This window comes from Lathamus discolor, chromosome Z, assembly GCF_037157495.1.
Source record: "Lathamus discolor isolate bLatDis1 chromosome Z, bLatDis1.hap1, whole genome shotgun sequence".
In the NCBI taxonomy this organism is placed as follows: domain Eukaryota; kingdom Metazoa; phylum Chordata; class Aves; order Psittaciformes; family Psittacidae; genus Lathamus; species Lathamus discolor.
In genome coordinates this window covers 25840102-26313191 of record NC_088909.1, presented here as the reverse complement: position 1 = coordinate 26313191, position 473090 = coordinate 25840102, and the positions used below count along the sequence as shown (strand labels likewise).

Genomic DNA, 473090 nt, shown 5'->3' with positions numbered 1-473090 from the left:
CACCCCACTGCCCAAGAGCATTTCTCCATGCAGAAGGACGCCCTAATTTTCACTTGTTAACACCCAAACTCCAGGCTCCCTACAGGCACTCCAGGCTGCCACAGCAGGAAAAAAGCAGGAAACCATCGAAGGCACATGAGCAATTAGCTCAGAGCTACGTAAAATCCAGGATGATATTCCCTCCTGCTTCCCTGTGCTCCACATCACCTCTGCTGTGTGCACTTGCTGTACACAGCAAGACAGCATCTAGGCAAAGATGGCCATTCCCTGCCCCTCGACTGCTCCCCACACCCTGCAAGCAAGGCAATCACTTCATTCCTTTACTGGCAAGGCAGCGACAGCACGGCACGTGTTTGTGGTGCCGGGCCCTCCACGGCTTCAGGAAACAAGGCTACCGTTTCCTTTTGTCCTTGCAAGAAACTCCAGAGCTCTGCACTGCCCTACGGACAGGAGGACCTGCTGCAGCAAGAGCTGGGATTTAGAGCTGGAAATAACTCCTTTTCAAGGGAGAAACCTAATGGGGATGATCCAGCATTAAGCTGGGTTACAGTGGTTTCTTACCGGGTCTTAAGAATAACTGCCTTATTCGTTCCAATTCTCCGAGCTGTGATTTCACTTCACTTGAAACGAACCCTGTCGTCGCCCCCACAACGCTTATTTCCAGAGGGCTTCCAACCTCCAGAGCCCAGCCAGCCCAGCAGCTTCCCCCCGCGCCCTGGAGCAAGGCTCTTCCACAGCCCCAGAGCCTGCAGGGACCAGCCTCCCAGAGGAGCAGGAAAGGAGCACAACGGAGCAATCGGGCACATCTCCCTGCAGGGGCAGGACAAACCAGCCACCAGGACACAGCACCCCTCCAGCCCACCACCCCACGGCTCCCTGCTCCCCACCTCAGACAGCCAAGGCTCCCTTTGCTGCAGGACCTACAGCCTAGCTCCAAGTCTCTACCCTCACTGCAAGTTGCACGGCAATTTCAGAGCCCGTTCAAGCCCTTCTACCTGCCCAGCCCTGCTCTTAGCCCAGGGATGTTTAAATCCTGCCGGCTATCACACAACTGCCCCATCCCTGCTGCCAGCGGAGCTGCCTCCTCCCTGCCCAGGGCCAGACGCTACCTGAGCACGGGTGATTCACGCTTCTCCTGGAGGATTCCTCCGTGCGGGGCCCAGCCTTGGCTCCTGAATGCCCTCGCGCTGCTCGGCAGCTGTGGGCAGCTGCAGGGACAGGAGCCGCCCAGGGACGCCTCGGTGTGGCTCTTGCCCACCAGCACAGCAGCTAACTGCTGCTGGGCTGCCAACAGCCAGGGGAACCTGGGCAGCAAAGGACAGGGCTGGCACCTGGGCTGCCCAGCCCCTCTCCTCAACGCTCTGGCTTTGCCAGCTAGGGCAGGGTTTCACCAGCGCCTCGAGGAAGCAGAGCTCAGAGCCTGACAGTAGCTCAAGCCTGCTCCTGCCTCAGCGGCTCAGCAACTCCTGCTCTCACTGGGCCACGGCTGCTGCTCGCCTTTAACAGCAGCAGCTCCCCTGTACGTCACAATAGGCGAGGGCCACACGTGGCTTCCACGGCCACCGCAGGGCCTTGCTAAAGCTACAGCCTTGCGGATCCCTGCAGCCCCCCTACGCCTTCAATGTCTCCCCTGCAGTGAAGCCCTGCACCAGGGCTAAAGTGCACCTTACAGCAGCATTTGGTCACGCTCCGTGAGCGACACATAAATTGCTGGAGACACCGCAGATGAGCCAAGAATTTCTCTGCTTCAGCAGGAAAGAAAAAAGCTTCCGCACTGACTACAAAGCAACCATTTAATTCCTACTTTGCTGGCCCACGAGGAGCCCCGCCACACCAGGGCCATGGCCAGCCTGCCTTTGGGGTGACCCCTGTTGCTGTCCCTGGTGAGCACCCGTCGATGACTTTGTACCCATTAAGCCTGCGCACACGGGCACACGCACCACACAAGGCCACCCAACTGCCCGGGGCATCTCAGCTGCCAGGAGCTTCACACGTTTGCAGCACAGCGTTTGCCAGAAACAAAAGCTTCCCATGAGACTCGGGGCCACAGGCAAAGCAAATCCTCACACCTGCCTGGCGGGGAACGTGGAGCCCTCACTTTGAAACCAACACTCATCATCTGGGCCTTTACAACACAGGCAGGGAGGATATGAGCCCCGAGTGCTAACTGGCTCTCCAGGCAGCCAGCCTCTGGAAACACTCCAAAACATGTCCCGCACCATGTCCAGCCACGAATCCAGCTGGAAACTGGAGAGCTCAGGCAAAGACACCTCAGGCGTGACACCCCTGTGTGCTGAAGGCACCAAGGCTCTCTAACTAAAGGAAACCTCTTACAAAAGCTCTACCACAGCTGACATCATTAATAGGAGCCCACTAGTAGAGCTTCCTGCTATTTCCTTCATAACCTTCAACTGCCAGCCAACGCTGAGACAGACCAAGCTCCCTTCCAGGGTCATAGAATCATAGAATAGTTAGGGTTGGAAAAGACCTCAAGATCATCTAGTTCCAACCCCCCTGCCATGGCCAGGGACACCTCACGCTAAACCATCCCACGCAAGGCTTCATCCAACCTGGCCTCGCACACCGCCAGGGATGGAGCACTCACAACCTCCCTGGGCAACCCATTCCAGTGTCTCACCACCCTAACAGGAAAGAATTTCCTCCTTAGATCCAATCTAAACTTCCCCTGTTTAAGTTTTAACCCCTTACCCCTTGTGCTGTCACTACAGTCCCTGATGAAGAGTCCCTCCCCAGCATCCCTATAGGCCCCCTTCAGGTACTGGAAGGCTGCTATTAGGTCCCCACGCAGCCTTCTCTTCTCCACGCTGAACAGCCCCAACTTGCTCAGCCTATCTTCATACGGGAGGCGCTCCAGTCCCCTGATCATCCTCGTGGCCCTCCTCTGGACTTGTTCCAGCAGTTCCATGTCCTTTTTATGTCGAGGACACCAGAACTGCACACAATACTCCAGGTGAGGTCTCACAAGAGCAGAGTAGAGGGGCAGGGTCACCTCTTTCGACCTGCTGGTCTCGCTCCTTTTGATGCAGCCCAGGATACGGTTGGCTTTCTGGGCTGCGAGCGCACACTGCCGGCTCATGTTCATTTCCTCATCGACCAGCACCCCCAGGTCCTTCTCTGCAGGGCCGCTCTGAATCTCTTCTTTGCCCAACCTGTAGCTGTGCCTGGGATTGCTCCAACCCAGGTGTAGGACCTTGCACTTGTCATGGTTGAACTTCATAAGGTTGGCATCAGCCCACCTTACAAGCGTGTCAAGGTCCCTCTGGATGGCATCCCTTCCCTCCAGCATATCAACCGGACCACACAGCTTGGTGTCACTGGCAAACTTGCTGAGGGCGCACTCAAGCCCACTGTCCATGTCAGCGACAAAGATGTTGAGTAAGACCGGTCCCAACACCGATCCCTGAGGGACACCACTCGTTACCGGTCTCCAGCCGGATATCGAGCCATTGAGCACAACTCTTTGCGTGCGGCCGTCCAGCCAGTTCTTTATCCACCGAGTGGTCCATCCATCAAATTGATATCTCTCCAATTCAGAGAGAAGGATGTCGTGTGGGACAGTGTCAAACGCTTTGCACAAGTCCAGGTAGATGACATCAACTGCTTTACCCTTGTCCATCAATTCTGTAGCCCCATCATAGAAGGCCACCACATTGGTCAGGCAGGATTTCCCCTTAGTGAAGCCATGCTGGCTGTCACCAAGCACCTTGTTGTTTTTCATGTGCCTTAGCATGCTGTCCAGGAGAATGTGCTCCAAGATTTTACCAGGCACAGAGGTAAGACTCTGTAATTCCCCGCGTCTTCCATTTTCCCCTTCTTGAAAATGGGGGTTATATTTCCCGTTTTCCAGTCGTCGGGAACTTCACCTGGCTGCCATTATTTTTCAAATATGATGGCCAGTAGCTTAGCAACGTCATTCGCCAGCTCCTTCAGGACCCGCGGATGGATTCCATCAGGTTCCATGGACTTGTGCACGTTCAGGTTCTTAAGACGGTCTTGAACCAGATCCTCTCCTATAGTGGGCCTAAGGTCTTCATTCTCAAATTTTTACCTTTAAGTGGAACCGACTGAAGTCTTAACCGCGCTTTCCCAAAGAATCTTAGAGAGTAACAGAATCGTAGAACGCTTTGGATTGGAAAGGACCTTAAGATCCTCTAGTTCCAACACCCTGTCACAGGGAGGGACACCTCACACAAGAACATGGTGCCCAAGCCCCGTCCAACCTGGCCTTGAACACTGCCAGGGATGGAGCATTCACCACTGCTTTGGGCAACCTGTGCCAGTGCCCCACCACCCGCACAGTGAAGAATTTCTTCCTTCTAGCTAACCTGAACTTCCTCTGTTTCACTTTAAGCCCATCACCCCTTGTCCTCTTGATACAGCCCCTGATCAAGAGTCCCTCCCCAGCATGCTGGTAGGCCCCCTTCAGATACTGGAAGGCTGCTATGAGGCCTCCACCCCGCCTTCCCTTCTCCACGCTGAACAGCCCCAGCTTTCTCAGCCTGTCTTTGTACAGGAGCTGCTCCATCCCCCTTAGCATCCTCGTGGCCCTCCTCTGGATTTGCTCCAACAGCTCTAGGTCCTTCTGTTGAGGACACCAGAACTGTACACTGTGCTCCCAGTGGGGGTCTCATGAGAGCAGAGGAGCAGGATCACCTCCCTTGACCTGCTGGTCATGCTCTTGGTGATACAGCCCAGGACACAGGGGGTTTCCGGGCTCAAGCGCACGCTGAAGCGCCTCATGTTCCAACCCCCAGGTCCTTCTCCTCACGCTGCTCTGAATCACTTCTCTGCGCAGCCTGCAGCTGTGCCTGGGATTGCCCTGACCCAGGGCCAGGAGCCTGCACTCGGCTTTGCTGAACTTCATGAGGCTGGCCACCTCTCCAGCATGTGCAGGTCCCTCTGGATGCCATCCCTTCCCTCCAGCGCGCCGGCTGCACCACACAGCTTGGTGTTGTCTGCAAGCTTGCTGAGGGCGCTCGATCCCACTGTCTGTGTCAGCGACAAAGATGTTGAACAGGGTCTGCCCCAACACCGACCCCTGACGGACACCATTCGTCACTGGTCTCCGTTTACACATTGAGCCATTGACCGCGACTCTCTGTGTGCAGTCATCCAGCCAATTCCTTGTCCAGCGGCTGTGCATCCAGCGAATTCATGCCTCTCCCGTTTAGAGACAAGGACGTCGTGTGGGAGGATGCTAAATGAAATTTATTGGCTCCAGAGAGCACGAACGTGGCGGGAAGGGCCAGGGGCAGCTGGTCACTTGCGGGGGGAGGCCAGGCCCCGGAGGTGGTAGATCCAGGAGCCGCCAGGGCAAGAGACCACCAGCCTGCTGGTGACAGGAGCCGGGCCGCCCGTGAAGGAGACGGTGATGGTGGTGCTGCTCTTGGCGCGCAGCATCTCGGGGGCCCTGACGCTGAAGGCCGGGTGCTTTACGGCATACTGGAACGCCGTGGCCCTCGGGAAGACGTTCCTGAAGGAGATGGAGGTGGTGCCGCCGGCTGGGATGAGGAAGGGGCCCTGGGGTTCAGGGGGCAGCGCAAGGCCGATGAGTGGGATGCAGTACTGCCCGCCCAGTGCAGAGCTGAGCTGCAACGTGGCCTTGGCTTTGCCCAGGTGGCAGGGCTCAAAGGTCACTTCCACATTCAGCTCCGAGCCCCCAGCGCTGGCGGGTGCCGCACTGATGGATTTTGCCGTCCGGAAGTCGGCACAGTCGGTCTGCGCAGGGGAGACAAGAGACCATGGGGGGTTGGTCACAACAGCAGAGCCAGCGCCTCGGGAAGAACACGATGGTCCCCTGGCCCTGGCCCGTCCCACCCAGACCATAGCCCTGGTGAGTGCCTGCGGTGAATGGGCACGAGAAGTGTGCAAACGTGCCCAGCAGGAACAACCCTGCACCCAAGCCCCAAGACTGCCAGACCTGGGCTGCAAGCGGGAAGCAAGCCCAGGCACCACGGGGCCTGCAAAAGCAGCTCCAACCAGGGCAGCAGACACGGGCCCGCAAGGGAGGACAAGCCCACACTAGTGGGAAGGCCCCTGGGCTCACATGGCCACCCTGGCTCTGCCAGGCCACGCCAGAGGCACTCGGACCCCCTGGTGGAGAGGGCTGGTGCTGGCCAGAGGAGCTGCCTCCCAGCCAGAGCCCCGGCAGCCCGGGCTCACCTGTAGGAGGTACTCGGTCTCCTGCTGGGCAAAATTCCGTATTTTGGTGGTGATGGTCTGACGGGAGCCCAGCGTGGTGCGGAAATACACGGGCTTCTCTGGCCTGCTCGAGGTGGCTTTCAGCTGCAGGTTGTAAGACAGAGAGCCCAAGTCGCTGCTCTGGAGCACCAGGTGCCCGGTGCTCTCACCCGTTTTCAGGGGCTGATACTCCAAGACAAGATCCGCCTGGGAGGAAGGAAGGAAAAAGCCACGGCGTCAGGCACAGGCAGGGAACACGTGTGCCTGAGAAGGGGGCAGCTGGTCCCTGCTCTGCTCAGGCAGCGCTTGAAGGCTGGGCTGCCTTCCCCGCTCTGACTCCCTCTCTCTCGGGCACAGCCTTGCTCCTTCTGGGGGACGGTTCACTCAGGGACAGATCCCAACAGCTCAGAGCCCTCCAGCATGATGCCAGAAGCTGCCCACCCTAAAAAGCCCCTGTGCTCCCCCAGGGCACACACCACCTCCTGTCAATGCAGGCTGCAGACAACCTGGCCGCGGGATCAGGCTTGTCCTGCAGCCACTGGCTCCTTTCAGGCATCACCCTCCAAGAGCCCCCCCTCCGGCCACGAGTAGGGAGAGCAGAGTGAGCTGGAGGAGCTTTGCTCCTACCTTTGACTGTGCAGGAACAGTAAAGTGATGTGGAACGCTGACGTCCGGCACTTTGCAGTTGATGGCAAACGTCACCGGGACAGGCAGAGGGTTGTCCACCTTGACGGTGGAGAACGCTCTCTGCCGAACGGCGGTGCTCATTTCAACAGTGCCGATGGGTCCCGAAGCCATCACCTTGAAAGTCACCATGTGGAACAAGTACTCTCCGGTTGTCTCGTTGAGGAAGGTCACCTGAATCAGACAGAAAGGGAAGTGCTGCTCATTCCACACAGGAAAACAGACCCGGAAGAGCCCACCGAGCTCAGCGCCCTGCTTCCAGGAATGGCTATGAGCACCCAGCGAGGAGGAGTGCAAGACCAGAGAAAGCACCTGTGGTATTTCATAGGACCCGTGCACGTGGAGGTATGAAAACGGGCGTGTAGCTTCTCAGTGAGCCAACAGCTCCTTGAAGGGCCCTGCAGACCAGTGTCCTCACTCACCTTTGCCCTGTAGACTCCTTCTTTGTAGGAGAAGAAGGTGAGCTGGTAGTCCTTCTTCGCAGAGCTCGGCACGTCGATGTATGAACACCCCTGCAGCACGGAACTGCTTTCCAGGTTCTCTGGTTTGAGCATGTCAATAACCACCAGGAACCTGCGGGTGAGAAGGACGCAGTGAAGGTCAACAGGAAGGACTCCCATAGGATACCCATCGTGCGGGGGTACAATACAGTCCCTCTCATCCTCAGTGCCTCGGGCACAGGGCGCCAGCTCTCACCCCCCTTGGAGGAAAGCCCTCCAGGATGGCTCTGCACAGGCAGAACGTGGGTATGGCCAGACACAGCCAAGGAGAGGGAAAAGCTTTCAGGAGGGAGCTTCCAGGCACTGGAAGCTTCCTTCCTTGTGCTGCTGCAGGGATTGCTCATGAGGCCAGACTCCCTGGGCTGGACTCACCTCTGTGGTCTCTGCAGCCAGTTGGGCACAGGGATGAGCTCCGTGTGGGAATTCCTGCACGGAACCTGCCGGGAAATGGCCCCTGAGCACCTGGGGGCTTCAGCAGTTCCTTCCAGCTGGTAGCGTAAGCCTGTCCCGTCCGGCAGGGGGAAGAAGATGGAGCCCTACAGACAACGAATAGGACAAGTCGGCTCTGGAGCACCCCTGGACAGTCCCACGCCTGAGGCTCTCACTGAGGCAGCTTTCAGCACGTCCAGCTGGCAGAGCTGTGACTGCAGCCCTGTCCGCGCAGGAGGAGACAGACGCCAGCGTCGCACCTGCTCTGAGCTGCTTGTGAGCGGGTGCGTGGCCCACAGGACATGGCACAGCTACAGGACACAGAGGCATCATCTCTGGGCAAAGCAAGGAAACACGGGCCCTGCAGCAGAGCTGCTCTGCACATCCCAACACTCCCTTACTGGCCCCACTCACCTGGGCATGTCCCTGCCAGCCTGTGCTCACGCAGGGACAGCCGTGGGCAGGGGGTGGCCGTCCCTGATGAGCTCCATTGCCTCAGTCCTGCTGGCCTTAGCCCCAACAGCGCTGACCAGAGAGCAGCCTGTAAGCTGGCACAACAGGGGCCCCCAGACATGGGCCATGGAAAGCTCATATCCATGCTCATTCTGGGTGCCCGTGGATTCCAGACACCTGCCTCTGCCTCCACAGCAGCTGAAAGCTGCAAGACTCCTCACGCAGGCTGTACGTTAAAGAGATGCTGAGCACGTGCGACCCTAAGGGCACAGATCTGCTGAGCACCCTGGAGACTTGAGGCAAGAAATCTCTGACCTGGCCCACTGTAAGGCCAGCTGGAGCGGGACAAGGAGCGCGACAAGGACCCGGCAGCTCCAGCACCACAGAGCCCTTCTGAACTGACCCCTTGGATTTGGGAGCTTGTTGCTGGCCTGGCACAGAAAACATTGCAGAGGGGCCAGTCACCCCCATGTGCCCAGCCTGAGACCTGCAGGAAGGGCTCCTCCCAAAGCTCCTGCATGACCCTCAAGAGATCTCTCTCGTTTCCCACCTTCCTGCTCACGGCCAGGACGGCACTGACAAACTGCAGGGCAGCTTTGCCCTTCTTGCTCCCTGCAAGCTGCAGAAGGACACCAGCCAGGCGCTGCTGGCAGAAGTGGTTGTGCCCGGGGCTTGGAGAGCCTGTGCAGCCCGTGCGCTGAGCATGGGGGTCTCTGAGCCCCCTGGGCTGCCACAAGCAGCGACCCAGAGCTACGCAGAACAAACTTCATTTCTTGGCCTGCAGAAAGCCTGGCTTTTTACGTTAGCTGCTCCAACACGTTTGGTGCTCAGTCCCGACTTCCCATCTGCCCTTTGCCCGTGCCTGGCCCCCAGCCACCACAAAACCCAGCTTCCAACAGAGAGCACAGGACACCTTCAGCTTGGACAGGACCTCCAAAGGTCATCTCGGCCAACCTCCTGCCCAAAGGAGAGTGACCTACGAGGGTCATGCCACGAGGGTCAGCACGCTGGCACAGCTCACCTACCTGATGCTTCTTGTTCCCACAGCTCATGGTTAGGGGTCTGTAGGTGACCTGGTAGGCCTTTTCTTTTTGCCTGGCCTCCAGATGGATAAATTCAGGCCCTTTCCAGTATTTCCCCTCAACAATGGGCTGCAGGGTCCAGGCCTCGCTGCTCGGGTTCGACAGGAGGATGGTCTGGCTCTGCTTCTCACGCACGTTGCAGCTGAAAGTCAGGGTCTGCAACAGAGGAGCACAGAGGCTGCGGGGTCGTACCCACAATCCTTGCCACTCTTCTCACGCTGGCTCTACACCAGGACCTGGAGCACGGGGAGCAGCTTTTCCTTGTCACATGCAAAAATTACACTTTGGCCACAGCTTTTGGAGTAAATCAAGCTGGTTGTTCTTGAAGAAGGGAGCAGAACAAGCCTTTCGCATGCTGGGTGAAAGGAAACTTCAGGGGAGTCCTGAAAGGAAACTGCTGTGCAAGGACAGATCTGCAGCCACACAGCCCTTTCCTTCATGGGCAGGATGAAGAGGAGCTCCATGCTCTCTTTGGGAGCAAGAGCCAACTGCTCCCAAGCTACCCCCTCCCAGGGGCTGGATGCAGATGCCTTGCCCCTTCCTACTGCTGAATGCCCTCCCCTGGCCTGGCACGGGGGAGAAGTGTGGCTGCGGGTGCAGTGCTGGGATACAGCGGGGTGGCTCTGTGGGGAGGGTCTCAGGAGAGCCCGGCAGGGTGCTCCCACGGCACGGGTGCTACAGTGCAGAGCCAGGACAACCGAGCTGCTCACTGGAGGAGCAACACCTCGAACAGGGGAGAAAGGCAATGACAGGGCTCAGGAACTCTGGCAGTCCTGCCCAGCACTTTCTCTCTGGGATACCCCGGCACAAGCGAGTCTGCGCTCGCAAGTGTCCTTCAGTTCCTGCCCTGGGAGAGATGTGGCGCAAATGCTGGGGTCCAGGGGCCCATCCTGTCCCTGCTGCGTTACCTCTCTGGTGCCAGGGGCCTCCACGCAGGATCCTGATAGCGTAAGGCGGAGCGCCTCGCTGCCCGGGATGAAGCACCGCAGCCCCTCGTACTGGACAGCCTGGCTCAGCTTCGAGGGGCGGAAGGTCACAACGAAGGGGACATCCACCCCTGGCCTGATGTAACCCTTCGTGGGGCTGATAGAAAAGTCCGGCTGGAAGCTCTCCACGTCCCACAAAAACCTTGCCAAGGAAAGCACAAGGACAGGAAAGAAGGATTAGCCACGGGGAGCTGTCAAGGCAGGGTAAGTCTCAGCGTGAGGCTCTCCGTCTCTGGTGGGCTTTCCCACCACATCTCAGGCCTGATGCTGAGCCACCTGGCAATAAGGCTTCAGGCTGGGCAGGACCCACTGCACCCATCTCTAAATGAGCTTTTGCTCGTACCCCCTTGCTAACTGCCAGGGCCTGACTGCACGGCCATGGCTGCACGACTCTCCAGCGGGATGGAGAAGCAGAGAGGAGCTATCTGGGCACACTACGGCTCCTCACAACCCTCATCCAAGCAATCAGCCCTCAGAGAGGCGGGGGGGTCCTGCTTTACCTGACTCCTGCGTCGCCCGCGTTCCGCATGACGACGCGCCGGCACGTGTAGCTCTGCCGTACCACGGCTCCAAAGCTGAGCTGGTCCTGGTCCAAGCTCACGAGGCTGCCCTGGCAGGAGCCCCGCACCGCAAAGAGGGAGCGCACCAGCCCGCGGCACTCCAGCAGCACTTCCCCGCTGAACGGCTGCATGCGGCGCTTCGGGGAGAAGGTCACCTCCACTTTGCAGGTGTCTCCTCTGGCCTTCAGCTTTAGCTCCTTGCTGGGCTTCAAGCACAGAACCTACCCGAAGAGATGAGTGGAGACTATTTCATCTGGCAAGCCAGCTGCGGAGCCTCCCTCACCAGACTCAGGGAAGAGGCTTCCAATTCCTCTTCTGTCCGCACCAACACTGACCCAGTCCCACTCATTCCCTCGTAGGCATTCCTAGGTAATACCAACGGTGTTTTCTGCCATGTGTCCACCTGGTCACGGTGAGGTCACCTCTGCCTTCTAAAGCTTTCATGGAAGTTCCAACAGAGCTGTAACCCTCCCTCTTTCAAGATTCACCTCCCTCGCCTTTCCAGATCTAAAATATGTGGCTGCATCCTGACCTATGCGTCTAAAACAGGTTAGAGGAATTGTGCCGCCTTCTCACTTGTGGCTCTCGGGGAGTCCTGGCACCCAGCTCAGCTGAAGCATTCACACTGCAAGCATCTGCTGGCAGAGCAGTGCCAGCAGGGAGGACGGGGCAGGCACAGGCAGCCAGGGCAGCCCACAGCTGTCATTAGCTACTACCTCCCACCCACAGCAGCTCATCGCTCCCTGCAGGCACGCTAAAGTGCTCTGCAGAGAAGGAATGGCACTTACCCCAGCTTCCTGCAACTCTGGCACGGTGGATGTGACTCTGAGCTTAAAGGCGAGAGGGCCTGCACTCTTGTTGGCTATGGTGACGATCTTCTTCACCGTCTGCCCAATGCAGATGTTTCCTAGCTTCACCACCTTTCCTGGTGGATGCACAACGTCAACCTGAGGCAGGAGGGATTGATATCAAGCCAAAGGAAAGAAGGAGAAGAGGTTTTCTGCCACTCTCGTGGCAGAAACACAAACCATGCTAGGCTGGGGAAGAGATGAGGAAATGAGAAAACCATGCTGGTTGCCACCTGCACTTTTAGCATTTAGATTTCATCTCACCTTCATTTCTATGCCCCTTCCTTGGGCCTCAACAGTCAGCTTCTCAGCCGGGGCACACGGAGGCAGCAACAAGCTGTTGTGGCTGTTGTCGTCTTTAGGTGTCCGTAGGAGCTGCGCACAGAGGGAAGAGAAACCACAGACAGCATGAGTTTCTGGACCTTCACCACGTGAACAGACTCCCCAGACGAGCCATCCCCTCCCATATTCTTTCCCCCCAGTGGCAGGGATTATCCAAGTCCCTCCACAGCCTGCCAGCAGAGCCGGCTAACCCTGGAATGCCACCGGGCTTTGCCCTGCGCGCTGCCCCCGTCTCCCTGGCACAAGCCTGGGAATGCTGGAGCGCTGGGAATCTCCAGGAGCGTGCACAGACCTTCCCCCTCACCTGCTCCTCAGCAAGGTGCTGCTGGTCAAACTCCAGTGAGTAAACCCCACAGGGGTTCTTCACCACCACTGTCCCCTCTTCCCCATGGCTCTGTGGCAGCAGCGGTCCCAGCTCGAGCTCTGCGGGGCTCAACTCCAGCCGTGGCTCCAGACCACATCCCAAGACCGGCACCCGCAGGCGTTGGCTGCTCTGGCAAATCTGGATCTGCAGCTCGCCCCGGTAGCACTTCTGCAAAGAAGCAGCACAGAAAGCTCCTCCGTGAAGCCCCAGGTGACAGCGCCTCCAAGGCAACAATCGCCCCAGGGTCAGGGGTCTTCTCAGCACCTCTAAGCTGAACCCAAACCAGGCAGTTACTTAGAGCAGGGGCTACAGCATCTGCATGGCTCTGAGTAACTGCGGTGAGTCCTGCTGGGGAGTGTAAGTGGTCAGTTGGCTACCAGATGGATCTAAAACAGCCTATCAGAGGTTTTCACCTAGTCGTGGGGGAGCGCAACGCACGTGAGAAAAGTCTGCTTTCTCAGACACAGTCCTGGCGCTGCAGCACCGGGCAAACATCAGCTGTGTGAAAGAGGCAGCTGAGCTCTCACTGGACAGAAATAAGGATCGTCTTCTCTGCTCAGTGCTTGGCTCTGGTCAAAGCCAGACACGAGACGCTGAAATCTCCACGAGCAATTGAAAGATCCCTGCGACTGTCCCCAGCCATGGAAGCACTTGGGTCCATCCTGTCACACGCTGCCAGTTTCCAAGTCACGGTGGCCACATGCAAACTGCCTTTGGGAATGCTCCACCATTTAAGCTGACTCCCAGACTGCGTGGGACCGTGCAGGGGAAACTGAGGAACGGTGGGCACAGGGCTGGCAGAAAGCTCCACGCGGAGGCAGAGCTCATTCCCCGCTCCCTGTGCTGGCCTCCCCTTACCACACTGCTTTGACAGTCCTCCTGGGGGTGACACCCACCAAACTCACCTCTTCCGTGGGTGAAAAACGGACTTGGACATGGCACTGCTGTCCTGGAGCGAGGGTTCCAGCTGAAGGCAGCACCTCAAAGCCACAGGGCGCGGGCCTCATCTCCTCCCGCAGCTTGTCATGCTCGCTCGCTGGCAGATGTTTGTCCACCTGCGCACAGAAACCAGTCGTGTGAGGTCTCCTTGGTCTGCGAGGACAGACCCTCGGTTCCTGCAGTGCTCCGAGATGCTGGCACGGTGCAGGGAGCACCTTCATCCCACCCAGACGTGGCCACCCCTGCCTACAACTGGAGGGCAAACATGTTGGCAGGGCAGGCAGATGGGGAGGCAGTGTCCTCGGAGGGGGAGGAATGGGTGAAGATGGCAGAGAAGTGAAGCGTCAGCTAGTGAGCAGGCCCAGGTGAACCAGCCTTGCTCTGTACCCTCAAAAGCTTCCTCAAGCGAGCTGCAGCCCAAGTGCTCAGGCAGCCAGAGGGGCGGGAAAGCCAAGAGAGGCAAAGAAAACCCAACCGAGAAGTTGTGTGTTACACGTTGTCTGTGCTTTACCTCCTTAACAGCCTCATTCATGCTCATGGACCATTTACAGGGGACCTGGGACGTGTTGTGGAGCTGGATGGTTTCTTCCTGCCACTGCCCACACTGGACAGAGGAGAACTCCAGCCTGTCCCTCGAGAGGCAGAGGGACGGCTCAGCCACAATGGCACGCAGGCGGACCTGGAACGTGGGGCCTCCTCTGACCTAGAGAAGGACAGAGCATCCAGTTGAGAGCCCGGCTGACACTCGCTGCTGTGCCCAACCTGCTGCCTGCCCCACAAGCTGGCCTACCTTGATGGGCAGGAGCACATCCACCTTTCCCAGGGGCACGTTGGCACTTTGTGGGTCGAAGCACACTTCAAATGTCTTGGTCTCACAGCAGGGCAGGCGCTTCACAAGGTCCAGGCACACGCTGAAGCCTGAACACAGGAAAATCAAGCAGCTGAGATACACAAGCAACAGGAAATGGCTCAGGAGCACGGCAAGGCCACAGGGGTGTCCTGGCTGGCAGCTCTGTGAAAGACCCCTTTCCATCTCCAGAGAAGCTGCTCTGCTCCCCTTGTCACTGCCCAAAGCAAAAGGATTTTCACAGCCAGAATCCAGGGGTTGCAGGGTAAAAACGAACCACATTGGTTGAGGAGCTCCAGCAATTCCTTCAGCAGGCATCTCAGGGAAGGACGCATACACCTCTCCAAAGGACAATTTCCAACTAAGATACCAAATGCTGTGGTGTTCCCTGGACAGCGGCTTAGAAGAGACGCCTGGCCACCCGTCACAGACAGCAGTCCCCGTGTGACGGAGCTGCAGCCTTACCCCAAGGCCTCTTTGCGAAGCCTGTTTCGATACGGCACAGGATCCCACAGGCCGTTCAATAAGGCTGAGCAGAAGTGCTCTGGCACTAGGAACTCTGAACAAAGCACTTCCGAACCACAGAGGGTCCATCTGGCTGCAACATAAACCCTCAGAGTGCACAAAGAAACTCCGATGGTGCTCACGGGAGCCAAGAGCAGAAGATGCTGAGAGGCGATCATGCTGATCAGCCCATCTGGCCCCTGCAATGACTTTTTAGGGCAGCCACAGGCAGACCAGGTCTCTGGGCACTGCTCGACAGAATTCAGGCTCTTGAACAGGGCACCGGCCAGAGGGGTACTAAGGAGGAAAAAGCTGCCCAAGGAAGTACTCAAATCTCCCCATGCCCAATGGCTCCAGCTGATGTGGCAGAGACAGCCCCTTCAAGCCCCCGTGAAGCCTCTTTACCACTGGTTACCTGTGTTATACAGGACATATCCATCGGCCTTGAAAGATGCAGGGAAGTGCCCGGTGTTGGTGAGCTTCACCATGTGTGTGTGGATGTCACCGGGAACGACATAGCCAAGGTCCAGGACGTATTCGGGCAGCTCAGCTCTGAAAGGAGGAGGAAGGACACTCTGTAAAGCCCAGCATGGCGTGGGGTGGAGAAGCAAATGGAGTGGATAATTCTGTATCCACTGCTGTGAAAACTCAAGCCAAGCCCAGGAAACCCAAGGCCTGACCTGAGCACCCAGTAATAAGACTTGGCTAAGTCATGGGGAGTGCAGGGCCTAGGATTTATCAGCCACCAACGGGATCTTCGAGTCAGTTTAAAGCGGGTACTGGACACAGTTCCTATGCTGTGAAAAGCCATTGCAGAGAAGTCCACTGCGTCTCCACGGGTCTCAATGAAACTGCTAAGCTGGTGGCCGGCCCAAGCCTGAAACTGCTTCAGGACCTTCTCACAGGATTTCCTTGCAGAGGATACCTCCACTGCTCTGCAGCCAGATCTGTCCCCAAAGCAGCGCTTGAGAGTATCGTGTGCAGTAACCAACACTACAAGATTGCTGTGAAGGTCTTTTTGCAGGCAATCCCACTTGGAAAAGCACATAAGGGATCTGGACCATTCCCTGCTCTTCCTGCTTAGTGGGGTCTGCTTCTCGGCACAAAGACTCCAGCTTGGAGATGCCCCTTTCACAGCTGGTCAGCAGGGGTGGTGCCTGTGCTGTCTGCAAGGGCTTGCTGGTCTGCACCCCCTCAGCTCTGAGAACAGAACCCAGCAACTGTGGGGAGTGGAGCACCTCCAGAGCTCAGGGTAGCACTGTGCAAGTGAGGACACCGAGCTGCCCACAGGGAGCACGGCGTAGCTCTCAGCATCAGGCCCTTTCTGAAGTCTTCAGCTATTCCCAGCTCTGAGACACAAGGAGCTCTCAGGGGCAGGGCTGCACTGCTGGCTGTTACCCTCGCGGCCCCTGGAGACAGGCTACAGGAGTCCCTACTAACTTGAGAAGCCTCCGATGTACACGCTGGTGAAAGGCAGTGTCCTCCGGGGGACGGGAGGCGAGAGCTTTCTGCTGCTCCAGGGCATGTTCCTCAACCAGCATCTCCTCCATCTGCATCTGCAGCTGAGCATCCCACTGAGGAAAGGAAAGACAGGGGCTGGTTAGCCAAGGTCCTTCCCAAGGCACAAGCTTGTCTCGGGTGGAGGATCCCACCCTGCTCTTGTTGAGAGGGGCGACGGAGTCAGTCTGTCTCACTGGTCGGTGTCTGTGACACTTCCTGCTCTCTCAGGCAGGATCATATCCCCACAGAAATGAACTCCAGTGTCTCTGCCTGCCCAGTTATCAAAGCTGATCTGGACAGACACACAAACAAGCCAGAAACCTTCCAAAGCTCCAAGTATATCCCTGCCTCCAGTCAGTGCCAAAGCAGCCTGGACAAAAGCTCTCCTGGAAAGGGGACCATGAGAGAGCTGGAGCCTCCTGGAGATACAGAACACAGCACAGCCTCAGGCTGCATTCAGGCTGCTGCTTTACGCTTTGTAAACCTGGCAGAGCTTGGCCGGTGAGCAACAAACCCCCCAGCACCACCCTGTGTGTCCTTCAGAGCACCAGAAACCCAACTGCCCGAGCACAGCTTTCAGCATCTCCCTGGGGCAGTCAGGAGCTGGCGCATCACCACGAGGGACAACTCCCAGAGGTGGGCAGCCCAAGGGGCACACTGAGCTGACACACTCCGTGGCCAGGGGTGTGCAGGGAGGTGCCCAGTGCCGGCAGGGCCCTGGGCAGCTGCCGTGGGGCACAGGGGCTCCAGTGTCTCGCAGGAGGGTGGCACGTGCGGGACAGGGCAGCAGCTCTACTCACCACGGTGCCCGAGTCGTCCACGCGGGGCTCGGCTGCCACAGCCTCCCCCAGAGCAATGGCCTCTTCTCTCTGGCTGCCTTTGTCCAGCTTTTCTTTGGCCTTTAGGAGGATCTTCTCATATTTGGCGTTGCCTGAAAGCACAGGACACCACCCATAGCAGTGGGGCAGCACAAATCCCACGGAAGACGGGAAGCCCCATTCCCCCGACACCCAGACACAAACTGCTCCAGCAATGTAGGGAAAGGAGATCCTGCTGCTTCTCACCCCCACCCGTCTTTCTCGCCACACAGGAGCATCTCAGCCCCACAGCGTGATGCAAACCCAACCCCTGTCAAAATCCCTGCCAGCCTCTATTACAGCTTTCCCAAGCTTTTCTGCCCAGCCATCATCTTCCCAGACCTCTTGGCAAGCTGTGCACGATGGTTCCTGCGGCAAAGCCCACATGGGCTCGTCTGCCAGAGGCTAAAGAAGCAACCAGAGGGCTGACCTTGTCTGACAGCCCTGAAACCTCCAGGCCTGCTCGAGGTGCCTGTGAGCTGCCCTGTGGGCATATGGCATGGGGGAAAGCCGAGCAGACAGGCAGTGCTCACCTTTGATGTTCCTGGGCAGGTCCAAGTGGATCCTGGGAAAGGTCCCTTCTCCTTTCAGGGAGATTTTTTCTGGCTCCAGGTGACCCAGTTGGATCTGGAAAGCCCTGCAGAAGACTCCAGGCACTCCTGGCAGGTAATACACTTTCAGCACTTGCTGCTTGCCAGGTTCAACGTAACCCTGCAGGGCACACAAGAGGGAGGGACGCAGTGTACCAAAGAGGATTCTGTGGAGGGATGGCTCACATGACAGACGCGCTGAGAACACAAGACAGGTTCTCATACATAAGGAAACATCAGACATCACCACCTCCAGCTTTCCTGTATCCAAACGCCTGAGTCTAACTGCTCTTCTGCTCACAGGGTTTACCCTCTGCTAGCCAGAGCCAGGCACAACAAACCAAAGCTCTTTCACCAGCTGCTCTGGAAGAACGGAGAAGGGCCTCTGCTTCCAGCAGGGCCAGCAGCTCCTGGCAGCAGCTTGCAGGAGAGGACATCAGCATGTCACCCCTCAGACGGACAGGCACTGAGGAAGGTGGAAGCCACTTGGCCCTTTGGCTTCCTCTTCCCATCGCAAAAGGGCACCAAGACAGGAACTCTGCTCCAGCTCTAAGACACCCAGGCAGGATGACAAGCTGCGATGGAGTGATGCTCCAGTGATGGCACAACCAGAGAGCTCAGCACTCAGCTCCAAAGAGCTCCCGGAGCACTCGTGCCTCCCACTGGTGCTTGCTGTAGGACAGCAGAGCCAGCGGCGCCCAAGGACAATCAGGGGCTCCGTTAGGATTCTGCTCGATGGACCTCCTCTGCCTCTGCAACAGTCGCTCACAGCCCTGTCTCTCCTGGCTGGTTTTGGACGGGGCTTGTGTGTTCATTCCCCCTGTTTTCCCCCAAAGCGCTCTCCTGGGCAGCCTGACACAGGCCGGGTGAAGCCCTTGTGCTACTCACCCTGCTGGGCACGACCAGGGGCACGCCAGGCAGAGGGCTGGCTGCAGTGCCTGTGCCGGGGCTCAGCACCGCAAAGGCAAATCCCAGCTTCCCGCTGTTTTGCAGGGTCAGCGCTGCTTCCGTGACTTTGTTAAACACCTGAGCAGAGGGCAGAAGAGCAGGAAGTTACAGGCACACGTCTGCTGCCAAGAATTTCATACCTCTTCCATCGGGTTGAAAGCAAAGGAACACAGCCCAGAAGCAGGGAGCGCACAGGAGAGATGGGCACTGGGCTCTCTGGGTTAGCCTGGGCAGCCCGCGGCCACAGGGTACCCTTGGGCCCTACACAGGAACAGCTATTTGTGGCAGAGGTGCAATAGCAACCATGGAAAGATCAGTAATAAAGCAAGTAGGGGACACAAGCTCTCTGCACTTGAAGGTGTCACCCAACTGCGAGCTGAAACACAGGAGGAGGCATTGGGGCATTTCAGGAGAAAAGGCACCTGCACACAAGTATTTGTGGGCACAACACAAGCCAAAAGGGAGGGAGAGAGGGCAACGCACACAGGGCCAACAGCTGGAAACAGCTGTGGGGGTTGTAACCGGAGAGAAGTACAGTGAGGGTTATTCGGGGACATTCTATCCGGCTACGGTGACTGGAAGCCCAGGTCAGCTGCCTCCTTGGTTGATGAATCAGGAGCATTAAAAGAGAGCACCTCATTTGGGCTTTAGGAGCAGATCAGCGGATGGATGTCTCAGGGACACATCCCTCTGCAGATCACCACTGGGATCCTGCCTGCCCCAGGAGGCAGCGTTAGTTAGAGGAGGGATTCCCAGCTTTGGGCTGGGCTGGGGTGGAGATGGCCATTAAACGCCAGCTTGGAGGTATCCCCCAAACGTTGGACTTCCAAGCCATAGAGCCAGCGAAGCAGCTGGGAAGGGGGGAGAGCCCTGGACCCGGGTGGGCAGCAGCCCACCGGTCATGCTTGGAGGCAAGGAGCACTGACAAGAGCAGCCTGCGGTACCTGCAGCCCGCAGTCGATCTCGGTGGTGTCCAGGAGGTAGCTGATGTGCGAGGCCTCCCCACGCAGAGCCACCTCGTAGCTCGGGCCTCCCTCCACCCTGCACAGCGCCGTGACCTGGCTGACGGTGTTGGCGTGGCCGAAGAAGGAGAAGGAGACGCGCTGGCTCTGGCCCGGCTGCAGCTCACCGTGCAGCGGCAGGATATCGAAAACCTGCAGGCAGGGAGGAGAGATCCACACATGGAGCACGGGACTGATGCAGGAGAGCAGCCTCAGCTTGGGCCAAAGGACAGACGTGGCTGCAGGGGCCTCTTCCTCAAACACAGGCAACATCATCCTCATCTCACACTGCAGCCGTTCCACTCACCAACGGAGAGACCATGGGGAAAACCTTCTCCCACAGTCCCAATTAATGCAGTAGCTAATACACTACATTCATTTGTGGTGTCTCCTGGCAGCAAGAAATTCTCTCTGCTGCAGAACTTGCCTTCAAAAACACCTTTTCCTGCCCTCAGAAGAACACGAGACTGGGAGCTGAGAGCCTGTGGAGCCAGGGGCAGGATCCAGCCCAGCTCCTCGCACTCCTCATGCTTTTCCCTGTCTCTGATTCACATCCTGCTCTCTCCAGATGCTGCAGCAACTGCTGCAGGAATTTCCTACCCACCACTTGATGAGGACCAAGATGGATAAAGTCCTCCATAGCTGCTGCACAAGGAATGTTCTTGACCAGCCCTATAACACCTCCCATGTGGCCTCTCCAATGACCAGCGATGCGCTTGTTATGACATGAGGCCACTCTGGAAGCAGCACCCAGGACACCAGTGGGAGTGGGAGTACGTAACTGCTTGCTACACTGGAAATGTGGAAGTGAGACAGATTCCCACTTACCTCCTCCACACCCAAGGCGAGGGGCTCTGTCTCCATGAACCTGGAAAAAGAACAGACCTTTGCTCAGGGACCTTGCAGTGGGAGGGAGGGAAGTCTGCACAGCAGCTCCTCGGCAGGATGGGGCCCCTGCGGGGGCATCAGTGGTGTGAGCTCAGCAATGAGCTCCAAAACTGGGATGGAGCAGGTCAACGCCTGGCAATGACACTGCTATAGCAGCGCTGCAGGCAGCTGGCAACTGCTTGCCTCCAGATCTGCTATCTCCTGCTGCGTGATTCTGAAGATCCATTCCGTCACTGGAGAAAACACCTTGGTGCAAAGGCTTAGCTCAGCTTTGAGCTCTCAGAGGTCCAAGGGCTGAGGCTTAGGGTTAGTCTGTCTCTAACCACGTGGGTCTACAACAAGAGTAACCACGAGAGATTCGTGCCTCAGAAGTCAGAGAAAGGGCACACGTTGGTCTACACTGCCTATGTCCAGCCACACAGCAACAGTTGGATTGTGTTGCTCATATGATCACTCTGCCCCAGGTAGCAGCAATGACCAAAGAGCAAGGAGGAAAGAACGGGCTGGACAATTAGAAAGAAAAAAATGTAAACACACAAAGTCTTGTTGAGGCAGAGAAACAGCATTTTTCTCTCCTGACCAAAATAAACGTGCGCGACTGATCCTGGGAGTCTCTGATGACTAGCTCCAGCAAGGTCCCAGGTAGGGAAAGTTCCAGTCTTTGATCTCCCCTTCATGAGACCTGATGCTTGATTCCCTCCATGTCAGACTGAGTTAGAGCTGATGATTTAGAATACCAACAGTGCTTAGTGTGGACCAGAAATAACATCTGACACGCTGCCCTTCTGCAGGCTCCTAATGAACACTTTGAGTGTTTGGTGGTAACACCTTGGAGACCATCTTCATTTCCAGCTCTGGCACACAGCATCCCATGGTGTCTGCTGAGCGCCCCGGAGTGCCCCAGTGCCCTGGTCGTCTCCCCCAAGCCCTCCTAATAGCCACAGCTCATCTCCAGTTCCCAAGAGGTCACCTCCTCCGAGTCAGATCCCAATTCCCTTCACACAGCTGCTTCTTGATCGTTTCCCTTGTTTGTAATAACAGCGCTTCAGTGCCACGTGGTGAACTTTGCTGCGTTTCCTAGGGCATTATGGAAAACCATTTGCTACCGTCCTTCAAACTGCCCAGAGCAGACTTTTGTGCTATGCAGAGAAGCCGCAGCAGAAGGAACACTAGGAATGTGCTTCTAGATGTGCTTCAGCACCACTACAAGTTTGCTCTTGGCCTTGGAAACCATAGACCACCACTGCATGGTCCTCCTTCCCAGGGATGTCCATACAAGGGCTCCCTCCAGCATCTACAGCTGGACCTAAAGTCACAGCAGAACCTGCCATTCCTCACTAAAACTCTACATAGCTCTTCTGTGAATGTGACGTGCAGTTCAAGAGATGAACACTCACTTCAAGGGGCTGTTTGCCTCAGGCCACGAAGATCTGAGAAAGCAGCTTTCTACATCAGCCCTCCTGCCCCCAGGAACCCATACAGGCCTACAGCAAAGCAGAGCAAGGGACTGCGACAGCAGTGTGTCACTCTGATGGCAGTGCCTGGGTAGGATCTTAGTACAAAATGACAACAGATGGGCTTAGCAGGGAAGGACACCTTCTACATCCGCTTCTCCAAGTGCCGAAGCACGGCTTTGCAGCTGCAGAGATAAAGCAGGACTCCAGCTTATGGCTATGTGAAAAGGGTCAGTAGTGTCCTACAGTCCCAGCCTGGCTGGAGAATGCTGTCTCCTTCCCAGCATCAAACCGGCGGAGATCACCTGTTCCCTGAGCACCTTGGCTGAGCACAACTCAGAGGTGTGATTTCCTCAAGGGAAGGTTGAAAACAATTTGGCAGATCAGGCAAATGGCCTCGGGCTTTGCAAACCACAAACAGGACATCAGGAAGAAGAGCTTCCAGGAGAGGGAGAGGTGCGCATACCTCACTGGGTTCACCTGGCTGTCCTTCAGGAATGCCCAGTGGTACTGGACAACCAGTGGGCTGCAGTTGGTCATCTCCATGTAACGCACATCCTTGCTGTCATTCAAGATGCAGCCAAAGTCCACGGCCGTGGTCTGGATCTGGAGATTCGGGAAGTAGACTTCTCCCCGGACGGTGACCTGCTCTTCGTGAGGATGCTCCAGGAACTTGATCTTCAGAGCCTTCTCCGCTGCCCGGATAAGCAAATCCTCCTCATAAGCAGGGTTAAATCCGATGCAGAGTTGAAGTTCCTCCCCTGTCCTCAGCTTCATGGGCTGCAAGGAGATGAAGAGAAAATGTTCAACGTGTGACCCCAACACGGGCTTCTGGCTTCATCCTTCATTTTCTTCACGCTGTCTGACCAAGCACCGCACTTTTTTCTGAAGCTGCCTGAGGCTCACGGTTCTGTGCTCTGCACCAATACAAGAGGAAATCCACGTTGGTCTCCTGAATTCTGGAGCCGCAGAAGCCACCTGCTAAACACAACCAAAGCAGCACTCTGGCACCCAGGCCTTCGCCCTCACTCTGGAGGAACTCCTTTAGCCTGCAGCACAGCGGTGGCTGCACCTCTGACAACACGTGCACTGCAGAGCCCATGCCCAACACCTTCCGCACACACCAGGGCAGGAGCCAGACAGCAGCTGGAGAAGCCTACCTCAGCCTTCCCAAAGGCAGGGCTGCCCTCAAAGACAGCAAGCTGTTCCCCAGCTTATCTGAGGATGGCTGCTGGAGAGCTGGCATGCCTTCCAGCAGACACCTTTCCTACAGCTTGCCCACAGCTGGGTGCCTGCTCCCTCCTCCCCCTGTCTTCAAGCCAGGAGGTCTCTTCCCCATTCAGATGGCATTCTGTTTCCTTCAGCAGCTCGTTTCACATCTGATTTAGCTTGGGCCACTTTACTGCAGACTCTACAGAACACACTTCCATCGTGGAGGACCTCCCAACAGAGACACACCACCACGTTCATCCCTCTTCAAAGCCCAGCAGCAACAAAGTCCGGGGCTGCTCACCTGAGCATCTGCAGGGAGAGGCTGCTGGTCCGCAGTGCAGATGGAGAAGGGCTGCTCTAAGGCAAGGACCACGCTGAGGGGCAGGGAGCACATGTTCTTTACAGAGAGAGGCTTGTACATCACAGCCAGGACATCACCGGGGTGCTACAGAAACAGGAGACAAGAAAAAATGACCTTGAAGTGGCCATGGACCTCCTCCCCTTCAGACGCATTTCAAATTTTCCAACCCCAAAAGTGCATCCATCTCTATTTACTCTTTTGATTGGTTTCTACCCCTCTGCAAAGGTTGTCCTCCAACTCTAGCAGACGCTTTCGCGTTTAGAACCCACAGCCTTCCCCAGGGGACAGGGAAACAGTCTCGCATACAGATGAGGGAGCAGCCCCCCAGAGGAGGCAGCTGCTTCAGCAAGATCCAACACAGAAAGTGAACCCACTCTGGCTCCAGTTGTGTGTCCTCTCCTGCCCAGAGAGCACACACAGGCACAAGGCACAAGGCCATTTCCACTCCCATACAGTAGTTTCTTACCACCCTATCAGCTCTGCCAGTCCCGCAAGGCAGTGATGCTGCTCAGAGGAGGCAAGCAAGCAGGATATGGCCTGCAGCGGACAGCCTGCAGCAGCCCGAGGTCAGCTTTGAACATTCACGGGCACATGCAGACAGCTCCAAACCTCAACAGTCTGGCCGCAACCTGCTGCCCCTGCTCCACTGACAAGATGTTGCAGCCTCAAAGCTAAGCTCAGCCTAAGCCTTTTCCTCCTGTCCATGCATTGCTCCGCGCTTCCTGCATGGTTTATCTAAACTAGACAGTCTTTGGGAAACTAATTGTGGATGCATTGGCATCCAACTCCTGCAGTGTCGCAGCACGCAACACATGGGAGCATGTGGCATCAAGCAGACCACAGGCAGACATCGGGGGAGCTGAAAAGCTTCTGATTAGATGTGAACCGCCTGCTCCCAGGATTTGTGCTTCTCTGGAAGCCTGGGAAGTGGAGGAGAGACCTGAAACCGCAGAAACTAAATCATGAGCTATCTGCTCTTTTTCAGACACCTCACGCGACGGGGAAAGGTGATGCAGGAGTCGGGATCCAGACACTAAAGGGCACACACGTTGCACTGGTGCTCTCATCGCTGCAGCTGAAGGGCACTCGTGGGTCCTTTGAAGAAGGTGAGGCTTGGGAAAGGCAAAGAGGCAGCACCCATACCGACGGCAGGGAAGGCAAAGAGGCGCAAGAGATGCCAGTTTTTCCTCATCAGCTTGAGGAGTTGACAGGAATCTCAGCTTTTCTCAGCTTCCCTACACGATCGCTGCTCGGACATCACCACACCTTGGAAGATCCTCAAAACCCTGACTACAGACACTGGCGTCTCTCTAGAGGGGGGCATGCTCCCCCTCGCCAGAGCAGCTGTAATCTCAGTTCTACCTGGCTCAACTTAGAGAACAGCCTCATCTCTAGCAGCATCCTCACTCCTCTCACCACCACCTCAGGGAGGGTGAGGAGGGATCTGCTCTCCACCTGCAGCCCCAGCACACCAAGTGGCTCTTCCAAAGCCCACGCTGCTCTCACGGGTCCCACACCTCAGCCCGTGCCCTTGGCTCAGCAGCTCAATTCTGTCTGCACCTCAAGAAGGGCAGAATAGAGCTGCGGAGACTGTCCCTAGCCCCACAGGGGTGAAATAATGATCTCGGCATTCATGACAAAAGCTGGGCCTGGCTCAAGTCAACAGCCAAAGCTCTGTGGACTTGGAGAACTTCCTCCTTAGGACACAGGCACACCCCAGCCACACCAGTCAGTGCCAGGATGCAATGCAGAGACTCACCTTCTCCACCCGGAAAGTGATTTCTCTGCTGGATATTTGCAGAGCAGGAGCAATGAACTCGCAAGTGACGTCCACCTGCACGATCAGATTCTTCACTCCCTCCTTGCCCACGATGGCGTGACACAGCAGCTTCTCCTTCACCACCTGCATGCGAGCCACACGGCCCCCAGCGGGTGTTATCAGGGTGTCCACAAAACACACTGCATCTTTGAGCCGCCCACCCACACGCCCCATTACTGCATGAAGTTACAGCCATTGGTCTCCTCAGGAGCCCTCTCTTCTTTATAAGCTGCATCCTCTTTGTTCTGCACTCACGCGTCCCTCGTGTTACAACCCAACCACCACAAAAGGCCCTCAGGAGTCTTGTGCTGCCTACAGCTCTCAGAACAATCCCTGCCCAAACGGTTATTGCTTTGCTTTGTCCCACTGCCAAACAAAATGCTTACCGAAAACTGTAGGAACTCATGAAAAAAAAACAAACCAGACTGTATGAAGGGAAACAGGGGATAGAAGGATCAATGCCAGCAAATCCTCCCTTGCAAGTTTAGTGGAAAGGATCCCTGGGAAAACCCCAAACAGACAGCCTGCCTTCCTAGGATGTACTGTGTCCCCCTAGACCTGCCTGTCAAACAAACCTCCCCAGGAAAGAGATGTCTTCAACCTGGCATGAAAACCCTCTACTTAAGCTGGATGCTCTTACATCCAAGACTTTTCCTGATTCCTCCTCATGGTTTCACTTCCCCACATTCCTCCCTTTTTTCCTCTCTCTTCCCTCTGATAGACCACAACAACCCAACTCCTCCTCAGAGCCTAGAGACGTCAGAATCACCTGTGCTGCACGTGCACCACAGGGTCTTGGGCTTCTAACCAGCCTCAAGAGTATGAAGTTCCCGAGACCTAGGGAAGGTGGAAGACCCCTTGTACCTGGCAGGGTACAAGGCCATGCTGGACAGAGCCTGGGGCGACAGTGCCTTCAGGCCATGTTTTGCTACCACCAAGTTGGCTTTATGGTAGCCATGGAACTCAAAAAGCCTCAGCAACTGATGGTGGCGAGCATGGAAAGCAACTGGTGCTGCCACGGTAACTTATGGCAGGAAACCAGGTTCTCAGAAGCACTTGCCCATTTGCTCAGGCAAATGTCAAGGGGCTGCAGAAATGCCCTGATGCAGAACTCACATGGGGGGTGCTGCAGGAGCCTTTCAGCACCACCTCCGCTGTCTGGCCGGGCATCAGCTCCGTCCTCAGTGGCTGAAGCTTCAGCACGGGGCCACAGGAGGAAACCTTGCCCTTGCTCTTACTGATGCGAGGGAGACGCTTGCGCTGCTTAAGTGTGGTGCCACCTTCTGTGGTCCAATAGAGCAGATGGGTGCGTCGTCCTTTGTTTGTCATCTTGAAGCGGTAACAGCAGGGATCCAGGCTAGAGGAGAAGCAGAGACACAAAATGGCAGGGGAGCTGCTATTTGCCACTGGTCACCCAGCTTCAGCACCCTGAGGGCACGACCTGACTGCACACTCGGCTTCACCAAAAGCCAGACCTTGGCTGCCCCTAGGTTTGTCACCATCCAGCAGCTGCTCTGCTGGCACCCTTCCAGCAAGGAAGAGCTTCGTAAAGAGCCGGCCCCACATGCAAGTAGCTGGAGGAACAGCCTCGCTGCCACTCCACCTTCCCCTTGGGAGCTGTTGTTCATGCCTCTGAGGCGTCTCGTAGGGAGCATCCAACCCTCATTGCCCCCAACGTACCACCCTCTGGTGGCGGCTCTGCAGCCGACAGCAATGGCAACAGCTCCAAACTGAGCCCGCGGGCAAAGACATAAAGGGGGGCAGAAGACAACTACATGAATCACACGGACACTGTCCCCTCCATTGTGCAGCCAGCTTGTGGCTGCACTGAGCACAGGAAACTCTGGACAAGCACCAGCCTCCCTGCGATGTCCCTGCGTACGTGGAGGGCTCGTGGGTGCGTATTTTACCTCTCCAAATGGGAGAGGTAAATGGGAGCCAAATGGGAGCCAACTGGGGGATGACACAGGGCAAAGAAATTCTGCTGCTCCTCCAGGGCTCCTGGCCAGAGGGGAAATAAACCAGTGCCATTCATTCAGTCGAGGAGCTGCTAACAAGCTACTGCCCAGGCTTGCTGCTGCTCTGAGATCTTACTCCAGACGGAATGGCAAAGCAAGCAATATCACTGCAGAGAGAAACATGTCTGTACTTGTAAGGCAGCATTTCTCAGCTGGAGGCTTCCAGGACCTGCTCTCTTCCTCCAAATCTTTGTTTGATAAAGTGAGGAGACAAATGGATTATGACTAAAGACAATTCAGCAACAACTTAGCAACTGCTCTCCAGCTCGGTGGCTTTCAGAGTACCTACTGACTTGCAGATGGCCATAAAATGTTTCCAAAGGAAGCCCTGTGGCTTCAGGGAAGCAGAGCCAGGACTGTGAGCACTGAAGAAGCTTGAGGGACTGCAGCAGAACTCCTCCTTGCTGAGCCCATGGGGAAGTGGGAGCTGAGAGATTCCCTACCTGAAGCAGGGCGCCAGGTTGAGCTCCGGGCCAAAGGGTTTGTCAATGACAATCGTGGTGCCAACGCCAACAGCCTGGACGGGGATGACGTAGGCACGACTGTTCTCAATGAACAGCACCACCTCGTCCTTGAATTGCTCCGTGTCATCCAAGTTTGCAGTGACAGCCAGAGACACCTCGGCCTTGGCAGGGATCACTCCCTGACTGGGTCCAACGGTCCAGCACGAGTCTGCACCAGCCTGGAAGACAAACAACACTCATTTAGGACGGAAACCACGGACCTGGCTGCCACCAGCCAAGGCCTGCCCAGGCAACACGTTCACACCGAGCCAGTGGGTGTGAAGATTCCACTGACATTCATGTACAGCTTCTCTGGCTCGTGCTGACACAGGGCAGCTCGCTTGGAAAGGAGCCCTGAGAGCTCCGCTCCAAACGTGAATCTGAGAGTCTGCTCCCTGACAAAGCTCATTTATCAAAGCTTGGCAACAAGCCCGCCAGAAAATTGTACCCCAGAAACTATTCCTGAGGAATGAGGATGGGGGTCTCGACGGAGCCAGACCTTCAACTCCCTGGCGTGACCCAGCACAGCCCTGCTGGGCCCGCCCAGGCCAACAGCCCACGCCAACAGCCCAGGCCAGGGGAGGACGATTTGCATCCTCTCCTCATTCTTTCAGTCAGCATCTGCTCTGGCTCCAAGGGGCAGCACCGTGCACTGCTGAACAGGAGACCTGCCAGGGCCACAAGGCTCTGCCGAGACACATTCCCTTGGGTTTCTAGGTCAGCTTCTGCCTGCCCCCAATCCAGCCTGTGTCTCAGAGACAAGAAACCTCTTGGAGCCACGCTACAAAATACCCCCACTTCCAAGACAAATACCCAACCTCTGATAACATCTCTGCTACTTGCTTATCCTTGAGTGCGCCGCAAAATGATGCCGTAGCTGCATGCACTGCATGCACAAAGACAGTGGCTATTTCTGACCCTATAGCAGCTTCTTGTACTATTGGGCATCAGAGCTCCTGAGTAACCAGTAAGGGCTGGGATCCACCACTTCAGAAGTTCACCACGATAATCAGAATCTTATCCCAGCACAGACGTCCATCGTGAATGAAAGCTTCCACAATCTGGTTACAATGGACACCAGTGTGCAGCTGACGGATGGAGGGAGGGAAGGAGAGAGGGAGGAAGGGACGGATAGCTGCCCCAAGGGATGACTGAGGAGACACCACAATCAGCTCTCTTGAATCTGTTTACAGATGAGTCACTGAAGTGATCTGGTCACTCTGGCCTTGCACAAGTGGCAGAGGAAGCAGAACTCCACGTTACAAATGCAGCTGCACTTGATCAAGCCGTAGCTCTAGCGAGAGCCGTAGCTCTAACAACAGCATTCCCATTCTCAGTCAGGCTGAGTCACTGTCCTCGTAGGGCTGCTCATGAAGAGGAAATAAATCCCGTCCTGCACCAGCTGGCTGCAGAGCCTTGTCCCAGGGGGTTCAGCATTCCCGGTGCGGGGGACCCTCTGTTCTTCTTTTCAAAGCTGCTCCTTATCCACACAAACAGCCAGTGGCAGGAAACAGCCCAAAAGCACCCTGAGCCCTGCAGGAGGCGGAGATCAGAGCCTGAGGCTGGCTACATGCTCCCGCCAACAACCGGCCTCCTCCTGCCTCCTCAGCACCAGCATCTCCTCAGCACAAGCACGGGGACCACTGTGGTTTAGCCTCTGCCCCGAGCACCGTCAACGGGATGTTTTACGGGATCAAGGGGCAGAGCTTGTCTCCATTTGTGCTCCCTGTCCACAGCTCACCCCTCCATGATCGCATCTGCCCTCCCTGCCAGGCTGGGGAGGCCAGGGACACCACTCTGCGCATCGCGGCTCTCCAGGGCACGGCTACGGCTTGCCCAGCTGCTGCCAAGCGCAACATTTAAGAACCAAACTGCTCCTGCTTTGCCTTTGGGAAAAGCTCTCAGCTTGCTTCTAGAAGCACAGCTGTCTTGAAGACTTCTAACCCTCTGTAATTCAGTTGCCAATAGGCACAGCGCAACAGGACATGTTTGCTTTCCCCTGACGAGCAGAGTAACAATTGCTTTGCTTACCAGCAAGTAAGAAAGGGCACTGAAGGAGGCAGCTGCTGAGGGCACTGGGGTGCTTGCTCTTTGCAGAGGTCAAAAGCAGATTTTTATGGTGCGGACAAAGCAAGCTGCCTGCGAATCCCCCACTTTGAGGTTCTATTTAACCCCCAAACGCCTGGAAAAGCAGCAGGAGGGAAATTCAGCCCCCTCCTCCTTGCCCAGGGGGCTGAGCCTGTGCTCTCACACCCTGCTGGATGCCTCATGCGCAGACACAACCAAGTCCCCAGCCACAGGCCTGCGTGAAGCGGCTCCAGAACTTCAACAACCCAGCCTGCAGAAGAACAAACCTCCTCTCAAGCCCCTCACAGACGCCCCTCCGGTGGGGAGCACCCCCCAGACCCAGCACACGAGCCCTTCCTGGCTGCATCAGCCCCTGTCAGAAGACCCCACAACCTCCTTCTGCTCCGCAGCCTGTTCCACCCTGCCGCCTCCAGGAATTAAACAGCCTCTTTCTGCAGCCACATGCTCTACAATGTTACAGAGCACACAGGCTCTGCAGGTACACAACCCTTACAAGTCTGCTTCTGGGCAACAACCCAGCTGGTTTGACCCCCGAGGAGGTGTGAAACCCACTTCACCCTAAGCGCCTTGAGGACAGACCTCTCAGTTCCAAAACAAAGACTCTCACAGCTAAACGCCTTCCACAAAATAAAGGGAGAACTTGCAGAAATGAACTCCTTTCTGCTCAAACATCTCTGCAAACTCTGTTTTACTGACGGGTGCCCCAGCTACAAGTGCCCCCGGAGCCAGGCTCCTCTTGCTGCACTCGGATGGAACATCTGGCTTTCTCTCTCAGACACATCTCAGTGACGTGGAAATGTTGCATAGAAATAAGTGCTCCAGTCACAGGCTGCTATGGGCCACTCACTTGCTCTGGAAAACAGCCCCAGCGACACTTACCATCTTTGCCGAGAAGGATGCGGGGATGACAGACTGATTGGAGAGGTGAAGGGTCCGGGAAGCATCTTGTAGAACTTGGATGCTGCCAAAATTTATCTCACTTGGGTGCACGTGGACAACTGGTCCTTCTCCAGTGCTCAATAAATGGATTTCCTGCTCCAGGAGGCAGGCAGGAAAGAGAAAAAAACAACAGGGAAGGTTTAGAATGACTGGACAGCTCTAAGGGGGCTCGTAGGCTGAGGGAATTCTGACTGTTTGAAGCTGTCAGGGTTGTGAGGCTGAAACAGGAAGGCTGGAGCAAAGGTGGCACCTGGAGTGGTCCCTGCGGATCTGAAAGCCACAAGATCCCATTAGGAGGGGATACAGAACCCCCACCTCCCACGCATGCTTTTCACACCTCCTCCATGCTGTCAGCTCTCCTTCCGCTACTCTGTGCCTACGCCTGCTCCTTGTACTGCTCCATCATGCCATAAACCACCCTCCCTGACTGCTGCGGCTGCACAGCCACACTGCACAGGAACTTCTTCAACCTTCCCAAAGCTTCTCCTGTGAAAACCAGTAGAGGCTGGAAGCAAAGCTCTTCTCAGCAGAGATCATGCAAGTTAGTTGCCTCTCATTTGTGCTTGTGTGCATTCCTGGTATTACTTCTTTATTGCACCAAGACATTCATTATTAATTGCATCATTCGAGCAGTATTTTTTTCTGCTGACAGCCTGAGACCCAAAAGTTTGTTTCTGCAGAAGGGGCACAAACTAGCGGAGGAGGAATGTGGATCCTTTTGCTAAACCCCCTTCTCACATCACTAAAACCAATGAGAATTTATCCAGTCTGGCGGGATTTCCCCAGCTCCAAACACCCCAAGCCTTAACCAGGCTTGTAGTGCCTGAAGAAGGGAGGGCTCGGGGGAGACCTTAAAGCACCTTGCAGTGCCTAAAGGGGCCAACAAGAAACCTTGAGAGGGGCTTTGGATAAGGGCCTGCGGGGACAGAACAGGGAAGGATGGCTCTAATTTGACGGGGGGGGGGGGGTGGTGATCAATATGGGATCCTGGGAAGAAGCTCTTCCCTGTGAGGGGTGGTGAGGCTCTGGCACAGGTTGCCAAGAGGAGCTATGGCTGGCACAGGCTGCCCAGAGGAGCTATGGCTGCCCCATCCGTGGCACTGTTCAAGGCCAGCTTGGATGTGGCTACCAGCTCCCGAAGCTGCACTCAAGCCATAAGGCAGACCTAGAGGAAATGACACCCAGAAACTCCCATTTGTGCAGGCAACACCCAGCCAGGTTTTGACCAGCATTTGCGGGCTGCGAGCAGCAGCCGAGCACGAGCGCAGCGCCTTGAGGATGGATTGACCGGGCACAGGGTCACTCAGTCCCATGTCTTCTCCAGGCATTAGTGTTGCTTATGCCACGAATGCCTTCTTTCCTTGTAGACAACAGCCATAGATCATTTTCCCTGGAAGAACCCCTGTACGCTCTACATCCCACCAAGATGAGAGGCACAAAGGCACACGTCTGCCCCAGCACTCACCAGTGGGGATTCTTTACTCCCAAACACCGCAACACGAGCAACGGTGTCCTGCTTTCCCGTCACCTGGACTTCCAGTGTGAACGGGATCTCCACCGAGCTCTGAGGCTGAATAATCCCACGGGGCTCAGGGCTGGAGTACCACACAGCAGCAGTATCCTTGTTCTCCTATAAGGGACAGAACCAAACACGGCTTCAGACTGACCTTTGAGGAAACTTTCAACTCTTTAACATCTACCACAACGCCAACTCACACACGTGTCTAAAAATGCCTAGGAGAAAGCAGAAAGGCACAACTCAAGATGCAAGACATGTATGGGTTCAGCATCCCGAGGGGGGCCAACAGCTGCTGCCTCCACAACCCCCCGTCCCGTGCTGGCAGCCTCCTTGCAGCAGCTTTTCACAACCCTACAAGTTCTCCCGCATTGAAAGCATCCCGAAGGCTAGAATATAATCTGCTTCCTGGAGAGTTTAAGCTGCTTCCTGGAGTTGATATTCAGGTAGCTTCCTGTTCCCAGCAAACCTTTAGGGTTGAATACAAACCAGCAACATCTTAACCAAACCCGTTTTTCCCCTAACAAACCCCTAGGTGACATTGGAGGCAGGAGGCGGATGCGATGCCAAACCTGAGGAAGAGCCCAGTAGCAGCCTGGAAGGTTGCTGTCGTTCACAAGGGTCAGCATCTGCTGGTAAGGGACTTTGAGAGAGCATCGTCCAAAGGTCAGAGCCGGGTGGAGCACTCGCAGCGGGGGAATTACACATCTAGGCAGAGAGATGAGCAAAAGGGAATTAGATTCTGACACAGCGTTGCTTACTTGTTTACTTCTCAATGAGCACCAAATGGAGCACGACCCAATTGTCACCGTCAAATAGTCATTTGATACGCCTACAGTGAGAAACAGCCTTCAACTTCTTTTTACCCAACAACCTCTTGCAAAAGAGGGGCAGACCCTGAGTCTCAGCATCACAAAAGCTGCTCAGTGCCCAGGCAGAGCACGGTGCCCTGTCCCAGGTCAGCTTTGCCCCTCCTTTGCCCCAGGAGGCTCGCAAGGACCCTCTCAATGGCCCCAGCGAGGTGTGAGCTCTGAGGGAGCTTTCCCACCGAGGAGCAGCGCTCGCCAAGGCTCCAGGAACACCAGACTCCAGTGTCTCAGGGAAAACACCGCTGTGTCCCTGCCTGAAATCCAGCCCTTTACCCCAGCAACGCAGGGTGCAGGCCACCACCTGCCCTGCGCCGTGAGCGATAACCCTCTCCCAGGCCCTGTGGCTGCCTTGCTCCTTTCCCCACGGGTCCGCACGCCAGCTGCTCCCATTTGCACTTGTTCTACACAACTGCAGCCCAGGCACTGACTGCACAACTCTGCTCGGGAGAGGGAACAGCACCGGTGAAATGCATCCCTCTTGCCGTTGAACTGACGCCCACCGCAGCACAACAGGCCTGAATGTGGCTGAAGCAAGAACAACTTTGAGCTTAACTCCGAGAACATCAATGCTCAGCAGAGCCAGACGGAAGCACAAAAACCTGAGCTCACCTTCCACACCAAGGACTACTTTGTCTGTCACAAGATCTCGCCTTTACTTTTCCCTCACCAGTCCTGCCCTAAGCCCCTTGCCCGTCTGCACGGCCCCTCCTTAACTGAGGCAGACAACAGCTTGCAGCAGCTGCTTGCTGTGGCCCAAACCAGTCCTGGATTCTGGCCACAACCCAGCACAAGTCCAACACTTGCAGGAAGGAGGAGAGGCGGCCCTTTGGAAACATTACACCTCAAGCCCCCAGAGCAGGCCGATAAGGAATATAATCACAGTTTCCTGTAGGAGAAGGCCCTGGGCCGTGCCTGTGCCTGAGCACAAGTGCTGCTCATCATGGACTGCTTTCCATGCGCTGCTGTTCTCCTGTCTAGCTGGGCAGAACTAGCTCATTGAGCAATGCTCCTCGTTTGGAGCTGGAGCCAGCCAGCTCTACGCAAGGCAGCACCACTTGCTTCTGGCAGATGCATAGGGAAAGAAGAGGGGCTGCAAGGGAAGCGTTGGTACCTGGCTCTGACGGGCAGTGATAACACCTCTCTGCCAACACCATCCACATCAGCCACCAGGGCCAGCTTGTATCTCTTCACGGTGTTGGAGCACAGGGTGACCTGGAAGACAAGAGCATCAAATACTTCATCACTCCCAAAACCCATCGGCCATATGCAGTGCCCTCCACATCTCCTTCCACAGCAAGGAAAGGGAGGATTTAGTAGATATGAGGAAGATGAGGTATCAGGAAGAAGTTCTTCCTTGTGCAGGGGCTGAGGCCCTGGCACCGGTTGCCCAGAGAAGCTGTGGCTGCCCCATCCCTGGCGGTGTTCAAGGCCAGTTTGGATGTGGCTTGGAGCAGCCTCGTCTGGTGGAAGGTGTCCCTGCCCATGGCAGGGGGCTGGAACTGGATGAGCTGTAAGGTCCCTTCCAACCCAAAACAGGCTAGGATTCTGTGATGTTTGCCTTTAATTCTTCTGCTGGTTCATGTGTAGAGCACAGTCTCTGGCAGTAACAGAAGTCTTTGGACAATACCTGAATTACTGAATGCGCTTTGCGTTGCCAGGGCAGATGTAGAGCCCAACACTAGTGCCCAACTCTTACTCGCAGGATGCTCAGAGCCAGCAGTGCTAAAGCCCCCTCAATGCCACCGAAGCTCCAGCTCCACCTCTGAAGCACACAGGGCTGGACTCTTCGCGTACCTGGATATCCAAGTGTCCCTTGGCGCAGATGGTCCCTGTGCAGGGCCTGATAGTAAATTCAGCTGGCTTCTTGGCACCTGGGGCTCGCTTTCTCCACGACGGACCAGTGCTGTCTGACACCTGAGCAAAACTGGTCACGCTGGGTGCTCCCGAGCCGTCCCCAGGAATGCGAAGGTTGAAGTTGAAGGGCACCGAGGAAGTGTTAGTGAGGCGGCAGCACAGGGTGCGAGGAAAGCCTGGGAAAAGGACACAACAGGAGTTTATTATCCCGTGACTCCTGGGGTGGACATCCTGCGGTGATAAAAAACTGCGCTTGGAGTTTGCCTCCTTTCAATGGCAATTACAGCTGATTGAGAAGCTCTGTGGGGAAGTCGTCGTCAATGACGGTCCCTTTTACGCTTGTCACACAGAAATGCCACTCTGACACAAGTGTCTCTAACTGTGAGGAGCTCTCACCTCCCCCAGACCAGCACCAATTCCTTCTCAACCATGACGGTGCATCCAGAACATTTACTCTCAAAAGTCAGTCCAGAAAAGTCCCTGTGAACTCCACAAACACTCCCACAGTTTTCGAGAGATAAAAGCAGTATGTTGTCATCAAAGAGATGATCCAGGAAAGGAAAGGAAAGATGAAATTGGCAGCCACAGCATGATGCAGAGCACTCTGAAGCAGTTTCTCCAGACAGGAACCTCGGTGCATCTCCTGGTTTGGGACAATCGAGACTGAGCCTGTGGCAGCTCACGGCCCACTTCACTGGAGGCAAACCTGATGCTTGCTCAAGAACAAGCAGGACCTGTGTCTCACCCTCCCGAAGGAGTGGGGACAAACGGCCATGCTGCACACCGCCTTTCATTACCCCACAAAGGCTGACATGGCTTCAGCTTTGGTACTTGCTTTCCATAATGGAAGCCACTGACACAATCGCAGCTGATCTGGGGGGTTGAGTTCACATTTAAACTTGAGACCATCTCAGTGAGAAGTCCTTTGCGAGACTGAGGTGGAGAACCAGAATCTGCATCTCAGTGGAGAAGCTCTGGGTGCACAGCCGCCAGCTGCGTCAGCAGAGCTGGGCTTTTGGTGGGGAAGGAGGAGCCCATGTCTGAAGACATGGGCGCCCAATGCGGAGCTACTGCTTGGCCATGTTACCTGGGAGCTGACAACGAGTTGGCCTCACAGCACTAATTGATTTCTCACGCTAATGGTCAGGTGGGTAAATGGTGCCCTTGCCTCACAACAGCAAAATTCACCCAGGGCACCTACAACTTGCCTTCAACTCCCTTCTCCAGTTGGCCGCGGACAAGAAAAACTTTCACAGTCATTCTGTTGCTGGGGACTGGCAGATTGGGGCTGGACTGACTGTGAAGGACACCAGAGAACACTGACTTTCTACTCCCTCCGTTCTATTTGAACCATTCAATTGGCTCTGTGCCATTCTGTCTGGGTCTGTTTGATCTCATGATGGCAAAATACTGCCTAGCAGCTGGCAGTCCTGGTTTTGACATGCTGAAGGCGGCTATGGAGGAACACAAGTGACAATGCTGTCCTGGACAAGTGCTCCATCTGGGTAAGGCTCAGACCTCCCACCCTGCAGCCCAAGCCCAGGGCACACTCACCAAAGGAGACTTCACCGAAGCGGAGGGACGATACATTGAAATGAAACGCCGGCCCAGTGACACAGCCACTGTGAGGACAAAGGCAGAGGAGACATGGCCTCGGTTAAAGAGAACTGCAAAGCCTTCAGCTTTCCTTACCGTTCCGGTGGGTAAAAGCCAGCCTGAGAACCTCAGGGGGTTTCACATCAAGCCCTCACCCTCATGCTCAGCACAGCATCCAGGTGGACGGGAGGCAGCCAAAGCAAAGCGGTCAGCAGCCCATAGCTGCTTGTGGGGCTTGGGGCACAGTGTCATGCAGGGTATGCCCCCAGGTTGTTGATGGCCTGAGGAAGGACACCAAACAAGTGATGGCTGCGTGCCTCAGTTTCCCCATCTGTAATGTGTTGGACACAGGGGTGTCCCCAGTAAAGCACACTCAATGTAACTACCCTTCCCAGCCACAGCTTTCCTGCTTTGGCATTTCTTAGCTGGAACCGCTCTTCCCATGGAGTACAGGAACACCTTGCTCAGAAGATCTTGATCCACGCAATCGTTATGGGGGCAGGACTTTGAGACACGAAGCCGGGGGAGCCCCAGACATCCCTTGACAAGAGCCGCAACAGCTCAACAGAGCGGACAGTTGAATCTTGGAGGAAAATATCAGCCAACCACCAGGGCACCAGCTGACCCATCCAAGAGCAACACGTCTTAAACCACCCAACACAGAATCGTCAAATCATCTACGCTGGAAAAGACCTTTAAGATCATCAAGTCCAACTGTCACCCCAGCGCTGCCAAGCCCACCACTAATCCGTGTCACTAAGGGCCTCGTCTACACGGTTTGGGAACACTTCCAGAGATGGTGACTCCACCACTGCCCGGGGCAGTCTCTTCTGACCACCCTTTCGGGGAGAAACTGTTCCTAACATCAAATCTAAATCTGCCCTGCACACACTGAGGCCGTTTCCTCTTGTCCTTTCCCTTGTTACTTGGGAGAAGAGACCAGCCACCTCCTGGCTCCATCCTCCTTTCAAGTAGTTGCAGGCATAACGGAACCTGAACACACCGCATCTCCTCACCTGCCCTTAAATTCAGCAGACTTGAAGGCTCCAAACTCCAGGACTCACCAACATCCACCTGAATCACCACGTGAAGCTGCACAACACCCATTAATTTATTTCATGGTTGATGCCAACCAATGCCAGCTCTGCCTCTCAGCTCAAAATCAAGGACCACAGCAAATGGTGTGTTCAACCCAACCTATTCCATGGCTCCCTCTTGCTGACAATTCCACTTCACTTGCTGCTGCGGTCGCAAGGAGTCAGCATCAAACTGGAGTCAAGGTTAGTGTGGGCTCCTAGTGTGGGGATGCCAGGATGAGAGCCAAGATCAAGACCTCAGACAAGCCTTTTCTTTCTCAATGAGGTAGGTGGGAGATGACAACCCAGAGAGAGCTACAGATGTGGCCGCCAAGCTCTTAGAACCCTCCTCACCTCACAGTCAGCGTCAGAGGCTCAGGGGATCCCTTCACATTGAACTGGAATTCCTCTGTGAACTGCCCCACGACACTGGCATTGAAGGAGATCCAGATGGCCTGATGATCAAAAGGCAAAAGCATGCCCTCCCGGGGGCCAAAGGTGAAGCAGGAGCCCAGAGCTCTCTCCGGAGGGACCACGCTGAAGGGCGTCTCAGTAACTCCTCTGTTGAGCAGGAACACCTGCAGCAGCAGCGAGAAGGCAACATGGAAATACATGAGGAATCCTCTTTGCTTACAGAAGGCTCACTTCTTTTCTAGTTTAGCAATTAACATCTGTAAAAGGCAGAAGATGCTGAGCGCTGCTGCCAAATACAACAGGACGAGTTCTGCCTCGGGGTTTTTTTCCATGCAAAGCAGGGATAACTTCACACAAACAGAGCCACTCTGGGCTTATTCCCCTGACACAGAGCACTCCACTTGACCTGCAGTGCCAAGCGCCTGCTCAGCACCACCAAGTTGATTCAGACCCATCCCACAGCTCCACGAGGCTCGCTGCTGCCCGGGAGCCATCCGGATCCACCCCATGCCCTGCGCCCCGTCCTGCTCACCCTGTAGCTGTGGCTTGAGCCAACAGTCACCTCCCCGATGCTCAGCTGGTCACAGCTGAGTTGGACCTGGGGCCCGACGCCTTCCCCGCTGATGCACAGGGGCAGCCTGGTCTCACAGCCTGTGGAGGGAAATCTCTGTGAGTGCAATTTCCTCTGCTACGCGGCACTTTCCAGGTTGTCTCAGTGCTGCTGCCGGTCCCTGGGCTGGATGGAACCAGCTCTAGATGCTCCAGGAGAAGATACGGGACCCATCTCGTCCCTCAGGACATACGCCTTGGGGCTGCTTTCTCATTTCTAACCAACCCCCTGGGCCGGTGTCTCAGAGAACCACAGAATGGTTTGCGTTGGAAAGGACCTTAAGATCACCCAGTTCCAACCCCTTGCCATGGACAGGGACACCTTCCACTAGAGCAGCTTGCTTCAAGTCCCTTCCAGCCTGAACTTGAACATTGCCACGGGTGGAGCAACTTCCTTGGGCAGCCTCTTCCAGTGCCTCACCACTCTCACAGGAAAGAATTTCTTCTGTATATCTAAACTAAATCTCCCCTGTTTAAGCTCGAACCCATCAGCCCTTGTCTTATCTCTCCAGTCCCCGATGAAGGCTCTCTCTCCAGTCATGGGAAACCAGCCTTCTCACTGAGCAGATCACATAAGCCATAAATGTACTGCTAACGTGCACATCCCTTGGTGCAAAGGCAACCGAGACCTCAAGGCTTACAGCTAAACTCCAAGGTGGGTCCTTTCCCTTACATTTGCTAGAGATGACAGAGCACAAGATCTTCAGTCTGAAGGCTGCTCTCAGCCACTGAAGCAGCCTAAGGTGCCTGAATCCTGGCTCAAATTTTGGATGAGCTCTCACTGCCATCCCAGCCTACTCTGCACACAAAGTGAGCAGCACGAGAAGGAGGAGAGAGCCACGCCACAAAGACTCATCTTGGAGGTAACTGGTCTACAGAGGCCTGGTGCTCCTTCACTAAAGCTGTGTTGCAAATGCTGGCAAAGCCATGGCGGGAAAGCTTATTCCTTCACTGCTTGGTCACTTCTGGGATCAGGAAGGCAGAGCCAGGCATCCTGAGCCCTGGCCTCCGACAGGAGACCACAGGGAACCACGGGGACAGCGGCGTGTGCCAGCACTGCCCTGTTGAGCCCTCCAGAACTACATGAGGTCCGAGTGGGCTGGAAGAGTGTTTCTACCTCCTCTGTGGGAACAGGAGCAGGAGGAAAGAGCTGTACCTGAGATGTCACAGTAGACTGTCTCTTGGTAGACTCTGGCTTCTTCGGGCTTAAAGATCACATTGATTTCAAGGGAAGAATTGGGCAAGACATCTCCCTCCTGAAACAGAAGTGACAGCAAACCATTTATCTTCAAACATCACATTCTTGTTTCCACTGCAGCCCTGGAAGCCTTTATTTAGAGCATCAGCAAAGAGCAAGGAGCAAGCAACGCTTGCCAACAGAATTTACAGGAGAGCTTGGAAGCAGCAGCTTCCCAAGTCCCTCGCCTTTACTGGCACCCAGAAGGGGCATTTTGTTCCCCTCAGAAGAGACTGAGCTCTTGCTCGCGGATTTAAGTCTGGGCCACGCTACCAGTTTCTGCAACTCTCTGCTGCTCTCGCAGACAATCCTGGCACTGGTGCTCAGTCCCAGGAAGCCCTGCCACACATTTCAGGAGGCATCCCTGGTTTCTATAGGCTCTCACTTCCTGCAACTGGTTTAAGGAAAGGCACCTCTCAGCCTTACATGGGCTGCAGGAGCAACCAAGAAGAGAACAGCAGCCCCTTCCTCGGAAAACAAAATAGAAAAAATAAACTACTTTCACCCACTGTAAAAGAAAGAAGAGGTTGGGATTATTCCAGGGTTTACTCCAAGACGAGAAGGGATGCTGCGCTGCTCAGACAGCAGCCATTCTTCATCTCAAGACCATGCAAATACTCAGAAGGCAGGCTCTGGCTGATTGAAGGCCATGGGGTTTTTGCTGGCATCACCAGGAAAGTGAGCAGTTTTCTCTACCTATCTGCAGTAGAACTCAAAAAGCCCGTTTAAACCTGCCAGCCTCGTGTCCAGGCTCACAGACGACACTGGAAGGGAGACTCAGACGTGGTATAAATCCAGGTTTTAGGAAGGGATTGCTGTGCTTGGGCTCAATTTGGCCTCCTTTCCACCCAGGACCATTGCATTCTGCAGGTCAGTATGTGAACTAACAGTGCACCAGTGTCCTTTCTTCAGCCCCGCGCGCTACGTGGGAATGTGTCCTTACGGAGAATAACTGATACCGCTGAACACTGTGAGGACACTCATGAAGTGCCCTTAATTCACAGCCCTTGCAGCAGAGCCCAGCCTGGGGTCGGCTCTTGCTGCTGTTCAGAAATGCTTTTTGCAATAAGTGCCCCTAGCCTCACCAGAAACCGGATGTCTCCTCTCTTGGCACATCAAGCAGCTGATGTGGGATCTGCCAAGGGACCTCCTTCAGAGATGAGAAGGAGGAGGAGCAGCAGGAAGGGAGGTTCTCAGCCATCACTTACCATGGGCACAATGGTGAAAATATCACTGCAGAAAGGCATGGAGCCTCCCTGCACCTCTGTCCCCTGGTTCTGGGAGCTGCAGATGGGAAGGGAAGGGTGTTCTCTGAGAGGGGGGACCAGCCCGTGCTCCGTAGGAACATCAACCAGCTTGTCCTCTTCCAGCCTCTGCAGCCTGTGCCATGGGAGAGACGAACCAAGCAGATAATTGAATAAGCAGCAGATTTGCAAAGCCTGTCGTGTCAGTGCACGAGCAGCAAAGCACTCGGCGAGGAAGAGCAGCAGCTCAGCACAGGGCTGACCCTGAGACACAGGCTCCCACATGGATCCCATTACTGCCGTTCTTCCCAGCACAGCAAGGAGTTTTACTCCTCACTGACGAGCTAACAAGAGGTTTCTTAAAGCTGGCAGCCCTCAAGAAAAAGCCTCCTGCATTGGGAGGGGAGAAGCAACTGGCTTTCAGCTGCTCGTTACCAGCATCACACTTTTCCCCTTCCCTTTTGCACCCACAGGGGTGAGGAGACAGTATCTGCACTGCCTTCCACCAGAGGATCCCGGTGCACTTCCAAAGCAAAGCAACGGATTTGGGCATCCCATCACTTCAGTGACACAAATGGGTTTCTGAGCATGAAAACAGAGGTGCCAAGAGACGAAGGGACTCTGCCCAGCATCACCTAGTAAAGAAGTCAGGACCAGCATCTCTGAATGCAAACCCTACGTGGAATCTTGAACCACCTCATCTTTTCCCTCGTTTTGGCCTCCACTGCAGAGCTGTGATGCACTTGACCTCTCCCTTTATTGGCGGCTGCAGCAGAAATCATTCTAGTGTTTAAAGACCACAAGCGGGAGATGAAAGGGGAGCCCTGCTGCAGAGCGGTTGCTCCTTGCTGGCACACTGCTGTCCCCCCTTCACGCTCCAGTCCCCTGGCCATGAAGAACCAGCGGGTGACAGCACTGGGGGACCAGGGGAAAGCTCCACGTGCAGCAAATCGAGGCAACGCCGTGTGAACGATCATCACCCAGCTAAATCCAAACGCAAAGAGAAGGGAAACAGGCAAGGACGTTACTTGCTGCACACACACTGAGCCTCGCGCACATGCTGTGCATGAGGAGGGCTTCCACACACTGGCATGAGCAGCCCTCAACTCAAGCTCCGTCAGCAGGCCAGAATCACATCCCTAAAAGCGCTGCAGGAGGGACACCTTCTTTTGGGGTCACATCCCAACACAGGCTCCTGCACTGCCTCCTCTCAGGAAAAGGCCCTCTCTCCTCTGAGATCTCAAAAGCTTCTCTGACAGCAGGACGGTGGCCTTGGACCATCCCCAAAACTACGAGTAAGGAGGAACCAAGCGTCGTGCTCAGAGTCAAGGACAGAGACTGGCACGACAGCAAGTCTCATACGTAAAAAATCAGGTTGAAGTGAACTCTGGGGAAAGCTGGTGGCTTCTGAGGGGACAGAGGATCACCCAGGGTCCAGTCCGAGACAGGCAGGTGGGGAGAGATGCTAAAGAAATGGTCCAGGGAAGAATCAAGGCAAGCTCACGAGATTTTCTTTTAACTCAGTGCGTTTGCACAGAACTCACACACTGTGTCATTAAAAACAGACAACAGTGGAAAACTAGCTCTGGCCTTTGAGGCATTTCTGACCTAATTACGCTGAACTTGATGTGCTCAAAGCCCTTGAAAAGTGCTGCAGTTCAAGGCAGTTTCCTGATCAGCTCTGGGTTCAGACTAACTCCTGTATATCTGCACCCATCTGAGCCTGAGAAGTCGCACAAGGATTGCCCAAGTCACATAAGCTTTAAAGTGTCATTTCCAGTTCATCCCCCCAGGCTGTGAGTGTTTCTCTGCTGCCTGAAATGGCAATTTCAAAGCTTCGCCAGAGACACCCTTGGAAGAACCTGCCCCATCTCTCACCACCACGACAACACAGGTTGCTGAAGCCCAAAAGCACTTCCAAGTCCTGGCTGCCCTCCCTTCCCCGCAGAGCCCTCCACATCTGCCCAGCCTATGAGGAAGGGGAGAAACACCTCGTTGGGCCAGAAACCAGGACACTGAAAGGCAATTCCCCAGCCTACGGCAGGACGGCCTCCACCTTCTGGGCCAACCAAGCACTCTACCCTGCCTGTGACTGGAAAAGGAGCCTGCCAGCTTATCAAAGAAGAAACTGCTAGAGTATCACAATAGCTGTGCCACCTGCAGCTCTTCAGGGCTACTGCTCAGTGCAGTCCCAGGTACCGAGTGCTGACACCTTCCTCAGCCTCATGGACCCTCCGTAGTGCACGGATCTCTGAACTCAATAGTTTGCCGCTCCCAAACGTGAGTTTGCCCTCTCAGGCAATCCAGTGATTGCACTCAACCTTCTCTCCCCCAAACATCATCCTCAGCTGTAGCACGGCTGGGACCGCAATGGCAAGGGTTAAGCTCCACGCTGTGCATGGGTTTACGTGCCCTAATCCGTTCAAAAGCCCCAACAGCCCTCTGAGACCGTGTGTTAGTTTTCCCCTGGGGCATCTATCTTTCTGAGACGAATCTCTCAAACAAACCTCAGCTTCTGCCGCTCCTCCTCTTCCAGATCAACAAAACGCTTCCACTGGAAGTGGGCCGTGATGGCACTCTGATTGTGGATGACCAGGGATCTTAGCTTTGACAGCGTGACAGAAGTCTTCTCAACTGTCAAGGAGCTCTTGTCAAGCCTGATGTTGACATTTACAGCTGTTCCACAAAGGCTTTTGTGAACATCTTCACCTGGAACAAAGCAAAAGCAAGTCTCGCCTCATCTCACTTGCTGACGGAAGTACAAGGAACAGAGCAATCTGCAGGCAACAGAAGAAAGAGCTGCAGTTTTGAGCTGCATAAGCAGTTCCCCGGATCAGGACACTTAGCATATCCTGACAGCTGCACATGCTACAGCATGAGGATGTCCTGGCACCACCTTAGGCACCTTATTTTGGGGGTCGTTCGTGGAGATGTATCTTTTCAGATGTGCCCGGGTGCCCTTTGGGCTGCCATCCCACTCAGGTCACAGGGAATTCTACATCCAAGTCACTCAGGGACGCTGAGGAGCGCCACCTCAGCCATGCCTTGCCCAGGGTCTCCTGCAGGCAGGAGATGCCCCCAGTGTCGTGTCATCCTCATCTCCTGGTCTTGAAATACTGGGCATAGCTCTGATGTCAGAACCCAAGCGGGAGCATTTGAAATGCAATGGAGAAGGGCAGAAACAACAATGGAAACTACAGAGCAGCTTCTGTGCTGAGCTCTGCACTCAACAGGCTGCTACTGGGCCCTCGGATCCATCTGCCAACTCCTTCTTTGGCTCCTGCTACGGTCACAGCCAGGTGCCTCACCACTGCCCGCACATTCTTCCTTGTCAAACGTGCTGCTGTTACCACTTCACCACCGGAGAAGTGAGTCCCTTCACTAGGGTAAGTGTCCTCTGGAAGGCTGGAGACTTACTTCCAGCACCAGAGCAACACGCACAGCAGCACAGCCATTTCAAAGTGTTTCTCCAAGGTGGTGTTCACAACCTACCTTCAGACATCATTGCACCCTCACATTACTGACTCCAGCCAGCCCTAGCAGCAGCTTGCTCATAAACCTCACCACTAAAGAACTGCTGCTAACAAGGCGGTTTCTACAGAATCATTCCCAGGCTACAGCAAAGCTCAGAGCACCCTAATGGCTACCGCTGCCACAGTTACTGCTCCTCCTGGTCACAAGTCCTCAGCATGGCCCAGCTCTCAGCACAGCACCAACTGTACCCATGCAGCACATCACAAGAAGAGGGTCTCTACCTCAAAGGCCTTCCCAGGAACTGTAACACAACAGATCGGGATGAAAAGCAATGACCCGTCAGGAGAGCTCTAGGGGACAGGTTGCAGGCTCTTCAGAGAGCTCTCTTGCACGTTAAAAGCCATCTCCTTTTCAGTCAGGCTCCCTGCTGTGAGTTCTTCTGCAATGGAGCACCCAGAATATTCGCCATCGCCCCCGGTGCATCGTGCGCAGGAAGATCTGCCTGCCTTGTTACAGGCTGAAATATTCCAGCACAGGAATATCTGGCAGCCAGCAGGGGAGCTTTGCTCTACTCAGCGTGAAGGAACCTTGCAGAAGGCATTCAACAGGACAATGAAGCCACCAGATGATGACAGACAGCGCAGACACCGCTCTGTTTCGAAGGACACACGGAGGGTGCACCATGCGCTTACCTGTGTCATAGTGAACGATCATTGGACTCGTATAAACACCGGTCTTTGGTGGGTGGAATTCCACCGTGACTTCCATCGCTTCTCCAACGCCAAGAGTCCCAATGGAGGGATCCACAGAGAAAGGGCTGCAACACAAAGAGAGAGATCAGGACTGTATGGGAGATCCGGGCCCTCCGTTAAGTTTGCAGTCTAGTTCGCTTCAGCTCACTTGTGCAAGCAAGGAGCAAGCAAACCACAGTCGGTACAAGAAAACCAGAACATCCAGGATCAGAAATAGAGCGGGTGACTCTCCCTGCTGAAAGAGAACCAGACCTCAGAAGATCCCGCGGTATACCACGACCCCAGCCCCCCACACTCTGCACCCAGTTCTCAGTTCTCAGCTCTTCACCTCTGCACACGTGCAATCCAGTTACTCAGAATTCTGCTTTTTTGTGTAGTTCACTTAAAACTTTCCTAATGCTTCCCATTTCTTTATTGCAACTTGGGACTGAAATAGTTCATTGCCAAAGTTCGGGAACTCTTAAAACCCTTGTCAAGGAGCTCTCAACACACGCTCTATTACCCAGTAGAGTAGTTGGCAAGCGCCTTGCAAATAGATGCTAGACTTCACTGGGTATTTACTGTGGTGGTGCCTCTCACCAGCTCATTGCTTGCCTGTTTCTTGATGCTGTGTTTGGGATCCGTGACCTGAGCCCCTCGAACTGTCCTCTGCCACACAGCACCTTCTTCAGCAGTCAAGCTGCCTTCCTACCTTGCCTCTTCCAACCCAACAGCATCAGACCTGCAAGATGCTGCGTTGGAGACACCACTGCAGTGTAAAACTTGCTTGCAGAGCTTTCTCAAAACACTGCAAGCAATGGCAAACCCCACGTGTCCTGCCCATCTCCAGCACCTCAGATGCTCTGCCTCCTTTTTCTCACAGTTTACAAGCCCATGACCACGCAACAGCGTTTTGCGCAAGGGATGAGCTCCTTTACCTCAGAGTGGTGATGCTGTAGCAAGCCTCCCGCTTCCCCACGTTGCGCACCAGCAGAGTTTTCTGGGTGCTGAACCTGACTGGACACTCGGAGAAGTTCAGCTGCTCAGGGAAGTCCAGGCTGGCTCGGGCACCTATGGCTCGGATAGGCACAAAGAACTTCTCCCTCTCTGTGATGATGATAAGCTCGTCGAAATAATCCTGCAGGGAGAGAAACAATCTCAGCACAGTGCCTTTAGCACCATGCCCATGGCAGAAGAAGAGCTGCTGGTTTCTGTGACTCTCACAGTAGCATTTGGTAATGTACATGCACTTTTTACCTTCATGGCCTTTCATTACAGATTATTTCACAAGCAGGGGCAGCCAGGGACCATGGGGCAGATCCTCTTTAGTCTCTACAGGCATGCTGCCCGAGGGTAGGCCAGAGTATTGAACTACATTTAAGCAGCAAACAGAAGATGAGGAAAAGGCCATGCACAGGCAGCAGACTCTCAGCCCTGAAGCCAACAGACGTTACGTTAAATATTCCACCACTGAAGGGGAAAACAGCCTGAAACAGGCAAGAGCCTCCAGCCTATGGGAGCACAACCTTCACCCCCAGGAAAGAGTCTCCCCCAGGTCTAGATCCAGTGCAACTCCACTGAACGCAGGCCACTTCTTCAAAACCCACACCACATGCCTGCTTTGGAACCCAGCCCTGCAGGTTCACCTTCCCCTCAAGGCGCCATCTCTCGGGACCTCCACTCTCACCTTGTCCTCATCAGGTCTGAAAAGGATGCGGTAGGTTGAAGACATGCCCGGTGCTACCTTATAGTCCTCATTACTCGGGCTGATCAACTCAAAGTAAGGAGAGTTCCCCAGGATGACGTTCAGCAGACGAGGAACCTGCAGGGAAGACACAAGTAGGATTTTGTCGCTTGTGGAAACATGAGAAGGGACCAGGACAGGCCATGTGACATCCTTCCTTACCACCTTTCCAAAACACTTTTAGCTCTGAAGCTACACACACGTAACACACGAGGGTGGACTTGAATCCCTTCTGCTGAGCTACACAGCTGCAGCACAGAGACAGTAGGAACAACACGCCCTGCTCTGAAGGCAGCAGGAAGGAGATGCAGTACCTCAAGTCACCTGCGTATTCAACAAGCCCAAAGAACATGCTTGCTTCTGCCTGCACACATCCATGCAGTCATACCTCTGGAGGGGGAATGTATTATCTGAAGGCAAACCAGCGTGCGTTATACAGGGAGGGAAGGAAGTCACTTCTGACACACCAGGGTGGAGCGGGGTGGTCAAGCTGCGGTGCTAGTCATGGCGGTGGACCAGCAAGAGAAGCAGACCACAGACACTCTGGGCTTCCTGAGAATAAAAGCTTACCTCAAGAGCAAAAGGACGAGCGCAGGAAGACAAAAGAACAACCCCAGGAAGAAGCAGATGGCTAAGAGAATTTAAAGGGGGCTGCAAAGCAGCAAGGGAGATCCGTAATACAAGGAAAGGCTGGTGCAGAGATGAGAACACCCAACGTGCCTCTACGATGGATACCACAGGCACGGAGACAGCAAACAGACATTCTCTAGCACACAGGCAGCAACGCCCCAGCACCCAATCTCATCTCAGAAAGCATAACAAGGAGACTTTGAATGGCAGGCAGCTCCACTGATGAACACGACGAGCCTTGGAAAAAATGGAGGCTCATTCTGCACCCCTGACCCAAGCCTGGTGACCCATGGCCAAGGCAGCCCTGGACGCTCTAAACACCCTTTGCTCCCACCAATGCCCTGGGGCAGCAAGCTCCAGGAGCCCATTTCCCACTGCAGCCACACGTTCTGGTCGCCAAGTCCCTTGGCACGTGAGCCCAGGTGGCAAAGATCTTCAGCAAGAGCCACCCAGGATGCCTCTGAGGGTGCTGAGGAGCAGCCTGAAGACAGGAAAGCAATTCGACAGCAAGTAGGCAAGAGCAGTAAGCATAGAGTGCAGCACTTCCGTATCGGAGTGAATACAGAGCACCTATTGGGCTCGATTACACTTTGCCTCTGTTACACATTGCTGCTAGCTGCAGTTTTAGGGAGCAGACAACCTCAGCTACCACGCAGGATACATCAGTAGGATTCCGAGGAATGTGGGAAACTCGTGAGACAGAGCACAATGTTCCTTTTCTCCAGGACATGACCAAAACCCAGCAAAATTAGAACATAATGAACTCTCTTGGGATTAGCATCTCTATCTTTGTGCATTTAAATATGCCAAGGGTTTTCCTTAGAGCTCATCTGCCTTTTACACCAGGGCTCTCCGACGCCTGAGGTTGTACCAGCTTCACAACTGATTCATTTTGGGTAAAATCAACAGTTCACACACTGCCTCCCCTTCACAGGGCATAGAAATCCCAAGCTGCAGCTGTTACCAGTCTATTACGTTTTATTGGGAATGGCACCAACATCAATGCAGGTGTTGTTTTCCACTTGGGAAGCACGAATAGAGCAAATTCACTGTTTGCCTCTTTGCTGGTACTTGGCAAAGGCAAACATTCTGAGGTGCTGCACGGATGAGGGAGCAGCTGAAGCCAAAAGGCACAGTGGGAATGAAGCAGAGCAGTAGGAAAAGAGAAGCTGAGGCCCATTTTAATAAGCGAAGGGCACACCTGCAGCAAAGATTGCCCAAAGTCACTGTGAACCACACCAGTGGTGTCCCTTGGGCATAGGTACCCACATTGCAACTTCCCAGTATGCCCAAGCTACACCAGGAATGACACAGTACTCTCTGGGAGTAACTGAGGGACCGTACCTTCATCCTTCCTTGCCAAAGGCTCTTCCATGCTCTATCACGTCCCTGTAAAACCTGTTATCTCAGAAGATACTTTGACTTCTCTTGCTGTTCCTCCCCCTACATTAAGCCCTGACGGTGTCACTCCTTTTGTCCCCTCCTTTGTTTCTCCCAACAGGGAGATTTGAGGAGGGCGTTAATTCACCTGCACACTTCCACCTCCCCCCCGCTCCCCGCTGTGCCCTCCTCTCACACACACGTCTTGCTCTTTCTTACACAACCGGATCCTGAATTACGCCTGTTTCTCACCTTTCTCTGCTTCCAGCACACTTCCTCTTACGTACCAAGAGAATCCCTGTGCGGAAGAAAGCGCTCCGCGACAGGACGTTGAACTCAGCCCCTTTCCTCCCTCCTGTCTTTTCCCACCAGCTTGCTCTTGGCACATGCCTCACTGGAGCAAACGTTTCCCCAGCTGAAATTCAAAAGGTCTCCATTTCCCCCTCTACAGCAGAGCAGAACAAAGTTGCTGCCACTTCTCAACTTCTCCCTGCTCATTCTTCTTAGGAAATCTCAACAGGATCACAATCTTTCCCGTTCAAGTTGGAGACCTTCAGGAGCACATTACCCTGCCTGTGCTGGGATTCTCCAAAGAGAAAGCACAGCCACGCTGGCTTAGAAACACCTGAGCAGAACCGAACTAAGCTTAGCAGGAGCCTCAAGTGGCACCTCAAGTCCTCCCCTTTAACTGCTGCTGCTAAGCCAGCCTGTTTCCCCTGCTCTTCCAAAACACCCAGCCTGGAGTGCTAATGCCAGGAGTTACAACTTACTCCAGCACAAAGTGGAGAAAACTCAAGCCCTGTGCTTTGACACGGAGTTGCACACAGGGGGCTCAACAGGCTGAGAGAGGGAAACATGCCCTGCCAGAAACCAAGATTAACCAAGGAGCCACCGGGACATGGTGCACACTCGCGGTAAAGCATGACAGCAGGCAAGCACTGCCCAGCCCTCGACATTCCCATCAGTCCAGGGCTTTCAAGGGGAAGCATGCTGGCTCAGAAAGCTCCTTTGGCTTAGTTACCACCAGTGCGCGGCCAAAACCAGTGGCAGAATCCCCAGCATGGCAACATTTAACCCATCTTGCAGAATCACGCTGCTGAGACATTTTATTCTGGATGCGCTGCGCTGCAGCAGGTAACTTGCTCTGCTGCACACCACGTGAATTCCACTGCTCTCCTCCTCCAGCCCAGTGCTCAGCCTCCACAGCCCAGCACTTACCCTGTCGATGTTCCTCAGAGCTAGCGCCGCTATGTAGAACTGGCGGGGAACGTAGTTCTCAAACACCACCTCGGATGGGAACGGCTGGAACAACCTCTGGTCCAGGCCAACTGCTGAGAACTGCAGATGCAAGACAGAGCAGAGAGAGCTTCAGCTGCTGGCAGAAAGATTAACGAATGAAGATCCCACACTGATCTCCAGTAAATACAGTCTCTTGGTGAGTACATCTGCCCAGCTCACACTAGGAGATGGGAGCCCACCCACCTCCGCTCTCAGCTCACAAAACGTTTCTGGACCATGTTGAGCAGCCTCAAGCTAAGAAGCTCTTTTGCAGGCTGTTTCTCCAGGCTGCCTTCTCCAAAAGGCAAAGCAGCGCCCACCTCCAGCAGAGCCCTCTGCTAAGGGGCTCACTCAGCTCCAGACGCTTGCTGGAACAGTCACGAGCACTCAGGGAGCAAGCAAAACCCAGGAGTTTCCAGGAGCCTCCACAGGAAACAATTTGCAGGTGAACTTCCCTCTGAGACAGCGAGACTGAGTCCCACGCATCCCAAATATCTTTTTGGTTTTTTGATGCAGACCCGAGAAACCAGTCGGAAGACACCAGTACCAGGGAGGAAAGGCCAACAAGAAAGTAACAGGGCAGGAGGGAAACAGACAAATGAGGTGAATGCTGGATGGGGATGAAGTTTCAGCTGAAGTCTCAGCATTACGGGGCAACTTGAGCTAGACTGCAATTCGTATCCCCTTTCCCCACGAGCTTTAAGTTGATGCTTCACTGTATTCTCTTACTGCTCGTTTCTTGAACACCGCTGCAGAAGCAGCTCTGAAAAATGCACGCAAAGACCAAACGCTGACCCAGCAGAGGCAGTACTTGGAGATAATTCCTCCCTGCTTGCTCTCCCCTCTCCCAGCTGCACTGCTGTCACTCGAGAGACACAGGCAGCTCTCCCGCTTCTCCACAAAAGCCACGCTCAGGCCGAGCCCAGTAGCTGTAGCACTGCCAGTTATTTGGGCGCCCGTCTTACGTGTTCCCACCTCCTGTGCTGCCTGGGGCAACCCGTAACCGATGTGCTACATCAGGTCTCTTGCTGGCAGCTTTCTGCTCAACAGCCTACCTCAGTCATCCACCCACCTGGACTGTGTGTTAGACTGAGCAGTCCTGCAAGAAAAGCAGCTTTGAACATCCACCTAAGAGAACACTGATCCAGGCAAAGCGCATCCACTCTTCTCTGCCCAGCAAAACCCACCCACTGCAGCAGAGGTTCCACTGCCTTTGTGCAGACCAGGACTTCAATGGCTCATTGGAGAAATGTGTTTTTTGCCTTTCCCCCAGCACAAAGAACTCCACCACCACCAGTTGGAAATGACAACAGGACCTCATCACCAAGCTGCTTGGGTAAGCTGGAGGCAAGGCTGCCACAAGCACGTGCCCTCTTCAAATGTCACATCAAACGGCAAGGAGAAGAGCAGGGAAAGGCTACCTTTTGATGGGAGACTTCACCCATGTCCCGAAGCTGGGTAGCCCGGGGCCGCCTCATCTCCCGAGGGCTGGCCAGCCTCTGCCTGGTGGTGAGAGACTCTTCTGCCTCTCTGACCAGCTTCGGATTACGAGATGCTACCACTCTGCTCTGGAATCCATCCGCCCTTCTGGAGGACCTCATGGGCCGGGGGGTCTTGCCACTGGCCATGTCGCAGAGGTCGCCTGGAAGAAGCAACAGTTGGACAATCCACAACCCCAGAACCTTAAAACCTTGGACCCACGGAACCCTGGAACCCCGCAACCTCAGGCAAGGGCTCTTAAAGCTCACCCAGTTCCAACCCCCTGCCACGGGCAGGGACACCTTCCACTAGGGCAGGTTGCTCCAAGCCCCGTCCAACCTGGCCTTGAACACTGCCAGGGATGGGGCAGCCACAGCTTCTCTGGGCAACCTGTGCCAGGGCCTCGCCATTCCTGGCACACCCAAAGGACACAGCTGTGTCTCCAGCCTCTGGCATCCTTCCTAAGCGGAGAACACAGGGCCTCCCCACCCTCACTCATGATTAGACCATATTTAGGCTCCATTCATAGACGTAAAACCCCACAACAAACAGACCCTGAGCCAAAACAGCCTTTTGCTCTGGGGGCAGTCCCACGAGCCACACAGACGCACCAGGCGCTACTGGCACTTCTCACCCTCTCTGCAAGGAGCCTGATGATGTTTCTAACTAAGTCAGCACAGAGTTCAAGACTCTGATTAAGAACCATAGTTTCTCAAGGCTACTTTGCCTGGCTCACGTTACAAAGATTATCTGGCAAAAACGGCTCCTTCCAGGCAGGAAATCACCCCACTGCCCAAGAGCATTTCTCCATGCAGAAGGACGCCCTAATTTTCACTTGTTAACACCCAAACTCCATGCTCCCTACAGGCACTCCAGGCTGCCACAGCAGGAAAAAAGCAGGAAACCATCGAAGGCACATGAGCAATTAGCTCAGAGCTACGTAAAATCCAGGATGATATTCCCTCCTGCTTCCCTGTGCTCCACATCACCTCTGCTGTGTGCACTTGCTGTACACAGCAAGACAGCATCTAGGCAAAGACGGCCATTCCCTGCCCCTCGACTGCTCCCCACACCCTGCAAGCAAGGCAATCACTTCATTCCTTTACTGCCAAGGCAGCGACAGCACGGCACGTGTTTGTGGTGCCGGGCCCTCCACGGCTTCAGGAAACAAGGCTACCGTTTCCTTTTGTCCTTGCAAGAAACTCCAGAGCTCTGCACTGCCCTACGGACAGGAGGACCTGCTGCAGCAAGAGCTGGGATTTAGAGCTGGAAATAACTCCTTTTCAAGGGAGAAACCTAATGGGGATGATCCAGCATTAAGCTGGGTTTCAGTGGTTTCTTACCGGGTCTTAAGAATAACTGCCTTATTCGTTCCAATTCTCCGAGCTGTGATTTCACTTCACTTGAAACGAACCCTGTCGTCGCCCCCACAACGCTTATTTCCAGAGGGCTTCCAACCTCCACAGCCCAGCCAGCCCAGCAGCTTCCCCCCGCGCCCTGGAGCAAGGCTCTTCCACAGCCCCAGAGCCTGCAGGGACCAGCCTCCCAGAGGAGCAGGAAAGGAGCACAACGGAGCAATCGGGCACATCTCCCTGCAGGGGCAGGACAAACCAGCCACCAGGACACAGCACCCCTCCAGCCCACCACCCCACGGCTCCCTGCTCCCCACCTCAGACAGCCAAGGCTCCCTTTGCTGCAGGACCTACAGCCTAGCTCCAAGTCTCTACCCTCCCTGCAAGTTGCACGGCAATTTCAGAGCCCGTTCAAGCCCTTCTACCTGCCCAGCCCTGCTCTTAGCCCAGGGATGTTTAAATCCTGCCGGCTATCACACAACTGCCCCATCCCTGCTGCCAGCGGAGCTGCCTCCTCCCTGCCCAGGGCCAGACGCTACCTGAGCACGGGTGATTCACGCTTCTCCTGGAGGATTCCTCCGTGCGGGGCCCAGCCTTGGCTCCTGAATGCCCTCGCGCTGCTCGGCAGCTGTGGGCAGCTGCAGGGACAGGAGCTGCCCAGGGACGCCTCGGTGTGGCTCTTGCCCACCAGCACAGCAGCTAACTGCTGCTGGGCTGCCAACAGCCAGGGGAACCTGGGCAGCAAAGGACAGGGCTGGCACCTGGGCTGCCCAGCCCCTCTCCTCAACGCTCTGGCTTTGCCAGCTAGGGCAGGGTTTCACCAGCGCCTCGAGGAAGCAGAGCTCAGAGCCTGACAGTAGCTCAAGCCTGCTCCTGCCTCAGCGGCTCAGCAACTCCTGCTCTCACTGGGCCACGGCTGCTGCTCGCCTTTAACAGCAGCAGCTCCCCTGTACGTCACAATAGGCGAGGGCCACACGTGGCTTCCACGGCCACCGCAGGGCCTTGCTAAAGCTACAGCCTTGCGGATCCCTGCAGCCCCCCTACGCCTTCAATGTCTCCCCCGCAGTGAAGCCCTGCACCAGGGCTAAAGTGCACCTTACAGCAGCATTTGGTCACGCTCCGTGAGCGACACATAAATTGCTGGAGACACCGCAGATGAGCCAAGAATTTCTCTGCTTCAGCGGGAAAGAAAAAAGCTTCCGCACTGACTACAAAGCAACCATTTAATTCCTACTTTGCTGGCCCACGAGGAGCCCCGCCACACCAGGGCCATGGCCAGCCTGCCTTTGGGGTGACCCCTGTTGCTGTCCCTGGTGAGCACCCGTCGATGACTTTGTACCCATTAAGCCTGCGCACACGGGCACACGCACCACACAAGGCCACCCAACTGCCCGGGGCATCTCAGCTGCCAGGAGCTTCACACGTTTGCAGCACAGCGTTTGCCAGAAACAAAAGCTTCCCATGAGACTCGGGGCCACAGGCAAAGCAAATCCTCACACCTGCCTGGCGGGGAACGTGGAGCCCTCACTTTGAAACCAACACTCATGATCTGGGCCTTTACAACACAGGCAGGGAGGATATGAGCCCCGAGTGCTAACTGGCTCTCCAGGCAGCCAGCCTCTGGAAACACTCCAAAACATGTCCCGCACCATGTCCAGCCACGAATCCAGCTGGAAACTGGAGAGCTCAGGCAAAGACACCTCAGGCGTGACACCCCTGTGTGCTGAAGGCACCAAGGCAGAAGCTCTCTAACTAAAGGAAACCTCTTACAAAAGCTCTACCACAGCTGACATCATTAATAGGAGCCCACTAGTAGAGCTTCCTGCTATTTCCTTCATAACCTTCAACTGCCAGCCAACGCTGAGACAGCCCAAGCTCCCTTCCAGGGTCATAGAATCATAGAATAGTTAGGGTTGGAAAGGGCCTCAAGATCATCTAGTTCCAACCCCCCTGCCATGGCCAGGGACACCTCACGCTAAACCATCCCACGCAAGGCTTCATCCAACCTGGCCTCGCACACCGCCAGGGATGGAGCACTCACAACCTCCCTGGGCAACCCATTCCAGTGTCTCACCACCCTAACAGGAAAGAATTTCCTCCTTAGATCCAATCTAAACTTCCCCTGTTTAAGTTTTAACCCCTTACCCCTTGTGCTGTCACTACAGTCCCTGATGAAGAGTCCCTCCCCAGCATCCCTATAGGCCCCCTTCAGGTACTGGAAGGCTGCTATTAGGTCCCCACGCAGCCTTCTCTTCTCCACGCTGAACAGCGCCAACTTGCTCAGCCTATCTTCCTACGGGAGGCTCTCCAGTCCCCTGATCATCCTCGTGGCCCTCCTCTGGACTTGTTCCAGCAGTTCCATGTCCTTTTTATGTCGAGGACACCAGAACTGCACACAATACTCCAGGTGAGGTCTCACAAGAGCAGAGTAGAGGGGCAGGGTCACCTCTTTCGACCTGCTGGTCTCGCTCCTTTTGATGCAGCCCAGGATACGGTTGGCTTTCTAGGCTGCAAGCGCACACTGCCGGCTCATGTTCATTTCCTCATCGACCAGCACCCCCAGGTCCTTCTCTGCAGGGCCGCTCTGAATCTCTTCTTTGCCCAACCTGTAGCTGTGCCTGGGATTGCTCCAACCCAGGTGTAGGACCTTGCACTTGTCATGGTTGAACTTCATAAGGTTGGCATCAGCCCACCTTACAAGCGTGTCAAGGTCCCTCTGGATGGCATCCCTTCCCTCCAGCATATCAACCGGACCACACAGCTTGGTGTCACTGGCAAACTTGCTGAGGGCGCACTCAAGCCCACTGTCCATGTCAGCGACAAAGATGTTGAGTAAGACCGGTCCCAACACCGATCCCTGAGGGACACCACTCGTTACCGGTCTCCAGCCGGATATCGAGCCATTGAGCACAACTCTTTGCGTGCGGCCGTCCAGCCAGTTCTTCATCCACCGAGTGGTCCATCCATCAAATTGATATCTCTCCAATTCAGAGAGAAGGATGTCGTGTGGGACAGTGTCAAACGCTTTGCACAAGTCCAGGTAGATGACATCAACTGCTTTACCCTTGTCCATCAATTCTGTAGCCCCATCATAGAAGGCCACCACATTGGTCAGGCAGGATTTCCCCTTAGTGAAGCCATGCTGGCTGTCACCAAGCACCTTGTTGTTTTTCATGTGCCTTAGCATGCTGTCCAGGAGAATGTGCTCCAAGATTTTACCAGGCACAGAGGTGAGACTCACTGCTCTGTAATTCCCCGCGTCTTCCATTTTCCCCTCCTTGAAAATGGGGGTTATATTTCCCGTTTTCCAGTCGTCGGGAACTTCACCTGGCTGCCATTATTTTTCAAATATGATGGCCAGTAGCTTAGCAACGTCATTCGCCAGCTCCTTCAGGACCCGCGGATGGATTCCATCAGGTTCCATGGACTTGTGCACGTTCAGGTTCTTAAGACGGTCTTGAACCAGATCCTCTCCTATAGTGGGCCTAAGGTCTTCATTCTCAAATTTTTACCTTTAAGTGGAACCGACTGAAGTCTTAACCGCGCTTTCCCAAAGAATCTTAGAGAATAACAGAATCGTAGAACGCTTTGGATTGGAAAGGACCTTAAGATCCTCTAGTTCCAACACCCTGTCACAGGGAGGGACACCTCACACAAGAACATGGTGCCCAAGCCCCGTCCAACCTGGCCTTGAACACTGCCAGGGATGGAGCATTCACCACTGCTTTGGGCAACCTGTGCCAGTGCCCCACCACCCGCACAGTGAAGAATTTCTTCCTTCTAGCTAACCTGAACTTCCTCTGTTTCACTTTAAGCCCATCACCCCTTGTCCTCTTGATACAGTCCCTGATCAAGAGTCCCTCCCCAGCATGCTGGTAGGCCCCCTTCAGATACTGGAAGGCTGCTATGAGGTCTCCACCCCGCCTTCCCTTCTCCACACTGAACAGCCCCAGCTTTCTCAGCCTGTCTTTGTACAGGAGCTGCTCCATCCCCCTTAGCATCCTCGTGGCCCTCCTCTGGATTTGCTCCAACAGCTCTAGGTCCTTCTGTTGAGGACACCAGAACTGTACACTGTGCTCCCAGTGGGGGTCTCATGAGAGCAGAGGAGCAGGATCACCTCCCTTGACCTGCTGGTCATGCTCTTGGTGATACAGCCCAGGACACAGGGGGTTTCCGGGCTCAAGCGCACGCTGAAGCGCCTCATGTTCCAACCCCCAGGTCCTTCTCCTCACGCTGCTCTGAATCACTTCTCTGCGCAGCCTGCAGCTGTGCCTGGGATTGCCCTGACCCAGGGGCAGGAGCCTGCACTCGGCTTTGCTGAACTTCATGAGGCTGGCCACCTCTCCAGCATGTGCAGGTCCCTCTGGATGCCATCCCTTCCCTCCAGCACGCCGGCTGCACCACACAGCTTGGTGTTGTCTGCAAGCTTGCTGAGGGCGCTCGATCCCACTGTCTGTGTCAGCGACAAAGATGTTGAACAGGGTCTGCCCCAACACCGACCCCTGACGGACACCATTCGTCACTGGTCTCCGTTTACACATTGAGCCATTGACCACGACTCTCTGTGTGCAGTCATCCAGCCAATTCCTTGTCCAGCGGCTGTGCATCCAGCGAATTCATGCCTCTCCCGTTTAGAGACAAGGACGTCGTGTGGGAGGATGCTAAATGAAATTTATTGGCTCCAGAGAGCACGAACGTGGCGGGAAGGGCCAGGGGCAGCTGGTCACTTGCGGGTGGAGGGCAGGCCCCGGAGGTGGTAGATCCAGGAGCCGCCAGGGCAAGAGACCACCAGCCTGCTGGTGACAGGAGCCGGGCCGCCCGTGAAGGAGACGGTGATGGTGGTGCTGCTCTTGGCGCGCAGCATCTCGGGGGCCCTGACGCTGAAGGCCGGGTGCTTTACGGCATACTGGAACGCCGTGGCCCTCGGGAAGACGTTCCTGAAGGAGATGGAGGTGGTGCCGCCGGCTGGGATGAGGAAGGGGCCCTGGGGTTCAGGGGGCAGCGCAAGGCCGATGAGTGGGATGCAGTACTGCCCGCCCAGTGCAGAGCTGAGCTGCAGCGTGGCCTTGGCTTTGCCCAGGTGGCAGGGCTCAAAGGTCACTTCCACATTCAGCTCCGAGCCCCCAGCGCTGGCGGGTGCCGCACTGATGGATTTTGCCGTCTGGAAGTCGGCACAGTCGGTCTGCGCAGGGGAGACAAGAGACCATGGGGGGTTGGTCACAACAGCAGAGCCAGCGCCTCGGGAAGAACACGATGGTCCCCTGGCCCTGGCCCGTCCCACCCAGACCATAGCCCTGGTGAGTGCCTGCGGTGAATGGGCACGAGAAGTGTGCAAACGTGCCCAGCAGGAACAACCCTGCACCCAAGCCCCAAGACTGCCAGACCTGGGCTGCAAGCGGGAAGCAAGCCCAGGCACCACGGGGCCTGAAAAGCAGCTCCAACCAGGGCAGCAGACACGGGCCCGCAAGGGAGGACAAGCCCACACTAGTGGGAAGGCCCCTGGGCTCACATGGCCACCCTGGCTCTGCCAGGCCACGCCAGAGGCACTCGGACCCCCTGGTGGAGAGGGCTGGTGCTGGCCAGAGGAGCTGCCTCCCAGCCAGAGCCCCGGCAGCCCGGGCTCACCTGTAGGAGGTACTCGGTCTCCTGCTGGGCAAAATTCCGGATTTTGGTGGTGATGGTCTGACGGGAGCCCAGCGTGGTGCGGAAATACACGGGCTTCTCTGGCCTGCTCGAGGTGGCTTTCAGCTGCAGGTTGTAAGACAGAGAGCCCAAGTCGCTGCTCTGGAGCACCAGGTGCCCCGTGCTCTCACCCGTTTTCAGGGGCTGATACTCCAAGACAAGATCCGCCTGGGAGGAAGGAAGGAAAAAGCCACGGAGTCAGGCACAGGCAGGGAACACGTGTCCCTGAGAAGGGGGCAGCTGGTCCCTGCTCTGCTCAGGCAGCGCTTGAAGGCTGGGCTGCCTTCCCCGCTCTGACTCCCTCTCTCTCGGGCACAGCCTTGCTCCTTCTGGGGGACGGTTCACTCAGGGACAGATCCCAACAGCTCAGAGCCCTCCAGCATGATGCCAGAAGCTGCCCACCCTAAAAAGCCCCTGTGCTCCCCCAGGGCACACACCACCTCCTGTCAATGCAGGCTGCAGACAACCTGGCCGCGGGATCAGGCTTGTCCTGCAGCCACTCGCACCTGGAAGCAACACATTAAATGAGGGGCACATGGCACAAGGGCCTGCCACGTGACGCCCAATGGCGGCGTGTTACAGGGGCCAGCAGGGCAGACTCCACCAGCGCAGGATGATTCCCACTGGGGATATTCTCGCACACTGCTCCCTCTCTACGTCATCGGCAGGGAGCTGCCACCACGGAAAGAGGCCCCACATGGCTCCTTTCAGGCATCACCCTCCAAGAGCCCCCCCTCCGGCCACGAGTAGGGAGAGCAGAGTGAGCCGGAGGAGCTTTGCTCCTACCTTTGACTGTGCAGGAACAGTAAAGTGCTGTGGAACGCTGATGCCCGGCACTTTGCAGTTGATGGCAAACGTCACCGGGACAGGCAGAGGGTTGTCCACCTTGACGGTGGAGGACACTCTCTGCCGAACGGCGGTGCTCATTTCAACAGTGCCGATGGGTCCCGAAGCCATCACCTTGAAAGTCACCATGTGGAACAAGTACTCTCCGGTTGTCTCGTTGAGGAAGGTCACCTGAATCAGACAGAAAGGGAAGTGCTGCTCATTCCACACAGGAAAACAGACCCGGAAGAGCCCACCAAGCTCAGCGCCCTGCTTCCAGGAATGGCTATGAGCACCCAGCGAGGAGGAGTGCAAGACCAGAGAAAGCACCTGTGGTATTTCATAGGACCCGTGCACGTGGAGGTATGAAAACGGGCGTGTAGCTTCTCAGTGAGCCAACAGCTCCTTGAAGGGCCCTGCAGACCAGTGTCCTCACTCACCTTTGCCCTGTAGACTCCTTCTTTGTAGGAGAAGAAGGTGAGCTGGTAGTCCTTCTTCGCAGAGCTCGGCACGTCGATGTATGAACACCCCTGCAGCACGGAACTGCTTTCCAGGTTCTCTGGTTTGAGCATGTCAATAACCACCAGGAACCTGCGGGTGAGAAGGACGCAGTGAAGGTCAACAGGAAGGACTCCCATAGGATACCCATCGTGCGGGGGTACAATACAGTCCCTCTCATCCTCAGTGCCTCGGGCACAGGGCGCCAGCTCTCACCCCCCTTGGAGGAAAGCCCTCCAGGATGGCTCTGCACAGGCAGAACGTGGGTATGGCCAGACACAGCCAAGGAGAGGGAAAAGCTTTCAGGAGGGAGCTTCCAGGCACTGGAAGCTTCCTTCCTTGTGCTGCTGCAGGGATTGCTCATGAGGCCAGACTCCCTGGGCTGGACTCACCTCTGTGGTCTCTGCAGCCAGTTGGACACAGGGATGAGCTCCGTGTGGGAATTCCTGCACGGAACCTGCCGGGAAATGGCCCCTGAACACCTGGGGGCTTCAGCAGTTCCTTCCAGCTGGTAGCGTAAGCCTGTCCCGTCCGGCAGGGGGAAGAAGATGGAGCCCTACAGACAACGAATAGGACAAGTCGGCTCTGGAGCACCCCTGGACAGTCCCACGCCTGAGGCTCTCACTGAGGCAGCTTTCAGCACGTCCAGCTGGCAGAGCTGTGACTGCAGCCCTGTCCCGCGCAGGAGGAGACAGACGCCAGCGTCGCACCTGCTCTGAGCTGCTTGTGAGCGGGTGCGTGGCCCACAGGACACGGCACAGCTACAGGACACAGAGGCATCATCTCTGGGCAAAGCAAGGAAACACGGGCCCTGCAGCAGAGCTGCTCTGCACATCCCAACACTCCCTTACTGGCCCCACTCACCTGGGCATGTCCCTGCCAGCCTGTGCTCACGCAGGGACAGCCGTGGGCAGGGGGTGGCCGTCCCTGATGAGCTCCATTGCCTCAGTCCTGCTGGCCTTAGCCCCAACAGCGCTGACCAGAGAGCAGCCTGTAAGCTGGCACAACAGGGGCCCCCAGACATGGGCCATGGAAAGCTCATATCCATGCTCATTCTGGGTGCCCGTGGATTCCAGACACCTGCCTCTGCCTCCACAGCAGCTGAAAGCTGCAAGACTCCTCACGCAGGCTGTACGTTAAAGAGATGCTGAGCACGTGCGACCCTAAGGGCACAGATCTGCTGAGCACCCTGGAGACTTGAGGCAAGAAATCTCTGACCTGGCCCACTGTAAGGCCAGCTGGAGCGGGACAAGGAGCGCGACAAGGACCCGGCAGCTCCAGCACCACAGAGCCCTTCTGAACTGACCCCTTGGATTTGGGAGCTTGTTGCTGGCCTGGCACAGAAAACATTGCAGAGGGGCCAGTCACCCCCATGTGCCCAGCCTGAGACCTGCAGGAAGGGCTCCTCCCAAAGCTCCTGCATGACCCTCAAGAGATCTCTCTCGTTTCCCACCTTCCTGCTCACGGCCAGGACGGCACTGACAAACTGCAGGGCAGCTTTGCCCTTCTTGCTCCCTGCAAGCTGCAGAAGGACACCAGCCAGGTGCTGCTGGCAGAAGTGGTTGTGCCCGGGGCTTGGAGAGCCTGTGCAGCCCGTGCGCTGAGCATGGGGGTCTCTGAGCCCCCTGGGCTGCCACAAGCAGCGACCCAGAGCTACGCAGAACAAACTTCATTTCTTGGCCTGCAGAAAGCCTGGCTTTTTACGTTAGCTGCTCCAACACGTTTGGTGCTCAGTCCCGACTTCCCATCTGCCCTTTGCCCGTGCCTGGCCCCCAGCCACCACAAAACCCAGCTTCCAACAGAGAGCACAGGACACCTTCAGCTTGGACAGGACCTCCAAAGGTCATCTCGGCCAACCTCCTGCCCAAAGGAGAGTGACCTACGAGGGTCATGCCACGAGGGTCAGCACGCTGGCACAGCTCACCTACCTGATGCTTCTTGTTCCCACAGCTCATGGTTAGGGGTCTGTAGGTGACCTGGTAGGCCTTTTCTTTTTGCCTGGCCTCCAGATGGATAAATTCAGGCCCTTTCCAGTATTTCCCCTCAACAATGGGCTGCAGGGTCCAGGCCTCGCTGCTCGGGTTCGACAGGAGGATGGTCTGGCTCTGCTTCTCACGCACGTTGCAGCTGAAAGTCAGGGTCTGCAACAGAGGAGCACAGAGGCTGCGGGGTCGTACCCACAATCCTTGCCACTCTTCTCACGCTGGCTTTACACCAGGACCTGGAGCACGGGGAGCAGCTTTTCCTTGTCACATGCAAAAATTACACTTTGGCCACAGCTTTTGGAGTAAATCAAGCTGGTTGTTCTTGAAGAAGGGAGCAGAACAAGCCTTTCGCATGCTGGGTGAAAGGAAACTTCAGGGGAGTCCTGAAAGGAAACTGCTGTGCAAGGACAGATCTGCAGCCACACAGCCCTTTCCTTCATGGGCAGGATGAAGAGGAGCTCCATGCTCTCTTTGGGAGCAAGAGCCAACTGCTCCCAAGCTACCCCCTCCCAGGGGCTGGATGCAGATGCCTTGCCCCTTCCTACTGCTGAATGCCCTCCCCTGGCCCGGCACGGGGGAGAAGTGTGGCTGCGGGTGCAGTGCTGGGATACAGCGGGGTGGCTCTGTGGGGAGGGTCTCAGGAGAGCCCGGCAGGTTGCTCCCACGGCACGGGTGCTACAGTGCAGAGCCAGGACAACCGAGCTGCTCACTGGAGGAGCAACACCTCGAACAGGGGAGAAAGGCAATGACAGGGCTCAGGAACTCTGGCAGTCCTGCCCAGCACTTTCTCTCTGGGATACCCCGGCACAAGCGAGTCTGCGCTCGCAAGTGTCCTTCAGTTCCTGCCGTGGGAGAGATGTGGCGCAAATGCTGGGGTCCAGGGGCCCATCCTGTCCCTGCTGCGTTACCTCTCTGGTGCCAGGGGCCTCCACGCAGGATCCTGATAGCGTAAGGCGGAGCGCCTCGCTGCCCGGGATGAAGCACCGCAGCCCCTCGTACTGGACAGCCTGGCTCAGCTTCGAGGGGCGGAAGGTCACAACGAAGGGGACATCCACCCCTGGCCTGATGTAACCCTTCGTGGGGCTGATAGAAAAGTCCGGCTGGAAGCTCTCCACGTCCCACAAAAACCTTGCCAAGGAAAGCACAAGGACAGGAAAGAAGGATTAGCCACGGGGAGCTGTCAAGGCAGGGTAAGTCTCAGCGTGAGGCTCTCCGTCTCTGGTGGGCTTTCCCACCACATCTCAGGCCTGATGCTGAGCCACCTGGCAATAAGGCTTCAGGCTGGGCAGGACCCACTGCACCCATCTCTAAATGAGCTTTTGCTCGTACCCCCTTGCTAACTGCCAGGGCCTGACTGCACGGCCATGGCTGCACGACTCTCCAGCGGGATGGAGAAGCAGAGAGGAGCTATCTGGGCACACTACGGCTCCTCACAACCCTCATCCAAGCAATCAGCCCTCAGAGAGGCGGGGGGGCCCTGCTTTACCTGACTCCTGCGTCGCCCGCGTTCCGCATGACGACGCGCCGGCACGTGTAGCTCTGCCGTACCACGGCTCCAAAGCTGAGCTGGTCTTGGTCCAAGCTCACGAGGCTGCCCTGGCAGGAGCCCCGCACCGCAAAGAGGGAGCGCACCAGCCCGCGGCACTCCAGCAGCACTTCCCCGCTGAACGGCTGCATGCGGCGCTTCGGGGAGAAGGTCACCTCCACTTTGCAGGTGTCTCCTCTGGCCTTCAGCTTTAGCTCCTTGCTGGGCTTCAAGCACAGAACCTACCCGAAGAGATGAGTGGAGACTATTTCATCTGGCAAGCCAGCTGCGGAGCCTCCCTCACCAGACTCAGGGAAGAGGCTTCCAATTCCTCTTCTGTCCGCACCAACACTGACCCAGTCCCACTCATTCCCTCGTAGGCATTCCTAGGTAATACCAAAGGTGTTTTCTGCCATGTGTCCACCTGGTCACGGTGAGGTCACCTCTGCCTTCTAAAGCTTTCATGGAAGTTCCAACAGAGCTGTAACCCTCCCTCTTTCAAGATTCACCTCCCTCGCCTTTCCAGATCTAAAATATGTGGCTGCATCCTGACCTATGCGTCTAAAACAGGTTAGAGGAATTGTGCCGCCTTCTCACTTGTGGCTCTCGGGGAGTCCTGGCACCCAGCTCAGCTGAAGCATTCACACTGCAAGCATCTGCTGGCAGAGCAGTGCCAGCAGGGAGGACGGGGCAGGCACAGGCAGCCAGGGCAGCCCACAGCTGTCATTAGCTACTACCTCCCACCCACAGCAGCTCATCGCTCCCTGCAGGCACGCTAAAGTGCTCTGCAGAGAAGGAATGGCACTTACCCCAGCTTCCTGCAACTCTGGCACGGTGGATGTGACTCTGAGCTTAAAGGCGAGAGGGCCTGCACTCTTGTTGGCTATGGTGACGATCTTCTTCACCGTCTGCCCAATGCAGATGTTTCCTAGCTTCACCACCTTTCCTGGTGGATGCACAACGTCAACCTGAGGCAGGAGGGATTGATATCAAGCCAAAGGAAAGAAGGAGAAGAGGTTTTCTGCCACTCTCGTGGCAGAAACACAAACCATGCTAGGCTGGGGAAGAGATGAGGAAATGAGAAAACCATGCTGGTTGCCACCTGCACTTTTAGCATTTAGATTTCATCTCACCTTCATTTCTATGCCCCTTCCTTGGGCCTCAACAGTCAGCTTCTCAGCCGGGGCACACGGAGGCAGCAACAAGCTGTTGTGGCTGTTGTCGTCTTTAGGTGTCCGTAGGAGCTGCGCACAGAGGGAAGAGAAACCACAGACAGCATGAGTTTCTGGACCTTCACCACGTGAACAGACTCCCCAGACGAGCCATCCCCTCCCATACTCTTTCCCCCCAGTGGCAGGGATTATCCAAGTCCCTCCACAGCCTGCCAGCAGAGCCGGCTAACCCTGGAATGCCACCGGGCTTTGCCCTGCGCGCTGCCCCCGTCTCCCTGGCACAAGCCTGGGAATGCTGGAGCGCTGGGAATCTCCAGGAGCGTGCACAGACCTTCCCCCTCACCTGCTCCTCAGCAAGGTGCTGCTGGTCAAACTCCAGTGAGTAAACCCCACAGGGGTTCTTCACCACCACTGTCCCCTCTTCCCCATGGCTCTGTGGCAGCAGCGGTCCCAGCTCGAGCTCTGCGGGGCTCAACTCCAGCCGTGGCTCCAGACCACATCCCAAGACCGGCACCCGCAGGCGTTGGCTGCTCTGGCAAATCTGGATCTGCAGCTCGCCCCGGTAGCACTTCTGCAAAGAAGCAGCACAGAAAGCTCCTCCGTGAAGCCCCAGGTGACAGCGCCTCCAAGGCAACAATCGCCCCAGGGTCAGGGGTCTTCTCAGCACCTCTAAGCTGAACCCAAACCAGGCAGTTACTTAGAGCAGGGGCTACAGCATCTGCATGGCTCTGAGTAACTGCGGTGAGTCCTGCTGGGGAGTGTAACTGCGCAGTTGGCTACCAGATGGATCTAAAACAGCCTATCAGAGGTTTTCACCTAGTCGTGGGGGAGCGCAACGCACGTGAGAAAAGTCTGCTTTCTCAGACACAGTCCTGGCGCTGCAGCACCGGGCAAACATCAGCTGTGTGAAAGAGGCAGCTGAGCTCTCACTGGACAGAAATAAGGATCGTCTTCTCTGCTCAGTGCTTGGCTCTGGTCAAAGCCAGACACGAGACGCTGAAATCTCCACGAGCAATTGAAAGATCCCTGCGACTGTCCCCAGCCATGGAAGCACTTGGGTCCATCCTGTCACACGCTGCCAGTTTCCAAGTCACGGTGGCCACATGCAAACTGCCTTTGGGAATGCTCCACCATTTAAGCTGACTCCCAGACTGCGTGGGACCGTGCAGGGGAAACTGAGGAACGGTGGGCACAGGGCTGGCAGAAAGCTCCACGCGGAGGCAGAGCTCATTCCCCGCTCCCTGTGCTGGCCTCCCCTTACCACACTGCCCTGACAGTCCTCCTGGGGGTGACACCCACCAAACTCACCTCTTCCGTGGGTGAAAAACGGACTTGGACATGGCACTGCTGTCCTGGAGCGAGGGTTCCAGCTGAGGGCAGCACCTCAAAGCCACAGGGCGCGGGCCTCATCTCCTCCCGCAGCTTGTCACGCTCGCTCGCTGGCAGATGTTTGTCCACCTGCGCACAGAAACCAGTCGCGTGAGGTCTCCTTGGTCTGCGAGGACAGACCCTCGGTTCCTGCAGTGCTCCGAGATGCTGGCATGGTGCAGGGAGCACCTTCATCCCACCCAGACGTGGCCACCCCTGCCTAGAACTGGAGGGCAAACATGTTGGCAGGGCAGGCAGATGGGGAGGCAGTGTCCTCGGAGGGGGAGGAATGGGTGAAGATGGCAGAGAAGTGAAGCGTCAGCTAGTGAGCAGGCCCAGGTGAACCAGCCTTGCTCTGTACCCTCAAAAGCTTCCTCAAGCGAGCTGCAGCCCAAGTGCTCAGGCAGCCAGAGGGGCGGGAAAGCCAAGAGAGGCAAAGAAAACCCAACCGAGAAGTTGTGTGTTACACGTTGTCTGTGCTTTACCTCCTTAACAGCCTCATTCATGCTCATGGACCATTTACAGGGGACCTGGGACGTGTTGTGGAGCTGGATGGTTTCTTCCTGCCACTGCCCACACTGGACAGAGGAGAACTCCAGCCTGTCCCTCGAGAGGCAGAGGGACGGCTCAGCCACAATGGCACGCAGGCGGACCTGGAACGTGGGGCCTCCTCTGACCTAGAGAAGGACAGAGCATCCAGTTGAGAGCCCGGCTGACACTCGCTGCTGTGCCCAACCTGCTGCCTGCCCCACAAGCTGGCCTACCTTGATGGGCAGGAGCACATCCACCTTTCCCAGGGGCACGTTGGCACTTTGTGGGTCGAAGCACACTTCAAATGTCTTGGTCTCACAGCAGGGCAGGCGCTTCACAAGGTCCAGGCACACGCTGAAGCCTGAACACAGGAAAATCAAGCAGCTGAGATACACAAGCAACAGGAAATGGCTCAGAAGCACGGCAAGGCCACAGGGGTGTCCTGGCTGGGAGCTCTGTGAAAGACCCCTTTCCATCTCCAGAGAAGCTGCTCTGCTCCCCTTGTCACTGCCCAAAGCAAAAGGATTTTCACAGCCAGAATCCAGGGGTTGCAGGCTAAAAACGAACCACATTGGTTGAGGAGCTCCAGCAATTCCTTCAGCAGGCATCTCAGGGAAGGACGCATACACCTCTCCAAAGGACAATTTCCAACTAAGATACCAAATGCTGTGGTGTTCCCTGGACAGCGGCTTAGAAGAGACGCCTGGCCACCCGTCACAGACAGCAGTCCCCGTGTGACGGAGCTGCAGCCTTACCCCAAGGCCTCTTTGCGAAGCCTGTTTCGATACGGCACAGGATCCCACAGGCCGTTCAATAAGGCTGAGCAGAAGTGCTCTGGCACTAGGAACTCTAAACAAAGCACTTTCGAACCACAGAGGGTCCATCTGGCTGCAACATAAACCCTCAGAGTGCACAAAGAAACTCCGATGGTGCTCACGGGAGCCAAGAGCAGTAGATGCTGAGAGGCGATCACGCTGATCAGCCCATCTGGCCCCTGCAATGACTTTTTAGGGCAGCCACAGGCAGACCAGGTCTCTGGGCACTGCTCGACAGAATTCAGGCTCTTGAACAGGGCACCGGCCAGAGCGGTACTAAGGAGGAAAAAGCTGCCCAAGGAAGTACTCAAATCTCCCCATGCCCAATGGCTCCAGCTGATGTGGCAGAGACAGCCCCTTCAAGCCCCCGTGAAGCCTCTTTACCACTGGTTACCTGTGTTATACAGGACATATCCATCAGCCTTGAAAGATGCAGGGAAGTGCCCGGTGTTGGTGAGCTTCACCATGTGTGTGTGGATGTCACCGGGAACGACATAGCCAAGGTCCAGGACGTATTCGGGCAGCTCAGCTCTGAAAGGAGGAGGAAGGACACTCTGTAAAGCCCAGCATGGCGTGGGGTGGAGAAGCAAATGGAGGGGATAATTCTGTATCCACTGCTGTGAAAACTCAAGCCAAGCCCAGGAAACCCAAGGCCTGACCTGAGCACCCAGTAATAAGACTTGGCTAAGTCATGGGGAGTGCAGGGCCTAGGATTTATCAGCCACCAGCGGGATCTTCGAGTCAGTTTAAAGCGGGTACTGGACACAGTTCCTATGCTGTGAAAAGCCATTGCAGAGAAGTCCACTGCGTCTCCACGGGTCTCAATGAAACTGCTAAGCTGGTGGCTGGCCCAAGCCTGAAACTGCTTCAGGACCTTCTCACAGGATTTCCTTGCAGAGGATACCTCCACTGCTCTGCAGCCAGATCTGTCCCCAAAGCAGCGCTTGAGAGTATCGCGTGCAGTAACCTACACTACAAGATTGCTGTGAAGGTCTTTTTGCAGGCAATCCCACTTGGAAAAGCACATAAGGGATCTGGACCATTCCCTGCTCTTCCTGCTTAGTGGGGTCTGCTTCTCGGCACAAAGACACCGGCTTGGAGATGCCCCTTTCACAGCTGGTCAGCAGGGGTGGTGCCTGTGCTGTCTGCAAGGGCTTGCTGGTCTGCACCCCCTCAGCTCTGAGAACAGAACCCAGCAACTGTGGGGAGTGGAGCACCTCCAGAGCTCAGGGTAGCACTGTGCAAGTGAGGACACCGAGCTGCCCACAGGGAGCACGGCGTAGCTCTCAGCATCAGGCCCTTTCTGAAGTCTTCAGCTATTCCCAACTCTGAGACACAAGGAGCTCTCAGGGGCAGGGCTGCACTGCTGGCTGTTACCCTCGCGGCCCCTGGAGACAGGCTACAGGAGTCCCTACTAACTTGAGAAGCCTCCGATGTACACGCTGGTGAAAGGCAGTGTCCTCCGGGGGACGGGAGGCGAGAGCTTTCTGCTGCTCCAGGGCATGTTCCTCAATCAGCATCTCCTCCATCTGCATCTGCAGCTGAGCATCCCACTGAGGAAAGGAAAGACAGGGGCTGGTTAGCCAAGGTCCTTCCCAAGGCACAAGCTTGTCTCGGGTGGAGGATCCCACTCTGCTCTTGTTGAGAGGGACGACGGAGTCAGTCTGTCTCACTGGTCGGTGTCTGTGACACTTCCTGTTCTCTCAGGCAGGATCATATCCCCACAGAAATGAACTCCAGTGTCTCTGCCTGCCCAGTTATCAAAGCTGATCTGGACAGACACACAAACAAGCCAGAAACCTTCCAAAGCTCCAAGTATGTCCCTGCCTCCAGTCAGTGCCAAAGCAGCCTGGACAAAAGCTCTCCTGGAAAGGGGACCATGAGAGAGCTGGAGCCTCCTGGAGATACAGAACACAGCACAGCCTCAGGCTGCATTCAGGCTGCTGCTTTACGCTCTGTAAACCTGGCAGGGCTTGGCCGGTGAGCAACAAACCCCCCAGCACCGCCCTGTGTGTCCTTCAGAGCACCAGAAACCCAACTGCCCGAGCACAGCTTTCAGCATCTCCCTGGCTGGGGTAGTCAGGAGCTGGCGCATCACCACGAGGGACAACTCCCAGAGGTGGGCAGCCCAAGGGGCACGCTGAGCTGACACACTCCGTGGCCAGGGGTGTGCAGGGAGGTGCCCAGTGCCGGCAGGGCCCTGGGCAGCTGCCGTGGGGCGCAGGGGCTCCAGTGTCTCGCAGGAGGGTGGCACGTGCGGGACAGGGCAGCAGCTCTACTCACCACGGTGCCCGAGTCGTCCACGCGGGGCTCAGCTGCCACAGCCTCCCCCAGAGCAATGGCCTCTTCTCTCTGGCTGCCTTTGTCCAGCTTTTCTTTGGCCTTTAGGAGGATCTTCTCATATTTGGCGTTGCCTGAAAGCACAGGACACCACCCATAGCAGTGGGGCAGCACAAATCCCACGGAAGACGGGAAGCCCCATTCCCCCGACACCCAGACACAAACTGCTCCAGCAATGTAGGGAAAGGAGATCCTGCTGCTTCTCACCCCCACCCGTCTTTCTCGCCACACAGGAGCATCTCAGCCCCACAGCGTGATGCAAACCCAACCCCTGTCAAAATCCCTGCCAGCCTCTATTACAGCTTTCCCAAGCTTTTCTGCCCAGCCATCATCTTCCCAGACCTCTTGGCAAGCTGTGCACGATGGTTCCTGCGGCAAAGCCCACATGGGCTCATCTGCCAGAGGCTAAAGAAGCAGCCAGAGGGCTGACCTTGTCTGACAGCCCTGAAACCTCCAGGCCTGCTGGAGGTGCCTGTGAGCTGCCCTGTGGGCATATGGCATGGGGGAAAGCCGAGCAGACAGGCAGTGTTCACCTTTGATGTTCCTGGGCAGGTCCAAGTGGATCCTGGGAAAGGTCCCCTCTCCTTTCAGGGAGATTTTTTCTGGCTCCAGGTGACCCAGTTGGATCTGGAAAGCCCTGCAGAAGACTCCAGGCACTCCTGGCAGGTAATACACTTTCAGCACTTGCTGCTTGCCAGGTTCAACGTAACCCTGCAGGGCACACAAGAGGGAGGGACGCAGTGTACCAAAGAGGATTCACTGGAGGGATGGCTCACATGACAGACGCGCTGAGAACACAAGACAGGTTCTCATACATAAGGAAACATCAGACATCACCACCTCCAGCTTTCCTGTATCCAATCGCCTGAGTCTCACTGCTCTTCTGCTCACAGGGTTTACCCTCTGCTAGCCAGAGCCAGGCACAACAAACCAAAGCTCTTTCACCAGCTGCTCTGGAAGAACGGAGAAGGGCCTCTGCTTCCAGCAGGGCCAGCAGCTCCTGGCAGCAGCTTGCAGGAGAGGACATCAGCATGTCACCCCTCAGACGGACAGGCACTGAGGAAGGTGGAAGCCACTTGGCCCTTTGGCTTCCTCTTCCCATCGCAAAAGGGCACCAAGACAGGAACACTGCTCCAGCTCTAAGACACCCAGGCAGGATGACAAGCTGCGATGGAGTGATGCTCCAGTGATGGCACAACCAGAGAGCTCAGCACTCAGCTCCAAAGAGCTCCCGGAGCACTCGTGCCTCCCACTGGTGCTTGCTGTAGGACAGCAGAGCCAGCGGCGCCCAAGGACAATCAGGGGCTCCGTTAGGATTCTGCTCGATGGACCTCCTCTGCCTCTGCAACAGTCGCTCACAGCCCTGTGTCTCCTGGCTGGTTTTGGACGGGGCTTGTGTGTTCATTCCCCCTGTTTTCCCCCAAAGCGCTCTCCTGGGCAGCCTGACACAGGCCGGGTGAAGCCCTTGTGCTACTCACCCTGCTGGGCACGACCAGGGGCACGCCAGGCAGAGGGCTGGCTGCAGTGCCTGTGCCGGGGCTCAGCACCGCAAAGGCAAATCCCAGCTTGCCGCTGTTTTGCAGGGTCAGCGCTGCTTCCGTGACTTTGTTAAACACCTGAGCAGAGGACAGAAGAGCAGGAAGTTACAGGCACACGTCTGCTGCCAAGAATTTCATTCCTCTTCCATCGGGTTGAAAGCAAAGGAACACAGCCCAGAAGCAGGGAGCGCACAGGAGAGATGGGCACTGGGCTCTCTGGGTTAGCCTGGGCAGCCCGCGGCCACAGGGTACCCTGGGCCCTACACAGGAACAGCTATTTGTGGCAGAGGTGCAATAGCAACCATGGAAAGATCAGTAATAAAGCAAGTAGGGGACACAAGCTCTCTGCACTTGAAGGTGTCACCCAACTGCGAGCTGAAACACAGGAGGAGGCATTGGGGCATTTCAGGAGAAAAGGCACCTGCACACAAGTATTTGTGGGCACAACACAAGCCAAAAGGGAGGGAGAGAGGGCAACGCACACAGGGCCAACAGCTGGAAACAGCTGTGGGGGTTGTAACCGGAAAGAAGTACAGTGAGGGTTATTCGGGGACATTCTACCCAGCTACGGTGACTGGAAGCCCAGGTCAGCTGCCTCCTTGGTTGATGAATCAGGAGCATTAAAAGAGAGCACCTCATTTGGGCTTTAGGAGCAGATCAGCGGATGGATGTCTCAGGGACACATCCCTCTGCAGATCACCACTGGGATCCTGCCTGCCCCAGGAGGCAGCGTTAGTTAGAGGAGGGATTCCCAGCTTTGGGCGGAGCTGGGGTGGAGATGGCCATTAAACGCCAGCTTGGAGGTATCCCCCAAACTTTGGACTTCCAAGCCACAGAGCCAGCGAAGCAGCTGGGAAGGGGGGAGAGCCCTGGACCCGGGTGGGCAGCAGCCCACCAGTCATGCTTGGAGGCAAGGAGCACTGACAAGAGCAGCGTGCGGTACCTGCAGCCCGCAGTCGATCTCGGTGGTGTCCAGGAGGTAGCTGATGCGCGAGGCCTCCCCACGCAGAGCCACCTCGTAGCTCGGGCCTCCCTCCACCCTGCACAGCGCCGTGACCTGGCTGACGGTGTTGGCGTGGCCGAAGAAGGAGAAGGAGACGCGCTGGCTCTGGCCCGGCTGCAGCTCACCGTGCAGCGGCAGGATATCGAAAACCTGCAGGCAGGGAGGAGAGATCCACACGTGGAGCACGGGACTGATGCAGGAGAGCAGCCTCAGCTTGGGCCAAAGGACAGACGTGGCTGCAGGGGCCTCTTCCTCAAACACAGGCAACATCATCCTCATCTCACACTGCAGCCGTTCCACTCACCAACGGAGAGACCATGGGGAAAACCTTCTCCCACAGTCCCAATTAATGCAGTAGCTAATACACTACATTCATTTGTGGTGTCTCCTGGCAGCAAGAAATTCTCTCTGCTGCAGAACTTGCCTTCAAAAACACCTTTTCCTGCCCTCAGAAGAACACGAGACTGGGAGCTGAGAGCCTGTGGAGCCGGGGGCAGGATCCAGCCCAGCTCCTCGCACTCCTCATGCTTTTCCCTGTCTCTGATTCACATCCTGCTCTCTCCAGATGCTGCAGCAACTGCTGCCGCAGCAAATGCTGCCGCAGCAAATGCTGCTGCAGGAATTTCCTACCCACCACTAGATGAGGACCAAGATGGATAAAGTCCTCCATAGCTGCCGCACAAGGAATGTTCTTGACCAGCCCGATAACACCTCCCATGTGGCCTCTCCAATGACCAGTGATGCGCTTGTTATGACATGAGGCCACTCTGGGAGCAGCACCCAGGACACCAGTGGGAGTGGGAGTACGTAACTGCTTGCTACACTGGAAATGTGGAAGTGAGACAGATTCCCACTTACCTCCTCCACACCCAAGGCGAGGGGCTCTGTCTCCATGAACCTGGAAAAAGAACAGACCTTTGCTCAGGGACCTTGCAGTGGGAGGGAGGGAAGTCTGCACAGCAGCTCCTCGGCAGGATGGGGCCCCTGCGGGGGCATCAGTGCTGTGAGCTCAGCAATGAGCTCCAAAACTGGGATGGAGCAGGTCAACGCCTGGCAATGACACTGCTATAGCAGCGCTGCAGGCAGCTGGCAACTGCTTGCCTCCAGATCTGCTATCTCCTGCTGCGTGATTCTGAAGATCCATTCCGTCACTGGAGAAAACACCTTGGTGCAAAGGCTTAGCTCAGCTTTGAGCTCTCAGAGGTCCAAGGGCTGAGGCTTAGGGTTAGTCTGTCTCTAACCACGTGGGTCTACAACAAGAGTAACCATGAGAGATTCGTGCCTCAGAAGTCAGAGAAAGGGCACACGTTGGTCTACACTGCCTATGTCCAGCCACACAGCAACAGTTGGATTGTGTTGCTCATATCACAGAATCCCAAGGGTTGGAAGGGACCTAAAAAGATCATCTAGTCCAACCCCCCTGCAAGAGCAGGGTAACCTACAGTACATCACACAGGAACTTGTCCAGGCGGGCCTTGAATATCTCCAGTGTAGGAGACTCCACAACCCCCCTGGGCAACCTGTTCCAGTGCTCTGTCACTCTTACAGTAAAGAAGTTCTTCCTGACGTTAACGTGGAACTTCCTATGTTCCAGTTTACACCCATTGCCCCTTGTCCTATCACTGGATATCACTGAAAAAAGCCTAGCTCCATCATCCTGACACCTACCCTTTACATATTTGTAAACATTGATGAGGTCACCCCTCAGTCTCCTCTTTTGCAAGCTAAAGAGACCCAGCTCCCTCAGCCTCTCCTCATAAGGGAGATGTTCCACTCCCTTAATCATCTTTGTGGCTCTGCGCTGGACTCCTTCAAGCAATTCCCTGTCCTTCTTGAACAGAGGGGCCCAGAACTGGACGCAATATTCCAGATGCGGCCTCACCAAGGCTGAGTAGAGGGGGAGGAGAACCTCTCTTGACCTACTAACCACTCCCTTTCTAATGCACCCTAAGATGCCATTTGCCTTCTTGGCCACAAGAGCACATTGCTGGCTCATGGTCATCCTCCTATCCACCAGGACCCCCAGGTCCCTTTCCCCTTCACTACTTTCCAGCAGGTCAGCCCCCAACCTGTACTGGTACATGGGGTTGTTCTTCCCCAGATGCAAGACTCTACACTTGCCCTTGTTAAATTTCATCAAGTTTCTCCCCGCCCAACTCTCCAGCCTGTCCAGGTCTCGCTGAATGGCAGCACATATGATCACTCTGCCCCAGGTAGCAGCAATGACCAAAGAGCAAGGAGGAAAGAACGGGCTGGACAATTAGAAAGAAAAAAATGTAAACACACAAAGTCTTGTTGAGGCAGAGAAACAGCATTTTTCTCTCCTGACCAAAATAAACGTGCGCGACTGATCCTGGGAGTCTCTGATGACCAGCTCCAGCAAGGTCCCAGGTAGGGAAAGTTCCAGTCTTTGATCTCCCCTTCATGAGACCTGATGCTTGATTCCCTCCATGTCAGACTGAGTTAGAGCTGATGATTTAGAATACCAACAGTGCTTAGTGTGGACCAGAAATAACATCTGACACGCTGCCCTTCTGCAGGCTCCTAATGAACACTTTGAGTGTTTGGTGGTAACACCTTGGAGACCATCTTCATTTCCAGCTCTGGCACACAGCATCCCATGGTGTCTGCTGAGCGCCCCGGAGTGCCCCAGTGCCCTGGTCGTCTCCCCCAAGCCCTCCTAATAGCCACAGCTCATCTCCAGTTCCCAAGAGGTCACCTCCTCCGAGTCAGATCCCAATTCCCTTCACACAGCTGCTTCTTGATCGTTTCCCTTGTTTGTAATAACAGCGCTTCAGTGCCACGTGGTGAACTTTGCTGGGTTTCCTAGGGCATTACGGAAAACCATTTGCTACCGTCTTTCAAACTGCCCAGAGCAGACTTTTGTGCTATGCAGAGAAGCCGCAGCAGAAGGAACACTAGGAATGTGCTTCTAGATGTGCTTCAGCACCACTACAAGTTTGCTCTTGGCCTTGGAAACCATAGACCACCACTGCATGGTCCTCCTTCCCAGGGATGTCCATACAAGGGCTCCCTCCAGCATCTACAGCTGGACCTAAAGTCACAGCAGAACCTGCCATTCCTCACTAAAACTCTACATAGCTCTTCTGTGAATGTGACGTGCAGTTCAAGAGATGAACACTCACTTCAAGGGGCTGTTTGCCTCAGGCCACGAAGATCTGAGAAAGCAGCTTTCTACATCAGCCCTCCTGCCCCCAGGAACCCATACAGGCCTACAGCAAAGCAGAGCAAGGGACTGCGACAGCAGTGTGTCACTCTGATGGCAGTGCCTGGGTAGGATCTTAGTACAAAATGACAACAGATGGGCTTAGCAGGGAAGGACACCTTCTACATCCGCTTCTCCAAGTGCCGAAGCACGGCTTTGCAGCTGCAGAGATAAAGCAGGACTCCAGCTTATGGCTATGTGAAAAGGGTCAGTAGTGTCCTACAGTCCCAGCCTGGCTGGAGAATGCTGTCTCCTTCCCAGCATCAAACCGGCGGAGATCACCTGTTCCCTGAGCACCTTGGCTGAGCACAACTCAGAGGTGTGATTTCCTCAAGGGAAGGTTGAAAACAATTTGGCAGATCAGGCAAATGGCCTCGGGCTTTGCAAACCACAAACAGGACATCAGGAAGAAGAGCTTCCAGGAGAGGGAGAGGTGCGCATACCTCACTGGGTTCACCTGGCTGTCCTTCAGGAATGCCCAGTGGTACTGGACAACCAGTGGGCTGCAGTTGGTCATCTCCATGTAACGCACATCCTTGCTGTCATTCAAGATGCAGCCAAAGTCCACGGCCGTGCTCTGGATCTGGAGATTCGGGAAGTAGACTTCTCCCCGGACGGTGACCTGCTCTTCGTGAGGATGCTCCAGGAACTTGATCTTCAGAGCCTTCTCCGCTGCCCGGATAAGCAAATCCTCCTCATAAGCAGGGTTAAATCCGATGCAGAGTTGAAGTTCCTCCCCTGTCCTCAGCTTCATGGGCTGCAAGCAGATGAAGAGAAAATGTTCAACGTGTGACCCCAACACGGGCTTCTCGCTTCATCCTTCATTTTCTTCACGCTGTCTGACCAAGCACCACACTTTTTTCTGAAGCTGCCTGAGGCTCACGGTTCTGTGCTCTGCACCAATACAAGAGGAAATCCACATTGGTCTCCTGAATTCTGGAGCCGCAGAAGCCACCTGCTAAACACAACCAAAGCAGCACTCTGGCACCCAGGCCTTCGCCCTCACTCTGGAGGAACTCCTTTAGCCTGCAGCACAGCGGTGGCTGCACCTCTGACAACACGTGCACTGCAGAGCCCATGCCCAACACCTTCCGCACACACCAGGGCAGGAGCCAGACAGCAGCTGGAGAAGCCTACCTCAGCCTTCCCAAAGGCAGGGCTGCCCTCAAAGACAGCAAGCTGTTCCCCAGCTTATCTGAGGATGGCTGCTGGAGAGCTGGCATGCCTTCCAGCAGACACCTTTCCTACAGCTTGCCCACAGCTGGGTGCCTGCTCCCTCCTCCCCCTGTCTTCAAGCCAGGAGGTCTCTTCCCAATTCAGATGGCATTCTGTTTCCTTCAGCAGCTCGTTTCACATCTGATTTAGCTTGTGCCACTTTACTGCAGACTCTACAGAACACACTTCCATCATGGAGGACCTCCCAACAGAGACACACCACCACGTTCATCCCTCTTCAAAGCCCAGCAGCAAGAAAGTCCGGGGCTGCTCACCTGAGCATCTGCAGGGAGAGGCTGCTGGTCCGCAGTGCAGATGGAGAAGGGCTGCTCTAAGGCAAGGACCACGCTGAGGGGCAGGGAGCACATGTTCTTTACAGAGAGAGGCTTGTACATCACAGCCAGGACATCACCGGGGTGCTACAGAAACAGGAGACAAGAAAAAATGACCTTGAAGTGGCCATGGACCTCCTCCCCTTCAGACGCATTTCAAATTTTCCAACCCCAAAAGTGCATCCATCTCTATTTACTCTTTTGATTGGTTTCTACCCCTCTACAAAGTTTGTCCTCCAACTCTAGCAGACGCTTTCGCGTTTAGAACCCACAGCCTTCCCCAGGGGACAGGGAAACAGTCTCGCGTACAGATGAGGGAGCAGCCCCCCAGAGGAGGCAGCTGCTTCAGCAAGATCCAAAACAGAAAGTGAACCCACTCTGGCTCCAGTTGTGTGTCCTCTCCTGCCCAGAGAGCACACACAGGCACAAGGCACAAGGCCATTTCCACTCCCATACAGTAGTTTCTTACCACCCTATCAGCTCTGCCAGGCCCGCAAGGCAGTGATGCTGCTCAGAGGAGGCAAGCAAGCAGGATATGGCCTGCAGCGGACAGCCTGCAGCAGCCCGAGGTCAGCTTTGAACATTCACGGGCACATGCAGACAGCTCCAAACCTCAACAGTCTGGCCGCAACCTGCTGCCCCTGCTCCACTGACAAGATGTTGCAGCCTCAAAGCTAAGCTCAGCCTAAGCCTTTTCCTCCTGTCCATGCATTGCTCCGCGCTTCCTGCATGGTTTATCTAAACTAGACAGTCTTTGGGAAACTAATTGTGGATGCATTGGCATCCAACTCCTGCAGTGTCGCAGCACGCAACACATGGGAGCATGTGGCATCAAGCAGACCACAGGCAGACATCAGGGGGAGCTGAAAAGCTTCTGATTAGATGTGAACCGCCTGCTCACAGGATTTGTGCTTCTCTGGAAGCCTGGGAAGTGGAGGAGAGACCTGAAACCGCAGAAACTAAATCATGAGCTATCTGCTCTTTTTCAGACACCTCACGCGACGGGGAAAGGTGATGCAGGAGTCGGGATCCAGACACTAAAGGGCACACACGTTGCACTGGTGCTCTCATCGCTGCAGCTGAAGGGCACTCGTGGGTCCTTTGAAGAAGGTGAGGCTTGGGAAAGGCAAAGAGGCAGCACCCATACCGACGGCAGGGAAGGCAAAGAGGCGCAAGAGATGCCAGTTTTTCCTCATCAGCTTGAGGAGTTGACAGGAATCTCAGCTTTTCTCAGCTTCCCTACACGATCGCTGCTCGGACATCACCACACCTTGGAAGATCCTCAAAACCCTGACTACAGACACTGGCGTCTCTCTAGAGGGGGGCATGCTCCCCCTCGCCAGAGCAGCTGTAATCTCAGTTCTACCTGGCTCAACTTAGAGAACAGCCTCATCTCTAGCAGCATCCTCACTCCTCTCACCACCACCTCAGGGAGGGTGAGGAGGGATCTGCTCTCCACCTGCAGCCCCAGCACAGCAAGTGGCTCTTCCAAAGCCCACGCTGCTCTCACGGGTCCCACATCTCAGCCCGTGCCCTTGGCTCAGCAGCTCAATTCTGTCTGCACCTCGAGAAGGGCAGAATAGAGCTGCGGAGACTGTCCCTAGCCCCACAGGGGTGAAATAATGATCTCGGCATTCATGACAAAAGCTGGGCCTGGCTCAAGTCAACAGCCAAAGCTCTGTGGACTTGGAGAACTTCCTCCTTAGGACACAGGCACACCCCAGCCACACCAGTCAGTGCCAGGATGCAATGCAGAGACTCACCTTCTCCACCCGGAAAGTGATTTCTCTGCTGGATATTTGCAGAGCAGGAGCAATGAACTCGCACGTGACGTCCACCTGCACGATCAGATTCTTCACTCCCTCCTTGCCCACGATGGCGTGACACAGCAGCTTCTCCTTCACCACCTGCATGCGAGCCACACGGCCCCCAGCGGGTGTTATCAGGGTGTCCACAAAACACACTGCATCTTTGAGCCGCCCACCCACACGCCCCATTACTGCATGAAGTTACAGCCATTGGTCTCCTCAGGAGCCCTCTCTTCTTTATAAGCTGCATCCTCTTTGTTCTGCACTCACGCGTCCCTCGTGTTACAACCCAACCACCACAAAAGGCCCTCAGGAGTCTTGTGCTGCCTACAGCTCTCAGAACAATCCCTGCCCAAACGGTTATTGCTTTGCTTTGTCCCACTGCCAAACAAAATGCTTACCGAAAACTGTAGGAACTCATGAAAAAAAAACAAACCAGACTGTATGAAGGGAAACAGGGGATAGAAGGATCAATGCCAGCAAATCCTCCCTTGCAAGTTTAGTGGAAAGGATCCCTGGGAAAACCCCAAACAGACAGCCTGCCTTCCTAGGATGTACTGTGTCCCCCTAGACCTGCCTGTCAAACAAACCTCCCCAGGAAAGAGATGTCTTCAACCTGGCATGAAAACCCTCTACTTAAGCTGGATGCTCTTACATCCAAGACTTTTCCTGATTCCTCCTCATGGTTTCACTTCCCCACATTCCTCCCTTTTTTCCTCTCTCTTCCCTCTGATAGACCACCACAACCCAACTCCTCCTCAGAGCCTAGAGATGTCAGAATCACCTGTGCTGCACGTGCACCACAGGGTCTTGGGCTTCTAACCAGCCTCAAGAGTATGAAGTTCTCGAGACCTAAGGAAGGTGGAAGACCCAATCCCAGGCTCTTGGCTTGGACTGCACGAGCCAGGTAGCCACAGCTGAGCTCACAGATGCCCATATGGCTTTCCAGGAAGGCACCCTCACCAGTGGCCTGACCATTTCCCTTCTGGTTCCTTCTTCCCTCTTCAGCAAAGCCTCATGGGCTCAGGACTGCACAGGGACAGTCCCATCGGAGTCAACCAGCTGAGGGATCAAGTCTTCCTCAAGCTACCACTCAGGCAATCCTTTAAAACACCTCTCAAACTCTAGCAACAGCAGGAGCTTAATGCACATTTATTCCCCATTCACTTAAACACTTGTGCCCAGTGCTCCTGGAGCCAGGGAAGGCACACCGGGGGCAGACGGCAGCTCCTCTGCAGAGCTGGATTTCCCCCGGAGAGAAGGGTCCAGGGAGGAGAACACTCAGTGACCCTGCTGAAATCTGCCCCTCTGAGCTGCAACCCAAGGGTGCTGCAAGACCTGCCTGCCCTCGGCACACGGGGGCTGGCTGAGGGAGCGGGGCGAGCGCTGATGGGAATACTGACACAAGTCAAGCTCTCAGTTCTAATGATCCCTGGAACACTTTCCCATGTGGACGGACATCATTCGGATCATTAGAGCTGGCACACTGGGTTCATTTCTCTCGTCCCGGTCTCCGGGCCGGACAAGCTCCCGGCCCGTGTCTGTCTACAGAGGAAAATCAATGCTGCTCCCAGACACTCCCTACCTTCCTGGGTGTTTTGTTTCACTCGCTGCTTCCCCACACAGACAACTGCCCATTTCTTTAGTTACTTTCTGCCTGGGCTCCCAGTCTACCTCTAACTTTAAGGCCAGCTGAGAAAACTGGGGCTGCTCAGCCTGGAGAAGAGAAACCGCGGGGAGACCTCAGAGCAGCCTTCCACTAGCTGAACGGGGCCTACAAGGATGCCGGACACGGACTCTTCTCAGGGACTGCAGCAACAGGACAAGGGGTAATGGACTTAAACTCAAACAGGGCAAGTTCAGGTTAGATACAAGGAAGAGGTTCTTCACTGTGAGGATGGTGAGGCACTGGCACAGGTTGCCAAAGCAGTGGTGAATGCTCCATCCCTGGCAGGGTACAAGGCCATGCTGGACAGAGCCTGGGGCGACAGTGCCTTCAGGCCATGTTTTGCTACCACCAAGTTGGCTTTATGGTAGCCATGGAACTCAAAAAGCCTCAGCAACTGATGGTGGCGAGCATGGAAAGCAACTGGTGCTGCCACGGTAACTTATGGCAGGAAACCAGGTTCTCAGAAGCACTTGCCCATTTGCTCAGGCAAATGTCAAGGGGCTGCAGAAATGCCCTGATGCAGAACTCACCTGGGGGGTGCTGCAGGAGCCTTTCAGCACCACCTCCGCTGTCTGGCCGGGCATCAGCTCCGTCCTCAGCGGCTGAAGCTTCAGCACGGGGCCACAGGAGGAAACCTTGCCCTTGCTCTTACTGATGCGAGGGAGACGCTTGCGCTGCTTAAGTGTGGTGCCACCTTCTGTGGTCCAATAGAGCAGATGGGTGCGTCGTCCTTTGTTTGTCATCTTGAAGCGGTAACAGCAGGGATCCAGGCTAGAGGAGAAGCAGAGACACAAAATGGCAGGGGAGCTGCTATTTGCCACTGGTCACCCAGCTTCAGCACCCTGAGGGCACGACCTGACTGCACACTCGGCTTCACCAAAAGCCAGACCTTGGCTGCCCCTAGGTTTGTCACCATCCAGCAGCTGCTCTGCTGGCACCCTTCCAGCAAGGAAGAGCTTCGTAAAGAGCCGGCCCCACATGCAAGTAGCTGGAGGAACAGCCTCGCTGCCACTCCACCTTCCCCTTGGGAGCTGTTGTTCATGCCTCTGAGGCGTCTCGTAGGGAGCATCCAACCCTCATTGCCCCCAACGTACCACCCTCTGGTGGCGGCTCTGCAGCCGACAGCAATGGCAACAGCTCCAAACTGAGCCCGCAGGCAAAGACATAAAGGGGGGCAGAAGACAACTACATGAATCACACGGACACTGTCCCCTCCATTGTGCAGCCAGCTTGTGGCTGCACTGAGCACAGGAAACTCTGGACAAGCACCAGCCTCCCTGCGATGTCCCTGCGTACGTGGAGGGCTCGTGGGTGCGTATTTTACCTCTCCAAATGGGAGAGGTAAATGGGAGCCAAATGGGAGCCAACTGGGGGATGACACAGGGCAAAGAAATTCTGCTGCTCCTCCAGGGCTCCTGGCCAGAGGGGAAATAAACCAGCGCCATTCATTCAGTCGAGGAGCTGCTAACAAGCTACTGCCCAGGCTTGCTGCTGCTCTGAGATCTTACTCCAGACGGAATGGCAAAGCAAGCAATATCACTGCAGAGAGAAACATGTCTGTACTTGTAAGGCAGCATTTCTCAGCTGGAGGCTTCCAGGACCTGCTCTCTTCCTCCAAATCTTTGTTTGATAAAGTGAGGAGACAAATGGATTATGACTAAAGACAATTCAGCAACAACTTAGCAACTGCTCTCCAGCTCGGTGGCTTTCAGAGTACCTACTGACTTGCAGATGGCCATAAAATGTTTCCAAAGGAAGCCCTGTGGCTTCAGGGAAGCAGAGCCAGGACTGTGAGCACTGAAGAAGCTTGAGGGACTGCAGCAGAACTCCTCCTTGCTGAGCCCATGGGGAAGTGGGAGCTGAGAGATTCCCTACCTGAAGCAGGGCGCCAGGTTGAGCTCCGGGCCAAAGGGTTTGTCAATGACAATCGTGGTGCCAACGCCAACAGCCTGGACGGGGATGACGTAGGCACGACTGTTCTCAATGAACAGCACCACCTCGTCCTTGAATTGCTCCGTGTCATCCAAGTTTGCAGTGACAGCCAGAGACACCTCGGCCTTGGCAGGGATCACTCCCTGACTGGGTCCAACGGTCCAGCACGAGTCTGCACCAGCCTGGAAGACAAACAACACTCATTTAGGACGGAAACCACGGACCTGGCTGCCACCAGCCAAGGCCTGCCCAGGCAACACGTTCACACCGAGCCAGTGGGTGTGAAGATTCCACTGACATTCATGTACAGCTTCTCTGGCTCGTGCTGACACAGGGCAGCTCGCTTGGAAAGGAGCCCTGAGAGCTCCGCTCCAAACGTGAATCTGAGAGTCTGCTCCCTGACAAAGCTCATTTATCAAAGCTTGGCAACAAGCCCGCCAGAAAATTGTACCCCAGAAACTATTCCTGAGGAATGAGGATGGGGGTCTCGACGGAGCCAGACCTTCAACTCCCTGGCGTGACCCAGCACAGCCCTGCTGGGCCCGCCCAGGCCAACAGCCCACGCCAACAGCCCAGGCCAGGGGAGGACGATTTGCATCCTCTCCTCATTCTTTCAGTCAGCATCTGCTCTGGCTCCAAGGGGCAGCACCGTGCACTGCTGAACAGGAGACCTGCCAGGGCCACAAGGCTCTGCCGAGACACATTCCCTTGGGTTTCTAGGTCAGCTTCTGCCTGCCCCCAATCCAGCCTGTGTCTCAGAGACAAGAAACCTCTTGGAGCCACGCTACAAAATACCCCCACTTTCAAGACAAATACCCAACCTCTGATAACATCTCTGCTACTTGCTTATCCTTGAGTGCGCCGCAAAATGATGCCGTAGCTGCATGCACTGCATGCACAAAGACAGTGGCTATTTCTGACCCTATAGCAGCTTCTTGTACTATTGGGCATCAGAGCTCCTGAGTAACCAGTAAGGGCTGGGATCCACCACTTCAGAAGTTCACCACGATAATCAGAATCTTATCCCAGCACAGACGTCCATCGTGAATGAAAGCTTCCACAATCTGGTTACAATGGACACCAGTGTGCAGCTGACGGATGGAGGGAGGGAAGGAGAGAGGGAGGAAGGGACGGATAGCTGCCCCAAGGGATGACTGAGGAGACACCACAATCAGCTCTCTTGAATCTGTTTACAGATGAGTCACTGAAGTGATCTGGTCACTCTGGCCTTGCACAAGTGGCAGAGGAAGCAGAACTCCACGTTACAAATGCAGCTGCACTTGATCAAGCCGTAGCTCTAGCGAGAGCCGTAGCTCTAACAACAGCATTCCCATTCTCAGTCAGGCTGAGTCACTGTCCTCGTAGGGCTGCTCATGAAGAGGAAATAAATCCCGTCCTGCACCAGCTGGCTGCAGAGCCTTGTCCCAGGGGGTTCAGCATTCCCGGTGCGGGGGACCCTCTGTTCTTCTTTTCAAAGCTGCTCCTTATCCACACAAACAGCCAGTGGCAGGAAACAGCCCAAAAGCACCCTGAGCCCTGCAGGAGGCGGAGATCAGAGCCTGAGGCTGGCTACATGCTCCCGCCAACAACCGGCCTCCTCCTGCCTCCTCAGCACCAGCATCTCCTCAGCACAAGCACGGGGACCACTGTGGTTTAGCCTCTGCCCCGAGCACCGTCAACGGGATGTTTTACGGGATCAAGGGGCAGAGCTTGTCTCCATTTGTGCTCCCTGTCCACAGCTCACCCCTCCATGATCGCATCTGCCCTCCCTGCCAGGCTGGGGAGGCCAGGGACACCACTCTGCGCATCGCGGCTCTCCAGGGCACGGCTACGGCTTGCCCAGCTGCTGCCAAGCGCAACATTTAAGAACCAAACTGCTCCTGCTTTGCCTTTGGGAAAAGCTCTCAGCTTGCTTCTAGAAGCACAGCTGTCTTGAAGACTTCTAACCCTCTGTAATTCAGTTGCCAATAGGCACAGCGCAACAGGACATGTTTGCTTTCCCCTGACGAGCAGAGTAACAATTGCTTTGCTTACCAGCAAGTAAGAAAGGGCACTGAAGGAGGCAGCTGCTGAGGGCACTGGGGTGCTTGCTCTTTGCAGAGGTCAAAAGCAGATTTTTATGGTGCGGACAAAGCAAGCTGCCTGCGAATCCCCCACTTTGAGGTTCTATTTAACCCCCAAACGCCTGGAAAAGCAGCAGGAGGGAAATTCAGCCCCCTCCTCCTTGCCCAGGGGGCTGAGCCTGTGCTCTCACACCCTGCTGGATGCCTCATGCGCAGACACAACCAAGTCCCCAGCCACAGGCCTGCGTGAAGCGGCTCCAGAACTTCAACAACCCAGCCTGCAGAAGAACAAACCTCCTCTCAAGCCCCTCACAGACGCCCCTCCGGTGGGGAGCACCCCCCAGACCCAGCACACGAGCCCTTCCTGGCTGCATCAGCCCCTGTCAGAAGACCCCACAACCTCCTTCTGCTCCGCAGCCTGTTCCACCCTGCCGCCTCCAGGAATTAAACAGCCTCTTTCTGCAGCCACATGCTCTACAATGTTACAGAGCACACAGGCTCTGCAGGTACACAACCCTTACAAGTCTGCTTCTGGGCAACAACCCAGCTGGTTTGACCCCCGAGGAGGTGTGAAACCCACTTCACCCTAAGCGCCTTGAGGACAGACCTCTCAGTTCCAAAAACAAAGACTCTCACAGCTAAACGCCTTCCACAAAATAAAGGGAGAACTTGCAGAAATGAACTCCTTTCTGCTCAAACATCTCTGCAAACTCTGTTTTACTGACGGGTGCCCCAGCTACAAGTGCCCCCGGAGCCAGGCTCCTCTTGCTGCACTCGGATGGAACATCTGGCTTTCTCTCTCAGACACATCTCAGTGACGTGGAAATGTTGCATAGAAATAAGTGCTCCAGTCACAGGCTGCTATGGGCCACTCACTTGCTCTGGAAAACAGCCCCAGCGACACTTACCATCTTTGCCGAGAAGGATGCGGGGATGACAGACTGATTGGAGAGGTGAAGGGTCCGGGAAGCATCTTGTAGAACTTGGATGCTGCCAAAATTTATCTCACTTGGGTGCACGTGGACAACTGGTCCTTCTCCAGTGCTCAATAAATGGATTTCCTGCTCCAGGAGGCAGGCAGGAAAGAGAAAAAAACAACAGGGAAGGTTTAGAATGACTGGACAGCTCTAAGGGGGCTCGTAGGCTGAGGGAATTCTGACTGTTTGAAGCTGTCAGGGTTGTGAGGCTGAAACAGGAAGGCTGGAGCAAAGGTGGCACCTGGAGTGGTCCCTGCGGATCTGAAAGCCACAAGATCCCATTAGGAGGGGATACAGAACCCCCATCTCCCACGCATGCTTTTCACACCTCCTCCATGCTGTCAGCTCTCCTTCCGCTACCCTGCGCCTACGCCTGCTCCTTGTACTGCTCCATCATGCCATAAACCACCCTCCCTGACTGCTGCGGCTGCACAGCCACACTGCACAGGAACTTCTTCAACCTTCCCAAAGCTTCTCCTGTGAAAACCAGTAGAGGCTGGAAGCAAAGCTCTTCTCAGTAGAGATCATGCAAGTTAGTTGCCTCTCATTTGTGCTTGTGTGCATTCCTGGTATTACTTCTTTATTGCACCAAGACATTCATTATTAATTGCATCATTCGAGCAGTATTTTTTTCTGCTGACAGCCTGAGACCCAAAAGTTTGTTTCTGCAGAAGGGGCACAAACTAGCGGAGGAGGAATGTGGATCCTTTTGCTAAACCCTCTTCTCACATCACTAAAACCAATGAGAATTTATCCAGTCTGGCGGGATTTCCCCAGCTCCAAACACCCCAAGCCTTAACCAGGCTTGTAGTGCCTGAAGAAGGGAGGGCTCTGGGGAGACCTTAAAGCACCTTCCAGTGCCTAAAGGGGCCAACAAGAAACCTTGAGAGGGGCTTTGGATAAGGGCCTGCGGGGACAGAACAGGGAAGGATGGCTCTAATTTGACGGGGGGGGGGGGGTGGTGATCAATATGGGATCCTGGGAAGAAGCTCTTCCCTGTGAGGGGTGGTGAGGCTCTGGCACAGGTTGCCAAGAGGAGCTATGGCTGGCACAGGCTGCCCAGAGGAGCTATGGCTGCCCCATCCGTGGCACTGTTCAAGGCCAGCTTGGATGTGGCTACCAGCTCCCAAAGCTGCACTCAAGCCATAAGGCAGACCTAGAGGAAATGACACCCAGAAACTCCCATTTGTGCAGGCAACACCCAGCCAGGTTTTGACCAGCATTTGCGGGCTGCGAGCAGCAGCCGAGCACGAGCGCAGCGCCTTGAGGATGGATTGACCGGGCACAGGGTCACTCAGTCCCATGTCTTCTCCAGGCATTAGTGTTGCTTATGCCACGAATGCCTTCTTTCCTTGTAGACAACAGCCATAGATCATTTTCCCTGGAAGAACCCCTGTACGCTCTACATCCCACCAAGATGAGAGGCACAAAGGCACACGTCTGCCCCAGCACTCACCAGTGGGGATTCTTTACTCCCAAACACTGCAACACGAGCAACGGTGTCCTGCTTTCCCGTCACCTGGACTTCCAGTGTGAACGGGATCTCCACCGAGCTCTGAGGCTGAATAATCCCACGGGGCTCAGGGCTGGAGTACCACACAGCAGCAGTATCCTTGTTCTCCTATAAGGGACAGAACCAAACACGGCTTCAGACTGACCTTTGAGGAAACTTTCAACTCTTTAACATCTACCACAACGCCAACTCACACACGTGTCTAAAAATGCCTAGGAGAAAGCAGAAAGGCACAACTCAAGATGCAAGACATGTATGGGTTCAGCATCCCGAGGGGGGCCAACAGCTGCTGCCTCCACAACCCCCCGTCCCGTGCTGGCAGCCTCCTTGCAGCAGCTTTTCACAACCCTACAAGTTCTCCCGCATTGAAAGCATCCCGAAGGCTAGAATATAATCTGCTTCCTGGAGAGTTTAAGCTGCTTCCTGGAGTTGATATTCAGGTAGCTTCCTGTTCCCAGCAAACCTTTAGGGTTGAATACAAACCAGCAACATCTTAACCAAACCCGTTTTTCCCCTAACAAACCCCTAGGTGACATTGGAGGCAGGAGGCGGATGCGATGCCAAACCTGAGGAAGAGCCCAGTAGCAGCCTGGAAGGTTGCTGTCGTTCACAAGGGTCAGCATCTGCTGGTAAGGGACTTTGAGAGAGCATCGTCCAAAGGTCAGAGCCGGGTGGAGCACTCGCAGCGGGGGAATTACACATCTAGGCAGAGAGATGAGCAAAAGGGAATTAGATTCTGACACAGCGTTGCTTACTTGTTTACTTCTCAATGAGCACCAAATGGAGCACGACCCAATTGTCACCGTCAAATAGTCATTTGATACGCCTACAGTGAGAAACAGCCTTCAACTTCTTTTTACCCAACAACCTCTTGCAAAAGAGGGGCAGACCCTGAGTCACAGCATCACAAAAGCTGCTCAGTGCCCAGGCAGAGCACGGTGCCCTGTCCCAGGTCAGCTTTGCCCCTCCTTTGCCCCAGGAGGCTCGCAAGGACCCTCTCAATGGCCCCAGCGAGGTGTGAGCTCTGAGGGAGCTTTCCCACCGAGGAGCAGCGCTCGCCAAGGCTCCAGGAACACCAGACTCCAGTGTCTCAGGGAAAACACCGCTGTGTCCCTGCCTGAAATCCAGCCCTTTACCCCAGCAACGCAGGGTGCAGGCCACCACCTGCCCTGCGCCGTGAGCGATAACCCTCTCCCAGGCCCTGTGGCTGCCTTGGTCCTTTCCCCACGGGTCCGCACGCCAGCTGCTCCCATTTGCACTTGTTCTACACAACTGCAGCCCAGGCACTGACTGCACAACTCTGCCCGGGAGAGGGAACAGCACCGGTGAAATGCATCCCTCTTGCCGTTGAACTGACGCCCACCGCAGCACAACAGGCCTGAATGTGGCTGAAGCAAGAACAACTTTGAGCTTAACTCCGAGAACATCAATGCTCAGCAGAGCCAGACGGAAGCACAAAAACCTGAGCTCACCTTCCACACCAAGGACTACTTTGTCTGTCACAAGATCTCGCCTTTACCTTTCCCTCACCAGTCCTGCCCTAAGCCCCTTGCCCGTCTGCACGGCCCCTCCTTAACTGAGGCAGACAACAGCTTGCAGCAGCTGCTTGCTGTGGCCCAAACCAGTCCTGGATTCTGGCCACAACCCAGCACAAGTCCAACACTTGCAGGAAGGAGGAGAGGCGGCCCTTTGGAAACATTACACCTCAAGCCCCCAGAGCAGGCCGATAAGGAATATAATCACAGTTTCCTGTAGGAGAAGGCCCTGGGCCGTGCCTGTGCCTGAGCACAAGTGCTGCTCATCATGGACTGCTTTCCATGCGCTGCTGTTCTCCTGTCTAGCTGGGCAGAACTAGCTCATTGAGCAATGCTCCTCGTTTGGAGCTGGAGCCAGCCAGCTCTACGCAAGGCAGCACCACCTGCTTCTGGCAGATGCATAGGGAAAGAAGAGGGGCTGCAAGGGAAGCGTTGGTACCTGGCTCTGACGGGCAGTGATAACACCTCTCTGCCAACACCATCCACATCAACCACCAGGGCCAGCTTGTATCTCTTCACGGTGTTGGAGCACAGGGTGACCTGGAAGACAAGAGCATCAAATACTTCATCACTCCCAAAACCCATCGGCCATATGCAGTGCCCTCCACATCTCCTTCCACAGCAAGGAAAGGGAGGATTTAGTAGATATGAGGAAGATGAGGTATCAGGAAGAAGTTCTTCCTTGTGCGGGGGCTGAGGCCCTGGCACCGGTTGCCCAGAGAAGCTGCGGCTGCCCCATCCCTGGCGGTGTTCAAGGCCAGTTTGGATGTGGCTTGGAGCAGCCTCGTCTGGTGGAAGGTGTCCCTGCCCATGGCAGGGGGCTGGAACTGGATGAGCTGCAAGGTCCCTTCCAACCCAAAACAGGCTAGGATTCTGTGATGTTTGCCTTTAATTCTTCTGCTGGTTCATGTGTAGAGCACAGTCTCTGGCAGTAACAGAACTCTTTGGACAATACCTGAATTACTGAATGCGCTTTGCGTTGCCAGGGCAGATGTAGAGCCCAACACTAGTGCCCAACTCTTACTCGCAGGATGCTCAGAGCCAGCAGTGCTAAAGCCCCCTCAATGCCACCGAAGCTCCAGCTCCACCTCTGAAGCACACAGGGCTGCACTCTTCGCGTACCTGGATATCCAAGTGTCCCTTGGCGCAGATGGTCCCTGTGCAGGGCCTGATAGTAAATTCAGCTGGCTTCTTGGCACCTGGGGCTCGCTTTCTCCACGACGGACCAGTGCTGTCTGACACCTGAGCAAAACTGGTCACGCTGGGTGCTCCCGAGCCGTCCCCAGGAATGCGAAGGTTGAAGTTGAAGGGCACCGAGGAAGTGTTAGTGAGGCGGCAGCACAGGGTGCGAGGAAAGCCTGGGAAAAGGACACAACAGGAGTTTATTATCCCGTGACTCCTGGGGTGGACATCCTGCGGTGATAAAAAACTGCGCTTGGAGTTTGCCTCCTTTCAATGGCAATTACAGCTGATTGAGAAGCTCTATGGGGAAGTCGTCGTCAATGACGGTTCCTTTTACGCTTGTCACACAGAAATGCCACTCTGACACAAGTGTCTCTAACTGTGAGGAGCTCTCACCTCCCCCAGACCAGCACCAATTCCTTCTCAACCATGACGGTGCATCCAGAACATTTACTCTCAAAAGTCAGTCCAGAAAAGTCCCTGTGAACTCCACAAACACTCCCACAGTTTTCGAGAGATAAAAGCAGTATGTTGTCATCAAAGAGATGATCCAGGAAAGGAAAGGAAAGATGAAACTGGCAGCCACAGCATGATGCAGAGCACTCTGAAGCAGTTTCTCCAGACAGGAACCTCGGTGCATCTCCTGGTTTGGGACAATCGAGACTGAGCCTGTGGCAGCTCACGGCCCACTTCACTGGAGGCAAACCTGATGCTTGCTCAAGAACAAGCAGGACCTGTGTCTCACCCTCCCAAAGGAGTGGGGACAAACGGCCATGCTGCCTTTCATTACCCCACAAAGGCTGACATGGCTTCAGCTTTGGTACTTGCTTTCCATAATGGAAGCCACTGACACAATCGCAGCTGATCTGGGGGGTTGAGTTCACATTTAAACTTGAGACCATCTCAGTGAGAAGTCCTTTGCGAGACTGAGGTGGAGAACCAGAATCTGCATCTCAGTGGAGAAGCTCTGGGTGCACAGCCGCCAGCTCTGTCAGCAGAGCTGGGCTTTTGGTGGGGAAGGAGGAGCCCATGTCTGAAGACATGGGCGCCCAATGCGGAGCTACTGCTTGGCCATGTTACCTGGGAGCTGACAACGAGTTGGCCTCACAGCACTAGTTGATTTCTCACGCTAATGGTCAGGTGGGTAAATGGTGCCCTTGCCTCACAACAGCAAAATTCACCCAGGGCACCTACAACTTGCCTTCAACTCCCTTCTCCAGTTGGCCGCGGACAAGAAAGACTTTCACAGTCATTCTGTTGCTGAGGACTGGCAGATTGGGGCTGGACTGACTGTGAGGGACACCAGAGAACACTGACTTTCTACTCCCTCCGTTCTATTTGAACCACTCAATTGGCTCTGTGCCATTCTGTCTGGTTCTGTTTGATCTCATGATGGCAAAATACTGCCTAGCAGCTGGCAGTCCTGGTTTTGACATGCTGAAGGCGGCTATGGAGGAACACAAGTGACAATGCTGTCCTGGACAAGTGCTCCATCTGGGTAAGGCTCAGACCTCCCACCCTGCAGCCCAAGCCCAGGGCACACTCACCAAAGGAGACTTCACCGAAGCGGAGGGACGATACATTGAAATGAAACGCCGGCCCAGTGACACAGCCACTGTGAGGACAAAGGCAGAGGAGACATGGCCTCGGTTAAAGAGAACTGCAAAGCCTTCAGCTTTCCTTACCGTTCCGGTGGGTAAAAGCCGGCCTGAGAACCTCAGGGGGTTTCACATCAAGCCCTCACCCTCATGCTCAGCACAGCATCCAGGTGGACGGGAGGCAGCCAAAGCAAAGCGGTCAGCAGCCCATAGCTGCTTGTGGGGCTTGGGGCACAGTGTCATGCAGGGTATGCCCCCAAGTTGTAGATGGCCTGAGGAAGGACACCAAACAAGTGATGGCTGCGTGCCTCAGTTTCCCCATCTGTAATGTGTTGGACACAGGGGTGTCCCCAGTAAAGCACACTCAATGTAACTACCCTTCCCAGCCACAGCTTTCCTGCTTTGGCATTTCTTAGCTGGAACCGCTCTTCCCATGGAGTACAGGAACACCTTGCTCAGAAGATCTTGATCCATGCAATCGTTATGGGGGCAGGACTTTGAGACACGAAGCCAGGGGAGCCCCAGACATCCCTTGACAAGAGCCGCAACAGCTCAACAGAGCGGACAGTTGAATCTTGGAGGAAAACATCAGCCAACCACCAGGGCACCAGCTGACCCATCCAAGAGCAACACGTCTTAAACCACCCAACACAGAATCGTCAAATCATCTACGCTGGAAAAGACCTTTAAGATCATCAAGCCCAACTGTCACCCCAGCGCTGCCAAGCCCACCACTAATCCGTGTCACTAAGGGCCTCGTCTACACGGTTTGGGAACACTTCCAGGGATGGTGACTCCACCACTGCCCAGGGCAGTCTCTTCTAATGCCTGACCACCCTTTCGGGGAGAAACTGTTCCTAACATCAAGTCTAAATCTGCCCTGCACACACTGAGGCCGTTTCCTCTTGTCCTTTCCCTTGTTACTTGGGAGAAGAGACCAGCCACCTCCTGGCTCCATCCTCCTTTCAAGTAGTTGCAGGCATAACGGAACCTGAACACACCGCATCTCCTCACCTGCCCTTAAATTCAGCAGACTTGAAGGCTCCAAACTCCAGGACTCACCAACATCCACCTGAATCACCACGTGAAGCTGCACAACACCCATTAATTTATTTCATGGTTGATGCCAACCAATGCCAGCTCTGCCTCTCAGCTCAAAATCAAGGACCACAGCAACTGGTGTGTTCAACCCAACCTATTCCATGGCTCCCTCTTGCTGACAATTCCACTTCACTTGCTGCTGCGGTCGCAAGGAGTCAGCATCAAACTGGAGTCAAGGTTAGTGTGGGCTCCTAGTGTGGAGATGCCAGGATGAGAGCCAAGCTCAAGACCTCAGACAAGCCTTTTCTTTCTCTGCTCCATCAGCAAATGAGGTAGGTGGGAGATGACTACCCAGAGAGAGCTACAGATGTGGCCGCCAAGCTCTTAGAACCCTCCTCACCTCACAGTCAGCGTCAGAGGCTCAGGGGATCCCTTCACATTGAACTGGAATTCCTCTGTGAACTGCCCCACGACACTGGCATTGAAGGAGATCCAGATGGCCTGATGATCAAAAGGCAAAAGCATGCCCTCCCGGGGGCCAAAGGTGAAGCAGGAGCCCAGAGCTCTCTCCGGAGGGACCACGCTGAAGGGAGTCTCAGTAACTCCTCTGTTGAGCAGGAACACCTGCAGCAGCAGCGAGAAGGCAACATGGAAATACATGAGGAATCCTCTTTGCTTACAGAAGGCTCACTTCTTTTCTAGTTTAGCAATTAACATCTGTAAAAGGCAGAAGATGCTGAGCGCTGCTGCCAAATACAACAGGACGAGTTCTGCCTCGGGGATTTTTTCCATGCAAAGCAGGGATAACTTCACACAAACAGAGCCACTCTGGGCTTATTCCCCTGACACAGAGCACTCCACTTGACCTGCAGTGCCAAGCGCCTGCTCAGCACCACCAAGTTGATTCAGACCCATCCCACAGCTCCACGAGGCTCGCTGCTGCCCGGGAGCCATCCGGATCCACCCCATGCCCTGCGCCCCGTCCTGCTCACCCTGTAGCTGTGGCTTGAGCCAACAGTCACCTCCCCGATGCTCAGCTGGTCACAGCTGAGTTGGACCTGGGGCCCGACGCCTTCCCCGCTGATGCACAGGGGCAGCCTGGTCTCACAGCCTGTGGAGGGAAATCTCTGTGAGTGCAATTCCCTCTGCTACCCGGCACTTTCCAGGTTGTCTCAGTGCTGCTGCCGGTCCCTGGGCTGGATGGAACCAGCTCTAGATGCTCCAGGACAAGATACGGGACCCATCTCGTCCCTCAGGACATACGCCTTGGGGCTGCTTTCTCATTTCTAACCAACCCCCTGGGCCGGTGTCTCAGAGAACCACAGAATGGTTTGTGTTGGAAAGGACCTTAAGATCATCCAGTTCCAACCCCTTGCCATGGACAGGGACACCTTCCACTAGAGCAGCTTGCTTCAAGTCCCGTCCAGCCTGAACTTGAACATTGCCACGGGTGGAGCAACTTCCTTGGGCAGCCTCTTCCAGTGCCTCACCACTCTCACAGGAAAGAATTTCTTCTGTATATCTAAACTAAATCTCCCCTGTTTAAGCTCGAACCCATCAGCCCTTGTCTTATCTCTCCAGTCCCCGATGAAGGCTCTCTCTCCAGTCATGGGAAACCAGCCTTCTCACTGAGCAGATCACATAAGCCATAAATGTACTGCTAACGTGCACATCCCTTGGTGCAAAGGCAACCGAGACCTCAAGGCTTACAGCTAAACTCCAAGGTGGGTCCTTTCCCTTACATTTGCTAGAGATGACAGAGCACAAGATCTTCAGTCTGAAGGCTGCTCTCAGCCACTGAAGCAGCCTAAGGTGCCTGAATCCTGGCTCAAATTTTGGATGAGCTCTCACTGCCATCCCAGCCTACTCTGCACACAAAGTGAGCATCACGAGAAGGAGGAGAGAGCCACGCCACAAAGACTCATCTTGGAGGTAACTGGTCTACAGGGGCCTGGTGCTCCTTCACTAAAGCTGTGTTGCAAATGCTGGCAAAGCCATGGCGGGAAAGCTTATTCCTTCACTGCTTGGTCACTTCTGGGATCAGGGAACCACGGGGACAGCGGCGTGTGCCAGCACTGCCCTGTTGAGCCCTCCAGAACTACATGAGGTCCGAGTGGGCTGGAAGAGTGTTTCTACCTCCTCTGTGGGAACAGGAGCAGGAGGAAAGAGCTGTACCTGAGATGTCACAGTAGACTGTCTCTTGGTAGACTCTGGCTTCTTCGGGCTTAAAGATCACATTGATTTCAAGGGAAGAATTGGGCAAGACATCTCCCTCCTGAAACAGAAGTGACAGCAAACCATTTATCTTCAAACATCACATTCTTGTTTCCACTGCAGCCCTGGAAGCCTTTATTTAGAGCATCAGCAAAGAGCAAGGAGCAAGCAACGCTTGCCAACAGGATTTACAGGAGAGCTTGGAAGCAGCAGCTTCCAAAGTCCCTCGCCTTTACTGGCACCCGGAAGGGGCATTTTGTTCCCCTCAGAAGAGACTGAGCTCTTGCTCGCGGATTTAAGTCTGGGCCACGCTACCAGTTTCTGCAACTCTCTGCTGCTCTCGCAGAGGATCCTGGCACTGGTGCTCAGTCCCAGGAAGCCCTGCCACACATTTCAGGAGGCATCCCTGGTTTCTATAGGCTCTCACTTCCTGTAACTGGTTTAAGGATAGGCACCTCTCAGCTTTACACGGGCTGCAGGAGCAACCAAGAAGAGAACAGCAGCCCCTTCCTCGGAAAACAAAATAGAAAAAATAAACTACTTTCACCCACTGTAAAAGAAAGAAGAGGTTGGGATTATTCCAGGGTTTACTCCAAGATGAGAAGGGATGCTGCGCTGCTCAGACAGCAGCCATTCTTCATCTCAAGACCATGCAAATACTCAGAAGGCAGGCTCTGGCTGATTGAAGGCCATGGGGTTTTTGCTGGCATCACCAGGAAAGTGAGCAGTTTTCTCTACCTATCTGCAGTAGAACTCAAAAAGCCCGTTTAAACCTGCCAGCCTCGTGTCCAGGCTCACAGACGACACTGGAAGGGAGACTCAGACGTGGTATAAATCCAGGTTTTAGGAAGGGATTGCTGTGCTTGGGCTCAATTTGGCCTCCTTTCCACCCAGGACCATTGCATTCTGCAGGTCAGTATGTGAACTAACAGTGCACCAGTGTCCTTTCTTCACCCCTGCGCGCTACGTGGGAATGTGTCCTTACGGAGAATAACTGATACCTCTGAACACTGTGAGGACACTCATGAAGTGCCCTTAATTCACAGCCCTTGCAGCAGAGCCCAGCCTGGGGTCGGCTCTTGCCGCTGTTCAGAAATGCTTTTTGCAACAAGTGCCCCTAGCCTCACCAGAAACCGGATGTCTCCTCTCTTGGCACATCAAGCAGCTGATGTGGGATCTGCCAAGGGACCTCCTTCAGAGATGAGAAGGAGGAGGAGCAGCAGGAAGGGAGGTTCTCAGCCATCACTTACCATGGGCACAATGGTGAAAATATCACTGCAGAAAGGCATGGAGCCTCCCTGCACCTCTGTCCCCTGGTTCTGGGAGCTGCAGATGGGAAGGGAAGGGTGTTCTCTGAGAAGGGGGACCAGCCCGTGCTCCGCAGGAACATCAACCAGCTTGTCCTCTTCCTGCCTCTGCAGCCTGTGCCATGGGAGAGACGAACCAAGCAGATAATTGAATAAGCAGCAGATTTGCAAAGCCTGTCGTGTCAGTGCACGAGCAGCAAAGCACTCGGCGAGGAAGAGCAGCAGCTCAGCACAGGGCTGACCCTGAGACACAGGCTCCCACATGGATCCCATTATTGCCGTTCTTCCCAGCACAGCAAGGAGTTTTACTCCTCACTGACGAGCTAACAAGAGGTTTCTTAAAGCTGGCAGCCCTCAAGAAAAAGCCTCCTGCATTGGGAGGGGAGAAGCAACTGGCTTTCAGCTGCTCGTTACCAGCATCACACTTTTCCCCTTCCCTTTTGCACCCACAGGGGTGAGGAGACAGTATCTGCACTGCCTTCCACCAGAGGATCCCGGTGCACTTCCAAAGCAAAGCAACGGATTTGGGCATCCCATCACTTCAGTGACACAAATGGCTTTCTGAGCATGAAAACAGAGGTGCCAAGAGACGAAGGGACTCTGCCCAGCATCACCTAGTAAAGAAGTCAGGACCAGCATCTCTGAATGCAAACCCTACGTGGAATCTTGAACCACCTCATCTTTTCCCTCGTTTTGGCCTCCACTGCAGAGCTGTGATGCACTTGACCTCTCCCTTTATTGGCGGCTGCAGCAGAAATCATTCTAGTGTTTAAAGACCACAAGCGGGAGATGAAAGGGGAGCCCTGCTGCAGAGCGGTTGCTCCTTGCTGGCACACTGCTGTCCCCCCTTCACGCTCCAGTCCCCTGGCCATGAAGAACCAGCGGGTGACAGCACTGGGGGACCAGGGGAAAGCTCCACGTGCAGCAAATCGAGGCAACGCCGTGTGAACGATCATCACCCAGCTAAATCCAAACGCAAAGAGAAGGGAAACAGGCAAGGACGTTACTTGCTGCACACACACTGAGCCTCGCGCACATGCTGTGCATGAGGAGGGCTTCCACACACTGGCGTGAGCAGCCCTCAACTCAAGCTCCGTCAGCAGGCCAGAATCACATCCCCAAAAGCGCTGCAGGAGGGACACCTTCTAATGGGCCATGTCTTTTGGGGTCACATCCCAACACAGGCTCCTGCACTGCCTCCTCTCAGGAAAAGGCCCTCTCTCCTCTGAGATCTCAAAAGCTTCTCTGACAGCAGGACGGTTACCTTGGACCATCCCCAAAACTACGAGTAAGGAGGAACCAAGCGTCGTGCTCAGAGTCAAGGACAGAGACTGGCACGACAGCAAGTCTCATACGTAAAAAATCAGGTTGAAGTGAACTCTGGGGAAAGCTGGTGGCTTCTGAGGGGACAGAGGATCACCCAGGGTCCAGTCCGAGACAGGCAGGTGGGGAGAGATGCTAAAGAAATGGTCCAGGGAAGAATCAAGGCAAGCTCACGAGATTTTCTTTTAACTCAGTGCGTTTGCACAGAACTCACACACTGTGTCATTAAAAACAGACAACAGTGGAAAACCAGTTCTGGCCTTTGAGGCATTTCTGACCTAATTACACTGAACTTGATGTGCTCAAAGCCCTTGAAAAGTGCTGCAGTTCAAGGCAGTTTCCTGATCAGCTCTGGGTTCAGACTAACTCCTGTATATCTGCACCCATCTGAGCCTGAGAAGTCGCACAAGGATTGCCCAAGTCACATAAGCTTTAAAGTGTCATTTCCAGTTCATCCCCCCAGGCTGTGAGTGTTTCTCTGCTGCCTGAAATGGCAATTTCAAAGCTTTGCCAGAGACACCCTTGGAAGAACCTGCCCCATCTCTCACCACCACGACGACACAGGTTGCTGAAGCCCAAAAGCACTTCCAAGTCCTGGCTGCCCTCCCTTCCCCGCAGAGCCCTCCACATCTGCCCAGCCTATGAGGAAGGGGAGAAACACCTCGTTGGGCCAGAAACCAGGACACTGAAAGGCAATTCCCCAGCCTACGGCAGGACGGCCTCCACCTTCTGGGCCAACCAAGCACTCTACCCTGCCTGTGACTGGAAAAGGAGCCTGCCAGCTTATCAAAGAAGAAACTGCTAGAGTATCACAATAGCTGTGCCACCTGCAGCTCTTCAGGGCTACTGCTCAGTGCAGTCCCAGGTACCGAGTGCTGACACCTTCCTCAGCCTCATGGACCCTCCGTAGTGCACGGATCTCTGAACACAAGAGTTTGCCGCTCCCAAACGTGAGTTTGCCCTCTCAGGCAATCCAGTGATTGCACTCAACCTTCTCTCCCCAAAACATCATCCTCAGCTGTAGCACAGCTGGGACTGCAATGGCAAGGGTTAAGCTCCACGCTGTGCATGGGTTTACGTGCCCTAATCTGTTCAAAAGCCCCAACAGCCCTCTGAGACCGTGTGTTAGTTTTCCCCTGGGGCATCTATCTTTCTGAGATGAATCTCTCAAACAAACCTCAGCTTCTGCCGCTCCTCCTCTTCCTGATCAACAAGACGCTTCCACTGGAAGTGGGCCGTGATGGCACTCTGATTGTGGATGACCAGGGATCTTAGCTTTGACAGCGTGACAGAAGTCTTCTCAACTGTCAAGGAGCTCTTGTCAAGCCTGATGTTGACATTTACAGCTGTTCCACAAAGGCTTTTGTGAACATCTTCACCTGGAACAAAGCAAAAGCAAGTCTCGCCTCATCTCACTTGCTGACGGAAGTACAAGGAACAGAGCAATCTGCAGGCAACAGAAGAAAGAGCTGCAGTTTTGAGCTGCATAAGCAGTTCCCCGGATCAGGACACTTAGCATATCCTGACAGCTGCACATGCTACAGCATGAGGATGTCCTGGCACCACCTTAGTCACGTTATTTTGTGGGTCGTTCGTGGAGATGTATCTTTTCAGATGTGCCCGGGTGCCCTTTGGGCTGCCATCCCACTCAGGTCACAGGGAATTCTACATCCAAGTCACTCAGTGATGCTGAGGAGCGCCACCTCAGCCATGCCTTGCCCAGGGTCTCCTGCAGGCAGGAGATGCCCCCAGTGTCGTGTCATCCTCATCTCCTGGTCCTGAAATATTGGGCATAGCTCTGATCTCAGAACCCAAGCGGGAGCATTTGAAATGCAATGGAGAAGGGCAGAAACAACAATGGAAACTACAGAGCAGCTTCTGTGCTGAGCTCTGCACTCAACAGGCTGCTACTGGGCCCTCGGATCCATCTGCCAACTCCTTCTTTGGCTCCTGCTACGGTCACAGCCAGGTGCCTCACCACTGCCCGCACATTCTTCCTTGTCAAACGTGCTGCTGTTACCACTTCACCACCGGAGAAGTGAGTCCCTTCACTAGGGTAAGTGTCCTCTGGAAGGCTGGAGACTTACTTCCAGCACCAGAGCAACACGCACAGCAGCACAGCCATTTCAAAGTGTTTCTCCAAGGTGGTGTTCACGACCTACCTTCAGACATCATTGCACCCTCACATTACTGACTCCAGCCAGCCCTAGCAGCAGCTTGCTCATAAACCTCACCACTAAAGAACTGCTGCTAACAAGGCGGTTTCTACAGAATCATTCCCAGGCTACAGCAAAGCTCAGAGCACCCTAATGGCTACCGCTGCCACAGTTACTGCTCCTCCTGGTCACAAGTCCTCAGCATGGCCCAGCTCTCAGCACAGCACCAACTGTACCCATGCAGCACATCACAAGAAGAGGGTCTCTACCTCAAAGGCCTTCCCGGGAACTGTAACACAACAGATCGGGATGAAAAGCAATGACCCGTCAGGAGAGCTCTAGGGGACAGGTTGCAGGCTCTTCAGAGAGCTCTCTTGCACGTTAAAAGCCATCTCCTTTTCAGTCAGGCTCCCTGCTGTGAGTTCTTCTGCAATGGAGCACCCAGAATATTCGCCATCGCCCCCGGTGCACCGTGCGCAGGAAGATCTGCCTGCCTTGCTACAGGCTGAAATATTCCAGCACAGGAATATCTGGCAGCCAGCAGGGGAGCTTTGCTCTACTCAGCGTGAAGGAACCTTGCAGAAGGCATTCAACAGGACAATGAAGCCACCAGATGATGACAGACAGCGCAGACACCGCTCTGTTTCGAAGGACACACGGAGGGTGCACCACGCGCTTACCTGTGTCATAGTGAATGATCATTGGACTCGTATAAACACCAGTCTTTGGTGGGTGGAATTCCACCGTGACTTCCATCGCTTCTCCAACGCCAAGAGTCCCAATGGAGGGATCCACAGAGAAAGGGCTGCAACACAAAGAGAGAGATCAGGACTGTATGGGAGATCCGGGCCCTCCGTTAAGTTTGCAGTCTAGTTCGCTTCAGCTCACTTGTGCAAGCAAGGAGCAAGCAAACCACAGTCGGTACAAGAAAACCAGAACATCCAGGATCAGAAATGGAGCGGGTGACTCTCCCTGCTGAAAGAGAACCAGACCTCAGAAGATCCCGCGGTATACCACGACCCCAGCCCCCCACACTCTGCACCCAGTTCTCAGTTCTCAGCTCTTCACCTCTGCACACGTGCAATCCAGTTACTCAGAATTCTGCTTTTTTGTGTAGTTCACTTAAAACTTTCCTAATGCTTCCCATTTCTTTATTGCAACTTGGGACTGAAATAGTTCATTGCCGAAGTTCGGGAACTCTTAAAACCCTTGTCAAGGAGCTCTCAACACACGCTCTATTACCCAGTAGAGTAGTTGGCAAGCGCCTTGCAAATAGATGCTAGACTTCACTGGGTATTTACTGTGGTGGTGCCTCTCACCAGCTCATTGCTTGCCTGTTTCTTGAGGCTGTGTTTGGGATCCGTGACCTGAGCCCCTCGAACTGTCCTCTGCCACACAGCACCTTCTTCAGCAGTCAAGCTGCCTTCCTACCTTGCCTCTTCCAACCCAACAGCATCAGACCTGCAAGATGCTGCGTTGGAGACACCACTGCAGTGTAAAACTTGCTTGCAGAGCTTTCTCAAAACACTGCAAGCAATGGCAAACCCCACGTGTCCTGCCCATCTCCAGCACCTCAGATGCTCTGCCTCCTTTTTCTCACAGTTTACAAGCCCATGACCACGCAACAGCGTTTTGCGCAAGGGATGAGCTCCTTTACCTCAGAGTGGTGATGCTGTAGCAAGCCTCCCGCTTCCCCACGTTGCGCACCAGCAGAGTTTTCTGGGTGCTGAACCTGACTGGACACTCGGAGAAGTTCAGCTGCTCAGGGAAGTCCAGGCTGGCTCGGGCACCTATGGCTCGGATAGGCACAAAGAACTTCTCCCTCTCTGTGATGATGATAAGCTCGTCGAAATAATCCTGCAGGGAGAGAAACAATCTCAGCACAGTGCCTTTAGCACCATGCCCATGGCAGAAGAAGAGCTGCTGGTTTCTGTGACTCTCACAGTAGCATTCGGCAATGTACATGCACTTTTTACCTTCATGGCCTTTCATTACAGATTATTTCACAAGCAGGGGCAGCCAGGGACCATGGGGCAGATCCTCTTTAGTTTCTACAGGCATGCTGCCCGAGGGTAGGCCAGAATATTGAACTACATTTAAGCAGCAAACAGAAGATGAGGAAAAGGCCATGCACAGGCAGCAGACTCTCAGCCCTGAAGCCAACAGACGTTACGTTAAATATTCCACCACTGAAGGGGAAAACAGCCTGAAACAGGCAAGAGCCTCCAGCCTATGGGAGCACAACCTTCACCCCCAGGAAAGAGTCTCCCCCAGGTCTAGATCCAGTGCAACTCCACTGAACGCAGGCCACTTCTTCAAAACCCACACCACATGCCTGCTTTGGAACCCAGCCCTGCAGGTTCACCTTCCCCTCAAGGCGCCATCTCTCGGGACCTCCACTCTCACCTTGTCCTCATCAGGTCTGAAAAGGATGCGGTAGGTTGAAGACATGCCCGGTGCTACCTTATAGTCCTCATTACTCGGGCTGATCAACTCGAAGTAAGGAGAGTTCCCCAGGATGACGTTCAGCAGACGAGGAACCTGCAGGGAAGACACAAGTAGGATTTTGTCGCTTGTGGAAACATGAGAAGGGACCAGGACAGGCCATGTGACATCCTTCCTTACCACCTTTCCAAAACACTTTTAGCTCTGAAGCTACACGCACGTAACACACGAGGGTGGACTTGAATCCCTTCTGCTGAGCTACACAGCTGCAGCACAGAGACAGTAGGAACAACACGCCCTGCTCTGAAGGCAGCAGGAAGGAGATGCAGTACCTCAAGTCACCTGCGTATTCAACAAGCCCAAAGAACATGCTTGCTTCTGCCTGCACACATCCATGCAGTCATACCTCTGGAGGGGGAATGTATTATCTGAAGGCAAACCAGCGTGCGTTATACGGGGAGGGAAGGACGTCACTTCTGACACACCAGGGTGGAGCGGGGTGGTCAAGCTGCGGTGCTAGTCATGGCGGTGGACCAGCAAGAGAAGCAGACCACAGACACTCTGGGCTTCCTGAGAATAAAAGCTTACCTCAAGAGCAAAAGGACGAGCGCAGGAAGACAAAAGAACAACCCCAGGAAGAAGCAGATGGCTAAGAGAATTTAAAGGGGGCTGCAAAGCAGCAAGGGAGATCCGTAATACAAGGAAAGGCTGGTGCAGAGATGAGAACACCCAACGTGCCTCTACGATGGATACCACAGGCACGGAGACAGCAAACAGACATTCTCTAGCACACAGGCAGCAACGCCCCAGCACCCAATCTCATCTCAGAAAGCATAACAAGGAGACTTTGAATGGCAGGCAGCTCCACTGATGAACACGACGAGCCTTGGAAAAAATGCAGGCTCATTCTGCACCCCTGACCCAAGCCTGGTGACCCATGGCCAAGGCAGCCCTGGACGCTCTAAACACCCTTTGCTCCCACCAATGCCCTGGGGCAGCAAGCTCCAGGAGCCCATTTCCCACTGCAGCCACACGTTCTGGTCGCCAAGTCCCTTGGCACGTGAGCCCAGGTGGCAAAGATCTTCAGCAAGAGCCACCCAGGATGCCTCTGAGGGTGCTGAGGAGCAGCCTGAAGACAGGAAAGCAATTCGACAGCAAGTAGGCAAGAGCAGTAAGCATAGAGTGCAGCACTTCCGTATCGGAGTGAATACAGAGCACCTATTGGGCTCGATTACACTTTGCCTCTGTTACACATTGCTGCTAGCTGCAGTTTTAGGGGGTAGACAACCTCAGCTACCACGCAGGATACATCAGTAGGATTCCGAGGAATGTGGGAAACTCGTGAGACAGAGCACAATGTTCCTTTTCTCCAGGACATGACCAAAACCCAGCAAAATTAGAACATAATGAACTCTCTTGGGATTAGCATCTCTATCTTTGTGCATTTAAATATGCCAAGGGTTTTCCTTAGAGCTGATCTGCCTTTTACACCAGGGCTCTCCGACGCCTGAGGTTGTACCAGCTTCACAACTGATTCATTTTGGGTAAAATCAACAGTTCACACACTGCCTCCCCTTCACAGGGCATAGAAATCCCAAGCTGCAGCTGTTACCAGTCTATTACGTTTTATTGGGAATGGCACCAACATCAATGCAGGTGTTGTTTTCCACTTGGGAAGCACGAATAGAGCAAATTCACTGTTTGCCTCTTTGCTGGTACTTGGCAAAGGCAAACATTCTGAGGTGCTGCACGGATGAGGGAGCAGCTGAAGCCAAAAGGCACAGTGGGAACGAAGCAGAGCAGTAGGAAAAGAGAAGCTGAGGCCCATTTTAATAAGCAAAGGGCACACCTGCAGCAAAGATTGCCCAAAGTCACTGTGAACCACACCAGTGGTGTCCCTTGGGCATAGGTACCCACATTGCAACTTCCCAGTATGCCCAAGCTACACCAGGAATGACACAGTACTCTCTGGGAGTAACTGAGGGACCATACCTTCATCCTTCCTTGCCAAAGGCTCTTCCATGCTCTACCACGTCCCTGTAAAACCTGTTATCTCAGGAGATACTCTGACTTCTCTTGCTGTTCCTCCCCCTACATTAAGCCCTGACGGTGTCACTCCTTTTGTCCCCTCCTTTGTTTCTCCCAACAGGGAGATTTGAGGAGGGCGTTAATTCACCTGCACACTTCCACCTCCCCCCCGCTCCCCGCTGTGCCCTCCTCTCACACACACGTCTTGCTCTTTCTTACACAACCGGATCCTGAATTACGCCTGTTTCTCACCTTTCTCTGCTTCCAGCACACTTCCTCTTACGTACCAAGAGAATCCCTGTGCGGAAGAAAGCGCTCCGCGACAGGACGTTGAACTCAGCCCCTTTCCTCCCTCCTGTCTTTTCCCACCAGCTTGCTCTTGGCACATGCCTCACTGGAGCAAACGTTTCCCCAGCTGAAATTCAAAAGGTCTCCATTTCCCCCTCTACAGCAGAGCAGAACAAAGTTGCTGCCACTTCTCAACTTCTCCCTGCTCATTTTTCTTAGGAAATCTCAACAGGATCACAATCTTTCCCGTTCAAGTTGGAGACCTTCAGGAGCACATTACCCTGCCTGTGCTGGGATTCTCCAAAGAGAAAGCACAGCCACGCTGGCTTAGAAACACCTGAGCAGAACCGAACTAAGCTTAGCAGGAGCCTCAAGTGGCACCTCAAGTCCTCCCCTTTAACTGCTGCTGCTAAGCCAGCCTGTTTCCCCTGCTCTTCCAAAACACCCAGCCTGGAGTGCTAATGCCAGGAGTTACAACTTACTCCAGCACAAAGTGGAGAAAACTCAAGCCCTGTGCTTTGACACGGAGTTGCACACAGGGGGCTCAACAGGCTGAGAGAGGGAAACATGCCCTGCCAGAAACCAGGATTAACCAAGGAGCCACCGGGACATGGTGCACACTCGCGGTAAAGCATGACAGCAGGCAAGCACTGCCCAGCCCTCGACATTCCCATCAGTCCAGGGCTTTCAAGGGGAAGCATGCTGGCTCAGAAAGCTCCTTTGGCTTAGTTACCACCAGTGCGCGGCCAAAACCAGCGGCAGAATCCCCAGCATGGCAACATTTCCCCCATCTTGCAGAATCACGCTGCTGAGACATTTTATTCTGGATGCGCTGCGCTGCAGCAGGTAACTTGCTCTGCTGCACACCACGTGAATTCCACTGCTCTCCTCCTCCAGCCCAGTGCTCAGCCTCCACAGCCCAGCACTTACCCTGTCGATGTTCCTCAGAGCTAGCGCCGCTATGTAGAACTGGCGGGGAACGTAGTTCTCAAACACCACCTCGGATGGGAACGGCTGGAACAACCTCTGGTCCAGGCCAACTGCTGAGAACTGCAGATGCAAGACAGAGCAGAGAGAGCTTCAGCTGCTGGCAGAAAGATTAACGAATGAAGATCCCACACTGATCTCCAGTAAATACAGTCTCTTGGTGAGTACATCTGCCCAGCTCACACTAGGAGATGGGAGCCCACCCACCTCCGCTCTCAGCTCACAAAACGTTTCTGGACCATGTTGAGCAGCCTCAAGCTAAGAAGCTCTTTTGCAGGCTGTTTCTCCAGGCTGCCTTCTCCAAAAGGCAAAGCAGCGCCCACCTCCAGCAGAGCCCTCTGCTAAGGGGCTCACTCAGCTCCAGACGCTTGCTGGAACAGTCACGAGCACTCAGGGAGCAAGCAAAACCCAGGAGTTTCCAGGAGCCTCCACAGGAAACAATTTGCAGGTGAACTTCCCTCTGAGACAGCGAGACTGAGTCCCACGCATCCCAAATATCTTTTTGGTTTTTTGATGCAGACCCGAGAAACCAGTCGGAAGACACCAGTACCAGGGAGGAAAGGCCAACAAGAAAGTAACAGGGCAGGAGGGAAACAGACAAATGAGGTGAATGCTGGATGGGGATGAAGTTTCAGCTGAAGTCTCAGCATCAGGGGGCAACTTGAGCTAGACTGCAATTCGTATCCCCTTTCCCCACGAGCTTTAAGTTGATGCTTCACTGTATTCTCTTACTGCTCGTTTCTTGAACACCGCTGCAGAAGCAGCTCTGAAAAATGCACGCAAAGACCAAACGCTGACCCAGCAGAGGCAGTACTTGGAGATAATTCCTCCCTGCTTGCTCTCCCCTCTCCCAGCTGCACTGCTGTCACTCGAGAGACACAGGCAGCTCTCCCGCTTCTCCACAAAAGCCATGCTCAGGCCGAGCCCAGTAGCTGTCGCACTGCCAGTTATTTGGGCGCCCGTCTTACGTGTTCCCACCTCCTGTGCTGCCTGGGGCAACCCGTAACCGATGTGCTACATCAGGTCTCTTGCTGGCAGCTTTCTGCTCAACAGCCTACCTCAGTCATCCACCCACCTGGACTGTGTGTTAGACTGAGCAGTCCTGCAAGAAAAGCAGCTTTGAACATCCATCTAAGAGAACACTGATCCAGGCAAAGCGCATCCACTCTTCTCTGCCCAGCAAAACCCACCCACTGCAGCAGAGGTTCCACTGCCTTTGTGCAGACCAGGACTTCAATGGCTCATTGGAGAAATGTGTTTTTTGCCTTTCCCCCAGCAGAAAGAACTCCACCACCACCAGTTGGAAATGACAACAGGACCTCATCACCAAGCTGCTTGGGTAAGCTGGAGGCAAGGCTGCCACAAGCACGTGCCCTCTTCAAATGTCACATCAAACGGCAAGGAGAAGAGCAGGGAAAGGCTACCTTTTGATGGGAGACTTCACCCATGTCCCGAAGCTGGGTAGCCCGGGGCCGCCTCATCTCCCGAGGGCTGGCCAGCCTCTGCCTGGTGGTGAGAGACTCTTCTGCCTCTCTGACCAGCTTCGGATTACGAGATGCTACCACTCTGCTCTGGAATCCATCCGCCCTTCTGGAGGACCTCATGGGCCGGGGGGTCTTGCCACTGGCCATGTCGCAGAGGTCGCCTGGAAGAAGCAACAGTTGGACAATCCACAACCCCAGAACCTTAAAACCCTGGACCCATGGAACCCTGGAACCCCGCAACCTCAGGGAAGGGCTCTTAAAGCTCACCCAGTTCCAACCCCCTGCCACGGGCAGGGACACCTTCCACTAGGGCAGGTTGCTCCAAGCCCCGTCCAACCTGGCCTTGAACACTGCCAGGGATGGGGCAGCCACAGCTTCTCTGGGCAACCTGTGCCAGGGCCTCGCCATTCCTGGCACACCCAAAGGACACAGCTGTGTCTCCAGCCTCTGGCATCCTTCCTAAGCGGAGAACACAGGGCCTCCCCACCCTCACTCATGATTAGACCATATTTAGGCTCCATTCATAGACGTAAAACCCCACAACAAACAGACCCTGAGCCAAAACAGCCTTTTGCTCTGGGGGCAGTCCCACGAGCCACACAGACGCACCAGGCGCTACTGGCACTTCTCACCCTCTCTGCAAGGAGCCTGATGATGTTTCTAACTAAGTCAGCACAGAGTTCAAGACTCTGATTAAGAACTATAGTTTCTCAAGGCTACTTTGCCTGGCTCACGTTACAAAGATTATCTGGCAAAAACGGCTCCTTCCAGGCAGGAAATCACCCCACTGCCCAAGAGCATTTCTCCATGCAGAAGGACGCCCTAATTTTCACTTGTTAACACCCAAACTCCAGGCTCCCTCCAGGCACTCCAGGCTGCCACAGCAGGAAAAAAGCAGGAAACCATCGAAGGCACATGAGCAATTAGCTCAGAGCTACGTAAAATCCAGGATGATATTCCCTCCTGCTTCCCTGTGCTCCACATCACCTCTGCTGTGTGCACTTGCTGTACACAGCAAGACAGCATCTAGGCAAAGATGGCCATTCCCTGCCCCTCGACTGCTCCCCACACCCTGCAAGCAAGGCAATCACTTCATTCCTTTACTGCCAAGGCAGCGACAGCACGGCACGTGTTTGTGGTGCCGGGCCCTCCACGGCTTCAGGAAACAAGGCTACCGTTTCCTTTTGTCCTTGCAAGAAACTCCAGAGCTCTGCACTGCCCTACGGACAGGAGGACCTGCTGCAGCAAGAGCTGGGATTTAGAGCTGGAAATAACTCCTTTTCAAGGGAGAAACCTAATGGGGATGATCCAGCATTAAGCTGGGTTTCAGTGGTTTCTTACCGGGTCTTAAGAATAACTGCCTTATTCGTTCCAATTCTCCGAGCTGTGATTTCACTTCACTTGAAACGAACCCTGTCGTCGCCCCCACAACGCTTATTTCCAGAGGGCTTCCAACCTCCAGAGCCCAGCCAGCCCAGCAGCTTCCCCCCGCGCCCTGGAGCAAGGCTCTTCCACAGCCCCAGAGCCTGCAGGGACCAGCCTCCCAGAGGAGCAGGAAAGGAGCACAACGGAGCAATCGGGCACATCTCCCTGCAGGGGCAGGACAAACCAGCCACCAGGACACAGCACCCCTCCAGCCCACCACCCCACGGCTCCCTGCTCCCCACCTCAGACAGCCAAGGCTCCCTTTGCTGCAGGACCTACAGCCTAGCTCCAAGTCTCTACCCTCCCTGCAAGTTGCACGGCAATTTCAGAGCCCGTTCAAGCCCTTCTACCTGCCCAGCCCTGCTCTTAGCCCAGGGATGTTTAAATCCTGCCGGCTATCACACAACTGCCCCATCCCTGCTGCCAGCGGAGCTGCCTCCTCCCTGCCCAGGGCCAGACGCTACCTGAGCACGGGTGATTCACGCTTCTCCTGGAGGATTCCTCCGTGCGGGGCCCAGCCTTGGCTCCTGAATGCCCTCGCGCTGCTCGGCAGCTGTGGGCAGCTGCAGGGACAGGAGCCGCCCAGGGACGCCTCGGTGTGGCTCTTGCCCACCAGCACAGCAGCTAACTGCTGCTGGGCTGCCAACAGCCAGGGGAACCTGGGCAGCAAAGGACAGGGCTGGCACCTGGGCTGCCCAGCCCCTCTCCTCAACGCTCTGGCTTTGCCAGCTAGGGCAGGGTTTCACCAGCGCCTCGAGGAAGCAGAGCTCAGAGCCTGACAGTAGCTCAAGCCTGCTCCTGCCTCAGCGGCTCAGCAACTCCTGCTCTCACTGGGCCACGGCTGCTGCTCGCATTTAACAGCAGCAGCTCCCCTGTACGTCACAATAGGCGAGGGCCACACGTGGCTTCCACGGCCACCGCAGGGCCTTGCTAAAGCTACAGCCTTGCGGATCCCTGCAGCCCCCCGACGCCTTCAATGTCTCCCCCGCAGTGAAGCCCTGCACCAGGGCTAAAGTGCACCTTACAGCAGCATTTGGTCACACTCCGTGAGCGACACATAAATTGCTGGAGACACCGCAGATGAGCCAAGAATTTCCCTGCTTCAGCAGGAAAGAAAAAAGCTTCCGCACTGACTACAAAGCAACCATTTAATTCCTACTTTGCTGGCCCACGAGGAGCCCCGCCACACCAGGGCCATGGCCAGGCTGCCTTTGGGGTGACCCCTGTTGCTGTCCCTGGTGAGCGCCCGTCGATGACTTTGTACCCATTAAGCCTGCGCACACGGGCACACGCACCACACAAGGCCACCCAACTGCCCGGGGCATCTCAGCTGCCAGGAGCTTCACACGTTTGCAGCACAGCGTTTGCCAGAAACAAAAGCTTCCCATGAGACTCGGGGCCACAGGCAAAGCAAATCCTCACACCTGCCTGGCGGGGAACGTGGAGCCCTCACTTTGAAACCAACACTCATCATCTGGGCCTTTACAACACAGGCAGGGAGGATATGAGCCCCGAGTGCTAACTGGCTCTCCAGGCAGCCAGCCTCTGGAAACACTCCAAAACATGTCCCGCACCATGTCCAGCCACGAATCCAGCTGGAAACTGGAGAGCTCAGGCAAAGACACCTCAGGCGTGACACCCCTGTGTGCTGAAGGCACCAAGGCAGAAGCTCTCTAACTAAAGCAAACCTCTTACAAAAGCTCTACCACAGCTGACATCATTAATAGGAGCCCACTAGTAGAGCTTCCTGCTATTTCCTTCATAACCTTCAACTGCCAGCCAACGCTGAGACAGCCCAAGCTCCCTTCCAGGGTCATAGAATCATAGAATAGTTAGGGCTGGAAAGGGCCTCAAGATCATCTAGTTCCAACCCCCCTGCCATGGCCAGGGACACCTCACGCTAAACCATCCCACGCAAGGCTTCATCCAACCTGGCCTCGCACACCGCCAGGGATGGAGCACTCACAACCTCCCTGGGCAACCCATTCCAGTGTCTCACCACCCTAACAGGAAAGAATTTCCTCCTTAGATCCAATCTAAACTTCCCCTGTTTAAGTTTTAACCCCTTACCCCTTGTGCTGTCACTACAGTCCCTGATGAAGAGTCCCTCCCCAGCATCCCTATAGGCCCCCTTCAGGTACTGGAAGGCTGCTATTAGGTCCCCACGCAGCCTTCTCTTCTCCACGCTGAACAGCCCCAACTTGCTCAGCCTATCTTCATACGGGAGGCGCTCCAGTCCCCTGATCATCCTCGTGGCCCTCCTCTGGACTTGTTGCAGCAGTTCCATGTCCTTTTTATGTCGAGGACACCAGAACTGCACACAATACTCCAGGTGAGGTCTCACAAGAGCAGAGTAGAGGGGCAGGGTCACCTCTTTCGACCTGCTGGTCTCGCTCCTTTTGATGCAGCCCAGGATACGGTTGGCTTTCTGGGCTGCGAGCGCACACTGCCGGCTCATGTTCATTTCCTCATCGACCAGCACCCCCAGGTCCTTCTCTGCAGGGCCGCTCTGAATCTCTTCTTTGCCCAACCTGTAGCTGTGCCTGGGATTGCTCCAACCCAGGTGTAGGACCTTGCACTTGTCATGGTTGAACTTCATAAGGTTGGCATCAGCCCACCTTACAAGCGTGTCAAGGTCCCTCTGGATGGCATCCCTTCCCTCCAGCATATCAACCGGACCACACAGCTTGGTGTCACTGGCAAACTTGCTGAGGGCGCACTAAAGCCCACTGTCCATGTCAGCGACAAAGATGTTGAGTAAGACCGGTCCCAACACCGATCCCTGAGGGACACCACTCGTTACCGGTCTCCAGCTGGATATCGAGCCATTGAGCACAACTCTTTGCGTGCGGCCGTCCAGCCAGTTCTTTATCCACCGAGTGGTCCATCCATCAAATTGATATCTCTCCAATTCAGAGAGAAGGATGTCGTGTGGGACAGTGTCAAACGCTTTGCACAAGTCCAGGTAGATGACATCAACTGCTTTACCCTTGTCCATCAATTCTGTAGCCCCATCATAGAAGGCCACCACATTGGTCAGGCAGGATTTCCCCTTAGTGAAGCCATGCTGGCTGTCACCAAGCACCTTGTTGTTTTTCATGTGCCTTAGCATGCTGTCCAGGAGAATGTGCTCCAAGATTTTACCAGGCACAGAGGTGAGACTCTGTAATTCCCCGCGTCTTCCATTTTCCCCTTCTTGAAAATGGGGGTTATATTTCCCGTTTTCCAGTCGTCGGGAACTTCACCTGGCTGCCATTATTTTTCAAATATGATGGCCAGTAGCTTAGCAACGTCATTCGCCAGCTCCTTCAGGACCCGCGGATGGATTCCATCAGGTTCCATGGACTTGTGCACGTTCAGGTTCTTAAGACGGTCTTGAACCAGATCCTCTCCTATAGTGGGCCTAAGGTCTTCATTCTCAAATTTTTACCTTTAAGTGGAACCGACTGAAGTCTTAACCGCGCTTTCCCAAAGAATCTTAGAGAATAACAGAATCGTAGAACGCTTTGGATTGGAAAGGACCTTAAGATCCTCTAGTTCCAACACCCTGTCACAGGGAGGGACACCTCACACAAGAACATGGTGCCCAAGCCCCGTCCAACCTGGCCTTGAACACTGCCAGGGATGGAGCATTCACCACTGCTTTGGGCAACCTGTGCCAGTGCCCCACCACCCGCACAGTGAAGAATTTCTTCCTTCTAGCTAACCTGAACTTCCTCTGTTTCACTTTAAGCCCATCACCCCTTGTCCTCTTGATACAGTCCCTGATCAAGAGTCCCTCCCCAGCATGCTGGTAGGCCCCCTTCAGATACTGGAAGGCTGCTATGAGGTCTCCACCCCGCCTTCCCTTCTCCACGCTGAACAGCCCCAGCTTTCTCAGCCTGTCTTTGTACAGGAGCTGCTCCATCCCCCTTAGCATCCTCGTGGCCCTCCTCTGGATTTGCTCCAACAGCTCTAGGTCCTTCTGTTGAGGACACCAGAACTGTACACTGTGCTCCCAGGGGGGGTCTCATGAGAGCAGAGGAGCAGGATCACCTCCCTTGACCTGCTGGTCATGCTCTTGGTGATACAGCCCAGGACACAGGGGGTTTCCGGGCTCAAGCGCACGCTGAAGCGCCTCATGTTCCAACCCCCAGGTCCTTCTCCTCACGCTGCTCTGAATCACTTCTCTGCGCAGCCTGCAGCTGTGCCTGGGATTGCCCTGACCCAGGGCCAGGAGCCTGCACTCGGCTTTGCTGAACTTCATGAGGCTGGCCACCTCTCCAGCATGTGCAGGTCCCTCTGGATGCCATCCCTTCCCTCCAGCGCGCCGGCTGCACCACACAGCTTGGTGTTGTCTGCAAGCTTGCTGAGGGCGCTCGATCCCACTGTCTGTGTCAGCGACAAAGATGTTGAACAGGGTCTGCCCCAACACTGACCCCTGACGGACACCATTCGTCACTGGTCTCCGTTTACACATTGAGCCATTGACCGCGACTCTCTGTGTGCAGTCATCCAGCCAATTCCTTGTCCAGCGGCTGTGCATCCAGCGAATTCATGCCTCTCCCGTTTAGAGACAAGGACGTTGTGTGGGAGGATGCTAAATGGAATTTATTGGCTCCAGAGAGCACGAACGTGGCGGGAAGGGCCAGGGGCAGCTGGTCACTTGCGGGTGGAGGGCAGGCCCCGGAGGTGGTAGATCCAGGAGCCGCCAGGGCAAGAGACCACCAGCCTGCTGGTGACAGGAGCCGGGCCGCCCGTGAAGGAGACGGTGATGGTGGTGCTGCTCTTGGCGCGCAGCATCTCGGGGGCCCTGACGCTGAAGGCCGGGTGCTTTACGGCATACTGGAACGCCGTGGCCCTCGGGAAGACGTTCCTGAAGGAGATGGAGGTGGTGCCGCCGGCTGGGATGAGGAAGGGGCCCTGGGGTTCAGGGGGCAGCGCAAGGCCGATGAGTGGGATGCAGTACTGCCCGCCCAGTGCAGAGCTGAGCTGCAGCGTGGCCTTGGCTTTGCCCAGGTGGCAGGGCTCAAAGGTCACTTCCACATTCAGCTCCGAGCCCCCAGCGCTGGCGGGTGCCGCACTGATGGATTTTGCCGTCTGGAAGTCGGCACAGTCGGTCTGCGCAGGGGAGACAAGAGACCATGGGGGGTTGGTCACAACAGCAGAGCCAGCGCCTCGGGAAGAACACGATGGTCCCCTGGCCCTGGCCCGTCCCACCCAGACCATAGCCCTGGTGAGTGCCTGCGGTGAATGGGCACGAGAAGTGTGCAAACGTGCCCAGCAGGAACAACCATGCACCCAAGCCCCAAGACTGCCAGACCTGGGCTGCAAGCGGGAAGCAAGCCCAGGCACCACGGGGCCTGCAAAAGCAGCTCCAACCAGGGCAGCAGACACGGGCCCGCAAGGGAGGACAAGCCCACACTAGTGGGAAGGCCCCTGGGCTCACATGGCCACCCTGGCTCTGCCAGGCCACGCCAGAGGCACTCGGACCCCCTGGTGGAGAGGGCTGGTGCTGGCCAGAGGAGCTGCCTCCCAGCCAGAGCCCCGGCAGCCCGGGCTCACCTGTAGGAGGTACTCGGTCTCCTGCTGGGCGAAATTCCGGATTTTGGTGGTGATGGTCTGACGGGAGCCCAGCGTGGTGCGGAAATACACGGGCTTCTCTGGCCTGCTCGAGGTGGCTTTCAGCTGCAGGTTGTAAGACAGAGAGCCCAAGTCGCTGCTCTGGAGCACCAGGTGCCCGGTGCTCTCACCCGTTTTCAGGGGCTGATACTCCAAGACAAGATCCGCCTGGGAGGAAGGAAGGAAAAAGCCACGGCGTCAGGCACAGGCAGGGAACACGTGTGCCTGAGAAGGGGGCAGCTGGTCCCTGCTCTGCTCAGGCAGCGCTTGAAGGCTGGGCTGCCTTCCCCGCTCTGACTCCCTCTCTCTCGGGCACAGCCTTGCTCCTTCTGGGGGACGGTTCACTCAGGGACAGATCCCAACAGCTCAGAGCCCTCCAGCATGATGCCAGAAGCTGCCCACCCTAAAAAGCCCCTGTGCTCCCCCAGGGCACACACCACCTCCTGTCAATGCAGGCTGCAGACAACCTGGCCGCGGGATCAGGCTTGTCCTGCAGCCACTCGCACCTGGAAGCAACACATTAAATGAGGGGCACATGGCACAAGGGCCTGCCACGTGACGCCCAGTGGCGGCGTGTTACAGGGGCCAGCAGGGCAGACTCCACCAGCGCAGGATGATTCCCACTGGGGATATTCTCGCACACTGCTCCCTCTCTACGTCATCGGCAGGGAGCTGCCACCACGGAAAGAGGCCCCACATGGCTCCTTACAGGCATCACCCTCCAAGAGCCCCCCCTCCGGCCACGAGTAGGGAGAGCAGAGTGAGCCGGAGGAGCTTTGCTCCTACCTTTGACTGTGCAGGAACAGTAAAGTGCTGTGGAACGCTGACGTCCGGCACTTTGCAGTTGATGGCAAACGTCACCGGGACAGGCAGAGGGTTGTCCACCTTGACGGTGGAGGACACTCTCTGCCGAACGGCGGTGCTCATTTCAACAGTGCCGATGGGTCCCGAAGCCATCACCTTGAAAGTCACCATGTGGAACAAGTACTCTCCGGTTGTCTCGTTGAGGAAGGTCACCTGAATCAGACAGAAAGGGAAGTGCTGCTCATTCCACACATGAAAACAGACCCGGAAGAGCCCACCGAGCTCAGCGCCCTGCTTCCAGGAATGGCTATGAGCACCCAGCGAGGAGGAGTGCAAGACCAGAGAAAGCACCTGTGGTATTTCATAGGACCCGTGCACGTGGAGGTATGAAAACGGGCGTGTAGCTTCTCAGTGAGCCAACAGCTCCTTGAAGGGCCCTGCAGACCAGTGTCCTCACTCACCTTTGCCCTGTAGACTCCTTCTTTGTAGGAGAAGAAGGTGAGCTGGTAGTCCTTCTTCGCAGAGCTCGGCACATCGATGTATGAACACCCCTGCAGCACGGAACTGCTTTCCAGGTTCTCTGGTTTGAGCATGTCAATAACCACCAGGAACCTGCGGGTGAGAAGGACGCAGTGAAGGTCAACAGGAAGGACTCCCATAGGATACCCATCGTGTGGGGGTACAATACAGTCCCTCTCATCCTCAGTGCCTCGGGCACAGGGTGCCAGCTCTCACCCCCCTTGGAGGAAAGCCCTCCAGGATGGCTCTGCACAGGCAGAACGTGGGTATGGCCAGACACAGCCAAGGAGAGGGAAAAGCTTTCAGGAGGGAGCTTCCAGGCACTGGAAGCTTCCTTCCTTGTGCTGCTGCAGGGATTGCTCATGAGGCCAGACTCCCTGGGCTGGACTCACCTCTGTGGTCTCTGCAGCCAGTTGGACACAGGGATGAGCTCCGTGTGGGAATTCCTGCACGGAACCTGCCGGGAAATGGCCCCTGAACACCTGGGGGCTTCAGCAGTTCCTTCCAGCTGGTAGCGTAAGCCTGTCCCGTCCGGCAGGGGGAAGAAGATGGAGCCCTACAGACAACGAATAGGACAAGTCGGCTCTGGAGCACCCCTGGACAGTCCCACGCCTGAGGCTCTCACTGAGGCAGCTTTCAGCACGTCCAGCTGGCAGAGCTGTGACTGCAGCCCTGTCCCGCGCAGGAGGAGACAGACGCCAGCGTCGCACCTGCTCTGAGCTGCTTGTGAGCGGGTGCGTGGCCCACAGGACACTACAGGACACAGAGGCATCATCTCTGGGCAAAGCAAGGAAACACGGGCCCTGCAGCAGAGCTGCTCTGCACATCCCAACACTCCCTTACTGGCCCCACTCACCTGGGCATGTCCCTGCCAGCCTGTGCTCATGCAGGGACAGCCGTGGGCAGGGGGTGGCCGTCCCTGATGAGCTCCATTGCCTCAGTCCTGCTGGCCTTAGCCCCAACAGCGCTGACCAGAGAGCAGCCTGTAAGCTGGCACAACAGGGGCCCCCAGACATGGGCCATGGAAAGCTCATATCCATGCTCATTCTGGGTGCCCGTGCATCCCAGACACCTGCCTCTGCCTCCACAGCAGCTGAAAGCTGCAAGACTCCTCACGCAGGCTGTACGTTAAAGAGATGCTGAGCACGTGCGACCCTAAGGGCACAGATCTGCTGAGCACCCTGGAGACTTGAGGCCAGAAATCTCTGACCTGGCCCACTGTAAGGCCAGCTGGAGCGGGACAAGGAGCGCGACAAGGACCCGGCAGCTCCAGCACCACAGAGCCCTTCTGAACTGACCCCTTGGATTTAGGAGCTTGTTGCTGGCCTGGCACAGAAAACATTGCAGAGGGGCCAGTCACCCCCATGTGCCCAGCCTGAGACCTGCAGGAAGGGCTCCTCCCAAAGCTCCTGCATGACCCTCAAGAGATCTCTCTCGTTTCCCACCTGCCTGCTCACGGCCAGGACGGCACTGACAAACTGCAGGGCAGCTTTGCCCTTCTTGCTCCCTGCAAGCTGCAGAAGGACACCAGCCAGGTGCTGCTGGCAGAAGTGGTTGTGCCCGGGGCTTGGAGAGCCTGTGCAGCCCGTGCGCTGAGCATGGGGGTCTCTGAGCCCCCTGGGCTGCCACAAGCAGCGACCCAGAGCTACGCAGAACAAACTTCATTTCTTGGCCTGCAGAAAGCCTGGCTTTTTACGTTAGCTGCTCCAACACGTTTGGTGCTCAGTCCCGACTTCCCATCTGCCCTTTGCCCGTGCCTGGCCCCCAGCCACCACAAAACCCAGCTTCCAACAGAGAGCACAGGACACCTTCAGCTTGGACAGGACCTCCAAAGGTCATCTCGGCCAACCTCCTGCCCAAAGGAGAGTGACCTACGAGGGTCATGCCACGAGGGTCAGCACGCTGGCACAGCTCACCTACCTGATGCTTCTTGTTCCCACAGCTCATGGTTAGGGGTCTGTAGGTGACCTGGTAGGCCTTTTCTTTTTGCCTGGCCTCCAGATGGATAAATTCAGGCCCTTTCCAGTATTTCCCCTCAACAATGGGCTGCAGGGTCCAGGCCTCGCTGCTCGGGTTCGACAGGAGGATGGTCTGGCTCTGCTTCTCACGCACATTGCAGCTGAAAGTCAGGGTCTGCAACAGAGGAGCACAGAGGCTGCTGGGTCGTACCCACAATCCTTGCCACTCTTCTCACGCTGGCTCTACACCAGGTCCTGGAGCACGGGGAGCAGCTTTTCCTTGTCACATGCAAAAATTACACTTTGGCCACAGCTTTTGGAGTAAATCAAGCTGGTTGTTCTTGAAGAAGGGAGCAGAACAAGCCTTTCGCATGCTGGGTGGAAGGAAACTTCAGGGGAGTCCTGAAAGGAAACTGCTGTGCAAGGACAGATCTGCAGCCACACAGCCCTTTCCTTCATGGGCAGGATGAAGAGGAGCTCCATGCTCTCTTTGGGAGCAAGAGCCAACTGCTCCCAAGCTACCCCCTCCCAGGGGCTGGATGCAGATGCCTTGCCCCTTCCTACTGCTGAATGCCCTCCCCTGGCCCGGCACGGGGGAGAAGTGTGGCTGCGGGTGCAGTGCTGGGATACAGCGGGGTGGCTCTGTGGGGAGGGTCTCAGGAGAGCCTGGCAGGGTGCTCCCACGGCACGGGTGCTGCAGTGCAGAGCCAGGACAACCGAGCTGCTCACTGGAGGAGCAACACCTCGAACAGGGGAGAAAGGCAATGACAGGGCTCAGGAACTCTGGCAGTCCTGCCCAGCACTTTCTCTCTGGGATACCCCGGCACAAGCCAGTCTGCGCTCGCAAGTGTCCTTCAGTTCCTGCCCTGGGAGAGATGTGGCGCAAATGCTGGGGTCCAGGGGCCCATCCTGTCCCTGCTGCGTTACCTCTCTGGTGCCAGGGGCCTCCACGCAGGATCCTGATAGCGTAAGGCGGAGCGCCTCGCTGCCCGGGATGAAGCACCGCAGCCCCTCGTACTGGACAGCCTGGCTCAGCTTCGAGGGGCGGAAGGTCACAACGAAGGGGACATCCACCCCTGGCCTGATGTAACCCTTTGTGGGGCTGATAGAAAAGTCCGGCTGGAAGCTCTCCACGTCCCACAAAAACCTTGCCAAGGAAAGCACAAGGACAGGAAAGAAGGATTAGCCACGGGGAGCTGTCAAGGCAGGGTAAGTCTCAGCGTGAGGCTCTCCGTCTCTGGTGGGCTTTCCCACCACATCTCAGGCCTGATGCTGAGCCACCTGGCAATAAGGCTTCAGGCTGGGCAGGACCCACGCACCCATCTCTAAATGAGCTTTTGCTCGTACCCCCTTGCTAACTGCCAGGGCCTGACTGCACGGCCATGGCTGCACGACTCTCCAGCGGGATGGAGAAGCAGAGAGGAGCTATCTGGGCACACTACGGCTCCTCACAACCCTCATCCAAGCAATCAGCCCTCAGAGAGGCGGGGGGGTCCTGCTTTACCTGACTCCTGCGTCGCCCGCGTTCCGCATGACGACGCGCCGGCACGTGTAGCTCTGCCGTACCACGGCTCCAAAGCTGAGCTGGTCCTGGTCCAAGCTCACGAGGCTGCCCTGGCAGGAGCCCCGCACCGCAAAGAGGGAGCGCACCAGCCCGCGGCACTCCAGCAGCACTTCCCCGCTGAACGGCTGCATGCGGCGCTTCGGGGAGAAGGTCACCTCCACTTTGCAGGTGTCTCCTCTGGCCTTCAGCTTTAGCTCCTTGCTGGGCTTCAAGCACAGAACCTACCCGAAGAGATGAGTGGAGACTATTTCATCTGGCAAGCCAGCTGCGGAGCCTCCCTCACCAGACTCAGGGAAGAGGCTTCCAATTCCTCTTCTGTCCGCACCAACACTGACCCAGTCCCACTCATTCCCTCGTAGGCATTCCTAGGTAATACCAAAGGTGTTTTCTGCCATGTGTCCACCTGGTCACGGTGAGGTCACCTCTGCCTTCTAAAGCTTTCATGGAAGTTCCAACAGAGCTGTAACCCTCCCTCTTTCAAGATTCACCTCCCTCGCCTTTCCAGATCTAAAATATGTGGCTGCATCCTGACCTATGCGTCTAAAACAGGTTAGAGGAATTGTGCCGCCTTCTCACTTGTGGCTCTCGGGGAGTCCTGGCACCCAGCTCAGCTGAAGCATTCACACTGCAAGCATCTGCTGGGAGAGCAGTGCCAGCAGGGAGGACGGGGCAGGCACAGGCAGCCAGGGCAGCCCACAGCTGTCATTAGCTACTACCTCCCACCCACAGCAGCTCATCGCTCCCTGCAGGCACGCTAAAGTGCTCTGCAGAGAAGGAATGGCACTTACCCCAGCTTCCTGCAACTCTGGCACGGTGGATGTGACTCTGAGCTTAAAGGCGAGAGGGCCTGCACTCTTGTTGGCTATGGTGACGATCTTCTTCACCGTCTGCCCAATGCAGATGTTTCCTAGCTTCACCACCTTTCCTGGTGGATGCACAACGTCAACCTGAGGCAGGAGGGATTGATATCAAGCCAAAGGAAAGAAGGAGAAGAGGTTTTCTGCCACTCTCGTGGCAGAAACACAAACCATGCTAGGCTGGGGAAGAGATGAGGAAATGAGAAAACCATGCTGGTTGCCACCTGCACTTTTAGCATTTAGATTTCATCTCACCTTCATTTCTATGCCCCTTCCTTGGGCCTCAACAGTCAGCTTCTCAGCCGGGGCACACGGAGGCAGCAACAAGCTGTTGTGGCTGTTGTCGTCTTTAGGTGTCCGTAGGAGCTGCGCACAGAGGGAAGAGAAACCACAGACAGCATGAGTTTCTGGACCTTCACCACGTGAACAGACTCCCCAGACGAGCCATCCCCTCCCATATTCTTTCCCCCCAGTGGCAGGGATTATCCAAGTCCCTCCACAGCCTGCCAGCAGAGCCGGCTAACCCTGGAATGCCACCGGGCTTTGCCCTGCGCGCTGCCCCCGTCTCCCTGGCACAAGCCTGGGAATGCTGGAGCGCTGGGAATCTCCAGGAGCGTGCACAGACCTTCCCCCTCACCTGCTCCTCAGCAAGGTGCTGCTGGTCAAACTCCAGTGAGTAAACCCCACAGGGGTTCTTCACCACCACTGTCCCCTCTTCCCCATGGCTCTGTGGCAGCAGCGGTCCCAGCTCGAGCTCTGCGGGGCTCAACTCCAGCCGTGGCTCCAGACCACATCCCAAGACCGGCACCCGCAGGCGTTGGCTGCTCTGGCAAATCTGGATCTGCAGCTCGCCCCGGTAGCACTTCTGCAAAGAAGCAGCACAGAAAGCTCCTCCGTGAAGCCCCAGGTGACAGCGCCTCCAAGGCAACAATCGCCCCAGGCTCAGGGGTCTTCTCAGCACCTCTAAGCTGAACCCAAACCAGGCAGTTACTTAGAGCAGGGGCTACAGCATCTGCATGGCTCTGAGTAACTGCGGTGAGTCCTGCTGGGGAGTGTAACTGGTCAGTTGGCTACCAGATGGATCTAAAACAGCCTATCAGAGGTTTTCACCTAGTCGTGGGGGAGCGCAACGCACGTGAGAAAAGTCTGCTTTCTCAGACACAGTCCTGGCGCTGCAGCACCGGGCAAACATCAGCTGTGTGAAAGAGGCAGCTGAGCTCTCACTGGACAGAAATAAGGATCGTCTTCTCTGCTCAGTGCTTGGCTCTGGTCAAAGCCAGACACGAGACGCTGAAATCTCCACGAGCAACTGAAAGATCCCTGCGACTGTCCCCAGCCATGGAAGCACTTGTGTCCATCCTGTCACACGCTGCCAGTTTCCAAGTCACGGTGGCCACATGCAAACTGCCTTTGGGAATGCTCCACCATTTAAGCTGACTCCCAAACTGCGTGGGACCGTGCAGGGGAAACTGAGGAACGGTGGGCACAGGGCTGGCAGAAAGCTCCACGCGGAGGCAGAGCTCATTCCCCGCTCCCTGTGCTGGCCTCCCCTTACCACACTGCCCTGACAGTCCTCCTGGGGGTGACACCCACCAAACTCACCTCTTCCGTGGGTGAAAAACGGACTTGGACATGGCACTGCTGTCCTGGAGCGAGGGTTCCAGCTGAGGGCAGCACCTCAAAGCCACAGGGCGCGGGCCTCATCTCCTCCCGCAGCTTGTCACGCTCGCTCGCTGGCAGATGTTTGTCCACCTGCGCACAGAAACCAGTCGCGTGAGGTCTCCTTGGTCTGCGAGGACAGACCCTCGGTTCCTGCAGTGCTCCGAGATGCTGGCACGGTGCAGGGAGCACCTTCATCCCACCCAGACGTGGCCACCCCTGCCTAGAACTGGAGGGCAAACATGTTGGCAGGGCAGGCAGATGGGGAGGCAGTGTCCTCGGAGGGGGAGGAATGGGTGAAGATGGCAGAGAAGTGAAGCGTCAGCTAGTGAGCAGGCCCAGGTGAACCAGCCTTGCTCTGTACCCTCAAAAGCTTCCTCAAGCGAGCTGCAGCCCAAGTGCTCAGGCAGTCAGAGGGGCGGGAAAGCCAAGAGAGGCAAAGAAAACCCAACCGAGAAGTTGTGTGTTACACGTTGTCTGTGCTTTACCTCCTTAATAGCCTCATTCATGCTCATGGACCATTTACAGGGGACCTGGGACGTGTTGTGGAGCTGGATGGTTTCTTCCTGCCACTGCCCACACTGGACAGAGGAGAACTCCAGCCTGTCCCTCGAGAGGCAGAGGGACGGCTCAGCCACAATGGCACGCAGGCGGACCTGGAACGTGGGGCCTCCTCTGACCTAGAGAAGGACAGAGCATCCAGTTGAGAGCCCGGCTGACACTCGCTGCTGTGCCCAACCTGCTGCCTGCCCCACAAGCTGGCCTACCTTGATGGGCAGGAGCACATCCACCTTTCCCAGGGGCACGTTGGCACTTTGTGGGTCAAAGCACACTTCAAATGTCTTGGTCTCACAGCAGGGCAGGCGCTTCACAAGGTCCAGGCACACGCTGAAGCCTGAACACAGGAAAATCAAGCAGCTGAGATACACAAGCAACAGGAAATGGCTCAGAAGCACGGCAAGGCCACAGGGGTGTCCTGGCTGGCAGCTCTGTGAAAGACCCCTTTCCATCTCCAGAGAAGCTGCTCTGCTCCCCTTGTCACTGCCCAAAGCAAAAGGATTTTCACAGCCAGAATCCAGGGGTTGCAGGCTAAAAACGAACCACATTGGTTGAGGAGCTCCAGCAATTCCTTCAGCAGGCATCTCAGGGAAGGACGCATACACCTCTCCAAAGGACAATTTCCAACTAAGATACCAAATGCTGTGGTGTTCCCTGGACAGCGGCTTAGAAGAGACGCCTGGCCACCCGTCACAGACAGCAGTCCCCGTGTGACGGAGCTGCAGCCTTACCCCAAGGCCTCTTTGCGAAGCCTGTTTCGATACGGCACAGGATCCCACAGGCCGTTCAATAAGGCTGAGCAGAAGTGCTCTGGCACTAGGAACTCTAAACAAAGCACTTCCGAACCACAGAGGGTCCATCTGGCTGCAACATAAACCCTCAGAGTGCACGAAGAAACTCCGATGGTGCTCACGGGAGCCAAGAGCAGCAGATGCTGAGAGGCGATCACGCTGATCAGCCCATCTGGCCCCTGCAATGACTTTTTAGGGCAGCCACAGGCAGACCAGGTCTCTGGGCACTGCTCGACAGAATTCAGGCTCTTGAACAGGGCACCGGCCAGAGGGGTACTAAGGAGGAAAAAGCTGCCCAAGGAAGTACTCAAATCTCCCCATGCCCAATGGCTCCAGCTGATGTGGCAGAGACAGCCCCTTCAAGCCCCCGTGAAGCCTCTTTACCACTGGTTACCTGTGTTATACAGGACATATCCATCGGCCTTGAAAGATGCAGGGAAGTGCCCGGTGTTGGTGAGCTTCACCATGTGTGTGTGGATGTCACCGGGAATGACATAGCCAAGGTCCAGGACGTATTCGGGCAGCTCAGCTCTGAAAGGAGGAGGAAGGACACTCTGTAAAGCCCAGCATGGCGTGGGGTGGAGAAGCAAATGGAGTGGATAATTCTGTATCCACTGCTGTGAAAACTCAAGCCAAGCCCAGGAAACCCAAGGCCTGACCTGAGCACCCAGTAATAAGACTTGGCTAAGTCATGGGGAGTGCAGGGCCTAGGATTTATCAGCCACCAACGGGATCTTCGAGTCAGTTTAAAGCGGGTACTGGACACAGTTCCTATGCTGTGAAAAGCCATTGCAGAGAAGTCCACTGCGTCTCCACGGGTCTCAATGAAACTGCTAAGCTGGTGTCCGGCCCAAGCCTGAAACTGCTTCAGGACCTTCTCACAGGATTTCCTTGCAGAGGATACCTCCACTGCTCTGCAGCCAGATCTGTCCCCAAAGCAGCGCTTGAGAGTATCGCGTGCAGTAACCAACACTACAAGATTGCTGTGAAGGTCTTTTTGCAGGCAATCCCACTTGGAAAAGCACATAAGGGATCTGGACCATTCCCTGCTCTTCCTGCTTAGTGGGGTCTGCTTCTCGGCACAAAGACACCGGCTTGGAGATGCCCCTTTCACAGCTGGTCAGCAGGGGTGGTGCCTGTGCTGTCTGCAAGGGCTTGCTGGTCTGCACCCCCTCAGCTCTGAGAACAGAACCCAGCAACTGTGGGGAGTGGAGCACCTCCAGAGCTCAGGGTAGCACTGTGCAAGTGAGGACACCGAGCTGCCCACAGGGAGCACGGCATAGCTCTCAGCATCAGGCCCTTTCTGAAGTCTTCAGCTATTCCCAACTCTGAGACACAAGGAGCTCTCAGGGGCAGGGCTGCACTGCTGGCTGTTACCCTCGCGGCCCCTGGAGACAGGCTACAGGAGTCCCTACTAACTTGAGAAGCCTCCGATATACACGCTGGTGAAAGGCAGTGTCCTCCGGGGGACGGGAGGCGAGAGCTTTCTGCTGCTCCAGGGCATGTTCCTCAATCAGCATCTCCTCCATCTGCATCTGCAGCTGAGCATCCCACTGAGGAAAGGAAAGACAGGGGCTGGTTAGCCAAGGTCCTTCCCAAGGCACAAGCTTGTCTCGGGTGGAGGATCCCACCCTGCTCTTGTTGAGAGGGGCGACGGAGTCAGTCTGTCTCACTGGTCGGTGTCTGTGACACTTCCTGCTCTCTCAGGCAGGATCATATCCCCACAGAAATGAACTCCAGTGTCTCTGCCTGCCCAGTTATCAAAGCTGATCTGGACAGACACACAAACAAGCCAGAAACCTTCCAAAGCTCCAAGTATGTCCCTGCCTCCAGTGAGTGCCAAAGCAGCCTGGACAAAAGCTCTCCTGGAAAGGGAACCATGAGAGAGCTGGAGCCTCCTGGAGATACAGAACACAGCACAGCCTCAGGCTGCATTCAGGCTGCTGCTTTACGCTCTGTAAACCTGGCAGGGCTTGGCCGGTGAGCAACAAACCCCCCAGCACCGCCCTGTGTGTCCTTCAGAGCACCAGAAACCCAACTGCCCGAGCACAGCTTTCAGCATCTCCCTGGGGCAGTCAGGAGCTGGCGCATCGCCACGAGGGACAACTCCCAGAGGTGGGCAGCCCAAGGGGCACGCTGAGCTGACACACTCCGTGGCCAGGGGTGTGCAGGGAGGTGCCCAGTGCCGGCAGGGCCCTGGGCAGCTGCCGTGGGGCGCAGGGGCTCCAGTGTCTCGCAGGAGGGTGGCACGTGCGGGACAGGGCAGCAGCTCTACTCACCACGGTGCCTGAGTCGTCCACGCGGGGCTCGGCTGCCACAGCCTCCCCCAGAGCAATGGCCTCTTCTCTCTGGCTGCCTTTGTCCAGCTTTTCTTTGGCCTTTAGGAGGATCTTCTCATATTTGGCGTTGCCTGAAAGCACAGGACACCACCCATAGCAGTGGGGCAGCACAAATCCCACGGAAGACGGGAAGCCCCATTCCCCCGACACCCAGACACAAACTGCTCCAGCAATGTAGGGAAAGGAGATCCTGCTGCTTCTCACCCCCACCCGTCTTTCTCGCCACACAGGAGCATCTCAGCCCCACAGCGTGATGCAAACCCAACCCCTGTCAAAATCCCTGCCAGCCTCTATTACAGCTTTCCCAAGCTTTTCTGCCCAGCCATCATCTTCCCAGACCTCTTGGCAAGCTGTGCACGATGGTTCCTGCGGCAAAGCCCACATGGGCTCGTCTGCCAGAGGCTAAAGAAGCAACCAGAGGGCTGACCTTGTCTGACAGCCCTGAAACCTCCAGGCCTGCTCGAGGTGCCTGTGAGCTGCCCTGTGGGCATATGGCATGGGGGAAAGCCGAGCAGACAGGCAGTGCTCACCTTTGATGTTCCTGGGCAGGTCCAAGTGGATCCTGGGAAAGGTCCCCTCTCCTTTCAGGGAGATTTTTTCTGGCTCCAGGTGACCCAGTTGGATCTGGAAAGCCCTGCAGAAGACTCCAGGCACTCCTGGCAGGTAATACACTTTCAGCACTTGCTGCTTGCCAGGTTCAACGTAACCCTGCAGGGCACACAAGAGGGAGGGACGCAGTGTACCAAAGAGGATTCACTGGAGGGATGGCTCACATGACAGACGCGCTGAGAACACAAGACAGGTTCTCATACATAAGGAAACATCAGACATCACCACCTCCAGCTTTCCTGTATCCAATCGCCTGAGTCTCACTGCTCTTCTGCTCACAGGGTTTACCCTCTGCTAGCCAGAGCCAGGCACAACACACCAAAGCTCTTTCACCAGCTGCTCTGGAAGAACGGAGAAGGGCCTCTGCTTCCAGCAGGGCCAGCAGCTCCTGGCAGCAGCTTGCAGGAGAGGACATCAGCATGTCACCCCTCAGACGGACAGGCACTGAGGAAGGTGGAAGCCACTTGGCCCTTTGGCTTCCTCTTCCCATCGCAAAAGGGCACCAAGACAGGAACACTGCTCCAGCTCTAAGACACCCAGGCAGGATGACAAGCTGCGATGGAGTGATGCTCCAGTGATGGCACAACCAGAGAGCTCAGCACTCAGCTCCAAAGAGCTCCCGGAGCACTCGTGCCTCCCACTGGTGCTTGCTGTAGGACAGCAGAGCCAGCGGCGCCCAAGGACAATCAGGGGCTCCGTTAGGATTCTGCTCGATGGACCTCCTCTGCCCCTGCAACAGTCGCTCACAGCCCTGTCTCTCCTGGCTGGTTTTGGACGGGGCTTGTGTGTTCATTCCCCCTGTTTTCCCCCAAAGCGCTCTCCTGGGCAGCCTGACACAGGCCGGGTGAAGCCCTTGTGCTACTCACCCTGCTGGGCACGACCAGGGGCACGCCAGGCAGAGGGCTGGCTGCAGTGCCTGTGCCGGGGCTCAGCACCGCAAAGGCAAATCCCAGCTTCCCGCTGTTTTGCAGGGTCAGCGCTGCTTCCGTGACTCTGTTAAACACCTGAGCAGAGGACAGAAGAGCAGGAAGTTACAGGCACACGTCTGCTGCCAAGAATTTCATTCCTCTTCCATCGGGTTGAAAGCAAAGGAACACAGCCCAGAAGCAGGGCGCGCACAGGAGAGATGGGCACTGTGCTCTCTGGGTTAGCCTGGGCAGCCGCGGCCACAGGGTACCCCTGGGCCCTACACAGGAACAGCTATTTGTGGCAGAGGTGCAATAGCAACCATGGAAAGATCAGTAATAAAGCAAGTAGGGGACACAAGCTCTCTGCACTTGAAGGTGTCACCCAACTGCGAGCTGAAACACAGGAGGAGGCATTGGGGCATTTCAGGAGAAAAGGCACCTGCACACAAGTATTTGTGGGCACAACACAAGCCAAAAGGGAGGGAGAGAGGGCAATGCACACAGGGCCAACAGCTGGAAACAGCTGTGGGGGTTGTAACCGGAAAGAAGTACAGTGAGGGTTATTCAGGGACATTCTATCCGGCTACGGTGACTGGAAGCCCAGGTCAGCTGCCTCCTTGGTTGATGAATCAGGAGCATTAAAAGAGAGCACCTCATTTGGGCTTTAGGAGCAGATCAGCGGATGGATGTCTCAGGGACACATCCCTCTGCAGATCACCACTGGGATCCTGCCTGCCCCAGGAGGCAGCGTTAGTTAGAGGAGGGATTCCCAGCTTTGGGCTGGGCTGGGGTGGAGATGGCCATTAAACGCCAGCTTGGAGGTATCCCCCAAACGTTGGACTTCCAAGCCACAGAGCCAGCAAAGCAGCTGGGAAGGGGGGAGAGCCCTGGACCCGGGTGGGCAGCAGCCCACCGGTCATGCTTGGAGGCAAGGAGCACTGACAAGAGCAGCGTGCGGTACCTGCAGCCCGCAGTCGATCTCGGTGGTGTCCAGGAGGTAGCTGATGCGCGAAGCCTCCCCACGCAGAGCCACCTCGTAGCTCGGGCCTCCCTCCACCCTGCACAGCGCCGTGACCTGGCTGACGGTGTTGGCGTGGCCGAAGAAGGAGAAGCAGACGCGCTGGCTCTGGCCCGGCTGCAGCTCACCGTGCAGTGGCAGGATATCGAAAACCTGCAGGCAGGGAGGAGAGATCCACACGTGGAGCACGGGATTGATGCAGGAGAGCAGCCTCAGCTTGGGCCAAAGGACAGATGTGGCTGCAGGGGCCTCTTCCTCAAACACAGGCAACATCATCCTCATCTCACACTGCAGCCGTTCCACTCACCAACGGAGAGACCATGGGGAAAACCTTCTCCCACAGTCCCAATTAATGCAGTAGCTAATACACTACATTCATTTGTGGTGTCTCCTGGCAGCAAGAAATTCTCTCTGCTGCAGAACTTGCCTTCAAAAACACCTTTTCCTGCCCTCAGAAGAACACGAGACTGGGAGCTGAGAGCCTGTGGAGCCGGGGGCAGGATCCAGCCCAGCTCCTCGCACTCCTCATGCTTTTCCCTGTCTCTGATTCACATCCTGCTCTCTCCAGATGCTGCAGCAACTGCTGCCGCAGCAAATGCTGCTGCAGCAAATGCTGCTGCAGGAATTTCCTACCCACCACTAGATGAGGACCAAGATGGATAAAGTCCTCCATAGCTGCCGCACAAGGAGTGTTCTTGACCAGCCCTATTAACACCTGCCATGTGGCCTCTCCAATGACCAGCGATGCGCTTGTTATGATATGAGGCCACTCTGGCAGCAGCACCCAGGACACCAGTGGGAGTGGGAGTATGTAACTGCTTGCTACACTGGAAATGTGGAAGTGAGACAGATTCCCACTTACCTCCTCCACACCCAAGGCGAGGGGCTCTGTCTCCATGAACCTGGAAAAAGAACAGACCTTTGCTCAGGGACCTTGCAGTGGGAGGGAGGGAAGTCTGCACAGCAGCTCCTCGGCAGGATGGGGCCCCTGCGGGGGCATCAGTGGTGTGAGCTCAGCAATGAGCTCCAAAACTGGGATGGAGCAGGTCAACGCCTGGCAATGAAACTGCCATAGCAGCGCTGCAGGCAGCTGGCAACTGCTTGCCTCCAGATCTGCTATCTCCTGCTGCGTGATTCTGAAGATCCATTCCGTCACTGGAGAAAACACCTTGGTGCAAAGGCTTAGCTCAGCTTTGAGCTCTCAGAGGTCCAAGGGCTGAGGCTTAGGGTTAGTCTGTCTCTAACCACGTGGGTCTACAACAAGAGTAACCAGGAGAGATTCGTGCCTCAGAAGTCAGAGAAAGGGCACACGTTGGTCTACACTGCCTATGTCCAGCCACACAGCAACAGTTGGATTGTGTTGCTCATATCACAGAATCACAGAATCCCAAGGGTTGGAAGGGACCTAAAAAGATCATCTAGTCCAACCCCCCTGCAAGAGCAGGGTAACCTACAGTACATCACACAGGAACTTGTCCAGGCGGGCCTTGAATATCTCCAGTGTAGGAGACTCCACAACCCCCCTGGGCAACCTGTTCCAGTGCTCTGTCACTCTTACAGTAAAGAAGTTCTTCCTGACGTTAACGTGGAACTTCCTATGTTCCAGTTTACACCCATTGCCCCTTGTCCTATCACTGGATATCACTGAAAAAAGCCTAGCTCCATCATCCTGACACCCACCCTTTACATATTTGTAAACATTGATGAGGTCACCCCTCAGTCTCCTCTTCTCCAAGCTAAAGAGACCCAGCTCCCTCAGCCTCTCCTCATAAGGGAGATGTTCCACTCCCTTAATCATCTTTGTGGCTCTGCGCTGGACTCCTTCAAGCAATTCCCTGTCCTTCTTGAACAGAGGGGCCCAGAACTGGACGCAATATTCCAGATGCGGCCTCACCAAGGCTGAGTAGAGGGGGAGGAGAACCTCTCTTGACCTACTAACCACTCCCTTTCTAATGCACCCTAAGATGCCATTTGCCTTCTTGGCCACAAGAGCACATTGCTGGCTCATGGTCATCCTCCTATCCACCAGGACCCCCAGGTCCCTTTCCCGTTCACTACTTTCCAGCAGGTCAACCCCCAACCTGTACTGGTACATGGGGTTGTTCTTCCCCAGATGCAAGACTCTACACTTGCCCTTGTTGAATTTCATCAAGTTTCTCCCCGCCCAACTCTCCAGCCTGTCCAGGTCTCGCTGAATGGCAGCACATATGATCACTCTGCCCCAGGTAGCAGCAATGACCAAAGAGCAAGGAGGAAAGAACGGGCTGGACAATTAGAAAGAAAAAAATGTAAACACACAAAGTCTTGTTGAGGCAGAGAAACAGCATTTTTCTCTCCTGACCAAAATAAACGTGCGCGACTGATCCTGGGAGTCTCTGATGACCAGCTCCAGCAAGGTCCCAGGTAGGGAAAGTTCCAGTCTTTGATCTCCCCTTCATGAGACCTGATGCTTGATTCCCTCCATGTCAGACTGAGTTAGAGCTGATGATTTAGAATACCAACAGTGCTTAGTGTGGACCAGAAATAACATCTGACACGCTGCCCTTCTGCAGGCTCCTAATGAACACTTTGAGTGTTTGGTGGTAACACCTTGGAGACCATCTTCATTTCCAGCTCTGGCACACAGCATCCCATGGTGTCTGCTGAGCGCCCCGGAGTGCCCCAGTGCCCTGGTCGTCTCCCCCAAGCCCTCCTAATAGCCACAGCTCATCTCCAGTTCCCAAGAGGTCACCTCCTCCGAGTCAGATCCCAATTCCCTTCACACAGCTGCTTCTTGATCGTTTCCCTTGTTTGTAATAACAGCGCTTCAGTGCCACGTGGTGAACTTTGCTGCGTTTCCTAGGGCATTACGGAAAACCATTTGCTACCGTCCTTCAAACTGCCCAGAGCAGACTTTTGTGCTATGCAGAGAAGCCGCAGCAGAAGGAACACTAGGAATGTGCTTCTAGATGTGCTTCAGCACCACTACAAGTTTGCTCTTGGCCTTGGAAACCATAGACCACCACTGCATGGTCCTCCTTCCCAGGGATGTCCATACAAGGGCTCCCTCCAGCATCTACAGCTGGACCTAAAGTCACAGCAGAACCTGCCATTCCTCACTAAAACTCTACATAGCTCTTCTGTGAATGTGACGTGCAGCTCAAGAGATGAACACTCACTTCAAGGGGCTGTTTGCCTCAGGCCACGAAGATCTGAGAAAGCAGCTTTCTACATCAGCCCTCCTGCCCCCAGGAACCCATACAGGCCTACAGCAAAGCAGAGCAAGGGACTGCGACAGCAGTGTGTCACTCTGATGGCAGTGCCTGGGTAGGATCTTAGTACAAAATGACAACAGATGGGCTTAGCAGGGAAGGACACCTTCTACATCCGCTTCTCCAAGTGCTGAAGCATGGCTTTGCAGCTGCAGAGATAAAGCAGGACTCCAGCTTATGGCTATGTGAAAAGGGTCAGTAGTGTCCTACAGTCCCAGCCTGGCTGGAGAATGCTGTCTCCTTCCCAGCATCAAACCGGCGGAGATCACCTGTTCCCTGAGCACCTTGGCTGAGCACAACTCAGAGGTGTGATTTCCTCAAGGGAAGGTTGAAAACAATTTGGCAGATCAGGCAAATGGCCTCGGGCTTTGCAAACCACAAACAGGACATCAGGAAGAAGAGCTTCCAGGAGAGGGAGAGGTGCGCATACCTCACTGGGTTCACCTGGCTGTCCTTCAGGAATGCCCAGTGGTACTGGACAACCAGTGGGCTGCAGTTGGTCATCTCCATGTAACGCACATCCTTGCTGTCATTCAAGATGCAGCCAAAGTCCACGGCCGTGGTCTGGATCTGGAGATTCGGGAAGTAGACTTCTCCCCGGACGGTGACCTGCTCTTCGTGAGGATGCTCCAGGAACTTGATCTTCAGAGCCTTCTCCGCTGCCCGGATAAGCAAATCCTCCTCATAAGCAGGGTTAAATCCGATGCAGAGCTGAAGTTCCTCCCCTGTCCTCAGCTTCATGGGCTGCAAGGAGATGAAGAGAAAATGTTCAACGTGTGACCCCAACACGGGCTTCTCGCTTCATCCTTCATTTTCTTCACGCTGTCTGACCAAGCACCGCACTTTTTTCTGAAGCTGCCTGAGGCTCACGGTTCTGTGCTCTGCACCAATACAAGAGGAAATCCACGTTGGTCTCCTGAATTCTGGAGCCGCAGAAGCCACCTGCTAAACACAACCAAAGCAGCACTCTGGCACCCAGGCCTTCGCCCTCACTCTGGAGGAACTCCTTTAGCCTGCAGCACAGCGGTGGCTGCACCTCTGACAACACGTGCACTGCAGAGCCCATGCCCAACACCTTCCGCACACACCAGGGCAGGAGCCAGACAGCAGCTGGAGAAGCCTACCTCAGCCTTCCCAAAGGCAGGGCTGCCCTCAAAGACAGCAAGCTGTTCCCCAGCTTATCTGAGGATGGCTGCTGGAGAGCTGGCATGCCTTCCAGCAGACACCTTTCCTACAGCTTGCCCACAGCTGGGTGCCTGCTCCCTCCTCCCCCTGTCTTCAAGCCAGGAGGTCTCTTCCCGATTCAGATGGCATTCTGTTTCCTTCAGCAGCTCGTTTCACATCTGATTTAGCTTGGGCCACTTTACTGCAGACTCTACAGAACACACTTCCATCGTGGAGGACCTCCCAACAGAGACACACCACCACGTTCATCCCTCTTCAAAGCCCAGCAGCAAGAAAGTCCGGGGCTGCTCACCTGAGCATCTGCAGGGAGAGGCTGCTGGTCCGCAGTGCAGATGGAGAAGGGCTGCTCTAAGGCAAGGACCACGCTGAGGGGCAGCGAGCACATGTTCTTTACAGAGAGAGGCTTGTACATCACAGCCAGGACATCACCAGGGTGCTACAGAAACAGGAGACAAGAAAAAATGACCTTGAAGTGGCCATGGACCTCCTCCCCTTCAGACGCATTTCAAATTTTCCAACCCCAAAAGTGCATCCATCTCTATTTACTCTTTTGATTGGTTTCTACCCCTCTGCAAAGTTTGTCCTCCAACTCTAGCAGACGCTTTCGCGTTTAGAACCCACAGCCTTCCCCAGGGGACAGGGAAACAGTCTCGCGTACAGATGAGGGAGCAGCCCCCCAGAGGAGGCAGCTGCTTCAGCAAGATCCAAAACAGAAAGTGAACCCACTCTGGCTCCAGTTGTGTGTCCTCTCCTGCCCAGAGAGCACACACAGGCACAAGGCACAAGGCCATTTCCACTCCCATACAGTAGTTTCTTACCACCCTATCAGCTCTGCCAGGCCCGCAAGGCAGTGATGCTGCTCAGAGGAGGCAAGCAAGCAGGATATGGCCTGCAGCGGACAGCCTGCAGCAGCCCGAGGTCAGCTTTGAACATTCACGGGCACATGCAGACAGCTCCAAACCTCAACAGTCTGGCCGCAACCTGCTGCCCCTGCTCCACTGACAAGATGTTGCAGCCTCAAAGCTAAGCTCAGCCTAAGCCTTTTCCTCCTGTCCATGCATTGCTCCGCGCTTCCTGCATGGTTTATCTAAACTAGACAGTCTTTGGGAAACTAATTGTGGATGCATTGGCATCCAACTCCTGCAGTGTCGCAGCACGCAACACATGGGAGCATGTGGCATCAAGCAGACCACAGGCAGACATCAGGGGGAGCTGAAAAGCTTCTGATTAGATGTGAACCGCCTGCTCACAGGATTTGTGCTTCTCTGGAAGCCTGGGAAGTGGAGGAGAGACCTGAAACCGCAGAAACTAAATCATGAGCTATCTGCTCTTTTTCAGACACCTCACGCGACGGGGAAAGGTGATGCAGGAGTCGGGATCCAGACACTAAAGGGCACACACGTTGCACTGGTGCTCTCATCGCTGCAGCTGAAGGGCACTCGTGGGTCCTTTGAAGAAGGTGAGGCTTGGGAAAGGCAAAGGGGCAGCACCCATACCGACGGCAGGGAAGGCAAAGAGGCGCAAGAGATGCCAGTTTTTCCTCATCAGCTTGAGGAGTTGACAGGAATCTCAGCTTTTCTCAGCTTCCCTACACGATCGCTGCTCGGACATCACCACACCTTGGAAGATCCTCAAAACCCTGACTACAGACACTGGCGTCTCTCTAGAGGGGGGCATGCTCCCCCTCGCCAGAGCAGCTGTAATCTCAGTTCTACCTGGCTCAACTTAGAGAACAGCCTCATCTCTAGCAGCATCCTCACTCCTCTCACCACCACCTCAGGGAGGGTGAGGAGGGATCTGCTCTCCACCTGCAGCCCCAGCACAGCAAGTGGCTCTTCCAAAGCCCACGCTGCTCTCATGGGTCCCACATCTCAGCCCGTGCCCTTGGCTCAGCAGCTCAATTCTGTCTCCACCTCGAGAAGGGCAGAATAGAGCTGCAGAGACTGTCCCCAGCCCCACAGGGGTGAAATAATGATCTCGGCATTCATGACAAAAGCTGGGCCTGGCTCAAGTCAACAGCCAAAGCTCTGTGGACTTGGAGAACTTCCTCCTTAGGACACAGGCACACCCCAGCCACACCAGTCAGTGCCAGGATGCAATGCAGAGACTCACCTTCTCCACCCGGAAAGTGATTTCTCTGCTGGATATTTGCAGAGCAGGAGCAATGAACTCGCACGTGACGTCCACCTGCACGATCAGATTCTTCACTCCCTCCTTGCCCACGATGGCGTGACACAGCAGCTTCTCCTTCACCACCTGCATGCGAGCCACACGGCCCCCAGCGGGTGTTATCAGGGTGTCCACAAAACACACTGCATCTTTGAGCCGCCCACCCACACGCCCCATTACTGCATGAAGTTACAGCCATTGGTCTCTTCAGGAGCCCTCTCTTCTTTATAAGCTGCATCCTCTTTGTTCTGCACTCACGCGTCCCTCGTGTTACAACCCAACCACCACAAAAGGCCCTCAGGAGTCTTGTGCTGCCTACAGCTCTCAGAACAATCCCTGCTCAAACGGTTATTGCTTTGCTTTGTCCCACTGCCAAACAAAATGCTTACTGAAAACTGTAGGAACTCATTAAAAAAAAACAAACCAGACTGCATGAAGGGAAACAGGGGATAGAAGGATCAATGCCAGCAAATCCTCCCTTGCAAGTTTAGTGGAAAGGATCCCTGGGAAAACCCCAAACAGACAGCCTGCCTTCCTAGGATGTACTGTGTCCCCCTAGACCTGCCTGTAAAACAAACCTCCCCAGGAAAGAGATGTCTTCAACCTGGCATGAAAACCCTCTACTTAAGCTGGATGCTCTTACATCCAAGACTTTTCCTGATTCCTCCTCATGGTTTCACTTCCCCACATTCCTCCCTTTTTTCCTCTCTCTTCCCTCTGATAGACCACCACAACCCAACTCCTCCTCAGAGCCTAGAGATGTCAGAATCACCTGTGCTGCACGTGCACCACAGGGTCTTGGGCTTCTAACCAGCCTCAAGAGTATGAAGTTCTCGAGACATAGGGAAGGTGGAAGACCCAATCCCAGGCTCTTGGCTAGGACTGCACGAGCCAGGTAGCCACAGCTGAGCTCACAGATGCCCATTTGGCTTTCCAGGAAGGCACCCTCACCAGTGGCCTGACCATTTCCCTTCTGGTTCCTTCTTCCCTCTTCAGCAAAGCCTCATGGGCTCAGGACTGCACACGGACAGTCCCATCGGAGTCAACCAGCTGAGGGATCAAGTCTTCCTCAAGCTACCACTCAGGCAATCCTTTAAAACACCTCTCAAACTCTAGCAGCAGCAGGAGCTTAATGCACATTTATTCCCCATTCACTTAAACACTTGTGCCCAGTGCTCCTGGAGCCAGGGAAGGCACACCGGGGTCAGACGGCAGCTCCTCTGCAGAGCTGGATTTCCCCCGGAGAGAAGGGTCCAGGGAGGAGAACACTCAGTGACCCTGCTGAAATCTGCCCCTCTGAGCTGCAACCCAAGGGTGCTGCAAGACCTGCCTGCCCTCGGCACACGGGGGATGGCTGAGGGAGCGGGGCGAGCGCTGATGGGAATACTGACACAAGTCAAGCTCTCAGTTCTAATGATCCCTGGAACACTTTCCCATGTGGACGGACATCATTCGGATCATTAGAGCTGGCACACTGGGTTCATTTCTCTCGTCCCGGTCTCCGGGCCGGACAAGCTCCCGGCCCGTGTCTGTCTACAGAGGAAAATCAATGCTGCTCCCAGACACTCCCTACCTTCCTGGGTGTTTTGTTTCACTCGCTGCTTCCCCACACAGACAACTGCCCATTTCTTTAGTTACTTTCTGCCTGGGCTCCCAGTCTACCTCTAACTTTAAGGCCAGCTGAGAAAACTGGGGCTGCTCAGCCTGGAGAAGAGAAACCGCGGGGAGACCTCAGAGCAGCCTTCCACTAGCTGAACGGGGCCTACAAGGATGCCGGACACAGACTCTTCTCAGGGACTGCAGCAACAGGACAAGGGGTAATGGACTTAAACTCAAACAGGGCGAGTTCAGGTTAGATACAAGGAAGAGGTTCTTCACTGTGAGGATGGTGAGGCACTGGCACAGGTTGCCAAAGCAGTGGTGAATGCTCCATCCCTGGCAGGGTACAAGGCCATGCTGGACAGAGCCTGGGGCGACAGTGCCTTCAGGCCATGTTTTGCTACCACCAAGTTGGCTTTATGGTAGCCATGGAACTCAAAAAGCCTCAGCAACTGATGGTGGCGAGCATGGAAAGCAACTGGTGCTGCCATGGTAACTTATGGCAGGAAACCAGGTTCTCAGAAGCACTTGCCCATTTGCTCAGGCAAATGTCAAGGGGCTGCACAAATGCCCTGATGCAGAACTCACCTGGGGGGTGCTGCAGGAGCCTTTCAGCACCACCTCCGCTGTCTGGCCGGGCATCAGCTCCGTCCTCAGCGGCTGAAGCTTCAGCACGGGGCCACAGGAGGAAACCTTGCCCTTGCTCTTACTGATGCGAGGGAGACGCTTGCGCTGCTTAAGTGTGGTGCCACCTTCTGTGGTCCAATAGAGCAGATGGGTGCGTCGTCCTTTGTTTGTCATCTTGAAGCGGTAACAGCAGGGATCCAGGCTAGAGGAGAAGCAGAGACACAAAATGGCAGGGGAGCTGCTATTTGCCACTGGTCACCCAGCTTCAGCACCCTGAGGGCACGACCTGACTGCACACTCGGCTTCACCAAAAGCCAGACCTTGGCTGCCCCTAGGTTTGTCACCATCCAGCAGCTGCTCTGCTGGCACCCTTCCAGCAAGGAAGAGCTTTGTAAAGAGCCGGCCCCACATGCAAGTAGCTGGAGGAACAGCCTCGCTGCCACTCCACCTTCCCCTTGGGAGCTGTTGTTCATGCCTCTGAGGCGTCTCGTAGGGAGCATCCAACCCTCATTGCCCCCAACGTACCACCCTCTGGTGGCGGCTCTGCAGCCGACAGCAATGGCAACAGCTCCAAACTGAGCCCGCGGGCAAAGACATAAAGGGGGGCAGAAGACAACTACATGAATCACATGGACACTGTCCCCTCCATTGTGCAGCCAGCTTGTGGCTGCACTGAGCACAGGAAACTCTGGACAAGCACCAGCCTCCCTGCGATGTCCCTGCGTACGTGGAGGGCTCGTGGGTGCGTATTTTACCTCTCCAAATCTATCCCAAGTACTTAAGGTAGGATTAAGCTGCTCTTTCTACCCCAAGAATTCAGGTATCGGAGCACCACGGACCCTCTTTGCAGCCACAGAAAGGAAGAGCCACCCCAAGAAGACTGTTCTTCTTCTCTGAGGAGGTCTCCAACACAAGGCAAACAGCACTTTTTTCCTCCTGTCTCCAAGAACATGACTGGTTTCAGACACACACGTTGGGACCACTGAATCCTCTCCTTCCAGCTCACCAATTTCAATCGAGACTCTTCATTTATCCCACTCCACCTCAGCAGACTTCCACACTTCCACACTTCCTCCCCCTTCCAGAGCTGGTCCTGCATCCACACTCGCTTGCCCGTGCCTCGGGAAGCAGGCAGGAGAAACCAGGGAAGAGCCACCACGTCTAATAAAGAGCAACCGGGCACGGAGTGGGGGAGAGGAGCCAACTGGGGGATGACACAGGGCAAAGAAATTCTGCTGCTCCTCCAGGGCTCCTGGCCAGAGGGGAAATAAACCAGCGCCATTCATTCAGTCGAGGAGCTGCTAACAAGCTACTGCCCAGGCTTGCTGCTGCTCTGAGATCTTACTCCAGACGGAATGGCAAAGCAAGCAATATCACTGCAGAGAGAAACATGTCTGTACTTGTAAGGCAGCATTTCTCAGCTGGAGGCTTCCAGGACCTGCTCTCTTCCTCCAAATCTTTGTTTGATAAAGTGAGGAGACAAATGGATTATGACTAAAGACAATTCAGCAACAACTTAGCAACTGCTCTCCAGCTCGGTGGCTTTCAGAGTACCTACTGACTTGCAGATGGCCATAAAATGTTTCCAAAGGAAGCCCTGTGGCTTCAGGGAAGCAGAGCCAGGACTGTGAGCACTGAAGAAGCTTGAGGGACTGCAGCAGAACTCCTCCTTGCTGAGCCCATGGGGAAGTGGGAGCTGAGAGATTCCCTACCTGAAGCAGGGCGCCAGGTTGAGCTCCGGGCCAAAGGGTTTGTCAATGACAATCGTGGTGCCAACGCCAACAGCCTGGACGGGGATGACGTAGGCACGACTGTTCTCAATGAACAGCACCACCTCGTCCTTGAATTGCTCCGTGTCATCCAAGTTTGCAGTGACAGCCAGAGACACCTCGGCCTTGGCAGGGATCACTCCCTGACTGGGTCCAACGGTCCAGCACGAGTCTGCACCAGCCTGGAAGACAAACAACACTCATTTAGGACGGAAACCACGGACCTGGCTGCCACCAGCCAAGGCCTGCCCAGGCAACACGTTCACACCGAGCCAGTGGGTGTGAAGATTCCACTGACATTCATGTACAGCTTCTCTGGCTCGTGCTGACACAGGGCAGCTCGCTTGGAAAGGAGCCCTGAGAGCTCCGCTCCAAACGTGAATCTGAGAGTCTGCTCCCTGACAAAGCTCATTTATCAAAGCTTGGCAACAAGCCCGCCAGAAAATTGTACCCCAGAAACTATTCCTGAGGAATGAGGATGGGGGTCTCGACGGAGCCAGACCTTCAACTCCCTGGCGTGACCCAGCACAGCCCTGCTGGGCCCGCCCAGGCCAACAGCCCACGCCAACAGCCCAGGCCAGGGGAGGACGATTTGCATCCTCTCCTCATTCTTTCAGTCAGCATCTGCTCTGGCTCCAAGGGGCAGCACCGTGCATTGCTGAACAGGAGACCTGCCAGGGCCACAAGGCTCTGCCGAGACACATTCCCTTGGGTTTCTAGGTCAGCTTCTGCCTGCCCCCAATCCAGCCTGTGTCTCAGAGACAAGAAACCTCTTGGAGCCACGCTACAAAATACCCCCACTTTCAAGACAAATACCCAACCTCTGATAACATCTCTGCTACTTGCTTATCCTTGAGTGCGCCGCAAAATGATGCCGTAGCTGCATGCACTGCATGCACAAAGACAGTGGCTATTTCTGACCCTATAGCAGCTTCTTGTACTATTGGGCATCAGAGCTCCTGAGTAACCAGTAAGGGCTGGGATCCACCACTTCAGAAGTTCACCACGATAATCAGAATCTTATCCCAACACAGACGTCCATCGTGAATGAAAGCTTCCACAATCTGGTTACAATGGACACCAGTGTGCAGCTGACGGATGGAGGGAGGGAAGGAGAGAGGGAGGAAGGGACGGATAGCTGCCCCAAGGGATGACTGAGGAGACACCACAATCAGCTCTCTTGAATCTGTTTACAGATGAGTCACTGAAGTGATCTGGTCACTCTGGCCTTGCACAAGTGACAGAGGAAGCAGAACTCCACGTTACAAATGCACCTGCACTTGATCAAGCCGTAGCTCTAGCGAGAGCCGTAGCTCTAACAACAGCATTCCCATTCCCGTAGCTCTAACAACAGCATTCCCATTCTCAGTCAGGCTGAGTCACTGTCCTCGTAGGGCTGCTCATGAAGGGGAAATAAACCCCGTCCTGCACCAGCTGGCTGCAGAGCCTTGTCCCAGGTGGTTCAGCATTCCCGGTGGGGGGGACCCTCTGTTCTTCATTTCAAAGCTGCTCCTTATCCACACAAACAGCCAGTGGCAGGAAACAGCCCAAAAGCACCCCGAGCCCTGCAGGAGGCGGAGATCAGAGCCTGAGGCTGGCTACATGCTCCCGCCAACAACCGGCCTCCTCCTGCCTCCTCAGCATCAGCATCTCCTCAGCACAAGCACGGGGACCACTGTGGTTTAGCCTCTGCCCCGAGCACCGTCAACGGGATGTTTTACGGGATCAAGGGGCAGAGCTTGTCTCCATTTGTGCTCCCTGTCCACAGCTCACCCCTCCATGATCGCATCTGCCCTCCCTGCCAGGCTGGGGAGGCCAGGGACACCACTCTGCGCATCGCGGCTCTCCAGGGCACGGCTACGGCTTGCCCAGCTGCTGCCAAGCGCAACATTTAAGAACCAAACTGCTCCTGCTTTGCCTTTGGGAAAAGCTCTCAGCTTGCTTCTAGAAGCACAGCTGTCTTGAAGACTTCTAACCCTCTGTAATTCAGTTGCCAATAGGCACAGCGCAACAGGACATGTTTGCTTTCCCCTGACGAGCAGAGTAACAATTGCTTTGCTTACCAGCAAGTAAGAAAGGGCACTGAAGGAGGCAGCTGCTGAGGGCACTGGGGTGCTTGCTCTTTGCAGAGGTCAAAAGCAGATTTTTATGGTGCGGACAAAGCAAGCTGCCTGCGAATCCCCCACTTTGAGGTTCTATTTAACCCCCAAACGCCTGGAAAAGCAGCAGGAGGGAAATTCAGCCCCCTCCTCCTTGCCCAGGGGGCTGAGCCTGTGCTCTCACACCCTGCTGGATGCCTCATGCGCAGACACAACCAAGTCCCCAGCCACAGGCCTGCGTGAAGCGGCTCCAGAACTTCAACAACCCAGCCTGCAGAAGAACAAACCTCCTCTCAAGCCCCTCACAGACGCCCCTCCGGTGGGGAGCACCCCCCAGACCCAGCACACGAGCCCTTCCTGGCTGCATCAGCCCCTGTCAGAAGACCCCACAACCTCCTTCTGCTCCGCAGCCTGTTCCACCCTGCCGCCTCCAGGAATTAAACAGCCTCTTTCTGCAGCCACATGCTCTACAATGTTACAGAGCACACAGGCTCTGCAGGTACACAACCCTTACAAGTCTGCTTCTGGGCAACAACCCAGCTGGTTTGACCCCCGAGGAGGTGTGAAACCCACTTCACCCTAAGCGCCTTGAGGACAGACCTCTCAGTTCCAAAAACAAAGACTCTCACAGCTAAACGCCTTCCACAAAATAAAGGGAGAACTTGCAGAAATGAACTCCTTTCTGCTCAAACATCTCTGCAAACTCTGTTTTACTGACGGGTGCCCCAGCTACAAGTGCCCCCGGAGCCAGGCTCCTCTTGCTGCACTCGGATGGAACATCTGGCTTTCTCTCTCAGACACATCTCAGTGACGTGGAAATGTTGCATAGAAATAAGTGCTCCAGTCACAGGCTGCTATGGGCCACTCACTTGCTCTGGAAAACAGCCCCAGCGACACTTACCATCTTTGCCGAGAAGGATGCGGGGATGACAGACTGATTGGAGAGGTGAAGGGTCCGGGAAGCATCTTGTAGAACTTGGATGCTGCCAAAATTTATCTCACTTGGGTGCACGTGGACAACTGGTCCTTCTCCAGTGCTCAATAAATGGATTTCCTGCTCCAGGAGGCAGGCAGGAAAGAGAAAAAAACAACAGGGAAGGTTTAGAATGACTGGACAGCTCTAAGGGGGCTCGTAGGCTGAGGGAATTCTGACTGTTTGAAGCTGTCAGGGTTGTGAGGCTGAAACAGGAAGGCTGGAGCAAAGGTGGCACCTGGAGTGGTCCCTGCGGATCTGAAAGCCACAAGATCCCATTATGAGGGGATACAGAACCCCCATCTCCCACGCATGCTTTTCACACCTCCTCCATGCTGTCAGCTCTCCTTCCGCTACCCTGCGCCTACGCCTGCTCCTTGTACTGCTCCATCATGCCATAAACCACCCTCCCTGACTGCTGCGGCTGCACAGCCACACTGCACAGGAACTTCTTCAACCTTCCCAAAGCTTCCCCTGTGAAAACCAGTAGAGGCTGGAAGCAAAGCTCTTCTCAGCAGAGATCATGCAAGTTAGTTGCCTCTCATTTGTGCTTGTGTGCATTCCTGGTATTACTTCTTTATTGCACCAAGACATTCATTACTAATTGCATCATTCGAGCAGTATTTTTTTCTGCTGACAGCCTGAGACCCAAAAGTTTGTTCCTGCAGAAGGGGCACAAACTAGCGGAGGAGGAATGTGGATCCTTTTGCTAAACCCCCTTCTCACATCACTAAAACCAATGAGAATTTATCCAGTCTGGCGGGATTTCCCCAGCTCCAAACACCCCAAGCCTTAACCAGGCTTGTAGAGCCTGAAGAAGGGAGGGCTCTGGGGAGACCTTAAAGCACCTTCCAGTGCCTAAAGGGGCCAACAAGAAACCTTGAGAGGGGCTTTGGATAAGGGCCTGCGGGGACAGAACAGGGAAGGACGGCTCTAAATTGACGGGGGGGGGGGGGTGGTGATCAATATGGGATCCTGGGAAGAAGCTCTTCCCTGTGAGGGGTGGTGAGGCTCTGGCACAGGTTGCCAAGAGGAGCTATGGCTGGCACAGGCTGCCCAGAGGAGCTATGGCTGCCCCATCCGTGGCACTGTTCAAGGCCAGCTTGGATGTGGCTACCAGCTCCCGAAGCTGCACTCAAGCCATAAGGCAGACCTAGAGGAAATGACACCCAGAAACTCCCATTTGTGCAGGCAACACCCAGCCAGGTTTTGACCAGCATTTGCAGGCTGCAAGCAGCAGCCGAGCACGAGCGCAGCGCCTTGAGGATGGATTGACCGGGCACAGGGTCACTCAGTCCCATGTCTTCTCCAGGCATTAGTGTTGCTTATGCCACGAATGCCTTCTTTCCTTGTAGACAACAGCCATAGATCATTTTCCCTGGAAGAACCCCTGTACGCTCTACATCCCACCAAGATGAGAGGCACAAAGGCACACGTCTGCCCCAGCACTCACCAGTGGGGATTCTTTACTCCCAAACACCGCAACACGTGCAACGGTGTCCTGCTTTCCCGTCACCTGGACTTCCAGTGTGAACGGGATCTCCACCGAGCTCTGAGGCTGGATAATCCCACGGGGCTCAGGGCTGGAGTACCACACAGCAGCAGTATCCTTGTTCTCCTATAAGGGACAGAACCAAACACGGCTTCAGACTGACCTTTGAGGAAACTTTCAACTCTTTAACATCTACCACAACGCCAACTCACACACGTGTCTAAAAATGCCTAGGAGAAAGCAGAAAGGCACAACTCAAGATGCAAGACATGTATGGGTTCAGCATCCTGAGGGGGGCCAACAGCTGCTGCCTCCACAACCCCCCGTCCCGTGCTGGCAGCCTCCTTGCAGCAGCTTTTCACAACCCTACAAGTTCTCCCGCATTGAAAGCATCCCGAAGACTTGAATATAATCTGCTTCCTGGAGAGTTTAAGCTGCTTCCTGGAGTTGATATTCAGGTAGCTTCCTGTTCCCAGCAAACCTTTAGGGTTGAATACGAACCAGCAACATCTTAACCAAACCCGGTTTTTCCCTAACAAACCCCTAGGTGACATTGGAGGCAGGAGGCGGATGCGATGCCAAACCTGAGGAAGAGCCCAGTAGCAGCCTGGAAGGTTGCTGTCGTTCACAAGGGTCAGCATCTGCTGGTAAGGGACTTTGAGAGAGCATCGTCCAAAGGTCAGAGCCGGGTGGAGCACTCGCAGCGGGGGAATTACACATCTAGGCAGAGAGATGAGCAAAAGGGAATTAGATTCTGACACAGCGTTGCTTACTTGTTTACTTCTCAATGAGCACCAAATGGAGCACGACCCATTTGTCACCGTCAAATAGACATTTGATACGCCTACAGTGAGAAACAGCCTTCAACTTCTTTTTACCCAACAACCTCTTGCAAAAGAGGGGCAGACCCTGAGTCTCAGCATCACAAAAGCTGCTCAGTGCCCAGGCAGAGCACGGTGCCCTGTCCCAGGTCAGCTTTGCCCCTCCTTTGCCCCAGGAGGCTCGCAAGGACCCTCTCAATGGCCCCAGCGAGGTGTGAGCTCTGAGGGAGCTTTCCCACCGAGGAGCAGCGCTCGCCAAGGCTCCAGGAACACCAGACTCCAGTGTCTCAGGGAAAACACCGCTGTGTCCCTGCCTGAAATCCAGCCCTTTACCCCAGCAACGCAGGGTGCAGGCCACCACCTGCCCTGCGCCGTGAGCGATAACCCTCTCCCAGGCCCTGTGGCTGCCTTGCTCCTTTCCCCACGGGTCCGCACGCCAGCTGCTCCCATTTGCACTTGTTCTACACAACTGCAGCCCAGGCACTGACTGCACAACTCCGCCCGGGAGAGGGAACAGCACCGGTGAAATGCATCCCTCTTGCCGTTGAACTGACGCCCACCGCAGCACAACAGGCCTGAATGTGGCTGAAGCAAGAACAACTTTGAGCTTAACTCCGAGAACATCAATGCTCAGCAGAGCCAGACGGAAGCACAAAAACCTGAGCTCACCTTCCACACCAAGGACTACTTTGTCTGTCACAAGATCTCGCCTTTACTTTTCCCTCACCAGTCCTGCCCTAAGCCCCTTGCCCGTCTGCACGGCCCCTCCTTAACTGAGGCAGACAACAGCTTGCAGCAGCTGCTTGCTGTGGCCCAAACCAGTCCTGGATTCTGGCCACAACCCAGCACAAGTCCAACACTTGCAGGAAGGAGGAGAGGCGGCCCTTTGGAAACATTACACCTCAAGCCCCCAGAGCAGGCCGATAAGGAATATAATCACAGTTTCCTGTAGGAGAAGGCCCTGGGCCGTGCCTGTGCCTGAGCACAAGTGCTGCTCATCATGGACTGCTTTCCATGCGCTGCTGTTCTCCTGTCTAGCTGGGCAGAACTAGCTCATTGAGCAATGCTCCTCGTTTGGAGCTGGAGCCAGCCAGCTCTACGCAAGGCAGCACCACTTGCTTCTGGCAGATGCATAGGGAAAGAAGAGGGGCTGCAAGGGAAGCGTTGGTACCTGGCTCTGACGGGCAGTGATAACACCTCTCTGCCAACACCATCCACATCAACCACCAGGGCCAGCTTGTATCTCTTCACGGTGTTGGAGCACAGGGTGACCTGGAAGACAAGAGCATCAAATACTTCATCACTCCCAAAACCCATCGGCCATATGCAGTGCCCTCCACATCTCCTTCCACAGCAAGGAAATGGAGGATTTAGTAGATATGAGGAAGATGAGGTATCAGGAAGAAGTTCTTCCTTGTGCGGGGGCTGAGGCCCTGGCACCGGTTGCCCAGAGAAGCTGCGGCTGCCCCATCCCTGGCGGTGTTCAGGGCCAGTTTGGATGTGGCTTGGAGCAGCCTCGTCTGGTGGAAGGTGTCCCTGCCCATGGCAGGGGGCTGGAACTGGATGAGCTGTAAGGTCCCTTCCAACCCAAAACAGGCTAGGATTCTGTGATGTTTGCCTTTAATTCTTCTGCTGGTTCATGTGTAGAGCACAGTCTCTGGCAGTAACAGAAGTCTTTGGACAATACCTGAATTACTGAATGCGCTTTGCGTTGCCAGGGCAGATGTAGAGCCCAACACTAGTGCCCAACTCTTACTCGCAGGATGCTCAGAGCCAGCAGTGCTAAAGCCCCCTCAATGCCACCGAAGCTCCAGCTCCACCTCTGAAGCACACAGGGCTGGACTCTTCGCGTACCTGGATATCCAAGTGTCCCTTGGCGCAGATGGTCCCTGTGCAGGGCCTGATAGTAAATTCAGCTGGCTTCTTGGCACCTGGGGCTCGCTTTCTCCACGACGGACCAGTGCTGTCTGACACCTGAGCAAAACTGGTCACGCTGGGTGCTCCCGAGCCGTCCCCAGGAATGCGAAGGTTGAAGTTGAAGGGCACCGAGGAAGTGTTAGTGAGGCGGCAGCACAGGGTGCGAGGAAAGCCTGGGAAAAGGACACAACAGGAGTTTATTATCCCGTGACTCCTGGGGTGGACATCCTGCGGTGATAAAAAACTGCGCTTGGAGTTTGCCTCCTTTCAATGGCAATTACAGCTGATTGAGAAGCTCTGTGGGGAAGTCGTCGTCAATGACGGTCCCTTTTACGCTTGTCACACAGAAATGCCACTCTGACACAAGTGTCTCTAACTGTGAGGAGCTCTCACCTCCCCCAGACCAGCACCAATTCCTTCTCAACCATGACGGTGCATCCAGAACATTTACTCTCAAAAGTCAGTCCAGAAAAGTCCCTGTGAACTCCACAAACACTCCCACAGTTTTCGAGAGATAAAAGCAGTATGTTGTCATCAAAGAGATGATCCAGGAAAGGAAAGGAAAGATGAAATTGGCAGCCACAGCATGATGCAGAGCACTCTGAAGCAGTTTCTCCAGACAGGAACCTCGGTGCATCTCCTGGTTTGGGACAATCGAGACCGAGCCTGTGGCAGCTCACGGCCCACTTCACTGGAGGCAAACCTGATGCTTGCTCAAGAACAAGCAGGACCTGTGTCTCACCCTCCCGAAGGAGTGGGGACAAACGGCCATGCTGCACACCGCCTTTCATTACCCCACAAAGGCTGACATGGCTTCAGCTTTGGTACTTGCTTTCCATAATGGAAGCCACTGACACAATCGCAGCTGATCTGGGGGGTTGAGTTCACATTTAAACTCGAGACCATCTCAGTGAGAAGTCCTTTGCGAGACTGAGGTGGAGAACCAGAATCTGCATCTCAGTGGAGAAGCTCTGGGTGCACAGCCGCCAGCTCTGTCAGCAGAGCTGGGCTTTTGGTGGGGAAGGAGGAGCCCATGTCTGAAGACATGGGCGCCCAATGCGGAGCTACTGCTTGGCCATGTTACCTGGGAGCTGACAACGAGTTGGCCTCACAGCACTAATTGATTTCTCACGCTAATGGTCAGGTGGGTAAATGGTGCCCTTGCCTCACAACAGCAAAATTCACCCAGGGCACCTACAACTTGCCTTCAACTCCCTTCTCCAGTTGGCCGCGACAAGAAAGACTTTCACAGTCATTCTGTTGCTGAGGACTGGCAGATTGGGGCTGGACTGACTGTGAGGGACACCAGAGAACACTGACTTTCTACTCCCTCCGTTCTATTTGAACCATTCAATTGGCTCTGTGCCATTCTGTCTGGTTCTGTTTGATCTCATGATGGCAAAATACTGCCTAGCAGCTGGCAGTCCTGGTTTTGACATGCTGAAGGCGGCTATGGAGGAACACAAGTGACAATGCTGTCCTGGACAAGTGCTCCATCTGGGTAAGGCTCAGACCTCCCACCCTGCAGCCCAAGCCCAAGGCACACTCACCAAAGGAGACTTCACCGAAGCGGAGGGACGATACATTGAAATGAAACGCCGGCCCAGTGACACAGCCACTGTGAGGACAAAGGCAGAGGAGACATGGCATCGGTTAAAGAGAACTGCAAAGCCTTCAGCTTTCCTTACCATTCCGGTGGGTAAAAGCCGGCCTGAGAACCTCAGGGGGTTTCACATCAAGCCCTCACCCTCATGCTCAGCACAGCATCCAGGTGGACGGGAGGCAGCCAAAGCAAAGCGGTCAGCAGCCCATAGCTGCTTGTGGGGCTTGGGGCACAGTGTCATGCAGGGTATGCCCCCAGGTTGTGGACGGCCTGAGGAAGGACACCAAACAAGTGATGGCTGCGTGCCTCAGTTTCCCCATCTGTAATGTGTTGGACACAGGGGTGTCCCCAGTAAAGCACACTCAATGTAACTACCCTTCCCAGCCACAGCTTTCCTGCTTTGGCATTTCTTAGCTGGAACCGCTCTTCCCATGGAGTACAGGAACACCTTGCTCAGAAGATCTTGATCCACGCAATCGTTATGGGGGCAGGACTTTGAGACACGAAGCCGGGGGAGCCCCAGACATCCCTTGACAAGAGCCGCAACAGCTCAACAGAGCGGACAGTTGAATCTTGGAGGAAAATATCAGCCAACCACCAGGGCACCAGCTGACCCATCCAAGAGCAACACGTCTTAAACCACCCAACACAGAATCGTCAAATCATCTACGCTGGAAAAGACCTTTAAGATCATCAAGTCCAACTGTCACCCCAGCGCTGCCAAGCCCACCACTAATCCGTGTCACTAAGGGCCTCGTCTACACGGTTTGGGAACACTTCCAGGGATGGTGACTCCACCACTGCCCGGGGCAGTCTCTTCTAATGCCTGACCACCCTTTCGGGGAGAAACTGTTCCGAACATCAAGTCTAAATCTGCCCTGCGCACACTGAGGCCGTTTCCTCTTGTCCTTTCCCTTGTTACTTGGGAGAAGAGACCAGCCACCTCCTGGCTCCATCCTCCTTTCAAGTAGTTGCAGGCATAACGGAACCTGAACACACCGCATCTCCTCACCTGCCCTTAAATTCAGCAGACTTGAAGGCTCCAAACTCCAGGACTCACCAACATCCACCTGAATCACCACGTGAAGCTGCACAACACCCATTAATTTATTTCATGGTTGATGCCAACCAATGCCAGCTCTGCCTCTCAGCTCAAAATCAAGGACCACAGCAACTGGTGTGTTCAACCCAACCTATTCCATGGCTCCCTCTTGCTGACAATTCCACTTCACTTGCTGCTGCGGTCGCAAGGAGTCAGCGTCAAACTGGAGTCAAGGTTAGTGTGGGCTCCTAGTGTGGAGATGCCAGGATGAGAGCCAAGATCAAGACCTCAGACAAGCCTTTTCTTTCTCTGCTCCATCAGCAAATGAGATAGGTGGGAGATGACTACCCAGAGAGAGCTACAGATGTGGCCGCCAAGCTCTTAGAACCCTCCTCACCTCACAGTCAGCGTCAGAGGCTCAGGGGATCCCTTCACATTGAACTGGAATTCCTCTGTGAACTGCCCCACGACACTGGCATTGAAGGAGATCCAGATGGCCTGATGATCAAAAGGCAAAAGCATGCCCTCCCGGGGGCCAAAGGTGAAGCAGGAGCCCAGAGCTCTCTCCGGAGGGACCACGCTGAAGGGAGTCTCAGTAACTCCTCTGTTGAGCAGGAACACCTGCAGCAGCAGCGAGAAGGCAACATGGAAATACATGAGGAATCCTCTTTGCTTACAGAAGGCTCACTTCTTTTCTAGTTTAGCAATTAACATCTGTAAAAGGCAGAAGATGCTGAGCGCTGCTGCCAAATACAACAGGACGAGTTCTGCCTCGGGGTTTTTTTCCATGCAAAGCAGGGATAACTTCACACAAACAGAGCCACTCTGGGCTTATTCCCCTGACACAGAGCACTCCACTTGACCTGCAGTGCCAAGCGCCTGCTCAGCACCACCAAGTTGATTCAGACCCATCCCACAGCTCCACGAGGCTCGCTGCTGCCCGGGAGCCATCCGGATCCACCCCATGCCCTGCGCCCCGTCCTGCTCACCCTGTAGCTGTGGCTTGAGCCAACAGTCACCTCCCCGATGCTCAGCTGGTCACAGCTGAGTTGGACCTGGGGCCCGACGCCTTCCCCGCTGATGCACAGGGGCAGCCTGGTCTCACAGCCTGTGGAGGGAAATCTCTGTGAGTGCAATTCCCTCTGCTACCCGGCACTTTCCAGGTTGTCTCAGTGCTGCTGCCGGTCCCTGGGCTGGATGGAACCAGCTCTAGATGCTCCAGGACAAGATACGGGACCCATCTCGTCCCTCAGGACATGCGCCTTGGGGCTGCTTTCTCATTTCTAACCAACCCCCTGGGCCGGTGTCTCAGAGAACCACAGAATGGTTTGCGTTGGAAAGGACCTTAAGATCACCCAGTTCCAACCCCTTGCCATGGACAGGGACACCTTCCACTAGAGCAGCTTGCTTCAAGTCCCGTCCAGCCTGAACTTGAACATTGCCACGGGTGGAGCAGCTTCCTTGGGCAGCCTCTTCCAGGGCATCACCACTCTCACAGGAAAGAATTTCTTCTGTATATCTAAACTAAATCTCCCCTGTTTAAGCTCGAACCCATCAGCCCTTGTCTTATCTCTCCAGTCCCCAATGAAGGCTCTCTCTCCAGTCATGGAAAACCAGCCTTCTCACTGAGCAGATCACATAAGCCATAAATGTACTGCTAACGTGCACATCCCTTGGTGCAAAGGCAACCGAGACCTCAAGGCTTACAGCTAAACTCCAAGGTGGGTCCTTTCCCTTACATTTGCTAGAGATGACAGAGCACAAGATCTTCAGTCTGAAGGCTGCTCTCAGCCACTGAAGCAGCCTAAGGTGCCTGAATCCTGGCTCAAATTTTGGATGAGCTCTCACTGCCATCCCAGCCTACTCTGCACACAAAGTGAGCAGCACGAGAAGGAGGAGAGAGCCACGCCACAAAGACTCATCTTGGAGGTAACTGGTCTACAGGGGCCTGGTGCTCCTTCACTAAAGCTGTGTTGCAAATGCTGGCAAAGCCATGGCGGGAAAGCTTATTCCTTCACTGCTTGGTCACTTCTGGGATCAGGAAGGCAGAGCCAGGCATCCTGAGCCCTGGCCTCCGACAGGAGACCACCAGGAACCACGGGGACAGCGGCGTGTGCCAGCACTGCCCTGTTGAGCCCTCCAGAACTACATGAGGTCCGAGTGGGCTGGAAGAGTGTTTCTACCTCCTCTGTGGGAACAGGAGCAGGAGGAAAGAGCTGTACCTGAGATGTCACAGTAGACTGTCTCTTGGTAGACTCTGGCTTCTTCGGGCTTAAAGATCACATTGATTTCAAGGGAAGAATTGGGCAAGACATCTCCCTCCTGAAACAGAAGTGACAGCAAACCATTTATCTTCAAACATCACATTCTTGTTTCCACTGCAGCCCTGGAAGCCTTTATTTAGAGCATCAGCAAAGAGCAAGGAGCAAGCAACGCTTGCCAACAGGATTTACAGGAGAGCTTGGAAGCAGCAGCTTCCAAAGTCCCTCGCCTTTACTGGCACCCGGAAGGGGCATTTTGTTCCCTCAGAAGAGACTGAGCTCTTGCTCGCGGATTTAAGTCTGGGCCACGCTACCAGTTTCTGCAACTCTCTGCTGCTCTCGCAGAGGATCCTGGCACTGGTGCTCAGTCCCAGGAAGCCCTGCCACACATTTCAGGAGGCATCCCTGGTTTCTATAGGCTCTCACTTCCTGCAACTGGTTTAAGGAAAGGCACCTCTCAGCCTTACATGGGCTGCAGGAGCAACCAAGAAGAGAACAGCAGCCCCTTCCTCGGAAAACAAAATAGAAAAAATAAACTACTTTCACCCACTGTAAAAGAAAGAAGAGGTTGGGATTATTCCAGGGTTTACTCCAAGATGAGAAGGGATGCTGCGCTGCTCAGACAGCAGCCATTCTTCATCTCAAGACCATGCAAATACTCAGAAGGCAGGCTCTGGCTGATTGAAGGCCATGGGGTTTTTGCTGGCATCACCAGGAAAGTGAGCAGTTTTCTCTACCTATCTGCAGTAGAACTCAAAAAGCCCGTTTAAACCTGCCAGCCTCGTGTCCAGGCTCACAGACGACACTGGAAGGGAGACTCAGACGTGGTATAAATCCAGGTTTTAGGAAGGGATTGCTGTGCTTGGGCTCAATTTGGCCTCCTTTCCACCCAGGACCATTGCATTCTGCAGGTCAGTATGTGAACTAACAGTGCACCAGTGTCCTTTCTTCACCCCCGCGCGCTACGTGGGAATGTGTCCTTACAGAGAATAACTGATACCTCTGAACACTGTGAGGACACTCATGAAGTGCCCTTAATTCACAGCCCTTGCAGCAGAGCCCAGCCTGGGGTCGGCTCTTGCTGCTGTTCAGAAATGCTTTTTGCAACAAGTGCCCCTAGCCTCACCAGAAACCGGATGTCTCCTCTCTTGGCACATCAAGCAGCTGATGTGGGATCTGCCAAGGGACCTCCTTCAGAGATGAGAAGGAGGAGGAGCAGCAGGAAGGGAGGTTCTCAGCCATCACTTACCATGGGCACAATGGTGAAAATATCACTGCAGAAAGGCATGGAGCCTCCCTGCACCTCTGTCCCCTGGTTCTGGGAGCTGCAGATGGGAAGGGAAGGGTGTTCTCTGAGAGGGGGGACCAGCCCGTGCTCCGTAGGAACATCAACCAGCTTGTCCTCTTCCAGCCTCTGCAGCCTGTGCCATGGGAGAGACGAACCAAGCAGATAATTGAATAAGCAGCAGATTTGCAAAGCCTGTCGTGTCAGTGCACGAGCAGCAAAGCACTCGGCGAGGAAGAGCAGCAGCTCAGCACAGGGCTGACCCTGAGACACAGGCTCCCACATGGATCCCATTACTGCCGTTCTTCCCAGCACAGCAAGGAGTTTTACTCCTCACTGACGAGCTAACAAGAGGTTTCTTAAAGCTGGCAGCCCTCAAGAAAAAGCCTCCTGCATTGGGAGGGGAGAAGCAACTGGCTTTCAGCTGCTCGTTACCAGCATCACACTTTTCCCCTTCCCTTTTGCACCCACAGGGGTGAGGAGACAGTATCTGCACTGCCTTCCACCAGAGGATCCCGGTGCACTTCCAAAGCAAAGCAACGGATTTGGGCATCCCATCACTTCAGTGACACAAATGGCTTTCTGAGCATGAAAACAGAGGTGCCAAGAGACGAAGGCACTCTGCCCAGCATCACCTAGTAAAGAAGTCAGGATCAGCATCTCTGAATGCAAACCCTACGTGGAATCTTGAACCACCTCATCTTTTCCCTCGTTTTGGCCTCCACTGCAGAGCTGTGATGCACTTAACCTCTCCCTTTATTGGCGGCTGCAGCAGAAATCATTCTAGTGTTTAAAGACCACAAGCGGGAGATGAAAGGGGAGCCCTGCTGCAGAGCGGTTGCTCCTTGCTGGCACACTGCTGTTCCCCCTTCACGCTCCAGTCCCCTGGCCATGAAGAACCAGCGGGTGACAGCACTGGGGGACCAGGGGAAAGCTCCACGTGCAGCAAATCGAGGCAACGCCGTGTGAACGATCATCACCCAGCTAAATCCAAACGCAAAGAGAAGGGAAACAGGCAAGGATGTTACTTGCTGCACACACACTGAGCCTCGCGCACATGCTGTGCATGAGGAGGGCTTCCACACACTGGCGTGAGCAGCCCTCAACTCAAGCTCCGTCAGCAGGCCAGAATCACATCCCCAAAAGCGCTGCAGGAGGGACACCTTCTAATGGGCCATGTCTTTTGGGGTCACATCCCAACACAGGCTCCTGCACTGCCTCCTCTCAGGAAAAGGCCTTCTCTCCTCTGAGATCTCAAAAGCTTCTCTGACAGCAGGACGGTGACCTTGGACCATCCCCAAAACTACGAGTAAGGACGAACCAAGCGTCGTGCTCAGAGTCAAGGACAGAGACTGGCACGACAGCAAGTCTCATACGTAAAAAATCAGGTTGAAGTGAACTCTGGGGAAAGCTGGTGGCTTCTGAGGGGACAGAGGATCACCCAGGGTCCAGTCCGAGACAGGCAGGTGGGGAGAGATGCTAAAGAAATGGTCCAGGGAAGAATCAAGGCAAGCTCACGAGATTTTCTTTTAACTCAGTGCGTTTGCACAGAACTCACACACTGTGTCATTAAAAACAGACAACAGTGGAAAACTAGTTCTGGCCTTTGAGGCATTTCTGACCTAATTACGCTGAACTTGATGTGCTCAAAGCCCTTGAAAAGTGCTGCAGTTCAAGGCAGTTTCCTGATCAGCTCTGGGTTCAGACTAACTCCTGTATATCTGCACCCATCTGAGCCTGAGAAGTCGCACAAGGATTGCCCAAGTCACATAAGCTTTAAAGTGTCATTTCCAGTTCATCCCCCCAGGCTGTGAGTGTTTCTCTGCTGCCTGAAATGGCAATTTCAAAGCTTTGCCAGAGACACCCTTGGAAGAACCTGCTCCATCTCTCACCACCACGACGACACAGGTTGCTGAAGCCCAAAAGCACTTCCAAGTCCTGGCTGCCCTCCCTTCCCCACAGAGCCCTCCACATCTGCCCAGCCTATGAGGAAGGGGAGAAACACCTCGTTGGGCCAGAAACCAGGACACTGAAAGGCAATTCCCCAGCCTACGGCAGGACGGCCTCCACCTTCTGGGCCAACCAAACACTCTACCCTGCCTGTGACTGGAAAAGGAGCCTGCCAGCTTATCAAAGAAGAAACTGCTAGAGTATCACAATAGCTGTGCCACGTGCAGCTCTTCAGGGCTACTGCTCAGTGCAGTCCCAGGTACCGAGAGCTGACACCTTCCTCAGCCTCATCGACCCTCCGTAGTGCACGGATCTCTGAACTCAATAGTTTGCCGCTCCCAAACGTGAGTTTGCCCTCTCAGGCAATCCAGTGATTGCACTCAACCTTCTCTCCCCAAAACATCATCCTCAGCTGTAGCACGGCTGGGACTGCAATGGCAAGGGTTAAGCTCCACGCTGTGCATGGGTTTACGTGCCCTAATCCGTTCAAAAGCCCCAACAGCCCTCTGAGACCGTGTGTTAGTTTTCCCCTGGGGCATCTATCTTTCTGAGACGAATCTCTCAAACAAACCTCAGCTTCTGCCGCTCCTCTTCTTCCTGATCAACAAAACGCTTCCACTGGAAGTGGGCCGTGATGGCACTCTGATTGTGGATGACCAGGGATCTTAGCTTTGACAGCGTGACAGAAGTCTTCTCAACTGTCAAGGAGCTCTTGTCAAGCCTGATGTTGACATTTACAGCTGTTCCACAAAGGCTTTTGTGAACATCTTCACCTGGAACAAAGCAAAAGCAAGTCTCGCCTCATCTCACTTGCTGACGGAAGTACAAGGAACAGAGCAATCTGCAGGCAACAGAAGAAAGAGCTGCAGTTTTGAGCTGCATAAGCAGTTCCCCGGATCAGGACACTTAGCATATCCTGACAGCTGCACATGCTACAGCATGAGGATGTCCTGGCACCACCTTAGGCACCTTATTTTGGGGGTCGTTCGTGGAGATGTATCTTTTCAGATGTGCCCGGGTGCCCTTTGGGCTGCCATCCCACTCAGGTCACAGGGAATTCTACATCCAAGTCACTCAGGGACGCTGAGGAGCGCCACCTCAGCCATGCCTTGCCCAGGGTCTCCTGCAGGCAGGAGATGCCCCCAGTGTCGTGTCATCCTCATCTCCTGGTCCTGAAATACTGGGCATAGCTCTGATCTCAGAACCCAAGCGGGAGCATTTGAAATGCAATGGAGAAGGGCAGAAACAACAATGGAAACTACAGAGCAGCTTCTGTGCTGAGCTCTGCACTCAACAGGCTGCTACTGGGCCCTCGGATCCATCTGCCAACTCCTTCTTTGGCTCCTGCTACGGTCACAGCCAGGTGCCTCACCACTGCCCGCACATTCTTCCTTGTCAAACGTGCTGCTGTTACCACTTCACCACCGGAGAAGTGAGTCCCTTCACTAGGGTAAGTGTCCTCTGGAAGGCTGGAGACTTACTTCCAGCACCAGAGCAACACGCACAGCAGCACAGCCATTTCAAAGTGTTTCTCCAAGGTGGTGTTCACGACCTACCTTCAGACATCATTGCACCCTCACATTACTGACTCCAGCCAGCCCTAGCAGCAGCTTGCTCATAAACCTCACCACTAAAGAACTGCTGCTAACAAGGCGGTTTCTACAGAATCATTCCCAGGCTACAGCAAAGCTCAGAGCACCCTAATGGCTACCGCTGCCACAGTTACTGCTCCTCCTGGTCACAAGTCCTCAGCATGGCCCAGCTCTCAGCACAGCACCAACTGTACCCATGCAGCACATCACAAGAAGAGGGTCTCTACCTCAAAGGCCTTCCCGGGAACTGTAACACAACAGATCGGGATGAAAAGCAATGACCCGTCAGGAGAGCTCTAGGGGACAGGTTGCAGGCTCTTCAGAGAGCTCTCTTGCACGTTAAAAGCCATCTCCTTTTCAGTCAGGCTCCCTGCTGTGAGTTCTTCTGCAATGGAGCACCCAGAATATTCGCCATCGCCCCCGGTGCACCGTGCGCAGGAAGATCTGCCTGCCTTGTTACAGGCTGAAATATTCCAGCACAGGAATATCTGGCAGCCAGCAGGGGAGCTTTGCTCTACTCAGCGTGAAGGAACCTTGCAGAAGGGATTCAACAGGACAATGAAGCCACCAGATGATGACAGACAGCGCAGACAGCGCTCTGTTTCGAAGGACACACGGAGGGTGCACCACGCGCTTACCTGTGTCATAGTGAACGATCATTGGACTCGTATAAACACCGGTCTTTGGTGGGTGGAATTCCACCGTGACTTCCATCGCTTCTCCAACGCCAAGAGTCCCAATGGAGGGATCCACAGAGAAAGGGCTGCAACACAAAGAGAGAGATCAGGACTGTATGGGAGATCCGGGCCCTCCGTTAAGTTTGCAGTCTAGTTCGCTTCAGCTCACTTGTGCAAGCAAGGAGCAAGCAAACCACAGTCGGTACAAGAAAACCAGAACATCCAGGATCAGAAATAGAGCGGGTGACTCTCCCTGCTGAAAGAGAACCAGACCTCAGAAGATCCCGCGGTATACCACGACCCCAGCCCCCCACACTCTGCACCCAGTTCTCAGTTCTCAGCTCTTCACCTCTGCACACGTGCAATCCAGTTACTCAGAATTCTGCTTTTTTGTGTAGTTCACTTAAAACTTTCCTAATGCTTCCCATTTCTTTATTGCAACTTGGGACTGAAATAGTTCATTGCCGAAGTTCGGGAACTCTTAAAACCCTTGTCAAGGAGCTCTCAACACACGCTCTATTACCCAGTAGAGTAGTTGGCAAGCGCCTTGCAAATAGATGCTAGACTTCACTGGGTATTTACTGTGGTGGTGCCTCTCACCAGCTCATTGCTTGCCTGTTTCTTGATGCTGTGTTTGGGATCCGTGACCTGAGCCCCTCGAACTGTCCTCTGCCACACAGCACCTTCTTCAGCAGTCAAGCTGCCTTCCTACCTTGCCTCTTCCAACCCAACAGCATCAGACCTGCAAGATGCTGCGTTGGAGACACCACTGCAGTGTAAAACTTGCTTGCAGAGCTTTCTCAAAACACTGCAAGCAATGGCAAACCCCACGTGTCCTGCCCATCTCCAGCACCTCAGATGCTCTGCCTCCTTTTTCTCACAGTTTACAAGCCCATGACCACGCAACAGCGTTTTGCGCAAGGGATGAGCTCCTTTACCTCAGAGTGGTGATGCTGTAGCAAGCCTCCCGCTTCCCCACGTTGCGCACCAGCAGAGTTTTCTGGGTGCTGAACCTGACTGGACACTCGGAGAAGTTCAGCTGCTCAGGGAAGTCCAGGCTGGCTCGGGCAACTATGGCTCGGATAGGCACAAAGAACTTCTCCCTCTCTGTGATGATGATAAGCTCGTCGAAATAATCCTGCAGGGAGAGAAACAATCTCAGCACAGTGCCTTTAGCACCATGCCCATGGCAGAAGAAGAGCTGCTGGTTTCTGTGACTCTCACAGTAGCATTCGGTAATGTACATGCACTTTTTACCTTCACGGCCTTTCATTACAGATTATTTCACAAGCAGGGGCAGCCAGGGACCATGGGGCAGATCCTCTTTAGTTTCTACAGGCATGCTGCCCGAGGGTAGGCCAGAGTATTGAACTACATTTAAGCAGCAAACAGAAGATGAGGAAAAGGCCATGCACAGGCAGCAGACTCTCAGCCCTGAAGCCAACAGACGTTACGTTAAATATTCCACCACTGAAGGGGAAAACAGCCTGAAACAGGCAAGAGCCTCCAGCCTATGGGAGCACAACCTTCACCCCCAGGGAAGAGTCTCCCCCAGGTCTAGATCCAGTGCAACTCCACTGAACGCAGGCCACTTCTTCAAAACCCACACCACATGCCTGCTTTGGAACCCAGCCCTGCAGGTTCACCTTCCCCTCAAGGCGCCATCTCTCGGGACCTCCACTCTCACCTTGTCCTCATCAGGTCTGAAAAGGATGCGGTAGGTTGAAGACATGCCCGGTGCTACCTTATAGTCCTCATTACTCGGGCTGATCAACTCGAAGTAAGGAGAGTTCCCCAGGATGACGTTCAGCAGACGAGGAACCTGCAGGGAAGACACAAGTAGGATTTTGTCGCTTGTGGAAACATGAGAAGGGACCAGGACAGGCCATGTGACATCCTTCCTTACCACCTTTCCAAAACACTTTTAGCTCTGAAGCTACACGCACATAACACACGAGGGTGGACTTGAATCCCTTCCGCTGAGCTACACAGCTGCAGCACAGAGACAGTAGGAACAACACGCCCTGCTCTGAAGGCAGCAGGAAGGAGATGCAGTACCTCAAGTCACCTGCGTATTCAACAAGCCCAAAGAACATGCTTGCTTCTGCCTGCACACATCCATGCAGTCATACCTCTGGAGGGGGAATGTATTATCTGAAGGCAAACCAGCGTGCGTTATACGGGGAGGGAAGGAAGTCACTTCTGACACACCAGGGTGGAGCGGGGTGGTCAAGCTGCGGTGCTAGTCATGGCGGTGGACCAGCAAGAGAAGCAGACCACAGACACTCTGGGCTTCCTGAGAATAAAAGCTTACCTCAAGAGCAAAAGGACGAGCGCAGGAAGACAAAAGAACAACCCCAGGAAGAAGCAGATGGCTAAGAGAATTTAAAGGGGGCTGCAAAGCAGCAAGGGAGATCCGTAATACAAGGAAAGGCTGGTGCAGAGATGAGAACACCCAACGTGCCTCTACGATGGATACCACAGGCACGGAGACAGCAAACAGACATTCTCTAGCACACAGGCAGCAACGCCCCAGCACCCAATCTCATCTCAGAAAGCATAACAAGGAGACTTTGAATGGCAGGCAGCTCCACTGATGAACACGACGAGCCTTGGAAAAAATGGAGGCTCATTCTGCACCCCTGACCCAAGCCTGGTGACCCATGGCCAAGGCAGCCCTGGACGCTCTAAACACCCTTTGCTCCCACCAATGCCCTGGGGCAGCAAGCTCCAGGAGCCCATTTCCCACTGCAGCCACACGTTCTGGTCGCCAAGTCCCTTGGCACGTGAGCCCAGGTGGCAAAGATCTTCAGCAAGAGCCACCCAGGATGCCTCTGAGGGTGCTGAGGAGCAGCCTGAAGACAGGAAAGCAATTCGACAGCAAGTAGGCAAGAGCAGTAAGCATAGAGTGCAGCACTTCCGTATCGGAGTGAATACAGAGCACCTATTGGGCTCGATTACACTTTGCCTCTGTTACACATTGCTGCTAGCTGCAGTTTTAGGGAGCAGACAACCTCAGCTACCACGCAGGATACATCAGTAGGATTCCGAGGAATGTGGGAAACTCGTGAGACAGAGCACAATGTTCCTTTTCTCCAGGACATGACCAAAACCCAGCAAAATTAGAACATAATGAACTCTCTTGGGATTAGCATCTCTATCTTTGTGCATTTAAATATGCCAAGGGTTTTCCTTAGAGCTCATCTGCCTTTTACACCAGGGCTCTCCGACGCCTGAGGTTGTACCAGCTTCACAACTGATTCATTTTGGGTAAAATCAACAGTTCACACACTGCCTCCCCTTCACAGGGCATAGAAATCCCAAGCTGCAGCTGTTACCAGTCTATTACGTTTTATTGGGAATGGCACCAACATCAATGCAGGTGTTGTTTTCCACTTGGGAAGCACAAATAGAGCAAATTCACTGTTTGCCTCTTTGCTGGTACTTGGCAAAGGCAAACATTCTGAGGTGCTGCACGGATGAGGGAGCAGCTGAAGCCAAAAGGCACAGTGGGAATGAAGCAGAGCAGTAGGAAAAGAGAAGCTGAGGCCCATTTTAATAAGCAAAGGGCACACCTGCAGCAAAGATTGCCCAAAGTCACTGTGAACCACACCAGTGGTGTCCCTTGGGCATAGGTACCCACATTGCAACTTCCCAGTATGCCCAAGCTACACCAGGAATGACACAGTACTCTCTGGGAGTAACTGAGGGACCATACCTTCATCCTTCCTTGCCAAAGGCTCTTCCATGCTCTACCACGTCCCTGTAAAACCTGTTATCTCAGGAGATACTCTGACTTCTCTTGCTGTTCCTCCCCCTACATTAAGCCCTGACGGTGTCACTCCTTTTGTCCCCTCCTTTGTTTCTCCCAACAGGGAGATTTGAGGAGGGCGTTAATTCACCTGCACACTTCCACCTCCCCCCCGCTCCCCGCTGTGCCCTCCTCTCACACACACGTCTTGCTCTTTCTTACACAACCGGATCCTGAATTACGCCTGTTTCTCACCTTTCTCTGCTTCCAGCACACTTCCTCTTACGTACCAAGAGAATCCCTGTGCGGAAGAAAGCGCTCCGCGACAGGACGTTGAACTCAGCCCCTTTCCTCCCTCCTGTCTTTTCCCACCAGCTTGCTCTTGGCACATGCCTCACTGGAGCAAACGTTTCCCCAGCTGAAATTCAAAAGGTCTCCATTTCCCCCTCTACAGCAGAGCAGAACAAAGTTGCTGCCACTTCTCAACTTCTCCCTGCTCATTCTTCTTAGGAAATCTCAACAGGATCACAATCTTTCCCGTTCAAGTTGGAGACCTTCAGGAGCACATTACCCTGCCTGTGCTGGGATTCTCCAAAGAGAAAGCACAGCCACGCTGGCTTAGAAACACCTGAGCAGAACCGAACTAAGCTTAGCAGGAGCCTCAAGTGGCACCTCAAGTCCTCCCCTTTAACTGCTGCTGCTAAGCCAGCCTGTTTCCCCTGCTCTTCCAAAACACCCAGCCTGGAGTGCTAATGCCAGGAGTTACAACTTACTTCAGCACAAAGTGGAGAAAACTCAAGCCCTGTGCTTTGACACGGAGTTGCACACAGGGGGCTCAACAGGCTGAGAGAGGGAAACATGCCCTGCCAGAAACCAAGATTAACCAAGGAGCCACCGGGACATGGTGCACACTCGCGGTAAAGCATGACAGCAGGCAAGCACTGCCCAGCCCTCGACATTCCCATCAGTCCAGGGCTTTCAAGGGGAAGCATGCTGGTTCAGAAAGCTCCTTTGGCTTAGTTACCACCAGTGCGCGGCCAAAACCAGCGGCACAATCCCCAGCATGGCAACATTTCCCCCATCTTGCAGAATCACGCTGCTGAGACATTTTATTCTGGATGCGCTGCGCTGCAGCAGGTAACTTGCTCTGCTGCACACCACGTGAATTCCACTGCTCTCCTCCTCCAGCCCAGTGCTCAGCCTCCACAGCCCAGCACTTACCCTGTCGATGTTCCTCAGAGCTAGCGCCGCTATGTAGAACTGGCGGGGAACGTAGTTCTCAAACACCACCTCGGATGGGAACGGCTGGAACAACCTCTGGTCCAGGCCAACTGCTGAGAACTGCAGATGCAAGACAGAGCAGAGAGAGCTTCAGCTGCTGGGAGAAAGATTAACGAATGAAGATCCCACACTGATCTCCAGTAAATACAGTCTCTTGGTGAGTACATCTGCCCAGCTCACACTAGGAGATGGGAGCCCACCCACCTCCGCTCTCAGCTCACAAAACGTTTCTGGACCATGTTGAGCAGCCTCAAGCTAAGAAGCTCTTTTGCAGGCTGTTTCTCCAGGCTGCCTTCTCTAAAAGGCAAAGCAGCGCCCACCTCCAGCAGAGCCCTCTGCTAAGGGGCTCCCTCAGCTCCAGACGCTTGCTGGAACAGTCACGAGCACTCAGGGAGCAAGCAAAACCCAGGAATTTCCAGGAGCCTCCACAGGAAACAATTTGCAGGTGAACTTCCCTCTGAGACAGCGAGACTGAGTCCCACGCATCCCAAATATCTTTTTGGTTTTTTGATGCAGACCCGAGAAACCAGTCGGAAGACACCAGTACCAGGGAGGAAAGGCCAACAAGAAAGAAACAGGGCAGGTGGGAAACAGACAAATGAGGTGAATGCTGGATGGGGATGAAGTTTCAGCTGAAGTCTCAGCATTACGGGGCAACTTGAGCTAGACTGCAATTCGTATCCCCTTTCCCCACGAGCTTTAAGTTGATGCTTCACTGTATTCTCTTACTGCTCGTTTCTTGAACACCGCTGCAGAAGCAGCTCTGAAAAATGCACGCAAAGACCAAACGTTGACCCAGCAGAGGCAGTACTTGGAGATAATTCCTCCCTGCTTGCTCTCCCCTCTCCCAGCTGCACTGCTGTCACTCGAGAGACACAGGCAGCTCTCCCGCTTCTCCACAAAAGCCACGCTCAGGCCGAGCCCAGTAGCTGTAGCACTGCCAGTTATTTGGGCGCCCGTCTTACGTGTTCCCACCTCCTGTGCTGCCTGGGGCAACCCGTAACCGATGTGCTACATCAGGTCTCTTGCTGGCAGCTTTCTGCTCAACAGCCTACCTCAGTCATCCACCCACCTGGACTGTGTGTTAGACTGAGCAGTCCTGCAAGAAAAGCAGCTTTGAACATCCACCTAAGAGAACACTGATCCAGGCAAAGCGCATCCACTCTTCTCTGCCCAGCAAAACCCACCCACTGCAGCAGAGGTTCCACTGCCTTTGTGCAGACCAGGACTTCAATGGCTCATTGGAGAAATGTGTTTTTTGCCTTTCCCCCAGCAGAAAGAACTCCACCACCACCAGTTGGAAATGACAACAGGACCTCATCACCAAGCTGCTTGGGTAAGCTGGAGGCAAGGCTGCCACAAGCACGTGCCCTCTTCAAATGTCACATCAAACGGCAAGGAGAAGAGCAGGGAAAGGCTACCTTTTGATGGGAGACTTCACCCATGTCCCGAAGCTGGGTAGCCCGGGGCCGCCTCATCTCCCGAGGGCTGGCCAGCCTCTGCCTGGTGGTGAGAGACTCTTCTGCCTCTCTGACCAGCTTCGGATTACGAGATGCTACCACTCTGCTCTGGAATCCATCCGCCCTTCTGGAGGACCTCATGGGCCGGGGGGTCTTGCCACTGGCCATGTCGCAGAGGTCGCCTGGAAGAAGCAACAGTTGGACAATCCACAACCCCAGAACCTTAAAACCCTGGACCCACGGAACCCTGGAACCCCGCAACCTCAGGCAAGGGCTCTTAAAGCTCACCCAGTTCCAACCCCCTGCCACGGGCAGGGACACCTTCCACTAGGGCAGGTTGCTCCAAGCCCCGTCCAACCTGGCCTTGAACACTGCCAGGGATGGGGCAGCCACAGCTTCTCTGGGCAACCTGTGCCAGGGCCTCGCCATTCCTGGCACACCCAAAGGACACAGCTGTGTCTCCAGCCTCTGGCATCCTTCCTAAGCGGAGAACACAGGGCCTCCCCACCCTCACTCATGATTAGTATTTAGGCCATATTTAGGCTCCATTCATAGATGTAAAACCCCACAACAAACAGACCCTGAGCCAAAACAGCCTTTTGCTCTGGGGGCAGTCCCACGAGCCACACAGACGCACCAGGCGCTACTGGCACTTCTCACCCTCTCTGCAAGGAGCCTGATGATGTTTCTAACTAAGTCAGCACAGAGTTCAAGACTCTGATTAAGAACTATAGTTTCTCAAGGCTACTTTGCCTGGCTCACGTTACAAAGATTATCTGGCAAAAACGGCTCCTTCCAGGCAGGAAATCACCCCACTGCCCAAGAGCATTTCTCCATGCAGAAGGACGCCCTAATTTTCACTTGTTAACACCCAAACTCCAGGCTCCCTCCAGGCACTCCAGGCTGCCACAGCAGGAAAAAAGCAGGAAACCATCGAAGGCACATGAGCAATTAGCTCAGAGCTACGTAAAATCCAGGATGATATTCCCTCCTGCTTCCCTGTGCTCCACATCACCTCTGCTGTGTGCACTTGCTGGACACAGCAAGACAGCATCTAGGCAAAGATGGCCATTCCCTGCCCCTCGACTGCTCCCCACACCCTGCAAGCAAGGCAATCACTTCATTCCTTTACTGCCAAGGCAGCGACAGCACGGCACGTGTTTGTGGTGCCGGGCCCTCCACGGCTTCAGGAAACAAGGCTACCGTTTCCTTTTGTCCTTGCAAGAAACTCCAGAGCTCTGCACTGCCCTACGGACAGGAGGACCTGCTGCAGCAAGAGCTGGGATTTAGAGCTGGAAATAACTCCTTTTCAAGGGAGAAACCTAATGGGGATGATCCAGCATTAAGCTGGGTTTCAGTGGTTTCTTACCGGGTCTTAAGAATAACTGCCTTATTCGTTCCAATTCTCCGAGCTGTGATTTCACTTCACTTGAAACGAACCCTGTCGTCGCCCCCACAACGCTTATTTCCAGAGGGCTTCCAACCTCCACAGCCCAGCCAGCCCAGCAGCTTCCCCCCGCGCCCTGGAGCAAGGCTCTTCCACAGCCCCAGAGCCTGCAGGGACCAGCCTCCCAGAGGAGCAGGAAAGGAGCACAACGGAGCAATCGGGCACATCTCCCTGCAGGGGCAGGACAAACCAGCCACCAGGACACAGCACCCCTCCAGCCCACCACCCCACGGCTCCCTGCTCCCCACCTCAGACAGCCAAGGCTCCCTTTGCTGCAGGACCTACAGCCTAGCTCCAAGTCTCTTCCCTCCCTGCAAGTTGCACGGCAATTTCAGAGCCCGTTCAAGCCCTTCTACCTGCCCAGCCCTGCTCTTAGCCCAGGGATGTTTAAATCCTGCTGGCTATCACACAACTGCCCCATCCCTGCTGCCAGCGGAGCTGCCTCCTCCCTGCCCAGGGCCAGACGCTACCTGAGCACTTGTGATTCACGCTTCTCCTGGAGGATTCCTCCGTGCGGGGCCCAGCCTTGGCTCCTGAATGCCCTCGCGCTGCTCGGCAGCTGTGGGCAGCTGCAGGGACAGGAGCCGCCCAGGGACGCCTCGGTGTGGCTCTTGCCCACCAGCACAGCAGCTAACTGCTGCTGGGCTGCCAACAGCCAGGGGAACCTGGGCAGCAAAGGACAGGGCTGGCACCTGGGCTGCCCAGCCCCTCTCCTCAACGCTCTGGCTTTGCCAGCTAGGGCAGGGTTTCACCAGCGCCTCGAGGAAGCAGAGCTCAGAGCCTGACAGTAGCTCAAGCCTGCTCCTGCCTCAGCGGCTCAGCAACTCCTGCTCTCACTGGGCCACGGCTGCTGCTCGCATTTAACAGCAGCAGCTCCCCTGTACGTCACAATAGGCGAGGGCCACACGTGGCTTCCACGGCCACCGCAGGGCCTTGCTAAAGCTACAGCCTTGCGGATCCCTGCAGCCCCCCTACGCCTTCAATGTCTCCCCCGCAGTGAAGCCCTGCACCAGGGCTAAAGTGCACCTTACAGCAGCATTTGGTCACGCTCCGTGAGCGACACATAAATTGCTGGAGACACCGCAGATGAGCCAAGAATTTCCCTGCTTCAGCGGGAAAGAAAAAAGCTTCCGCACTGACTACAAAGCAACCATTTAATTCCTACTTTGCTGGCCCACGAGGAGCCTCGCCACACCAGGGCCATGGCCAGGCTGCCTTTGGGGTGACCCCTGTTGCTGTCCCTGGTGAGCACCCGTCGATGACTTTGTACCCATTAAGCCTGCGCACACGGGCACACGCACCACACAAGGCCACCCAACTGCCCGGGGCATCTCAGCTGCCAGGAGCTTCACACGTTTGCAGCACAGCGTTTGCCAGAAACAAAAGCTTCCCATGAGACTCGGGGCCACAGGCAAAGCAAATCCTCACACCTGCCTGGCGGGGAACGTGGAGCCCTCACTTTGAAACCAACACTCATCATCTGGGCCTTTACAACACAGGCAGGGAGGATATGAGCCCCGAGTGCTAACTGGCTCTCCAGGCAGCCAGCCTCTGCAAACACTCCAAAACATGTCCCGCACCATGTCCAGCCACGAATCCAGCTGGAAACTGGAGAGCTCAGGCAAAGACACCTCAGGCGTGACACCCCTGTGTGCTGAAGGCACCAAGGCAGAAGCTCTCTAACTAAAGGAAACCTCTTACAAAAGCTCTACCACAGCTGACATCATTAATAGGAGCCCACTAGTAGAGCTTCCTGCTATTTCCTTCATAACCTTCAACTGCCAGCCAACGCTGAGACAGCCCAAGCTCCCTTCCAGGGTCATAGAATCATAGAATCATAGAATAGTTAGGGTTGGAAAGGGCCTCAAGATCATCTAGTTCCAACCCCCCTACCATGGCCAGGGACACCTCACGCTAAACCATCCCACGCAAGGCTTCATCCAACCTGGCCTCGAACACCGCCAGGGATGGAGCACTCACAACCTCCCTGGGCAACCCATTCCAGTGTCTCACCACCCTAACAGGAAAGAATTTCCTCCTTAGATCCAATCTAAACTTCCCCTGTTTAAGTTTTAACCCCTTACCCCTTGTGCTGTCACTACAGTCCCTGATGAAGAGTCCCTCCCCAGCATCCCTATAGGCCCCCTTCAGGTACTGGAAGGCTGCTATTACGTCCCCACGCAGCCTTCTCTTCTCCACGCTGAACAGCCCCAACTTGCTCAGCCTATCTTCATACGGGACGCGCTCCAGTCCCCTGATCATCCTCGTGGCCCTCCTCTGGACTTGTTGCAGCAGTTCCATGTCCTTTTTATGTCGAGGACACCGGAACTGCACACAATACTCCAGGTGAGGTCTCACAAGAGCAGAGTAGAGGGGCAGGGTCACCTCTTTCGACCTGCTGGTCTCGCTCCTTTTGATGCAGCCCAGGATACGGTTGGCTTTCTGGGCTGCGAGCGCACACTGCCGGCTCATGTTCATTTCCTCATCGACCAGCACCCCCAGGTCCTTCTCTGCAGGGCCGCTCTGAATCTCTTCTTTGCCCAACCTGTAGCTGTGCCTGGGATTGCTCCAACCCAGGTGTAGGACCTTGCACTTGTCATGGTTGAACTTCATAAGGTTGGCATCAGCCCACCTTACAAGCGTGTCAAGGTCCCTCTGGATGGCATCCCTTCCCTCCAGCATATCAACCGGACCACACAGCTTGGTGTCACTGGCAAACTTGCTGAGGGCGCACTCAAGCCCACTGTCCATGTCAGCGACAAAGATGTTGAGTAAGACCGGTCCCAACACCGATCCCTGAGGGACACCACTCGTTACCGGTCTCCAGCCGGATATCGAGCCATTGAGCACAACTCTTTGCGTGCGGCCGTCCAGCCAGTTCTTTATCCACCGAGTGGTCCATCCATCAAATTGATATCTCTCCAATTCAGAGAGAAGGATGTCGTGTGGGACAGTGTCAAACGCTTTGCACAAGTCCAGGTAGATGACACCAACTGCTTTACCCTTGTCCATCAGTTCTGTAGCCCCATCATAGAAGGCCACCACATTGGTCAGGCAGGATTTCCCCTTAGTGAAGCCATGCTGGCTGTCACCAAGCACCTTGTTGTTTTTCATGTGCCTTGGCATGCTGTCCAGGAGAATGTGCTCCAAGATTTTACCAGGCACAGAGGTGAGACTCACTGCTCTGTAATTCCCCGCGTCTTCCATTTTCCCCTTCTTGAAAATGGGGGATATATTTCCCGTTTTCCAGTCGTCGGGAACTTCACCTGGCTGCCATTATTTTTCAAATATGATGGCCAGTAGCTTAGCAACGTCATTCGCCAGCTCCTTCAGGACCCGCGGATGGATTCCATCAGGTTCCATGGACTTGTGCACGTTCAGGTTCTTAAGACGGTCTTGAACCAGATCCTCTCCTATAGTGGGCCTAAGGTCTTCATTCTCAAATTTTTACCTTTAAGTGGAACCGACTGAAGTCTTAACCGCGCTTTCCCAAAGAATCTTAGAGAATAACAGAATCGTAGAACGCTTTGGATTGGAAAGGACCTTAAGATCCTCTAGTTCCAACACCCTGTCACAGGGAGGGACACCTCACACAAGAACATGGTGCCCAAGCCCCGTCCAACCTGGCCTTGAACACTGCCAGGGATGGAGCATTCACCACTGCTTTGGGCAACCTGTGCCAGTGCCCCACCACCCGCACAGTGAAGAATTTCTTCCTTCTAGCTAACCTGAACTTCCTCTGTTTCACTTTAAGCCCATCACCCCTTGTCCTCTTGATACAGTCCCTGATCAAGAGTCCCTCCCCAGCATGCTGGTAGGCCCCCTTCAGATACTGGAAGGCTGCTATGAGGCCTCCACCCCGCCTTCCCTTCTCCACGCTGAACAGCCCCAGCTTTCTCAGCCTGTCTTTGTACAGGAGCTGCTCCATCCCCCTTAGCATCCTCGTGGCCCTCCTCTGGATTTGCTCCAACAGCTCTAGGTCCTTCTGTTGAGGACACCAGAACTGTACACTGTGCTCCCAGTGGGGGTCTCATGAGAGCAGAGGAGCAGGATCACCTCCCTTGACCTGCTGGTCATGCTCTTGGTGATACAGCCCAGGACACAGGGGGTTTCCGGGCTCAAGCGCACGCTGAAGCGCCTCATGTTCCAACCCCCAGGTCCTTCTCCTCACGCTGCTCTGAATCACTTCTCTGCGCAGCCTGCAGCTGTGCCTGGGATTGCCCTGACCCAGGGCCAGGAGCCTGCACTCGGCTTTGCTGAACTTCATGAGGCTGGCCACCTCTCCAGCATGTGCAGGTCCCTCTGGATGCCATCCCTTCCCTCCAGCGCGCCGGCTGCACCACACAGCTTGGTGTTGTCTGCAAGCTTGCTGAGGGTGCTCGATCCCACTGTCTGGGTCAGCGACAAAGATGTTGAACAGGGTCTGCCCCAACACCGACCCCTGACGGACACCATTCGTCACTGGTCTCCGTTTACACATTGAGCCATTGACCGCGACTCTCTGTGTGCAGTCATCCAGCCAATTCCTTGTCCAGCGGCTGTGCATCCAGCGAATTCATGCCTCTCCCGTTTAGAGACAAGGACGTCGTGTGGGAGGATGCTAAATGGAATTTATTGGCTCCAGAGAGCACGAACGTGGCGGGAAGGGCCAGGGGCAGCTGGTCACTTGCGGGTGGAGGGCAGGCCCCGAAGGTGGTAGATCCAGGAGCCGCCAGGGCAAGAGACCACCAGCCTGCTGGTGACAGGAGCCGGGCCGCCCGTGAAGGAGACGGTGATGGTGGTGCTGCTCTTGGCGCGCAGCATCTCGGGGGCCCTGACGCTGAAGGCCGGGTGCTTTACGGCATACTGGAACGCCGTGGCCCTCGGGAAGACGTTCCTGAAGGAGATGGAGGTGGTGCCGCCGGCTGGGATGAGGAAGGGGCCCTGGGGTTCAGGGGGCAGCGCAAGGCCGATGAGTGGGATGCAGTACTGCCCGCCCAGTGCAGAGCTGAGCTGCAGCGTGGCCTTGGCTTTGCCCAGGTGGCAGGGCTCAAAGGTCACTTCCACATTCAGCTCCGAGCCCCCAGCGCTGGCGGGTGCCGCACTGATGGATTTTGCCGTCCGGAAGTCGGCACAGTCGGTCTGCGCAGGGGAGACAAGAGACCATGGGGGGTTGGTCACAACAGCAGAGCCAGCGCCTCGGGAAGAACACGATGGTCCCCTGGCCCTGGCCCGTCCCACCCAGACCATAGCCCTGGTGAGTGCCTGCGGTGAATGGGCACGAGAAGTGTGCAAACGTGCCCAGCAGGAACAACCCTGCACCCAAGCCCCAAGACTGCCAGACCTGGGCTGCAAGCGGGAAGCAAGCCCAGGCACCACGGGGCCTGCAAAAGCAGCTCCAACCAGGGCAGCACACACGGGCCCGCAAGGGAGTACAAGCCCACACTAGTGGGAAGGACCCTGGGCTCACATGGCCACCCTGGCTCTGCCAGGCCACGCCAGAGGCACTCGGACCCCCTGGTGGAGAGGGCTGGTGCTGGCCAGAGGAGCTGCCTCCCAGCCAGAGCCCCGGCAGCCCGGGCTCACCTGTAGGAGGTACTCGGTCTCCTGCTGGGCAAAATTCCGGATTTTGGTGGTGATGGTCTGACGGGAGCCCAGCGTGGTGCGGAAATACACGGGCTTCTCTGGCCTGCTCGAGGTGGCTTTCAGCTGCAGGTTGTAAGACAGAGAGCCCAAGTCGCTGCTCTGGAGCACCAGGTGCCCCGTGCTCTCACCCATTTTCAGGGGCTGATACTCCAAGACAAGATCCGCCTGGGAGGAAGGAAGGAAAAAGCCACGGTGTCAGGCACAGGCAGGGAACACGTGTGCCTGAGAAGGGGGCAGCTGGTCCCTGCTCTGCTCAGGCAGCGCTTGAAGGCTGGGCTGCCTTCCCCGCTCTGACTCCCTCTCTCTCGGGCACAGCCTTGCTCCTTCTGGGGGACGGTTCACTCAGGGACAGATCCCAACAGCTCAGAGCCCTCCAGCATGATGCCAGAAGCTGCCCACCCTAAAAAGCCCCTGTGCTCCCCCAGGGCACACACCACCTCCTGTCAATGCAGGCTGCAGACAACCTGGCCGCGGGATCAGGCTTGTCCTGCAGCCACTCGCACCTGGAAGCAACACATTAAATGAGGGGCACATGGCACAAGGGCCTGCCACGTGACGCCCAGTGGCGGCGTGTTACAGGGGCCAGCAGGGCAGACTCCACCAGCGCAGGATGATTCCCACTGGGGATATTCTCGCACACTGCTCCCTCTCTACGTCATCGGCAGGGAGCTGCCACCACGGAAAGAGGCCCCACATGGCTCCTTTCAGGCATCACCCTCCAAGAGCCCCCCCTCCGGCCACGAGTAGGGAGAGCAGAGTGAGCCGGAGGAGCTTTGCTCCTACCTTTGACTGTGCAGGAACAGTAAAGTGCTGTGGAACGCTGACGTCCGGCACTTTGCAGTTGATGGCAAACGTCACCGGGACAGGCAGAGGGTTGTCCACCTTGACGGTGGAGGACACTCTCTGCCGAACGGCGGTGCTCATTTCAACAGTGCCGATGGGTCCCGAAGCCATCACCTTGAAAGTCACCATGTGGAACAAGTACTCTCCGGTTGTCTCGTTGAGGAAGGTCACCTGAATCAGACAGAAAGGGAAGTGCTGCTCATTCCACACAGGAAAACAGACCCGGAAGAGCCCACTGAGCTCAGCGCCCTGCTTCCAGGAATGGCTATGAGCACCCAGCGAGGAGGAGTGCAAGACCAGAGAAAGCACCTGTGGTATTTCATAGGACCCGTGCACGTGGAGGTATGAAAACGGGCGTGTAGCTTCTCAGTGAGCCAACAGCTCCTTGAAGGGCCCTGCAGACCAGTGTCCTCACTCACCTTTGCCCTGTAGACTCCTTCTTTGTAGGAGAAGAAGGTGAGCTGGTAGTCCTTCTTCGCAGAGCTCGGCACGTCGATGTATGAACACCCCTGCAGCACGGAACTGCTTTCCAGGTTCTCTGGTTTGAGCATGTCAATAACCACCAGGAACCTGCGGGTGAGAAGGACGCAGTGAAGGTCAACAGGAAGGACTCCCATAGGATACCCATCGTGCGGGGGTACAATACAGTCCCTCTCATCCTCAGTGCCTCGGGCACAGGGCGCCAGCTCTCACCCCCCTTGGAGGAAAGCCCTCCAGGATGGCTCTGCACAGGCAGAACGTGGGTATGGCCAGACACAGCCAAGGAGAGGGAAAAGCTTTCAGGAGGGAGCTTCCAGGCACTGGAAGCTTCCTTCCTTGTGCTGCTGCAGGGATTGCTCATGAGGCCAGACTCCCTGGGCTGGACTCACCTCTGTGGTCTCTGCAGCCAGTTGGACACAGGGATGAGCTCCGTGTGGGAATTCCTGCACGCAACCTGCCGGGAAATGGCCCCTGAACACCTGGGGGCTTCAGCAGTTCCTTCCAGCTGGTAGCGTAAGCCTGTCCCGTCCGGCAGGGGGAAGAAGATGGAGCCCTACAGACAACGAATAGGACAAGTCGGCTCTGGAGCACCCCTGGACAGTCCCACGCCTGAGGCTCTCACTGAGGCAGCTTTCAGCACGTCCAGCTGGCAGAGCTGTGACTGCAGCCCTGTCCCGCGCAGGAGGAGATAGACGCCAGCGTCGCACCTGCTCTGAGCTGCTTGTGAGCGGGTGCGTGGCCCACAGGACACGGCACAGCTACAGGACACAGAGGCATCATCTCTGGGCAAAGCAAGGAAACACGGGCCCTGCAGCAGAGCTGCTCTGCACATCCCAACACTTCCTTACTGGCCCCACTCACCTGGGCATGTCCCTGCCAGCCTGTTCTCACGCAGGGACAGCCGTGGGCAGGGGGTGGCCGTCCCTGATGAGCTCCATTGCCTCAGTCCTGCTGGCCTTAGCCCCAACAGCGCTGACCAGAGAGCAGCCTGTAAGCTGGCACAACAGGGGGCCCCAGACATGGGCCATGGAAAGCTCATATCCATGCTCATTCTGGGTGCCCGTGGATCCCAGACACCTGCCTCTGCCTCCACAGCAGCTGAAAGCTGCAAGACTCCTCACGCAGGCTGTACGTTAAAGAGATGCTGAGCACGTGCGACCCTAAGGGCACAGATCTGCTGAGCACCCTGGAGACTTGAGGCAAGAAATCTCTGACCTGGCCCACTGTAAGGCCAGCTGGAGCGGGACAAGGAGCGCGACAAGGACCCGGCAGCTCCAGCACCACAGAGCCCTTCTGAACTGACCCCTTGGATTTAGGAGCTTGTTGCTGGCCTGGCACAGAAAACATTGCAGAGGGGCCAGTCACCCCCATGTGCCCAGCCTGAGACCTGCAGGAAGGGCTCCTCCCAAAGCTCCTGCATGACCCTCAAGAGATCTCTCTCGTTTCCCACCTGCCTGCTGACGGCCAGGACGGCACTGACAAACTGCAGGGCAGCTTTGCCCTTCTTGCTCCCTGCAAGCTGCAGAAGGACACCAGCCAGGTGCTGCTGGCAGAAGTGGTTGTGCCCGGGGCTTGGAGAGCCTGTGCAGCCCGTGCGCTGAGCATGGGGGTCTCTGAGCCCCCTGGGCTGCCACAAGCAGCGACCCGGAGCTACTCAGAACAAACTTCATTTCTTGGCCTGCAGAAAGCCTGGCTTTTTACGTTAGCTGCTCCAACACGTTTGGTGCTCAGTCCCGACTTCCCATCTGCCCTTTGCCCGTGCCTGGCCCCCAGCCACCACAAAACCCAGCTTCCAACAGAGAGCACAGGACACCTTCAGCTTGGACAGGACCTCCAAAGGTCATCTCGGCCAACCTCCTGCCCAAAGGAGAGTGACCTACGAGGGTCATGCCACGAGGGTCAGCACGCTGGCACAGCTCACCTACCTGATGCTTCTTGTTCCCACAGCTCATGGTTAGGGGTCTGTAGGTGACCTGGTAGGCCTTTTCTTTTTGCCTGGCCTCCAGATGGATAAATTCAGGCCCTTTCCAGTATTTCCCCTCAACAATGGGCTGCAGGGTCCAGGCCTCGCTGCTCGGGTTCGACAGGAGGATGGTCTGGCTCTGCTTCTCACGCACATTGCAGCTGAAAGTCAGGGTCTGCAACAGAGGAGCACAGAGGCTGCTGGGTCGTACCCACAATCCTTGCCACTCTTCTCACGCTGGCTCTACACCAGGACCTGGAGCACGGGGAGCAGCTTTTCCTTGTCACATGCAAAAATTACACTTTGGCCACAGCTTTTGGAGTAAATCAAGCTGGTTGTTCTTGAAGAAGGGAGCAGAACAAGCCTTTCGCATGCTGGGTGAAAGGAAACTTCAGGGGAGTCCTGAAAGGAAACTGCTGTGCAAGGACAGATCTGCAGCCACACAGCCCTTTCCTTCATGGGCAGGATGAAGAGGAGCTCCATGCTCTCTTTGGGAGCAAGAGACAACTGCTCCCAAGCTACCCCCTCCCAGGGGCTGGATGCAGATGCCTTGCCCCTTCCTACTGCTGAATGCCCTCCCCTGGCCCGGCACGGGGGAGAAGTGTGGCTGCGGGTGCAGTGCTGGGATACAGCGGGGTGGCTCTGTGGGGAGGGTCTCAGGAGAGCCCGGCAGGGTGCTCCCACGGCACGGGTGCTACAGTGCAGAGCCAGGACAACCGAGCTGCTCACTGGAGGAGCAACACCTCGAACAGGGGAGAAAGGCAATGACAGGGCTCAGGAACTCTGGCAGTCCTGCCCAGCACTTTCTCTCTGGGATACCCCGGCACAAGCCAGTCTGCGCTCGCAAGTGTCCTTCAGTTCCTGCCCTGGGAGAGATGTGGCGCAAATGCTGGGGTCCAGGGGCCCATCCTGTCCCTGCTGCGTTACCTCTCTGGTGCCAGGGGCCTCCACGCAGGATCCTGATAGCGTAAGGTGGAGCGCCTCGCTGCCCGGGATGAAGCACCGCAGCCCCTCGTACTGGACAGCCTGGCTCAGCTTCGAGGGGCGGAAGGTCACAACGAAGGGGACATCCACCCCTGGCCTGATGTAACCCTTTGTGGGGCTGATAGAAAAGTCCGGCTGGAAGCTCTCCACGTCCCACAAAAACCTTGCCAAGGAAAGCACAAGGACAGGAAAGAAGGATTAGCCACGGGGAGCTGTCAAGGCAGGGTAAGTCTCAGCGTGAGGCTCTCCGTCTCTGGTGGGCTTTCCCACCACATCTCAGGCCTGATGCTGAGCCACCTGGCAATAAGGCTTCAGGCTGGGCAGGACCCACTGCACCCATCTCTAAATGAGCTTTTGCTCGTACCCCCTTGCTAACTGCCAGGGCCTGACTGCACGGCCATGGCTGCACGACTCTCCAGCGGGATGGAGAAGCAGAGAGGAGCTATCTGGGCACACTACGGCTCCTCACAACCCTCATCCAAGCAATCAGCCCTCAGAGAGGCGGGGGGGTCCTGCTTTACCTGACTCCTGCGTCGCCCGCGTTCCGCATGACGACGCGCCGGCACGTGTAGCTCTGCCGTACCACGGCTCCAAAGCTGAGCTGGTCCTGGTCCAAGCTCACGAGGCTGCCCTGGCAGGAGCCCCGCACCGCAAAGAGGGAGCGCACCAGCCCGCGGCACTCCAGCAGCACTTCCCCGCTGAACGGCTGCATGCGGCGCTTCGGGGAGAAGGTCACCTCCACTTTGCAGGTGTCTCCTCTGGCCTTCAGCTTTAGCTCCTTGCTGGGCTTCAAGCACAGAACCTACCCGAAGAGATGAGTGGAGACTATTTCATCTGGCAAGCCAGCTGCGGAGCCTCCCTCACCAGACTCAGGGAAGAGGCTTCCAATTCCTCTTCTGTCCGCACCAACACTGACCCAGTCCCACTCATTCCCTCGTAGGCATTCCTAGGTAATACCAAAGGTGTTTTCTGCCGTGTGTCCACCTGGTCACGGTGAGGTCACCTCTGCCTTCTAAAGCTTTCATGGAAGTTCCAACAGAGCTGTAACCCTCCCTCTTTCAAGATTCACCTCCCTCGCCTTTCCAGATCTAAAATATGTGGCTGCATCCTGACCTATGCGTCTAAAACAGCTTAGAGGAATTGTGCCGCCTTCTCACTTGTGGCTCTCGGGGAGTCCTGGCACCCAGCTCAGCTGAAGCATTCACACTGCAAGCATCTGCTGGCAGAGCAGTGCCAGCAGGGAGGACGGGGCAGGCACAGGCAGCCAGGGCAGCCCACAGCTGTCATTAGCTACTACCTCCCACCCACAGCAGCTCATCGCTCCCTGCAGGCACGCTAAAGTGCTCTGCAGAGAAGGAATGGCACTTACCCCAGCTTCCTGCAACTCTGGCACGGTGGATGTGACTCTGAGCTTAAAGGCGAGAGGGCCTGCACTCTTGTTGGCTATGGTGACGATCTTCTTCACCGTCTGCCCAATGCAGATGTTTCCTAGCTTCACCACCTTTCCTGGTGGATGCACAACGTCAACCTGAGGCAGGAGGGATTGATATCAAGCCAAAGGAAAGAAGGAGAAGAGGTTTTCTGCCACTCTCGTGGCAGAAACACAAACCATGGTAGGCTGGGGAAGAGATGAGGAAATGAGAAAACCATGCTGGTTGCCACCTGCACTTTTAGCATTTAGATTTCATCTCACCTTCATTTCTATGCCCCTTCCTTGGGCCTCAACAGTCAGCTTCTCAGCCGGGGCACACGGAGGCAGCAACAAGCTGTTGTGGCTGTTGTCGTCTTTAGGTGTCCGTAGGAGCTGCGCACAGAGGGAAGAGAAACCACAGACAGCATGAGTTTCTGGACCTTCACCACGTGAACAGACTCCCCAGACGAGCCATCCCCTCCCATATTCTTTCCCCCCAGTGGCAGGGATTATCCAAGTCCCTCCACAGCCTGCCAGCAGAGCCGGCTAACCCTGGAATGCCACCGGGCTTTGCCCTGCGCGCTGCCCCCGTCTCCCTGGCACAAGCCTGGGAATGCTGGAGCGCTGGGAATCTCCAGGAGCGTGCACAGACCTTCCCCCTCACCTGCTCCTCAGCAAGGTGCTGCTGGTCAAACTCCAGTGAGTAAACCCCACAGGGGTTCTTCACCACCACTGTCCCCTCTTCCCCATGGCTCTGTGGCAGCAGCGGTCCCAGCTCGAGCTCTGCGGGGCTCAACTCCAGCCGTGGCTCCAGACCACATCCCAAGACCGGCACCCGCAGGCGTTGGCTGCTCTGGCAAATCTGGATCTGCAGCTCGCCCCGGTAGCACTTCTGCAAAGAAGCAGCACAGAAAGCTCCTCCGTGAAGCCCCAGGTGACAGCGCCTCCAAGGCAACAATCACCCCAGGGTCAGGGGTCTTCTCAGCACCTCTAAGCTGAACCCAAACCAGGCAGTTACTTAGAGCAGGGGCTACAGCATCTGCATGGCTCTGAGTAACTGCGGTGAGTCCTGCTCGGGAGTGTAACTGCGCAGTTGGCTACCAGATGGATCTAAAACAGCCTATCAGAGGTTTTCACCTAGTCGTGGGGGAGCGCAACACACGTGAGAAAAGTCTGCTTTCTCAGACACAGTCCTGGCGCTGCAGCACCGGGCAAACATCAGCTGTGTGAAAGAGGCAGCTGAGCTCTCACTGGACAGAAATAAGGATCGTCTTCTCTGCTCAGTGCTTGGCTCTGGTCAAAGCCAGACACGAGACGCTGAAATCTCCACGAGCAATTGAAAGATCCCTGCGACTGTCCCCAGCCATGGAAGCACTTGGGTCCATCCTGTCACACGCTGCCAGTTTCCAAGTCACGGTGGCCGCATGCAAACTGCCTTTGGGAATGCTCCACCATTTAAGCTGACTCCCAGACTGCGTGGGACCGTGCAGGGGAAACTGAGGAACGGTGGGCACAGGGCTGGCAGAAAGCTCCACGCGGAGGCAGAGCTCATTCCCCGCTCCCTGTGCTGGCCTCCCCTTACCACACTGCCCTGACAGTCCTCCTGGGGGTGACACCCACCAAACTCACCTCTTCCGTGGGTGAAAAACGGACTTGGACATGGCACTGCTGTCCTGGAGCGAGGGTTCCAGCTGAGGGCAGCACCTCAAAGCCACAGGGCGCGGGCCTCATCTCCTCCCGCAGCTTGTCATGCTCGCTTGCTGGCAGATGTTTGTCCACCTGCGCACAGAAACCAGTCGCGTGAGGTCTCCTTGGTCTGCGAGGACAGACCCTCGGTTCCTGCAGTGCTCCGAGATGCTGGCACGGTGCAGGGAGCACCTTCATCCCACCCAGACGTGGCCACCCCTGCCTAGAACTGGAGGGCAAACATGTTGGCAGGGCAGGCAGATGGGGAGGCAGTGTCCTTGGAGGGGGAGGAATGGGTGAAGATGGCAGAGAAGTGAAGCATCAGCTAGTGAGCAGGCCCAGGTGAACCAGCCTTGCTCTGTACCCTCAAAAGCTTCCTCAAGCGAGCTGCAGCCCAAGTGCTCAGGCAGCCAGAGGGGCGGGAAAGCCAAGAGAGGCAAAGAAAACCCAACCGAGAAGTTGTGTGTTACACGTTGTCTGTGCTTTACCTCCTTAACAGCCTCATTCATGCTCATGGACCATTTACAGGGGACCTGGGACGTGTTGTGGAGCTGGATGGTTTCTTCCTGCCACTGCCCACACTGGACAGAGGAGAACTCCAGCCTGTCCCTCGAGAGGCAGAGGGACGGCTCAGCCACAATGGCACGCAGGCGGACCTGGAACGTGGGGCCTCCTCTGACCTAGAGAAGGACAGAGCATCCAGTTGAGAGCCCGGCTGACACTCGCTGCTGTGCCCAACCTGCTGCCTGCCCCACAAGCTGGCCTACCTTGATGGGCAGGAGCACATCCACCTTTCCCAGGGGCACGTTGGCACTTTGTGGGTCGAAGCACACTTCAAATGTCTTGGTCTCACAGCAGGGCAGGCGCTTCACAAGGTCCAGGCACACGCTGAAGCCTGAACACAGGAAAATCAAGCAGCTGAGATACACAAGCAACAGGAAATGGCTCAGAAGCACGGCAAGGCCACAGGGGTGTCCTGGCTGGCAGCTCTGTGAAAGACCCCTTTCCATCTCCAGAGAAGCTGCTCTGCTCCCCTTGTCACTGCCCAAAGCAAAAGGATTTTCACAGCCAGAATCCAGGGGTGGCAGGGTAAAAACGAACCACATTGGTTGAGGAGCTCCAGCAATTCCTTCAGCAGGCATCTCAGGGAAGGACGCATACACCTCTCCAAAGGACAATTTCCAACTAAGATACCAAATGCTGTGGTGTTCCCTGGACAGCGGCTTAGAAGAGACGCCTGGCCACCCATCACAGACAGCAGTCCCCGTGTGACGGAGCTGCAGCCTTACCCCAAGGCCTCTTTGCGAAGCCTGTTTCGATACGGCACAGGATCCCACAGGCCGTTCAATAAGGCTGAGCAGAAGTGCTCTGGCACTAGGAACTCTAAACAAAGCACTTCCGAACCACAGAGGGTCCATCTGGCTGCAACATAAACCCTCAGAGTGCACAAAGAAACTCCGATGGTGCTCACGGGAGCCAAGAGCAGTAGATGCTGAGAGGCGATCACGCTGATCAGCCCATCTGGCCCCTGCAATGACTTTTTAGGGCAGCCACAGGCAGACCAGGTCTCTGGGCACTGCTCGACAGAATTCAGGCTCTTGAACAGGGCACCGGCCAGAGGGGTACTAAGGAGGAAAAAGCTGCCCAAGGAAGTACTCAAATCTCCCCATGCCCAATGGCTCCAGCTGATGTGGCAGAGACAGCCCCTTCAAGCCCCCGTGAAGCCTCTTTACCACTGGTTACCTGTGTTATACAGGACATATCCATCGGCCTTGAAAGATGCAGGGAAGTGCCCGGTGTTGGTGAGCTTCACCATGTGTGTGTGGATGTCACCGGGAACGACATAGCCAAGGTCCAGGACGTATTCGGGCAGCTCAGCTCTGAAAGGAGGAGGAAGGACACTCTGTAAAGCCCAGCATGGCGTGGGGTGGAGAAGCAAATGGAGTGGATAATTCTGTATCCACTGCTGTGAAAACTCAAGCCAAGCCCAGGAAACCCAAGGCCTGACCTGAGCACCCAGTAATAAGACTTGGCTAAGTCATGGGGAGTGCAGGGCCTAGGATTTATCAGCCACCAGCGGGATATTCGAGTCAGTTTAAAGCGGGTACTGGACACAGTTCCTATGCTGTGAAAAGCCATTGCAGAGAAGTCCACTGCGTCTCCACGGGTCTCAATGAAACTGCTAAGCTGGTGGCCGGCCCAAGCCTGAAACTGCTTCAGGACCTTCTCACAGGATTTCCTTGCAGAGGATACCTCCACTGCTCTGCAGCCAGATCTGTCCCCAAAGCAGCGCTTGAGAGTATCGCGTGCAGTAACCAACACTACAAGATTGCTGTGAAGGTCTTTTTGCAGGCAATCCCACTTGGAAAAGCACATAAGGGATCTGGACCATTCCCTGCTCTTCCTGCTTAGTGGGGTCTGCTTCTCGGCACAAAGACGCCGGCTTGGAGATGCCCCTTTCACAGCTGGTCAGCAGGGGTGGTGCCTGTGCTGTCTGCAAGGGCTTGCTGGTCTGCACCCCCTCAGCTCTGAGAACAGAACCCAGCAACTGTGGGGAGCGGAGCACCTCCAGAGCTCAGGGTAGCACTGTGCAAGTGAGGACACCGAGCTGCCCACAGGGAGCACGGCGTAGCTCTCAGCATCAGGCCCTTTCGGAAGTCTTCAGCTATTCCCAACTCTGAGACACAAGGAGCTCTCAGGGGCAGGGCTGCACTGCTGGCTGTTACCCTCGCGGCCCCTGGAGACAGGCTACAGGAGTCCCTACTAACTTGAGAAGCCTCCGATGTACACGCTGGTGAAAGGCAGTGTCCTCCGGGGGACGGGAGGCGAGAGCTTTCTGCTGCTCCAGGGCATGTTCCTCAATCAGCATCTCCTCCATCTGCATCTGCAGCTGAGCATCCCACTGAGGAAAGGAAAGACAGGGGCTGGTTAGCCAAGGTCCTTCCCAAGGCACAAGCTTGTCTCGGGTGGAGGATCCCACCCTGCTCTTGTTGAGAGGGGCGACGGAGTCAGTCTGTCTCACTGATCGGTCTCTGTGACACTTCCTGCTCTCTCAGGCAGGATCATATCCCCACAGAAATGAACTCCAGTGTCTCTGCCTGCCCAGTTATCAAAGCTGATCTGGACAGACACACAAACAAGCCAGAAACCTTCCAAAGCTCCAAGTATGTCCCTGCCTCCAGTCAGTGCCAAAGCAGCCTGGACAAAAGCTCTCCTGGAAAGGGAACCATGAGAGAGCTGGAGCCTCCTGGAGATACAGAACACAGCACAGCCTCAGGCTGCATTCAGGCTGCTGCTTTACGCTCTGTAAACCTGGCAGGGCTTGGCCGGTGAGCAACAAACCCCCCAGCACCACCCTGTGTGTCCTTCAGAGCACCAGAAACCCAACTGCCCGAGCACAGCTTTCAGCATCTCCCTGGGGTAGTCAGGAGCTGGCGCATCGCCACAAGGGACAACTCCCAGAGGTGGGCAGCCCAAGGGGCACGCTGAGCTGACACACTCCGTGGCCAGGGGTGTGCAGGGAGGTGCCCAGTGCCGGCAGGGCCCTGGGCAGCTGCCGTGGGGCGCAGGGGCTCCAGTGTCTCGCAGGAGGGTGGCACGTGCGGGACAGGGCAGCAGCTCTACTCACCACGGTGCCCGAGTCGTCCACGCGGGGCTCGGCTGCCACAGCCTCCCCCAGAGCAATGGCCTCTTCTCTCTGGCTGCCTTTGTCCAGCTTTTCTTTGGCCTTCAGGAGGATCTTCTCATATTTGGCGTTGCCTGAAAGCACAGGACACCACCCATAGCAGTGGGGCAGCACAAATCCCACGGAAGACGGAAAGCCCCATTCCCCCGACACCCAGACACAAACTGCTCCAGCAATGTAGGGAAAGGAGATCCTGCTGCTTCTCACCCCCACCCGTCTTTCTCGCCACACAGGAGCATCTCAGCCCCACAGCGTGATGCAAACCCAACCCCTGTCAAAATCCCTGCCAGCCTCTATTACAGCTTTCCCAAGCTTTTCTGCCCAGCCATCATCTTCCCAGACCTCTTGGCAAGCTGTGCACGATGCTTCCTGCGGCAAAGCCCACATGGGCTCGTCTGCCAGAGGCTAAAGAAGCAACCAGAGGGCTGACCTTGTCTGACAGCCCTGAAACCTCCAGGCCTGCTGGAGGTGCCTGTGAGCTGCCCTGTGGGCATATGGCATGGGGGAAAGCCGAGCAGACAGGCAGTGCTCACCTTTGATGTTCCTGGGCAGGTCCAAGTGGATCCTGGGAAAGGTCCCCTCTCCTTTCAGGGAGATTTTTTCTGGCTCCAGGTGACCCAGTTGGATCTGGAAAGCCCTGCAGAAGACTCCAGGCACTCCTGGCAGGTAATACACTTTCAGCACTTGCTGCTTGCCAGGTTCAACGTAACCCTGCAGGGCACACAAGAGGGAGGGACGCAGTGTACCAAAGAGGATTCACTGGAGGGATGGCTCACATGACAGACGCGCTGAGAACACAAGACAGGTTCTCATACATAAGGAAACATCAGACATCACCACCTCCAGCTTTCCTGTATCCAAACGCCTGAGTCTCACTGCTCTTCTGCTCACAGGGTTTACCCTCTGCTAGCCAGAGCCAGGCACAACAAACCAAAGCTCTTTCACCAGCTGCTCTGGAAGAACGGAGAAGGGCCTCTGCTTCCAGCAGGGCCAGCAGCTCCTGGCAGCAGCTTGCAGGAGAGGACATCAGCATGTCACCCCTCAGACGGACAGGCACTGAGGAAGGTGGAAGCCACTTGGCCCTTTGGCTTCCTCTTCCCATCGCAAAAGGGCACCAAGACAGGAACACTGCTCCAGCTCTAAGACACCCAGGCAGGATGACAAGCTGCGATGGAGTGATGCTCCAGTGATGGCACAACCAGAGAGCTCAGCACTCAGCTCCAAAGAGCTCCCGGAGCACTCGTGCCTCCCACTGGTGCTTGCTGTAGGACAGCAGAGCCAGCGGCGCCCAAGGACAATCAGGGGCTCCGTTAGGATTCTGCTCGATGGACCTCCTCTGCCTCTGCAACAGTCGCTCACAGCCCTGTCTCTCCTGGCTGGTTTTGGACGGGGCTTGTGTGTTCATTCCCCCTGTTTTCCCCCAAAGCGCTCTCCTGGGCAGCCTGACACAGGCCGGGTGAAGCCCTTGTGCTACTCACCCTGCTGGGCACGACCAGGGGCACGCCAGGCAGAGGGCTGGCTGCAGTGCCTGTGCCGGGGCTCAGCACCGCAAAGGCAAATCCCAGCTTCCCGCTGTTTTGCAGGGTCAGCGCTGCTTCCATGACTTTGTTAAACACCTGAGCAGAGGACAGAAGAGCAGGAAGTTACAGGCACACGTCTGCTGCCAAGAATTTCATTCCTCTTCCATCGGGTTGAAAGCAAAGGAACACAGCCCAGAAGCAGAGAGCGCACAGGAGAGATGGGCACTGGGCTCTCTGGGTTAGCCTGGGCAGCCCGCGGCCACAGGGTACCCCTGGGCCCTACACAGGAACAGCTATTTGTGGCAGAGGTGCAATAGCAACCATGGAAAGATCAGTAATAAAGCAAGTAGGGGACACAAGCTCTCTGCACGTGAAGGTGTCACCCAACTGCGAGCTGAAACACAGGAGGAGGCATTGGGGCACTTCAGGAGAAAAGGCACCTGCACACAAGTATTTGTGGGCACAACACAAGCCAAAAGGGAGGGAGAGAGGGCAATGCACACAGGGCCAACAGCTGGAAACAGCTGTGGGGGTTGTAACCGGAAAGAAGTACAGTGAGGGTTATTCGGGGACATTCTATCCGGCTACGTTGACTGGAAGCCCAGGTCAGCTGCCTCCTTGGTTGATGAATCAGGAGCATTAAAAGAGAGCACCTCATTTGGGCTTTAGGAGCAGATCAGCGGATGGATGTCTGAGGGACACATCCCTCTGCAGATCACCACTGGGATCCTGCCTGCCCCAGGAGGCAGCGTTAGTTAGAGGAGGGATTCCCAGCTTTGGGCTGAGCTGGGGTGGAGATGGCCATTAAACGCCAGCTTGGAGGTATCCCCCAAACGTTGGACTTCCAAGCCACAGAGCCAGCGAAGCAGCTGGGAAGGGGGGAGAGCCCTGGACCCGGGTGGGCAGCAGCCCACCGGTCATGCTTGGAGGCAAGGAGCACTGACAAGAGCAGCGTGCGGTACCTGCAGCCCGCAGTCGATCTCGGTGGTGTCCAGGAGGTAGCTGATGCGCGAGGCCTCCCCACGCAGAGCCACCTCGTAGCTCGGGCCTCCCTCCACCCTGCACAGCGCCGTGACCTGGCTGACGGTGTTGGCGTGGCCGAAGAAGGAGAAGGAGACGCGCTGGCTCTGGCCCGGCTGCAGCTCACCGTGCAGCGGCAGGATATCGAAAACCTGCAGGCAGGGAGGAGAGATCCACACGTGGAGCACGGGACTGATGCAGGAGAGCAGCCTCAGCTTGGGCCAAAGGACAGACATGGCTGCAGGGGCCTCTTCCTCAAACACAGGCAACATCATCCTCATCTCACACTGCAGCCGTTCCACTCACCAACGGAGAGACCATGGGGAAAACCTTCTCCCACAGTCCCAATTAATGCAGTAGCTAATACACTACATTCATTTGTGGTGTCTCCTGGCAGCAAGAAATTCTCTCTGCTGCAGAACTTGCCTTCAAAAACACCTTTTCCTGCCCTCAGAAGAACACGAGACTGGGAGCTGAGAGCCTGTGGAGCCGGGGGCAGGATCCAGCCCAGCTCCTCGCACTCCTCATGCTTTTCCCTGTCTCTGATTCACATCCTGCTCTCTCCAGATGCTGCAGCAACTGCTGCCGCAGCAAATGCTGCCGCAGCAAATGCTGCTGCAGGAATTTCTTACCCACCACTAGATGAGGACCAAGATGGATAAAGTCCTCCATAGCTGCCGCACAAGGAGTGTTCTTGACCAGCCCTATAACACCTCCCATGTGGCCTCTCCAATGACCAGCGATGCGCTTGTTATGACATGAGGCCACTCTGGCAGCAGCACCCAGGACACCAGTGGGAGTGGGAGTATGTAACTGCTTGCTACACTGGAAATGTGGAAGTGAGACAGATTCCCACTTACCTCCTCCACACCCAAGGCGAGGGGCTCTGTCTCCATGAACCTGGAAAAAGAACAGACCTTTGCTCAGGGACCTTGCAGTGGGAGGGAGGGAAGTCTGCACAGCAGCTCCTCGGCAGGATGGTGCCCCTGCGGGGGCATCAGTGGTGTGAGCTCAGCAATGAGCTCCAAAACTGGGATGGAGCAGGTCAACGCCTGGCAATGAAACTGCCATAGCAGCGCTGCAGGCAGCTGGCAACTGCTTGCCTCCAGATCTGCTATCTCCTGCTGCGTGATTCTGAAGATCCATTCCGTCACTGGAGAAAACACCTTGGTGCAAAGGCTTAGCTCAGCTTTGAGCTCTCAGAGGTCCAAGGGCTGAGGCTTAGGGTTAGTCTGTCTCTAACCACGTGGGTCTACAACAAGAGTAACCAGGAGAGATTCGTGCCTCAGAAGTCAGAGAAAGGGCACACGTTGGTCTACCCTGCCTATGTCCAGCCACACAGCAACAGTCAGACGTCAGAGAAAGGGCACACGTTGGTCTACACTGCCTATGTCCAGCCACACAGCAACAGTTGGATTGTGTTGCTCATATGATCACTCTGCCCCAGGTAGCAGCAATGACCAAAGAGCAAGGAGGAAAGAACGGGCTGGACAATTAGAAAGAAAAAAATGTAAACACACAAAGTCTTGTTGAGGCAGAGAAACAGCATTTTTCTCTCCTGACCAAAATAAACGTGCGCGACTGATCCTGGGAGTCTCTGATGACCAGCTCCAGCAAGGTCCCAGGTAGGGAAAGTTCCAGTCTTTGATCTCCCCTTCATGAGACCTGATGCTTGATTCCCTCCATGTCAGACTGAGTTAGAGCTGATGATTTAGAATACCAACAGTGCTTAGTGTGGACCAGAAATAACATCTGACACGCTGCCCTTCTGCAGGCTCCTAATGAACACTTTGAGTGTTTGGTGGTAACACCTTGGAGACCATCTTCATTTCCAGCTCTGGCACACAGCATCCCATGGTGTCTGCTGAGCGCCCCGGAGTGCCCCAGTGCCCTGGTCGTCTCCCCCAAGCCCTCCTAATAGCCACAGCTCATCTCCAGTTCCCAAGAGGTCACCTCCTCCGAGTCAGATCCCAATTCCCTTCACACAGCTGCTTCTTGATCGTTTCCCTTGTTTGTAATAACAGCGCTTCAGTGCCACGTGGTGAACTTTGCTGCGTTTCCTAGGGCATTACGGAAAACCATTTGCTACCGTCCTTCAAACTGCCCAGAGCAGACTTTTGTGCTATGCAGAGAAGCCGCAGCAGAAGGAACACTAGGAATGTGCTTCTAGATGTGCTTCAGCACCACTACAAGTTTGCTCTTGGCCTTGGAAACCATAGACCACCACTGCATGGTCCTCCTTCCCAGGGATGTCCATACAAGGGCTCCCTCCAGCATCTACAGCTGGACCTAAAGTCACAGCAGAACCTGCCATTCCTCACTAAAACTCTACATAGCTCTTCTGTGAATGTGACGTGCAGTTCAAGAGATGAACACTCACTTCAAGGGGCTGTTTGCCTCAGGCCACGAAGATCTGAGAAAGCAGCTTTCTACATCAGCCCTCCTGCCCCCAGGAACCCATACAGGCCTACAGCAAAGCAGAGCAAGGGACTGCGACAGCAGTGTGTCACTCTGATGGCAGTGCCTGGGTAGGATCTTAGTACAAAATGACAACAGATGGGCTTAGCAGGGAAGGACACCTTCTACATCCGCTTCTCCAAGTGCCGAAGCATGGCTTTGCAGCTGCAGAGATAAAGCAGGACTCCAGCTTATGGCTATGTGAAAAGGGTCAGTAGTGTCCTACAGTCCCAGCCTGGCTGGAGAATGCTGTCTCCTTCCCAGCATCAAACTGGCGGAGATCACCTGTTCCCTGAGCACCTTGGCTGAGCACAACTCAGAGGTGTGATTTCCTCAAGGGAAGGTTGAAAACAATTTGGCAGATCAGGCAAATGGCCTCGGGCTTTGCAAACCACAAACAGGACATCAGGAAGAAGAGCTTCCAGGAGAGGGAGAGGTGCGCATACCTCACTGGGTTCACCTGGCTGTCCTTCAGGAATGCCCAGTGGTACTGGACAACCAGTGGGCTGCAGTTGGTCATCTCCATGTAACGCACATCCTTGGTGTCATTCAAGATGCAGCCAAAGTCCACGGCCGTGGTCTGGATCTGGAGATTCGGGAAGTAGACTTCTCCCCGGACGGTGACCTGCTCTTCGTGAGGATGCTCCAGGAACTTGATCTTCAGAGCCTTCTCCGCTGCCCGGATAAGCAAATCCTCCTCATAAGCAGGGTTAAATCCGATGCAGAGTTGAAGTTCCTCCCCTGTCCTCAGCTTCATGGGCTGCAAGGAGATGAAGAGAAAATGTTCAACGTGTGACCCCAACACGGGCTTCTCGCTTCATCCTTCATTTTCTTCACGCTGTCTGACCAAGCACCGCACTTTTTTCTGAAGCTGCCTGAGGCTCACGGTTCTGTGCTCTGCACCAATACAAGAGGAAATCCACGTTGGTCTCCTGAATTCTGGAGCCGCAGAAGCCACCTGCTAAACACAACCAAAGCAGCACTCTGGCACCCAGGCCTTCGCCCTCACTCTGGAGGAACTCCTTTAGCCTGCAGCACAGCGGTGGCTGCACCTCTGACAACACGTGCACTGCAGAGCCCATGCCCAACACCTTCCGCACACACCAGGGCAGGAGCCAGACAGCAGCTGGAGAAGCCTACCTCAGCCTTCCCAAAGGCAGGGCTGCCCTCAAAGACAGCAAGCTGTTCCCCAGCTTATCTGAGGATGGCTGCTGGAGAGCTGGCATGCCTTCCAGCAGACACCTTTCCTACAGCTTGCCCACAGCTGGGTGCCTGCTCCCTCCTCCCCCTGTCTTCAAGCCAGGAGGTCTCTTCCCAATTCAGATGGCATTCTGTTTCCTTCAGCAGCTCGTTTCACATCTGATTTAGCTTGTGCCACTTTTCTGCAGACTCTACAGAACACACTTCCATCATGGAGGACCTCCCAACAGAGACACACCACCACGTTCATCCCTCTTCAAAGCCCAGCAGCAAGAAAGTCCGGGGCTGCTCACCTGAGCATCTGCAGGGAGAGGCTGCTGGTCCGCAGTGCAGATGGAGAAGGGCTGCTCTAAGGCAAGGACCACGCTGAGGGGCAGGGAGCACATGTTCTTTACAGAGAGAGGCTTGTACATCACAGCCAGGACATCACCGGGGTGCTACAGAAACAGGAGACAAGAAAAAATGACCTTGAAGTGGCCATGGACCTCCTCCCCTTCAGACGCATTTCAAATTTTCCAACCCCAAAAGTGCATCCATCTCTATTTACTCTTTTGATTGGTTTCTACCCCTCTGCAAAGTTTGTCCTCCAACTCTAGCAGACGCTTTCGCGTTTAGAACCCACAGCCTTCCCCAGGGGACAGGGAAACAGTCTCGCGTACAGATGAGGGAGCAGCCCCCCAGAGGAGGCAGCTGCTTCAGCAAGATCCAAAACAGAAAGTGAACCCACTCTGGCTCCAGTTGTGTGTCCTCTCCTGCCCAGAGAGCACACACAGGCACAAGGCACAAGGCCATTTCCACTCCCATACAGTAGTTTCTTACCACCCTATCAGCTCTGCCAGGCCCGCAAGGCAGTGATGCTGCTCAGAGGAGGCAAGCAAGCAGGATATGGCCTGCAGCGGACAGCCTGCAGCAGCCCGAGGTCAGCTTTGAACATTCACGGGCACATGCAGACAGCTCCAAACCTCAACAGTCTGGCCGCAACCTGCTGCCCCTGCTCCACTGACAAGATGCTGCAGCCTCAAAGCTAAGCTCAGCCTAAGCCTTTTCCTCCTGTCCATGCATTGCTCCGCGCTTCCTGCATGGTTTATCTAAACTAGACAGTCTTTGGGAAACTAATTGTGGATGCATTGGCATCCAACTCCTGCAGTGTCGCAGCACGCAACACATGGGAGCATGTGGCATCAAGCAGACCACAGGCAGACATCAGGGGGAGCTGAAAAGCTTCTGATTAGATGTGAACCGCCTGCTCACAGGATTTGTGCTTCTCTGGAAGCCTGGGAAGTGGAGGAGAGACCTGAAACCGCAGAAACTAAATCATGAGCTATCTGCTCTTTTTCAGACACCTCACGCGACTGGGAAAGGTGATGCAGGAGTCGGGATCCAGACACTAAAGGGCACACACGTTGCACTGGTGCTCTCATCGCTGCAGCTGAAGGGCACTCGTGGGTCCTTTGAAGAAGGTGAGGCTTGGGAAAGGCAAAGAGGCAGCACCCATACCGACGGCAGGGAAGGCAAAGAGGCGCAAGAGATGCCAGTTTTTCCTCATCAGCTTGAGGAGTTGACAGGAATCTCAGCTTTTCTCAGCTTCCCTACACGATCGCTGCTCGGACATCACCACACCTTGGAAGATCCTCAAAACCCTGACTACAGACACTGGCGTCTCTCTAGAGGGGGGCATGCTCCCCCTCGCCAGAGCAGCTGTAATCTCAGTTCTACCTGGCTCAACTTAGAGAACAGCCTCATCTCTAGCAGCATCCTCACTCCTCTCACCACCACCTCAGGGAGGGTGAGGAGGGATCTGCTCTCCACCTGCAGCCCCAGCACAGCAAGTGGCTCTTCCAAAGCCCACGCTGCTCTCACGGGTCCCACATCTCAGCCCGTGCCCTTGGCTCAGCAGCTCAATTCTGTCTGCACCTCGAGAAGGGCAGAATAGAGCTGTGGAGACTGTCCCCAGCCCCACAGGGGTGAAATAATGATCTCGGCATTCATGACAAAAGCTGGGCCTGGCTCAAGTCAACAGCCAAAGCTCTGTGGACTTGGAGAACTTCCTCCTTAGGACACAGGCACACCCCAGCCACACCAGTCAGTGCCAGGATGCAATGCAGAGACTCACCTTCTCCACCCGGAAAGTGATTTCTCTGCTGGATATTTGCAGAGCAGGAGCAATGAACTCGCACGTGACGTCCACCTGCACGATCAGATTCTTCACTCCCTCCTTGCCCACGATGGCGTGACACAGCAGCTTCTCCTTCACCACCTGCATGCGAGCCACACGGCCCCCAGCGGGTGTTATCAGGGTGTCCACAAAACACACTGCATCTTTGAGCCGCCCACCCACACGCCCCATTACTGCATGAAGTTACAGCCATTGGTCTCCTCAGGAGCCCTCTCTTCTTTATAAGCTGCATCCTCTTTGTTCTGCACTCACGCGTCCCTCGTGTTACAACCCAACCACCACAAAAGGCCCTCAGGAGTCTTGTGCTGCCTACAGCTCTCAGAACAATCCCATCCCAAACGGTTATTGCTTTGCTTTGTCCCACTGCCAAACAAAATGCTTACCGAAAACTGTAGGAACTCATGAAAAAAAAACAAACCAGACTGTATGAAGGGAAACAGGGGATAGAAGGATCAATGCCAGCAAATCCTCCCTTGCAAGTTTAGTGGAAAGGATCCCTGGGAAAACCCCAAACAGACAGCCTGCCTTCCTAGGATGTACTGTGTCCCCCTAGACCTGCCTGTCAAACAAACCTCCCCAGGAAAGAGATGTCTTCAACCTGGCATGAAAACCCTCTACTTAAGCTGGATGCTCTTACATCCAAGACTTTTCCTGATTCCTCCTCATGGTTTCACTTCCCCACATTCCTCCCTTTTTTCCTCTCTCTTCCCTCTGATAGACCACCACAACCCAACTCCTCCTCAGAGCCTAGAGACGTCAGAATCACCTGTGCTGCACGTGCACCACAGGGTCTTGGGCTTCTAACCAGCCTCAAGAGTATGAAGTTCTCGAGACCTAGGGAAGGTGGAAGACCCAATCCCAGGCTCTTGGCTTGGACTGCACGAGCCAGGTAGCCACAGCTGAGCTCACAGATGCCCATTTGGCTTTCCAGGAAGGCACCCTCACCAGTGGCCTGACCATTTCCCTTCTGGTTCCTTCTTCCCTCTTCAGCAAAGCCTCATGGGCTCAGGACTGCACACGGACAGTCCCATCGGAGTCAACCAGCTGAGGGATCAAGTCTTCCTCAAGCTACCACTCAGGCAATCCTTTAAAACACCTCTCAAACTCTAGCAGCAGCAGGAGCTTAATGCACATTTATTCCCCATTCACTTAAACACTTGTGCCCAGTGCTCCTGGAGCCAGGGAAGGCACACCGGGGTCAGACAGCAGCTCCTCTGCAGAGCTGGATTTCCCCTGGAGAGAAGGGTCCAGGGAGGAGAACACTCAGTGACCCTGCTGAAATCTGCCCCTCTGAGCTGCAACCCAAGGGTGCTGCAAGACCTGCCTGCCCTCGGCACACGGGGGCTGGCTGAGGGAGCGGGGCGAGCGCTGATGGGAATACTGACACAAGTCAAGCTCTCAGTTCTAATGATCCCTGGAACACTTTCCCATGTGGACGGACATCATTCGGATCATTAGAGCTGGCACACTGGGTTCATTTCTCTCGTCCCGGTCTCCGGGCCGGACAAGCTCCCGGCCCGTGTCTGTCTACAGAGGAAAATCAATGCTGCTCCCAGACACTCCCTACCTTCCTGGGTGTTTTGTTTCACTCGCTGCTTCCCCACACAGACAACTGGCCATTTCTTTAGTTACTTTCTGCCTGGGCTCCCAGTCTACCTCTAACTTTAAGGCCAGCTGAGAAAACTGGGGCTGCTCAGCCTGGAGAAGAGAAACCGCGGGGAGACCTCAGAGCAGCCTTCCACTAGCTGAACGGGGCCTACAAGGATGCCGGACACGGACTCTTCTCAGGGACTGCAGCAACAGGACAAGGGGTAATGGACTTAAACTCAAACAGGGCAAGTTCAGGTTAGATACAAGGAAGAGGTTCTTCACTGTGACGATGGTGAGGCACTGGCACAGGTTGCCAAAGCAGTGGTGAATGCTCCATCCCTGGCAGGGTACAAGGCCATGCTGGACAGAGCCTGGGGCGACAGTGCCTTCAGGCCATGTTTTGCTACCACCAAGTTGGCTTTATGGTAGCCATGGAACTCAAAAAGCCTCAGCAACTGATGGTGGCGAGCATGGAAAGCAACTGGTGCTGCCACGGTAACTTATGGCAGGAAACCAGGTTCTCAGAAGCACTTGCCCATTTGCTCAGGCAAATGTCAAGGGGCTGCAGAAATGCCCTGATGCAGAACTCACCTGAGGGGTGCTGCAGGAGCCTTTCAGCACCACCTCCGCTGTCTGGCCGGGCATCAGCTCCGTCCTCAGTGGCTGAAGCTTCAGCACGGGGCCACAGGAGGAAACCTTGCCCTTGCTCTTACTGATGCGAGGGAGACGCTTGCGCTGCTTAAGTGTGGTGCCACCTTCTGTGGTCCAATAGAGCAGATGGGTGCGTCGTCCTTTGTTTGTCATCTTGAAGCGGTAACAGCAGGGATCCAGGCTAGAGGAGAAGCAGAGACACAAAATGGCAGGGGAGCTGCTATTTGCCACTGGTCACCCAGCTTCAGCACCCTGAGGGCACGACCTGACTGCACACTCGGCTTCACCAAAAGCCAGACCTTGGCTGCCCCTAGGTTTGTCACCATCCAGCAGCTGCTCTGCTGGCACCCTTCCAGCAAGGAAGAGCTTCGTAAAGAGCCGGCCCCACATGCAAGTAGCTGGAGGAACAGCCTCGCTGCCACTCCACCTTCCCCTTGGGAGCTGTTGTTCATGCCTCTGAGGCGTCTCGTAGGGAGCATCCAACCCTCATTGCCCCCAACGTACCACCCTCTGGTGGCGGCTCTGCAGCCGACAGCAATGGCAACAGCTCCAAACTGAGCCCGCGGGCAATGACATAAAGGGGGGCAGAAGACAACTACATGAATCACATGGACACCGTCCCCTCCATTGTGCAGCCAGCTTGTGGCTGCACTGAGCACAGGAAACTCTGGACAAGCACCAGCCTCCCTGCGATGTCCCTGCGTACGTGGAGGGCTCGTGGGTGCGTATTTTACCTCTCCAAATCTATCCCAAGTACTTAAGGTAGGATTAAGCTGCTCTTTCTACCCCAAGAATTCAGGTATCGGAGCACCACGGACCCTCTTTGCAGCCACAGAAAGGAAGAGCCACCCCAAGAAGACTGTTCTTCTCTGAGGAGGTCTCCAACACAAGGCAAACAGCACTTTTTTCCTCCTGTCTACAAGAACATGACTGGTTTCAGACACACACGTTGGGACCACTGAATCCTCTCCTTCCAGCTCACCAATTTCAATCGAGACTCTTCATTTATCCCACTCCACCTCAGCAGACTTCCACACTTCCACACTTCCTCCGCCTTCCAGAGCTGGTCCTGCATCCACACTCGCTTGCCCGTGCCTCGGGAAGCAGGCAGGAGAAACCAGGGAAGAGCCACCACGTCTAATAAAGAGCAACCGGGCACGGAGTGGGGTAGAGGAGCCAACTGGGGGATGACACAGGGCAAAGAAATTCTGCTGCTCCTCCAGGGCTCCTGGCCAGAGGGGAAATAAACCAGCGCCATTCATTCAGTCGAGGAGCTGCTAACAAGCTACTGCCCAGGCTTGCTGCTGCTCTGAGATCTTACTCCAGACGGAATGGCAAAGCAAGCAATATCACTGCAGAGGGAAACATGTCTGTACTTGTAAGGCAGCATTTCTCAGCTGGAGGCTTCCAGGACCTGCTCTCTTCCTCCAAATCTTTGTTTGATAAAGTGAGGAGACAAATGGATTATGACTAAAGACAATTCAGCAACAACTTAGCAACTGCTCTCCAGCTCGGTGGCTTTCAGAGTACCTACTGACTTGCAGATGGCCATAAAATGTTTCCAAAGGAAGCCCTGTGGCTTCAGGGAAGCAGAGCCAGGACTGTGAGCACTGAAGAAGCTTGAGGGACTGCAGCAGAACTCCTCCTTGCTGAGCCCATGGGGAAGTGGGAGCTGAGAGATTCCCTACCTGAAGCAGGGCGCCAGGTTGAGCTCCGGGCCAAAGGGTTTGTCAATGACAATCGTGGTGCCAACGCCAACAGCCTGGACGGGGATGACGTAGGCACGACTGTTCTCAATGAACAGCACCACCTCGTCCTTGAATTGCTCCGTGTCATCCAAGTTTGCAGTGACAGCCAGAGACACCTCGGCCTTGGCAGGGATCACTCCCTGACTGGGTCCAACGGTCCAGCACGAGTCTGCACCAGCCTGGAAGACAAACAACACTCATTTAGGACGGAAACCACGGACCTGGCTGCCACCAGCCAAGGCCTGCCCAGGCAACACGTTCACACCGAGCCAGCGGGTGTGAAGATTCCACTGACATTCATGTACAGCTTCTCTGGCTCGTGCTGACACAGGGCAGCTCGCTTGGAAAGGAGCCCTGAGAGCTCCGCTCCAAACGTGAATCTGAGAGTCTGCTCCCTGACAAAGCTCATTTATCAAAGCTTGGCAACAAGCCCGCCAGAAAATTGTACCCCAGAAACTATTCCTGAGGAATGAGGATGGGGGTCTCGACGGAGCCAGACCTTCAACTCCCTGGCGTGACCCAGCACAGCCCTGCTGGGCCCGCCCAGGCCAACAGCCCACGCCAACAGCCCAGGCCAGGGGAGGACGATTTGCATCCTCTCCTCATTCTTTCAGTCAGCATCTGCTCTGGCTCCAAGGGGCAGCACCGTGCACTGCTGAACAGGAGACCTGCCAGGGCCACAAGGCTCTGCCGAGACACATTCCCTTGGGTTTCTAGGTCAGCTTCTGCCTGCCCCCAATCCAGCCTGTGTCTCAGAGACAAGAAACCTCTTGGAGCCACGCTACAAAATACCCCCACTTTCAAGACAAATACCCAACCTCTGATAACATCTCTGCTACTTGCTTATCCTTGAGTGCGCCGCAAAATGATGCCGTAGCTGCATGCACTGCATGCACAAAGACAGTGGCTATTTCTGACCCTATAGCAGCTTCTTGTACTATTGGGCATCAGAGCTCCTGAGTAACCAGTAAGGGCTGGGATCCACCACTTCAGAAGTTCACCACGATAATCAGAATCTTATCCCAGCACAGACGTCCATCGTGAATGAAAGCTTCCACAATCTGGTTACAATGGACACCAGTGTGCAGCTGACGGATGGAGGGAGGGAAGGAGAGAGGGAGGAAGGGGCGGATAGCTGCCCCAAGGGATGACTGAGGAGACACCACAATCAGCTCTCTTGAATCTGTTTACAGATGAGTCACTGAAGTGATCTGGTCACTCTGGCCTTGCACAAGTGACAGAGGAAGCAGAACTCCACGTTACAAATGCAGCTGCACTTGATCAAGCCGTAGCTCTAGCGAGAGCCGTAGCTCTAACAACAGCATTCCCATTCCCGTAGCTCTAACAACAGCATTCCCATTCTCAGTCAGGCTGAGTCACTGTCCTCGTAGGGCTGCTCATGAAGGGGAAATAAACCCCGTCCTGCACCAGCTGGCTGCAGAGCCTTGTCCCAGGTGGTTCAGCATTCCCGGTGGGGGGGACCCTCTGTTCTTCATTTCAAAGCTGCTCCTTATCCACACAAACAGCCAGTGGCAGGAAACAGCCCAAAAGCACCCCGAGCCCTGCAGGAGGCGGAGATCAGAGCCTGAGGCTGGCTACATGCTCCCGCCAACAACCGGCCTCCTCCTGCCTCCTCAGCATCAGCATCTCCTCAGCACAAGCACGGGGACCACTGTGGTTTAGCCTCTGCCCCGAGCACCGTCAACGGGATGTTTTACGGGATCAAGGGGCAGAGCTTGTCTCCATTTGTGCTCCCTGTCCACAGCTCACCCCTCCATGATCGCATCTGCCCTCCCTGCCAGGCTGGGGAGGCCAGGGACACCACTCTGCGCATCGCGGCTCTCCAGGGCACGGCTACGGCTTGCCCAGCTGCTGCCAAGCGCAACATTTAAGAACCAAACTGCTCCTGCTTTGCCTTTGGGAAAAGCTCTCAGCTTGCTTCTAGAAGCACAGCTGTCTTGAAGACTTCTAACCCTCTGTAATTCAGTTGCCAATAGGCACAGCGCAACAGGACATGTTTGCTTTCCCCTGACGAGCAGAGTAACAATTGCTTTGCTTACCAGCAAGTAAGAAAGGGCACTGAAGGAGGCAGCTGCTGAGGGCACTGGGGTGCTTGCTCTTTGCAGAGGTCAAAAGCAGATTTTTATGGTGCGGACAAAGCAAGCTGCCTGCGAATCCCCCACTTTGAGGTTCTATTTAACCCCCAAACGCCTGGAAAAGCAGCAGGAGGGAAATTCAGCCCCCTCCTCCTTGCCCAGGGGGCTGAGCCTGTGCTCTCACACCCTGCTGGATGCCTCATGCGCAGACACAACCAAGTCCCCAGCCACAGGCCTGCGTGAAGCGGCTCCAGAACTTCAACAACCCAGCCTGCAGAAGAACAAACCTCCTCTCAAGCCCCTCACAGACGCCCCTCCGGTGGGGAGCACCCCCCAGACCCAGCACACGAGCCCTTCCTGGCTGCATCAGCCCCTGTCAGAAGACCCCACAACCTCCTTCTGCTCCGCAGCCTGTTCCACCCTGCCGCCTCCAGGAATTAAACAGCCTCTTTCTGCAGCCACATGCTCTACAATGTTACAGAGCACACAGGCTCTGCAGGTACACAACCCTTACAAGTCTGCTTCTGGGCAACAACCCAGCTGGTTTGACCCCCGAGGAGGTGTGAAACCCACTTCACCCTAAGCGCCTTGAGGACAGACCTCTCAGTTCCAAAAACAAAGACTCTCACAGCTAAACGCCTTCCACAAAATAAAGGGAGAACTTGCAGAAATGAACTCCTTTCTGCTCAAACATCTCTGCAAACTCTGTTTTACTGACGGGTGCCCCAGCTACAAGTGCCCCCGGAGCCAGGCTCCTCTTGCTGCACTCGGATGGAACATCTGGCTTTCTCTCTCAGACACATCTCAGTGACGTGGGAATGTTGCATAGAAATAAGTGCTCCAGTCACAGGCTGCTATGGGCCACTCACTTGCTCTGGAAAACAGCCCCAGCGACACTTACCATCTTTGCCGAGAAGGATGCGGGGATGACAGACTGATTGGAGAGGTGAAGGGTCCGGGAAGCATCTTGTAGAACTTGGATGCTGCCAAAATTTATCTCACTTGGGTGCACGTGGACAACTGGTCCTTCTCCAGTGCTCAATAAATGGATTTCCTGCTCCAGGAGGCAGGCAGGAAAGAGAAAAAAACAACAGGGAAGGTTTAGAATGACTGGACAGCTCTAAGGGGGCTCGTAGGCTGAGGGAATTCTGACTGTTTGAAGCTGTCAGGGTTGTGAGGCTGAAACAGGAAGGCTGGAGCAAAGGTGGCACCTGGAGTGGTCCCTGCGGATCTGAAAGCCACAAGATCCCATTAGGAGGGGATACAGAACCCCCATCTCCCACGCATGCTTTTCACACCTCCTCCATGCTGTCAGCTCTCCTTCCGCTACCCTGCGCCTACGCCTGCTCCTTGTACTGCTCCATCATGCCATAAACCACCCTCCCTGACTGCTGCGGCTGCACAGCCACACTGCACAGGAACTTCTTCAACCTTCCCAAAGCTTCTCCTGTGAAAACCAGTAGAGGCTGGAAGCAAAGCTCTTCTCAGTAGAGATCATGCAAGTTAGTTGCCTCTCATTTGTGCTTGTGTGCATTCCTGGTATTACTTCTTTATTGCACCAAGACATTCATTATTAATTGCATCATTCGAGCAGTATTTTTTTCTGCTGACAGCCTGAGACCCAAAAGTTTGTTCCTGCAGAAGGGGCACAAACTAGCGGAGGAGGAATGTGGATCCTTTTGCTAAACCCCCTTCTCACATCACTAAAACCAATGAGAATTTATCCAGTCTGGCGGGATTTCCCCAGCTCCAAACACCCCAAGCCTTAACCAGGCTTGTAGAGCCTGAAGAAGGGAGGGCTCTGGGGAGACCTTAAAGCACCTTCCAGTGCCTAAAGGGGCCAACAAGAAACCTTGAGAGGGGCTTTGGATAAGGGCCTGTGGGGACAGAACAGGGAAGGATGGCTCTAAATTGACGGGGGGGGGGGTGGTGATCAATATGGGATCCTGGGAAGAAGCTCTTCCCTGTGAGGGGTGGTGAGGCTCTGGCACAGGTTGCCAAGAGGAGCTATGGCTGGCACAGGCTGCCCAGAGGAGCTATGGCTGCCCCATCCGTGGCACTGTTCAAGGCCAGCTTGGATGTGGCTACCAGCTCCCGAAGCTGCACTCAAGCCATAAGGCAGACCTAGAGGAAATGACACCCAGAAACTCCCATTTGTGCAGGCAACACCCAGCCAGGTTTTGACCAGCATTTGCAGGCTGCAAGCAGCAGCCGAGCACGAGCACAGCGCCTTGAGGATGGATTGACCGGGCACAGGGTCACTCAGTCCCATGTCTTCTCCAGGCATTAGTGTTGCTTATGCCACGAATGCCTTCTTTCCTTGTAGACAACAGCCATAGATCATTTTCCCTGGAAGAACCCCTGTACGCTCTACATCCCACCAAGATGAGAGGCACAAAGGCACACGTCTGCCCCAGCACTCACCAGTGGGGATTCTTTACTCCCAAACACCGCAACACGTGCAACGGTGTCCTGCTTTCCCGTCACCTGGACTTCCAGTGTGAACGGGATCTCCACCGAGCTCTGAGGCTGGATAATCCCACGGGGCTCAGGGCTGGAGTACCACACAGCAGCAGCATCCTTGTTCTCCTATAACGGACAGAACCAAACACGGCTTCAGACTGACCTTTGAGGAAACTTTCAACTCTTTAACATCTACCACAACGCCAACTCACACACGTGTCTAAAAATGCCTAGGAGAAAGCAGAAAGGCACAACTCAAGATGCAAGACATGTATGGGTTCAGCATCCCGAGGGGGGCCAACAGCTGCTGCCTCCACAACCCCCCGTCCCGTGCTGGCAGCCTCCTTGCAGCAGCTTTTCACAACCCTACAAGTTCTCCCGCATTGAAAGCATCCCGAAGACTTGAATATAATCTGCTTCCTGGAGAGTTTAAGCTGCTTCCTGGAGTTGATATTCAGGTAGCTTCCTGTTCCCAGCAAACCTTTAGGGTTGAATACGAACCAGCAACATCTTAACCAAACCCGGTTTTTCCCTAACAAACCCCTAGGTGACATTGGAGGCAGGAGGCGGATGCGATGCCAAACCTGAGGAAGAGCCCAGTAGCAGCCTGGAAGGTTGCTGTCGTTCACAAGGGTCAGCATCTGCTGGTAAGGGACTTTGAGAGAGCATCGTCCAAAGGTCAGAGCCGGGTGGAGCACTCGCAGCGGGGGAATTACACATCTAGGCAGAGAGATGAGCAAAAGGGAATTAGATTCTGACACAGCGTTGCTTACTTGTTTACTTCTCAATGAGCACCAAATGGAGCACGACCCATTTGTCACCGTCAAATAGACATTTGATACGCCTACAGTGAGAAACAGCCTTCAACTTCTTTTTACCCAACAACCTCTTGCAAAAGAGGGGCAGACCCTGAGTCTCAGCATCACAAAAGCTGCTCAGTGCCCAGGCAGAGCACGGTGCCCTGTCCCAGGTCAGCTTTGCCCCTCCTTTGCCCCAGGAGGCTCGCAAGGACCCTCTCAATGGCCCCAGCGAGGTGTGAGCTCTGAGGGAGCTTTCCCACCGAGGAGCAGCGCTCGCCAAGGCTCCAGGAACACCAGACTCCAGTGTCTCAGGGAAAACACCGCTGTGTCCCTGCCTGAAATCCAGCCCTTTACCCCAGCAACGCAGGGTGCAGGCCACCACCTGCCCTGCGCCGTGAGCGATAACCCTCTCCCAGGCCCTGTGGCTGCCTTGGTCCTTTCCCCACGGGTCCGCACGCCAGCTGCTCCCATTTGCACTTGTTCTACACAACTGCAGCCCAGGCACTGACTGCACAACTCTGCCCGGGAGAGGGAAGAGCACCGGTGAAATGCATCCCTCTTGCCGTTGAACTGACGCCCACCGCAGCACAACAGGCCTGAATGTGGCTGAAGCAAGAACAACTTTGAGCTTAACTCCGAGAACATCAATGCTCAGCAGAGCCAGACGGAAGCACAAAAACCTGAGCTCACCTTCCACACCAAGGACTACTTTGTCTGTCACAAGATCTCGCCTTTACTTTTCCCTCACCTGTCCTGCCCTAAGCCCCTTGCCCGTCTGCACGGCCCCTCCTTAACTGAGGCAGACAACAGCTTGCAGCAGCTGCTTGCTGTGGCCCAAACCAGTCCTGGATTCTGGCCACAACCCAGCACAAGTCCAACACTTGCAGGAAGGAGGAGAGGCGGCCCTTTGGAAACATTACACCTCAAGCCCCCAGAGCAGGCCGATAAGGAATATAATCACAGTTTCCTGTAGGAGAAGGCCCTGGGCCGTGCCTGTGCCTGAGCACAAGTGCTGCTCATCATGGACTGCTTTCCATGCGCTGCTGTTCTCCTGTCTAGCTGGGCAGAACTAGCTCATTGAGCAATGCTCCTCGTTTGGAGCTGGAGCCAGCCAGCTCTACGCAAGGCAGCACCACTTGCTTCTGGCAGATGCATAGGGAAAGAAGAGGGGCTGCAAGGGAAGCGTTGGTACCTGGCTCTGACGGGCAGTGATAACACCTCTCTGCCAACACCATCCACATCAACCACCAGGGCCAGCTTGTATCTCTTCACGGTGTTGGAGCACAGGGTGACCTGGAAGACAAGAGCATCAAATACTTCATCACTCCCAAAACCCATCGGCCATATGCAGTGCCCTCCACATCTCCTTCCACAGCAAGGAAAGGGAGGATTTAGTAGATATGAGGAAGATGAGGTATCAGGAAGAAGTTCTTCCTTGTGCGGGGGCTGAGGCCCTGGCACCGGTTGCCCAGAGAAGCTGCGGCTGCCCCATCCCTGGCGGTGTTCAGGGCCAGTTTGGATGTGGCTTGGAGCAGCCTCGTCTGGTGGAAGGTGTCCCTGCCCATGGCAGGGGGCTGGAACTGGATGAGCTGTAAGGTCCCTTCCAACCCAAAACAGGCTAGGATTCTGTGATGTTTGCCTTTAATTCTTCTGCTGGTTCATGTGTAGAGCACAGTCTCTGGCAGTAACAGAAGTCTTTGGACAATACCTGAATTACTGAATGCGCTTTGCGTTGCCAGGGCAGATGTAGAGCCCAACACTAGTGCCCAACTCTTACTCGCAGGATGCTCAGAGCCAGCAGTGCTAAAGCCCCCTCAATGCCACCGAAGCTCCAGCTCCACCTCTGAAGCACACAGGGCTGGACTCTTCGCGTACCTGGATATCCAAGTGTCCCTTGGCGCAGATGGTCCCTGTGCAGGGCCTGATAGTAAATTCAGCTGGCTTCTTGGCACCTGGGGCTCGCTTTCTCCACGACGGACCAGTGCTGTCTGACACCTGAGCAAAACTGGTCACGCTGGGTGCTCCCGAGCCGTCCCCAGGAATGCGAAGGTTGAAGTTGAAGGGCACCGAGGAAGTGTTAGTGAGGCGGCAGCACAGGGTGCGAGGAAAGCCTGGGAAAAGGACACAACAGGAGTTTATTATCCCGTGACTCCTGGGGTGGACATCCTGCGGTGATAAAAAACTGCGCTTGGAGTTTGCCTCCTTTCAATGGCAATTACAGCTGATTGAGAAGCTCTGTGGGGAAGTCGTCGTCAATGACGGTCCCTTTTACGCTTGTCACACAGAAATGCCACTCTGACACAAGTGTCTCTAACTGTGAGGAGCTCTCACCTCCCCCAGACCAGCACCAATTCCTTCTCAACCATGACGGTGCATCCAGAACATTTACTCTCAAAAGTCAGTCCAGAAAAGTCCCTGTGAACTCCACAAACACTCCCACAGTTTTCGAGAGATAAAAGCAGTATGTTGTCATCAAAGAGATGATCCAGGAAAGGAAAGGAAAGATGAAATTGGCAGCCACAGCATGATGCAGAGCACTCTGAAGCAGTTTCTCCAGACAGGAACCTCGGTGCATCTCCTGGTTTGGGACAATCGAGACTGAGCCTGTGGCAGCTCACGGCCCACTTCACTGGAGGCAAACCTGATGCTTGCTCAAGAACAAGCAGGACCTGTGTCTCACCCTCCCGAAGGAGTGGGGACAAACGGCCATGCTGCACACCGCCTTTCATTACCCCACAAAGGCTGACATGGCTTCAGCTTTGGTACTTGCTTTCCATAATGGAAGCCACTGACACAATCGCAGCTGATCTGGGGGGTTGAGTTCACATTTAAACTTGAGACCATCTCAGTGAGAAGTCCTTTGCGAGACTGAGGTGGAGAACCAGAATCTGCATCTCAGTGGAGAAGCTCTGGGTGCACAGCCGCCAGCTCTGTCAGCAGAGCTGGGCTTTTGGTGGGGAAGGAGGAGCCCATGTCTGAAGACATGGGCGCCCAATGCGGAGCTACTGCTTGGCCATGTTACCTGGGAGCTGACAACGAGTTGGCCTCACAGCACTAATTGATTTCTCACGCTAATGGTCAGGTGGGTAAATGGTGCCCTTGCCTCACAACAGCAAAATTCACCCAGGGCACCTACAACTTGCCTTCAACTCCCTTCTCCAGTTGGCCGCGGACAAGAAAGACTTTCACAGTCATTCTGTTGCTGAGGACTGGCAGATTGGGGCTGGACTGACTGTGAGGGACACCAGAGAACACTGACTTTCTACTCCCTCCGTTCTATTTGAACCATTCAATTGGCTCTGTGCCATTCTGTCTGGTTCTGTTTGATCTCATGATGGCAAAATACTGCCTAGCAGCTGGCAGTCCTGGTTTTGACATGCTGAAGGCGGCTATGGAGGAACACAAGTGACAATGCTGTCCTGGACAAGTGCTCCATCTGGGTAAGGCTCAGACCTCCCACCCTGCAGCCCAAGCCCAGGGCACACTCACCAAAGGAGACTTCACCGAAGCGGAGGGACGATACATTGAAATGAAACGCCGGCCCAGTGACACAGCCACTGTGAGGACAAAGGCAGAGGAGACATGGCCTCGGTTAAAGAGAACTGCAAAGCCTTCAGCTTTCCTTACCGTTCCGGTGGGTAAAAGCCGGCCTGAGAACCTCAGGGGGTTTCACATCAAGCCCTCACCCTCATGCTCAGCACAGCATCCAGGTGGACGGGAGGCAGCCAAAGCAAAGCGGTCAGCAGCCCATAGCTGCTTGTGGGGCTTGGGGCACAGTGTCATGCAGGGTATGCCCCCAGGTTGTTGATGGCCTGAGGAAGGACACCAAACAAGCGATGACTGCGTGCCTCAGTTTCCCCATCTGTAATGTGTTGGACACAGGGGTGTCCCCAGTAAAGCACACTCAATGTAACTAACCTTCCCAGCCACAGCTTTCCTGCTTTGGCATTTCTTAGCTGGAACCGCTCTTCCCATGCAGTACAGAAACACCTTGCTCAGAAGATCTTGATCCACGCAATCGTTATGGGGGCAGGACTTTGAGACACGAAGCCGGGGGAGCCCCAGACATCCCTTGACAAGAGCCGCAACAGCTAAACAGAGCGGACAGTTGAATCTTGGAGGAAAATATCAGCCAACCACCAGGGCACCAGCTGACCCATCCAAGAGCAACACGTCTTAAACCACCCAACACAGAATCGTCAAATCATCTACGCTGGAAAAGACCTTTAAGATCATCAAGTCCAACTGTCACCCCAGCGCTGCCAAGCCCACCACTAATCCGTGTCACTAAGGGCCTCGTCTACACGGTTTGGGAACACTTCCAGGGATGGTGACTCCACCACTGCCCGGGGCAGTCTCTTCTAATGCCTGACCACCCTTTCGGGGAGAAACTGTTCCTAACATCAAGTCTAAATCTGCCCTGCGCACACTGAGGCCGTTTCCTCTTGTCCTTTCCCTTGTTACTTGGGAGAAGAGACCAGCCACCTCCTGGCTCCATCCTCCTTTCAAGTAGTTGCAGGCATAACGGAAACTGAACACACCGCATCTCCTCACCTGCCCTTAAATTCAGCAGACTTGAAGGCTCCAAACTCCAGGACTCACCAACATCCACCTGAATCACCACGTGAAGCTGCACAACACCCATTAATTTATTTCATGGTTGATGCCAACCAATGCCAGCTCTGCCTCTCAGCTCAAAATCAAGGACCACAGCAACTGGTGTGTTCAACCCAACCTATTCCATGGCTCCCTCTTGCTGACAATTCCACTTCACTTGCTGCTGCGGTCGCAAGGAGTCAGCATCAAACTGGAGTCAAGGTTAGTGTGGGCTCCTAGTGTGGGGATGCCAGGATGAGAGCCAAGATCAAGACCTCAGACAAGCCTTTTCTTTCTCAATGAGGTAGGTGGGAGATGACTACCCAGAGAGAGCTACAGATGTGGCCGCCAAGCTCTTAGAACCCTCCTCACCTCACAGTCAGCGTCAGAGGCTCAGGGGATCCCTTCACATTGAACTGGAATTCCTCTGTGAACTGCCCCACGACACTGGCATTGAAGGAGATCCAGATGGCCTGATGATCAAAAGGCAAAAGCATGCCCTCCCGGGGGCCAAAGGTGAAGCAGGAGCCCAGAGCTCTCTCCGGAGGGACCACGCTGAAGGGAGTCTCAGTAACTCCTCTGTTGAGCAGGAACACCTGCAGCAGCAGCGAGAAGGCAACATGGAAATACATGAGGAATCCTCTTTGCTTACAGAAGGCTCACTTCTTTTCTAGTTTAGCAATTAACATCTGTAAAAGGCAGAAGATGCTGAGCGCTGCTGCCAAATACAACAGGACGAGTTCTGCCTCGGGGTTTTTTTCCATGCAAAGCAGGGATAACTTCACACAAACAGAGCCACTCTGGGCTTATTCCCCTGACACAGAGCACTCCACTTGACCTGCAGTGCCAAGCGCCTGCTCAGCACCACCAAGTTGATTCAGACCCATCCCACAGCTCCACGAGGCTCGCTGCTGCCCGCGAGCCATCCGGATCCACCCCATGCCCTGCGCCCCGTCCTGCTCACCCTGTAGCTGTGGCTTGAGCCAACAGTCACCTCCCCGATGCTCAGCTGGTCACAGCTGAGTTGGACCTGGGGCCCGACGCCTTCCCCACTGATGCACAGGGGCAGCCTGGTCTCACAGCCTGTGGAGGGAAATCTCTGTGAGTGCAATTTCCTCTGCTACCCAGCACTTTCCAGGTTGTCTCAGTGCTGCTGCCGGTCCCTGGGCTGGATGGAACCAGCTCTAGATGCTCCAGGAGAAGATACGGGACCCATCTCGTCCCTCAGGACATACGCCTTGGGGCTGCTTTCTCATTTCTAACCAACCCCCTGGGCCGGTGTCTCAGACAACCACAGAATGGTTTGCGTTGGAAAGGACCTTAAGATCATCCAGTTCCAACCCCTTGCCATGGACAGGGACACCTTCCACTAGAGCAGCTTGCTTCAAGTCCCGTCCAGCCTGAACTTGAACATTGCCACGGGTGGAGCAACTTCCTTGGGCAGCCTCTTCCAGTGCCTCACCACTCTCACAGGAAAGAATTTCTTCTGTATATCTAAACTAAATCTCCCCTGTTTAAGCTCGAACCCATCAGCCCTTGTCTTATCTCTCCAGTCCCCGATGAAGGCTCTCTCTCCAGTCATGGGAAACCAGCCTTCTCACTGAGCAGATCACATAAGCCATAAATGTACTGCTAACGTGCACATCCCTTGGTGCAAAGGCAACCGAGACCTCAAGGCTTACAGCTAAACTCCAAGGTGGGTCCTTTCCCTTACATTTGCTAGAGATGACAGAGCACAAGATCTTCAGTCTGAAGGCTGCTCTCAGCCACTGAAGCAGCCTAAGGTGCCTGAATCCTGGCTCAAATTTTGGATGAGCTCTCACTGCCATCCCAGCCTACTCTGCACACAAAGTGAGCAGCACGAGAAGGAGGAGAGAGCCACGCCACAAAGACTCATCTTGGAGGTAACTCGTCTACAGGGGCCTGGTGCTCCTTCACTAAAGCTGTGTTGCAAATGCTGGCAAAGCCATGGCGGGAAAGCTTATTCCTTCACTGCTTGGTCACTTCTGGGATCAGGAAGGCAGAGCCAGGCATCCTGAGCCCTGGCCTCCGACAGGAGACCACCAGGAACCACGGGGACAGCGGCGTGTGCCAGCACTGCCCTGTTGAGCCCTCCAGAACTACATGAGGTCCGAGTGGGCTGGAAGAGTGTTTCTACCTCCTCTGTGGGAACAGGAGCAGGAGGAAAGAGCTGTACCTGAGATGTCACAGTAGACTGTCTCTTGGTAGACTCTGGCTTCTTTGGGCTGAAAGATCACACTGATTTCAAGGGAAGAATTGGGCAAGACATCTCCCTCCTGAAACAGAAGTGACAGCAAACCATTTATCTTCAAACATCACATTCTTGTTTCCACTGCAGCCCTGGAAGCCTTTATTTAGAGCATCAGCAAAGAGCAAGGAGCAAGCAACGGTTGTCAACAGGATTTACAGGAGAGCTTGGAAGCAGCAGCTTCCAAAGTCCCTCGCCTTTACTGGCACCCGGAAGGGGCAGTTTGTTCCCCTCAGAAGAGACTGAGCTCTTGCTCGCGGATTTAAGTCTGGGCCACGCTACCAGTTTCTGCAACTCTCTGCTGCTCTCGCAGAGGATCCTGGCACTGGTGCTCAGTCCCAGGAAGCCCTGCCACACATTTCAGGAGGCATCCCTGGTTTCTATAGGCTCTCACTTCCTGCAACTGGTTTAAGGAAAGGCACCTCTCAGCCTTACATGGGCTGCAGGAGCAACCAAGAAGAGAACAGCAGCCCCTTCCTCGGAAAACAAAATAGAAAAAATAAACTACTTTCACCCACTGTAAAAGAAAGAAGAGGTTGGGATTATTCCAGGGTTTACTCCAAGATGAGAAGGGATGCTGTGCTGCTCAGACAGCAGCCATTCTTCATCTCAAGACCATGCAAATACTCAGAAGGCAGGCTCTGGCTGATTGAAGGCCATGGGGTTTTTGCTGGCATCACCAGGAAAGTGAGCAGTTTTCTCTACCTATCTGCAGTAGAACTCAAAAAGCCCGTTTAAACCTGCCAGCCTCGTGTCCAGGCTCACAGACGACACTGGAAGGGAGACTCAGACGTGGTATAAATCCAGGTTTTAGGAAGGGATTGCTGTGCTTGGGCTCAATTTGGCCTCCTTTCCACCCAGGACCATTGCATTCTGCAGGTCAGTATGTGAACTAACAGTGCACCAGTGTCCTTTCTTCACCCCCGCGCGCTACGTGGGAATGTGTCCTTACGGAGAATAACTGATACCTCTGAACACTGTGAGGACACTCATGAAGTGCCCTTAATTCACAGCCCTTGCAGCAGAGCCCAGCCTGGGGTCGGCTCTTGCTGCTGTTCAGAAATGCTTTTTGCAACAAGTGCCCCTAGCCTCACCAGAAACCGGATGTCTCCTCTCTTGGCACATCAAGCAGCTGATGTGGGATCTGCCAAGGGACCTCCTTCAGAGATGAGAAGGAGGAGGAGCAGCAGGAAGGGAGGTTCTCAGCCATCACTTACCATGGGCACAATGGTGAAAATATCACTGCAGAAAGGCATGGAGCCTCCCTGCACCTCTGTCCCCTGGTTCTGGGAGCTGCAGATGGGAAGGGAAGGGTGTTCTCTGAGAGGGGGGACCAGCCCGTGCTCCGCAGGAACATCAACCAGCTTGTCCTCTTCCAGCCTCTGCAGCCTGTGCCATGGGAGAGACAAACCAAGCAGATAATTGAATAAGCAGCAGATTTGCAAAGCCTGTCGTGTCAGTGCACGAGCAGCAAAGCACTCGGCGAGGAAGAGCAGCAGCTCAGCACAGGGCTGACCCTGAGACACAGGCTCCCACATGGATCCCATTATTGCCGTTCTTCCCAGCACAGCAAGGAGTTTTACTCCTCACTGACGAGCTAACAAGAGGTTTCTTAAAGCTGGCAGCCCTCAAGAAAAAGCCTCCTGCATTGGGAGGGGAGAAGCAACTGGCTTTCAGCTGCTCGTTACCAGCATCACACTTTTCCCCTTCCCTTTTGCACCCACAGGGGTGAGGAGACAGTATCTGCACTGCCTTCCACCAGAGGATCCCGGTGCACTTCCAAAGCAAAGCAACGGATTTGGGCATCCCATCACTTCAGTGACACAAATGGGTTTCTGAGCATGAAAACAGAGGTGCCAAGAGACGAAGGGACTCTGCCCAGCATCACCTAGTAAAGAAGTCAGGACCAGCATCTCTGAATGCAAACCCTACGTGGAATCTTGAACCACCTCATCTTTTCCCTCGTTTTGGCCTCCACTGCAGAGCTGTGATGCACTTAACCTCTCCCTTTATTGGCGGCTGCAGCAGAAATCATTCTAGTGTTTAAAGATCACAAGCGGGAGATGAAAGGGGAGCCCTGCTGCAGAGCGGTTGCTCCTTGCTGGCACACTGCTGTCCCCCCTTCACGCTCCAGTCCCCTGGCCATGAAGAACCAGCGGGTGACAGCACTGGGGGACCAGGGGAAAGCTCCACGTGCAGCAAATCGAGGCAATGCCGTGTGAACGATCATCACCCAGCTAAATCCAAACGCAAAGAGAAGGGAAACAGGCAAGGACGTTACTTGCTGCACACACACTGAGCCTCGCGCACATGCTGTGCATGAGGAGGGCTTCCACACACTGGCGTGAGCAGCCCTCAACTCAAGCTCCGTCAGCAGGCCAGAATCACATCCCCAAAAGCGCTGCAGGAGGGACACCTTCTAATGGGCCATGTCTTTTGGGGTCACATGCCAACACAGGCTCCTGCACTGCCTCCTCTCAGGAAAAGGCCCTCTCTCCTCTGAGATCTCAAAAGCTTCTCTGACAGCAGGACGGTGACCTTGGACCATCCCCAAAACTATGAGTAAGGAGGAACCAAGCGTCGTGCTCAGAGTCAAGGACAGAGACTGGCACGACAGCAAGTCTCATACGTAAAAAATCAGGTTGAAGTGAACTCTGGGGAAAGCTGGTGGCTTCTGAGGGGACAGAGGATCACCCAGGGTCCAGTCCGAGACAGGCAGGTGGGGAGAGATGCTAAAGAAATGGTCCAGGGAAGAATCAAGGCAAGCTCACAAGATTTTCTTTTAACTCAGTGCGTTTGCACAGAACTCACACACTGTGTCATTAAAAACAGACAACAGTGGAAAACTAGCTCTGGCCTTTGAGGCATTTCTGACCTAATTACGCTGAACTTGATGTGCTCAAAGCCCTTGAAAAGTGCTGCAGTTCAAGGCAGTTTCCTGATCAGCTCTGGGTTCAGACTAACTCCTGTATATCTGCACCCATCTGAGCCTGAGAAGTCGCACAAGGATTGCCCAAGTCACATAAGCTTTAAAGTGTCATTTCCAGTTCATCCCCCCAGGCTGTGAGTGTTTCTCTGCTGCCTGAAATGGCAATTTCAAAGCTTTGCCAGAGACACCCTTGGAAGAACCTGCCCCATCTCTCACCACCACGACGACACAGGTTGCTGAAGCCCAAAAGCACTTCCAAGTCCTGGCTGCCCTCCCTTCCCCGCAGAGCCCTCCACATCTGCCCAGCCTATGAGGAGGGGGAGAAACACCTCGTTGGGCCAGAAACCAGGACACTGAAAGGCAATTCCCCAGCCTACGGCAGGACGGCCTCCACCTTCTGGGCCAACCAAGCACTCTACCCTGCCTGTGACTGGAAAAGGAGCCTGCCAGCTTATCAAAGAAGAAACTGCTAGAGTATCACAATAGCTGTGCCACCTGCAGCTCTTCAGGGCTACTGCTCAGTGCAGTCCCAGGTACCGAGTGCTGACACCTTCCTCAGCCTCATGGACCCTCCGTAGTGCACGGATCTCTGAACTCAATAGTTTGCCGCTCCCAAACGTGAGTTTGCCCTCTCAGGCAATCCAGTGATTGCACTCAACCTTCTCTCCCCAAAACATCATCCTCAGCTGTAGCACGGCTGGGACTGCAATGGCAAGGGTTAAGCTCCACGCTGTGCATGGGTTTACGTGCCCTAATCCGTTCAAAAGCCCCAACAGCCCTCTGAGACCGTGTGTTAGTTTTCCCCTGGGGCATCTATCTTTCTGAGACGAATCTCTCAAACAAACCTCAGCTTCTGCCGCTCCTCCTCTTCCTGATCAACAAAACGCTTCCACTGGAAGTGGGCCGTGATGGCACTCTGATTGTGGATGACCAGGGATCTTAGCTTTGACAGCGTGACAGAAGTCTTCTCAACTGTCAAGGAGCTCTTGTCAAGCCTGATGTTGACATTTACAGCTGTTCCACAAAGGCTTTTGTGAACATCTTCACCTGGAACAAAGCAAAAGCAAGTCTCGCCTCATCTCACTTGCTGATGGAAGTACAAGGAACAGAGCAATCTGCAGGCAACAGAAGAAAGAGCTGCAGTTTTGAGCTGCATAAGCAGTTCCCCGGATCAGGACACTTAGCATATCCTGACAGCTGCACATGCTACAGCATGACGATGTCCTGGCACCACCTTAGGCACCTTATTTTGAGGGACGTTCGTGGAGATGTATCTTTTCAGATGTGCCCGGGTGCCCTTTGGGCTGCCATCCCACTCAGGTCACAGGGAATTCTACATCCAAGTCACTCAGGGACGCTGAGGAGCGCCACCTCAGCCATGCCTTGCCCAGGGTCTCCTGCAGGCAGGAGATGCCCCCAGTGTCGTGTCATCCTCATCTCCTGGTCCTGAAATACTGGGCATAGCTCTGATCTCAGAACCCAAGCGGGAGCATTTGAAATGCAATGGAGAAGGGCAGAAACAACAATGGAAACTACAGAGCAGCTTCTGTGCTGAGCTCTGCACTCAACAGGCTGCTACTGGGCCCTCGGATCCATCTGCCAGCTCCTTTTGCTCCTGCTACGGTCACAGCCAGGTGCCTCACCACTGCCCGCACATTCTTCCTTGTCAAACGTGCTGCTGTTACCACTTCACCACCGGAGAAGTGAGTCCCTTCACTAGGGTAAGTGTCCTCTGGAAGGCTGGAGACTTACTTCCAGCACCAGAGCAACACGCACAGCAGCACAGCCATTTCAAAGTGTTTCTCCAAGGTGGTGTTCACGACCTACCTTCAGACATCATTGCACCCTCACATTACTGACTCCAGCCAGCCCTAGCAGCAGCTAGCTCATAAACCTCACCACTAAAGAACTTCTGCTAACAAGGCGGTTTCTACAGAATCATTCCCAGGCTACAGCAAAGCTCAGAGCACCCTAATGGCTACCGCTGCCACAGTTACTGCTCCTCCTGGTCACAAGTCCTCAGCATGGCCCAGCTCTCAGCACAGCACCAACTGTACCCATGCAGCACATCACAAGAAGAGGGTCTCTACCTCAAAGGCCTTCCCGGGAACTGTAACACAACAGATCGGGATGAAAAGCAATGACCCGTCAGGAGAGCTCTAGGGGACAGGTTGCAGGCTCTTCAGAGAGCTCTCTTGCACGTTAAAAGCCATCTCCTTTTCAGTCAGGCTCCCTGCTGTGAGTTCTTCTGCAATGGAGCACCCAGAATATTCGCCATCGCCCCCGGTGCACCGTGCGCAGGAAGATCTGCCTGCCTTGTTACAGGCTGAAATATTCCAGCACAGGAATATCTGGCAGCCAGCAGGGGAGCTTTGCTCTACTCAGCGTGAAGGAACCTTGCAGAAGGGATTCAACAGGACAATGAAGCCACCAGATGATGACAGACAGCGCAGACAGCGCTCTGTTTCGAAGGACACACGGAGGGTGCACCACGCGCTTACCTGTGTCATAGTGAACGATCATTGGACTCGTATAAACACCGGTCTTTGGTGGGTGGAATTCCACCGTGACTTCCATCGCTCCTCCAACGCCAAGAGTCCCAATGGAGGGATCCACAGAGAAAGGGCTGCAACACAAAGAGAGAGAGCAGGACTGTATGGGAGATCCGGGCCCTCCGTTAAGTTTGCAGTCTAGTTCGCTTCAGCTCACTTGTGCAAGCAAGGAGCAAGCAAACCACAGTCGGTACAAGAAAACCAGAACATCCAGGATCAGAAATAGAGCGGGTGACTCTCCCTGCTGAAAGAGAACCAGACCTCAGAAGATCCCGCGGTATACCACGACCCCAGCCCCCCACACTCTGCACCCAGTTCTCAGTTCTCAGCTCTTCACCTCTGCACACGTGCAATCCAGTTACTCAGAATTCTGCTTTTTTGTGTAGTTCACTTAAAACTTTCCTAATGCTTCCCATTTCTTTATTGCAACTTGGGACTGAAATAGTTCATTGCCGAAGTTCGGGAACTCTTAAAACCCTTGTCAAGGAGCTCTCAAAACACGCTCTATTACCCAGTAGAGTAGTTGGCAAGCGCCTTGCAAATAGATGCTAGACTTCACTGGGTATTTACTGTGGTGGTGCCTCTCACCAGCTCATTGCTTGCCTGTTTCTTGATGCTGTGTTTGGGATCCGTGACCTGAGCCCCTCGAACTGTCCTCTGCCACACAGCACCTTCTTCAGCAGTCAAGCTGCCTTCCTACCTTGCCTCTTCCAACCCAACAGCATCAGACCTGCAAGATGCTGCGTTGGAGACACCACTGCAGTGTAAAACTTGCTTGCAGAGCTTTCTCAAAACACTGCAAGCAATGGCAAACCCCACGTGTCCTGCCCATCTCCAGCACCTCAGATGCTCTGCCTCCTTTTTCTCACAGTTTACAAGCCCATGACCACGCAACAGCGTTTTGCGCAAGGGATGAGCTCCTTTACCTCAGAGTGGTGATGCTGTAGCAAGCCTCCCGCTTCCCCACGTTGCGCACCAGCAGAGTTTTCTGGGTGCTGAACCTGACTGGACACTCGGAGAAGTTCAGCTGCTCAGGGAAGTCCAGGCTGGCTCGGGCACCTATGGCTCGGATAGGCACAAAGAACTTCTCCCTCTCTGTGATGATGATAAGCTCGTCGAAATAATCCTGCAGGGAGAGAAACAATCTCAGCACAGTGCCTTTAGCACCATGCCCATGGCAGAAGAAGAGCTGCTGGTTTTTGTGACTCTCACAGTAGCATTCGGTAATGTACATGCACTTTTTACCTTCATGGCCTTTCATTACAGATTATTTCACAAGCAGGGGCAGCCAGGGACCATGGGGCAGATCCTCTTTAGTTTCTACAGGCATGCTGCCCGAGGGTAGGCCAGAGTATTGAACTACATTTAAGCAGCAAACAGAAGATGAGGAAAAGGCCATGCACAGGCAGCAGACTCTCAGCCCTGAAGCCAACAGACGTTACGTTAAATATTCCACCACTGAAGGGGAAAACAGCCTGAAACTGGCAAGAGCCTCCAGCCTATGGGAGCACAACCTTCACCCCCAGGAAAGAGTCTCCCCCAGGTCTAGATCCAGTGCAACTCCACTGAACGCAGGCCACTTCTTCAAAACCCACACCACATGCCTGCTTTGGAACCCAGCCCTGCAGGTTCACCTTCCCCTCAAGGCGCCATCTCTCGGGACCTCCACTCTCACCTTGTCCTCATCAGGTCTGAAAAGGATGCGGTAGGTTGAAGACATGCCCGGTGCTACCTTATAGTCCTCATTACTCGGGCTGATCAACTCGAAGTAAGGAGAGTTCCCCAGGATGACGTTCAGCAGACGAGGAACCTGCAGGGAAGACACAAGTAGGATTTTGTCGCTTGTGGAAACATGAGAAGGGACCAGGACAGGCCATGTGACATCCTTCCTTACCACCTTTCCAAAACACTTTTAGCTCTGAAGCTACACGCACGTAACACACGAGGGTGGACTTGAATCCCTTCTGCTGAGCTACACAGCTGCAGCACAGAGACAGTAGGAACAACACGCCCTGCTCTGAAGGCAGCAGGAAGGAGATGCAGTACCTCAAGTCACCTGCGTATTCAACAAGCCCAAAGAACATGCTTGCTTCTGCCTGCACACATCCATGCAGTCATACCTCTGGAGGGGGAATGTATTATCTGAAGGCAAACCAGCGTGCGTTATACGGGGAGGGAAGGAAGTCACTTCTGACACACCAGGGTGGAGCGGGGTGGTCAAGCTGCGGTGCTAGTCATGGCGGTGGACCAGCAACAGAAGCAGACCACAGACACTCTGGGCTTCCTGAGAATAAAAGCTTACCTCAAGAGCAAAAGGACGAGCGCAGGAAGACAAAAGAACAACCCCAGGAAGAAGCAGATGGCTAAGAGAATTTAAAGGGGGCTGCAAAGCAGCAAGGGAGATCCGTAATACAAGGAAAGGCTGGTGCAGAGATGAGAACACCCAACGTGCCTCTACGATGGATACCACAGGCACGGAGACAGCAAACAGACATTCTCTAGCACACAGGCAGCAACGCCCCAGCACCCAATCTCATCTCAGAAAGCATAACAAGGAGACTTTGAATGGCAGGCAGCTCCACTGATGAACACGACGAGCCTTGGAAAAAATGGAGGCTCATTCTGCACCCCTGACCCAAGCCTGGTGACCCATGGCCAAGGCAGCCCTGGACGCTCTAAACACCCTTTGCTCCCACCAATGCCCTGGGGCAGCAAGCTCCAGGAGCCCATTTCCCACTGCAGCCACACGTTCTGGTCGCCAAGTCCCTTGGCACGTGAGCCCAGGTGGCAAAGATCTTCAGCAAGAGCCACCCAGGATGCCTCTGAGGGTGCTGAGGAGCAGCCTGAAGACAGGAAAGCAATTCAACAGCAAGTAGGCAAGAGCAGTAAGCATAGAGTGCAGCACTTCCGTATCGGAGTGAATACAGAGCACCTATTGGGCTCGATTACACTTTGCCTCTGTTACACATTGCTGCTAGCTGCAGTTTTAGGGGGTAGACAACCTCAGCTACCACGCAGGATACATCAGTAGGATTCCGAGGAATGTGGGAAACTCGTGAGACAGAGCACAATGTTCCTTTTCTCCAGGACATGACCAAAACCCAGCAAAATTAGAACATAATGAACTCTCTTGGGATTAGCATCTCTATCTTTGTGCATTTAAATATGCCAAGGGTTTTCCTTAGAGCTCATCTGCCTTTTACACCAGGGCTCTCCGACGCCTGAGGTTGTACCAGCTTCACAACTGATTCATTTTGGGTAAAATCAACAGTTCACACACTGCCTCCCCTTCACAGGGCATAGAAATCCCAAGCTGCAGCTGTTACCAGTCTATTACGTTTTATTGGGAATGGCACCAACATCAATGCAGGTGTTGTTTTCCACTTGGGAAGCACGAATAGAGCAAATTCACTGTTTGCCTCTTTGCTGGTACTTGGCAAAGGCAAACATTCTGAGGTGCTGCACGGATGAGGGAGCAGCTGAAGCCAAAAGGCACAGTGGGAATGAAGCAGAGCAGTAGGAAAAGAGAAGCTGAGGCCCATTTTAATAAGCAAAGGGCACACCTGCAGCAAAGATTGCCCAAAGTCACTGTGAACCACACCAGTGGTGTCCCTTGGGCATAGGTACCCACATTGCAACTTCCCAGTATGCCCAAGCTACACCAGGAATGACACAGTACTCTCTGGGAGTAACTGAGGGACCATACCTTCATCCTTCCTTGCCAAAGGCTCTTCCATGCTCTACCACGTCCCTGTAAAACCTGTTATCTCAGGAGATACTCTGACTTCTCTTGCTGTTCCTCCCCCTACATTAAGCCCTGACGGTGTCACTCCTTTTGTCCCCTCCTTTGTTTCTCCCAACAGGGAGATTTGAGGAGGGCGTTAATTCACCTGCACACTTCCACCTCCCCCCCGCTCCCCGCTGTGCCCTCCTCTCACACACACGTCTTGCTCTTTCTTACACAACCGGATCCTGAATTACGCCTGTTTCTCACCTTTCTCTGCTTCCAGCACACTTCCTCTTACGTACCAAGAGAATCCCTGTGCGGAAGAAAGCGCTCCGCGACAGGACGTTGAACTCAGCCCCTTTCCTCCCTCCTGTCTTTTCCCACCAGCTTGCTCTTGGCACATGCCTCACTGGAGCAAACGTTTCCCCAGCTGAAATTCAAAAGGTCTCCATTTCCCCCTCTACAGCAGAGCAGAACAAAGTTGCTGCCACTTCTCAACTTCTCCCTGCTCATTTTTCTTAGGAAATCTCAACAGGATCACAATCTTTCCCGTTCAAGTTGGAGACCTTCAGGAGCACATTACCCTGCCTGTGCTGGGATTCTCCAAAGAGAAAGCACAGCCACGCTGGCTTAGAAACACCTGAGCAGAACCGAACTAAGCTTAGCAGGAGCCTCAAGTGGCACCTCAAGTCCTCCCCTTTAACTGCTGCTGCTAAGCCAGCCTGTTTCCCCTGCTCTTCCAAAACACCCAGCCTGGAGTGCTAATGCCAGGAGTTACAACTTACTCCAGCACAAAGTGGAGAAAACTCAAGCCCTGTGCTTTGACACGGAGTTGCACACAGGGGGCTCAACAGGCTGAGAGAGGGAAACATGCCCTGCCAGAAACCAAGATTAACCAAGGAGCCACCGGGACATGGTGCACACTCGCGGTAAAGCATGACAGCAGGCAAGCACTGCCCAGCCCTCGACATTCCCATCAGTCCAGGGCTTTCAAGGGGAAGCATGCTGGCTCAGAAAGCTCCTTTGGCTTAGTTACCACCAGTGCGCGGCCAAAACCAGCGGCAGAATCCCCAGCATGGCAACATTTCCCCCATCTTGCAGAATCACGCTGCTGAGACATTTTATTCTGGATGCGCTGCGCTGCAGCAGGTAACTTGCTCTGCTGCACACCACGTGAATTCCACTGCTCTCCTCCTCCAGCCCAGTGCTCAGCCTCCACAGCCCAGCACTTACCCTGTCGATGTTCCTCAGAGCTAGCGCCGCTATGTAGAACTGGCGGGGAACGTAGTTCTCAAACACCACCTCGGATGGGAACGGCTGGAACAACCTCTGGTCCAGGCCAACTGCTGAGAACTGCAGATGCAAGACAGAGCAGAGAGAGCTTCAGCTGCTGGGAGAAAGATTAACGAATGAAGATCCCACACTGATCTCCAGTAAACACAGTCTCTTGGTGAGTACATCTGCCCAGCTCACACTAGGAGATGGGAGCCCACCCACCTCCGCTCTCAGCTCACAAAACGTTTCTGGACCATGTTGAGCAGCCTCAAGCTAAGAAGCTCTTTTGCAGGCTGTTTCTCCAGGCTGCCTTCTCCAAAAGGCAAAGCAGCGCCCACCTCCAGCAGAGCCCTCTGCTAAGGGGCTCACTCAGCTCCAGACGCTTGCTGGAACAGTCACGAGCACTCAGGGAGCAAGCAAAACCCAGGAGTTTCCAGGAGCCTCCACAGGAAACAATTTGCAGGTGAACTTCCCTCTGAGACAGCGAGACTGAGTCCCACGCATCCCAAATATCTTTTTGGTTTTTTGATGCAGACCCGAGAAACCAGTCGGAAGACACCAGTACCAGGGAGGAAAGGCCAACAAGAAAGAAACAGGGCAGGAGGGAAACAGACAAATGAGGTGAATGCTGGATGGGGATGAAGTTTCAGCTGAAGTCTCAGCATCACGGGGCAACTTGAGCTAGACTGCAATTCGTATCCCCTTTCCCCACGAGCTTTAAGTTGATGCTTCACTGTATTCTCTTACTGCTCGTTTCTTGAACACCGCTGCAGAAGCAGCTCTGAAAAATGCACGCAAAGACCAAACGCTGACCCAGCAGAGGCAGTACTTGGAGATAATTCCTCCCTGCTTGCTCTCCCCTCTCCCAGCTGCACTGCTGTCACTCGAGAGACACAGGCAGCTCTCCCGCTTCTCCACAAAAGCCACGCTCAGGCCGAGCCCAGTAGCTGTAGCACTGCCAGTTATTTGGGCGCCCGTCTTACGTGTTCCCACCTCCTGTGCTGCCTGGGGCAACCCGTAACCGATGTGCTACATCAGGTCTCTTGCTGGCAGCTTTCTGCTCAACAGCCTACCTCAGTCATCCACCCACCTGGACTGTGTGTTAGACTGAGCAGTCCTGCAAGAAAAGCAGCTTTGAACATCCACCTAAGAGAACACTGATCCAGGCAAAGCGCATCCACTCTTCTCTGCCCAGCAAAACCCACCCACTGCAGCAGAGGTTCCACTGCCTTTGTGCAGACCAGGACTTCAATGGCTCATTGGAGAAATGTGTTTTTTGCCTTTCCCCCAGCAGAAAGAACTCCACCACCACCAGTTGGAAATGACAACAGGACCTCATCACCAAGCTGCTTGGGTAAGCTGGAGGCAAGGCTGCCACAAGCACGTGCCCTCTTCAAATGTCACATCAAACGGCAAGAAGAGCAGGGAAAGGCTACCTTTTGATGGGAGACTTCACCCATGTCCCGAAGCTGGGTAGCCCGGGGCCGCCTCATCTCCCGAGGGCTGGCCAGCCTCTGCCTGGTGGTGAGAGACTCTTCTGCCTCTCTGACCAGCTTCGGATTACGAGATGCTACCACTCTGCTCTGGAATCCATCCGCCCTTCTGGAGGACCTCATGGGCCGGGGGGTCTTGCCACTGGCCATGTCGCAGAGGTCGCCTGGAAGAAGCAACAGTTGGACAATCCACAACCCCAGAACCTTAAAACCCTGGACCCACGGAACCCTGGAACCCCGCAACCTCAGGGAAGGGCTCTTAAAGCTCACCCAGTTGCAACCCCCTGCCACGGGCAGGGACACCTTCCACTAAGGGCAGGTTGCTCCAAGCCCCGTCCAACCTGGCCTTGAACACTGCCAGAGATGGGGCAGCCACAGCTTCTCTGGGCAACCTGTGCCAGGGCCTCGCCATTCCTGGCACACCCAAAGGACACAGCTGTGTCTCCAGCCTCTGGCATCCTTCCTAAGCGGAGAACACAGGGCCTCCCCACCCTCATTCATGATTAGACCATATTTAGGCTCCATTCATAGACGTAAAACCCCACAACAAACAGACCCTGAGCCAAAACAGCCTTTTGCTCTGGGGGCAGTCCCACGAGCCACACAGACGCACCAGGCGCTACTGGCACTTCTCACCCTCTCTGCAAGGAGCCTGATGATGTTTCTAACTAAGTCAGCACAGAGTTCAAGACTCTGATTAAGAACTATAGCTTCTCAAGGCTACTTTGCCTGGCTCACGTTACAAAGATTATCTGGCAAAAACGGCTCCTTCCAGGCATGAAATCACCCCACTGCCCAAGAGCATTTCTCCATGCAGAAGGACGCCCTAATTTTCACTTGTTAACACCCAAACTCCAGGCTCCCTCCAGGCACTCCAGGCTGCCACAGCAGGAAAAAAGCAGGAAACCATCGAAGGCACATGAGCAATTAGCTCAGAGCTACGTAAAATCCAGGATGATATTCCCTCCTGCTTCCCTGTGCTCCACATCACCTCTGCTGTGTGCACTTGCTGGACACAGCAAGACAGCATCTAGGCAAAGATGGCCATTCCCTGCCCCTCGACTGCTCCCCACACCCTGCAAGCAAGGCAATCACTTCATTCCTTTACTGCCAAGGCAGCGACAGCACTGCACGTGTTTGTGGTGCCGGGCCCTCCACGGCTTCAGGAAACAAGGCTACCGTTTCCTTTTGTCCTTGCAAGAAACTCCAGAGCTCTGCACTGCCCTACGGACAGGAGGACCTGCTGCAGCAAGAGCTGGGATTTAGAGCTGGAAATAACTCCTTTTCAAGGGAGAAACCTAATGGGGATGATCCAGCATTAAGCTGGATTTCAGTGGTTTCTAACCGGGTCTTAAGAATAACTGCCTTATTCGTTCCAATTCTCCGAGCTGTGATTTCACTTCACTTGAAACGAACCCTGTCGTCGCCCCCACAACGCTTATTTCCAGAGGGCTTCCAACCTCCACAGCCCAGCCAGCCCAGCAGCTTCCCCCCGCGCCCTGGAGCAAGGCTCTTCCACAGCCCCAGAGCCTGCAGGGACCAGCCTCCCAGAGGAGCAGGAAAGGAGCACAACGGAGCAATCGGGCACATCTCCCTGCAGGGGCAGGACAAACCAGCCACCAGGACACAGCACCCCTCCAGCCCACCACCCCACGGCTCCCTGCTCCCCACCTCAGACAGCCAAGGCTCCCTTTGCTGCAGGACCTACAGCCTAGCTCCAAGTCTCTACCCTCACTGCAAGTTGCACGGCAATTTCAGAGCCCGTTCAAGCCCTTCTACCTGCCCAGCCCTGCTCTTAGCCCAGGGATGTTTAAATCCTGCCGGCTATCACACAACTGCCCCATCCCTGCTGCCAGCGGAGCTGCCTCCTCCCTGCCCAGGGCCAGACGCTACCTGAGCACGGGTGATTCACGCTTCTCCTGGAGGATTCCTCCGTGCGGGGCCCAGCCTTGGCTCCTGAATGCCCTCGCGCTGCTCGGCAGCTGTGGGCAGCTGCAGGGACAGGAGCCGCCCAGGGACGCCTCGGTGTGGCTCTTGCCCACCAGCACAGCAGCTAACTGCTGCTGGGCTGCCAACAGCCAGGGGAACCTGGGCAGCAAAGGACAGGGCTGGCACCTGGGCTGCCCAGCCCCTCTCCTCAACGCTCTGGCTTTGCCAGCTAGGGCAGGGTTTCACCAGCGCCTCGAGGAAGCAGAGCTCAGAGCCTGACAGTAGCTCAAGCCTGCTCCTGCCTCAGCGGCTCAGCAACTCCTGCTCTCACTGGGCCACGGCTGCTGCTCGCATTTAACAGCAGCAGCTCCCCTGTACGTCACAATAGGCGAGGGCCACACGTGGCTTCCACGGCCACCGCAGGGCCTTGCTAAAGCTACAGCCTTGCGGATCCCTGCAGCCCCCCGACGCCTTCAATGTCTCCCCCGCAGTGAAGCCCTGCACCAGGGCTAAAGTGCACCTTACAGCAGCATTTGGTCACGCTCCGTGAGCGACACATAAATTGCTGGAGACACCGCAGATGAGCCAAGAATTTCCCTGTTTCAGCAGGAAAGAAAAAAGCTTCCGCACTGACTACAAAGCAACCATTTAATTCCTACTTTGCTGGCCCACGAGGAGCCCCGCCACACCAGGGCCATGGCCAGCCTGCCTTTGGGGTGACCCCTGTTGCTGTCCCTGGTGAGCACCCGTCGATGACTTTGTACCCATTAAGCCTGCGCACACAGGCACACGCACCACACAAGGCCACCCAACTGCCCGGGGCATCTCAGCTGCCAGGAGCTTCACACGTTTGCAGCACAGCGTTTGCCAGAAACAAAAGCTTCCCATGAGACTCGGGGCCACAGGCAAAGCAAATCCTCACACCTGCCTGGCGGGGAACGTGGAGCCCTCACTTTGAAACCAACACTCATCATCTGGGCCTTTACAACACAGGCAGGGAGGATATGAGCCCCGAGTGCTAACTGGCTCTCCAGGCAGCCAGCCTCTGGAAACACTCCAAAACATGTCCCGCACCATGTCCAGCCACGAATCCAGCTGGAAACTGGAGAGCTCAGGCAAAGACACCTCAGGCGTGACACCCCTGTGTGCTGAAGGCACCAAGGCAGAAGCTCTCTAACTAAAGGAAACCTCTTACAAAAGCTCTACCACAGCTGACATCATTAATAGGAGCCCACTAGTAGAGCTTCCTGCTATTTCCTTCATAACCTTCAACTGCCAGCCAACGCTGAGACAGCCCAAGCTCCCTTCCAGGGTCATAGAATCATAGAATCATATAATAGTTAGGGCTGGAAAGGGCCTCAAGATCATCTAGTTCCAACCCCCCTGCTATGGCCAGGGACACCTCACGCTAAACCATCCCACGCAAGGCTTCATCCAACCTGGCCTCGCACACCGCCAGGGATGGAGCACTCACAACCTCCCTGGGCAACCCATTCCACACCACCCTAACAGGAAAGAATTTCCTCCTTAGATCCAATCTAAACTTCCCCTGTTTAAGTTTTAACCCCTTACCCCTTGTGCTGTCACTACAGTCCCTGATGAAGAGTCCCTCCCCAGCATCCCTATAGGCCCCCTTCAGGTACTGGAAGGCTGCTATTACGTCCCCACGCAGCCTTCTCTTCTCCACGCTGAACAGCCCCAACTTGCTCAGCCTATCTTCATACGGGAGGCGCTCCAGTCCCCTGATCATCCTCGTGGCCCTCCTCTGGACTTGTTCCAGCAGTTCCATGTCCTTTTTATGTCGAGGACACCAGAACTGCACACAATACTCCAGGTGAGGTCTCACAAGAGCAGAGTAGAGGGGCAGGGTCACCTCTTTCGACCTGCTGGTCTCGCTCCTTTTGATGCAGCCCAGAATACGGTTGGCTTTCTGGGCTGCGAGCGCACACTGCCGGCTCATGTTCATTTCCTCATCGACCAGCACCCCCAGGTCCTTCTCTGCAGGGCCGCTCTGAATCTCTTCTTTGCCCAACCTGTAGCTGTGCCTGGGATTGCTCCAACCCAGGTGTAGGACCTTGCACTTGTCATGGTTGAACATCATAAGGTTGGCATCAGCCCACCTTACAAGCGTGTCAAGGTCCCTCTGGATGGCATCCCTTCCCTCCAGCATATCAACCGGACCACACAGCTTGGTGTCACTGGCAAACTTGCTGAGGGCGCACTCAAGCCCACTGTCCATGTCAGCGACAAAGATGTTGAGTAAGACCGGTCCCAACACCGATCCCTGAGGGACACCACTCGTTACCGGTCTCCAGCCGGACATCGAGCCATTGAGCACAACTCTTTGCGTGCGGCCGTCCAGCCAGTTCTTTATCCACCGAGTGGTCCATCCACCAAATTGATATCTCTCCAATTCAGAGAGAAGGATGTCGTGTGGGACAGTGTCAAACGCTTTGCACAAGTCCAGGTAGATGACATCAACTGCTTTACCCTTGTCCATCAATTCTGTAGCCCCATCATAGAAGGCCACCACATTGGTCAGGCAGGATTTCCCCTTAGTGAAGCCATGCTGGCTGTCACCAAGCACCTTGTTGTTTTTCATGTGCCTTAGCATGCTGTCCAGGAGAATGTGCTCCAAGATTTTACCAGGCACAGAGGTAAGACTCTGTAATTCCCCGCGTCTTCCATTTTCCCCTTCTTGAAAATGGGGGTTATATTTCCCGTTTTCCAGTCGTCGGGAACTTCACCTGGCTGCCATTATTTTTCAAATATGATGGCCAGTAGCTTAGCAACGTCATTCGCCAGCTCCTTCAGGACCCGCGGATGGATTCCATCAGGTTCCATGGACTTGTGCACGTTCAGGTTCTTAAGACGGTCTTGAACCAGATCCTCTCCTATAGTGGGCCTAAGGTCTTCATTCTCAAATTTTTACCTTTAAGTGGAACCGACTGAAGTCTTAACCGCGCTTTCCCAAAGAATCTTAGAGAATAACAGAATCGTAGAACGCTTTGGATTGGAAAGGACCTTAAGATCCTCTAGTTCCAACACCCTGTCACAGGGAGGGACACCTCACACAAGAACATGGTGCCCAAGCCCCGTCCAACCTGGCCTTGAACACTGCCAGGGATGGAGCATTCACCACTGCTTTGGGCAACCTGTGCCAGTGCCCCACCACCCGCACAGTGAAGAATTTCTTCCTTCTAGCTAACCTGAACTTCCTCTGTTTCACTTTAAGCCCATCACCCCTTGTCCTCTTGATACAGTCCCTGATCAAGAGTCCCTCCCCAGCATGCTGGTAGGCCCCCTTCAGATACTGGAAGGCTGCTATGAGGTCTCCACCCCGCCTTCCCTTCTCCACGCTGAACAGCCCCAGCTTTCTCAGCCTGTCTTTGTACAGGAGCTGCTCCATCCCCCTTAGCATCCTCGTGGCCCTCCTCTGGATTTGCTCCAACAGCTCTAGGTCCTTCTGTTGAGGACACCAGAACTGTACACTGTGCTCCCAGTGGGGGTCTCATGAGAGCAGAGGAGCAGGATCACCTCCCTTGACCTGCTGGTCATGCTCTTGGTGATACAGCCCAGGACACAGGGGGTTTCCGGGCTCAAGCGCACGCTGAAGCGCCTCATGTTCCAACCACCAGGTCCTTCTCCTCACGCTGCTCTGAATCACTTCTCTGCGCAGCCTGCAGCTGTGCCTGGGATTGCCCTGACCCAGGGCCAGGAGCCTGCACTCGGCTTTGCTGAACTTCATGAGGCTGGCCACCTCTCCAGCATGTGCAGGTCCCTCTGGATGCCATCCCTTCCCTCCAGCACGCCGGCTGCACCACACAGCTTGGTGTTGTCTGCAAGCTTGCTGAGGGCGCTCGATCCCACTGTCTGTGTCAGCGACAAAGATGTTGAACAGGGTCTGCCCCAACACCGACCCCTGACGGACACCATTCGTCACTGGTCTCCGTTTACACATTGAGCCATTGACCGCGACTCTCTGTGTGCAGTCATCCAGCCAATTCCTTGTCCAGCGGCTGTGCATCCAGCGAATTCATGCCTCTCCCGTTTAGAGACAAGGACGTCGTGTGGGAGGATGCTAAATGAAATTTATTGGCTCCAGAGAGCACGAACGTGGCGGGAAGGGCCAGGGGCAGCTGGTCACTTGCGGGTGGAGGGCAGGCCCCGGAGGTGGTAGATCCAGGAGCCGCCAGGGCAAGAGACCACCAGCCTGCTGGTGACAGGAGCGGGGCCGCCCGTGAAGGAGACGGTGATGGTGGTGCTGCTCTTGGCGCGCAGCATCTCGGGGGCCCTGACGCTGAAGGCCGGGTGCTTTACGGCATACTGGAACGCCGTGGCCCTCGGGAAGACGTTCCTGAAGGAGATGGAGGTGGTGCCGCCGGCTGGGATGAGGAAGGGGCCCTGGGGTTCAGGGGGCAGCGCAAGGCCGATGAGTGGGATGCAGTACTGCCCGCCCAGTGCAGAGCTGAGCTGCAGCGTGGCCTTGGCTTTGCCCAGGTGGCAGGGCTCAAAGGTCACTTCCACATTCAGCTCCGAGCCCCCAGCGCTGGCGGGTGCCGCACTGATGGATTTTGCAGTCTGGAAGTCGGCACAGTCGGTCTGCGCAGGGGAGACAAGAGACCATGGGGGGTTGGTCACAACAGCAGAGCCAGCGCCTCAGGAAGAACACGATGGTCCCCTGGCCCTGGCCCGTCCCACCCAGACCATAGCCCTGGTGAGTGCCTGCGGTGAATGGGCACGAGAAGTGTGCAAACGTGCCCAGCAGGAACAACCCTGCACCCAAGCCCCAAGACTGCCAGACCTGGGCTGCAAGCGGGAAGCAAGCCCAGGCACCACGGGGCCTGCAAAAGCAGCTCCAACCAGGGCAGCAGACACGGGCCCGCAAGGGAGGACAAGCCCACACTAGTGGGAAGGCCCCTGGGCTCACATGGCCACCCTGGCTCTGCCAGGCCACGCCAGAGGCACTCGGACCCCCTGGTGGAGAGGGCTGGTGCTGGCCAGAGGAGCTGCCTCCCAGCCAGAGCCCCGGCAGCCCGGGCTCACCTGTAGGAGGTACTCGGTCTCCTGCTGGGCAAAATTCCGTATTTTGGTGGTGATGGTCTGACGGGAGCCCAGCGTGGTGCGGAAATACACGGGGTTCTCTGGCCTGCTCGAGGTGGCTTTCAGCTGCAGGTTGTAAGACAGAGAGCCCAAGTCGCTGCTCTGGAGCACCAGGTGCCCCGTGCTCTCACCCGTTTTCAGGGGCTGATACTCCAAGACAAGATCCGCCTGGGAGGAAGGAAGGAAAAAGCCACGGCGTTAGGCACAGGCAGGGAACACGTGTGCCTGAGAAGGGGGCAGCTGGTCCCTGCTCTGCTCAGGCAGCGCTTGAAGGCTGGGCTGCCTTCCCCGCTCTGACTCCCTCTCTCTCGGGCACAGCCTTGCTCCTTCTGGGGGACGGTTCACTCAGGGACAGATCCCAACAGCTCAGAGCCCTCCAGCATGATGCCAGAAGCTGCCCACCCTAAAAAGCCCCTGTGCTCCCCCAGGGCACACACCACCTCCTGTCAATGCAGGCTGCAGACAACCTGGCCGCGGGATCAGGCTTGTCCTGCAGCCACTCGCACCTGGAAGAAACACATTAAATGAGGGGCACATGGCACAAGGACCTGCCACGTGACGCCCAGTGGCGGCGTGTTACAGGGGCCAGCAGGGCAGACTCCACCAGCGCAGGATGATTCCCACTGGGGATATTCTCGCACACTGCTCCCTCTCTACGTCATCGGCAGGGAGCTGCCACCACGGAAAGAGGCCCCACATGGCTCCTTTCAGGCATCACCCTCCAAGAGCCCCCCCTCCGGCCACGAGTAGGGAGAGCAGAGTGAGCCGGAGGAGCTTTGCTCCTACCTTTGACTGTGCAGGAACAGTAAAGTGCTGTGGAACGCTGACGTCCGGCACTTTGCAGTTGATGGCAAACGTCACCGGGACAGGCAGAGGGTTGTCCACCTTGACAGTGGAGGACACTCTCTGCCGAACGGCGGTGCTCATTTCAACAGTGCCGATGGGTCCCGAAGCCATCACCTTGAAAGTCACCATGTGGAACAAGTACTCTCCGGTTGTCTCGTTGAGGAAGGTCACCTGAATCAGACAGAAAGGGAAGTGCTGCTCATTCCACACAGGAAAACAGACCCGGAAGAGCCCACCGAGCTCAGCGCCCTGCTTCCAGGAATGGCTATGAGCACCCAGCGAGGAGGAGTGCAAGACCAGAGAAAGCACCTGTGGTATTTCATAGGACCCGTGCACGTGGAGGTATGAAAACGGGCGTGTAGCTTCTCAGTGAGCCAACAGCTCCTTGAAGGGCCCTGCAGACCAGTGTCCTCACTCACCTTTGCCCTGTAGACTCCTTCTTTGTAGGAGAAGAAGGTGAGCTGGTAGTCCTTCTTCGCAGAGCTCGGCACGTCGATGTATGAACACCCCTGCAGCACGGAACTGCTTTCCAGGTTCTCTGGTTTGAGCATGTCAATAACCACCAGGAACCTGCGGGTGAGAAGGACGCAGTGAAGGTCAACAGGAAGGACTCCCATAGGATACCCATCGTGCGGGGGTACAATACAGTCCCTCTCATCCTCAGTGCCTCGGGCACAGGGCGCCAGCTCTCACCCCCCTTGGAGGAAAGCCCTCCAGGATGGCTCTGCACAGGCAGAACGTGGGTATGGCCAGACACAGCCAAGGAGAGGGAAAAGCTTTCAGGAGGGAGCTTCCAGGCACTGGAAGCTTCCTTCCTTGTGCTGCTGCAGGGATTGCTCATGAGGCCAGACTCCCTGGGCTGGACTCACCTCTGTGGTCTCTGCAGCCAGTTGGACACAGGGATGAGCTCCGTGTGGGAATTCCTGCACGGAACCTGCCGGGAAATGGCCCCTGAGCACCTGGGGGCTTCAGCAGTTCCTTCCAGCTGGTAGCGTAAGCCTGTCCCGTCCGGCAGGGGGAAGAAGATGGAGCCCTACAGACAATGAATAGGACAAGTCGGCTCTGGAGCACCCCTGGACAGTCCCACGCCTGAGGCTCTCACTGAGGCAGCTTTCAGCACGTCCAGCTGGCAGAGCTGTGACTGCAGCCCTGTCCCGCGCAGGAGACAGACGCCAGCGTCGCACCTGCTCTGAGCTGCTTGTGAGCGGGTGCGTGGCCCACAGGACACGGCACAGCTACAGGACACAGAGGCATCATCTCTGGGCAAAGCAAGGAAACACGGGCCCTGCAGCAGAGCTGCTCTGCACATCCCAACACTCCCTTACTGGCCCCACTCACCTGGGCATGTCCCTGCCAGCCTGTGCTCACGCAGGGACAGCCGTGGGCAGGGGGTGGCCGTCCCTGATGAGCTCCATTGCCTCAGTCCTGCTGGCCTTAGCCCCAACAGCGCTGACCAGAGAGCAGCCTGTAAGCTGGCACAACAGGGGCCCCCAGACATGGGCCATGGAAAGCTCATATCCATGCTCATTCTGGGTGCCCGTGCATCCCAGACACCTGCCTCTGCCTCCACAGCAGCTGAAAGCTGCAAGACTCCTCACGCAGGCTGTACGTTAAAGAGATGCTGAGCACGTGCGACCCTAAGGGCACAGATCTGCTGAGCACCCTGGAGACTTGAGGCCAGAAATCTCTGACCTGGCCCACTGTAAGGCCAGCTGGAGCGGGACAAGGAGCGGGACAAGGACCCGGCAGCTCCAGCACCACAGAGCCCTTCTGAACTGACCCCTTGGATTTAGGAGCTTGTTGCTGGCCTGGCACAGAAAACATTGCAGAGGGGCCAGTCACCCCCATGTGCCCAGCCTGAGACCTGCAGGAAGGGCTCCTCCCAAAGCTCCTGCATGACCCTCAAGAGATCTCTCTCGTTTCCCACCTGCCTGCTCACGGCCAGGACGGCACTGACAAACTGCAGGGCAGCTTTGCCCTTCTTGCTCCCTGCAAGCTGCAGAAGGACACCAGCCAGGTGCTGCTGGCAGAAGTGGTTGTGCCCGGGGCTTGGAGAGCCTGTGCAGCCCGTGCGCTGAGCATGGGGGTCTCTGAGCCCCCTGGGCTGCCACAAGCAGCGACCCAGAGCTACGCAGAACAAACTTCATTTCTTGGCCTGCAGAAAGCCCGGCTTTTTACGTTAGCTGCTCCAACACGTTTGGTGCTCAGTCCCGACTTCCCATCTGCCCTTTGCCCGTGCCTGGCCCCCAGCCACCACAAAACCCAGCTTCCAACAGAGAGCACAGGACACCTTCAGCTTGGACAGGACCTCCAAAGGTCATCTCGGCCAACCTCCTGCCCAAAGGAGAGTGACCTACGAGGGTCATGCCACGAGGGTCAGCACGCTGGCACAGCTCACCTACCTGATGCTTCTTGTTCCCACAGCTCATGGTTAGGGGTCTGTAGGTGACCTGGTAGGCCTTTTCTTTTTGCCTGGCCTCCAGATGGATAAATTCAGGCCCTTTCCAGTATTTCCCCTCAACAATGGGCTGCAGGGTCCAGGCCTCGCTGCTCGGGTTCGACAGGAGGATGGTCTGGCTCTGCTTCTCACGCACATTGCAGCTGAAAGTCAGGGTCTGCAACAGAGGAGCACAGAGGCTGCTGGGTCGTACCCACAATCCTTGCCACTCTTCTCACGCTGGCTCTACACCAGGACCTGGAGCACGGGGAGCAGCTTTTCCTTGTCACATGCAAAAATTACACTTTGGCCACAGCTTTTGGAGTAAATCAAGCTGGTTGTTCTTGAAGAAGGGAGCAGAACAAGCCTTTCGCATGCTGGGTGAAAGGAAACTTCAGGGGAGTCCTGAAAGGAAACTGCTGTGCAAGGACAGATCTGCAGCCACACAGCCCTTTCCTTCATGGGCAGGATGAAGAGGAGCTCCATGCTCTCTTTGGGAGCAAGAGCCAACTGCTCCCAAGCTACCCCCTCCCAGGGGCTGGATGCAGATGCCTTGCCCCTTCCTACTGCTGAATGCCCTCCCCTGGCCCGGCACGGGGGAGAAGTGTGGCTGCGGGTGCAGTGCTGGGATACAGCGGGGTGGCTCTGTGGGGAGGGTCTCAGGAGAGCCCGGCAGGGTGCTCCCACGGCACGGGTGCTACAGTGCAGAGCCAGGACAACCGAGCTGCTCACTGGAGGAGCAACACCTCGAACAGGGGAGAAAGGCAATGACAGGGCTCAGGAACTCTGGCAGTCCTGCCCAGCACTTTCTCTCTGGGATACCCCGGCACAAGCCAGTCTGCACTCGCAAGTGTCCTTCAGTTCCTGCCCTGGCAGAGATGTGGCGCAAATGCTGGGGTCCAGGGGCCCATCCTGTCCCTGCTGCGTTACCTCTCTGGTGCCAGGGGCCTCCACGCAGGATCCTGATAGCGTAAGGCGGAGCGCCTCGCTGCCCGGGATGAAGCACCGCAGCCCCTCGTACTGGACAGCCTGGCTCAGCTTCGAGGGGCGGAAGGTCACAACGAAGGGGACATCCACCCCTGGCCTGATGTAACCCTTCGTGGGGCTGATAGAAAAGTCCGGCTGGAAGCTCTCCACGTCCCACAAAAACCTTGCCAAGGAAAGCACAAGGACAGGAAAGAAGGATTAGCCACGGGGAGCTGTCAAGGCAGGGTAAGTCTCAGCGTGAGGCTCTCCGTCTCTGGTGGGCTTTCCCACCACATCTCAGGCCTGATGCTGAGCCACCTGGCAATAAGGCTTCAGGCTGGGCAGGACCCACTGCACCCATCTCTAAATGAGCTTTTGCTCGTACCCCCTTGCTAACTGCCAGGGCCTGACTGCACGGCCATGGCTGCACGACTCTCCAGCGGGATGGAGAAGCAGAGAGGAGCTATCTGGGCACACTACGGCTCCTCACAACCCTCATCCAAGCAATCAGCCCTCAGAGAGGCGGGGGGGTCCTGCTTTACCTGACTCCTGCGTCGCCCGCGTTCCGCATGACGACGCGCCGGCACGTGTAGCTCTGCCGTACCACGGCTCCAAAGCTGAGCTGGTCCTGGTCCAAGCTCACGAGGCTGCCCTGGCAGGAGCCGCGCACCGCAAAGAGGGAGCGCACCAGCCCGCGGCACTCCAGCAGCACTTCCCCGCTGAACGGCTGCATGCGGCGCTTCGGGGAGAAGGTCACCTCCACTTTGCAGGTGTCTCCTCTGGCCTTCAGCTTTAGCTCCTTGCTGGGCTTCAAGCACAGAACCTACCCGAAGAGATGAGTGGAGACTATTTCATCTGGCAAGCCAGCTGCGGAGCCTCCCTCACCAGACTCAGGGAAGAGGCTTCCAATTCCTCTTCTGTCCGCACCAACACTGACCCAGTCCCACTCATTCCCTCGTAGGCATTCCTAGGTAATACCAAAGGTGTTTTCTGCCATGTGTCCACCTGGTCACGGTGAGGTCACCTCTGCCTTCTAAAGCTTTCATGGAAGTTCCAACAGAGCTGTAACCCTCCCTCTTTCAAGATTCACCTCCCTCGCCTTTCCAGATCTAAAATATGTGGCTGCATCCTGACCTATGCGTCTAAAACAGGTTAGAGGAATTGTGCCGCCTTCTCACTTGTGGCTCTCGGGGAGTCCTGGCACCCAGCTCAGCTGAAGCATTCACACTGCAAGCATCTGCTGGCAGAGCAGTGCCAGCAGGGAGGACGGGGCAGGCACAGGCAGCCAGGGCAGCCCACAGCTGTCATTAGCTACTACCTCCCACCCACAGCAGCTCATCGCTCCCTGCAGGCACGCTAAAGTGCTCTGCAGAGAAGGAATGGCACTTACCCCAGCTTCCTGCAACTCTGGCACGGTGGATGTGACTCTGAGCTTAAAGGCGAGAGGGCCTGCACTCTTGTTGGCTATGGTGACGATCTTCTTCACCGTCTGCCCAATGCAGATGTTTCCTAGCTTCACCACCTTTCCTGGTGGATGCACAACGTCAACCTGAGGCAGGAGGGATTGATATCAAGCCAAAGGAAAGAAGGAGAAGAGGTTTTCTGCCACTCTCGTGGCAGAAACACAAACCATGCTAGGCTGGGGAAGAGATGAGGAAATGAGAAAACCATGCTGGTTGCCACCTGCACTTTTAGCATTTAGATTTCATCTCACCTTCATTTCTATGCCTCTTCCTTGGGCCTCAACAGTCAGCTTCTCAGCCGGGGCACACGGAGGCAGCAACAAGCTGTTGTGGCTGTTGTCGTCTTTAGGTGTCCGTAGGAGCTGCGCACAGAGGGAAGAGAAACCACAGACAGCATGAGTTTCTGGACCTTCACCACGTGAACAGACTCCCCAGACGAGCCATCCCCTCCCATATTCTTTCCCCCCAGTGGCAGGGATTATCCAAGTCCCTCCACAGCCTGCCAGCAGAGCCGGCTAACCCTGGAATGCCACCGGGCTTTGCCCTGCGCGCTGCCCCCGTCTCCCTGGCACAAGCCTGGGAATGCTGGAGCGCTGGGAATCTCCAGGAGCGTGCACAGACCTTCCCCCTCACCTGCTCCTCAGCAAGGTGCTGCTGGTCAAACTCCAGTGAGTAAACCCCACAGGGGTTCTTCACCACCACTGTCCCCTCTTCCCCATGGCTCTGTGGCAGCAGCGGTCCCAGCTCGAGCTCTGCGGGGCTCAACTCCAGCCGTGGCTCCAGACCACATCCCAAGACCGGCACCCGCAGGCGTTGGCTGCTCTGGCAAATCTGGATCTGCAGCTCGCCCCGGTAGCACTTCTGCAAAGAAGCAGCACAGAAAGCTCCTCCGTGAAGCCCCAGGTGACAGCGCCTCCAAGGCAACAATCGCCCCAGGGTCAGGGGTCTTCTCAGCACCTCTAAGCTGAACCCAAACCAGGCAGTTACTTAGAGCAGGGGCTACAGCATCTGCATGGCTCTGAGTAACTGCGGTGAGTCCTGCTCGGGAGTGTAACTGGTCAGTTGGCTACCAGATGGATCTAAAACAGCCTATCAGAGGTTTTCACCTAGTCGTGGGGGAGCGCAACGCACGTGAGAAAAGTCTGCTTTCTCAGACACAGTCCTGGCGCTGCAGCACCGGGCAAACATCAGCTGTGTGAAAGAGGCAGCTGAGCTCTCACTGGACAGAAATAAGGATCGTCTTCTCTGCTCAGTGCTTGGCTCTGGTCAAGGCCAGACACGAGACGCTGAAATCTCCATGAGCAACTGAAAGATCCCTGCGACTGTCCCCAGCCATGGAAGCACTTGGGTCCATCCTGTCACACGCTGCCAGTTTCCAAGTCACGGTGGCCACATGCAAACTGCCTTTGGGAATGCTCCACCATTTAAGCTGACTCCCAGACTGCGTGGGACCGTGCAGGGGAAACTGAGGAACGGTGGGCACAGGGCTGGCAGAAAGCTCCACGCGGAGGCAGAGCTCATTCCCCGCTCCCTGTGCTGGCCTCCCCTTACCACACTGCCCTGACAGTCCTCCTGGGGGTGACACCCACCAAACTCACCTCTTCCGTGGGTGAAAAACGGACTTGGACATGGCACTGCTGTCCTGGAGCGAGGGTTCCAGCTGAGGGCAGCACCTCAAAGCCACAGGGCGCGGGCCTCATCTCCTCCCGCAGCTTGTCACGCTCGCTCGCTGGCAGATGTTTGTCCACCTGCACACAGAAACCAGTCGCGTGAGGTCTCCTTGGTCTGCGAGGACAGACCCTCGGTTCCTGCAGTGCTCCGAGATGCTGGCACGGTGCAGGGAGCACCTTCATCCCACCCAGACGTGGCCACCCCTGCCTAGAACTGGAGGGCAAACATGTTGGCAGGGCAGGCAGATGGGGAGGCAGTGTCCTCGGAGGGGGAGGAATGGGTGAAGATGGCAGAGAAGTGAAGCATCAGCTAGTGAGCAGGCCCAGGTGAACCAGCCTTGCTCTGTACCCTCAAAAGCTTCCTCAAGCGAGCTGCAGCCCAAGTGCTCAGGCAGCCAGAGGGGCGGGAAAGCCAAGAGAGGCAAAGAAAACCCAACCGAGAAGTTGTGTGTTACACGTTGTCTGTGCTTTACCTCCTTAACAGCCTCATTCATGCTCATGGACCATTTACAGGGGACCTGGGACGTGTTGTGGAGCTGGATGGTTTCTTCCTGCCACTGCCCACACTGGACAGAGGAGAACTCCAGCCTGTCCCTCGAGAGGCAGAGGGACGGCTCAGCCACAATGGCACGCAGGCGGACCTGGAACGTGGGGCCTCCTCTGACCTAGAGAAGGACAGAGCATCCAGTTGAGAGCCCGGCTGACACTCGCTGCTGTGCCCAACCTGCTGCCTGCCCCACAAGCTGGCCTACCTTGATGGGCAGGAGCACATCCACCTTTCCCAGGGGCACGCTGGCACTTTGTGGGTCAAAGCACACTTCAAATGTCTTGGTCTCACAGCAGGGCAGGCGCTTCACAAGGTCCAGGCACACGCTGAAGCCTGAACACAGGAAAATCAAGCAGCTGAGATACACAAGCAACAGGAAATGGCTCAGGAGCACGGCAAGGCCACAGGGGTGTCCTGGCTGGCAGCTCTGTGAAAGACCCCTTTCCATCTCCAGAGAAGCTGCTCTTCTCCCCTTGTCACTGCCCAAAGCAAAAGGATTTTCACAGCCAGAATCCAGGGGTTGCAGGGTAAAAACGAACCACATTGGTTGAGGAGCTCCAGCAATTCCTTCAGCAGGCATCTCAGGGAAGGACGCATACACCTCTCCAAAGGACAATTTCCAACTAAGATACCAAATGCTGTGGTGTTCCCTGGACAGCGGCTTAGAAGAGACGCCTGGCCACCCGTCACAGACAGCAGTCCCCGTGTGACGGAGCTGCAGCCTTACCCCAAGGCCTCTTTGCGAAGCCTGTTTCGATACGGCACAGGATCCCACAGGCCGTTCAATAAGGCTGAGCAGAAGTGCTCTGGCACTAGGAACTCTAAACAAAGCACTTCCGAACCACAGAGGGTCCATCTGGCTGCAACATAAACCCTCAGAGTGCACGAAGAAACTCCGATGGTGCTCACGGGAGCCAAGAGCAGAAGATGCTGAGAGGCGATCACGCTGATCAGCCCATCTGGCCCCTGCAATGACTTTTTAGGGCAGCCACAGGCAGACCAGGTCTCTGGGCACTGCTCGACAGAATTCAGGCTCTTGAACAGGGCACCGGCCAGAGGGGTACTAAGGAGGAAAAAGCTGCCCAAGGAAGTACTCAAATCTCCCCATGCCCAATGGCTCCAGCTGATGTGGCAGAGACAGCCCCTTCAAGCCCCCGTGAAGCCTCTTTACCACTGGTTACCTGTGTTATACAGGACATATCCATCGGCCTTGAAAGATGCAGGGAAGTGCCCGGTGTTGGTGAGCTTCACCATGTGTGTGTGGATGTCACCGGGAACGACATAGCCAAGGTCCAGGACGTATTCGGGCAGCTCAGCTCTGAAAGGAGGAGGAAGGACACTCTGTAAAGCCCAGCATGGCGTGGGGTGGAGAAGCAAATGGAGGGGATAATTCTGTATCCACTGCTGTGAAAACTCAAGCCAAGCCCAGGAAACCCAAGGCCTGACCTGAGCACCCAGTAATAAGACTTGGCTAAGTCATGGGGAGTGCAGGGCCTAGGATTTATCAGCCACCAACGGGATCTTCGAGTCAGTTTAAAGCAGGTACTGGACACAGTTCCTATGCTGTGAAAAGCCATTGCAGAGAAGTCCACTGCGTCTCCACGGGTCTCAATGAAACTGCTAAGCTGGTGGCCGGCCCAAGCCTGAAACTGCTTCAGGACCTTCTCACAGGATTTCCTTGCAGAGGATACCTCCACTGCTCTGCAGCCAGATCTGTCCCCAAAGCAGCGCTTGAGAGTATCGCGTGCAGTAACCTACACTACAAGATTGCTGTGAAGGTCTTTTTGCAGGCAATCCCACTTGGAAAAGCACATAAGGGATCTGGACCATTCCCTGCTCTTCCTGCTTAGTGGGGTCTGCTTCTCGGCACAAAGACACCGGCTTGGAGATGCCCCTTTCACAGCTGGTCAGCAGGGGTGGTGCCTGTGCTGTCTGCAAGGGCTTGCTGGTCTGCACCCCCTCAGCTCTGAGAACAGAACCCAGCAACTGTGGGGAGTGGAGCACCTCCAGAGCTCAGGGTAGCACTGTGCAAGTGAGGACACCGAGCTGCCCACAGGGAGCACGGCGTAGCTCTCAGCATCAGGCCCTTTCGGAAGTCTTCAGCTATTCCCAACTCTGAGACACAAGGAGCTCTCAGGGGCAGGGCTGCACTCTCGCGGCCCCTGGAGACAGGCTACAGGAGTCCCTACTAACTTGAGAAGCCTCCGATGTACACGCTGGTGAAAGGCAGTGTCCTCCGGGGGACGGGAGGCGAGAGCTTTCTGCTGCTCCAGGGCATGTTCCTCAATCAGCATCTCCTCCATCTGCATCTGCAGCTGAGCATCCCACTGAGGAAAGGAAAGACAGGGGCTGGTTAGCCAAGGTCCTTCCCAAGGCACAAGCTTGTCTCGGGTGGAGGATCCCACCCTGCTCTTGTTGAGAGGGGCGACGGAGTCAGTCTGTCTCACTGGTCGGTGTCTGTGACACTTCCTGCTCTCTCAGGCAGGATCATATCCCCACAGAAATGAACTCCAGTGTCTCTGCCTGCCCAGTTATCAAAGCTGATCTGGACAGACACACAAACAAGCCAGAAACCTTCCAAAGCTCCAAGTATGTCCCTGCCTCCAGTCAGTGCCAAAGCAGCCTGGACAAAAGCTCTCCTGGAAAGGGGACCATGAGAGAGCTGGAGCCTCCTGAAGATACAGAACACAGCACAGCCTCAGGCTGCATTCAGGCTGCTGCTTTACGCTCTGTAAACCTGGCAGGGCTTGGCCGGTGAGCAACAAACCCCCCAGCACCGCCCTGTGTGTCCTTCAGAGCACCAGAAACCCAACTGCCCGAGCACAGCTTTCAGCATCTCCCTGGGGCAGTCAGGAGCTGGCGCATCGCCACGAGGGACAACTCCCAGAGGTGGGCAGCCCAAGGGGCACGCTGAGCTGACACACTCCGTGGCCAGGGGTGTGCAGGGAGGTGCCCAGTGCCGTGGGGCGCAGGGGCTCCAGTGTCTCGCAGGAGGGTGGCACGTGCGGGACAGGGCAGCAGCTCTACTCACCACGGTGCCCGAGTCGTGCACGCGGGGCTCGGCTGCCACAGCCTCCCCCAGAGCAATGGCCTCTTCTCTCTGGCTGCCTTTGTCCAGCTTTTCTTTGGCCTTTAGGAGGATCTTCTCATATTTGGCGTTGCCTGAAAGCACAGGACACCACCCATAGCAGTGGGGCAGCACAAATCCCACGGAAGACGGGAAGCCCCATTCCCCCGACACCCAGACACAAACTGCTCCAGCAATGTAGGGAAAGGAGATCCTGCTGCTTCTCACCCCCACCCGTCTTTCTCGCCACACAGGAGCATCTCAGCCCCACAGCGTGATGCAAACCCAACCCCTGTCAAAATCCCTGCCAGCCTCTATTACAGCTTTCCCAAGCTTTTCTGCCCAGCCATCATCTTCCCAGACCTCTTGGCAAGCTGTGCACGATGGTTCCTGCGGCAAAGCCCACATGGGCTCGTCTGCCAGAGGCTAAAGAAGCAACCAGAGGGCTGACCTTGTCTGACAGCCCTGAAACCTCCAGGCCTGCTGGAGGTGCCTGTGAGCTGCCCTGTGGGCATATGGCATGGGGGAAAGCCGAGCAGACAGGCAGTGCTCACCTTTGATGTTCCTGGGCAGGTCCAAGTGGATCCTGGGAAAGGTCCCCTCTCCTTTCAGGGAGATTTTTTCTGGCTCCAGGTGACCCAGTTGGATCTGGAAAGCCCTGCAGAAGACTCCAGGCACTCCTGGCAGGTAATACACTTTCAGCACTTGCTGCTTGCCAGGTTCAACGTAACCCTGCAGGGCACACAAGAGGGAGGGATGCAGTATACCAAAGAGGATTCAGTGGAGGGATGGCTCACATGACAGACGCGCTGAGAACACAAGACAGGTTCTCATACATAAGGAAACATCAGACATCACCACCTCCAGCTTTCCTGTATCCAAACGCCTGAGTCTCACAGCTCTTCTGCTCACAGGGTTTACCCTCTGCTAGCCAGAGCCAGGCACAACAAACCAAAGCTCTTTCACCAGCTGCTCTGGAAGAACGGAGAAGGGCCTCTGCTTCCAGCAGGGCCAGCAGCTCCTGGCAGCAGCTTGCAGGAGAGGACATCAGCATGTCACCCCTCAGACGGACAGGCACTGAGGAAGGTGGAAGCCACTTGGCCCTTTGGCTTCCTCTTCCCATCGCAAAAGGGCACCAAGACAGGAACACTGCTCCAGCTCTAAGACACCCAGGCAGGATGACAAGCTGCGATGGAGTGATGCTCCAGTGATGGCACAACCAGAGAGCTCAGCACTCAGCTCCAAAGAGCTCCCGGAGCACTCGTGCCTCCCACTGGTGCTTGCTGTAGGACAGCAGAGCCAGCGGCGCCCAAGGACAATCAGGGGCTCCGTTAGGATTCTGCTCGATGGACCTCCTCTGCCCCTGCAACAGTCGCTCACAGCCCTGTCTCTCCTGGCTGGTTTTGGACGGGGCTTGTGTGTTCATTCCCCCTGTTTTCCCCCAAAGCGCTCTCCTGGGCAGCCTGACACAGGCCGGGTGAAGCCCTTGTGCTACTCACCCTGCTGGGCACGACCAGGGGCACGCCAGGCAGAGGGCTGGCTGCAGTGCCTGTGCCGGGGCTCAGCACCGCAAAGGCAAATCCCAGCTTCCCGCTGTTTTGCAGGGTCAGCGCTGCTTCCGTGACTTTGTTAAACACCTGAGCAGAGGACAGAAGAGCAGGAAGTTACAGGCACACGTCTGCTGCCAAGAATTTCATTCCTCTTCCATCGGGTTGAAAGCAAAGGAACACAGCCCAGAAGCAGGGAGCGCACAGGAGAGATGGGCACTGGGCTCTCTGGGTTAGCCTGGGCAGCCCGCGGCCACAGGGTACCCTGGGCCCTACACAGGAACAGCTATTTGTGGCAGAGGTGCAATAGCAACCATGGAAAGATCAGTAATAAAGCAAGTAGGGGACACAAGCTCTCTGCACTTGAAGGTGTCACCCAACTGCGAGCTGAAACACAGGAGGAGGCATTGGGGCATTTCAGGAGAAAAGGCACCTGCACACAAGTATTTGTGGGCACAACACAAGCCAAAAGGGAGGGAGAGAGGGCAACGCACACAGGGCCAACAGCTGGAAACAGCTGTGGGGGTTGTAACCGGAAAGAAGTACAGTGAGGGTTATTCAGGGACATTCTATCCGACTATGGTGACTGGAAGCCCAGGTCAGCTGCCTCCTTGGTTGATGAATCAGGAGCATTAAAAGAGAGCACCTCATTTGGGCTTTAGGAGCAGATCAGCGGATGGATGTCTCAGGGACACATCCCTCTGCAGATCACCACTGGGATCCTGCCTGCCCCAGGAGGCAGCGTTAGTTAGAGGAGGGATTCCCAGCTTTGGGCTGGGCTGGGGTGGAGATGGCCATTAAACGCCAGCTTGGAGGTATCCCCCAAACGTTGGACTTCCAAGCCACAGAGCCAGCGAAGCAGCTGGGAAGGGGGGAGAGCCCTGGACCCGGGTGGGCAGCAGCCCACCAGTCATGCTTGGAGGCAAGGAGCACTGACAAGAGCAGTGTGCGGTACCTGCAGCCCGCAGTCGATCTCGGTGGTGTCCAGGAGGTAGCTGATGCGCGAGGCCTCCCCACGCAGAGCCACCTCGTAGCTCGGGCCTCCCTCCACCCTGCACAGCGCCGTGACCTGGCTGACGGTGTTGGCGTGGCCGAAGAAGGAGAAGGAGACGCGCTGGCTCTGGCCCGGCTGCAGCTCACCGTGCAGCGGCAGGATATCGAAAACCTGCAGGCAGGGAGGAGAGATCCACACGTGGAGCACGGGATTGATGCAGGAGAGCAGCCTCAGCTTGGGCCAAAGGACAGATGTGGCTGCAGGGGCCTCTTCCTCAAACACAGGCAACATCATCCTCATCTCACACTGCAGCCGTTCCACTCACCAACGGAGAGACCATGGGGAAAACCTTCTCCCACAGTCCCAATTAATGCAGTAGCTAATACTCTACATTCATTTGTGGTGTCTCCTGGCAGCAAGAAATTCTCTCTGCTGCAGAACTTGCCTTCAAAAACACCTTTTCCTGCCCTCAGAAGAACACGAGACTGGGAGCTGAGAGCCTGTGGAGCCGGGGGCAGGATCCAGCCCAGCTCCTCGCACTCCTCATGCTTTTCCCTGTCTCTGATTCACATCCTGCTCTCTCCAGATGCTGCAGCAACTGCTGCCGCAGCAAATGCTGCTGCAGCAAATGCTGCTGCAGGAATTTCTTACCCACCACTAGATGAGGACCAAGATGGATAAAGTCCTCCATAACTGCCGCACAAGGAATGTTCTTGACCAGCCCGATAACACCTCCCATGTGGCCTCTCCAATGACCAGTGATGCGCTTGTTATGACATGAGGCCACTCTGGGAGCAGCACCCAGGACACCAGTGGGAGTGGGAGTACGTAACTGCTTGCTACACTGGAAATGTGGAAGTGAGACAGATTCCCACTTACCTCCTCCACACCCAAGGCGAGGGGCTCTGTCTCCATGAACCTGGAAAAAGAACAGACCTTTGCTCAGGGACCTTGCAGTGGGAGGGAGGGAAGTCTGCACAGCAGCTCCTCGGCAGGATGGGGCCCCTGCGGGGGCATCAGTGGTGTGAGCTCAGCAATGAGCTCCAAAACTGGGATGGAGCAGGTCAACGCCTGGCAATGACACTGCTATAGCAGCGCTGCAGGCAGCTGGCAACTGCTTGCCTCCAGATCTGCTATCTCCTGCTGCGTGATTCTGAAGATCCATTCCGTCACTGGAGAAAACACCTTGGTGCAAAGGCTTAGCTCAGCTTTGAGCTCTCAGAGGTCCAAGGGCTGAGGCTTAGGGTTAGTCTGTCTCTAACCACGTGGGTCTACAACAAGAGTAACCACGAGAGATTCGTGCCTCAGAAGTCAGAGAAAGGGCACACGTTGGTCTACACTGCCTATGTCCAGCCACACAGCAACAGTTGGATTGTGTTGCTCATATCACAGAATCACAGAATCCCAAGGGTTGGAAGGGACCTAAAAAGATCATCTAGTCCAACCCCCCTGCAAGAGCAGGGTAACCTACAGTACATCACACAGGAACTTGTCCAGGCGGGCCTTGAATATCTCCAGTGTAGGAGACTCCACAACCCCCCTGGGCAACCTCTTCCAGTGCTCTGTCACTCTTACAGTAAAGAAGTTCTTCCTGACGTTAACGTGGAACTTCCTATGTTCCAGTTTACACCCATTGCCCCTTGTCCTATCACTGGATATCACTGAAAAAAGCCTAGCTCCATCATCCTGACACCTACCCTTTACATATTTGTAAACATTGATGAGGTCACCCCTCAGTCTCCTCTTTTGCAAGCTAAAGAGACCCAGCTCCCTCAGCCTCTCCTCATAAGGGAGATGTTCCACTCCCTTAATCATCTTTGTGGCTCTGCGCTGGACTCCTTCAAGCAATTCCCTGTCCTTCTTGAACAGAGGGGCCCAGAACTGGACGCAATATTCCAGATGCGGCCTCACCAAGGCTGAGTAGAGGGGGAGGAGAACCTCTCTTGACCTACTAACCACTCCCTTTCTAATGCACCCTAAGATGCCATTTGCCTTCTTGGCCACAAGAGCACATTGCTGGCTCATGGTCATCCTCCTATCCACCAGGACCCCCAGGTCCCTTTCCCGTTCACTACTTTCCAGCAGGTCAACCCCCAACCTGTACTGGTACATGGGGTTGTTCTTCCCCAGATGCAAGACTCTACACTTGCCCTTGTTAAATTTCATCAAGTTTCTCCCCGCCCAACTCTCCAGCCTGTCCAGGTCTCGCTGAATGGCAGCACATATGATCACTCTGCCCCAGGTAGCAGCAATGACCAAAGAGCAAGGAGGAAAGAACGGGCTGGACAATTAGAAAGAAAAAAATGTAAACACACAAAGTCTTGTTGAGGCAGAGAAACAGCATTTTTCTCTCCTGACCAAAATAAACGTGCGCGACTGATCCTGGGAGTCTCTGATGACCAGCTCCAGCAAGGTCCCAGGTAGGGAAAGTTCCAGTCTTTGATCTCCCCTTCATGAGACCTGATGCTTGATTCCCTCCATGTCAGACTGAGTTAGAGCTGATGATTTAGAATACCAACAGTGCTTAGTGTGGACCAGAAATAACATCTGACACGCTGCCCTTCTGCAGGCTCCTAATGAACACTTTGAGTGTTTGGTGGTAACACCTTGGAGACCATCTTCATTTCCAGCTCTGGCACACAGCATCCCATGGTGTCTGCTGAGCGCCCCGGAGTGCCCCAGTGCCCTGGTCGTCTCCCCCAAGCCCTCCTAATAGCCACAGCTCATCTCCAGTTCCCAAGAGGTCACCTCCTCCGAGTCAGATCCCAATTCCCTTCACACAGCTGCTTCTTGATCGTTTCCCTTGTTTGTAATAACAGCGCTTCAGTGCCACGTGGTGAACTTTGCTGCGTTTCCTAGGGCATTACGGAAAACCATTTGCTACCGTCCTTCAAACTGCCCAGAGCAGACTTTTGTGCTATGCAGAGAAGCCGCAGCAGAAGGAACACTAGGAATGTGCTTCTAGATGTGCTTCAGCACCACTACAAGTTTGCTCTTGGCCTTGGAAACCATAGACCACCACTGCATGGTCCTCCTTCCCAGGGATGTCCATACAAGGGCTCCCTCCAGCATCTACAGCTGGACCTAAAGTCACAGCAGAACCTGCCATTCCTCACTAAAACTCTACATAGCTCTTCTGTGAATGTGACGTGCAGTTCAAGAGATGAACACTCACTTCAAGGGGCTGTTTGCCTCAGGCCACGAAGATCTGAGAAAGCAGCTTTCTACATCAGCCCTCCTGCCCCCAGGAACCCATACAGGCCTACAGCAAAGCAGAGCAAGGGACTGCGACAGCAGTGTGTCACTCTGATGGCAGTGCCTGGGTAGGATCTTAGTACAAAATGACAACAGATGGGCTTAGCAGGGAAGGACACCTTCTACATCCGCTTCTCCAAGTGCCGAAGCATGGCTTTGCAGCTGCAGAGATAAAGCAGGACTCCAGCTTATGGCTATGTGAAAAGGGTCAGTAGTGTCCTACAGTCCCAGCCTGGCTGGAGAATGCTGTCTCCTTCCCAGCACCAAACCGGCGGAGATCACCTCTTCCCTGAGCACCTTGGCTGAGCACAACTCAGAGGTGTGATTTCCTCAAGGGAAGGTTGAAAACAATTTGGCAGATCAGGCAAATGGCCTCGGGCTTTGCAAACCACAAACAGGACATCAGGAAGAAGAGCTTCCAGGAGAGGGAGAGGTGCGCATACCTCACTGGGTTCACCTGGCTGTCCTTCAGGAATGCCCAGTGGTACTGGACAACCAGTGGGCTGCAGTTGGTCATCTCCATGTAACGCACATCCTTGGTGTCATTCAAGATGCAGCCAAAGTCCATGGCCGTGGTCTGGATCTGGAGATTTGGGAAGTAGACTTCTCCCCGGACGGTGACCTGCTCTTCGTGAGGATGCTCCAGGAACTTGATCTTCAGAGCCTTCTCCGCTGCCCGGATAAGCAAATCCTCCTCATAAGCAGGGTTAAATCCGATGCAGAGTTGAAGTTCCTCCCCTGTCCTCAGCTTCATGGGCTGCAAGGAGATGAAGAGAAAATGTTCAACGTGTGACCCCAACACGGGCTTCTGGCTTCATCCTTCATTTTCTTCACGCTGTCTGACCAAGCACCGCACTTCTTCTGAAGCTGCCTGAGGCTCACGGTTCTGTGCTCTGCACCAATACAAGAGGAAATCCACGTTGGTCTCCTGAATTCTGGAGCCGCAGAAGCCACCTGCTAAACACAACCAAAGCAGCACTCTGGCACCCAGGCCTTCGCCCTCTGGAGGAACTCCTTTAGCCTGCAGCACAGCGGTGGCTGCACCTCTGACAACACGTGCACTGCAGAGCCCATGCCCAACACCTTCCGCACACACCAGGGCAGGAGCCAGACAGCAGCTGGAGAAGCCTACCTCAGCCTTCCCAAAGGCAGGGCTGCCCTCAAAGACAGCAAGCTGTTCCCCAGCTTATCTGAGGATGGCTGCTGGAGAGCTGGCATGCCTTCCAGCAGACACCTTTCCTACAGCTTGCCCACAGCTGGGTGCCTGCTCCCTCCTCCCCCTGTCTTCAAGCCAGGAGGTCTCTTCCCCATTCAGATGGCATTCTGTTTCCTTCAGCAGCTCGTTTCACATCTGATTTAGCTTGGGCCACTTTACTGCAGACTCTACAGAACACACTTCCATCATGGAGGACCTCCCAACAGAGACACACCACCACGTTCATCCCTCTTCAAAGCCCAGCAGCAAGAAAGTCCGGGGCTGCTCACCTGAGCATCTGCAGGGAGAGGCTGCTGGTCCGCAGTGCAGATGGAGAAGGGCTGCTCTAAGGCAAGGACCACGCTGAGGGGCAGGGAGCACATGTTCTTTACAGAGAGAGGCTTGTACATCACAGCCAGGACATCACCGGGGTGCTACAGAAACAGGAGACAAGAAAAAATGACCTTGAAGTGGCCATGGACCTCCTCCCCTTCAGACGCATTTCAAATTTTCCAACCCCAAAAGTGCATCCATCTCTATTTACTCTTTTGATTGGTTTCTACCCCTCTGCAAAGTTTGTCCTCCAACTCTAGCAGACGCTTTCGTGTTTAGAACCCACAGCCTTCCCCAGGGGACAGGGAAACAGTCTCGCGTACAGATGAGGGAGCAGCCCCCCAGAGGAGGCAGCTGCTTCAGCAAGATCCAAAACAGAAAGTGAACCCACTCTGGCTCCAGTTGTGTGTCCTCTCCTGCCCAGAGAGCACACACAGGCACAAGGCACAAGGCCATTTCCACTCCCATACAGTAGTTTCTTACCACCCTATCAGCTCTGCCAGGCCCGCAAGGCAGTGATGCTGCTCAGAGGAGGCAAGCAAGCAGGATATGGCCTGCAGCGGACAGCCTGCAGCAGCCCGAGGTCAGCTTTGAACATTCACGGGCACATGCAGACAGCTCCAAACCTCAACAGTCTGGCCGCAACCTGCTGCCCCTGCTCCACTGACAAGATGTTGCAGCCTCAAAGCTAAGCTCAGCCTAAGCCTTTTCCTCCTGTCCATGCATTGCTCCGCGCTTCCTGCATGGTTTATCTAAACTAGACAGTCTTTGGGAAACTAATTGTGGATGCATTGGCATCCAACTCCTGCAGTGTCGCAGCACGCAACACATGGGAGCATGTGGCATCAAGCAGACCACAGGCAGACATCAGGGGGAGCTGAAAAGCTTCTGATTAGATGTGAACCGCCTGCTCACAGGATTTGTGCTTCTCTGGAAGCCTGGGAAGTGGAGGAGAGACCTGAAACCGCAGAAACTAAATCATGAGCTATCTGCTCTTTTTCAGACACCTCACGCGACGGGGAAAGGTGATGCAGGAGTCGGGATCCAGACACTAAAGGGCACACACGTTGCACTGGTGCTCTCATCGCTGCAGCTGAAGGGCACTCGTGGGTCCTTTGAAGAAGGTGAGGCTTGGGAAAGGCAAAGAGGCAGCACCCATACCGACGGCAGGGAAGGCAAAGAGGCGCAAGAGATGCCAGTTTTTCCTCATCAGCTTGAGGAGTTGACAGGAATCTCAGCTTTTCTCAGCTTCCCTACACGATCGCTGCTCGGACATCACCACACCTTGGAAGATCCTCAAAACCCTGACTACAGACACTGGCGTCTCTCTAGAGGGGGGCATGCTCCCCCTCGCCAGAGCAGCTGTAATCTCAGTTCTACCTGGCTCAACTTAGAGAACAGCCTCATCTCTAGCAGCATCCTCACTCCTCTCACCACCACCTCAGGGAGGGTGAGGAGGGATCTGCTCTCCACCTGCAGCCCCAGCACACCAAGTGGCTCTTCCAAAGCCCACGCTGCTCTCACGGGTCCCACATCTCAGCCCGTGCCCTTGGCTCAGCAGCTCAATTCTGTCTGCACCTCGAGAAGGGCAGAATAGAGCTGCGGAGACTGTCCCCAGCCCCACAGGGGTGAAATAATGATCTCGGCATTCATGACAAAAGCTGGGCCTGGCTCAAGTCAACAGCCAAAGCTCTGTGGACTTGGAGAACTTCCTCCTTAGGACACAGGCACACCCCAGCCACACCAGTCAGTGCCAGGATGCAATGCAGAGACTCACCTTCTCCACCCGGAAAGTGATTTCTCTGCTGGATATTTGCAGAGCAGGAGCAATGAACTCGCACGTGACGTCCACCTGCACGATCAGATTCTTCACTCCCTCCTTGCCCACGATGGCGTGACACAGCAGCTTCTCCTTCACCACCTGCATGCGAGCCACACGGCCCCCAGCGGGTGTTATCAGGGTGTCCACAAAACACACTGCATCTTTGAGCCGCCCACCCACACGCCCCATTACTGCATGAAGTTACAGCCATTGGTCTCCTCAGGAGCCCTCTCTTCTTTATAAGCTGCATCCTCTTTGTTCTGCACTCACGCGTCCCTCGTGTTACAACCCAACCACCACAAAAGGCCCTCAGGAGTCTTGTGCTGCCTACAGCTCTCAGAACAATCCCTGCCCAAACGGTTATTGCTTTGCTTTGTCCCACTGCCAAACAAAATGCTTACCGAAAACTGTAGGAACTCATTAAAAAAAAACAAACCAGACTGTATGAAGGGAAACAGGGGATAGAAGGATCAATGCCAGCAAATCCTCCCTTGCAAGTTTAGTGGAAAGGATCCCTGGGAAAACCCCAAACAGACAGCCTGCCTTCCTAGGATGTACTGTGTCCCCCTAGACCTGCCTGTCAAACAAACCTCCCCAGGAAAGAGATGTCTTCAACCTGGCATGAAAACCCTCTACTTAAGCTGGATGCTCTTACATCCAAGACTTTTCCTGATTCCTCCTCATGGTTTCACTTCCCCACATTCCTCCCTTTTTTCCTCTCTCTTCCCTCTGATAGACCACCACAACCCAACTCCTCCTCAGAGCCTAGAGACGTCAGAATCACCTGTGCTGCACGTGCACCACAGGGTCTTGGGCTTCTAACCAGCCTCAAGAGTATGAAGTTCCTGAGACCTAGGGAAGGTGGAAGACCCAATCCCAGGCTCTTGGCTTGGACTGCACGAGCCAGGTAGCCACAGCTGAGCTCACAGATGCCCATTTGGCTTTCCAGGAAGGCACCCTCACCAGTGGCCTGACCATTTCCCTTCTGGTTCCTTCTTCCCTCTTCAGCAAAGCCTCATGGGCTCAGGACTGCACAGGGACAGTCCCATCGGAGTCAACCAGCTGAGGGATCAAGTCTTCCTCAAGCTACCACTCAGGCAATCCTTTAAAACACCTCTCAAACTCTAGCAGCAGCAGGAGCTTAATGCACATTTATTCCCCATTCACTTAAACACTTGTGCCCAGTGCTCCTGGAGCCAGGGAAGGCACACCGGGGTCAGACGGCAGCTCCTCTGCAGAGCTGGATTTCCCCCGGAGAGACGGGTCCAGGGAGGAGAACACTCAGTGACCCTGCTGAAATCTGCCCCTCTGAGCTGCAACCCAAGGGTGCTGCAAGACCTGCCTGCCCTCGGCACACGGGGGCTGGCTGAGGGAGCGGGGCGAGCGCTGATGGGAATACTGACACAAGTCAAGCTCTCAGTTCTAATGATCCCTGGAACACTTTCCCATGTGGACGGACATCATTCGGATCATTAGAGCTGGCACACTGGGTTCATTTCTCTCGTCCCGGTCTCCGGGCCGGACAAGCTCCCGGCCCGTGTCTGTCTACAGAGGAAAATCAATGCTGCTCCCAGACACTCCCTACCTTCCTGGGTGTTTTGTTTCACTCGCTGCTTCCCCACGCAGACAACTGGCCATTTCTTTAGTTACTTTCTGCCTGGGCTCCCAGTCTACCTCTAACTTTAAGGCCAGCTGAGAAAACTGGGGCTGCTCAGCCTGGAGAAGAGAAACCGCGGGGAGACCTCAGAGCAGCCTTCCACTAGCTGAACGGGGCCTACAAGGATGCCGGACACGGACTCTTCTCAGGGACTGCAGCAACAGGACAAGGGGTAATGGACTTAAACTCAAACAGGGCGAGTTCAGGTTAGATACAAGGAAGAGGTTCTTCACTGTGAGGATGGTGAGGCACTGGCACAGGTTGCCAAAGCAGTGGTGAATGCTCCATCCCTGGCAGGGTACAAGGCCATGCTGGACAGAGCCTGGGGCGACAGTGCCTTCAGGCCATGTTTTGCTACCACCAAGTTGGCTTTATGGTAGCCATGGAACTCAAAAAGCCTCAGCAACTGATGGTGGCGAGCATGGAAAGCAACTGGTGCTGCCACGGTAACTTATGGCAGGAAACCAGGTTCTCAGAAGCACTTGCCCATTTGCTCAGGCAAATGTCAAGGGGCTGCAGAAATGCCCTGATGCAGAACTCACCTGGGGGGTGCTGCAGGAGCCTTTCAGCACCACCTCCGCTGTCTGGCCGGGCATCAGCTCCGTCCTCAGTGGCTGAAGCTTCAGCACGGGGCCACAGGAGGAAACCTTGCCCTTGCTCTTACTGATGCGAGGGAGACGCTTGCGCTGCTTAAGTGTGGTGCCACCTTCTGTGGTCCAATAGAGCAGATGGGTGCGTCGTCCTTTGTTTGTCATCTTGAAGCGGTAACAGCAGGGATCCAGGCTAGAGGAGAAGCAGAGACACAAAATGGCAGGGGAGCTGCTATTTGCCACTGGTCACCCAGCTTCAGCACCCTGAGGGCACGACCTGACTGCACACTCGGCTTCACCAAAAGCCAGACCTTGGCTGCCCCTAGGTTTGTCACCATCCAGCAGCTGCTCTGCTGGCACCCTTCCAGCAAGGAAGAGCTTCGTAAAGAGCCGGCCCCACATGCAAGTTGCTGGAGGAACAGCCTCGCTGCCACTCCACCTTCCCCTTGGGAGCTGTTGTTCATGCCTCTGAGGCGTCTCGTAGGGAGCATCCAACCCTCATTGCCCCCAACGTACCACCCTCTGGTGGCGGCTCTGCAGCCGACAGCAATGGCAACAGCTCCAAACTGATCCCGCGGGCAATGACATAAAGGGGGGCAGAAGACAACTACATGAATCACATGGACACTGTCCCCTCCATTGTGCAGCCAGCTTGTGGCTGCACTGAGCACAGGAAACTCTGGACAAGCACCAGCCTCCCTGCGATGTCCCTGCGTACGTGGAGGGCTCGTGGGTGCGTATTTTACCTCTCCAAATCTATCCCAAGTACTTAAGGTAGGCTTAAGCTGCTCTTTCTACCCCAAGAATTCAGGTATCGGAGCACCACGGACCCTCTTTGCAGCCACAGAAAGGAAGAGCCACCCCAAGAAGACTGTTCTTCTTCTCTGAGGAGGTCTCCAACACAAGGCAAACAGCACTTTTTTCCTCCTGTCTCCAAGAACATGACTGGTTTCAGACACACACGTTGGGACCACTGAATCCTCTCCTTCCAGCTCACCAATTTCAATCGAGACTCTTCATTTATCCCACTCCACCTCAGCAGACTTCCACACTTCCACACTTCCTCCCCCTTCCAGAGCTGGTCCTGCATCCACACTCGCTTGCCCGTGCCTCGGGAAGCAGGCAGGAGAAACCAGGGAAGAGCCACCACGTCTAATAAAGAGCAACCGGGCACGGAGTGGGGGAGAGGAGCCAACTGGGGGATGACACAGGGCAAAGAAATTCTGCTGCTCCTCCAGGGCTCCTGGCCAGAGGGGAAATAAACCAGCGCCATTCATTCAGTCGAGGAGCTGCTAACAAGCTACTGCCCAGGCTTGCTGCTGCTCTGAGATCTTACTCCAGACGGAATGGCAAAGCAAGCAATATCACTGCAGAGGGAAACATGTCTGTACTTGTAAGGCAGCATTTCTCAGCTGGAGGCTTCCAGGACCTGCTCTCTTCCTCCAAATCTTTGTTTGATAAAGTGAGGAGACAAATGGATTATGACTAAAGACAATTCAGCAACAACTTAGCAACTGCTCTCCAGCTCGGTGGCTTTCAGAGTACCTACTGACTTGCAGATGGCCATAAAATGTTTCCAAAGGAAGCCCTGTGGCTTCAGGGAAGCAGAGCCAGGACTGTGAGCACTGAAGAAGCTTGAGGGACTGCAGCAGAACTCCTCCTTGCTGAGCCCATGGGGAAGTGGGAGCTGAGAGATTCCCTACCTGAAGCAGGGCGCCAGGTTGAGCTCCGGGCCAAAGGGTTTGTCAATGACAATCGTGGTGCCAACGCCAACAGCCTGGACGGGGATGACGTAGGCACGACTGTTCTCAATGAACAGCACCACCTCGTCCTTGAATTGCTCCGTGTCATCCAAGTTTGCAGTGACAGCCAGAGACACCTCGGCCTTGGCAGGGATCACTCCCTGACTGGGTCCAACGGTCCAGCACGAGTCTGCACCAGCCTGGAAGACAAACAACACTCATTTAGGACGGAAACCACGGACCTGGCTGCCACCAGCCAAGGCCTGCCCAGGCAACACGTTCACACCGAGCCAGTGGGTGTGAAGATTCCACTGACATTCATGTACAGCTTCTCTGGCTCGTGCTGACACAGGGCAGCTCGCCTGGAAAGGAGCCCTGAGAGCTCCGCTCCAAATGTGAATCTGAGAGTCTGCTCCCTGACAAAGCTCATTTATCAAAGCTTGGCAACAAGCCCGCCAGAAAATTGTACCCCAGAAACTATTCCTGAGGAATGAGGATGGGGGTCTCGACGGAGCCAGACCTTCAACTCCCTGGCGTGACCCAGCACAGCCCTGCTGGGCCCGCCCAGGCCAACAGCCCACGCCAACAGCCCAGGCCAGGGGAGGACGATTTGCATCCTCTCCTCATTCTTTCAGTCAGCATCTGCTCTGGCTCCAAGGGGCAGCACCGTGCACTGCTGAACAGGAGACCTGCCAGGGCCACAAGGCTCTGCCGAGACACATTCCCTTGGGTTTCTAGGTCAGCTTCTGCCTGCCCCCAATCCAGCCTGTGTCTCAGAGACAAGAAACCTCTTGGAGCCACGCTACAAAATACCCCCACTTTCAAGACAAATACCCAACCTCTGATAACATCTCTGCTACTTGCTTATCCTTGAGTGCGCCGCAAAATGATGCCGTAGCTGCATGCACTGCATGCACAAAGACAGTGGCTATTTCTGACCCTATAGCAGCTTCTTGTACTATTGGGCATCAGAGCTCCTGAGTAACCAGTAAGGGCTGGGATCCACCACTTCAGAAGTTCACCACGATAATCAGAATCTTATCCCAGCACAGACGTCCATCGTGAATGAAAGCTTCCACAATCTGGTTACAATGGACACCAGTGTGCAGCTGACGGATGGAGGGAGGGAAGGAGAGAGGGAGGAAGGGACGGATAGCTGCCCCAAGGGATGACTGAGGAGACACCACAATCAGCTCTCTTGAATCTGTTTACAGATGAGTCACTGAAGTGATCTGGTCACTCTGGCCTTGCACAAGTGACAGAGGAAGCAGAACTCCACGTTACAAATGCAGCTGCACTTGATCAAGCCGTAGCTCTAGCGAGAGCCGTAGCTCTAACAACAGCATTCCCATTCCCATAGCTCTAACAACAGCATTCCCATTCTCAGTCAGGCTGAGTCACTGTCCTCGTAGGGCTGCTCATGAAGGGGAAATAAACCCCGTCCTGCACCAGCTGGCTGCAGAGCCTTGTCCCAGGTGGTTCAGCATTCCCGGTGGGGGGGACCCTCTGTTCTTCATTTCAAAGCTGCTCCTTATCCACACAAACAGCCAGTGGCAGGAAACAGCCCAAAAGCACCCCGAGCCCTGCAGGAGGCGGAGATCAGAGCCTGAGGCTGGCTACATGCTCCCGCCAACAACCGGCCTCCTCCTGCCTCCTCAGCATCAGCATCTCCTCAGCACAAGCACGGGGACCACTGTGGTTTAGCCTCTGCCCCGAGCACCGTCAACGGGATGTTTTACGGGATCAAGGGGCAGAGCTTGTCTCCATTTGTGCTCCCTGTCCACAGCTCACCCCTCCATGATCGCATCTGCCCTCCCTGCCAGGCTGGGGAGGCCAGGGACACCACTCTGCGCATCGCGGCTCTCCAGGGCACGGCTACGGCTTGCCCAGCTGCTGCCAAGCGCAACATTTAAGAACCAAACTGCTCCTGCTTTGCCTTTGGGAAAAGCTCTCAGCTTGCTTCTAGAAGCACAGCTGTCTTGAAGACTTCTAACCCTCTGTAATTCAGTTGCCAATAGGCACAGCGCAACAGGACATGTTTGCTTTCCCCTGACGAGCAGAGTAACAATTGCTTTGCTTACCAGCAAGTAAGAAAGGGCACTGAAGGAGGCAGCTGCTGAGGGCACTGGGGTGCTTGCTCTTTGCAGAGGTCAAAAGCAGATTTTTATGGTGCGGACAAAGCAAGCTGCCTGCGAATCCCCCACTTTGAGGTTCTATTTAACCCCCAAACGCCTGGAAAAGCAGCAGGAGGGAAATTCAGCCCCCTCCTCCTTGCCCAGGGGGCTGAGCCTGTGCTCTCACACCCTGCTGGATGCCTCATGCGCAGACACAACCAAGTCCCCAGCCACAGGCCTGCGTGAAGCGGCTCCAGAACTTCAACAACCCAGCCTGCAGAAGAACAAACCTCCTCTCAAGCCCCTCACAGACGCCCCTCCGGTGGGGAGCACCCCCCAGACCCAGCACACGAGCCCTTCCTGGCTGCATCAGCCCCTGTCAGAAGACCCCACAACCTCCTTCTGCTCCGCAGCCTGTTCCACCCTGCCGCCTCCAGGAATTAAACAGCCTCTTTCTGCAGCCACATGCTCTACAATGTTACAGAGCACACAGGCTCTGCAGGTACACAACCCTTACAAGTCTGCTTCTGGGCAACAACCCAGCTGGTTTGACCCCCGAGGAGGTGTGAAACCCACTTCACCCTAAGCGCCTTGAGGACAGACCTCTCAGTTCCAAAAACAAAGACTCTCACAGCTAAACGCCTTCCACAAAATAAAGGGAGAACTTGCAGAAATGAACTCCTTTCTGCTCAAACATCTCTGCAAACTCTGTTTTACTGACGGGTGCCCCAGCTACAAGTGCCCCCGGAGCCAGGCTCCTCTTGCTGCACTCGGATGGAACATCTGGCTTTCTCTCTCAGACACATCTCAGTGACGTGGAAATGTTGCATAGAAATAAGTGCTCCAGTCACAGGCTGCTATGGGCCACTCACTTGCTCTGGAAAACAGCCCCAGCGACACTTACCATCTTTGCCGAGAAGGATGCGGGGATGACAGACTGATTGGAGAGGTGAAGGGTCCGGGAAGCATCTTGTAGAACTTGGATGCTGCCAAAATTTATCTCACTTGGGTGCACGTGGACAACTGGTCCTTCTCCAGTGCTCAATAAATGGATTTCCTGCTCCAGGAGGCAGGCAGGAAAGAGAAAAAAACAACAGGGAAGGTTTAGAATGACTGGACAGCTCTAAGGGGGCTCGTAGGCTGAGGGAATTCTGACTGTTTGAAGCTGTCAGGGTTGTGAGGCTGAAACAGGAAGGCTGGAGCAAAGGTGGCACCTGGAGTGGTCCCTGCGGATCTGAAAGCCACAAGATCCCATTAGGAGGGGATACAGAACCCCCATCTCCCACGCATGCTTTTCACACCTCCTCCATGCTGTCAGCTCTCCTTCCGCTACTCTGTGCCTACGCCTGCTCCTTGTACTTCTCCATCATGCCATAAACCACCCTCCCTGACTGCTGCGGCTGCACAGCCACACTGCACAGGAACTTCTTCAACCTTCCCAAAGCTTCTCCTGTGAAAACCAGTAGAGGCTGGAAGCAAAGCTCTTCTCAGCAGAGATCATGCAAGTTAGTTGCCTCTCATTTGTGCTTGTGTGCATTCCTGGTATTACTTCTTTATTGCACCAAGACATTCATTATTAATTGCATCATTCGAGCAGTATTTTTTTCTGCTGACAGCCTGAGACCCAAAAGTTTGTTTCTGCAGAAGGGGCACAAACTAGCGGAGGAGGAATGTGGATCCTTTTGCTAAACCCCCTTCTCACATCACTAAAACCAATGAGAATTTATCCAGTCCGGCGGGATTTCCCCAGCTCCAAACACCCCAAGCCTTAACCAGGCTTGTAGAGCCTGAAGAAGGGAGGGCTCTGGGGAGACCTTAAAGCACCTTCCAGTGCCTAAAGGGGCCAACAAGAAACCTTGAGAGGGGCTTTGGATAAGGGCCTGCGGGGACAGAACAGGGAAGGACGGCTCTAAATTGACGGGGGGGGGTGGGGGGTGGTGATCAATATGGGATCCTGGGAAGAAGCTCTTCCCTGTGAGGGGTGGTGAGGCTCTGGCACAGGTTGCCAAGAGGAGCTATGGCTGGCACAGGCTGCCCAGAGGAGCTATGGCTGCCCCATCCGTGGCACTGTTCAAGGCCAGCTTGGATGTGGCTACCAGCTCCCGAAGCTGCACTCAAGCCATAAGGCAGACCTAGAGGAAATGACACCCAGAAACTCCCATTTGTGCAGGCAACACCCAGCCAGGTTTTGACCAGCATTTGCGGGCTGCGAGCAGCAGCCGAGCACGAGCGCAGCGCCTTGAGGATGGATTGACCGGGCACAGGGTCACTCAGTCCCATGTCTTCTCCAGGCATTAGTGTTGCTTATGCCACGAATGCCTTCTTTCCTTGTAGACAACAGCCATAGATCATTTTCCCTGGAAGAACCCCCGTACGCTCTACATCCCACCAAGATGAGAGGCACAAAGGCACACGTCTGCCCCAGCACTCACCAGTGGGGATTCTTTACTCCCAAACACCGCAACACGAGCAACGGTGTCCTGCTTTCCTGTCACCTGGACTTCCAGTGTGAACGGGATCTCCACCGAGCTCTGAGGCTGGATAATCCCACGGGGCTCAGGGCTGGAGTACCACACAGCAGCAGCATCCTTGTTCTCCTATAAGGGACAGAACCAAACACGGCTTCAGACTGACCTTTGAGGAAACTTTCAACTCTTTAACATCTACCACAACGCCAACTCACACACGTGTCTAAAAATGCCTAGGAGAAAGCAGAAAGGCACAACTCAAGATGCAAGACATGTATGGGTTCAGCATCCCGAGGGGGGCCAACAGCTGCTGCCTCCACAACCCCCCGTCCCGTGCTGGCAGCCTCCTTGCAGCAGCTTTTCACAACCCTACAAGTTCTCCCGCATTGAAAGCATCCCAAAGACTTGAATATAATCTGCTTCCTGGAGAGTTTAAGCTGCTTCCTGGAGTTGATATTCAGGTAGCTTCCTGTTCCCAGCAAACCTTTAGGGTTGAATACAAACCAGCAACATCTTAACCAAACCCGTTTTTCCCCTAACAAACCCCTAGGTGACATTGGAGGCAGGAGGCGGATGCGATGCCAAACCTGAGGAAGAGCCCAGTAGCAGCCTGGAAGGTTGCTGTCGTTCACAAGGGTCAGCATCTGCTGGTAAGGGACTTTGAGAGAGCATCGTCCAAAGGTCAGAGCCGGGTGGAGCACTCGCAGCGGGGGAATTACACATCTAGGCAGAGAGATGAGCAAAAGGGAATTAGATTCTGACACAGCGTTGCTTACTTGTTTACTTCTCAATGAGCACCAAATGGAGCACGACCCAATTGTCACCGTCAAATAGTCATTTGATACGCCTACAGTGAGAAACAGCCTTCAACTTCTTTTTACCCAACAACCTCTTGCAAAAGAGGGGCAGACCCTGAGTCACAGCATCACAAAAGCTGCTCAGTGCCCAGGCAGAGCACGGTGCCCTGTCCCAGGTCAGCTTTGCCCCTCCTTTGCCCCAGGAGGCTCGCAAGGACCCTCTCAATGGCCCCAGCGAGGTGTGAGCTCTGAGGGAGCTTTCCCACCGAGGAGCAGCGCTCGCCAAGGCTCCAGGAACACCAGACTCCAGTGTCTCAGGGAAAACACCGCTGTGTCCCTGCCTGAAATCCAGCCCTTTACCCCAGCAACGCAGGGTGCAGGCCACCACCTGCCCTGCGCCGTGAGCGATAACCCTCTCCCAGGCCCTGTGGCTGCCTTGGTCCTTTCCCCACGGGTCCGCACGCCAGCTGCTCCCATTTGCACTTGTTCTACACAACTGCAGCCCAGGCACTGACTGCACAACTCTGCCCGGGAGAGGGAACAGCACCGGTGAAATGCATCCCTCTTGCCGTTGAACTGACGCCCACCGCAGCACAACAGGCCTGAATGTGGCTGAAGCAAGAACAACTTTGAGCTTAACTCCGAGAACATCAATGCTCAGCAGAGCCAGACGGAAGCACAAAAACCTGAGCTCACCTTCCACACCAAGGACTACTTTGTCTGTCACAAGATCTCGCCTTTACCTTTCCCTCACCAGTCCTGCCCTAAGCCCCTTGCCCGTCTGCACGGCCCCTCCTTAACTGAGGCAGACAACAGCTTGCAGCAGCTGCTTGCTGTGGCCCAAACCAGTCCTGGATTCTGGCCACAACCCAGCACAAGTCCAACACTTGCAGGAAGGAGGAGAGGCGGCCCTTTGGAAACATTACACCTCAAGCCCCCAGAGCAGGCCGATAAGGAATATAATCACAGTTTCCTGTAGGAGAAGGCCCTGGGCCGGGCCTGTGCCTGAGCACAAGTGCTGCTCATCATGGACTGCTTTCCATGCGCTGCTGTTCTCCTGTCTAGCTGGGCAGAACTAGCTCATTGAGCAATGCTCCTCGTTTGGAGCTGGAGCCAGCCAGCTCTACGCAAGGCAGCACCACCTGCTTCTGGCAGATGCATAGGGAAAGAAGAGGGGCTGCAAGGGAAGCGTTGGTACCTGGCTCTGACGGGCAGTGATAACACCTCTCTGCCAACACCATCCACATCAACCACCAGGGCCAGCTTGTATCTCTTCACGGTGTTGGAGCACAGGGTGACCTGGAAGACAAGAGCATCAAATACTTCATCATTCCCAAAACCCATCGGCCATATGCAGTGCCCTCCACATCTCCTTCCACAGCAAGGAAAGGGAGGATTTAGTAGATATGAGGAAGATGAGGTATCAGGAAGAAGTTCTTCCTTGTGCGGGGGCTGAGGCCCTGGCACCGGTTGCCCAGAGAAGCTGCGGCTGCCCCATCCCTGGCGGTGTTCAAGGCCAGTTTGGATGTGGCTTGGAGCAGCCTCGTCTGGTGGAAGGTGTCCCTGCCCATGGCAGGGGGCTGGAACTGGATGAGCTGCAAGGTCCCTTCCAACCCAAAACAGGCTAGGATTCTGTGATGTTTGCCTTTAATTCTTCTGCTGGTTCATGTGTAGAGCACAGTCTCTGGCAGTAACAGAACTCTTTGGACAATACCTGAATTACTGAATGCGCTTTGCGTTGCCAGGGCAGATGTAGAGCCCAACACTAGTGCCCAACTCTTACTCGCAGGATGCTCAGAGCCAGCAGTGCTAAAGCCCCCTCAATGCCACCGAAGCTCCAGCTCCACCTCTGAAGCACACAGGGCTGCACTCTTCGCGTACCTGGATATCCAAGTGTCCCTTGGCGCAGATGGTCCCTGTGCAGGGCCTGATAGTAAATTCAGCTGGCTTCTTGGCACCTGGGGCTCGCTTTCTCCACGACGGACCAGTGCTGTCTGACACCTGAGCAAAACTGGTCACGCTGGGTGCTCCCGAGCCGTCCCCAGGAATGCGAAGGTTGAAGTTGAAGGGCACCGAGGAAGTGTTAGTGAGGCGGCAGCACAGGGTGCGAGGAAAGCCTGGGAAAAGGACACAACAGGAGTTTATTATCCCGTGACTCCTGGGGTGCACATCCTGCGGTGATAAAACTGCGCTTGGAGTTTGCCTCCTTTCAATGGCAATTACAGCTGATTGAGAAGCTCTGTGGGGAAGTCGTCGTCAATGACGGTCCCTTTTACGCTTGTCACACAGAAATGCCACTCTGACACAAGTGTCTCTAACTGTGAGGAGCTCTCACCTCCCCCAGACCAGCACCAATTCCTTCTCAACCATGACGGTGCATCCAGAACATTTACTCTCAAAAGTCAGTCCAGAAAAGTCCCTGTGAACTCCACAAACACTCCCACAGTTTTCGAGAGATAAAAGCAGTATGTTGTCATCAAAGAGATGATCCAGGAAAGGAAAGGAAAGATGAAATTGGCAGCCACAGCATGATGCAGAGCACTCTGAAGCAGTTTCTCCAGACAGGAACCTCGGTGCATCTCCTGGTTTGGGACAATCGAGACTGAGCCTGTGGCAGCTCACGGCCCACTTCACTGGAGGCAAACCTGATGCTTGCTCAAGAACAAGCAGGACCTGTGTCTCACCCTCCCGAAGGAGTGGGGACAAACGGCCATGCTGCACACCGCCTTTCATTACCCCACAAAGGCTGACATGGCTTCAGCTTTGGTACTTGCTTTCCATAATGGAAGCCACTGACACAATCGCAGCTGATCTGGGGGGTTGAGTTCACATTTAAACTTGAGACCATCTCAGTGAGAAGTCCTTTGCGAGACTGAGGTGGAGAACCAGAATCTGCATCTCAGTGGAGAAGCTCTGGGTGCACAGCCGCCAGCTCTGTCAGCAGAGCTGGGCTTCTGGTGGGGAAGGAGGAGCCCATGTCTGAAGACATGGGCGCCCAATGCGGAGCTACTGCTTGGCCATGTTACCTGGGAGCTGACAACGAGTTGGCCTCACAGCACTAGTTGATTTCTCACGCTAATGGTCAGGTGGGTAAATGGTGCCCTTGCCTCACAACAGCAAAATTCACCCAGGGCACCTACAACTTGCCTTCAACTCCCTTCTCCAGTTGGCCGCGGACAAGAAAGACTTTCACAGTCATTCTGTTGCTGAGAACTGGCAGATTGGGGCTGGACTGACTGTGAGGGACACCAGAGAACACTGACTTTCTACTCCCTCCGTTCTATTTGAACCATTCAATTGGCTCTGTGCCATTCTGTCTGGTTCTGTTTGATCTCATGATGGCAAAATACTGCCTAGCAGCTGGCAGTCCTGGTTTTGACATGCTGAAGGCGGCTATGGAGGAACACAAGTGACAATGCTGTCCTGGACAAGTGCTCCATCTGGGTAAGGCTCAGACCTCCCACCCTGCAGCCCAAGCCCAGGGCACACTCACCAAAGGAGACTTCACCGAAGCGGAGGGACGATACATTGAAATGAAACGCCGGCCCAGTGACACAGCCACTGTGAGGACAAAGGCAGAGGAGACATGGCCTCGGTTAAAGAGAACTGCAAAGCCTTCAGCTTTCCTTACCGTTCCGGTGGGTAAAAGCCAGCCTGAGAACCTCAGGGGGTTTCACATCAAGCCCTCACCCTCATGCTCAGCACAGCATCCAGGTGGACGGGAGGCAGCCAAAGCAAAGCGGTCAGCAGCCCATAGCTGCTTTTGGGGCTTGGGGCACAGTGTCATGCAGGGTATGCCCCCAAGTTGTAGATGGCCTGAGGAAGGACACCAAACAAGTGATGGCTGCGTGCCTCAGTTTCCCCATCTGTAATGTGTTGGACACAGGGGTGTCCCCAGTAAAGCACACTCAATGTAACTACCCTTCCCAGCCACAGCTTTCCTGCTTTGGCATTTCTTAGCTGGAACCGCTCTTCCCATGGAGTACAGGAACACCTTGCTCAGAAGATCTTGATCCATGCAATCGTTATGGGGGCAGGACTTTGAGACACGAAGCCAGGGGAGCCCCAGACATCCCTTGACAAGAGCCGCAACAGCTCAACAGAGCGGACAGTTGAATCTTGGAGGAAAACATCAGCCAACCACCAGGGCACCAGCTGACCCATCCAAGAGCAACACGTCTTAAACCACCCAACACAGAATCGTCAAATCATCTACGCTGGAAAAGACCTTTAAGATCATCAAGCCCAACTGTCACCCCAGCGCTGCCAAGCCCACCACTAATCCGTGTCACTAAGGGCCTCGTCTACACGGTTTGGGAACACTTCCAGGGATGGTGACTCCCCCACTGCCCGGGGCAGTCTCTTCTAATGCCTGACCACCCTTTCGGGGAGAAACTGTTCCTAACATCAAGTCTAAATCTGCCCTGCACACACTGAGGCCGTTTCCTCTTGTCCTTTCCCTTGTTACTTGGGAGAAGAGACCAGCCACCTCCTGGCTCCATCCTCCTTTCAAGTAGTTGCAGGCATAACGGAACCTGAACACACCGCATCTCCTCACCTGCCCTTAAATTCAGCAGACTTGAAGGCTCCAAACTCCAGGACTCACCAACATCCACCTGAATCACCACGTGAAGCTGCACAACACCCATTAATTTATTTCATGGTTGATGCCAACCAATGCCAGCTCTGCCTCTCAGCTCAAAATCAAGGACCACAGCAACTGGTGTGTTCAACCCAACCTATTCCATGGCTCCCTCTTGCTGACAATTCCACTTCACTTGCTGCTGCGGTCGCAAGGAGTCAGCATCAAACTGGAGTCAAGGTTAGTGTGGGCTCCTAGTGTGGAGATGCCAGGATGAGAGCCAAGCTCAAGACCTCAGACAAGCCTTTTCTTTCTCTGCTCCATCAGCAAATGAGGTAGGTGGGAGATGACTACCCAGAGAGAGCTACAGATGTGGCCGCCAAGCTCTTAGAACCCTCCTCACCTCACAGTCAGCGTCAGAGGCTCAGGGCATCCCTTCACATTGAACTGGAATTCCTCTGTGAACTGCCCCACGACACTGGCATTGAAGGAGATCCAGATGGCCTGATGATCAAAAGGCAAAAGCATGCCCTCCCGGGGGCCAAAGGTGAAGCAGGAGCCCAGAGCTCTCTCCGGAGGGACCACGCTGAAGGGAGTCTCAGTAACTCCTCTGTTGAGCAGGAACACCTGCAGCAGCAGCGAGAAGGCAACATGGAAATACATGAGGAATCCTCTTTGCTTACAGAAGGCTCACTTCTTTTCTAGTTTAGCAATTAACATCTGTAAAAGGCAGAAGATGCTGAGCGCTGCTGCCAAATACAACAGGACGATTTCTGCCTCGGGGATTTTTTCCATGCAAAGCAGGGATAACTTCACACAAACAGAGCCACTCTGGGCTTATTCCCCTGACACAGAGCACTCCACTTGACCTGCAGTGCCAAGCGCCTGCTCAGCACCACCAAGTTGATTCAGACCCATCCCACAGCTCCACGAGGCTCGCTGCTGCCCGGGAGCCATCCGGATCCACCCCATGCCCTGCGCCCCGTCCTGCTCACCCTGTAGCTGTGGCTTGAGCCAACAGTCACCTCCCCGATGCTCAGCTGGTCACAGCTGAGTTGGACCTGGGGCCCGACGCCTTCCCCGCTGATGCACAGGGGCAGCCTGGTCTCACAGCCTGTGGAGGGAAATCTCTGTGAGTGCAATTCCCTCTGCTACCCGGCACTTTCCAGGTTGTCTCAGTGCTGCTGCCGGTCCCTGGGCTGGATGGAACCAGCTCTAGATGCTCCAGGACAAGATACGGGACCCATCTCGTCCCTCAGGACATACGCCTTGGGGCTGCTTTCTCATTTCTAACCAACCCCCTGGGCCGGTGTCTCAGAGAACCACAGAATGGTTTGTGTTGGAAAGGACCTTAAGATCATCCAGTTCCAACCCCTTGCCATGGACAGGGACACCTTCCACTAGAGCAGCTTGCTTCAAGTCCCGTCCAGCCTGAACTTGAACATTGCCACGGGTGGAGCAACTTCCTTGGGCAGCCTCTTCCAGTGCCTCACCACTCTCACAGGAAAGAATTTCTTCTGTATATCTAAACTAAATCTCCCCTGTTTAAGCTCGAACCCATCAGCCCTTGTCTTATCTCTCCAGTCCCCGATGAAGGCTCTCTCTCCAGTCATGGGAAACCAGCCTTCTCACTGAGCAGATCACATAAGCCATAAATGTACTGCTAACGTGCACATCCCTTGGTGCAAAGGCAACCGAGACCTCAAGGCTTACAGCTAAACTCCAAGGTGGGTCCTTTCCCTTACATTTGCTAGAGATGACAGAGCACAAGATCTTCAGTCTGAAGGCTGCTCTCAGCCACTGAAGCAGCCTAAGGTGCCTGAATCCTGGCTCAAATTTTGGATGAGCTCTCACTGCCATCCCAGCCTACTCTGCACACAAAGTGAGCAGCACGAGAAGGAGGAGAGAGCCACGCCACAAAGACTCATCTTGGAGGTAACTGGTCTACAGGGGCCTGGTGCTCCTTCACTAAAGCTGTGTTGCAAATGCTGGCAAAGCCATGGCGGGAAAGCTTATTCCTTCACTGCTTGGTCACTTCTGGGATCAGGAAGGCAGAGCCAGGCATCCTGAGCCCTGGCCTCCGACAGGAGACCACCGGGAACCACGGGGACAGCGGCGTGTGCCAGCACTGCCCTGTTGAGCCCTCCAGAACTACATGAGGTCCGAGTGGGCTGGAAGAGTGTTTCTACCTCCTCTGTGGGAACAGGAGCAGGAGGAAAGAGCTGTACCTGAGATGTCACAGTAGACTGTCTCTTGGTAGACTCTGGCTTCTTCGGGCTTAAAGATTACATTGATTTCAAGGGAAGAATTGGGCAAGACATCTCCCTCCTGAAACAGAAGTGACAGCAAACCATTTATCTTCAAACATCACATTCTTGTTTCCACTGCAGCCCTGGAAGCCTTTATTTAGAGCATCAGCAAAGAGCAAGGAGCAAGCAACGCTTGTCAACAGGATTTACAGGAGAGCTTGGAAGCAGCAGCTTCCAAAGTCCCTCGCCTTTACTGGCACCCGGAAGGGGCATTTTGTTCCCCTCAGAAGAGACTGAGCTCTTGCTCGCGGATTTAAGTCTGGGCCACGCTACCAGTTTCTGCAACTCTCTGCTGCTCTCGCAGAGGATCCTGGCACTGGTGCTCAGTCCCAGGAAGCCCTGCCACACATTTCAGGAGGCATCCCTGGTTTCTATAGGCTCTCACTTCCTGTAACTGGTTTAAGGATAGGCACCTCTCAGCTTTACACGGGCTGCAGGAGCAACCAAGAAGAGAACAGCAGCCCCTTCCTCGGAAAACAAAATAGAAAAAATAAACTACTTTCACCCACTGTAAAAGAAAGAAGAGGTTGGGATTATTCCAGGGTTTACTCCAAGATGAGAAGGGATGCTGCGCTGCTCAGACAGCAGCCATTCTTCATCTCAAGACCATGCAAATACTCAGAAGGCAGGCTCTGGCTGATTGAAGGCCATGGGGTTTTTGCTGGCATCACCAGGAAAGTGAGCAGTTTTCTCTACCTATCTGCAGTAGAACTCAAAAATCCCGTTTAAACCTGCCAGCCTCGTGTCCAGGCTCACAGACGACACTGGAAGGGAGACTCAGACGTGGTATAAATCCAGGTTTTAGGAAGGGATTGCTGTGCTTGGGCTCAATTTGGCCTCCTTTCCACCCAGGACCATTGCATTCTGCAGGTCAGTATGTGAACTAACAGTGCACCAGTGTCCTTTCTTCACCCCCGCGCGCTACGTGGGAATGTGTCCTTACGGAGAATAACTGATACCTCTGAACACTGTGTGGACACTCATGAAGTGCCCTTAATTCACAGCCCTTGCAGCAGAGCCCAGCCTGGGGTCGGCTCTTGCCGCTGTTCAGAAATGCTTTTTGCAACAAGTGCCCCTAGCCTCACCAGAAACCGGATGTCTCCTCTCTTGGCACATCAAGCAGCTGATGTGGGATCTGCCAAGGGACCTCCTTCAGAGATGAGAAGGAGGAGGAGCAGCAGGAAGGGAGGTTCTCAGCCATCACTTACCATGGGCACAATGGTGAAAATATCACTGCAGAAAGGCATGGAGCCTCCCTGCACCTCTGTCCCCTGGTTCTGGGAGCTGCAGATGGGAAGGGAAGGGTGTTCTCTGAGAAGGGGGACCAGCCCGTGCTCCGCAGGAACATCAACCAGCTTGTCCTCTTCCTGCCTCTGCAGCCTGTGCCATGGGAGAGACGAACCAAGCAGATAATTGAATAAGCAGCAGATTTGCAAAGCCTGTCGTGTCAGTGCACGAGCAGCAAAGCACTCGGCGAGGAAGAGCAGCAGCTCAGCACAGGGCTGACCCTGAGACACAGGCTCCCACATGGATCCCATTATTGCCGTTCTTCCCAGCACAGCAAGGAGTTTTACTCCTCACTGACGAGCTAACAAGAGGTTTCTTAAAGCTGGCAGCCCTCAAGAAAAAGCCTCCTGCATTGGGAGGGGAGAAGCAACTGGCTTTCAGCTGCTCGTTACCAGCATCACACTTTTCCCCTTCCCTTTTGCACCCACAGGGGTGAGGAGACAGTATCTGCACTGCCTTCCACCAGAGGATCCCGGTGCACTTCCAAAGCAAAGCAACGGATTTGGGCATCCCATCACTTCAGTGACACAAATGGCTTTCTGAGCATGAAAACAGAGGTGCCAAGAGACGAAGGGACTCTGCCCAGCATCACCTAGTAAAGAAGTCAGGACCAGCATCTCTGAATGCAAACCCTACGTGGAATCTTGAACCACCTCATCTTTTCCCTCGTTTTGGCCTCCACTGCAGAGCTGTGATGCACTTAACCTCTCCCTTTATTGGCGACTGCAGCAGAAATCATTCTAGTGTTTAAAGATCACAAGCGGGAGATGAAAGGGGAGCCCTGCTGCAGAGCGGTTGCTCCTTGCTGGCACACTGCTGTCCCCCCTTCACGCTCCAGTCCCCTGGCCATGAAGAACCAGCGGGTGACAGCACTGGGGGACCAGGGGAAAGCTCCACGTGCAGCAAATCGAGGCAACGCCGTGTGAACGATCATCACCCAGCTAAATCCAAACGCAAAGAGAAGGGAAACAGGCAAGGACGTTACTTGCTGCACACACACTGAGCCTCGCGCACATGCTGTGCATGAGGAGGGCTTCCACACACTGGCGTGAGCAGCCCTCAACTCAAGCTCCGTCAGCAGGCCAGAATCACATCCCCAAAAGCGCTGCAGGAGGGACACCTTCTAATGGGCCATGTCTTTTGGGGTCACATCCCAACACAGGCTCCTGCACTGCCTCCTCTCAGGAAAAGGCCCTCTCTCCTCTGAGATCTCAAAAGCTTCTCTGACAGCAGGACGGTGGCCTTGGACCATCCCCAAAACTACGAGTAAGGAGGAACCAAGCGTCGTGCTCAGAGTCAAGGACAGAGACTGGCACGACAGCAAGTCTCATACGTAAAAAATCAGGTTGAAGTGAACTCTGGGGAAAGCTGGTGGCTTCTGAGGGGACAGAGGATCACCCAGGGTCCAGTCCGAGACAGGCAGGTGGGGAGAGATGCTAAAGAAATGGTCCAGGGAAGAATCAAGGCAAGCTCACGAGATTTTCTTTTAACTCAGTGCATTTGCACAGAACTCACACACTGTGTCATTAAAAACAGACAACCGTGGAAAACTAGTTCTGGCCTTTGAGGCATTTCTGACCTAATTACGCTGAACTTGATGTGCTCAAAGCCCTTGAAAAGTGCTGCAGTTCAAGGCAGTTTCCTGATCAGCTCTGGGTTCAGACTAACTCCTGTATATCTGCACCCATCTGAGCCTGAGAAGTCGCACAAGGATTGCCCAAGTCACATAAGCTTTAAAGTGTCATTTCCAGTTCATCCCCCCAGGCTGTGAGTGTTTCTCTGCTGCCTGAAATGGCAATTTCAAAGCTTTGCCAGAGACACCCTTGGAAGAACCTGCCCCATCTCTCACCACCACGACGACACAGGTTGCTGAAGCCCAAAAGCACTTCCAAGTCCTGGCTGCCCTCCCTTCCCCGCAGAGCCCTCCACATCTGCCCAGCCTATGAGGAAGGGGAGAAACACCTCGTTGGGCCAGAAACCAGGACACTGAAAGGCAATTCCCCAGCCTACGGCAGGACGGCCTCCACCTTCTGGGCCAACCAAGCACTCTACCCTGCCTGTGACTGGAAAAGGAGCCTGCCAGCTTATCAAAGAAGAAACTGCTAGAGTATCACAATAGCTGTGCCACCTGCAGCTCTTCAGGGCTACTGCTCAGTGCAGTCCCAGGTACCGAGTGCTGACACCTTCCTCAGCCTCATGGACCCTCCGTAGTGCATGGATCTCTGAACTCAATAGTTTGCCGCTCCCAAACGTGAGTTTGCCCTCTCAGGCAATCCAGTGATTGCACTCAACCTTCTCTCCCCAAAACATCATCCTCAGCTGTAGCACGGCTGGGACTGCAATGGCAAGGGTTAAGCTCCACGCTGTGCATGGGTTTACGTGCCCTAATCCGTTCAAAAGCCCCAACAGCCCTCTGAGACCGTGTGTTAGTTTTCCCCTGGGGCATCTATCTTTCTGAGACGAATCTCTCAAACAAACCTCAGCTTCTGCCGCTCCTCCTCTTCCTGATCAACAAAACGCTTCCACTGGAAGTGGGCCGTGATGGCACTCTGATTGTGGATGACCAGGGATCTTAGCTTTGACAGCGTGACAGAAGTCTTCTCAACTGTCAAGGAGCTCTTGTCAAGCCTGATGTTGACATTTACAGCTGTTCCACAAAGGCTTTTGTGAACATCTTCACCTGGAACAAAGCAAAAGCAAGTCTTGGCTCATCTCACTTGCTGACGGAAGTACAAGGAACAGAACAATCTGCAGGCAACAGAAGAAAGAGCTGCAGTTTTGAGCTGCATAAGCAGTTCCCCGGATCAGGACACTTAGCATATCCTGACAGCTGCACATGCTACAGCATGAGGATGTCCTGGCACCACCTTAGGCACCTTATTTTGTGGGTCGTTCGTGGAGATGTATCTTTTCAGATGTGCCCGGGTGCCCTTTGGGCTGCCATCCCACTCAGGTCACAGGGAATTCTACATCCAAGTCACTCAGTGATGCTGAGGAGCGCCACCTCAGCCATGCCTTGCCCAGGGTCTCCTGCAGGCAGGAGATGCCCCCAGTGTCGTGTCATCCTCATCTCCTGGTCCTGAAATATTGGGCATAGCTCTGATCTCAGAACCCAAGCGGGAGCATTTGAAATGCAATGGAGAAGGGCAGAAACAACAATGGAAACTACAGAGCAGCTTCTGTGCTGAGCTCTGCACTCAACAGGCTGCTACTGGGCCCTCGGATCCATCTGCCAACTCCTTCTTTGGCTCCTGCTACGGTCACAGCCAGGTGCCTCACCACTGCCCGCACATTCTTCCTTGTCAAACGTGCTGCTGTTACCACTTCACCACCGGAGAAGTGAGTCCCTTCACTAGGGTAAGTGTCCTCTGGAAGGCTGGAGACTTACTTCCAGCACCAGAGCAACACGCACAGCAGCACAGCCATTTCAAAGTGTTTCTCCAAGGTGGTGTTCACGACCTACCTTCAGACATCATTGCACCCTCACATTACTGACTCCAGCCAGCCCTAGCAGCAGCTTGCTCATAAACCTCACCACTAAAGAACTGCTGCTAACAAGGCGGTTTCTACAGAATCATTCCCAGGCTACAGCAAAGCTCAGAGCACCCTAATGGCTACCGCTGCCACAGTTACTGCTCCTCCTGGTCACAAGTCCTCAGCATGGCCCAGCTCTCAGCACAGCACCAACTGTACCCATGCAGCACATCACAAGAAGAGGGTCTCTACCTCAAAGGCCTTCCCGGGAACTGTAACACAACAGATCGGGATGAAAAGCAATGACCCGTCAGGAGAGCTCTAGGGGACAGGTTGCAGGCTCTTCAGAGAGCTCTCTTGCACGTTAAAAGCCATCTCCTTTTCAGTCAGGCTCCCTGCTGTGAGTTCTTCTGCAATGGAGCACCCAGAATATTCGCCATCGCCCCCGGTGCACCGTGCGCAGGAAGATCTGCCTGCCTTGTTACAGGCTGAAATATTCCAGCACAGGAATATCTGGCAGCCAGCAGGGGAGCTTTGCTCTACTCAGCGTGAAGGAACCTTGCAGAAGGCATTCAACAGGACAATGAAGCCACCAGATGATGACAGACAGCGCAGACACCGCTCTGTTTCGAAGGACACACGGAGGGTGCACCACGCGCTTACCTGTGTCATAGTGAACGATCATTGGACTCGTATAAACACCAGTCTTTGGTGGGTGGAATTCCACCGTGACTTCCATCGCTTCTCCAACGCCAAGAGTCCCAATGGAGGGATCCACAGAGAAAGGGCTGCAACACAAAGAGAGAGATCAGGACTGTATGGGAGATCCGGGCCCTCCGTTAAGTTTGCAGTCTAGTTCGCTTCAGCTCACTTGTGCAAGCAAGGAGCAAGCAAACCACAGTCGGTACAAGAAAACCAGAACATCCAGGATCAGAAATGGAGCGGGTGACTCTCCCTGCTGAAAGAGAACCAGACCTCAGAAGATCCCGCGGTATACCACGACCCCAGCCCCCCACACTCTGCACCCAGTTCTCAGTTCTCAGCTCTTCACCTCTGCACACGTGCAATCCAGTTACTCAGAATTCTGCTTTTTTGTGTAGTTCACTTAAAACTTTCCTAATGCTTCCCATTTCTTTATTGCAACTTGGGACTGAAATAGTTCATTGCCGAAGTTCGGGAACTCTTAAAACCCTTGTCAAGGAGCTCTCAACACACGCTCTATTACCCAGTAGAGTAGTTGGCAAGCGCCTTGCAAATAGATGCTAGACTTCACTGGGTATTTACTGTGGTGGTGCCTCTCACCAGCTCATTGCTTGCCTGTTTCTTGATGCTGTGTTTGGGATCCGTGACCTGAGCCCCTCGAACTGTCCTCTGCCACACAGCACCTTCTTCAGCAGTCAAGCTGCCTTCCTACCTTGCCTCTTCCAACCCAACAGCATCAGACCTGCAAGATGCTGCGTTGGAGACACCACTGCAGTGTAAAACTTGCTTGCAGAGCTTTCTCAAAACACTGCAAGCAATGGCAAACCCCACGTGTCCTGCCCATCTCCAGCACCTCAGATGCTCTGCCTCCTTTTTCTCACAGTTTACAAGCCCATGACCACGCAACAGCGTTTTGCGCAAGGGATGAGCTCCTTTACCTCAGAGTGGTGATGCTGTAGCAAGCCTCCCGCTTCCCCACGTTGCGCACCAGCAGAGTTTTCTGGGTGCTGAACCTGACTGGACACTCGGAGAAGTTCAGCTGCTCAGGGAAGTCCAGGCTGGCTCGGGCACCTATGGCTCGGATAGGCACAAAGAACTTCTCCCTCTCTGTGATGATGATAAGCTCGTCGAAATAATCCTGCAGGGAGAGAAACAATCTCAGCACAGTGCCTTTAGCACCATGCCCATGGCAGAAGAAGAGCTGCTGGTTTCTGTGACTCTCACAGTAGCATTCGGCAATGTACATGCACTTTTTACCTTCATGGCCTTTCATTACAGATTATTTCACAAGCAGGGGCAGCCAGGGACCATGGGGCAGATCCTCTTTAGTTTCTACAGGCATGCTGCCCGAGGGTAGGCCAGAGTATTGAACTACATTTAAGCAGCAAACAGAAGATGAGGAAAAGGCCATGCACAGGCAGCAGACTCTCAGCCCTGAAGCCAACAGACGTTACGTTAAATATTCCACCACTGAAGGGGAAAACAGCCTGAAACAGGCAAGAGCCTCCAGCCTATGGGAGCACAACCTTCACCCCCAGGAAAGAGTCTCCCCCAGGTCTAGATCCAGTGCAACTCCACTGAACGCAGGCCACTTCTTCAAAACCCACACCACATGCCTGCTTTGGAACCCAGCCCTGCAGGTTCACCTTCCCCTCAAGGCGCCATCTCTCGGGACCTCCACTCTCACCTTGTCCTCATCAGGTCTGAAAAGGATGCGGTAGGTTGAAGACATGCCCGGTGCTACCTTATAGTCCTCATTACTCGGGCTGATCAACTCGAAGTAAGGAGAGTTCCCCAGGATGACGTTCAGCAGACGAGGAACCTGCAGGGAAGACACAAGTAGGATTTTGTCGCTTGTGGAAACATGAGAAGGGACCAGGACAGGCCATGTGACATCCTTCCTTACCACCTTTCCAAAACACTTTTAGCTCTGAAGCTACACGCACGTAACACACGAGGGTGGACTTGAATCCCTTCTGCTGAGCTACACAGCTGCAGCACAGAGACAGTAGGAACAACACGCCCTGCTCTGAAGGCAGCAGGAAGGAGATGCAGTACCTCAAGTCACCTGCGTATTCAACAAGCCCAAAGAACATGCTTGCTTCTGCCTGCACACATCCATGCAGTCATACCTCTGGAGGGGGAATGTATTATCTGAAGGCAAACCAGCGTGCGTTATACGGGGAGGGAAGGAAGTCACTTCTGACACACCAGGGTGGAGCGGGGTGGTCAAGCTGCGGTGCTAGTCATGGCGGTGGACCAGCAACAGAAGCAGACCACAGACACTCTGGGCTTCCTGAGAATAAAAGCTTACCTCAAGAGCAAAAGGACGAGCGCAGGAAGACAAAAGAACAACCCCAGGAAGAAGCAGATGGCTAAGAGAATTTAAAGGGGGCTGCAAAGCAGCAAGGGAGATCCGTAATACAAGGAAAGGCTGGTGCAGAGATGAGAACACCCAACGTGCCTCTACGATGGATACCACAGGCACGGAGACAGCAAACAGACATTCTCTAGCACACAGGCAGCAACGCCCCAGCACCCAATCTCATCTCAGAAAGCATAACAAGGAGACTTTGAATGGCAGGCAGCTCCACTGATGAACACGACGAGCCTTGGAAAAAATGCAGGCTCATTCTGCACCCCTGACCCAAGCCTGGTGACCCATGGCCAAGGCAGCCCTGGACGCTCTAAACACCCTTTGCTCCCACCAATGCCCTGGGGCAGCAAGCTCCAGGAGCCCATTTCCCACTGCAGCCACACGTTCTGGTCGCCAAGTCCCTTGGCACGTGAGCCCAGGTGGCAAAGATCTTCAGCAAGAGCCACCCAGGATGCCTCTGAGGGTGCTGAGGAGCAGCCTGAAGACAGGAAAGCAATTCGACAGCAAGTAGGCAAGAGCAGTAAGCATAGAGTGCAGCACTTCCGTATCGGAGTGAATACAGAGCACCTATTGGGCTCGATTACACTTTGCCTCTGTTACACATTGCTGCTAGCTGCAGTTTTAGGGGGTAGACAACCTCAGCTACCACGCAGGATACATCAGTAGGATTCCGAGGAATGTGGGAAACTCGTGAGACAGAGCACAATGTTCCTTTTCTCCAGGACATGACCAAAACCCAGCAAAATTAGAACATAATGAACTCTCTTGGGATTAGCATCTCTATCTTTGTGCATTTAAATATGCCAAGGGTTTTCCTTAGAGCTCATCTGCCTTTTACACCAGGGCTCTCCGACGCCTGAGGTTGTACCAGCTTCACAACTGATTCATTTTGGGTAAAATCAACAGTTCACACACTGCCTCCCCTTCACAGGGCATAGAAATCCCAAGCTGCAGCTGTTACCAGTCTATTACGTTTTATTGGGAATGGCACCAACATCAATGCAGGTGTTGTTTTCCACTTGGGAAGCACGAATAGAGCAAATTCACTGTTTGCCTCTTTGCTGGTACTTGGCAAAGGCAAACATTCTGAGGTGCTGCACGGATGAGGGAGCAGCTGAAGCCAAAAGGCACAGTGGGAACGAAGCAGAGCAGTAGGAAAAGAGAAGCTGAGGCCCATTTTAATAAGCAAAGGGCACACCTGCAGCAAAGATTGCCCAAAGTCACTGTGAACCACACCAGTGGTGTCCCTTGGGCATAGGTACCCACATTGCAACTTCCCAGTATGCCCAAGCTACACCAGGAATGACACAGTACTCTCTGGGAGTAACTGAGGGACCATACCTTCATCCTTCCTTGCCAAAGGCTCTTCCATGCTCTACCACGTCCCTGTAAAACCTGTTATCTCAGGAGATACTCTGACTTCTCTTGCTGTTCCTCCCCCTACATTAAGCCCTGACGGTGTCACTCCTTTTGTCCCCTCCTTTGTTTCTCCCAACAGGGAGATTTGAGGAGGGCGTTAATTCACCTGCACACTTCCACCTCCCCCCCGCTCCCCGCTGTGCCCTCCTCTCACACACACGTCTTGCTCTTTCTTACACAACCGGATCCTGAATTACGCCTGTTTCTCACCTTTCTCTGCTTCCAGCACACTTCCTCTTACGTACCAAGAGAATCCCTGTGCGGAAGAAAGCGCTCCGCGACAGGACGTTGAACTCAGCCCCTTTCCTCCCTCCTGTCTTTTCCCACCAGCTTGCTCTTGGCACATGCCTCACTGGAGCAAACGTTTCCCCAGCTGAAATTCAAAAGGTCTCCATTTCCCCCTCTACAGCAGAGCAGAACAAAGTTGCTGCCACTTCTCAACTTCTCCCTGCTCATTTTTCTTAGGAAATCTCAACAGGATCACAATCTTTCCCGTTCAAGTTGGAGACCTTCAGGAGCACATTACCCTGCCTGTGCTGGGATTCTCCAAAGAGAAAGCACAGCCACGCTGGCTTAGAAACACCTGAGCAGAACCGAACTAAGCTTAGCAGGAGCCTCAAGTGGCACCTCAAGTCCTTCCCTTTAACTGCTGCTGCTAAGCCAGCCTGTTTCCCCTGCTCTTCCAAAACACCCAGCCTGGAGTGCTAATGCCAGGAGTTACAACTTACTCCAGCACAAAGTGGAGAAAACTCAAGCCCTGTGCTTTGACACGGAGTTGCACACAGGGGGCTCAACAGGCTGAGAGAGGGAAACATGCCCTGCCAGAAACCAGGATTAACCAAGGAGCCACCGGGACATGGTGCACACTCGCGGTAAAGCATGACAGCAGGCAAGCACTGCCCAGCCCTCGACATTCCCATCAGTCCAGGGCTTTCAAGGGGAAGCATGCTGGCTCAGAAAGCTCCTTTGGCTTAGTTACCACCAGTGCGCGGCCAAAACCAGCGGCAGAATCCCCAGCATGGCAACATTTCCCCCATCTTGCAGAATCACGCTGCTGAGACATTTTATTCTGGATGCGCTGCGCTGCAGCAGGTAACTTGCTCTGCTGCACACCACGTGAATTCCACTGCTCTCCTCCTCCAGCCCAGTGCTCAGCCTCCACAGCCCAGCACTTACCCTGTCGATGTTCCTCAGAGCTAGCGCCGCTATGTAGAACTGGCGGGGAACGTAGTTCTCAAACACCACCTCGGATGGGAACGGCTGGAACAACCTCTGGTCCAGGCCAACTGCTGAGAACTGCAGATGCAAGACAGAGCAGAGAGAGCTTCAGCTGCTGGGAGAAAGATTAACGAATGAAGATCCCACACTGATCTCCAGTAAATACAGTCTCTTGGTGAGTACATCTGCCCAGCTCACACTAGGAGATGGGAGCCCACCCACCTCCGCTCTCAGCTCACAAAACGTTTCTGGACCATGTTGAGCAGCCTCAAGCTAAGAAGCTCTTTTGCAGGCTGTTTCTCCAGGCTGCCTTCTCCAAAAGGCAAAGCAGCGCCCACCTCCAGCAGAGCCCTCTGCTAAGGGGCTCACTCAGCTCCAGACGCTTGCTGGAACAGTCACGAGCACTCAGGGAGCAAGCAAAACCCAGGAGTTTCCAGGAGCCTCCACAGGAAACAATTTGCAGGTGAACTTCCCTCTGAGACAGCGAGACTGAGTCCCACGCATCCCAAATATCTTTTTGGTTTTTTGATGCAGACCCGAGAAACCAGTCGGAAGACACCAGTACCAGGGAGGAAAGGCCAACAAGAAAGTAACAGGGCAGGAGGGAAACAGACAAATGAGGTGAATGCTGGATGGGGATGAAGTTTCAGCTGAAGTCTCAGCATCACGGGGCAACTTGAGCTAGACTGCAATTCGTATCCCCTTTCCCCACGAGCTTTATGTTGATGCTTCACTGTATTCTCTTACTGCTCGTTTCTTGAACACCGCTGCAGAAGCAGCTCTGAAAAATGCACGCAAAGACCAAACGCTGACCCAGCAGAGGCAGTACTTGGAGATAATTCCTCCCTGCTTGCTCTCCCCTCTCCCAGCTGCACTGCTGTCACTCGAAAGACACAGGCAGCTCTCCCGCTTCTCCACAAAAGCCACGCTCAGGCCGAGCCCAGTAGCTGTAGCACTGCCAGTTATTTGGGCGCCCGTCTTACGTGTTCCCACCTCCTGTGCTGCCTGGGGCAACCCATAACCGATGTGCTACATCAGGTCTCTTGCTGGCAGCTTTCTGCTCAACAGCCTACCTCAGTCATCCACCCACCTGGACTGTGTGTTAGACTGAGCAGTCCTGCAAGAAAAGCAGCTTTGAACATCCATCTAAGAGAACACTGATCCAGGCAAAGCGCATCCACTCTTCTCTGCCCAGCAAAACCCACCCACTGCAGCAGAGGTTCCACTGCCTTTGTGCAGACCAGGACTTCAATGGCTCATTGGAGAAATGTGTTTTTTGCCTTTCCCCCAGCAGAAAGAACTCCACCGCCACCAGTTGGAAATGACAACAGGACCTCATCACCAAGCTGCTTGGGTAAGCTGGAGGCAAGGCTGCCACAAGCACGTGCCCTCTTCAAATGTCACATCAAACGGCAAGGAGAAGAGCAGGGAAAGGCTACCTTTTGATGGGAGACTTCACCCATGTCCCGAAGCTGGGTAGCCCGGGGCCGCCTCATCTCCCGAGGGCTGGCCAGCCTCTGCCTGGTGGTGAGAGACTCTTCTGCCTCTCTGACCAGCTTCGGATTACGAGATGCTATCACTCTGCTCTGGAATCCATCCGCCCTTCTGGAGGACCTCATGGGCCGGGGGGTCTTGCCACTGGCCATGTCGCAGAGGTCGCCTGGAAAGAAGCAACAGTTGGACAATCCACAACCCCAGAACCTTAAAACCCTGGACCCATGGAACCCTGGAACCCCGCAACCTCAGGGAAGGGCTCTTAAAGCTCACCCAGTTCCAACCCCCTGCCACGGGCAGGGACACCTTCCACTAGGGCAGGTTGCTCCAAGCCCCGTCCAACCTGGCCTTGAACACTGCCAGAGATGGGGCAGCCACAGCTTCTCTGGGCAACCTGTGCCAGGGCCTCGCCATTCCTGGCACACCCAAAGGACACAGCTGTGTCTCCAGCCTCTGGCATCCTTCCTAAGCGGAGAACACAGGGCCTCCCCACCCTCATTCATGATTAGACCATATTTAGGCTCCATTCATAGACGTAAAACCCCACAACAAACAGACCCTGAGCCAAAACAGCCTTTTGCTCTGGGGGCAGTCCCACGAGCCACACAGACGCACCAGGCGCTACTGGCACTTCTCACCCTCTCTGCAAGGAGCCTGATGATGTTTCTAACTAAGTCAGCACAGAGTTCAAGACTCTGATTAAGAACCATAGTTTCTCAAGGCTACTTTGCCTGGCTCACGTTACAAAGATTATCTGGCAAAAACGGCTCCTTCCAGGCAGGAAATCACCCCACTGCCCAAGAGCATTTCTCCATGCAGAAGGACGCCCTAATTTTCACTTGTTAACACCCAAACTCCAGGCTCCCTACAGGCACTCCAGGCTGCCACAGCAGGAAAAAAGCAGGAAACCATCGAAGGCACATGAGCAATTAGCTCAGAGCTACGTAAAATCCAGGATGATATTCCCTCCTGCTTCCCTGTGCTCCACATCACCTCTGCTGTGTGCACTTGCTGTACACAGCAAGACAGCATCTAGGCAAAGATGGCCATTCCCTGCCCCTCGACTGCTCCCCACACCCTGCAAGCAAGGCAATCACTTCATTCCTTTACTGCCAAGGCAGCGACAGCACGGCACGTGTTTGTGGTGCCAGGCCCTCCACGGCTTCAGGAAACAAGGCTACCGTTTCCTTTTGTCCTTGCAAGAAACTCCAGAGCTCTGCACTGCCCTACGGACAGGAGGACCTGCTGCAGCAAGAGCTGGGATTTAGAGCTGGAAATAACTCCTTTACAAGGGAGAAACCTAATGGGGATGATCCAGCATTAAGCTGGGTTTCAGTGGTTTCTTACCGGGTCTTAAGAATAACTGCCTTATTCGTTCCAATTCTCCGAGCTGTGATTTCACTTCACTTGAAACGAACCCTGTCGTCGCCCCCACAACGCTTATTTCCAGAGGGCTTCCAACCTCCACAGCCCAGCCAGCCCAGCAGCTTCCCCCCGCGCCCTGGAGCAAGGCTCTTCCACAGCCCCAGAGCCTGCAGGGACCAGCCTCCCAGAGGAGCAGGAAAGGAGCACAACGGAGCAATCGGGCACATCTCCCTGCAGGGGCAGGACAAACCAGCCACCAGGACACAGCACCCCTCCAGCCCACCACCCCACGGCTCCCTGCTCCCCACCTCAGACAGCCAAGGCTCCCTTTGCTGCAGGACCTACAGCCTAGCTCCAAGTCTCTACCCTCCCTGCAAGTTGCACGGCAATTTCAGAGCCCGTTCAAGCCCTTCTACCTGCCCAGCCCTGCTCTTAGCCCAGGGATGTTTAAATCCTGCCGGCTATCACACAACTGCCCCATCCCTGCTGCCAGCGGAGCTGCCTCCTCCCTGCCCAGGGCCAGACGCTACCTGAGCACGGGTGATTCACGCTTCTCCTGGAGGATTCCTCCGTGCGGGGCCCAGCCTTGGCTCCTGAATGCCCTCGCGCTGCTCGGCAGCTGTGGGCAGCTGCAGGGACAGGAGCCGCCCAGGGACGCCTCGGTGTGGCTCTTGCCCACCAGCACAGCAGCTAACTGCTGCTGGGCTGCCAACAGCCAGGGGAACCTGGGCAGCAAAGGACAGGGCTGGCACCTGGGCTGCCCAGCCCCTCTCCTCAACGCTCTGGCTTTGCCAGCTAGGGCAGGGTTTCACCAGCGCCTCGAGGAAGCAGAGCTCAGAGCCTGACAGTAGCTCAAGCCTGCTCCTGCCTCAGCGGCTCAGCAACTCCTGCTCTCACTGGGCCACGGCTGCTGCTCGCCTTTAACAGCAGCAGCTCCCCTGTACGTCACAATAGGCGAGGGCCACACGTGGCTTCCACGGCCACCGCAGGGCCTTGCTAAAGCTACAGCCTTGCGGATCCCTGCAGCCCCCCTACGCCTTCAATGTCTCCCCCGCAGTGAAGCCCTGCACCAGGGCTAAAGTGCACCTTACAGCAGCATTTGGTCACGCTCCGTGAGCGACACATAAATTGCTGGAGACACCGCAGATGAGCCAAGAATTTCTCTGCTTCAGCAGGAAAGAAAAAAGCTTCCGCACTGACTACAAAGCAACCATTTAATTCCTACTTTGCTGGCCCACGAGGAGCCCCGCCACACCAGGGCCATGGCCAGCCTGCCTTTGGGGTGACCCCTGTTGCTGTCCCTGGTGAGCACCCGTCGATGACTTTGTACCCATTAAGCCTGCGCACACGGGCACACGCACCACACAAGGCCACCCAACTGCCCGGGGCATCTCAGCTGCCAGGAGCTTCACACGTTTGCAGCACAGCGTTTGCCAGAAACAAAAGCTTCCCATGAGACTCGGGGCCACAGGCAAAGCAAATCCTCACACCTGCCTGGCGGGGAACGTGGAGCCCTCACTTTGAAACCAACACTCATCATCTGGGCCTTTACAACACAGGCAGGGAGGATATGAGCCCCGAGTGCTAACTGGCTCTCCAGGCAGCCAGCCTCTGGAAACACTCCAAAACATGTCCCGCACCATGTCCAGCCACGAATCCAGCTGGAAACTGGAGAGCTCAGGCAAAGACACCTCAGGCGTGACACCCCTGTGTGCTGAAGGCACCAAGGCAGAAGCTCTCTAACTAAAGGAAACCTCTTACAAAAGCTCTACCACAGCTGACATCATTAATAGGAGCCCACTAGTAGAGCTTCCTGCTATTTCCTTCATAACCTTCAACTGCCAGCCAACGCTGAGACAGCCCAAGCTCCCTTCCAGGGTCATAGAATCATAGAATCATAGAATAGTTAGGGCTGGAAAGGGCCTCAAGATCATCTAGTTCCAACCCCCCTGCTATGGCCAGGGACACCTCACGCTAAACCATCCCACGCAAGGCTTCATCCAACCTGGCCTCGCACACCGCCAGGGATGGAGCACTCACAACCTCCCTGGGCAACCCATTCCACACCACCCTAACAGGAAAGAATTTCCTCCTTAGATCCAATCTAAACTTCCCCTGTTTAAGTTTTAACCCCTTACCCCTTGTGCTGTCACTACAGTCCCTGATGAAGAGTCCCTCCCCAGCATCCCTATAGGCCCCCTTCAGGTACTGGAAGGCTGCTATTACGTCCCCACGCAGCCTTCTCTTCTCCACGCTGAACAGCCCCAACTTGCTCAGCCTATCTTCATACGGGAGGCGCTCCAGTCCCCTGATCATCCTCGTGGCCCTCCTCTGGACTTGTTCCAGCAGTTCCATGTCCTTTTTATGTCGAGGACACCAGAACTGCACACAATACTCCAGGTGAGGTCTCACAAGAGCAGAGTAGAGGGGCAGGGTCACCTCTTTCGACCTGCTGGTCTCGCTCCTTTTGATGCAGCCCAGAATACGGTTGGCTTTCTGGGCTGCGAGCGCACACTGCCGGCTCATGTTCATTTCCTCATCGACCAGCACCCCCAGGTCCTTCTCTGCAGGGCCGCTCTGAATCTCTTCTTTGCCCAACCTGTAGCTGTGCCTGGGATTGCTCCAACCCAGGTGTAGGACCTTGCACTTGTCATGGTTGAACATCATAAGGTTGGCATCAGCCCACCTTACAAGCGTGTCAAGGTCCCTCTGGATGGCATCCCTTCCCTCCAGCATATCAACCGGACCACACAGCTTGGTGTCACTGGCAAACTTGCTGAGGGCGCACTCAAGCCCACTGTCCATGTCAGCGACAAAGATGTTGAGTAAGACCGGTCCCAACACCGATCCCTGAGGGACACCACTCGTTACCGGTCTCCAGCCGGACATCGAGCCATTGAGCACAACTCTTTGCGTGCGGCCGTCCAGCCAGTTCTTCATCCACCGAGTGGTCCATCCATCAAATTGATATCTCTCCAATTCAGAGAGAAGGATGTCGTGTGGGACAGTGTCAAACGCTTTGCACAAGTCCAGGTAGATGACATCAACTGCTTTACCCTTGTCCATCAATTCTGTAGCCCCATCATAGAAGGCCACCACATTGGTCAGGCAGGATTTCCCCTTAGTGAAGCCATGCTGGCTGTCACCAAGCACCTTGTTGTTTTTCATGTGCCTTAGCATGCTGTCCAGGAGAATGTGCTCCAAGATTTTACCAGGCACAGAGGTAAGACTCTGTAATTCCCCGCGTCTTCCATTTTCCCCTTCTTGAAAATGGGGGTTATATTTCCCGTTTTCCAGTCGTCGGGAACTTCACCTGGCTGCCATTATTTTTCAAATATGATGGCCAGTAGCTTAGCAACGTCATTCGCCAGCTCCTTCAGGACCCGCGGATGGATTCCATCAGGTTCCATGGACTTGTGCACGTTCAGGTTCTTAAGACGGTCTTGAACCAGATCCTCTCCTATAGTGGGCCTAAGGTCTTCATTCTCAAATTTTTACCTTTAAGTGGAACCGACTGAAGTCTTAACCGCGCTTTCCCAAAGAATCTTAGAGAATAACAGAATCGTAGAACGCTTTGGATTGGAAAGGACCTTAAGATCCTCTAGTTCCAACACCCTGTCACAGGGAGGGACACCTCACACAAGAACATGGTGCCCAAGCCCCGTCCAACCTGGCCTTGAACACTGCCAGGGATGGAGCATTCACCACTGCTTTGGGCAACCTGTGCCAGTGCCCCACCACCCGCACAGTGAAGAATTTCTTCCTTCTAGCTAACCTGAACTTCCTCTGTTTCACTTTAAGCCCATCACCCCTTGTCCTCTTGATACAGCCCCTGATCAAGAGTCCCTCCCCAGCATGCTGGTAGGCCCCCTTCAGATACTGGAAGGCTGCTATGAGGTCTCCACCCCGCCTTCCCTTCTCCACGCTGAACAGCCCCAGCTTTCTCAGCCTGTCTTTGTACAGGAGCTGCTCCATCCCCCTTAGCATCCTCGTGGCCCTCCTCTGGATTTGCTCCAACAGCTCTAGGTCCTTCTGTTGAGGACACCAGAACTGTACACTGTGCTCCCAGTGGGGGTCTCATGAGAGCAGAGGAGCAAGATCACCTCCCTTGACCTGCTGGTCATGCTCTTGGTGATACAGCCCAGGACACAGGGGGTTTCCGGGCTCAAGCGCACGCTGAAGCGCCTCATGTTCCAACCCCCAGGTCCTTCTCCTCACGCTGCTCTGAATCACTTCTCTGCGCAGCCTGCAGCTGTGCCTGGGATTGCCCTGACCCAGGGCCAGGAGCCTGCACTCGGCTTTGCTGAACTTCATGAGGCTGGCCACCTCTCCAGCATGTGCAGGTCCCTCTGGATGCCATCCCTTCCCTCCAGCGCGCCGGCTGCACCACACAGCTTGGTGTTGTCTGCAAGCTTGCTGAGGGCGCTCGATCCCACTGTCTGTGTCAGCGACAAAGATGTTGAACAGGGTCTGCCCCAACACCGACCCCTGACGGACACCATTCGCCACTGGTCTCCGTTTACACATTGAGCCATTGACCGCGACTCTCTGTGTGCAGTCAGCCAGCCAATTCCTTGTCCAGCGGCTGTGCATCCAGCGAATTCATGCCTCTCCCGTTTAGAGACAAGGACGTCGTGTGGGAGGATGCTAAATGAAATTTATTGGCTCCAGAGAGCACGAACGTGGCGGGAAGGGCCAGGGGCAGCTGGTCACTTGCGGGTGGAGGGCAGGCCCCGGAGGTGGTAGATCCAGGAGCCGCCAGGGCAAGAGACCACCAGCCTGCTGGTGACAGGAGCCGGGCCGCCCGTGAAGGAGACGGTGATGGTGGTGCTGCTCTTGGCGCGCAGCATCTCGGGGGCCCTGACGCTGAAGGCCGGGTGCTTTACGGCATACTGGAACGCAGTGGCCCTCGGGAAGACGTTCCTGAAGGAGATGGAGGTGGTGCCGCCGGCTGGGATGAGGAAGGGGCCCTGGGGTTCAGGGGGCAGCGCAAGGCCGATGAGTGGGATGCAGTACTGCCCGCCCAGTGCAGAGCTGAGCTGCAGCGTGGCCTTGGCTTTGCCCAGGTGGCAGGGCTCAAAGGTCACTTCCACATTCAGCTCCGAGCCCCCAGCGCTGGCGGGTGCCGCACTGATGGATTTTGCCGTCTGGAAGTCGGCACAGTCGGTCTGCGCAGGGGAGACAAGAGACCATGGGGGGTTGGTCACAACAGCAGAGCCAGCGCCTCGGGAAGAACACGATGGTCCCCTGGCCCTGGCCCGTCCCACCCAGACCATAGCCCTGGTGAGTGCCTGCGGTGAATGGGCACGAGAAGTGTGCAAACGTGCCCAGCAGGAACAACCCTGCACCCAAGCCCCAAGACTGCCAGACCTGGGCTGCAAGCGGGAAGCAAGCCCAGGCACCACGGGGCCTGCAAAAGCAGCTCCAACCAGGGCAGCAGACACGGGCCCGCAAGGGAGGACAAGCCCACACTAGTGGGAAGGCCCCTGGGCTCACATGGCCACCCTGGCTCTGCCAGGCCACGCCAGAGGCACTCGGACCCCCTGGTGGAGAGGGCTGGTGCTGGCCAGAGGAGCTGCCTCCCAGCCAGAGCCCTGGCAGCCCGGGCTCACCTGTAGGAGGTACTCGGTCTCCTGCTGGGCAAAATTCCGGATTTTGGTGGTGATGGTCTGACGGGAGCCCAGCGTGGTGCGGAAATACACGGGCTTCTCTGGCCTGCTCGAGGTGGCTTTCAGCTGCAGGTTGTAAGACAGAGAGCCCAAGTCGCTGCTCTGGAGCACCAGGTGCCCGGTGCTCTCACCCGTTTTCAGGGGCTGATACTCCAAGACAAGATCCGCCTGGGAGGAAGGAAGGAAAAAGCCACGGCGTCAGGCACAGGCAGGGAACACGTGTGCCTGAGAAGGGGGCAGCTGGTCCCTGCTCTGCTCAGGCAGCGCTTGAAGGCTGGGCTGCCTTCCCCGCTCTGACTCCCTCTCTCTCGGGCACAGCCTTGCTCCTTCTGGGGGACGGTTCACTCAGGGACAGATCCCAACAGCTCAGAGCCCTCCAGCATGATGCCAGAAGCTGCCCACCCTAAAAAGCCCCTGTGCTCCCCCAGGGCACACACCACCTCCTGTCAATGCAGGCTGCAGACAACCTGGCCGCGGGATCAGGCTTGTCCTGCAGCCACTCGCACCTGGAAGCAACACATTAAATGAGGGGCACATGGCACAAGGACCTGCCACGTGACGCCCAGTGGCGGCGTGTTACAGGGGCCAGCAGGGCAGACTCCACCAGCGCAGGATGATTCCCACTGGGGATATTCTCGCACACTGCTCCCTCTCTACGTCATCGGCAGGGAGCTGCCACCACGGAAAGAGGCCCCACATGGCTCCTTTCAGGCATCACCCTCCAAGAGCCCCCCCTCCGGCCACGAGTAGGGAGAGCAGAGTGAGCCGGAGGAGCTTTGCTCCTACCTTTGACTGTGCAGGAACAGTAAAGTGCTGTGGAACGCTGATGTCCGGCACTTTGCAGTTGATGGCAAACGTCACCGGGACAGGCAGAGGGTTGTCCACCTTGACAGTGGAGGACACTCTCTGCCGAACGGCGGTGCTCATTTCAACAGTGCCGATGGGTCCCGAAGCCATCACCTTGAAAGTCACCATGTGGAACAAGTACTCTCCGGTTGTCTCGTTGAGGAAGGTCACCTGAATCAGACAGAAAGGGAAGTGCTGCTCATTCCACACAGGAAAACAGACCCGGAAGAGCCCACCGAGCTCAGCGCCCTGCTTCCAGGAATGGCTATGAGCACCCAGCGAGGAGGAGTGCAAGACCAGAGAAAGCACCTGTGGTATTTCATAGGACCCGTGCACGTGGAGGTATGAAAACGGGCGTGTAGCTTCTCAGTGAGCCAACAGCTCCTTGAAGGGCCCTGCAGACCAGTGTCCTCACTCACCTTTGCCCTGTAGACTCCTTCTTTGTAGGAGAAGAAGGTGAGCTGGTAGTCCTTCTTCGCAGAGCTCGGCACGTCGATGTATGAACACCCCTGCAGCACGGAACTGCTTTCCAGGTTCTCTGGTTTGAGCATGTCAATAACCACCAGGAACCTGCGGGTGAGAAGGACGCAGTGAAGGTCAACAGGAAGGACTCCCATAGGATACCCATCGTGCGGGGGTACAATACAGTCCCTCTCATCCTCAGTGCCTCGGGCACAGGGCGCCAGCTCTCACCCCCCTTGGAGGAAAGCCCTCCAGGATGGCTCTGCACAGGCAGAACGTGGGTATGGCCAGACACAGCCAAGGAGAGGGAAAAGCTTTCAGGAGGGAGCTTCCAGGCACTGGAAGCTTCCTTCCTTGTGCTGCTGCAGGGATTGCTCATGAGGCCAGACTCCCTGGGCTGGACTCACCTCTGTGGTCTCTGCAGCCAGTTGGACACAGGGATGAGCTCCGTGTGGGAATTCATGCACGGAACCTGCCGGGAAATGGCCCCTGAGCACCTGGGGGCTTCAGCAGTTCCTTCCAGCTGGTAGCGTAAGCCTGTCCCGTCCGGCAGGGGGAAGAAGATGGAGCCCTACAGACAACGAATAGGACAAGTCGGCTCTGGAGCACCCCTGGACAGTCCCACGCCTGAGGCTCTCACTGAGGCAGCTTTCAGCACGTCCAGCTGGCAGAGCTGTGACTGCAGCCCTGTCCCGCGCAGGAGGAGACAGACGCCAGCGTCGCACCTGCTCTGAGCTGCTTGTGAGCGGGTGCGTGGCCCACAGGACACGGCACAGCTACAGGACACAGAGGCATCATCTCTGGGCAAAGCAAGGAAACACGGGCCCTGCAGCAGAGCTGCTCTGCACATCCCAACACTCCCTTACTGGCCCCACTCACCTGGGCATGTCCCTGCCAGCCTGTGCTCACGCAGGGACAGCCGTGGGCAGGGGGTGGCCGTCCCTGATGAGCTCCATTGCCTCAGTCCTGCTGGCCTTAGCCCCAACAGCGCTGACCAGAGAGCAGCCTGTAAGCTGGCACAACAGGGGCCCCCAGACATGGGCCATGGAAAGCTCATATCCATGCTCATTCTGGGTGCCCGTGGATCCCAGACACCTGCCTCTGCCTCCACAGCAGCTGAAAGCTGCAAGACTCCTCACGCAGGCTGTACGTTAAAGAGATGCTGAGCACGTGCGACCCTAAGGGCACAGATCTGCTGAGCACCCTGGAGACTTGAGGCCAGAAATCTCTGACCTGGCCCACTGTAAGGCCAGCTGGAGCGGGACAAGGAGCGCGACAAGGACCCGGCAGCTCCAGCACCACAGAGCCCTTCTGAACTGACCCCTTGGATTTAGGAGCTTGTTGCTGGCCTGGCACAGAAAACATTGCAGAGGGGCCAGTCACCCCCCTGTGCCCAGCCTGAGACCTGCAGGAAGGGCTCCTCCCAAAGCTCCTGCATGACCCTCAAGAGATCTCTCTCATTTCCCACCTGCCTGCTCACGGCCAGGACGGCACTGACAAACTGCAGGGCAGCTTTGCCCTTCTTGCTCCCTGCAAGCTGCAGAAGGACACCAGCCAGGTGCTGCTGGCAGAAGTGGTTGTGCCCGGGGCTTGGAGAGCCTGTGCAGCCCGTGCGCTGAGCATGGGGGTCTCTGAGCCCCCTGGGCTGCCACAAGCAGCGACCCAGAGCTACGCAGAACAAACTTCATTTCTTGGCCTGCAGAAAGCCTGGCTTTTTACGTTAGCTGCTCCAACACGTTTGGTGCTCAGTCCCGACTTCCCATCTGCCCTTTGCCCGTGCCTGGCCCCCAGCCACCACAAAACCCAGCTTCCAACAGAGAGCACAGGACACCTTCAGCTTGGACAGGACCTCCAAAGGTCATCTCGGCCAACCTCCTGCCCAAAGGAGAGTGACCTACGAGGGTCATGCCACGAGGGTCAGCACGCTGGCACAGCTCACCTACCTGATGCTTCTTGTTCCCACAGCTCATGGTTAGGGGTCTGTAGGTGACCTGGTAGGCCTTTTCTTTCTGCCTGGCCTCCAGATGGATAAATTCAGGCCCTTTCCAGTATTTCCCCTCAACAATGGGCTGCAGGGTCCAGGCCTCGCTGCTCGGGTTCGACAGGAGGATGGTCTGGCTCTGCTTCTCACGCACATTGCAGCTGAAAGTCAGGGTCTGCAACAGAGGAGCACAGAGGCTGCTGGGTCGTACCCACAATCCTTGCCACTCTTCTCACGCTGGCTTTACACCAGGACCTGGAGCACGGGGAGCAGCTTTTCCTTGTCACATGCAAAAATTACACTTTGGCCACAGCTTTTGGAGTAAATCAAGCTGGTTGTTCTTGAAGAAGGGAGCAGAACAAGCCTTTCGCATGCTGGGTGAAAGGAAACTTCAGGGGAGTCCTGAAAGGAAACTGCTGTGCAAGGACAGATCTGCAGCCACACAGCCCTTTCCTTCATGGGCAGGATGAAGAGGAGCTCCATGCTCTCTTTGGGAGCAAGAGCCAACTGCTCCCAAGCTACCCCCTCCCAGGGGCTGGATGCAGATGCCTTGCCCCTTCCTACTGCTGAATGCCCTCCCCTGGCCCGGCACGGGGGAGAAGTGTGGCTGCGGGTGCAGTGCTGGGATACAGCGGGGTGGCTCTGTGGGGAGGGTCTCAGGAGAGCCCGGCAGGGTGCTCCCACGGCACGGGTGCTACAGTGCAGTGCCAGGACAACCGAGCTGCTCACTGGAGGAGCAACACCTCGAACAGGGGAGAAAGGCAATGACAGGGCTCAGGAACTCTGGCAGTCCTGCCCAGCACTTTCTCTCTGGGATACCCCGGCACAAGCGAGTCTGCGCTCGCAAGTGTCCTTCAGTTCCTGCCCTGGCAGAGATGTGGCGCAAATGCTGGGGTCCAGGGGCCCATCCTGTCCCTGCTGCGTTACCTCTCTGGTGCCAGGGGCCTCCACGCAGGATCCTGATAGCGTAAGGCGGAGCGCCTCGCTGCCCGGGATGAAGCACCGCAGCCCCTCGTACTGGACAGCCTGGCTCAGCTTCGAGGGGCGGAAGGTCACAACGAAGGGGACATCCACCCCTGGCCTGATGTAACCCTTCGTGGGGCTGATAGAAAAGTCCGGCTGGAAGCTCTCCACGTCCCACAAAAACCTTGCCAAGGAAAGCACAAGGACAGGAAAGAAGGATTAGCCACGGGGAGCTGTCAAGGCAGGGTAAGTCTCAGCGTGAGGCTCTCCGTCTCTGGTGGGCTTTCCCACCACATCTCAGGCCTGATGCTGAGCCACCTGGCAATAAGGCTTCAGGCTGGGCAGGACCCACTGCACCCATCTCTAAATGAGCTTTTGCTCGTACCCCCTTGCTAACTGCCAGGGCCTGACTGCACGGCCATGGCTGCACGACTCTCCAGCGGGATGGAGAAGCAGAGAGGAGCTATCTGGGCACACTACGGCTCCTCACAACCCTCATCCAAGCAATCAGCCCTCAGAGAGGCGGGGGGGTCCTGCTTTACCTGACTCCTGCGTCGCCCGCGTTCCGCATGACGACGCGCCGGCACGTGTAGCTCTGCCGTACCACGGCTCCAAAGCTGAGCTGGTCCTGGTCCAAGCTCACGAGGCTGCCCTGGCAGGAGCCGCGCACCGCAAAGAGGGAGCGCACCAGCCCGCGGCACTCCAGCAGCACTTCCCCGCTGAACGGCTGCATGCGGCGCTTCGGGGAGAAGGTCACCTCCACTTTGCAGGTGTCTCCTCTGGCCTTCAGCTTTAGCTCCTTGCTGGGCTTCAAGCACAGAACCTACCCGAAGAGATGAGTGGAGACTATTTCATCTGGCAAGCCAGCTGCGGAGCCTCCCTCACCAGACTCAGGGAAGAGGCTTCCAATTCCTCTTCTGTCCGCACCAACACTGACCCAGTCCCACTCATTCCCTCGTAGGCATTCCTAGGTAATACCAAAGGTGTTTTCTGCCATGTGTCCACCTGGTCACGGTGAGGTCACCTCTGCCTTCTAAAGCTTTCATGGAAGTTCCAACAGAGCTGTAACCCTCCCTCTTTCAAGATTCACCTCCCTCGCCTTTCCAGATCTAAAATATGTGGCTGCATCCTGACCTATGCGTCTAAAACAGGTTAGAGGAATTGTGCCGCCTTCTCACTTGTGGCTCTCGGGGAGTCCTGGCACCCAGCTCAGCTGAAGCATTCACACTGCAAGCATCTGCTGGCAGAGCAGTGCCAGCAGGGAGGACGGGGCAGGCACAGGCAGCCAGGGCAGCCCACAGCTGTCATTAGCTACTACCTCCCACCCACAGCAGCTCATCGCTCCCTGCAGGCACGCTAAAGTGCTCTGCAGAGAAGGAATGGCACTTACCCCAGCTTCCTGCAACTCTGGCACGGTGGATGTGACTCTGAGCTTAAAGGCGAGAGGGCCTGCACTCTTGTTGGCTATGGTGACGATCTTCTTCACCGTCTGCCCAATGCAGATGTTTCCTAGCTTCACCACCTTTCCTGGTGGATGCACAACGTCAACCTGAGGCAGGAGGGATTGATATCAAGCCAAAGGAAAGAAGGAGAAGAGGTTTTCTGCCACTCTCGTGGCAGAAACACAAACCATGCTAGGCTGGGGAAGAGATGAGGAAATGAGAAAACCATGCTGGTTGCCACCTGCACTTTTAGCATTTAGATTTCATCTCACCTTCATTTCTATGCCCCTTCCTTGGGCCTCAACAGTCAGCTTCTCAGCCGGGGCACACGGAGGCAGCAACAAGCTGTTGTGGCTGTTGTCGTCTTTAGGTGTCCGTAGGAGCTGCGCACAGAGGGAAGAGAAACCACAGACAGCATGAGTTTCTGGACCTTCACCACGTGAACAGACTCCCCAGACGAGCCATCCCCTCCCATATTCTTTCCCCCCAGTGGCAGGGATTATCCAAGTCCCTCCACAGCCTGCCAGCAGAGCCGGCTAACCCTGGAATGCCACCGGGCTTTGCCCTGCGCGCTGCCCCCGTCTCCCTGGCACAAGCCTGGGAATGCTGGAGCGCTGGGAATCTCCAGGAGCGTGCACAGACCTTCCCCCTCACCTGCTCCTCAGCAAGGTGCTGCTGGTCAAACTCCAGTGAGTAAACCCCACAGGGGTTCTTCACCACCACTGTCCCCTCTTCCCCATGGCTCTGTGGCAGCAGCGGTCCCAGCTCGAGCTCTGCGGGGCTCAACTCCAGCCGTGGCTCCAGACCACATCCCAAGACCGGCACCCGCAGGCGTTGGCTGCTCTGGCAAATCTGGATCTGCAGCTCGCCCCGGTAGCACTTCTGCAAAGAAGCAGCACAGAAAGCTCCTCCGTGAAGCCCCAGGTGACAGCGCCTCCAAGGCAACAATCGCCCCAGGGTCAGGGGTCTTCTCAGCACCTCTAAGCTGAACCCAAACCAGGCAGTTACTTAGAGCAGGGGCTACAGCATCTGCATGGCTCTGAGTAACTGCGGTGAGTCCTGCTCGGGAGTGTAACTGGTCAGTTGGCTACCAGATGGATCTAAAACAGCCTATCAGAGGTTTTCACCTAGTCGTGGGGGAGCGCAACGCACGTGAGAAAAGTCTGCTTTCTCAGACACAGTCCTGGCGCTGCAGCACCGGGCAAACATCAGCTGTGTGAAAGAGGCAGCTGAGCTCTCACTGGACAGAAATAAGGATCGTCTTCTCTGCTCAGTGCTTGGCTCTGGTCAAGGCCAGACACGAGACGCTGAAATCTCCATGAGCAACTGAAAGATCCCTGCGACTGTCCCCAGCCATGAAGCACTTGGGTCCATCCTGTCACACGCTGCCAGTTTCCAAGTCACGGTGGCCACATGCAAACTGCCTTTGGGAATGCTCCACCATTTAAGCTGACTCCCAGACTGCGTGGGACCGTGCAGGGGAAACTGAGGAACGGTGGGCACAGGGCTGGCAGAAAGCTCCACGCGGAGGCAGAGCTCATTCCCCGCTCCCTGTGCTGGCCTCCCCTTACCACACTGCCCTGACAGTCCTCCTGGGGGTGACACCCACCAAACTCACCTCTTCCGTGGGTGAAAAACGGACTTGGACATGGCACTGCTGTCCTGGAGCGAGGGTTCCAGCTGAGGGCAGCACCTCAAAGCCACAGGGCGCGGGCCTCATCTCCTCCCGCAGCTTGTCACGCTCGCTCGCTGGCAGATGTTTGTCCACCTGCACACAGAAACCAGTCGCGTGAGGTCTCCTTGGTCTGCGAGGACAGACCCTCGGTTCCTGCAGTGCTCCGAGATGCTGGCACGGTGCAGGGAGCACCTTCATCCCACCCAGACGTGGCCACCCCTGCCTAGAACTGGAGGGCAAACATGTTGGCAGGGCAGGCAGATGGGGAGGCAGTGTCCTCGGAGGGGGAGGAATGGGTGAAGATGGCAGAGAAGTGAAGCATCAGCTAGTGAGCAGGCCCAGGTGAACCAGCCTTGCTCTGTACCCTCAAAAGCTTCCTCAAGCGAGCTGCAGCCCAAGTGCTCAGGCAGCCAGAGGGGCGGGAAAGCCAAGAGAGGCAAAGAAAACCCAACCGAGAAGTTGTGTGTTACACGTTGTCTGTGCTTTACCTCCTTAACAGCCTCATTCATGCTCATGGACCATTTACAGGGGACCTGGGACGTGTTGTGGAGCTGGATGGTTTCTTCCTGCCACTGCCCACACTGGACAGAGGAGAACTCCAGCCTGTCCCTCGAGAGGCAGAGGGACGGCTCAGCCACAATGGCACGCAGGCGGACCTGGAACGTGGGGCCTCCTCTGACCTAGAGAAGGACAGAGCATCCAGTTGAGAGCCCGGCTGACACTCGCTGCTGTGCCCAACCTGCTGCCTGCCCCACAAGCTGGCCTACCTTGATGGGCAGGAGCACATCCACCTTTCCCAGGGGCACGCTGGCACTTTGTGGGTCAAAGCACACTTCAAATGTCTTGGTCTCACAGCAGGGCAGGCGCTTCACAAGGTCCAGGCACACGCTGAAGCCTGAACACAGGAAAATCAAGCAGCTGAGATACACAAGCAACAGGAAATGGCTCAGGAGCACGGTAAGGCCACAGGGGTGTCCTGGCTGGCAGCTCTGTGAAAGACCCCTTTCCATCTCCAGAGAAGCTGCTCTGCTCCCCTTGTCACTGCCCAAAGCAAAAGGATTTTCACAGCCAGAATCCAGGGGTTGCAGGGTAAAAACGAACCACATTGGTTGAGGAGCTCCAGCAATTCCTTCAGCAGGCATCTCAGGGAAGGACGCATACACCTCTCCAAAGGACAATTTCCAACTAAGATACCAAATGCTGTGGTGTTCCCTGGACAGCGGCTTAGAAGAGACGCCTGGCCACCCGTCACAGACAGCAGTCCCCGTGTGACGGAGCTGCAGCCTTACCCCAAGGCCTCTTTGCGAAGCCTGTTTCGATACGGCACAGGATCCCACAGGCCGTTCAATAAGGCTGAGCAGAAGTGCTCTGGCACTAGGAACTCTGAACAAAGCACTTCTGAACCACAGAGGGTCCATCTGGCTGCAACATAAACCCTCAGAGTGCACAAAGAAACTCCGATGGTGCTCACGGGAGCCAAGAGCAGAAGATGCTGAGAGGCGATCATGCTGATCAGCCCATCTGGCCCCTGCAATGACTTTTTAGGGCAGCCACAGGCAGACCAGGTCTCTGGGCACTGCTCGACAGAATTCAGGCTCTTGAACAGGGCACCGGCCAGAGGGGTACTAAGGAGGAAAAAGCTGCCCAAGGAAGTACTCAAATCTCCCCATGCCCAATGGCTCCAGCTGATGTGGCAGAGACAGCCCCTTCAAGCCCCCGTGAAGCCTCTTTACCACTGGTTACCTGTGTTATACAGGACATATCCATCGGCCTTGAAAGATGCAGGGAAGTGCCCGGTGTTGGTGAGCTTCACCATGTGTGTGTGGATGTCACCGGGAACGACATAGCCAAGGTCCAGGACGTATTCGGGCAGCTCAGCTCTGAAAGGAGGAGGAAGGACACTCTGTAAAGCCCAGCATGGCGTGGGGTGGAGAAGCAAATGGAGTGGATAATTCTGTATCCACTGCTGTGAAAACTCAAGCCAAGCCCAGGAAACCCAAGGCCTGACCTGAGCACCCAGTAATAAGACTTGGCTAAGTCATGGGGAGTGCAGGGCCTAGGATTTATCAGCCACCAACGGGATCTTCGAGTCAGTTTAAAGCGGGTACTGGACACAGTTCCTATGCTGTGAAAAGCCATTGCAGAGAAGTCCACTGCGTCTCCACAGGTCTCAATGAAACTGCTAAGCTGGTGGCCGGCCCAACCCTGAAACTGCTTCAGGACCTTCTCACAGGATTTCCTTGCAGAGGATACCTCCACTGCTCTGCAGCCAGATCTGTCCCCAAAGCAGCGCTTGAGAGTATCGCGTGCAGTAACCAACACTACAAGATTGCTGTGAAGGTCTTTTTGCAGGCAATCCCACTTGGAAAAGCACATAAGGGATCTGGACCATTCCCTGCTCTTCCTGCTTAGTGGGGTCTGCTTCTCGGCACAAAGACACCGGCTTGGAGATGCCCCTTTCACAGCTGGTCAGCAGGGGTGGTGCCTGTGCTGTCTGCAAGGGCTTGCTGGTCTGCACCCCCTCAGCTCTGAGAACAGAACCCAGCAACTGTGGGGAGTGGAGCACCTCCAGAGCTCAGGGTAGCACTGTGCAAGTGAGGACACCGAGCTGCCCACAGGGAGCACGGCGTAGCTCTCAGCATCAGGCCCTTTCGGAAGTCTTCAGCTATTCCCAACTCTGAGACACAAGGAGCTCTCAGGGGCAGGGCTGCACTCTCGCGGCCCCTGGAGACAGGCTACAGGAGTCCCTACTAACTTGAGAAGCCTCCGATGTACACGCTGGTGAAAGGCAGTGTCCTCCGGGGGACGGGAGGCGAGAGCTTTCTGCTGCTCCAGGGCATGTTCCTCAATCAGCATCTCCTCCATCTGCATCTGCAGCTGAGCATCCCACTGAGGAAAGGAAAGACAGGGGCTGGTTAGCCAAGGTCCTTCCCAAGGCACAAGCTTGTCTCGGGTGGAGGATCCCACTCTGCTCTTGTTGAGAGGGGCGACGGAGTCATTCTGTCTCACTGGTCGGTGTCTGTGACACTTCCTGCTCTCTCAGGCAGGATCATATCCCCACAGAAATGAACTCCAGTGTCTCTGCCTGCCCAGTTATCAAAGCTGATCTGGACAGACACACAAACAAGCCAGAAACCTTCCAAAGCTCCAAGTATGTCCCTGCCTCCAGTCAGTGCCAAAGCAGCCTGGACAAAAGCTCTCCTGGAAAGGGGACCATGAGAGAGCTGGAGCCTCCTGAAGATACAGAACACAGCACAGCCTCAGGCTGCATTCAGGCTGCTGCTTTACGCTCTGTAAACCTGGCAGGGCTTGGCCGGTGAGCAACAAACCCCCCAGCACCGCCCTGTGTGTCCTTCAGAGCACCAGAAACCCAACTGCCCGAGCACAGCTTTCAGCATCTCCCTGGGGCAGTCAGGAGCTGGCGCATCGCCACGAGGGACAACTCCCAGAGGTGGGCAGCCCAAGGGGCACGCTGAGCTGACACACTCCGTGGCCAGGGGTGTGCAGGGAGGTGCCCAGTGCCGGCAGGGCCCTGGGCAGCTGCCGTGGGGGCCAGGGGCTCCAGTGTCTCGCAGGAGGGTGGCACGTGCGGGACAGGGCAGCAGCTCTACTCACCACGGTGCCCGAGTCGTCCACGCGGGGCTCGGCTGCCACAGCCTCCCCCAGAGCAATGGCCTCTTCTCTCTGGCTGCCTTTGTCCAGCTTTTCTTTGGCCTTTAGGAGGATCTTCTCATATTTGGCGTTGCCTGAAAGCACAGGACACCACCCATAGCAGTGGGGCAGCACAAATCCCACGGAAGACGGGAAGCCCCATTCACCCAGACACAAACTGCTCCAGCAATGTAGGGAAAGGAGATCCTGCTGCTTCTCACCCCCACCCGTCTTTCTCGCCACACAGGAGCATCTCAGCCCCACAGCGTGATGCAAACCCAACCCCTGTCAAAATCCCTGCCAGCCTCTATTACAGCTTTCCCAAGCTTTTCTGCCCAGCCATCATCTTCCCAGACCTCTTGGCAAGCTGTGCACGATGGTTCCTGCGGCAAAGCCCACATGGGCTCGTCTGCCAGAGGCTAAAGAAGCAACCAGAGGGCTGACCTTGTCTGACAGCCCTGAAACCTCCAGGCCTGCTGGAGGTGCCTGTGAGCTGCCCTGTGGGCATATGGCATGGGGGAAAGCCGAGCAGACAGGCAGTGCTCACCTTTGATGTTCCTGGGCAGGTCCAAGTGGATCCTGGGAAAGGTCCCCTCTCCTTTCAGGGAGATTTTTTCTGGCTCCAGGTGACCCAGTTGGATCTGGAAAGCCCTGCAGAAGACTCCAGGCACTCCTGGCAGGTAATACACTTTCAGCACTTGCTGCTTGCCAGGTTCAACGTAACCCTGCAGGGCACACAAGAGGGAGGGATGCAGTATACCAAAGAGGATTCAGTGGAGGGATGGCTCACATGACAGACGCGCTGAGAACACAAGACAGGTTCTCATACATAAGGAAACATCAGACATCACCACCTCCAGCTTTCCTGTATCCAAACGCCTGAGTCTCACTGCTCTTCTGCTCACAGGGTTTACCCTCTGCTAGCCAGAGCCAGGCACAACAAACCAAAGCTCTTTCACCAGCTGCTCTGGAAGAACGGAGAAGGGCCTCTGCTTCCAGCAGGGCCAGCAGCTCCTGGCAGCAGCTTGCAGGAGAGGACATCAGCATGTCACCCCTCAGACGGACAGGCACTGAGGAAGGTGGAAGCCACTTGGCCCTTTGGCTTCCTCTTCCCATCGCAAAAGGGCACCAAGACAGGAACACTGCTCCAGCTCTAAGACACCCAGGCAGGATGACAAGCTGCGATGGAGTGATGCTCCAGTGATGGCACAACCAGAGAGCTCAGCACTCAGCTCCAAAGAGCTCCCGGAGCACTCGTGCCTCCCACTGGTGCTTGCTGTAGGACAGCAGAGCCAGCGGCGCCCAAGGACAATCAGGGGCTCCGTTAGGATTCTGCTCGATGGACCTCCTCTGCCCCTGCAACAGTCGCTCACAGCCCTGTCTCTCCTGGCTGGTTTTGGACGGGGCTTGTGTGTTCATTCCCCCTGTTTTCCCCCAAAGCGCTCTCCTGGGCAGCCTGACACAGGCCGGGTGAAGCCCTTGTGCTACTCACCCTGCTGGGCACGACCAGGGGCACGCCAGGCAGAGGGCTGGCTGCAGTGCCTGTGCCGGGGCTCAGCACCGCAAAGGCAAATCCCAGCTTCCCGCTGTTTTGCAGGGTCAGCGCTGCTTCCGTGACTTTGTTAAACACCTGAGCAGAGGACAGAAGAGCAGGAAGTTACAGGCACACGTCTGCTGCCAAGAATTTCATTCCTCTTCCATCGGGTTGAAAGCAAAGGAACACAGCCCAGAAGCAGGGAGCGCACAGGAGAGATGGGCACTGGGCTCTCTGGGTTAGCCTGGGCAGCCCGCGGCCACAGGGTACCCTGGGCCCTACACAGGAACAGCTATTTGTGGCAGAGGTGCAATAGCAACCATGGAAAGATCAGTAATAAAGCAAGTAGGGGACACAAGCTCTCTGCACTTGAAGGTGTCACCCAACTGCGAGCTGAAACACAGGAGGAGGCATTGGGGCATTTCAGGAGAAAAGGCACCTGCACACAAGTATTTGTGGGCACAACACAAGCCAAAAGGGAGGGAGAGAGGGCAACGCACACAGGGCCAACAGCTGGAAACAGCTGTGGGGGTTGTAACCGGAAAGAAGTACAGTGAGGGTTATTCAGGGACATTCTATCCGACTACGGTGACTGGAAGCCCAGGTCAGCTGCCTCCTTGGTTGATGAATCAGGAGCATTAAAAGAGAGCACCTCATTTGGGCTTTAGGAGCAGATCAGCGGATGGATGTCTCAGGGACACATCCCTCTGCAGATCACCACTGGGATCCTGCCTGCCCCAGGAGGCAGCGTTAGTTAGAGGAGGGATTCCCAGCTTTGGGCTGGGCTGGGGTGGAGATGGCCATTAAACGCCAGCTTGGAGGTATCCCCCAAACGTTGGACTTCCAAGCCACAGAGCCAGCGAAGCAGCTGGGAAGGGGGGAGAGCCCTGGACCCAGGTGGGCAGCAGCCCACCAGTCATGCTTGGAGGCAAGGAGCACTGACAAGAGCAGCGTGCGGTACCTGCAGCCCGCAGTCGATCTCGGTGGTGTCCAGGAGGTAGCTGATGCGCGAGGCCTCCCCACGCAGAGCCACCTCGTAGCTCGGGCCTCCCTCCACCCTGCACAGCGCCGTGACCTGGCTGACGGTGTTGGCGTGGCCGAAGAAGGAGAAGGAGACGCGCTGGCTCTGGCCCGGCTGCAGCTCACCGTGCAGTGGCAGGATATCGAAAACCTGCAGGCAGGGAGGAGAGATCCACACGTGGAGCACGGGATTGATGCAGGAGAGCAGCCTCAGCTTGGGCCAAAGGACAGATGTGGCTGCAGGGGCCTCTTCCTCAAACACAGGCAACATCATCCTCATCTCACACTGCAGCCGTTCCACTCACCAACGGAGAGACCATGGGGAAAACCTTCTCCCACAGTCCCAATTAATGCAGTAGCTAATACTCTACATTCATTTGTGGTGTCTCCTGGCAGCAAGAAATTCTCTCTGCTGCAGAACTTGCCTTCAAAAACACCTTTTCCTGCCCTCAGAAGAACACGAGACTGGGAGCTGAGAGCCTGTGGAGCCGGGGGCAGGATCCAGCCCAGCTCCTCGCACTCCTCATGCTTTTCCCTGTCTCTGATTCACATCCTGCTCTCTCCAGATGCTGCAGCAACTGCTGCCGCAGCAAATGCTGCTGCAGCAAATGCTGCTGCAGGAATTTCTTACCCACCACTAGATGAGGACCAAGATGGATAAAGTCCTCCATAACTGCCGCACAAGGAATGTTCTTGACCAGCCCGATAACACCTCCCATGTGGCCTCTCCAATGACCAGTGATGCGCTTGTTATGACATGAGGCCACTCTGGGAGCAGCACCCAGGACACCTGTGGGAGTGGGAGTACGTAACTGCTTGCTACACTGGAAATGTGGAAGTGAGACAGATTCCCACTTACCTCCTCCACACCCAAGGCGAGGGGCTCTGTCTCCATGAACCTGGAAAAAGAACAGACCTTTGCTCAGGGACCTTGCAGTGGGAGGGAGGGAAGTCTGCACAGCAGCTCCTCGGCAGGATGGGGCCCCTGCGGGGGCATCAGTGGTGTGAGCTCAGCAATGAGCTCCAAAACTGGGATGGAGCAGGTCAACGCCTGGCAATGACACTGCTATAGCAGCGCTGCAGGCAGCTGGCAACTGCTTGCCTCCAGATCTGCTATCTCCTGCTGCGTGATTCTGAAGATCCATTCCGTCACTGGAGAAAACACCTTGGTGCAAAGGCTTAGCTCAGCTTTGAGCTCTCAGAGGTCCAAGGGCTGAGGCTTAGGGTTAGTCTGTCTCTAACCACGTGGGTCTACAACAAGAGTAACCACGAGAGATTCGTGCCTCGGAAGTCAGAGAAAGGGCACACGTTGGTCTACACTGCCTATGTCCAGCCACACAGCAACAGTTGGATTGTGTTGCTCATATCACAGAATCACAGAATCCCAAGGGTTGGAAGGGACCTAAAAAGATCATCTAGTCCAACCCCCCTGCAAGAGCAGGGTAACCTACAGTACATCACACAGGAACTTGTCCAGGCGGGCCTTGAATATCTCCAGTGTAGGAGACTCCACAACCCCCCTGGGCAACCTGTTCCAGTGCTCTGTCACTCTTACAGTAAAGAAGTTCTTCCTGACGTTAACGTGGAACTTCCTATGTTCCAGTTTACACCCATTGCCCCTTGTCCTATCACTGGATATCACTGAAAAAAGCCTAGCTCCATCATCCTGACACCCACCCTTTACATATTTGTAAACATTGATGAGGTCACCCCTCAGTCTCCTCTTCTCCAAGCTAAAGAGACCCAGCTCCCTCAGCCTCTCCTCATAAGGGAGACGTTCCACTCCCTTAATCATCTTTGTGGCTCTGCGCTGGACTCCTTCAAGCAATTCCCTGTCCTTCTTGAACAGAGGGGCCCAGAACTGGACGCAATATTCCAGATGCGGCCTCACCAAGGCTGAGTAGAGGGGGAGGAGAACCTCTCTTGACCTACTAACCACTCCCTTTCTAATGCACCCTAAGATGCCATTTGCCTTCTTGGCCACAAGAGCACATTGCTGGCTCATGGTCATCCTCCTATCCACCAGGACCCCCAGGTCCCTTTCCCGTTCACTACTTTCCAGCAGGTCAACCCCCAACCTGTACTGGTACATGGGGTTGTTCTTCCCCAGATGCAAGACTCTACACTTGCCCTTGTTAAATTTCATCAAGTTTCTCCCCGCCCAACTCTCCAGCCTGTCCAGGTCTCGCTGAATGGCAGCACATATGATCACTCTGCCCCAGGTAGCAGCAATGACCAAAGAGCAAGGAGGAAAGAACGGGCTGGACAATTAGAAAGAAAAAAATGTAAACACACAAAGTCTTGTTGAGGCAGAGAAACAGCATTTTTCTCTCCTGACCAAAATAAACGTGCGCGACTGATCCTGGGAGTCTCTGATGACCAGCTCCAGCAAGGTCCCAGGTAGGGAAAGTTCCAGTCTTTGATCTCCCCTTCATGAGACCTGATGCTTGATTCCCTCCATGTCAGACTGAGTTAGAGCTGATGATTTAGAATACCAACAGTGCTTAGTGTGGACCAGAAATAACATCTGACACGCTGCCCTTCTGCAGGCTCCTAATGAACACTTTGAGTGTTTGGTGGTAACACCTTGGAGACCATCTTCATTTCCAGCTCTGGCACACAGCATCCCATGGTGTCTGCTGAGCGCCCCGGAGTGCCCCAGTGCCCTGGTCGTCTCCCCCAAGCCCTCCTAATAGCCACAGCTCATCTCCAGTTCCCAAGAGGTCACCTCCTCCGAGTCAGATCCCAATTCCCTTCACACAGCTGCTTCTTGATCGTTTCCCTTGTTTGTAATAACAGCGCTTCAGTGCCACGTGGTGAACTTTGCTGCGTTTCCTAGGGCATTACGGAAAACCATTTGCTACCGTCCTTCAAACTGCCCAGAGCAGACTTTTGTGCTATGCAGAGAAGCCGCAGCAGAAGGAACACTAGGAATGTGCTTCTAGATGTGCTTCAGCACCACTACAAGTTTGCTCTTGGCCTTGGAAACCATAGACCACCACTGCATGGTCCTCCTTCCCAGGGATGTCCATACAAGGGCTCCCTCCAGCATCTACAGCTGGACCTAAAGTCACAGCAGAACCTGCCATTCCTCACTAAAACTCTACATAGCTCTTCTGTGAATGTGACGTGCAGTTCAAGAGATGAACACTCACTTCAAGGGGCTGTTTGCCTCAGGCCACGAAGATCTGAGAAAGCAGCTTTCTACATCAGCCCTCCTGCCCCCAGGAACCCATACAGGCCTACAGCAAAGCAGAGCAAGGGACTGCGACAGCAGTGTGTCACTCTGATGGCAGTGCCTGGGTAGGATCTTAGTACAAAATGACAACAGATGGGCTTAGCAGGGAAGGACACCTTCTACATCCGCTTCTCCAAGTGCCGAAGCATGGCTTTGCAGCTGCAGAGATAAAGCAGGACTCCAGCTTATGGCTATGTGAAAAGGGTCAGTAGTGTCCTACAGTCCCAGCCTGGCTGGAGAATGCTGTCTCCTTCCCAGCACCAAACCGGCGGAGATCACCTCTTCCCTGAGCACCTTGGCTGAGCACAACTCAGAGGTGTGATTTCCTCAAGGGAAGGTTGAAAACAATTTGGCAGATCAGGCAAATGGCCTCGGGCTTTGCAAACCACAAACAGGACATCAGGAAGAAGAGCTTCCAGGAGAGGGAGAGGTGCGCATACCTCACTGGGTTCACCTGGCTGTCCTTCAGGAATGCCCAGTGGTACTGGACAACCAGTGGGCTGCAGTTGGTCATCTCCATGTAACGCACATCCTTGGTGTCATTCAAGATGCAGCCAAAGTCCACGGCCGTGGTCTGGATCTGGAGATTTGGGAAGTAGACTTCTCCCCGGACGGTGACCTGCTCTTCGTGAGGATGCTCCAGGAACTTGATCTTCAGAGCCTTCTCCGCTGCCCGGATAAGCAAATCCTCCTCATAAGCAGGGTTAAATCCGATGCAGAGTTGAAGTTCCTCCCCTGTCCTCAGCTTCATGGGCTGCAAGGAGATGAAGAGAAAATGTTCAACGTGTGACCCCAACACGGGCTTCTGGCTTCATCCTTCATTTTCTTCACGCTGTCTGACCAAGCACCGCACTTCTTCTGAAGCTGCCTGAGGCTCACGGTTCTGTGCTCTGCACCAATACAAGAGGAAATCCACGTTGGTCTCCTGAATTCTGGAGCCGCAGAAGCCACCTGCTAAACACAACCAAAGCAGCACTCTGGCACCCAGGCCTTCGCCCTCTGGAGGAACTCCTTTAGCCTGCAGCACAGCGGTGGCTGCACCTCTGACAACACGTGCACTGCAGAGCCCATGCCCAACACCTTCCGCACACACCAGGGCAGGAGCCAGACAGCAGCTGGAGAAGCCTACCTCAGCCTTCCCAAAGGCAGGGCTGCCCTCAAAGACAGCAAGCTGTTCCCCAGCTTATCTGAGGATGGCTGCTGGAGAGCTGGCATGCCTTCCAGCAGACACCTTTCCTACAGCTTGCCCACAGCTGGGTGCCTGCTCCCTCCTCCCCCTGTCTTCAAGCCAGGAGGTCTCTTCCCGATTCAGATGGCATTCTGTTTCCTTCAGCAGCTCGTTTCACATCTGACTTAGCTTGGGCCACTTTACTGCAGACTCTACAGAACACACTTCCATCATGGAGGACCTCCCAACAGAGACACACCACCACGTTCATCCCTCTTCAAAGCCCAGCAGCAAGAAAGTCCGGGGCTGCTCACCTGAGCATCTGCAGGGAGAGGCTGCTGGTCCGCAGTGCAGATGGAGAAGGGCTGCTCTAAGGCAAGGACCACGCTGAGGGGCAGGGAGCACATGTTCTTTACAGAGAGAGGCTTGTACATCACAGCCAGGACATCACCGGGGTGCTACAGAAACAGGAGACAAGAAAAAATGACCTTGAAGTGGCCATGGACCTCCTCCCCTTCAGACGCATTTCAAATTTTCCAACCCCAAAAGTGCATCCATCTCTATTTACTCTTTTGATTGGTTTCTACCCCTCTGCAAAGTTTGTCCTCCAACTCTAGCAGACGCTTTCGCGTTTAGAACCCACAGCCTTCCCCAGGGGACAGGGAAACAGTCTCGCGTACAGATGAGGGAGCAGCCCCCCAGAGGAGGCAGCTGCTTCAGCAAGATCCAAAACAGAAAGTGAACCCACTCTGGCTCCAGTTGTGTGTCCTCTCCTGCCCAGAGAGCACACACAGGCACAAGGCACAAGGCCATTTCCACTCCCATACAGTAGTTTCTTACCACCCTATCAGCTCTGCCAGGCCCGCAAGGCAGTGATGCTGCTCAGAGGAGGCAAGCAAGCAGGATATGGCCTGCAGCGGACAGCCTGCAGCAGCCCGAGGTCAGCTTTGAACATTCACGGGCACATGCAGACAGCTCCAAACCTCAACAGTCTGGCCGCAACCTGCTGCCCCTGCTCCACTGACAAGATGTTGCAGCCTCAAAGCTAAGCTCAGCCTAAGCCTTTTCCTCCTGTCCATGCATTGCTCCGCGCTTCCTGCATGGTTTATCTAAACTAGACAGTCTTTGGGAAACTAATTGTGGATGCATTGGCATCCAACTCCTGCAGTGTCGCAGCACGCAACACATGGGAGCATGTGGCATCAAGCAGACCACAGGCAGACATCAGGGGGAGCTGAAAAGCTTCTGATTAGATGTGAACCGCCTGCTCACAGGATTTGTGCTTCTCTGGAAGCCTGGGAAGTGGAGGAGAGACCTGAAACCGCAGAAACTAAATCATGAGCTATCTGCTCTTTTTCAGACACCTCACGCGACGGGGAAAGGTGATGCAGGAGTCGGGATCCAGACACTAAAGGGCACACACGTTGCACTGGTGCTCTCATCGCTGCAGCTGAAGGGCACTCGTGGGTCCTTTGAAGAAGGTGAGGCTTGGGAAAGGCAAAGAGGCAGCACCCATACCGACGGCAGGGAAGGCAAAGAGGCGCAAGAGATGCCAGTTTTTCCTCATCAGCTTGAGGAGTTGACAGGAATCTCAGCTTTTCTCAGCTTCCCTACACGATCGCTGCTCGGACATCACCACACCTTGGAAGATCCTCAAAACCCTGACTACAGACACTGGCGTCTCTCTAGAGGGGGGCATGCTCCCCCTCGCCAGAGCAGCTGTAATCTCAGTTCTACCTGGCTCAACTTAGAGAACAGCCTCATCTCTAGCAGCATCCTCACTCCTCTCACCACCACCTCAGGGAGGGTGAGGAGGGATCTGCTCTCCACCTGCAGCCCCAGCACACCAAGTGGCTCTTCCAAAGCCCACGCTGCTCTCACGGGTCCCACATCTCAGCCCGTGCCCTTGGCTCAGCAGCTCAATTCTGTCTGCACCTCGAGAAGGGCAGAATAGAGCTGCGGAGACTGTCCCCAGCCCCACAGGGGTGAAATAATGATCTCGGCATTCATGACAAAAGCTGGGCCTGGCTCAAGTCAACAGCCAAAGCTCTGTGGACTTGGAGAACTTCCTCCTTAGGACACAGGCACACCCCAGCCACACCAGTCAGTGCCAGGATGCAATGCAGAGACTCACCTTCTCCACCCGGAAAGTGATTTCTCTGCTGGATATTTGCAGAGCAGGAGCAATGAACTCGCAAGTGACGTCCACCTGCACGATCAGATTCTTCACTCCCTCCTTGCCCACGATGGCGTGACACAGCAGCTTCTCCTTCACCACCTGCATGCGAGCCACACGGCCCCCAGCGGGTGTTATCAGGGTGTCCACAAAACACACTGCATCTTTGAGCCGCCCACCCACACGCCCCATTACTGCATGAAGTTACAGCCATTGGTCTCCTCAGGAGCCCTCTCTTCTTTATAAGCTGCATCCTCTTTGTTCTGCACTCACGCGTCCCTCGTGTTACAACCCAACCACCACAAAAGGCCCTCAGGAGTCTTGTGCTGCCTACAGCTCTCAGAACAATCCCTGCCCAAACGGTTATTGCTTTGCTTTGTCCCACTGCCAAACAAAATGCTTACCGAAAACTGTAGGAACTCATTAAAAAAAAACAAACCAGACTGTATGAAGGGAAACAGGGGATAGAAGGATCAATGCCAGCAAATCCTCCCTTGCAAGTTTAGTGGAAAGGATCCCTGGGAAAACCCCAAACAGACAGCCTGCCTTCCTAGGATGTACTGTGTCCCCCTAGACCTGCCTGTCAAACAAACCTCCCCAGGAAAGAGATGTCTTCAACCTGGCATGAAAACCCTCTACTTAAGCTGGATGCTCTTACATCCAAGACTTTTCCTGATTCCTCCTCATGGTTTCACTTCCCCACATTCCTCCCTTTTTTCCTCTCTCTTCCCTCTGATAGACCACCACAACCCAACTCCTCCTCAGAGCCTAGAGACGTCAGAATCACCTGTGCTGCACGTGCACCACAGGGTCTTGGGCTTCTAACCAGCCTCAAGAGTATGAAGTTCCCGAGACCTAGGGAAGGTGGAAGACCCAATCCCAGGCTCTTGGCTTGGACTGCACGAGCCAGGTAGCCACAGCTGAGCTCACAGATGCCCATTTGGCTTTCCAGGAAGGCACCCTCACCAGTGGCCTGACCATTTCCCTTCTGGTTCCTTCTTCCCTCTTCAGCAAAGCCTCATGGGCTCAGGACCGCACAGGGACAGTCCCATCGGAGTCAACCAGCTGAGGGATCAAGTCTTCCTCAAGCTACCACTCAGGCAATCCTTTAAAACACCTCTCAAACTCTAGCAGCAGCAGGAGCTTAATGCACATTTATTCCCCATTCACTTAAACACTTGTGCCCAGTGCTCCTGGAGCCAGGGAAGGCACACCGGGGTCAGACGGCAGCTCCTCTGCAGAGCTGGATTTCCCCCGGAGAGACGGGTCCAGGGAGGAGAACACTCAGTGACCCTGCTGAAATCTGCCCCTCTGAGCTGCAACCCAAGGGTGCTGCAAGACCTGCCTGCCCTCGGCACACGGGGGCTGGCTGAGGGAGCGGGGCGAGCGCTGATGGGAATACTGACACAAGTCAAGCTCTCAGTTCTAATGATCCCTGGAACACTTTCCCATGTGGACGGACATCATTCGGATCATTAGAGCTGGCACACTGGGTTCATTTCTCTCGTCCCGGTCTCCGGGCCGGACAAGCTCCCGGCCCGTGTCTGTCTACAGAGGAAAATCAATGCTGCTCCCAGACACTCCCTACCTTCCCGGGTGTTTTGTTTCACTCGCTGCTTCCCCACACAGACAACTGGCCATTTCTTTAGTTACTTTCTGCCTGGGCTCCCAGTCTACCTCTAACTTTAAGGCCAGCTGAGAAAACTGGGGCTGCTCAGCCTGGAGAAGAGAAACCGCGGGGAGACCTCAGAGCAGCCTTCCACTAGCTGAACGGGGCCTACAAGGATGCCGGACACGGACTCTTCTCAGGGACTGCAGCAACAGGACAAGGGGTAATGGACTTAAACTCAAACAGGGCGAGTTCAGGTTAGATACAAGGAAGAGGTTCTTCACTGTGAGGATGGTGAGGCACTGGCACAGGTTGCCAAAGCAGTGGTGAATGCTCCATCCCTGGCAGGGTACAAGGCCATGCTGGACAGAGCCTGGGGCGACAGTGCCTTCAGGCCATGTTTTGCTACCACCAAGTTGGCTTTATGGTAGCCATGGAACTCAAAAAGCCTCAGCAACTGATGGTGGCGAGCATGGAAAGCAACTGGTGCTGCCACGGTAACTTATGGCAGGAAACCAGGTTCTCAGAAGCACTTGCCCATTTGCTCAGGCAAATGTCAAGGGGCTGCAGAAATGCCCTGATGCAGAACTCACCTGAGGGGTGCTGCAGGAGCCTTTCAGCACCACCTCCGCTGTCTGGCCGGGCATCAGCTCCGTCCTCAGTGGCTGAAGCTTCAGCACGGGGCCACAGGAGGAAACCTTGCCCTTGCTCTTACTGATGCGAGGGAGACGCTTGCGCTGCTTAAGTGTGGTGCCACCTTCTGTGGTCCAATAGAGCAGATGGGTGCGTCGTCCTTTGTTTGTCATCTTGAAGCAGTAACAGCAGGGATCCAGGCTAGAGGAGAAGCAGAGACACAAAATGGCAGGGGAGCTGCTATTTGCCACTGGTCACCCAGCTTCAGCACCCTGAGGGCACGACCTGACTGCACACTCGGCTTCACCAAAAGCCAGACCTTGGCTGCCCCTAGGTTTGTCACCATCCAGCAGCTGCTCTGCTGGCACCCTTCCAGCAAGGAAGAGCTTCGTAAAGAGCCGGCCCCACATGCAAGTTGCTGGAGGAACAGCCTCGCTGCCACTCCACCTTCCCCTTGGGAGCTGTTGTTCATGCCTCTGAGGCGTCTCGTAGGGAGCATCCAACCCTCATTGCCCCCAACGTACCACCCTCTGGTGGCGGCTCTGCAGCCGACAGCAATGGCAACAGCTCCAAACTGATCCCGCGGGCAATGACATAAAGGGGGGCAGAAGACAACTACATGAATCACACGGACACTGTCCCCTCCATTGTGCAGCCAGCTTGTGGCTGCACTGAGCACAGGAAACTCTGGACAAGCACCAGCCTCCCTGCGATGTCCCTGCGTACGTGGAGGGCTCGTGGGTGCGTATTTTACCTCTCCAAATCTATCCCAAGTACTTAAGGTAGGATTAAGCTGCTCTTTCTACCCCAAGAATTCAGGTATCGGAGCACCACGGACCCTCTTTGCAGCCACAGAAAGGAAGAGCCACCCCAAGAAGACTGTTCTTCTCTGAGGAGGTCTCCAACACAAGGCAAACAGCACTTTTTTCCTCCTGTCTCCAAGAACATGACTGGTTTCAGACACACACGTTGGGACCACTGAATCCTCTCCTTCCAGCTCACCAATTTCAATCGAGACTCTTCATTTATCCCACTCCACCTCAGCAGACTTCCACACTTCCACACTTCCTCCCCCTTCCAGAGCTGGTCCTGCATCCACACTCGCTTGCCCGTGCCTCGGGAAGCAGGCAGGAGAAACCAGGGAAGAGCCACCACGTCTAATAAAGAGCAACCGGGCACGGAGTGGGGGAGAGGAGCCAACTGGGGGATGACACAGGGCAAAGAAATTCTGCTGCTCCTCCAGGGCTCCTGGCCAGAGGGGAAATAAACCAGCGCCATTCATTCAGTCGAGGAGCTGCTAACAAGCTACTGCCCAGGCTTGCTGCTGCTCTGAGATCTTACTCCAGACGGAATGGCAAAGCAAGCAATATCACTGCAGAGGGAAACATGTCTGTACTTGTAAGGCAGCATTTCTCAGCTGGAGGCTTCCAGGACCTGCTCTCTTCCTCCAAATCTTTGTTTGATAAAGTGAGGAGACAAATGGATTATGACTAAAGACAATTCAGCAACAACTTAGCAACTGCTCTCCAGCTCGGTGGCTTTCAGAGTACCTACTGACTTGCAGATGGCCATAAAATGTTTCCAAAGGAAGCCCTGTGGCTTCAGGGAAGCAGAGCCAGGACTGTGAGCACTGAAGAAGCTTGAGGGACTGCAGCAGAACTCCTCCTTGCTGAGCCCATGGGGAAGTGGGAGCTGAGAGATTCCCTACCTGAAGCAGGGCGCCAGGTTGAGCTCCGGGCCAAAGGGTTTGTCAATGACAATCGTGGTGCCAACGCCAACAGCCTGGACGGGGATGACGTAGGCACGACTGTTCTCAATGAACAGCACCACCTCGTCCTTGAATTGCTCCGTGTCATCCAAGTTTGCAGTGACAGCCAGAGACACCTCGGCCTTGGCAGGGATCACTCCCTGACTGGGTCCAACGGTCCAGCACGAGTCTGCACCAGCCTGGAAGACAAACAACACTCATTTAGGACGGAAACCACGGACCTGGCTGCCACCAGCCAAGGCCTGCCCAGGCAACACGTTCACACCGAGCCAGTGGGTGTGAAGATTCCACTGACATTCATGTACAGCTTCTCTGGCTCGTGCTGACACAGGGCAGCTCGCTTGGAAAGGAGCCCTGAGAGCTCCGCTCCAAACGTGAATCTGAGAGTCTGCTCCCTGACAAAGCTCATTTATCAAAGCTTGGCAACAAGCCCGCCAGAAAATTGTACCCCAGAAACTATTCCTGAGGAATGAGGATGGGGGTCTCGACGGAGCCAGACCTTCAACTCCCTGGCGTGACCCAGCACAGCCCTGCTGGGCCCGCCCAGGCCAACAGCCCACGCCAACAGCCCAGGCCAGGGGAGGACGATTTGCATCCTCTCCTCATTCTTTCAGTCAGCATCTGCTCTGGCTCCAAGGGGCAGCACCGTGCACTGCTGAACAGGAGACCTGCCAGGGCCACAAGGCTCTGCCGAGACACATTCCCTTGGGTTTCTAGGTCAGCTTCTGCCTGCCCCCAATCCAGCCTGTGTCTCAGAGACAAGAAACCTCTTGGAGCCACGCTACAAAATACCCCCACTTTCAAGACAAATACCCAACCTCTGATAACATCTCTGCTACTTGCTTATCCTTGAGTGCGCCGCAAAATGATGCCGTAGCTGCATGCACTGCATGCACAAAGACAGTGGCTATTTCTGACCCTATAGCAGCTTCTTGTACTATTGGGCATCAGAGCTCCTGAGTAACCAGTAAGGGCTGGGATCCACCACTTCAGAAGTTCACCACGATAATCAGAATCTTATCCCAGCACAGACGTCCATCGTGAATGAAAGCTTCCACAATCTGGTTACAATGGACACCAGTGTGCAGCTGACGGATGGAGGGAGGGAAGGAGAGAGGGAGGAAGGGACGGATAGCTGCCCCAAGGGATGACTGAGGAGACACCACAATCAGCTCTCTTGAATCTGTTTACAGATGAGTCACTGAAGTGATCTGGTCACTCTGGCCTTGCACAAGTGACAGAGGAAGCAGAACTCCACGTTACAAATGCAGCTGCACTTGATCAAGCCGTAGCTCTAGCGAGAGCCGTAGCTCTAACAACAGCATTCCCATTCCCATAGCTCTAACAACAGCATTCCCATTCTCAGTCAGGCTGAGTCACTGTCCTCGTAGGGCTGCTCATGAAGGGGAAATAAACCCCGTCCTGCACCAGCTGGCTGCAGAGCCTTGTCCCAGGTGGTTCAGCATTCCCGGTGGGGGGGACCCTCTGTTCTTCATTTCAAAGCTGCTCCTTATCCACACAAACAGCCAGTGGCAGGAAACAGCCCAAAAGCACCCCGAGCCCTGCAGGAGGCGGAGATCAGAGCCTGAGGCTGGCTACATGCTCCCGCCAACAACCGGCCTCCTCCTGCCTCCTCAGCATCAGCATCTCCTCAGCACAAGCACGGGGACCACTGTGGTTTAGCCTCTGCCCCGAGCACCGTCAACGGGATGTTTTACGGGATCAAGGGGCAGAGCTTGTCTCCATTTGTGCTCCCTGTCCACAGCTCACCCCTCCATGATCGCATCTGCCCTCCCTGCCAGGCTGGGGAGGCCAGGGACACCACTCTGCGCATCGCGGCTCTCCAGGGCACGGCTACGGCTTGCCCAGCTGCTGCCAAGCGCAACATTTAAGAACCAAACTGCTCCTGCTTTGCCTTTGGGAAAAGCTCTCAGCTTGCTTCTAGAAGCACAGCTGTCTTGAAGACTTCTAACCCTCTGTAATTCAGTTGCCAATAGGCACAGCGCAACAGGACATGTTTGCTTTCCCCTGACGAGCAGAGTAACAATTGCTTTGCTTACCAGCAAGTAAGAAAGGGCACTGAAGGAGGCAGCTGCTGAGGGCACTGGGGTGCTTGCTCTTTGCAGAGGTCAAAAGCAGATTTTTATGGTGCGGACAAAGCAAGCTGCCTGCGAATCCCCCACTTTGAGGTTCTATTTAACCCCCAAACGCCTGGAAAAGCAGCAGGAGGGAAATTCAGCCCCCTCCTCCTTGCCCAGGGGGCTGAGCCTGTGCTCTCACACCCTGCTGGATGCCTCATGCGCAGACACAACCAAGTCCCCAGCCACAGGCCTGCGTGAAGCGGCTCCAGAACTTCAACAACCCAGCCTGCAGAAGAACAAACCTCCTCTCAAGCCCCTCACAGACGCCCCTCCGGTGGGGAGCACCCCCCAGACCCAGCACACGAGCCCTTCCTGGCTGCATCAGCCCCTGTCAGAAGACCCCACAACCTCCTTCTGCTCCGCAGCCTGTTCCACCCTGCCGCCTCCAGGAATTAAACAGCCTCTTTCTGCAGCCACATGCTCTACAATGTTACAGAGCACACAGGCTCTGCAGGTACACAACCCTTACAAGTCTGCTTCTGGGCAACAACCCAGCTGGTTTGACCCCCGAGGAGGTGTGAAACCCACTTCACCCTAAGCGCCTTGAGGACAGACCTCTCAGTTCCAAAAACAAAGACTCTCACAGCTAAACGCCTTCCACAAAATAAAGGGAGAACTTGCAGAAATGAACTCCTTTCTGCTCAAACATCTCTGCAAACTCTGTTTTACTGACGGGTGCCCCAGCTACAAGTGCCCCCGGAGCCAGGCTCCTCTTGCTGCACTCGGATGGAACATCTGGCTTTCTCTCTCAGACACATCTCAGTGACGTGGAAATGTTGCATAGAAATAAGTGCTCCAGTCACAGGCTGCTATGGGCCACTCACTTGCTCTGGAAAACAGCCCCAGCGACACTTACCATCTTTGCCGAGAAGGATGCGGGGATGACAGACTGATTGGAGAGGTGAAGGGTCCGGGAAGCATCTTGTAGAACTTGGATGCTGCCAAAATTTATCTCACTTGGGTGCACGTGGACAACTGGTCCTTCTCCAGTGCTCAATAAATGGATTTCCTGCTCCAGGAGGCAGGCAGGAAAGAGAAAAAAACAACAGGGAAGGTTTAGAATGACTGGACAGCTCTAAGGGGGCTCGTAGGCTGAGGGAATTCTGACTGTTTGAAGCTGTCAGGGTTGTGAGGCTGAAACAGGAAGGCTGGAGCAAAGGTGGCACCTGGAGTGGTCCCTGCAGATCTGAAAGCCACAAGATCCCATTAGGAGGGGATACAGAACCCCCATCTCCCACGCATGCTTTTCACACCTCCTCCATGCTGTCAGCTCTCCTTCCGCTACCCTGCGCCTACGCCTGCTCCTTGTACTTCTCCATCATGCCATAAACCACCCTCCCTGACTGCTGCGGCTGCACAGCCACACTGCACAGGAACTTCTTCAACCTTCCCAAAGCTTCTCCTGTGAAAACCAGTAGAGGCTGGAAGCAAAGCTCTTCTCAGCAGAGATCATGCAAGTTAGTTGCCTCTCATTTGTGCTTGTGTGCATTCCTGGTATTACTTCTTTATTGCACCAAGACATTCATTATTAATTGCATCATTCGAGCAGTATTTTTTTCTGCTGACAGCCTGAGACCCAAAAGTTTGTTCCTGCAGAAGGGGCACAAACTAGCGGAGGAGGAATGTGGATCCTTTTGCTAAACCCCCTTCTCACATCACTAAAACCAATGAGAATTTATCCAGTCTGGCGGGATTTCCCCAGCTCCAAACACCCCAAGCCTTAACCAGGCTTGTAGAGCCTGAAGAAGGGAGGGCTCTGGGGAGACCTTAAAGCACCTTCCAGTGCCTAAAGGGGCCAACAAGAAACCTTGAGAGGGGCTTTGGATAAGGGCCTGCGGGGACAGAACAGGGAAGGACGGCTCTAAATTGACGGGGGGGGGGGTGGTGATCAATATGGGATCCTGGGAAGAAGCTCTTCCCTGTGAGGGGTGGTGAGGCTCTGGCACAGGTTGCCAAGAGGAGCTATGGCTGGCACAGGCTGCCCAGAGGAGCTATGGCTGCCCCATCCGTGGCACTGTTCAAGGCCAGCTTGGATGTGGCTACCAGCTCCCGAAGCTGCACTCAAGCCATAAGGCAGACCTAGAGGAAATGACACCCAGAAACTCCCATTTGTGCAGGCAACACCCAGCCAGGTTTTGACCAGCATTTGCGGGCTGCGAGCAGCAGCCGAGCACGAGCGCAGCGCCTTGAGGATGGATTGACCGGGCACAGGGTCACTCAGTCCCATGTCTTCTCCAGGCATTAGTGTTGCTTATGCCACGAATGCCTTCTTTCCTTGTAGACAACAGCCATAGATCATTTTCCCTGGAAGAACCCCTGTACGCTCTACATCCCACCAAGATGAGAGGCACAAAGGCACACGTCTGCCCCAGCACTCACCAGTGGGGATTCTTTACTCCCAAACACCGCAACACGAGCAACGGTGTCCTGCTTTCCCGTCACCTGGACTTCCAGTGTGAACGGGATCTCCACCGAGCTCTGAGGCTGGATAATCCCACGGGGCTCAGGGCTGGAGTACCACACAGCAGCAGCATCCTTGTTCTCCTATAAGGGACAGAACCAAACACGGCTTCAGACTGACCTTTGAGGAAACTTTCAACTCTTTAACATCTACCACAACGGCAACTCACACACGTGTCTAAAAGTGCCTAGGAGAAAGCAGAAAGGCACAACTCAAGATGCAAGACATGTATGGGTTCAGCATCCCGAGGGGGGCCAACAGCTGCTGCCTCCACAACCCCCCGTCCCGTGCTGGCAGCCTCCTTGCAGCAGCTTTTCACAACCCTACAAGTTCTCCCGCATTGAAAGCATCCCAAAGACTTGAATATAATCTGCTTCCTGGAGAGTTTAAGCTGCTTCCTGGAGTTGATATTCAGGTAGCTTCCTGTTCCCAGCAAACCTTTAGGGTTGAATACAAACCAGCAACATCTTAACCAAACCCGTTTTTTCCCTAACAAACCCCTAGGTGACATTGGAGGCAGGAGGCGGATGCGATGCCAAACCTGAGGAAGAGCCCAGTAGCAGCCTGGAAGGTTGCTGTCGTTCACAAGGGTCAGCATCTGCTGGTAAGGGACTTTGAGAGAGCATCGTCCAAAGGTCAGAGCCGGGTGGAGCACTCGCAGCGGGGGAATTACACATCTAGGCAGAGAGATGAGCAAAAGGGAATTAGATTCTGACACAGCGTTGCTTACTTGTTTACTTCTCAATGAGCACCAAATGGAGCACGACCCAATTGTCACCGTCAAATAGTCATTTGATACGCCTACAGTGAGAAACAGCCTTCAACTTCTTTTTACCCAACAACCTCTTGCAAAAGAGGGGCAGACCCTGAGTCACAGCATCACAAAAGCTGCTCAGTGCCCAGGCAGAGCACGGTGCCCTGTCCCAGGTCAGCTTTGCCCCTCCTTTGCCCCAGGAGGCTCGCAAGGACCCTCTCAATGGCCCCAGCGAGGTGTGAGCTCTGAGGGAGCTTTCCCACCGAGGAGCAGCGCTCGCCAAGGCTCCAGGAACACCAGACTCCAGTGTCTCAGGGAAAACACCGCTGTGTCCCTGCCTGAAATCCAGCCCTTTACCCCAGCAACGCAGGGTGCAGGCCACCACCTGCCCTGCGCCGTGAGCGATAACCCTCTCCCAGGCCCTGTGGCTGCCTTGCTCCTTTCCCCACGGGTCCGCACGCCAGCTGCTCCCATTTGCACTTGTTCTACACAACTGCAGCCCAGGCACTGACTGCACAACTCTGCCCGGGAGAGGGAACAGCACCGGTGAAATGCATCCCTCTTGCCGTTGAACTGACGCCCACCGCAGCACAACAGGCCTGAATGTGGCTGAAGCAAGAACAACTTTGAGCTTAACTCCGAGAACATCAATGCTCAGCAGAGCCAGACGGAAGCACAAAAACCTGAGCTCACCTTCCACACCAAGGACTACTTTGTCTGTCACAAGATCTCGCCTTTACCTTTCCCTCACCAGTCCTGCCCTAAGCCCCTTGCCCGTCTGCACGGCCCCTCCTTAACTGAGGCAGACAACAGCTTGCAGCAGCTGCTTGCTGTGGCCCAAACCAGTCCTGGATTCTGGCCACAACCCAGCACAAGTCCAACACTTGCAGGAAGGAGGAGAGGCGGCCCTTTGGAAACATTACACCTCAAGCCCCCAGAGCAGGCCGATAAGGAATATAATCACAGTTTCCTGTAGGAGAAGGCCCTGGGCCGTGCCTGTGCCTGAGCACAAGTGCTGCTCATCATGGACTGCTTTCCATGCGCTGCTGTTCTCCTGTCTAGCTGGGCAGAACTAGCTCATTGAGCAATGCTCCTCGTTTGGAGCTGGAGCCAGCCAGCTCTACGCAAGGCAGCACCACCTGCTTCTGGCAGATGCATAGGGAAAGAAGAGGGGCTGCAAGGGAAGCGTTGTTACCTGGCTCTGACGGGCAGTGATAACACCTCTCTGCCAACACCATCCACATCAACCACCAGGGCCAGCTTGTATCTCTTCACGGTGTTGGAGCACAGGGTGACCTGGAAGACAAGAGCATCAAATACTTCATCACTCCCAAAACCCATCGGCCATATGCAGTGCCCTCCACATCTCCTTCCACAGCAAGGAAAGGGAGGATTTAGTAGATATGAGGAAGATGAGGTATCAGGAAGAAGTTTTTCCTTGTGCGGGGGCTGAGGCCCTGGCACCGGTTGCCCAGAGAAGCTGCGGCTGCCCCATCCCTGGCGGTGTTCAAGGCCAGTTTGGATGTGGCTTGGAGCAGCCTCGTCTGGTGGAAGGTGTCCCTGCCCATGGCAGGGGGCTGGAACTGGATGAGCTGCAAGGTCCCTTCCAACCCAAAACAGGCTAGGATTCTGTGATGTTTGCCTTTAATTCTTCTGCTGGTTCATGTGTAGAGCACAGTCTCTGGCAGTAACAGAACTCTTTGGACAATACCTGAATTACTGAATGCGCTTTGCGTTGCCAGGGCAGATGTAGAGCCCAACACTAGTGCCCAACTCTTACTCGCAGGATGCTCAGAGCCAGCAGTGCTAAAGCCCCCTCAATGCCACCGAAGCTCCAGCTCCACCTCTGAAGCACACAGGGCTGCACTCTTCGCGTACCTGGATATCCAAGTGTCCCTTGGCGCAGATGGTCCCTGTGCAGGGCCTGATAGTAAATTCAGCTGGCTTCTTGGCACCTGGGGCTCGCTTTCTCCACGACGGACCAGTGCTGTCTGACACCTGAGCAAAACTGGTCACGCTGGGTGCTCCCGAGCCGTCCCCAGGAATGCGAAGGTTGAAGTTGAAGGGCACCGAGGAAGTGTTAGTGAGGCGGCAGCACAGGGTGCGAGGAAAGCCTGGGAAAAGGACACAACAGGAGTTTATTATCCCGTGACTCCTGGGGTGCACATCCTGCGGTGATAAAACTGCGCTTGGAGTTTGCCTCCTTTCAATGGCAATTACAGCTGATTGAGAAGCTCTGTGGGGAAGTCGTCGTCAATGACGGTCCCTTTTACGCTTGTCACACAGAAATGCCACTCTGACACAAGTGTCTCTAACTGTGAGGAGCTCTCACCTCCCCCAGACCAGCACCAATTCCTTCTCAACCATGACGGTGCATCCAGAACATTTACTCTCAAAAGTCAGTCCAGAAAAGTCCCTGTGAACTCCACAAACACTCCCACAGTTTTCGAGAGATAAAAGCAGTATGTTGTCATCAAAGAGATGATCCAGGAAAGGAAAGGAAAGATGAAATTGGCAGCCACAGCATGATGCAGAGCACTCTGAAGCAGTTTCTCCAGACAGGAACCTCGGTGCATCTCCTGGTTTGGGACAATCGAGACTGAGCCTGTGGCAGCTCACGGCCCACTTCACTGGAGGCAAACCTGATGCTTGCTCAAGAACAAGCAGGACCTGTGTCTCACCCTCCCGAAGGAGTGGGGACAAACGGCCATGCTGCACACCGCCTTTCATTACCCCACAAAGGCTGACATGGCTTCAGCTTTGGTACTTGCTTTCCATAATGGAAGCCACTGACACAATCGCAGCTGATCTGGGGGGTTGAGTTCACATTTAAACTTGAGACCATCTCAGTGAGAAGTCCTTTGCGAGACTGAGGTGGAGAACCAGAATCTGCATCTCAGTGGAGAAGCTCTGGGTGCACAGCCGCCAGCTCTGTCAGCAGAGCTGGGCTTTTGGTGGGGAAGGAAGAGCCCATGTCTGAAGACATGGGCGCCCAATGCGGAGCTACTGCTTGGCCATGTTACCTGGGAGCTGACAACGAGTTGGCCTCACAGCACTAGTTGATTTCTCACGCTAATGGTCAGGTGGGTAAATGGTGCCCTTGCCTCACAACAGCAAAATTCACCCAGGGCACCTACAACTTGCCTTCAACTCCCTTCTCCAGTTGGCCGCGGACAAGAAAGACTTTCACAGTCATTCTGTTGCTGAGGACTGGCAGATTGGGGCTGGACTGACTGTGAGGGACACCAGAGAACACTGACTTTCTACTCCCTCCGTTCTATTTGAACCATTCAATTGGCTCTGTGCCATTCTGTCTGGGTCTGTTTGATCTCATGATGGCAAAATACTGCCTAGCAGCTGGCAGTCCTGGTTTTGACATGCTGAAGGCGGCTATGGAGGAACACAAGTGACAATGCTGTCCTGGACAAGTGCTCCATCTGGGTAAGGCTCAGACCTCCCACCCTGCAGCCCAAGCCCAGGGCACACTCACCAAAGGAGACTTCACCGAAGCGGAGGGACGATACATTGAAATGAAACGCCGGCCCAGTGACACAGCCACTGTGAGGACAAAGGCAGAGGAGACATGGCCTCGGTTAAAGAGAACTGCAAAGCCTTCAGCTTTCCTTACCGTTCCGGTGGGTAAAAGCCAGCCTGAGAACCTCAGGGGGTTTCACATCAAGCCCTCACCCTCATGCTCAGCACAGCATCCAGGTGGACGGGAGGCAGCCAAAGCAAAGCGGTCAGCAGCCCATAGCTGCTTGTGGGGCTTGGGGCACAGTGTCATGCAGGGTATGCCCCCAAGTTGTAGATGGCCTGAGGAAGGACACCAAACAAGTGATGGCTGCGTGCCTCAGTTTCCCCATCTGTAATGTGTTGGACACAGGGGTGTCCCCAGTAAAGCACACTCAATGTAACTACCCTTCCCAGCCACAGCTTTCCTGCTTTGGCATTTCTTAGCTGGAACCGCTCTTCCCATGGAGTACAGGAACACCTTGCTCAGAAGATCTTGATCCATGCAATCGTTATGGGGGCAGGACTTTGAGACACGAAGCCAGGGGAGCCCCAGACATCCCTTGACAAGAGCCGCAACAGCTCAACAGAGCGGACAGTTGAATCTTGGAGGAAAATATCAGCCAACCACCAGGGCACCAGCTGACCCATCCAAGAGCAACACGTCTTAAACCACCCAACACAGAATCGTCAAATCATCTACGCTGGAAAAGACCTTTAAGATCATCAAGCCCAACTGTCACCCCAGCGCTGCCAAGCCCACCACTAATCCGTGTCACTAAGGGCCTCGTCTACACGGTTTGGGAACACTTCCAGGGATGGTGACTCCACCACTGCCCGGGGCAGTCTCTTCTAATGCCTGACCACCCTTTCGGGGAGAAACTGTTCCTAACATCAAGTCTAAATCTGTCCTGCACACACTGAGGCCGTTTCCTCTTGTCCTTTCCCTTGTTACTTGGGAGAAGAGACCAGCCACCTCCTGGCTCCATCCTCCTTTCAAGTAGTTGCAGGCATAACGGAACCTGAACACACCGCATCTCCTCACCTGCCCTTAAATTCAGCAGACTTGAAGGCTCCAAACTCCAGGACTCACCAACATCCACCTGAATCACCACGTGAAGCTGCACAACACCCATTAATTTATTTCATGGTTGATGCCAACCAATGCCAGCTCTGCCTCTCAGCTCAAAATCAAGGACCACAGCAACTGGTGTGTTCAACCCAACCTATTCCATGGCTCCCTCTTGCTGACAATTCCACTTCACTTGCTGCTGCGGTCGCAAGGAGTCAGCATCAAACTGGAGTCAAGGTTAGTGTGGGCTCCTAGTGTGGAGATGCCAGGATGAGAGCCAAGCTCAAGACCTCAGACAAGCCTTTTCTTTCTCTGCTCCATCAGCAAATGAGGTAGGTGGGAGATGACTACCCAGAGAGAGCTACAGATGTGGCCGCCAAGCTCTTAGAACCCTCCTCACCTCACAGTCAGCGTCAGAGGCTCAGGGCATCCCTTCACATTGAACTGGAATTCCTCTGTGAACTGCCCCACGACACTGGCATTGAAGGAGATCCAGATGGCCTGATGATCAAAAGGCAAAAGCATGCCCTCCCGGGGGCCAAAGGTGAAGCAGGAGCCCAGAGCTCTCTCCGGAGGGACCACGCTGAAGGGAGTCTCAGTAACTCCTCTGTTGAGCAGGAACACCTGCAGCAGCAGCGAGAAGGCAACATGGAAATACATGAGGAATCCTCTTTGCTTACAGAAGGCTCACTTCTTTTCTAGTTTAGCAATTAACATCTGTAAAAGGCAGAAGATGCTGAGCGCTGCTGCCAAATACAACAGGACGAGTTCTGCCTCGGGGATTTTTTCCATGCAAAGCAGGGATAACTTCACACAAACAGAGCCACTCTGGGCTTATTCCCCTGACACAGAGCACTCCACTTGACCTGCAGTGCCAAGCGCCTGCTCAGCACCACCAAGTTGATTCAGACCCATCCCACAGCTCCACGAGGCTCGCTGCTGCCCGGGAGCCATCCGGATCCACCCCATGCCCTGCGCCCCGTCCTGCTCACCCTGTAGCTGTGGCTTGAGCCAACAGTCACCTCCCCGATGCTCAGCTGGTCACAGCTGAGTTGGACCTGGGGCCCGACGCCTTCCCCGCTGATGCACAGGGGCAGCCTGGTCTCACAGCCTGTGGAGGGAAATCTCTGTGAGTGCAATTCCCTCTGCTACCCGGCACTTTCCAGGTTGTCTCAGTGCTGCTGCCGGTCCCTGGGCTGGATGGAACCAGCTCTAGATGCTCCAGGACAAGATACGGGACCCATCTCGTCCCTCAGGACATACGCCTTGGGGCTGCTTTCTCATTTCTAACCAACCCCCTGGGCCGGTGTCTCAGAGAACCACAGAATGGTTTGTGTTGGAAAGGACCTTAAGATCATCCAGTTCCAACCCCTTGCCATGGACAGGGACACCTTCCACTAGAGCAGCTTGCTTCAAGTCCCGTCCAGCCTGAACTTGAACATTGCCACGGGTGGAGCAACTTCCTTGGGCAGCCTCTTCCAGTGCCTCACCACTCTCACAGGAAAGAATTTCTTCTGTATATCTAAACTAAATCTCCCCTGTTTAAGCTCGAACCCATCAGCCCTTGTCTTATCTCTCCAGTCCCCGATGAAGGCTCTCTCTCCAGTCATGGGAAACCAGCCTTCTCACTGAGCAGATCACATAAGCCATAAATGTACTGCTAACGTGCACATCCCTTGGTGCAAAGGCAACCGAGACCTCAAGGCTTACAGCTAAACTCCAAGGTGGGTCCTTTCCCTTACATTTGCTAGAGATGACAGAGCACAAGATCTTCAGTCTGAAGGCTGCTCTCAGCCACTGAAGCAGCCTAAGGTGCCTGAATCCTGGCTCAAATTTTGGATGAGCTCTCACTGCCATCCCAGCCTACTCTGCACACAAAGTGAGCAGCACGAGAAGGAGGAGAGAGCCACGCCACAAAGACTCATCTTGGAGGTAACTGGTCTACAGGGGCCTGGTGCTCCTTCACTAAAGCTGTGTTGCAAATGCTGGCAAAGCCATGGCGGGAAAGCTTATTCCTTCACTGCTTGGTCACTTCTGGGATCAGGAAGGCAGAGCCAGGCATCCTGAGCCCTGGCCTCCGACAGGAGACCACCGGGAACCACGGGGACAGCGGCGTGTGCCAGCACTGCCCTGTTGAGCCCTCCAGAACTACATGAGGTCCGAGTGGGCTGGAAGAGTGTTTCTATCTCCTCTGTGGGAACAGGAGCAGGAGGAAAGAGCTGTACCTGAGATGTCACAGTAGACTGTCTCTTGGTAGACTCTGGCTTCTTCGGGCTTAAAGATTACATTGATTTCAAGGGAAGAATTGGGCAAGACATCTCCCTCCTGAAACAGAAGTGACAGCAAACCATTTATCTTCAAACATCACATTCTTGTTTCCACTGCAGCCCTGGAAGCCTTTATTTAGAGCATCAGCAAAGAGCAAGGAGCAAGCAACGCTTGTCAACAGGATTTACAGGAGAGCTTGGAAGCAGCAGCTTCCAAAGTCCCTCGCCTTTACTGGCACCCGGAAGGGGCATTTTGTTCCCCTCAGAAGAGACTGAGCTCTTGCTCGCGGATTTAAGTCTGGGCCACGCTACCAGTTTCTGCAACTCTCTGCTGCTCTCGCAGAGGATCCTGGCACTGGTGCTCAGTCCCAGGAAGCCCTGCCACACATTTCAGGAGGCATCCCTGGTTTCTATAGGCTCTCACTTCCTGCAGCTGGTTTAAGGATAGGCACCTCTCAGCTTTACACGGGCTGCAGGAGCAACCAAGAAGAGAACAGCAGCCCCTTCCTCGGAAAACAAAATAGAAAAAATAAACTACTTTCACCCACTGTAAAAGAAAGAAGAGGTTGGGATTATTCCAGGGTTTACTCCAAGATGAGAAGGGATGCTGCGCTGCTCAGACAGCAGCCATTCTTCATCTCAAGACCATGCAAATACTCAGAAGGCAGGCTCTGGCTGATTGAAGGCCATGGGGTTTTTGCTGGCATCACCAGGAAAGTGAGCAGTTTTCTCTACCTATCTGCAGTAGAACTCAAAAATCCCGTTTAAACCTGCCAGCCTCGTGTCCAGGCTCACAGACGACACTGGAAGGGAGACTCAGACGTGGTATAAATCCAGGTTTTAGGAAGGGATTGCTGTGCTTGGGCTCAATTTGGCCTCCTTTCCACCCAGGACCATTGCATTCTGCAGGTCAGTATGTGAACTAACAGTGCACCAGTGTCCTTTCTTCACCCCCGCGCGCTACGTGGGAATGTGTCCTTACGGAGAATAACTGATACCTCTGAACACTGTGTGGACACTCATGAAGTGCCCTTAATTCACAGCCCTTGCAGCAGAGCCCAGCCTGGGGTCGGCTCTTGCCGCTGTTCAGAAATGCTTTTTGCAACAAGTGCCCCTAGCCTCACCAGAAACCGGATGTCTCCTCTCTTGGCACATCAAGCAGCTGATGTGGGATCTGCCAAGGGACCTCCTTCAGAGATGAGAAGGAGGAGGAGCAGCAGGAAGGGAGGTTCTCAGCCATCACTTACCATGGGCACAATGGTGAAAATATCACTGCAGAAAGGCATGGAGCCTCCCTGCACCTCTGTCCCCTGGTTCTGGGAGCTGCAGATGGGAAGGGAAGGGTGTTCTCTGAGAAGGGGGACCAGCCCGTGCTCCGCAGGAACATCAACCAGCTTGTCCTCTTCCTGCCTCTGCAGCCTGTGCCATGGGAGAGACGAACCAAGCAGATAATTGAATAAGCAGCAGATTTGCAAAGCCTGTCGTGTCAGTGCACGAGCAGCAAAGCACTCGGCGAGGAAGAGCAGCAGCTCAGCACAGGGCTGACCCTGAGACACAGGCTCCCACATGGATCCCATTATTGCCGTTCTTCCCAGCACAGCAAGGAGTTTTACTCCTCACTGACGAGCTAACAAGAGGTTTCTTAAAGCTGGCAGCCCTCAAGAAAAAGCCTCCTGCATTGGGAGGGGAGAAGCAACTGGCTTTCAGCTGCTCGTTACCAGCATCACACTTTTCCCCTTCCCTTTTGCACCCACAGGGGTGAGGAGACAGTATCTGCACTGCCTTCCACCAGAGGATCCCGGTGCACTTCCAAAGCAAAGCAACGGATTTGGGCATCCCATCACTTCAGTGACACAAATGGCTTTCTGAGCATGAAAACAGAGGTGCCAAGAGACGAAGGGACTCTGCCCAGCATCACCTAGTAAAGAAGTCAGGACCAGCATCTCTGAATGCAAACCCTACGTGGAATCTTGAACCACCTCATCTTTTCCCTCGTTTTGGCCTCCACTGCAGAGCTGTGATGCACTTAACCTCTCCCTTTATTGGCGACTGCAGCAGAAATCATTCTAGTGTTTAAAGATCACAAGCGGGAGATGAAAGGGGAGCCCTGCTGCAGAGCGGTTGCTCCTTGCTGGCACACTGCTGTCCCCCCTTCACGCTCCAGTCCCCTGGCCATGAAGAACCAGCGGGTGACAGCACTGGGGGACCAGGGGAAAGCTCCACGTGCAGCAAATCGAGGCAACGCTGTGCGAACGATCATCACCCAGCTAAATCCAAACGCAAAGAGAAGGGAAACAGGCAAGGATGTTACTTGCTGCACACACACTGAGCCTCGCGCACATGCTGTGCATGAGGAGGGCTTCCACACACTGGCGTGAGCAGCCCTCAACTCAAGCTCCGTCAGCAGGCCAGAATCACATCCCCAAAAGCGCTGCAGGAGGGACACCTTCTAATGGGCCATGTCTTTTGGGGTCACATCCCAACACAGGCTCCTGCACTGCCTCCTCTCAGGAAAAGGCCCTCTCTCCTCTGAGATCTCAAAAGCTTCTCTGACAGCAGGACGGTGGCCTTGGACCATCCCCAAAACTACGAGTAAGGAGGAACCAAGCGTCGTGCTCAGAGTCAAGGACAGAGACTGGCACGACAGCAAGTCTCATACGTAAAAAATCAGGTTGAAGTGAACTCTGGGGAAAGCTGGTGGCTTCTGAGGGGACAGAGGATCACCCAGGGTCCAGTCCGAGACAGGCAGGTGGGGAGAGATGCTAAAGAAATGGTCCAGGGAAGAATCAAGGCAAGCTCACGAGATTTTCTTTTAACTCAGTGCGTTTGCACAGAACTCACACACTGTGTCATTAAAAACAGACAACCGTGGAAAACTAGTTCTGGCCTTTGAGGCATTTCTGACCTAATTACGCTGAACTTGATGTGCTCAAAGCCCTTGAAAAGTGCTGCAGTTCAAGGCAGTTTCCTGATCAGCTCTGGGTTCAGACTAACTCCTGTATATCTGCACCCATCTGAGCCTGAGAAGTCGCACAAGGATTGCCCAAGTCACATAAGCTTTAAAGTGTCATTTCCAGTTCATCCCCCCAGGCTGTGAGTGTTTCTCTGCTGCCTGAAATGGCAATTTCAAAGCTTTGCCAGAGACACCCTTGGAAGAACCTGCCCCATCTCTCACCACCACGACGACACAGGTTGCTGAAGCCCAAAAGCACTTCCAAGTCCTGGCTGCCCTCCCTTCCCTGCAGAGCCCTCCACATCTGCCCAGCCTATGAGGAAGGGGAGAAACACCTCGTTGGGCCAGAAACCAGGACACTGAAAGGCAATTCCCCAGCCTACGGCAGGACGGCCTCCACCTTCTGGGCCAACCAAGCACTCTACCCTGCCTGTGAGTGGAAAAGGAGCCTGCCAGCTTATCAAAGAAGAAACTGCTAGAGTATCACAATAGCTGTGCCACCTGCAGCTCTTCAGGGCTACTGCTCAGTGCAGTCCCAGGTACCGAGTGCTGACACCTTCCTCAGCCTCATGGACCCTCCGTAGTGCACGGATCTCTGAACTCAATAGTTTGCCGCTCCCAAACGTGAGTTTGCCCTCTCAGGCAATCCAGTGATTGCACTCAACCTTCTCTCCCCAAAACATCATCCTCAGCTGTAGCACGGCTGGGACTGCAATGGTAAGGGTTAAGCTCCACGCTGTGCATGGGTTTACGTGCCCTAATCCGTTCAAAAGCCCCAACAGCCCTCTGAGACCGTGTGTTAGTTTTCCCCTGGGGCATCTATCTTTCTGAGACGAATCTCTCAAACAAACCTCAGCTTCTGCCGCTCCTCCTCTTCCTGATCAACAAAACGCTTCCACTGGAAGTGGGCCGTGATGGCACTCTGATTGTGGATGACCAGGGATCTTAGCTTTGACAGCGTGACAGAAGTCTTCTCAACTGTCAAGGAGCTCTTGTCAAGCCTGATGTTGACATTTACAGCTGTTCCACAAAGGCTTTTGTGAACATCTTCACCTGGAACAAAGCAAAAGCAAGTCTCGCCTCATCTCACTTGCTGACGGAAGTACAAGGAACAGAACAATCTGCAGGCAACAGAAGAAAGAGCTGCAGTTTTGAGCTGCATAAGCAGTTCCCCGGATCAGGACACTTAGCATATCCTGACAGCTGCACATGCTACAGCATGAGGATGTCCTGGCACCACCTTAGGCACCTTATTTTGTGGGTCGTTCGTGGAGATGTATCTTTTCAGATGTGCCCGGGTGCCCTTTGGGCTGCCATCCCACTCAGGTCACAGGGAATTCTACATCCAAGTCACTCAGTGATGCTGAGGAGCGCCACCTCAGCCATGCCTTGCCCAGGGTCTCCTGCAGGCAGGAGATGCCCCCAGTGTCGTGTCATCCTCATCTCCTGGTCCTGAAATATTGGGCATAGCTCTGATCTCAGAACCCAAGCGGGAGCATTTGAAATGCAATGGAGAAGGGCAGAAACAACAATGGAAACTACAGAGCAGCTTCTGTGCTGAGCTCTGCACTCAACAGGCTGCTACTGGGCCCTCGGATCCATCTGCCAACTCCTTCTTTGGCTCCTGCTACGGTCACAGCCAGGTGCCTCACCACTGCCCGCACATTCTTCCTTGTCAAACGTGCTGCTGTTACCACTTCACCACGGAGAAGTGAGTCCCTTCACTAGGGTAAGTGTCCTCTGGAAGGCTGGAGACTTACTTCCAGCACCAGAGCAACACGCACAGCAGCACAGCCATTTCAAAGTGTTTCTCCAAGGTGGTGTTCACGACCTACCTTCAGACATCATTGCACCCTCACATTACTGACTCCAGCCAGCCCTAGCAGCAGCTTGCTCATAAACCTCACCACTAAAGAACTGCTGCTAACAAGGCGGTTTCTACAGAATCATTCCCAGGCTACAGCAAAGCTCAGAGCACCCTAATGGCTACCGCTGCCACAGTTACTGCTCCTCCTGGTCACAAGTCCTCAGCATGGCCCAGCTCTCAGCACAGCACCAACTGTACCCATGCAGCACATCACAAGAAGAGGGTCTCTACCTCAAAGGCCTTCCCAGGAACTGTAACACAACAGATCGGGATGAAAAGCAATGACCCGTCAGGAGAGCTCTAGGGGACAGGTTGCAGGCTCTTCAGAGAGCTCTCTTGCACGTTAAAAGCCATCTCCTTTTCAGTCAGGCTCCCTGCTGTGAGTTCTTCTGCAATGGAGCACCCAGAATATTCGCCATCGCCCCCGGTGCACCGTGCGCAGGAAGATCTGCCTGCCTTGTTACAGGCTGAAATATTCCAGCACAGGAATATCTGGCAGCCAGCAGGGGAGCTTTGCTCTACTCAGCGTGAAGGAACCTTGCAGAAGGCATTCAACAGGACAATGAAGCCACCAGATGATGACAGACAGCGCAGACACCGCTCTGTTTCGAAGGACACACGGAGGGTGCACCACGCGCTTACCTGTGTCATAGTGAACGATCATTGGACTCGTATAAACACCAGTCTTTGGTGGGTGGAATTCCACCGTGACTTCCATCGCTTCTCCAACGCCAAGAGTCCCAATGGAGGGATCCACAGAGAAAGGGCTGCAACACAAAGAGAGAGATCAGGACTGTATGGGAGATCCGGGCCCTCCGTTAAGTTTGCAGTCTAGTTCGCTTCAGCTCACTTGTGCAAGCAAGGAGCAAGCAAACCACAGTCGGTACAAGAAAACCAGAACATCCAGGATCAGAAATGGAGCGGGTGACTCTCCCTGCTGAAAGAGAACCAGACCTCAGAAGATCCCGCGGTATACCACGACCCCAGCCCCCCACACTCTGCACCCAGTTCTCAGTTCTCAGCTCTTCACCTCTGCACACGTGCAATCCAGTTACTCAGAATTCTGCTTTTTTGTGTAGTTCACTTAAAACTTTCCTAATGCTTCCCATTTCTTTATTGCAACTTGGGACTGAAATAGTTCATTGCCGAAGTTCGGGAACTCTTAAAACCCTTGTCAAGGAGCTCTCAACACACGCTCTATTACCCAGTAGAGTAGTTGGCAAGCGCCTTGCAAATAGATGCTAGACTTCACTGGGTATTTACTGTGGTGGTGCCTCTCACCAGCTCATTGCTTGCCTGTTTCTTGATGCTGTGTTTGGGATCCGTGACCTGAGCCCCTCGAACTGTCCTCTGCCACACAGCACCTTCTTCAGCAGTCAAGCTGCCTTCCTACCTTGCCTCTTCCAACCCAACAGCATCAGACCTGCAAGATGCTGCGTTGGAGACACCACTGCAGTGTAAAACTTGCTTGCAGAGCTTTCTCAAAACACTGCAAGCAATGGCAAACCCCACGTGTCCTGCCCATCTCCAGCACCTCAGATGCTCTGCCTCCTTTTTCTCACAGTTTACAAGCCCATGACCACGCAACAGCGTTTTGCGCAAGGGATGAGCTCCTTTACCTCAGAGTGGTGATGCTGTAGCAAGCCTCCCGCTTCCCCACGTTGCGCACCAGCAGAGTTTTCTGGGTGCTGAACCTGACTGGACACTCGGAGAAGTTCAGCTGCTCAGGGAAGTCCAGGCTGGCTCGGGCACCTATGGCTCGGATAGGCACAAAGAACTTCTCCCTCTCTGTGATGATGATAAGCTCGTCGAAATAATCCTGCAGGGAGAGAAACAATCTCAGCACAGTGCCTTTAGCACCATGCCCATGGCAGAAGAAGAGCTGCTGGTTTCTGTGACTCTCACAGTAGCATTCGGCAATGTACATGCACTTTTTACCTTCATGGCCTTTCATTACAGATTATTTCACAAGCAGGGGCAGCCAGGGACCATGGGGCAGATCCTCTTTAGTTTCTACAGGCATGCTGCCCGAGGGTAGGCCAGAGTATTGAACTACATTTAAGCAGCAAACAGAAGATGAGGAAAAGGCCATGCACAGGCAGCAGACTCTCAGCCCTGAAGCCAACAGACGTTACGTTAAATATTCCACCACTGAAGGGGAAAACAGCCTGAAACAGGCAAGAGCCTCCAGCCTATGGGAGCACAACCTTCACCCCCAGGAAAGAGTCTCCCCCAGGTCTAGATCCAGTGCAACTCCACTGAACGCAGGCCACTTCTTCAAAACCCACACCACATGCCTGCTTTGGAACCCAGCCCTGCAGGTTCACCTTCCCCTCAAGGCGCCATCTCTCGGGACCTCCACTCTCACCTTGTCCTCATCAGGTCTGAAAAGGATGCGGTAGGTTGAAGACATGCCCGGTGCTACCTTATAGTCCTCATTACTCGGGCTGATCAACTCGAAGTAAGGAGAGTTCCCCAGGATGACGTTCAGCAGACGAGGAACCTGCAGGGAAGACACAAGTAGGATTTTGTCGCTTGTGGAAACATGAGAAGGGACCAGGACAGGCCATGTGACATCCTTCCTTACCACCTTTCCAAAACACTTTTAGCTCTGAAGCTACAGGCACGTAACACACGAGGGTGGACTTGAATCCCTTCTGCTGAGCTACACAGCTGCAGCACAGAGACAGTAGGAACAACACGCCCTGCTCTGAAGGCAGCAGGAAGGAGATGCAGTACCTCAAGTCACCTGCGTATTCAACAAGCCCAAAGAACATGCTTGCTTCTGCCTGCACACATCCATGCAGTCATACCTCTGGAGGGGGAATGTATTATCTGAAGGCAAACCAGCGTGCGTTATACGGGGAGGGAAGGAAGTCACTTCTGACACACCAGGGTGGAGCGGGGTGGTCAAGCTGCGGTGCTAGTCATGGCGGTGGACCAGCAACAGAAGCAGACCACAGACACTCTGGGCTTCCTGAGAATAAAAGCTTACCTCAAGAGCAAAAGGACGAGCGCAGGAAGACAAAAGAACAACCCCAGGAAGAAGCAGATGGCTAAGAGAATTTAAAGGGGGCTGCAAAGCAGCAAGGGAGATCCGTAATACAAGGAAAGGCTGGTGCAGAGATGAGAACACCCAACGTGCCTCTACGATGGATACCACAGGCACGGAGACAGCAAACAGACATTCTCTAGCACACAGGCAGCAACGCCCCAGCACCCAATCTCATCTCAGAAAGCATAACAAGGAGACTTTGAATGGCAGGCAGCTCCACTGATGAACACGACGAGCCTTGGAAAAAATGCAGGCTCATTCTGCACCCCTGACCCAAGCCTGGTGACCCATGGCCAAGGCAGCCCTGGACGCTCTAAACACCCTTTGCTCCCACCAATGCCCTGGGGCAGCAAGCTCCAGGAGCCCATTTCCCACTGCAGCCACACGTTCTGGTCGCCAAGTCCCTTGGCACGTGAGCCCAGGTGGCAAAGATCTTCAGCAAGAGCCACCCAGGATGCCTCTGAGGGTGCTGAGGAGCAGCCTGAAGACAGGAAAGCAATTCGACAGCAAGTAGGCAAGAGCAGTAAGCATAGAGTGCAGCACTTCCGTATCGGAGTGAATACAGAGCACCTATTGGGCTCGATTACACTTTGCCTCTGTTACACATTGCTGCTAGCTGCAGTTTTAGGGGGTAGACAACCTCAGCTACCACGCAGGATACATCAGTAGGATTCCGAGGAATGTGGGAAACTCGTGAGACAGAGCACAATGTTCCTTTTCTCCAGGACATGACCAAAACCCAGCAAAATTAGAACATAATGAACTCTCTTGGGATTAGCATCTCTATCTTTGTGCATTTAAATATGCCAAGGGTTTTCCTTAGAGCTCATCTGCCTTTTACACCAGGGCTCTCCGACGCCTGAGGTTGTACCAGCTTCACAACTGATTCATTTTGGGTAAAATCAACAGTTCACACACTGCCTCCCCTTCACAGGGCATAGAAATCCCAAGCTGCAGCTGTTACCAGTCTATTACGTTTTATTGGGAATGGCACCAACATCAATGCAGGTGTTGTTTTCCACTTGGGAAGCACGAATAGAGCAAATTCACTGTTTGCCTCTTTGCTGGTACTTGGCAAAGGCAAATATTCTGAGGTGCTGCACGGATGAGGGAGCAGCTGAAGCCAAAAGGCACAGTGGGAACGAAGCAGAGCAGTAGGAAAAGAGAAGCTGAGGCCCATTTTAATAAGCAAAGGGCACACCTGCAGCAAAGATTGCCCAAAGTCACTGTGAACCACACCAGTGGTGTCCCTTGGGCATAGGTACCCACATTGCAACTTCCCAGTATGCCCAAGCTACACCAGGAATGACACAGTACTCTCTGGGAGTAACTGAGGGACCATACCTTCATCCTTCCTTGCCAAAGGCTCTTCCATGCTCTACCACGTCCCTGTAAAACCTGTTATCTCAGGAGATACTCTGACTTCTCTTGCTGTTCCTCCCCCTACATTAAGCCCTGACGGTGTCACTCCTTTTGTCCCCTCCTTTGTTTCTCCCAACAGGGAGATTTGAGGAGGGCGTTAATTCACCTGCAGACTTCCACCTCCCCCCCGCTCCCCGCTGTGCCCTCCTCTCACACACACGTCTTGCTCTTTCTTACACAACCGGATCCTGAATTACGCCTGTTTCTCACCTTTCTCTGCTTCTAGCACACTTCCTCTTACGTACCAAGAGAATCCCTGTGCGGAAGAAAGCGCTCCGCGACAGGACGTTGAACTCAGCCCCTTTCCTCCCTCCTGTCTTTTCCCACCAGCTTGCTCTTGGCACATGCCTCACTGGAGCAAACGTTTCCCCAGCTGAAATTCAAAAGGTCTCCATTTCCCCCTCTACAGCAGAGCAGAACAAAGTTGCTGCCACTTCTCAACTTCTCCCTGCTCATTTTTCTTAGGAAATCTCAACAGGATCACAATCTTTCCCGTTCAAGTTGGAGACCTTCAGGAGCACATTACCCTGCCTGTGCTGGGATTCTCCAAAGAGAAAGCACAGCCACGCTGGCTTAGAAACACCTGAGCAGAACCGAACTAAGCTTAGCAGGAGCCTCAAGTGGCACCTCAAGTCCTCCCCTTTAACTGCTGCTGCTAAGCCAGCCTGTTTCCCCTGCTCTTCCAAAACACCCAGCCTGGAGTGCTAATGCCAGGAGTTACAACTTACTCCAGCACAAAGTGGAGAAAACTCAAGCCCTGTGCTTTGACACGGAGTTGCACACAGGGGGCTCAACAGGCTGAGAGAGGGAAACATGCCCTGCCAGAAACCAGGATTAACCAAGGAGCCACCGGGACATGGTGCACACTCGTGGTAAAGCATGACAGCAGGCAAGCACTGCCCAGCCCTCGACATTCCCATCAGTCCAGGGCTTTCAAGGGGAAGCATGCTGGCTCAGAAAGCTCCTTTGGCTTAGTTACCACCAGTGCGCGGCCAAAACCAGCGGCAAAATCCCCAGCATGGCAACATTTCCCCCATCTTGCAGAATCACGCTGCTGAGACATTTTATTCTGGATGCGCTGCGCTGCAGCAGGTAACTTGCTCTGCTGCACACCACGTGAATTCCACTGCTCTCCTCCTCCAGCCCAGTGCTCAGCCTCCACAGCCCAGCACTTACCCTGTCGATGTTCCTCAGAGCTAGCGCCGCTATGTAGAACTGGCGGGGAACGTAGTTCTCAAACACCACCTCGGATGGGAACGGCTGGAACAACCTCTGGTCCAGGCCAACTGCTGAGAACTGCAGATGCAAGACAGAGCAGAGAGAGCTTCAGCTGCTGGCAGAAAGATTAACGAATGAAGATCCCACACTGATCTCCAGTAAATACAATCTCTTGGTGAGCACATCTGCCCAGCTCACACTAGGAGATGGGAGCCCACCCACCTCCGCTCTCAGCTCACAAAACGTTTCTGGACCATGTTGAGCAGCCTCAAGCTAAGAAGCTCTTTTGCAGGCTGTTTCTCCAGGCTGCCTTCTCCAAAAGGCAAAGCAGCGCCCACCTCCAGCAGAGCCCTCTGCTAAGGGGCTCACTCAGCTCCAGACGCTTGCTGGAACAGTCACGAGCACTCAGGGAGCAAGCAAAACCCAGGAGTTTCCAGGAGCCTCCACAGGAAACAATTTGCAGGTGAACTTCCCTCTGAGACAGCGAGACTGAGTCCCACGCATCCCAAATATCTTTTTGGCTTTTTGATGCAGACCCGAGAAACCAGTCGGAAGACACCAGTACCAGGGAGGAAAGGCCAACAAGAAAGAAACAGGGCAGGAGGGAAACAGACAAATGAGGTGAATGCTGGATGGGGATGAAGTTTCAGCTGAAGTCTCAGCATCACGGGGCAACTTGAGCTAGACTGCAATTCGTATCCCCTTTCCCCACGAGCTTTATGTTGATGCTTCACTGTATTCTCTTACTGCTCGTTTCTTGAACACCGCTGCAGAAGCAGCTCTGAAAAATGCACGCAAAGACCAAACGCTGACCCAGCAGAGGCAGTACTTGGAGATAATTCCTCCCTGCTTGCTCTCCCCTCTCCCAGCTGCACTGCTGTCACTCGAGAGACACAGGCAGCTCTCCCGCTTCTCCACAAAAGCCACGCTCAGGCCGAGCCCAGTAGCTGTAGCACTGCCAGTTATTTGGGCGCCCGTCTTACGTGTTCCCACCTCCTGTGCTGCCTGGGGCAACCCGTAACCGATGTGCTACATCAGGTCTCTTGCTGGCAGCTTTCTGCTCAACAGCCTACCTCAGTCATCCACCCACCTGGACTGTGTGTTAGACTGAGCAGTCCTGCAAGAAAAGCAGCTTTGAACATCCATCTAAGAGAACACTGATCCAGGCAAAGCGCATCCACTCTTCTCTGCCCAGCAAAACCCACCCACTGCAGCAGAGGTTCCACTGCCTTTGTGCAGACCAGGACTTCAATGGCTCATTGGAGAAATGTGTTTTTTGCCTTTCCCCCAGCAGAAAGAACTCCACCGCCACCAGTTGGAAATGACAACAGGACCTCATCACCAAGCTGCTTGGGTAAGCTGGAGGCAAGGCTGCCACAAGCACGTGCCCTCTTCAAATGTCACATCAAACGGCAAGGAGAAGAGCAGGGAAAGGCTACCTTTTGATGGGAGACTTCACCCATGTCCCGAAGCTGGGTAGCCCGGGGCCGCCTCATCTCCCGAGGGCTGGCCAGCCTCTGCCTGGTGGTGAGAGACTCTTCTGCCTCTCTGACCAGCTTCGGATTACGAGATGCTATCACTCTGCTCTGGAATCCATCCGCCCTTCTGGAGGACCTCATGGGCCGGGGGGTCTTGCCACTGGCCATGTCGCAGAGGTCGCCTGGAAAGAAGCAACAGTTGGACAATCCACAACCCCAGAACCTTAAAACCCTGGACCCATGGAACCCTGGAACCCCGCAACCTCAGGGAAGGGCTCTTAAAGCTCACCCAGTTCCAACCCCCTGCCACGGGCAGGGACACCTTCCACTAGGGCAGGTTGCTCCAAGCCCCGTCCAACCTGGCCTTGAACACTGCCAGAGATGGGGCAGCCACAGCTTCTCTGGGCAACCTGTGCCAGGGCCTTGCCATTCCTGGCACACCCAAAGGACACAGCTGTGTCTCCAGCCTCTGGCATCCTTCCTAAGCGGAGAACACAGGGCCTCCCCACCCTCATTCATGATTAGACCATATTTAGGCTCCATTCATAGACGTAAAACCCCACAACAAACAGACCCTGAGCCAAAACAGCCTTTTGCTCTGGGGGCAGTCCCACGAGCCACACAGACGCACCAGGCGCTACTGGCACTTCTCACCCTCTCTGCAAGGAGCCTGATGATGTTTCTAACTAAGTCAGCACAGAGTTCAAGACTCTGATTAAGAACCATAGTTTCTCAAGGCTACTTTGCCTGGCTCACGTTACAAAGATTATCTGGCAAAAACGGCTCCTTCCAGGCAGGAAATCACCCCACTGCCCAAGAGCATTTCTCCATGCAGAAGGACGCCCTAATTTTCACTTGTTAACACCCAAACTCCAGGCTCCCTCCAGGCACTCCAGGCTGCCACAGCAGGAAAAAAGCAGGAAACCATCGAAGGCACATGAGCAATTAGCTCAGAGCTACGTAAAATCCAGGATGATATTCCCTCCTGCTTCCCTGTGCTCCACATCACCTCTGCTGTGTGCACTTGCTGTACACAGCAAGACAGCATCTAGGCAAAGATGGCCATTCCCTGCCACTCGACTGCTCCCCACACCCTGCAAGCAAGGCAATCACTTCATTCCTTTACTGCCAAGGCAGCGACAGCACGGCACGTGTTTGTGGTGCCGGGCCCTCCACGGCTTCAGGAAACAAGGCTACCGTTTCCTTTTGTCCTTGCAAGAAACTCCAGAGCTCTGCACTGCCCTACGGACAGGAGGACCTGCTGCAGCAAGAGCTGGGATTTAGAGCTGGAAATAACTCCTTTTCAAGGGAGAAACCTAATGGGGATGATCCAGCATTAAGCTGGGTTTCAGTGGTTTCTTACCGGGTCTTAAGAATAACTGCCTTATTCGTTCCAATTCTCCGAGCTGTGATTTCACTTCACTTGAAACGAACCCTGTCGTCGCCCCCACAACGCTTATTTCCAGAGGGCTTCCAACCTCCACAGCCCAGCCAGCCCAGCAGCTTCCCCCCGCGCCCTGGAGCAAGGCTCTTCCACAGCCCCAGAGCCTGCAGGGACCAGCCTCCCAGAGGAGCAGGAAAGGAGCACAACGGAGCAATCGGGCACATCTCCCTGCAGGGGCAGGACAAACCAGCCACCAGGACACAGCACCCCTCCAGCCCACCACCCCACGGCTCCCTGCTCCCCACCTCAGACAGCCAAGGCTCCCTTTGCTGCAGGACCTACAGCCTAGCTCCAAGTCTCTACCCTCCCTGCAAGTTGCACGGCAATTTCAGAGCCCGTTCAAGCCCTTCTACCTGCCCAGCCCTGCTCTTAGCCCAGGGATGTTTAAATCCTGCCGGCTATCACACAACTGCCCCATCCCTGCTGCCAGCGGAGCTGCCTCCTCCCTGCCCAGGGCCAGACGCTACCTGAGCACGGGTGATTCACGCTTCTCCTGGAGGATTCCTCCGTGCGGGGCCCAGCCTTGGCTCCTGAATGCCCTCGCGCTGCTCGGCAGCTGTGGGCAGCTGCAGGGACAGGAGCCGCCCAGGGACGCCTCGGTGTGGCTCTTGCCCACCAGCACAGCAGCTAACTGCTGCTGGGCTGCCAACAGCCAGGGGAACCTGGGCAGCAAAGGACAGGGCTGGCACCTGGGCTGCCCAGCCCCTCTCCTCAACGCTCTGGCTTTGCCAGCTAGGGCAGGGTTTCACCAGCGCCTCGAGGAAGCAGAGCTCAGAGCCTGACAGTAGCTCAAGCCTGCTCCTGCCTCAGCGGCTCAGCAACTCCTGCTCTCACTGGGCCACGGCTGCTGCTCGCCTTTAACAGCAGCAGCTCCCCTGTACGTCACAATAGGCGAGGGCCACACGTGGCTTCCACGGCCACCGCAGGGCCTTGCTAAAGCTACAGCCTTGCGGATCCCTGCAGCCCCCCTACGCCTTCAATGTCTCCCCCGCAGTGAAGCCCTGCACCAGGGCTAAAGTGCACCTTACAGCAGCATTTGGTCATGCTCCGTGAGCGACACATAAATTGCTGGAGACACCGCAGATGAGCCAAGAATTTCTCTGCTTCAGCAGGAAAGAAAAAAGCTTCCGCACTGACTACAAAGCAACCATTTAATTCCTACTTTGCTGGCCCACGAGGAGCCCCGCCACACCAGGGCCATGGCCAGCCTGCCTTTGGGGTGACCCCTGTTGCTGTCCCTGGTGAGCACCCGTCGATGACTTTGTACCCATTAAGCCTGCGCACACGGGCACACGCACCACACAAGGCCACCCAACTGCCCGGGGCATCTCAGCTGCCAGGAGCTTCACACGTTTGCAGCACAGCGTTTGCCAGAAACAAAAGCTTCCCATGAGACTCGGGGCCACAGGCAAAGCAAATCCTCACACCTGCCTGGCGGGGAACGTGGAGCCCTCACTTTGAAACCAACACTCATCATCTGGGCCTTTACAACACAGGCAGGGAGGATATGAGCCCCGAGTGCTAACTGGCTCTCCAGGCAGCCAGCCTCTGGAAACACTCCAAAACATGTCCCGCACCATGTCCAGCCACGAATCCAGCTGGAAACTGGAGAGCTCAGGCAAAGACACCTCAGGCGTGACACCCCTGTGTGCTGAAGGCACCAAGGCAGAAGCTCTCTAACTAAAGGAAACCTCTTACAAAAGCTCTACCACAGCTGACATCATTAATAGGAGCCCACTAGTAGAGCTTCCTGCTATTTCCTTCATAACCTTCAACTGCCAGCCAACGCTGAGACAGCCCAAGCTCCCTTCCAGGGTCATAGAATCATAGAATCATAGAATAGTTAGGGCTGGAAAGGGCCTCAAGATCATCTAGTTCCAACCCCCCTGCTATGGCCAGGGACACCTCACGCTAAACCATCCCACGCAAGGCTTCATCCAACCTGGCCTCGCACACCGCCAGGGATGGAGCACTCACAACCTCCCTGGGCAACCCATTCCACACCACCCTAACAGGAAAGAATTTCCTCCTTAGATCCAATCTAAACTTCCCCTGTTTAAGTTTTAACCCCTTACCCCTTGTGCTGTCACTACAGTCCCTGATGAAGAGTCCCTCCCCAGCATCCCTATAGGCCCCCTTCAGGTACTGGAAGGCTGCTATTACGTCCCCACGCAGCCTTCTCTTCTCCACGCTGAACAGCCCCAACTTGCTCAGCCTATCTTCATACGGGAGGCGCTCCAGTCCCCTGATCATCCTCGTGGCCCTCCTCTGGACTTGTTCCAGCAGTTCCATGTCCTTTTTATGTCGAGGACACCAGAACTGCACACAATACTCCAGGTGAGGTCTCACAAGAGCAGAGTAGAGGGGCAGGGTCACCTCTTTCGACCTGCTGGTCTCGCTCCTTTTGATGCAGCCCAGAATACGGTTGGCTTTCTGGGCTGCGAGCGCACACTGCCGGCTCATGTTCATTTCCTCATCGACCAGCACCCCCAGGTCCTTCTCTGCAGGGCCGCTCTGAATCTCTTCTTTGCCCAACCTGTAGCTGTGCCTGGGATTGCTCCAACCCAGGTGTAGGACCTTGCACTTGTCATGGTTGAACATCATAAGGTTGGCATCAGCCCACCTTACAAGCGTGTCAAGGTCCCTCTGGATGGCATCCCTTCCCTCCAGCATATCAACCGGACCACACAGCTTGGTGTCACTGGCAAACTTGCTGAGGGCGCACTCAAGCCCACTGTCCATGTCAGCGACAAAGATGTTGAGTAAGACCGGTCCCAACACCGATCCCTGAGGGACACCACTCGTTACCGGTCTCCAGCCGGACATCGAGCCATTGAGCACAACTCTTTGCGTGCGGCCGTCCAGCCAGTTCTTTATCCACCGAGTGGTCCATCCACCAAATTGATATCTCTCCAATTCAGAGAGAAGGATGTCGTGTGGGACAGTGTCAAACGCTTTGCACAAGTCCAGGTAGATGACATCAACTGCTTTACCCTTGTCCATCAATTCTGTAGCCCCATCATAGAAGGCCACCACATTGGTCAGGCAGGATTTCCCCTTAGTGAAGCCATGCTGGCTGTCACCAAGCACCTTGTTGTTTTTCATGTGCCTTAGCATGCTGTCCAGGAGAATGTGCTCCAAGATTTTACCAGGCACAGAGGTGAGACTCTGTCTGTAATTCCCCGCGTCTTCCATTTTCCCCTTCTTGAAAATGGGGGTTATATTTCCCGTTTTCCAGTCGTCGGGAACTTCACCTGGCTGCCATTATTTTTCAAATATGATGGCCAGTAGCTTAGCAACGTCATTCGCCAGCTCCTTCAGGACCCGCGGATGGATTCCATCAGGTTCCATGGACTTGTGCACGTTCAGGTTCTTAAGACGGTCTTGAACCAGATCCTCTCCTATAGTGGGCCTAAGGTCTTCATTCTCAAATTTTTACCTTTAAGTGGAACCGACTGAAGTCTTAACCGCGCTTTCCCAAAGAATCTTAGAGAATAACAGAATCGTAGAACGCTTTGGATTGGAAAGGACCTTAAGATCCTCTAGTTCCAACACCCTGTCACAGGGAGGGACACCTCACACAAGAACATGGTGCCCAAGCCCCGTCCAACCTGGCCTTGAACACTGCCAGGGATGGAGCATTCACCACTGCTTTGGGCAACCTGTGCCAGTGCCCCACCACCCGCACAGTGAAGAATTTCTTCCTTCTAGCTAACCTGAACTTCCTCTGTTTCACTTTAAGCCCATCACCCCTTGTCCTCTTGATACAGCCCCTGATCAAGAGTCCCTCCCCAGCATGCTGGTAGGCCCCCTTCAGATACTGGAAGGCTGCTATGAGGTCTCCACCCCGCCTTCCCTTCTCCACGCTGAACAGCCCCAGCTTTCTCAGCCTGTCTTTGTACAGGAGCTGCTCCATCCCCCTTAGCATCCTCGTGGCCCTCCTCTGGATTTGCTCCAACAGCTCTAGGTCCTTCTGTTGAGGACACCAGAACTGTACACTGTGCTCCCAGTGGGGGTCTCATGAGAGCAGAGGAGCAGGATCACCTCCCTTGACCTGCTGGTCATGCTCTTGGTGATACAGCCCAGGACACAGGGGGTTTCCGGGCTCAAGCGCACGCTGAAGCGCCTCATGTTCCAACCCCCAGGTCCTTCTCCTCACGCTGCTCTGAATCACTTCTCTGCGCAGCCTGCAGCTGTGCCTGGGATTGCCCTGACCCAGGGCCAGGAGCCTGCACTCGGCTTTGCTGAACTTCATGAGGCTGGCCACCTCTCCAGCATGTGCAGGTCCCTCTGGATGCCATCCCTTCCCTCCAGCGCGCCGGCTGCACCACACAGCTTGGTGTTGTCTGCAAGCTTGCTGAGGGCGCTCGATCCCACTGTCTGTGTCAGCGACAAAGATGTTGAACAGGGTCTGCCCCAACACCGACCCCTGACGGACACCATTCGTCACTGGTCTCCGTTTACACATTGAGCCATTGACCGCGACTCTCTGTGTGCAGTCAGCCAGCCAATTCCTTGTCCAGCGGCTGTGCATCCAGCGAATTCATGCCTCTCCCGTTTAGAGACAAGGACGTCGTGTGGGAGGATGCTAAATGAAATTTATTGGCTCCAGAGAGCACGAACGTGGCGGGAAGGGCCAGGGGCAGCTGGTCACTTGCGGGTGGAGGGCAGGCCCCGGAGGTGGTAGATCCAGGAGCCGCCAGGGCAAGAGACCACCAGCCTGCTGGTGACAGGAGCCGGGCCGCCCGTGAAGGAGACGGTGATGGTGGTGCTGCTCTTGGCGCGCAGCATCTCGGGGGCCCTGACGCTGAAGGCCGGGTGCTTTACGGCATACTGGAACGCAGTGGCCCTCGGGAAGACGTTCCTGAAGGAGATGGAGGTGGTGCCGCCGGCTGGGATGAGGAAGGGGCCCTGGGGTTCAGGGGGCAGCGCAAGGCCGATGAGTGGGATGCAGTACTGCCCGCCCAGTGCAGAGCTGAGCTGCAGCGTGGCCTTGGCTTTGCCCAGGTGGCAGGGCTCAAAGGTCACTTCCACATTCAGCTCCGAGCCCCCAGCGCTGGCGGGTGCCGCACTGATGGATTTTGCCGTCTGGAAGTCGGCACAGTCGGTCTGCGCAGGGGAGACAAGAGACCATGGGGGGTTGGTCACAACAGCAGAGCCAGCGCCTCGGGAAGAACACGATGGTCCCCTGGCCCTGGCCCGTCCCACCCAGACCATAGCCCTGGTGAGTGCCTGCGGTGAATGGGCACGAGAAGTGTGCAAACGTGCCCAGCAGGAACAACCCTGCACCCAAGCCCCAAGACTGCCAGACCTGGGCTGCAAGCGGGAAGCAAGCCCAGGCACCACGGGGCCTGCAAAAGCAGCTCCAACCAGGGCAGCAGACACGGGCCCGCAAGGGAGGACAAGCCCACACTAGTGGGAAGGCCCCTGGGCTCACATGGCCACCCTGGCTCTGCCAGGCCACGCCAGAGGCACTCGGACCCCCTGGTGGAGAGGGCTGGTGCTGGCCAGAGGAGCTGCCTCCCAGCCAGAGCCCTGGCAGCCCGGGCTCACCTGTAGGAGGTACTCGGTCTCCTGCTGGGCAAAATTCCGTATTTTGGTGGTGATGGTCTGACGGGAGCCCAGCGTGGTGCGGAAATACACGGGCTTCTCTGGCCTGCTCGAGGTGGCTTTCAGCTGCAGGTTGTAAGACAGAGAGCCCAAGTCGCTGCTCTGGAGCACCAGGTGCCCGGTGCTCTCACCCGTTTTCAGGGGCTGATACTCCAAGACAAGATCCGCCTGGGAGGAAGGAAGGAAAAAGCCACGGCGTCAGGCACAGGCAGGGAACACGTGTGCCTGAGAAGGGGGCAGCTGGTCCCTGCTCTGCTCAGGCAGCGCTTGAAGGCTGGGCTGCCTTCCCCGCTCTGACTCCCTCTCTCTCGGGCACAGCCTTGCTCCTTCTGGGGGACGGTTCACTCAGGGACAGATCCCAACAGCTCAGAGCCCTCCAGCATGATGCCAGAAGCTGCCCACCCTAAAAAGCCCCTGTGCTCCCCCAGGGCACACACCACCTCCTGTCAATGCAGGCTGCAGACAACCTGGCCGCGGGATCAGGCTTGTCCTGCAGCCACTCGCACCTGGAAGCAACACATTAAATGAGGGGCACATGGCACAAGGGCCTGCCACGTGACGCCCAGTGGCGGCGTGTTACAGGGGCCAGCAGGGCAGACTCCACCAGCGCAGGATGATTCCCACTGGGGATATTCTCGCACACTGCTCCCTCTCTACGTCATCGGCAGGGAGCTGCCACCACGGAAAGAGGCCCCACATGGCTCCTTTCAGGCATCACCCTCCAAGAGCCCCCCCTCCGGCCACGAGTAGGGAGAGCAGAGTGAGCCGGAGGAGCTTTGCTCCTACCTTTGACTGTGCAGGAACAGTAAAGTGCTGTGGAACGCTGACGTCCGGCACTTTGCAGTTGATGGCAAACGTCACCGGGACAGGCAGAGGGTTGTCCACCTTGACAGTGGAGGACACTCTCTGCCGAACGGCGGTGCTCATTTCAACAGTGCCGATGGGTCCCGAAGCCATCACCTTGAAAGTCACCATGTGGAACAAGTACTCTCCGGTTGTCTCGTTGAGGAAGGTCACCTGAATCAGACAGAAAGGGAAGTGCTGCTCATTCCACACAGGAAAACAGACCCGGAAGAGCCCACCGAGCTCAGCGCCCTGCTTCCAGGAATGGCTATGAGCACCCAGCGAGGAGGAGTGCAAGACCAGAGAAAGCACCTGTGGTATTTCATAGGACCCGTGCACGTGGAGGTATGAAAACGGGCGTGTAGCTTCTCAGTGAGCCAACAGCTCCTTGAAGGGCCCTGCAGACCAGTGTCCTCACTCACCTTTGCCCTGTAGACTCCTTCTTTGTAGGAGAAGAAGGTGAGCTGGTAGTCCTTCTTCGCAGAGCTCGGCACGTCGATGTATGAACACCCCTGCAGCACGGAACTGCTTTCCAGGTTCTCTGGTTTGAGCATGTCAATAACCACCAGGAACCTGCGGGTGAGAAGGACGCAGTGAAGGTCAACAGGAAGGACTCCCATAGGATACCCATCGTGCGGGGGTACAATACAGTCCCTCTCATCCTCAGTGCCTCGGGCACAGGGCGCCAGCTCTCACCCCCCTTGGAGGAAAGCCCTCCAGGATGGCTCTGCACAGGCAGAACGTGGGTATGGCCAGACACAGCCAAGGAGAGGGAAAAGCTTTCAGGAGGGAGCTTCCAGGCACTGGAAGCTTCCTTCCTTGTGCTGCTGCAGGGATTGCTCATGAGGCCAGACTCCCTGGGCTGGACTCACCTCTGTGGTCTCTGCAGCCAGTTGGACACAGGGATGAGCTCCGTGTGGGAATTCATGCACGGAACCTGCCGGGAAATGGCCCCTGAGCACCTGGGGGCTTCAGCAGTTCCTTCCAGCTGGTAGCGTAAGCCTGTCCCGTCCGGCAGGGGGAAGAAGATGGAGCCCTACAGACAACGAATAGGACAAGTCGGCTCTGGAGCACCCCTGGACAGTCCCACGCCTGAGGCTCTCACTGAGGCAGCTTTCAGCACGTCCAGCTGGCAGAGCTGTGACTGCAGCCCTGTCCCGCGCAGGAGGAGACAGACGCCAGCGTCGCACCTGCTCTGAGCTGCTTGTGAGCGGGTGCGTGGCCCACAGGACACGGCACAGCTACAGGACACAGAGGCATCATCTCTGGGCAAAGCAAGGAAACACGGGCCCTGCAGCAGAGCTGCTCTGCACATCCCAACACTCCCTTACTGGCCCCACTCACCTGGGCATGTCCCTGCCAGCCTGTGCTCACGCAGGGACAGCCGTGGGCAGGGGGTGGCCGTCCCTGATGAGCTCCATTGCCTCAGTCCTGCTGGCCTTAGCCCCAACAGCGCTGACCAGAGAGCAGCCTGTAAGCTGGCACAACAGGGGCCCCCAGACATGGGCCATGGAAAGCTCATATCCATGCTCATTCTGGGTGCCCGTGGATCCCAGACACCTGCCTCTGCCTCCACAGCAGCTGAAAGCTGCAAGACTCCTCACGCAGGCTGTACGTTAAAGAGATGCTGAGCACGTGCGACCCTAAGGGCACAGATCTGCTGAGCACCCTGGAGACTTGAGGCCAGAAATCTCTGACCTGGCCCACTGTAAGGCCAGCTGGAGCGGGACAAGGAGCGCGACAAGGACCCGGCAGCTCCAGCACCACAGAGCCCTTCTGAACTGACCCCTTGGATTTAGGAGCTTGTTGCTGGCCTGGCACAGAAAACATTGCAGAGGGGCCAGTCACCCCCCTGTGCCCAGCCTGAGACCTGCAGGAAGGGCTCCTCCCAAAGCTCCTGCATGACCCTCAAGAGATCTCTCTCATTTCCCACCTGCCTGCTCACGGCCAGGACGGCACTGACAAACTGCAGGGCAGCTTTGCCCTTCTTGCTCCCTGCAAGCTGCAGAAGGACACCAGCCAGGTGCTGCTGGCAGAAGTGGTTGTGCCCGGGGCTTGGAGAGCCTGTGCAGCCCGTGCGCTGAGCATGGGGGTCTCTGAGCCCCCTGGGCTGCCACAAGCAGCGACCCAGAGCTACGCAGAACAAACTTCATTTCTTGGCCTGCAGAAAGCCTGGCTTTTTACGTTAGCTGCTCCAACACGTTTGGTGCTCAGTCCCGACTTCCCATCTGCCCTTTGCCCGTGCCTGGCCCCCAGCCACCACAAAACCCAGCTTCCAACAGAGAGCACAGGACACCTTCAGCTTGGACAGGACCTCCAAAGGTCATCTCGGCCAACCTCCTGCCCAAAGGAGAGTGACCTACGAGGGTCACTACGCGGCACTTCCCCGCTGAACGGCTGCATGCGGCGCTTCGGGGAGAAGGTCACCTCCACTTTGCAGGTGTCTCCTCTGGCCTTCAGCTTTAGCTCCTTGCTGGGCTTCAAGCACAGAACCTACGCGGCACTCCAGCAGCACTTCCCCGCTGAACGGCTGCATGCGGCGCTTCGGGGAGAAGGTCACCTCCACTTTGCAGGTGTCTCCTCTGGCCTTCAGCTTTAGCTCCTTGCTGGGCTTCAAGCACAGAACCTACCCGAAGAGATGAGTGGAGACTATTTCATCTGGCAAGCCAGCTGCGGAGCCTCCCTCACCAGACTCAGGGAAGAGGCTTCCAATTCCTCTTCTGTCCGCACCAACACTGACCCAGTCCCACTCATTCCCTCGTACGCATTCCTAGGTAATACCAAAGGTGTTTTCTGCCATGTGTCCACCTGGTCACGGTGAGGTCACCTCTGCCTTCTAAAGCTTTCATGGAAGTTCCAACAGAGCTGTAACCCTCCCTCTTTCAAGATTCACCTCCCTCGCCTTTCCAGATCTAAAATATGTGGCTGCATCCTGACCTATGCGTCTAAAACAGGTTAGAGGAATTGTGCCGCCTTCTCACTTGTGGCTCTCGGGGAGTCCTGGCACCCAGCTCAGCTGAAGCATTCACACTGCAAGCATCTGCTGGCAGAGCAGTGCCAGCAGGGAGGACGGGGCAGGCACAGGCAGCCAGGGCAGCCCACAGCTGTCATTAGCTACTACCTCCCACCCACAGCAGCTCATCGCTCCCTGCAGGCACGCTAAAGTGCTCTGCAGAGAAGGAATGGCACTTACCCCAGCTTCCTGCAACTCTGGCACGGTGGATGTGACTCTGAGCTTAAAGGCGAGAGGGCCTGCACTCTTGTTGGCTATGGTGACGATCTTCTTCACCGTCTGCCCAATGCAGATGTTTCCTAGCTTCACCACCTTTCCTGGTGGATGCACAACGTCAACCTGAGGCAGGAGGGATTGATATCAAGCCAAAGGAAAGAAGGAGAAGAGGTTTTCTGCCACTCTCGTGGCAGAAACACAAACCATGCTAGGCTGGGGAAGAGATGAGGAAATGAGAAAACCATGCTGGTTGCCACCTGCACTTTTAGCATTTAGATTTCATCTCACCTTCATTTCTATGCCCCTTCCTTGGGCCTCAACAGTCAGCTTCTCAGCCGGGGCACACGGAGGCAGCAACAAGCTGTTGTGGCTGTTGTCGTCTTTAGGTGTCCGTAGGAGCTGCGCACAGAGGGAAGAGAAACCACAGACAGCATGAGTTTCTGGACCTTCACCACGTGAACAGACTCCCCAGACGAGCCATCCCCTCCCATATTCTTTCCCCCCAGTGGCAGGGATTATCCAAGTCCCTCCACAGCCTGCCAGCAGAGCCGGCTAACCCTGGAATGCCACCGGGCTTTGCCCTGCGCGCTGCCCCCGTCTCCCTGGCACAAGCCTGGGAATGCTGGAGCGCTGGGAATCTCCAGGAGCGTGCACAGACCTTCCCCCTCACCTGCTCCTCAGCAAGGTGCTGCTGGTCAAACTCCAGTGAGTAAACCCCACAGGGGTTCTTCACCACCACTGTCCCCTCTTCCCCATGGCTCTGTGGCAGCAGCGGTCCCAGCTCGAGCTCTGCGGGGCTCAACTCCAGCCGTGGCTCCAGACCACATCCCAAGACCGGCACCCGCAGGCGTTGGCTGCTCTGGCAAATCTGGATCTGCAGCTCGCCCCGGTAGCACTTCTGCAAAGAAGCAGCACAGAAAGCTCCTCCGTGAAGCCCCAGGTGACAGCGCCTCCAAGGCAACAATCGCCCCAGGCTCAGGGGTCTTCTCAGCACCTCTAAGCTGAACCCAAACCAGGCAGTTACTTAGAGCAGGGGCTACAGCATCTGCATGGCTCTGAGTAACTGCGGTGAGTCCTGCTCGGGAGTGTAAGTGGTCAGTTGGCTACCAGATGGATCTAAAACAGCCTATCAGAGGTTTTCACCTAGTCGTGGGGGAGCGCAACGCACGTGAGAAAAGTCTGCTTTCTCAGACACAGTCCTGGCGCTGCAGCACCGGGCAAACATCAGCTGTGTGAAAGAGGCAGCTGAGCTCTCACTGGACAGAAATAAGGATCGTCTTCTCTGCTCAGTGCTTGGCTCTGGTCAAGGCCAGACACGAGACGCTGAAATCTCCATGAGCAACTGAAAGATCCCTGCGACTGTCCCCAGCCATGGAAGCACTTGGGTCCATCCTGTCACACGCTGCCAGTTTCCAAGTCACGGTGGCCACATGCAAACTGCCTTTGGGAATGCTCCACCATTTAAGCTGACTCCCAGACTGCGTGGGACCGTGCAGGGGAAACTGAGGAACGGTGGGCACAGGGCTGGCAGAAAGCTCCACGCGGAGGCAGAGCTCATTCCCCGCTCCCTGTGCTGGCCTCCCCTTACCACACTGCCCTGACAGTCCTCCTGGGGGTGACACCCACCAAACTCACCTCTTCCGTGGGTGAAAAACGGACTTGGACATGGCACTGCTGTCCTGGAGCGAGGGTTCCAGCTGAGGGCAGCACCTCAAAGCCACAGGGCGCGGGCCTCATCTCCTCCCGCAGCTTGTCACGCTCGCTCGCTGGCAGATGTTTGTCCACCTGCACACAGAAACCAGTCGCGTGAGGTCTCCTTGGTCTGCGAGGACAGACCCTCGGTTCCTGCAGTGCTCCGAGATGCTGGCACGGTGCAGGGAGCACCTTCATCCCACCCAGACGTGGCCACCCCTGCCTAGAACTGGAGGGCAAACATGTTGGCAGGGCAGGCAGATGGGGAGGCAGTGTCCTCGGAGGGGGAGGAATGGGTGAAGATGGCAGAGAAGTGAAGCATCAGCTAGTGAGCAGGCCCAGGTGAACCAGCCTTGCTCTGTACCCTCAAAAGCTTCCTGAAGCGAGCTGCAGCCCAAGTGCTCAGGCAGCCAGAGGGGCGGGAAAGCCAAGAGAGGCAAAGAAAACCCAACCGAGAAGTTGTGTGTTACACGTTGTCTGTGCTTTACCTCCTTAACAGCCTCATTCATGCTCATGGACCATTTACAGGGGACCTGGGACGTGTTGTGGAGCTGGATGGTTTCTTCCTGCCACTGCCCACACTGGACAGAGGAGAACTCCAGCCTGTCCCTCGAGAGGCAGAGGGACGGCTCAGCCACAATGGCACGCAGGCGGACCTGGAACGTGGGGCCTCCTCTGACCTAGAGAAGGACAGAGCATCCAGTTGAGAGCCCGGCTGACACTCGCTGCTGTGCCCAACCTGCTGCCTGCCCCACAAGCTGGCCTACCTTGATGGGCAGGAGCACATCCACCTTTCCCAGGGGCACGCTGGCACTTTGTGGGTCAAAGCACACTTCAAATGTCTTGGTCTCACAGCAGGGCAGGCGCTTCACAAGGTCCAGGCACACGCTGAAGCCTGAACACAGGAAAATCAAGCAGCTGAGATACACAAGCAACAGGAAATGGCTCAGAAGCACGGCAAGGCCACAGGGGTGTCCTGGCTGGCAGCTCTGTGAAAGACCCCTTTCCATCTCCTGAGAAGCTGCTCTGCTCCCCTTGTCACTGCCCAAAGCAAAAGGATTTTCACAGCCAGAATCCAGGGGTTGCAGGGTAAAAACGAACCACATTGGTTGAGGAGCTCCAGCAATTCCTTCAGCAGGCATCTCAGGGAAGGACGCATACACCTCTCCAAAGGACAATTTCCAACTAAGATACCAAATGCTGTGGTGTTCCCTGGACAGCGGCTTAGAAGAGACGCCTGGCCACCCGTCACAGACAGCAGTCCCCGTGTGACGGAGCTGCAGCCTTACCCCAAGGCCTCTTTGCGAAGCCTGTTTCGATACGGCACAGGATCCCACAGGCCGTTCAATAAGGCTGAGCAGAAGTGCTCTGGCACTAGGAACTCTGAACAAAGCACTTCCGAACCACAGAGGGTCCATCTGGCTGCAACATAAACCCTCAGAGTGCACAAAGAAACTCCGATGGTGCTCACGGGAGCCAAGAGCAGAAGATGCTGAGAGGCGATCATGCTGATCAGCCCATCTGGCCCCTGCAATGACTTTTTAGGGCAGCCACAGGCAGACCAGGTCTCTGGGCACTGCTCGACAGAATTCAGGCTCTTGAACAGGGCACCGGCCAGAGGGGTACTAAGGAGGAAAAAGCTGCCCAAGGAAGTACTCAAATCTCCCCATGCCCAATGGCTCCAGCTGATGTGGCAGAGACAGCCCCTTCAAGCCCCCGTGAAGCCTCTTTACCACTGGTTACCTGTGTTATACAGGACATATCCATCGGCCTTGAAAGATGCAGGGAAGTGCCCGGTGTTGGTGAGCTTCACCATGTGTGTGTGGATGTCACCGGGAACGACATAGCCAAGGTCCAGGACGTATTCGGGCAGCTCAGCTCTGAAAGGAGGAGGAAGGACACTCTGTAAAGCCCAGCATGGCGTGGGGTGGAGAAGCAAATGGAGTGGATAATTCTGTATCCACTGCTGTGAAAACTCAAGCCAAGCCCAGGAAACCCAAGGCCTGACCTGAGCACCCAGTAATAAGACTTGGCTAAGTCATGGGGAGTGCAGGGCCTAGGATTTATCAGCCACCAACGGGATCTTCGAGTCAGTTTAAAGCGGGTACTGGACACAGTTCCTATGCTGTGAAAAGCCATTGCAGAGAAGTCCACTGCGTCTCCACGGGTCTCAATGAAACTGCTAAGCTGGTGGCCGGCCCAACCCTGAAACTGCTTCAGGACCTTCTCACAGGATTTCCTTGCAGAGGATACCTCCACTGCTCTGCAGCCAGATCTGTCCCCAAAGCAGCGCTTGAGAGTATCGCGTGCAGTAACCAACACTACAAGATTGCTGTGAAGGTCTTTTTGCAGGCAATCCCACTTGGAAAAGCACATAAGGGATCTGGACCATTCCCTGCTCTTCCTGCTTAGTGGGGTCTGCTTCTCGGCACAAAGACACCGGCTTGGAGATGCCCCTTTCACAGCTGGTCAGCAGGGGTGGTGCCTGTGCTGTCTGCAAGGGCTTGCTGGTCTGCACCCCCTCAGCTCTGAGAACAGAACCCAGCAACTGTGGGGAGTGGAGCACCTCCAGAGCTCAGGGTAGCACTGTGCAAGTGAGGACACCGAGCTGCCCACAGGGAGCACGGCGTAGCTCTCAGCATCAGGCCCTTTCGGAAGTCTTCAGCTATTCCCAACTCTGAGACACAAGGAGCTCTCAGGGGCAGGGCTGCACTCTCGCGGCCCCTGGAGACAGGCTACAGGAGTCCCTACTAACTTGAGAAGCCTCCGATGTACACGCTGGTGAAAGGCAGTGTCCTCCGGGGGACGGGAGGCGAGAGCTTTCTGCTGCTCCAGGGCATGTTCCTCAATCAGCATCTCCTCCATCTGCATCTGCAGCTGAGCATCCCACTGAGGAAAGGAAAGACAGGGGCTGGTTAGCCAAGGTCCTTCCCAAGGCACAAGCTTGTCTCGGGTGGAGGATCCCACTCTGCTCTTGTTGAGAGGGGCGACGGAGTCATTCTGTCTCACTGGTCGGTGTCTGTGACACTTCCTGCTCTCTCAGGCAGGATCATATCCCCACAGAAATGAACTCCAGTGTCTCTGCCTGCCCAGTTATCAAAGCTGATCTGGACAGACACACAAACAAGCCAGAAACCTTCCAAAGCTCCAAGTATGTCCCTGCCTCCAGTCAGTGCCAAAGCAGCCTGGACAAAAGCTCTCCTGGAAAGGGGACCATGAGAGAGCTGGAGCCTCCTGAAGATACAGAACACAGCACAGCCTCAGGCTGCATTCAGGCTGCTGCTTTACGCTCTGTAAACCTGGCAGGGCTTGGCCGGTGAGCAACAAACCCCCCAGCACCGCCCTGTGTGTCCTTCAGAGCACCAGAAACCCAACTGCCCGAGCACAGCTTTCAGCATCTCCCTGGGGCAGTCAGGAGCTGGCGCATCGCCACGAGGGACAACTCCCAGAGGTGGGCAGCCCAAGGGGCACGCTGAGCTGACACACTCCGTGGCCAGGGGTGTGCAGGGAGGTGCCCAGTGCCGGCAGGGCCCTGGGCAGCTGCCGTGGGGCGCAGGGGCTCCAGTGTCTCGCAGGAGGGTGGCACGTGCGGGACAGGGCAGCAGCTCTACTCACCACGGTGCCCGAGTCGTCCACGCGGGGCTCGGCTGCCACAGCCTCCCCCAGAGCAATGGCCTCTTCTCTCTGGCTGCCTTTGTCCAGCTTTTCTTTGGCCTTTAGGAGGATCTTCTCATATTTGGCGTTGCCTGAAAGCACAGGACACCACCCATAGCAGTGGGGCAGCACAAATCCCACGGAAGACGGGAAGCCCCATTCACCCAGACACAAACTGCTCCAGCAATGTAGGGAAAGGAGATCCTGCTGCTTCTCACCCCCACCCGTCTTTCTCGCCACACAGGAGCATCTCAGCCCCACAGCGTGATGCAAACCCAACCCCTGTCAAAATCCCTGCCAGCCTCTATTACAGCTTTCCCAAGCTTTTCTGCCCAGCCATCATCTTCCCAGACCTCTTGGCAAGCTGTGCACGATGGTTCCTGCGGCAAAGCCCACATGGGCTCGTCTGCCAGAGGCTAAAGAAGCAACCAGAGGGCTGACCTTGTCTGACAGCCCTGAAACCTCCAGGCCTGCTGGAGGTGCCTGTGAGCTGCCCTGTGGGCATATGGCATGGGGGAAAGCCGAGCAGACAGGCAGTGCTCACCTTTGATGTTCCTGGGCAGGTCCAAGTGGATCCTGGGAAAGGTCCCCTCTCCTTTCAGGGAGATTTTTTCTGGCTCCAGGTGACCCAGTTGGATCTGGAAAGCCCTGCAGAAGACTCCAGGCACTCCTGGCAGGTAATACACTTTCAGCACTTGCTGCTTGCCAGGTTCAACGTAACCCTGCAGGGCACACAAGAGGGAGGGATGCAGTATACCAAAGAGGATTCAGTGGAGGGATGGCTCACATGACAGACGCGCTGAGAACACAAGACAGGTTCTCATACATAAGGAAACATCAGACATCACCACCTCCAGCTTTCCTGTATCCAAACGCCTGAGTCTCACAGCTCTTCTGCTCACAGGGTTTACCCTCTGCTAGCCAGAGCCAGGCACAACAAACCAAAGCTCTTTCACCAGCTGCTCTGGAAGAACGGAGAAGGGCCTCTGCTTCCAGCAGGGCCAGCAGCTCCTGGCAGCAGCTTGCAGGAGAGGACATCAGCATGTCACCCCTCAGACGGACAGGCACTGAGGAAGGTGGAAGCCACTTGGCCCTTTGGCTTCCTCTTCCCATCGCAAAAGGGCACCAAGACAGGAACACTGCTCCAGCTCTAAGACACCCAGGCAGGATGACAAGCTGCGATGGAGTGATGCTCCAGTGATGGCACAACCAGAGAGCTCAGCACTCAGCTCCAAAGAGCTCCCGGAGCACTCGTGCCTCCCACTGGTGCTTGCTGTAGGACAGCAGAGCCAGCGGCGCCCAAGGACAATCAGGGGCTCCGTTAGGATTCTGCTCGATGGACCTCCTCTGCCCCTGCAACAGTCGCTCACAGCCCTGTCTCTCCTGGCTGGTTTTGGACGGGGCTTGTGTGTTCATTCCCCCTGTTTTCCCCCAAAGCGCTCTCCTGGGCAGCCTGACACAGGCCGGGTGAAGCCCTTGTGCTACTCACCCTGCTGGGCACGACCAGGGGCACGCCAGGCAGAGGGCTGGCTGCAGTGCCTGTGCCGGGGCTCAGCACCGCAAAGGCAAATCCCAGCTTCCCGCTGTTTTGCAGGGTCAGCGCTGCTTCCGTGACTTTGTTAAACACCTGAGCAGAGGACAGAAGAGCAGGAAGTTACAGGCACACGTCTGCTGCCAAGAATTTAATTCCTCTTCCATTGGGTTGAAAGCAAAGGAACACAGCCCAGAAGCAGGGAGCGCACAGGAGAGATGGGCACTGGGCTCTCTGGGTTAGCCTGGGCAGCCCGCGGCCACAGGGTACCCCTGGGCCCTACACAGGAACAGCTATTTGTGGCAGAGGTGCAATAGCAACCATGGAAAGATCAGTAATAAAGCAAGTAGGGGACACAAGCTCTCTGCACTTGAAGGTGTCACCCAACTGCGAGCTGAAACACAGGAGGAGGCATTGGGGCATTTCAGGAGAAAAGGCACCTGCACACAAGTATTTGTGGGCACAACACAAGCCAAAAGGGAGGGAGAGAGGGCAACGCACACAGGGCCAACAGCTGGAAACAGCTGTGGGGGTTGTAACCGGAAAGAAGTACAGTGAGGGTTATTCAGGGACATTCTATCCGACTACGGTGACTGGAAGCCCAGGTCAGCTGCCTCCTTGGTTGATGAATCAGGAGCATTAAAAGAGAGCACCTCATTTGGGCTTTAGGAGCAGATCAGCGGATGGATGTCTCAGGGACACATCCCTCTGCAGATCACCACTGGGATCCTGCCTGCCCCAGGAGGCAGCGTTAGTTAGAGGAGGGATTCCCAGCTTTGGGCTGGGCTGGGGTGGAGATGGCCATTAAACGCCAGCTTGGAGGTATCCCCCAAACGTTGGACTTCCAAGCCACAGAGCCAGCGAAGCAGCTGGGAAGGGGGGAGAGCCCTGGACCCGGGTGGGCAGCAGCCCACCAGTCATGCTTGGAGGCAAGGAGCACTGACAAGAGCAGCGTGCGGTACCTGCAGCCCGCAGTCGATCTCGGTGGTGTCCAGGAGGTAGCTGATGCGCGAGGCCTCCCCACGCAGAGCCACCTCGTAGCTCGGGCCTCCCTCCACCCTGCACAGCGCCGTGACCTGGCTGACGGTGTTGGCGTGGCCGAAGAAGGAGAAGGAGACGCGCTGGCTCTGGCCCGGCTGCAGCTCACCGTGCAGTGGCAGGATATCGAAAACCTGCAGGCAGGGAGGAGAGATCCACACGTGGAGCACGGGATTGATGCAGGAGAGCAGCCTCAGCTTGGGCCAAAGGACAGATGTGGCTGCAGGGGCCTCTTCCTCAAACACAGGCAACATCATCCTCATCTCACACTGCAGCCGTTCCACTCACCAACGGAGAGACCATGGGGAAAACCTTCTCCCACAGTCCCAATTAATGCAGTAGCTAATACTCTACATTCATTTGTGGTGTCTCCTGGCAGCAAGAAATTCTCTCTGCTGCAGAACTTGCCTTCAAAAACACCTTTTCCTGCCCTCAGAAGAACACGAGACTGGGAGCTGAGAGCCTGTGGAGCCGGGGGCAGGATCCAGCCCAGCTCCTCGCACTCCTCATGCTTTTCCCTGTCTCTGATTCACATCCTGCTCTCTCCAGATGCTGCAGCAACTGCTGCCGCAGCAAATGCTGCTGCAGCAAATGCTGCTGCAGGAATTTCTTACCCACCACTAGATGAGGACCAAGATGGATAAAGTCCTCCATAACTGCCGCACAAGGAATGTTCTTGACCAGCCCGATAACACCTCCCATGTGGCCTCTCCAATGACCAGTGATGCGCTTGTTATGACATGAGGCCACTCTGGGAGCAGCACCCAGGACACCTGTGGGAGTGGGAGTACGTAACTGCTTGCTACACTGGAAATGTGGAAGTGAGACAGATTCCCACTTACCTCCTCCACACCCAAGGCGAGGGGCTCTGTCTCCATGAACCTGGAAAAAGAACAGACCTTTGCTCAGGGACCTTGCAGTGGGAGGGAGGGAAGTCTGCACAGCAGCTCCTCGGCAGGATGGGGCCCCTGCGGGGGCATCAGTGGTGTGAGCTCAGCAATGAGCTCCAAAACTGGGATGGAGCAGGTCAACGCCTGGCAATGACACTGCTATAGCAGCGCTGCAGGCAGCTGGCAACTGCTTGCCTCCAGATCTGCTATCTCCTGCTGCGTGATTCTGAAGATCCATTCCGTCACTGGAGAAAACACCTTGGTGCAAAGGCTTAGCTCAGCTTTGAGCTCTCAGAGGTCCAAGGGCTGAGGCTTAGGGTTAGTCTGTCTCTAACCACGTGGGTCTACAACAAGAGTAACCACGAGAGATTCGTGCCTCGGAAGTCAGAGAAAGGGCACACGTTGGTCTACACTGCCTATGTCCAGCCACACAGCAACAGTTGGATTGTGTTGCTCATATCACAGAATCACAGAATCCCAAGGGTTGGAAGGGACCTAAAAAGATCATCTAGTCCAACCCCCCTGCAAGAGCAGGGTAACCTACAGTACATCACACAGGAACTTGTCCAGGCGGGCCTTGAGTATCTCCAGTGTAGGAGACTCCACAACCCCCCTGGGCAACCTGTTCCAGTGCTCTGTCACTCTTACAGTAAAGAAGTTCTTCCTGACGTTAACGTGGAACTTCCTATGTTCCAGTTTACACCCATTGCCCCTTGTCCTATCACTGGATATCACTGAAAAAAGCCTAGCTCCATCATCCTGACACCTACCCTTTACATATTTGTAAACATTGATGAGGTCACCCCTCAGTCTCCTCTTTTGCAAGCTAAAGAGACCCAGCTCCCTCAGCCTCTCCTCATAAGGGAGATGTTCCACTCCCTTAATCATCTTTGTGGCTCTGCGCTGGACTCCTTCAAGCAATTCCCTGTCCTTCTTGAACAGAGGGGCCCAGAACTGGACGCAATATTCCAGATGCGGCCTCACCAAGGCTGAGTAGAGGGGGAGGAGAACCTCTCTTGACCTACTAACCACTCCCTTTCTAATGCACCCTAAGATGCCATTTGCCTTCTTGGCCACAAGAGCACATTGCTGGCTCATGGTCATCCTCCTATCCACCAGGACCCCCAGGTCCCTTTCCCGTTCACTACTTTCCAGCAGGTCAACCCCCAACCTGTACTGGTACATGGGGTTGTTCTTCCCCAGATGCAAGACTCTACACTTGCCCTTGCTAAATTTCATCAAGTTTCTCCCCGCCCAACTCTCCAGCCTGTCCAGGTCTCGCTGAATGGCAGCACATATGATCACTCTGCCCCAGGTAGCAGCAATGACCAAAGAGCAAGGAGGAAAGAACGGGCTGGACAATTAGAAAGAAAAAAATGTAAACACACAAAGTCTTGTTGAGGCAGAGAAACAGCATTTTTCTCTCCTGACCAAAATAAACGTGCGCGACTGATCCTGGGAGTCTCTGATGACCAGCTCCAGCAAGGTCCCAGGTAGGGAAAGTTCCAGTCTTTGATCTCCCCTTCATGAGACCTGATGCTTGATTCCCTCCATGTCAGACTGAGTTAGAGCTGATGATTTAGAATACCAACAGTGCTTAGTGTGGACCAGAAATAACATCTGACACGCTGCCCTTCTGCAGGCTCCTAATGAACACTTTGAGTGTTTGGTGGTAACACCTTGGAGACCATCTTCATTTCCAGCTCTGGCACACAGCATCCCATGGTGTCTGCTGAGCGCCCCGGAGTGCCCCAGTGCCCTGGTCGTCTCCCCCAAGCCCTCCTAATAGCCACAGCTCATCTCCAGTTCCCAAGAGGTCACCTCCTCCGAGTCAGATCCCAATTCCCTTCACACAGCTGCTTCTTGATCGTTTCCCTTGTTTGTAATAACAGCGCTTCAGTGCCACGTGGTGAACTTTGCTGCGTTTCCTAGGGCATTACGGAAAACCATTTGCTACCGTCCTTCAAACTGCCCAGAGCAGACTTTTGTGCTATGCAGAGAAGCCGCAGCAGAAGGAACACTAGGAATGTGCTTCTAGATGTGCTTCAGCACCACTACAAGTTTGCTCTTGGCCTTGGAAACCATAGACCACCACTGCATGGTCCTCCTTCCCAGGGATGTCCATACAAGGGCTCCCTCCAGCATCTACAGCTGGACCTAAAGTCACAGCAGAACCTGCCATTCCTCACTAAAACTCTACATAGCTCTTCTGTGAATGTGACGTGCAGTTCAAGAGATGAACACTCACTTCAAGGGGCTGTTTGCCTCAGGCCACGAAGATCTGAGAAAGCAGCTTTCTACATCAGCCCTCCTGCCCCCAGGAACCCATACAGGCCTACAGCAAAGCAGAGCAAGGGACTGCGACAGCAGTGTGTCACTCTGATGGCAGTGCCTGGGTAGGATCTTAGTACAAAATGACAACAGATGGGCTTAGCAGGGAAGGACACCTTCTACATCCGCTTCTCCAAGTGCCGAAGCATGGCTTTGCAGCTGCAGAGATAAAGCAGGACTCCAGCTTATGGCTATGTGAAAAGGGTCAGTAGTGTCCTACAGTCCCAGCCTGGCTGGAGAATGCTGTCTCCTTCCCAGCACCAAACCGGCGGAGATCACCTCTTCCCTGAGCACCTTGGCTGAGCACAACTCAGAGGTGTGATTTCCTCAAGGGAAGGTTGAAAACAATTTGGCAGATCAGGCAAATGGCCTCGGGCTTTGAAAACCACAAACAGGACATCAGGAAGAAGAGCTTCCAGGAGAGGGAGAGGTGCGCATACCTCACTGGGTTCACCTGGCTGTCCTTCAGGAATGCCCAGTGGTACTGGACAACCAGTGGGCTGCAGTTGGTCATCTCCATGTAACGCACATCCTTGCTGTCATTCAAGATGCAGCCAAAGTCCACGGCCGTGGTCTGGATCTGGAGATTTGGGAAGTAGACTTCTCCCCGGACGGTGACCTGCTCTTCGTGAGGATGCTCCAGGAACTTGATCTTCAGAGCCTTCTCCGCTGCCCGGATAAGCAAATCCTCCTCATAAGCAGGGTTAAATCCGATGCAGAGTTGAAGTTCCTCCCCTGTCCTCAGCTTCATGGGCTGCAAGGAGATGAAGAGAAAATGTTCAACGTGTGACCCCAACACGGGCTTCTCGCTTCATCCTTCATTTTCTTCACGCTGTCTGACCAAGCACCGCACTTTTTTCTGAAGCTGCCTGAGGCTCACGGTTCTGTGCTCTGCACCAATACAAGAGGAAATCCACGTTGGTCTCCTGAATTCTGGAGCCGCAGAAGCCACCTGCTAAACACAACCAAAGCAGCACTCTGGCACCCAGGCCTTCGCCCTCACTCTGGAGGAACTCCTTTAGCCTGCAGCACAGCGGTGGCTGCACCTCTGACAACACGTGCACTGCAGAGCCCATGCCCAACACCTTCCGCACACACCAGGGCAGGAGCCAGACAGCAGCTGGAGAAGCCTACCTCAGCCTTCCCAAAGGCAGGGCTGCCCTCAAAGACAGCAAGCTGTTCCCCAGCTTATCTGAGGATGGCTGCTGGAGAGCTGGCATGCCTTCCAGCAGACACCTTTCCTACAGCTGGGTGCCTGCTCCCTCCTCCCCCTGTCTTCAAGCCAGGAGGTCTCTTCCCGATTCAGATGGCATTCTGTTTCCTTCAGCAGCTCGTTTCACATCTGATTTAGCTTGGGCCACTTTACTGCAGACTCTACAGAACACACTTCCATCGTGGAGGACCTCCCAACAGAGACACACCACCACGTTCATCCCTCTTCAAAGCCCAGCAGCAAGAAAGTCCGGGGCTGCTCACCTGAGCATTTGCAGGGAGAGGCTGCTGGTCCGCAGTGCAGATGGAGAAGGGCTGCTCTAAGGCAAGGACCACGCTGAGGGGCAGCGAGCACATGTTCTTTACAGAGAGAGGCTTGTACATCACAGCCAGGACATCACCAGGGTGCTACAGAAACAGGAGACAAGAAAAAATGACCTTGAAGTGGCCATGGACCTCCTCCCCTTCAGACGCATTTCAAATTTTCCAACCCCAAAAGTGCATCCATCTCTATTTACTCTTTTGATTGGTTTCTACCCCTCTGCAAAGTTTGTCCTCCAACTCTAGCAGACGCTTTCGCGTTTAGAACCCACAGCCTTCCCCAGGGGACAGGGAAACAGTCTCGCGTACAGATGAGGGAGCAGCCCCCCAGAGGAGGCAGCTGCTTCAGCAAGATCCAAAACAGAAAGTGAACCCACTCTGGCTCCAGTTGTGTGTCCTCTCCTGCCCAGAGAGCACACACAGGCACAAGGCACAAGGCCATTTCCACTCCCATACAGTAGTTTCTTACCACCCTATCAGCTCTGCCAGGCCCGCAAGGCAGTGATGCTGCTCAGAGGAGGCAAGCAAGCAGGATATGGCCTGCAGCGGACAGCCTGCAGCAGCCCGAGGTCAGCTTTGAACATTCACGGGCACATGCAGACAGCTCCAAACCTCAACAGTCTGGCCGCAACCTGCTGCCCCTGCTCCACTGACAAGATGTTGCAGCCTCAAAGCTAAGCTCAGCCTAAGCCTTTTCCTCCTGTCCATGCATTGCTCCGCGCTTCCTGCATGGTTTATCTAAACTAGACAGTCTTTGGGAAACTAATTGTGGATGCATTGGCATCCAACTCCTGCAGTGTCGCAGCACGCAACACATGGGAGCATGTGGCATCAAGCAGACCACAGGCAGACATCAGGGGGAGCTGAAAAGCTTCTGATTAGATGTGAACCGCCTGCTCACAGGATTTGTGCTTCTCTGGAAGCCTGGGAAGTGGAGGAGAGACCTGAAACCGCAGAAACTAAATCATGAGCTATCTGCTCTTTTTCAGACACCTCACGCGACGGGGAAAGGTGATGCAGGAGTCGGGATCCAGACACTAAAGGGCACACACGTTGCACTGGTGCTCTCATCGCTGCAGCTGAAGGGCACTCGTGGGTCCTTTGAAGAAGGTGAGGCTTGGGAAAGGCAAAGAGGCAGCACCCATACCGACGGCAGGGAAGGCAAAGAGGCGCAAGAGATGCCAGTTTTTCCTCATCAGCTTGAGGAGTTGACAGGAATCTCAGCTTTTCTCAGCTTCCCTACACGATCGCTGCTCGGACATCACCACACCTTGGAAGATCCTCAAAACCCTGACTACAGACACTGGCATCTCTCTAGAGGGGGGCATGCTCCCCCTCGCCAGAGCAGCTGTAATCTCAGTTCTACCTGGCTCAACTTAGAGAACAGCCTCATCTCTAGCAGCATCCTCACTCCTCTCACCACCACCTCAGGGAGGGTGAGGAGGGATCTGCTCTCCACCTGCAGCCCCAGCACACCAAGTGGCTCTTCCAAAGCCCACGCTGCTCTCACGGGTCCCACATCTCAGCCCGTGCCCTTGGCTCAGCAGCTCAATTCTGTCTGCACCTCGAGAAGGGCAGAATAGAGCTGCGGAGACTGTCCCCAGCCTCACAGGGGTGAAATAATGATCTCGGCATTCATGACAAAAGCTGGGCCTGGCTCAAGTCAACAGCCAAAGCTCTGTGGACTTGGAGAACTTCCTCCTTAGGACACAGGCACACCCCAGCCACACCAGTCAGTGCCAGGATGCAATGCAGAGACTCACCTTCTCCACCCGGAAAGTGATTTCTCTGCTGGATATTTGCAGAGCAGGAGCAATGAACTCGCACGTGACGTCCACCTGCACGATCAGATTCTTCACTCCCTCCTTGCCCACGATGGCGTGACACAGCAGCTTCTCCTTCACCACCTGCATGCGAGCCACACGGCCCCCAGCGGGTGTTATCAGGGTGTCCACAAAACACACTGCATCTTTGAGCCGCCCACCCACACGCCCCATTACTGCATGAAGTTACAGCCATTGGTCTCCTCAGGAGCCCTCTCTTCTTTATAAGCTGCATCCTCTTTGTTCTGCACTCACGCGTCCCTCGTGTTACAACCCAACCACCACAAAAGGCCCTCAGGAGTGTTGTGCTGCCTACAGCTGTCAGAACAATCCCTGCCCAAACGGTTATTGCTTTGCTTTGTCCCACTGCCAAACAAAATGCTTACCGAAAACTGTAGGAACTCATTAAAAAAAAACAAACCAGACTGTATGAAGGGAAACAGGGGATAGAAGGATCAATGCCAGCAAATCCTCCCTTGCAAGTTTAGTGGAAAGGATCCCTGGGAAAACCCCAAACAGACAGCCTGCCTTCCTAGGATGTACTGTGTCCCCCTAGACCTGCCTGTCAAACAAACCTCCCCAGGAAAGAGATGTCTTCAACCTGGCATGAAAACCCTCTACTTAAGCTGGATGCTCTTACATCCAAGACTTTTCCTGATTCCTCCTCATGGTTTCACTTCCCCACATTCCTCCCTTTTTTCCTCTCTCTTCCCTCTGATAGACCACCACAACCCAACTCCTCCTCAGAGCCTAGAGACGTCAGAATCACCTGTGCTGCACGTGCACCACAGGGTCTTGGGCTTCTAACCAGCCTCAAGAGTATGAAGTTCCCGAGACCTAGGGAAGGTGGAAGACCCAATCCCAGGCTCTTGGCTTGGACTGCACGAGCCAGGTAGCCACAGCTGAGCTCACAGATGCCCATTTGGCTTTCCAGGAAGGCACCCTCACCAGTGGCCTGACCATTTCCCTTCTGGTTCCTTCTTCCCTCTTCAGCAAAGCCTCATGGGCTCAGGACTGCACAGGGACAGTCCCATCGGAGTCAACCAGCTGAGGGATCAAGTCTTCCTCAAGCTACCACTCAGGCAATCCTTTAAAACACCTCTCAAACTCTAGCAGCAGCAGGAGCTTAATGCACATTTATTCCCCATTCACTTAAACACTTGTGCCCAGTGCTCCTGGAGCCAGGGAAGGCACACCGGGGTCAGACGGCAGCTCCTCTGCAGAGCTGGATTTCCCCCGGAGAGACGGGTCCAGGGAGGAGAACACTCAGTGACCCTGCTGAAATCTGCCCCTCTGAGCTGCAACCCAAGGGTGCTGCAAGACCTGCCTGCCCTCGGCACACGGGGGCTGGCTGAGGGAGCGGGGCGAGCGCTGATGGGAATACTGACACAAGTCAAGCTCTCAGTTCTAATGATCCCTGGAACACTTTCCCATGTGGACGGACATCATTCGGATCATTAGAGCTGGCACACTGGGTTCATTTCTCTCGTCCCGGTCTCCGGGCCGGACAAGCTCCCGGCCCGTGTCTGTCTACAGAGGAAAATCAATGCTGCTCCCAGACACTCCCTACCTTCCTGGGTGTTTTGTTTCACTCGCTGCTTCCCCACACAGACAACTGGCCATTTCTTTAGTTACTTTCTGCCTGGGCTCCCAGTCTACCTCTAACTTTAAGGCCAGCTGAGAAAACTGGGGCTGCTCAGCCTGGAGAAGAGAAACCGCGGGGAGACCTCAGAGCAGCCTTCCACTAGCTGAACGGGGCCTACAAGGATGCCGGACACGGACTCTTCTCAGGGACTGCAGCAACAGGACAAGGGGTAATGGACTTAAACTCAAACAGGGCGAGTTCAGGTTAGATACAAGGAAGAGGTTCTTCACTGTGAGGATGGTGAGGCACTGGCACAGGTTGCCAAAGCAGTGGTGAATGCTCCATCCCTGGCAGGGTACAAGGCCATGCTGGACAGAGCCTGGGGCGACAGTGCCTTCAGGCCATGTTTTGCTACCACCAAGTTGGCTTTATGGTAGCCATGGAACTCAAAAAGCCTCAGCAACTGATGGTGGCGAGCATGGAAAGCAACTGGTGCTGCCACGGTAACTTATGGCAGGAAACCAGGTTCTCAGAAGCACTTGCCCATTTGCTCAGGCAAATGTCAAGGGGCTGCACAAATGCCCTGATGCAGAACTCACCTGAGGGGTGCTGCAGGAGCCTTTCAGCACCACCTCCGCTGTCTGGCCGGGCATCAGCTCCGTCCTCAGTGGCTGAAGCTTCAGCACGGGGCCACAGGAGGAAACCTTGCCCTTGCTCTTACTGATGCGAGGGAGACGCTTGCGCTGCTTAAGTGTGGTGCCACCTTCTGTGGTCCAATAGAGCAGATGGGTGCGTCGTCCTTTGTTTGTCATCTTGAAGCAGTAACAGCAGGGATCCAGGCTAGAGGAGAAGCAGAGACACAAAATGGCAGGGGAGCTGCTATTTGCCACTGGTCACCCAGCTTCAGCACCCTGAGGGCACGACCTGACTGCACACTCGGCTTCACCAAAAGCCAGACCTTGGCTGCCCCTAGGTTTGTCACCATCCAGCAGCTGCTCTGCTGGCACCCTTCCAGCAAGGAAGAGCTTCGTAAAGAGCCGGCCCCACATGCAAGTAGCTGGAGGAACAGCCTCGCTGCCACTCCACCTTCCCCTTGGGAGCTGTTGTTCATGCCTCTGAGGCGTCTCGTAGGGAGCATCCAACCCTCATTGCCCCCAACGTACCACCCTCTGGTGGCGGCTCTGCAGCCGACAGCAATGGCAACAGCTCCAAACTGATCCCGCGGGCAATGACATAAAGGGGGGCAGAAGACAACTACATGAATCACATGGACACTGTCCCCTCCATTGTGCAGCCAGCTTGTGGCTGCACTGAGCACAGGAAACTCTGGACAAGCACCAGCCTCCCTGCGATGTCCCTGCGTACGTGGAGGGCTCGTGGGTGCGTATTTTACCTCTCCAAATCTATCCCAAGTACTTAAGGTAGGATTAAGCTGCTCTTTCTACCCCAGGAATTCAGGTATCGGAGCACCACGGACCCTCTTTGCAGCCACAGAAAGGAAGAGCCACCCCAAGAAGACTGTTCTTCTCTGAGGAGGTCTCCAACACAAGGCAAACAGCACTTTTTTCCTCCTGTCTCCAAGAACATGACTGGTTTCAGACACACACGTTGGGACCACTGAATCCTCTCCTTCCAGCTCACCAATTTCAATCGAGACTCTTCATTTATCCCACTCCACCTCAGCAGACTTCCACACTTCCACACTTCCTCCCCCTTCCAGAGCTGGTCCTGCATCCACACTCGCTTGCCCGTGCCTCGGGAAGCAGGCAGGAGAAACCAGGGAAGAGCCACCACGTCTAATAAAGAGCAACCGGGCACGGAGTGGGGGAGAGGAGCCAACTGGGGGATGACACAGGGCAAAGAAATTCTGCTGCTCCTCCAGGGCTCCTGGCCAGAGGGGAAATAAACCAGCGCCATTCATTCAGTCGAGGAGCTGCTAACAAGCTACTGCCCAGGCTTGCTGCTGCTCTGAGATCTTACTCCAGACGGAATGGCAAAGCAAGCAATATCACTGCAGAGAGAAACATGTCTGTACTTGTAAGGCAGCATTTCTCAGCTGGAGGCTTCCAGGACCTGCTCTCTTCCTCCAAATCTTTGTTTGATAAAGTGAGGAGACAAATGGATTATGACTAAAGACAATTCAGCAACAACTTAGCAACTGCTCTCCAGCTCGGTGGCTTTCAGAGTACCTACTGACTTGCAGATGGCCATAAAATGTTTCCAAAGGAAGCCCTGTGGCTTCAGGGAAGCAGAGCCAGGACTGTGAGCACTGAAGAAGCTTGAGGGACTGCAGCAGAACTCCTCCTTGCTGAGCCCATGGGGAAGTGGGAGCTGAGAGATTCCCTACCTGAAGCAGGGCGCCAGGTTGAGCTCCGGGCCAAAGGGTTTGTCAATGACAATCGTGGTGCCAACGCCAACAGCCTGGACGGGGATGACGTAGGCACGACTGTTCTCAATGAACAGCACCACCTCGTCCTTGAATTGCTCCGTGTCATCCAAGTTTGCAGTGACAGCCAGAGACACCTCTGCCTTGGCAGGGATCACTCCCTGACTGGGTCCAACGGTCCAGCACGAGTCTGCACCAGCCTGGAAGACAAACAACACTCATTTAGGACGGAAACCACGGACCTGGCTGCCACCAGCCAAGGCCTGCCCAGGCAACACGTTCACACCGAGCCAGTGGGTGTGAAGATTCCACTGACATTCATGTACAGCTTCTCTGGCTCGTGCTGACACAGGGCAGCTCGCTTGGAAAGGAGCCCTGAGAGCTCCGCTCCAAACGTGAATCTGAGAGTCTGCTCCCTGACAAAGCTCATTTATCAAAGCTTGGCAACAAGCCCGCCAGAAAATTGTACCCCAGAAACTATTCCTGAGGAATGAGGATGGGGGTCTCGACGGAGCCAGACCTTCAACTCCCTGGCGTGACCCAGCACAGCCCTGCTGGGCCCGCCCAGGCCAACAGCCCACGCCAACAGCCCAGGCCAGGGGAGGACGATTTGCATCCTCTCCTCATTCTTTCAGTCAGCATCTGCTCTGGCTCCAAGGGGCAGCACCGTGCACTGCTGAACAGGAGACCTGCCAGGGCCACAAGGCTCTGCCGAGACACATTCCCTTGGGTTTCTAGGTCAGCTTCTGCCTGCCCCCAATCCAGCCTGTGTCTCAGAGACAAGAAACCTCTTGGAGCCACGCTACAAAATACCCCCACTTTCAAGACAAATACCCAACCTCTGATAACATCTCTGCTACTTGCTTATCCTTGAGTGCGCCGCAAAATGATGCCGTAGCTGCATGCACTGCATGCACAAAGACAGTGGCTATTTCTGACCCTATAGCAGCTTCTTGTACTATTGGGCATCAGAGCTCCTGAGTAACCAGTAAGGGCTGGGATCCACCACTTCAGAAGTTCACCACGATAATCAGAATCTTATCCCAGCACAGACGTCCATCGTGAATGAAAGCTTCCACAATCTGGTTACAATGGACACCAGTGTGCAGCTGACGGATGGAGGGAGGGAAGGAGAGAGGGAGGAAGGGACGGATAGCTGCCCCAAGGGATGACTGAGGAGACACCACAATCAGCTCTCTTGAATCTGTTTACAGATGAGTCACTGAAGTGATCTGGTCACTCTGGCCTTGCACAAGTGACAGAGGAAGCAGAACTCCACGTTACAAATGCACCTGCACTTGATCAAGCCGTAGCTCTAGCGAGAGCCGTAGCTCTAACAACAGCATTCCCATTCCCATAGCTCTAACAACAGCATTCCCATTCTCAGTCAGGCTGAGTCACTGTCCTCGTAGGGCTGCTCATGAAGGGGAAATAAACCCCGTCCTGCACCAGCTGGCTGCAGAGCCTTGTCCCAGGTGGTTCAGCATTCCCGGTGGGGGGGACCCTCTGTTCTTCATTTCAAAGCTGCTCCTTATCCACACAAACAGCCAGTGGCAGGAAACAGCCCAAAAGCACCCCGAGCCCTGCAGGAGGCGGAGATCAGAGCCTGAGGCTGGCTACATGCTCCCGCCAACAACCGGCCTCCTCCTGCCTCCTCAGCATCAGCATCTCCTCAGCACAAGCACGGGGACCACTGTGGTTTAGCCTCTGCCCCGAGCACCGTCAACGGGATGTTTTACGGGATCAAGGGGCAGAGCTTGTCTCCATTTGTGCTCCCTGTCCACAGCTCACCCCTCCATGATCGCATCTGCCCTCCCTGCCAGGCTGGGGAGGCCAGGGACACCACTCTGCGCATCGCGGCTCTCCAGGGCACGGCTACGGCTTGCCCAGCTGCTGCCAAGCGCAACATTTAAGAACCAAACTGCTCCTGCTTTGCCTTTGGGAAAAGCTCTCAGCTTGCTTCTAGAAGCACAGCTGTCTTGAAGACTTCTAACCCTCTGTAATTCAGTTGCCAATAGGCACAGCGCAACAGGACATGTTTGCTTTCCCCTGACGAGCAGAGTAACAATTGCTTTGCTTACCAGCAAGTAAGAAAGGGCACTGAAGGAGGCAGCTGCTGAGGGCACTGGGGTGCTTGCTCTTTGCAGAGGTCAAAAGCAGATTTTTATGGTGCGGACAAAGCAAGCTGCCTGCGAATCCCCCACTTTGAGGTTCTATTTAACCCCCAAACGCCTGGAAAAGCAGCAGGAGGGAAATTCAGCCCCCTCCTCCTTGCCCAGGGGGCTGAGCCTGTGCTCTCACACCCTGCTGGATGCCTCATGCGCAGACACAACCAAGTCCCCAGCCACAGGCCTGCGTGAAGCGGCTCCAGAACTTCAACAACCCAGCCTGCAGAAGAACAAACCTCCTCTCAAGCCCCTCACAGACGCCCCTCCGGTGGGGAGCACCCCCCAGACCCAGCACACGAGCCCTTCCTGGCTGCATCAGCCCCTGTCAGAAGACCCCACAACCTCCTTCTGCTCCGCAGCCTGTTCCACCCTGCCGCCTCCAGGAATTAAACAGCCTCTTTCTGCAGCCACATGCTCTACAATGTTACAGAGCACACAGGCTCTGCAGGTACACAACCCTTACAAGTCTGCTTCTGGGCAACAACCCAGCTGGTTTGACCCCCGAGGAGGTGTGAAACCCACTTCACCCTAAGCGCCTTGAGGACAGACCTCTCAGTTCCAAAAACAAAGACTCTCACAGCTAAACGCCTTCCACAAAATAAAGGGAGAACTTGCAGAAATGAACTCCTTTCTGCTCAAACATCTCTGCAAACTCTGTTTTACTGACGGGTGCCCCAGCTACAAGTGCCCCCGGAGCCAGGCTCCTCTTGCTGCACTCGGATGGAACATCTGGCTTTCTCTCTCAGACACATCTCAGTGACGTGGGAATGTTGCATAGAAATAAGTGCTCCAGTCACAGGCTGCTATGGGCCACTCACTTGCTCTGGAAAACAGCCCCAGCGACACTTACCATCTTTGCCGAGAAGGATGCGGGGATGACAGACTGATTGGAGAGGTGAAGGGTCCGGGAAGCATCTTGTAGAACTTGGATGCTGCCAAAATTTATCTCACTTGGGTGCACGTGGACAACTGGTCCTTCTCCAGTGCTCAATAAATGGATTTCCTGCTCCAGGAGGCAGGCAGGAAAGAGAAAAAAACAACAGGGAAGGTTTAGAATGACTGGACAGCTCTAAGGGGGCTCGTAGGCTGAGGGAATTCTGACTGTTTGAAGCTGTCAGGGTTGTGAGGCTGAAACAGGAAGGCTGGAGCAAAGGTGGCACCTGGAGTGGTCCCTGCGGATCTGAAAGCCACAAGATCCCATTAGGAGGGGATACAGAACCCCCATCTCCCACGCATGCTTTTCACACCTCCTCCATGCTGTCAGCTCTCCTTCCGCTACCCTGCGCCTACGCCTGCTCCTTGTACTGCTCCATCATGCCATAAACCACCCTCCCTGACTGCTGCGGCTGCACAGCCACACTGCACAGGAACTTCTTCAACCTTCCCAAAGCTTCTCCTGTGAAAACCAGTAGAGGCTGGAAGCAAAGCTCTTCTCAGTAGAGATCATGCAAGTTAGTTGCCTCTCATTTGTGCTTGTGTGCATTCCTGGTATTACTTCTTTATTGCACCAAGACATTCATTATTAATTGCATCATTCGAGCAGTATTTTTTTCTGCTGACAGCCTGAGACCCAAAAGTTTGTTCCTGCAGAAGGGGCACAAACTAGCGGAGGAGGAATGTGGATCCTTTTGCTAAACCCCCTTCTCACATCACTAAAACCAATGAGAATTTATCCAGTCTGGCGGGATTTCCCCAGCTCCAAACACCCCAAGCCTTAACCAGGCTTGTAGTGCCTGAAGAAGGGAGGGCTCTGGGGAGACCTTAAAGCACCTTCCAGTGCCTAAAGGGGCCAACAAGAAACCTTGAGAGGGGCTTTGGATAAGGGCCTGCGGGGACAGAACAGGGAAGGACGGCTCTAAATTGACGGGGGGGGGGGTGGTGGTGATCAATATGGGATCCTGGGAAGAAGCTCTTCCCTGTGAGGGGTGGTGAGGCTCTGGCACAGGTTGCCAAGAGGAGCTATGGCTGGCACAGGCTGCCCAGAGGAGCTATGGCTGCCCCATCCGTGGCACTGTTCAAGGCCAGCTTGGATGTGGCTACCAGCTCCCGAAGCTGCACTCAAGCCATAAGGCAGACCTAGAGGAAATGACACCCAGAAACTCCCATTTGTGCAGGCAACACCCAGCCAGGTTTTGACCAGCATTTGCGGGCTGCGAGCAGCAGCCGAGCACGAGCGCAGCGCCTTGAGGATGGATTGACCGGGCACAGGGTCACTCAGTCCCATGTCTTCTCCAGGCATTAGTGTTGCTTATGCCACGAATGCCTTCTTTCCTTGTAGACAACAGCCATAGATCATTTTCCCTGGAAGAACCCCTGTACGCTCTACATCCCACCAAGATGAGAGGCACAAAGGCACACGTCTGCCCCAGCACTCACCAGTGGGGATTCTTTACTCCCAAACACCGCAACACGAGCAACGGTGTCCTGCTTTCCCGTCACCTGGACTTCCAGTGTGAACGGGATCTCCACCGAGCTCTGAGGCTGGATAATCCCACGGGGCTCAGGGCTGGAGTACCACACAGCAGCAGTATCCTTGTTCTCCTATAAGGGACAGAACCAAACACGGCTTCAGACTGACCTTTGAGGAAACTTTCAACTCTTTAACATCTACCACAACGGCAACTCACACATGTGTCTAAAAATGCCTAGGAGAAAGCAGAAAGGCACAACTCAAGATGCAAGACATGTATGGGTTCAGCATCCCGAGGGGGGCCAACAGCTGCTGCCTCCACAACCCCCCGTCCCGTGCTGGCAGCCTCCTTGCAGCAGCTTTTCACAACCCTACAAGTTCTCCCGCATTGAAAGCATCCCGAAGGCTAGAATATAATCTGCTTCCTGGAGAGTTTAAGCTGCTTCCTGGAGTTGATATTCAGGTAGCTTCCTGTTCCCAGCAAACCTTTAGGGTTGAATACAAACCAGCAACATCTTAACCAAACCCGTTTTTTCCCTAACAAACCCCTAGGTGACATTGGAGGCAGGAGGCGGATGCGATGCCAAACCTGAGGAAGAGCCCAGTAGCAGCCTGGAAGGTTGCTGTCGTTCACAAGGGTCAGCATCTGCTGGTAAGGGACTTTGAGAGAGCATCGTCCGAAGGTCAGAGCCGGGTGGAGCACTCGCAGCGGGGGAATTACACATCTAGGCAGAGAGATGAGCAAAAGGGAATTAGATTCTGACACAGCGTTGCTTACTTGTTTACTTCTCAATGAGCACCAAATGGAGCACGACCCAATTGTCACCGTCAAATAGTCATTTGATACGCCTACAGTGAGAAACAGCCTTCAACTTCTTTTTACCCAACAACCTCTTGCAAAAGAGGGGCAGACCCTGAGTCACAGCATCACAAAAGCTGCTCAGTGCCCAGGCAGAGCACGGTGCCCTGTCCCAGGTCAGCTTTGCCCCTCCTTTGCCCCAGGAGGCTCGCAAGGACCCTCTCAATGGCCCCAGCGAGGTGTGAGCTCTGAGGGAGCTTTCCCACCGAGGAGCAGCGCTCGCCAAGGCTCCAGGAACACCAGACTCCAGTGTCTCAGGGAAAACACCGCTGTGTCCCTGCCTGAAATCCAGCCCTTTACCCCAGCAACGCAGGGTGCAGGCCACCACCTGCCCTGCGCCGTGAGCGATAACCCTCTCCCAGGCCCTGTGGCTGCCTTGCTCCTTTCCCCACGGGTCCGCACGCCAGCTGCTCCCATTTGCACTTGTTCTACACAACTGCAGCCCAGGCACTGACTGCACAACTCTGCCCGGGAGAGGGAACAGCACCGGTGAAATGCATCCCTCTTGCCGTTGAACTGACGCCCACCGCAGCACAACAGGCCTGAATGTGGCTGAAGCAAGAACAACTTTGAGCTTAACTCCGAGAACATCAATGCTCAGCAGAGCCAGACGGAAGCACAAAAACCTGAGCTCACCTTCCACACCAAGGACTACTTTGTCTGTCACAAGATCTCGCCTTTACCTTTCCCTCACCAGTCCTGCCCTAAGCCCCTTGCCCGTCTGCACGGCCCCTCCTTAACTGAGGCAGACAACAGCTTGCAGCAGCTGCTTGCTGTGGCCCAAACCAGTCCTGGATTCTGGCCACAACCCAGCACAAGTCCAACACTTGCAGGAAGGAGGAGAGGCGGCCCTTTGGAAACATTACACCTCAAGCCCCCAGAGCAGGCCGATAAGGAATATAATCACAGTTTCCTGTAGGAGAAGGCCCTGGGCCGTGCCTGTGCCTGAGCACAAGTGCTGCTCATCATGGACTGCTTTCCATGCGCTGCTGTTCTCCTGTCTAGCTGGGCAGAACTAGCTCATTGAGCAATGCTCCTCGTTTGGAGCTGGAGCCAGCCAGCTCTACGCAAGGCAGCACCACCTGCTTCTGGCAGATGCATAGGGAAAGAAGAGGGGCTGCAAGGGAAGCGTTGGTACCTGGCTCTGACGGGCAGTGATAACACCTCTCTGCCAACACCATCCACATCAACCACCAGGGCCAGCTTGTATCTCTTCACGGTGTTGGAGCACAGGGTGACCTGGAAGACAAGAGCATCAAATACTTCATCACTCCCAAAACCCATCGGCCATATGCAGTGCCCTCCACATCTCCTTCCACAGCAAGGAAAGGGAGGATTTAGTAGATATGAGGAAGATGAGGTATCAGGAAGAAGTTCTTCCTTGTGCGGGGGCTGAGGCCCTGGCACCGGTTGCCCAGAGAAGCTGCGGCTGCCCCATCCCTGGCGGTGTTCAAGGCCAGTTTGGATGTGGCTTGGAGCAGCCTCGTCTGGTGGAAGGTGTCCCTGCCCATGGCAGGGGGCTGGAACTGGATGAGCTGCAAGGTCCCTTCCAACCCAAAACAGGCTAGGATTCTGTGATGTTTGCCTTTAATTCTTCTGCTGGTTCATGTGTAGAGCACAGTCTCTGGCAGTAACAGAACTCTTTGGACAATACCTGAATTACTGAATGCGCTTTGCGTTGCCAGGGCAGATGTAGAGCCCAACACTAGTGCCCAACTCTTACTCGCAGGATGCTCAGAGCCAGCAGTGCTAAAGCCCCCTCAATGCCACCGAAGCTCCAGCTCCACCTCTGAAGCACACAGGGCTGCACTCTTCGCGTACCTGGATATCCAAGTGTCCCTTGGCGCAGATGGTCCCTGTGCAGGGCCTGATAGTAAATTCAGCTGGCTTCTTGGCACCTGGGGCTCGCTTTCTCCACGACGGACCAGTGCTGTCTGACACCTGAGCAAAACTGGTCACGCTGGGTGCTCCCGAGCCGTCCCCAGGAATGCGAAGGTTGAAGTTGAAGGGCACCGAGGAAGTGTTAGTGAGGCGGCAGCACAGGGTGCGAGGAAAGCCTGGGAAAAGGACACAACAGGAGTTTATTATCCCGTGACTCCTGGGGTGCACATCCTGCGGTGATAAAACTGCGCTTGGAGTTTGCCTCCTTTCAATGGCAATTACAGCTGATTGAGAAGCTCTGTGGGGAAGTCGTCGTCAATGACGGTCCCTTTTACGCTTGCCACACAGAAATGCCACTCTGACACAAGTGTCTCTAACTGTGAGGAGCTCTCACCTCCCCCAGACCAGCACCAATTCCTTCTCAACCATGACGGTGCATCCAGAACATTTACTCTCAAAAGTCAGTCCAGAAAAGTCCCTGTGAACTCCACAAACACTCCCACAGTTTTCGAGAGATAAAAGCAGTATGTTGTCATCAAAGAGATGATCCAGGAAAGGAAAGGAAAGATGAAATTGGCAGCCACAGCATGATGCAGAGCACTCTGAAGCAGTTTCTCCAGACAGGAACCTCGGTGCATCTCCTGGTTTGGGACAATCGAGACTGAGCCTGTGGCAGCTCACGGCCCACTTCACTGGAGGCAAACCTGATGCTTGCTCAAGAACAAGCAGGACCTGTGTCTCACCCTCCCGAAGGAGTGGGGACAAACGGCCATGCTGCACACCGCCTTTCATTACCCCACAAAGGCTGACATGGCTTCAGCTTTGGTACTTGCTTTCCATAATGGAAGCCACTGACACAATCGCAGCTGATCTGGGGGGTTGAGTTCACATTTAAACTTGAGACCATCTCAGTGAGAAGTCCTTTGCGAGACTGAGGTGGAGAACCAGAATCTGCATCTCAGTGGAGAAGCTCTGGGTGCACAGCCGCCAGCTCTGTCAGCAGAGCTGGGCTTTTGGTGGGGAAGGAGGAGCCCATGTCTGAAGACATGGGCGCCCAATGCGGAGCTACTGCTTGGCCATGTTACCTGGGAGCTGACAACGAGTTGGCCTCACAGCACTAGTTGATTTCTCACGCTAATGGTCAGGTGGGTAAATGGTGCCCTTGCCTCACAACAGCAAAATTCACCCAGGGCACCTACAGCTTGCCTTCAACTCCCTTCTCCAGTTGGCCGCGGACAAGAAAGACTTTCACAGTCATTCTGTTGCTGAGGACTGGCAGATTGGGGCTGGACTGACTGTGAGGGACACCAGAGAACACTGACTTTCTACTCCCTCCGTTCTATTTGAACCATTCAATTGGCTCTGTGCCATTCTGTCTGGTTCTGTTTGATCTCATGATGGCAAAATACTGCCTAGCAGCTGGCAGTCCTGGTTTTGACATGCTGAAGGCGGCTATGGAGGAACACAAGTGACAATGCTGTCCTGGACAAGTGCTCCATCTGGGTAAGGCTCAGACCTCCCACCCTGCAGCCCAAGCCCAGGGCACACTCACCAAAGGAGACTTCACCGAAGCGGAGGGACGATACATTGAAATGAAACGCCGGCCCAGTGACACAGCCACTGTGAGGACAAAGGCAGAGGAGACATGGCCTCGGTTAAAGAGAACTGCAAAGCCTTCAGCTTTCCTTACCGTTCCGGTGGGTAAAAGCCAGCCTGAGAACCTCAGGGGGTTTCACATCAAGCCCTCACCCTCATGCTCAGCACAGCATCCAGGTGGACGGGAGGCAGCCAAAGCAAAGCGGTCAGCAGCCCATAGCTGCTTTTGGGGCTTGGGGCACAGTGTCATGCAGGGTATGCCCCCAAGTTGTAGATGGCCTGAGGAAGGACACCAAACAAGTGATGGCTGCGTGCCTCAGTTTCCCCATCTGTAATGTGTTGGACACAGGGGTGTCCCCAGTAAAGCACACTCAATGTAACTACCCTTCCCAGCCACAGCTTTCCTGCTTTGGCATTTCTTAGCTGGAACCGCTCTTCCCATGGAGTACAGGAACACCTTGCTCAGAAGATCTTGATCCATGCAATCGTTATGGGGGCAGGACTTTGAGACACGAAGCCAGGGGAGCCCCAGACATCCCTTGACAAGAGCCGCAACAGCTCAACAGAGCGGACAGTTGAATCTTGGAGGAAAACATCAGCCAACCACCAGGGCACCAGCTGACCCATCCAAGAGCAACACGTCTTAAACCACCCAACACAGAATCGTCAAATCATCTACGCTGGAAAAGACCTTTAAGATCATCAAGCCCAACTGTCACCCCAGCGCTGCCAAGCCCACCACTAATCCGTGTCACTAAGGGCCTCGTCTACACGGTTTGGGAACACTTCCAGGGATGGTGACTCCACCACTGCCCGGGGCAGTCTCTTCTAATGCCTGACCACCCTTTCGGGGAGAAACTGTTCCTAACATCAAGTCTAAATCTGCCCTGCACACACTGAGGCCGTTTCCTCTTGTCCTTTCCCTTGTTACTTGGGAGAAGAGACCAGCCACCTCCTGGCTCCATCCTCCTTTCAAGTAGTTGCAGGCATAACGGAACCTGAACACACCGCATCTCCTCACCTGCCCTTAAATTCAGCAGACTTGAAGGCTCCAAACTCCAGGACTCACCAACATCCACCTGAATCACCACGTGAAGCTGCACAACACCCATTAATTTATTTCATGGTTGATGCCAACCAATGCCAGCTCTGCCTCTCAGCTCAAAATCAAGGACCACAGCAACTGGTGTGTTCAACCCAACCTATTCCATGGCTCCCTCTTGCTGACAATTCCACTTCACTTGCTGCTGCGGTCGCAAGGAGTCAGCATCAAACTGGAGTCAAGGTTAGTGTGGGCTCCTAGTGTGGAGATGCCAGGATGAGAGCCAAGCTCAAGACCTCAGACAAGCCTTTTCTTTCTCTGCTCCATCAGCAAATGAGGTAGGTGGGAGATGACTACCCAGAGAGAGCTACAGATGTGGCCGCCAAGCTCTTAGAACCCTCCTCACCTCACAGTCAGCGTCAGAGGCTCAGGGGATCCCTTCACATTGAACTGGAATTCCTCTGTGAACTGCCCCACGACACTGGCATTGAAGGAGATCCAGATGGCCTGATGATCAAAAGGCAAAAGCATGCCCTCCCGGGGGCCAAAGGTGAAGCAGGAGCCCAGAGCTCTCTCCGGAGGGACCACGCTGAAGGGAGTCTCAGTAACTCCTCTGTTGAGCAGGAACACCTGCAGCAGCAGCGAGAAGGCAACATGGAAATACATGAGGAATCCTCTTTGCTTACAGAAGGCTCACTTCTTTTCTAGTTTAGCAATTAACATCTGTAAAAGGCAGAAGATGCTGAGCGCTGCTGCCAAATACAACAGGACGAGTTCTGCCTCGGGGATTTTTTCCATGCAAAGCAGGGATAACTTCACACAAACAGAGCCACTCTGGGCTTATTCCCCTGACACAGAGCACTCCACTTGACCTGCAGTGCCAAGCGCCTGCTCAGCACCACCAAGTTGATTCAGACCCATCCCACAGCTCCACGAGGCTCGCTGCTGCCCGGGAGCCATCCGGATCCACCCCATGCCCTGCGCCCCGTCCTGCTCACCCTGTAGCTGTGGCTTGAGCCAACAGTCACCTCCCCGATGCTCAGCTGGTCACAGCTGAGTTGGACCTGGGGCCCGACGCCTTCCCCGCTGATGCACAGGGGCAGCCTGGTCTCACAGCCTGTGGAGGGAAATCTCTGTGAGTGCAATTTCTTCTGCTACGCGGCACTTTCCAGGTTGTCTCAGTGCTGCTGCCAGTCCCTGGGCTGGATGGAACCAGCTCTAGATGCTCCAGGAGAAGATACGGGACCCATCTTGTCCCTCAGGACATGCATCTTGGGGCTGCTTTCTCATTTCTAACCAACCCCCTGGGCCGGTGTCTCAGAGAACCACAGAATGGTTTGTGTTGGAAAGGACCTTAAGATCATCCAGTTCCAACCCCTTGCCATGGACAGGGACACCTTCCACTAGAGCAGCTTGCTTCAAGTCCCGTCCAGCCTGAACTTGAACATTGCCACGGGTGGAGCAACTTCCTTGGGCAGCCTCTTCCAGTGCCTCACCACTCTCACAGGAAAGAATTTCTTCTGTATATCTAAACTAAATCTCCCCTGTTTAAGCTCGAACCCATCAGCCCTTGTCTTATCTCTCCAGTCCCCGATGAAGGCTCTCTCTCCAGTCATGGAAAACCAGCCTTCTCACTGAGCAGATCACATAAGCCATAAATGTACTGCTAACGTGCACATCCCTTGGTGCAAAGGCAACCGAGACCTCAAGGCTTACAGCTAAACTCCAAGGTGGGTCCTTTCCCTTACATTTGCTAGAGATGACAGAGCACAAGATCTTCAGTCTGAAGGCTGCTCTCAGCCACTGAAGCAGCCTAAGGTGCCTGAATCCTGGCTCAAATTTTGGATGAGCTCTCACTGCCATCCCAGCCTACTCTGCACACAAAGTGAGCAGCACGAGAAGGAGGAGAGAGCCACGTCACAAAGACTCATCTTGGAGGTAACTGGTCTACAGGGGCCTGGTGCTCCTTCACTAAAGCTGTGTTGCAAATGCTGGCAAAGCCATGGCGGGAAAGCTTATTCCTTCACTGCTTGGTCACTTCTGGGATCAGGAAGGCAGAGCCAGGCATCCTGAGCCCTGGCCTCCGACAGGAGACCACCAGGAACCACGGGGACAGCGGCGTGTGCCAGCACTGCCCTGTTGAGCCCTCCAGAACTACATGAGGTCCGAGTGGGCTGGAAGAGTGTTTCTACCTCCTCTGTGGGAACAGGAGCAGGAGGAAAGAGCTGTACCTGAGATGTCACAGTAGACTGTCTCTTGGTAGACTCTGGCTTCTTCGGGCTTAAAGATTACATTGATTTCAAGGGAAGAATTGGGCAAGACATTTCCCTCCTGAAACAGAAGTGACAGCAAACCATTTATCTTCAAACATCACATTCTTGTTTCCACTGCAGCCCTGGAAGCCTTTATTTAGAGCATCAGCAAAGAGCAAGGAGCAAGCAACGCTTGTCAACAGGATTTACAGGAGAGCTTGGAAGCAGCAGCTTCCAAAGTCCCTCGCCTTTACTGGCACCCGGAAGGGGCATTTTGTTCCCCTCAGAAGAGACTGAGCTCTTGCTCGCGGATTTAAGTCTGGGCCACGCTACCAGTTTCTGCAACTCTCTGCTGCTCTCGCAGAGGATCCTGGCACTGGTGCTCAGTCCCAGGAAGCCCTGCCACACATTTCAGGAGGCATCCCTGGTTTCTATAGGCTCTCACTTCCTGTAACTGGTTTAAGGATAGGCACCTCTCAGCTTTACACGGGCTGCAGGAGCAACCAAGAAGAGAACAGCAGCCCCTTCCTCGGAAAACAAAATAGAAAAAATAAACTACTTTCACCCACTGTAAAAGAAAGAAGAGGTTGGGATTATTCCAGGGTTTACTCCAAGATGAGAAGGGATGCTGCGCTGCTCAGACAGCAGCCATTCTTCATCTCAAGACCATGCAAATACTCAGAAGGCAGGCTCTGGCTGATTGAAGGCCATGGGGTTTTTGCTGGCATCACCAGGAAAGTGAGCAGTTTTCTCTACCTATCTGCAGTAGAACTCAAAAATCCCGTTTAAACCTGCCAGCCTCGTGTCCAGGCTCACAGACGACACTGGAAGGGAGACTCAGACGTGGTATAAATCCAGGTTTTAGGAAGGGATTGCTGTGCTTGGGCTCAATTTGGCCTCCTTTCCACCCAGGACCATTGCATTCTGCAGGTCAGTATGTGAACTAACAGTGCACCAGTGTCCTTTCTTCACCCCCGCGCGCTACGTGGGAATGTGTCCTTACGGAGAATAACTGATACCTCTGAACACTGTGAGGACACTCATGAAGTGCCCTTAATTCACAGCCCTTGCAGCAGAGCCCAGCCTGGGGTCGGCTCTTGCCGCTGTTCAGAAATGCTTTTTGCAACAAGTGCCCCTAGCCTCACCAGAAACCGGATGTCTCCTCTCTTGGCACATCAAGCAGCTGATGTGGGATCTGCCAAGGGACCTCCTTCAGAGATGAGAAGGAGGAGGAGCAGCAGGAAGGGAGGTTCTCAGCCATCACTTACCATGGGCACAATGGTGAAAATATCACTGCAGAAAGGCATGGAGCCTCCCTGCACCTCTGTCCCCTGGTTCTGGGAGCTGCAGATGGGAAGGGAAGGGTGTTCTCTGAGAAGGGGGACCAGCCCGTGCTCCGCAGGAACATCAACCAGCTTGTCCTCTTCCTGCCTCTGCAGCCTGTGCCATGGGAGAGACGAACCAAGCAGATAATTGAATAAGCAGCAGATTTGCAAAGCCTGTCGTGTCAGTGCACGAGCAGCAAAGCACTCGGCGAGGAAGAGCAGCAGCTCAGCACAGGGCTGACCCTGAGACACAGGCTCCCACATGGATCCCATTATTGCCGTTCTTCCCAGCACAGCAAGGAGTTTTACTCCTCACTGACGAGCTAACAAGAGGTTTCTTAAAGCTGGCAGCCCCCAAGAAAAAGCCTCCTGCATTGGGAGGGGAGAAGCAACTGGCTTTCAGCTGCTCGTTACCAGCATCACACTTTTCCCCTTCCCTTTTGCACCCACAGGGGTGAGGAGACAGTATCTGCACTGCCTTCCACCAGAGGATCCCGGTGCACTTCCAAAGCAAAGCAACGGATTTGGGCATCCCATCACTTCAGTGACACAAATGGCTTTCTGAGCATGAAAACAGAGGTGCCAAGAGACGAAGGGACTCTGCCCAGCATCACCTAGTAAAGAAGTCAGGACCAGCATCTCTGAATGCAAACCCTACGTGGAATCTTGAACCACCTCATCTTTTCCCTCGTTTTGGCCTCCACTGCAGAGCTGTGATGCACTTAACCTCTCCCTTTATTGGCGACTGCAGCAGAAATCATTCTAGTGTTTAAAGATCACAAGCGGGAGATGAAAGGGGAGCCCTGCTGCAGAGCGGTTGCTCCTTGCTGGCACACTGCTGTCCCCCCTTCACGCTCCAGTCCCCTGGCCATGAAGAACCAGCGGGTGACAGCACTGGGGGACCAGGGGAAAGCTCCACGTGCAGCAAATCGAGGCAACGCCGTGTGAACGATCATCACCCAGCTAAATCCAAACGCAAAGAGAAGGGAAACAGGCAAGGACGTTACTTGCTGCACACACACTGAGCCTCGCGCACATGCTGTGCATGAGGAGGGCTTCCACACACTGGCGTGAGCAGCCCTCAACTCAAGCTCCGTCAGCAGGCCAGAATCACATCCCCAAAAGCGCTGCAGGAGGGACACCTTCTAATGGGCCATGTCTTTTGGGGTCACATCCCAACACAGGCTCCTGCACTGCCTCCTCTCAGGAAAAGGCCCTCTCTCCTCTGAGATCTCAAAAGCTTCTCTGACAGCAGGACGGTGGCCTTGGACCATCCCCAAAACTACGAGTAAGGAGGAACCAAGCGTCGTGCTCAGAGTCAAGGACAGAGACTGGCACGACAGCAAGTCTCATACGTAAAAAATCAGGTTGAAGTGAACTCTGGGGAAAGCTGGTGGCTTCTGAGGGGACAGAGGATCACCCAGGGTCCAGTCCGAGACAGGCAGGTGGGGAGAGATGCTAAAGAAATGGTCCAGGGAAGAATCAAGGCAAGCTCACGAGATTTTCTTTTAACTCAGTGCGTTTGCACAGAACTCACACACTGTGTCATTAAAAACAGACAACCGTGGAAAACTAGTTCTGGCCTTTGAGGCATTTCTGACCTAATTACGCTGAACTTGATGTGCTCAAAGCCCTTGAAAAGTGCTGCAGTTCAAGGCAGTTTCCTGATCAGCTCTGGGTTCAGACTAACTCCTGTATATCTGCACCCATCTGAGCCTGAGAAGTCGCACAAGGATTGCCCAAGTCACATAAGCTTTAAAGTGTCATTTCCAGTTCATCCCCCCAGGCTGTGAGTGTTTCTCTGCTGCCTGAAATGGCAATTTCAAAGCTTTGCCAGAGACACCCTTGGAAGAACCTGCCCCATCTCTCACCACCACGACGACACAGGTTGCTGAAGCCCAAAAGCACTTCCAAGTCCTGGCTGCCCTCCCTTCCCCGCAGAGCCCTCCACATCTGCCCAGCCTATGAGGAAGGGGAGAAACACCTCGTTGGGCCAGAAACCAGGACACTGAAAGGCAATTCCCCAGCCTACGGCAGGACGGCCTCCACCTTCTGGGCCAACCAAGCACTCTACCCTGCCTGTGACTGGAAAAGGAGCCTGCCAGCTTATCAAAGAAGAAACTGCTAGAGTATCACAATAGCTGTGCCACCTGCAGCTCTTCAGGGCTACTGCTCAGTGCAGTCCCAGGTACCGAGTGCTGACACCTTCCTCAGCCTCATGGACCCTCCGTAGTGCATGGATCTCTGAACTCAATAGTTTGCCGCTCCCAAACGTGAGTTTGCCCTCTCAGGCAATCCAGTGATTGCACTCAACCTTCTCTCCCCAAAACATCATCCTCAGCTGTAGCACGGCTGGGACTGCAATGGCAAGGGTTAAGCTCCACGCTGTGCATGGGTTTACGTGCCCTAATCCGTTCAAAAGCCCCAACAGCCCTCTGAGACCGTGTGTTAGTTTTCCCCTGGGGCATCTATCTTTCTGAGACGAATCTCTCAAACAAACCTCAGCTTCTGCCGCTCCTCCTCTTCCTGATCAACAAAACGCTTCCACTGGAAGTGGGCCGTGATGGCACTCTGATTGTGGATGACCAGGGATCTTAGCTTTGACAGCGTGACAGAAGTCTTCTCAACTGTCAAGGAGCTCTTGTCAAGCCTGATGTTGACATTTACAGCTGTTCCACAAAGGCTTTTGTGAACATCTTCACCTGGAACAAAGCAAAAGCAAGTCTTGGCTCATCTCACTTGCTGACGGAAGTACAAGGAACAGAACAATCTGCAGGCAACAGAAGAAAGAGCTGCAGTTTTGAGCTGCATAAGCAGTTCCCCGGATCAGGACACTTAGCATATCCTGACAGCTGCACATGCTACAGCATGAGGATGTCCTGGCACCACCTTAGGCACCTTATTTTGTGGGTCGTTCGTGGAGATGTATCTTTTCAGATGTGCCCGGGTGCCCTTTGGGCTGCCATCCCACTCAGGTCACAGGGAATTCTACATCCAAGTCACTCAGTGATGCTGAGGAGCGCCACCTCAGCCATGCCTTGCCCAGGGTCTCCTGCAGGCAGGAGATGCCCCCAGTGTCGTGTCATCCTCATCTCCTGGTCCTGAAATATTGGGCATAGCTCTGATCTCAGAACCCAAGCGGGAGCATTTGAAATGCAATGGAGAAGGGCAGAAACAACAATGGAAACTACAGAGCAGCTTCTGTGCTGAGCTCTGCACTCAACAGGCTGCTACTGGGCCCTCGGATCCACCTGCCAACTCCTTCTTTGGCTCCTGCTACGGTCACAGCCAGGTGCCTCACCACTGCCCGCACATTCTTCCTTGTCAAACGTGCTGCTGTTACCACTTCACCACGGAGAAGTGAGTCCCTTCACTAGGGTAAGTGTCCTCTGGAAGGCTGGAGACTTACTTCCAGCACCAGAGCAACACGCACAGCAGCACAGCCATTTCAAAGTGTTTCTCCAAGGTGGTGTTCACGACCTACCTTCAGACATCATTGCACCCTCACATTAGTGACTCCAGCCAGCCCTAGCAGCAGCTTGCTCATAAACCTCACCACTAAAGAACTGCTGCTAACAAGGCGGTTTCTACAGAATCATTCCCAGGCTACAGCAAAGCTCAGAGCACCCTAATGGCTACCGCTGCCACAGTTACTGCTCCTCCTGGTCACAAGTCCTCAGCATGGCCCAGCTCTCAGCACAGCACCAACTGTACCCATGCAGCACATCACAAGAAGAGGGTCTCTACCTCAAAGGCCTTCCCGGGAACTGTAACACAACAGATCGGGATGAAAAGCAATGACCCGTCAGGAGAGCTCTAGGGGACAGGTTGCAGGCTCTTCAGAGAGCTCTCTTGCACGTTAAAAGCCATCTCCTTTTCAGTCAGGCTCCCTGCTGTGAGTTCTTCTGCAATGGAGCACCCAGAATATTCGCCATCGCCCCCGGTGCACCATGCGCAGGAAGATCTGCCTGCCTTGTTACAGGCTGAAATATTCCAGCACAGGAATATCTGGCAGCCAGCAGGGGAGCTTTGCTCTACTCAGCGTGAAGGAACCTTGCAGAAGGCATTCAACAGGACAATGAAGCCACCAGATGATGACAGACAGCGCAGACACCGCTCTGTTTCGAAGGACACACGGAGGGTGCACCACGCGCTTACCTGTGTCATAGTGAACGATCATTGGACTCGTATAAACACCGGTCTTTGGTGGGTGGAATTCCACTGTGACTTCCATCGCTTCTCCAACGCCAAGAGTCCCAATGGAGGGATCCACAGAGAAAGGGCTGCAACACAAAGAGAGAGATCAGGACTGTATGGGAGATCCGGGCCCTCCGTTAAGTTTGCAGTCTAGTTCGCTTCAGCTCACTTGTGCAAGCAAGGAGCAAGCAAACCACAGTCGGTACAAGAAAACCAGAACATCCAGGATCAGAAATGGAGCGGGTGACTCTCCCTGCTGAAAGAGAACCAGACCTCAGAAGATCCCGCGGTATACCACGACCCCAGCCCCCCACACTCTGCACCCAGTTCTCAGTTCTCAGCTCTTCACCTCTGCACACGTGCAATCCAGTTACTCAGAATTCTGCTTTTTTGTGTAGTTCACTTAAAACTTTCCTAATGCTTCCCATTTCTTTATTGCAACTTGGGACTGAAATAGTTCATTGCCGAAGTTCAGGAACTCTTAAAACCCTTGTCAAGGAGCTCTCAACACACGCTCTATTACCCAGTAGAGTAGTTGGCAAGCGCCTTGCAAATAGATGCTAGACTTCACTGGGTATTTACTGTGGTGGTGCCTCTCACCAGCTCATTGCTTGCCTGTTTCTTGATGCTGTGTTTGGGATCCGTGACCTGAGCCCCTCGAACTGTCCTCTGCCACACAGCACCTTCTTCAGCAGTCAAGCTGCCTTCCTACCTTGCCTCTTCCAACCCAACAGCATCAGACCTGCAAGATGCTGCGTTGGAGACACCACTGCAGTGTAAAACTTGCTTGCAGAGCTTTCTCAAAACACTGCAAGCAATGGCAAACCCCACGTGTCCTGCCCATCTCCAGCACCTCAGATGCTCTGCCTCCTTTTTCTCACAGTTTACAAGCCCATGACCACGCAACAGCGTTTTGCGCAAGGGATGAGCTCCTTTACCTCAGAGTGGTGATGCTGTAGCAAGCCTCCCGCTTCCCCACGTTGCGCACCAGCAGAGTTTTCTGGGTGCTGAACCTGACTGGACACTCGGAGAAGTTCAGCTGCTCAGGGAAGTCCAGGCTGGCTCGGGCACCTATGGCTCGGATAGGCACAAAGAACTTCTCCCTCTCTGTGATGATGATAAGCTCGTCGAAATAATCCTGCAGGGAGAGAAACAATCTCAGCACAGTGCCTTTAGCACCATGCCCATGGCAGAAGAAGAGCTGCTGGTTTCTGTGACTCTCACAGTAGCATTCGGCAATGTACATGCACTTTTTACCTTCATGGCCTTTCATTACAGATTATTTCACAAGCAGGGGCAGCCAGGGACCATGGGGCAGATCCTCTTTAGTTTCTACAGGCATGCTGCCCGAGGGTAGGCCAGAGTATTGAACTACATTTAAGCAGCAAACAGAAGATGAGGAAAAGGCCATGCACAGGCAGCAGACTCTCAGCCCTGAAGCCAACAGATGTTACGTTAAATATTCCACCACTGAAGGGGAAAACAGCCTGAAACAGGCAAGAGCCTCCAGCCTATGGGAGCACAACCTTCACCCCCAGGAAAGAGTCTCCCCCAGGTCTAGATCCAGTGCAACTCCACTGAACGCAGGCCACTTCTTCAAAACCCACACCACATGCCTGCTTTGGAACCCAGCCCTGCAGGTTCACCTTCCCCTCAAGGCGCCATCTCTCGGGACCTCCACTCTCACCTTGTCCTCATCAGGTCTGAAAAGGATGCGGTAGGTTGAAGACATGCCCGGTGCTACCTTATAGTCCTCATTACTCGGGCTGATCAACTCGAAGTAAGGAGAGTTCCCCAGGATGACGTTCAGCAGACGAGGAACCTGCAGGGAAGACACAAGTAGGATTTTGTCGCTTGTGGAAACATGAGAAGGGACCAGGACAGGCCATGTGACATCCTTCCTTACCACCTTTCCAAAACACTTTTAGCTCTGAAGCTACACGCACGTAACACACGAGGGTGGACTTGAATCCCTTCTGCTGAGCTACACAGCTGCAGCACAGAGACAGTAGGAACAACACGCCCTGCTCTGAAGGCAGCAGGAAGGAGATGCAGTACCTCAAGTCACCTGCGTATTCAACAAGCCCAAAGAACATGCTTGCTTCTGCCTGCACACATCCATGCAGTCATACCTCTGGAGGGGGAATGTATTATCTGAAGGCAAACCAGCGTGCGTTATACGGGGAGGGAAGGAAGTCACTTCTGACACACCAGGGTGGAGCGGGGTGGTCAAGCTGCGGTGCTAGTCATGGCGGTGGACCAGCAAGAGAAGCAGACCACAGACACTCTGGGCTTCCTGAGAATAAAAGCTTACCTCAAGAGCAAAAGGACGAGAGCAGGAAGACAAAAGAACAACCCCAGGAAGAAGCAGATGGCTAAGAGAATTTAAAGGGGGCTGCAAAGCAGCAAGGGAGATCCGTAATACAAGGAAAGGCTGGTGCAGAGATGAGAACACCCAACGTGCCTCTACGATGGATACCACAGGCACGGAGACAGCAAACAGACATTCTCTAGCACACAGGCAGCAACGCCCCAGCACCCAATCTCATCTCAGAAAGCATAACAAGGAGACTTTGAATGGCAGGCAGCTCCACTGATGAACACGACGAGCCTTGGAAAAAATGCAGGCTCATTCTGCACCCCTGACCCAAGCCTGGTGACCCATGGCCAAGGCAGCCCTGGACGCTCTAAACACCCTTTGCTCCCACCAATGCCCTGGGGCAGCAAGCTCCAGGAGCCCATTTCCCACTGCAGCCACACGTTCTGGTCGCCAAGTCCCTTGGCACGTGAGCCCAGGTGGCAAAGATCTTCAGCAAGAGCCACCCAGGATGCCTCTGAGGGTGCTGAGGAGCAGCCTGAAGACAGGAAAGCAATTCGACAGCAAGTAGGCAAGAGCAGTAAGCATAGAGTGCAGCACTTCCGTATCGGAGTGAATACAGAGCACCTATTGGGCTCGATTACACTTTGCCTCTGTTACACATTGCTGCTAGCTGCAGTTTTAGGGAGCAGACAACCTCAGCTACCACGCAGGATACATCAGTAGGATTCCGAGGAATGTGGGAAACTCGTGAGACAGAGCACAATGTTCCTTTTCTCCAGGACATGACCAAAACCCAGCAAAATTAGAACATAATGAACATAATGAACTCTCTTGGGATTAGCATCTCTATCTTTGTGCATTTAAATATGCCAAGGGTTTTCCTTAGAGAAACTTAGAGAAACTGAGGCCCATTTTAATAAACGAAGGGCACACCTGCAGCAAAGATTGCCCAAAGTCACTGTGAACCACACCAGTGGTGTCCCTTGGGCATAGGTACCCACATTGCAACTTCCCAGTATGCCCAAGCTACACCAGGAATGACACAGTACTCTCTGGGAGTAACTGAGGGACCATACCTTCATCCTTCCTTGCCAAAGGCTCTTCCATGCTCTACCACGTCCCTGTAAAACCTGTTATCTCAGGAGATACTTTGACTTCTCTTGCTCTTCCTCCCCCTACATTAAGCCCTGACGGTGTCACTCCTTTTGTCCCCTCCTTTGTTTCTCCCAACAGGGAGATTTGAGGAGGGCGTTAATTCACCTGCACACTTCCACCTCCCCCCCGCTCCCCGCTGTGCCCTCCTCTCACACACACGTCTTGCTCTTTCTTACACAACCGGATCCTGAATTACGCCTGTTTCTCACCTTTCTCTGCTTCCAGCACACTTCCTCTTACGTACCAAGAGAATCCCTGTGCGGAAGAAAGCGCTCCGCGACAGGACGTTGAACTCAGCCCCTTTCCTCCCTCCTGTCTTTTCCCACCAGCTTGCTCTTGGCACATGCCTCACTGGAGCAAACGTTTCCCCAGCTGAAATTCAAAAGGTCTCCATTTCCCCCTCTACAGCAGAGCAGAACAAAGTTGCTGCCACTTCTCAACTTCTCCCTGCTCATTCTTCTTAGGAAATCTCAACAGGATCACAATCTTTCCCGTTCAAGTTGGAGACCTTCAGGAGCACATTACCCTGCCTGTGCTGGGATTCTCCAAAGAGAAAGCACAGCCACGCTGGCTTAGAAACACCTGAGCAGAACCGAACTAAGCTTAGCAGGAGCCTCAAGTGGCACCTCAAGTCCTTCCCTTTAACTGCTGCTGCTAAGCCAGCCTGTTTCCCCTGCTCTTCCAAAACACCCAGCCTGGAGTGCTAATGCCAGGAGTTACAACTTACTCCAGCACAAAGTGGAGAAAACTCAAGCCCTGTGCTTTGACACGGAGTTGCACACAGGGGGCTCAACAGGCTGAGAGAGGGAAACATGCCCTGCCAGAAACCAAGATTAACCAAGGAGCCACCGGGACATGGTGCACACTCGCGGTAAAGCATGACAGCAGGCAAGCACTGCCCAGCCCTCGACATTCCCATCAGTCCAGGGCTTTCAAGGGGAAGCATGCTGGCTCAGAAAGCTCCTTTGGCTTAGTTACCACCAGTGCGCGGCCAAAACCAGCGGCAGAATCCCCAGCATGGCAACATTTCCCCCATCTTGCAGAATCACGCTGCTGAGACATTTTATTCTGGATGCGCTGCGCTGCAGCAGGTAACTTGCTCTGCTGCACACCACGTGAATTCCACTGCTCTCCTCCTCCAGCCCAGTGCTCAGCCTCCACAGCCCAGCACTTACCCTGTCGATGTTCCTCAGAGCTAGCGCCGCTATGTAGAACTGGCGGGGAACGTAGTTCTCAAACACCACCTCCGATGGGAACGGCTGGAACAACCTCTGGTCCAGGCCAACTGCTGAGAACTGCAGATGCAAGACAGAGCAGAGAGAGCTTCAGCTGCTGGGAGAAAGATTAACGAATGAAGATCCCACACTGATCTCCAGTAAATACAGTCTCTTGGTGAGTACATCTGCCCAGCTCACACTAGGAGATGGGAGCCCACCCACCTCCGCTCTCAGCTCACAAAACGTTTCTGGACCATGTTGAGCAGCCTCAAGCTAAGAAGCTCTTTTGCAGGCTGTTTCTCCAGGCTGCCTTCTCCAAAAGGCAAAGCAGCGCCCACCTCCAGCAGAGCCCTCTGCTAAGGGGCTCACTCAGCTCCAGACGCTTGCTGGAACAGTCACGAGCACTCAGGGAGCAAGCAAAACCCAGGAGTTTCCAGGAGCCTCCACAGGAAACAATTTGCAGGTGAACTTCCCTCTGAGACAGCGAGACTGAGTCCCACGCATCCCAAATATCTTTTTGGTTTTTTGATGCAGACCCGAGAAACCAGTCGGAAGACACCAGTACCAGGGAGGAAAGGCCAACAAGAAAGTAACAGGGCAGGAGGGAAACAGACAAATGAGGTGAATGCTGGATGGGGATGAAGTTTCAGCTGAAGTCTCAGCATCAGGGGGCAACTTGAGCTAGACTGCAATTCGTATCCCCTTTCCCCACGAGCTTTATGTTGATGCTTCACTGTATTCTCTTACTGCTCGTTTCTTGAACACCGCTGCAGAAGCAGCTCTGAAAAATGCACGCAAAGACCAAACGCTGACCCAGCAGAGGCAGTACTTGGAGATAATTCCTCCCTGCTTGCTCTCCCCTCTCCCAGCTGCACTGCTGTCACTCGAAAGACACAGGCAGCTCTCCCGCTTCTCCACAAAAGCCACGCTCAGGCCGAGCCCAGTAGCTGTAGCACTGCCAGTTATTTGGGCGCCCGTCTTACGTGTTCCCACCTCCTGTGCTGCCTGGGGCAACCCGTAACCGATGTGCTACATCAGGTCTCTTGCTGGCAGCTTTCTGCTCAACAGCCAACCTCAGTCATCCACCCACCTGGACTGTGTGTTAGACTGAGCAGTCCTGCAAGAAAAGCAGCTTTGAACATCCATCTAAGAGAACACTGATCCAGGCAAAGCGCATCCACTCTTCTCTGCCCAGCAAAACCCACCCACTGCAGCAGAGGTTCCACTGCCTTTGTGCAGACCAGGACTTCAATGGCTCATTGGAGAAATGTGTTTTTTGCCTTTCCCCCAGCAGAAAGAACTCCACCGCCACCAGTTGGAAATGACAACAGGACCTCATCACCAAGCTGCTTGGGTAAGCTGGAGGCAAGGCTGCCACAAGCACGTGCCCTCTTCAAATGTCACATCAAACGGCAAGGAGAAGAGCAGGGAAAGGCTACCTTTTGATGGGAGACTTCACCCATGTCCCGAAGCTGGGTAGCCCGGGGCCGCCTCATCTCCCGAGGGCTGGCCAGCCTCTGCCTGGTGGTGAGAGACTCTTCTGCCTCTCTGACCAGCTTCGGATTACGAGATGCTACCACTCTGCTCTGGAATCCATCCGCCCTTCTGGAGGACCTCATGGGCCGGGGGGTCTTGCCACTGGCCATGTCGCAGAGGTCGCCTGGAAGAAGCAACAGTTGGACAATCCACAACCCCAGAACCTTAAAACCCTGGACCCACGGAACCCTGGAACCCCGCAACCTCAGGCAACGGCTCTTAAAGCTCACCCAGTTCCAACCCCCTGCCACGGGCAGGGACACCTTCCACTAGGGCAGGTTGCTCCAAGCCCCGTCCAACCTGGCCTTGAACACTGCCAGGGATGGGGCAGCCACAGCTTCTCTGGGCAACCTGTGCCAGGGCCTCGCCATTCCTGGCACACCCAAAGGACACAGCTGTGTCTCCAGCCTCTGGCATCCTTCCTAAGCGGAGAACACAGGGCCTCCCCACCCTCATTCATGATTAGACCATATTTAGGCTCCATTCATAGACGTAAAACCCCACAACAAACAGACCCTGAGCCAAAACAGCCTTTTGCTCTGGGGGCAGTCCCACGAGCCACACAGACGCACCAGGCGCTACTGGCACTTCTCACCCTCTCTGCAAGGAGCCTGATGATGTTTCTAACTAAGTCAGCACAGAGTTCAAGACTCTGATTAAGAACTATAGTTTCTCAAGGCTACTTTGCCTGGCTCACGTTACAAAGATTATCTGGCAAAAACGGCTCCTTCCAGGCAGGAAATCACCCCACTGCCCAAGAGCATTTCTCCATGCAGAAGGACGCCCTAATTTTCACTTGTTAACACCCAAACTCCAGGCTCCCTACAGGCACTCCAGGCTGCCACAGCAGGAAAAAAGCAGGAAACCATCGAAGGCACATGAGCAATTAGCTCAGAGCTACGTAAAATCCAGGATGATATTCCCTCCTGCTTCCCTGTGCTCCACATCACCTCTGCTGTGTGCACTTGCTGTACACAGCAAGACAGCATCTAGGCAAAGATGGCCATTCCCTGCCCCTCGACTGCTCCCCACACCCTGCAAGCAAGGCAATCACTTCATTCCTTTACTGCCAAGGCAGCGACAGCACGGCACGTGTTTGTGGTGCTGGGCCCTCCACGGCTTCAGGAAACAAGGCTACCGTTTCCTTTTGTCCTTGCAAGAAACTCCAGAGCTCTGCACTGCCCTACGGACAGGAGGACCTGCTGCAGCAAGAGCTGGGATTTAGAGCTGGAAATAACTCCTTTTCAAGGGAGAAACCTAATGGGGATGATCCAGCATTAAGCTGGGTTTCAGTGGTTTCTTACCGGGTCTTAAGAATAACTGCCTTATTCGTTCCAATTCTCCGAGCTGTGATTTCACTTCACTTGAAACGAACCCTGTCGTCGCCCCCACAACGCTTATTTCCAGAGGGCTTCCAACCTCCACAGCCCAGCCAGCCCAGCAGCTTCCCCCCGCGCCCTGGAGCAAGGCTCTTCCACAGCCCCAGAGCCTGCAGGGACCAGCCTCCCAGAGGAGCAGGAAAGGAGCACAACGGAGCAATCGGGCACATCTCCCTGCAGGGGCAGGACAAACCAGCCACCAGGACACAGCACCCCTCCAGCCCACCACCCCACGGCTCCCTGCTCCCCACCTCAGACAGCCAAGGCTCCCTTTGCTGCAGGACCTACAGCCTAGCTCCAAGTCTCTACCCTCCCTGCAAGTTGCACGGCAATTTCAGAGCCCGTTCAAGCCCTTCTACCTGCCCAGCCCTGCTCTTAGCCCAGGGATGTTTAAATCCTGCCGGCTATCACACAACTGCCCCATCCCTGCTGCCAGCGGAGCTGCCTCCTCCCTGCCCAGGGCCAGACGCTACCTGAGCACGGGTGATTCACGCTTCTCCTGGAGGATTCCTCCGTGCGGGGCCCAGCCTTGGCTCCTGAATGCCCTCGCGCTGCTCGGCAGCTGTGGGCAGCTGCAGGGACAGGAGCCGCCCAGGGACGCCTCGGTGTGGCTCTTGCCCACCAGCACAGCAGCTAACTGCTGCTGGGCTGCCAACAGCCAGGGGAACCTGGGCAGCAAAGGACAGGGCTGGCACCTGGGCTGCCCAGCCCCTCTCCTCAACGCTCTGGCTTTGCCAGCTAGGGCAGGGTTTCACCAGCGCCTCGAGGAAGCAGAGCTCAGAGCCTGACAGTAGCTCAAGCCTGCTCCTGCCTCAGCGGCTCAGCAACTCCTGCTCTCACTGGGCCACGGCTGCTGCTCGCCTTTAACAGCAGCAGCTCCCCTGTACGTCACAATAGGCGAGGGCCACACGTGGCTTCCACGGCCACCGCAGGGCCTTGCTAAAGCTACAGCCTTGCGGATCCCTGCAGCCCCCCTACGCCTTCAATGTCTCCCCCGCAGTGAAGCCCTGCACCAGGGCTAAAGTGCCCCTTACAGCAGCATTTGGTCATGCTCCGTGAGCGACACATAAATTGCTGGAGACACTGCAGATGAGCCAAGAATTTCTCTGCTTCAGCAGGAAAGAAAAAAGCTTCCGCACTGACTACAAAGCAACCATTTAATTCCTACTTTGCTGGCCCACGAGGAGCCCCGCCACACCAGGGCCATGGCCAGGCGGCCTTTGGGGTGACCCCTGTTGCTGTCCCTGGTGAGCACCCGTCGATGACTTTGTACCCATTAAGCCTGCGCACACGGGCACACGCACCACACAAGGCCACCCAACTGCCCGGGGCATCTCAGCTGCCAGGAGCTTCACACGTTTGCAGCACAGCGTTTGCCAGAAACAAAAGCTTCCCATGAGACTCGGGGCCACAGGCAAAGCAAATCCTCACACCTGCCTGGCGGGGAACGTGGAGCCCTCACTTTGAAACCAACACTCATCATCTGGGCCTTTACAACACAGGCAGGGAGGATATGAGCCCCGAGTGCTAACTGGCTCTCCAGGCAGCCAGCCTCTGGAAACACTCCAAAACATGTCCCGCACCATGTCCAGCCACGAATCCAGCTGGAAACTGGAGAGCTCAGGCAAAGACACCTCAGGCGTGACACCCCTGTGTGCTGAAGGCACCAAGGCTCTCTAACTAAAGGAAACCTCTTACAAAAGCTCTACCACAGCTGACATCATTAATAGGAGCCCACTAGTAGAGCTTCCTGCTATTTCCTTCATAACCTTCAACTGCCAGCCAACGCTGAGACAGACCAAGCTCCCTTCCAGGGTCATAGAATCATAGAATAGTTAGGGTTGGAAAAGACCTCAAGATCATCTAGTTCCAACCCCCCTGCCATGGCCAGGGACACCTCACGCTAAACCATCCCACGCAAGGCTTCATCCAACCTGGCCTCGCACACCGCCAGGGATGGAGCACTCACAACCTCCCTGGGCAACCCATTCCAGTGTCTCACCACCCTAACAGGAAAGAATTTCCTCCTTAGATCCAATCTAAACTTCCCCTGTTTAAGTTTTAACCCCTTACCCCTTGTGCTGTCACTACAGTCCCTGATGAAGAGTCCCTCCCCAGCATCCCTATAGGCCCCCTTCAGGTACTGGAAGGCTGCTATTACGTCCCCACGCAGCCTTCTCTTCTCCACGCTGAACAGCCCCAACTTGCTCAGCCTATCTTCATACGGGAGGCGCTCCAGTCCCCTGATCATCCTCGTGGCCCTCCTCTGGACTTGTTCCAGCAGTTCCATGTCCTTTTTATGTCGAGGACACCAGAACTGCACACAATACTCCAGGTGAGGTCTCACAAGAGCAGAGTAGAGGGGCAGGGTCACCTCTTTCGACCTGCTGGTCTCGCTCCTTTTGATGCAGCCCAGGATACGGTTGGCTTTCTGGGCTGCGAGCGCACACTGCCGGCTCATGTTCATTTCCTCATCGACCAGCACCCCCAGGTCCTTCTCTGCAGGGCCGCTCTGAATCTCTTCTTTGCCCAACCTGTAGCTGTGCCTGGGATTGCTCCAACCCAGGTGTAGGACCTTGCACTTGTCATGGTTGAACTTCATAAGGTTGGCATCAGCCCACCTTACAAGCGTGTCAAGGTCCCTCTGGATGGCATCCCTTCCCTCCAGCATATCAACCGGACCACACAGCTTGGTGTCACTGGCAAACTTGCTGAGGGCGCACTCAAGCCCACTGTCCATGTCAGCGACAAAGATGTTGAGTAAGACCGGTCCCAACACCGATCCCTGAGGGACACCACTCGTTACCGGTCTCCAGCCGGACATCGAGCCATTGAGCACAACTCTTTGCGTGCGGCCGTCCAGCCAGTTCTTTATCCACCGAGTGGTCCATCCATCAAATTGATATCTCTCCAATTCAGAGAGAAGGATGTCGTGTGGGACAGTGTCAAACGCTTTGCACAAGTCCAGGTAGATGACATCAACTGCTTTACCCTTGTCCATCAATTCTGTAGCCCCATCATAGAAGGCCACCACATTGGTCAGGCAGGATTTCCCCTTAGTGAAGCCATGCTGGCTGTCACCAAGCACCTTGTTGTTTTTCATGTGCCTTAGCATGCTGTCCAGGAGAATGTGCTCCAAGATTTTACCAGGCACAGAGGTGAGACTCACTGCTCTGTAATTCCCCGCGTCTTCCATTTTCCCCTTCTTGAAAATGGGGGTTATATTTCCCGTTTTCCAGTCGTCGGGAACTTCACCTGGCTGCCATTATTTTTCAAATATGATGGCCAGTAGCTTAGCAACGTCATTCGCCAGCTCCTTCAGGACCCACGGATGGATTCCATCAGGTTCCATGGACTTGTGCACGTTCAGGTTCTTAAGACGGTCTTGAACCAGATCCTCTCCTATAGTGGGCCTAAGGTCTTCATTCTCAAATTTTTACCTTTAAGTGGAACCGACTGAAGTCTTAACCGCGCTTTCCCAAAGAATCTTAGAGAATAACAGAATCGTAGAACGCTTTGGATTGGAAAGGAACTTAAGATCCTCTAGTTCCAACACCCTGTCACAGGGAGGGACACCTCACACAAGAACATGGTGCCCAAGCCCCGTCCAACCTGGCCTTGAACACTGCCAGGGATGGAGCATTCACCACTGCTTTGGGCAACCTGTGCCAGTGCCCCACCACCCGCACAGTGAAGAATTTCTTCCTTCTAGCTAACCTGAACTTCCTCTGTTTCACTTTAAGCCCATCACCCCTTGTCCTCTTGATACAGCCCCTGATCAAGAGTCCCTCCCCAGCATGCTGGTAGGCCCCCTTCAGATACTGGAAGGCTGCTATGAGGTCTCCACCCCGCCTTCCCTTCTCCACGCTGAACAGCCCCAGCTTTCTCAGCCTGTCTTTGTACAGGAGCTGCTCCATCCCCCTTAGCATCCTCGTGGCCCTCCTCTGGATTTGCTCCAACAGCTCTAGGTCCTTCTGTTGAGGACACCAGAACTGTACACTGTGCTCCCAGTGGGGGTCTCATGAGAGCAGAGGAGCAGGATCACCTCCCTTGACCTGCTGGTCATGCTCTTGGTGATACAGCCCAGGACACAGGGGGTTTCCGGGCTCAAGCGCACGCTGAAGCGCCTCATGTTCCAACCCCCAGGTCCTTCTCCTCACGCTGCTCTGAATCACTTCTCTGCGCAGCCTGCAGCTGTGCCTGGGATTGCCCTGACCCAGGGCCAGGAGCCTGCACTCGGCTTTGCTGAACTTCATGAGGCTGGCCACCTCTCCAGCATGTGCAGGTCCCTCTGGATGCCATCCCTTCCCTCCAGCGCGCCGGCTGCACCACACAGCTTGGTGTTGTCTGCAAGCTTGCTGAGGGCGCTCGATCCCACTGTCTGTGTCAGCGACAAAGATGTTGAACAGGGTCTGCCCCAACACCGACCCCTGACGGACACCATTCGTCACTGGTCTCCGTTTACACATTGAGCCATTGACCGCGACTCTCTGTGTGCAGTCAGCCAGCCAATTCCTTGTCCAGCGGCTGTGCATCCAGCGAATTCATGCCTCTCCCGTTTAGAGACAAGGACGTCGTGTGGGAGGATGCTAAATGAAATTTATTGGCTCCAGAGAGCACGAACGTGGCGGGAAGGGCCAGGGGCAGCTGGTCACTTGCGGGTGGAGGGCAGGCCCCGGAGGTGGTAGATCCAGGAGCCGCCAGGGCAAGAGACCACCAGCCTGCTGGTGACAGGAGCCGGGCCGCCCGTGAAGGAGACGGTGATGGTGGTGCTGCTCTTGGCGCGCAGCATCTCGGGGGCCCTGACGCTGAAGGCCGGGTGCTTTACGGCATACTGGAACGCCGTGGCCCTCGGGAAGACGTTCCTGAAGGAGATGGAGGTGGTGCCGCCGGCTGGGATGAGGAAGGGGCCCTGGGGTTCAGGGGGCAGCGCAAGGCCGATGAGTGGGATGCAGTACTGCCCGCCCAGTGCAGAGCTGAGCTGCAACGTGGCCTTGGCTTTGCCCAGGTGGCAGGGCTCAAAGGTCACTTCCACATTCAGCTCCGAGCCCCCAGCGCTGGCGGGTGCCGCACTGATGGATTTTGCCGTCCGGAAGTCGGCACAGTCGGTCTGCGCAGGGAAGACAAGAGACCATGGGGGGTTGGTCACAACAGCAGAGCCAGCGCCTCGGGAAGAACACGATGGTCCCCTGGCCCTGGCCCGTCCCACCCAGACCATAGCCCTGGTGAGTGCCTGCGGTGAATGGGCACGAGAAGTGTGCAAACGTGCCCAGCAGGAACAACCCTGCACCCAAGCCCCAAGACTGCCAGACCTGGGCTGCAAGCGGGAAGCAAGCCCAGGCACCACGGGGCCTGAAAAGCAGCTCCAACCAGGGCAGCAGACACGGGCCCGCAAGGGAGGACAAGCCCACACTAGTGGGAAGGCCCCTGGGCTCACATGGCCACCCTGGCTCTGCCAGGCCACGCCAGAGGCACTCGGACCCCCTGGTGGAGAGGGCTGGTGCTGGCCAGAGGAGCTGCCTCCCAGCCAGAGCCCTGGCAGCCCGGGCTCACCTGTAGGAGGTACTCGGTCTCCTGCTGGGCAAAATTCCGTATTTTGGTGGTGATGGTCTGACGGGAGCCCAGCGTGGTGCGGAAATACACGGGCTTCTCTGGCCTGCTCGAGGTGGCTTTCAGCTGCAGGTTGTAAGACAGAGAGCCCAAGTCGCTGCTCTGGAGCACCAGGTGCCCCGTGCTCTCACCCGTTTTCAGGGGCTGATACTCCAAGACAAGATCCGCCTGGGAGGAAGGAAGGAAAAAGCCACGGCGTCAGGCACAGGCAGGGAACACGTGTGCCTGAGAAGGGGGCAGCTGGTCCCTGCTCTGCTCAGGCAGCGCTTGAAGGCTGGGCTGCCTTCCCCGCTCTGACTCCCTCTCTCTCGGGCACAGCCTTGCTCCTTCTGGGGGACGGTTCACTCAGGGACAGATCCCAACAGCTCAGAGCCCTCCAGCATGATGCCAGAAGCTGCCCACCCTAAAAAGCCCCTGTGCTCCCCCAGGGCACACACCACCTCCTGTCAATGCAGGCTGCAGACAACCTGGCCGCGGGATCAGGCTTGTCCTGCAGCCACTCGCACCTGGAAGCAACACATTAAATGAGGGGCACATGGCACAAGGGCCTGCCACGTGACGCCCAGTGGCGGCGTGTTACAGGGGCCAGCAGGGCAGACTCCACCAGCGCAGGATGATTCCCACTGGGGATATTCTCGCACACTGCTCCCTCTCTACGTCATCGGCAGGGAGCTGCCACCACGGAAAGAGGCCCCACATGGCTCCTTTCAGGCATCACCTTCCAAGAGCCCCCCCTCCGGCCACGAGTAGGGAGAGCAGAGTGAGCCGGAGGAGCTTTGCTCCTACCTTTGACTGTGCAGGAACAGTAAAGTGCTGTGGAACGCTGACGTCCGGCACTTTGCAGTTGATGGCAAACGTCACCGGGACAGGCAGAGGGTTGTCCACCTTGACGGTGGAGGACACTCTCTGCCGAACGGCGGTGCTCATTTCAACAGTGCCGATGGGTCCCGAAGCCATCACCTTGAAAGTCACCATGTGGAACAAGTACTCTCCGGTTGTCTCGTTGAGGAAGGTCACCTGAATCAGACAGAAAGGGAAGTGCTGCTCATTCCACACAGGAAAACAGACCCGGAAGAGCCCACCGAGCTCAGCGCCCTGCTTCCAGGAATGGCTATGAGCACCCAGCGAGGAGGAGTGCAAGACCAGAGAAAGCACCTGTGGTATTTCATAGGACCCGTGCACGTGGAGGTATGAAAACGGGCGTGTAGCTTCTCAGTGAGCCAACAGCTCCTTGAAGGGCCCTGCAGACCAGTGTCCTCACTCACCTTTGCCCTGTAGACTCCTTCTTTGTAGGAGAAGAAGGTGAGCTGGTAGTCCTTCTTCGCAGAGCTCGGCACGTCGATGTATGAACACCCCTGCAGCACGGAACTGCTTTCCAGGTTCTCTGGTTTGAGCATGTCAATAACCACCAGGAACCTGCGGGTGAGAAGGACGCAGTGAAGGTCAACAGGAAGGACTCCCATAGGATACCCATCGTGCGGGGGTACAATACAGTCCCTCTCATCCTCAGTGCCTCGGGCACAGGGCGCCAGCTCTCACCCCCCTTGGAGGAAAGCCCTCCAGGATGGCTCTGCACAGGCAGAACGTGGGTATGGCCAGACACAGCCAAGGAGAGGGAAAAGCTTTCAGGAGGGAGCTTCCAGGCACTGGAAGCTTCCTTCCTTGTGCTGCTGCAGGGATTGCTCATGAGGCCAGACTCCCTGGGCTGGACTCACCTCTGTGGTCTCTGCAGCCAGTTGGACACAGGGATGAGCTCCGTGTGGGAATTCATGCACGGAACCTGCCGGGAAATGGCCCCTGAGCACCTGGGGGCTTCAGCAGTTCCTTCCAGCTGGTAGCGTAAGCCTGTCCCGTCCGGCAGGGGGAAGAAGATGGAGCCCTACAGACAACGAATAGGACAAGTCGGCTCTGGAGCACCCCTGGACAGTCCCACGCCTGAGGCTCTCACTGAGGCAGCTTTCAGCACGTCCAGCTGGCAGAGCTGTGACTGCAGCCCTGTCCCGCGCAGGAGGAGACAGACGCCAGCGTCGCACCTGCTCTGAGCTGCTTGTGAGCGGGTGCGTGGCCCACAGGACACGGCACAGCTACAGGACACAGAGGCATCATCTCTGGGCAAAGCAAGGAAACACGGGCCCTGCAGCAGAGCTGCTCTGCACATCCCAACACTCCCTTACTGGCCCCACTCACCTGGGCATGTCCCTGCCAGCCTGTGCTCACGCAGGGACAGCCGTGGGCAGGGGGTGGCCGTCCCTGATGAGCTCCATTGCCTCAGTCCTGCTGGCCTTAGCCCCAACAGCGCTGACCAGAGAGCAGCCTGTAAGCTGGCACAACAGGGGCCCCCAGACATGGGCCATGGAAAGCTCATATCCATGCTCATTCTGGGTGCCCGTGCATCCCAGACACCTGCCTCTGCCTCCACAGCAGCTGAAAGCTGCAAGACTCCTCACGCAGGCTGTACGTTAAAGAGATGCTGAGCACGTGCGACCCTAAGGGCACAGATCTGCTGAGCACCCTGGAGACTTGAGGCCAGAAATCTCTGACCTGGCCCACTGTAAGGCCAGCTGGAGCGGGACAAGGAGCGCGACAAGGACCCGGCAGCTCCAGCACCACAGAGCCCTTCTGAACTGACCCCTTGGATTTAGGAGCTTGTTGCTGGCCTGGCACAGAAAACATTGCAGAGGGGCCAGTCACCCCCATGTGCCCAGCCTGAGACCTGCAGGAAGGGCTCCTCCCAAAGCTCCTGCATGACCCTCAAGAGATCTCTCTCGTTTCCCACCTGCCTGCTCACAGCCAGGACGGCACTGACAAACTGCAGGGCAGCTTTGCCCTTCTTGCTCCCTGCAAGCTGCAGAAGGACACCAGCCAGGTGCTGCTGGCAGAAGTGGTTGTGCCCGGGGCTTGGAGAGCCTGTGCAGCCCGTGCGCTGAGCATGGGGGTCTCTGAGCCCCCTGGGCTGCCACAAGCAGCGACCCAGAGCTACGCAGAACAAACTTCATTTCTTGGCCTGCAGAAAGCCTGGCTTTTTACGTTAGCTGCTCCAACACGTTTGGTGCTCAGTCCCGACTTCCCATCTGCCCTTTGCCCGTGCCTGGCCCCCAGCCACCACAAAACCCAGCTTCCAACAGAGAGCACAGGACACCTTCAGCTTGGACAGGACCTCCAAAGGTCATCTCGGCCAACCTCCTGCCCAAAGGAGAGTGACCTACGAGGGTCATGCCACGAGGGTCAGCACGCTGGCACAGCTCACCTACCTGATGCTTCTTGTTCCCACAGCTCATGGTTAGGGGTCTGTAGGTGACCTGGTAGGCCTTTTCTTTTTGCCTGGCCTCCAGATGGATAAATTCAGGCCCTTTCCAGTATTTCCCCTCAACAATGGGCTGCAGGGTCCAGGCCTCGCTGCTCGGGTTCGACAGGAGGATGGTCTGGCTCTGCTTCTCACGCACATTGCAGCTGAAAGTCAGGGTCTGCAACAGAGGAGCACAGAGGCTGCTGGGTCGTACCCACAATCCTTGCCACTCTTCTCACGCTGGCTTTACACCAGGACCTGGAGCACGGGGAGCAGCTTTTCCTTGTCACATGCAAAAATTACACTTTGGCCACAGCTTTTGGAGTAAATCAAGCTGGTTGTTCTTGAAGAAGGGAGCAGAACAAGCCTTTCGCATGCTGGGTGAAAGGAAACTTCAGGGGAGTCCTGAAAGGAAACTGCTGTGCAAGGACAGATCTGCAGCCACGCAGCCCTTTCCTTCATGGGCAGGATGAAGAGGAGCTCCATGCTCTCTTTGGGAGCAAGAGCCAACTGCTCCCAAGCTACCCCCTCCCAGGGGCTGGATGCAGATGCCTTGCCCCTTCCTACTGCTGAATGCCCTCCCCTGGCCCGGCACGGGGGAGAAGTGTGGCTGCGGGTGCAGTGCTGGGATACAGCGGGGTGGCTCTGTGGGGAGGGTCTCAGGAGAGCCCGGCAGGGTGCTCCCACGGCACGGGTGCTACAGTGCAGAGCCAGGACAACCGAGCTGCTCACTGGAGGAGCAACACCTCGAACAGGGGAGAAAGGCAATGACAGGGCTCAGGAACTCTGGCAGTCCTGCCCAGCACTTTCTCTCTGGGATACCCCGGCACAAGCGAGTCTGCGCTCGCAAGTGTCCTTCAGTTCCTGCCCTGGCAGAGATGTGGCGCAAATGCTGGGGTCCAGGGGCCCATCCTGTCCCTGCTGCGTTACCTCTCTGGTGCCAGGGGCCTCCACGCAGGATCCTGATAGCGTAAGGCGGAGCGCCTCGCTGCCCGGGATGAAGCACCGCAGCCCCTCGTACTGGACAGCCTGGCTCAGCTTCGAGGGGCGGAAGGTCACAACGAAGGGGACATCCACCCCTGGCCTGATGTAACCCTTCGTGGGGCTGATAGAAAAGTCCGGCTGGAAGCTCTCCACGTCCCACAAAAACCTTGCCAAGGAAAGCACAAGGACAGGAAAGAAGGATTAGCCACGGGGAGCTGTCAAGGCAGGGTAAGTCTCAGCGTGAGGCTCTCCGTCTCTGGTGGGCTTTCCCACCACATCTCAGGCCTGATGCTGAGCCACCTGGCAATAAGGCTTCAGGCTGGGCAGGACCCACTGCACCCATCTCTAAATGAGCTTTTGCTCGTACCCCCTTGCTAACTGCCAGGGCCTGACTGCACGGCCATGGCTGCACGACTCTCCAGCGGGATGGAGAAGCAGAGAGGAGCTATCTGGGCACACTACGGCTCCTCACAACCCTCATCCAAGCAATCAGCCCTCAGAGAGGCGGGGGGGTCCTGCTTTACCTGACTCCTGCGTCGCCCGCGTTCCGCATGACGACGCGCCGGCACGTGTAGCTCTGCCGTACCACGGCTCCAAAGCTGAGCTGGTCCTGGTCCAAGCTCACGAGGCTGCCCTGGCAGGAGCCCCGCACCGCAAAGAGGGAGCGCACCAGCCCGCGGCACTCCAGCAGCACTTCCCCGCTGAACGGCTGCATGCGGCGCTTCGGGGAGAAGGTCACCTCCACTTTGCAGGTGTCTCCTCTGGCCTTCAGCTTTAGCTCCTTGCTGGGCTTCAAGCACAGAACCTACCCGAAGAGATGAGTGGAGACTATTTCATCTGGCAAGCCAGCTGCGGAGCCTCCCTCACCAGACTCAGGGAAGAGGCTTCCAATTCCTCTTCTGTCCGCACCAACACTGACCCAGTCCCACTCATTCCCTCGTAGGCATTCCTAGGTAATACCAAAGGTGTTTTCTGCCATGTGTCCACCTGGTCACGGTGAGGTCACCTCTGCCTTCTAAAGCTTTCATGGAAGTTCCAACAGAGCTGTAACCCTCCCTCTTTCAAGATTCACCTCCCTCGCCTTTCCAGATCTAAAATATGTGGCTGCATCCTGACCTATGCGTCTAAAACAGGTTAGAGGAATTGTGCCGCCTTCTCACTTGTGGCTCTCGGGGAGTCCTGGCACCCAGCTCAGCTGAAGCATTCACACTGCAAGCATCTGCTGGCAGAGCAGTGCCAGCAGGGAGGACGGGGCAGGCACAGGCAGCCAGGGCAGCCCACAGCTGTCATTAGCTACTACCTCCCACCCACAGCAGCTCATTGCTCCCTGCAGGCACGCTAAAGTGCTCTGCAGAGAAGGAATGGCACTTACCCCAGCTTCCTGCAACTCTGGCACGGTGGATGTGACTCTGAGCTTAAAGGCGAGAGGGCCTGCACTCTTGTTGGCTATGGTGACGATCTTCTTCACCGTCTGCCCAATGCAGATGTTTCCTAGCTTCACCACCTTTCCTGGTGGATGCACAACGTCAACCTGAGGCAGGAGGGATTGATATCAAGCCAAAGGAAAGAAGGAGAAGAGGTTTTCTGCCACTCTCGTGGCAGAAACACAAACCATGCTAGGCTGGGGAAGAGATGAGGAAATGAGAAAACCATGCTGGTTGCCACCTGCACTTTTAGCATTTAGATTTCATCTCACCTTCATTTCTATGCCCCTTCCTTGGGCCTCAACAGTCAGCTTCTCAGCCGGGGCACACGGAGGCAGCAACAAGCTGTTGTGGCTGTTGTCGTCTTTAGGTGTCCGTAGGAGCTGCGCACAGAGGGAAGAGAAACCACAGACAGCATGAGTTTCTGGACCTTCACCACGTGAACAGACTCCCCAGACGAGCCATCCCCTCCCATATTCTTTCCCCCCAGTGGCAGGGATTATCCAAGTCCCTCCACAGCCTGCCAGCAGAGCCGGCTAACCCTGGAATGCCACCGGGCTTTGCCCTGCGCGCTGCCCCCGTCTCCCTGGCACAAGCCTGGGAATGCTGGAGCGCTGGGAATCTCCAGGAGCGTGCACAGACCTTCCCCCTCACCTGCTCCTCAGCAAGGTGCTGCTGGTCAAACTCCAGTGAGTAAACCCCACAGGGGTTCTTCACCACCACTGTCCCCTCTTCCCCATGGCTCTGTGGCAGCAGCGGTCCCAGCTCGAGCTCTGCGGGGCTCAACTCCAGCCGTGGCTCCAGACCACATCCCAAGACCGGCACCCGCAGGCGTTGGCTGCTCTGGCAAATCTGGATCTGCAGCTCGCCCCGGTAGCACTTCTGCAAAGAAGCAGCACAGAAAGCTCCTCCGTGAAGCCCCAGGTGACAGCGCCTCCAAGGCAACAATCGCCCCAGGGTCAGGGGTCTTCTCAGCACCTCTAAGCTGAACCCAAACCAGGCAGTTACTTAGAGCAGGGGCTACAGCATCTGCATGGCTCTGAGTAACTGCGGTGAGTCCTGCTCGGGAGTGTAACTGGTCAGTTGGCTACCAGATGGATCTAAAACAGCCTATCAGAGGTTTTCACCTAGTCGTGGGGGAGCGCAACGCACGTGAGAAAAGTCTGCTTTCTCAGACACAGTCCTGGCGCTGCAGCACCGGGCAAACATCAGCTGTGTGAAAGAGGCAGCTGAGCTCTCACTGGACAGAAATAAGGATCGTCTTCTCTGCTCAGTGCTTGGCTCTGGTCAAGGCCAGACACGAGACGCTGAAATCTCCATGAGCAACTGAAAGATCCCTGCGACTGTCCCCAGCCATGGAAGCACTTGGGTCCATCCTGTCACACGCTGCCAGTTTCCAAGTCACGGTGGCCACATGCAAACTGCCTTTGGGAATGCTCCACCATTTAAGCTGACTCCCAGACTGCGTGGGACCGTGCAGGGGAAACTGAGGAACGGTGGGCACAGGGCTGGCAGAAAGCTCCACGCGGAGGCAGAGCTCATTCCCCGCTCCCTGTGCTGGCCTCCCCTTACCACACTGCCCTGACAGTCCTCCTGGGGGTGACACCCACCAAACTCACCTCTTCCGTGGGTGAAAAACGGACTTGGACATGGCACTGCTGTCCTGGAGCGAGGGTTCCAGCTGAGGGCAGCACCTCAAAGCCACAGGGCGCGGGCCTCATCTCCTCCCGCAGCTTGTCACGCTCGCTCGCTGGCAGATGTTTGTCCACCTGCACACAGAAACCAGTCGCGTGAGGTCTCCTTGGTCTGCGAGGACAGACCCTCGGTTCCTGCAGTGCTCCGAGATGCTGGCACGGTGCAGGGAGCACCTTCATCCCACCCAGACGTGGCCACCCCTGCCTACAACTGGAGGGCAAACATGTTGGCAGGGCAGGCAGATGGGGAGGCAGTGTCCTCGGAGGGGGAGGAATGGGTGAAGATGGCAGAGAAGTGAAGCATCAGCTAGTGAGCAGGCCCAGGTGAACCAGCCTTGCTCTGTACCCTCAAAAGCTTCCTCAAGCGAGCTGCAGCCCAAGTGCTCATGCAGCCAGAGGGGCGGGAAAGCCAAGAGAGGCAAAGAAAACCCAACCGAGAAGTTGTGTGTTACACGTTGTCTGTGCTTTACCTCCTTAACAGCCTCATTCATGCTCATGGACCATTTACAGGGGACCTGGGACGTGTTGTGGAGCTGGATGGTTTCTTCCTGCCACTGCCCACACTGGACAGAGGAGAACTCCAGCCTGTCCCTCGAGAGGCAGAGGGACGGCTCAGCCACAATGGCACGCAGGCGGACCTGGAACGTGGGGCCTCCTCTGACCTAGAGAAGGACAGAGCATCCAGTTGAGAGCCCGGCTGACACTCGCTGCTGTGCCCAACCTGCTGCCTGCCCCACAAGCTGGCCTACCTTGATGGGCAGGAGCACATCCACCTTTCCCAGGGGCACGCTGGCACTTTGTGGGTCAAAGCACACTTCAAATGTCTTGGTCTCACAGCAAGGCAGGCGCTTCACAAGGTCCAGGCACACGCTGAAGCCTGAACACAGGAAAATCAAGCAGCTGAGATACACAAGCAACAGGAAATGGCTCAGAAGCACGGCAAGGCCACAGGGGTGTCCTGGCTGGCAGCTCTGTGAAAGACCCCTTTCCATCTCCAGAGAAGCTGCTCTGCTCCCCTTGTCACTGCCCAAAGCAAAAGGATTTTCACAGCCAGAATCCAGGGGTTGCAGGGTAAAAACGAACCACATTGGTTGAGGAGCTCCAGCAATTCCTTCAGCAGGCATCTCAGGGAAGGACGCATACACCTCTCCAAAGGACAATTTCCAACTAAGATACCAAATGCTGTGGTGTTCCCTGGACAGCGGCTTAGAAGAGACGCCTGGCCACCCGTCACAGACAGCAGTCCCCGTGTGACGGAGCTGCAGCCTTACCCCAAGGCCTCTTTGCGAAGCCTGTTTCGATACGGCACAGGATCCCACAGGCCGTTCAATAAGGCTGAGCAGAAGTGCTCTGGCACTAGGAACTCTGAACAAAGCACTTCCGAACCACAGAGGGTCCATCTGGCTGCAACATAAACCCTCAGAGTGCACAAAGAAACTCCGATGGTGCTCACGGGAGCCAAGAGCAGAAGATGCTGAGAGGCGATCATGCTGATCAGCCCATCTGGCCCCTGCAATGACTTTTTAGGGCAGCCACAGGCAGACCAGGTCTCTGGGCACTGCTCGACAGAATTCAGGCTCTTGAACAGGGCACCGGCCAGAGGGGTACTAAGGAGGAAAAAGCTGCCCAAGGAAGTACTCAAATCTCCCCATGCCCAATGGCTCCAGCTGATGTGGCAGAGACAGCCCCTTCAAGCCCCCGTGAAGCCTCTTTACCACTGGTTACCTGTGTTATACAGGACATATCCATCGGCCTTGAAAGATGCAGGGAAGTGCCCGGTGTTGGTGAGCTTCACCATGTGTGTGTGGATGTCACCGGGAACGACATAGCCAAGGTCCAGGACGTATTCGGGCAGCTCAGCTCTGAAAGGAGGAGGAAGGACACTCTGTAAAGCCCAGCATGGCGTGGGGTGGAGAAGCAAATGGAGTGGATAATTCTGTATCCACTGCTGTGAAAACTCAAGCCAAGCCCAGGAAACCCAAGGCCTGACCTGAGCACCCAGTAATAAGACTTGGCTAAGTCATGGGGAGTGCAGGGCCTAGGATTTATCAGCCACCAACGGGATCTTCGAGTCAGTTTAAAGCGGGTACTGGACACAGTTCCTATGCTGTGAAAAGCCATTGCAGAGAAGTCCACTGCGTCTCCACGGGTCTCAATGAAACTGCTAAGCTGGTGGCCGGCCCAACCCTGAAACTGCTTCAGGACCTTCTCACAGGATTTCCTTGCAGAGGATACCTCCACTGCTCTGCAGCCAGATCTGTCCCCAAAGCAGCGCTTGAGAGTATCGCGTGCAGTAACCAACACTACAAGATTGCTGTGAAGGTCTTTTTGCAGGCAATCCCACTTGGAAAAGCACATAAGGGATCTGGACCATTCCCTGCTCTTCCTGCTTAGTGGGGTCTGCTTCTCGGCACAAAGACACCGGCTTGGAGATGCCCCTTTCACAGCTGGTCAGCAGGGGTGGTGCCTGTGCTGTCTGCAAGGGCTTGCTGGTCTGCACCCCCTCAGCTCTGAGAACAGAACCCAGCAACTGTGGGGAGTGGAGCACCTCCAGAGCTCAGGGTAGCACTGTGCAAGTGAGGACACCGAGCTGCCCACAGGGAGCACGGCGTAGCTCTCAGCATCAGGCCCTTTCGGAAGTCTTCAGCTATTCCCAACTCTGAGACACAAGGAGCTCTCAGGGGCAGGGCTGCACTCTCGCGGCCCCTGGAGACAGGCTACAGGAGTCCCTACTAACTTGAGAAGCCTCCGATGTACACGCTGGTGAAAGGCAGTGTCCTCCGGGGGACGGGAGGCGAGAGCTTTCTGCTGCTCCAGGGCATGTTCCTCAATCAGCATCTCCTCCATCTGCATCTGCAGCTGAGCATCCCACTGAGGAAAGGAAAGACAGGGGCTGGTTAGCCAAGGTCCTTCCCAAGGCACAAGCTTGTCTCGGGTGGAGGATCCCACTCTGCTCTTGTTGAGAGGGGCGACGGAGTCAGTCTGTCTCACTGGTCGGTGTCTGTGACACTTCCTGCTCTCTCAGGCAGGATCATATCCCCACAGAAATGAACTCCAGTGTCTCTGCCTGCCCAGTTATCAAAGCTGATCTGGACAGACACACAAACAAGCCAGAAACCTTCCAAAGCTCCAAGTATGTCCCTGCCTCCAGTCAGTGCCAAAGCAGCCTGGACAAAAGCTCTCCTGGAAAGGGGACCATGAGAGAGCTGGAGCCTCCTGAAGATACAGAACACAGCACAGCCTCAGGCTGCATTCAGGCTGCTGCTTTACGCTCTGTAAACCTGGCAGGGCTTGGCCGGTGAGCAACAAACCCCCCAGCACCGCCCTGTGTGTCCTTCAGAGCACCAGAAACCCAACTGCCCGAGCACAGCTTTCAGCATCTCCCTGGGGCAGTCAGGAGCTGGCGCATCGCCACGAGGGACAACTCCCAGAGGTGGGCAGCCCAAGGGGCACGCTGAGCTGACACACTCCGTGGCCAGGGGTGTGCAGGGAGGTGCCCAGTGCCGGCAGGGCCCTGGGCAGCTGCCGTGGGGCGCAGGGGCTCCAGTGTCTCGCAGGAGGGTGGCACGTGCGGGACAGGGCAGCAGCTCTACTCACCACGGTGCCTGAGTCGTCCACGCGGGGCTCGGCTGCCACAGCCTCCCCCAGAGCAATGGCCTCTTCTCTCTGGCTGCCTTTGTCCAGCTTTTCTTTGGCCTTTAGGAGGATCTTCTCATATTTGGCGTTGCCTGAAAGCACAGGACACCACCCATAGCAGTGGGGCAGCACAAATCCCACGGAAGACGGGAAGCCCCATTCCCCCGACACCCAGACACAAACTGCTCCAGCAATGTAGGGAAAGGAGATCCTGCTGCTTCTCACCCCCACCCGTCTTTCTCGCCACACAGGAGCATCTCAGCCCCACAGCGTGATGCAAACCCAACCCCTGTCAAAATCCCTGCCAGCCTCTATTACAGCTTTCCCAAGCTTTTCTGCCCAGCCATCATCTTCCCAGACCTCTTGGCAAGCTGTGCACGATGGTTCCTGCGGCAAAGCCCACATGGGCTCGTCTGCCAGAGGCTAAAGAAGCAACCAGAGGGCTGACCTTGTCTGACAGCCCTGAAACCTCCAGGCCTGCTGGAGGTGCCTGTGAGCTGCCCTGTGGGCATATGGCATGGGGGAAAGCCGAGCAGACAGGCAGTGCTCACCTTTGATGTTCCTGGGCAGGTCCAAGTGGATCCTGGGAAAGGTCCCCTCTCCTTTCAGGGAGATTTTTTCTGGCTCCAGGTGACCCAGTTGGATCTGGAAAGCCCTGCAGAAGACTCCAGGCACTCCTGGCAGGTAATACACTTTCAGCACTTGCTGCTTGCCAGGTTCAACGTAACCCTGCAGGGCACACAAGAGGGAGGGACGCAGTGTACCAAAGAGGATTCAGTGGAGGGATGGCTCACATGACAGACGCGCTGAGAACACAAGACAGGTTCTCATACATAAGGAAACATCAGACATCACCACCTCCAGCTTTCCTGTATCCAATCGCCTGAGTCTCACTGCTCTTCTGCTCACAGGGTTTACCCTCTGCTAGCCAGAGCCAGGCACAACACACCAAAGCTCTTTCACCAGCTGCTCTGGAAGAACGGAGAAGGGCCTCTGCTTCCAGCAGGGCCAGCAGCTCCTGGCAGCAGCTTGCAGGAGAGGACATCAGCATGTCACCCCTCAGACGGACAGGCACTGAGGAAGGTGGAAGCCACTTGGCCCTTTGGCTTCCTCTTCCCATCGCAAAAGGGCACCAAGACAGGAACACTGCTCCAGCTCTAAGACACCCAGGCAGGATGACAAGCTGCGATGGAGTGATGCTCCAGTGATGGCACAACCAGAGAGCTCAGCACTCAGCTCCAAAGAGCTCCCGGAGCACTCGTGCCTCCCACTGGTGCTTGCTGTAGGACAGCAGAGCCAGCGGCGCCCAAGGACAATCAGGGGCTCCGTTAGGATTCTGCTCGATGGACCTCCTCTGCCCCTGCAACAGTCGCTCACAGCCCTGTCTCTCCTGGCTGGTTTTGGACGGGGCTTGTGTGTTCATTCCCCCTGTTTTCCCCCAAAGCGCTCTCCTGGGCAGCCTGACACAGGCCGGGTGAAGCCCTTGTGCTACTCACCCTGCTGGGCACGACCAGGGGCACGCCAGGCAGAGGGCTGGCTGCAGTGCCTGTGCCGGGGCTCAGCACCGCAAAGGCAAATCCCAGCTTCCCGCTGTTTTGCAGGGTCAGCGCTGCTTCCGTGACTTTGTTAAACACCTGAGCAGAGGACAGAAGAGCAGGAAGTTACAGGCACACGTCTGCTGCCAAGAATTTAATTCCTCTTCCATTGGGTTGAAAGCAAAGGAACACAGCCCAGAAGCAGGGAGCGCACAGGAGAGATGGGCACTGGGCTCTCTGGGTTAGCCTGGGCAGCCCGCGGCCACAGGGTACCCCTGGGCCCTACACAGGAACAGCTATTTGTGGCAGAGGTGCAATAGCAACCATGGAAAGATCAGTAATAAAGCAAGTAGGGGACACAAGCTCTCTGCACTTGAAGGTGTCACCCAACTGCGAGCTGAAACACAGGAGGAGGCATTGGGGCATTTCAGGAGAAAAGGCACCTGCACACAAGTATTTGTGGGCACAACACAAGCCAAAAGGGAGGGAGAGAGGGCAACGCACACAGGGCCAACAGCTGGAAACAGCTGTGGGGGTTGTAACCGGAAAGAAGTACAGTGAGGGTTATTCAGGGACATTCTATCCGACTACGGTGACTGGAAGCCCAGGTCAGCTGCCTCCTTGGTTGATGAATCAGGAGCATTAAAAGAGAGCACCTCATTTGGGCTTTAGGAGCAGATCAGCGGATGGATGTCTCAGGGACACATCCCTCTGCAGATCACCACTGGGATCCTGCCTGCCCCAGGAGGCAGCGTTAGTTAGAGGAGGGATTCCCAGCTTTGGGCTGGGCTGGGGTGGAGATGGCCATTAAACGCCAGCTTGGAGGTATCCCCCAAACGTTGGACTTCCAAGCCACAGAGCCAGCGAAGCAGCTGGGAAGGGGGGAGAGCCCTGGACCCGGGTGGGCAGCAGCCCACCAGTCATGCTTGGAGGCAAGGAGCACTGACAAGAGCAGCGTGCGGTACCTGCAGCCCGCAGTCGATCTCGGTGGTGTCCAGGAGGTAGCTGATGCGCGAGGCCTCCCCACGCAGAGCCACCTCGTAGCTCGGGCCTCCCTCCACCCTGCACAGCGCCGTGACCTGGCTGACGGTGTTGGCGTGGCCGAAGAAGGAGAAGGAGACGCGCTGGCTCTGGCCCGGCTGCAGCTCACCGTGCAGTGGCAGGATATCGAAAACCTGCAGGCAGGGAGGAGAGATCCACACGTGGAGCACGGGATTGATGCAGGAGAGCAGCCTCAGCTTGGGCCAAAGGACAGATGTGGCTGCAGGGGCCTCTTCCTCAAACACAGGCAACATCATCCTCATCTCACACTGCAGCCGTTCCACTCACCAACGGAGAGACCATGGGGAAAACCTTCTCCCACAGTCCCAATTAATGCAGTAGCTAATACTCTACATTCATTTGTGGTGTCTCCTGGCAGCAAGAAATTCTCTCTGCTGCAGAACTTGCCTTCAAAAACACCTTTTCCTGCCCTCAGAAGAACACGAGACTGGGAGCTGAGAGCCTGTGGAGCCGGGGGCAGGATCCAGCCCAGCTCCTCGCACTCCTCATGCTTTTCCCTGTCTCTGATTCACATCCTGCTCTCTCCAGATGCTGCAGCAACTGCTGCCGCAGCAAATGCTGCTGCAGCAAATGCTGCTGCAGGAATTTCTTACCCACCACTAGATGAGGACCAAGATGGATAAAGTCCTCCATAACTGCCGCACAAGGAATGTTCTTGACCAGCCCGATAACACCTCCCATGTGGCCTCTCCAATGACCAGCGATGCGCTTGTTATGACATGAGGCCACTCTGGGAGCAGCACCCAGGACACCAGTGGGAGTGGGAGTACGTAACTGCTTGCTACACTGGAAATGTGGAAGTGAGACAGATTCCCACTTACCTCCTCCACACCCAAGGCGAGGGGCTCTGTCTCCATGAACCTGGAAAAAGAACAGACCTTTGCTCAGGGACCTTGCAGTGGGAGGGAGGGAAGTCTGCACAGCAGCTCCTCGGCAGGATGGGGCCCCTGCGGGGGCATCAGTGGTGTGAGCTCAGCAATGAGCTCCAAAACTGGGATGGAGCAGGTCAACGCCTGGCAATGACACTGCTATAGCAGCGCTGCAGGCAGCTGGCAACTGCTTGCCTCCAGATCTGCTATCTCCTGCTGCGTGATTCTGAAGATCCATTCCGTCACTGGAGAAAACACCTTGGTGCAAAGGCTTAGCTCAGCTTTGAGCTCTCAGAGGTCCAAGGGCTGAGGCTTAGGGTTAGTCTGTCTCTAACCACGTGGGTCTACAACAAGAGTAACCACGAGAGATTCGTGCCTCGGAAGTCAGAGAAAGGGCACACGTTGGTCTACACTGCCTATGTCCAGCCACACAGCAACAGTTGGATTGTGTTGCTCATATCACAGAATCACAGAATCCCAAGGGTTGGAAGGGACCTAAAAAGATCATCTAGTCCAACCCCCCTGCAAGAGCAGGGTAACCTACAGTACATCACACAGGAACTTGTCCAGGCGGGCCTTGAATATCTCCAGTGTAGGAGACTCCACAACCCCCCTGGGCAACCTGTTCCAGTGCTCTGTCACTCTTACAGTAAAGAAGTTCTTCCTGACGTTAACGTGGAACTTCCTATGTTCCAGTTTACACCCATTGCCCCTTGTCCTATCACTGGATATCACTGAAAAAAGCCTAGCTCCATCATCCTGACACCTACCCTTTACATATTTGTAAACATTGATGAGGTCACCCCTCAGTCTCCTCTTTTGCAAGCTAAAGAGACCCAGCTCCCTCAGCCTCTCCTCATAAGGGAGATGTTCCACTCCCTTAATCATCTTTGTGGCTCTGCGCTGGACTCCTTCAAGCAATTCCCTGTCCTTCTTGAACAGAGGGGCCCAGAACTGGACGCAATATTCCAGATGCGGCCTCACCAAGGCTGAGTAGAGGGGGAGGAGAACCTCTCTTGACCTACTAACCACTCCCTTTCTAATGCACCCTAAGATGCCATTTGCCTTCTTGGCCACAAGAGCACATTGCTGGCTCATGGTCATCCTCCTATCCACCAGGACCCCCAGGTCCCTTTCCCGTTCACTACTTTCCAGCAGGTCAACCCCCAACCTGTACTGGTACATGGGGTTGTTCTTCCCCAGATGCAAGACTCTACACTTGCCCTTGTTAAATTTCATCAAGTTTCTCCCCGCCCAACTCTCCAGCCTGTCCAGGTCTCGCTGAATGGCAGCACATATGATCACTCTGCCCCAGGTAGCAGCAATGACCAAAGAGCAAGGAGGAAAGAACGGGCTGGACAATTAGAAAGAAAAAAATGTAAACACACAAAGTCTTGTTGAGGCAGAGAAACAGCATTTTTCTCTCCTGACCAAAATAAACGTGCGCGACTGATCCTGGGAGTCTCTGATGACCAGCTCCAGCAAGGTCCCAGGTAGGGAAAGTTCCAGTCTTTGATCTCCCCTTCATGAGACCTGATGCTTGATTCCCTCCATGTCAGACTGAGTTAGAGCTGATGATTTAGAATACCAACAGTGCTTAGTGTGGACCAGAAATAACATCTGACACGCTGCCCTTCTGCAGGCTCCTAATGAACACTTTGAGTGTTTGGTGGTAACACCTTGGAGACCATCTTCATTTCCAGCTCTGGCACACAGCATCCCATGGTGTCTGCTGAGCGCCCCGGAGTGCCCCAGTGCCCTGGTCGTCTCCCCCAAGCCCTCCTAATAGCCACAGCTCATCTCCAGTTCCCAAGAGGTCACCTCCTCCGAGTCAGATCCCAATTCCCTTCACACAGCTGCTTCTTGATCGTTTCCCTTGTTTGTAATAACAGCGCTTCAGTGCCACGTGGTGAACTTTGCTGCGTTTCCTAGGGCATTACGGAAAACCATTTGCTACCGTCCTTCAAACTGCCCAGAGCAGACTTTTGTGCTATGCAGAGAAGCCGCAGCAGAAGGAACACTAGGAATGTGCTTCTAGATGTGCTTCAGCACCACTACAAGTTTGCTCTTGGCCTTGGAAACCATAGACCACCACTGCATGGTCCTCCTTCCCAGGGATGTCCATACAAGGGCTCCCTCCAGCATCTACAGCTGGACCTAAAGTCACAGCAGAACCTGCCATTCCTCACTAAAACTCTACATAGCTCTTCTGTGAATGTGACGTGCAGTTCAAGAGATGAACACTCACTTCAAGGGGCTGTTTGCCTCAGGCCACGAAGATCTGAGAAAGCAGCTTTCTACATCAGCCCTCCTGCCCCCAGGAACCCATACAGGCCTACAGCAAAGCAGAGCAAGGGACTGCGACAGCAGTGTGTCACTCTGATGGCAGTGCCTGGGTAGGATCTTAGTACAAAATGACAACAGATGGGCTTAGCAGGGAAGGACACCTTCTACATCCGCTTCTCCAAGTGCCGAAGCATGGCTTTGCAGCTGCAGAGATAAAGCAGGACTCCAGCTTATGGCTATGTGAAAAGGGTCAGTAGTGTCCTACAGTCCCAGCCTGGCTGGAGAATGCTGTCTCCTTCCCAGCACCAAACCGGCGGAGATCACCTCTTCCCTGAGCACCTTGGCTGAGCACAACTCAGAGGTGTGATTTCCTCAAGGGAAGGTTGAAAACAATTTGGCAGATCAGGCAAATGGCCTCGGGCTTTGCAAACCACAAACAGGACATCAGGAAGAAGAGCTTCCAGGAGAGGGAGAGGTGCGCATACCTCACTGGGTTCACCTGGCTGTCCTTCAGGAATGCCCAGTGGTACTGGACAACCAGTGGGCTGCAGTTGGTCATCTCCATGTAACGCACATCCTTGGTGTCATTCAAGATGCAGCCAAAGTCCACGGCCGTGGTCTGGATCTGGAGATTTGGGAAGTAGACTTCTCCCCGGACGGTGACCTGCTCTTCGTGAGGATGCTCCAGGAACTTGATCTTCAGAGCCTTCTCCGCTGCCCGGATAAGCAAATCCTCCTCATAAGCAGGGTTAAATCCGATGCAGAGTTGAAGTTCCTCCCCTGTCCTCAGCTTCATGGGCTGCAAGGAGATGAAGAGAAAATGTTCAACGTGTGACCCCAACACGGGCTTCTGGCTTCATCCTTCATTTTCTTCACGCTGTCTGACCAAGCACCGCACTTCTTCTGAAGCTGCCTGAGGCTCACGGTTCTGTGCTCTGCACCAATACAAGAGGAAATCCACGTTGGTCTCCTGAATTCTGGAGCCGCAGAAGCCACCTGCTAAACACAACCAAAGCAGCACTCTGGCACCCAGGCCTTCGCCCTCTGGAGGAACTCCTTTAGCCTGCAGCACAGCGGTGGCTGCACCTCTGACAACACGTGCACTGCAGAGCCCATGCCCAACACCTTCCGCACACACCAGGGCAGGAGCCAGACAGCAGCTGGAGAAGCCTACCTCAGCCTTCCCAAAGGCAGGGCTGCCCTCAAAGACAGCAAGCTGTTCCCCAGCTTATCTGAGGATGGCTGCTGGAGAGCTGGCATGCCTTCCAGCAGACACCTTTCCTACAGCTTGCCCACAGCTGGGTGCCTGCTCCCTCCTCCCCCTGTCTTCAAGCCAGGAGGTCTCTTCCCCATTCAGATGGCATTCTGTTTCCTTCAGCAGCTCGTTTCACATCTGATTTAGCTTGGGCCACTTTACTGCAGACTCTACAGAACACACTTCCATCATGGAGGACCTCCCAACAGAGACACACCACCACGTTCATCCCTCTTCAAAGCCCAGCAGCAAGAAAGTCCGGGGCTGCTCACCTGAGCATCTGCAGGGAGAGGCTGCTGGTCCGCAGTGCAGATGGAGAAGGGCTGCTCTAAGGCAAGGACCACGCTGAGGGGCAGGGAGCACATGTTCTTTACAGAGAGAGGCTTGTACATCACAGCCAGGACATCACCGGGGTGCTACAGAAACAGGAGACAAGAAAAAATGACCTTGAAGTGGCCATGGACCTCCTCCCCTTCAGACGCATTTCAAATTTTCCAACCCCAAAAGTGCATCCATCTCTATTTACTCTTTTGATTGGTTTCTACCCCTCTGCAAAGTTTGTCCTCCAACTCTAGCAGACGCTTTCGCGTTTAGAACCCACAGCCTTCCCCAGGGGACAGGGAAACAGTCTCGCGTACAGATGAGGGAGCAGCCCCCCAGAGGAGGCAGCTGCTTCAGCAAGATCCAAAACAGAAAGTGAACCCACTCTGGCTCCAGTTGTGTGTCCTCTCCTGCCCAGAGAGCACACACAGGCACAAGGCACAAGGCCATTTCCACTCCCATACAGTAGTTTCTTACCACCCTATCAGCTCTGCCAGGCCCGCAAGGCAGTGATGCTGCTCAGAGGAGGCAAGCAAGCAGGATATGGCCTGCAGCGGACAGCCTGCAGCAGCCCGAGGTCAGCTTTGAACATTCACGGGCACATGCAGACAGCTCCAAACCTCAACAGTCTGGCCGCAACCTGCTGCCCCTGCTCCACTGACAAGATGTTGCAGCCTCAAAGCTAAGCTCAGCCTAAGCCTTTTCCTCCTGTCCATGCATTGCTCCGCGCTTCCTGCATGGTTTATCTAAACTAGACAGTCTTTGGGAAACTAATTGTGGATGCATTGGCATCCAACTCCTGCAGTGTCGCAGCACGCAACACATGGGAGCATGTGGCATCAAGCAGACCACAGGCAGACATCAGGGGGAGCTGAAAAGCTTCTGATTAGATGTGAACCGCCTGCTCACAGGATTTGTGCTTCTCTGGAAGCCTGGGAAGTGGAGGAGAGACCTGAAACCGCAGAAACTAAATCATGAGCTATCTGCTCTTTTTCAGACACCTCACGCGACGGGGAAAGGTGATGCAGGAGTCGGGATCCAGACACTAAAGGGCACACACGTTGCACTGGTGCTCTCATCGCTGCAGCTGAAGGGCACTCGTGGGTCCTTTGAAGAAGGTGAGGCTTGGGAAAGGCAAAGAGGCAGCACCCATACCGACGGCAGGGAAGGCAAAGAGGCGCAAGAGATGCCAGTTTTTCCTCATCAGCTTGAGGAGTTGACAGGAATCTCAGCTTTTCTCAGCTTCCCTACACGATCGCTGCTCGGACATCACCACACCTTGGAAGATCCTCAAAACCCTGACTACAGACACTGGCGTCTCTCTAGAGGGGGGCATGCTCCCCCTCGCCAGAGCAGCTGTAATCTCAGTTCTACCTGGCTCAACTTAGAGAACAGCCTCATCTCTAGCAGCATCCTCACTCCTCTCACCACCACCTCAGGGAGGGTGAGGAGGGATCTGCTCTCCACCTGCAGCCCCAGCACACCAAGTGGCTCTTCCAAAGCCCACGCTGCTCTCACGGGTCCCACATCTCAGCCCGTGCCCTTGGCTCAGCAGCTCAATTCTGTCTGCACCTCAAGAAGGGCAGAATAGAGCTGCGGAGACTGTCCCTAGCCCCACAGGGGTGAAATAATGATCTCGGCATTCATGACAAAAGCTGGGCCTGGCTCAAGTCAACAGCCAAAGCTCTGTGGACTTGGAGAACTTCCTCCTTAGGACACAGGCACACCCCAGCCACACCAGTCAGTGCCAGGATGCAATGCAGAGACTCACCTTCTCCACCCGGAAAGTGATTTCTCTGCTGGATATTTGCAGAGCAGGAGCAATGAACTCGCAAGTGACGTCCACCTGCACGATCAGATTCTTCACTCCCTCCTTGCCCACGATGGCGTGACACAGCAGCTTCTCCTTCACCACCTGCATGCGAGCCACACGGCCCCCAGCGGGTGTTATCAGGGTGTCCACAAAACACACTGCATCTTTGAGCCGCCCACCCACACGCCCCATTACTGCATGAAGTTACAGCCATTGGTCTCCTCAGGAGCCCTCTCTTCTTTATAAGCTGCATCCTCTTTGTTCTGCACTCACGCGTCCCTCGTGTTACAACCCAACCACCACAAAAGGCCCTCAGGAGTCTTGTGCTGCCTACAGCTGTCAGAACAATCCCTGCCCAAACGGTTATTGCTTTGCTTTGTCCCACTGCCAAACAAAATGCTTACCGAAAACTGTAGGAACTCATTAAAAAAAAACAAACCAGACTGTATGAAGGGAAACAGGGGATAGAAGGATCAATGCCAGCAAATCCTCCCTTGCAAGTTTAGTGGAAAGGATCCCTGGGAAAACCCCAAACAGACAGCCTGCCTTCCTAGGATGTACTGTGTCCCCCTAGACCTGCCTGTCAAACAAACCTCCCCAGGAAAGAGATGTCTTCAACCTGGCATGAAAACCCTCTACTTAAGCTGGATGCTCTTACATCCAAGACTTTTCCTGATTCCTCCTCATGGTTTCACTTCCCCACATTCCTCCCTTTTTTCCTCTCTCTTCCCTCTGATAGACCACCACAACCCAACTCCTCCTCAGAGCCTAGAGACGTCAGAATCACCTGTGCTGCACGTGCACCACAGGGTCTTGGGCTTCTAACCAGCCTCAAGAGTATGAAGTTCCCGAGACCTAGGGAAGGTGGAAGACCCCTTGTACCTGGCAGGGTACAAGGCCATGCTGGACAGAGCCTGGGGCGACAGTGCCTTCAGGCCATGTTTTGCTACCACCAAGTTGGCTTTATGGTAGCCATGGAACTCAAAAAGCCTCAGCAACTGATGGTGGCGAGCATGGAAAGCAACTGGTGCTGCCACGGTAACTTATGGCAGGAAACCAGGTTCTCAGAAGCACTTGCCCATTTGCTCAGGCAAATGTCAAGGGGCTGCAGAAATGCCCTGATGCAGAACTCACCTGAGGGGTGCTGCAGGAGCCTTTCAGCACCACCTCCGCTGTCTGGCCGGGCATCAGCTCCGTCCTCAGTGGCTGAAGCTTCAGCACGGGGCCACAGGAGGAAACCTTGCCCTTGCTCTTACTGATGCGAGGGAGACGCTTGCGCTGCTTAAGTGTGGTGCCACCTTCTGTGGTCCAATAGAGCAGATGGGTGCGTCGTCCTTTGTTTGTCATCTTGAAGCGGTAACAGCAGGGATCCAGGCTAGAGGAGAAGCAGAGACACAAAATGGCAGGGGAGCTGCTATTTGCCACTGGTCACCCAGCTTCAGCACCCTGAGGGCACGACCTGACTGCACACTCGGCTTCACCAAAAGCCAGACCTTGGCTGCCCCTAGGTTTGTCACCATCCAGCAGCTGCTCTGCTGGCACCCTTCCAGCAAGGAAGAGCTTCGTAAAGAGCCGGCCCCACATGCAAGTAGCTGGAGGAACAGCCTCGCTGCCCCTCCACCTTCCCCTTGGGAGCTGTTGTTCATGCCTCTGAGGCGTCTCGTAGGGAGCATCCAACTCTCATTGCCCCCAACGTACCACCCTCTGGTGGCGGCTCTGCAGCCGACAGCAATGGCAACAGCTCCAAACTGAGCCCGCGGGCAAAGACATAAAGGGGGGCAGAAGACAACTACATGAATCACATGGACACTGTCCCCTCCATTGTGCAGCCAGCTTGTGGCTGCACTGAGCACAGGAAACTCTGGACAAGCACCAGCCTCCCTGCGATGTCCCTGCGTACGTGGAGGGCTCGTGGGTGCGTATTTTACCTCTCCAAATGGGAGAGGTAAATGGGAGCCAAATGGGAGCCAACTGGGGGATGACACAGGGCAAAGAAATTCTGCTGCTCCTCCAGGGCTCCTGGCCAGAGGGGAAATAAACCAGTGCCATTCATTCAGTCGAGGAGCTGCTAACAAGCTACTGCCCAGGCTTGCTGCTGCTCTGAGATCTTACTCCAGACGGAATGGCAAAGAAAGCAATATCACTGCAGAGAGAAACATGTCTGTACTTGTAAGGCAGCATTTCTCAGCTGGAGGCTTCCAGGACCTGCTCTCTTCCTCCAAATCTTTGTTTGATAAAGTGAGGAGACAAATGGATTATGACTAAAGACAATTCAGCAACAACTTAGCAACTGCTCTCCAGCTCGGTGGCTTTCAGAGTACCTACTGACTTGCAGATGGCCATAAAATGTTTCCAAAGGAAGCCCTGTGGCTTCAGGGAAGCAGAGCCAGGACTGTGAGCACTGAAGAAGCTTGAGGGACTGCAGCAGAACTCCTCCTTGCTGAGCCCATGGGGAAGTGGGAGCTGAGAGATTCCCTACCTGAAGCAGGGCGCCAGGTTGAGCTCCGGGCCAAAGGGTTTGTCAATGACAATCGTGGTGCCAACGCCAACAGCCTGGACGGGGATGACGTAGGCACGACTGTTCTCAATGAACAGCACCACCTCGTCCTTGAATTGCTCCGTGTCATCCAAGTTTGCAGTGACAGCCAGAGACACCTCGGCCTTGGCAGGGATCACTCCCTGACTGGGTCCAACGGTCCAGCACGAGTCTGCACCAGCCTGGAAGACAAACAACACTCATTTAGGACGGAAACCACGGACCTGGCTGCCACCAGCCAAGGCCTGCCCAGGCAACACGTTCACACCGAGCCAGTGGGTGTGAAGATTCCACTGACATTCATGTACAGCTTCTCTGGCTCGTGCTGACACAGGGCAGCTCGCCTGGAAAGGAGCCCTGAGAGCTCCGCTCCAAACGTGAATCTGAGAGTCTGCTCCCTGACAAAGCTCATTTATCAAAGCTTGGCAACAAGCCCGCCAGAAAATTGTACCCCAGAAACTATTCCTGAGGAATGAGGATGGGGGTCTCGACGGAGCCAGACCTTCAACTCCCTGGCGTGACCCAGCACAGCCCTGCTGGGCCCACCCAGGCCAACAGCCCACGCCAACAGCCCAGGCCAGGGGAGGACGATTTGCATCCTCTCCTCATTCTTTCAGTCAGCATCTGCTCTGGCTCCAAGGGGCAGCACCGTGCACTGCTGAACAGGAGACCTGCCAGGGCCACAAGGCTCTGCCGAGACACATTCCCTTGGGTTTCTAGGTCAGCTTCTGCCTGCCCCCAATCCAGCCTGTGTCTCAGAGACAAGAAACCTCTTGGAGCCACGCTACAAAATACCCCCACTTTCAAGACAAATACCCAACCTCTGATAACATCTCTGCTACTTGCTTATCCTTGAGTGCGCCGCAAAATGATGCCGTAGCTGCATGCACTGCATGCACAAAGACAGTGGCTATTTCTGACCCTATAGCAGCTTCTTGTACTATTGGGCATCAGAGCTCCTGAGTAACCAGTAAGGGCTGGGATCCACCACTTCAGAAGTTCACCACGATAATCAGAATCTTATCCCAGCACAGACGTCCATCGTGAATGAAAGCTTCCACAATCTGGTTACAATGGACACCAGTGTGCAGCTGACGGATGGAGGGAGGGAAGGAGAGAGGGAGGAAGGGGCGGATAGCTGCCCCAAGGGATGACTGAGGAGACACCACAATCAGCTCTCTTGAATCTGTTTACAGATGAGTCACTGAAGTGATCTGGTCACTCTGGCCTTGCACAAGTGACAGAGGAAGCAGAACTCCACGTTACAAATGCAGCTGCACTTGATCAAGCCGTAGCTCTAGCGAGAGCCGTAGCTCTAACAACAGCATTCCCATTCTCAGTCAGGCTGAGTCACTGTCCTTGTAGGGCTGCTCATGAAGGGGAAATAAACCCCGTCCTGCACCAGCTGGCTGCAGAGCCTTGTCCCAGGTGGTTCAGCATTCCCGGTGGGGGGGACCCTCTGTTCTTCATTTCAAAGCTGCTCCTTATCCACACAAACAGCCAGTGGCAGGAAACAGCCCAAAAGCACCCCGAGCCCTGCAGGAGGCGGAGATCAGAGCCTGAGGCTGGCTACATGCTCCCGCCAACAACCGGCCTCCTCCTGCCTCCTCAGCATCAGCATCTCCTCAGCACAAGCACGGGGACCACTGTGGTTTAGCCTCTGCCCCGAGCACCGTCAACGGGATGTTTTACGGGATCAAGGGGCAGAGCTTGTCTCCATTTGTGCTCCCTGTCCACAGCTCACCCCTCCATGATCGCATCTGCCCTCCCTGCCAGGCTGGGGAGGCCAGGGACACCACTCTGCGCATCGCGGCTCTCCAGGGCACGGCTACGGCTTGCCCAGCTGCTGCCAAGCGCAACATTTAAGAACCAAACTGCTCCTGCTTTGCCTTTGGGAAAAGCTCTCAGCTTGCTTCTAGAAGCACAGCTGTCTTGAAGACTTCTAACCCTCTGTAATTCAGTTGCCAATAGGCACAGCGCAACAGGACATGTTTGCTTTCCCCTGACGAGCAGAGTAACAATTGCTTTGCTTACCAGCAAGTAAGAAAGGGCACTGAAGGAGGCAGCTGCTGAGGGCACTGGGGTGCTTGCTCTTTGCAGAGGTCAAAAGCAGATTTTTATGGTGCGGACAAAGCAAGCTGCCTGCGAATCCCCCACTTTGAGGTTCTATTTAACCCCCAAACGCCTGGAAAAGCAGCAGGAGGGAAATTCAGCCCCCTCCTCCTTGCCCAGGGGGCTGAGCCTGTGCTCTCACACCCTGCTGGATGCCTCATGCGCAGACACAACCAAGTCCCCAGCCACAGGCCTGCGTGAAGCGGCTCCAGAACTTCAACAACCCAGCCTGCAGAAGAACAAACCTCCTCTCAAGCCCCTCACAGACGCCCCTCCGGTGGGGAGCACCCCCCAGACCCAGCACACGAGCCCTTCCTGGCTGCATCAGCCCCTGTCAGAAGACCCCACAACCTCCTTCTGCTCCGCAGCCTGTTCCACCCTGCCGCCTCCAGGAATTAAACAGCCTCTTTCTGCAGCCACATGCTCTACAATGTTACAGAGCACACAGGCTCTGCAGGTACACAACCCTTACAAGTCTGCTTCTGGGCAACAACCCAGCTGGTTTGACCCCCGAGGAGGTGTGAAACCCACTTCACCCTAAGCGCCTTGAGGACAGACCTCTCAGTTCCAAAAACAAAGACTCTCACAGCTAAACGCCTTCCACAAAATAAAGGGAGAACTTGCAGAAATGAACTCCTTTCTGCTCAAACATCTCTGCAAACTCTGTTTTACTGACGGGTGCCCCAGCTACAAGTGCCCCCGGAGCCAGGCTCCTCTTGCTGCACTCGGATGGAACATCTGGCTTTCTCTCTCAGACACATCTCAGTGACGTGGAAATGTTGCATAGAAATAAGTGCTCCAGTCACAGGCTGCTATGGGCCACTCACTTGCTCTGGAAAACAGCCCCAGCGACACTTACCATCTTTGCCGAGAAGGATGCGGGGATGACAGACTGATTGGAGAGGTGAAGGGTCCGGGAAGCATCTTGTAGAACTTGGATGCTGCCAAAATTTATCTCACTTGGGTGCACGTGGACAACTGGTCCTTCTCCAGTGCTCAATAAATGGATTTCCTGCTCCAGGAGGCAGGCAGGAAAGAGAAAAAAACAACAGGGAAGGTTTAGAATGACTGGACAGCTCTAAGGGGGCTCGTAGGCTGAGGGAATTCTGACTGTTTGAAGCTGTCAGGGTTGTGAGGCTGAAACAGGAAGGCTGGAGCAAAGGTGGCACCTGGAGTGGTCCCTGCGGATCTGAAAGCCACAAGATCCCATTATGAGGGGATACAGAACCCCCATCTCCCACGCATGCTTTTCACACCTCCTCCACGCTGTCAGCTCTCCTTCCGCTACCCTGCGCCTACGCCTGCTCCTTGTACTGCTCCATCATGCCATAAACCACCCTCCCTGACTGCTGCGGCTGCACAGCCACACTGCACAGGAACTTCTTCAACCTTCCCAAAGCTTCTCCTGTGAAAACCAGTAGAGGCTGGAAGCAAAGCTCTTCTCAGTAGAGATCATGCAAGTTAGTTGCCTCTCATTTGTGCTTGTGTGCATTCCTGGTATTACTTCCTTATTGCACCAAGACATTCATTATTAATTGCACCATTCGAGCAGTATTTTTTTCTGCTGACAGCCTGAGACCCAAAAGTTTGTTCCTGCAGAAGGGGCACAAACTAGCGGAGGAGGAATGTGGATCCTTTTGCTAAACCCCCTTCTCACATCACTAAAACCAATGAGAATTTATCCAGTCTGGCGGGATTTCCCCAGCTCCAAACACCCCAAGCCTTAACCAGGCTTGTAGAGCCTGAAGAAGGGAGGGCTCTGGGGAGACCTTAAAGCACCTTCCAGTGCCTAAAGGGGCCAACAAGAAACCTTGAGAGGGGCTTTGGATAAGGGCCTGTGGGGACAGAACAGGGAAGGATGGCTCTAAATTGACGGGGGGGGGGGGTGGTGATCAATATGGGATCCTGGGAAGAAGCTCTTCCCTGTGATGTGTGGTGAGGCTCAGGCACAGGTTGCCAAGAGGAGCTATGGCTGGCACAGGCTGCCCAGAGGAGCTATGGCTGCCCCATCCGTGGCACTGTTCAAGGCCAGCTTGGATGTGGCTACCAGCTCCCGAAGCTGCACTCAAGCCATAAGGCAGACCTAGAGGAAATGACACCCAGAAACTCCCATTTGTGCAGGCAACACCCAGCCAGGTTTTGACCAGCATTTGCAGGCTGCGAGCAGCAGCCGAGCACGAGCACAGCGCCTTGAGGATGGATTGACCGGGCACAGGGTCACTCAGTCCCATGTCTTCTCCAGGCATTAGTGTTGCTTATGCCACGAATGCCTTCTTTCCTTGTAGACAACAGCCATAGATCATTTTCCCTGGAAGAACCCCTGTACGCTCTACATCCCACCAAGATGAGAGGCACAAAGGCACACGTCTGCCCCAGCACTCACCAGTGGGGATTCTTTACTCCCAAACACCGCAACACGTGCAACGGTGTCCTGCTTTCCCGTCACCTGGACTTCCAGTGTGAACGGGATCTCCACCGAGCTCTGAGGCTGGATAATCCCACGGGGCTCAGGGCTGGAGTACCACACAGCAGCAGCATCCTTGTTCTCCTATAAGGGACAGAGCCAAACACGGCTTCAGACTGACCTTTGAGGAAACTTTCAACTCTTTAACATCTACCACAACGCCAACTCACACACGTGTCTAAAAATGCCTAGGAGAAAGCAGAAAGGCACAACTCAAGATGCAAGACATGTATGGGTTCAGCATCCCGAGGGGGGCCAACAGCTGCTGCCTCCACAACCCCCCGTCCCGTGCTGGCAGCCTCCTTGCAGCAGCTTTTCACAACCCTACAAGTTCTCCCGCATTGAAAGCATCCCGAAGACTTGAATATAATCTGCTTCCTGGAGAGTTTAAGCTGCTTCCTGGAGTTGATATTCAGGTAGCTTCCTGTTCCCAGCAAACCTTTAGGGTTGAATACAAACCAGCAACATCTTAACCAAACCCGTTTTTTCCCTAACAAACCCCTAGGTGACATTGGAGGCAGGAGGCGGATGCGATGCCAAACCTGAGGAAGAGCCCAGTAGCAGCCTGGAAGGTTGCTGTCGTTCACAAGGGTCAGCATCTGCTGGTAAGGGACTTTGAGAGAGCATCGTCCAAAGGTCAGAGCCGGGTGGAGCACTCGCAGCGGGGGAATTACACATCTAGGCAGAGAGATGAGCAAAAGGGAATTAGATTCTGACACAGCGTTGCTTACTTGTTTACTTCTCAATGAGCACCAAATGGAGCACGACCCATTTGTCACCGTCAAATAGACATTTGATACGCCTACAGTGAGAAACAGCCTTCAACTTCTTTTTACCCAACAACCTCTTGCAAAAGAGGGGCAGACCCTGAGTCTCAGCATCACAAAAGCTGCTCAGTGCCCAGGCAGAGCACGGTGCCCTGTCCCAGGTCAGCTTTGCCCCTCCTTTGCCCCAGGAGGCTCGCAAGGACCCTCTCAATGGCCCCAGCGAGGTGTGAGCTCTGAGGGAGCTTTCCCACCGAGGAGCAGCGCTCGCCAAGGCTCCAGGAACACCAGACTCCAGTGTCTCAGGGAAAACACCGCTGTGTCCCTGCCTGAAATCCAGCCCTTTACCCCAGCAACGCAGGGTGCAGGCCACCACCTGCCCTGCGCCGTGAGCGATAACCCTCTCCCAGGCCCTGTGGCTGCCTTGGTCCTTTCCCCACGGGTCCGCACGCCAGCTGCTCCCATTTGCACTTGTTCTACACAACTGCAGCCCAGGCACTGACTGCACAACTCTGCCCGGGAGAGGGAACAGCACCGGTGAAATGCATCCCTCTTGCCGTTGAACTGACGCCCACCGCAGCACAACAGGCCTGAATGTGGCTGAAGCAAGAACAACTTTGAGCTTAACTCTGAGAACATCAATGCTCAGCAGAGCCAGACGGAAGCACAAAAACCTGAGCTCACCTTCCACACCAAGGACTACTTTGTCTGTCACAAGATCTCGCCTTTACTTTTCCCTCACCAGTCCTGCCCTAAGCCCCTTGCCCGTCTGCACGGCCCCTCCTTAACTGAGGCAGACAACAGCTTGCAGCAGCTGCTTGCTGTGGCCCAAACCAGTCCTGGATTCTGGCCACAACCCAGCACAAGTCCAACACTTGCAGGAAGGAGGAGAGGCGGCCCTTTGGAAACATTACACCTCAAGCCCCCAGAGCAGGCCGATAAGGAATATAATCACAGTTTCCTGTAGGAGAAGGCCCTGGGCCGTGCCTGTGCCTGAGCACAAGTGCTGCTCATCATGGACTGCTTTCCATGCGCTGCTGTTCTCCTGTCTAGCTGGGCAGAACTAGCTCATTGAGCAATGCTCCTCGTTTGGAGCTGGAGCCAGCCAGCTCTACGCAAGGCAGCACCACTTGCTTCTGGCAGATGCATAGGGAAAGAAGAGGGGCTGCAAGGGAAGCGTTGGTACCTGGCTCTGACGGGCAGTGATAACACCTCTCTGCCAACACCATCCACATCAACCACCAGGGCCAGCTTGTATCTCTTCACGGTGTTGGAGCACAGGGTGACCTGGAAGACAAGAGCATCAAATACTTCATCACTCCCAAAACCCATCGGCCATATGCAGTGCCCTCCACATCTCCTTCCACAGCAAGGAAAGGGAGGATTTAGTAGATATGAGGAAGATGAGGTATCAGGAAGAAGTTCTTCCTTGTGCGGGGGCTGAGGCCCTGGCACCGGTTGCCCAGAGAAGCTGCGGCTGCCCCATCCCTGGCAGTGTTCAAGGCCAGTTTGGATGTGGCTTGGAGCAGCCTCGTCTGGTGGAAGGTGTCCCTGCCCATGGCAGGGGGCTGGAACTGCATGAGCTGTAAGGTCCCTTCCAACCCAAAACAGGCTAGGATTCTGTGATGTTTGCCTTTAATTCTTCTGCTGGTTCATGTGTAGAGCACAGTCTCTGGCAGTAACAGAAGTCTTTGGACAATACCTGAATTACTGAATGCGCTTTGCGTTGCCAGGGCAGATGTAGAGCCCAACACTAGTGCCCAACTCTTACTCGCAGGATGCTCAGAGCCAGCAGTGCTAAAGCCCCCTCAATGCCACCGAAGCTCCAGCTCCACCTCTGAAGCACACAGGGCTGGACTCTTCGCGTACCTGGATATCCAAGTGTCCCTTGGCGCAGATGGTCCCTGTGCAGGGCCTGATAGTAAATTCAGCTGGCTTCTTGGCACCTGGGGCTCGCTTTCTCCATGACGGACCAGTGCTGTCTGACACCTGAGCAAAACTGGTCACGCTGGGTGCTCCCGAGCTGTCCCCAGGAATGCGAAGGTTGAAGTTGAAGGGCACCGAGGAAGTGTTAGTGAGGCGGCAGCACAGGGTGCGAGGAAAGCCTGGGAAAAGGACACAACAGGAGTTTATTATCCCGTGACTCCTGGGGTGGACATCCTGCGGTGATAAAACTGCGCTTGGAGTTTGCCTCCTTTCAATGGCAATTACAGCTGATTGAGAAGCTCTGTGGGGAAGTCGTCGTCAATGACGGTCCCTTTTACGCTTGTCACACAGAAATGCCACTCTGACACAAGTGTCTCTAACTGTGAGGAGCTCTCACCTCCCCCAGACCAGCACCAATTCCTTCTCAACCGTGACGGTGCATCCAGAACATTTACTCTCAAAAGTCAGTCCAGAAAAGTCCCTGTGAACTCCACAAACACTCCCACAGTTTTCGAGAGATAAAAGCAGTATGTTGTCATCAAAGAGATGATCCAGGAAAGGAAAGGAAAGATGAAATTGGCAGCCACAGCATGATGCAGAGCACTCTGAAGCAGTTTCTCCAGACAGGAACCTCGGTGCATCTCCTGGTTTGGGACAATCGAGACTGAGCCTGTGGCAGCTCACGGCCCACTTCACTGGAGGCAAACCTGATGCTTGCTCAAGAACAAGCAGGACCTGTGTCTCACCCTCCCGAAGGAGTGGGGACAAACGGCCATGCTGCACACCGCCTTTCATTACCCCACAAAGGCTGACATGGCTTCAGCTTTGGTACTTGCTTTCCATAATGGAAGCCACTGACACAATCGCAGCTGATCTGGGGGGTTGAGTTCACATTTAAACTTGAGACCATCTCAGTGAGAAGTCCTTTGCGAGACTGAGGTGGAGAACCAGAATCTGCATCTCAGTGGAGAAGCTCTGGGTGCACAGCCGCCAGCTCTGTCAGCAGAGCTGGGCTTTTGGTGGGGAAGGAGGAGCCCATGTCTGAAGACATGGGCGCCCAATGCGGAGCTACTGCTTGGCCATGTTACCTGGGAGCTGACAACGAGTTGGCCTCACAGCACTAATTGATTTCTCACGCTAATGGTCAGGTGGGTAAATGGTGCCCTTGCCTCACAACAGCAAAATTCACCCAGGGCACCTACAACTTGCCTTCAACTCCCTTCTCCAGTTGGCCGCGGACAAGAAAGACTTTCACAGTCATTCTGTTGCTGAGGACTGGCAGATTGGGGCTGGACTGACTGTGAGGGACACCAGAGAACACTGACTTTCTACTCCCTCCGTTCTATTTGAACCATTCAATTGGCTCTGTGCCATTCTGTCTGGTTCTGTTTGATCTCATGATGGCAAAATACTGCCTAGCAGCTGGCAGTCCTGGTTTTGACATGCTGAAGGCAGCTATGGAGGAACACAAGTGACAATGCTGTCCTGGACAAGTGCTCCATCTGGGTAAGGCTCAGACCTCCCACCCTGCAGCCCAAGCCCAGGGCACACTCACCAAAGGAGACTTCACCGAAGCGGAGGGACGATACATTGAAATGAAACGCCGGCCCAGTGACACAGCCACTGTGAGGACAAAGGCAGAGGAGACATGGCCTCGGTTAAAGAGAACTGCAAAGCCTTCAGCTTTCCTTACCGTTCCGGTGGGTAAAAGCCAGCCTGAGAACCTCAGGGGGTTTCACATCAAGCCCTCACCCTCATGCTCAGCACAGCATCCAGGTGGACGGGAGGCAGCCAAAGCAAAGCGGTCAGCAGCCCATAGCTGCTTGTGGGGCTTGGGGCACAGTGTCATGCAGGGTATGCCCCCAGGTTGTTGATGGCCTGAGGAAGGACACCAAACAAGCGATGACTGCGTGCCTCAGTTTCCCCATCTGTAATGTGTTGGACACAGGGGTGTCCCCAGTAAAGCACACTCAATGTAACTACCCTTCCCAGCCACAGCTTTCCTGCTTTGGCATTTCTTAGCTGGGACCGCTCTTCCCATGGAGTACAGGAACACCTTGCTCAGAAGATCTTGATCCACGCAATCGTTATGGGGGCAGGACTTTGAGACACGAAGCTGGGGGAGCCCCAGACATCCCTTGACAAGAGCCGCAACAGCTCAACAGAGCGGACAGTTGAATCTTGGAGGAAAATATCAGCCAACCACCAGGGCACCAGCTGACCCATCCAAGAGCAACACGTCTTAAACCACCCAACACAGAATCGTCAAATCATCTACGCTGGAAAAGACCTTTAAGATCATCAAGTCCAACTGTCACCCCAGCGCTGCCAAGCCCACCACTAATCCGTGTCACTAAGGGCCTCGTCTACACGGTTTGGGAACACTTCCAGGGATGGTGACTCCACCACTGCCCGGGGCAGTCTCTTCTAATGCCTGACCACCCTTTCGGGGAGAAACTGTTCCTAACATCAAGTCTAAATCTGCCCTGCACACACTGAGGCCGTTTCCTCTTGTCCTTTCCCTTGTTACTTGGGAGAAGAGACCAGCCACCTCCTGGCTCCATCCTCCTTTCAAGTAGTTGCAGGCATAACGGAACCTGAACACACCGCATCTCCTCACCTGCCCTTAAATTCAGCAGACTTGAAGGCTCCAAACTCCAGGACTCACCAACATCCACCTGAATCACCACGTGAAGCTGCACAACACCCATTAATTTATTTCATGGTTGATGCCAACCAATGCCAGCTCTGCCTCTCAGCTCAAAATCAAGGACCACAGCAACTGGTGTGTTCAACCCAACCTATTCCATGGCTCCCTCTTGCTGACAATTCCACTTCACTTGCTGCTGCGGTCGCAAGGAGTCAGCATCAAACTGGAGTCAAGGTTAGTGTGGGCTCCTAGTGTGGGGATGCCAGGATGAGAGCCAAGATCAAGACCTCAGACAAGCCTTTTCTTTCTCTGCTCCATCAGCAAATGAGGTAGGTGGGAGATGACTACCCAGAGAGAGCTACAGATGTGGCCGCCAAGCTCTTAGAACCCTCCTCACCTCACAGTCAGCGTCAGAGGCTCAGGGGATCCCTTCACATTGAACTGGAATTCCTCTGTGAACTGCCCCACGACACTGGCATTGAAGGAGATCCAGATGGCCTGATGATCAAAAGGCAAAAGCATGCCCTCCCGGGGGCCAAAGGTGAAGCAGGAGCCCAGAGCTCTCTCCGGAGGGACCACGCTGAAGGGAGTCTCAGTAACTCCTCTGTTGAGCAGGAACACCTGCAGCAGCAGTGAGAAGGCAACATGGAAATACATGAGGAATCCTCTTTGCTTACAGAAGGCTCACTTCTTTTCTAGTTTAGCAATTAACATCTGTAAAAGGCAGAAGATGCTGAGCGCTGCTGCCAAATACAACAGGACGAGTTCTGCCTCGGGGTTTTTTTCCATGCAAAGCAGGGATAACTTCACACAAACAGAGCCACTCTGGGCTTATTCCCCTGACACAGAGCACTCCACTTGACCTGCAGTGCCAAGCTCCTGCTCAGCACCACCAAGTTGATTCAGACCCATCCCACAGCTCCACGAGGCTCGCTGCTGCCCGGGAGCCATCCGGATCCACCCCATGCCCTGCGCCCCGTCCTGCTCACCCTGTAGCTGTGGCTTGAGCCAACAGTCACCTCCCCGATGCTCAGCTGGTCACAGCTGAGTTGGACCTGGGGCCCGACGCCTTCCCCGCTGATGCACAGGGGCAGCCTGGTCTCACAGCCTGTGGAGGGAAATCTCTGTGAGTGCAATTCCCTCTGCTACCCAGCACTTTCCAGGTTGTCTCAGTGCTGCTGCCGGTCCCTGGGCTGGATGGAACCAGCTCTAGATGCTCCAGGAGAAGATACGGGACCCATCTTGTCCCTCAGGACATGCGTCTTGGGGCTGCTTTCTCATTTCTAACCAACCCCCTGGGCTGGTGTCTCAGAGAACCACAGAATGATTTGTGTTGGAAAGGACCTTAAGATCACCCAGTTCCAACCCCTTGCCATGGACAGGGACAACTTCCACTAGAGCAGCTTGCTTCAAGTCCCATCCAGCCTGAACTTGAACATTGCCACGGTCGGAGCAACTTCCTTGGGCAGCCTCTTCCAGTGCCTCACCACTCTCACAGGAAAGAATTTCTTCTGTATATCTAAACTAAATCTCCCCTGTTTAAGCTCGAACCCATCAGCCCTTGTCTTATCTCTCCAGTCCCCGATGAAGGCTCTCTCTCCAGTCATGGAAAACCAGCCTTCTCACTGAGCAGATCACATAAGCCATAAATGTACTGCTAACGTGCACATCCCTTGGTGCAAAGGCAACCGAGACCTCAAGGCTTACAGCTAAACTCCAAGGTGGTCCTTTCCCTTACATTTGCTAGAGATGACAGAGCACAAGATCTTCAGTCTGAAGGCTGCTCTCAGCCACTGAAGCAGCCTAAGGTGCCTGAATCCTGGCTCAAATTTTGGATGAGCTCTCACTGCCATCCCAGCCTACTCTGCACACAAAGTGAGCAGCACGAGAAGGAGGAGAGAGCCACGCCACAAAGACTCATCTTGGAGGTAACTGGTCTACAGGGGCCTGGTGCTCCTTCACTAAAGCTGTGTTGCAAATGCTGGCAAAGCCATGGCGGGAAAGCTTATTCCTTCACTGCTTGGTCACTTCTGGGATCAGGAAGGCAGAGCCAGGCATCCTGAGCCCTGGCCTCCGACAGGAGACCACCGGGAACCACGGGGACAGCGGCGTGTGCCAGCACTGCCCTGTTGAGCCCTCCAGAACTACATGAGGTCCGAGTGGGCTGGAAGAGTGTTTCTACCTCCTCTGTGGGAACAGGAGCAGGAGGAAAGAGCTGTACCTGCGATGTCACAGTAGACTGTCTCTTGGTAGACTCTGGCTTCTTTGGGCTTAAAGATCACATTGATTTCAAGGGAAGAATTGGGCAAGACATCTCCCTCCTGAAACAGAAGTGACAGCAAACCATTTATCTTCAAACATCACATTCTTGTTTCCACTGCAGCCCTGGAAGCCTTTATTTAGAGCATCAGCAAAGAGCAAGGAGCAAGCAACGCTTGCCAACAGGATTTACAGGAGAGCTTGGAAGCAGCAGCTTCCAAAGTCCCTCGCCTTTACTGGCACCCGGAAGGGGCATTTTGTTCCCCTCAGAAGAGACTGAGCTCTTGCTCGCGGATTTAAGTCTGGGCCACGCTACCAGTTTCTGCAACTCTCTGCTGCTCTCGCAGAGGATCCTGGCACTGGTGCTCAGTCCCAGGAAGCCCTGCCACACATTTCAGGAGGCATCCCTGGTTTCTATAGGCTCTCACTTCCTGCAGCTGGTTTAAGGAAAGGCACCTCTCAGCCTTACATGGGCTGCAGGAGCAACCAAGAAGAGAACAGCAGCCCCTTCCTCGGAAAACAAAATAGAAAAAATAAACTACTTTCACCCACTGTAAAAGAAAGAAGAGGTTGGGATTATTCCAGGGTTTACTCCAAGATGAGAAGGGATGCTGTGCTGCTCAGACAGCAGCCATTCTTCATCTCAAGACCATGCAAATACTCAGAAGGCAGGCTCTGGCTGATTGAAGGCCATGGGGTTTTTGCTGGCATCACCAGGAAAGTGAGCAGTTTTCTCTACCTATCTGCAGTAGAACTCAAAAAGCCCGTTTAAACCTGCCAGCCTCGTGTCCAGGCTCACAGACGACACTGGAAGGGAGACTCAGACGTGGTATAAATCCAGGTTTTAGGAAGGGATTGCTGTGCTTGGGCTCAATTTGGCCTCCTTTCCACCCAGGACCATTGCATTCTGCAGGTCAGTATGTGAACTAACAGTGCACCAGTGTCCTTTCTTCAGCCCCGCGCGCTACGTGGGAATGTGTCCTTACGGAGAATAACTGATACCTCTGAACACTGTGAGGACACTCATGAAGTGCCCTTAATTCACAGCCCTTGCAGCAGAGCCCAGCCTGGGGTCGGCTCTTGCTGCTGTTCAGAAATGCTTTTTCCAACAAGTGCCCCTAGCCTCACCAGAAACCGGATGTCTCCTCTCTTGGCACATCAAGCAGCTGATGTGGGATCTGCCAAGGGACCTCCTTCAGAGATGAGAAGGAGGAGGAGCAGCAGGAAGGGAGGTTCTCAGCCATCACTTACCATGGGCACAATGGTGAAAATATCACTGCAGAAAGGCATGGAGCCTCCCTGCACCTCTGTCCCGTGGTTCTGGGAGCTGCAGATGGGAAGGGAAGGGTGTTCTCTGAGAGGGGGGACCAGCCCGTGCTCCGCAGGAACATCAACCAGCTTGTCCTCTTCCAGCCTCTGCAGCCTGTGCCATGGGAGAGACGAACCAAGCAGATAATTGAATAAGCAGCAGATTTGCAAAGCCTGCCGTGTCAGTGCACGAGCAGCAAAGCACTCGGCGAGGAAGAGCAGCAGCTCAGCACAGGGCTGACCCTGAGACACAGGCTCCCACATGGATCCCATTACTGCCGTTCTTCCCAGCACAGCAAGGAGTTTTACTCCTCGCTGACGAGCTAACAAGAGGTTTCTTAAAGCTGGCAGCCCTCAAGAAAAAGCCTCCTGCATTGGGAGGGGAGAAGCAACTGGCTTTCAGCTGCTCGTTACCAGCATCACACTTTTCCCCTTCCCTTTTGCACCCACAGGGGTGAGGAGACAGTATCTGCACTGCCTTCCACCAGAGGATCCCGGTGCACTTCCAAAGCAAAGCAACGGATTTGGGCATCCCATCACTTCAGTGACACAAATGGGTTTCTGAGCATGAAAACAGAGGTGCCAAGAGACGAAGGGACTCTGCCCAGCATCACCTAGTAAAGAAGTCAGGACGAGCATCTCTGAATGCAAACCCTACGTGGAATCTTGAACCACCTCATCTTTTCCCTCGTTTTGGCCTCCACTGCAGAGCTGTGATGCACTTAACCTCTCCCTTTATTGGCGGCTGCAGCAGAAATCATTCTAGCGTTTAAAGACCACAAGCGGGAGATGAAAGGGGAGCCCTGCTGCAGAGCGGTTGCTCCTTGCTGGCACACTGCTGTCCCCCCTTCACGCTCCAGTCCCCTGGCCATGAAGAACCAGCGGGTGACAGCACTGGGGGACCAGGGGAAAGCTCCACGTGCAGCAAATCGAGGCAACGCCGTGTGAACGATCATCACCCAGCTAAATCCAAACGCAAAGAGAAGGGAAACAGGCAAGGACGTTACTTGCTGCACACACACTGAGCCTCGCGCACATGCTGTGCATGAGGAGGGCTTCCACACACTGGCGTGAGCAGCCCTCAACTCAAGCTCCGTCAGCAGGCCAGAATCACATCCCCAAAAGCGCTGCAGGAGGGACACCTTCTAATGGGCCATGTCTTTTGGGGTCACATCCCAACACAGGCTCCTGCACTGCCTCCTCTCAGAAAAAGGCCCTCTCTCCTCTGAGATCTCAAAAGCTTCTCTGACAGCAGGACGGTGACCTTGGACCATCCCCAAAACTACAAGTAAGGAGGAACCAAGCGTCGTGCTCAGAGTCAAGGACAGAGACTGGCACGACAGCAAGTCTCATACGTAAAAAATCAGGTTGAAGTGAACTCTGGGGAAAGCTGGTGGCTTCTGAGGGGACAGAGGATCACCCAGGGTCCAGTCCGAGACAGGCAGGTGGGGAGAGATGCTAAAGAAATGGTCCAGGGAAGAATCAAGGCAAGCTCACGAGATTTTCTTTTAACTCAGTGCGTTTGCACAGAACTCACACACTGTGTCATTAAAAACAGACAACAGTGGAAAACTAGTTCTGGCCTTTGAGGCATTTCTGACCTAATTACGCTGAACTTGATGTGCTCAAAGCCCTTGAAAAGTGCTGCAGTTCAAGGCAGTTTCCTGATCAGCTCTGGGTTCAGACTAACTCCTGTATATCTGCACCCATCTGAGCCTGAGAAGTCGCACAAGGATTGCCCAAGTCACATAAGCTTTAAAGTGTCATTTCCAGTTCATCCCCCCAGGCTGTGAGTGTTTCTCTGCTGCCTGAAATGGCAATTTCAAAGCTTTGCCAGAGACACCCTTGGAAGAACCTGCCCCATCTCTCACCACCACGACGACACAGGTTGCTGAAGCCCAAAAGCACTTCCAAGTCCTGGCTGCCCTCCCTTCCCCGCAGAGCCCTCCACATCTGCCCAGCCTATGAGGAAGGGGAGAAACACCTCGTTGGGCCAGAAACCAGGACACTGAAAGGCAATTCCCCAGCCTACGGCAGGACGGCCTCCACCTTCTGGGCCAACCAAGCACTCTACCCTGCCTGTGACTGGAAAAGGAGCCTGCCAGCTTATCAAAGAAGAAACTGCTAGAGTATCACAATAGCTGTGCCACCTGCAGCTCTTCAGGGCTACTGCTCAGTGCAGTCCCAGGTACCGAGTGCTGACACCTTCCTCAGCCTCATGGACCCTCCGTAGTGCACGGATCTCTGAACTCAATAGTTTGCCGCTCCCAAACGTGAGTTTGCCCTCTCAGGCAATCCAGTGATTGCACTCAACCTTCTCTCCCCAAAACATCATCCTCAGCTGTAGCACGGCTGGGACTGCAATGGCAAGGGTTAAGCTCCACGCTGTGCATGGGTTTACGTGCCCTAATCCGTTCAAAAGCCCCAACAGCCCTCTGAGACCGTGTGTTAGTTTTCCCCTGGGGCATCTATCTTTCTGAGACGAATCTCTCAAACAAACCTCAGCTTCTGCCGCTCCTCCTCTTCCTGATCAACAAAACGCTTCCACTGGAAGTGGGCCGTGATGGCACTCTGATTGTGGATGACCAGGGATCTTAGCTTTGACAGCGTGACAGAAGTCTTCTCAACTGTCAAGGAGCTCTTGTCAAGCCTGATGTTGACATTTACAGCTGTTCCACAAAGGCTTTTGTGAACATCTTCACCTGGAACAAAGCAAAAGCAAGTCTTGGCTCATCTCACTTGCTGACGGAAGTACAAGGAACAGAGCAATCTGCAGGCAACAGAAGAAAGAGCTGCAGTTTTGAGCTGCATAAGCAGTTCCCCGGATCAGGACACTTAGCATATCCTGACAGCTGCACATGCTACAGCATGAGGATGTCCTGGCACCACCTTAGGCACCTTATTTTGAGGGACGTTCGTGGAGATGTATCTTTTCAGATGTGCCCGGGTGCCCTTTGGGCTGCCATCCCACTCAGGTCACAGGGAATTCTACATCCAAGTCACTCAGGGACGCTGAGGAGCGCCACCTCAGCCATGCCTTGCCCAGGGTCTCCTGCAGGCAGGAGATGCCCCCAGTGTCGTGTCATCCTCATCTCCTGGTCCTGAAATATTGGGCATAGCTCTGATCTCAGAACCCAAGCGGAAGCATTTGAAATGCAATGGAGAAGGGCAGAAACAACAATGGAAACTACAGAGCAGCTTCTGTGCTGAGCTCTGCACTCAACAGGCTGCTACTGGGCCCTCGGATCCATCTGCCAACTCCTTCTTTGGCTCCTGCTACGGTCACAGCCAGGTGCCTCACCACTGCCCGCACATTCTTCCTTGTCAAACGTGCTGCTGTTACCACTTCACCACCGGAGAAGTGAGTCCCTTCACTAGGGTAAGTGTCCTCTGGAAGGCTGGAGACTTACTTCCAGCACCAGAGCAACACGCACAGCAGCACAGCCATTTCAAAGTGTTTCTCCAAGGTGGTGTTCACGACCTACCTTCAGACATCATTGCACCCTCACATTACTGACTCCAGCCAGCCCTAGCAGCAGCTTGCTCATAAACCTCACCACTAAAGAACTGCTGCTAACAAGGCGGTTTCTACAGAATCATTCCCAGGCTACAGCAAAGCTCAGAGCACCCTAATGGCTACCGCTGCCACAGTTACTGCTCCTCCTGGTCACAAGTCCTCAGCATGGCCCAGCTCTCAGCACAGCACCAACTGTACCCATGCAGCACATCACAAGAAGAGGGTCTCTACCTCAAAGGCCTTCCCAGGAACTGTAACACAACAGATCGGGATGAAAAGCAATGACCCGTCAGGAGAGCTCTAGGGGACAGGTTGCAGGCTCTTCAGAGAGCTCTCTTGCACGTTAAAAGCCATCTCCTTTTCAGTCAGGCTCCCTGCTGTGAGTTCTTCTGCAATGGAGCACCCAGAATATTCGCCATCGCCCCCGGTGCACCGTGCGCAGGAAGATCTGCCTGCCTTGTTACAGGCTGAAATATTCCAGCACAGGAATATCTGGCAGCCAGCAGGGGAGCTTTGCTCTACTCAGCGTGAAGGAACCTTGCAGAAGGCATTCAACAGGACAATGAAGCCACCAGATGATGACAGACAGCGCAGACAGCGCTCTGTTTCGAAGGACACACGGAGGGTGCACCACGCGCTTACCTGTGTCATAGTGAACGATCATTGGACTGGTATAAACACCGGTCTTTGGTGGGTGGAATTCCACCGTGACTTCCATCGCTTCTCCAACGCCAAGAGTCCCAATGGAGGGATCCACAGAGAAAGGGCTGCAACACAAAGAGAGAGATCAGGACTGTATGGGAGATCCGGGCCCTCCGTTAAGTTTGCAGTCTAGTTCGCTTCAGCTCACTTGTGCAAGCAAGGAGCAAGCAAACCACAGTCGGTACAAGAAAACCAGAACATCCAGGATCAAAAATGGAGCGGGTGACTCTCCCTGCTGAAAGAGAACCAGACCTCAGAAGATCCCGCGGTATACCACGACCCCAGCCCCCCACACTCTGCACCCAGTTCTCAGTTCTCAGCTCTTCACCTCTGCACACGTGCAATCCAGTTACTCAGAATTCTACTTTTTTGTGTAGTTCACTTAAAACTTTCCTAATGCTTCCCATTTCTTTATTGCAACTTGGGACTGAAATAGTTCATTGCCGAAGTTCGGGAACTCTTAAAACCCTTGTCAAGGAGCTCTCAACACACGCTCTATTACCCAGTAGAGTAGTTGGCAAGCGCCTTGCAAATAGATGCTAGACTTCACTGGGTATTTACTGTGGTGGTGCCTCTCACCAGCTCATTGCTTGCCTGTTTCTTGAGGCTGTGTTTGGGATCCGTGACCTGAGCCCCTCGAACTGTTCTCTGCCACACAGCACCTTCTTCAGCAGTCAAGCTGCCTTCCTACCTTGCCTCTTCCAACCCAACAGCATCAGACCTGCAAGATGCTGCGTTGGAGACACCACTGCAGTGTAAAACGTGCTTGCAGAGCTTTCTCAAAACACTGCAAGCAATGGCAAACCCCACGTGTCCTGCCCATCTCCAGCACCTCAGATGCTCTGCCTCCTTTTTCTCACAGTTTACAAGCCCATGACCACGCAACAGCGTTTTGCGCAAGGGATGAGCTCCTTTACCTCAGAGTGGTGATGCTGTAGCAAGCCTCCCGCTTCCCCACGTTGCGCACCAGCAGAGTTTTCTGGGTGCTGAACCTGACTGGACACTCGGAGAAGTTCAGCTGCTCAGGGAAGTCCAGGCTGGCTCGGGCACCTATGGCTCGGATAGGCACAAAGAACTTCTCCCTCTCTGTGATGATGATAAGCTCGTCGAAATAATCCTGCAGGGAGAGAAACAATCTCAGCACAGTGCCTTTAGCACCATGCCCATGGCAGAAGAAGAGCTGCTGGTTTCTGTGACTCTCACAGTAGCATTCGGCAATGTACATGCACTTTTTACCTTCATGGCCTTTCATTACAGATTATTTCACAAGCAGGGGCAGCCAGGGACCATGGGGCAGATCCTCTTTAGTTTCTACAGGCATGCTGCCCGAGGGTAGGCCAGAGTATTGAACTACATTTAAGCAGCAAACAGAAGATGAGGAAAAGGCCATGCACAGGCAGCAGACTCAGCCCTGAAGCCAACAGACGTTACGTTAAATATTCCACCACTGAAGGGGAAAACAGCCTGAAACAGGCAAGAGCCTCCAGCCTATGGGAGCACAACCTTCTCCCCCAGGAAAGAGTCTCCCCCAGGTCTAGATCCAGTGCAACTCCACTGAACGCAGGCCACTTCTTCAAAACCCACACCACATGCCTGCTTTGGAACCCAGCCCTGCAGGTTCACCTTCCCCTCAAGGCGCCATCTCTCGGGACCTCCACTCTCACCTTGTCCTCATCAGGTCTGAAAAGGATGCGGTAGGTTGAAGACATGCCCGGTGCTACCTTATAGTCCTCATTACTCGGGCTGATCAACTCGAAGTAAGGAGAGTTCCCCAGGATGACGTTCAGCAGACGAGGAACCTGCAGGGAAGACACAAGTAGGATTTTGTCGCTTGTGGAAACATGAGAAGGGACCAGGACAGGCCATGTGACATCCTTCCTTACCACCTTTCCAAAACACTTTTAGCTCTGAAGCTACACGCACGTAACACACGAGGGTGGACTTGAATCCCTTCTGCTGAGCTACACAGCTGCAGCACAGAGACAGTAGGAACAACACGCCCTGCTCTGAAGGCAGCAGGAAGGAGATGCAGTACCTCAAGTCACCTGCGTATTCAACAAGCCCAAAGAACATGCTTGCTTCTGCCTGCACACATCCATGCAGTCATACCTCTGGAGGGGGAATGTATTATCTGAAGGCAAACCAGCGTGCGTTATACGGGGAGGGAAGGAAGTCACTTCTGACACACCAGGGTGGAGCGGGGTGGTCAAGCTGCGGTGCTAGTCATGGCGGTGGACCAGCAAGAGAAGCAGACCACAGACACTCTGGGCTTCCTGAGAATAAAAGCTTACCTCAAGAGCAAAAGGACGAGCGCAGGAAGACAAAAGAACAACCCCAGGAAGAAGCAGATGGCTAAGAGAATTTAAAGGGGGCTGCAAAGCAGCAAGGGAGATCCGTAATACAAGGAAAGGCTGGTGCAGAGATGAGAACACCCAACGTGCCTCTACGATGGATACCACAGGCACGGAGACAGCAAACAGACATTCTCTAGCACACAGGCAGCAACGCCCCAGCACCCAATCTCATCTCAGAAAGCATAACAAGGAGACTTTGAATGGCAGGCAGCTCCACTGATGAACACGACGAGCCTTGGAAAAAATGCAGGCTCATTCTGCACCCCTGACCCAAGCCTGGTGACCCATGGCCAAGGCAGCCCTGGACGCTCTAAACACCCTTTGCTCCCACCAATGCCCTGGGGCAGCAAGCTCCAGGAGCCCATTTCCCACTGCAGCCACACGTTCTGGTCGCCAAGTCCCTTGGCACGTGAGCCCAGGTGGCAAAGATCTTCAGCAAGAGCCACCCAGGATGCCTCTGAGGGTGCTGAGGAGCAGCCTGAAGACAGGAAAGCAATTCGACAGCAAGTAGGCAAGAGCAGTAAGCATAGAGTGCAGCACTTCCGTATCGGAGTGAATACAGAGCACCTATTGGGCTCGATTACACTTTGCCTCTGTTACACATTGCTGCTAGCTGCAGTTTTAGGGGGTAGACAACCTCAGCTACCACGCAGGATACATCAGTAGGATTCCGAGGAATGTGGGAAACTCGTGAGACAGAGCACAATGTTCCTTTTCTCCAGGACATGACCAAAACCCAGCAAAATTAGAACATAATGAACTCTCTTGGGATTAGCATCTCTATCTTTGTGCATTTAAATATGCCAAGGGTTTTCCTTAGAGCCGATCTGCCTTTTACACCAGGGCTCTCCGACGCCTGAGGTTGTACCAGCTTCACAACTGATTCATTTTGGGTAAAATCAACAGTTCACACACTGCCTCCCCTTCACAGGGCATAGAAATCCCAAGCTGCAGCTGTTACCAGTCTATTACGTTTTATTGGGAATGGCACCAACATCAATGCAGGTGTTGTTTTCCACTTGGGAAGCACGAATAGAGCAAATTCACTGTTTGCCTCTTTGCTGGTACTTGGCAAAGGCAAACATTCTGAGGTGCTGCACGGATGAGGGAGCAGCTGAAGCCAAAAGGCACAGTGGGAATGAAGCAGAGCAGTAGGAAAAGAGAAGCTGAGGCCCATTTTAATAAGCAAAGGGCACACCTGCAGCAAAGATTGCCCAAAGTCACTGTGAACCACACCAGTGGTGTCCCTTGGGCATAGGTACCCACATTGCAACTTCCCAGTATGCCCAAGCTACACCAGGAATGACACAGTACTCTCTGGGAGTAACTGAGGGACCATACCTTCATCCTTCCTTGCCAAAGGCTCTTCCATGCTCTACCACGTCCCTGTAAAACCTGTTATCTCAGGAGATACTCTGACTTCTCTTGCTCTTCCTCCCCCTACATTAAGCCCTGACGGTGTCACTCCTTTTGTCCCCTCCTTTGTTTCTCCCAACAGGGAGATTTGAGGAGGGCGTTAATTCACCTGCACACTTCCACCTCCCCCCCGCTCCCCGCTGTGCCCTCCTCTCACACACACGTCTTGCTCTTTCTTACACAACCGGATCCTGAATTACGCCTGTTTCTCACCTTTCTCTGCTTCCAGCACACTTCCTCTTACGTACCAAGAGAATCCCTGTGCGGAAGAAAGCGCTCCGCGACAGGACGTTGAACTCAGCCCCTTTCCTCCCTCCAGCTTGCTCTTGGCACATGCCTCACTGGAGCAAACGTTTCCCCAGCTGAAATTCAAAAGGTCTCCATTTCCCCCTCTACAGCAGAGCAGAACAAAGTTGCTGCCACTTCTCAACTTCTCCCTGCTCATTTTTCTTAGGAAATCTCAACAGGATCACAATCTTTCCCGTTCAAGTTGGAGACCTTCAGGAGCACATTACCCTGCCTGTGCTGGGATTCTCCAAAGAGAAAGCACAGCCACGCTGGCTTAGAAACACCTGAGCAGAACCGAACTAAGCTTAGCAGGAGCCTCAAGTGGCACCTCAAGTCCTTCCCTTTAACTGCTGCTGCTAAGCCAGCCTGTTTCCCCTGCTCTTCCAAAACACCCAGCCTGGAGTGCTAATGCCAGGAGTTACAACTTACTCCAGCACAAAGTGGAGAAAACTCAAGCCCTGTGCTTTGACACGGAGTTGCACACAGGGGGCTCAACAGGCTGAGAGAGGGAAACATGCCCTGCCAGAAACCAAGATTAACCAAGGAGCCACCGGGACATGGTGCACACTCGCGGTAAAGCATGACAGCAGGCAAGCACTGCCCAGCCCTCGACATTCCCATCAGTCCAGGGCTTTCAAGGGGAAGCATGCTGGCTCAGAAAGCTCCTTTGGCTTAGTTACCACCAGTGCGCGGCCAAAACCAGCGGCAGAATCCCCAGCATGGCAACATTTCCCCCATCTTGCAGAATCACGCTGCTGAGACATTTTATTCTGGATGCGCTGCGCTGCAGCAGGTAACTTGCTCTGCTGCACACCACGTGAATTCCACTGCTCTCCTCCTCCAGCCCAGTGCTCAGCCTCCACAGCCCAGCACTTACCCTGTCGATGTTCCTCAGAGCTAGCGCCGCTATGTAGAACTGGCGGGGAACGTAGTTCTCAAACACCACCTCGGATGGGAACGGCTGGAACAACCTCTGGTCCAGGCCAACTGCTGAGAACTGCAGATGCAAGACAGAGCAGAGAGAGCTTCAGCTGCTGGGAGAAAGATTAACGAATGAAGATCCCACACTGATCTCCAGTAAATACAGTCTCTTGGTGAGTACATCTGCCCAGCTCACACTAGGAGATGGGAGCCCACCCACCTCCGCTCTCAGCTCACAAAACGTTTCTGGACCATGTTGAGCAGCCTCAAGCTAAGAAGCTCTTTTGCAGGCTGTTTCTCCAGGCTGCCTTCTCCAAAAGGCAAAGCAGCGCCCACCTCCAGCAGAGCCCTCTGCTAAGGGGCTCACTCAGCTCCAGACGCTTGCTGGAACAGTCACGAGCACTCAGGGAGCAAGCAAAACCCAGGAGTTTCCAGGAGCCTCCACAGGAAACAATTTGCAGGTGAACTTCCCTCTGAGACAGCGAGACTGAGTCCCACGCATCCCAAATATCTTTTTGGCTTTTTGATGCAGACCCGAGAAACCAGTCGGAAGACACCAGTACCAGGGAGGAAAGGCCAACAAGAAAGAAACAGGGCAGGAGGGAAACAGACAAATGAGGTGAATGCTGGATGGGGATGAAGTTTCAGCTGAAGTCTCAGCATCAGGGGGCAACTTGAGCTAGACTGCAATTCGTATCCCCTTTCCCCACGAGCTTTAAGTTGATGCTTCACTGTATTCTCTTACTGCTCGTTTCTTGAACACCGCTGCAGAAGCAGCTCTGAAAAATGCACGCAAAGACCAAACGCTGACCCAGCAGAGGCAGTACTTGGAGATAATTCCTCCCTGCTTGCTCTCCCCTCTCCCAGCTGCACTGCTGTCACTCGAGAGACACAGGCAGCTCTCCCGCTTCTCCACAAAAGCCATGCTCAGGCCGAGCCCAGTAGCTGTCGCACTGCCAGTTATTTGGGCGCCCGTCTTACGTGTTCCCACCTCCTGTGCTGCCTGGGGCAACCCGTAACCGATGTGCTACATCAGGTCTCTTGCTGGCAGCTTTCTGCTCAACAGCCTACCTCAGTCATCCACCCACCTGGACTGTGTGTTAGACTGAGCAGTCCTGCAAGAAAAGCAGCTTTGAACATCCATCTAAGAGAACACTGATCCAGGCAAAGCGCATCCACTCTCCTCTGCCCAGCAAAACCCACCCACTGCAGCAGAGGTTCCACTGCCTTTGTGCAGACCAGGACTTCAATGGCTCATTGGAGAAATGTGTTTTTTGCCTTTCCCCCAGCAGAAAGAACTCCACCACCACCAGTTGGAAATGACGACAGGACCTCATCACCAAGCTGCTTGGGTAAGCTGGAGGCAAGGCTGCCACAAGCACGTGCCCTCTTCAAATGTCACATCAAACGGCAAGGAGAAGAGCAGGGAAAGGCTACCTTTTGATGGGAGACTTCACCCATGTCCCGAAGCTGGGTAGCCCGGGGCCGCCTCATCTCCCGAGGGCTGGCCAGCCTCTGCCTGGTGGTGAGAGACTCTTCTGCCTCTCTGACCAGCTTCGGATTACGAGATGCTACCACTCTGCTCTGGAATCCATCCGCCCTTCTGGAGGACCTCATGGGCCGGGGGGTCTTGCCACTGGCCATGTCGCAGAGGTCGCCTGGAAGAAGCAACAGTTGGACAATCCACAACCCCAGAACCTTAAAACCCTGGACCCACGGAACCCTGGAACCCCGCAACCTCAGGGAAGGGCTCTTAAAGCTCACCCAGTTCCAACCCCCTGCCACGGGCAGGGACACCTTCCACTAGGGCAGGTTGCTCCAAGCCCCGTCCAACCTGGCCTTGAACACTGCCAGGAATGGGGCAGCCACAGCTTCTCTGGGCAACCTGTGCCAGGGCCTCGCCATTCCTGGCACACCCAAAGGACACAGCTGTGTCTCCAGCCTCTGGCATCCTTCCTAAGCGGAGAACACAGGGCCTCCCCACCCTCATTCATGATTAGACCATATTTAGGCTCCATTCATAGACGTAAAACCCCACAACAAACAGACCCTGAGCCAAAACAGCCTTTTGCTCTGGGGGCAGTCCCACGAGCCACACAGACGCACCAGGCGCTACTGGCACTTCTCACCCTCTCTGCAAGGAGCCTGATGATGTTTCTAACTAAGTCAGCACAGAGTTCAAGACTCTGATTAAGAACTATAGTTTCTCAAGGCTACTTTGCCTGGCTCACGTTACAAAGATTATCTGGCAAAAACGGCTCCTTCCAGGCAGGAAATCACCCCACTGCCCAAGAGCATTTCTCCATGCAGAAGGACGCCCTAATTTTCACTTGTTAACACCCAAACTCCAGGCTCCCTACAGGCACTCCAGGCTGCCACAGCAGGAAAAAAGCAGGAAACCATCGAAGGCACATGAGCAATTAGCTCAGAGCTACGTAAAATCCAGGATGATATTCCCTCCTGCTTCCCTGTGCTCCACATCACCTCTGCTGTGTGCACTTGCTGTACACAGCAAGACAGCATCTAGGCAAAGACGGCCATTCCCTGCCCCTCGACTGCTCCCCACACCCTGCAAGCAAGGCAATCACTTCATTCCTTTACTGCCAAGGCAGCGACAGCACGGCACGTGTTTGTGGTGCCAGGCCCTCCACGGCTTCAGGAAACAAGGCTACCGTTTCCTTTTGTCCTTGCAAGAAACTCCAGAGCTCTGCACTGCCCTACGGACAGGAGGACCTGCTGCAGCAAGAGCTGGGATTTAGAGCTGGAAATAACTCCTTTACAAGGGAGAAACCTAATGGGGATGATCCAGCATTAAGCTGGGTTTCAGTGGTTTCTTACCGGGTCTTAAGAATAACTGCCTTATTCGTTCCAATTCTCCGAGCTGTGATTTCACTTCACTTGAAACGAACCCTGTCGTCGCCCCCACAACGCTTATTTCCAGAGGGCTTCCAACCTCCACAGCCCAGCCAGCCCAGCAGCTTCCCCCCGCGCCCTGGAGCAAGGCTCTTCCACAGCCCCAGAGCCTGCAGGGACCAGCCTCCCAGAGGAGCAGGAAAGGAGCACAACGGAGCAATCGGGCACATCTCCCTGCAGGGGCAGGACAAACCAGCCACCAGGACACAGCACCCCTCCAGCCCACCACCCCACGGCTCCCTGCTCCCCACCTCAGACAGCCAAGGCTCCCTTTGCTGCAGGACCTACAGCCTAGCTCCAAGTCTCTACCCTCCCTGCAAGTTGCACGGCAATTTCAGAGCCCGTTCAAGCCCTTCTACCTGCCCAGCCCTGCTCTTAGCCCAGGGATGTTTAAATCCTGCCGGCTATCACACAACTGCCCCATCCCTGCTGCCAGCGGAGCTGCCTCCTCCCTGCCCAGGGCCAGACGCTACCTGAGCACGGGTGATTCACGCTTCTCCTGGAGGATTCCTCCGTGCGGGGCCCAGCCTTGGCTCCTGAATGCCCTCGCGCTGCTCGGCAGCTGTGGGCAGCTGCAGGGACAGGAGCCGCCCAGGGACGCCTCGGTGTGGCTCTTGCCCACCAGCACAGCAGCTAACTGCTGCTGGGCTGCCAACAGCCAGGGGAACCTGGGCAGCAAAGGACAGGGCTGGCACCTGGGCTGCCCAGCCCCTCTCCTCAACGCTCTGGCTTTGCCAGCTAGGGCAGGGTTTCACCAGCGCCTCGAGGAAGCAGAGCTCAGAGCCTGACAGTAGCTCAAGCCTGCTCCTGCCTCAGCGGCTCAGCAACTCCTGCTCTCACTGGGCCACGGCTGCTGCTCGCCTTTAACAGCAGCAGCTCCCCTGTACGTCACAATAGGCGAGGGCCACACGTGGCTTCCACGGCCACCGCAGGGCCTTGCTAAAGCTACAGCCTTGCGGATCCCTGCAGCCCCCCTACGCCTTCAATGTCTCCCCCGCAGTGAAGCCCTGCACCAGGGCTAAAGTGCACCTTACAGCAGCATTTGGTCATGCTCCGTGAGCGACACATAAATTGCTGGAGACACCGCAGATGAGCCAAGAATTTCTCTGCTTCAGCAGGAAAGAAAAAAGCTTCCGCACTGACTACAAAGCAACCATTTAATTCCTACTTTGCTGGCCCACGAGGAGCCCCGCCACACCAGGGCCATGGCCAGCCTGCCTTTGGGGTGACCCCTGTTGCTGTCCCTGGTGAGCACCCGTCGATGACTTTGTACCCATTAAGCCTGCGCACACGGGCACACGCACCACACAAGGCCACCCAACTGCCCGGGGCATCTCAGCTGCCAGGAGCTTCACACGTTTGCAGCACAGCGTTTGCCAGAAACAAAAGCTTCCCATGAGACTCGGGGCCACAGGCAAAGCAAATCCTCACACCTGCCTGGCGGGGAACGTGGAGCCCTCACTTTGAAACCAACACTCATCATCTGGGCCTTTACAACACAGGCAGGGAGGATATGAGCCCCGAGTGCTAACTGGCTCTCCAGGCAGCCAGCCTCTGGAAACACTCCAAAACATGTCCCGCACCATGTCCAGCCACGAATCCAGCTGGAAACTGGAGAGCTCAGGCAAAGACACCTCAGGCGTGACACCCCTGTGTGCTGAAGGCACCAAGGCAGAAGCTCTCTAACTAAAGGAAATCTCTTACAAAAGCTCTACCACAGCTGACATCATTAATAGGAGCCCACTAGTAGAGCTTCCTGCTATTTCCTTCAAAACCTTCAACTGCCAGCCAACGCTGAGACAGCCCAAGCTCCCTTCCAGAGTCATAGAATCATAGAATCATAGAATAGTTAGGGCTGGAAAGGGCCTCAAGATCATCTAGTTCCAACCCCCCTGCCATGGCCAGGGACACCTCACACTAAACCATCCCACGCAAGGCTTCATCCAACCTGGCCTCGAACACCGCCAGGGATGGAGCACTCACAACCTCCCTGGGCAACCCATTCCAGTGTCTCACCACCCTAACAGGAAAGAATTTCCTCCTTAGATCCAATCTAAACTTCCCCTGTTTAAGTTTTAACCCCTTACCCCTTGTGCTGTCACTACAGTCCCTGATGAAGAGTCCCTCCCCAGCATCCCTATAGGCCCCCTTCAGGTACTGGAAGGCTGCTATTAGGTCCCCACGCAGCCTTCTCTTCTCCACGCTGAACAGCCCCAACTTGCTCAGCCTATCTTCATACGGGAGGCGCTCCAGTCCCCTGATCATCCTCGTGGCCCTCCTCTGGACTTGTTCCAGCAGTTCCATGTCCTTTTTATGTCGAGGACACCAGAACTGCACACAATACTCCAGGTGAGGTCTCACAAGAGCAGAGTAGAGGGGCAGGATCACCTCTTTCGACCTGCTGGTCTCGCTCCTTTTCATGCAGCCCAGGATACGGTTGGCTTTCTGGGCTGCGAGCGCACACTGCCGGCTCATGTTCATTTCCTCATCGACCAGCACCCCCAGGTCCTTCTCTGCAGGGCCGCTCTGAATCTCTTCTTTGCCCAACCTGTAGCTGTGCCTGGGATTGCTCCAACCCAGGTGTAGGACCTTGCACTTGTCATGGTTGAACTTCATAAGGTTGGCATCAGCCCACCTTACAAGCGTGTCAAAGTCCCTCTGGATGGGATCCCTTCCCTCCAGCATATCAACCGGACCACACAGCTTGGTGTCACTGGCAAACTTGCTGAGGGCGCACTCAAGCCCACTGTCCATGTCAGCGACAAAGATGTTGAGTAAGACCGGTCCCAACACCGATCCCTGAGGGACACCACTCGTTACCGGTCTCCAGCCGGACATCGAGCCATTGAGCACAACTCTTTGCGTGCGGCCGTCCAGCCAGTTCTTTATCCACCGAGTGGTCCATCCATCAAATTGATATCTCTCCAATTCAGAGAGAAGGATGTCGTGTGGGACAGTGTCAAACGCTTTGCACAAGTCCAGGTAGATGACACCAACTGCTTTACCCTTGTCCATCAGTTCTGTAGCCCCATCATAGAAGGCCACCACATTGGTCAGGTAGGATTTCCCCTTAGTGAAGCCATGCTGGCTGTCACCAAGCACCTTGTTGTTTTTCATGTGCCTTAGCATGCTGTCCAGGAGAATGTGCTCCAAGATTTTACCAGGCACAGAGGTGAGACTCACTGCTCTGTAATTCCCCGCGTCTTCCATTTTCCCCTTCTTGAAAATGGGGGTTATATTTCCCGTTTTCCAGTCGTCGGGAACTTCACCTGGCTGCCATTATTTTTCAAATATGATGGCCAGTAGCTTAGCAACGTCATTCGCCAGCTCCTTCAGGACCCGCGGATGGATTCCATCAGGTTCCATGGACTTGTGCACGTTCAAGTTCTTAAGACGGTCTTGAACCAGATCCTCTCCTATAGTGGGCCTAAGGTCTTCATTCTCAAATTTTTACCTTTAAGTGGAACCGACTGAAGTCTTAACCGCGCTTTCCCAAAGAATCTTAGAGAATAACAGAATCGTAGAACGCTTTGGATTGGAAAGGACCTTAAGATCCTCTAGTTCCAACACCCTGTCACAGGGAGGGACACCTCACACAAGAACATGGTGCCCAAGCCCCGTCCAACCTGGCCTTGAACACTGCCAGGGATGGAGCATTCACCACTGCTTTGGGCAACCTGTGCCAGTGCCCCACCACCCGCACAGTGAAGAATTTCTTCCTTCTAGCTAACCTGAACTTCCTCTGTTTCACTTTAAGCCCATCACCCCTTGTCCTCTTGATACAGTCCCTGATCAAGAGTCCCTCCCCAGCATGCTGGTAGGCCCCCTTCAGATACTGGAAGGCTGCTATGAGGTCTCCACCCCGCCTTCCCTTCTCCACGCTGAACAGCCCCAGCTTTCTCAGCCTGTCTTTGTACAGGAGCTGCTCCATCCCCCTTAGCATCCTCGTGGCCCTCCTCTGGATTTGCTCCAACAGCTCTAGGTCCTTCTGTTGAGGACACCAGAACTGTACACTGTGCTCCCAGTGGGGGTCTCATGAGAGCAGAGGAGCAGGATCACCTCCCTTGACCTGCTGGTCATGCTCTTGGTGATACAGCCCAGGACACAGGGGGTTTCCGGGCTCAAGCGCACGCTGAAGCGCCTCATGTTCCAACCCCCAGGTCCTTCTCCTCACGCTGCTCTGAATCACTTCTCTGCGCAGCCTGCAGCTGTGCCTGGGATTGCCCTGACCCAGGGCCAGGAGCCTGCACTCGGCTTTGCTGAACTTCATGAGGCTGGCCACCTCTCCAGCATGTGCAGGTCCCTCTGGATGCCATCCCTTCCCTCCAGCACGCCGGCTGCACCACACAGCTTGGTGTTGTCTGCAAGCTTGCTGAGGGCGCTCGATCCCACTGTCTGTGTCAGCGACAAAGATGTTGAACAGGGTCTGCCCCAACACCGACCCCTGACGGACACCATTCGTCACTGGTCTCCGTTTACACATTGAGCCATTGACCGCGACTCTCTGTGTGCAGTCATCCAGCCAATTCCTTGTCCAGCGGCTGTGCATCCAGCGAATTCATGCCTCTCCCGTTTAGAGACAAGGACGTCGTGTGGGAGGATGCTAAATGAAATTTATTGGCTCCAGAGAGCACGAACGTGGCGGGAAGGGCCAGGGGCAGCTGGTCACTTGCGGGTGGAGGGCAGGCCCCGGAGGTGGTAGATCCAGGAGCCGCCAGGGCAAGAGACCACCAGCCTGCTGGTGACAGGAGCTGGGCCGCCCGTGAAGGAGACGGTGATGGTGGTGCTGCTCTTGGCGCGCAGCATCTCGGGGGCCCTGACGCTGAAGGCCGGGTGCTTTACGGCATACTGGAACGCCGTGGCCCTCGGGAAGACGTTCCTGAAGGAGATGGAGGTGGTGCCGCCGGCTGGGATGAGGAAGGGGCCCTGGGGTTCAGGGGGCAGCGCAAGGCCGATGAGTGGGATGCAGTACTGCCCGCCCAGTGCAGAGCTGAGCTGCAGCGTGGCCTTGGCTTTGCCCAGGTGGCAGGGCTCAAAAGTCACTTCCACATTCAGCTCCGAGCCCCCAGCGCTGGCGGGTGCCGCACTGATGGATTTTGCCATCTGGAAGTCGGCACAGTCGGTCTGCGCAGGGGAGACAAGAGACCATGGGGGGTTGGTCACAACAGCAGAGCCAGCGCCTCGGGAAGAACACGATGGTCCCCTGGCCCTGGCCCGTCCCACCCAGACCATAGCCCTGGTGAGTGCCTGCGGTGAATGGGCACGAGAAGTGTGCAAACGTGCCCAGCAGGAACAACCCTGCACCCAAGCCCCAAGACTGCCAGACCTGGGCTGCAAGCGGGAAGCAAGCCCAGGCACCACGGGGCCTGAAAAGCAGCTCCAACCAGGGCAGCAGACACGGGCCCGCAAGGGAGGACAAGCCCACACTAGTGGGAAGGCCCCTGGGCTCACATGGCCACCCTGGCTCTGCCAGGCCACGCCAGAGGCACTCGGACCCCCTGGTGGAGAGGGCTGGTGCTGGCCAGAGGAGCTGCCTCCCAGCCAGAGCCCTGGCAGCCCGGGCTCACCTGTAGGAGGTACTCGGTCTCCTGCTGGGCAAAATTCCGGATTTTGGTGGTGATGGTCTGACGGGAGCCCAGCGTGGTGCGGAAATACACGGGCTTCTCTGGCCTGCTCGAGGTGGCTTTCAGCTGCAGGTTGTAAGACAGAGAGCCCAAGTCGCTGCTCTGGAGCACCAGGTGCCCCGTGCTCTCACCCGTTTTCAGGGGCTGATACTCCAAGACAAGATCCGCCTGGGAGGAAGGAAGGAAAAAGCCACGGCGTCAGGCACAGGCAGGGAACACGTGTGCCTGAGAAGGGGGCAGCTGGTCCCTGCTCTGCTCAGGCAGCGCTTGAAGGCTGGGCTGCCTTCCCCGCTCTGACTCCCTCTCTCTCGGGCACAGCCTTGCTCCTTCTGGGGGACGGTTCACTCAGGGACAGATCCCAACAGCTCAGAGCCCTCCAGCATGATGCCAGAAGCTGCCCACCCTAAAAAGCCCCTGTGCTCCCCCAGGGCACACACCACCTCCTGTCAATGCAGGCTGCAGACAACCTGGCCGCGGGATCAGGCTTGTCCTGCAGCCACTCGCACCTGGAAGCAACACATTAAATGAGGGGCACATGGCACAAGGACCTGCCACGTGACGCCCAGTGGCGGCGTGTTACAGGGGCCAGCAGGGCAGACTCCACCAGCGCAGGATGATTCCCACTGGGGATATTCTCGCACACTGCTCCCTCTCTACATCATCGGCAGGGAGCTGCCACCACGGAAAGAGGCCCCACATGGCTCCTTTCAGGCATCACCCTCCAAGAGCCCCCCCTCCGGCCACGAGTAGGGAGAGCAGAGTGAGCCGGAGGAGCTTTGCTCCTACCTTTGACTGTGCAGGAACAGTAAAGTGCTGTGGAACGCTGATGTCCGGCACTTTGCAGTTGATGGCAAACGTCACCGGGACAGGCAGAGGGTTGTCCACCTTGACAGTGGAGGACACTCTCTGCCGAACGGCGGTGCTCATTTCAACAGTGCCGATGGGTCCCGAAGCCATCACCTTGAAAGTCACCATGTGGAACAAGTACTCTCCGGTTGTCTCGTTGAGGAAGGTCACCTGAATCAGACAGAAAGGGAAGTGCTGCTCATTCCACACAGGAAAACAGACCCGGAAGAGCCCACCGAGCTCAGCGCCCTGCTTCCAGGAATGGCTATGAGCACCCAGCGAGGAGGAGTGCAAGACCAGAGAAAGCACCTGTGGTATTTCATAGGACCCGTGCACGTGGAGGTATGAAAACGGGCGTGTAGCTTCTCAGTGAGCCAACAGCTCCTTGAAGGGCCCTGCAGACCAGTGTCCTCACTCACCTTTGCCCTGTAGACTCCTTCTTTGTAGGAGAAGAAGGTGAGCTGGTAGTCCTTCTTCGCAGAGCTCGGCACGTCGATGTATGAACACCCCTGCAGCACGGAACTGCTTTCCAGGTTCTCTGGTTTGAGCATGTCAATAACCACCAGGAACCTGCGGGTGAGAAGGACGCAGTGAAGGTCAACAGGAAGGACTCCCATAGGATACCCATCGTGCGGGGGTACAATACAGTCCCTCTCATCCTCAGTGCCTCGGGCACAGGGCGCCAGCTCTCACCCCCCTTGGAGGAAAGCCCTCCAGGATGGCTCTGCACAGGCAGAACGTGGGTATGGCCAGACACAGCCAAGGAGAGGGAAAAGCTTTCAGGAGGGAGCTTCCAGGCACTGGAAGCTTCCTTCCTTGTGCTGCTGCAGGGATTGCTCATGAGGCCAGACTCCCTGGGCTGGACTCACCTCTGTGGTCTCTGCAGCCAGTTGGACACAGGGATGAGCTCCGTGTGGGAATTCATGCACGGAACCTGCCGGGAAATGGCCCCTGAGCACCTGGGGGCTTCAGCAGTTCCTTCCAGCTGGTAGCGTAAGCCTGTCCCGTCCGGCAGGGGGAAGAAGATGGAGCCCTACAGACAACGAATAGGACAAGTCGGCTCTGGAGCACCCCTGGACAGTCCCACGCCTGAGGCTCTCACTGAGGCAGCTTTCAGCACGTCCAGCTGGCAGAGCTGTGACTGCAGCCCTGTCCCGCGCAGGAGGAGACAGACGCCAGCGTCGCACCTGCTCTGAGCTGCTTGTGAGCGGGTGCGTGGCCCACAGGACACGGCACAGCTACAGGACACAGAGGCATCATCTCTGGGCAAAGCAAGGAAACACGGGCCCTGCAGCAGAGCTGCTCTGCACATCCCAACACTCCCTTACTGGCCCCACTCACCTGGGCATGTCCCTGCCAGCCTGTGCTCACGCAGGGACAGCCGTGGGCAGGGGGTGGCCGTCCCTGATGAGCTCCATTGCCTCAGTCCTGCTGGCCTTAGCCCCAACAGCGCTGACCAGAGAGCAGCCTGTAAGCTGGCACAACAGGGGCCCCCAGACATGGGCCATGGAAAGCTCATATCCATGCTCATTCTGGGTGCCCGTGGATCCCAGACACCTGCCTCTGCCTCCACAGCAGCTGAAAGCTGCAAGACTCCTCACGCAGGCTGTACGTTAAAGAGATGCTGAGCACGTGCGACCCTAAGGGCACAGATCTGCTGAGCACCCTGGAGACTTGAGGCCAGAAATCTCTGACCTGGCCCACTGTAAGGCCAGCTGGAGCGGGACAAGGAGCGCGACAAGGACCCGGCAGCTCCAGCACCACAGAGCCCTTCTGAACTGACCCCTTGGATTTAGGAGCTTGTTGCTGGCCTGGCACAGAAAACATTGCAGAGGGGCCAGTCACCCCCATGTGCCCAGCCTGAGACCTGCAGGAAGGGCTCCTCCCAAAGCTCCTGCATGACCCTCAAGAGATCTCTCTCGTTTCCCACCTGCCTGCTCACAGCCAGGACGGCACTGACAAACTGCAGGGCAGCTTTGCCCTTCTTGCTCCCTGCAAGCTGCAGAAGGACACCAGCCAGGTGCTGCTGGCAGAAGTGGTTGTGCCCGGGGCTTGGAGAGCCTGTGCAGCCCGTGCGCTGAGCATGGGGGTCTCTGAGCCCCCTGGGCTGCCACAAGCAGCGACCCAGAGCTACGCAGAACAAACTTCATTTCTTGGCCTGCAGAAAGCCTGGCTTTTTACGTTAGCTGCTCCAACACGTTTGGTGCTCAGTCCCGACTTCCCATCTGCCCTTTGCCCGTGCCTGGCCCCCAGCCACCACAAAACCCAGCTTCCAACAGAGAGCACAGGACACCTTCAGCTTGGACAGGACCTCCAAAGGTCATCTCGGCCAACCTCCTGCCCAAAGGAGAGTGACCTACGAGGGTCATGCCACGAGGGTCAGCACGCTGGCACAGCTCACCTACCTGATGCTTCTTGTTCCCACAGCTCATGGTTAGGGGTCTGTAGGTGACCTGGTAGGCCTTTTCTTTTTGCCTGGCCTCCAGATGGATAAATTCAGGCCCTTTCCAGTATTTCCCCTCAACAATGGGCTGCAGGGTCCAGGCCTCGCTGCTCGGGTTCGACAGGAGGATGGTCTGGCTCTGCTTCTCACGCACATTGCAGCTGAAAGTCAGGGTCTGCAACAGAGGAGCACAGAGGCTGCTGGGTCGTACCCACAATCCTTGCCACTCTTCTCACGCTGGCTTTACACCAGGACCTGGAGCACGGGGAGCAGCTTTTCCTTGTCACATGCAAAAATTACACTTTGGCCACAGCTTTTGGAGTAAATCAAGCTGGTTGTTCTTGAAGAAGGGAGCAGAACAAGCCTTTCGCATGCTGGGTGAAAGGAAACTTCAGGGGAGTCCTGAAAGGAAACTGCTGTGCAAGGACAGATCTGCAGCCACGCAGCCCTTTCCTTCATGGGCAGGATGAAGAGGAGCTCCATGCTCTCTTTGGGAGCAAGAGCCAACTGCTCCCAAGCTACCCCCTCCCAGGGGCTGGATGCAGATGCCTTGCCCCTTCCTACTGCTGAATGCCCTCCCCTGGCCCGGCACGGGGGAGAAGTGTGGCTGCGGGTGCAGTGCTGGGATACAGCGGGGTGGCTCTGTGGGGAGGGTCTCAGGAGAGCCCGGCAGGGTGCTCCCACGGCACGGGTGCTACAGTGCAGAGCCAGGACAACCGAGCTGCTCACTGGAGGAGCAACACCTCGAACAGGGGAGAAAGGCAATGACAGGGCTCAGGAACTCTGGCAGTCCTGCCCAGCACTTTCTCTCTGGGATACCCCGGCACAAGCGAGTCTGCGCTCGCAAGTGTCCTTCAGTTCCTGCCCTGGCAGAGATGTGGCGCAAATGCTGGGGTCCAGGGGCCCATCCTGTCCCTGCTGCGTTACCTCTCTGGTGCCAGGGGCCTCCACGCAGGATCCTGATAGCGTAAGGCGGAGCGCCTCGCTGCCCGGGATGAAGCACCGCAGCCCCTCGTACTGGACAGCCTGGCTCAGCTTCGAGGGGCGGAAGGTCACAACGAAGGGGACATCCACCCCTGGCCTGATGTAACCCTTCGTGGGGCTGATAGAAAAGTCCGGCTGGAAGCTCTCCACGTCCCACAAAAACCTTGCCAAGGAAAGCACAAGGACAGGAAAGAAGGATTAGCCACGGGGAGCTGTCAAGGCAGGGTAAGTCTCAGCGTGAGGCTCTCCGTCTCTGGTGGGCTTTCCCACCACATCTCAGGCCTGATGCTGAGCCACCTGGCAATAAGGCTTCAGGCTGGGCAGGACCCACTGCACCCATCTCTAAATGAGCTTTTGCTCGTACCCCCTTGCTAACTGCCAGGGCCTGACTGCACGGCCATGGCTGCACGACTCTCCAGCGGGATGGAGAAGCAGAGAGGAGCTATCTGGGCACACTACGGCTCCTCACAACCCTCATCCAAGCAATCAGCCCTCAGAGAGGCGGGGGGGTCCTGCTTTACCTGACTCCTGCGTCGCCCGCGTTCCGCATGACGACGCGCCGGCACGTGTAGCTCTGCCGTACCACGGCTCCAAAGCTGAGCTGGTCCTGGTCCAAGCTCACGAGGCTGCCCTGGCAGGAGCCCCGCACCGCAAAGAGGGAGCGCACCAGCCCGCGGCACTCCAGCAGCACTTCCCCGCTGAACGGCTGCATGCGGCGCTTCGGGGAGAAGGTCACCTCCACTTTGCAGGTGTCTCCTCTGGCCTTCAGCTTTAGCTCCTTGCTGGGCTTCAAGCACAGAACCTACCCGAAGAGATGAGTGGAGACTATTTCATCTGGCAAGCCAGCTGCGGAGCCTCCCTCACCAGACTCAGGGAAGAGGCTTCCAATTCCTCTTCTGTCCGCACCAACACTGACCCAGTCCCACTCATTCCCTCGTACGCATTCCTAGGTAATACCAAAGGTGTTTTCTGCCATGTGTCCACCTGGTCACGGTGAGGTCACCTCTGCCTTCTAAAGCTTTCATGGAAGTTCCAACAGAGCTGTAACCCTCCCTCTTTCAAGATTCACCTCCCTCGCCTTTCCAGATCTAAAATATGTGGCTGCATCCTGACCTATGCGTCTAAAACAGGTTAGAGGAATTGTGCCGCCTTCTCACTTGTGGCTCTCGGGGAGTCCTGGCACCCCGCTCAGCTGAAGCATTCACACTGCAAGCATCTGCTGGCAGAGCAGTGCCAGCAGGGAGGACGGGGCAGGCACAGGCAGCCAGGGCAGCCCACAGCTGTCATTAGCTACTACCTCCCACCCACAGCAGCTCATCGCTCCCTGCAGGCACGCTAAAGTGCTCTGCAGAGAAGGAATGGCACTTACCCCAGCTTCCTGCAACTCTGGCACGGTGGATGTGACTCCGAGCTTAAAGGCGAGAGGGCCTTCACTCTTGTTGGCTATGGTGACGATCTTCTTCACCGTCTGCCCAATGCAGATGTTTCCTAGCTTCACCACCTTTCCTGGTGGATGCACAACGTCAACCTGAGGCAGGAGGGATTGATATCAAGCCAAAGGAAAGAAGGAGAAGAGGTTTTCTGCCACTCTCGTGGCAGAAACACAAACCATGCTAGGCTGGGGAAGAGATGAGGAAATGAGAAAACCATGCTGGTTGCCACCTGCACTTTTAGCATTTAGATTTCATCTCACCTTCATTTCTATGCCCCTTCCTTGGGCCTCAACAGTCAGCTTCTCAGCCGGGGCACACGGAGGCAGCAACAAGCTGTTGTGGCTGTTGTCGTCTTTAGGTGTCCGTAGGAGCTGCGCACAGAGGGAAGAGAAACCACAGACAGCATGAGTTTCTGGACCTTCACCACGTGAACAGACTCCCCAGATGAGCCATCCCCTCCCATATTCTTTCCCCCCAGTGGCAGGGATTATCCAAGTCCCTCCACAGCCTGCCAGCAGAGCCGGCTAACCCTGGAATGCCACCGGGCTTTGCCCTGCGCGCTGCCCCCGTCTCCCTGGCACAAGCCTGGGAATGCTGGAGCGCTGGGAATCTCCAGGAGCGTGCACAGACCTTCCCCCTCACCTGCTCCTCAGCAAGGTGCTGCTGGTCAAACTCCAGTGAGTAAACCCCACAGGGGTTCTTCACCACCACTGTCCCCTCTTCCCCATGGCTCTGTGGCAGCAGCGGTCCCAGCTCGAGCTCTGCGGGGCTCAACTCCAGCCGTGGCTCCAGACCACATCCCAAGACCGGCACCCGCAGGCGTTGGCTGCTCTGGCAAATCTGGATCTGCAGCTCGCCCCGGTAGCACTTCTGCAAAGAAGCAGCACAGAAAGCTCCTCCGTGAAGCCCCAGGTGACAGCGCCTCCAAGGCAACAATCGCCCCAGGCTCAGGGGTCTTCTCAGCACCTCTAAGCTGAACCCAAACCAGGCAGTTACTTAGAGCAGGGGCTACAGCATCTGCATGGCTCTGAGTAACTGCGGTGAGTCCTGCTCGGGAGTGTAACTGGTCAGTTGGCTACCAGATGGATCTAAAACAGCCTATCAGAGGTTTTCACCTAGTCGTGGGGGAGCGCAACGCACGTGAGAAAAGTCTGCTTTCTCAGACACAGTCCTGGCGCTGCAGCACCGGGCAAACATCAGCTGTGTGAAAGAGGCAGCTGAGCTCTCACTGGACAGAAATAAGGATCGTCTTCTCTGCTCAGTGCTTGGCTCTGGTCAAGGCCAGACACGAGACGCTGAAATCTCCACGAGCAATTGAAAGATCCCTGCGACTGTCCCCAGCCATGAAGCACTTGGGTCCATCCTGTCACACGCTGCCAGTTTCCAAGTCACGGTGGCCACATGCAAACTGCCTTTGGGAATGCTCCACCATTTAAGCTGACTCCCAGACTGCGTGGGATCGTGCAGGGGAAACTGAGGAACGGTGGGCACAGGGCTGGCAGAAAGCTCCACGCGGAGGCAGAGCTCATTCCCCGCTCCCTGTGCTGGCCTCCCCTTACCACACTGCCCTGACAGTCCTCCTGGGGGTGACACCCACCAAACTCACCTCTTCCGTGGGTGAAAAACGGACTTGGACATGGCACTGCTGTCCTGAAGCGAGGGTTCCAGCTGAGGGCAGCACCTCAAAGCCACAGGGCGCGGGCCTCATCTCCTCCCGCAGCTTGTCATGCTCGCTCGCTGGCAGATGTTTGTCCACCTGCGCACAGAAACCAGTCGCGTGAGGTCTCCTTGGTCTGCGAGGACAGACCCTCGGTTCCTGCAGTGCTCTGAGATGCTGGCACGGTGCAGGGAGCACCTTCATCCCACCCAGACGTGGCCACCCCTGCCTAGAACTGGAGGGCAAACATGTTGGCAGGGCAGGCAGATGGGGAGGCAGTGTCCTCGGAGGGGGAGGAATGGGTGAAGATGGCAGAGAAGTGAAGCGTCAGCTAGTGAGCAGGCCCAGGTGAACCAGCCTTGCTCTGTACCCTCAAAAGCTTCCTCAAGCGAGCTGCAGCCCAAGTGCTCAGGCAGCCAGAGGGGCGGGAAAGCCAAGAGAGGCAAAGAAAACCCAACCGAGAAGTTGTGTGTTACACGTTGTCTGTGCTTTACCTCCTTAACAGCCTCATTCATGCTCATGGACCATTTACAGGGGACCTGGGACGTGTTGTGGAGCTGGATGGTTTCTTCCTGCCACTGCCCACACTGGACAGAGGAGAACTCCAGCCTGTCCCTCGAGAGGCAGAGGGACGGCTCAGCCACAATGGCACGCAGGCGGACCTGGAACGTGGGGCCTCCTCTGACCTAGAGAAGGACAGAGCATCCAGTTGAGAGCCCGGCTGACACTCGCTGCTGTGCCCAACCTGCTGCCTGCCCCACAAGCTGGCCTACCTTGATGGGCAGGAGCACATCCACCTTTCCCAGGGGCACGCTGGCACTTTGTGGGTCGAAGCACACTTCAAATGTCTTGGTCTCACAGCAGGGCAGGCGCTTCACAAGGTCCAGGCACACGCTGAAGCCTGAACACAGGAAAATCAAGCAGCTGAGATACACAAGCAACAGGAAATGGCTCAGAAGCACGGCAAGGCCACAGGGGTGTCCTGGCTGGCAGCTCTGTGAAAGACCCCTTTCCACCTCCAGAGAAGCTGCTCTGCTCCCCTTGTCACTGCCCAAAGCAAAAGGATTTTCACAGCCAGAATCCAGGGGTTGCAGGGTAAAAACGAACCACATTGGTTGAGGAGCTCCAGCAATTCCTTCAGCAGGCATCTCAGGGAAGGACGCATACACCTCTCCAAAGGACAATTTCCAACTAAGATACCAAATGCTGTGGTGTTCCCTGGACAGCGGCTTAGAAGAGACGCCTGGCCACCCGTCACAGACAGCAGTCCCCGTGTGACGGAGCTGCAGCCTTACCCCAAGGCCTCTTTGCGAAGCCTGTTTCGATACGGCACAGGATCCCACAGGCCATTCAATAAGGCTGAGCAGAAGTGCTCTGGCACTAGGAACTCTAAACAAAGCACTTCCGAACCACAGAGGGTCCATCTGGCTGCAACATAAACCCTCAGAGTGCACAAAGAAACTCCGATGGTGCTCACGGGAGCCAAGAGCAGTAGATGCTGAGAGGCGATCACGCTGATCAGCCCATCTGGCCCCTGCAATGACTTTTTAGGGCAGCCACAGGCAGACCAGGTCTCTGGGCACTGCTCGACAGAATTCAGGCTCTTGAACAGGGCACCGGCCAGAGGGGTACTAAGGAGGAAAAAGCTGCCCAAGGAAGTACTCAAATCTCCCCATGCCCAATGGCTCCAGCTGATGTGGCAGAGACAGCCCCTTCAAGCCCCCGTGAAGCCTCTTTACCACTGGTTACCTGTGTTATACAGGACATATCCATCGGCCTTGAAAGATGCAGGGAAGTGCCCGGTGTTGGTGAGCTTCACCATGTGTGTGTGGATGTCACCGGGAACGACATAGCCAAGGTCCAGGACGTATTCGGGCAGCTCAGCTCTGAAAGGAGGAGGAAAGACACTCTGTAAAGCCCAGCATGGCGTGGGGTGGAGAAGCAAATGGAGTGGATAATTCTGTATCCACTGCTGTGAAAACTCAAGCCAAGCCCAGGAAACCCAAGGCCTGACCTGAGCACCCAGTAATAAGACTTGGCTAAGTCATGGGGAGTGCAGGGCCTAGGATTTATCAGCCACCAACGGGATCTTCGAGTCAGTTTAAAGCGGGTACTGGACACAGTTCCTATGCTGTGAAAAGCCATTGCAGAGAAGTCCACTGCGTCTCCACGGGTCTCAATGAAACTGCTAAGCTGGTGGCCGGCCCAAGCCTGAAACTGCTTCAGGACCTTCTCACAGGATTTCCTTGCAGAGGATACCTCCACTGCTCTGCAGCCAGATCTGTCCCCAAAGCAGCGCTTGAGAGTATCGCGTGCAGTAACCAACACTACAAGATTGCTGTGAAGGTCTTTTTGCAGGCAATCCCACTTGGAAAAGCACATAAGGGATCTGGACCATTCCCTGCTCTTCCTGCTTAGTGGGGTCTACTTCTCGGCACAAAGACGCCGGCTTGGAGATGCCCCTTTCACAGCTGGTCAGCAGGGGTGGTGCCTGTGCTGTCTGCAAGGGCTTGCTGGTCTGCACCCCCTCAGCTCTGAGAACAGAACCCAGCAACTGTGGGGAGTGGAGCACCTCCAGAGCTCAGGGTAGCACTGTGCAAGTGAGGACACCGAGCTGCCCACAGGGAGCGCGGCGTAGCTCTCAGCATCAGGCCCTTTCTGAAGTCTTCAGCTATTCCCAACTCTGAGACACAAGGAGCTCTCAGGGGCAGGGCTGCACTGCTGGCTGTTACCCTCGCGGCCCCTGGAGACAGGCTACAGGAGTCCCTACTAACTTGAGAAGCCTCCGATGTACACGCTGGTGAAAGGCAGTGTCCTCCGGGGGACGGGAGGCGAGAGCTTTCTGCTGCTCCAGGGCATGTTCCTCAATCAGCATCTCCTCCATCTGCATCTGCAGCTGAGCATCCCACTGAGGAAAGGAAAGACAGGGGCTGGTTAGCCAAGGTCCTTCCCAAGGCACAAGCTTGTCTCGGGTGGAGGATCCCACCCTGCTCTTGTTGAGAGGGGCGACGGAGTCAGTCTGTCTCACTGATCGGTGTCTGTGACACTTCCTGCTCTCTCAGGCAGGATCATATCCCCACAGAAATGAACTCCAGTGTCTCTGCCTGCCCAGTTATCAAAGCTGATCTGGACAGACACACAAACAAGCCAGAAACCTTCCAAAGCTCCAAGTATGTCCCTGCCTCCAGTGAGTGCCAAAGCAGCCTGGACAAAAGCTCTCCTGGAAAGGGAACCATGAGAGAGCTGGAGCCTCCTGGAGATACAGAACACAGCACAGCCTCAGGCTGCATTCAGGCTGCTGCTTTACGCTCTGTAAACCTGGCAGGGCTTGGCCGGTGAGCAACAAACCCCCCAGCACCGCCCTGTGTGTCCTTCAGAGCACCAGAAACCCAACTGCCCGAGCACAGCTTTCAGCATCTCCCTGGGGTAGTCAGGAGCTGGCGCATCGCCACGAGGGACAACTCCCAGAGGTGGGCAGCCCAAGGGGCACGCTGAGCTGACACACTCCGTGGCCAGGGGTGTGCAGGGAGGTGCCCAGTGCCGGCAGGGCCCTGGGCAGCTGCCGTGGGGCGCAGGGGCTCCAGTGTCTCGCAGGAGGGTGGCACGTGCGGGACAGGGCAGCAGCTCTACTCACCACGGTGCCCGAGTCGTCCACGCGGGGCTCGGCTGCCACAGCCTCCCCCAGAGCAATGGCCTCTTCTCTCTGGCTGCCTTTGTCCAGCTTTTCTTTGGCCTTTAGGAGGATCTTCTCATATTTGGCGTTGCCTGAAAGCACAGGACACCACCCATAGCAGTGGGGCAGCACAAATCCCACGGAAGACGGGAAGCCCCATTCCCCCGACACCCAGACACAAACTGCTCCAGCAATGTAGGGAAAGGAGATCCTGCTGCTTCTCACCCCCACCCGTCTTTCTCGCCACACAGGAGCATCTCAGCCCCACAGCGTGATGCAAACCCAACCCCTGTCAAAATCCCTGCCAGCCTCTATTACAGCTTTCCCAAGCTTTTCTGCCCAGCCATCATCTTCCCAGACCTCTTGGCAAGCTGTGCACGATGGTTCCTGCGGCAAAGCCCACATGGGCTCGTCTGCCAGAGGCTAAAGAAGCAACCAGAGGGCTGACCTTGTCTGACAGCCCTGAAACCTCCAGGCCTGCTGGAGGTGCCTGTGAGCTGCCCTGTGGGCATATGGCATGGGGGAAAGCCGAGCAGACAGGCAGTGCTCACCTTTGATGTTCCTGGGCAGGTCCAAGTGGATCCTGGGAAAGGTCCCCTCTCCTTTCAGGGAGATTTTTTCTGGCTCCAGGTGACCCAGTTGGATCTGGAAAGCCCTGCAGAAGACTCCAGGCACTCCTGGCAGGTAATACACTTTCAGCACTTGCTGCTTGCCAGGTTCAACGTAACCCTGCAGGGCACACAAGAGGGAGGGACGCAGTGTACCAAAGAGGATTCAGTGGAGGGATGGCTCACATGACAGACGCGCTGAGAACACAAGACAGGTTCTCATACATAAGGGAACATCAGACATCACCACCTCCAGCTTTCCTGTATCCAAACGCCTGAGTCTCACTGCTCTTCTGCTCACAGGGTTTACCCTCTGCTAGCCAGAGCCAGGCACAACAAACCAAAGCTCTTTCACCAGCTGCTCTGGAAGAACGGAGAAGGGCCTCTGCTTCCAGCAGGGCCAGCAGCTCCTGGCAGCAGCTTGCAGGAGAGGACATCAGCATGTCACCCCTCAGACGGACAGGCACTGAGGAAGGTGGAAGCCACTTGGCCCTTTGGCTTCCTCTTCCCATCGCAAAAGGGCACCAAGACAGGAACACTGCTCCAGCTCTAAGACACCCAGGCAGGATGACAAGCTGCGATGGAGTGATGCTCCAGTGATGGCACAACCAGAGAGCTCAGCACTCAGCTCCAAAGAGCTCCCGGAGCACTCGTGCCTCCCACTGGTGCTTGCTGTAGGACAGCAGAGCCAGCGGCGCCCAAGGACAATCAGGGGCTCCGTTAGGATTCTGCTCGATGGACCTCCTCTGCCCCTGCAACAGTCGCTCACAGCCCTGTCTCTCCTGGCTGGTTTTGGACGGGGCTTGTGTGTTCATTCCCCCTGTTTTCCCCCAAAGCGCTCTCCTGGGCAGCCTGACACAGGCCGGGTGAAGCCCTTGTGCTACTCACCCTGCTGGGCACGACCAGGGGCACGCCAGGCAGAGGGCTGGCTGCAGTGCCTGTGCCGGGGCTCAGCACCGCAAAGGCAAATCCCAGCTTCCCGCTGTTTTGCAGGGTCAGCGCTGCTTCCGTGACTCTGTTAAACACCTGAGCAGAGGACAGAAGAGCAGGAAGTTACAGGCACACGTCTGCTGCCAAGAATTTCATTCCTCTTCCATCGGGTTGAAAGCAAAGGAACACAGCCCAGAAGCAGGGCGCGCACAGGAGAGATGGGCACTGGGCTCTCTGGGTTAGCCTGGGCAGCCGCGGCCACAGGGTACCCCTGGGCCCTACACAGGAACAGCTATTTGTGGCAGAGGTGCAATAGCAACCATGGAAAGATCAGTAATAAAGCAAGTAGGGGACACAAGCTCTCTGCACTTGAAGGTGTCACCCAACTGCGAGCTGAAACACAGGAGGAGGCATTGGGGCATTTCAGGAGAAAAGGCACCTGCACACAAGTATTTGTGGGCACAACACAAGCCAAAAGGGAGGGAGAGAGGGCAATGCACACAGGGCCAACAGCTGGAAACAGCTGTGGGGGTTGTAACCGGAAAGAAGTACAGTGAGGGTTATTCAGGGACATTCTATCCGGCTACGGTGACTGGAAGCCCAGGTCAGCTGCCTCCTTGGTTGATGAATCAGGAGCATTAAAAGAGAGCACCTCATTTGGGCTTTAGGAGCAGATCAGCGGATGGATGTCTCAGGGACACATCCCTCTGCAGATCACCACTGGGATCCTGCCTGCCCCAGGAGGCAGCGTTAGTTAGAGGAGGGATTCCCAGCTTTGGGCTGGGCTGGGGTGGAGATGGCCATTAAACGCCAGCTTGGAGGTATCCCCCAAACGTTGGACTTCCAAGCCACAGAGCCAGCAAAGCAGCTGGGAAGGGGGGAGAGCCCTGGACCCGGGTGGGCAGCAGCCCACCGGTCATGCTTGGAGGCAAGGAGCACTGACAAGAGCAGCGTGCGGTACCTGCAGCCCGCAGTCGATCTCGGTGGTGTCCAGGAGGTAGCTGATGCGCGAAGCCTCCCCACGCAGAGCCACCTCGTAGCTCGGGCCTCCCTCCACCCTGCACAGCGCCGTGACCTGGCTGACGGTGTTGGCGTGGCCGAAGAAGGAGAAGCAGACGCGCTGGCTCTGGCCCGGCTGCAGCTCACCGTGCAGTGGCAGGATATCGAAAACCTGCAGGCAGGGAGGAGAGATCCACACGTGGAGCACGGGATTGATGCAGGAGAGCAGCCTCAGCTTGGGCCAAAGGACAGATGTGGCTGCAGGGGCCTCTTCCTCAAACACAGGCAACATCATCCTCATCTCACACTGCAGCCGTTCCACTCACCAACGGAGAGACCATGGGGAAAACCTTCTCCCACAGTCCCAATTAATGCAGTAGCTAATACACTACATTCATTTGTGGTGTCTCCTGGCAGCAAGAAATTCTCTCTGCTGCAGAACTTGCCTTCAAAAACACCTTTTCCTGCCCTCAGAAGAACACGAGACTGGGAGCTGAGAGCCTGTGGAGCCGGGGGCAGGATCCAGCCCAGCTCCTCGCACTCCTCATGCTTTTCCCTGTCTCTGATTCACATCCTGCTCTCTCCAGATGCTGCAGCAACTGCTGCCGCAGCAAATGCTGCCGCAGCAAATGCTGCTGCAGGAATTTCTTACCCACCACTAGATGAGGACCAAGATGGATAAAGTCCTCCATAGCTGCCGCACAAGGAGTGTTCTTGACCAGCCCTATTAACACCTGCCATGTGGCCTCTCCAATGACCAGCGATGCGCTTGTTATGACATGAGGCCACTCTGGCAGCAGCACCCAGGACACCAGTGGGAGTGGGAGTATGTAACTGCTTGCTACACTGGAAATGTGGAAGTGAGACAGATTCCCACTTACCTCCTCCACACCCAAGGCGAGGGGCTCTGTCTCCATGAACCTGGAAAAAGAACAGACCTTTGCTCAGGGACCTTGCAGTGGGAGGGAGGGAAGTCTGCACAGCAGCTCCTCGGCAGGATGGGGCCCCTGCGGGGGCATCAGTGGTGTGAGCTCAGCAATGAGCTCCAAAACTGGGATGGAGCAGGTCAACGCCTGGCAATGAAACTGCCATAGCAGCGCTGCAGGCAGCTGGCAACTGCTTGCCTCCAGATCTGCTATCTCCTGCTGCGTGATTCTGAAGATCCATTCCGTCACTGGAGAAAACACCTTGGTGCAAAGGCTTAGCTCAGCTTTGAGCTCTCAGAGGTCCAAGGGCTGAGGCTTAGGGTTAGTCTGTCTCTAACCACGTGGGTCTACAACAAGAGTAACCACGAGAGATTCGTGCCTCAGAAGTCAGAGAAAGGGCACACGTTGGTCTACACTGCCTATGTCCAGCCACACAGCAACAGTTGGATTGTGTTGCTCATATCACAGAATCACAGAATCCCAAGGGTTGGAAGGGACCTAAAAAGATCATCTAGTCCAACCCCCCTGCAAGAGCAGGGTAACCTACAGTACATCACACAGGAACTTGTCCAGGCGGGCCTTGAATATCTCCAGTGTAGGAGACTCCACAACCCCCCTGGGCAACCTGTTCCAGTGCTCTGTCACTCTTACAGTAAAGAAGTTCTTCCTGACGTTAACGTGGAACTTCCTATGTTCCAGTTTACACCCATTGCCCCTTGTCCTATCACTGGATATCACTGAAAAAAGCCTAGCTCCATCATCCTGACACCCACCCTTTACATATTTGTAAATATTGATGAGGTCACCCCTCAGTCTCCTCTTCTCCAAGCTAAAGAGACCCAGCTCCCTCAGCCTCTCCTCATAAGGGAGATGTTCCACTCCCTTAATCATCTTTGTGGCTCTGCGCTGGACTCCTTCAAGCAATTCCCTGTCCTTCTTGAACAGAGGGGCCCAGAACTGGACGCAATATTCCAGATGCGGCCTCACCAAGGCTGAGTAGAGGGGGAGGAGAACCTCTCTTGACCTACTAACCACTCCCTTTCTAATGCACCCTAAGATGCCATTTGCCTTCTTGGCCACAAGAGCACATTGCTGGCTCATGGTCATCCTCCTATCCACCAGGACCCCCAGGTCCCTTTCCCGTTCACTACTTTCCAGCAGGTCAACCCCCAACCTGTACTGGTACATGGGGTTGTTCTTCCCCAGATGCAAGACTCTACATTTGCCCTTGTTGAATTTCATCAAGTTTCTCCCCGCCCAACTCTCCAGCCTGTCCAGGTCTCGCTGAATGGCAGCACATATGATCACTCTGCCCCAGGTAGCAGCAATGACCAAAGAGCAAGGAGGAAAGAACGGGCTGGACAATTAGAAAGAAAAAAATGTAAACACACAAAGTCTTGTTGAGGCAGAGAAACAGCATTTTTCTCTCCTGACCAAAATAAACGTGCGCGACTGATCCTGGGAGTCTCTGATGACCAGCTCCAGCAAGGTCCCAGGTAGGGAAAGTTCCAGTCTTTGATCTCCCCTTCATGAGACCTGATGCTTGATTCCCTCCATGTCAGACTGAGTTAGAGCTGATGATTTAGAATACCAACAGTGCTTAGTGTGGACCAGAAATAACATCTGACACGCTGCCCTTCTGCAGGCTCCTAATGAACACTTTGAGTGTTTGGTGGTAACACCTTGGAGACCATCTTCATTTCCAGCTCTGGCGCACAGCATCCCATGGTGTCTGCTGAGCGCCCCGGAGTGCCCCAGTGCCCTGGTCGTCTCCCCCAAGCCCTCCTAATAGCCACAGCTCATCTCCAGTTCCCAAGAGGTCACCTCCTCCGAGTCAGATCCCAATTCCCTTCACACAGCTGCTTCTTGATCGTTTCCCTTGTTTGTAATAACAGCGCTTCAGTGCCACGTGGTGAACTTTGCTGCGTTTCCTAGGGCATTACGGAAAACCATTTGCTACCGTCCTTCAAACTGCCCAGAGCAGACTTTTGTGCTATGCAGAGAAGCCGCAGCAGAAGGAACACTAGGAATGTGCTTCTAGATGTGCTTCAGCACCACTACAAGTTTGCTCTTGGCCTTGGAAACCATAGACCACCACTGCATGGTCCTCCTTCCCAGGGATGTCCATACAAGGGCTCCCTCCAGCATCTACAGCTGGACCTAAAGTCACAGCAGAACCTGCCATTCCTCACTAAAACTCTACATAGCTCTTCTGTGAATGTGACGTGCAGCTCAAGAGATGAACACTCACTTCAAGGGGCTGTTTGCCTCAGGCCACGAAGATCTGAGAAAGCAGCTTTCTACATCAGCCCTCCTGCCCCCAGGAACCCATACAGGCCTACAGCAAAGCAGAGCAAGGGACTGCGACAGCAGTGTGTCACTCTGATGGCAGTGCCTGGGTAGGATCTTAGTACAAAATGACAACAGATGGGCTTAGCAGGGAAGGACACCTTCTACATCCGCTTCTCCAAGTGCTGAAGCATGGCTTTGCAGCTGCAGAGATAAAGCAGGACTCCAGCTTATGGCTATGTGAAAAGGGTCAGTAGTGTCCTACAGTCCCAGCCTGGCTGGAGAATGCTGTCTCCTTCCCAGCATCAAACCGGCGGAGATCACCTGTTCCCTGAGCACCTTGGCTGAGCACAACTCAGAGGTGTGATTTCCTCAAGGGAAGGTTGAAAACAATTTGGCAGATCAGGCAAATGGCCTCGGGCTTTGCAAACCACAAACAGGACATCAGGAAGAAGAGCTTCCAGGAGAGGGAGAGGTGCGCATACCTCACTGGGTTCACCTGGCTGTCCTTCAGGAATGCCCAGTGGTACTGGACAACCAGTGGGCTGCAGTTGGTCATCTCCATGTAACGCACATCCTTGCTGTCATTCAAGATGCAGCCAAAGTCCACGGCCGTGGTCTGGATCTGGAGATTCGGGAAGTAGACTTCTCCCCGGACGGTGACCTGCTCTTCGTGAGGATGCTCCAGGAACTTGATCTTCAGAGCCTTCTCCGCTGCCCGGATAAGCAAATCCTCCTCATAAGCAGGGTTAAATCCGATGCAGAGCTGAAGTTCCTCCCCTGTCCTCAGCTTCATGGGCTGCAAGGAGATGAAGAGAAAATGTTCAACGTGTGACCCCAACACGGGCTTCTGGCTTCATCCTTCATTTTCTTCACGCTGTCTGACCAAGCACCGCACTTTTTTCTGAAGCTGCCTGAGGCTCACAGTTCTGTGCTCTGCACCAATACAAGAGGAAATCCACGTTGGTCTCCTGAATTCTGGAGCCGCAGAAGCCACCTGCTAAACACAACCAAAGCAGCACTCTGGCACCCAGGCCTTCGCCCTCACTCTGGAGGAACTCCTTTAGCCTGCAGCACAGCGGTGGCTGCACCTCTGACAACACGTGCACTGCAGAGCCCATGCCCAACACCTTCCGCACACACCAGGGCAGGAGCCAGACAGCAGCTGGAGAAGCCTACCTCAGCCTTCCCAAAGGCAGGGCTGCCCTCAAAGACAGCAAGCTGTTCCCCAGCTTATCTGAGGATGGCTGCTGGAGAGCTGGCATGCCTTCCAGCAGACACCTTTCCTACAGCTGGGTGCCTGCTCCCTCCTCCCCCTGTCTTCAAGCCAGGAGGTCTCTTCCCGATTCAGATGGCATTCTGTTTCCTTCAGCAGCTCGTTTCACATCTGATTTAGCTTGGGCCACTTTACTGCAGACTCTACAGAACACACTTCCATCGTGGAGGACCTCCCAACAGAGACACACCACCACGTTCATCCCTCTTCAAAGCCCAGCAGCAAGAAAGTCCGGGGCTGCTCACCTGAGCATTTGCAGGGAGAGGCTGCTGGTCCGCAGTGCAGATGGAGAAGGGCTGCTCTAAGGCAAGGACCACGCTGAGGGGCAGCGAGCACATGTTCTTTACAGAGAGAGGCTTGTACATCACAGCCAGGACATCACCAGGGTGCTACAGAAACAGGAGACAAGAAAAAATGACCTTGAAGTGGCCATGGACCTCCTCCCCTTCAGACGCATTTCAAATTTTCCAACCCCAAAACTGCATCCATCTCTATTTACTCTTTTGATTGGTTTCTACCCCTCTGCAAAGCTTGTCCTCCAACTCTAGCAGACGCTTTCGCGTTTAGAACCCACAGCCTTCCCCAGGGGACAGGGAAACAGTCTCGCGTACAGATGAGGGAGCAGCCCCCCAGAGGAGGCAGCTGCTTCAGCAAGATCCAAAACAGAAAGTGAACCCACTCTGGCTCCAGTTGTGTGTCCTCTCCTGCCCAGAGAGCACACACAGGCACAAGGCACAAGGCCATTTCCACTCCCATACAGTAGTTTCTTACCACCCTATCAGCTCTGCCAGGCCCGCAAGGCAGTGATGCTGCTCAGAGGAGGCAAGCAAGCAGGATATGGCCTGCAGCGGACAGCCTGCAGCAGCCCGAGGTCAGCTTTGAACATTCACGGGCACATGCAGACAGCTCCAAACCTCAACAGTCTGGCCGCAACCTGCTGCCCCTGCTCCACTGACAAGATGTTGCAGCCTCAAAGCTAAGCTCAGCCTAAGCCTTTTCCTCCTGTCCATGCATTGCTCCGCGCTTCCTGCATGGTTTATCTAAACTAGACAGTCTTTGGGAAACTAATTGTGGATGCATTGGCATCCAACTCCTGCAGTGTCGCAGCACGCAACACATGGGAGCATGTGGCATCAAGCAGACCACAGGCAGACATCAGGGGGAGCTGAAAAGCTTCTGATTAGATGTGAACCGCCTGCTCACAGGATTTGTGCTTCTCTGGAAGCCTGGGAAGTGGAGGAGAGACCTGAAACCGCAGAAACTAAATCATGAGCTATCTGCTCTTTTTCAGACACCTCACGCGACGGGGAAAGGTGATGCAGGAGTCGGGATCCAGACACTAAAGGGCACACACGTTGCACTGGTGCTCTCATCGCTGCAGCTGAAGGGCACTCGTGGGTCCTTTGAAGAAGGTGAGGCTTGGGAAAGGCAAAGAGGCAGCACCCATACCGATGGCAGGGAAGGCAAAGAGGCGCAAGAGATGCCAGTTTTTCCTCATCAGCTTGAGGAGTTGACAGGAATCTCAGCTTTTCTCAGCTTCCCTACACGATCGCTGCTCGGACATCACCACACCTTGGAAGATCCTCAAAACCCTGACTACAGACACTGGCGTCTCTCTAGAGGGGGGCATGCTCCCCCTCGCCAGAGCAGCTGTAATCTCAGTTCTACCTGGCTCAACTTAGAGAACAGCCTCATCTCTAGCAGCATCCTCACTCCTCTCACCACCACCTCAGGGAGGGTGAGGAGGGATCTGCTCTCCACCTGCAGCCCCAGCACAGCAAGTGGCTCTTCCAAAGCCCACGCTGCTCTCATGGGTCCCACATCTCAGCCCGTGCCCTTGGCTCAGCAGCTCAATTCTGTCTCCACCTCGAGAAGGGCAGAATAGAGCTGCAGAGACTGTCCCCAGCCCCACAGGGGTGAAATAATGATCTCGGCATTCATGACAAAAGCTGGGCCTGGCTCAAGTCAACAGCCAAAGCTCTGTGGACTTGGAGAACTTCCTCCTTAGGACACAGGCACACCCCAGCCACACCAGTCAGTGCCAGGATGCAATGCAGAGACTCACCTTCTCCACCCGGAAAGTGATTTCTCTGCTGGATATTTGCAGAGCAGGAGCAATGAACTCGCACGTGACGTCCACCTGCACGATCAGATTCTTCACTCCCTCCTTGCCCACGATGGCGTGACACAGCAGCTTCTCCTTCACCACCTGCATGCGAGCCACACGGCCCCCAGCGGGTGTTATCAGGGTGTCCACAAAACACACTGCATCTTTGAGCCGCCCACCCACACGCCCCATTACTGCATGAAGTTACAGCCATTGGTCTCCTCAGGAGCCCTCTCTTCTTTATAAGCTGCTTCCTCTTTGTTCTGCACTCACGCGTCCCTCGTGTTACAACCCAACCACCACAAAAGGCCCTCAGGAGTCTTGTGCTGCCTACAGCTCTCAGAACAATCCCTGCCCAAACGGTTATTGCTTTGCTTTGTCCCACTGCCAAACAAAATGCTTACTGAAAACTGTAGGAACTCATTAAAAAAAAACAAACCAGACTGTATGAAGGGAAACAGGGGATAGAAGGATCAATGCCAGCAAATCCTCCCTTGCAAGTTTAGTGGAAAGGATCCCTGGGAAAACCCCAAACAGACAGCCTGCCTTCCTAGGATGTACTGTGTCCCCCTAGACCTGCCTGTAAAACAAACCTCCCCAGGAAAGAGATGTCTTCAACCTGGCATGAAAACCCTCTACTTAAGCTGGATGCTCTTACATCCAAGACTTTTCCTGATTCCTCCTCATGGTTTCACTTCCCCACATTCCTCCCTTTTTTCCTCTCTCTTCCCTCTGATAGACCACCACAACCCAACTCCTCCTCAGAGCCTAGAGACGTCAGAATCACCTGTGCTGCACGTGCACCACAGGGTCTTGGGCTTCTAACCAGCCTCAAGAGTATGAAGTTCTCGAGACATAGGGAAGGTGGAAGACCCAATCCCAGGCTCTTGGCTAGGACTGCACGAGCCAGGTAGCCACAGCTGAGCTCACAGATGCCCATTTGGCTTTCCAGGAAGGCACCCTCACCAGTGGCCTGACCATTTCCCTTCTGGTTCCTTCTTCCCTCTTCAGCAAAGCCTCATGGGCTCAGGACTGCACAGGGACAGTCCCATCGGAGTCAACCAGCTGAGGGATCAAGTCTTCCTCAAGCTACCACTCAGGCAATCCTTTAAAACACCTCTCAAACTCTAGCAGCAGCAGGAGCTTAATGCACATTTATTCCCCATTCACTTAAACACTTGTGCCCAGTGCTCCTGGAGCCAGGGAAGGCACACCGGGGTCAGACAGCAGCTCCTCTGCAGAGCTGGATTTCCCCTGGAGAGAAGGGTCCAGGGAGGAGAACACTCAGTGACCCTGCTGAAATCTGCCCCTCTGAGCTGCAACCCAAGGGTGCTGCAAGACCTGCCTGCCCTCGGCACACGGGGGCTGGCTGAGGGAGCGGGGCGAGCGCTGATGGGAATACTGACACAAGTCAAGCTCTCAGTTCTAATGATCCCTGGAACACTTTCCCATGTGGACGGACATCATTCGGATCATTAGAGCTGGCACACTGGGTTCATTTCTCTCGTCCCGGTCTCCGGGCCGGACAAGCTCCCGGCCCGTGTCTGTCTACAGAGGAAAATCAATGCTGCTCCCAGACACTCCCTACCTTCCTGGGTGTTTTGTTTCACTCGCTGCTTCCCCACACAGACAACTGGCCATTTCTTTAGTTACTTTCTGCCTGGGCTCCCAGTCTACCTCTAAATTTAAGGCCAGCTGAGAAAACTGGGGCTGCTCAGCCTGGAGAAGAGAAACCGCGGGGAGACCTCAGAGCAGCCTTCCACTAGCTGAACGGGGCCTACAAGGATGCCGGACACGGACTCTTCTCAGGGACTGCAGCAACAGGACAAGGGGTAATGGACTTAAACTCAAACAGGGCAAGTTCAGGTTAGATACAAGGAAGAGGTTCTTCACTGTGAGGATGGTGAGGCACTGGCACAGGTTGCCAAAGCAGTGGTGAATGCTCCATCCCTGGCAGGGTACAAGGCCATGCTGGACAGAGCCTGGGGCGACAGTGCCTTCAGGCCATGTTTTGCTACCACCAAGTTGGCTTTATGGTAGCCATGGAACTCAAAAAGCCTCAGCAACTGATGGTGGCGAGCATGGAAAGCAACTGGTGCTGCCACGGTAACTTATGGCAGGAAACCAGGTTCTCAGAAGCACTTGCCCATTTGCTCAGGCAAATGTCAAGGGGCTGCAGAAATGCCCTGATGCAGAACTCACCTGGGGGGTGCTGCAGGAGCCTTTCAGCACCACCTCCGCTGTCTGGCCGGGCATCAGCTCCGTCCTCAGCGGCTGAAGCTTCAGCACGGGGCCACAGGAGGAAACCTTGCCCTTGCTCTTACTGATGCGAGGGAGACGCTTGCGCTGCTTAAGTGTGTTGCCACCTTCTGTGGTCCAATAGAGCAGATGGGTGCGTCGTCCTTTGTTTGTCATCTTGAAGCGGTAACAGCAGGGATCCAGGCTAGAGGAGAAGCAGAGACACAAAATGGCAGGGGAGCTGCTATTTGCCACTGGTCACCCAGCTTCAGCACCCTGAGGGCACGACCTGACTGCACACTCGGCTTCACCAAAAGCCAGACCTTGGCTGCCCCTAGGTTTGTCACCATCCAGCAGCTGCTCTGCTGGCACCCTTCCAGCAAGGAAGAGCTTCGTGAAGAGCCGGCCCCACATGCAAGTAGCTGGAGGAACAGCCTTGCTGCCACTCCACCTTCCCCTTGGGAGCTGTTGTTCATGCCTCTGAGGCGTCTCGTAGGGAGCATCCAACCCTCATTGCCCCCAACGTACCACCCTCTGGTGGCGGCTCTGCAGCCGACAGCAATGGCAACAGCTCCAAACTGAGCCCGCGGGCAAAGACATAAAGGGGGGCAGAAGACAACTACATGAATCACATGGACACCGTCCCCTCCATTGTGCAGCCAGCTTGTGGCTGCACTGAGCACAGGAAACTCTGGACAAGCACCAGCCTCCCTGCGATGCCCCTGCGTACGTGGAGGGCTCGTGGGTGCGTATTTTACCTCTCCAAATCTATCCCAAGTACTTAAGGTAGGATTAAGCTGCTCTTTCTACCCCAAGAATTCAGGTATCGGAGCACCACGGACCCTCTTTGCAGCCACAGAAAGGAAGAGCCACCCCAAGAAGACTGTTCTTCTTCTCTGAGGAGGTCTCCAACACAAGGCAAACAGCACTTTTTTCCTCCTGTCTCCAAGAACATGACTGGTTTCAGACACACACGTTGGGACCACTGAATCCTCTCCTTCCAGCTCACCAATTTCAATCGAGACTCTTCATTTATCCCACTCCACCTCAGCAGACTTCCACACTTCCACACTTCCTCCCCCTTCCAGAGCTGGTCCTGCATCCACACTCGCTTGCCCGTGCCTCGGGAAGCAGGCAGGAGAAACCAGGGAAGAGCCACCATGTCTAATAAAGAGCAACCGGGCACGGAGTGGGGGAGAGGAGCCAACTGGGGGATGACACAGGGCAAAGAAATTCTGCTGCTCCTCCAGGGCTCCTGGCCAGAGGGGAAATAAACCAGCGCCATTCATTCAGTCGAAGAGCTGCTAACAAGCTACTGCCCAGGCTTGCTGCTGCTCTGAGATCTTACTCCAGACGGAATGGCAAAGCAAGCAATATCACTGCAGAGAGAAACATGTCTGTACTTGTAAGGCAGCATTTCTCAGCTGGAGGCTTCCAGGACCTGCTCTCTTCCTCCAAATCTTTGTTTGATAAACTGAGGAGACAAATGGATTATGACTAAAGACAATTCAGCAACAACTTAGCAACTGCTCTCCAGCTCGGTGGCTTTCAGAGTACCTACTGACTTGCAGATGGCCATAAAATGTTTCCAAAGGAAGCCCTGTGGCTTCAGGGAAGCAGAGCCAGGACTGTGAGCACTGAAGAAGCTTGAGGGACTGCAGCAGAACTCCTCCTTGCTGAGCCCATGGGGAAGTGGGAGCTGAGAGATTCCCTACCTGAAGCAGGGCGCCAGGTTGAGCTCCGGGCCAAAGGGTTTGTCAATGACAATCGTGGTGCCAACGCCAACAGCCTGGACGGGGATGACGTAGGCACGACTGTTCTCAATGAACAGCACCACCTCGTCCTTGAATTGCTCCGTGTCATCCAAGTTTGCAGTGACAGCCAGAGACACCTCGGCCTTGGCAGGGATCACTCCCTGACTGGGTCCAACGGTCCAGCACGAGTCTGCACCAGCCTGGAAGACAAACAACACTCATTTAGGATGGAAACCACGGACCTGGCTGCCACCAGCCAAGGCCTGCCCAGGCAACACGTTCACACCGAGCCAGTGGGTGTGAAGATTCCACTGACATTCATGTACAGCTTCTCTGGCTCGTGCTGACACAGGGCAGCTCGCTTGGAAAGGAGCCCTGAGAGCTCCGCTCCAAACGTGAATCTGAGAGTCTGCTCCCTGACAAAGCTCATTTATCAAAGCTTGGCAACAAGCCCGCCAGAAAATTGTACCCCAGAAACTATTCCTGAGGAATGAGGATGGGGGTCTCGACGGAGCCAGACCTTCAACTCCCTGGCGTGACCCAGCACAGCCCTGCTGGGCCCGCCCAGGCCAACAGCCCACGCCAACAGCCCAGGCCAGGGGAGGACGATTTGCATCCTCTCCTCATTCTTTCAGTCAGCATCTGCTCCGGCTCCAAGGGGCAGCACCGTGCACTGCTGAACAGGAGACCTGCCAGGGCCACAAGGCTCTGCCGAGACACATTCCCTTGGGTTTCTAGGTCAGCTTCTGCCTGCCCCCAATCCAGCCTGTGTCTCAGAGACAAGAAACCTCTTGGAGCCACGCTACAAAATACCCCCACTTTCAAGACAAATACCCAACCTCTGATAACATCTCTGCTACTTGCTTATCCTTGAGTGCGCCGCAAAATGATGCCGTAGCTGCATGCACTGCATGCACAAAGACAGTGGCTATTTCTGACCCTATAGCAGCTTCTTGTACTATTGGGCATCAGAGCTCCTGAGTAACCAGTAAGGGCTGGGATCCACCACTTCAGAAGTTCACCACGATAATCAGAATCTTATCCCAGCACAGACGTCCATCGTGAATGAAAGCTTCCACAATCTGGTTACAATGGACACCAGTGTGCAGCTGACGGATGGAGGGAGGGAAGGAGAGAGGGAGGAAGGGACGGATAGCTGCCCCAAGGGATGACTGAGGAGACACCACAATCAGCTCTCTTGAATCTGTTTACAGATGAGTCACTGAAGTGATCTGGTCACTCTGGCCTTGCACAAGTGACAGAGGAAGCAGAACTCCACGTTACAAATGCAGCTGCACTTGATCAAGCCGTAGCTCTAGCGAGAGCCGTAGCTCTAACAACAGCATTCCCATTCCCGTAGCTCTAACAACAGCATTCCCATTCTCAGTCAGGCTGAGTCACTGTCCTCGTAGGGCTGCTCATGAAGGGGAAATAAACCCCGTCCTGCACCAGCTGGCTGCAGAGCCTTGTCCCAGGTGGTTCAGCATTCCCGGTGGGGGGGACCCTCTGTTCTTCATTTCAAAGCTGCTCCTTATCCACACAAACAGCCAGTGGCAGGAAACAGCCCAAAAGCACCCCGAGCCCTGCAGGAGGCGGAGATCAGAGCCTGAGGCTGGCTACATGCTCCCGCCAACAACCGGCCTCCTCCTGCCTCCTCAGCATCAGCATCTCCTCAGCACAAGCACGGGGACCACTGTGGTTTAGCCTCTGCCCCGAGCACCGTCAACGGGATGTTTTACGGGATCAAGGGGCAGAGCTTGTCTCCATTTGTGCTCCCTGTCCACAGCTCACCCCTCCATGATCGCATCTGCCCTCCCTGCCAGGCTGGGGAGGCCAGGGACACCACTCTGCGCATCGCGGCTCTCCAGGGCACGGCTACGGCTTGCCCAGCTGCTGCCAAGCGCAACATTTAAGAACCAAACTGCTCCTGCTTTGCCTTTGGGAAAAGCTCTCAGCTTGCTTCTAGAAGCACAGCTGTCTTGAAGACTTCTAACCCTCTGTAATTCAGTTGCCAATAGGCACAGCGCAACAGGACATGTTTGCTTTCCCCTGACGAGCAGAGTAACAATTGCTTTGCTTACCAGCAAGTAAGAAAGGGCACTGAAGGAGGCAGCTGCTGAGGGCACTGGGGTGCTTGCTCTTTGCAGAGGTCAAAAGCAGATTTTTATGGTGCGGACAAAGCAAGCTGCCTGCGAATCCCCCACTTTGAGGTTCTATTTAACCCCCAAACGCCTGGAAAAGCAGCAGGAGGGAAATTCAGCCCCCTCCTCCTTGCCCAGGGGGCTGAGCCTGTGCTCTCACACCCTGCTGGATGCCTCATGCGCAGACACAACCAAGTCCCCAGCCACAGGCCTGCGTGAAGCGGCTCCAGAACTTCAACAACCCAGCCTGCAGAAGAACAAACCTCCTCTCAAGCCCCTCACAGACGCCCCTCCGGTGGGGAGCACCCCCCAGACCCAGCACACGAGCCCTTCCTGGCTGCATCAGCCCCTGTCAGAAGACCCCACAACCTCCCTCTGCTCCGCAGCCTGTTCCACCCTGCCGCCTCCAGGAATTAAACAGCCTCTTTCTGCAGCCACATGCTCTACAATGTTACAGAGCACACAGGCTCTGCAGGTACACAACCCTTACAAGTCTGCTTCTGGGCAACAACCCAGCTGGTTTGACCCCCGAGGAGGTGTGAAACCCACTTCACCCTAAGCGCCTTGAGGACAGACCTCTCAGTTCCAAAACAAAGACTCTCACAGCTAAACGCCTTCCACAAAATAAAGGGAGAACTTGCAGAAATGAACTCCTTTCTGCTCAAACATCTCTGCAAACTCTGTTTTACTGACGGGTGCCCCAGCTACAAGTGCCCCCGGAGCCAGGCTCCTCTTGCTGCACTCGGATGGAACATCTGGCTTTCTCTCTCAGACACATCTCAGTGACGTGGAAATGTTGCATAGAAATAAGTGCTCCAGTCACAGGCTGCTATGGGCCACTCACTTGCTCTGGAAAACAGCCCCAGCGACACTTACCATCTTTGCCGAGAAGGATGCGGGGATGACAGACTGATTGGAGAGGTGAAGGGTCCGGGAAGCATCTTGTAGAACTTGGATGCTGCCAAAATTTATCTCACTTGGGTGCACGTGGACAACTGGTCCTTCTCCAGTGCTCAATAAATGGATTTCCTGCTCCAGGAGGCAGGCAGGAAAGAGAAAAAAACAACAGGGAAGGTTTAGAATGACTGGACAGCTCTAAGGGGGCTCGTAGGCTGAGGGAATTCTGACTGTTTGAAGCTGTCAGGGTTATGAGGCTGAAACAGGAAGGCTGGAGCAAAGGTGGCACCTGGAGTGGTCCCTGCGGATCTGAAAGCCACAAGATCCCATTATGAGGGGATACAGAACCCCCATCTCCCACGCATGCTTTTCACACCTCCTCCATGCTGTCAGCTCTCCTTCCGCTACTCTGTGCCTACGCCTGCTCCTTGTACTGCTCCATCATGCCATAAACCACCCTCCCTGACTGCTGCGGCTGCACAGCCACACTGCACAGGAACTTCTTCAACCTTCCCAAAGCTTCTCCTGTGAAAACCAGTAGAGGCTGGAAGCAAAGCTCTTCTCAGCAGAGATCATGCAAGTTAGTTGCCTCTCATTTGTGCTTGTGTGCATTCCTGGTATTACTTCTTTATTGCACCAAGACATTCATTATTAATTGCATCATTCGAGCAGTATTTTTTTCTGCTGACAGCCTGAGACCCAAAAGTTTGTTCCTGCAGAAGGGGCACAAACTAGCGGAGGAGGAATGTGGATCCTTTTGCTAAACCCCCTTCTCACATCACTAAAACCAATGAGAATTTATCCAGTCTGGCGGGATTTCCCCAGCTCCAAACACCCCAAGCCATAACCAGGCTTGTAGAGCCTGAAGAAGGGAGGGCTCTGGGGAGACCTTAAAGCACCTTCCAGTGCCTAAAGGGGCCAACAAGAAACCTTGAGAGGGGCTTTGGATAAGGGCCTGCGGGGACAGAACAGGGAAGGACGGCTCTAAATTGACGGGGGGGGTGGTGATCAATATGGGATCCTGGGAAGAAGCTCTTCCCTGTGAGGGGTGGTGAGGCTCTGGCACAGGTTGCCAAGAGGAGCTATGGCTGGCACAGGCTGCCCAGAGGAGCTATGGCTGCCCCATCCCTGGCTCTGTTCAAGGCCAGCTTGGATGTGGCTACCAGCTCCCGAAGCTGCACTCAAGCCATAAGGCAGACCTAGAGGAAATGACACCCAGAAACTCCCATTTGTGCAGGCAACACCCAGCCAGGTTTTGACCAGCATTTGCGGGCTGCGAGCAGCAGCCGAGCACGAGCGCAGCGCCTTGAGGATGGATTGACCGGGCACAGGGTCACTCAGTCCCATGTCTTCTCCAGGCATTAGTGTTGCTTATGCCACGAATGCCTTCTTTCCTTGTAGACAACAGCCATAGATCATTTTCCCTGGAAGAACCCCTGTACGCTCTACATCCCACCAAGATGAGAGGCACAAAGGCACACGTCTGCCCCAGCACTCACCAGTGGGGATTCTTTACTCCCAAACACCGCAACACGAGCAACGGTGTCCTGCTTTCCCGTCACCTGGACTTCCAGTGTGAACGGGATCTCCACCGAGCTCTGAGGCTGGATAATCCCACGGGGCTCAGGGCTGGAGTACCACACAGCAGCAGCATCCTTGTTCTCCTATAAGGGACAGAACCAAACACGGCTTCAGACTGACCTTTGAGGAAACTGTCAACTCTTTAACATCTACCACAACGCCAACTCACACACGTGTCTAAAAATGCCTAGGAGAAAGCAGAAAGGCACAACTCAAGATGCAAGACATGTATGGGTTCAGCATCCTGAGGGGGGCCAACAGCTGCTGCCTCCACAACCCCCCGTCCCGTGCTGGCAGCCTCCTTGCAGCAGCTTTTCACAACCCTACAAGTTCTCCCGCATTGAAAGCATCCCGAAGACTTGAATATAATCTGCTTCCTGGAGAGTTTAAGCTGCTTCCTGGAGTTGATATTCAGGTAGCTTCCTGTTCCCAGCAAACCTTTAGGGTTGAATACGAACCAGCAACATCTTAACCAAACCCGTTTTTTCCCTAACAAACCCCTAGGTGACATTGGAGGCAGGAGGCGGATGCGATGCCAAACCTGAGGAAGAGCCCAGTAGCAGCCTGGAAGGTTGCTGTCGTTCACAAGGGTCAGCATCTGCTGGTAAGGGACTTTGAGAGAGCATCGTCCAAAGGTCAGAGCCGGGTGGAGCACTCGCAGCGGGGGAATTACACATCTAGGCAGAGAGATGAGCAAAAGGGAATTAGATTCTGACACAGCGTTGCTTACTTGTTTACTTCTCAATGAGCACCAAATGGAGCACGACCCATTTGTCACCGTCAAATAGACATTTGATACGCCTACAGTGAGAAACAGCCTTCAACTTCTTTTTACCCAACAACCTCTTGCAAAAGAGGGGCAGACCCTGAGTCTCAGCATCACAAAAGCTGCTCAGTGCCCAGGCAGAGCACGGTGCCCTGTCCCAGGTCAGCTTTGCCCCTCCTTTGCCCCAGGAGGCTCGCAAGGACCCTCTCAATGGCCTCAGCGAGGTGTGAGCTCTGAGGGAGCTTTCCCACCGAGGAGCAGCGCTCGCCAAGGCTCCAGGAACACCAGACTCCAGTGTCTCAGGGAAAACACCGCTGTGTCCCTGCCTGAAATCCAGCCCTTTACCCCAGCAACGCAGGGTACAGGCCACCACCTGCCCTGCGCCGTGAGCGATAACCCTCTCCCAGGCCCTGTGGCTGCCTTGGTCCTTTCCCCACGGGTCCGCACGCCAGCTGCTCCCATTTGCACTTGTTCTACACAACTGCAGCCCAGGCACTGACTGCACAACTCTGCCCGGGAGAGCGAACAGCACCGGTGAAATGCATCCCTCTTGCCGTTGAACTGACGCCCACCGCAGCACAACAGGCCTGAATGTGGCTGAAGCAAGAACAACTTTGAGCTTAACTCCGAGAACATCAATGCTCAGCAGAGCCAGACGGAAGCACAAAAACCTGAGCTCACCTTCCACACCAAGGACTACTTTGTCTGTCACAAGATCTCGCCTTTACTTTTCCCTCACCAGTCCTGCCCTAAGCCCCTTGCCCGTCTGCACGGCCCCTCCTTAACTGAGGCAGACAACAGCTTGCAGCAGCTGCTTGCTGTGGCCCAAACCAGTCCTGGATTCTGGCCACAGCCCAGCACAAGTCCAACACTTGCAGGAAGGAGGAGAGGCGGCCCTTTGGAAACATTACACCTCAAGCCCCCAGAGCAGGCCGATAAGGAATATAATCACAGTTTCCTGTAGGAGAAGGCCCTGGGCCGTGCCTGTGCCTGAGCACAAGTGCTGCTCATCCTGGACTGCTTTCCATGCGCTGCTGTTCTCCTGTCTAGCTGGGCAGAACTAGCTCATTGAGCAATGCTCCTCGTTTGGAGCTGGAGCCAGCCAGCTCTACGCAAGGCAGCACCACTTGCTTCTGGCAGATGCATAGGGAAAGAAGAGGGGCTGCAAGGGAAGCGTTGG

The 473090-nt window shown here is 55.1% G+C and overlaps 13 protein-coding genes across 13 annotated transcripts; all 13 read right to left on the bottom strand.

The window, feature by feature from the left end:
* Positions 1–5280: 5280 nt before the first annotated feature.
* LOC136005926 (hydrocephalus-inducing protein-like) lies at positions 5281–9490 on the bottom strand (the record flags this gene model as incomplete). The annotated part of the gene is made up of 6 exons (XM_065663817.1): positions 5281–5739; positions 6184–6387; positions 6829–7059; positions 7308–7458; positions 7758–7921; positions 9293–9490. Coding segments are annotated over 6 exons (1407 nt in total), but the record flags the coding sequence as incomplete, so codon positions are not given.
* Positions 9491–10831: 1341 nt separating this feature from the next.
* Positions 10832–52080, bottom strand: LOC136005925 (hydrocephalus-inducing protein-like; the record flags this gene model as incomplete). The annotated part of the gene is made up of 28 exons (XM_065663816.1): positions 10832–10945; positions 12453–12617; positions 13355–13504; positions 13900–14091; positions 14179–14306; positions 15155–15291; positions 16180–16313; positions 17040–17170; positions 17630–17807; positions 18575–18712; positions 19579–19788; positions 20464–20503; positions 22444–22757; positions 23491–23634; positions 25310–25453; positions 26486–26726; positions 27831–28069; positions 30858–31010; positions 32383–32547; positions 33006–33141; positions 34414–34514; positions 35097–35264; positions 43848–44041; positions 45499–45623; positions 46476–46675; positions 47225–47359; positions 50510–50629; positions 51991–52080. Coding segments are annotated over 28 exons (4386 nt in total), but the record flags the coding sequence as incomplete, so codon positions are not given.
* An 86-nt stretch (positions 52081–52166) lies between these two features.
* On the bottom strand, positions 52167–59229 carry LOC136005924 (hydrocephalus-inducing protein-like; the record flags this gene model as incomplete). The annotated part of the gene is made up of 3 exons (XM_065663815.1): positions 52167–52211; positions 58190–58582; positions 59026–59229. Coding segments are annotated over 3 exons (642 nt in total), but the record flags the coding sequence as incomplete, so codon positions are not given.
* Positions 59230–59561: 332 nt separating this feature from the next.
* LOC136005923 (hydrocephalus-inducing protein-like) lies at positions 59562–107035 on the bottom strand (the record flags this gene model as incomplete). The annotated part of the gene is made up of 38 exons (XM_065663814.1): positions 59562–59588; positions 59869–60099; positions 60348–60498; positions 60798–60961; positions 62334–62531; positions 63326–63518; positions 63877–64091; positions 65494–65658; positions 66396–66545; positions 66941–67132; positions 67220–67347; positions 68196–68332; positions 69179–69354; positions 70085–70215; positions 70675–70852; positions 71620–71757; positions 72623–72832; positions 73541–73580; positions 76352–76665; positions 77399–77542; positions 79219–79362; positions 81463–81703; positions 82808–83046; positions 85836–85988; positions 87361–87525; positions 87984–88119; positions 89392–89492; positions 90075–90310; positions 91682–91742; positions 93179–93397; positions 93766–93884; positions 94949–95048; positions 98803–98996; positions 100454–100578; positions 101431–101630; positions 102180–102314; positions 105465–105584; positions 106946–107035. Coding segments are annotated over 38 exons (6060 nt in total), but the record flags the coding sequence as incomplete, so codon positions are not given.
* An 86-nt stretch (positions 107036–107121) lies between these two features.
* Positions 107122–114178, bottom strand: LOC136005922 (hydrocephalus-inducing protein-like; the record flags this gene model as incomplete). The annotated part of the gene is made up of 3 exons (XM_065663813.1): positions 107122–107166; positions 113138–113530; positions 113975–114178. Coding segments are annotated over 3 exons (642 nt in total), but the record flags the coding sequence as incomplete, so codon positions are not given.
* A 332-nt stretch (positions 114179–114510) lies between these two features.
* On the bottom strand, positions 114511–162470 carry LOC136005921 (hydrocephalus-inducing protein-like; the record flags this gene model as incomplete). Its single annotated transcript, XM_065663812.1, has 38 exons — positions 114511–114537; positions 114818–115048; positions 115297–115447; positions 115747–115910; positions 117275–117472; positions 118267–118459; positions 118817–119031; positions 120434–120598; positions 121336–121485; positions 121881–122072; positions 122160–122287; positions 123136–123272; positions 124119–124294; positions 125021–125151; positions 125611–125788; positions 126556–126693; positions 127559–127768; positions 128478–128517; positions 131297–131610; positions 132344–132487; positions 134164–134307; positions 136408–136648; positions 138159–138397; positions 141216–141368; positions 142741–142905; positions 143364–143499; positions 144772–144872; positions 145455–145690; positions 147068–147128; positions 148565–148783; positions 149152–149270; positions 150385–150484; positions 154241–154431; positions 155889–156013; positions 156866–157065; positions 157615–157749; positions 160900–161019; positions 162381–162470. Coding segments are annotated over 38 exons (6057 nt in total), but the record flags the coding sequence as incomplete, so codon positions are not given.
* A 30371-nt stretch (positions 162471–192841) lies between these two features.
* On the bottom strand, positions 192842–217138 carry LOC136005920 (hydrocephalus-inducing protein-like; the record flags this gene model as incomplete). The annotated part of the gene is made up of 10 exons (XM_065663811.1): positions 192842–193084; positions 195903–196055; positions 197426–197590; positions 199468–199557; positions 208915–209105; positions 210560–210684; positions 211537–211736; positions 212286–212420; positions 215571–215690; positions 217049–217138. Coding segments are annotated over 10 exons (1512 nt in total), but the record flags the coding sequence as incomplete, so codon positions are not given.
* A 2663-nt stretch (positions 217139–219801) lies between these two features.
* LOC136005919 (hydrocephalus-inducing protein homolog) lies at positions 219802–272544 on the bottom strand (the record flags this gene model as incomplete). Its single annotated transcript, XM_065663810.1, has 42 exons — positions 219802–219807; positions 223244–223438; positions 223556–223636; positions 224081–224239; positions 224930–225154; positions 225403–225553; positions 225853–226016; positions 227386–227583; positions 228378–228570; positions 228929–229143; positions 230546–230710; positions 231448–231597; positions 231993–232184; positions 232272–232399; positions 233248–233384; positions 234260–234393; positions 235098–235228; positions 235688–235865; positions 236633–236770; positions 237636–237845; positions 238554–238593; positions 241373–241686; positions 241786–241950; positions 242415–242558; positions 244235–244378; positions 246479–246719; positions 248230–248468; positions 251287–251439; positions 252815–252979; positions 253438–253573; positions 254846–254946; positions 255529–255764; positions 257141–257201; positions 258638–258856; positions 259225–259343; positions 260458–260557; positions 264312–264505; positions 265963–266087; positions 266940–267139; positions 267689–267823; positions 270974–271093; positions 272455–272544. Coding segments are annotated over 42 exons (6591 nt in total), but the record flags the coding sequence as incomplete, so codon positions are not given.
* Positions 272545–272630: 86 nt separating this feature from the next.
* On the bottom strand, positions 272631–279690 carry LOC136005918 (hydrocephalus-inducing protein-like; the record flags this gene model as incomplete). Its single annotated transcript, XM_065663808.1, has 3 exons — positions 272631–272675; positions 278650–279042; positions 279487–279690. Coding segments are annotated over 3 exons (642 nt in total), but the record flags the coding sequence as incomplete, so codon positions are not given.
* Positions 279691–280022: 332 nt separating this feature from the next.
* Positions 280023–353699, bottom strand: LOC136005917 (hydrocephalus-inducing protein homolog). The gene is made up of 56 exons (XM_065663807.1): positions 353466–353699; positions 351646–351789; positions 350610–350923; positions 347791–347830; positions 346873–347082; positions 345869–346006; positions 343481–343614; positions 342469–342605; positions 341493–341620; positions 341214–341405; positions 340669–340818; positions 339767–339931; positions 338142–338282; positions 336677–336840; positions 336299–336377; positions 335790–335978; positions 334380–334460; positions 334068–334262; positions 327869–327958; positions 326388–326507; positions 323103–323237; positions 322354–322553; positions 321377–321501; positions 319727–319920; positions 315873–315972; positions 314640–314758; positions 314053–314271; positions 312556–312616; positions 310944–311179; positions 310261–310361; positions 308853–308988; positions 308230–308394; positions 306707–306859; positions 303650–303888; positions 301902–302142; positions 299658–299801; positions 297838–297981; positions 296796–297109; positions 293977–294016; positions 293059–293268; positions 292056–292193; positions 291111–291288; positions 290528–290658; positions 289668–289801; positions 288656–288792; positions 287680–287807; positions 287401–287592; positions 286856–287005; positions 285955–286119; positions 284338–284552; positions 283787–283979; positions 282795–282992; positions 281259–281422; positions 280809–280959; positions 280330–280560; positions 280023–280049 (listed from the first exon to the last, which is right to left on the bottom strand). Exons 1-56 carry the CDS (start codon positions 353697–353699, stop codon positions 280023–280025), a joined length of 8853 nt encoding a protein of 2950 aa, XP_065519879.1.
* Positions 353700–357453: 3754 nt separating this feature from the next.
* LOC136005916 (hydrocephalus-inducing protein homolog) lies at positions 357454–381447 on the bottom strand (the record flags this gene model as incomplete). Its single annotated transcript, XM_065663806.1, has 11 exons — positions 357454–357696; positions 360515–360667; positions 362041–362205; positions 362664–362799; positions 364072–364172; positions 373541–373731; positions 375188–375312; positions 376165–376364; positions 376914–377048; positions 379877–379996; positions 381358–381447. Coding segments are annotated over 11 exons (1659 nt in total), but the record flags the coding sequence as incomplete, so codon positions are not given.
* An 86-nt stretch (positions 381448–381533) lies between these two features.
* On the bottom strand, positions 381534–391892 carry LOC136005915 (hydrocephalus-inducing protein-like; the record flags this gene model as incomplete). The annotated part of the gene is made up of 7 exons (XM_065663805.1): positions 381534–381578; positions 387551–387943; positions 388387–388590; positions 389230–389460; positions 389709–389859; positions 390159–390322; positions 391695–391892. Coding segments are annotated over 7 exons (1386 nt in total), but the record flags the coding sequence as incomplete, so codon positions are not given.
* A 1341-nt stretch (positions 391893–393233) lies between these two features.
* Positions 393234–435352, bottom strand: LOC136005914 (hydrocephalus-inducing protein-like; the record flags this gene model as incomplete). The annotated part of the gene is made up of 29 exons (XM_065663804.1): positions 393234–393347; positions 394855–395019; positions 395757–395906; positions 396302–396493; positions 396581–396708; positions 397557–397693; positions 398569–398702; positions 399429–399559; positions 400019–400196; positions 400964–401101; positions 401968–402177; positions 402886–402925; positions 405705–406018; positions 406747–406890; positions 408567–408710; positions 409743–409983; positions 411088–411326; positions 414116–414268; positions 415640–415804; positions 416263–416398; positions 417671–417771; positions 418354–418589; positions 423282–423381; positions 427136–427329; positions 428787–428911; positions 429764–429963; positions 430511–430645; positions 433782–433901; positions 435263–435352. Coding segments are annotated over 29 exons (4554 nt in total), but the record flags the coding sequence as incomplete, so codon positions are not given.
* Positions 435353–473090: the final 37738 nt, after the last annotated feature.

Bases quoted from the DNA above. Each gene is read 5' to 3' on its own strand.
- LOC136005917 (XM_065663807.1), bottom strand. From the start codon at position 353,699: ATGGGGCGTGTGGGTGGGCGGCTCAAAGATGCAGTGTGTTTTGTGGAC. The intron at 323,238-326,387 runs GTAAGTGCTGGG...TCTTCCCTGCAG, and splicing joins CTCTGAGGAACATCGACAGG to GTTCCTCGTCTGCTGAACGT. The intron at 315,973-319,726 runs AAGCTGAGGTTT...CTTCTGTTTCAG, and splicing joins AGGAAGAGGAGGAGCGGCAG to GAGGGAGATGTCTTGCCCAA.